Genomic DNA, 487,587 nt, shown 5'->3' with positions numbered 1-487,587 from the left:
AAAGGTGGTGATAAAAAATGTGTGTTGAGAATGTGCAGACAGCTTGCTACTCAGGTGCTGGAGAAATACAACTGCAGCCCAACTAGTGAAGGAGTCTGACCTCACCAGGCATTGTATCAAGGGGAGGAGCTTCGGGAATCATGTGACACACGAAACCTACCACTTCATCCACTTTCACTTTGGCCAAGCGGCCATTCTTCTTCTGTTCAAATCTGGTTAAAAGTGTGGGCTATGTCAGGCACCCAGTGATCCAACACAAAATAAGGGACTGCAGTCTAAATTCCAAAATGCCCCCTTGTATTTGGGCCTATCTGGGTATATCAAGATAATCTCATCTCAAACCCTTAATCACATCTGCAAAGTCCCTTGTACCAAATAAGATGATCACACGGATATCTTTGGGGAGTCTTTCTTTAGCCACTGCATGTAGTGCTTTTGCACTGACAGCTTGAGATCAGCTCTTGGTTGGTTGCCTTCTTTCCTGGAGTTCTTCCTCATAAAAGGTACACCTCATATTAAATGTGGACATTTTTCCTTCATCTTTTCTGGTCTGGATCAATAGTGTGATTAACTTGTCATTATTTGGAGTATGTTATTTTTAAAATTGGTTTATTAAGAGATATTTTGTATGCTATTTGGCTTGTGAAATTATTAAAATTCCCACCGTGAACCTGTACTAAATAATTTGTTGACAATAACAGTACGGGTTTCTGGAGAATAATTTTGCTGACTCTCCCAAAACAAAATAGTTGTATATTTGCAAATATTTATGTGTACTTGGTTCAAGGTATAATGTATTTCTTTTTTTTCTTTTAAATATATTTTTATTTATTTCAGAGAGAAAGGGAGTTGGGGAGAGAAACTGAAACATCAATGATGAGAGAGATTCATTGATTGACTGTCTCACATACCCCTACTAAGAACCGAGCCCATAACCCAGGCATGTACCTGACCGGTAATCTAACCTTGACCTCCTGGTTCATAGATCCACGCTCAACCTCTGAGCCATACTGGTCGGGCTCAATGTATTTACTATCTATCCTGGTTAAAAAAAATATATTATAAAAACAACCCTGTAGAGAAAGTTCTGCACACATTTACCAACAATCCGAATCTCCAAAGGAGAGGAATGGATACATGAATGTGGTATATTAAACAATGGAATACTGGATATCAGCAAATGAAAGAAATACAGAGGCTTGCTTTTATGTGGGTGAATGCCAAAAGCAATTCTGAAGGAAGTGAAGTCCCAGGGAAAACGATTCCATAAAAAAAGCTCAAAATCAAACAAAATAAGGTATTCCATAGTGATACATACAGATGTGGCAAATCTACAAAGAAAAACAAGGGAAGGTGAAATAAAATTCAGAAAAGTAATAATAAAAACTTAAGATCACCAATGTGACTAAAGGTTTGGGGAACTGTAATGTTTCTCAGTTGTTTTGCAAATTAATTGCATTTGAACAAAGCATCAGCGTCTATGCCAGATCTTTCCCCATCCCAGCTCCTAGAGTAGTGCTTGGCCCTTAAGTTTTGTGTTTATCATTAAAGTTCTGTGTAAAATATGCATTCTAAATAGTGGGTAACTTTCAAGGCTAGCGGCTGGCAACACTCTGACAATAGCACTTATCTATTTGCTGAATGAATCAATACACTTGATTCAATACAATAGCTCATTCAATACTTCTAATTAGAATACTTCTAATTTTCGTCAAAATTCTTCTGGCTGCAGATCAAATCCCGCCCCACCCCCCTACCTACTCTTGCAGGCTACCCTTCCCCCCAATTATTTATTTTTAAATTTCTTTATTGATTAAGGTGTGACATGTGTCATTTCTCCCCCATTATCTCCCCCCGCCCCCATGTCCTCACCTCCCTGTTGTCTGTGTCCATTGGTTATGCTTATATGCATGTATAGAAGTCCTTTGGTTGGTCTCTCCCCCTTACTCCCACCCTCCCTACCTTCCCTCTGAGGTTTGATGGTCTGATAAACGTTTCTGTGTCTCTGGATCTGTTTTGTTTGTTTGTTTGTTTGTTTGTTTTTGTTCATCAGTTTCTGTTGTCCATTACATTCCAAAAATGAGTGAGATCATGTAATATCTTCCTGACTTATTTCACTTAGCATAATGCTCTCCAGTTCCATCCATGCTGTTGCAAATGGTAAGAACTCCTTCTCTTTGGGACCAGGAGGGGCGCTGGGGAATGTTGTGTGGTAGGGCCAGACTTCCCAGGAGTTCTGGGACAGGAGGTCTGAGTCCGCGCTGCAAGAACAGAGGTTGAGGGAAGGGACGATCGGGGTGCAATTCACCAGAGGGATCTCCCCAAAGGCTGAGGGAGCAGCTGCCCGCAGCGCCTTGCAGGCTTTAACACTGTTAGGCTCCTCCTGGAGGCAGTTTTCTCCCGCTCTGTGCGTGAGCAAGCCGAGTGGGAGAAGGGTGGAGTGTCTGCGTGGAGCAAAAGGTGTTTCCCACCACTTGAGATGTGGGGGGAGCTGAGGGGGAACCCCAGTTGTAGCTGCCCTACTGAGATTGAGGTGGGCCGGATCCCAACCTGTTAGGCTAGTCCGGCTAAGATACCGCGCACTCTTTCAAGTCAGAGTCCCAGTCCCCACTCTGACTTCCGCCCCCCGGTGACATCAAGACCTTTCCGGACTCCTGATTGGAGGATTCCGTGAGCTCAATTCTCGCGATGACTCCTCCTACAGGTCCTCTAGCTTCCCTCCCGTCGCTGTGACCCGGTAGTTGGCAGACCACGTTGAGAGCCACCGAAACACCGTAGAACTACACGAGCTTCCGGGACTCATCTAGGCGGAGGCGACTCTTCTCCGACGCCCACGGGCACGAGGTTTGGCTGTCCCGCCGCGTCCTGTCCCCCAGACCCGCGGCTGCGCGTGACTCTCCATCGCCGGGTGAGGGGCCGCCAGGTGACTGACATCAATTCCCGTTCCTTAGCATCGCGAGACTCTAGTGTCGTGAAACTGATTGCTGGTCGCTTAGGTCTCCTGGGAAACAGCGTTTTAACCAATGTGTATATATATATTTTTTCACCTGTCATTCCACGGACTCCACACGGTTCGAAAGTTGCCTTAGAGAATGTGTGTGGGAGTCAGCCAGGAAGATGTAGATGGGAGTGAAGGAGCGTTGCAAAGGGAAGCTGCCCGAGAACCCAGGAGGAGTGTACTTTGCTGAGCATCTTCTGGCCACCTAAGCAGTGCCTTGCGGTGGACGCCGGGTTTTTCCTACGCGGGAGGCAGCGTTCATCGGGACAAACGTGTGGGCATCCATTGAGCACACATAAGCATGTCGCTTTTTTTTTTTTTTTTTTGTATGGTCTCGAAGTTTCCAAGATCAAATCCTGCTGCAGACTTGCTCCCCATTTACCAGAGAATAGTCTCCCCAGTTATCTGTCTCTGTCCCTTCTAAACTTTGACCAAGGATCTCCATTTTTATTACTATTTTCTGTTAAGTGGCTTTTCACATGCCACTGCTATATTGATATCTCCTTTTGCAAATTTTGGACCACAGTTCATTAGTGTCAGGACTAGCTTGTCACATACATGTAGAATATACTTTAGATACTAGGAAGTCCACCTTTCTGCCGTGAAAGGCATGCACCACTTCTAGAACATCTCTGATAAATCATTGTTCATTAATTCACATGTTTTAACCTAATATTTATTAAGCACTCTACTCTGCACCAAGTACTGTTTTAGGAATTGAGAATTAAAACAGTGGACAAACCAGATGGAAGTTGCTGCTTTCATGGAGTTTACTGCTAGGGAGCACAGACAATATGCAAATAATCCAGTCAGTGTAATTTCAAGTAGCAGTAAATACTATGAAGAAGAAGTAATGGAACTTGTGTGTGTGTAGGAATGGTGGCATTTTACTTATTTTTAAACACTTTTAAAAAATTAATTTTGAGAGAGAGAGAGAGAGACATCAATTTGTTGTTCCACTTACGTATGCATTCATTGGTTGCTTCTTGTATGTGCCCTGACCAGAGATGGAATCCACAACTTTGGAGTGTCAGACGATGTTCTAAACAACTGAGCTGTCCATCTGGGATAGGAATGGTGGCATTTTAGATAGAATGGTCACAGAAGAGTTCTCTTAGAGGGGTTATTCTAAAAGAAACCTGCAAGGATCTGATGAAATGAGCATTAACAGGCAGAGGTATCAGGACATGCAATGCCCCTTAGATAGGAATAAGAGTAGCAGGAAGAGCTAAGCCCCTGAGATGGTGAAAAAAAGATTAACTTGAAATGAAGTGTAAGGAAAGTCAGGACCAGATATTTAGGTCCTTGATGGCCAAAATTTCTAGTTTGGATTTTATTCCACATGTAATTGGAAGCCTTTGGAAAGCTGGAGAGAGTAATTAGATTTGATTTCAGTTTTTAAAAAAGATTGCTTGGATGATTGTGAAGAGAATGGAATTTTCAGAAGCAAGGGTGGAAGTGAGGAGACCAGTTTGGAGACTCTAACAGGAGTCCAAATGAAAAGGGATGTTCCCAGTGTTGGGAGTTCTCTGTTTAAAAGACAGCCCGTTCCATACTTGGAACATGGAGGTCTTCCTTTGAATTGAGCTGGAATTTGCCTCCCTGAAGCTTGTACTTTTTCTGTTATATATATACAAAAGACATCTACACCCCTTTCTCCTCACCAGTCCAGGAGCCATTTAAGACATTTATCCTGATCCCTTTTCTCCAGACCACCTTTGGTTAACTAAGCTCTTCTCTGAAGGCAGTGCTTTCAAGACCCTTCAGAAGTCTGGTTGGTCTTTGGAAGCTCCATTATTTATTATGGATCTTTAAGATGTGGCCTCCGTCTCTGCACCTAATGCTCTACATGTCACCTGACTTGTGGGATAACCAAGGAATCATGCACTCCTTAAATCCACCTGACTTCTAATGTTGGCTCACATTGAGCTGCTTCAAACAACATATTGAACTGTTTCAAGTCACATTTCACCTCCTCCTGCACCCTCATTCTGCATTTCTATATTATGTTTTTCTGATCTAAATGCAGCAGTTTACATTTATTTATAGTTCATCTTGGTAAATTTATTCTAGTTCATTGGGCTGTTTTTTAATCCTCATCCAACATGTCCTCCCAGCTTTGTATCTTTTATAAATCAACATTATATTCTTTTATAAATTCACTATGTTATGTCCTCTGATGTCTGCATTGTATAGATTGCTAAAAATGTTAACTGCACCAAGAAAAGAACCCTGTGTGGCATTTCCCTAGTGACTTCTCTCCAGATGGCATGGTATGACTAGTGTGTGTTTTTCAAGTACATTTGTTCAGTCCATGATGAACCCTAGTAACTAAAATAAACTCTTGTTTGTTCACTAAAAGCAAACTCACAAGGACAGCATGCACATTTTTTCTTTATTAAATACTTTGCACCAATCAGGAGACAGTGTGTTATGATGTCTCCTGATCTGCCAGTCTAAGAAGTTACTGAGGTTAGTTAGATACACTTTACTTTTGGAAAACCATGCTAGTTTCTTTTGTTATTGTTAAAGTGAAGGCTTGCTGTATTTTAAAATACAAAGACTGGCTTATAGGAGGTAAAATTAACCGTAGATAATAATAAACTCTTTTTGAGCTTAAAAAAGAGTTTTTCTTTTTCAAAGCAGAAATCCTTAGACCAGTGGTTCTCAACCGATAGCAGCTTTGCTCCTCAGGGAATCATGGGGCAATAATTGGAGATATATTTTTGGTTGTCACTACTTGGTATGAGGAAGATGATACATCTAGTTGGTACAGGCCAGGGATGTGTTAATCATCCTACAGTGCACAGGACAACAACCCCACAGCAAAAAGTTATCTGGCCTAACATATCCATGGTGCTCAGGTTCAGGAACTGCATTAGGACAATACCTTAAACTCTTCTTTCGTTCAGGGTCTCTTTTCTTTCACGATGGTGGTGAAGAAGAAGAAAGAAATACAAGTTACTGCATTGACCGTTTGTCATCAGGACCTTGAAACTTTGAGAAGTAAGTGATTTCTGACTATTTCTTTTCTAGGTTGCAAATAGAGTATTTTATGTCTGGGAATTCATATCACCTAATGTGCAAACTTGCTATCTATTTTTTCCCATGTTCTTTATATTCAGTTTTCGATGTAAAATGGCTTTCTTAAAATTCTGTTTCAGGCTAAGTTCTGCCTGGTGTTTTGGGTTTATAAATACTTAAATTTTATAGAATGCATAACAAAGGCAAACTCATATCCATATACTGTTAAATCAACAAAGACATTTTTTGTGTGTATGTTATATAGCTTTGGCTGATGTGGAAAGAGAAAATCTAGCTTCTTTGCTGTTACATTGTGTACAACTCACCGATGGAGTGTCACAAATCCGTTATGTTAAACAGGTAAAGCCAAATTGATATTCATGGATGCATGTTATGGACTTTTAAAATTAATTGTTAAGTTTTGAGTCCTGATTATTTAATATCAATGTAGCATTAAATACTAGGTTTTTCTTTCTGTTTATTGTATGTCTTTTTATTCAAAGTAGCAACAGAAGCCATACTCAGGTTTTTATCACCATTGGACTGTAAGTAGATAGGATAATGTGAAAACTGAATATACCTTTTGTGGCGAGAAATTTTTAAAAAATGATTTCTGTTAATCAGAATCTTCAAACTTATTTAGCAGGCACATTAAAAAGTTAACTTAAAATATAAAGACTGTCCTTACAAGTATTTCAATATTAGGATTTATCATTTGAACTTGCATAATATTTTTTTGGAAAGCAGTTAAATGCATTATTGGTTTTTCAGTTGTGCTACAGAATTTCTGTACCTTAAGTCATTGACAGGTCTGTAATTCTCAATAGAGGTGGGTCTGGAGGGTAAAGTGGGAATTGGGGGCATGTTAATAAATACTGAATAGATGTTTAACAGTGTGGAGTAGAAAATATCCTATATAATAAAAGGCTAATATGCAAATTGTCCCCTCGAATAGGACTTAGACTGGGAGTTTGACCAGGGCCTAGGGCCTGCCGGCCAACCACCCACAGCCCCTCTCCCCAGCTGCCCTGCCCCCAATAATCCCCAATGGGCTCACCCTCACCCTGATCAGGGGTGGGGCCGGCCAGCCAACCTCCCATGTCCTCTCCCCCCAGCTGACCAGCCAGCCTGCCTGATCAATCGGCCCCAATAGGGGTAGGCCAGTCGGACTCTACCCATGCACGAATTCGTGCACTGGGCCTCTAGTTTCACATTATAATTGAGAATAAAAAGAGTAGTTGAATCCATGTTACTTTGTTATGCTTTATATTTTAAAAAATTACTATGACTTTGAATTTTTTGGATTATAGATTGTTCCTTTACTGGAGAAGGCAGATAAAAACGGCATGTGTGATCCCACTATTAGAAGTTGCCTGGATATTTTAGCAGGCATTTATCTTTCTTTGAGTATAAAGAATCCCTTGAAGAAAGTCTTGGCAAGGTAAGAGAAAAAGGAAGGGAATTGGGCCATATAAATGTTCAATTAGATAAAAAATAACTAATATTAAAAATTTCTTTTCCCTGGTTTGGTTTTACACTGGGATTATTTGTTTATACAGAAACACCACACTTTTATTTACTATAGTTTTTTAAAATATATATATATATATATTATTGATTTTTTTACAGAGAGGAAGGGAGGAGGATAGAGAGTTAGAGAGTTAGAAACATCGATGAGAGAGAAACATCAATCAGCTGCCTCCTGCACACCTCCTATTGGGGATGTGCCCACAACTAAGGTACATGCCCTTGACCAGAATTGAACCTGGGACCCTTCAGTCCACAGGCTGATGCTCTATCCACTGAGCCAAACCAGTTAGGGCTATTTACTATAGTTTGACAATGTAGTTTATATATCAGAGCAAGACATCCCTCTAGTGCAAGCATGTCATATTTGCTGCATGCAATGTTTATTTGTTTGTGTTAGCCTTTGAGTTTGACATGCTTGCTCTAGTGGCTCTTCTTTTTCAGAATATTTCCATTTTTATTTTTTTTTCTTCTAGAAAAACTTCAGGACTGTTTAGCCAGATTTTTTAAAAAAAAAAAGCCTACTGGTTTTGATTTAGATTAATTAATGTAAAATTTAATTTATTCATTCAGTAAGTTTTTACTGATCACCTACTATGTGTCAAAGTATTCTTCGAGGCTTTGGGGATACAGTGAGTAAGTCTAGAATGAAGGTTACATTCTAAGAGGAATTTAGAAAATACACAAGATAAAGAAGCAAAATATATAGGATTAGGTGGTATGAGTGCTGTGGAGAAAAATAAAGCTGAGAAGAGGGAAAGGGAAACCCAAGGATGGGAAGAGGGATAGAGTTAAAACAGTGATCACTTTAGATATCTTTGCTCAGTTATTGATAGAGTGATATTTGAAATTGACTCAAAAGGGATGAGGGAATGATTATTGGTTATATTTGAAGGAAACTGTTCCAGGTGGAGGAAATAGCAAGAGCAAAGGCTTTGGCATGTTGTTGGAACAAAGGAAGACCATGTAGCTAGAAATAGTGAACAAGGATCAAGATGAGAGGTAACGGTGGGACCAGATCAACACTGTCTTAAAAGTCATTGCAAGCACTTTGATTATTACTTTGGGTGGGACATTATTAGGTGATTTGAGGTAGAGGAATAATATGATGTTTTGGTAATATCACTCTGGTTACTCTGTTGAGGATAGTCTTAAGTTAATTTCTGGCAGTATTGTGAAGGTCTGGTTCAGTAATTCCTTCATGTGTAATGATTCCTCCCCTTCTTCACATAGCCTTATACTACTGAGTTGTCAAGATTTCAATATTTGCTTCTTTTTCTAGCTCACTGAATTGCCTACCTGAATTTTTTCTTACTGAGGCCATACAAAGTTTTACTTCTCGTCTTCAGAAAGAATTGAATACAACTGATCTATACTCTTATAGGAAAGTAATTGACAATATATCTTCCTGTATGGAGAACTTTAAGTTGGGTAAGACAGCTCTAGTAATTTTCCTGGTTAATACCAGTCACTACATCATTGTTTTTAACTGATGTTAATTTTGGTGCTGAAACTTCTTATCAGTGTTAATTTTCTCTCTCACAGGTATAACAAGTGTCAATAATCTTCTTGAAAATGGTAAGTCCTATTATTTTACTTTATTCTGAGAGGTGACTGCTTGTATGAGTCATATTTTGAAACAAGTTCTTTTAAGTTTCTTGGCAGTAAAGTAAGGTATATCATGTTCCTTTCTTTCAAATTTCTACTTCTATACTATGATATCATTTTAGGTAACTGATTTAAAATAGTTTCTTGTTCTGAAGTTAAAGTTCAAAGTTTTTAAATTCTGTTTTGTCATTATATTCTTTTCCTTTCAGTGCTTTATTTTCTACAGAAGAGTTTAATTGAAATCACAGAAGAAAATAGGCAAGTGTTACATGTTTGCATGCTTGTGCATACTTGTACTTGTATGTTGTCTTTGTACAAAGGAAAATTTTTAAAAGTTCTACCATGTGCTCCTTTCTATCCCTCTTCATAAATGTTAGACCAGATTATTTAAATTCATTTTCTAGAGGTTTGAGATTCAATTTTTAAAAATATAAGTTACTAAGAGACTAAATGAGAAAGGGCAGAACTTATTTATTTCTTTATTTTCTTGTTAATCCTCATTTGAGGATATTTTTCCCCCCATTGATTTTCAGGGAGAATGGAAGGGAGGAAGAGAGAGAGAGAGAGAGGGGGGGGGGAGGGAGAGAAACATCAATGTGAGAGATACACATTGATTGGTTGCTTCCCAACCCAGTCCCAATAAGGGTTGGGGATCAAATCTGCAACCCAGCTATGTGCTTTTTGACAGGAAATTGAACATGCCACTGTTTGGTCTACAGGCCGTCACTCTAACTTCTGAGAAAAACCAGCCAGAGCAGAAAGGGAAGAACTCTTTTCTCTACCTGAAAGTTTCTTTAAAAAAAAAAAAAAAAAAAAAAAAAAAAAAATATATATATATATATATATATATATATATATATATATATATATATTTTTTTTTTTTTTTTTTTTTAATTGATTTTTTACAGAGAGGAAGGGAGAGGAATAGAGTGTTAGAAACTTGATCAGCTGCCTCCTGCACACTCCTTACTGGGGATGTGCCTGCAACCAAGGGTACATGCCCTTGACCGGAATCGAACCTGGGAATCTTGAGTCTGCAGGCTGACTCTCTATCCACTGAGCCAAACCGATTAGGGTTACCTGAAAGTTTCTTTCTCATAGCATCTTGTTCTTAGTTTGTGATGAAATACTCTCTGTAATCTCTCTGGAGATATTAATGAAAGCTTTTAAAAATATTTTATCTTGACATAGTTTCTATTTCTTCCAAGTTGCTTTTTTTCTGTTTGCTGCTTTGGTCACAAATTAAAAATTAATAACAAGTTATAAACTTCAACACCCCCTTTTATTGAATGTGCTGTTTTGAAGAGTGATAGAAATGGTGACATTTTTATTTGACTTTTCTTTTGTAATGATGTCTTTTCTTCATTGTAGAAAATTTGCTGGAAATCATATTGTTCAAACGCAGTTGATGAATGACTTATTGGTAGGCATTAGAGTTTCAGTAATGTTAGTACAGAAAGTTCAAGGCCTCCAGAGAATTAATTCAAACATTTCCAGTTCTCCCACATGGCAGAGTATGTGTGAACTGCTGAGTATTTTTACCAAGTTTTTAAGTGATGGTAAGTGTAAAAAAATGATGATTATCATTGACACTCAATTTTTGCTAATAATGGTATGAAATATATAATACTTAACAAAGATGTAGGACTTCTCCTTCCTCAGTCCCACAAAGTGGGAAAAGGCCTGGGATTACAAGGTTTTAATGCTTTTTCTTTCAAATTCAGCAATGGATAAGGTTGAAGGATTTTTCTAAGTGTGTGCATGTATTGTATACAAAGAAGAAAACCTAATAGTCTTAATGTTGAAAGGCCACAGACTTTAAGTAGCAAAAGAAAATTCTGGAGAAGAAATTTTCGAATTTTGAAGGAAGATATGGAAAGTTGGGTGTAATCCACACATTTCTCCTTATCTCAGTAGTCATTGTGAGGCGGGTCGTTATGCCTCTTTACTAGTATTCTGTTCATGTGAACTGTACCTCTGGGAAATCAAACACTGAGAAGACATGTCTTCTTATTAGAGTATTTCAACTAATAAATTAAAATGAAATGATAGAGTTAGAATATCACCAGACACAATGTGCCCCTTAGAGTCTTGCTTTTACCACCAAAGGGATTGAACTTGAGACTGGCCCTATTTCTAGGTCATCTGCCAATTTTCAGGAATTACAGAGGAACATCAGGAGTCAACAAATGCAATATCCAGATTGTGGGTAGCTTAACAGGTCTGGAGGCCAGAGTTCCTCAGAGCAGTTGTAACAAAAAGAAAGGGGTGGAGAGGGTACATGTTGATTAAAAGACACTTAGACACATATCGAAGTTTTAAAGATTGAACGAGACTAAGTTACAGTGTTTAGAGCTGCACATTTGAGCAATAAAACTTTTTTTTTTTTAATTAAAGACATCATTATTATGAAAGGATTTAAAAGGAAAGTTATTCTTATTAAGACATAATTCATAGACTTCTGAGGATATTTGCTGAAAAAAAAAATGACTACTTGGTGAAATGCAGAGAAGACATGATTTTAATTTAAGGTAGCCTCTTTTCTGAAAAGTTGATGGCATCTAATCAATGCTACTTTCCCAAGGCGTGTAAAGCTTCCTGTATGAGTAAAGTGTTTAGCTATAAGCAGAAAACTGGACTTAAGTATATGGGCCTCCCCTCCTTCTCACATAACAAGAAGTTCAGGAGCAGGTGATCCAGAACTACTGTAGACAGTCTAGAACCCACGTATTTCTGCTTTTTGGCCTTTAAGCATGTTAGCTTTCCTCCACAAGTTTGCTACCTCATGGTTGTCATATGGCTGCTGTAACTTCAGGCAGCATGTCTCTGTTTAAGTTAGAAAGGTGGGCCAGTTGCATCTTTGCTTTTAATGAGGAAATCAAAAGTACCCAAGAAATTTGTGCTTACCTCCCATTGGCCTGAACCCTTATATGGCTATCTTTAATTGCAAGGAAGATTGAGGAAGCAATTATCTTGCCTTTGGCTGGGCACATGGATGCCTCAATCAAAGTCATAGTTCTTTTAACATGGATAAAAGACATAATGGCTAATTAGTAGGCAACTTATAGTGGGTATTTATAATCTTTTAACAGGTTAAATAATTCACCCTATTATTTAGTATACTTTCTGACAAACCAGAGGCTAATGAAGATAGCAAGTCAAGATTGGGTGCAGTGCTAATGATAGCAGAGTTTGTAATTAGCCCTGATGCAAGCTCTTTACAGAAGCCCTGAAATCGCTAAGAAAAAGTAATGTAGTGGGGTTGGGATTCAGAAGCATTGGGGGAGGGGAGGGGACAAACGATGTTGCTGCTAGATGTGTTAGGACAGTAGATGAAGAGGAAGAAAGGTTGGATGTTAGAGGGGAAAGGAAGGAGTATTTATGAGTTGAGCATAAAGTCTTTGTGTTCATTATTCATTTAAATTTTATAAAAACTGTCAGATAGGAGTTACATTTTCCAATTTTATAGAAGAGAAAGCTGAGTCTCTGGGAGCTGAGTTCTAAGGCCTATTCACCTAGAAGTAGTCAGGCTGGAAATTGCAGCCAGGGCTCTTATTCTGCAGCATCTGGTCTTTCTACTGTACCAAATATCCATCATTATTTAATTCAAGCTATTTATTTATTTTTGCCAAATAGATGACCTCTTGCGGACAATTCAGAGTACATCTGGATTAGCTGTTATTCTTTTTATTAAGGCTATGTTTCATCCACCTGAAAAGATTCCTGACTTGGTGAGTGCCTCTCCTTTTTAGAATTGAATTTTATTGGTAGTTTGATGCATGTTTAAAAATATTTTTAAAGAAATGAATTAAATTTTTTTGCTCAATCTTTCTGATGACCTTTTTCTCATATATAAGAGGCAGTTGCAAAAATTCAGGTAAAGCAGAAATAACACAACAGTTACCTATAAATTCATCTCACAAAGATAATCACTATCAACTTTTTTTATATGTATTCTTCTAGTTTTTTCTAGAGCTGGTTGTTCAGTTCTCTCAGTATTATAAAATATTCAGAGGTTAATGTCCACATATATAGTAATATGTTTTTTATAAATATGAATTTTAAAAAAATATATATTTTATTGATTTTTTAGAGAGAGGAAGGGAGAAGGATAGAGTTAAAAATATCGATGAGAGAAACATCGACCAGCTGCCTCCTGAACACCCCCTACTGGGGATGTGCCAGCAACCAAGGTACATGCCCCTGACCGGAATTGAACCTGGGACCTTTCAGTCTGCAGGCTGACGCTTTATCTACTGAGCCAAACCGGTTTCGGCTATAAATATTAATTTTTTTATTAAGAATAACCCAAGTATTGTATTTTAGACAGGAAGCCTGCTAGAATCAGTTGTTCAGTGAACTTGATCATATGGAGAGTATAATTTGATAATTTGGGCCACAATCCTTATATTTACTACTAGCAGTTTTTTTCCTTTACTGTTGTCTAGAAACTTATTTTAGCTCCTTGCCTGACTTTATACAAAATAGATATGTGCCATGCTCTGAGATCACACAGTAATTATTGGATAAAATTAAAAATTTTCTTTCTAAATCATCTCTTAAAAGCATTAGTTAAGCTCATCTACCTCCAGGTGGCGATGTGTTGTGCTCTACCAGTACATTCAAATCAGCAAACTGGTTCATGTACTTAGATTTTATTTGTTTTCTATTGTTATAATAAACTTAACACTTGTGGCTTTCTCACCTTTAGGTTCATTTCTTAGGTTGTTTATGGGGAAAGAGAGTTTTGGATTAGTATTTTGAAATATCTCTGAAAAGTTTTAGAGGCTTTACATGTATTAGCTCTGTTATATTTTTCAGATCAGTAGTTTGCTTCTCTGTTCTGTGGACTGCACGAGCGCCCCGGAGTGGTTTGTGCACTCCTGCAGGAGTCTTTGTTGTGCTGATGTCTCCGAGTCAGCCCTCCTGTTCCTGTGTCAGGGGACGCTCACCATGTTGGACTGGCAGGATGGCAGGATGGGCCCGAGTGGGGAGGCCCTGCTCGTGAATACTGTGCATGTTCTGTTCACCTTGAGTTCACAGTGAGTTTTGATGCTGGTGTCTCATATTTTATTTTGCTTGTCAGACATTTGAAAGATGGCAACTGAGCCAGCGTACTTAGTAATTCAATGAAAAGTGGTTGGTTAAATTGAAAGGGAATGAAGTGGGTGTGAGAGTAGAACAAGAAAAAATGAGATGTTAGGAGAATATTTCCATATGTATAGTGCATTATAGTTTTGAACAACTTTATCATAGGTAATTCAGTGTGATCTTTACATGTCTGGTAGCTGGGTTAGGAAACCTCGTTTCTTGAATGGGTAAAGTGAATGCTTTAGAAAAGTAAGTGCTTTAGGCTAAGAGCATATTTCTAAGAAGCACCTGAGCCAGAACTGTTCCCCAGTCTTTTGACTTCATTGAATTATATTTTATTTTATTATTATTTTTTTTATGTTCTTGCCATAATTCCTGAAAGTGTTCATGTGCTTTACATGTCAAACCATAGAACAGCTTGGTAATAATGAACATGTAGATAAAGGGAGAAAACTAGTGTTCTAAAATAAACTATATGGTTTTCAGTTTATATGTATTTTTATATTTTTATTTTAAAAATATATTATATTGATTTTTTTACAGAGAGAAAGGGAGAGGGAGAGATAGGTAGATAGTTAGAAACATTGATGAGAGAGAAAAGCATCAATCAGCTGCCTTCTTCACACCCCCTACTAGGGATGTGCCCGCAACCAAGGTACCTGCCCTCGACTGGAATTAAACCTGGGACCCTTGAGTACACAGGCCGATGCTCTATCCACTGAGCCAAACCAGTTAGGGCTATATGTATTTTAAAATTGTACATATTTTTAAATTTTGTGCATATTTTAAAATTTATTCTTCATTTTGTTATTTTACAACAAACTAACTAATATACAATTTGTAGTGTCTGTATCAGGTTTTCTTACATATTCACAAGGTGATGCAACTATCACTATAATCAACTTCAGAAGATTTTCAGAAACCTCATTCCAACTAACTTTTCCCAGCCCTAGCTCCTCAATGTGTTTTAAAATACCTGTGAAACAATCATCACAATCAAAAGAATGAATATTTACATCACCCCCCAAAAGTTTCCTTGTATCATTTATTTATTTATTTATTTATTTATTTATTTTATAAGATGAATAGATTTAGATACAAATTTGAGGTCTTTTTTGGTCTTGTTTATAATTTTTGTTGTACATTTAATAATGATTAGCTTTTCTGATCATTCTTTGTATTTTATCTCTAAAGTTTAAATGATTATAACGTGAAATTTCTTTTAGTAGTCACTTTATAATAACACAGCTCATTTTTCTTCAGGATCAAGGAATCAACTCTAGAAATGTTTCTGTCTAGAATTTTGGCATCTTGGACTAGCTCAGCCATACATGCTCTTGAATCAAGTTCCCCAAGCCTCAAGGACAGTCTGAACGGGAATTCAAGCATAGCTAGAAGACTTTTGGAATATGTCTATACCCACTGGGAACATCCATTGGATGCTTTGAGACACCAAACCAAAATCATATTCAGAAACATTCTCCAAATGCACCAGCTCACTGTTGCAGAGTCAAAGCTAGAAAAATCAGACTTGGCCGCTGATCATTTCATTTTTGAACTGACCGAGAGTCTTCTGCAATTGGAATGGCATATTAAAGGAAAGTACATATGCCTTGGCTGTTTGGTAGATTGCATAGGAACTGAACATATTTTGGCATTAGCTAAAACTATTCCATCGCAGATCTTAGAGGTGATGGGAGACCAGTCACTGGTTCCTTATGCAAGTGACCTCTTAGAAGCCATGTTTAAAAATCACAAGACTCATTTGAAATCTCAGGCTGTCGACGGTACTTGGATTGATCAGTGGCATGAGACTTGGGTTTCTCCTCTCCTTCACATACTGTGTGAAGGAAGTCTGGATCAAAAATCTTATGTGATTGATTATTACTTGCCAAAATTATTGAATTGCAACCCTGAAAGCTTAAGCTACATGGTAAAGATTCTTCAGACTTCTGCCGATGCTAAAAATGGTAAGAAAATGAATTTCTGTTTTAGTAATTTCTAATTAGAATTCTTAAATATAGTTACTCAGCCAGATATTGACTATACTCAAGTTTAAGTAGTAAAGAAGGATATTAACATTAAGGATTTCAGATTGAAACCAAATGTTACTGTACATAGCTGAATAGAGTTTTTTGGTTCAAGTCATTTCTACAAGCTTAGGATTGATTCCATTTATGATTATGAGAGTTTTTTGTTTTTGTTTTTTATTATAGTAGTCCCTCCTTATCTGCAGGGGATACATTTAAAGACCCTCAGTGGATGCCTGAAGCTATGGATAGTACCAAACCCCATTTATACTATGTTTTCCCCCCCATGCATACATACTTATGATAACGTTTATAAGTTAGACAGTTTCATGGAGTCATTTTTACTATAAATCTTAGCAAGCTCAGCATACGATCTTTTTTCTTATTAAGTCAAGAACTTCTATTTTTTTCACTTAAAGAAAGCACTTTACGACTTTTCTTTGGCATGCAGAATTGTCAGCATCACTATTCTTTGCTTTGGGACCATTTTGAGTAAAATAAAGGTTACTTATTTTACACAAGCACTGTGATATAGTAACAGTTCTAACTGATTTAGCTACTAAGTGACTAATGGCAGATAGGGTACACAGTGTGAATACACTGGGCAAAGGGAAGATTCACATCCTGGGCTGAGCAGAGTGGGACTGTGCTATTTGTCATCACGCTACTCAGAATGGTGTGCAATTCAAAACTTGTGACTTGTTTATTTCTGGAAATTTTCATTTAATGTTTTTGGATCATGGTTGACTGTAGGTAACTGAAACTGTGGAAAGTGAAACTGTGGATAAAGGAGGACTACTGCACTAGGTTTTAAATTCTTTTGTCAAGTTCTTATTTGTTATTTGGTTGTCAGAATGGAGTAAATGTGTGTTTTACATAAATATTGAAGTGATAAAAACAGTAACTGAAAACTGTTTTGGCAAGGTTAAACAGGTAAATTGGCTGTGGCAAGTTTTTGCCTGTGGGAAAAAGACAAAACATTGAGAGGCATGACCTCAGGAAACAGCCATCTGTAATAATTTAGAATAGGAGTAAGCATCCCATGGAGACTCTGTAACTCTGAAGGAGTCACTGCATTACAGCACAGTTCGGTAATTAATATCTAAAATTATGATCCTTATTCATAATGCAAATCTTAATCCTCCTATTTAATAAATAGGGAATATGCTAATTGACCCTCACACCATCACAAAAGATGGCGGCACCCACAGCCAATAAGGAGGGAAATACGCTAATTGACTGTCCTGCTCTCAAAGATGGCGGCACCCACAGCCACAGATGGCGGCGCCCAGTCCCCTCAGCCCTGCCAGGGGAGCAGGCTCACGACAAGGCTGGACCCAGCTCCTCCGCATGACTGCCTCTGGAGTCCCCAGTCCCTTCAACCCCCAAATTGCCCAGGGCTGGGCCGAGGTGCAGTCAAGCCTTGGATGGTGGCTGCCCAGCTGCCCAGGGCCGCCCAAGGTTCAGGTAACCAGGGCCAGCTGAGGCTTGCGCCGCCAGCAGTGGCAGCAGCAGAGGTGTGATGGGGCATTGCCTTCTCCTGATTGCTGGGTCTTCTCCCACCCCTGAGCGCTCTTGGACTGTGAGAGGGGGCAGGCCGGGCTGAGGGACCCTCCCTCCAGTGCATGAATAATACCAGATCTCTAGTATTATTGTATTCTGTTTAGCAAAGCAGGAATCTGGCACCCTACATCAATCACTTTAAGAATATTTACAACTAAGATAATTAAAAACTTTCAATACTTCAAAGAGTAACTATAAGATAGTTGAAAAATCTGATTCCTATACATAAGGAACTTATGTAGTTTAGTTGAAGGAATAAGAAAATCTGCATGAAACAACTAGAGAATCTTAGAAAAAAAATACAGATAAAAGAGTGCCTTTATGGGTAAAGGCACTATACATAAAAATAAGTCATTGTGGTTTTTTAAATATAATGTTAGTTACAAACATGAAACTTGTGGTAGTATTTATATAGCACAGTACCGGTCTTTGTTACTGCTTTTGAAACAAGAGCAATCTCTTCCATCTTTAGGGTCATCTCATAGTAGAGGGGCTCTGGGAGCGTTGATGGCATGTCTGCGAACAGCTAGAGCTCATGGACATCTTCAGTCCGCAACGGATGCCTGGAGGAATCTTGTGTCCAGTGCAAAAATAAAGCAGGGCTTAATTCATCAGCACTGCCAAGTAAGTCAACAGAAGAACTAGCACTTCACACATATAGTAGCTCCCTGGTTTTTTATTCACTTATCAATCCAATACAGAGCCCCCTACGTGGTGCCCATCACTGTTTTAAGGGGTTCATAAGGATGATGGATAGAGAATGAAAAGTGAAGACCTTGTACTCAGGCTTCTTGGAGTTTAGTTGAAGGAATAAGAAAACCTGCATGAAACAACTAGAGACTCTTAGAAAAAAAATACAGATAAAAGAGTGCCTTTATGGGTAAGGTCTTCGGAAACTCAGGAGAAGAGACTGATCAGAGCAGTGGTGGCTGATTAGGAAAGTGATGAATTTGATTAGAAGAGGAAGCATTGCAGCAGCCCACAGAATGACAACCAAGGATGAGAGGATAATTAAGGAAATTGTTTGGCAGGAGTGAAGTGTTTTGTCCATTTTATGGAAGCCTCCAATCCTAGGCTGAAGGCTTCAGTTTTCATTCAGTTGGCAACTAGAGCCTTCAGCAAGGAAGTGAAATTAATGCAAACAGAGATGAGTGTGCAGAATGGGAGTAGGTGTACATGACTAATCTGAGAGTGTGGGAGGGGGTCTTGGGGTAAAGTGGTCCCTGAGGAAATAGAATAAAAAAGAATGAAGTTGAACATTATTGTGGAATAAGAATTTTTCAGATTGTTTAATAAATATCCAATCTACACATTTGATAAAATAATTTTATAGGCAATAACCACACGATCTTTGGGATTAGGAAACCTTACTGCAGTACATATGGGTAAAACTCACTTTTAGTGTTGTTATTTTTTTCCTTTGGTAGCCTATGTAAAAAATTAAATGTGTCAAGTGGTTTAGGCTTCACTTATTTCATTGAAAAATTAACATGTTATTGCTTGATGTGTTTTAGGTACGGATAGATACACTAGGCTTGCTTTGTGAAAGTAACCGAAGCACAGAAATTGTTTCCATAGAAGAAATGCAGTGTATTCAATTTTTTATCACATACAATCTTAACAGTCAGTCCCCAGGAGTGCGGCAACAGATTTGTTCTCTTCTTAAAAAGGTAGGATTTCTCTTCAGAAAGTATAGGAAAGTGGTGAACTTCGCTCTGGAAATCATTTCCCAAAAGAGCCCAGATTTTGGGAGAGTGTGAGAATAATGATTATGGGCTTTATGTACCATATCTCTTCATGACCCTTCCATAGAACAGTTTGCATTTGTGATGAAAGTCCAGAGTGAAAAGACTTTTCATTTTTGGGGTAATAAGTCAAACTGGAGCTCTTATTTTGAAAGGAAAAAAAAATTAAAAAAAAATCCCTCGATGAATTTTTAGGGTATAAGTTATTTGAAGAAAACATTTAAAGCACCTCATGAAATGGTCATTATTGAATAAGTCAGCTTGAATTAATCATGCGATACTTTTTTGGGGTAAAGAATTGGTAGAATATAGAAGTGAATATATCTTCTTTAGGTTCTTGCTGATCTAAAGGAAATAGAACTGTGTTTTAAAGACTTATATTCTGGTTTGCAGTGTAATGTTTTTGGTTTTAACAATGTAAATGCTAAAAGAGACACTGTAAATATTAAGAGTTTAAAAACCAGTACTTTCCTTGCCTGACGTTTTAGTTTAAAGAACTTAAGGGTTTATTCTTGGCATTTAAAGTTAACGTGGCTCACATATGCCTTATTATTTTTTTTTCTCTCTAAAGTTATTTTGTAGGATACAGGAAAGTTCTCAGGTGCTTTATAAACTGGAGCAAAACAAATCCAAACAAGAGCCAGATAATGAGTTAACCAAACATCACCCTTCTGTTTCTTTACATCAGTATAAGGTAGGTGATATATTTCTAAACACATGGATTCTTAAGAAATGATGACTATGTATTAAAGGGAAATAAATGGAAGTCTCTTGGTAAGTAGTATTTATGTACTTTTTTATTCAAGCTGGGTTTTATATAGTCTTACATAGTTCTCTTCAGGCCGCCTGAGTTGTAGAACCAGTGCTGGACTTCAGGTCTGTTAGAAAGCAATATTAATGAGCTAGCCTCAATCATTTACAGCTTATATGGGCCAGATGGATTAAATTTTGTAACAGAAAGGTAACTGCTGGCCCTGAACTCCTCCACTCCTCCCCAGGGCAGAGACCGCTGAGTCGGGGCCTCCTCTCTTTATACTAACATGATATTTGGTGGCTTGGTGTTAGTAACTCCTGGCTCATGGTCCAGCTATGGAGATTCTGTCTGTCCCATTTTGGAGTGAGCTTGAGGAGCAGAATTGACTTTTAGGATACTTGGTGTTAGCGGATTGGATGGAACCCCAGGTACAGCAGCCCCAATCTGGGCCAGGGCTCAGCTTGACAACCTTTAATTTCTTTCCATCAGATCAGAATGAACTTTCCACCACTGGTTTATTACTCCAAATCTAGCCTCTTAGAAGTAGATTTTTATTTTTTTTCTAAGCCCCAGATAGAGGACAAAGTTCATCTATTTTATTTCATTTAGGAAAACAAGCATAGTAAATTGATACATTGGAGCTATAACATAGTGAGTACCTACTTTAAACGTTATGGATGGGCCTTAGTTTTCAATTTTGTATTAAAAGGTACAAAATAATCTGAGGAAGAATATTCCTATACAAAGGCTGAAATCAGCTTCATCTTTGTAAAATCCCAATAATAAAGACTGGGAAAGTAGATAGGTGTATCCTAATTCTGCCATTGACTAGTTAGCTTATTTGGAGTCTATCAAACTGTAAGTGGGATTAGTAACCACTATGAAAGGTTTGTCTTGATGACTAAATGAGACAGCTCTTTGTGAACTCTAAGTCACTCTAAAAAGCCTTGCTGGCAGTCATCAAAAGTGATTAGAATATATATACTGACCACTTGCTACGTGTGTATAAGAGTTATTTTTTAGCCTTTCTGAGATTGCTGCTAGATGATCTAAGATAACACATTTCTTTAGCTTCTTTTTGAAAGGGTAAAATGACATTTGTCTAAATTAGGTATTTAGAAACACAAAACTTATTTTATGGATTGACATTCTGATTTTTCATATATGTGCTTTTTTTAGTTTTTAAAAAACTAGTCTTTAGATAGAGAATAAATCTATTGATTTATAATTAAAACTAATTTAACTAGGGTATTTTTAATAACTACCCTATTCCGTTGAAACTAATAAACTCTTACTTAGAGCCGTAAGGTCGTAGAGGATAAGGCCCCAGAGTTGTATGTCCTTGACCAAAAAAATGAATTCAGGGATTATGTCTAGTCAGTTGAGAGTAGAGCTGTTTATATCTATTCAGTTACAAATATATGTCATCAAGGCATAGTATTATACTAGATGCTTCATAATCACAACTTGTCCTTATACTTTTTCTCTTGATCTTACACAGAAAAAAGTTATCCTTTTAATTAGAGGGGGAAGGTTTTATCCTGGATAAAGTATTTCCCACTTTGCTTTTTGTTTGAAAATTGCATTTTACGAAAAGTTTTTTTTTAATCTTTGTATAAACAGGATTGTAGAGCAGGAGTCTAAAAAAAGGGGCAGATAGTAGACAACATAATAGTTGGATTTCTAAATGAATTATGTCACTATAGTTATTTTTATCAAGTATTACATTTATCAAATTTATCAGGTAACATGTATTGGCTATTTCTTCGGTCATTTTAAAACTTAAAATGTATACATACTTTTGTTTCGTGTTGTCCCAAAGTTCTCTTAGGCTCTCCTCCTGTTTTTTAATTTTTTTTCTCCTAGAAGCTGCTCTACTTGGGTATTTTTTTCTACCTTGTCTTCTAGCTCACTGATGCAGTCCTCTGCTTCTTCTAGTCTATTCTTGTTTCCTATTCAGTTCTTTATAGCAGTGATGTCATTTCTCATTTCTTCTTGGTTCTTCTACATTTCCTCTTGGTTCTTACACATATTGTTGAATTTGTCTTCCATTCTTTTCAGCCACCTTATGACCATTTCTCTGAATTCTTTCTCTGACAGGTTGCTTGCCTCGATTTTGTTTACTTTTCTGGTGATGCCTGTTTTACTTTCATATGTGGGCTGTTTCTCTCTTCTCCGGGTGTCTGGTTATGTATTTCTCTCTCTCCTACATTGATTTAAAGGCACAAAATACAACACAACCAGGTACAATGCACAAGCCACTGAACAGAAATGTATTCACAATATTAATAACCCCAAATAAAGGTGACCACCAGAGAAAGGCGAATTAGAGGATAGGAGAGAAAGGAGAGAGAGAGAGAGAAAAAAAAAAGAAAGGAGTGCAAAAATGAAATTGGGAAAAGGAAAAAAAAGTAAGAGAGAAAAGTAAGAGAATAAGAAAGAAGAGGGGAACAAACTATATATGGGGAGAAAACTCCAATAGAACAGCCACTAATCTGAGCAAATGCCAGCAACAAGTACTTGGAGATGAATGCAAACTACTAACAACAACTAACATCAAGCGAGGCAAGGGAAAAACAGAAGCAAAAAAACCCCAAAAACAAAGCAAAGAAAAAAGAATAAGCAAAACAATCTCACAAACAAGCATAAAAAGTTGATACAATCAACAATCAGGCAAACAATAAAAGGAGAGAGAGAAAAAATTTGGGGGGAAGAAAGAGAAGAGAGAGATGTGTATGGACTTGGAGCAGGGGTTTGGAAATTAGATATATAAGTAGGGTGAAATTTTAACAGGAGGTAAAAAGAAGGACTAGGGAGAATCTAAAGCAGGAATAGGGTAAGAGAAGCAGGACAACAAAAGGGGGAAAGTTAGGAAAAGAGTGATGGCATAAAGGTAAAGTTGAGATAGAGTAAAATGATGCTAAAGGAAAGATGAAAATAGAATGTAGAACACTAATCCCAAAGTAAAATAAAGAGAAAATAAATGGCACTTAAAAAAAAAAAAGTAAAATAGTAGTAGTAATAATATTGACTGAAAATAAAAATGTAATAGTTAAAAAGGTAAAATCAAGTGAGAAAAAAAGAAAAAAGTTTCTTAAATAAAAGATGAAAAAAATAAAAATGTGCAGTAATGAAGATCATTCACTTCCTCTGTTCTGTTTGGCATGCCTGTTTCCTAGTCAGGACAGTATTGAAGTTCCCTGAGTTCCTCAGTGTTGTAAGCCAGTCCTGATTTTTAAGCAGGCAGTGTGTCTTAATTTCTTGTATTCCTTTAATGTTTTCACAGTAGTTAATTTGTGATTTAACCACTGGGTGGCAGTGTTTCTGGATTGACCTCCGGGTCTATAGCTCCTCTCTAGCCAGTGCTTAAATCCTGTTTTCCCTGTGGCACTCAATACTGGTTTGTGGATGTGGGTTGCCCAGAGCTGATTCCCTGATGGTTATTCCCTGCTCTGATCCCCAGGTTTCAGAAAAACAGCTTTCCCCTGCAGTCTCTTAGGGTATCCCCAATTGGGTGATCCTGTGTATTGGGCTTAGTAATCAGAAGCAAGGATTTAAAGAGGAAAAGAGAAAAGAAGAAAAAAAGAGAGCCAGCATAAGAGTGAACTCCGGGGCTGCACACAAGTTGGTGCAGTCTTTTTTTCCCCCTTGGGTCTAAGCAGCTGGCACACTTTTAAAATTTTTAAGCTGTCCTTTTACATGAGATCAAAATGGGTTGCTTTTAGAGTTCCCTTCTATTAGCAGCTCTGTGGACCCCCTTCCACATTCATGGATCGCACCAGCCCCAACAGCCGCAGATTTTTCTAGGAGCAGACTTCCTCAGGTTCTCCAGCTCCTGCATGAGCAGTTTTTCTCTCCTGCTGGGACCAAAGACCTCACCTTATCCCAGGTGAAATCTGACCTTTTCCTGGTGGAGTGTAGAGCTCCTCTGAATCCGCGTGCTTGTGCCAATTGGGGACCGGTGTTCTCAGGTTCCAAGCTGTTCGGTGGGTGCCGTATTTGTAGATTCCCATGTTCCCCTTCAAGATGGTGCGGTCTCTGCGTCTGATCCGGTCACTCCAGGAGGGATCCTAGCAGCACTGGGGGCTGCCCGGCCTAATATGCTAAGTGTCTGGTTGTCTAGTTGGCCATTTAACCAATCAAAGTGTAATATGCTAATTATATGCCAAGGCCGCTCATCTGCTTGCTATGACGTGCACTGACCACCAACAGTCCCCAACAGTCTCCTGGAGTATAGCTGTCCCTCAACTCACCAACAAACACTCCCCGTGCGACCACACAGTCTCCCTTTGTTTTCTCACTCATGCACTATCTTGTAGTCTGCCTTCCTGTCGGCAACCATCTTCTGTTCCTGTATACATGCTTTTGATGCCTGAATGCATCACTAAAAGTGTGTGAAACATCGGATTTGTACTTGTTGGCTCTACAAAGATGGAGTTCATTGTAGTCATGATATAGCTATGGTCAAGGGTGTCAATCAGAAGTGTTAAGGGAAGTGAATAACTAGTATTGTTTCTAAAAATATTTTTTCCATAATTAAAAGAAAAAAACCCCATTCTTAAATATGGAGCTTTGGTGATAACCTATTGTAAAGTTAACTCAATTATACTTATTGTAATTTATTTTTAGAATTTCATGTCATCCATTTGCAACAGTCTTTTTGAAGCATTGTTTCCTGGCTCTTCCTACCCAACTAGATTTTCAGCTTTAACCATTTTAGGCTCAATAGCTGAAGTTTTCCCTGTCCCAGAAGGTAAGTTTTCAATAATGTTTGGGAAGGTATATTTTTTCTTGCAAAACACATTTTTTCAACATTTTATTTTACTTGAAGCTTGAGTTTGTTGCCTTTTAAAGTTCTTATGAGATGTTTTATTCTCACTATATAATTTTAATGTGGACATAATTAAATTTGTCAATAAGGCACATGAGGAAAACTGTAGTTATTATTTGCCAAACCAAAACTACAGTTTTCATGAACTATGCTCATTATGTTCTCAGTGTGCCCCAATTAATATGTTGGTATTCTAATCTGTCCAATCTGTTCTTTAAGTTAAAAAATTTCTTTTTCTTTTGTGTTACAGTGAGTCTTTGTGGTTAAAATGTGGTTTCCCTCTACATGCTATCTGTTTAGTAAGTCTCAATCTGGTTTCAGAAAGACTAGGATGATGTCATTTCCAGGCATCCTGATTTAACGATGCCCTTTGTTTCTCCTTCTGCGGGATACTTAGCTGAACATTGAACTTCCATTTGAGTTGTTTTATTTTTTTCCTTTTTGACAAGACATGGTTCTTTTAAAAAAGTTTTTTCTTTATTGATTTCAGAGAGGAAGAAAGAGGGAGAGAGATAGAAACATCAATAATGAGAAAGAATCATTGATTGGCTACCTTCAGCATGCCCCCTACTGGGGATCGAGCTTGCAACCTGGGCATGTGCCCTTGGCCAGAATCTAACCTGGGACCCTTCAGTCCGCAGGCCAACGCTCTATCCATGGAGCCAAACTGGCTAGGGCAGGACAAGGTTCTTTTTATCTCTGTGCATGAGTTTGTGTATGTTTTAATCTGTACTTCTGGTTTGTGCTCAGTCCTTCTTGATTGTGTTCAAACAGAAAAATATCTTGCTCTGCTTCTTTTTGGAAAGCAAGGGCCAGAGGATCAGAGAACTTTGCTATATTGTTGGATTTTTTTTTTCTAGTTTAAATATTTAGGCAAAATATACTTTTTTAGCTGGGAGCAGAGTTATTTGATATTAATACAGGCTTGCTTCATTTGAAGAAAACCATTCCCCCCCCCCCCCCAAGTTTTTATTTGAAAAAAATTCAAGCCAACAGCAAAGGTTCAAGAATAGTTTTGTGTACAACTGTGTACCCTCTACCTAGATTTATCATTTGTTTATAAGATGTCATCCTATATAATACAAGCATAATATGCTAAGTTTCTGGTCGTCCAGTTGGCCATCAAAGATATGATAATGATATGCTAAGGCCGCTCAACTGCTTGCTATGATGTGCACTAACCAGCAGGGGGCAGACACTTTGACTGATAGGTTAGCTTGTTGCTGGGGTCCGGCTGATCGGGACTGAGCAAAATGTGCCAGACACACCCTAGAGCCCTCCCATGGTTCCTCCCTAGCTGGTCAACCCCCCATATTTCTTCCCGACCCAATCGTGCACCAGTGGGGCCCCTTGGCCTGGTCTGTACCCTTTTACAATCTGGGACCCCTCAGGATGTTGGAGAACCGGTTTTGGCCAGATGGCAGAATGACCGATTGCTATGACATGCACTGACCACCAGGGAGCAAATGCTCAATGCAGAAGCTGTTCCCCTGTGGTCAGTGCAAGCACCGCTCAGCCAGAAGCCAGGCTCATGGCTGGCGAGCACAGCAGCAGTGGTGGAGACAAGGAGCGGGCCTAACTCGTCAGTTGGACATTCTCTGAGGACTCCTGGAATGCAAGAGGGTGCAGGCTGGCTGCCCGGGGAGCCCCTCCCAAGTGCACTAAGTTCGTGCACCGAGCCTCTAGTTAATATATAAATGGGTTCTTGGAAACTGCTGCTTTAAGTGAAACAACGTATAACGAAACCAGTTTTACCACAGGCTAATTGATATAAACAAGAATTAAGTTTCTATAGCGTACTTTTGGCCACAAAAACATCACCAAACTTTAAAAAAAAAAAAAGACCCGAAACACTTCTAATACTAAGCATTGAAATAAATGTGAAATTACATCTACATTTAAGAAAGACTAGTAAAAAAAAAAGTAAGATCATTCTTTTCTAACCCATTTGTTCCAGTCAGGGTCTCAGGCGGCCTGAGCCCACCCTGGCAGCTCAGGGCACGAGGGACAGGGTGCCCTTCCATTGCAGAGCACACTCACACACATGCACACCCACACTTCCTCAGACCGGGACACTTTAGACACAGCTGTTACCGAACATGCACAGTTTGGGATGTGGGAGGAAACTGGGCTGCCCGTAGAAAACCCGTGCAGACCCGGGGACGGCTTGCAGATTCCACACACAAAGTGGCCTTTGCCGGGAATTAAATCTGCCCCCATGTCAATGTTATTGAGAAAGGATGTTGAACAAATGACATTATTCACGAATTTGCCATATTTGCTTTATCTATCTATCTCATTAATTTTCTAACTATAACACAATGCTCAAGTTTAGGAAATGTAATGTTGATATAATGCTGTTTTCTAACATACAACCGATATTACAAATTTGCCAGTTGTCCCAGTAAGTGGCCTTTTTTAGGAAACATTTTTTTTTTTTTTTTTTTTTTTTTTTTGCCTATAATCCAGGAACTAGTTCAAGATCATATGTTGCATTTCGTTGTTATATCTCTTTTAGCCTCCTTTAATCTGGAAAGCGTCTTATTTCGAGACATTAACATTTTGGAGGAATGTCTATCAGTCTTGTTGTTTCCTCATGATTTCACTCAGATTTTGCATTTTTGCTATGATATCTCATAGGTGTTTTGACGTTTTACTCAGGGCATCATAGCAGGGAGGTACGTAATGTTGGCTTGTTCCATTATTCATGATGGTAAATTTGATCACCTGATGAGAGTAGGTGTGTGAGGCCGAAAAATGTTCTCCAAAAGGTACCCACATCAAATCCTTACAACCCATGAATGTGAACTTACTTGGAAAAAGATTCTTTGAAGATGTGATTAAGGATCTTAAAATGACATCACCTTGGATTATCTGGATGGGCCTAAATGCCAATCACAAGTGTTCTAAGAGAGAGGCAAAGGGAGATCTGACACAGAGAGGAGTCAGTTGACAGTAGAGATTGGAGAGCTATGGCTACAAGCCATGGAATCCTGGCAGCCACCGGAAGCTGAAAGAGACCGGCACCACTTCTCCCTTGAGCCTACACAGTGAGCATGGCCCTAACAACGCCTGGATTTTGTACTTCTAGCTTCCAGGACTGTGAGAGAATAGATTTCTGTGGTTTTAAGCTACTAGTTTGTGGTAATTTGTTACAGTAGCCTCAGAAAATGTAGATAGAGGCATCTGTCAGTTAAGAGAATTTCAATTGTACTACAACTGAACTTAGAAAATGAAGTTTTACCTACAAGTGGTTGCTTATCCAGTTAACAAAAAGTTTTCTGTATAGTTGCACCTAGGTGTAGGGGAAGTAACACTGGGCTGATTATGCTGGCAATTTTTCAATTGAGAGAGTAGTTTAACATATGTAAATATTGTTTAAAAATGAAAAAGCCAAGTCATGTTCCTAATGAAGGAGTCACATATAATTGGGCAGTGACTGGCTTCACAGTATTTCTGTTAATTAAACAATGTGAGAGTAATGCAAATGGTTCAAGTCACACTATACTCCTTAACTTTAAAGATATGACCATAAAATACTGGATGGGAAATGTAAATTTATAATTCATCTTTATCCCAAGAACTTTAATGTGGGTTTCTATATTATTTTATAGAAGGTCTGTGATTAGTCAAATGGTTTCTTCCTTTCCTCAAGTATTGTCCTAGTTCAAGAAGAATAAGCACATGCATCTTTCTTACTCAATAATATATCCCAGTATTTATGGTGAAAAACTTGATTCCATAATTTGAGTAAAGGTGTTGGTTCAGTAAATTTTTATTTAGTTATTACATGTCATGCAGCCATGGATATGCAGTGTACAAAACAAAGTGCTTCCCATATTTGAGCTTAGATTTTAGTGAAGGGAGTCACACAGTAAATTACCATGTGATAGGTAGGATTTCAGATGGCGATAAGTACTATGAAAAGGTATTTCAGGAAGAGAAGGGGAGGGAGATATGGTTTGCTTGGGAGGATGGGCAGTGCTAACCGTTTCATCCAGAGAAGGCTTCATATTTGATTAGAGCCTTTAAACAACCAGTGGGTGAAGAAGAAATCACAAGGAAAATTAGAAAATACTTTGAGAGGAATAAAAACAAAGCACAACATACCAAACCATGGGATGAAGCAGAAGCAGAGCTCAGAGAGAGATTTATAGCTGTACAAGCCTACATTTAAAGAGAAAAAAATCTCAAATCAATTAACTAACTATACCTCAAGGAATTAGAAAAAAGAAGAGCAAACCTTATAAGAAGCTAGCAGAAGGAAGGAAATAATAAAGATTAGAATGGAGATAAATGGAAAACAGTACAGAGACTCAACAAAACCAAAAGTTGGGGTTATTGGTTTTTTAGAACATCAACAAAATTGACAAAGTTTTGACTATACTAGGAAAAAAAAGAAAGAAGGTATAAATAACTAAAATCAGAAATGAAAGTAAGGATGTTTCCACTGACCTTTCAGAACTAAAAAGGACTGTAAGACAATACTATGAACAATTGTATTTCCAACAAGTTAAATAGCCTAGACGAAATGGACATATTCCTAGAAACATAAAATTATTGACTTAAGAAAAAAATAGGAAAGGTGAGCAGACCTATACCAAGTAAAGAGAGAGAGTAATACAAAGCCTCTCAACAAAGCCTAGCAGTAGCTTCACTGGTGAATTCTACCAAACGTTTAAAGAAAGAGTAACACCAATCCTTTTCAAATGCTTCCAAAAGGTTGGAGAGGAGTGAGCATCTGCTAACTCATTCTGTGAGGCTAGTATCACTGATACCAAAGCCAGACAGATTCCACAAAAAGCTGTGGGTCAGTCTCCTTTATGAATATAGATGCAAAAATTCTTATCCTTTACTAGCAAACCAAGTCTAACTGTTTTAAAAGTGTTATATACCATGACTAAGTAACTGGAATTTAATCTCAGGAATGTAAGGATGGTTCAACATAAAAAAATAGTCAGTGTAATATACCACATTAGAACAAAGGAAATGCACACACACATGATAATCTCAATTAATGTATCAATAGAAAAAGTATTGACAAAATTCACCACCCTTTTATGATAAACACCCAGCAAACTGGGACTAGAAGGGAACTTCCTAGGTGTGATAAGAACATTCATGAAAAAGCCACAGCCAACACCATATCATACTCACTGGTAAAGACAAAGCCTTTCTCCTGTGATCAGGCACCAGACACAGATGCTCACTTTCACCACTGCCATTCCCCATTGTAGTGAAAGTTTCAGCCAGAACAATCAGGCAAGAGAAAGGGAAAGAGGTATCTGAATTGGAATAGAAGAAACAAATTTGAGCAGAGGTATAAATGAAGTGACAAAAACTTCAGTTTCTTGCTCTGGTTGTTTCACAGAGTTACATTAACTTGTGAGTTAAGATTAAGTTAAAAGCAGTTATATTGAACAACATTCCTCAAATTAAGTAAGCACTGGAATGTTTTCAGTTATTAGCAGGGATTAATTTGTTAAATGCTGTTAAATATTCCTCACATTCGGTTATGAAACCCATTATTTGCCATAGTTGTTCCATCTTGATCTTAGAGTTCAGTGAATTCAGTGACTGCCATCATTCTTTTGTGACAGTTTTCCTGTTCATTTTTTGGTTGGCTAACATTAGTCTTTCTTTGGGAAGAGTTGGGGAAACATAGTTCTTAATTTTTTGCACATTGATAAATATTAATATTGCTGTTATACTTGATACTAGAATTATGATTTTGATATACAGGTTTTTGTCACGCTTTCTTTCACTGAGAATTTTTTAAGCATTGCTTCACTGTCTTCTAGCACTACATGCTGCTCTGGTGAAGAGTGCAGCCAGACTGTTTTTCCACTTTGTGGCTGAATTTAGGTTTTTTTTTTTTTTTTTTTTTTTTGCCTGAATGGCTAAAAGATTACTTCTTTATCTTGATGTTCAGTAATTCTATTAGGCTATGTCATATTAATTGTTCAGTGTCAGTTCAATTAATACATGGTAGGACTTTGGCTCCTAGGTCAAGAAGTTTTATAAAGATTTTCTTTAAAAGATGTAATTTTTAATTGGTTTTTATTTATTCAAAATATAATTTAGTTGTCTGTTATGTAATATGTAGACTTTTGAAAGAGAATGAAGTGCACAAGAAAAAAAAAAGAAAGAAAGAGAATGAAGTGATTTTAAACAAATTTTTAAAACATTATTTTCTATTAGAAAACTGTAATACTATCATTTTTATGGTAATTTATTTTATGAAATAAGTTAATGGAAAATTATTCTTTTATGATATTACTAGAGGCCTGGTGCAAGAAATTTGTGCACAGAGGGGTGTGTCCTTCAGCCCAGCCTACACCCTCTCCAATCTGGGAACCTGGACTAAATGGGCAGTCGGACATCCCTCTCACAATCCAGGACTGCTGGCTCCCAACTGCTCACCTGCCTGCCTTCCTGATAGCCCCTAACCGCTTCTGCCTGCCAGCCTGATTGCCCCTAACTGCCCTCCCCTGCATGCCTGGTCACTCCTATCTGCCCTCTCCTGCAAACCTGGGTCCCCCCAACTGCCCTCCCCTACAGGCCTCATTACCCACAACTGTCCTCCCTGCAGACCTGGTCCCTCTCAACTGCCCTCCCCTGTTGGCCATCTTGTGGCAGCCACTTTGTATGTTGGAGTGATGATCAATTTGCATATTATTCTTTTATTAGATAGGATGGATAAAGTATGAAGTGTGAATTTTTGTATGAATTTCTATAAATTTGTCCAAATAACTTGAAAATGTTGACTTTTTTTCTTTTAATTGACTTTTAAATGTTTATTTTTTTGTGTATTTTTTTTTTAGGTCAAGTCCAAACGGTGTATCAGTTGAGTCATGATATTGATGTTGGTCGTTTCCAAACACTAATGGAATGTTTTACCAGCACTTTTGAACCAGTGAAACTTTTAGCATTTGATCTTCTGATGAAGTTACCAAAAACACATATACAATTTCAGGTATTTGGACTTTTCCTATGTAAATGTATATGCATGAAAACTTTCTGTTTAAAGCAAGCATGTCACACTTGTGGCCAGCAGGTTTAAATGAGGCATGCCGCCTGCCAGCCGCAAGTTTGACATGCTTGGTTTAAAGCAACAGTTAAAACAGTCAGTGGATTGTCCAGGTTCTTTGCATTTGCCTTCTTCTATCTTCTGGCTGTTTCAGTTATCATTATACATCTACTGTTGTAGGGTGATGAGGTGGGGATTCATAGTAGGGGCGGAGAAAGTATTGTCAAGGAAAATAAAGTCCAAATCAGTGAGTTTTGTTTTTTTGTTTTGATAAAAAAGGAGGTGTAGGAGGCAATAGGTTTTATTGTTTACGAGATTATTGGTAGATTTCAGTTAACTGTGGTCTCTCCAATTTCCTTGGACATGTTAATATTTGATCAAAACACATCACTTACAGTAACTGGAGTAAAAAATTTTGAGATAATCTCCCTGTTTAGTAGACTGGGAAGCTGAGTGTTAAGTGAGGTAGAAAATATGTTTCTGATCTTCCAACAAGCAATAACTAAACTGAAACTCAGAGTACTTGAGGTTAACAACCAGTTCTCTCCCTGGGAGGTCGACTCCATCCCCAGCCCCTACTCTCTTCCTCACATTTTGCACTTCCCACGTTAGGGTGGAAACCAAAGATAGGGTTGGAAATGAGGTCACAGCATGGGGATGGGTCTGTAGGGGCTCCCTAGCTCAGGGTTCTGCTTCGCCCTTTAAGCTTATTCTAGGGCTGTGAGCTCACCAGCAGCTGTGGGGTCACTGGCTTTAGAGCTTTGTTATGGCTTTCTGTTAGAGCTGTATAAAGGCCAAGGTCACCTGGAGGGGCTGCAGTTGGAGCCTATGGCTCCAGCTATTAGGCTGTATTTAGGGCAGGGCAACTTGTAGATGAAGTGGATTCTGTAGGAGCACATGTTACAAGGTGTCTGTCCCATGGTTTCTAGGTGGCATTGCAAGATCTCAGAGTATCTTTTCTAACTTGAATCCATGTTGGAGTTGCCCTCCAGTGTTCACCTATCCCTGTGGTCTTTCAGGTGCTCTGGTGAGCAGAAGCTTCTTTGGTGCTTCGGCTTCTTACTTTTGTACCATACAGAGATCTTAAAGAAGATAATTTCTCTCATTTCACTTTCTTTCTCCTCTCCCACACTCCCCTCTTCCTTGCTCCTTATTTTTCTTTCATTGCACTAGACTTGTAATACACATTTATATTCATATTTATAAAACTACTAGAGGCCTGACCTCCAGGCCTCAGGCTGAAACCAGCTCTTTGACATCTCCCGAAGGGTCCCAGATTGCGAGAGGGCGCAGGCCAGGCTGAGAGACCCCATTAGTGCATGATTAGGGCTGGGGAGGGACCAGGGGAGGGCTCCAGGCATGTCCATCTGTCTCACCTAGTCCCAATCAGCTAGACTCCGGAAGCAAGCTAACCTACCGGTTGGAACATCTGCCCCTTGGTGGTCAGTATGCGTCATAGAGACTAGTTGAACGGTCGAACAAATGTTCAGACGCTTAGCGTATTAGGTTTTTATTATATAGGATACCTCTTTCCTGGCAAATATTTTGAGAGTATCTGGAGTGGGGAAGGGACATTATTGCATCTATTTGAAAGACTTGGTCCTTATCTGAATTATGAAGGATCCTCTATATCTCTTATTTGATAAATGTGTGCTTGGTCTTTAGATACTACTGCAGAATTCAGAAAACTTAGTACTTCATGTGGCTTGCTGTAGGATTTGGGTGGTTCTAATATCTGGTCTGGTTTGCATTTTGGTAAAGTGATCTTGGGAATAAGTAGTCAAGATATTAAAATATTTATTACACTAGAGGCCCGGCACATGAAATTCTTGCACGGGGTCGGGGTGAGGGGATTGGGGAGGGGGAACGGGATTCCCTCAGAACAGCCTGCACCCTCTCCAGTCCGGGACCCCTTGAGGGATGTTCGACTGCCTCTCACAATCTGGGACCACTGGCCTGCCTGCTTGCCTGATTGCCCCTAACCCCTCTGCCTGCCTGCCTGATCACCCCTAAATACCTCTGCCTGCCTGCCTGATCACCCACAACTGCTCCTCTAATGGCCTGATTGCCCCTAACTGCTCCCCAGCTGGCCTGATCACCCCTAATTGCCTCGGCCTCGCACCACACCTGGGACCCAAGATTCCCTCCTCCAGTTGGTTGCAGGCACCAGTATCCAGGCTTCCCTTCCTTTGGCTGGCCACAGGCACCCAGGACCACAGGGAGGGCGGCTTGTCCCTCTCCCGGGCTGCAGGTGCAGCCATTGACGCCCAGGACCATGGAAACCATGGGGTGTGCAGATTGTCCCTCTCCTGGGCCACAGACACAGGCACAGCTGCTGGTACCCAGGACCGTGGGCAGGCAGCTTGTCCCTCTCCCAGGCCACAGCCTGGCTGGTCCCCATTCCTCTCTCATGAGCTCATTTGTGCCTGGCTGGTCCCCATTTCTCTCTCCCCAGTTTGAATGTCTGTACCATTATTGTGTGAAGATGTGAAGGTGTGGCGACCATTTGCATATTAGCTCATTATTATATAGGATATTTCCAAAGTCTTTCTTTGGATATGCTTTATATTAATATATAATTAATTTTTAATATAGTTAACTTTAAAATATTCTTGAATGCTAATCTAAGCTCTCTTGAGGACTTTTATCTATCTTTTCTAATAAAGAGGGAATATGCAAATTGACCAAACACTGTCACAAAGCTGATGGTGCCCAGTCTCCTCAGCTCTGCCAGCCCCTCCCTCAGCCCCTCAGCCGCCCAAGGCCAGCCCAAGGTGCAGGCAAGCCTCGGATGACAACTGCCCAGCTGCCCAGGGCTGCCTGAGGCTCAGGTAACCAAGGCTGGCTGAAGCTTGTGCTGCCGGCAGTGGCAGCAGCAGAAGTGTGATGGAAGTGTTGCCTTCCCTTAATCTCCCGTCACCTATCCCTGAGGGCTCTCAGACTGTGAGAGAGGGCAGGCCAGGCTGAGGGACCCCACCTCCAGTGCATGAAGGGGACCTTTAGTATATGTATATATGTGTGTGTATGTATATACGTATGTGTGTGTATGTATAGACACATATATAGTAGAGCTACATATCCAAGGTCTTCCTTCATATCATATTTTGATTAACCTCAGATGGTAAAATGAAGATATTTTATATTCCAAAGGCTATGTATTGTGTTCTTACTAATTGGTTAGTTAAGGAATTCAGAGACTTACTGTCAGTTACAAAAAATGGCTTTATATGCTTAATTGGTCCTTTCAAATAGTGGTTTTTGGTCACTATCTTTAAGTTTTTTAGGTCATAAAAAATGTAAAAAAAGGCAAAGAATTTAAAAAGGCAAATAAACTGGTATTTGAATTAGTATATTTGACATCAGTAATTATGAGTACATATAATGAAATTCAAAATTAAGTTTATAATGATTTTTTCCCTATATCAGACAGTTATGGAATAAACCTAGTAAAATCAATATTATGATCAGTGAATCCCTGAGTTCCAGCACCATGTTAACCCTGGAGTTGGGAGTAGGACCACATCTCCTGTCCTCAGCTCTCTGCCTTACTATGCTTTGTTCTGTTTTTTTATTTTTTTATTTATTTATTTTTTTGTGTGTGTGTATGTGTATGTGTGTTTTAGGATGAGCTATGTGAGTAGATTTGTATATGAGATATAGGTGTGAGAGATCTGATGCAGAATTTCGGAGGCTTGTCTGATTATTTTCCATGCATACACATGGATCTTTGCCAGGAACAGGCTGGTTGGTAGCTTTACATTTTTGTATGGATTTGTAGTTTCCTCCTTTGAACTAGCTCTATGAAAAGGGGGGAGGAAGAAGGCAGGGTATGCTTCTTAGACAAAACACACCTGGATACAAAAGAACTCTGCTCCATTAGAAATAACAGAAATGATCTGGCTGTAGTCATAGTAGAATTGTATAGGAAAACATAAACTTTGCTAAAAAAAGAGGTACTTTTTAAAAAAGTTGTATCAATTTTGAATTTCCCAACTGATATTATAATATTTTCGAGACCCTGATCACTAGAACTGATGAATAATAACCGTTAATTACTGTGATAAAAACTCTAACCTATATATAGGGAGAAAGGGAGTTGATGTTCTTATTGAGTTATGTGGCAGGCCCTGTTTTTAAATATGTATTATTCCTTCCAATTAAAGAATGTTTTAGTGACAGTTACTGAATTTGTGCTTTATTCTAGGATTCAGAGAAACTGCAAGGCTTATTCCAGGCAGCACTGGCGCTCAGCACCAGTACCAAACCATATGACTGTGTAACAGCTTCCTACCTGCTGAACTTCTTAATTGGTCAGAATGCCCTGCCATCGTCTCTGTCAGCCTACTTAAAAGCTCAGCAGGCTGCATGTGGAAATGGAGATAAGTCTGCTGCTGTGGTAGAAAGGAACACATTGATGGGTTTGTATTGAGTAAATGACATTTTGCTTTTATTTATCAAAACCATTATCTTACTCGTTCACTACTCATTTGGTTAGAATATTTAATGGTTCAACATTTCTTTGTGGTTTATTTTATTTTAGAGTTTACCAGCATAGTAGTTTACTAGCATATAAAAATACCACGAGTTCCTTCTATGCACAGTTTACTTAGCTCTAACATTTGTTTTTAAACAGACATTCATGTTAAATAAGTAGATATACCAATATACATTAGTAAAGCAATTATGAAATTCTCTACTAAAAATTTACTTTTTTTTTGCAGAAATTTTACCATGCCTATATCCAGATCATCTTTGTTATTTCTATATAGAATAGAGAGTTCCTTTGCTGTCAGGGTTTATAACTACTTATCTTGCACCTGCTTTTATTCTTTCCATATAGTTAGTTCTAAAATCCTGAGTTGGTTTAGATATAGTGTTTTTCAACAAATATTTGTTTGGGATTTATGTATTTAATTTTAGGTTAATAAATCTTCATTTTGGAATTATATTGGAAATAAGGACAGATAGGAATTCTTTTTTTAAAAAAAGAGAGGTCAGATAGAGTTGAAAATTATTTTCTCTGACATCTTTAACCTTTATGAAATATTTCAAATATTCAAAGAATATGTAAATATATACAGGATTTAAATAATAATAATTAAAAAAACTTAACAAGTTTTTTCCCCTAGCTACTTGATAATACCCAGTTTAAATACACCAGCAGCCACACCTTTGAAGGCTCTCTTTTTTCCTAGTTCTTTCTCCCCACCATATAACTGTTTTGCTTTATATTAATTTTTCTTTTTTTTTTTTTTACCAAGGTCTTACCACCTGTGTATATATCATTAAGCAATATATTATTTACTTTTACATGATTTTGAATTTTATATGAATACTGTATATTATATACATTTGCTAAAGTTTATTAATGCATTCTCTTGTTGATGGACTTCTCTTTTTTAAATAAATAATGCCTATGTGAATAGGCAAAAAAAGTCAAATATGAAAAATAAGCACATGAGAAAATGTTCAACACCATTAACCATTAGGAAAATGCAAATCAAAATCACAGTGAGGAAGCACGTAACATCCTGTAGGATGACTATAATACAAGTGTTGATGAGGATGTGGAGAAAATGGATCTGTCACAAATGCTGCTGGAATGTAAAATGGTGCAGCCACTTTGGAAAGCAGTCTGTAGGTTCTTCAAAAGATTAAATACAGAGTAACCATATGACTTCACAGTTCCAATTTTTGGCATTGTCTTACTTAGTTCAGTGGTCGGCAAACTCATTAGTCAACACAGCCAAATATCAACAGGACAATTTAAATTTCTTTTGAGAGCCAAATTTTTTAAACTTAAACTTCTTCTAATGCCACTTCTTCAAAATAGACTCGCCCAGGCCGTGGTATTTTGTGGAAGAGCCACACTCAAGGGGCCAAAGAACCGCATGTGGTTTTCGACCACGATCTTAGTCAGCTAAGGCTTCTATAACAAGCTACATAGACTGTGTGCCTTAAACAACAGGCATTTATTTTCCCAGGTCTGGAGGCTGGGAATTTCAAGATTAAGGTGCTGGAAGTTTCCATTCCTGATGGGTGCCTTCTTCGTGGCTTGCAGACAGGAGCCCCCTTGCTTTGTGCCCACATGGAAGGGAGAGATCAGATTTTCTTCCTCTTCTTAAAAGGACACTGATCCCACCCTCATCACCTCCTCGAAATCTAATTACTTCCTAAAGGTCCATCCTCCAAATACCACCACGTGGTGGGGTAGGGCTTCAACATGAATTTTTTTTGGTGGTGGTGGTGGTGGCGGCGGGTGGGGTTTACAAACATTCAGTTTATAATGGATGCATACTTAAGAGAAATGAAAACTATGTCTGAACAAAAACTCATATACACAATGTTCATAGCAGCACTGTTCATAATTGTTTAAAAGTGAAAACAACCCAAATATCTACAAATTGATAAAAAGATATACAAAATGTGGTATATTCATGCAATGGACTATTTATTATTCATTTGTAAGGAAATGAAATCTTGATACATGGATGAACTTGAAAACATTATGCTAAGTGAAAGAAGTCACATCTTGTATGATTCCATTTATATGATATGTCCAGAATAGGCAAATCTAAAGAGACTGAAAATAGATCCTTGGTTGCCTAGGACTGGGGAAGATGAGAGGTGCAGGGAGGGGAGTGACTGGTAATGGGTGAGGGGTTTTTGATAGTGAAGGATGAAAATGTTGTAAAATTGATTGTGGTGATGGTTTTTCATATTTGTGCATAAACTGAAAAACACTGATTTGTACACTTTAAATGCATAAATGATATATGATTTATATCACAATAAAGCTATTATTATTTTTTAAAATCTGCTGTCCATACAGTACATGGCACCTGGGAGGGCCTAGGGTTTGATAGCCCAGGTAGAGGATTCTAGGAGGAATGATTAAGAGTGAATGCTGTAAATGGATCTAGGAAGTCAGGGAAAAATACTCTGTTCTGCCTTAATTAGAAATGGATAGAGTAGATACCCTGAAAGATCTTTTTTTAAAATTCAAAACCTCTCCTATAAAGAACAGTTGAGTTGGGTATTTTCATGGGAACTGTTCTGCTATTCACAAATTTATGTGTCTTTTAAAATTTGCATTACTTTGTGTGTTTTTGTTTGATTTTTTTCTAGTTATCAAATGCTTGTTGGAAAATCTTGAGGAAGAAGTATGTCAGGCTGAAAAGTCTCTGCTTCAGGCAGCAGCTTCATTTCCAATGTATGGGCGAGTTCACTGTATAACAAGGGCTTTGCAGAAATTACCTCTAAAGTAAGTGCATTCACAGTGCTCTCCTGAATACTCATTTCTGGGCTTCAAACTCTTATAGGAAGATGTCCAGGGAAAGGAATGTATGGGCCTTACAGATAATTAAAAATGTACATATATACGCACATTTTTTTTGTTTTTTAATTTAATTTTTTAAAGTGTATTTTTATTGATTTTATAGAGGAAGGGAGAGGGAGAGAGCGATAGAAACATCAATGATGAGAGAGAATCACTGATCGGCTGTCTCTTGCACATCCCCTACTGGGGATCACGCCTGCAACCTGGCATGTGCCCTTGCCCAGAATCGAACCTGGGGCCCTTCAGTCCACAGGCTGACGCTCTATCCACTGAGCCAGACCAGCTAGGCCCACATTTTTATTTCTTAAATATTTCATAGAATGCACAATTTGAAACCCAAATTCTTTCAACTCCTTTTATCTATTAATTTCTATTCATAGAATCTGATTTTTGCTTTAGTATAAATTTCCCTAACACGCTTGTTGCAGCAGCCTGCAGTTGGTGAGTGAATGGAGACTTGTGGTGCAGAAGCTCCTGCTGATGTCCTACAGGCTTTCTGCTGTGGTGGCTCCCATCATTCAGAGCTCATCCCCAGAAGGCCTCATCCCAATGGACACTGATTCAGGTCAGCAAACAAAGAAAGCTCAAATTCATCTTTTTCTTTCCTTTTATATATTTTTTCTAATCATTTATTTGGAGAGTTGTACATGGTAAATAAGGGAGAAAACTAATTATTACTAGTGATATTTCCGCCCTTTCACAAATATTTTTAAGTATTACATAATAACCTAAATAAATAAATGATAACCAGGTGATGAGTAAGGCGCTTCCTCCCCTGGGGTAAATTGGGTTTTCTATTATTGTCATTTCAGAGCACAGTCTACTAGGTAATTGCTGGGACTGGGAGAGTGGGCAGTATACATTAGAGAGGTGGCAATTGATGGGGTTCAATCAAAGAAGGCAACTTCTTAGGAATCTGAAATGGGCAAAGACCATTTAATTAAAAAAAAAAAGAGATACTCAAAATGCCCCCAATTTATATGATGAACTTTCATCTGTCTTTTCCCTCCCAACCCCTGTGTCTTTGCAAATGGCCCTTCCAAAAGTCTATTTATGCAACTTAGGTGCCTAGGGCTGCTTGACATCTTGTGCGTTTATATTTAGCCTGTCTCCACATTCTTTCAGTGTTCCCTTAAATATCTTTCAAATCTCTTTTCTTTTTATCTGCATCTTCTTACGTTACTCCAGGCTTTTATCTCCTCTTGTTTGTACTAGGGACCTCTGAACTGGTTTCGCCACATCTACTCTTATCTCCTTCTTGCTACACTGAAAGTAATCCTTTCTAATCATATAATTCATCATGTCACACGTACCCTTGTACCCTGCTCTACCCTAGCCCCCTTATTTAAAATACTTTAATGATCTAAGGTCATGTAATAGTTTGGCTCCTGCAACTTTGCCAGCCTTGTCTCTTCCCACTTTCTACTTCCCATAGAGTGCTTCTTCATGGGGTTGTTATCCTATCTAATAAAAGAGTAATATGCAAATCAACCATCAATCTGCTACACCCACAAGCCACATCCACCAGCCAATCAGGAGTGAGTATGCAAATTAACTCTAACCAAGATGGCTGTGGCCACGGAGAAAGTAGGAGGCTTGAGTTTCCCGGCAATGGAAGAAGCCAAGCTTTCCACACACTCTGGTGGGCCCAGGCCTTCACTCAACACTATGAAGTTTCAATTATAGAAGATAAATAAATCCCAGATACCAGGGCCTCCACTTGGGTCACTGGGGGGCGTGGCCAGCTTGCAAACCACCACAGGCCCTTCTTTCAGGCTACTCCACACCCCAAGGGGACCCCCACCCTGATCCGGGACACCTTTCAGGGCAAACCAGCTAGCCCCCACCAGGCCTCTTTCCTATTTAATAAAAGAATAATATGCAAATTGACTGTCTCTCCAACACACAAGATGTCTGCCCCCATGTGGACACAAGATGGTCGCCACAAGATGGCCAGCAGGGGAAAGCAGTTAGGAGGAACCAGGCCTGCAAGGGAGGGAAGTTGGGGTGACCGGGCCTTCAGGGAAGGGCAGTTGGGGGGCACTGAGGCCTGCAGGGGAGAGCAGTTGGGGAGGACCAGGCCTGCAGGGGAGGGCAGTTAGGGGCGAACATGCTGGCAGGTGAGCAGTTAGGCATCAATCAGGCTGGTAAAGGAGTGGTTAGGGGGTGATTATACTGGCAAGCAGAGTGGTAAGGGGCAATCAGGAAGGCAGGCAAGTGAGCAGTTGGGAGCCAGCAGTCCTGGATTGTGAGAGAGATGTCCGACTGCCCTTTAGGCCCGATCCTACTGTGATCAGGCCTAAACGGGCAGTCGGACATCCCTTAAGGCTTCCCAGATTGGAGAGGGTGCAGGCTGGGCTGAGGGACACTTTCCCCTTTCCCCTCCACACGAATTTTGTGCACCAGGCCTCTAGTAATTTAATAGGGATCTTGTTTATTTTTTTCCCTTGTGTTTAGTATACTGCGTAGTAGAAATAGGTACACAATAAATATTTGTTATAATTAATAAATCAATTAACTAATAATTCCTGAAAGAATGGAAATTAAACTGTGTGCCTGGGATGTCCTAGGTTATCCCATATAATAAAGGGCTGATATGCAAATTGACCAAATGGTGGAATGACTGGTTGCTGTTATGTGCACTAACCACCAGGGGGCAGATGCTCAATGCAGGAGCTACCCCCTGGCGGTCAGTGCACTTCCACAGGGGGAGAACTGCTCAGCCAGAAACTGGGCTCATGGCTGGTGAGTGCAGCAGAGGTGGCGGGAGCCTATCCTTCCTCCAGGGCAGTGCTAAGGATGTCTGACTGCTTGCTTAGGCCTGCTCCCGGCAGGCTCCCAGGGGCTCTTAAACTGCTAGAGGGCACAGAGTGCATGAATTTTGTGTTCCGGGCCTCTAGTACTGTATATAATAATACTCCTGAACTACAAGGGTCAGAAGGGATTTGTTGTTAACACCTATAAAATCATAAGTGAATTTACATTTGGTCTCTTAAAATATTAAGTTTGAATGCATTTTAGAGTACAACTGTGAGCCTTGTATTAAAAACACACTGAATATATCATAAACACATCACAGCATACAAGGTAATACCTTGGACTGATATTTTAACCTGGATGTGTGTGTTTGCATAGGAAATGTTAGATTTTGTTCTTTACTAAAAATGAGTTGGAAAATTGGTGATGGTTCATGACACTAAGACATAGTTATTTATTTTAGTTGATAAATACAGAAATCTGATGCCTTAACATTCCTACTTAGTACATAGGAATAAAAAACACCCCATATGATAACTAATATTTGAATCAGGCAAGTACCAGTATAGAGACAGGCAAAAATAGGTTTATAGTAGTTTGTATGGAAGATAATAAAAGGATAAATATTAATATAAGAATAAGCTCTGTTTCGTGTATCCACAAGTATAAACCTGCCTTTGCCCTACCCTGTCTATTCTGGATGAGAAATCTTGAGTATTTGTCACCTATTGTAGGTAGGGCCTGCAAAGTATGCTAAAATTATAGTTATTAACATTTAAAAATACCTGTTGATCTCAAAAATTTGTCTGTGGTGCACTGGTCTTTTCTTATTTTGACTTATTTTCCTCTGGTTTTCTCCACTCCTCCTCTCCCCCTTCCACTCCCCCACCACACACATTATCTGCCGTACATTCTGAATTCTTTGAAATGAATCTCCCCAGAAAGCCAATAAAATTGAATAGCAGGGTTCTTAAAATTTTTACTCTGATAATCCCTCTTTTTTCTTAGTCTTTTCATGGTTTCTTTTGGTCCAGTTGTTACTTTTTCATGGTTGTCTGAATTTGTTTGTTTTTGGCAAAATCTCAAGGAAACCACAAGAGAACATAAGATGTTGGTTGAATCATCATGATGATAGTAGTTTGGGTCTTTGTATTTTCCATAATATCTAAAGAATAATTGTGTATAATAGGTATACAGTAAATACCTGCTCTTTGATTTGCTCTTTGATTTGCTCTGTTATTTCTTTAAAACCCTGACCGGGCTTACTCTTTATTACCTTGTAGTCATCAGTTCATTCCTTCAGGTCATGTTACTGAGCCTCTGCCATGAGCTAATTTCTGTTCCAGACACTGGCCACTCAGCAGTGAACAAAGTTTTGCATTCATGGAGCTTACATTTCCAGATCCAGTGAGTGCTTAGGGAATAAAAAATGAACTTTAATATAATGCTAGGACTGTAAATCATACTTAGGGAGCAGTATTTTACATAATGCATTTAAAGTCAAATCTGAAAACTTTATGATATTCCTGGGCTATAAAAGATTGTTTTTGTTGGTGGTGGGTTTCTTTATGTCTTTTAAACTTCCTACTTTTAAACTTTGATAACTTGTGTTGTAGATAGGGAAAACAGTCTCTTAAAAATAAAATTTATAAAAGTTTATTGCTTTTCTTCCACATGATTGAGATTCTTAGACAATACTAAGAAAAGCGATGTGAATGGAATGGCAGCCTTTGTCTTATTGACAGTTTCTGGTGTGTGTGTGTGTGCGCGTGCCATATTTTAAAAGTACACTCAGGCTTGGCCGATGTGGTTGAGTCTTGACCTATGGACTAGGAGGTCACGAACCATTTTTGGTCAGAGCACATACCCTGGTTGTGGGCTCGATCCCCAGGAGAGGGTGTGCAGGAGGCAGCCAATTGATGCCTCTATACAACATATTAAAAGTACACTCAGTGTCATTGATACCTTATATAAATTTCCCATAATTCATCCTGTGAGTCCCTTCTAATATAGTTCATTATCAAGTATTGAAAATTGCATTATTTTTTAGGGCAAATACTTCCAAGGAAAATCAGCATGTACTGTCATCTCTCTCTCTCTCAGAGTCAGCAAGCCGCTTACAGATGATTTTGAATGAGATTCAGCCGCGAGATACTAATGATTATTTCAATCAAGCCAAAATATTGAAAGAACATGATAGCTTTGACTTGGAGGACTTGAATGCCAATGTACCTAATATTGATACTTCTGCAGAAATCAAAGGTAGCTTATATAAAAATCATATTATAATCAATGTTTAAGTTTCAAAGAAAAATGTACAGTTCACTTTTTTATATAGTAAATCAGAGGCTACAAATATGTACAGAGCATTTTTATTTTTAGAAAATGAAGTCTTTTTTTAGCGTATAAATGATTTATTTGGGGAATGAGTTTATAAAACTTTTACCAGAAAATGGTGTGCCTTAGAGCAATATATAAGTTGCTACAACAGAGAGCCTTTGATTGCTAAAGCCTGTCCTGACAGCCAGGTGATGTAAGAGCAGGGAAGCCCTGGGAATTCGGGTTTGCAGCAATCGGCTTCTTCCACTATGGTTTCTTGTCTGTTGTGAGTCCTTATAGTCAGTCAAGCAGCCTTTTAAAGGAAATAAACCTTATTATTCAATAAAATGTGAGCTGCTCTATTGTACCAAGCTTCCAGAATTATAGTTCTTCCTGCTTATTTTCTCATAAGTTGTTATTTTGTAATTTTCTATAATGCTACAAAAACTCATCTGGAGCAGTATTATCTTAGTGATTTATTACACGTTTCTGCATTCTCCACTAGGTGGGGCTATTGTCTTATTAAAATTTCTGGTTTTTTTTTCTTAATTACACAAAATAACATAAATATTTGCTTATTATATTAATTTCAAACAATACAGAGGTAAATACGATTTAAAACAAATTAAAGTCCTCCTTCATCCCTAATCCCACTTCTTCCCTTTGAGTACATATCCTTTTAGACATGTTCTATGTATTTATGTATGTGTACATTTATCCTCTTAGTTTAGTGGGCTTTTAAAAACACAAGTGGGATAGCATTGTAAATATTGTTTGTTTACTTACCTTTTAAATTTAATAATTTGTCTTTGACTTTTTTTTAATGTGAGCACTAAACTATTTCTAAAACTAGGAAAAGAGAGCAAGGATAATTATAGTTTATTTACCATGGAATTTAAATGTATTTTGAAAGTGAATTTGTATTTTCCTTTGATTTAAATAGCCCTATCCTACTCTTTTACTGATATAACAACCACTCTCACCAAAATAAGTAATGAACTATAATTGTTATAGTCATATTTTATAGATGACTGAATGACAGAACTTATTTCATGAATTTCCAAGCTTATACTTAAGTTTTGAAATTACATTTTTAAATTTATTTTGAAAATTATATATTAAAGAAATAACACAATTTCTACTCATAGGACATGCTCAACAAATGTTAGTTATTTTTTCCTGAATAAATATATCAATAATTTATGACAAATTGGTTTGTTTAAGCAGATTATTTGTAGGGAATTACGAATAAGTTCTAAGAAACCTGGATGTAAGCAATCAAGTGTTGCAATAGATTTTTTTTTTTTTTTTTTAGGTAAAGACGGAAAAACATGTGATGTAACCGCTCAGATGGTGCTGGTATGCTCCTGGAGGAGCATGAAGGAAGTTTCTTTACTTTTAGGCACACTGTGCCAGCTTCTACCCATGCAACCCCTGCCAGAATCTCCTGATGGATTGTTGACGGTGGAGCAGGTAGGGTAGATGCTTATCTCACCTGCTATCATTTCTGGTCAAAGCACAGATCACAAATTTTTATGTATCACTCAACTTTAAAAAAAAGGAATTATGAATATTTCTTGAATAAAGTCACAGAGTTACCAACTGAAAAAAGTTTATGGTAGTTTAAGAATTAGACCTTGTGATACATTTCAAAACTACGTAATTTTTTACAAACATTTTTATTTTTCTAAAGTTATATAAATAACTAGATTGTTCACCTCATTTTTATCTTCAATATTATTACTTTAATTAACACATACAAATTTAAATTTAAATGAAATTGTCTTTTTAGTAAAACTCCACAAACCTCTTAAATTTTGCAAAGAAAAAATAGTAATACATTGATTGATTCTGGATCTCTTGTCTCCCACTCCATTGATAATAAATTTGTAGTCACTTTGGCTTATTGGCTGACTTTTATTTCAAGACCACAAAGTTAGTTCACCATCTGGGACTATTCAAGTGACATGAGTGCAATGTTTACAAGAAATTTGCTTACTATAAGCATTTCACTTGGAAATACTTTAGATTTATTAGATTTCTGTTTTTTAATTGATTCCCTCTTTCTCTTCATGTGGTTTCAACAAATCCATTTTCCACCATTTTCTAGCAAAGATATGCATCATGTACTTTCATTTTTAACCTTTTTCAAATAAAGATAATTTTGCCCTTAGGGTGTTACAACATTTGAGAACAAAACAAACATTGTAGTGTGCTAATGCTGATTATTTCTGTAATAACCACGTGAGTAGTCCCATGGAAATAATGCTAATATTTTTATTCTCACACTCTCTTAGGCTCATGTGTTTGCATCTGGTTAGTGGCTGGGCTTGTGATGATGTTGCAAGGCCTTGAGATGGAGAATGGCAGAGAGAACAGTACACGGCCAGCGTCATTCTGTTCCTTATTCTCTTCCAAATCAAATAGGTGTTAGTGTCTTAGTGTTACTTGCAGTCTTTGCTGATGATTAGCTGTAGTGCCAATACCAGTGTATTTGCTGAGGAACCCGGCTATGATTAGTGATTACTTCACTGATGGTCACCATCTCACTAAACAGTAAACATATGCTAGAGTCTCAGCTTTTCAAGGACTAGTTAAAACATCTAGTTTTTTGGGTTTGTTGGGTAGTGTTTACAAAACAACAACAAGGGAAACATATTTTGCTTTTACTGTAACCGAGAAAGACCTGAAAGCTTCCTTTGAAAATTATTTTGCCTTGACATCTTTTATGTAGCGCCCAAATCTTACGAATTTAATTTATGTGGGATACCCATGTTAATATTGGGGGTTAATATACAGTAAAAGAGATGTGTGTAAAAGAGCAGCAGCAATAATAACAAAGAGGCTCTTAAAACCAAAGAACTCTTCTAATGACTGTTTTCTTGAAAAAAAAATTGCATCCTGTTTTTCGGTAAAATATTACTTTCTATTCTAATGAGGTTTAGTCATTTTCCTATGTCGCTGTTTATGTGGTGACCTTACTTATATTGGTTTGAGAAGAATTAACTGGATGAATGATCAAGAATGTCCATGATAGCACTGTTCTGGCACTGAAACCCTGCCTTCTGTGGAACACTTCATTCTTGGTCATGCTGACTTCAAAGAAATGCCTCAGTTTAGGGGCATATTTAGTCAATGAAAAGCCAAAGTCTTCAAGAAATAGGTTTATTCATATTACTGGAGGAGTTCTGCTTTTAAACATAAAATTTGTTCTATGAAATACTCCCATGTACTTAAAAATGCTTGTGAATTAAAAAATATAAATGACTGAGAAGAATGTATTGTAATTTACATTGAAGTGGCTGAGCCATGCCTAAGGTCCACCTCCCTTCCAAGGGCCCTGGTGACACTAAATCTTCTGTGCACCTAGTGCCAAAACTAAGAATTTCAGTCAATACCTTCGCTGAGGGCAATCAGAACAGACTCGCAGAGCAGAGGCAGTGAAGTGGCTTGTAGGCAGAACGCTACCCTTTATGGGGGAGAATGTAGAATTTGGATTTCTTATTCCCGAGACCACTCATAACTGTGATCTGCTTTTCTCTCAGTGGATGAAGGAGGCAGTTCCTTACATCCTAAAATACTGATGTTCAGCCTTTGCTTCTCTACTTTCCACTTTACCCTTCACTCTTGAAAAACTAGTGTAGTAATTCAGTTGTAATTTCTTTTTTTTAAAAAATATTTTATTGATTTTGTACAGAGAGGAAGAGAGAGAGATAGAGAGTTAGAAACATCGATGAGAGAGAGTCATCTATCAGCTGCCTCCTGCACACCCCCCACTGGGGACATGCCCGCAACCAAGGTACATGCCCTTGACCGGAATTGAACCCGGGACCCTTCAGTCCCCAAGCTGACGCTCCATCCACCGAGCCAAACCGGTCTCGGCCAGTTGTAATTTCTTGTCTTAAATGTAGTTGGCAGAGGATTTCCTTTATAGCCCAGTTCCTTTAGAGCCATCTTTATGGCCCTTTGTTGAGGAGGATGGAGGGGGGAGAGACACGACACTTAAACACCATGTATGTGAGCGAGGTAGTCACATCATGAAAGGTTCTTTCATGATGTCCCCGTGCAAGAGGCAGAGATAAAACCAGCAGGTAGTGAGATTACAGTGTGGAGATTTTTGTTGCTGTACAAGAACTGGAGCTCATTGTAATTCTGAACATTCAGTGCCGTGTTCACAAATGATGAGAGCTGGAAGGGCCACAGAGATGATATTATCCAGCTCCCTTGAACAAGGGGAAACCGAAGCCCTTGGATGCTACCTGGCCTGCCCAAGATCACAGAGCTGGTCTGTGGCAGCTCTGGGACAGGAACCCGATTCTTCTCCTTCCCAGCCTGTGTTCTGACACGGCACAGTGCTGCTTTTGTTCGGACCAGCTCATTTAATTTTTCTTTAAATTCAATTTTCCCACTTCCCATACCCAACCAAATTTTTGTAAGCAACAGGACAGTCAGGCTACCTGCTGCTGAACTTTTTTTTAGCAAATGATTCCTCTCCCTAAGCCACTTGGGAAGCAGCACGTGTCCCCCGCAGCTTCACCAAGAGGGAAATGTGCTCATTCAGAGGCAGTCTGACTCTCCTCCCGCGAGGTAGTCACATCATGAAAGGTTCTTTCTTTCATGATGTCCTCGTGCAAGAGGCAGAGATAAAACCAGCGTTGAGAGACGTAAGCCGAGACCCCTCAAAAATGAGCGGCACGTGCAGCCTTATCTCGCATCTTCCTGACTGGTGTGTGTCTAGGCTTCAAGCTGGATGCTTTGCTGACGTGGAGTTTTTGCTTGATACGTTTTGTTGGTCCTCTTTCCAGGGGATATCAGATACCCAGTTCCTGCTGATTTTTTAAACAACTTCCTCTATGCAGAGTATCAATTCATATACATACATTTCCCCCTACTATTCCTAAAAAGAAGCTTTTGGATAGATTTCTCTGGCTGCTTTCCCCTTGGTAGTAATGATTACCACAGAAATCACACGAATAGAAATAATGATCAACTATTAGAAATTAGGTCTTTTTTAAACTCCTATTTTAGATTCGTTTGTAATTTTCATGATGTACGTGGCTAAGTGGGTTTATACATTCCCTCAGGTCTTTTGTTACTGTTTTAGGTTTTTCTGTAATGGACCTCAAAATGGGAAGTGATTATTAGCATTCATAAGTTAAGAAATTGCCTTTTGTATTTTCTTTGCCCAGATTTAAAAAAAAAAAAAATTATAAAAAAGTATCCCTTGAATTGTACTGAAGGCAGGTTCACATTTTTAAGCTGTGAAATGAAGTTAAGCACAACATTTAGTGACCTCTTTATTGACTGTGTTACTACAAGGGTACTGTGGGAACATAAAGAAATATAATATGTGGTTCTCTGACCTCAAGAGCCTATAAATATAAAAGGGGATTGAAGAAACTCAGCCTAAAGGACAGCAGTTAAAATGGCACATAGTTAAGAATTTGCTATAAATCAAAGAACAAACATTCTAGTAAGAAGATGGTTGAATAACAGAAAACTATTATCTTTGTTGTTGTTATGTAAGAGAACAATATTTAGGCATTGAAGAAATCCCAAATATTACTAAGAAATCACTATAGTAGAAAAATGTACCATTTCAAACATTAATTATCTTACTATAGTGTAAACTTTTATAAACTATACCATTTAACAAAAGTGGAATTAGAAACTCCTATTAATATTTCTAAGATTATAAGAAGTGGCTATGACTTAAAGCAAGATTTTATTTATTTATTTATTTATTGTTACTCCTCACTCAAGGATATTTTTCCATTAACTTTTAGAGAGAGTAAAAGAGAGAGGAAAAGACAGAGAGAAGTTTCCATGTGAGAGAAACATATCAATCGGTTGCTTCCTGCATGCGCCCCAACCAGCGCCCGGGTTGGAGAGGAGTCTGCAACCAAGGTACATGCTCTTGACCTGAATCAAACCTGCACCTTTCAGTCCTCAGGAAAATGCTCTATCTACTATCCCAAAAAAGCTAGGGCTTAAAGTCAGACTTCAAATTAAGTTTAGAATTAAGCATTACACTTCGATGATACAAAATAAAAACAAAAATGGCCATTTATTGCTTGCTATTCTGTGCCAGGTACTCTGCTAAATGTCATATGTATAATCTCCTTTTTCTCTCAGAATAATCCTGTGAAATAGGTCCTAGTGTTATCCCAGTTTCACAGATCAGGGAACTGTTACTTAATTAGTTGCCTTAGTAAGGAGGCCAAGTAGGGAGCCTGAACTCAGCCCTCTTAAGCACTGTACAGTGTTTTCAGAAAACGTTCCATGCATGTTTAAATCCTCTTGGGTTTATCTAATTTATAATGAGTGGAATTAGTCTTGATCTTTCTTCTGTATTTCTGTCTACTGGCATATATAAAGGACAAATAAAAAATATATTTACACATGTCCTTCGTGAGTTTTGTGCTCTAGATGAGCAGTTAGGTCCCCTAAGTAGAAAGCTGGTGAATTGTAGATGCTTAGTATCGTGACATGTAGCAGTACTTTCCTGAGGAATTTTACACCTTGTAAGTCCATAAAGCATATTAATATGCCTATAGAAGTAGGCTTTATGAAAAGTTAGAAAGCAGGAGCTGCTAAACTTAAAAAGACAATGACTAGAATTGAATTTTAAGAAAAGGAAGCAGGGCCTTTTTTGTATTTTTACCTTAATTCCCTTTAAAAAATCTTGATATTTATGTTATTTATTAAAATATTTTGTGAAGACATCATCTACATTAAAAGAAAGCTTTTTATGAACTGTAAATAAGACCTTAGTGGCATGTAATAGAAAGTTTTCAGAGGATTTTTTTTTCACTTTTAAAATTAAATGTAAAGATTCTGTTTCCTATTCTGACTGTTGTCATTACTTTCTAAGTCATTTGCACCAGCTGTATTCCCTATAATCTCATTATCCAGCCTGGCCAGAGCTGTTAGGCCACACTGCATTCTGCACTTTGTAATGGGCGCATCCCTAAGCATTCACCGTTTTCTGGCGTAAAACTTCAAGGCCATTCAGCCGAGTTTGCTAACCTTGTCATATATTCTGTATTCAGTCATGTAAAAAGATCCAGTCAAGTGTCTGGCTGGGAGCAGGTACTTAACCAAGTGTTTATTCATTCAGTCTACCCACCCAGTTTCTTCCCATGTTAGTTATCCTCTTCCTTTGTGGTCCATCAAGTATATCCTATTTGACATCTGGATATGAAGCTTCTTCTAATAATCTATTCCAGAACAGAAGAATCTTTCATTTCTAATGAAATGAAATGAGATGAGCTTCCAGGGGGCACCCCCCAGCATATTGGTTTCCTCTGAACTATGCACTGTGAGGACAGACATCTTGGTTTGTTCTACCCTCTGTCCCCTTGCACTAATCTGCTAAGCATTCGGCGAGGTGCTGAAGTTTTATTTAAAATCTTGTGTTTTTTTGAAGCCAATACCCACCAAATGTTAATAAAAATACAGCCAGCCCAACCAGTTTAACAGTACAAAACCTCATCAATAACTAATTGTTAGTCATGCCTTCTTTAAAATAAATGGTCATATTTGTAATTTGTCTAACCTTGCCTGCAGAGGGGCAACATATAGGAAAGCTGTGGGTAGCCTTTTGGAAAATTCCATGATTCTGATTCAGTGATGCCTGTCAATTTTCAGTCCTTTGCACCAAATCTTGCCATTCACATTTGTGTATCTCTAAAAGGTATTTATCGGGAGCTGTTTAATGGATTGGAGTTTCATTTTGGGATGATGAAAATGTTCTGTAGATGGATGGTGGTGATGATTGCACAACAATGTGAATATGCTGAGTGCCACTGAACTGCATCCTTAAAGATGGTTAAAATGGTCAATTTCATTATGTGTAATCTAACCACAGTAGGTGTGTGAGGATTGTCACCTTGTGTGATTGGCCATTGGTGTTGAGTGATACACTGTCAGATTTGTGAGGCTCGCTTAGGGAGGCAGCTCTAATATAGCAGTTCAAGATTGCCGACTCTGGAGCCAGACTGCCAAGGTTTGTGTACTGGATCTACACTTCCATGCTGTGTGACCTTGAATAAGTGACTCGGCCTTTCTAGGCCTCATTTTCTCCATTGTAAAATAGAGTTAATAGTGCTTATTTCATGAATTATTATGAAGATTAACTTACATAAAAATGCTTAAAATACTAATGCTTAAAATACTAATGCTTAAAATACTACCTGTCACACAGTAAGTGCTATGGATGGACATCTCTCTAGCTCCGAGTTCTAAATGCTGTTACAAGCATAAACTGACCACTTATTTATTTCTAAATTTTGTTTAAAAGGTAAAAGAAGTAGGAGAACACTTTAAACAGCACCTTTTACAGTCCAGGCACCGAGGAGCGTTTGAACTGGCTTACACGGGCTTCGTGAAACTCACCGAAATACTAAACAGGTAAAACAAAACAAATCCTCTGTGTACATTTTAAAAAGACTAACTGTCCCAACCATGTGCTTGAAGTAGAATGTAGTTGTGTCTTTTGATGTTTAAACTCTTGGAAGAAATCGTTTTCTTAGGTTTCATTGTATGATTTACTGCAGATGCAAATGTCCAAACCGGGTTTTTCTCTCATTGAAAGGTGATTTGAAGAAAACTCAAAGATTTTGCTAAAAAAGAGCCTTGAAGTTACCATTTCTTTTCTTAAATGAAATGACTGTTTTGTCTGTTTGAATATTGCTTGGTATGTGGAATAAAAGAAGCCCTCCAGCCGAAGCCGGTTTGGCTCAGTGGTAGAGCATCGGTCTGTGGACTGAACGGTCCCAGGTTGGATTCCGGTCAGGGGCATGGACGTTGTTTGCATGCACATCCCCGTTAGGGGGTGTGCAAGAGGCAGCTGGTCGATGTTCCTCTCTCATTGACATTTCTAGCTCTCTATCTCTCTCCCTCTCTGTAAAAAAATCAATAAAATACATTTTTTAAAAAAGAAAAAGAAAAAAAAAGAAGCCCTCCAGTTCTTTGGATTTTTGTGTATTACAGACAGAGAAAGGATTTTATGGATATTTTTTTCTTTTTCTTTTTCTTTTTTTTTTTGGGGGGGGGTAGTTTTATAGGAAAATTTTTAAAGAACAATAATAGACAAAAGTGTATAAAAGATTTTCCCCTCTTATTTGAAAAAATACTTAGGCAGATTTCATATATTTAGCCTTCCCCTTCCCCCCCCCCCCCCCAAACACACACACATTATTGGTGCTGATAATTCCATTCATTCATAGACTAGATTTCCTCCAAATAGCTTCTGAGGAAACCTTAAATTACTTAATGACTAAGTGTTCATGGCAAGTGTTCTCTAAATAAGAGGTAGTATTTTCCAGGAAAACATTTCCATCGCCTGGAAGCGTTTTGAAATGAAGAAGAATTCTGCCAGCCTTGTAGCCTCAGCACACATTTTATTTTGGGCTGTTAGATTATCCTTGAATATTTTGACACATTTTTTTTTTCTTCACACTCTTGGTAAAAACATTTATAAAACATTTTGGCAGTTATGGGCTGCACAGAATACCTTTAAATGATATCCTAGAATATGTTCCTGACTTTAAACTACTGATCTTGAAAATATTTTATTACCTTTTCAACTTATTCTTTCCAGTGTAGACATACATGACTTAGTAATATTTTTTTTTTCTCACAACACAACACACTTTCCTCTCTTTAAAATGAATTAATAAGTATATATTGAACACTAGTTGTATGCCTGTTTTGGAGGATATAACATAATACTGTGTTTGGTTTGGAGGATATAATACTTCTTTATAAGACAAACTTCCTTTTCTCAAAGGGCTTATGGTTTAATTTGTGAAATAAGCAGGATGAAATTCAAAATACTTAACAAATAGTGTTTCATGGGCACTGATGGCTCAGAACAGACTTTGGGCATAAGCATCCAATATCGCTGTATGTACAGGTGTGTGTTAGCTGAATACCAACCTGGGAAGTGAGACTAAGATAAACAATCTAATATAATTATCAATATTGGGATGAAATTTACAAATTATGTAGGAATATCAGAGAGAGAAAGTAATGGGGATAGGCTGGTAGGGCTTAATGGGAGAGGTGGGATTTGTGCTAATGGATGAGTAAGGATTAAGTAGACAGGAGAAAGGAAGGGCCCATGCTCTAACCAGTGAAAAAACTGGCCAGGGCTCTCTCTGACTTTTGTGTATAGATCAAATAAAATAGATATTTATGAAGACCGTTTTCATTGTAAAATGTTCTATAAATGTACACCATTATGAGGTTGTGGTGTTCCTGTGTAAAGTAGTTTCTTTGTTGGAGGTCTTAGGTTATATGGATTGTAAATGATAGATTGTAGTGAGGAGAACCTGGAATCAGGTGTAACAATCTAGCTTTGAGCTAATGAGAGCTCCTCTGTGATGGTGGCTCTGGCAATGGAGGTAAAGAAGTGGTGTCTCAGTTAACCTTCAGCCCCACACAGTGAAAGCTCTATATATGTGTATTGACTGCTTAGAAGGAGAGCTGTGGATATTATTTTATATTTCATGATTTTGTATGTCAGGAATTAAGGAGTACTCAACTGTGTGATTCTTTTCCTCAGGGTATTTACCAAGTTCAATTGATGGCATCCAAGACAGCTTTATTCACATTTCTGGCCATCAGCACCCAACATTGCTATATGTTTGGGTGTGTGTTTGCTGAATACCAACCAGGAAAGTGAGACCAGCATATTTGAGCAAGATAAGAAGATTGATGGGATAGAAAATTGGCTTAGTTGAGACTACATGTGGCTTCTCAGCATGGCAGTTTTAGGGTAGTTGAAATTCTCATAGGGCAGCTTAAACCCCCTCCCCCCAAAACACACACACACACACACACACACACACACACACACACGCACGCACGCACGCACACAAAACAAAACAAAACAAAACAGAGTATGCCAAGAGAATCAGGCAGAAGTTGCGTGGTCTGTTCTGACCTCACCTCGGAAGTCTGATGGCATTGCTTCAGTCACATTCTTTCGGTAATAAGTGAGTTTTAAGTTCAGTCCAAATTCAAGGGGAGAGGAATTAGACTCCACCATTTGATGGCAAAGTGGCAAGATCACACTGTAGAAATGCACATGGGGTTGGGGATAGTGTAGTGCCTATCTTTGTAAAATGCAGACTGCTACATGAACCAACTGAATGTGAGTGATGGAGGTCCCCAGGCCGCCCACACTTGTCCCTGTGCTTTAATTCTTGGTGATAGAAAGGTGAATTTGATATTAACAAAGATAAGGAAACCGAAAGAGAGAGTTAGTTTAATAAAAGTAAATAAATTTGTATGTGTTGAGTATGAGATTATGATGGCATATCCTGATGGAAATATTTATCAGAGCTTGGAGATAGGGGATTAGTTTGGGTTATATAACAGAAACAGAGATGTAGATTTATGAGTTGTCACCATAAACATCATATTTAATAGGGAGGGTGTACCATATAAGGAAGAAGAATAGAGGACCAAAGACGGAGACTTTTGGGCAAGTATACTTTTTGGTTGAATGGTACAGATGAAGGCATTCCAAATAAATGAAATGGGGAGACTAGGCAAGGCCCAGGGTTGGTTTCTCAGCCATTTCTCGTGGTTGTCAATACTGGATTTTAACCAACTGTTGTGAGTTCTCAACTGTTGCTTCCAGACCAAGTGGTTCTTGATCCCTCTGGAGACATTTCAGGTCTGCTGAACAGAATGTTTTGCAGAGAACATCTTTACAGTATGTGTGGTTTCCTTTTGTTTGGTTATTATTTTTTAAAGGAAATGTGTTGTTGTTGTTTTTATCCCTTGAAAGCTTTTTATAAGCTCTTAACTTAAGAAAAAGTTATTTAGGCATACAATATTTAAAACATTTGCAACATTTAATGCAAATCCGCTGAAAAATGGAGGCCAACTGCTGGTCACCTCTTGAAATACAGCTGTGTTGAGGAAGGAAGCACTTAAAGAGATTCATGGATAAATAACCAAGAGTTAAACATGAGCCACATTGTTTGAATTGGTTTTAATTGGATTATTCAAGATGTCATCAAATGTAAACTGACTTTACTGCTAAACAATCTGTTAAACAATTCACTATTGAACTAATTAACTACTATTCACTATTAAATAATCATCTATGAATAAGTAGGAATGGGAAGCATTTTTTTTTCTGGAAAATTTTTTGAAAACAGTACTTGCGCGTGTGCACGTGCACACACACACACAATATATATATATATATATATATATATATATTGAGTTAATTTTCTAGAATCTAATGTTCTTATATGGTGCTTTCTAATTACCATTTGGTAAAATATTCATATTCTCTTTTAAAAAACATAATTACCAGTCTAAACATTTGATTGGAATGGTTAAATGCATTAAAGTCATAACTCTAAATTCAAGTTTCTGATGACATTCATTCTTCTTGTTTATTCTCTCTGTGACCTTAATATTTTAAGTTGTTTTTCTAATGAAAAACAGAATCCTAAACTGGGGTGGTAAGCTGGTGATCTAGTGTTCACTTTTCTAACCATTTATTAAAAGCTTAATTTTAAGGGGACTAAATTACTGACTATAATTCTAAATTTAATAGGGAAGTTTGTGAATACTTGATATTGTCTTCTCTTCGTATATATGAATTGCTGTACTAATTGAAGTATAGTTTAACTTGCAAATATTTATTGCAGTAATTATAGTCATTTTCACATTATTGGCTTGAAAAAATGAACTGCTGACATTTAGCAGTTTTTGTCATAAAATGCTAGTGCTGACTCATGGATGTCAGCAATTATGGTGGACAGTGGTAATTTAAATATGTGTTGAAACTTTCCTCAGTTAATTATATATAGCTACTACAATTCAAATAAATCCAACAGAAAACATCTTATGAACAACTGAGATGTAATAACGGAAAAAAATATACCCTACCTTATTGGAGAATTACAATTGGATCAAGCCTAAACTGGCAGTCGGACATCCATCTCACAATCCGGATTGCTGGCTCCCAACCGCTTGCCTGCCTGCAAGCCTGATTGCCCCTAACCGCTTCTGCCTACCAGCCTGATAATCCCCTAACCACTCCCCTGCCAGTCTGACCGATGCCTAACTGCTCCCCTGACATCCCAATTGCCCCCAACTGCCCTCCCCTGCTGGCCTGATCAACTCTAACTGCCCTCCCCTGCAGGCCTGGTCCCCTTCATCCCCCAACTGTCCTCCCCTGCTGAGGCAGTTATGCAAATTGTAATGCCAAATTTTCTGTCATGCCCTCACACAAGATGGCCACCCCCATGTGGTCACATGATGGCTGCCACAAAATGGCCAGCAGGGGAGGGCAGTTGTGAGCAATCAGGCCAGCAGAGGAGGGAAGTTAGGGGTGACCAGGCCAGCTGGGGTGGGCAGTTGGGGAGGGATGGAGAGGGCAGCAGGGGGAGCTATAGGAGGGTGGCAGCTGCTGGAGCACGGATTCGTGTGTAGGGCTACTAGTATTAAATATTAGGAGAATCAACAATCTGGTACATTCTTTTAAATACTTAAAAAAAAAATATATATATATATATACACACACACACACACACACACACACACACATTTTTAATTGATTTCAAAGAGGAAGGGAGAGGGAGAGAGAGATAGAAACATCAATGATGAGCGAGAATCATTGATTGGCTGCCTACTGCACGCCCCTTTCTGTGGATCAAGCCCTCAACCCGGGCATGTGCCCTGTCGGGGAATCAAACTATGACCTCCAGGTTCATAGGTCAATACTCAACCATGAACCGCACTGGCCTGGCCTAACCACCTCTTTTAATCTACCATATTTTGCTCTTCCCCTCATGGCCTTTTGATTGGTAATTCAATTTAGATTTTGGTCATCGTTATTGTCTGTGCCTGTAGCTAAGGCTTCAAAATACCCCCGTGATGTTTTAGCCTGCAGTAAACCTCAACATTACTCAATATTAGGGAGATAAAGATGGCTTCTGTTGATATGTAACTTTCTCATTGGGTCTCATTTGGGCGAATCATTTTTCAGGTTTAAAATTTCTCCAGGCTTCAGGGTTCTCTTTAAAATGTGTGTGCACAGCCACACAACCTTCACATCTGTCACTGTTTATTTTAACTGAAATAATAAACTTGGGCTTTTAAATAATAAACATAATACTTGGCTAAAGAATGAATGGAGTGGAGAATTGAGATTATGAAATAATTGGAGATCGGAAAAATCTCTAATTTAGGAAAAATAATATACCAAGTAAGTTTTAAGAAGTGATGGTAACATTTTTCAATTACCAATAGTAATATAACTAATCAGAACTCAATAAAAAATAGCTCTATGTTACCATACTTAGGTGAATGGATGGAGCCATTCAAAAACCACTTTGTAGTCAGGGAACCTGATTTATTGGCACAAAATAGTCTAATTACCCATTAGTTGGGTATACAGAATATGTAATTTGATTTCGGTCTGTGGTTTTATGCTTATCTTAGGAATACTTATCCACTATGAGTGAGATAGCTTTGTGGATAGAAATTGGACTAATCTGTTTATGGAATAATAATTTGCTCTAGTGATCTGCTCAAGACAGTACAAAGGCCTAAACTCCAGCCTGGCCTGGCCTGGCCTGGCCTGTTCATTCCTGTTGCTTTTACTAGGGACTCAGGTCATAGCACTTGGCAAAGAGGAGACAAAACAACCTTCAATAAAATTCTCTGCCTTTTTTCCATCAGCGCCCCAACCCCCTGTTACTTTAAATCTCTACTACTTCTTTTTTGAAAAAAGTAAAATAAATTTAAGTTTATTTTTAAAAATTTATCTTTATTGTTTAAAGTATTACAGATGTCCCCTTTGCTATTCCCCCCCACCAATTGACTCCCTCCACCTCTCCAACCCCCCTCCCAGACCTGCAGCACACTATTGTCTGTGTCCATGGGCTATGCATATATGCAAACAAGAAAACCAGAGTGGTCTGATTCCTCTTACCACCCTCTTAACCATATCTCCCTTGGAGTGTAGAGAAAAGAATATTGAGATATAAATTAGACCTGAGTTCCATCTACCAACTTTTTTGACGCTAGGAGAGCCATTTATCCCCTCTGGCCTGTATGTATCCTCCGATAAACTAAAGAGTTCAGCTTTCCAAGGCTACTTTCAGCTCAGCCTTCTGCTCATTCATTATACAATGCTGCTTTCTAGTTTTTTGATTTGGGGAATCTGGGGATTTGAGGTATGAAAAAAGATTGAGGGAAGTTGGATACATTTTTTTTAGTAAACTTCCCTTACTACTGGCAAACTAATCTCTTAGGAGCATTTTGTGGATTAATAACATTTAGTGAGAGTTGTTTATGAAGAACCTTGAATCCCTTGTAAGAAAGTTACAGTTTTTATGATGTACTCAGAGACTGAAGACACTGCTTATTTTGTATTAATTTGACATGGGAGTGAAATAAAACAAAGGAGCCTTCAGACAAAGAGGATGTCTGCTCTTTCAGTGGATAGGCTCTCACAAAAGCAGGGTTGGAATTCCCCACGGCTGTGCTTGGTGACTGCATCGAGTTGGCACGAAGAACCAAGTCCTGCCTGACTCAGGAACTTTTCCCTTTTCCTTGCCGACCCCTTGGTTGTGTGATGAGGAACCAAAACCAACAACGAGAGTTTTTTGCATTGTTCTGGAGAACCTTGTCTGCTTCCATTTTTACCTCTGAATTCCTTCATTTATCATAAACACCAGCAACTCTGGAGTTTTGAAATCACTTCCTTATAAAGTAAGATTTCCTTGCTGGAATGTAAACAGAACTTCATTGACTAGTCACAACTCTAGGTTAGGTTATTGTGCTTTTATAAGCACAGTGATTTTACCATTGCAAAGCCGTCAAGTTCTAGCCTTCCTTTTTTACTTGGTTTTGCAATCATTTGCCTAACTGAAGGCACAGCGAATGCACAGCAGCTGGCACCAACACTAGCTGGCCCTTATTTAATAACACATCCATATATTTCTTCAACTTCTATTGTGTGCCAGAGGCAGTGTTAGAAACACCCTGTTTGGCCACTGAGAGAATGATGTGGTAGGTGAGGGTTGCTGTGACCCTCGACACAATTTTTAAAATCTATATTTGAAACTTTAACTGTAGACCTAAGAGAATCATATGAAGGAAGACCTGAACAAGGGCTAAGGCTTGTGTGGGACCATGCTGAGGTATTTTGGGGACATTCTCATGAGGAGCTTTGGGTACTGTAAGAATTTAGGCTCATTGTTTTCTCTACTTGTTACAGTAACCCAGGTAATAATAGCTCATTGAATTTCATAGTGTTTTAATAATAGTTTTTATTTTCATTATTAGGCACTGAGAAATCAAGTGATTTGTCCGCAGTCACATGACTTTTTTTCAGTGTCCTCTATTTTCATCTATATTAGGGGTGTCAAACTCAATCAGAGAAGGGGCCAAAATCTAAAATCCAGCCTAAATCGCGGGCCGAATGGTTTACTGAACAGTCATAAACTGTCATTGTGATGGAAACGCAGCAGAGTGCAGTGATGACAGCGCAGTGCGGGCCACATTGCAAGGCCTGGCGGGACGGATTTGGCCCGCGGGCCTTGTGTTTGACACATGTGATCTATATGAAGGAATAAAACTCTTATATCTATGTATTGTATATCAGACCGATTCTATAACCCCTTGATTACCTGTGTGTCATTTACTCCGATATGTGATACGCAGTGTGTTAGGACTCTAAGTGTGTTATTCTGAATTACCAGGCTGAGAATTTATTATTTTTTAAAGTATTGTTGATAGCTGTGTTCATTCAGATACTGATGGTGATGACTGATGATCTTCAGCTTGAGTAAACACATCATTTACTTTATATCAAGACTAGAGGCCCAGTGCACGAATTCATGCACAGGTGGGGTCCAGCCTGCCCACTCTGATCAGAGCTGACTGGGACATGGTTAGCTGGGGGGAGAGGATGCGGGAAGTTGGCTGCTGGCCCTGCCCCAGATCGGACCAGTTGGCTGGCACAGTGCATGTCATAGTGACCGGTCATCCTGGTCGTTCTGCTTGTTCAGTCGCTTAGCTTTTATATATATAGATTTGGGACATATTCTGGTTTTGTCCCAAAACAATCACTCTCTCTCTTGCATTATTTGTAAATATTTTGATGATTAACATGTGAAAAACAAGCAAGAGAAATAAGGGACCTTGGTAAGGTAAAAGTTTATTAACAATCAATCAGGAGATAAAAAGCTTTGTTTTTATTGATATTTATTTTTCTTGACCAAATAACTTATTCTTAAAATATATTTTATTGATTTTTTACAGAGAGGAGGAGAGAGAGTTAGAAACATGGATGAGAGAGAAACATCAATCAGCTGCCTCGTGCATACCCCCTACTAGAGATGTGCCTGCAACCAAGGTACATGCCCTTGACTGGAATCAAACCTGTGACCCCCTCAGTCCACAGGCCGATGCTCTATCCACTGAGCCAAACTGGTTAGGGTCAAATAACTTATTTATTATAATGAATTTTCATTTGGGGTTGCTCTTTAAAAAAAAAAAAAAAAATATATATATATATATATATATATATATATATATATATATATATATATAGTTTATTTATTTTTTTTACAGAGAGGAAGAGAGAGTGATAGAGAGTTAGAAACATGGATGAGAGAGAAACATCAATCAGCTGCCTCGTGCACAACCCCTACCGGGGATGTTCCCGCAACCAAGGTACAGGCCCTTGACCGGAATTGAACCTGGGACCTTCCAGTCCACAGGCCGATGCTCTATCCACTGAGCCAAACCGGTTTCGGCGACTGGAGTTGCTCTTAAACCTGATAAAATGAAGGTGTTTATGGGAAACGGAAAAGATTTTCTTCCTTCTTGTGCTAAAAGTCTTTAATGATAACAGCTTAGTAAATTAACTGTTATTTAGGAAATGAAGATATTGGCAGATTGAGGTTATACATAACTAGTTTTCTGGCAATTGAGTCTCAATGATTTTCTGGGAATTTTGCTTCATATTTTGAAGCAAAAATATACTTTAAATATACTTCATGTTTAATATATATTAGATGCTTTTTGTTTGCAGGTGAGCTAATTTCTGTAGACCAGTGTTGAGTCATTTAGTTAATGTAAGAAAACAGTTTATTAACAGCAGTTAAGGTCCCCAGTTGTCTAAGGGAGTTGGAGTACACACATACATACACACACATATATATTTTGTACTTTTTTCTTTCTGTGTACTATTTTGGGTGCATTTCCCGGAAAACTATCTTTTAAGTTTTTCTTTAGAATTCATCTTATCTGTTATTTTTTCAAAAGTACATTTTAATTTCCAGTATTTCCAGAATCTTTATTATGGGCTTGTTCTTCAGTATTGTGTGTTCCTGATAATTTCTTGCTCTTTTAAAGTAGAATTTATTTCTTCATTTATTTCTTGAATATTCTAAAGTTATTTTAAGGAATATCTATTATTGGGCCAGTTCTTGTATATGGCTGGGGGGCCAGGACTGGCCTGGGAGAGATGCAGAACTAAGAATCAAGGGAATCATAGGAGTAAGGTCCAACACAGAGTCTAAATTGGAAACCAGTCAACTGAGGTATTCTGCAGAAAAGCTGATACAATCCAGGGGAATTACAAAGCAGAACAAGAAAGTCTGGACTGGATGGTAGAAGTTGGCGCCTTGAGCATTTCCCAGAGTTCCTGAGGTTCTTGGATTGTTGGCAGTGGGCAGAGAGTGCTCCGTGGAGGGCACTTTGCCAGTTTTGACCTTGGTGAACATTCTTCTGGCCTTTGTTTTCAAATTCCCCGATTTAACAAGGAGCATTTAGTCTTGGTATGCTACACTCAAGGGAATGAATAGGGGTAGTTAACTGTTTATAGTTATAATAACCCAGAATCCAAATGAGGGAATTGCCTCTATGCCTTTACATAAACTATTTTCTCGGTCATCTCATCTCCTTCTTCCTTAACCCCACGTATGTGGCCCTCCTACCATTCTGACCACACATCCTTCAAAGTCCAGCACAAATTCCGCCCCTTCTCTGGCACTGTACTGACCCCTTGTACACTTTGTGCCTAGTAGTTGCTCTAAGTACATTGAAGCTTCAAGAAAGAAAAGTTTCTTGTGAAATGCAATATTTGGAGGAAGTTTCTGCAATTTGGATGATAGAGATAAGTGTGGAGACTATAAGCAAATGCTGAGTTGGGAATATAGAGAAGGGAGATGGGGACCAGTAAAGTGAACAACTTCACTAGAACAAAAGATCTGTGTAGAAATCTGGAAAAACTTTTAAGGTTAGCTTCAACTAGAAGGGTGTGGGCCAGGTCATAGGCAACCTTTCAAGCTGGAAGATTTGATCAAGATGGAAAATGAGTTAGACCAAGATTTGTTAACAGTCAAGAGCCATTGTAAGTTCAGGGAAGGAAGGATGTCTCATGGTGAAATGGCTTACGCTGATCCGAGGCCCGACTTCTCCAATTGGTTGGTTTTGGTAGAACCTATATGTGCCAGTGTTGGGGAGTATGACTGAACTCCCCAATTTGTTGTACTGATATTTTAGTGCACTTGATAAGAAAATAGGAAAAGATCCCCATCTTCTGCTGTTGTTTTTCCCCCTTACATGGTGAATTCCTCCTACAGGATTCTTGACCCTCGACTAAAGCATTATCTATAAGCCAGTCTTACATTGCCAGTGGTCCTGTGGTAGGGAAGAAAATACAAGTATATGAAACCCACTCGTAGATCAAGTAGTTTCTACTCACCTCTGTGTCTCCAACTTTTTTTGTGTGTGAATGGGTAGGTCACAAAAAGATGACTTTTGCTTTAATTCCCTTTTTTCTTTTTCTTTTCCCTGCTCAGCCATTGTGGAGTAAATTAACCCTAAAATACTTAAAATGTTCTTTAAATGTATTTTCTTTGAATATGTATAATCTCTATAACTATGGAAAATAAATTACCATCATGTATAGAATTATGGTACTGGAATTTTGCAGAACTGTAGAACATCTGTGAGGGCTTGTTTAACCATCTTTAGAACATTTTGAGTGTTGGTACAAGCCTCAGTGTGAAAGCTTATTTTCAGATAAGACACATGCTTTTTATGAAGAATAGGATCTTCAATAGCTTCAAATCCTAAAACCCATAATAAATAGAAAAATAGAAAGGGAGACATTTTTTAGTTTTTCTCCCTTCAAATGTAAGGAGAAATAACAGTGAAAATATGTATTAACTAGTGGCCCAGCGCACTAAATCATGCATAGTTCAGTCCCTGGGCCAAGCCTTTCATCAGGGCCATCTTCCCAGGCTGCTGGCAGTCAGCCCCGCCCCCCACCTCCATCCACTCGGGTTCCCTTCCAGCAATGGGAGCCTTATGGCTGGGGGAGGGACCGAGAGCTCAGCTGTCCCCGCCCCCTTGCTGGCCCCACCCCTGATGCTGATTGCTGTCTGTGTGTGGGGTAACCGGTGGGGCGGGGGCTTTGGCCTGGCACCGCCTGCACCCCCACCACCCACACTGAGTCCCTGTTTGCCATCGGCCATTGGAGCCTGCTGGCTGGGGAAAGGGACTGAGTGTGGTCAGTGCACCTCATAGTGACTGGTCAAGTGGTTGTTCTGGTCTTTCTGCTTTTATGGTCTCTGGGCTTTTATTATATAGGATAGTTTGTACTTCTAATTTTTGGTACATGAAAATTCCAAATGTTCACTTATTTATGCCTTTTAGATGCCCTAATGTGAGTCTGCAAAAGCTACCAGAACAGTGGTTATGGAATGTTTTAGAGGAAATTAAATGCAGTGATCCTTCATCTAAACTCTGTGCTACAAGGCGCAGTGCTGGAATTCCTTTCTACATACAGGTACGTATCTGCAGGCCCATAGCTGTTTGTTTATTTGTCTTTTGATAATAACGTATTCTGACTCACTTGACATTTTAGGGAGCATTGCATAAGAGACGTTTCTGTCTTTTTAGTACTATAGCATTTGTAGCTTTGTTTTAATGTGTGGACAGTATGTTCCTGGACAGATCTGTTCTTGGAACAAACCCGTGAAGAGGTCAGCCTTGAAGTGAACAGAGGGTGGTATACATTTCTGCCTGTTCATTAAGTAGACTGACATCACTGTGGCACATTCATTGCTCACTTCCAGGAAGTGCACGTTACCTTTTGTTGAATTATAAAAACATAGTCTTTCTCTCATTTCAAGACCCTTAAGACTCTAAAGGCAACCAGTTTCTTTTAAACTCTTTCATAAAATGTCCATGAGTAAAACAATCTTAATAGTCGCTAACATTTGTAAGTACTTTTTTCACACATATTATCTCATTTAATCCTTCCTCAAGCCTTATGAAATAGGTCCTGTTATTGTCTGTGTATTATAAATGAAGAAACTGGAGCTTATAAAGTTAAGTGACTTGCTAAGGCCATAGAGGTAGGAGCAGAACTAAGACTGGAGCCCAGGCAGTCTGACTCCTGAGCACCTCTCTATATGAGAATGGGTGTCTTTGTTTTTTTTAACACAAACGAAAGCATATTATATACATGGTTTTGCCCCTTGCTTTTTTCACTTAATATTACACCTTCAAGATTGCTCCATTATAGCATATCCAGGTATTGCTATTGGAAAGGAAAATCCTTTGTTTCCATAATGCTGAAATTAAGAGACTATCACCTTCATGAATCCAAAGAATAAAAACCAAGGTCCTCACAGTATTAAATCAGGAGAAACTGAGTAGCTTGAAACTTTTCATTCCTGGGAGCCATAGCTACATGCCTGTGAAATACGACTGTTTAGTTGAGGCCTCCACAACCACTAATTTATTTTCTGTCTCTGTATGTTTGCCCATTCTGGACATTTCATATAAATGAAACCATATAATGCAGTGATTCTCAACCTTTCTAATGCCATGACCCTTTAATACAGTTCCTCATGTTGTGGTGACCCCTAAACATAAAATTATTTTCGTTGCTACTTCATAACTATAATTTTGCTACTGTTATGAATTGTAATGTAAATATCTGTGTTTCCCGATAGTCTTAGGTGACTCTGCTACCAGTTCTCAACCTGTGGGTTGTGACCCACAGGTTAAGAACCATTGCTGTAGAGCCTAAGACCATCGGCTCTTGTGTGAACCATGACCTCCTGGTGCATTGGTCAATGCTCTACCACTGAGCCATACCGGCCAGGCTTTTTGTTTTTGTTTTTGAATAAAGAGTATGTTCTTGTTGGGGAAATTTGTTACTAAACTGACTTGCTTATTTTATCTGAGACCTGCCACCTAACTATGGTCCTAAAAGAGTTGTCAACAAGAGCCATTCTCAACTTCTTAGAATTATATTAATTCACAAGCAAACTAGAAGTTTCCTATGATATTACCTTTACCCAATTAAACTACTTGCTCAAGGACACATGGCTTAATGAATTTGCTTGATATCACGTGTTCTTATAGAGGGAATTTTGCATTTTGGGATTGATTCTGGAAAGTAGCAAAATAAGAGCCTTGTTAATTTTTGCCTTATTTTTCCATAGGCACTGTTGGCATCTGAACCTAAGAAAGGCAAAATGGATTTGTTGAGAACAACAATGAAAGAGTTAATCTCTTTGGCTAGGCCTACTGATGACTCACAGAGTACAGTCCCCCAGGTAATAATAGAAGTACACAAACCCTGCTAGGAAGGCAGTGGTTTTAAATCTTTGCTATACTTAAAAAGAAAAAACCTATCCACTAAAGATGTAGAACTCTTGAAGATAGGACAGACATTTGAAGCTTATTTTGATTTTTTGTTTTATGTTGGTTATTCTGTCCACAAAATAAACTATTGGTTTATTTTGATATATATATATATATATATATATATATATATATATATATATATATATATATATAAATGAACTACTTTTAAACTCTTCTGAAAACATCCATCTTGGATGTTTTGTAATACTATTGCATCTCGATGTTGCTTGAGCTACATTTTGTAACTGAGCAGTTGGATCTTTCCCTAAAATGTAGTGTCTGACTTTTGGTATATTCAGATTTTAATTTCAGCTAATGCTTATACCCTTTATTTATGTTAAAGGTGGGTCAAGTGTGTGTGTGTATGAAGTTGGGTTAAGTACTCCTTACAGCTCCACTCTACCCCACTCCACCATGGTAAATGCCTGCCAGATTCTTCTTTTCTAGGCTTTCTCAGTAAATGCTTCACTTTTATCCTTTATGAGTTTTTTGTTCTGAGGTAGGTCATGTTTTCTTATTCATTCAGCTACCTTATGTCTTTTGATTGGAGTGTTTAATCCATTTACATTTAGGGTTAATTTTTTATTGCCATTTTATTTTTTAAAATACATTTATTTTTATTGATTTCAGGGAGAGAGAGATAGAGACATAAATGATGAGAGAGAATCATTGATCAGCTGCCCCCCCCCCCTCCTCCCCAGCACACCCCTTAAGGATTGAGCCTGCAACCCAGGCCTATGACCAGGAATCAAATCATGACCTCCTGGTTCATAATGAACACGCAACCACTGAGCCACACCAAGTAGGCCGTTTTTTTTCTTTATGCCTGTTTCTCCTCTATTTCTTATTAGTACAGCTGTCCCTTTAACATTTTTTGCAATGCTGGCTTGGTAGTAATAAACTCCTTTGGCCTTTTCTTGTCTGGGAAATTCTTATTTCATCATCTATTTTGAATGATAGCTTTGCTGGATAGAGTAGTCTTGGTTTCAGATCCTTGCTTTTCATTACTTTGAATACTTCATGCCATTCCCTTCTGGCCTGTAGAGTTTAGCTAACAAATAGTTTTCTCTTGCTGCCTTTAAGATTCTTGTTGTCTATAATTTTTGTCATTTTAATTATGATGTGTCTAGGTGTGAGCCTTTTTGGGTTCTTCTTGCTTGGGACTCTGAGCTTCCTGAATGTGGCTGACTTTTTCCTTCACCAGATTAGGGAAGGATTCTGCCATTATTTCTCCAAACAGGTCCTTGCTCACTTGCTTCCCCTTCTGGTACTCCTATGATGTACATATTATGTTTCATGTTGTCCCACAGTTCCCTTAAATTGTCCTCCTGTTTTTTAATTGTTTTTCTTTTGGTTCTCTGATTGAGTCTTAATTTGCTGATTCGATCCTTGGCTTCCTCTAATCTGCTGTTTATTCCTACTGGTGCATTTTTTTGTTGTTGTTAATTCTCAACCGAGGATATTTTTCCATTGGTTTTTAGACAGAGAGGAAGGAAGACACATAGGTAGAAACACTGATATGAGAGAGACACATTGCTTAGTTGCCTTCCACATGCACCCTTACCTGGGGCTGGGGGTTAGCCTGCAACCAAGGTATGTGCCCTTGACTGGAATTGAATCTGGGACCCTTGTGTCCATGGGTCAAAATTATCCACTGAACCAAACCAGCTAGGGCCTAGTGTATTTCTGTTTTTGTTGTTAATTCTCATCTGAGGATATTTTTTCCATTGATTTTTAGAGAAAGTGGAAGGAAGGGGGGAGGGTGGGAAAGAAGGTGGAGAGAGAGAGAGAGAGAGAGATAGAGATATCAACATGTGGTGCTAGACACATAGACCCATTGCTTCCTACATACACTTTGATCAGGGCTGGGGATGGAACCTGCAGCCCAAGTATGTGCCCTTGACCAGGAATAGAACCTGAGACCCTTTGGTGTGTGGGCCGATGCTCTAACCACTTGGTAGCACTGGCCAGGACAAGTGTATTCTTTATTTCTGCTATGTCATTTTTTATTTGTAAGTGGTTGTTTTCATAGTTTTCTATATATTTTTTCATGCTGGTGAGCATACTTATCATCATTACTCTGAACTCTATATCAGATAAATTGCTTATTTCCATTGATTTAGCTCTTCTGGAGAATTCTCTTGTTCTTTCTATTGCAGCTTGTTTATCTCCCCATTTTGTCTGCCTGTTTGGGTTTGTTTCAATGTATTAAGGAGATCTGCTATGACTCCTAGTCTTGGGAGGGTGGCATTATGCAGTACATGACACTTAGCATATTCATTTTCAGGTTTTTTTAATATAAGCATTATTAATTTTTTTAAGTTCCACTTAATGTGCATCCCACCTGTTGATGTGTAGTAGCATTGTCATTTATTGCCCAGTTCTAAGTATTAAATTTTTTTTCTTTGACCAGTGTTTTAAAATGTCAGTATTAAAAATATTTTAAGAAAATAAATTTGCAACTTTATTCCACTGTGATCAGAGCATAATCTATAAGATAACTATCTGGGATTTGTCGAGACTGTATTAGTGGTTAAGTTTGATGTAATTTTAAAAAATGAATGTTTCATGAAAAAATATGTTGTTTCTGTTAGGTATAGGATTCTACATATATCTGTTGGATCAAGCTTTTTTTTTATTACATTGTTCAAATTTACTAACTTTGAAAAAATTGATTTATCAATTATTAGGTATGTTTTATTAAAATCTGCTATTTTGTTAGTAGATTGTTTCTTAAATTTCATAATTTTTTGTTTTGTTTTGAAGCTGTGATTAGGTATGTACACACTTTTAAAGCTGATAACTCAATTGATATTTCTTTCTTTTTAGATCTAACCCATTGAACCTAATAATTATTCAAAGTGTGTATACATTTTTTTTTTTTTGGTGCGGGGTGAGACATCCTGTATTTAGAATTACCAGTCTTTAACCCACAACTAATTTTTAACTTTTTAATTCTAGGTTCATGCTTTAAATATTCTTAGAGCCTTGTTCAGAGATACACGTCTGGGAGAAAGTATTATTCCTTATGTTGCTGATGGAGCTAAGGCTGCAATTCTGGGCTTTACATCACCAGTCTGGGCAGTAAGTACTTTTGCCATTTATTTTCATTGACTTAATTATACTCTGAGCAGGTTTTAATAAGCTAACCATTCACTGAATGATAAAAATATGTACTACATTTTATCAGAGTTTCTTTAAAGGATAAATCCTTGGATTGGGCTACATTTTCACTCTTGGTATTTTATTATCGCATTCTAGTTCCTTGTTTTCTTATTTTAGTGATTGCTTTAAGGTTTATAGTCTATATCTTGAACATCACATTGTATCCTCAAGTGACATTATACCACTTTACTTAACGTGTAAGAACCTAGCACACGTACTTCCGTGTTTCTCCTCTCACTCTTTGTGATGTTGTAAATTTTGCTTTTATGTATGTTATAAACCCATGCTACATTGTTATTATTTTTGCTTAAATTATCAACTATCCCTTTTTAAAAAATATACCATTTCAACCATTTTTAAGTATGCAATTCAGGGACAATAACTAATACACAAGGTTGTGCAGTCATCACCACTATCCATGATGAGAACTTCTTCATCATCCCAAACCAAAGCTCTATAACCATTAAATAGTAACTCCCCATCTCTCCCTTCCCCTAGACCTGGAAACCTGTGCTCTACATTCTGTCTCTATGAATTTGCCTATTGTAGGTACCTTATATAAATGGAATCATACAATATTTGTCTTTTTATATTTGGATTATTCAGTTAGCATAGTGCTTTTAATGTTAAGCCATATTGTCACATGTAGCATAATTTCATTCCTTTTAAGGCTGAACAATATTCCATTGTATGTATATATGATATTTTGTTTATTCATTCATTTGTTGGTGGGCATTTAGATTGTTTCTTTTTTGGCTTTTGTGAATAATGTTTCAGTGAACATTGGTATACAAATATCTGTTGGAGTCCCTGTTTTCAGTTTTATGTGTAAATCATATGGTAATTTTATGTTTAACTTTTTAAGGAATGTTTAACTATATTACATAGTGGCAGCACCATTTTTCTACTCCCATCAGCAATATACAGAAGTTCCAATTTCTTTACATTCTTGCCAACTCTTGTTATTTTTTGGTGTTTTTTAATTTTTATTAAATAGCAATCTTTCTAAATGGGTGTGAAGTGGAAGCTCATTCTGGTTTTGATTTCCATTTCCCTGATGTTTAGTGATGTTGAGCTACAAGCAAAATGGCTCAGTATCTTAATGTCTCTCTTTTGGATGCTGTGGGCTCTGGGTATCAGTGTGGTGAGTGATTCCTATAAATATTCTCTATCAAAAGGTAAAAAACAAACACAGCATGAAAATGAGTGAGAAATACTGAGATACTTTTTTTTTTTTGCACTCCAGAAACTCTGATTCAGAACTTTAAAGATAGTTGACAATGACCAGTTTAGTTGTTGGATTTAAGGATATAACCTTTTACATGTTTTTTTCCATGATTCTTGGGAGAAGCACTATGATTTTATTATCCTGTATCATTATGCTTTCTAAAATAAAGGAGATAAATCTATCGCTTGTAAGTGTTTGACATCTGGCTTTAAAATAAGACTGGCAAGGGGAGAGGAGAAATAAAAAAACTAGACCTTAATACATTACCTGCAGAATGAAGAATTTTCTAGGAAGGCAAGCTTTCCAATTAGCTACACAAACATTTTATAACTTTATGATATGCCTCTAGTTGAGAGTCAGTGTATTGCAGTATAGGCAAGGCACAGACACCCAGTATGAAACGGAATCCTCAAGGTTGCCACCTCTTGCCTGGAAAATTGTGCATCTTCCTGTAATAAAGAAGCTGTCTGAATTCTGTCTAGCAGAATTGCCTAACTACGCTGGAGGACACCGTGTTTACCTTACACATTTACAGGAAACGAAGCAATACCTCTGTGCTGTCAGTTGAGTCACAGAGGTAGGAATGTGGCTTGACCATCAGGAACAATAGAGATCATAAAACCGATTGCCAGAAATATCAGTATGGTTTATTTAATGTCATTAGTTCAAGGTGAACAAAGAAATGTTCTCTGTGAAAGATTTTTTAGAGAGTGAAACCTGGTGACTTTTTCAACTTTTTAGCAAAACTGAAAGTATCAGATTGTTTTATTTATTTAAGAGGTCTTTTCTGAGATCTTTTTAAAAGTAACACATGTGCACTACAGAAACTTTGAAAAGAAAGGACAGCATAAAAAAAAACACGAGTCACCTATTAACTATATACAGATGTAATTATTAGCATTCTGATGCATTATCTTCCTGTTTTTTCTATGTGTGTAGTATACACATGTGTGTAGTATTCATATGCACATATGTATACATGCAAGACTGCATAAATATATGTCAGTCCTTATATATAGATTTATTTTTGGGGAAATCTTCCTTTTTAACACTGGTTATAAAAGAATCTTCTTGTTTCAATTCAGTTTGCTTTATTAGAGAAAATAACTATAATGACCCATATTCTTATTTAATATATCCAATATATTTGTTTAATATATTGACTGTTATATTTTCTTCCTTATGAAAACCTAAGATATATCAAAACTGTAAATCAACATAATGCATGTGATTTTACAAAGCAATTTACCACAGCATTCTCTATTGAAGTCATTTAAAGTGTGATTTTCTTTTTCTGAACGCCTATGAAATATGGTTTGATTTACAGAAATCTTATTTGTACACATTTTTAAAAATATATATTTTATTGATTTTTTACAGAGAGGAAGAGAGAGGGATAGAGAGTTAGAAATATCGGTGAGAGAGAATCATCGATCAGCTGCCTCCTGCACACCCCTTCCTGGGGATGTGCCCGCAACCAAGGTACATGCCCTTGACTGGAATCGAACCTGGGACCCTTGAGTCCGCAGGCCGACGCTCTATCCACTGAGCCAAACCTGTCTTGGCTATTTGTACACATTTTATCAGGAATATATTTTATGCGGTGAGTACACCTGTACTCATGACAATTATTTTTTTCTGATAAGTTAAAGAGGAAAAAGCACAAGTAAAATGAACTTAATTTTAGTTTTGTAGTATAGGAATATTTTCTATGAAACATTCATAATTTGTTTTTACAGATTCCTCAGTCTTTTGTATTGAGACCATACAAATTTCTTGGTCTTTACCACCTATTAGGCATTTTTATTTTAAATATATTTTATTGATTTTTTACAGAGAGGAAGAGAGAGGGATAGAGAGTTAGAAACATCGTTGAGAGAGAAACATTGATCAGCTGCCTCTTGCACACCCCCTACTGGGGATGTGCCCACAACCAAGATACATGCCCTTGACCGGAATCGAACCTGGGACTTTTCAGTCCGCAGGCCGACGCTCTATCCACTGAGCCAAACCGGTTTCGGCTATTAGGCATTTTTAAAATACAGGGGAAATGTATTTTTGTAAACATATCAGCATTGATATATTAAGCATTAGAAAAAGAGAGATAAATAAGACAATCATAATAAAGGCTGTCTTATTGGGTGTTTTCCATGTGCCTGGCATCATTTACATTGATTATCCCACTTAATGCTCAGAACAACCCTGTGAGGTAGATTGTATTATTTTAATTCCCATTTTACAAATAAGGAAAACAAGGCTCAGCGGTGAAATAACTTTGTCAAAGGACACACAACTATTATCCTTCGGACTCCAGAACCTGTGCTGTTATAGGGGAAACTTTTGGGTGTTATAGGAATACAGAGAAGGTGCAGCTTATCTACCTTATAGGGTTTTGATCCCTTAGAGAGCTGGGGATATAGCCTAGGTGCTAAGGTTTTATTGAATAGTACAAACCCAAAGCAGCAAGAATGAAGGAAAAAGGGAAGTGAGGCAAGGAAAGAGGAAAGACATTACCAAGCAGGCCTGAACCTTGCAGGAAGACTGAGCTGATTGTATAGTCACGTGATATAGTATATTCTAGCCAGGCCATGTGAAACTTACCATCTCTTGGAACAGTCTCATCTGTTTTTTATTGGTCAAAGTTCACCCCTTGGGGCACTCACCCAACTTGGGCAGCTGCTAGAGAAGCCTGATTTCATTCCCTCTGATGCAGCATCTTACCTGTGTCTGGACATGACTGGCTGAGCCACAGCCCCTGTGGGTGTAGTTGGGACAGACCTGGAGTTGGAAACTGTGACTCCCACATTGTTGAAACAGTTTGCACATTGTAGGGGAGTAATAGGATCTGATTGATATGCTTAAAAGTAGAGACTCCATTATAAGATGGTAAGAGGGAAGGAGGAAGACCAATCAGGAAGCTATTGTAATATTTCTGCCAGGAGGTGATGGTGGCTCAGAAGAGGGAAATATTAGTAAAGATGGTGACAACCGATAATTTTCATGTATTTTAGAGATGAAGCCAGTTTAATTAAAAATGTAGGAAACAGAAAGTAACTTATAGGTGCACATATATGGAAACAGATTTTCTGGGCCGTGTTTGGAAACAGACATTACTGGGCATTCCCTTTTTTGTGTTCAGTGACTGTCGAACACTGAAGCTTCTCTCCCTGCATCCTCATTGCAGGACAGGTAACGCCTCTTTCCAGCTTGCCCCGCATTCCACTGAGTATGCCACCTGACGGTCCTTCTAAGACTCACGTTGGGTTTTTATTTCTCTCTGGTGTCTCTTTCATTTGCTTCCCTCAGGCCAGTTCTGCTTCACATTTTGCAGTGGGTTTCAGAGGAAAAAGCCTTTCAGATCTTCCCGGTAGCCCTGCCACATGTCCTTTGTGCTCTGTTGGCACAAGCGTCTCCAGGCCCTGTGTGGTAGTTGTGAAGTTACCAAAGGATGCCAGGCTGAGGGCTGTGTGGCACTGAAACCAGGCATCCTCTGCCTTTTAGGCTACATGCCTTGGCTTTATTAACTTACAGGAAGAGAATGTTTTTCCTAATTCACGTTTAGTTGGTATATGGGCTTGTGAAAGTAGAATGTGTATAAGTGATTCTATCACATAGTGATTGCACCCGAAGGCTGATCCGTGTTATATTACCAAATGGCATTGTGTGACTCCTGCCTCCAGCCTAATGAGGAGGTGCCCATTCACACTGTAACACAGCCTCTAGGCACTCCTGTTTTCACACTCCTGCATCTGGCAGCCATTGGCAGCAAGTTTGGTTTAGGGCAAGATGGAGTTGGTGTGATTCCTCAGAGGAGACGGGGGTCTCAGATGACCAATTCATCTTAAACCTATGATTCTTTAGAAACTAAATCAGTATTCTAGGTAAGAGATAATCAAGACCTCAGCTAGGACAGAGGTGATGTTGACAGAGTTAGCAGGACAGATTGGTTTGTTGTTTGGGAATATTGGGCAGGACACATAGTAGGGACTTTTGTTGACTATTGAATGGACACAGTGAATTCATTCAGTTTTAGGGTTTCATTGTAATTTTGGTATGAATTGCGGCAATATAGATGTAGTCCACTTCTAGAGTTACCTGGCATGAATTGAGTAACTCTTGAGCTTCTAGAGCAGAGGTTGCAAACCAGTGTCTGATTGGTCAGATCTAGTCTGCAACTGTGTTTTATTTGGCTTCCACCATGGTTTCCTCCCCCTCCCCCCTTTAATTTATTGCCAACATTTCAAAATAATGATTTCACATAAAAATTGGGGTTTCTGGCTTCTCTTAAAAAAGAAAAAACCGAGCAACACTGGGCTTACATTTCCTCATGGCAATAACTCAGCTGCAGCCGAATAGTGACTTCACTCGAACAAGTCCTCTGCTGCTCCTCATAGCACTTGAGTCTGTGACCCTGACCGTGGGAGTTTCATAAACTATTTTCTAAATCTCACATTGTTACTTTAGATTACCTCTCTTCTTATATTGCTCTTGAAACGTGCCATATGGTTGAGACACCTATCTTATTAGAATATAAGTTCTGTGTTGACAGTAAGTTCGTGTTTTCTGATTTTGAATATTCTCTGTGTTGCCGGTATACACACATGGTAGTAAAGTCACTACCTGTCTTCTCTGATTTGGCAAAGTAATTGAAGAAGCCCAATCACTCAGAATATTTTTATGATATACCAAAGCATTTTGATACATTGATTTGGAAATAGATAATGCTCTATTATCATTTTGAAGAAATTCGTATTTATTAATGATAGTTCTTTTCTCCTATTTTTATTAACTAGTTGTCTCAGGTAGTTTTATAGTTAAAATAACTATTAAGTTACTGGCATTGTGGCATTAGTAAACAAAATTTTGGGCGTTAAATATTATCGTGGCCATATTAGTGATGTAGATTCTATTCTGGACATATTCTATCGATCAGCTGCCTCCTGCACACCCCCCACCAGGGATGTTCCCGCAACCAATGTACATGCCCTTGCCCGGAATCAAACCTGGGACCCTTCAGTCCGCAGACAAACCCTCTACCACTGAGCCAAACTGGCTTCGGCTAAATATTACCTTATGGTAAATGATTACAGCAAGTTATGGAAAATGAATTGCTTCTTTAAAGAAGTGTTATATGGTGATACAAATAAAATAAATAATGAAAACAATTGGTAGTAATATAAGTATCAGAAAGAGCTATGTGTGTGCAAGTAGTTGGATTATAGAGTTTAGCTTAAAATGAAGGCATCGAGTAGTTTACTGTAAAGTTTTTTTTTAATTGTCTTATTTTTATGAACATAAATCATATTTTTTTAGCCCTGCAACTAGCCAATGGAGGAATGATTTTGAATGTCCAGTTTGAACATTGAAAGTGTTAGTTTCATGCCATGAATCTTCTTAACACTTACTGTGTATTTCTTTTTACATTAGGTGAGAAATTCATCCACACTTCTCTTCAGTACCTTGATCACAAGAATATTTGGAGTTAAAAGGGGAAAAGATGAACTTTTCAAAAAAAATACGTAAGCTCTGTCTAATGCTAACTTTACTTAAAAAAAAAAAAAATATTTCCAGGCCAAAATCAATTTTTAGAATTTTGCTTACTTTTATAGAATAATCTAGAGTATAAAACTATGAAAATACTACAGTAAATTAACCTACACTGCCAATTTCTAAGACCTTGGGCAAAATATCTTACTTTTTAATGAAAATATAGCAAGGTAGCAGGGACTGAAATGTAGAACTTTTCTCAGTGCAACAGCTAAAGTTTTTTATTTTATTTCTTTGCATTTTCAGTTATTCCTGAAATCTCCTAAATTGCTTTTTCTTGATGTGTCATTGAGTACTAGCTTGTGCAATATCTTGCTTTTATAGCTGGAAATTTAAATGTTTATGATACAGTCATAAGTAACATGTCCCAGATTAACTTTCAATTAAACTCTGTAACCAAGAGGAGCAGTTACAGATATTGGGCACACAGAATAAATAATGCTTTTCACTTTTAGGACTTTCATGTTATCTTAACCCTCTGAGATGTTTTTTTTTCCTTTAAGGTTTTTAAAATCTGGAAGGAAATATATTGAAATACTTTGATGAAGGGTGATTTTTAGATACAGTGCACAAGTTCTGTTTGTTGGTTTTTAAAGAGGAGAATCTTTGAATAGTGGTTTCTTTAGCATTTAGGTGAGTGGTAGTTTAGTGGCTTGTAGTGTTAACACTAGATGTCGCTGTTGCTGCATATTTACTTTCTTCATTCAAGATCCAGTTTGGTCCAGTATTCTTTCTCTAGATCTATAATAGAAATAAATCAGGCCATATTTCTCTCCTACCTAAAAATGTTGATTATCACACTTTTAATTTAGGATTTAAGCTTTTGTTTATTAAAACATATTTTCTTGTGATGGAACTAAGTCTTGGGAATTAGAACATATCATGAAATAATTTTATGATGCACTATTGATAATTCTGTTGAAACCTACTGTTAGTTAAGAATTGTTATTTAAATTATTACTTATCACCCTATAAAATTTAATAAATATTTAAAAGGAAGGCAACTGGCTATAAGTATGAATTCCCTGAGTATATTCAGCAAACAGCAGAGATATTTTTTAACCAAGTTGTGTCTTTAAAATAGTGATAATTCTATTTTTTTTAAAGAAAGATTATAATTTTTACTATTTAGCTCGTTTCTAGAGAAATTCTTTCTGTCAGTAGTTTGAAATTACTAATATTTGTTTCTCTTTACTTAGCTTTGTTTATTTTGGTAATTACAAAATTTCAAAACATTTAAAACAGTTTGGTCATGTTGTAAGGCCATGATAGTAGTATAAATAAAATACGATCTGAGGTTATTAAACAAGTGAAATTAATGTTTAAAACAACTTGAAAGTGAAAAAATTCTTTTTTCCCTTTTATGATGTGAGTGATTCTTGGTTGTGTAAATAAATTTGATTCTGAACAAGAGAAAATTATCACATTCATTTCATTTAAGTTGTATCTGAAGATGGGTGGAAGAATAGAGCAGTGAAACCACACCGTTTTGATATTTTTGCCCAAGCATGGGAAATCTCTATTATAAACTCATTGCTCTTAATTAGGAATGGTTACAAAATAGATAACTTTCCTAGAAAGAGGGAAATGAAATATTCATATAATTGCTTTGAGTAAAGTTCAGAAGTGAAATGGAATTAAGAAGTTAATTTTTTAAATATAATGAACATTTTTGGTAAGAGCCTTTAGTTCAATAAACTAACGATTGGGACACACTATTATGTATACAAGAATTCTGTTCAATCCTTAAAGAGTATACTTTTGGCAGCACCTGTTAGATTTGCTCTGCAAAACCTTTAGTGTCTTAAATTTGCTATTATTTGTAATGATTCTTTTAGTTGTAGTTTGTTTAGTCACTTTTTGTTGAAGTGTTTATATGCCTGTTCCCTACAGTATTAACTCCCTGAGGGGCAGAACCTTTTTCCATCTTTTGTGTGTATGTATAACGGGCACTTTAAGAATGCTAGTAATAATGATGTCCTGCTAGTTGGTTACTCAACCATTGAATGACTAACTCGGCTGATGAGACCTCACAGACAGTTAAGTCTACTTTCACAGCCACAGATTGTCTTGCAAATGTGTGCTGTTGGCCAGCAGGGGACTGGACATAAAAAGAACATCTGCCTTTCCTATCTAGTGAGAAAAAAAAAGTCTCTAGGAGTAAACAGACTTGGTTTCTAGGCATTTTGCTGCCATTGGAAATGACCTTAATAGACTCCCTTATCCGCTTTGGACTTGAGTTTCTCCATCTATGTAACCCAAGTAATAAGATCTGTGCTCTGTACTCATAGGGCTGTGGTGAGAATAAAATAAATTATTAACAATTCATTTTCTTTTAAAATATTGGAAGCCCTATGCAACTTGCTCCTCTCCCCTCCCCCCCTCCATTACCACTTCTGTTATTGTACTCATTTCATTGTCTCACAGTTACACTGCTTTCTGAGATCAAGGTCAGGATCTTATACATTTCTGTATACCTGGTGCCTAGGGTATTGTCTGGAAAATAATAGGCATACAGGAATACTTGCTTAATGAACAAGTAAATGTCATTACTAGAGAAGAGATAAGAATTCTTGTTTTTACTCCTGCCTTTTTTGCCATATAGCCATCATAATCAGTGGAGATAGGTTAGTTAACCTCTTTGGGCCTTGATTTTTTTTCCCCTCTAAGAGATTTGGACTATCCTTGATAGCTCTTACTTCTGTAAAATAATTAAGGTTTTATGTAATTGTTACTAGACTTACTAGTTTGGTAAACTGCTGTTTTCCCAGTTCCTAGAACAGTAGCTGCCTCGTTGTGGGGACAAGAAGTTCCCTTTTCCTATATAAAGAAAGGAGCAGGGATTTTGCGTCCCCATCTTTAAGTATGCTGAGTGCACACAGAAGGACTGAACTGGAGCGCTTGGGTCTTGTTATGCATGTGTGCTTTGGATTATGAAGAATGAGAAAACCTACATTGTACAGCTTTGTTTTAAATGATGTCATTACATTTTAGTTTTCTAAAGCTCCATTCCTTTCTCTTTATTATCATCTGACTGGCTTGTCCTGAACAATGATTAACCAAGACTATATAGAATTGAACTTGCACAGCTCTGTGATCTGGGAGTGTGCTGGGCTTTCCCCAGTAGCCTCCATCTGCGGTGAGTGGGCTCACCTTGATAGATCCTCATTCCTTACAGGGCAATGTGATCTTTAATTCCAGGTCTTCCCTTTTGTCCCTGTGTGTATTTACCTTCGGCTATTCTAGTCCTAGGTGAATGACAAATATCAGTAAGGAGCAATCTGAAAGCTTTATTTTAGACTTTGCCAAAGCTTCATACAGGAGCTTAGTGCGCAGTGGTCTATAGCTTTTGCCTTCTCTCTTTCATTTTAAATCAGTCCATTAGCCAATATGAATTTGTAAGGTTGTGTTGTGAATTCAGTATTGGCACGATAAAGGAGTACATGAAAAATATAAAACTTGGAACTTGCTCAAGGAGCTTACATTTTAGCCAGGGAAACAAAAATTGTTATTTAACAAACAAAAAAACACACACACACACAAAAAAGGTACAAATACAAGATAACATATAATAGCTGTACAATGTGCTATGAGTAATGGATGTATTATAAATTCATTAACAGGAATGTTGATGGAGCATTGGGAGGAAATAGTGTTCTTATAATGGTTGGAATAAGAAGATTTGGGGTACATGCAAACATGTAGGTTAAAAAAGAGGAACAAAAGAAAGAATAATTTTCTGTATTGTTAAGTACAATGTCTATTTTATCTTGCTAGAGCACATGTGTCAAACACAAGGCCCGCGGGCCAAATCTGTCACGCCAGGCCTTGCAATGTGGCCCGCACCACGCTGTCATCACTGCACTCCGCTGCGTTTCCATCACAATGACAGTTTATGACTGTTCAGTAAACCATTCGGCCCGCGATTTAGGCTGGATTTTAGATTTTGGCCCCTTCTCTGATTGAGTTCGACACCCCTATGCTAGAGAAAGCTTATATTCAAATTAATAGCTTAGGATATTTGTAAAAGCATCATTAAGTACAAGTAAAATTATTTCTAATGACTATTTTATGAGCTGTTAAATTGTATTTATTTTCTTTTTTTAGTGTAAATGACAGTTATTTTAGTTACTTCTCTTACTATCTTAGTGGTATAGGTATGGAAGGCTCCTCTAAGGGGTATATAATCTAGTTCAGCCTCTGTTTTGTTGTTGTTTTTTATCTTCACCTGACAGCATGTTTCTTGATTTTAGAGAGAGGAATGGAGAGAGAAACATCTGTTGGTTGTCTCACAAATGTAACCCAACTGGGGATCGAACCCACAGCCTTTTGGTATACGGGACGATGACTGTCCAGCCAACTGTGCCACCCAGCCAGGGCTAGTCCAACCCTTGTTTATAGACAGATTTTGCAGCAATATCCAGACAGACTGGCTTCTCTTCTGTTCTTCATGTTTTCAAGGAAGAGAGAGATTCCACAAATTTTTGTGGTTACCCACTCCATTGTTTAGGGAAGAATTGGTTTCTCAAAACTAAAATTGAGAGCTATAGGGCTTTGGGTTTCTGTATTTTAGAGAATGTAATTATTAGAGTTCAGAGTAAATTTTTTTTTTTTTTTTTTTTTTTTTTTTTTGCTTTGAACTACATAGTAGTTTGTAGCAAGTGCCTATTTGGCCAAACTGAAAATCAGAATTTTCTTTGTGGCCAGGATAATCTTAACATCCTCAGACCTAAAGGATTCTCATTTTTTCCATTTAACAAGCATTAATTAAGGTTTTACTCTGGACCAAGCCCTCTGCCGGGCGCTGGGATCCAAAGATAAATTAGACATGCTCTCAGCCCTAGGGAAATGACGGTCTAATGGAGAACATGGCAGTTATCTGCTATGTTGGAGCTCTGTTCCACTTACACAGAAGAAACGGAGAAATTGTGAAGGGGGTAGCATATCCTTAGTGCCTCTTTGTGTGCTTGGCACATGCCAGACCTGTTATGGGTGTCTAATTTGGCCTCATCACAGCCCTATGGGGTGGATAGTCATCCATCCTCATTTTACAGAGGTCAACTCAGGTATGAGATTGAGTTATTTGCCCGAGGCCATACAGCCAGAAAGTGGCAGAACTAGAACATAAATCCAGTTCCATCTGCAGAGTACCTGCAATTTGCACATGGCACTCACAGCCCCTCAGGAACAGTGAGTCACCTTTTTAGAGTCTGGCTTTAGATTTTTACACTGTCCAGTTCTGGGGGAAATGAGCCACTTCACCTGAAGTTTCACTGTGGATCAAAAATCTCCCATCTCCCACATGGCAGGTTGATTTTAGGAGGAAGGGGAACCAATGGATAAGTTTGTTTTGAAGTGACTTGAACACCCTTTCTGTGGATGGTGCATTTTGTTTCAGGAGCAAAGGAAATGTGTGGGAGGAACCGGTCACCAGTTTTCTAATGCCATACTAGAAAGCCAGGAAGGTAAAAATCTTAGTTTTTTCTTGGCATGTTAGGGACGGATTGAATTACTCCAATAGGATATGGGTGGAGGGGATAATGGTGTGGTCAGTAAAGACACGACCTCTGTAAAATTCTTGTAGTTGATGGTATGGGGAGAAGATTTTGGGAATTTGGTGATAATCCTTGTCAATGGCATAGTGACAAGGTGATTTTGGTGCTATGGGGAGAAGATTTTGGGAATTTGGTGATAATCCTTGTCAATGGCATAGTGTCTTCCAGGGTTAACCTAATGTTTCCCCAAGTCTTTGCTTACATTTTTCATTCATATCTTTAATAAAAGTGATAATAACTATGTTTACTAGTTTTGTGTTTGAGAGACTCTAAGAAGCCATCTAGTCCCATTCTCATTTGGCAGATGCGAAAACTGAGGTGCAAAAACATTGAGTGATTGAAGTCACACAGCAATACTGGAAATAAATTTAATTAACGGTTCCTGTATCTTACAGCAAGCTCAACTAGCACATTTTTTTAATTAGCTGATTATTTATAAATGCAGTTTCTACTAGCAACAATAATACTAGTTTGGATTTGAATAATCTAAAATTAAGTTAAGAGCTCAGTGTTTTGATATGATCTGGAGATGTCATTCAAACATTTACCATAGTTGTTGATAGAACCTTCAGTCTGGTTCTTTAGGCAGAGTAGATAATTGAGAATTTTTGGAGACTAAGAAGTAAAGCACAAGTCTTGTGTGACCCTTGTTAAGAGGTTCAATATATGAGTTAAGTCTATGCTGACACTTTGGCCTACTGGAGAGTTTCATATTTCAAGTTCATTCTTAGTTTCATGGATCGCAGGTAGGAAAACCACAAATAAAAATTTTAACCAAAAAGAATCTCTTAAAAAAATATGTTCATGAACTTGAAGTGGGAATTAGTCATTGTGTCCTTAAATATTGACTCTTGCATGAACCAAGTATTCTTTGTTTCTAAGTACTGCTTCAGGCCATTGCCTTCTTTAATAACTAAGGCATTGTTGCTTTAGTTTGAGCATGTTCTATGGAATTTTGGCAGTGCATGCATCCTCTTTCTGCATCTTAGTAAAAGCATGAGTAAATATTTTTTCTCAGCTTTGGTATTTTTGTAGCTTACATTTTATATGAACCAGGCTAATATAATGTAATAGTAGGATTACATAATTGAAGACGTCAGGATTGCTTTCAGGACTATGAGATAGTCTTCATTTATCAGGGGGTTTACAGGCTGTATTTGTTGCTCATTCAATACTTGTAGAGAAATATCACAGAGCTACTTTCAAAATGAGAAAGTGAAGTCAAAGAGATTAAATCCAGAGGAAATAGCTTCTTCAGAACTTGGATAGTATTTCTTCTTTATGCAGAACTTTGTCCTTATAACTATTGATTTTAGTAATGTATAGTTTAGAAATTACAGTAATTTCCAACTATTGTTACACACCAAACTTTTTTTTTTAATAAAATATAATCAATGAGATTTTTCATCGAATACTTATGTACCTTGACATTCTAATATGTACAAAAGCAGTTATAACGTGGTCTTGGATTTGAAGGAGTTTATCACTTATTGAGAGATAAGAACAACATGTGAACCAGTTTATGAAAACATGAACATTAAATTCTTCAGTACTGTTTGGGAATATGGGGTCAGAGGAGGATGAGTTCAGGTTCCATGCAGAATTGGGACTTAGTCTGGACTTGAAAGGAGAGACAAGATTTGGATAAGTAGAGAGTACAGTGTTGCATGTGAGATTATATAAAGCATGAATACAGAAACAGAGATTGGAGCACACATTTTACATGTCTGAGAAAGTCAGAAGATTAATTAGACTAGACAGAGAGGACATTATGAAAACATTAATTCATTCATGTTCTTCCTAGAACAAGGATTCATTGACTACCTACTCTATGTGTGCGCTGATATAGGTTTTGAGACTATATCAGACATACCAAGGAAGCTAGTTTGGAGTTTACATGATGATAGGGATACATTAGAAGTTTTTGTATTGGAGTATTTCATGATAAAAGCATTGTTTTAGGAATCTTTTGAGAAGTAATTGCATTGCCCTGGCTGGTGAGATTGAAGGATATGATACAATACCCTGGAAGAGACTTACTTGAAAATAACTTGTGCTTTGTAGGTTGTTATAGCTTGGTTCCAGGTTGGTGCAATTATTTCAGCATTTATTTATTTTTGTTAACTTCTGAATTGATTAGTGGCTATACTAAAGGGGAAAAGACTTATGTTTTAAAGATTAGTACTAGTTTTCTCGATATTAAAAGATATTTAGTGAAAAATACACTCAAGTAAGTTTCAGAGATACTGAAATAAAAATTCTTTATGACAGAACTTCTGAAAACATTTAATATTCTAGATAGTGTGTTTTGTGATTCTTCAGGAGTGTGACAAATGCTCAATATCATGCAGTATTTCCCCAAATTATTTGACCATGAAAATTTTCTTAAAGAACATATATTACCATCTTTTGTTCCATCAGATGTAGCTTGGGGGGTACTGATTAAGGCATGTGAGAGGCATGTTTCCAATCCTTAGGAGCAGCACCATCTGTGAGAAGGGAAAATATTCATTTCAGATATATATTGGCAGCAAAAGAAAGGCTTAGTTCTACTTGAAGTTAAATAGACTAAATTATCCTAAGTTATCAGAGAAAAATTTATAGGGGAATTGATTTATATTGTGATGACATCATCAGAGACCATCCTTACACATGTACATGCACTCACACACATACCTGGAAGGTAGTCAATAAATCTGAATCAATGAAAATTTTACTTTAGGTTTTAGGATATTTAAAGTGCCTCTTTAGGAGAATGCACTTTGTATTCTACATTGAAATCTCCTACCATTTTGTTAACAGGGTTGTGGAACTTTTTTCTGGTAAGGGCCACTTGGATATTTATAGCGTCACTCACGGACCATACAGAATATTCTTAAAAATTAAAAATTGGCTAAACATTTAATTAACTCACCCATAATGCCTTGGCATGGCCAGACCAAATTGTTTTGCCAGCCTTATATGGCCTGCGGGCTGGGCATTCCCCACCCCGTGTTAGAATAAGATAATATCCTTATTCCCAAAGTCTTGATTGTTGAGATAGGGGAAATAGGCCCTACAACATTGTTGATGAACTGATCAGTAAGGTTAGTACCAAAACCATTAGACCATTAGATATGATGTGTGTGTGTGTGTGTGTGTGTGTGTGTGTGTGTGTGTGTGTTGGGAGGGCAGGAAGAGGGCAATGGAATAGGAACCAGTTTTGAAATATAGATAAGGCTTTAGGATCCAATAGTATGGCTGAGTTATGCACCTTTGAACTATATATGAGTTGTTAGTAACTTAGCATACTTTAATGTCCCTCATCTCCCAAATAAGGGCTCTATTTGTTAGTATTTGAACAGAAGCTTGAGCCCTACCTGCTTTAGCTCAGTAGCTAGAGCATCAACATCAGCCTGCAGACTGAAGGGTCCCAGGTTCAATTCCCACCAAGGGCACATGCCTGGGTTTCGGGCTTTATCCCCAGAGGGGGGCATGCAGGAGGCAGCCAGTCAATGATTCTCATCATTGATGTTTCTATCTCTCCCTCTTCCTTCCTCTCTGTAATCAATAAAAAATATATTTAAAAATAATAAAAGTAAATGGAGGCTTGAAATAATTCAGACTTGTAGCAGGATGCTTTTGGCTACAAGTAACAGAAGACCCAAATCAAATTTTAAACAATAAGGAAAAGTATCTTGCATATAACCTACAGGTTTTATGGGGAATTGATCCATTTTAAGTTGATGGCATTATAAAAAACCAGGTTCTTTTCGCTCTTGTACTGTGCCCTCCTTGATTTGGTCGCATTGACCCCAAGCAAGCTTTCCTCGTGGTTACAAAGTGGCTGCAGTTCCAGCCATCACATCTAGATGCAACAGAGTCAAAGCATAATTTCCAGTGGCCTTATGCATCTTTGTTTCTTTTTAAGAGTAATAACAGCACCTCCTGTATATGTTTCCATGCTTTTAACTCCACACCCTACTTTCCTTCATATCTCTTTGGCTGGAATGAACCCTTTAGCATGCCTCAACTTATCCTGATGAGGGAAATGGATCTACCAAGTTCTGAATAAAGAAGAAATACTATCTTGGACTAATCAGGATTCTCCATTTGGGTCTAGGGTTGGTGCTACCCCTCCCTGAAGCATAATCAGAGAGGGGTGAATACCCAGCTAAAGTCAAGTACTGTTAAAGGGAAGGATGAGATGGGGGAATTAATTTGTAATATGTGACTAATGATGTTTGCTGCTACATTTTCCTAGACTATTTCAAGAACTTTAAAAATGTTTTCATTAAGAATAATGGCTTAGCCGAAACCGGTGTGGCTCAATGGATAGAGCGTCAGCTTGGGGACTGAAAGGTCCCGGGTTCGATTCCGGTCAAGGGCATGTACCTTGGTTGCGGGCATATCCCCAGTAGGGAGTGTGCAAAAGGCAGCCAATCGATGAGTCTCTCTCATCGATGTTTCTAACTCTCTATCTCTCTCCCTTCCTCTCTGTACAAAATCAATAAAATATATATTTAAAAAAAAAGAAAAAGAAGAAGAATGGCTTAAAAAGAAGATAAGTAATATTATATATGTAGTATTTTAACCTATTGGGAAAGTATTTTTTCCTTTTTTATTCAATTTCTTCATGTCATTTTAAAAAAGATATGAAGACATGCAAGTATCTGGATATTTAGTTTGTATAATTTATTCCTGTATGCAAGTTTGCATTGTAAAAATGCATTCAATAACAAAGTATATGTCTTCAAATGGGGGCAGGGGGTGGGGGAAGCTTTGTAGAGCATTAAAATAGGGATTGTGAATAAGATATAATCAATTTCTAAGTCAGAAACTGCTACTATGCAATATGAAATGTCTCCCTGGTTCACAGCTAATCTCTGGCAAGCTAACAAAATGTTCACATAGTCTTTTATTATAAACTCTAATTCACACACAAATTATAACATTGGATTTTGTTATGGTAAGTCCAAATGGTTTGAAGTCAAATGACCTTTCTAAATTTAGTGGAATTGGCACTTAATTATTTTGACTTATGAAACAAAAATCTATTCCATTTAAATTGAGTATTGTATTTTGATGTGACTTTTTGGCCTCTGAACTCAAATTAATTTCTTTCTTTCTCTGCCAAGTTTCTATCTTTTATTTCTCTCCTCCAAACTGTTACCGTTCTGTTCTGTACAAACTGCCTCTATCATAGAACATAGGGCTGTCTGGGTTAGGGCAAACCCGCTGGTCTGGAAAGAAGATGTGGTCAGACTAGCTATGCATGACAAGGATCAGTAAGTCTGATCCAGCTGCTAAAATCTCTGAGGTCTAGAATTTTCTGCTATGTAAGCATATTCTGCAGCCATCCATTGCTCTTAGCACGTCTTTATCATTCTTGCATTTATCTCTGTGATCACTCAATTTATGAACAGCTGATTTAGATACATATAAGTGGTCAATTACGTACTTCCCCCCTTAATTCACTTGTTCCCCTTCAATCAATACCCTCAGGCCACTGGTTCCATTTCTGATAAGCGGTGGCCTTGTTTAGGTGGTCCAATATTTCCCCCCCTTCATCATTCATTCAACAAATACACTTACTTGATTTGAGGTTCTGAGCTCTGAGGGGGAGTGCAAACATTTGTAAAATGTGGTCTAAATATTTGAAAAACAGTCAAGTTAAGACTTGAGCTCAACTGTAATGCATGGTGGAATGCCCTAAGTTGCTTGTTCCTTTCCTCTCCCTTGTGGAAAGCTTGTGTGTCATTACTTGCATCCCCTCACTTCATGCCACTGCACACTTGCAGCTCTAGCAAAGCTCTTTATCACACTATTCAAGCACACATCCTCTTTAAACTCCTTCCTCCACATCCTCGTGCTTCTGCCATTTAGGCAGGAAAATCTCACCTGACCATTTCTTTACCTTGCTACCTTCTTTTGTTCTATCTGTATGGCAATGAATGATTCAGATCCTGACCAATAAACGTTAGAGCAGTATACCTCCCTTTCTCCACTTGTATTTGGAAATAAAATCCTGATAAAAGTATCACTGTCCTCTAAAAGTGAATGCCCAGTTTCCCTCAAAAACACACCATAAGTCAATGTCTATCTCCTTTATTATTTTACTAGAGGCCCGGTGCATGAATTGGTGCACGGCTGGTGTCTGGCCTGCTGGCCCCTATCTGGGCCCATCAGGCTGGGTTAGCTGGGGGAAGAGGCCATGGGCAGTTGGCTGGCCGGCCTCGCCTCCTGATCGAATTCCCAGTTGGACTCCCGGTTGAGGGGACAATTTGCCTATTAGCCATTTATTATATAGGATTAGCCAACTTTTCCTGAAGCTTCAACATTTTAGGGAAATAAAAGAGATTTTTTTCTTTCAATGATGTTCTCTTGTTTCGATTAGTTACTAATATTATAATAACATAGGTTTTGATTTTTTATCATTGTAAATGTATAATTTGTCATTGGGGAAGTAAATAGATATCTGTGGGCTAAGTCCCACTATTTATAATATGTATGTCTTTGGAAAAATGTATGTCAATTGCCATGTGATCATGAATAAGTTGTGGCCTTTCCACAGATGGTCACAGCATTCTTAAATACTTGCTTTTCTTTATTCTTCCTGTTTTCAGCTCTGACTGCCTTCAAAACTGTGCTGCTATGCACTGCCAAACTGGTTGGCTAACCCATGAGAATTGAATTCCATGGGGTTTATGGCATTTTCTGTGGAGTTTTCTTTCTCTAGAAATCTCTTCCTGCCCGTCACCCACCATTAAATTGAAATTTAATGATTCTTCAAGATTTTGCATATAATATCATCCTAGCATTTTAAAATAACATTCCTTATAAAGGACCTATCATAGTTGACTTAGTAATTCTCTTAGTAGTAAATATTTAGTTTTTCTCCTAGATTTAAAAAAAAAAATTAATGATATGGTGAGTAACTTTATTTGCAAAGTATTTTAATATGCAGGGCTATTGCTTGCAGATAGATTTTCCTACATGTAATTTCTTGGTAACAGAGTATAACTAGTCTTCAGATTCTATTTGAATACTAGAGGCCCGGTGCAGAAATTTGTGCACAAGTGGGGTCTGGCTGGTCCACTCCAATGGGGGCTGATCAGGCCGGGCCGGTGGCAGGAGGTTGGCCAGCCCCACCCCCTATCAGGGTAGGTGGGGGCCGACCAGGCGTGGGGCTGGCTGGGGGAGGGGCCATGGGAGGTTGGCAGGGGGCTTGGGGGGGGCGTGCTGATCAGGACCCTAATCAGGCTGTTGGCCGCCATAGTGAGCATCATAGTGACTGGTTGTTCAGTCGTTCAGTCGTTCTGGTCACTTGGCTTTTATATATATAGATTGTGAGATTTTTTTGATAAGTTGATTATCTTGAAAAAGTCTTCCCATGTGACCTTCCTGCTTAGGAATTTTCAATAGTTCTCTGTTGCCTATGGTCTAAAGTCTATACCCCTTTAATTGGCCTTTTCCTTTTTAGTTAAACCATTTTTTTTTTTAACCAACTGCCTACCATTGAGCATTTACATTCCATCTATCATTTCCACATTATAAAAAGGGTGTAGAGAATATCCTCATGTATTTTAGTTTCGCCCATGTTTTTTGGATTATCAGAAATGGAAATACTGGGTTGAAGAATGTAAGCATTCCACAAAACTTAAAGCCATAGCCATGCTTCTCTTTAATAAGAAGATACCAATTTACAAATGTACCAGCATGTATAATCATCCTATTAATGGGTATTATTATTTTTTAATGTAAGTTTAAGAGAATATGAGAGGGAACATTGCCATGTTGTTTCAATTTATATTGCTTTTATTACTAGTGAGGTTGAACATTTGCCCACATTATTTGTTGGTTAATTGTATTTTTTTCAGGTTAGCTTTCAAGGCCCTATATAATTTGGACCCACCCTTTTCAACCTTATCTCCTATTATTCAAACCCACAAATATCTATTAAACTTCTACCAACTACCAACAAATACATATACACTAATCAAGCTAACTTCCCTACTTTTCTTTTGAATATGTTAGAATTTTTCTTTGTGTTGCTTTTGTTCATGCCTTTTCTGCTCCTGAAATGCTTGTTCCTTCTTTTCTACTTACACTCTGTTGATTTTTCCAATCTTTTGAGTCCAACTTGAATCTTTTCTCCTCTGGGAAGTCTTCCTGACCTGTCTGTGCTCCTTGAGAGCAGGGCCTCTGTCCGATGCCCCATTTTTACCCCTCTGCCTTGTAAATGTTGTGCCTTCCATGGGAAGGAAAAAAACAATATGTTGGTGTTGCTAAGAAAATATATGTTCCGTTGAGCAAATCTGGATTTTACTTCTGGCTCTGACTTTGAGCAAATTATTTAGACCCTTGAGCCTCAGTCTCTTTATTTCAGCAGCATCAGAAGTTGGGGATAGGCTCTGCCTCTGCAGTTGTGAGGAGTAAATGTGATAATGCTTATAAAAGGCGTGCTGCAGTAAAACTTGGTATATAGGAAGCTTTCCTTTAGTGAAAATTGTTTTTAAATTAATTGAACGGATAAACTGGTCCTCCAGCACTCACTGTTGTCCCCTTCCTCAGGACTCTTCCTGAGGGACCCCAGACGATGTGGACTATCTCATTCTGTGTTGGTATTACTTCTTGCGAGTTAGTTATGTAACCTCAAATGAATTCCAAGTTCTTAAGGGGAGGATTGTGTTTTAAGTTTGTTTCATGTCCTAAAGAAAGCAGTGGTAAGTACTGATTTGATGAGTATAGTTGAGTAGCAGTGAAAACGAGGACAAAGCAGAGATGAGAACCTCATTTTTCACTTTTCACTGAAATCTTTACTGGATTTTACTTGGAGAAATTACCTTATCCTAAGGCCTTTATAAAATGTTTAGTTTTGTTGCTTGTTCAGCCAACTGGAGTTAGTTATTCAGGAGAAAATGGTAAAAATATCCAAATAACCCCACCAGATTTTACTTTTCCATATAGTGTTTCAAAGTGTTGTATTCATTAGTATTTGTGAGAAACCTTTGGTTAATACCACAAGAAGTCATAAACTAAACCAGATTTCCCCCTTTTTAATGTTCACATGATTTGGATTAACAACAGTGTTACTCCCTAATTTACACCTGGGATTTCCAAACTGTCTCAAAGAGCTGAAACAGTGATTCATATTTAGTCACCATGTGACTGCGTTGTTTTCATTTATTGAAAATATAAACAACAAAAAATATCCTGGATAAAGATCTCCATGTATTTTAACTAGTGACAGATGCTATGATCAGAATTTCTACTTAAGTCAGGCATTTTTGACGTACACCTCAAGCCTGGCAATTAAGCTTTATGCCTTTCCAAGCATAACAGTTAACCAATAAACCAAAATATCAGCCTGGTCTGGCTTAGCTCAGCGGTCTTTTGATTTCTTCCAGTCTGTTTGATGTGGAGGCTTACTGAGATTTATCTACTGAGCTGTTCATAGTTTGTGGGGCTGAGAGCACTGGCTGTATTATATAAGATTCCTTTAGTGACAGGAGAGTGAGATAGTCCCTACCGTACAGATAAGTTAGTCACTTTTTAAAATTAATACTCAATGGCTTTTCTTATTTTCTACTTTATATTGTGAGCCCTAAAGCAGATGAAGTTTAACTGGTTCAACTTAGTAGAATTTGTGTGTGTGTGTGTGTGTGTGTGTGTGTGTTTCAGAAATATTTTTTTTATTGATTTTTTACAGAGCGGAAGGAAAAGAGATAGAGAGAAACATCGATGAGAGAGAGTCATCGATCAACTGCCTCTTGCACACCCCCCACTGGGGATGTGCCCACAACCAAGGTACATGCCCTTGGCCGGAATCGAACCCAGGACCCTTCTGTCCGCAGGCCGATGCTCTATCCACTGAGCCAAACTGGTTTCGGCGGTAGAATGTTTTTTAACTTTCAGTAGAAATCTCTATGTAGAGTTGAAAAATTTCCAATTATTTGGACCAGTTTATCCACAAAGGAAATAAAACTGGAGATATACCATAATTGACTTAAAGTATTTGCTATGTGGGGAGTCAGACATTCCATTATATTGTTCATGATAATAGTAGCATCACTATACCCAACTTTATAATATAAAAGCTGCAAAAGATCTTCACATGCTTACCTCTTGTAATCCTGGGTGGAATGTGCATAAGATAAGTATTAATGCCCTCATTCTAAATAGCACACGTGGAATTTAGTTTGTTAGTTTGCCACATGTCTTATATCTAATATGAAGCAGATATGACTCCTAATCCAGTTATTTTCCCACTACACTAAAGCTTTCCCCCCCCCCCTGTAATATGCAGTAGTTCTAAAAATTCTGCCAGATAGATTTCAGTCACGTCCACTTTCCTAAGCAGAGCAAAATTACTCATGTTTATCCTGTAGGAGATAAGAAAATGAGACCATATTGGAAGAATAATGAACTTTCGTTCTTTCTGCCTCAGTTGCCTCATATTACATGGGGAAAATACTACCATTTACTTGATAGGGCTTGAGAGTGGATTAAGTTGAGTTAATACATGCAAGAAGGTTAGAAGAGTTTTGGCACAGAGTAGAAATCTGTACATTTAGCTATTACGATCATCCATTTGCTCAGTAGTGCGATAAACACACTGCTCTGGACCATATAAAGACTTACAATAAGTATAAGTCTTTGCCTTCATGGGGCCCACAATCAAGTGATGTAGACATTCTGCAAATGACACACCATTAGTATTGAGTGTTCTGGATGGAGGCATACAAGGGGCGATCTGGAAGCATGGAGTAGGGATGAGAATCTACTGTCAGGAAACTTCCTAAAAGAGTCTGGGGCTGAGCGTGAAGGATGAGTGCAGGTTAGCCAAGTGAAGAAAAACAGTAGGGGAAGAGGGAGCCAGGAGGACAGATGGTGGTGGTGAAAGATTGGTGTGAACATGTTTCTTCAATGTAGATGTCTTGAAAATGTAATATACTGATATTTTCTGTGGCTCTCCAGTGGTAGCTCATTTAAAATATTGAATCATGAAGGCCTTTTTTATGGCATGAAGAATTATGTTTTGAAGAGCACACTTTGGGAAACTGGATGGACTAGAAGGGAGAAGGGAGTTCAGTTCAGAAATGGGGTAGGAAATAGGCTAAAGGGCATTATTAATTAGAGATATTAAAACAATAGGTGTGCCTGGCCTGGGTGGCTCAGTGATTGAGTGAAGATTTAGAAGGAGAAAGAGGTTGGAGGGGGATTCCAAGTTCAGTTTTGTGCTTATGTTTCGAGATGCCTGAAGGACATCCACTGGACCATACCAATAAACAGTTTAATATAGTGGGTCTGGAGCGGAGGAGTGAGTTCTGGGCTGGATGAAGGAGTCACCTGTGTTTGGGTGATATTTTATGCCAGGAGAGTGAATGGGATAACCCAGCGTGGTGAAGATTCCCGAGGGCATCACCGTTTAAGTGACACATGGGGGGAGAGATTGAATATGTCAATAATCTGATATTCTCTTGAGACACGCTTGTCTGTTCCCTGGTGCTCCCCTTTCAAGATCCATGAGTAGTTGGTTTTGTTTTGTTTTTTTGGAAAGTACCTGACTCCACCCACGCAGGAAATTTACTTTGTGGGATATTCCTTCTCCCAAGAATCTGTGTAGTTGTAGAAAGAGGCACTTCACCCACACCCTAAGCTCTCTGAGGAGAGAGCTGTGTGATATCCTGCCCAGCCCTCTGAACTCAGTAGAGGTGGAGCCATCTTGCATTGTTGAGTTTTTGAGTGTTAGGTCCTTAAATGTAACGGGAGAAATAATGAAAGAGAAGTATTCCACTGGATTAAACAAGTTCAATGGATTTTAATTTTCCTGATAAACTATTATTAAGAAATTGTTTTGGAGATTTACTCTCTGAGTAGGATTAGCTAACCTACATTTTTCATTTGGATAAGTAGTTCCTTAATTAGAAACCAAGATTTAGGGAATAGTTTCCCATTGCTTTATATAGTGTGGAGAAGGCATGTGAAACTGCCAAATGAAGGTTTTCCTCATGATGGTGAGAAGCAGGGAAAACAAGGAAATTATAATATGTTTAGGGAAAGGATTCTGTTCATTCAGTGTGCCTGCTTTTATCTTCAGTTCTAGAAGTCTCTGCTGGCAGGGTTTACTTTTTTTTTTTTTTCTTTCCTATTCTTGTATTGCCAAAAGTTGCATATTTCTGGCAAAATGTTCATTACTGGCTTGGGGTGCACAAGAAATACTTTGCCAAAGAATTAAGCAAGCAGAAGTCTGTCAAAACAAATATTCTAGTTTGAAAATATTGTCCTGCGGGGGAGGGGTGGATGCAGAGGAGGCCAGGCATGTTCTGAGGCTGAGTATTTATTTCATGAGAATTCTGTGTTCTTGAAAGACTGTAACTTGCAGGAATGCTGGAGGAGGCAGGAGTATGGTACATTAAATGTACTGATGAATAGGATGAATTTTCTGGGGATTTTTGGTTTGCTCCTGTGTTTGGTATTCAGCTCATATGATAACAGTCTTTGCTGAGAGTGAAACATTTTGATTAACAAATAGCCTTTTTAATTTAATTCAAGAGGCATTTAACAGAACTTACGTTTATAGGGAAAAACTCTGAGGCCTCTGGGTATTAAATATGTATAAACAAATATGCACATAGACATATGGTCAACTTCATAAACATTTATTTGGCCGGGAAATGCCAACTTTATATTAATATAATTTCAGTCTTAAAAAGTATTGGCTGATTGATTCAAAAAAGCAAAAAAAAAATTTTTTTTTTCATCCTACCTTTTCTTTCTACTTCTCTGTTCTTAAAAAATTATTTTAAAAATAATAAGATTATAGATTGGCTAAGTGCAATATTTTTATATTTCTTTGCCATAAAGTTGCTGAAAGCTACTATTATAGAAGTTGCTCTTCAAATTAGAGAAACATAGGCTGGCACTTTTGTATTTTCCACTGGGATGGTGGTGAGTGCTACCTAACCATGGTAAGCCTCAAGGATGAAACCATTGCATGCAAAAGTGGATTTTGAGGGTTTCCTGACCATAAATCTGCATACAACTGATGTTATTTTTTGACACAGTTTAAAAAATAAAATATACTACATTGTAAATTAAAGTAAATGATCATACATAATAGAATGTATTACTAGTGAAGAAAAGCCCTCAAAATAATATTAATAAATGCAGGCCAGTTTATTCTTATCTCCTTTTGCAAATTTTAAACTTGCTACCATAAGCAATTCAAGGAGCACATGCCTTCTTCCAGAGCAGTGGATAGGAACCTTGCTGTTCTTGGATTCTCCAACTTGATATACTTTAGTTACATTAATGTAATTTTTTTAAATTTTAGTAATCCAAAAGAATAAAAATTTTTCGAGGGGTTGAAAAGATCATGGTACACCATTGGAATTTGCCTTTAGTAAATGTAACATTTGTTTTCTAAAGAATTATAACAACATACTTAAATTCCAGAACAGTAAGCAAAATAGCTTAAGTTCACTGACTTGAAAAAACATTCTTTTATACTGCATGGTTCTAAAATAAATACTTAAAAGAAACAGAGAGCAAGCCATTCTATCTTGGATTTCATTTTCCTTCAGATAGAACAGCTAGAACAAACATTCTTGCTAGTTAACATTGCCTGTGTTTTTATGAAGTTAATAACTGACCTGTCAATCACGCCCTATATAAATACGGTAGTTGAATGCTTTCTGCTTTAGAAGCACTTTTATTTACAAGAGCTGCCAGCCAAGATTTCCAAAGGACTCCACGGGCTGTTTGCTTTGATCTGTTTTGAGGGCTGGTCTCTTTATACCTGTTGGTTTGCTATTTATGATACCTTTGTGTAATCAGGTATGGGGAGAGCAGATGTGCAGAATAAACACGTCTAAAGGAAACCAAGGCTCAGGAGAAATGTAATTATGCACCAACAGCATTAAAAAGAGAGAGGGAATATTTTCTTAAATTAACTTAGTTGCTGTTATGACAAGAGAACAGATGTTGTGGTATTCACCCCAGAGAAGGAAGAGATTCTCTCTCAAATCTCAGTTTGTAATGAATGGAGGTGGTATCTCTACCCTTCAAACTGTTGCTATCCTTTAACCCTGTGAATTGCTGAGACGTTGCAGTTCTTCTCAGTTGACTTCTACCTTTGACCTTTTTTCCTTTGCTCCTTCCCTAGGAAATGTTTACCACATGTCTCTGTCCAAATAATCATTGTGTGCATTTTGAACTGGAAATGCCTTTTCATGGCGAAGGCAGGTTTTTGTGGTTGTGTGTTTTAGGATTTTGATTTGGCTTTTTCCCCCAGAACTGAAGAGAACAGAAAGCTAAATTTCTCTTTGTATCCCCCGCAATGCCCAACATAGAACCTCTAATAGTAAAAGGGCTCAGTGAATGGAAGAATGGAAGAAATTAAGAGAAACCCAAGTCCTTTGGTCTTGTTTCCAAAATGATCTATTGAGTTTAGTTTTTTTTCCTTCTTTCAATTAACTGACTTCTACTTTACTCTGAAATTAAAAAGCTTCCCTACTTTTTTTTTTTTTTTTTTTAACTACAAATTTTACCATCACTTATAGTGCTTTTGGAGAGGATTTAAAGATTTTCAGGCACTTGGCGTTGTTCCCCCTACTAGTTGGGGAAATTCTCTTTATATTTTTTCATATTGATTTTATGGACATTTCCTGGTCAGCAACTTTCCTTTCTGTGACACTGACATGAGTCTTCTATTTTCTGTTGAAGAGTGCCTGAATATGTCCTACCAGTAAGGGTTAGAAAGCAGGCCTTTTATTAACCAGAGTTTCCGCCTTGCTTTGTTGTTACTCAGAAAACTTTCAAACTCCAGTGTCTTTAGCCGGTTTTATTGCTATTTATTTGGTTCCTTGTTTACAGTTTATAAACGCTCACATCTCTATGATAATAAAGCTACAAAACGCAGCCCCAAAGACCTTTGGTTCAGCAGTCTTCCCCAGATAATCACTTGCCAGAGTAAAATCATTTCATAAACTGGAAGATAGATGAATGTCTGGCTTTATACTCCGTGTTTCTTCTACACAGCTTTTGGGGGTCAAAGGTGATAAAGCTCTGGGAGGGCCTGGAGCCAGCGCAAGCAAGTGCAGTCACGTTGCCTTTGTTGAGGCAGAAGCCTCTAAAAACTATGAAACTGCCAAGATCACATTAGTGCATCTTGAGGCTTTTGATTGCGGAACCTCTGTTGGAAGCTGAGTGATACAAGGCAGCCCCGATGTGGCCAGAGAAGCAAGCGGGATTCAACTCAGGTCAGCCATGCCCCCCACATCAGGGAGGAAACTGCTTCTTCAAGAGATGCGCTCAGAGACAAGTTTGAGCGGAAAGTCCACGATACTACTCAGCTGGCCAATCAGCAGAGAGAAAGTCCCCTCCAGTGTTTTTTATTTTACATTCATCTGAGGCTGAAACCTATAATTAAAGTTTCTGAACAAAGCACCCTGTTAACACACACACCGTCCATATTGATGACTAACAGCTCTTCTTTCATGGCACATAGGAAATCTGTAATGCTTAAAGCAAAATAAAGACCCTAATCAGGTTGGGGGAGGTGTAGTTAGGGCTGGGTTTGCCTTTCAGAAGTCATTTTCCAGGGCTACTTACAATAGAATGCACCTTGCCTGGTGGCTGCATTTCGCCAGGGATATGTGATTTACTGAATGATACAAAACTTAGCCACCGTGATATGACTTTATTTATATATCTATGAAAATATGCTGGTTCTTAAACTTTTTGGAATGTTGTTTAGAAAAATTCTCTTTTTAATTCTTTTGTGTGGGCAGGAGGATAGACTTATGTGAAAATGTTTAGGATAGACCCAAATACAGTTCATCACATTACTCGTTTGTTAAAATTTCAGGTGGCTTTCCAGTACTTGAGAAATAAGTTTTAAAGTCATTAGCTTCCCTAATCCAGGTCCTTCCACAGTCCAACCTCCTGTCTACCAGAGGAGCTTTTCCCTCCACCTTACCTATCCATGCCCCGTGCTCACTCCCCTTCCCCCACACATTCTTCCTCCTCCTTCACTCCTGGGAAAGGTTCCTAGCTGTCCTTCAAGGCCAGGCTTCCCCTACACTAGTTTAGGGCCCCTCTTCCTCTGCTTTTCCAGACCTGCCAGCCTCCTGGGGGCCTCACCTCTTGTGAAACTGGCCTTCGCTGAGCATCCCTTTGTAGGCTCTCCCCTCTGCTTTAGCCTCTGGAACAAGGTTATCCCACTTCTATTGCTCTTACCATGCCAGTCCTTCAATCAGAGTTGGTGTTTTGCTTTTGTTTTCCCATTAATATCCGTCTTGTTTTTTTGAACTTGAGTTCCTTGAGGCTTAGAATTATATCTTATGTGTGCTAGTGTCCTCCAGTACTAGCTCAATACATGTTTGTCCGTTGGTACAAGTCTCAAGCCAAAGGCTTGATATATTTGCAGTATATAAAGGCACCAAGCTATTTTCAGAACCACTGGGTACCTTTGTACCAGGATTAATTTTTGGCTCATCAGCTTGGTAGTGGAGATTTTCGGCTCAGTTCCGTCCAGAAAAATCTATTTTTCAAATCTTTTCATGAACAGAATGGTGTTATAGTCACACCCTGGAGCAGTTTCACCTGGATACTGCCAACTCTTTTCTTATGCTGACTAGCTGGCCCACACCGAGTGTTCCTCAGATCTTATTTCAGCTTTCTGGGTTACTTTTATTTTTAATTAAAAGAAAGCTTATTTCTAAGACCGTCCTTGAACCAAAGGCAAATGAATATTAATTAAATGTTTACTTTCTTGACTTGAATTCACTTCAGGTGATAACTCACGTAGGATTATGACTTGCCAGTGATCTGACAAGTCCTTATTCATGGTAGTTATTGACTTTGCAGTATTAACCTTTTAGATGTAGCATGAAGTGTCCTAGTATCTGAACCTTATAAGGACTGGCTTTCTTTTACTTTTGTGTTTTGAGTTTGAGGAAGATGCACACTATGCCAAGTTGGGACTTTCGAGACTTCAGTGCTTAACTCATTTGATCTGAAAATTACTGGTAAAATTACTACTTCTGCCAAGTATAAAACCAAGTCTTAGAGTAGTGAATGGCCTTGTATAACTGACACAGCATGTTTTTAAGGCTTCTGAAAACGTTGGCCAGACTCTAAGAAGAGATTTTAACAAGCCAGTATGAACCCATGCACACTGAAGTCAATCCTTCACATTTGTATAGTGCTTTTTGACACTCCTATATTTATTCATTCAATAAATATTTTTTAGCCCCAGCTAAGAGCCAGGCATTTCACTAGGTTCAATGGATACAATGATAAGCAATCATCAGATATTTAACTTCTATGTTATTTTGAATTTTAATTTCTAGCACATTTCTCCTTACTAGTGTGTCTCCAACTTGGGGATGTGGGTCTTTGTCTCATTCACTGCTGAATCTCTAGCACCTAAAACAGTGCTTGATACATAAAAGAAACCTAGTAAATGTTTAACAATGTATGAATGAAGTTCTACCAGTACAATGAGGGAAGTAAGAGCACACAGGGGATGCATGTGATCTGGACAAGGGGGAATCAAGGAAGACACCCCAGAGCAAGAAAGACAAGGAGTGAATTGAAGGAAAGGAAATGTTTACCAGGGATATAAGAGAGTGATTGCTCCTGTGCACAAGTGTTGGGGTGAAAGTGAGCCATCACAAAACATGATGCTGTGCAGAATGTAAGAGAGGGGTGGCATGAGATGAGGTGGGGACCTGATCAACCAACTTGATGTGGGATCAAGGAAAGCATTTTTAAGCACAGGTATAATAGCATTAGGTTTTAGTTTGATCATTTTGATTACTGTGTAGAGAACACACTGTAGCTGAATTGGAAATAAATGCGAAGACTTGGGAGGGCAGTTTATAGGAATAGTTTTGTTTGCTAGGATAATGTAGTCTAGCAGTACCCAGACTTTTGGATTTCATGAACCAGCAAAAAAAAATTGTTTTTAATTTTGAGGATCAACATAATAGAGTTGCTAACATTTTCATTTTGTTAAGTAAGGACATTAAAAAAAAAACATGCCCTATTAGAATCCTATATAATAAAGATGTAATATGGAAATGGTCGCTATGCCGTGAAGCAGAACGACTGACCACATAACGACCAGATCACGGATTAGCAGGAGGGTGGGGCTGTGGAGAGCTTCAAGAAAGGACTGGGCAGCAAGCTATGGGGGAGGCTGGTGGAGGGGAGGGGGGCTTGTGGGCGGAGAGCTACTGGAGGGCAGCAGCGAGCTACTGGCCCACGGGTGTATGTGCAGGGCTACTAGTTATTTAATAATATAAAGGACCGTTCAACATTCATACCCGCAATATGCCACACACACAGGAGAATCTCTAATACATTTTAGGTATTTAAGTGTATAACATTTAGCTTTATCTAAAATTTATACATTGCCCTGGCTTTTCTAATTTTCTTCATGAATGGCTGGGTACCTGTGTGGTCTGGTATTGTAAACCAGTGATCTAGCCTAGGAAAAGCATGTTGGTGATCTGAATTAGAATAGCGATAATGGAGATTGAACGATGTAAATAGAATTGAGAGATGGGAGGTGGAATCAGCAGAACATGGTGACTTCAAAGTATTTTCCCATCTGTTATCTCATTTAATCTTAACACTAACCATGTGAGGTAGTTAGGTTAGGTAAAATTATCCCTATTTAATAGATGAGGAAACTGAGACTCAGGTGAGTTATGTAAGTCACATTTCTGATTAATAACAGAATTGAAACCATTGAAGTGGTGTGGGACTCTAGGTATGTGGCTCCCCTCCCAACCCCTTTTTGGTTTTGCTCCAATTTCAGGGAAGAAAGGAAAGGAATCGTGGGCTCCATGTGAGTCATGTCTTTTAGGGCAAAACACATGATATATCTGTTCTTAGATAAAACAGTATTTTAGTGATGACTCTTTTGATTCATCCTTGTTTTGCAACATCATCCATTACCGATCTATGAACTTGAGTAACCCCATTTAAATTAGGCCAGAGGAGGCTATGAGGCTTCTCTGGCTGTATTTTCATTTTTATCCCGTGTTACCCTTGGTCCTTACTATAAATAAACCTTGGCTACCCTATTTAGGAGTTTTGTGGAGCATGAGGGAAGTGAGGCCTTGTGTGTATGTAAGGATATTTATCTACTACCACCTGGTTTGTTTTTATTTTTCCTTTTCTTCCTTAGTGTACATGCAGGCTAAAGTAATTTGGTGCTATATAAATTCTAAAAAAGGATGGAATAGAGTATATGATGGACTATGCTTTGTTGAAGGGCAAGGAAAAGAAGTGGAAGTGAGTAAAAAGACCAACATTGGACTTAAAGGAGGGGGGAAAAATGAAGCAATAACAATTTAAATTGGGCAAAAGGAAAAAATGTATTTGAAAAAAACTTGTGGGCAGTTCCCTGTAAATGGCTTTATAAACAACATTTTTGGTGTGCAGTCATAAAATCCTCTGACCTATGAAACACCAATTTAATGGAATTAATTAAAAATAAGATGGAATGCCAAAATTTACATATGAAAACTATCAGGGACTGTTCCTTTAATTTGTTGTTTTTATTTAGTCTTTGCATCAATCATTTTTGTAGGTTCCCTGTTTTCTGGAAAATTTGGAGAATTTTTAGAAAACTATTAGAGTGATTTTAAACTTTTTCCATACAGACTCAATTGCTAGCCAGTCAATTGCAATCACAAATAATTATGAAAAATATGGTTTTCTTTTCCAAGGAAATTTGTGTGTAGGTTCAGTTATGATGTACATAAAAAACAAATATTGTTTTCTTATCATATGTGAGTGGGAAAGTATGAGACAGCATTATATACCATCATTTTTATCATTTTTAACATATCGTGTGTGTGTGTGTGTGTGTGTGTGTGTGTGTGTGTGTGTGCGTGTGTGCGCGTGTATATGTGTTTAGACACTTTAACCATATTTTTTCTAATGATATGAATTCATCCATACCATTTTATAGCTTTCTTCTTGGCCTTTGGCTCCTATCCTATCTAATGCTATCTATAAGGCACATGCTAATTGACTACCATGCCCTCAAAGATGGCAGTGCCCAGTCCTCTCAGCCCCCCAGCTGCCCCAGGCGGGCCGAGGCACAGGCAAGCCTCAGATGTTGGATGCCCAGCCGGCCTGGGCCAGCCCGAGGTTTGACCAAACGACGGAACAGCAGGCTACGCTACGTGGGGTGACCAGGTTGGTGGTGGGGGAGGGGAGGGGACGGCAGTTGGGAGTGATCAGGCCAGCAGTGGGGAGCTGGGAGGGAGGTCAGTAAGAGGTGACCAAGCTGGTGAGGGGAGCAGTTTGGGGTGATCAGGCTGGCGGGGGTTGGGGAGGGGTACAGTTGGGGGCGACCAGGGCGGCAGAAGGGGTAGTTAGGGGTGATTAGGCTGATGCAGGGGCAGTTAGGGGTGACCAGGCTGGCGGGGGTGGGGCAGTTGGGGGCAGCGGGGGGAGTTGGGGGTGACCAGGCTGGCGGGGAGGGGGGGCAGTTAGCAATCAGGCCAGCAGGGAGGGGGCAGTTAGGTGCAACCAAGCCAGCAGCGGAGGGGGTGGGGAGCAGTTGGGGGCGACCTGGCTGACAAAGAGGGCCAGGTAAAAGGAGCCAAGGCTAAAGAACAATGTGTGTAAAATTTGAAGGCACAGTGTTAGATTTGCCCAGGTATTATCTCATTTCTCACAGTAGCTCCTCAAGGTAGGCACTATTACTCCCATTTTATGGAAAACAAAGTGGAAAGGTATGCAGCAAGGTTGAACAATGCACCCAAGGTCACACTGCCAATAGATAGAGCTCCTCTGGTCTGAATTCTAAACCTTTGCTGTCTCACTACATTATATATTCTCATTCTCATTACACCACAGAATAATTTATAGTTTATCTATGGTTTTAAATTTGACTTTATGAATAAAGTCAAATTTAAAATGAAATGCTGTCCATACTATTAAAAAATATTTTACCATTGGAAATAGGCTTAATGTAGTCCGATAATAATATTTGAACTGCCTTAGTTTGTCTAAACTAATAGCATTATTTTACTTGAAATGTAATTATATAATTAAGGTAGCATTTGCCTTAATATTTGTGAATTTTATACATTTTAGACTTGCCTTGGAGGTATTTATATTCTTCAGATATTTACTTTGCAAGGTTAGGTAAAACATTTTACCAGACTCCCAGTTTCAATGAGTCTCTGTTAGGAAAGATTAAATAGCTCTGTGGAGTAGTCTTTGGCATTCAAGCAGATCCTCTGCTCAAACATGGTGAACATAATTGACAGTCTTAGTAATAAGGTCACAAAGTCAAAAAAGCGTTACCACAGTGTGGGGAAGAGTTTGACCATAAGGAACAGTGTGTAAAAGTTGGTTAACTGGAAGAATTTCCTGCCTTTTTAATAACTATTGTGTCTCCATTGCTTTGGAGTCCCTCCAAATTGGAGGAAGGAGAACATCTTTAAGTAGAACATTTTGCGCTTAAAGTTGGTGTTCTTTAGCTTTATATGATGAAGAGCTTCAGTGGATGCTAGAACCAATCCTTTAAATAAAATGTCTTTCTGTAATATTGCTTATTAATGATGGTCTTCATTTGTGCCTTCTTGTTGGCCTGTTTTCTAACCCTTGTTTGACACATTATAGAATTTAATGTTAAAAATATGATAATCCAATGAACATTTCAATACATAGGCTGGGAGATAGAGTACAAGAACCCTTTCAGAGGTAAAACTAAAGAAAACAAGAAAGATGGAACATGGGAGAGAGAAAAAAAAGGAAATTAGAAGATTATTTCAGGCAATCCAACACACCTAATTTATAGGAGTTCAGAAAGGGAAGCAAAGAAAAATGAGGGCAGAAATTGTCAAAGAAATAGCACAGGACAATTTCTTAGAACTAAAAGGACACAAATTTCAGTACAACAAAGAAAAAATTGTCCATACCAAGACACATTCATTAAATTTTGAATGTTATGTGGAGAGGAAAAAAAAAACCTCCCAAACAGAGAATTAAGGATCAGCATGGCAGCAGAGTTAGATAGCAGAAGTTAACCGAGCATTTGCTTCAACATTCTCATGGAATATGATTTTCTTCCTCTTAGTCTTTAGTTAGCTAGACTTTATTTATCACAATGGAGATAAAATAATGAAAATGTACTTTTATTCCAAAACATTTTTAAAAATTAAGTACCAGAAACACTAGATTTTCTCTTTCTACTTTCAAAACATAAATGAGTGAAGTACCTAAATATTTTTTTTAAAGCAGGTGACTGAAGAACATTTATTTTGTTTAGCACAGCTAGATTTGTCACTCCTTCAGAACAACTACTGTATATAGATTATGTATACGTTTAACTTCTTTATGTATATAGAAAAGCTCTAGAGTAGAGAGCAAGGTAAATTTTCTTTTACTACTGATTTGTATTACCTGATTTTTAAAAATGAACATATGTTAATTGTAATTAGTAGAATGTAACTAAAAAGAGGGGAAGAATAGAGGCATGATTTATTCCTTTATTTATTTTTGAAAATGTAGGAAGTACACGCTGTCTGTCTCCTCTACTAGACTTGCAGGAGATACAGTTGAGGTGGCAAACACAGCCTCACCCTTGGAAGGATTTAGGCCTGGCTGTTAGGGGGAAACACGCATGGAAGGGAATGGCTCCCAGCCAGGTTGAAAACCTGCCTCTGTGTGATCTCCATGTACAGGCTACTGAGTACCAGGGCCAAACAGATGGCTTTTCAGGGTCCGCAAGGAGGTGACAGCCTACTAACTTGAGGGTACTTGAAAACATCGGCATTCGTGAGAACACCAAGCTCAGGACCCTGATCTTGGAATGTCTAATTTAATAAATTTCACTTGCATTGCTACAGAAACCAACATGCTTCCTGCTGCCAGCCCCAGGAGCCAGAGGTTAGGCTTTTTAATAATAATAACAATAATGAGTTACACTTATTCCAGATTAGTTCTCTGGCTCCCCAAAATATAAATGGCTAAGATGTCCAAAATGTTCCTTTCACAACTCTGCCAAATGCTGGCTTTTCCTCTCCGTCTGGAGATCCAGCCAATCTGTTGAAAATTATCCCATTTTTTTTAGTACTTCCAGGCAGTTGTTCAGAGAGAAGACTCAATCCTTCAGTCTGCGATGAACATCCGCTAAATGGACTATTTTCCATACTTCTGCAGCAGCAGGTCACACTTTGTGTTCTGAGTCTTTTTTCATTTCTTCCAGCTGCGAATTTGGGAAACTGGGCACCGGATATCACATCATACCAGTTATGGACAACAGTGTGTGTTAATTGGAAGTGTAACATTTGCCTGGTGACTGCTTGTTTTTTGTTTTTGTTTTTCATGTAAATAAGTCTTAGCCTGAGTCTTCACAAACTTACAAAAAACATGGGTTCACTGGGGAAAAGGAAGCATTGAGTCTGAATAAAAACAAGTACACACACTGTCCTCTACTAATTTGACTTGCATGGGCGTTAGAGGGTTTTTGTTTTTGTTTTTGTTTTTCTCTTCTGGCGAAAGAGTGGGGATGGTTAGGGGTATTGTACTGTGTTAGGAAGCTTCTCTTCATTTGAATATAGGAGAAAGCTTGATACTTAGTCTCTGTGGTCCAGTGATGTCCAGAAATACTTTTTAAGAGCAGATGGATAGATTTTTAAAGATTAGTTTAGCTGGTAGTTTGCCTGCTCATGTACTCCCTTTAAGGTTAGTGGGTGCCTGGCTCACTATATGGAAGTAGAATTAGGTTGGAATTTTAACCTGGCTTGACCAGGATCCCTATCTGACCACAGCATGAGCTTCTTTGAAAACTAGCTGGCCTGGACCACTATGCCTTCTGCTTGTCAAGTGAATGCGTGGAATAGGGATAGTGACATTGCCTGTATATTAGAAACCCTGAAAACTCTACTGGCTAGATAGGGAAACAAGAGAGTTGGAGTCTAGCCCTATACTTTCCCCAACCAGTATTTTGATCTTGGGAGACTCACTTAAGATGAGTTTCCTCATCTATAAAATTAAATGATTACTAGACCTTTTCTAAGAGTCCTTCTAGTTCTAATATGTTCAGTAAAGTCTGGACCTGTGTTGGCACCTTCCCCTTGCTTTAATCACGTGAACTGGCAAATTAATACTAGCCTAATGGAAATGTCTGTAAGGTTTAGAGTAGAATCTTGACAGAGTTCATTGAACAAAAGTGTTACAGAGATAGAAACCAAAAGCTTATTTTGAAATATTGGACCTTATGCTAAATTAGTAGTGTTAGTGAGTAAAAGAGTAGTTTCTAGGTGATTGCTAGCATTTTCGATGAGGCAGGTTCAGCACTATATGAGCTGTTTGGATGTTTAATGCATGTGCTTGACTAGGATTTTAATGCTTTTATGATGCTCTTTAGGATTATCAAATCAGAGTTTCTTTAATCCTGTACATATCTTTGGAGTCAGGCTGATAGGGACAGGACCCCTGTGGCTAAAAGGAAGATTGCCCATCCTTAATTGAGGAAGGAGACTTGTGGAGGGAGTTCTAAGAAAACAGTAAGAAGGTGACATATTTTCTGAGTATCTTAATGTGCTAGTTCCATTCAAGGTGTTTGGGTTAAATCAGGAGCAAGCAAGTTTTTATTCTCAAGGAACTCACTTCCTGGTAAGAGGATACAGACTTGAAACATCTATACTAATAAAAGGGTAATATGCTAATTAGTCTGGATGACTGGACATCTTCCAGATGTCTGACTTCCTTCCAGACAGTTAGGGGGCAATCAGTCCAGCAGGGGGGCAGTTGGGGGAGGGGGGGTTGATCAGGCAGGTGAGTGGTTAGGAGCCAGTGGTCCCGGATTGTGAGAGGGATGTCTGACTGCCGCAGGATCGGGCCTAAACTGGCAATTGGACATCCTCGAAGGGGTCCCCGTTCTGTGCACGAATTTCATGCACTGGGCCTCTAATGTTTTAATAAAGCAACATAACTATTAATGTTATGAAAAAGATAAAATTGCCATTGTAGAGAAGAGTGGGCAGTGATGGATGGCACGTGCTGGTTAACTAGAGAGAGAAAGAGATGGGAATAATAGGAAGTAAGGAGCTCTGGAGCTCACGGGTGTCAGGGCTGTGCTTGCTAAGGATAAGAGAGAGGCCAAACTGATGATCACTTACCTCAACCCTGTTTCAACCAGAACAGTTCTGCTTTTATTTTGTTTTTAGTTTTTAAATATTGAGATTAGGGGTGGGGGGCACGAGTGTTTTTGTTGTTATTTGTTTGTTTGCTTTAAAAGTTTGAAAACCAACTGAATTGAAATAAAAGTTAGGTTCATTCTTGCCCCCTACAGTCTTAACTTTTGGATGTTTTCATAGTTGTGATAGGCAAAATAATGATCCCCCAAAGACATCAAGTCCTAATCCCTGGAATCTGTAAATGTTGTTACCTTGGACGGAAAGGGGGTCTTTGTCAATATGATTACATTAAGGACTTTATGACGGAGTAGTTATCTTGAATTTTTTGGTGGATCCTAATGCATTGATAAGAATGGAATAGCAGCCGAGACCGGTTTGGCTCAGTGGATAGAGTGTCGGCCTGTGGACCGAAGGGTTCCAGGTTCAATTCCAGTCAAGAGCATGTACGTAGGTTGCAGGCATGTCCCTGGTGGGGCGTGTACAGGAGGCAGCTTGTCGATGTATTTCTGTCATCGATGTTTCTGGCTCTCTGTCTCTCTCCCTTCCTCTCTGTGAAAAATCAATAAAATATATATTTTTTTAAATGGGATAGCAGGAGATTTGAGAGACAAAAGAGGAGAAAGCAGTGTGACCACAGGTAGAGATTGGCGTATGCAGCTACAAGCCAAAGAATGCCAGCAGCCACCAGAAGCTAAAATAGGTGAGGGTCAGAAACTTCTCAAGAGCTTCTGGAGCTACCCTGCTGACACTTTGATTGTAGAGTGTTGATACATATTTCAGCTTTCTGGTCCCCAGAACAGGGAGAGAATAAATATAGTAGTTAAACTGTGTGTTTCTGCTATCAGTATCCCTTTTTGTTAGTAGTATCTTTTCCATATAGTCTAACTCTAACTCAGTACCTTGCATATTCTCTTTCACTTACCTGTTGCTGCATAACAAACACCCCAAAATTTAGTGGCTTAAAGTAATAACAGTTTCATATTTCTCACAATTTTGTCAGTTAGCTGGGTTCAGCTGGGTGGTTTTTCACCATTTAGTTTCATCTGGGTTCATGCAGGTAGCTACATTTACTTATCTGGGACCTCAGCTGGGGTTGGAATGACCAAGATGGTCTCACACTCATGTCTAGACCCTCTCCTGAGGGCATAAATAACTGGGGGAGTGGGGTCTTTCTCTAGCAGAGTAGTCTCATCTTCAAGACAGTGAATACAGAGGCTGCCATTTCTCTTGAAGCCTAAGGCACAGCATCATGTCTATGGGCTTTTGTTGATTAAAGAAGTCACAAAGCTAGATCAGTGTGAAAGGGAGAGGAAATAGAGCCCACCTCTTGAAGGAAGAGAGGTATGTACACTTGGGGAGGGCAGTGGAAATTGTGGCCATTTTTAGAAACATTCTACCACAAATTGCTTAGAAAATAATTCCCCCCCCCCCTTTTATTATTATTATTATTTTAAAATATATTTTATTTACTTTTACAGAGAGGAAGGGAGAGGAATAGAAAGTTAAAACATCGATGAGAGAGAAACATTGATCAGTTGCCTCCTGCACACACCCCCCCGCCCCACTAGGGATGTGCCTATAACTGAGGTATATGCCCCTGACCAGAATCGAACCTGGGACCTTTCAGTCCACAGGCCAATGCTCTATCCACTGAGCCAAACTGGTTTTGGTTCTCCTATTATAGATATACAATTCATATTTAAATTTTATTCTTTGTAACAATTTCTCCCCAATTAAGAATTTTGCATTACATTTAATTATCATATCTTTGGTCTCTCTCTCTCTCCCTCTCCCTCTCTCTCTCTCTCTCTCTCTCTCTCTCTCTCTCTCTTTTTCTCCTTTATTAAGGTATTACAAATGTGTGCTTACCCACTCATTGCCCCTACCCTCCAATCCTGCCCTCACCCTCACCCCCTATTGTCTGCGTCCATTGGTTATGCTTATATGCATGCATACAAATCCTTAAGTTGTTGATTAACTATTGGAGGTAGACTGCTTCTGATATTTTATAGATGATGGAATTTTCTAAGAAAAAATTCTGGTGTAAAAATCCTATCTAATAAAAGGGTAATATGCAAATTAACTGTCACTCCATCACAAAGATGGCGGCACTCGGTCCTCTTAGCCCTGCCTGAGTCTCCCAGTCCCAGGGGGGTGGCCATTGAGAGTAGGCAGCATGAGGGGCCTGGTGGAATGCTTGCTTCATTGCTGCGGCGACAAGGCAAGCATTCCACCGCAGCCTCAGAGGACCTCTGGGCAGCAGGTATGGAACAGTGGCAGGGTAAGAGGGAGGCAAGTGTCCCACGCCCAGCCGTAGATGGGCCTCTGGGCCCAGAGAGCCTCTGGGCAGTGGGCGCAGAGTGGCTAGGCCTGCAGAGAGCTACTGGCGCAGGGATTCATGCGCAGGGCTACTAGTATCCGTATAAACTGCCTGAGTGGGACCTTGCACACATGAGGAATTCAAGAGATGTGTGTTTACTGACCAACTGGTTGTGTGATTAGTGAAAGTGTATTTCCAGGCCCACCCTGGGCCAGTGGTTTCACACGCGGGAGGGCATGCACTTCCAGAACCAAGGCCTTTCACCTTCTCAGGGTATAGTATAGTGATGGCTAGTTTTTTTATTTGAAGGGAGGGATTAGAAAGTCATTCAAAAGATCAGGAATTTCATGGCTATCTACAGAGGATAAGAAGGGAAATGAGATTGTATGAGATCTGGTCAGAGTCATGTGCTTAGAACAGAGGCCCTGAAGAAGATGCCTTTCCTAGTACTTTAACTTCCGACAGGTTTGCCTGAAATTTAATTACAGGACTTCCTGGTGGAACCATTACCATGATTACAGGTGCTTGTTGTGAGATTCTGACTCTGGGACCACTGACGTCTTTTTGTCCAGTCACTTTTATAACTGCTGCTGCTCTAGGGAGAAATGCTGGTGTCAGAGATGGGGGAGAGGATTCTAGAATGGAATAAGAGCCTCCCAGTGGAATTCCAAAACCAGATTTCTTTGTTATTAGTTGCTTCTATTTTATGAGTGCATTTGATCACTCTTTGAAGAGTGTGTGTGTGTGTGTGAGTGTGTGCTTGCACACACTTTGTCATCTTTCTAGGTTTGTTTCCATTTGGGGGTACTGTTTTTCTTAAGATGAAGCTTGCTGTTTTTATCAGTAATCACTGTGGCAAAGAGATACAGGCCCTTGACTGATTTCTCTCTGGGTGATTTTATAAGCCACAATCTGGGGAGTAACTAGGTTTTCATACTTTATTGGGTTCCCATTTGAAATACAGTCTGAAAACCTCCAGGCTTTTGTCTTCAGCGTTTGCTTTCATCTAATGACTAGATTTATGGTGTTTGCTCCATGGCCTGTGAATAAATTCTGTTAAACACACACACACAAAGAAAACAGGCGCAAGCTACGCAGCTCCTCGCAGTCTGCTCTGCAGCTCCTTACTCCTGCCTGTTTGTGCTTGCCTTTGTTAGCTTTCTCTTTTTATACCTTTGTGCATTATCCTGTTGATCCCCATTCCTGAGATGACTGAGAATGATAGGGAATGTGTATGTAGGAAATGGGGACAGAGATATCTTATTTTTATTTTTAGCATATTTCACCAAATGTTTCTTCTCATAGTATGATAGTTTTCATCTGGATGCTTTTGTTAATCTCAGAAACATGTGCTTCTGGCATTTCAACCTTTTATATGTGGCCGATCTTAGGACAGGATCTCCAAGAGAAATAGAGGCTTGATTCAAGGGAAGGTTTTTCTAAGCTAAGTTAGATTCAAATGTGTTAGGTGGCAGGCTGGATTCAGAGACTACCAAAATGGTGAAAGCTCTAAAACTAGACTCTTGGCATTGCCAAGGTTAGACATGAAGTGTGCAGACAGAGGTAGGCTCTGGACGTGGCTGGAGTCAGGACTACACATGGCTTAGCCAAGAGGGAGATGGGTCATTCTGGGTTAGTGCCCAGGCGTATGTTCAGCCATAGGAGAAGCACAGAGAGTGTCACACTGGCTATGTTAAAATGGGTTCAGATTGATGTGGAAAGTATTTGATATACTTTACTAAGTGTAAAAAATTATAGAATAATGTATAATGGGGAGAAAACTACAGATGGAAAGACATCAGTGCACTGGCAGCTATTTTGAGTGGTGAGTTTGTGGTGATTTTTAGATTTTTCTCCTTGCAATATTCTTTATTATCAAAATTTTCTTCAACAAATTAGTGCTAATAAAACACACACACACACACACACACACACACACACACACACACACAAGAAAAAAAAACTTTTAAAATAAAACAAAATGATTGCCAGGCAGGCACTTTCATTCATTCAGGAAACTTCTATGGCCTGCCTACTTTGTTCTCTGCTCTGGCTGGGCTTGGGCAGATGAGTGCTCTGGAGGAGCCCATGGCCACTCTGTGCTGCTGGTACCTTATTCTTGATGCTAGACAAGCAGATTTTTTTTTTCAAGGAGCTTCTGTTTCCTTAAGGGCCTCTCATCAATTGTCTAATCTTACCTGATGGGTTAGGGGCTAACTCAGCTTTTGTGTAGCCTGACAGCCCTAAGTTAAAGCTGCTTTATTCTCACCCTCTATCCAGGCTTGTTTGTTTTCACCTATGTTGTCTTATCCCATTCACAATTTTTGGTGGTCTCCTTTTGTCTTCCTAGGAGCCTGAACTTAGAAGAGGTTCAGTTTTTCCTTTTGGCTACCACTTCCCTTGTTTTTATAAAGTTGCTGGGCCAGTTTTTAGCCTCATAGATAAACAGGTTTGAAATGCCTGTCACTGGAGAATTTACCTCCAGGGCTTGCTTTATCTGTGCAGGTGGCATATCAGCCTGTTTGCTTATTTGGGTGAGCTAGAATTGAACTGTTTGCAAACCAGTGAGACAAGCTTTATATTTGTGTTTAAAAATTTTTCAAGTCCTTGCAGGATATTCAATTTATTAAGTCAAATGTGATTCTGAATGTCCTCAGATATAGCTAAGGAGGCACTTTAAGAAATTATGAATTTGTCACCATTTTAAGTCATAATTCCTTTTCTCCTTGACTATGTCAAGGACTCTGTTCTTTTGTTTATTCAGTATTTATTAGGCACCAGTGTGAACTGAGCATCATACTTAGCACCTGAGATAATGTGGAAAAATAAAATAGACATAGTCTCTGCCCATGCAGGATGTATAGTCTGGTGGGAGAAAGAAGAAATTAAATGAGGAATTCCATGTTATGACATGCTTCAAGTGCTATGATGGGGTGATTATAGGTTATAGTGTAAGACCAATGGCAGGCACTCAACCCATATTTGGGACATTAGGAAAGTATCCCTGAAGAAATCATCCAAAGCCCAAAATTGAAGGATCATTTAGACTTGGTCTGGGATAATAAAGGGAAGAAGCTTTTCCTAGCAGAAAGTACAAACAACATTTGCCAAGATCTGGAGACTAGAAAAGTATTGAATATTGATAGAATTCCACCCCTCAAATTTATGTCTAGGACTGGACAAGTGAGTCAAATTAAGCAGAACTTGGTAAATCAAGCTAAGGAGTTTAGTCTTTATTCAAAAAGCAGTAGGGAGCCATTAATCTCATAATATCGCTTGATTAAATTTGTATTTTATAACAAGAATTCTTGTCACAATAGAAAGTTAAGAGGAGGCAAGATGTGAACAAAGAGATCAGGTGAGAAGCTGACACAGTATCTAGGCAAGAGATAATAGCAGTTAGACTTGGGGAGGTATCAGTGAGGAATAAGAGACATGGATTCAATAGATACTCCAGAGGTAGAAACAGCAGGAGTGCCCTGATGACCATATACGTGGGGAGTTTCGGGCTTGGAAAATTGGGTGGGTAGTTAGATGGCACTTGGGAATCACTAAGAGAAGAAAAAGGTATAAGGCATAGTTTTGAGGTTAACTATATTAGATATTCCCCCCCCCCCCAATATTATTTATCAATATTTGCCAGAGAAGAAAAATTTTTTACCAGTCAATGGACATTTACATAGTATTGTGCTGTGTATCAAGAGAGATGTAAGGAAGTAGATATGGTCCCTTACCTATAGATATTTATGCTCTAGTTAAGGTTAACAGGTACACATTTAGTGAATGTTCATTGGGTCACTATGTTTCTGCTCCCTAGTCCAGTCTATCTGCTCTTGTCACATATCTTTTCTGTTCAGAAACTTTCGATGCCTGTAAGACGCAGATAAATCTGCTTAGTCAGGCATTCAAATTTCTAAAAAATTATATGCCATCCTACTTTTATTATGAAGTCCTCTTTTTATCCAGCTGGTTTATCTACCCACTTGTTCCTTTACCTGCCCACTCCCTCCATGCTGTCTTCTCCTTTTTAACCTACTGTTACTAATTTTTCCAGACTCATCTTGGTTTCTGTGTTTCCCACAAAATTTTCCCTAACCTCTTCAGCTCCCAATTATATCTTTTCCAACTCTGTACTTTTCATTGTAAGTACTAGAGGCCCTGTGCATGAATTTGTGCATAGGTGGGGTCTGGCTGGCCTGCCCTGATTGGGGTAGGGAGGCCTGTCTGTGGTGGGGATGACCAGGGAGAGGGGCCACAGGTGGTTGGCTGGCTGGCCTTGTCCCCTGGTTGAACTCCCAGTTGAAATCCTGGTCAAGAGGACAATTTGCATATTAGCCTTTTATTATATAGGTTTATTCATTTGACCTTTACACTGATTTGCCTTACATTATTGGTTTTTTTGAACTAGAGGCCTGGTGCACGAATTCGTGTAACAGTGGGGTCCGTTGGCCTGGTCTGTGGGATCAGGCCAAAACCAGCTCTCTGACATCCCCTGAGGGGTCTCAGATTGCGAGAGTGCACAGGCCAGGCCGAGGAATCCCACTGGTGCACGATTAGGGCTGGGGAGGGACATGGGAAGTTGGTCAATGGAGAGGGACCGCAGGAGAGCTCCAGGGTATGTTCAATTCATTTCACTCAGTCCTGATAGGTTGGATCCCAGCAGCAAGCTAACCTACTAATTGGAGCGCCTGCCCTCTGGTGGTCAGTGCATGTCATAGCGACTTGTTGACCAGTCGATTGCCCCCGGGTGGTCAGTGCACACCATAGTGAGTGGTTGAGTGGCCTTAGCCTATCATTAGCATATTATGTTTTGATTGGTTGAGTGGCCGACCAGTCAACTGGATACTTAGCATATTGGGCTTTTATTATAAGGATATATATGCCTTGTCTTTCTAACTAGATTTTAAACTCTAAGAGCAGTGACTATTGCATATTGTTAGTATCTCCCATAGGACCTAGCACAGTACCCAACATGAAGTATGTAGGTATTTTTAAAATATATTTGCTACTTTCTTGAGAAAAATATGCTTACACTACAGCTTTTATTAAGTAGCAAGTGAGAGGTAAAAGTCATATGTTCCAGGATTCAGAGGAGGGAGATTCAAATATGGACTGAAATGGTTTCATGGCTTTGGCCTATTAAAATAAGGCTGGATTACAGACCTGTAGGAGCTAGCCCCAAATCTATGAACTGCCTCCAAATAGAGAGACACCTGAATGTGGTAATTTTTCACTCAGTTTAACTATAAAGTGTATACATTGTTAGTTGAAGGCTGGTATTTATGTAGCAGTCTAAGATCTGGATTTAAGGTGTTGTAGAACTTTTCATGTAGTTGAAAATCAGGTGTGAGTGAAGTTTGAGTTCTGTTTAGATAATTCCAACATCTTCCTATAGGCCTTGCCTCTTGAGACTCTATTTCATAATACACAAGAATTGTTAATATTGTATATCCCTAAGAGCTGAAGCAGAAATTGAGTCAACATTTTCTAAATAGTATTGTGGAGCTAAGAATGCTAGACTAGAAAGGCACCTCCTATGTGTTCATAGTACCTGTATAAGGTCACATTCTTCTTAGAAAATATTTTTGGTTTTATTTAAACCCTCACAGTGCACATTGAATGTTTCATGGTCCTCCCCCATCAAGTATGGACAAAATAACTTGAACAAAATGTTTTTAAAAGATGTAGTCAAAATCCATCAAGCTACTAAGTACAAAACAATTAGTTAAAATGTTCAGCCCTGACCGGTGTGACTCAGTTGGTTACTATCGTCCCATGCACCTACTAGTTGATGCTTTTGGGTCTTGTTCAATAAATTCTATTCTCTGTTGTCTTTTAAGGAGTTTAGAAATTTTAATTTTTACTTCTAAGTCTTGAATTCACTGGAATTTAACTTTGTATATTGTTGGAGGTTAGAATCCAATTTTAATTTTGTTTGGGTAATTAGTTATAGCATGTATGGTTTTCATAGTACTAGCATCTGCATGCCAGGTCTTTCATAAATCAAGTTTTCATATATGTGTGTATGTAGGTGTGTTACTGTGCTCTCTATTTTATTTCATTGGCCTATTTGTCACCACAGCGTTCTAATTACTGCTGAAGTCTTATTCTAGCTACTTGATTGTATGAGACCTCCAGCTTTGTTGTTCTTTAAGATTATCTTGGCCTCTCTTGCTTGGCCCTTTGCGCATCTTTATGTATTTTAGAATCTGGTTTCTCTCTCTCTCACACACACACACACACACACACAAATTACTATTTTTATTGTAATTGCATTGAGTTGGGGGAGAAATTCAACTTTATAATATAATCTTTCCTTCTTAAGACTGATGTCTTTTTTTGTGGCATCTCTCTATTAAAAATATGATACACTAATGTAGAAAAAAAGAACCTTGACCTCTACCTCACACCATATTTTTGATGGATCATAGACCTCAACATAAAGCTATTAAACTTGTATATGAAAACAATATCTTTGTGATGTTCAGAAGGCAAAGATTTATTTGGCTATGGAAAGCATGAATCACAAAATAAATAAATTGATCCAATTTGGACTTCATTAATACTTTGAAACTTCTGTTCATCAAAATATATTAAGAAAATAAATTGGCAAACCACAGACTACGAGAAAGTTCATGCAATGCATATATGGCAAAAGAAACAAGCAACGTAATTTTTTTAAAATTTATATTTTATTGATTTTTTAACAGAGAGAAAGGGAGAGAGATAGAGAGCTAGAAATGTCGATGAGAGAGAAACATCGACCAGCTGCCTCTTGCACAGCCCCTACCAGGGATGTGCCTGCAACCAAGGTACATGCCCTTGACCGGAATCAAACCTGGGACCTTTCAGTTCGCAGACCGACGCTCTATCCACTGAGCCAAACCGGCTTCGGCAAGCAACGTAATTTAAAAGTGGCAAAAATCTTGAATAGATACTTAGCAAAAGGCAATACCAATGACCAAAGCACAGAAAATGTGTTTAATGTCATTTAATCATCAAGTAAATGTAAATCAAAATCATAGAGAGATACCACTCCATACCCACTAGGATGGCTAAAATGGAAAAAAGAAAGGCAGTAGCAAGTGTTAGAAAAATATGCGGTGACACTAGAATGTTTTTCTTGTTGGGAGTGTAAAATGCTATTGTTATTATTTTGGAAAACTGCCAGTTTCCTAAAATATTAAACATACTGCAGTTTTATTCTCAGATATTTACCTAAGAGAAATGAAAATATATATCCACAAAAACACAACTAGAGAAAGTTCATAGCAGCTTTATTCATAATAGTCAAGAAGTGGGAACAATCCATGTCTGTCAAGAGGTAAACAAATTTGTATATTCATATAATGAAATAGTAGTACTCAGCAAACACAGAATCAAGCTATTAGTACATCGAATAGCATGGATGAATCTCATAAACTTTATGTCCAGTGAGAAAAGCCAGACACAAAAGTTATGTAATGTATTATTACATTTATATGAAATTCTAGAATAGACAAAACCAAATTATGATCATGGAAATCAAATCATGATTGCTTTAAGGATTGAGAATTGACTGGAAAGGGGCACAAGGGAACTTTCTGAGATGATAGAAATTTTCTGAGTCTTCATAGAGGTCTGAATTACATGAGTGTATGCATTTGTGACAATGGATTGAATGGTATACTTAAGATTTGAACATTTCGCTATGTGTAAAATACACAGCAATTTTTAAATATGATGTTTTGGTCTCCATTAGTAGGAGCATACATAGAGAGTTGATAAGAAGGGGCAAGTTAGGGAATATTTATGCACCCCTTCAGAATAGTTTTTTTTTTCCACTTAAATATATTTTATTGATTTTTCACAGAGAGGAAGGGAGAGAGAGATAGAGAGCTAGAAACGTCAATGAGAGAGAAACATCGACCAGCTTTTTAATAGATATGGAGATGGAGTATTTAACTAAATGCTGTATTTAGTTTGAGCTATTTTCAGGATCTTGTCAGAATTTTAGAGTAGTGTTAATAAAGATGAAAAAGGTAGTCCTCACAGTTGTTTGCTGGGATTGGACCCTCAGAACTTCACACAAGTTCATACTTCTGATCACCATACTCCAGACCAGGTGTCTCAACTGGAGATATTTTTCCCCTCAAGGTGCATCTGGTAATGGCCAAAGACCATTTTTATTTTCTTTGCTGGGGGGCAGTGTTACTACCGTACTATTGGCATCTAAGGGATAGAAGTTATGAAGGCTGCTCAACATTCTGCAGTGTCTACAACAAGGAATTATCTGGTCATTGAGAAACCTTGTTCTGGACTTTTTCTTATTAATGAAACTGAGTCAGTCTCAGTCAACCAGCTGTTGACTGCATTCATAGTCCAAATTAATTGTTGGAAACTTGGAATTTTTACAAATGATGTATTTATCCCTGACAGAATTTAATATCAAATATTTGTAAATATACATAGTCTTAAATTTTGAGACAAATTTGCACATATTAGGAGCACTTCCCAAATCAAAATTAAATGTATTGTTTTCACTTATTATTAGATTCTTCATATGTAGGCTTTGTTTTTAACATTATTTCATTAAATATCTAAGTATAAAATGTGATTACCAGAGGGAAGAGGGTTGGGTAAGTACGGGAGGGGAAGGGGGAATACATGGTGACAAAAGATTAGACTATGGGTGGTGCACCTACAATACAGTATACAGATGATGCATTATAGACTTGTGCACTTGAAACCTATTTAATTAATCAAGGTAACCCTCAATAAATTCAATAAAAATACATTCTAAAAAGTGTATTTCTAAATAATCTCAATTGTCTTTAAAAAAAATAGAGGCTTTATTATTTAATTAGAGGAAATGATAGTAATTCCTCTCTTTCTTTTTCTCCACAGAATGACAGGGAGTGAATTTTTTTCTCGTTTCCCAGAACTTTACCCTTTTCTTCTCAAGCAATTAGAGGCTGTATCCAATACTGTGGACAGGTAAGGCGAGAATAGGGTGGGGCAAAGTAAAATCAAGATGTGAATCAAGGGAGATTTTTCCCTCCAGGCAACAGTTTTTAACCATCTTCTTCTTTGTAATTCAGATGGATTTTTTAAAAGTGCTTCTTTATTACATCACTGGAGGCCCAGTGCATGAATTCGTACACAGTTAGGGTCTGGCTGGCCTGCCCCATAGAGGTCTATTGGGCCCAGCCAGCAGGAGGGAGGGGCCTCAAAAGGTTAGCCAGCCAGACTTGCCCCCAGTTAGGTTGGGGAGAGGAGCCCGATCAGGGCCCAGATAAGACCGGTTAGCTGCTGCGGTGCGCCTCATAGCCACCCGGTCATTCCAGTTTTTCTGGTTGGTCCACCATTCTGATTGCTAGGATTTTATATATATAGATGTTGTCTGAGTCTCTTTAGTAGATTTATACATGAAAAGTTGTATAAAATCCCATTTTGATATTATAGTTTTAAAATCCTGTTTCCAGTGTTATACAGGAACTAGCTTCCTAGAAGCACATGGTGATTTCTTCTGTTAAGAGCATTTTCTTCCTAAATTATTTAAAAAGATGTGTGTTTACATGTTGAGTTTACTTTAATGCACCTGTCTTTATTGCTGGTCTGTTACGGCTGACTATTGTGAAACTACATCAGTTAGCTGACTAACCTGTCACCTATGATCAGAAGTGGTTCTGGTGTTCCTGAACAAAGATGGCCAGTGGCCCTGGAAACTCAAAGCCATAAAGAGGGTTTCCAGGCTAATCGGGGCAGATGGAGAAGTTCACCATTGTCCTTCCAATCACAGTCTGTAGCTGATGGGGGAATTTTTAGAATGGGCATCTTTTTAATTCTTCTAGCACTTGGTATGAATTTGTACTAGTTGTCTGTAATGGGAAAGTAAAATAACATCAATGAATTTTACTTTTGTTTATGATACATTTCCACATTAGTAACTTGTGCAGATGGGCTTTTCTGGCCCTAGTCAGTAACTGTTCATGCTTTCTTAACTACATTCGTATGTTGAAAATTTCACATTTCTTTCTCTGGAACAGGCACCTGTTCTGTATGAACAGCTCGAATAAAAACAGCAGACTTAAATTATTAAATGATTAGTTTTGATAAGAGGATTGGGTGCAAAAGCCCAATCCATGGCTTTGGCAGTTCTTCATTTACACATTAGGAATAGATTAAGGGGGGGGGGGGGAGGATAGAAAAAGGAAAAAAAAGGAAAACTATTCCTAATCATAGAGTTTCACTTTTTTTTTTTAAATAAATATTTTATTGATTTTTTACAGAGAGAAAGGGAGAGAGATAGAGAGCTAGAACGTCGATGAGAGAGAAACATCGACCAGCTGCCTCTTGCACACCCCCTACCGGGGATGTGCCCGCAACCAACATACATGCCCTTGACCGGAATCGAACCTGGGACCTTCCAATCCGCAGACCGATGCTCTACCGCTGAGCCAAACCGGTTTTGGGGCGAGTTTCACTTTCTATGCATAATTATTTAATGAGAAAAATTGTTGAAGATAGCGCCTCTTAAATTTTAAATCTTTTCTGTGCAATGATTTTTTTCAGTGACATAGGAGAACTAAACCGTCAGCCCAGCATGTTCCTCTTACTGTTGGTGTTGGGGCGACTCTACCCTTCCCCGATGGACGGCACCTACTCTGCACTCAGCATGGCACCTTTTATCCCCTTCATTATGAGGTAGTGGATGCTCTGTGGAAACAATGGGGGTGGCCTTGGGGCTTTATGGCGGGCATTTTATCTTGTTCTTATTTTAGAAATTACTGATTTTTATTTATTTATTTATTTTAACTCTGGGGCGTGTCTAGTGAAGGAAGGGAACAGGGAATATTGCCATTGCCCCCAACTGGTCTCCAGTATTTCACTGCTTATATTGTGGGTGTGGGAGCTTACATCTACTGTTTAAATAAGGTTTCCTTGGAGTCCACCTGCCAGTGGGTGTGTGGAGTTGATAGGAGGTGCCCCCTTTTGAAAAGCATAGCCTGGCTGTTGCATTACCCCAGTGCTGAGCCTGACCAACATGGGGCAGGCTTAGTCCTGGCGTATGTCCCCTCTCCAGGGCTTCAAGAGGTCCTTTGGCTCTTCACTATGGAGCAGTTTCCTAGTGGGTGCAAGGAGGAGCATCTTGATGGCAAAGCCACATAGCATGCGTTTACTATGCACTTGTCCTTTCTTTAGAGCTTGTAGTATCTGAGAAAGAGCCATGCATACAGATTGTGCATGGAGTCACAAGATAGCAGGCTTTCCTGCTTCTAAAGCCTGTTACCATTTCCTCTGTTACATTTTTTGAGTCATCTGCCAATTTTTTCATTTTGGATCAACAGCTTCAGTAACTAGGCCTCTATAAAGTATTGAGATTTTATTATGAACTATTTCAGAGCCTGTCATAATAGTTAGCTTATTCCTTTATACTTACCTCTTGACAAAACATCACCTTCATTTATTTGAGTTATTTTCAAAAACCGAAATGGACTTAGAGCAGAAGGATAAAATATACCAAACTCACAAGAGTTGTTTTTGTTATTATGTGGTGTCCTGTGTTCCACTTCCTGGTTTCACAGAGCTGACTGATGCATTTTAATATGAGAAACCATTAAACAGGAGATTCTGACATGTGGTTGCTATCGCCATTTGTTTTCGCCAAGCCCTGGCTGTGGCTGTGTTATCTGTGATCACAGAGATGACTCACTCAGATTGGGTTTTGTTTCCTGAGACACAAAGTTACCAGCCTCCCTATCCAGCATTTGGTGATTCATTTTAGAAATTTGAGTCATAATTTTACTTTCAGGAGCATTTAAAACTTGTACTTTCACATGTAACTGGAAAGAACTAAGAGGTGTTTCAGAAAGTGGATGGGAAGGGAAAGGCACATGCACAGAGAGGCACAGTGTAGGCTTTAGAACTTTGTCATCCTGTGTTGAGAACATTCAGTTTGTAGAACCTTCTTACTAATCGATCTGTTATGTGTTGCATCCTAGAAACCAGAAATTACTACATCGAAGGTGTCCTTCCTAACTGTTATTTGTTCGTTTATCATATATCAGAAGGCTCATATTACTAATTATGTTCAGGGAATTTATTACACATAACAAGGATTACATAAATATAGAAGATTTAAGTATTAACTGGAACCAGTGTACTTAATGCATTTTTTTTTTTTAAACTCAAAAGGCACAAAGTAAGGAACATACCATCATCTCATCCTTCCAGTGAGAAGGCCTGGGTTGTTAGTTGCTTTCTACCTGAAAAATAGCACCACCACTAGCAGGAGTCGTCACAATTAATACCTTAGCTTAGAGTGTCAAGAGGCTCTGGTTTATTGAATGTTCATGTGTATTATATTGTAGAATAGATGTAAACATATGACTTGGGAATCTGACTCAGTAGATTTGGCGTGGAATCTGAGAGTCTGCCTTTCAAACAAACTTCCAGGGAATGCTGAGGTTTCTGGTCTGTAGGTCACACTGAGCAGTAAGATTAAATCTGGAATAATAAACCTAAATATTATCAGAACCACTTCCCTTCAACACATACCCACAAAGATACTTTTTAATAAACTAGAAGGACATTTTGCTCCCAAAACTAGACATTTTGCTTACAGTGATTCTGAAAAAAGTGTTATCACTCCTGTTTTCCTGGTGAGAAAACTGAGATTCACAAAGGGAGTCAGAGAACTGGAATATGGACCCAAGTATGCAGGACTTATCAATAATGTTGGCCGAAACCAGTTTGGCTCAGTGGATAGAGCGTCAGCCTGTGGACTAAAAGGTCCCAGGTTCAATTCTGGTCAAGGGCATGTACCTTGGTTGCGGGCACATCCCCAGTGGGGTGGGCAAGAGGCAGCTGATCGATGTTTCTAACTTTCTCTGTCCCTTCTTCTCTGTGGGAAATTAATAAAATATATTAAAAAATAAAAAATAAAGAATGTTGGTGTACTCTTTCTACTACACCAAAATAACCAGTTCCCTTTTGTGTAGACCAGAGCTTTAGCTACTTTGAGTAGGCTCATTGCTTGCAGCAATGAAGGAGCCTTCATCCAAAGTAGGTAGATCTGAGAACAGGCTGTTTTCAGGATGTAGAAGTCATGTCCCCACCAGCAATGTGTTCTGCTCCTTACTTTGCTTTTTCAGTGGTGAGGGTGGCTTGATTGGATGCCACTATTCTCTCAGGCTCACATGTGTGGATGCCTTGGGCAATGAGGTTGGTCTGTGCCAGGTGTGGAGGAAGGCTGGCTTTTCTTTCTTGACCATCTTTTTTGGTTCATTGGAAATATCCTAAATTTAGTTAAAAAAAAACCCAGTTTTAGGTTTCATCAACTTACAGCAGAGACAACCCTGTGCTACCATAAAATGTTCACAGTCACACTGGAGCTATAAACTATAAACATTTTTTTTATAGTATAGTGAACCTGATAAAACTGTATACATTTGATTTAAATTGCTTTTGAAAAAATTATTCATGAAGGAAGAAAATTTTATCATAAAACATCATTTTAGGTATTTTTTATGGGTCTAGTTATAGTAAAGATTGGGCTGTTTTGACTTGGGATAATTGCTGAAAAGATGGATGGATACACAAGCGGATGGGCGATGTTTTATTTTTGTGGCATTGTTGATGTTAATTTATGTACTTGGAAGAGCTATAATCAGGCTCTTGGATACTCTGAGTTTAGCTAAAGAAATTTTTCAGATGGTGGGAGTAGCACAAAGGTTGCTATGCTAAAGTGAATTGCATAATGAGAAGATTAAAGGCCCCAATGACAGCATTTTATTTCCTTTTGATTTATGTCTACTTACTTGCCATTTCCTTCCTCTCCAATAATATTTGTATTACTACTATTTTTATTCCTTATCCCACATTTGTTAGCATAAACTTAAGTCTCTGTTGATTTTCTTTGTTGACTTAAAAAACTTATAAGTTTCTGATTTGGATTTTCCAAAGTTATGCATGTGTGCAGTTATGATCGTTGCATCATCTTGGAATCATCTTGGAACAGAAATGATCATACTAATCCCAGTGTTTCGTTTGTTAAGTTTTTGTTTTCGATCCAGTATACTTTATGTCCCTGATGCTATGCTGGATCCAGAAACACAGCCCTTTACCATGAACAAGATGCCTTCAACTTAAGCAGTTCACCCTCCAGTCAAATACCACAAAGCTACACATGCTTTAAAAGGGACCCTGACCAGCTCCCTGAGTACAGCTCACCAGTGGCCACGTGTTTGGGGCTTTTTAGAGACGAAAATATCTCTGGACATGCACTTTTGAGTTCCCTTTCACAAGCAACTTTCAAGTTTAATTGAAGAGCTGTAGGAAACCAAATATGCCCAAACCTTATAACAGCATGAGGTCCTGAACAGAGCAAGGGCCCTGAACTCAAGACAACTGGTTCTGACCAAGCTCTGCCACTTCCTTGCTGTGACACTTGGACAAGCCTGCTTACCTCCCTAGACCAGTGGAATCTTTGTTTGTAAGGTATCTAAGAGTCTGTCTTTCACCCAAAAAGTGAATGAAAGGCAGTTGAGGGACTGATTTATCCCACAGATATTAATCTGATGCTGAGAATTTCTGTAAGGGTATCTATCAACTGAAACAGAAATTCTCAGCATCAGATTAATATCTGTGGGCTAAATCAGTCCCTCAACTGCCTTTTATTCACTTTTTCAGTGCTTTTAGAAGGATCTCCCCCCACTTCACCCCTTTTTTGTTGTTGTTGCTTATTTCCATTGCAAATTGCTTCAGAATGTTTTTCACCAAATCATTTTAGTCATTGTTTACATTAAATAAATTTTCAGTGAAATTTTTTTTTCTGTTCTCTAAACAATATTGAAGTATAAGTAATAACAGTCTCAATTAAACACATGGTAATGGAAAACATCTATAGGGACCAAGGCAGTAAAAACTTTTTAGTTGAGATCTTGAAAAATCTAGTCAACAATTTTTTAAAAATTGGAAAATATGTGTTTTCTATCTTGTTAAACTATTTTGTGATTATACTAATCTTAAAAAGGGATTAGGTACAAAAACTAAGAATAATTAGACCTTTTAAGACTTTGCTATTGGGAAATAACATTGACTTTCGTTTTGTTTTCCTTGAAAGTTACATAATTCAAGCATTATCATTTACTCATTACCCAGGTTATGAAGTTGAAAGAATTTGTTTTCCACAGTGTAGAGTTGGGGGTTTTTGGAGTAGACAGTAGCTGGCTTCTACCTTCATTTGTGAGTGTAATACTGGGAGCTCTCCTTCAAGGCTGTGTCTTTCTATTGACTATCTTCCCAGAATCCTTATAGATAAAGAGAAGACAGGAATTGCTTTATAGAGAGATAAATGTGGAGACACTGCTGGGAAGGAAGACATGCCTTCGTTCTCTGCACCTCAGCTCTAATCATCTCTCCCTCTGAATGGCTGCAGCATTTGTTACTTAAACCTCTTATCTTGCTATTCGTCATTATTGCATCATACTGTAATTTATATGTTCAGTGATTGTTCTCTCCAAATAAGTCTTAATCTCTTTCCATGCAGAAGCAGCTGTGGGGTTTTTTGGTTTGTTTTTGTTTTTTGGTACCTTTCTCTGCCTAGCTCCGGTTTCAAAATGAAACCTTGTGAATTGAGACAGCATGTGTTTTAACAGGTCTGTGTATCTTCAAAATACTTAAGGGACTCTAGTCCTACAATATTGGAGCCACATTTCATATTCCACTGGTTACATAGAGAGGGTTTTGTGTTGGCTAGGTTTTGTGTTTTACCTGGCCTTTGAGGGATCTTATGTTCCATTACGATCTCTGACATTCACTTTTATTTTGACGTCCCCTCTCTGACCCTCTGTTTCCTTTTCTATCAAATTAAGGTATTAGATATTATGTAGGTCCTTTCTGGCCTCCTGAGCCTCGGTCCTGGCCTTTCCGGACTGAACTCCTCCCTCCTACCTGCTGTCGAGTGAACTGCTCTGGAGGCCCACTTCGTAGCTATTATACACTGCTACAGGCTTTAGAGCCGACAGAGAGGAGTCTGGATTGATAAGAAGAGAAGAAGGAGGGAGGTGCCGTTTTTCTGTTGAAAGTCATAGAATTATAAACAAGCCAAAACATGTGGGGGGAAAGACTCCCAGGTTGATGCAGCATGAATAGGGGCTGTCAATCTGCGTAATGGGGTAATCCTGCTTGCAAAATAGCAGAAAAAAAGCTCCTTGGTTTGCTTGTTAAGAAAATTTCTAGAGAAAGGATGGAGTTGGCATATAATGGTGATTGAAAGAGGGCAGACTTTAAACTCCTGCTTTGGCTTGTCTCTGCCAGTCAACTGAGAGGAAGGCCCTGAAGGCAGGTGTAAGTGAGGTGATAGAGAAAGAGAAAGAGCACTGTCTCCTATGCATGAAGGCAAATCCTGGCACCCAGATTGAGTGTAGAACAATGCCAGTCATTTGAGGGAAATGTGGGCTGGGTGGGAATGTTACACTAGGAGCTTGCAGAACAGTTTTCAAAAGAGAGAGGAAAATGCGTATTTTATCAGTGACCAAACAACAGTAAATATTGTACTAACTGTTTTAGACTGGATTGTTCGGTGCATTACTTGTGAGTGCCTCACACTTTATTTTGCTGAGAGCTAGTAAGAATCCCCTAAGAAGAAGTCTTGCCTGAGTCATCTCATTGTTTAAGGCATTACTAATCTGATAGATGAAGACAATGCCGCCGTATTCAACATTTAAATTACTTACTTACATGAAGACAGACTAGATGGCATGTTTATCAGGTTTGCACATAACATAAATATAGTGGGTCGTGGAGTAAAAATTCAAAATAGCCTTTAAGCATGAGAGTGGCAAACACAAATTTAGGCTAGTAGCCATTATCGCTGTGGTTGAGGAGGATGAAATTGAGGAAGCATACATATATTAGGAGCTTCAGTTCTCTTTGTGATGTGCTCTTGGGTTGGGTTCTGGGCAAATGGTTGATTGTCATATTCTCCATACTCTTTCATTTGATATGTCTCATGTAGTTCATAATTAAAAAATAAGATTTGAAATAGCCTTGGAAGACGAGACTGATAGAGGCTATCAAGATAACATTTAACAGAGATCTGCAAACAGCCTCATATTCTGATTTTTTTTTTAAAGAAAAAAATCAAAATTGTGTGCATACAAACTGGGGCTGGCTGGCTGCAAAGCAGTTTTTTATTTTTTAAATCTTGGGGAATGGGATTTTCTGGTGAGCCCTAAGGAGGAAGTGTGACACAGTTGCTACTTCCAAATAGTGAAGGGTTTAGTCCCTTTCAACTCTGCTGGTCATAGTAAACCCATATCATTTTGCTTATTATGTTCTGCTCTGGGCTTCCCGTTTTATGAGAGTCACTGAAAGATTAGTATTTATACAGAGGAGGTGACCAAGATGAGGAGGAAGCTAAACATCTGGAAATAGTTAGGCTGGAAAAAACTTCGAGGCAACATGGTAATGGTCTTTACACACTTCAGAGGCTGCCATTTGGCAGAAGGCAAATAATTTCTGTCTTGTGCTCCCAATGGGAAAGTATCAGATAGATTTCAGATTTCAATATAAAGAATTTTGTGAAAGTTAACATTCTCCATCAGAATAGAAAGATTTCCATAATACTGCCAGTCACTGAAAGTGTTCAAGGAAAACTCATCACATGTTAGGCGATGCATCTGAGGATGAGCTAGATGGCCATCAAGGCATCTTTTTGAAATGCCTTATTTCAGAGCAGCTGAACAACTGCTGGATTTTAAATGTGCAGCGAATGAAATTATAAATTTTTCTCTAAGCCTGCAACATGCATTTGTACATTGGTATGAGTTCGTCCTTCTCCCAGAGAAGAGAAGTTGGGGTGCCATTCTTGGCATGGCCCCAAGGTCACAATGGTCTGGTCCTACATGGTGCCCTTCTGCAGTTAATCCACTTAGATCTAGCTCCTAAGTAACTTCTATAACTTTGTTCTGGATAGTTCTGAAAACATTTTTTTTTCTTTTGGCCTATGGGATGTTATGTCTGAAAAGCATTCCTTATTAACTTAATTATCTTTTTTGATTATTGCTGCTATATTTTCTCCATTCCAGATGTTGGCTTAAGCCACATTTGTTTTCTGACAAGTACAAGGAACATCTGAGTTTTTGAGAAAAGTCAGAGATGCTTGTCTGAAAGCGATTAAAATAGGTAACTCTTTGTTGTCCAAACTTCCAGAAGAATCTTCCTGAACAGAAGTGCCTAGAGAGAGAGTACAGGAGTCCTTAAACCTAGCTATTACAAGTAGAAACAGCTGGGAATAGGGCTTCGCTGGTGCTATTAATGTAGAACTTCCTCCACCTAGCCAGCCTAGGAACACCGCCCTCCGGTGGTGCTAAATTCCAGGAGCCTTAGGGAACAGGATTAAAGGTTAGGCCTTCTTATACTATCCTGAAAGAAGGGACCTGCCATTCCATCAATGGTTGTGGAATCCCTGACCTTTGATTTTACTAGTGGACTCGGATAACAAGATGATTGGTTCTGCCCAGAGGGTTTTTAGCTGCTAAATTTCCCTCTTTGTCTACAAGCCAACCTGTGTCCACTCCCTGCATTCACACTGCATTCATACACATATGTAAATGATCCTAGTCATTACTTTGCTTGGGGCTAGATGTTGTATAACACAGACATTTTGAAATAAAGCAATGAAACTCGGGTGGTATAACTGTAGGCATTATATAAGGGATTGGAAGATTGTTTCCTAATGTTGGTGAAATCTTAGTTTGGACAGCCACCTACTTGGTCTCCTTTTCACTGTGGCCCTGCCTAGCTAGCACTTCATTTGGAGGGCTTTGCTCATGGCCCTCTGAATTTCCAAATCCTGAGGTAGCTGAGGTTCATCCTGTGGAATGAAATCATATTTTCTGTATTGAATGGCTTTTTTTTTTTTTTTTTTTTTTTGCAAAAAGTTCTGGCATTAAAAATACTCTGCCATCTGTCACTAATTTTTATCTCTTAGTACCTAAAGAGGGCCTGACTGACTTCATTTGTGGTATCAGATCTCTTTAAGACCATTTTCTAAATACATTTTAGTAAAAGGAATGAGGAGTTCACCTCATATGGAATGCAATGACAAAGCAAGCTAGAAAAATAAAACTTGTAGGGACCAGCTTTTCTTCAATGTTATCTGTTATTTCAATAGGCCAGTTCAGGTCATGTTAGAACAAGTGATTTAATCTGCAAACAGCCTCATTCTTAGGTGAAATTTTTGACAATGATGATATTCCATGTCCTATTGATGCCATTCACTCCAAAGCTTAGAATCCAGTCAGTTAATAGATAAATCAAGTAGTTGTAAAACATCCACTGTATACCTTGCTAGTGTTTGGTCTTGGGTATGATGCAAAGTAAAGAAAAAAGGTTTTTTATCCTTGAAGAAGTTACTCATTAGTGAGATAAAACCCATGCTTGTGAACCTGACATACTCTGTATATTAACCACATAATTATGTGACAGATACACCAAGGAACAAGGAGAAGAGCCCCAGGGATTGGAGAAGTTCAGGAGGACTTCACAAGTGCAAGGCAGGAAGAGTATGGGCATTAGTCGGCATCTGGAGGACATTAAGAAATCCCCCAGGTTAGCTGCTCATGTGAGAGTTGAGAAAAGCTGTGCTGTCCACTCTGTACCAGGCGTCTTCAAACTACGGCCCGCGGGCCACATGCGGCCCGCAGAGGAGTCTGATCCGGCCCGCCAGGTTTTTTGGGCAGTGAGCACAGCCGAGGTGTTACAGTAGGAATTAGTAGTTCATATAGTCCGGCCCTCCAGCTCTCTGAGGGACCGTGATCTGGCCCCCACTTTAAAAAGTTTGAGGACGCCTGCGACAGTGGGCTCTCACAAGGGGGCAATTGTGCGAGCCAGTTTTTTTTGTTTTTTGTTTTTTAAAATATATTTTATTGATTTTACACAGAGAGGAATTGAGAGGGACAGAGAGTTAGAAACATCAATGAGAGAGAATCATCGATCAGCTGCCTTTTGCACACCCCCCACTGGAGATGTGCCCATAACCAAGGTACATGCCCTTGACCGGAATCGAACCCAGGACCTTTCAGTCCGAAGGCCGACGCTCTATCCACTGAGCCAAACCGGTCCCGGCCCAGTTTTATAATTCATAACTTGGAGGTCATCATAAAGAGCTTTGCTTCCACTTGAATCAAGAGTGACCCAGGAAATTAACAAAATAAATGGGTTAGTGCTTAACAGGAACTTTTTTTATTTTCCCTAAGGAACTTTTATTTCCTTAGTTTTAGTTATTTTCTCAAACACCGTAGCTGAATAATGCTGAATTAAAGGATTTGACAGTACCACATCCCAAATACCAGCTAACATGCAGTCATCTCATCTTTTAAGATAAAAAAAATTATATATTTTTCTCTTTAGGTAGAACATATCAGGGAATAGAATAAGAAGGTGAAGGTGAATTATTATAAATTTAAAATAAGGACAAGGAAAAATAATGAGCATATTTTTGATAGGGGCAGAAATAGAATGTTGGGGACCAGCTACTCGTAAGAAATATTAATCATACTCTGTTAACTGCGATTGTTATGTTCTGATAAAAGAAGGCATATTCTAACCTGGCTGGGAGTTGCATGTGGGACCTGGGAGCTCACCTGGAAAACGTGGCCCATCCTCCCCATCCAGGAGCTGCCTGTTAACAACATTTGTTGCAGAAACCAGAGCTGCTAGCCCTTTGAAGACCCCACACCTTTGCATACCCACAGGCCTTTGCAGATCTGGAGCCTGCATGACCTGGAAACTGCCCATTTGGCATACCCTTTTGCCTACTTTCCATCTAATCTTTGCCCTTCTACCCAATGTAAGCAGCTGGTGGTGGGCAGCAGAGCACATTTTTGTGGATGACCTGCTGTTCTCCCATACTGCTGGCAGTATTGGAATAAACACTCATATGATCCCATTCTGTCTCTGCTTAATTGGCTCAAGTAGTGATGGATAACAAGGATCCATTGATTGTCTGGTTACATTTTGGTTATCTTTCACTGACTAGCACTATGTTTTCCCCTCCCTCTTCTCTGGCCCTTAATCCTTACCAGTCTGTTTATAATCTTCTAATTCAAACAAGCTTCTTTAATCACATCAACTGCACAAGATACCACTTTTCCCTTTGTATCTTATTTTTCTTACTTACCTTAACATTGAGACTCTTGATTGCTCATCTTGTCTCCCCTCCAAACTAATTACACACATTTTCTTCTTCATTTATTTTCATCTTTCATTTTATTTCACGAGTGCTTTTCATCACCAGTTCTTCTATCCATTAAATATTTGTGTCATTGCCCAAACCCAAAGCCCCTACTTTCATCACCTCTTATTTACAAGAGAAAATATAGGCCATTAGGCATGGACTCTCTCCATGACACCTGCTCTACCCTAGTTCTCTCCTTTGTTTTTAGCCAGACTCTTGGAAAAGGTTGTCTATGGTATAGTCTCCATTTTCTCCCCTCTTATTTGTTCATCAAACCATGATATCCTGGATGCTTCTCCCACTTCACTGAAGCTGCACTTACAAAGATGAAATAGAAGTGACCTCCTTAGTGACAAAAGCCGTCAAATGCTTTTTAACCCTTGTCTTTTTAGATCTTCCCCTGGAATTTGACACTGCTGTACATTCCCTTTTTTATGACCCCCCTCCTTTGTGGCCTTCTTTGGCCATTGTGTCTTTCTCCTCTTGGCAGGGCCTTTCCCACCTGTTGTCTTCCAAATGTAGGTGCGCCTCTTTGTTTTGCCCCACAGTCTCTCTTTTTCACTTTGCATTCACTTTCCAGAGTTGCTGCTCACATACACTAATGAGTCAGTTCTTTAACTAGAACTTGTACAGAATCATTCAACTTTCTATTTTTAGCCAAATCTCTTAAAATTGACTTTTAAGAGAGAGAGAGAAAAAAACTGATTTGTTGTTCCACTTATGTATGTGTTCATTGGCTGCTGCTTCTATGTGCCCTGACCAGAGATCAAACCCTCAACATTGGCGTATCAGGACTAAGCTACCTGGCCAGGGCCTTAGACAGTTCCTTTTACATGTCCCACAGATACTTAAAAGTCAGCAATTTCAAAATAAGCCCCCAGGTAATTCATTTGCACACTGAGATTTGAGCAGGCATCTCTTAGGGCCTAACATATGTCTAATATCACATTCTACCTGGCCAACTGTAGTCAGAGGATTTCTTCAAAGGAAACATGTTAGAATGAGGATTTAGGGTATCACATAGGACTGCTCCCCACCCTTTTCCCCTATATCATTCATGTGTACCCAATAACAAAAGTACATTGGTTTAAAAAACCATTGACTTTTGGTTTAAAAGGCCAATAAGTTTGAAACAATTTGCTTTTTTTTTTTTTTTTAATATTGATTATCACTTTGAGGTAGCAAGTGGCAAGTACCTTTCTTTGGAGTTGGAAAAGCCAAGGCCCAGAAGGATAAGCATATTTCCCCAGTCAAAAAATAATTCGTTAAGGAGTCAGATACTGATTCATTTATTCATCTAATCAACAGAGATTTATTGCAAACACTGATTATTTGTCAAGCATGATAGAAACATAGCAGAGAATCAGATAAGATTTTTGGCATAATGAGGTGTCCTTTGTGCTATACTGCTTCTTGGTACCTATCTTCTTTGCTCTAATTTGTTTTTCATCTAATTAGTGAAAAATGATAACACTTAGCAAATATTTCTATGGGCTGAACACTATTTTAGGACTTAATACATACTAATTTAATTATCATGACAACACCGTAATGTTGCTATTCCCATTCTACAGAGAGGGCAAGTTAGGGCATTGGGAAGTTTAGAAATGTGCCTTAGGCCATACCACTAGTAAGTGATAAGGTGGGTTCAAACCCAGCACACTAGAACCCAGGCTCTGGCCACTCCCTTAGCTGTGCTAATGCTTAACACTACAGTAGGCCTTTCTAATGCATCTGTTTGCTATAGCCGTGAAATAGGACTAGCTGGTTCTGAACATGCCAAAATTAAACTGCAGTTTTAAATAACAGGCATTTGGTCTTACTTTGCTTTCTTGAGATATCTCTTCCACTATCTCCCTTGGGCATTGCTTTGGCAGTGATCTCATTTTACAATCTGAAATTAGTAGAAAAGGAAGAAAAACATGCATTTGAGTACAAATGGTTGTGACAGGTTGCTAAATAAAACTGGCTCAACTGAAATTCTGAGATTCTTGAGAAATACCGAGAATTTCTTACAAAAGAATTTTTCTTTATAATAGGAAATAACTGGTCATTGCATAGTTGTGTTTTAGCAAAAAGAAAATATGTCAAGGTTAAGCACAGAATCTTTACATATATATATATATATTTTATTTTTTTTTCCATTGATTTCAGAGAGAAAGAGAGAGGGAGAAAGAATAGAAGCATAAGTGTTGAGACAGAATCATTATTGACTGCCTTCTGCAGGACTGGAGATTGAGCCCGAAACCAGGGCATATGCCCTAATTGGAATTGAACTTTGACCTTCTGGTTCATAGGTCAACCCTCAACCACTGAGCCATGCTGGCCAGGCAAGAAGCACAGAATCTTCATGAGATTATTTGTGGGCTACCATTTATGCATAATTTTAAAACTATTAGAAAATATACTTTCCATCTGTCTTTACCATCTGAATTTTCCACTGTTGAAGCTTCACATAATTTTGAAAATCTTCAGAACTGTTGAAAGGAAAAAGAAAAATAACAGTAACAAACATTTATATAAGAATTAGAAACTTACAAAGTACTTTCGTTACAAAGTACTTTCACACACAGCTTACTTGAGCACCCTTTTTACTCAGAGAGAAAAACAGAATTACAAAAATATAAATACATGTTAAAATTTTTAAAAATTGTCTTAAATGGTAATCCTAAACTTATTTGGGAAAAAAGGGCAAGTCTGAATCAGTGAAGTGTTCAAATTACTGAATATTATGAAATAAAAGTTTCATTACCCCAAATTGTGTATAGTAACTTTAGGGAACTGCTCTAACGGGTGGGTTAACAGTGGCATCTGGTGAACATACTAGTTAATAGTTCATATCACAAAGGCTGACATGAGATGTGCCCTGACATGAGATGTGCCCCAAGAAGAATTCCTGCTCTGGGATATTCATGTCCTCATGTTCCTAAGAGATGGCCACAATTCTCCTAACTTTAAATAAAAACTCTCCATCCCAAAGGTTAGCTCAGCCTTGGTCTGAATATTCACATAATCAAAATTAGACGGGCCCACATGAATGAGATTTTGTGTTCGGTCTCTACCACGTCCAGAGATTAACAAAATATATATATTTGTCCGAAGGGTGCTACTGTGTAAACAAGCCTGGTCCTTTTTGATTATTACATTTATGCAGAAAAGGGCCATCTGTTTTGGTAGAAACTGGAAATATATCTAGGGCGCCAAGGAAAAGCTGAATTGTTACTGAGGGATGTGTCACACAGACAAGAAAATAATTTACAAAGCAGTGGGTAGAAAATATTTTCAAACATTAAACCAAGTAAGTTCTTTAAGCCGCCCTTTTGGGTAATGGGTGAGTAGTGTTGGTTTGTTTTTTGCTTGACTGTTTATTCATTTTTCTTTTCCAGGAGAATCTTTTTTTTTTCTTCTTCTTCTTTTTTTTTCTTTTCTTGTAAAGCCAGAGTTTAAGGCTCAGCTTCTTTTCAGCTTGGCTAAAATGAAAAGTAAAACTTACTTAATACTAATTATAACCTGCCTAAGTCTAGCGAACAGAAACTTTAGAAACGTAATTCTTGTTGTCTACTGGGCTTCAATGCCTTATAATTAACATAATTCAATCAGTTCTTACCCCCTTTTTTTTTTTTTCCAACATGATTTAAGACATCAGAATTTAATTCACAGCCAGAATGAGAACCGGACTTAGGGAAAACTTGAAAAGACTAGCAAGGGATTTGCATTCTGCTGCATGGTTGAACACGTCCCTGAAGTAGCAGCTTTAGAATGCTGATAGAATTCCCCCATTGAAAGCTGGCCAGCAGAGGGGCTTCCTGGCGCCTCCCCCACCCGCCCCTCTCCCCACCCCCACCCCTCACTTGTCTGCCCTGCTGCAAACTGTCATGAAGGGGCCTCCATATGAAACTAGGAGGCTCCACAGGATTGCTATGCAGCCTTCCAGGAGGATCTAGCATTGCCGGGCAATCTGTACTCAGGATTATAAGCCCCAGGCTGTGGGTTTTGGAATTGGCCAGTCATTCTGGCTCAACCTTGGATAAATATTCCTGGGTTCTCAGTAGGGTGGAGAACTCAAAGCCCTGTTTTTCCTGAGTCCTTCCATAACCAATTCTTGACATGTTGTTACGAGGTCTGAGAGGAGTGGCCGTGTCTGAAAGGGGAATAGGGAATGCTTTCTACTACTAATTGTTATGCACTCCCACGCCAGTCTCCTTTTCCCTTGGGAAGGAAGCCTTTCAGAGGGCCAGCTCCTACCCCACCGCAGCCATTCACCTGGGATAGTTGGCAGCTGTATGAAATGATTTGAGAGGTCTTAAACAGTGCCCTCCGCTCACCCAGTTTTCTCTGATGCTACCTCTTTTTTGAGCTGAACCTCGAAGTTTCATGGGTATACTTTGTTCTTGAAGTTATATGGTTTTGACTCCTAAAATGGGGATCCCACTGTGAGGTATATATATCATTCTAAGTTATTGTTACTAATTTATACCACTGTATGAATTAGCTTAGGTTTCATTGGCTTTTTTTTTTTTTTTTTTTTCTTTGACAAACTGTTTATTGAATTTTGGGTCAGTAGGGGATGTCTCTTATTGTATCCTAGAATCCCAGGATTCAGGGAGGTGGTAAAGTGGCAATGGAGAATTTGGGGATCTGGTCTCCCAAGAGTACCTGCCGCTCTACCCCTGATTCTGATATGGATGCCAGACGGATCACCCCACCACTGGAGCCATCCCTCTCCATGGCCAAAGCGAGAGCATTGGCAGTGAATTGCAGACACTCTTCCTTGGTCATACCTTCCCAGTAGGTAGCATCGACATAGCCATAAATATAGGAGCTTCCAGAACCTCCAATGGCAAAGGATTGTCTTACCATCATCCTCCCCATGGGCACCGAGTACACCTGCCCTCCTTCTTGGGAGTCCCAGCCTGCAACGATGATTCCTGCCATCAGGTCTTCCCGGTATCGGTAACACATTTCCTTAAAGAGGCTGGCTGCAGTGTGTACCAGAGGAGGCTCATTCAGCTCAATGCTGTGGAAACCAAGCTGATAGGTAACAGCATCAGCTACAGCCTGGGTATCCGCTGCAGAGCCGGAGTGGCAGCAGAAGATTCGATCATGAATGGGGGTTAGCTTGTCAGTCACTCAATTGGCGATGTAGGACCCAGTGGTTGTTCGGGAATCGGCCCCCAGAACCACGCCCCCGTCTAACTGAACGTCCCTGATAGTGGTCCCTGTGGAGACTTCCCGGTTTTCCCAGTCGGGGGTAATGGCCTCCGGCCCCCAGGCGGGTGCGGGACCTGCTCCTCTCGCTACTAAGGTGGCCGCCATCTTTCTCCTCTGGTGCTGCCGCAAAGCAACTAGGTTTCATTGGCTTTGACAGAAAGAAATGGAAGACACTGGTTAGATAAGAGATGGGATAAGGCAAGGGCTTGGGGAGAGGGTGCAGAACTTGGAACAAAGGCAGAAAGCAAGCCCAGCCAGCATGGGCGTGGCTCAGTGGATGAGCATCAACTTAAGAACTGAGAAGTCATAGTTAGATTCCTGGTCAGGGCACAGGCCTGGGATGTGGCTCTATCCCAGTCACTGGCATACAGGAGGCAGCCGATCAATGAATCTCTCTCATCATTGCTTTTTCTCTCTCTTTCTTCCTCTCTGAAATAAATAAAACTATATATTTTTTTAAAAAGGCAGAAAGCAAATTGCCATCACATGTATGGCCTGGGTGAGGACTACAGTGGCTTTGTCCCCACCAGAACTTGCTCTCAGGCTTTCTGTGAGAGAAGACATCTTGGTTTTCATTGCCTTCTCCCTCTGGCAGGGAAAGACTTGGAGGTCTTTATTTACAGCTTTAACGCTTTCTTGCTTCTACATGTGGTTCCGTTTCCTTTCCAGGATGAAAGTTTGTCCTTGTTCTCTCCCCGAATAGGTCCAGCAGCAGAACATAGTGAATCTTCCAGATAAAAGACCCTCCTGATAAAATGCCAGATTGTTATCAGAGAAGCAAGCGAGCAGAGTCCAATTCCTGCCATTAATTACCTAGTTCCAGCTTTGTTTAGATCCTGTTAATTTGAGGGCATGTTTTCCTTGGACAGCTTCTTGTCTGTGTTCTGAACTGCAGCCTGATGTTTGTAAAAATCCCAAAGGGCAGGGAATAGTAGGCTCCTTATTTTCCGAAAGGTTTAATGGCAAGGAAGAGACTATCAACATTTCTATCTTCCATCTGGAAGGAAATGGACAAATGCTTGTTTGGGGTGGTTCATTCTTCACTTCAAAGTATGCAAACCCTAGTGTGTTGAATGAGCCCTGACTTTGAATTCTTAGCCAAAAGATTACCTAGAAATAGAAGGACATTTATCTCTGTGAAGCCATGAGTATCGGCCAGTGAATGACCCTGAGGCCAGAGTCCAAAATGCTTTAAAACTGCTTGGTAGATGTACTTAATGGCACTGAACTGTGCACTTAAGAATGTGTAAGTTATATTATGCATATTGTAAAGTAAAATAAATAAATAAACAAACAAACAAATAAATAAATACCTGCTTCTTGGCAGCCCCAGTACTTTGGTCAGAGCTGGAAAACCGTAGGAATGGGCTCCGCGGTCTGCTTTATTTTGGATGAGGTTGCTTTTGCACATAAGGCAATATGTACCCTTTTAAGAACGAGTGACTGGGAGCACAGAGAACCTTAATTAATGCAAGACGAAGAGACTGTTTTGCTGCCATCATGGGCACATTGGGAAGTCTGGGATCAGAAAAGAGACCTGTCTTGAAAATGATTGATTCTAAACAACTATAAACACTTTTCCATGAATGTAACAAAAAAGAAGGGGAATCGGGTCTCACGATGCCTGGAATAGTAGCACTATTATTCCTCCGATTTTCAAATAGTGGCATTGAAACCCTCCATGACTAGAAGCAGCATTAAGTAAATTACCCTAATCTTGGGTATCTGGCAGCTATTAAGTGTCCAAGCACAACTTGCTTTACCAAATTAAGCTTAACTCTGACCTTCTGTTTTCCTGTTAGCTTCTGTCCCCCACCCAGTCCATGTTTGCTATAAAACTCTTGACTAGAGATTCCACAAGCTCTTTCAACCTCTCTGCTGGAGGGCTAGGTAAGGGGAACCTTTTTGAGGACTAGACCATTGCACTTTTTTCGCTAAGCCAAGAAACTTCTCAAACCCTGCAAACATGTTACCTTGTGACATAGCTGCAATTTGAATTTTAGGATAGAAAAAAGAAAGTGTGAAACTAGCCTTATCCTAAATAAGGAAACATTTTTTCTTGTTAACCATGAGAGAGCTGAACTTAGAACTCTGACTGGGAGACGCATCTTTTTCCCTTATGACTGTGCACCCCTGTGGTACTTATTCCTACCATCAATGAAGGCAGTTGTGAAAGGTTTTAGCAGTACCTTTCTCATATTTAAATTTAGTATTTTTCTTTAAAAAGGCAAGAAAATATAGGAACTTAGGAAGCGCTAAGGTAAATTTAAAACAGAAAAGCTCACTTGGAGTGAAACCAGTAAAAACAAGCCCTAACTTCATAGTTAAGAAAAATAGGGATTTTTTTCTAAAAATGTATTCTTATAGGAAATAAAGATTTTTGCCAGAAATAGCATAGGTAAAGCAGTCTGGTGTGAAAGGTGTGTCTTTAAACTCTCAACTTTGTAAAATAAGGTTTCTTTGCTTTCTTCTTGACTAATGGTTTTGTCAGAATAATCATTTGAATAAAAAATGAAATGCATTGAAGCATCTGGGGGAGTAGAGAACTTTTCTGTGCCTTGTACGAACTGGTGATACTGATTATAGACTGAATGATGCCAAATTTTTACCCGTTTACCCAGGATTTAAACACTAGCAAATGTAGCCAAAGCCATAGAACTCTACTGATAAAATCATGAAAATGGCCAGAAATGATCTAGATTGTTTAACTTCTTTGAAACGTTATATTTATTAAACCTTAGCACCCAGAAGTTAAGCAGTATTGAATTTCACACATAGCATTTATTTTTAATCTTAGGTTGAAGGGTTATGTCCTTGTCATGACTGAAGAATGACTTATACAATTTTCACTGGCCTCTTTTTTTTTTTTTTAATTGATAGGGAAGGTAGGGAGTGAGATATTGAATTAAAGCTAAATTTATTTTGAATTCAAATTAAAATAACGAATGTAACTTAATGATTTTCTTATTTTTTAATATACCTTCTGTGAAGCTTCTCTTTAGTGCTACTTAGGCTTAAAATATAGTATAAAATATCTCTTGCCACTAAAAGTAGCAGTGGGAATTAGCAATGATTTTCTCCTAGTAAATGTTACATGGCTAGGTTGGAGGACGTGACTAGAATTTTTTATTGACATGCTCCCTATCTTAAAATACAGTTATCATGAAGTTAATGCATTAAATAAGCCTTAGTCACAATTCAGGTAATGTGATTCTTCTTATAATCAGTAACCTAATTAAAGGCTGGAGGGCTTCAGCCATATAGTAATGTACCTTGTTTCTGAACAAAGATAGCACCACCACTGAAATTGTATACTTGTAACATTAGTATATTTTTAATTAGTGGTAGGGTATATGTGTGTGATGATCAGTTTGTTTCATCTTCAAACTTTGCACAACAGTCTCCATTGTGCATTTATTTGGACGTATTAAATAATAGTACACCAACTTAGTTTTTATTTTTTCAAAATTCAGTATGATTAAAACTGGGATGAGTTGAAAATTATTTTTTCATTGTGGAATAAGACAGTTACCAAAATAAGCAAAAATGAAAGATAGTACGAACCAGGTTTAATCTACTAAAGATGGAGGAGATAATCTATAAATACTCAAATAGAAAATCATACTGCTAAATTCAGATGAGTTTACTGAAGCTGGCCCAACAAAGTCAATATTGCTTGGTCAAATGATTTGAATTGTCAAGGGTACATAAGAATAATAAAGTTTAATTCCTTTTAACATGTTACTGTTGTTCAGTCTTTTGAATTTCTTTTAATACATGTGATTGTTGTTCAAAATATCTTACAGTTGGGGCACACTGGTTTGTAACTAGCACAGACATTAGAGTCAGATAGACTTGACTTGGAATCCCAGCTTGTCCACTCACTCCCTTTGTGAGCTTGGCCATATCAGTTAATGTCTCTGAGCCTATCATAGAAGAGCATGTGGAGGAGGCTGGATGGAGGTGAGTAATGGGGGACAAGGGGAATGGGGATATCTGTAATAGTGTCAACAATATTTTTAAAAAATGTGGAAAACTTGGACATTGTCCTGAAAAAAAGGGGTGGGGTTAAAAAATTCATATATGATTGTTACAACCTAAATATTTATTGATTTGGTTTTTTAAGAAAGCACAAGGAAAAGTTAATTCTGGTCATAAAAGTTCAAAGGAAATAGCTACATTGTTTAATATGAGGAAGAAGAGACTTGGGATGTTTTGAAAATGGTGCTGGAGGCTAAGAAGGGAAAATAAGACAAGAGGTACAACTTAATAACTTTCTAATGTGTGTAAGAGATTATTCTTAAAAATATTAGTGTCGCTGAAACCGGTTTGGCTCAGTGGTAGAGCATCAGTCTGCGGACTGAAAGGTCCCAGGTTCGATTCCGGTTAGGGGCATGTACATTGGTTGTGGGCACATCCCCGGTAGGGGGTGTGCAAGAGGCAGCTGGTCGGTGGAAACGTCTCATCGACGTTTCTAGCTCTCTATCTCTCTCCCTTCCTCTCTGTAAAAAATCAATAAAATATATTTTAAAAAATATATTAGTGTCAAGGTATAATTGATATAAAATCAACTACACATGTTTAGAGTGTATAATTTGATAAGTTTATACACACATAAAACCATCACCACTGTAAAGATAGTGAACATATCATAATCCATCACTCACAAAAGTTTCCTCGAGCCCCTCTCTCATCCCCACTCCCATCACCAGGCAATGGCTATTCTCCAAATTGTCACTGTGGTTTAATTTGTATTTTCTAGAATTCATATACTACAATTGACCCTAGAACAATGCAGGGGTCAGGGGCAATGCATATAATTTTTGATTATCCAAAAACTTAACTACAGTCCCTTAGTGTCCTATGGGGGGGTTGGTTCTAGGAGCCCCTAGGATTTGAGGATGCTCAAATCCCTTATATTAAAACTAGAGGCCCGGTGCACAAATTCGTGCACAGAGTGTGGGGGAGAGAGGTATCCCTCAGCTCAGCCTGTGCCCTCTTGCAATATGGGACCCATTGGGTAGAGTCCCTAGGCCTGACTGGTGATCAGGGCCTATCGGGGCTTTCCTTCCTCCAGCTGCCAGCATGAAATAAAGGTGCTAGAATTATTCATGTACAGGTCTTTGACTGCACATACGTTTTTATTTCTCTAGGGCAGTGGTCAGCAAACTCATTAGTCAACAGAGTCAAATATCAACAAGTACAACGATTGAAATTTCTTTTGAGAGCCAAATTTTTTAAACTTAAACTTCTTCTAATGCCATTTCTTTAAAATAGACTCGCCCAGGCCGTTATTTTGTGGAAGAGCCACACTCAAGGGGCCAAAGAGCCACATGTGGCTCGTGAGTTGCAGTTTGCCAACCACAGCGGTAAACACAGGAGTGGAATGAGAGGGTTATATGGAAAGTGTACATTTGACTATTTAAGAAACTGCCAAATTATTTTCCAAAGTGACTGTATCATTCTGTAGTCCCACCAGCAGAGGATGAACAGTCCTATGGTTCCATATGCCAGCCAACACTTGGTAGGCTCAATCTTTTTAATTTTAGTCTTTCTGGTGAGTATGTAGTGGTAACTCAGTGTGGTCTCAATTTGAACTTCTTTAATGACTAAGGATGTTGAGTATCTTTACATATGTTTAGTATTTGCCATTCATATATCTTTTCTGCTTAAGTGTTGGTTCAAAGTTTGACCCAATTTTTTCATTGGGTTGTTTTCATATCATTTAGAACATATTCTGGACATAAGTCAAAAGGTTATTGTTTTAAATATAGGCATTTATTTCCCTGACATGTAGAAAAACAAATTTAAGTTACAGCAAGAGAGAGTATAATTATACTTAAGGAAGTGCTTTTTTATTATACTAGGACATTGATGTGGGCATTGGGCAACCAAAGGAGGATGTAAAACTTTTCCTGAAGGTATTTAAAAATAGGGGTGGAAGTTGTCTGTTTGGATGCCATAGGCATGCTGATGTACAACTCAATTTACCTAATTGCAGTCTTAATTTGAGAAAAGAATCTTCCCTGTGGCAGGGCTGTTGCTAACATCTCAATATTCATTGCTCTTTTGTGCTGTTTTTTTTTTTTGTTTGTTTGTTTGTGTTGGTGTGGTGTGGTGTGTTTTTTTTTTTTTTTTTTTCAGGCCAAAAACACAATTTCTTGGAATTTTTCAAAATTTTCCATGTGCTTTGTTTTTTAAAATTCATTCTTTCTGATTTTAGCTTGAAGTGTTGCTATGAAATCTAAGGAGGGTGACTCGGGGGCATTAATTAGCTTTAGCAAAAATGAATTGCAGTCTCTGGAAAGTAATCAAATTAAAAGAAATGCTCAAATTTCTCTCATCCTGCAGTAGCACAAATCATCGCTTTAGCTGATAATATTGGGAGGATTCATTTACTCTCTGTAGAGGCAAAATAATTAACTAGATTCTTGAGAAGAGGTTCTACATGATTAAAGGCGTTGGGGTTGCTTTAGCCCACAAAAGGGAAGCTTAAGGGGTGACTCAATGACAGGACTCCAGTATCGTTAATGAAGGGTTTTCCTGTGTGTAGAAAACACTGGTCATTTGTTCTCCAACTTTAGAGAGGCTTACACTAGAGAAAATTGGCTTCAACCATAGAAAAATTGAGTGTGGTTAGCGTTAGACATAAAACTTTTATTATTGGCATCGATATTATTCGATTAAGCGATGGAACAAGTCAAGAAGTCATAAAGATATTTTAAAATAAAAGAGATAACTGTCTTCCTAGAATGTTTAAATGTCCATTGAATTACATGGTTTTGTTATTGAAAAAGACCTTAGAGATCACTTATTCCAGTCGTATTTTACAGATGAGGCTATGAAAGGATATTATGTAATTTCCTGCGGCCACATTGCTAGATGCTAATGTTTTGATTTGAGGATGTTTTAAAAGTCTTGCTTAAGAGACACCAAAGGGCCCTGCCAGTTTGGCTCAGTGGAAATAGCGTCAGCCTGCGGACTGAAGGGTCCCATGTTTGATTCCGATTAAGGGCACATGCCCGGGTTGCGGGCTTGGTCCCCAGTGTGAGGCATGTAGGAGGCATCCAATCAGTGATACCCTCTCATCATTGATGTTTCTATTTCTCTCTTCTTCTCCCTTCCTCTCTGAAATCAATAAAAATATATTTTAAAAACACACACCAAGGGACAATGTAAGAGTTTCTGCTTCAGATTTACTCCTCCAAAATAGGTCATCTATTCTTGGACATTTTGAACTTGTCTTTAAATAAATAACATACTTTGAAAGATTGCCGATGATTTGACCAGGTAATCGATATTGATGGGGGACAGCAGAGGATACTGCCACAGTCTTTGGGGAGCCTCAGTCTCACATGGGTGCTTCATCAACCTTTGGTGGGTGGCTCTACTACAAAAACTACAATTTTGGTGGATGACTTTGGGTCAGTTATTATATCCTGGTGACTAATTTGCCTTTCTTAAGGGTAACATATTATAAAATTTTAGGTTTTATTTTGTTAAACACTAGTTAGAGCAATAGAAAACATATTTAAGCCACCAATTCATTGTGTATGGAATCTACAAATATGAGTTTTAACCATTGGAATTAGTGGGATACATTGCTTATAAAGGATTGCATAGCCATTAGTAAACAGAAAGAAATTTCACAAAGCACTTTGATTGTGGTTACATTTTATTTGGTAACTAAACATTTTGTGCATGTTCCCACTAGACAAAATCCTACATATGTTTGCATACTTACTTTATAGGGTTTGAGTACTAGAATTGAGGTAAAATGGTTGAAAGCACTGAGCACATTGCCTGACATGTCACAGAAACTCAGAAAATGTTCTTACCTGAATCCCTTTTTCCTTTCTTGGGTTTTAACATGGGTATTGGAATCTTTCAGAAATGTAGCATATTATTGCCAACGGGAAGTTCATAAAATTGTTCACGTTTTAAAGTGTTCACTTTAAAATTATCATCCGTGTACATTGAACACTCACTAGACTCACAGGCTGCTTAGTTTTTACAAGATTTTCATGTCTTTTCAGAAATTGTCACCTGTAAAGTCAAGTTCTGTCGGTCTAAGAAAGGCTTACTCAGCATCTGATGATTTGTTCAGCCAGTCTGGGCTAGATTTAGAGTGCCTTGACTGCCAGAATGAGAAATTTGTATTTAAAGTGGCAAAAGAGAGCTATCAGACGTTCTGGAATATTTGGAGGCTAAAAAAAACAAACAAAAACTTTTAAAAACGGAACCAAAAAACCCCCACACATTTCTTTCTAAACCTTTCCTCTAAAAAGAAGAGGGTATGCTCTCTCTATACCTTTGTGTCGTTTCTTAAATTGACCATGTAGCCTGTGTTTGTGAACTGAAAACCGCTCACTGTAAAGCTGGAGTCACATGCCTGCAGGTCAGTGGGATGAATTTCAACTGAGAATGAAATCACTTTGAGAACTTGGCCTTTGAGCCATCACCACAAGGAGACCCAGCATTTTCAGGACTGTTTTCTTTTCTGCAAGGAAAGACACGCTGAGACCAGGCATTATCTTCAACCCCTTTAAAGCCTCAGCGGTCGCCTGAATGTGTTCATCTCTTGGTGTTTTGCGGAGCCAGAGCAGAAACAATGTGAGGGCTTTGCTGCTGAGAGGAATGTGCAGCCCTTTCACTCAGTCTGCTCAAGCTGCAGCCTTTGCTCCTGCCCAGCCCTCAGCTTGTCCCAGCCGGAGCCCTGCGGGCAGACCCAGAATGCCTTCCCGGCGGCCCTGTGGGAGACCAGTGGGCCAGTATGCGGCTTGTTGATCCAGAGGCAGAGAGAAAACCCACAGATGGGCCGGGAGGGGAATTCATGCCAAAATTTCAAACTAAATCTGGTGGTTATTTTCATCGTTGAGGAAGTTTTATAGTGTTTGTACTAGATATTTGTATCCTTGCACTTTATAATACTCCATTCTACTTGGGGTAAAGACTGAAATTAATCATTTCCTTTTAACCTCTAGGTCTAGGGTTTCCGAAGTCCTCGTAGTTACGATGCTCTCAAGCCTTTCTCATGGTTTTCTGAGTCAGGAAAGAATCATGGTTAAGGTATACCATATTCCAGTGCTCCAGAGGGGAAACAACGTTCTTTCCAGCTGTCTGGACAATTAGGTTGATTTCATCTCTATATTTTGATAGCAAGTACTACTAACCAGGGTTAGCATCTAGAAATCATGCATCCTTTCATTTATTTGACATGTTTGTAATTTTAAGTAATTAAAGAACATTATTCAAAGGTCTTTTAAAATACATATATTTATTTTATTTATTTCAGAGAGGAAGGGGGAGGGAGAGAGATAGAAAAGTCAATAATGAGAGAGAATCATTGATCGGCTGCCTCCTAAATGCCTCCTACTGGGGTTCGAGCCCACAACCTGGGCATGTGCCCTTGATTGGAATCAAACCTGGGACCCTTCAGTCCACAGTCCGATGCTCTAGCCACTGAGCCAAACCAGGGCAATTCAAAGACCTTTTTAAAGTAAGTTCCATCCTGGATACTTTCCCCTGTCCCTGTTGGAAAATTCCCTTGCTTTTTTTTTTTGTAACACTAAAAGCACTGGTATGAATTCAAGTGGCATTGCATCCATGACCCTATGTCCTTGCCATATACGTGGCCAAGTGCTGTGTGCAGGTCTTACAGGGACAAGTGGAGGGATGTCAGAGTGATGGAGGCTGATTCCCAGCTCTTGGCAGTTGCCGTTTTCACCACTTTGGGACGAACAGCCTGTGGCTAGTCAGTCTGGATGGAGCCCCGGTGACTTGGAGGCATCTTCTATGAATTAGACTCTGGTTGGACTGTCTCAGGTGGTTCCACACTGCAGTTCTCAGATGTTCTCTTGTGGCTTATTGTTGGCTTTTCTTCATAAAAATATTTTGTAAAAAGATTTTAACATGTTGCTTGGAGTTGGAATTGCAAAGAGCAATTACTGCTTTGAGCTGCCCAGCACATAGACATTTAAACTAAACATTCTACTTGCCGATCCATATATATATATATATATATATATATATATATATATATATATATATATATATATATATATTGTTCGTGGAAGCTGGAAATATGCAGTTTTTAGCTTAGCCACTGTCAACTGCTCTTATTTCCCCCTTACTACCCAAACCAAGGGTTTTAAAAAAATCAGACTTCAAAAGTCCTGAACCTATTACCCTTCCAAGAAATATATTTGAATAAAGAAATCCATGAGCTATGCAGAGAGCGAGATTACAGTAAATGCAACTTTTAAGTGTTAGTGGTTTGAGTTGCAGGAAAAGGAACACGTAGGTCAGGTGGTGGTCGGTCCTCTGATGAACTGAAAATTGGTATAGGAAGGACAAGTAGAGAATCTGGCAATTCTGATGGGCACTGAGCTCACCTGAGAATGTGGAAGATGGACTTCAGGAATGCCACATTTGTAACAAAAACATATTTAATAATCTCAGGACACACTGAAATGTCTGCTTTTTCAAATTCACTTAGTACAAACTTATTTTTTTAGCGGTTTCTCTCTTTGATGCATGCACACATGCCCACACATATATATGTTTCCTCAAGGCAAAATTTGAAACTAGGAACAACATACAATGAAAAGAAATCTTTGGTGAAACAGCATTAGAATTGGCAGAAAATAGGATGTGGGCCCTGGGCCTGAAGAATAAAGGCAGATGGTCTCACACTCAATTGGCCCCAAAGAAACTCAATGTTCTTTCTCCCCTTTCCAGCTCTATTGGTGGGGAGAGGAAGAAAAGGCCTTGGTGAGCTCCTGAAGCCTGTTGGTACATCAAGGCCCTGTGTCCTCGGCCAGTTATTAAGAGAGCGAACACTAGAAGTTTGTACATGTTGTTAAAGCTTTAAGTTTAAGTTATTCCACCTACCAGATTCAGTAATAGCTGCGATGTTTTGATCACTAACTCATAGGCATCATGTTTTATACTAGAGGCCTGGTGTACGAAATTCATGAAGTGGCCACACGAATCTGGGTCCCACAAACCAACCTCTCTAATCTGAAGCCCTCAGGGGAGTCCTCTCCAATCCTGGAGCCTTGACGGCTTAGGCCCAGTACTCATGGTTCTCTGCTCTCTGCAGGGCCTGGCCACTCCGCGCCCACTGCCCAGAGGCTCTCCACGCCTGCGGCAAGATGTTTGCCTCGTTGTGGGCTTGATCCCCAGTTGGGAACTTGCAGGAAGCAACTGACCAGTGATTCTCTCTCACTGATGATGTTTCTGTCTCTCTCTCCTGCTCCATTCCTCTCGGAAATCAATGAAAATATAATTAAATTTTTTAAAAAGAAGAATGAATAAAACAAAGCAAAAAACAGCCATTCTCCAGATCATTGTCCCAACCCTTTGGGGTTCTGCTCCCAAGTGTGGACAGTTTGGCTCGAGTAAACTCGTAAAAGTTCTCTACAGGTTTGAATGTCTTTACATGAACATGATGTATATACCTGCTGGTTTCTGAGGGCAAGGCAGCAGAATCAGTCCATGAGGTCTGCTGTGAAACTGTAGAGGAGTCTGTTTTTGCTGTCAAAAGCCAGGTCACCCTAAGAAAAAGTGTAGAAAACCAGAAATTGGATTTACAAAGAGAAAACAGTCAGAAGCAAACAGAGTGATGCTCCCATACTCTTTTCCACCCAGACAGGCTGGTTTCTCAAACATCCTCCCTCCCTGAAGTTGGTGAGCTGCAGCCTAAGGGTGGGGGAGTCAGAGAATCCCAAGGCAAGGTCCAAGGCTCTGACATCACTGGAGAGCTTTCTGCACTTGAGTGAGGCCTTGGAGTGAGAGCCACTGGAATGAATCGCCCTGAATTCCTTTCCTCCTGCTTGCTCCGTACCCCACCCCTTACTCCCAAGCCCAGGATCTGTCTGCTCCCAGCTGTCTCCCCTGGACATGCCGGGCCCAGGTGGATCCCAGAGAACGGGCACTGCTCCCCACAGCAGCACCCAGTTCTGGAGGGTGCCAGCGCCCCACAGCCTGTGGTGCAGCGGTCCCAGGGACAGCAACACCCAGCAACCTCAGCCTCTCTTTAAACACAGAAGGAAAGGTAACCTAAGCAGTAAGCCTAAGGTATGCCTAGAGGGACATGCTTGCTGAGTTTCATGTAGAAGGCCATGTGCATGCACTGCCCAGAGGCCCCGGCTACTCCTCTGTGAGGGCAGAACGCTTGCCTTGTCTCTGCGGCGACAAAACAAGCATTCCACCAGGCCGTTCACGCTGCCCACTCTCAGCGCCCCCCTCTGCCCCCCCCCCAGGACTCCATTGGGCTGAGGGGACTGGGCACTGCCGTCTTGTGGCTATAGGTACCACCATCTTTGTGATGGAGTGATAGTTAATTTGCATATTACCCTTTTATTAGATAGGATGTGTTATCTCTTTTAAGCATCATAACAGCCCTATGAGATCATTACTCTTCCCCATTTTATAGATTAAAAACCTGGGTGTTTCACTAACCTGTCCAAGGTCAGACACGAGTAAATGACAGGACTTAGATTTAAAGTGAGGTCTGCTGAATTCCAGAACATGTTCTTAACTCCTGTCCTATGTTCTATTTTACTCAGAAGTATAAAGACCTTGTTTCTGATCTCAAGATTTGATCAAGCCAGCATGATGCCTGAGGGGTACTGTGGGAAAGGCAAATGAGACGTGTCCCCTGCTCTGACAGATCTGAATATGCAATCGCAGGGACAGGGATGGGAAAGAAAGTGATTGATTCTCACCAGAGGGGGTGCAGTAAGGTTTTCCCAAAGAAGTGATACTTGAGCAGAGTTCAAAAGATGAAGAGGAGTTCCAACATTGTGAAAAGACATTCATTCCAGCAAGAGCGAACTACAATATGCACAGCACTAAGGATGAAATAATAGTTAATGTGACAAAACATATGTAGAAAGATTTTTTTATCTTAATAGCATATAACCTGAGGCCCCAGCCACCCATGCTAACCCAGCCTTCAGAGATACCCTGCAAGGTAAAGTTGTCTCAACTTTGAAGATTGTCATTCCCCATGAGCAGACAGGCATGTTGTATGAGAGGCAGATGGTAATGGCAGGGTGTTCGTGAGTATATTCAGTCAGGAACTTGGGTGTAGGTCAGATAGTGTCTTCCAACTCAGGCCAGCTCCCAAGAGGCTAACACCTTGGTCATGTAGGGGCATCTAGGGAATGCAGATGATCATTTTCATTAGCATCAGAAGCTGGAGCTTTCTGCTTTGTGGAAGGTACAGCTTGATCTCTGTAAGTGGGGATCAGGACTGGAGCTGGGTCTGGGAATCCAGAGGAAATGGGGGAACAAGGCTTATATAAGTGATGGAGAGTGAAGGGAGTTATTGGCTGGGTCCTGAAGCCATTCTGAGACTTTTCTGAAGACAGTCACTCAGGAGTGACTTACTCAAGGCCCCCAGCTCTGACATAGTCCACTCGGTTCAGAAATACCTCCCCACATGCTTAGAAGTGATCGCTCAGCCATTCTGCCTTGTTGTAAGGATTAAATGATGTATTACATGCAAAACTTTTAACACTAAGTCTGGCCCCTACCGTGCTCAGTAAATATTGTTTATTATCAGCACCATCTTATTGTTCTGCTTCACAATCTACCAATAAGAGATGGGTTCATTCCAGAAGTCGTTCAGCCCTCAGTGTGATTAGGTTGAACAGGTTACTCGGAAAACAGGTGTGTTTTTTTTAAGGCTCTGAGGATTTTGAGGCAACTACATTGTGAATTCTTAGACTGAACTTTGCAGGTGGACAGACCCTAATTAGAAAGCAAGACCTCACTTCCCTCATCTTAGAATAGGATGATGATAATGACCTCATAGTGAAGATTTAGAAAAGTGAAGTAGTCTAATGTAGGTAAGCACTCCTGGCTCACTTAGTAACCTCGCTTCCCTTCCTTCTGACTAAATGCACTGAGGAGCAGTTTGGGTTCGTGTAGGAAAAGGCACAGGCCTGGGAAGAACACCCCTTTCTCGCCAAACCCAAGATTCTTTCTGCCTGACCCCACTTAGTCACAGCTGCCCGGGGTCTCCCAGCCCACCCACCCTCCTCTCTTGGTCCCTCCTCAGTTCTTCTACAAGCACCTTATGTTTACTTTGCATGGCCCTGCACAGCATTGGCTGATCGCATCTTCTCCCCTACCCGTAGGTTCCCTGTGGCTGGGCAGTGATTTCTCTCTCTGATTCTCTTGTGTTTACCCCAGTGCATGCTTGTGCTAGGCCCTCAGGAGATGTCTCCATGCCCAACCTACAGGTATGGGTGAGCAGAGACAGTTTTAGGGATGTCTGCCCACTTACTTGTAAAACCATTAAGGAGAAACTGGAACAGATTCTCAGGGCAAATAGAAGAGGGAAATAGCTAGAAAAACAAACAAACAAAAAAACAAAAACCTTAGCCACCACTCTGTGAAACTGAATGGAATGGGGGGATGATCTCAGAAGAGTGGTCTTTCCCTCCTCAGAATACTACCTTCTAAACTCCTGGGGATCTTCAGGTTCCTGACGTCCAAAGGTGTCCCTCGGATCCTATGGAGGACCTGGTTTTCATGCCTAGAGCACAGCTAGAGCTACTGAGAAAAATGTTTTCAAACAATGGTAAAAGCAGAAAAGGCCTTCAGGATTCCACATCCACTTTCTTTTTTTTAAATATATATATTTTTTATTTCAGAGAGGAAGGGAGAGGGAGAGAGAGATATACATCAATGATGAGAGAGAATAATTGATCAGCTGCCTTCTGCATACCCCACACTGGGGATTGAGCCCGCATCCTGGGCATGTTTCCTGACCAGGAATCGAACTGTGACATCCAGGTTCATACATCAGTGCTCAACAGCTGAGCCATGCCTGCCAGGCATTTTTTCTTCTTCTTTATTTTCCAGAAGAAATTGAGACTGGGAGGAATAGAGGCTCTTCGATTTTAGCTCTATTTTTCCATCCTTGGAGCCACTGGCTTCTATGTTCCTGAAGAGCATCTCTGCCTAGTTTGGCACATTTCCTGAATCAAACTGGAAGACTCTGCTCAGGAGAAAAATAGAGTTTAGCTTCAGATATATTTCACTTAGGGTTAAAAAGACAGTGTTTATCCCCTTACACTCTGGGCCACATATATCTGGAGAAGCGCTAAATCCCATCAGAATCCTCTCCTGCTTCTAATAGCTGACAAAACAGTAACCTGGAAATGGTTTTTTTGCTGTGTGTGTGTGTGTATTTGTGTGTGTGTGTGTGTGTGTGTGTGTGTGTGTGTGAGAGAGAGAGAGAGAGAGAGAGAGAGAGAGAGAGAGAGAAATAATCTACCCTTCCATTTAAACAATTTGCAATAGAGAGGTTTGAAGTTACATTTAATCATTGCTTTATAATGAATGTTACTTAATTAAATACTACTTTTAAAATAGGCTTCTTCTCTTTTTCTGTAATTGCATTACTTTTTTTGTGGGGAGGTTTTGTTTTGCTCTTTAACCTGATTGTGTGCATTTGGAAAGTACCCTAGTACAGGGTATCCGAAAGCAGAAAATGTTGGCTCTCTTCCCGCTTTCCATTCTTTCTTCTGTAAGGACGCCAGATTCCTTTGGGAAATCATCATTTGTAAAAGGTCAGGAGTAAAAGGAGGGGCATTCTTTAGTGTACAGTTACTACTAATTAGAAACCAAACATCTGTAACTATGTCAGAGTTATTTGTATTTGAAAAGAAACATTTATACACAAGAGCCCTTTCGGTAACATAAAACACACTATAGCACAAAATGTGTGCATTGGAGGAGTGGAGGACAGACAGAAGGGAAAGCTTAGGACAAATGACTGTGCCGAGTGAGGTCATTTGCTAATTAAATCTCAAAGCATTTTCAGAGTATTTTCTTTTCTCTGTCAAATGAAGTTTTCTTACTCACCCTCCTAACCTCCCTTGGGCCAAAGCAAACATTTTACTGCATTTGCCAATTACAGATTAAACATTTAATCATTTTAGAGTTGGCAGAACCTAGTCAAAGACCATTGGGAAATCTCGAGCTACCTACTGTAACTGAAGCCTTCACTGTCTTCCCGTAATGCAATGTAAGGGGATCTCTTCACCTGAAAGCGTGGGCTGATGGACCTATCTCACAGACGTATACTTTTGGTGGGGAGGGTGACAGTGTTTTGACTTACCTGACTTACCTGACATCTCTTTCTCTCCTCCTACCCATGATGAAATTCTGCTTAGATCAGTCAATTTATATAGAAATTGTAACTGTACTTTTCTTGTCTTATTAAGATAAATGTTGGTGATAGGCGTTAGAAGCATTTCAGTCATAGGCCTTTGTTCCTCTACATGCTAAGCATAACCGGCCACATGGGCCTAATGGCTCTGATTTTACCAGAAATTCATTCTTGGAATACTGATTAACTTTGAGAAAAACAAAAACAAACAAACTAAACAAGAGCCCATCTCCTTGTCCTGCTCTCCTCTGCCCTCCTTGTCTTGGCATCCAAGACATTTCTTGATTCTAAGCTGGGTTACTTTTTTAATTGGATGAATGATCATGAAGTCTTGGGCATTCTAGTCAAGAACTTCTCTAGGCTAGGACTTATGTTGGGCTTTCCTCTCAACTAAGATTGTGCAGGGAGGCTCTCAAGTGCATAGTTTCAGCAAAAATGGTTGTGTACTCTCAGGTTCTGAGTGTTTACAAAGTCAAGAGGCCCTTAGAGGATGGCCTGCCTTTCCAATGACTTTTGTAGAATCTCAAAATACCACTTGTCCATGACTTTTACTTATTTAGGAGCTGGTGGTTTCTATTCAAGCTCTTTCAGTGTGAGTTAGCCCAGAGGCAAGGATTTGGCGACTTGAGGATCCACTTTTGTTCTCTTGGCAAGTTCTGATCATATAGTCTTCCATTTGGCACTCCCTAGTCTGAGGTGACCCACCCCTCAGCCTTAAGTTCCACTATTATTTAAGAGTCTCTGCTTCAACCAGACACATCTACCTATAACTAGAGCACCCACCCTTGCTTTCCACTGTATCTGGTAGAACAATTGCCTGATTTCTTTTGGTGTGCTTAAATTAGGCTAGGTTTTCTAAGTTACATTTTTCTCAGAACCACAACCCACAATCTTATCCTCTTGTAGCCATAATGTCAAGATTACTTGCTTATCATTTTTCCAGTACTGCCTTGTGCTTTTGATCATCTTTCAACTCTCAAACGTACTTCTCATCTTGCCAACTACAGTATGACAACAGTGCCATTCTCATGGCACTTACCATGGTGCTTTTGTTTGCTTGCTGAGGAGTAAGCCATTTTTGGCTATTATCTTATTCCCAAAGCCTATCTACATTTATCCCTGTGATAGAATCATAGATGTTAATGATATTTATAAGAAAAGCAAAGTTGCCTATAGAACTAACACACACACACACACACACACACACACACACACACAATCATTTGGAATAATTGTATTAAAAAAACCCAAAAACATCTTTTGGAGTAAAGAGCAATTCCATTACCCCCTCACCTTCACTATCTCAGCCAGAATTAGGTAGATCAGCACATACAAAGGCATGGATGTGAAAGTGAGTATTGAATGGTCTTGTGTTTTTATTTCTTTCCAGATGTGGTAATTCACCTGTCTACCGCTCTCGTGAAATGGCAGCTCGTGCCTTGGTTCCATTTGTTATGAGAGACGAAGTCCCTGCTACGATCCGAACTCTGTTGGACAAACTCCCCAATTGCACTGACCAGTGTTTCCGGCAAAACCATATTCATGGAACGCTTCTCCAGGTAAGTAAAGTAGCTTTGTGTGACTTCTGTCAAACATCACAGGGTGAACTTTGGTTTCTCATATAGTGTTAGCAGGTGAAGATTTATTGCACAAGCTTTTAACTTTATTCACAGAACTTTTTCTATTGCTGAAAGAACAAGGATTTCTTAGGTTATTATTTTTTCTTATTTATTACAATCATGAGTACAGTGTCACACTGTAATTCTGCCAGGTCATCTGTTGCATTAAATTCTGTTTTCTACAGTATGCTTTCCCATTTGGACTTACCTCTCTGAACCAGATAAAATTGTGTCTTTTCCATCAAGTATGTCTGTGGAACATTCTAAGATGCTCCTTGTTCAGGGTGAAGTTGTGAGCATTCCTTGAAAGAGAGATTAGCCCGAGAAGTACAAGGAGAGTTGTACGTGGAAATATCAGACCCTGCTTTCCTATTTTCTCCATGCTACAAAGGAGACTTCTGTTTTTAATAAATAGAGTTCTTATTGGAACTTCTTAAACCCTAACTATAAACTTGGGGACAGGTGGTATTGGTGAGGAGATCTAATGTTCACGTGTCTGTTGTGGTCACTCACCATGGCTGGGAGTGGGATTTAAATATTAGATCATGTTTCTGATTTGTGAGCAGAGTTGAGAAATGGCCTTGATATTCCAATGTATCTTATAAGCTAGAGGTCTGCACTGCTGACATGTGAAGTCAATGGCACGGGATTCTGGAGCCAGGCTGTCCGAGTATAAATCTCAAATCTAGATATGCACTACCCGCACATCTGTGTCTTTGTTTTTGAGATGAGGATAATAGTAGTGTATACCTCATAGGGATTTGGTGAAGACTAAATGAATTAATGTCTATATAAAGTGATTAGAATTCTTAGCATCGTACCTAGTACATAAAAAATATAGATATATAAATAGTTATTATTGTTATTATCACAGTTTGAATGAGCCTATGCTATAATGAAAACTAATATTTTTAGTAACTGATTCCCTCTAAGTGAGAATGCAAGAAAGACCTATATTCTCTCCTTCCTTCCTTAGTTGTTTGATGTATTGCAAGAGTATTCACTGAATTCCTCTTACAGACTACTATGTCACAGTCAAAACAGTTCCTGCATTAAAGGAATCAAGGCCAAGAGAAGACCAAGAAATGGGCAACCATAGTGTTCTGTGCTAAATACCAAGGGGGCACGTAGCTGGGCCACTTAACTGGTCTTGGAGAAGTCAGGGAAGGCTTCCCCGAGAAAGCGGCATCTAAGCAGAGAGCAGAAGTTAGTCAAATGAAGGGGGGAAAAGAGTCTCCCATGCAGACAGAACAACTTGTAGAAAGGCTCTCCGTGGGTGAGAAGTCAGCCCATCTGAGAACTGCAAGTTTGGGTGAGACTGAAATTCTAGGTTGGCAGGTCTCAAACTGCTCTCAGGACTTCTTTAACCTCTTAAAAGTTATTGAGGATACCAAAGAGCTTTTGTCTATCAATATTTAATGAGAAACTAAAGCAGAAGATCTTAAAACACAAGATCTTACAAGTACACATTCCATTAGTCATTAGAGTGATGTCATCATAACATACCTGTAGCCTCTGGCAAACTCCGCTATACACTTGTGAAAGAATTAGAATAAAAGAGGAAAGCAATGTCTTAGTATCATTTGGGAAAATGTTTAATATTGCAGACCTCCTGAAAAGAATGTATGACCCCTGAGGCTCCCAGACCAGATCCTCTGGACTATGTTATGTATTGTACATTGTAGACTTTGGTGCTTTCTTCAGTATAAACTCTTAAACACTCATCTTTCTTGGTTTTCACTATATCCCTGTGATAAAGAGAGGAGCAGAAGTTATTATCTTGGCTTTAAAGATGGGACTCTGAGGCCCATACAAGTTAGATCTCTTGATGCTATCAGATTGTTGCTTCTTTGAAGGGAAAGGGCTGGCAATAATGAGTAATGCAGAACAGGCTTCTCAGAGATCCTGCGATTGTGCAGCTGAGTTACAAGGAAGGCTCAGATTGTTAGGGGGAATTAGCCATCAGATTTTCTTTATTGAAGATCCGCTCTTGGCTGAACTTTGTCAAAAGTGGTGGGGTTGGAATTGCTTCTTTGGCTCTTCACCAGTTACTCAAATGGGCCTCCTGGCCGAATTTCCCACACACACCACCAGTCTGCCCAGCAACAATACATGTCCCTTTCTCTGTAGCTGGGCTGCGTTTGACATCCTCAAATTTACTTTTTCTGCCACATAAAATATGAAACAGTATGGGAAGGTAAAAGCCTTCTGATTCTGGGTGGTTGTGGTTGTTGCTCTTGTTCCTGAGTGCTGGAGACTTACAGGGTTTGTTGGGGGGGAAAACAACAGTATGGTTGTTGGGTGTTGGGTATTGTGCTCATGTTTGTTAAGTAGATTCCTGTCTTTACCAAGATTGGTTTATACTCTGGTTGAAGAAAGGAAGTCAGATGCACCTGAAAATCTTTTTGTCATGTCCATTCGGGTGTCTCATCTGTGTTGTAATAGTTCTATTTCATTCACCCTGTTGTTCTTTAAGGGGAAAGCTTATGATAAAGGTTAAGATTTGGGGGGGGGGGGGGGGGCACACGACTCTTTTCCTCTTTCCTTTCTACAGCTTAGCGATTCCTTCTCCACATAAAGCCACCTTTGGAATCAGTACAAGGCCTGCACCTGGAAAAGTGATGTTAGGGATTGAAAGGAATGATAATCTCCATGGGACTTTCAGAGCCAGCTAAGTAAATATAAAATGGTTGTTTTTGCAAAAGCAGGAAATCATTTAGTAATCAGAAAACAAATTCTTTCACAGAACATTTTCTTGAATTATACATTTTTACTTCTTTGATAAATGTTTACATAAATATATCAAACCTCAGAAGTATTTTTATAGTATACCTTAAAAACGAGAAATATGCTGACCTCTCGATGTTCCGGGTATACGGAAGAAAGATTTAAATTATAGGACATGCAACAAAAATAAAAACCCATGAGATTCACTTCTTAACCATTGTAAAAACCAGAGGTTCCTAATTGCAAGGTTGAAATGGACTGGAAGTAACGCACACCAGAGAAGGTGAGATTATGCAGCAGGTTTGCAAGAGCCAGTGGTAAATGACATTAAATCTCAATAAAGGCTAGATAAGAGCCATGGACATTACCTCATTTGGGAACAGCACTGGCAGGGCTACCCTGTCTTTTAAATAGAATTAACTGTCTGTTTTCGTTGCCAAAATTCTGCATGTTGGGGCCTTAAGATTATTACTAGGTGACTTATCAGACCCGAGAAATCACACTGGAGCCCAAAAATATTCTTTTATGTTGAGGAAGAGTTTGGCCAGCAACCACAAGGAAAGATTCATTCTGATTCTTGGGTATTTAACTTGCCTTTTGGTGTTTCATAAGGAAATTTATGCCATTTGAAGTAAAAGTTGGGATTTTGAGTTTAGTTTTTTTCATTTTCTGTCTATTTTGGTTCTTTTTCTGATGGTATAAACATAAAAAGGTGATCCCTGCTCTTTCTCTCCATTCTTGTATATGGGTTAGGTACAGTGGGCAGTTGAGACTATTTAGCTACTGTGAAAAGCAGAAAAGCCACTTTTGTATTTTATCTGAACATTCTAGGCAAAGGCGTTCTTTTTTTCTTTAGATAATGCAACTAATCGACACAGTTCTTCACATCCCTTTGCGGTATTAAGCATTCTCATTTTCTACCAGCAGAATCTGTTGAATACTTTTCTAAAAAATTTTATTCTCCCCAAGTTTGGAGCCTGATTGCTGCACTTTTAGAATTCTGAGTGGAAAAGGTCCCACTTTCCTGGCTGTGGAGCTAAGAGCAGAGCTGCATACTTGGGTTGACATGAAATATTAGCCAGGGATGCACTTCAGACAGCCCGGGCCCACGCGTTTGGAAAGTCTGCCATAAGAGAAGTAAAAGGAACCTTTTGAGCACCTCCTGCGTTCCACGTGAATTGCATATGTGATTTCGTTAAAGCTCTCAGCAACCAGCAAGGTAGGTGCTATTCCTGCCAGACACACACACACACACACACACACACACACACACACACACGCCTCTCTCAGCCTCCCAGCCCGGGCTCTTGACGAGAAAACTGAGATCAGTCTGAGAGATTGACTTGTCGCAGAGGTAGCCTGGGGAAGAGAGAAAATGTCAGACTCTGGAGCCCTTTTTCTCTTTAAAACGTGCAGCATCTCTGATAGTCAATGTGAACCCAACTTTTGATGCTTAAGGAAACCAAACCAAGAATCCGTCTTCACTTTGTTTTTAATTCCTTGTCACTCCATTGGTCTCCTTAAATCTAATTTGATATGATGCTACAATATTGGAAACAAAGTCCATTGGTACTATACGGAGGGACAGAGGAAGTCAGTGAAGCCCCCAGCAGCTACAACTGGTAAAAGACTTTTAAAAGCACTTGTTGTGCTCTAGCTGGGTAGGTCAGTTGTTTAGAGCATTGTCCTGACACCCCAGTCAGAGCACATACAAGAAGCAACCAATGAATGCATAAATAAGTGGAACAACAAATCAGTGTTTTTGCCTGATTGGTGTGGCTCAGTAGTTGACCTATGAACCAGGAGGTCACAAGCCCAGTTTGCCAGCTCTATCCCTAGTTGGGGGCATGCAGGAGACAAACTATCAATGATTTTTCTCTCATCATTGATGTTTCTATCTCTCTCTCCTTCTCCCTTCCTCTCTGAAATAAATAAAAATATCTTTTAAATCAATGTTTCTCTTTCTTCCTTCTCTCTAAAAATCAGTAATTTTTAAAACTTTATTAAAAAGCACTTACTGTAACCTTCCTTCCCTCTGTTCTTCTCTTTCTCATCACTTCTCTTAAGTTTCCCATTTAATACTCCTAACCTAGAAATATGGAGTCCTGCTTTGGGAGCTAGGTTATAGCCAAGTTCACAGTTGCTATACCTTCTGTCATCTTTAAGGGTTATGACAAAACCTCTGAAACATGGTCACCTGCAGGAATTGTAGATTTTAGGTCTGGAAGCTGATGCAACCATGAAAAAGTAGTCAAGATTGGATTCAATTCACTGGACACTATAATATGTTTGCCCTGTTCTAAGCATGGCTCTCACCTGCCAGTATGGGAAGTTGTGGGTTAAAAACCAAATGAACCAACTAAACCTTCAGGGACCAGGGAGCATATGAGTAACAGATGAAGATGAGGCAAAATCTAAACCCACCACACAGGACATCTGGCATAAAAGAAGACTGAAATGAAAGTGATTTCCACATTAGTCTGTAACACCAGTTACACTCTGTAGTAGGGCTAGAGTTAGGGACTCTTTGGGGGTGGAAGCAGGGACAGCATGAGGACACAAACAGAGGCAGATATTAGCATTGTCTTTGTGGAAAAGAAAGGGGAAAGCCAGGAAAGGAAGGTAGACCAATTCAGCCAGCTAGTCATCTAAAGGAGTCACTGGTCAAGAAATGGAGGGATAAGACCAGCCATCTTTCATTCTCTGCTACGAAGAGAAGCAGCAGTGAAAGCAAATAGAAAATCAGTGCTAGAGGTAGCCTTAAGTAGAAATTCTATTGCAGTTTTCTAAATAAGGAAACGAATTTTTTTAGGAAAAAAAAATCAAAACTAATATTGTTGCAACAGAACTTATGATTATAAGTATAATTTAAAAGAATAATCAATTCCATCTTTTAAAATTATGACCATTTAAGACAGCACCTTGTGCTTAAAGAATTTCAATATCTTTTTCATATTTCTTAAAGATACCAAATTGTGAAACATAAAGTAGAATGCTCAAGCTGTCTAGAAGTGGAACATAACTTGACAGATCCCATTTGGTGACTTAGGTTGGCTTATCTCCATTGTTGTTTATTTTATACCCAGAAAATATAATTTCAGGATGGAAAGTCAAAAACAAAAGCCTGGAATTATGCTGATGCTGGAAGTTATAAATAGTCAGTGTGCTCTTTCTCTGAGGTGAGTCATAAAGAGAATGCTCACTCTTTTGACTAGTGGCTGGATTCACTTTTTCATTTTGAGCGCTTGTGTGAAAGGAGAAAAATCTTATTGCTAGCAAGACCCCAGCCCAAAAAGGGCTAAAGCAGAGCTTCTCCAATGCTTTGGCTGTGCATGCATCAAATATTTATTGGTTCCTTCGGCTCCCAGGGCTTAGCGGGCTGGGGGCTCCAGGCAGTTACCTGCAGCTGGGAGCAGCAGTATCTGTTTACCCCAGAGTGCCAAAGAAAGATTAGTTTATACGTGTGCTTTGACATGAAAAGAACTGGGAAGCACTGGGCTTTTAAAAAGGAAAGAAAGAAAGACTAAACCCTGTTAAACCTTACTTTTTGGCAATTGCTTTTTTCTGGATATAAGCCTACAAAAGTCATTTTTAATTAAAAAGCTACATTTGAAGATGAATTAATCCCTTTCTTATAAATATCGAAAGGCTTTTATTGGTTTGTGTTTCTTAGGGAGCGCTTGCCAGGTCTGGAGGACAGCTCTTAGCTGCAAGGGCCAGAGCATGGCTGCAGTGCACCATCGCTGTCCCTGGCCAGGGTCCTCCTGCTGTGCTGTGATTCTCCGAACTCACAGCATCAGTCAGGGTACATAGAATTTAGAGATTTGTCAGTTCATATGTCCCCAGGTTTTTGTATTATTCAGAATTAAAGTAGAAGACATAATGGTGAAAAAATTGTATGTATACACACACACACACACACACACACACACACACACACACACATATATACACACCAGTTATTCTATGTGTGTTTATGAGTGCCTATGGAGACTCTTCTGGGATTATTACTATTCCCATTATACTAATGAGAAAACTGAGAATGAGAGAGGTGGAAATTTGACTAATGTTATGCAAAGAGAAATGGTCAAAAGTGGAGCTGGGATTCAAAGCTTTCAAGTTTGTGCAGTCAACCATTATACTATACCATTTCTGTGGGTACGGGAAAGAAATTTTTTAGGCAAGAATGGCTCTCCGGGGCCTTCAAAATGTGGAGTGAAATGGAAGTTGACATGGTCTGTTTATTTATTCGTTTGACAGCTGTTGATTGAGCACCAACATGCCAGGTAATGTTTTAGGTGCTTGGAATACATCAGAGAACAAGAGGCAGGCCCTGGCTCTCATCGCTGCTGTCATAGAGCTTACATTCTGGAGGCAGAGAGACGGGCAGTAGTGCATGATATTATAATAAAATTTATGCTACTTTATGATAATAAGCACTAGAGGCCCAGTGCACGAAATTTGTGCAAGGATGTGGGGGAGGGAAGTCCCTTCAGCTCAGTCTGTACCCTCTCCACTCCAAGACCTCACAAGGGATTTCTGAATGCCAGTTTAGACCTGCAGTCTGACATCCCTCTCATAGTCCAGGACCGCTGGCTCCTAACTGCTCACCTGCCTGATTGCCCCTAACTGCCCGCCCTGCCAGCCTGATTACCCCTAACTGCCTCTGCCTGCCAGCCTGGTTGCCCCTCACTGCCCACCCTACCCCTTACCCCCCGCTGGCCTGGTCACCCCTAACTGTCCCACTGCTGGCTTGGTTGCCCCAACTTCCCCCACCCCCCTGCTGACCTGGTTGCCCCCAACTGGTTGCCCCCCCAACTGTCCCCCCCCCGTGTGTCCTGGTTGTCCCCAAATGCCCCCCCTCCTTCGCTAGCCTGGTCACCCCAAAATGCCTCCCCTAACAGCCTGGTTGCCCCATGCAGCCTGCTGTTCAATTCTCCTCTTCCAGCCTTATTGCCCCACACATCCTGTGTTCAGTCATCCGTCCAGTTGTGTCAGTCATGACAGCCCCTGGCTTTTTATATATTAGGATAATAAATGAGTAAATTACATTTATTATAAGGTAATAATTGCTATGGGCAAAGAGAACAAGTAGAGTAGGATAAGGGGAATCAGAAATTCATATGAGGCTGAAGCCGGTTTGGCTCAGCGGTAGAGTGTCGGTCTGCGGACTGAAGGGTCCCGGGTTCGATTCCGATCAGGGGCATGTACATTGGTTGCGGGCACATCCCCGATGGGGTGTGTGCAAGAGGCAGCTGGTTGATGTTTCTCTCTCATCGACGTTTCTATCTCTCTTATCTCTCTCTCTTCCTCTCTGTGAGAAATCAATAAAATATTTTTTTTTTAAAAAGAAGAAAGAAATTCATATGAGAAAGGGGCAGGTGATAGTATTAAATAAGATATCAGAATAGTAATTGTTGAAAAAGTAACATTTGAGCAAAAGAATAAACATCTTTTCTCCTGAAATTGAGTTGGTTACATGTCTGTATATTTGATACTGCCTTTAACCAGGGAGAAGTGCCCACAGAGTTGGCAATAGTGGATAAACAAGGCCAGGAAGGATGTCACTGCTTGGGAAACCTGTGTCCTCAGTATTGTCCCATGCTGGATGTGGAGGTTACTAGGGACTGTGTGAAGTTCTTTCCCCACAAAAGCATAGTGAGTCAGTCAGTGGGTCCTGTGAGTTCAGGAAAGTGTTCATCACAGCACCTCCTCTCCTATATTTAGCTGTCTGTACCTGTGTATTCTTTTACTAAGCAGATAGTTACTGAGTGATTATTCGTGCATAATACTATGCAGGTACCATGGAGAATACGGAGAAAAGTTAATATGTAACAATCTCTGCCTGCTAGGGATCTGTGAGCTGCAGTGAAAAACAAGCTTGCCACATCATAAACAGGTACACGGAAATACCTAACTGTGCTGTGTGCCAGGCGAGTGGCTGAGAACACACATCTGAGGGGAGAGCGAGAGGTGGCTTTGTGGGGACATTGAGTCTTCGGATAAACCTTTAAACTAGTGTTCTGCTGTTGAGAAAAAGGACTTGGTGTGAACCGAGGCACAGAGCAGGGCATGCAGAAGTGTTTGCAGGGGACAATGAGTACACCAGTCTATTGGCTCCTGGAGAGTGGCAGGAACAGATGGGATATGTGATTGGTAAAGTGGGCAAGGGTCAACGTGTGAGACCACAAATGCCAGGCCAAGACATTTAGACTCTGCAGGCCTGTGGACTTCAAATGCAGGGTGCAAGACAGTAATGCATAGGGCAGAAAATGTTGACATGTTATTTCTTTTCTTTCATCCTCTTAACTGTTATTTTGTATCTGGTGTATAATGTGTATAGCATATGAATAGAGTAGTATATAATTTCTTAAATAAGTATAAAAGCTGGAAGCATGTACTCAAAGAGGTCATTCTATATAGTGATTAAGAGCTAAGTTTGTTTTCCTTATAGGTCCTATATCTGTGACATTTTGGTCCAGTTGATTTCTGTGCCTCCACGTCTTCCTCTGTAAATGGGAAGGTAGAACTACCAGATAAGTTGGTTGTGAGGATGAAATGAACTAATACACAGGTAGTGCTCAGCAAGGTCTCCGCATATACCAGGTATATAATGTGGATTTTTTTTTCAGTAGATGGAGTTACACAAATGTTGATATATATGCGACTTAATATGTATGCTATTTTGTTGTATTGACAACAAGCTTCAAAACTTCATATGTCAAATTTTCTGAAGGTTTTAACATAGATATTTTTACACTTAAAAATGTTCAATTTTGTGGCACAAAAAAAAAAGCATTTGTGGGAAGTTTTAATTCATTACTTTATTTTGAAGAAAAGTACAGCTGAAAGTTAAATACTTTGGAAAGCTTATGGTGAACATGCTCCATCTCAAGATAATTGTGAATGCTGGTTTAAATGCTTTAAAAGTGATGATTTCGATGTGAAAGACAAAGAACGTCCAGGTTAACCGAAAAAGTTTGAAGACCAACAATTACAAGCATTATTGGATGAAGATGTGTGTCAAACTCAAAAACAACTTGCAGAAAGCTTAAACGTTGCTAAGCAAACAATTTCCAATCATTTACAAGCAATGGAAAAGATTTTAAAGAAAGGAAAATGGGTGCCACATCAACTGAACGAGAGACAGATGGAAAACTGAAAAGTTATCAGTAAAATGTTACTTCAACAGCATGAAAGAAAGTCTTTTTTTTGCATCCAATTATGACTGGCGATGAAAAGTGGATTTATTTTGAGAATCCCAAGTGCACAAAATCATGAGTTGACCTAGTTCAACCATCAACATGGACTGCAAGGCCAAATTGTTTCGAGAAGAAGACAATGCTCTGCGTTTGGTGGCATCAGGAAGGTGTGGTGTATCATGAGCTACTAAAACCAGGTGAAACTGTTAATACTGATCCCTACTGACAACAAATAATCAATTTGAAATACACTTTGATCATGAAAAATCAGATTGTGCCGGAAGATACAGCAAAGTAATTTTGCTTCATAATAACGCACCATCACACACTTCAAACCCAGTTAAAGACATGTTAAAAGATCTTGTCTGGCAAGTGTTAACTCACCCACTGTATTCACCAGACTTTGCTCCTTCAGATTACATTCCATTCTGATCGATGGCACAAGCACTTTCTAAGCTACACTTCAAAATGTATGAAGAAGTAGAAAATTGGGTCTCTGAATGGTTTACCTCAAAACAAGAAAAGTTCTATTGGGACAGTATCCACAAATTACCTGGAAGATGGGGGAAATGCACATTACTTTGAATAAAGCACTTTTGATGTTTCTCTTGAAGTTATCGTGTTTTCTTTGATTACAAAATTTGCATTATTAACCGGTACACCTGGCAGTAAGTGTTCAGTGAATGTTAGTTGCTATTCTTACTACTTGGTGCTGCATCTGCCATTGCCATCACCACCAACCCTGATACTAGTTTGTGATCCAAAATGTGAAATCCATTGATACAGGTGGTGAATGAAAGACTTTGAGCTAAAGGAAGCTGTGTCTTTAAAAAACTAATGAACATTGAAATGATACTGTAAAAATTGTGAGGATTCCTATTGATATGTGAGTGTGTGCATAAAGGAGAAATAAGTCAATTTTCAGCAGTTTTGACTTTGTATGTGTACATGCTCCACAAAAGATTCTCTGCTCAGTGTTCTCTACCTTCCTGTAGATTGTATTAAAGATTATAAGAGCTGAGATTAGTTCTGATTTTTAAGGGTTGAGTTCCTACAAGGGTTATTCCTTGCACCTGTTTTGTTTTGAATTACACTCCCTCCCTCAGACCCCATCAGAAACCTGATGAATCAAGAAGGGAACACTGTCACACTGTCCCAGACAAAGGAGTCTTTTAGCATTCCAAGGGGGGATCTGAAGTTCATAAACTGAAAGGGAGATATAGGACCCTCCTAAATAGATTAATCTAGCACTTTTGCCAAGTTCATTTTTCATCTTGGAAGACCTGCTTTCCACCCCCTCCTAGCCTTATTGTTTGATACTTTTTATGACTGAAGATAATTCTGAGTGTACTTTCAAAACACAGCAGAACAAAACATCACGCTGTGGACACACTAGCAGGCTGCTGTTGTTTCCCAGAACTCTTATAAAATATCTGATGGTATGTGGTCCTGTTACATGATGCACTTGGTTTGGTGGGTCTCCAGCCCATGCAAACAGCACTATTTGTTGTGTGTTTTTGGACATGCCAAACTAACAGGAAAAACGCAGTCCTTCTTGTTTTATTGAGGATGCATTTATTGAGGCTGCATAGCATGTGTACGGGCTGCATAGCCCTTGGATTTACTTAAAGCACCCAGATACTTCAGTGACTGAGGCCTCGTTGGCTGTTTAAAAGCATTGTAGTTGAGGATAGCCAGACAATTTGGCAGCCACCCAGAGGCCTGAAGGAAAATCAGCCCACGGGCCTAAAGGGAAGTTTAAATAAGTAATAAAACTTTCTATTTTAACTGTATTATTGTTTGTGACATTCTTATATTTCTCCCTACTGTACATCTCTAGCCCCTCCACTCTGTCCTTTCATGGCAGAGGCCTGGTTATTTTTTGTTACAGGGACTGTACTGTGCATTGTAATATGTTTAGTAGCAACTCTCCAGTAGATGCTAGTACCCACCCTCTCAGCTATGACATCAAAAATGTTTCCAGATATTTCCCCATATCCTCTGGGAGGCTGAATCACCCTTAGTTGAGAATCTTGATTCCGTGTAGACAAGATGTGATGCAGCTCTTTTAAATACCAGTGGCCATGAAAGAAACCCTTCCTGATCCATGAACAAATTATAATTCTACAGACTGCAATGAGCTATGCATAGGAATAAGGAAAAGGAGGGGAATATACATCACTAAGGCTGGGGATCTCAAAGAATCATTCTCCTCCTCTTGTTCCTCCTCTTTCTCTTCCGCCTTTCTCCTTCCTCTCCTCCCTCTTCTCCTTTCTCCTTCTTTTTCTTTGTTCTCCTTTTTCACCCCTCCTTTTATCTCTCCCCTCCCCCTTACTCATCTGTTGAGATGATCATATGTTTTTTATCTTCCATTCTATTAATGTAATATGTTACATTTATTAATTTACATTTGTTAACCCATTCTTGCATCCCAGGTGTAAATTCCACTTGATCATTGTATATAATCTTTTTAATGTTCTGTTCAATTTGTTTTCCTAGTATTTTGTTGAATATTTTTACATCAAAACTCATCAGGATATCAGCCTATGGTTTTCTTTCCTTTGTAGGGTCTTATCTGGCTTTGGGTAATACAGGCCTCATAAAAGGCATTGGGGAGTGTTCCCTCTTCTTCAATTCTTTTTGGAAAGGTTTGAAAGGATTGACAGTAATTCTCCTTTAGATGTTTGATAGAATTTACCAGTGAACCCAACTGCCCTGGGCTTTTCTTTTGGGGAGGTCTTTGATTACTTACTCAGCCTTCTTACTCATTATTGGTCTGTTTCATTCTTCTATTTCTTCCTGAATCATTCTTGATTGGTGTCTAGACATGTTTCCAGGAATTTATCCATTCCTTCTAGGTTGTCCAATTTGTTGGCATACAGTTACTCATATAAATGCCTTTCTTTTCCTTGTTTATTTCTGTGTTCCACTGGACATTCAGATAATAATGAGTTTATTCAACAAAATTACATATGTGTCCAGCTCCTAGAGTAGTGCCAACCGTTCTGACTCCCTGGCTACCCTGGACCCCTTCCACCCACCTATGGTCCCATAGCCTATCCTCCGCTTTTAGATGATTAGATCCATCTTTTTTCTTGTGTGTCGTCTGTATTGCTTTTCCCGGTTAGTAGTTCTGTTGTAATATAATAGTGTTTGAGAAGAAAGACTCTGGAGTAAGACTATGTATGTGGGCTCGATTGCCCGCTCCACTGCCTGCTGAGATCTCTTAGCCTTCATTCCCTCCTCTGTAAAGTGAAGAAGCAAATAGTGTTCTGGGATAGTTGTGAAAAATAAATGAGATAAAACCAAGTGACTCTAATGGCCAGATCTTCTGTCTCCAGAAGAGGTGGGGGGAGGGGCAGACTGTTATTTAGGGCAGGAAGGGGGTCTTTCAAAATTGTTCTAAAGCCTCATTGGTTGTGACCTTCTCTGTGTGCAGATGAGTTCCGTGATCACTCGAGTACAGCATGCTATTGGGGACAGTCTAAATCTCCATATGTTCATTCGCTTCTTTTGCCAAATCAAGGAAGACTCTTGCTTTCCTGCTTCACCCTCCACTTATTTTTCTTGTTATGAAGGGATGTGTGATCTATACTTGAAAGGACAGCACTCCGGAGAGTGCTAGGTATGCACAGGTATCAGATGCTTTAATATTGAACCCATGTTTATATTGAAGAGATGATCCTGTACTTTCGCAAGTATCTTGGTCATTCCCCTATTTGAATTCCTTTTTAATCTTAGTGAAGTACAGTTGCTAGTGAGGGAGGTATTTTTCATTAAGTTCCTCAGAATCGTATTTCCCAAAAGGGAACTAAAGATGTTCAGAGTTATTTTTATATCAAATGGGTTTAACGTTCTCTTTTTTTAAATTGTGACTCTGAAGAGTTTACAAGTGCCAGAAAAATCCATCACCTTTGTTAGTCTTCAAAGAGAGCAATATAATTAGCATTTTAAACGTTCTGTTTGACATTTTTTTCCATTATTCACTACTTAAGCCTTTTAAAAAGATTTTTTTCCATGTAAATGGTAAGACAGGTTTTACTTGTAAGTTTAAGTCAGTTTATAGCAAATAGACTTTATGCCTTTCCTTTCTTCTTGGATTACAGGGTATATAGTGATTTTTATATCTAACATGTTTCTAAAATACAGTTGCAGTTCCTGTTTTATAATTGATTTTTTTCAAGCATGTGAAACATTTATTAGTCCAATTAACAATCTGTTCTTTTTATACTGAAAAGCAGTACTCATTGATCAGTCTACTTGAGAGAAAATTTAATTAACAGGTTATATTTTTCAGATTTTTTTTTTTACAGAACAGAAATACAGGGCAGTAATTAATGATTGAACATACACGTGTGTGTGTGTGTGTGTGTGTGTGTGTGTGTGTGTGTGTGTTTAAGCAGTGCTAGTCCAGCCTTAGCTGGTTTGACTCAGTGATTAGAGTGTTGGTCCTTGGACTGAAGAGTCACAGGCTCAGTTCTTGCCAAGGAGACGCACCTCATTTGCCAGCTCAATCCCTGGGACTAATGGGGTACATGCAGGAGGCAACAAATGGGTGTGTCTCTTTCACATCGATGTTTCTCTCTGTGTGTCTCTTCCCCCTACCTTCCATTCTCTCTAAAAATCAATGGAAAAAATATCCTTGGTGAGGATTAACAAAGAAAAAGAAAAAAGATGAAGTGATAGTCCAAATAAGCCTTTCCCAGGATGTTGTAGTGAGCCTGTAACTCATAGTATAAAATAAATATCCATAATGATATAAATAAATAAAATAGATAAGCAAACAAATCAATGGGGGAGAAGAAACAAATCTCCCAGGCAGAAGGATTCCAAATAATTTATGTAGATACTCCCTCCCTCCTTCAGAAAGTGACACTTGGCCTCCTTTCCCTCATCCCCAGAGAGTGGGCTACTCACAGTGACTTGCTTCCTGAGCGTGTGGAAGGAGGGAGGATGGAGACTTAACTTCAGAAATCTGGCAAATACTACCGCTAAGCTATGTGCTCAAGACTAACAGCAACAGGAATAAATCATGTTGATAGCATGCACTCTTTTTATGATTTGAAAATGGTATGTCACCTCTGTGGTCTTCCTTCCAATGACTCATAATCCTAGTCTAATAAAAAAAAAAAAAATCAGACAATCTCAAATTTCTTACAAAATTTCTGACCAGAACTCCTCAAAACTGCGAAGGTTATCAAAAGCAAGAAAAAAGTCTAAGAAACTGTCTCAGACTAGAGGAGCCTACTGGGACATGAGAGCTAAATGTAACATGCTAACCTGGATGAGATGTTGGAACAGAAAAAGGACATTAGATGAAAAACTAGTGGGACCTGAATAAAGTGTATGCAGTTTAATAGACAGTAATGTACCAGTTACTTCCTTAGTGTGACAGATGTACCATCTATATACATAAAAGACCAGCAACTGGAATGGCGGAATGACCAGAATGACCAGAATGACCAGTGGCTGTGACGTGCGCTGTGGCAACCAACCAGTTTGATCCAGGCCCGATTGGCCCCCAACACACCAACTGAGGGTGGGTCTGGCCGGCCAGTCACCTGTGGCTTCTCCCCCTGGCAGCCTCTCCCCTCCTCCCCCCTCACTGGGTTCAACCAGACCCTACCCATGCACGAATTCATTCACCAGGCCTCTAGTAGTAACATAAGATGGTAGCAGTGAGGGAAATGAGTGAGGTATATACAGAAACTTTTTGTACCCTCTCTGCAACTTTTTGGTATATCTAAAGCATACTCTAGAGCACATGTGTCAAACACAAGGCCCACGGGCCAAATCCGTCCCGCCAGGCCTTGCAATGTGGCCCACACCGCGCTGTCATAACTGCACTCCGCTGCGTTTCCATCACAATGACAGTTTATGACTGTTCAGTAAACCATTCGGCCCGCGATTTAGGCTGGATTTTAGATTTTGGCCCCTTCTCTGATTGAGTTCGACACCTTTACTCTAGAGCAATGGTTGCCAACCAGTGGTCCTCAGACCACTGGTGGTCCATGAGGTCTGAAAGGTTGGTGACTGCTGCTCTAGAGCACCCCACTTTCCAGTCCTCTTGCTTAGAAAAACAGATTTTCTTCCTCATAGAGTAGTGATGAGTAGGGTAAGCATTACTATGTGTATCTAGATTGCCAGGGCCTCTGAAAGGGCCCTTCTGAATGTCAGTAATTACTGACATCTAGCTCCATATGAGTGTGGCCTTTGGGCCTCTGTCTGGAAAGTAGCAGCAGAGTCCTCACTGTTGACCCTGTATGGATTGGTTGTTTTGCTTCTAAGTGGGATATACTTAGGCATCACTAACTTAACACATGGCCCTCTGTACTAAGACTGGATGTTTAGAATGTGGATATTTATCATTATTCAGGGCACCCTGTAAATCCCTAATACCACATTCATTTGGGGCAGGGACATTAGTTCTGTGTGTTTTTAGCTTTAGAATGAAAGAGGACTTTGAAAATGCATTGAGAAGAGGAGGTGATTTTCATTTTAACAAATTGTCTGTAATAACTGTGTATGGTACTAGATGAGTACTAGATTTATCAGGTGATCGCTTAGTAAGCTATATAAATGTCTAATCATTGTGTTGTATATCTGAAACTAATATTGTATGTCAACTGTAATTGAAATTTTTTTTTAATTTTTAATTGTCTTAGTTATCTCAGCTGCTTATAGAAAACAAATCATCATCAGAAGGAGCCTTAAAAAAAAAAAAAAAAAAAAAAAAAAAAAGGGCAGGGGTCTTCCAGAGTGTATGCAATAGGGTCTTTGTACCATGCCGTCTCAACAGAGGAAGTTCTGCACTTTGTGCATTATCTCTATATTCACACCAAATAGTAGAAGAGAGTATTGCTGACTATGTGTTGAACCCTTAGAGAGGATAAACAGAAAAGGGCTGTGCTGTTTTCTACAAGTACAGCTTCATCCATGCTGTAAATATTGGCTCCAGGAGTTTACAACATTGATCCAGCTTCAGGGGCCCCTTTTAATCTGAAACAGCTTGCAGTTGGGTGGCATTTCTTGTGTTGGGCTGTGAACACTGACACCAATTTCACAAAATTTCCTGCAAAATGCTTTTGCTTGCATGTGCTTTGCTTTATTCCTGTTCTTGGAGACTTGACCGGTACAGGCCCTGTGCCGACTTTCCTTTGCTGTCTCACCACCATCAGCAGTTCTGTAATGGGATTAACGGGATACCTCAATTTCCAAAAATAGACTGAAGTTCAAGAGGTTTACTGCCCAGCAGAGGGAAGTCAAAATAACCAGCGTTGTATTTTTTTGGCATACGGATTTTCAGTTTCCCACATTGGGACCTTATACATAGAAAATAAAGTTACAAAATTTTCCTCAGTGTAAAATTCTAGCTCACTGTCCTCCACTTTAACTCTCTTCTTTATTGGAAAGAATTTGGTATAAGGTAGATTCACTTTGGATATCATCCAATGACTGAAATGCCAAGCTACCATGAGAGAGTATAAATAAGACACAGACCCCACAGTATTTACCATTTGGAAACTAAAAATCATTGAGAGGATGCTATGTTTCATTATAGTTACATCATTGCTACTTGGTATGCACAATTTGTAATCTAGAACTGTTTTTATTGCTCCATTCTTAGAGTTTCATTGACAAACCAGATTATTTTTGGATAGCAGTTTTAGATCTAGGCAGGCTGGGATCAACATACTCCTTTCTCACTTTCTAGATATTTGGCCAGGGCAAGTCACTTAAATTTAAAATTGAAGCTTAACCATCTACACTGCATGGCCAGATTATTATGATCTCTGAATGCATAATAATCTGGCTACTCAGTATATAAAATAATGATAGTATGTAATTTGTAAGGTTGATATAAGGACTAGAGATGTTATATGTACAAGTTTCCAGTATAGTGGCTGCTGTCATGGTATAGTTTCTTAATAAATGGGAACTGTCTTTTATAATTATTAATATAAGTTTTAAAATACTATTATGAAAATTACTTAACATTACCAAGTAGAATAAAAAATAAATTAATGAAGAGCTATTGTGTTGTGGGGGTGTTTTTTTAAATAAATCTTCATTGTTCAGATTATTACAGTTGTTCCTCTTTTTCCCCCCATAGCTCCCCTCCATCCAGTTCCCACCCCATCCCATGCCCTCCTCCACTGTCCTTGTCCATACGTATAAGATTTTTGTCCAATCTCTTCCCACACTCCCCACATCCCATCCTCCTGAGAATTGTCAGTTCACTCCCTTTCTATGCCCCTGATTCTATTATATTCACCAGTTTATTCTGTTTATCAGATTTTTTATTCACTTGATTTTTAGATTCACTTGTTGATAGATATGTATTTATTGTTACTTTGTTGTTCATAATTTTTCTTTACCTTTTTCTTCCTCTTCTTAGAGAATACCCTTCAGCATTTCATATGATACTGGTTTGGTGTTGATGAACTCCTTTAGCTTTTTCTTATCTGTGAAGCTCTTTATCTGACCTTCAATTCTAAATGATAGCTTTGCTGGGTAGAGTAATATTGGTTGTAGGTTCTTGCTGTTCATCACTTTGTATATTTCTTGCCACTCCCTTCTGGCCTGCATAGTTTCTGTTGAGAAATCAGCTGACAGTTCTATGGGTACTCCCTTGTAGGTAACTGTTTTTCTCTTGCTGCTTTTAATATTCTCTTTGTCTTTTGCCCTTGGCATTTTAATTATGATGTGTTCGATTCCGGTCAAGGGCATGTACATTGGTTGCGGGCATATCCCCAGTAGGGGGTGTGCAAGAGGCAGCTGGTCGGTGATTTTCTCTCATTGATGTTTCTAACTCTCTATCCCTCTCTCTTCCTCTCTGTAAAAAATCAATAAAATATATATTTTTTAAAAGAGTGAGATTTTCCTAGATTACAGAGAAAATTGCATTAATATGAACTTTACTATTTTAGAATTTTGTTTTTATACTTCTGGCATTAAAACTGTACTCAAATGTAATTTCCTTTATGAATGTTCATTACAAATGAATCTTCTGAATTTATTTAGGTTTAGTTTAAGAGAAATACTACTTGGTAGTCATTTTAGTGTAGTTCATGATATTTAAATAATGAATCAGCAGCTCTTTAAAAGTTATTTTTGTTTAAAAAGACTGCTTATGAATTCAAATTGGTCTTTTTACAGTTATTCTGTATCCAGAAAGTGTTGATGTTTCTTAGATATTTGCCCCTGATACGTACACATTTGTTTAGCTGAGCACATCATTATAGTAGCCTACTAAGAAAGAAATGTATATTATGGAGGAGGTGACAACAGGCAGTTAAAAAATCAGAGAATGTGTTTGGATGAGTGTGATAAAAACCCAACACCCAGGCATGAGCTGTCTCAACCATCAGAAATCCGGGATGAGTTGTATATCTTGGACCTGGGTTTTATAATCCATCACTAGCTTGTGGAGTTGATATTTTAGTAATGGGGAAATTTAGCACATATAGATAGCTGCTAAAATGACAAGTGATTTCACAGTGTACTAGAACAAGGAAATGATACTGGACTTTCTTAGCAATTAAATGACCAAATGTATGTGGAGGTTTGGAAAACAGACCAAAATGATTTGATCTATTGCCTGTAAAACTGTAAAACTGATTTAGTTGGAAAAACTATGAAGATTTAATTCATTTTTGTTTACTGAGGAGTTGAGTTCAGGGGGAAGTTTACCAAAAAAATCAGTTTGAAAATCAGAGTTAATGATCTTTCCCTTTGTAGTAAACTTGTCTTCATTTTTTTTATAAGAGTATTTTCTTATTTTATATTTTGAAGGTTCATCCCTCCCCCAACAAAAAATGAGTACCTCTAATTCTTATATTTCTATTACTCAATATCTGTTAACATTTAAATCAGTGTGGGAGAAGAGAATGAATGTTTCCTTTTGACCACAATGCTAAAGAATGCTATAATGTAGATTTTAGAACAAACATGATAATCTTACATAATGGAAGCATTTGTTGAGTTATATTATTACAAGTAAAAACTATATAATTAGGCATGTATAAAAATTCATCAATCTGTACACTTCATTTGGAGCATGTTAAGTGATATTTCAGTTTTTTAAAAAAACTTTTAAGAGTGGTGGCCAAGGTTTAGAAATTGTGTTTGACAATTTGGGGACTTGTACACTCTCTATAATACTACAAAGAGGAGGTTCTTGATTTAATTTTTTTTTTTCTCTCCAAGGATTGAAGCTTGTGGTTAATTAAAAAAAAAAAAAAGAAAAGAATATTTTTAAACTTTACCTTCAAATCACTCTAAAACTATTTGGCACAATTAAAGCTCATGCCTGATAAAGGATATGTTATGGGCATGATTTTTTACATTCACTTCAAAGCAGAAATGTAAATTCATTAATCTCATTCTTTTATTGTGATGTTAGCTCTTTTGTTACTGCAGAGTTTACCTTGGCCTGAGAGCTGGCAATTAAATGGCACAGTGGAGGTTACTGGAAAACATTAACTTGTTATTGTTAGTTGACATAGTGCTGAGGTTGATGGGAAGTAGAGTTTATAAATAGCCTGGTCTATGCATTGATTTAGAAATCTGCTCAGTTTCAGGGATGAATTTCATCAGACAGGCCATTCATTGTTTACATTTGAAGCTTTTTATTTAATGGAAAATGGGGTCATCCTATTGAAAAATAGAATGCTGAACACAGCTGTGGTACACGCCCCCAAGAAACTTGTTTTCAGTGGTAACTTCTTGAATAAATCGGCTTCCTATTGTTTGCTCAACTTTATTTTTCTGAACATTACATAATTAGTAATATTGCACTTTTTAGAAAGAGTCCTACATTTCTTCCTATTGGCATTTATATTTTAAACTAGAATGGTCTTCATGTTTGTAATAAGTATGTTTTAAAATAAGCATCCTTGAACTTCTTCCTTGTGTGTCCATGCCTAAAAGCAGGCCTGCTACTTGAATTTTTATGATAAGCTATCAGATGCAAATCATTAACTGAGATCTCCTCGCATGATGGTGGAAAGAACTCAAAGCAGTACTTCCTTGAGATGAAAGGAAGTTGACTCTATTAATGAGAAATCTAGGCAGTCAGACAAGGCATAACAATAGTTTCTAGAAATCTGGCCAAATCACTGAATAATTGCTTTGCTCTTTCAGGCCAAGAGACAAACCTAAATTTGAATTCTCATTCTCATTGACCTGATGGAGAGGAAAGGACGCTGTGTTACTCAGATACTTTTCAGGACATGGAGTTTTTAGGCTTTTTTTTTTTTTAAATTTGGGTGGTGCCTGTATTGATCAATCAGTAATGTTTTAATTTAGTTTCAGTTAAATGCTCAATACTGTGCTAATTAAGCACTGGGGTGGATATAAAGCAGTATAATTTTATCACCAGAATCTTGTATGACATAGGAAAAATAAGCAACAAATCTAAAACAGAAGAATTAGAATACAAAATTACAGAGTATTAATTTTAAACCACATTATCAGCATGGCTGGAATAGGTAGAAGCTTCATGACTAAATTCTAATTAATTCAGGCCATCTGGCTATATACCTTCAGACGTCTGGTTGTTAAGACGCTGACAAAAACAGGCTGATTTACTAGGCTGCCAAATGTTTCCCAAACTTACCTGACACAAAAGTTACCTGGGCTGCTGTTTAAAATACAGATTTCCAAGCTCCTACCCTAAAGATTTTGATTGTGTGGATCTGAGGCAGGACCCCAGAATCTGCCTTTTTACTGAGCAAATAGGTGATTCTAATGGCAAGGCAAGTGTGGAAAACATCAGTTAAGAGTGGAAGAGAGGAAGGATTCAGTGTATAAAACTGAGTTACTATAGATACAAGTGATCTTTTCGTCAGGTCCAGGAGATAAGAGAGATTTACCACCACTACCCCCATCACCCCAAGGGAGGAATATCATACATTTCTAGGTAATTTGCCTTTGAAGTTAAAAGACAGTGAAGGGCAATAAGAAAATCTAGACTAGACATTTCTAAGCTCAAATTCTTAATGGGCAATAAAGTGTTCTGGGTTTCTTTTCATCACTTACTTTCTTCTGCTCTAGGAAGGGTGCTCCTGGCCATTCGTGTAGAGAGCAGGCAGGCAGACATGAGTAAGAAGGAAGCATTTGAAATAGCAAATTGGCAGATGTGAGGAGAGACTCTTCCAAGTTTAAAGGGCAGCTGGCAAGACTGACCCAAGGCAGGAATGGAGGAAGCAGGAGACTGGGTGAGCTGTTTAGTAACACAGTGTTTTGTGGTCAGGATCAAGGGGCATGAAGTAAGAGTCGTGGGAACCCAGGACAGAGATAACAATAATAACTGTGCACAACACATTTTATAAGGAACAAGGAGGTCAACAGTCCTTATGACAGTCTCATCTAGAGCAATGGAGGGAAAGTTGGTTATATTATTTGAGTTTTACAGCTGGATGCCTAGAGGTATTGGGAAAGGTGTCTTTGCTATAGTGAAGTAGAAAAGAAAATAAGTGAATTAGAGCCTGTAGATATTCTGACCTATGTTATTAGGTTGGTTAAGGAGGATGGAGAAGAACAGAAAAGGAACTTGATGGAATTTAAGTTGGTGAGTTGGTGAAATTTTGGACAGATTTCAGCATAGCTAAATGAAAGATAGAGTTATCAACAGGTTTAAAAAGATGGTGTGGAGTGGGGATAATGAAAGGGGCTAAAATATTGAGCAGGTTTTTGGCATGAGCAAGGAGAAGGATATTGCATGGGAGGTAGAGTTGAAGGTTCTGCACAGTGTATGATATAAAACAAACTTTTGTATCTCCTTTGGTGATGTATAGAGATATACTGATCATAAAAACAGTCTCAACCACATCTTCTCTGGTAAGCATAATACTTTTAAAAATAGTCTGCAATGGAGACAATTTTTAAAAATTAAACTTTGTCTCAGAGTTTAGTCTAAGGTGGTGTGTCCCTCTCCTCGCTGTGTTGTAGAGAGACTGGAAAAGCAGTGGACACTAGAAAAGCAATAAAACAGGTTATTACAATCTGCTCAGACATTCCAGTATCTCAGTGTACACGAAAAGTCCTCCTTCCTCTACAATTAGTACAACCGATAGCTTGCCTCTAATGATAGACTTTGCTATTTTTAATTAGCACCTGATGCTAATTTTTTAAGGATTAAAAGAAGTCAAATGGGATTCTAAGGGTATCTAATTACTGCAGTCTCACAATAAGTTGGTACTCTAAAGTAAATGTGTAGTTCACTCACAAGGCTATTTAAAAAAAATTTTTTTAAATTACAGTTGACATGCAATATTATATTAGTTTCAAGTGTACACCCTCATGATTAGACATTTATATTATAAGGTTTTTTTTTTAATAGATGGAGGACCTCTGTAATTTGAGGATGTAAAATATGTCCGAGAAATGATACTGAATACATTACAATATTGAATATTGGTGACTTGAATGTAGGACATCTTTTAAAAACTTTAAACATTTTAATTGTGATAAAATGCACATAAAGTTTACCATTTTAACCATTTTTAACTGTTTAGTAGCATTAAGTACAGGGGAGGGCAAAAGGAGGTTTATGGTTATAACACAAATAAATAATATAATAATAAATAATATAATAATAAATAATGCAAGTATAAACTGTACGCATAACTGTAAACCTTCTTTTGCCCACCCCTGTATTCACAAATAATGTGCAACCAATCTCCAAAATTTTTTTATCTTGCAAAATTGAAACTTACTAGTATATACTGTAACTTCCTATTTCTCCTTTTCCCCAGTAACTCCCTATTTCTCCTTTTCCCCAACTCCTGGCAACAACCATTTCTGTTTGTTTGAGCTTGAGTGTCTTTGACCTCACTCATATAAGTGAAATTATACATATTTGGTTTTTGTTACTGTCTTATTTCTCTTTCCATAATGTCTTTAAGGGTCATCTATGTTGTGGCCTGTGTCAAACATCCTTCTTATAGCTGAGTAATATTCCATTGTGTGTAATATGCCGCATTTGTGTACTCGTTTATCTGTCAGTGGACACATGGGTTTCTTCCATCTTTTGGCTATTGTAAATAAAGTTGCTATGAAATAGATGTACACATGTCTTTTTGAGACCCTCCTTTCAATCCTTTTGACTATATACCCAGAAGTGGAATTGTGGGAACATATAGTAATATTATTTTTTATATTTTGAGAAACTATGGTATTTTTTCCATAAAAATATAAAGAATCCCAATTTCTTGTTTTAGTTATTAACTTTATTGGAATCTTAATGGTTTGTGTCTTGGCCTCATTTTCCTCCAGTATTAAGAGGTATTATGCATAAAGTTAATATTCCTCGTTGCATTCTGCTACTATGTTGTGTATACCTCTCCTCTTCACCCACCTTCATACTCTAATCCTATCAAAACAATTGAATATCCTTTATTTTTCACTGAAATTGTTTGGAAGTGTGAGAAATAAGAAGTCCCAGGTGGTTATAGAGGGTTAACTACCAATTGTATGTATGCAACTTCAAATTCACCCTGGTCTCTTTATCTGTTACTTTTTTCTAAGTAAAACTCCACTTTCTTCAGAAAGTTAGCCACTTCAAAGATTTCTGAGTAATTTCTATTTTCTTGATAGCTAAGATTCTACCTGCTATGGAGACATGATTCATTCTATAAGAGTTCACCACTAATTTCAAGAAGATTGGGAGTAACTACTATATTGCTTTTTTTTTTTTAATCAAGAACCTATGGAATTTTAAATACATTTATATACCTTTCATAGGAGACTACAGTGTAAGTCCATAGGCCTTGCTATGTGAAATATCCGAATACCCATTTTATGAGACTGATATACACAGGAAGGAGGCTTTGTTTCCTTTGACTAAAATGCAAGCCAATTGGCCAGATTAACCCAACACATGCCGTGGTGGAAGCTAAAGCACTTGTTAAAGTGTTACCTGATTTGGGTCATTCGGGAAATTTTAGGAAAATAAGAATGCATTTATTCAGCTTATTTTGACATGGTTGCCTCTCTGAGGCAGGAAACAGAGCTGGAAATCCTACCTCGGGATTTGTGAATTTACGGAGCATGCTCTGTTGGAAAGAGTATCAAGAGGTCATAGCTGTCAGCTGATATCTTTAAGGGTTACCAGATTGCTTTTCTGAGACACTGAATGGCACAACTTACTCTTCAATGTACATCCCATGTGCAGCTTATGTAGCTTATGACAAAAAGGGCAAACTTAGAGTGTCAGTCTGCAGACTGAAAGGTCCCAGGTTCGATTCCGGTCAAGGGCATGTACCCCAGTAGGAGGTGTGCAGGAGGCAGCTGGTCGATGTTTCTCTGTCATCGATGTTTCTAGCTTTCTATCCCTCTCCCTTCCTCTCTGTGGAAAATCAATAAAATATATATAACGGGGGGGGGGGGGGGGGGGGGCGCAAACTTGATAATGAGGATTGTGCTTACACTTCTCAAAGCACTTGAGGGATAATCATTAATTTATCCTTGCCATACCCTTGGTCATTGTTATGAACTATAGTAAGATGATTAGTCGCAAAGTACTATTCCTGGGAAAAATCACGAGAGACCATTAAAGTATAGCTAAGGAACATTACTGCAGCAGGCCAGTGGCCAAGCAGGAACAGGTGCCAAAAAAGGACATAATAAGCAGGTACCATTGAGAAGTAAGAAAGCTGCTAAATAACTGAGAACTAAATAAATATAGACAGGAAAACATAGATACCCCAGATGAATGGAGGCAGTGAGGTGAGTCTCCTTTCTACACCAACACAGAGAGATGCCTAAAATGCACTGAAAATTAAAATGGCACATGAGGCATCCATTAACAAGGATGACCAATCTTTAGAGAGAAATTACAAGGTACTTTTCACATCAGTTATCTTTTAGACTTAACAATAATCTCATGAGATGAATTATATTGTTAGCTTCATTTTATAGATGAGGAAATGAAAATAATTTTCCCAAGGTCACCAGCTAGGTCTTGACCACAAAGCCTGGGCTCTTGCAGGAAGCCAGGGTTTCTGCGCCTCGGCACTATTGACACTTGGGGCTGGATAATTCCTTGTTGAGAGGAATTGCCCTGGGCATTGTAGGATGTTTAACAACATCCCTGCCCTCTACTCACTAGATGCCAGTGGCACCACCTTTCAGTTGAGACAACCAAAAATGTTTCTAGACAATGCCCATGTCTCCTGGGGGTAAAATCAGACCAGTTTTTAGAACCACTTGTCTAAAGACTAATGTTTCTCAGTATGAATCAAGTGGGTATAACCTGTTGTCCCATTGTAATCAGTCCCAATATTTGGCTGGGAGGGCTTGTTCTCTTAGAATTTTCCTAAAATGAATTCTTGTTGCCCTCCAGCCATATGGTGAAAGGGGATAGGCCAAAATGGGTTTTGGATGGTTACTTGGAGTCATTGTTTCACTCAGCCTTTTATTCAACAAATAAACGTAACAGTTCTTGGGGTTTTGTAAAGGCGCCAGTCTTTGAACTGAAGTAGAGGGAAGGCGAAGAGTTTCCTCAAGATGAGCTTGGAGGCGGATGAACCCATGTAGATATCATGACGGCATATGTTAGTAGGCTAGGAAAAGCATGCTGTCAGCTCACGCCACAAACATATTCCAATCTCAAGGACTTGCCTTCATTGGTCATCTTTGTAAGCCAACCCATTTGCAAGCAGTCTTGGTGTTTACTTTCACTATATTGAGTTAACTATTGCCTTGAAAGTACTGTTTATCTCAGCCCACATGGTAATTGACATAAATTTAAAATCAAGTCAACAAACGTTTGCATTCCTGTAAGGCTCTGTAGGAGATAAAACAACATGGTTTACATAAAAAGATAAATAGCAATCAAGGCAACATATCTTAGGTGCCAAATGAGTGGTTCAGATAATAAATACTATGGGATGAGAGGATGGAGAGATTTCCACAACCTAGAATTGTCGAGGAGAACTTCACAGAGGGAGCCGATGAGCTGGGCCTTACTGGATAAGTAGAAATAATGTGCAGTCTTTATAACAGAATGGGAAGCACACGATTAATGAACACAGCATCCCATGTAAAAAGTACCTTTTAGATTTTTGTTATGTTTATCTTCACCCGAGGACATTTTTCCATTGATTTTTTTTTAGAGAGTGGAAGGAGGGGGAGACACAGAGAGAGAGAGACATTGATTTGTTGCCTCCTGCACACATCCTGACCAAGGTTGGGGATTGAGCCTGCAAATGAGATACATTACCCATGACCAGAATCAAACCTGAGACCCTTCAATCTGAAGGCCGATGCTCTATCCACTGAGCCAAACTGGCTAGGGCTTGATTATTATTTTAATGCCATCTAGTTTCATTATTCATAACAGATATGAAATCCAATTAGAAGTGTGCCCATGATGATTGTCCAGAGTTTGTCAGCTCATCCAAGAAAATTCCTAAGTGAAAAAGGTGTTTTGATCACTCCCAGGGATCAGAGGAAACTTCATAAGGGTTGGTTTCACAACCTTTTGTTTCAGTCAGACCTCACAAAATCACCCTTCTCTGAACAAACTTGCCCAGGAAACTGGTCTCCAGATTCAGAGAGACCTTACGGTGTACAGCCTGCCTGTATGACTTCCGGTCCTCAGCAGCACTGCAGAAGGCAGTTATCAATATATAGAGGCTTTTGCTTCTTAAGACATGGTTTATTTCACAAATCCCAACCATCCAGTAGACTTCTACAATTCCACATAAAATGGATGCAACAGATGTTCCTGGACCTCACTGCTGGAGGTGCTGACTGGCAAATGAACAAACAAATGGGGGATGAGAGAGGGGGGAGGGGAACCCACCCAGTTCTCCTTCCTGGAGCTTAGAGGAATCTTTTTTTCCTTCCTCCATGAGAAAATACAAACTGTTGCTTTATAAACAGTTGTCACTTTTTGACTTATAAAGATTCACAGTCTTTTCCTTTTGTTTACTTTGATGACCTTTGAAATAAGCTGCAACCCAGAGTCAAAAAAAAATTTCCATGTTCATTTTTCAGAAAGGGGACTCAGTTGCCACAATGTGCTGTCGGCCGCTGACTCGGAGGCTGGCTGCAGCCCAGGCCCAGGTTTGCAGGCCCTTTTCCCCAAACCCCTCCCTGGGCAGCTCCCAGTAATGTGGGTTACTGGCCTGAAGGCCAAACAGTTTTCTGTTGGTCAGACTCTTCTATAAAGCAGATTTTATGGCTACTCTAAAATCTGGAAAACACAAATTAACATGTTAACTTTGCATTTCCTTTGGCTTTGCTTGCTGGAGAGACAACACTAATGATTTCCTGCAGCTCTCAAAGAAAAAAAAAAAAATGTCCTGCTACCCACTACCTCTGTGGCCAGCCTTCTCTACCCTCTGACATGCTCTCCAAACCTCATTGGGTACAAATCTGAAAAGTCAAAGGAAGACACCAGGAGAAGCCTTGGAAGTCCTAGCTTCCTCTTAGGGGCATTGAAACATTCCTTTTCTTTGATTTCTATCTCTTAGTGAAAAATAGCACATAGCCACCTGTCCCAATAATTTGTATGTGAATTTTAATACTGAGTATGGGGTTAGGGAATACATGATAAAAAGAACATTACTTAACTTCTATTACTTCTGATTCCAAAAATAATGCATTCTTCATTTGTGGTGATAAGACAGTCTGTATGCTCGATTGTCATGGTGGTTGCACAAATCCATGCATGGGATAAAATTGCTCATACACACACACACACACACACACATGAATACATGTAAAAAATGGCAAAATTGAATAGGGTAGGTAACCTAGTTAATAGTAATGTGCCTATGTCAATTTTCTGGTTTTGATATAGTACTGCAATTACATAAGAAGTCACAATTGGGAAAAGATGATTGAAAAGGACAATGCTACTAGTTTTGCAACTTGTAATGAGATTATAATTATTTCTCAAAAAGTGTTTTTTAAAAAGTAATGCGTTTTTACTGTAAAACTTTCTAAGTTATAGAAAAATGCAACAAAATTTCATCCTTAAACATTAATTAAAATTTAAAATTAGTTAATTAATAAAAAAATAAATATAAATTAAAAATAATAAAATTATCTCAAATTTGACCAATGGGAGTCCATTCCCCCAAAAAATCACCAAGTAAAAAAAAAAATCCCACCCTCACTGTTAATAATTTGGTACCAATAAAAATGGGATTGTACTATTTTTGCAGCTTGCTTTTTTAAATTATCAGTGTGTCTTAGAGATATTTCCATGTTAGTGTATATAAACCTACAACATTCTTGTTAATAGCTGTACAGCTTGGCTTTCTGTGATGTGATACTTGTAGAAATATCCCATAATTTTTTCTATTGATCCTGTATTGGTTGTTTCTGAATTTTCCTGTTAGAGTCAGTGCTACTGAAGATCATCCTTGGGCATCTGTTATCTGTGCCCATACCCCTTTCTGTGAGACAAATTCCTAGAAGTGGGTATTACACTGAAGAAAGTGCATGTCTTCCAAGTTGCTATTTTGTCTAGCTCCAAGGGAAACCACTATATAAAAAAAAAAATTCTGTATGTGCAACAGGATGGCCTTGCTGGTTATCTCCCCTCCACCCCCCCAAAAAAAGGTGACAATTTATGTTCCCACCAATGATGAATGAGAGTATTGTTTTCTTACCTAGTTATTAGATGGGGGTCCTACCTACTAATTTTTAAGAAAAATCCTGTACAAATTAATGTTGTTGTTTTTAAATTATTGTTTTAATTGCCCTTCCTTAAACATGAATGAAGTTAAACATGTCTTCATATGTTTATTGGCTATATTTGTATTTCATCTGTGAATTGCTTGTTTATATTCTTTGCTAAATATTTGCAGTTCCCAAAGTGTGTGCCAAAGCTCTGTGGGATATTTTAAATTTGGGAGAGAAACACAATGATGTTTACCATCTGTGAAATATTATGAGAACTACTAGCTTGAGGCGATTTACACTTATCAACATTAGCTTACACTGCATTCCTTTCGAAGATGCTATATATCTTTGCAAAGTTGAGTATTTGATAGTTGCCGCTATAAAAAGCAAGTTCCATGAGAAAATCAATATGGAACAGGAATGAGGGTGGAGTCCAACAATCCCGAGGCTTGGGAAGTTATGAGTAGCCAACAGGCACACATACCCCATTAGTAAGTATTTGTGGTTATTAAGGAATGAGATCAAAATATTTTTTCTTTCAACTTATGTGTATTATTTTTTCAAACAGTTCCTAAGTTGTTAGGGTATAAATACTTATTAGGTTGTTTGGACCTAACTACTTAATAAATGGAACTATTAGGTATTTCTTTTGGCCTAGAGGCACCGTGAAAAGATTATTGAGGTGCTAAGGGTGCTATGAATGGCAAAAGTTGGTAACTCCCTGACATATTTTATTCAATTACTTTCATTTTTGTTATTAATTTGCAAGAGCTTTGTATCTTAGGAGAATTAGCAAATATTTTTCCCTTTTTCCCCTTTACTTTTGAATATTCCTTTTAGTTTTTACCTTACAAAAGTTTTCAGTTTTTATGTTGACAGACTTATAAAAAGCCCATTTTTACCTGAAGATTATAAAACATTTTCCTGTTTTCTTCTAGCATTTTTATTGTGGGGTGGGGTTTTTTTGTTTTGTTTTTTACATTTGATTATTTTCTCCATCTGGAATTTATTTCAGTGCAAGACTTTGGGTAGGGATCTAACCATATTATTTAAAAAAAAAAACTATTTGGTTGTTTTTAATACCATTAATTGGATAAATCAATATTTTAGCCACTATTTAAATATCACTTTTATCACCTAATGTATTTCTAGCAAGTTTATTTCTGACCCCTCTATTCTTTACATCTCTTTATAGCACTTACTGTTCTCTACCTTGAATTTTAATTATTTATGTACATATCTTATTCCCTGCACTAGATCATAAACTTTTTAATATTGATTTCATCTCTATGTCCTATAGCTGCATTCTTTTCTCTTTCCCTTCTCTCCTTCTCTAAAACTTTTATATAGAAAAATTTAAATTTACACAAATGTAAACAGAATAATGTGATGAGTCCCATGTATCTTAACTATCACTAAGCTGCAGTAATTGTTGATTCTTGACTAATTTTGTTTCATTCATACTACAGTCAATTTCTTTCCTTCTGTATTGCTTTAAAATTAACTATCTTGACTGAACAAATTACCTATTGTTTTTCATTAATAAATTTTGCTACATTAAAGAATTTCTTATTGATCTAAATATTATCTTTAAGGAAACTCAATAGGTAAAGCTCCAGATATGTAGAAAAGATGAATTATCATAGGTAATAAAGCTTCCCCTAAAGAATTTAAACTGGGACTTATTCTTTAACTTAATAGTTTGTAATTTAATTTTTTTTTATATGTAGTTTTTCAGAAATGTATCTAAAGCAGTGGTCACCAACCTTTTGCACCTCATGGACCACTGGTGTCCAACGGCCCTCTGGTTGGCGACCACTGTTCTAAAGTTAGGAACTCTTTAGTTAGAACAGGTATTAAGTCAGTGTTTTGTAAATTGTTAATTCTTTAAATGCAAGTCTTTGTTTGTATGTTGGGTTAAGATTGACTACTTTTGACATAACTTTCTAAATCCAATAGCTCAGGGCCCTTGATGCCTCTTCTAGGTGCCAGACTCCTAAATGAATTGTAAAATTTGGAACACCGGGCCAGAGATGATTCAGGCGAAGCATATACTCACTCTCTTTTTATTTTTTTGTTTTAAAAGACTTTATTTTTTAATATATATATCTTTTCTTTATTGAGTAAGGTATTATAAATATGTCCTTATTCTCCCATTGTCTCTCCACCTCACCCCCAGTCCTGCCCTCACCCTCACCTCCTGTTGTCTGCGTCCATCACTTATGCTTATAAGCATGCATATAAGTACTTTGGTTGATCTCTCCCCCTTACCCCTACCCTCCTCTACCTTCCTTCTGAGGTTTGAGCATCTGATTGATGCTTCTCTGTCTCTAGTTCTTTTTTTTCTTTTCTTTTTTTTAATATATTTTATTGATTTTTTACAAAGAGGAAGGGAGAGAGATAGAGTTAGAAACATCGATGAGAGAGACATCGATCAGCTGCCTCTAGCACACCCCCTACTGGGGATGTGCCCGCAACCAGGGTGCATGCCTTTGACCGGAATCGAACCCGGGACCTTTCAGTCCACAGGCTGACGCTCTATCCACTGAGCCAAACCGGCTTCGGCTCTAGTTCTATTTTTGTTCATCAATTTATGTTGTTCATTATAATCCACAAATGAGTAAGATCATGTGATATTTATCTTTCTCTGACTGGTTTATTTCACTTAGCATAATGCTCTTTTTAATACCATGTATTTCGCCAACCCTTTTGTGTGGAGAGAGTTTAGAGAGGTTTAGTACCACAGCTGCTGGTGTGAATACAGATTCTGCTTTTACCACTACTGGCAAGGTGGCCTGATAGAATTAGAAGTCAATAAATGCTCTCTTTATTGAGCCCATCTGTCTGACAGCCAAAGCTACTCATCCTTGGGGTCCAGGGTCTATGAAAACTGGGACACAGTCCTTTCCTTCAAAGACCTATACAGGCAAATTGTAGATTGATAGTCATGATAATGGATGGATATATATATATATATATATATATATATATATATATAACATATATATATTAGTATATGTAATTATAGTATATGTAAAATAATTAGTATATTAGTATATGTAATTGAAGCTGAATAGGAAAAAAAGTAACTCTTAGGGTTGGGGGTGGAGTCAACTGAAGAAAGCTGAGGAAGGGTTCATGGTGGACCTTACAGTGGAAATGAAATGTCAGTAGGCAGAGAGGATGGAGGAGAAATGGAAGGAACATCCTGCACAGAGAAGTATTTGTTAGTTGTCTTTCCCAGTGGCCACAGAATAGATACATGAAGGGAGGAAGTAGGGAGTAAACACAAGTAGAAAGGTGAGTTGAGCCTTTAGTGCCCAGCAAATTCTATAGGGGGTTGGAAATTATTGAAGGATTTTGAATTTGGGAGTACCGTATTCTTCGGACCATTAGACGCACTTTTTTTCCCTCAGAAGTGGGGGGGGGAAAGTCCCTGCGTCTTATGGTCCAAATATAGCCTACACATATACTTTAAAAAAAAAGTTTTTTTACTTGCCCTGCTCTGTGTGGTCTCTGTGTGCTTGCCCGGCTCTAAAATGGTTCTAAATGCTGCTGTTTACTTTACAGGGTTGATTACATGTGTTTATGACTGTGATGTTGGGTTTTAATGCACATAAAATATCTTAGGACACTATTTGTTTCAGAATCTTTTTTTCTTCATTTCCCTTCTCTAAAAACTGGTGCGTCTTATGGTCCGGAGCGTCTTATGGTCCGAAAAATACGGTAATATGATTGGGGCTTGGTTTTTAAGATTTCTCTGCAGCCATCTGCAAAATAAGTTTTAGAGGCAAAGACCAGTCAGTTAACTTGTTTCCATCAGAGAGGTGTAGGGTCTTGGGTTCCTGAACTAGAGCTGTGGGAGTGTTAATAGAAAGAAGGAACGCATTTGATACAACAAAGTAAATTTCCAGGCTCCTACAGACTTTGTGTTTTTGTAGATTTTAGTCCTTAAAGATATTCGTGGCCTATTTCCTGTGCTTCCTTTCCCCAAACCAGAGTCAGTTAGGAAGTAATTACACTTTGTAGTTAGTGACCCTTTCCCAGCATGGCAAAGTGTCGCCTTTTGGGAACTTACCCAGACCTTTCTAAGGATGTGTTCTCATTTGATGAACAGGTTGAGGTCTGGGGAGTAACCACTTGAAATGCTTCCTGGCCACCTCTCCAGCATGGGATCAGATGGGTGGGTTCCTGTGGGTGGTACACGCCCACTGAGCCCTTTCTTGTAGGGATGACCAGGTTGAGTAACTTAAGTATCCCAGGGTCATGCCCCCAGTCCACACTGATCCTCCCAGGCTGGAAACAGTGGAGCTGTTAATAAAAAGATTATGTTGAGCTCTCTGTACAGATGACGTAGGCAGGTACATATACCCAACAAGCACCATGCCCTGCACTGTGAAGTAAGAGAAAAGAGGGGTGCTTCTGAGAAGCCTGTGGTCCTGTTGGAGATAAGATTGATATGCCTGAAGCAGAGAACAATTAAATTCTAACCCACATTTTAATAATAAGAAATGACAAGTAAGTTAGAAAACCTCTCTCTCTTCATTTCCCACCTACACACACACACACACACACACACACACTGCCTTTTAAATGATTTTTGCTGTATCCATTTCCATTTCCCGACAGTTATATGATTAGGCATGTTTCTGTGAATTAGAAAGTTTAGATCCCTCCTTCAGTCATCCCCCTACTCACACCATTGCCCCCCTTCAGTCTGACTTAAAGCCATAAAATACTTCTGCCTGCCTGCCTTTAGTTCTGTTTGTATGAATTAAGTTGACAGGATAAATATTCACATTCCCAGCGACAGGCTGAAACAATGTTTGCCTGTTCTGCCCAGTGAGTCGAGAAAAAAAGGGGGCCTGACATCACCCTATACTGTACATTCCCGGCATAGATCATTTATTTAAGTCCCTGAAAAAATACAGATGTTTTACCAGCCGAAATAAAATCCTGTGTAAACACTGAGCTCGGAAAAATGTGGCTCTGACTTAGTTGTGGGGGTTGGAGAAACAGGGCGGGGGAGAGGGGGAGAAGAGCTAGGCAAAATAGCAGATGCAGAAATTTTATACTTGGCTGAATGTGATAGGGACAAAAGTGTTTGTCCCCAGCCTGCATGCTGCAAAAGAAGAATAGAATTTGTTTTTAAGAAAATACAGTTGCAAACGTGGATAGGTCTGTTGCTCTTCAGAGTTGGGGTTGTCAGTGATTCGATACATTCAACCACATGCTTCTGACCTCTGAAGTGAGTGTCTTTTTTTTCATTGGGGTTATCCTTTTTCCTGCCCTGCCTACCCTGGTCCTGTTATTGCTGGAGCCCGCTGGTTCCTGGCACTCACCTGCTGTTGACTTTATAAGGGGGGAAACTGCCTGGAAGCCATGCTTGGTGAAGAGGAAAACCCATCTCAGCGTCGCATTCCCAAACAGCCATCTATCATCTTGATCTTGTCTAACACAAGTCACTATTTTAGTCCAGCAGCATAAACCAGACATATTTTACTGGTGCAGTGCAAGCTTTTTCAGGATCTGCCTCATGACTCTTCTTAGACCTGTGGTATTTATTCAAAGAGCATTACATTTGCTCTGTGGAGTCACTTTTAAGATTCAAAGCTGCCAAAATGGACCCCATGTTTTGCACAGATGGTTGGAAACTCCCCTGAGTCTCCCTGTGTTTAGAGTGGGAATGGGGGTGGGCAGAGAGTAACTGCTTCCAGGTTCTCCAAACTTTTCTTAGATCCTCCCAGAGTTTCATTTAGACATGCATCTCAGGGGCCAGAAGTCTAGCCCCTTCCTTGTCAGGGCAGGGATGATCGCCTCATCTCTCGACAGTCCCAGCCTGAAGTCCCAGCCTGAAGTCCCAGTATGATAGTCCAGCCTGATAGTCCTGAGCCTGTGACGGTCCCAGCCTGTGATGGTCCTGATGATGCTGTTCAGTCTGCACTCAGTTGCTTGCTGTGTGCTTTTGGTCTCTTTCTGATGAATCACAACTGTCTTAAGTCAACACCACTTTCTCCCGATTCTTTTGCCGAAGACCCCTCCTAATCCACTCAGCTTTTCCAAAAGGCCTCCCATAGCTGCAGGTAAACAGCTGCCCTGCTTGTCCCAGTGTGATCAGTAGTGTACTGGTTAGTAATGGCGAATTTTGTAATGAAAGAAAACACAATAATTTCAAGAGAAACATCAAAAGTGCTTTATTCAAAGTAATGTCCATCGCCAGCTACACATTTCCCCATCTTTCAGTTAATTTGTGGATACTGTCCCAGTAGAACTTTTCTTGTTTTGAGGAGGACCATTCAGAGACCAAAATTTCCACTTCCTCATACATTGTGAAGTCCTGCTCAGAAAATGCATGTGCCATCTATCAGAACAAGTGGTAATCTGAAGGAGCAAGGAATGGTGAATACGGTGGTTGGATTAATACTTGCCAGGCAAGATCTTTTAACGTGTCTTTAACAGTGTGTGAAGGTGCACCATCATGAAGCAAAATTACTTTGCTGTGTCTTCTGGAACATTCTGGTCATTTCACGATCAAAGCATGGTTCAAATTGGTTATTTGTTGTCAGTAGCTATTAGTATTAATCATTTCGCCTGATTTTAGAAGCTCATAATACCACACCTTCCTGATGCCACCAAACGCAGAGCATTGTCTTCTTTCTGAAGCGATTTGGCCTTGCAGTTGATGTTGATGGTTGACCTGGATCAACCCATGATTTGGTGCATTTGGGATTCTCAAAATAAATAAATGTCTAAATAAGTAGATAAATCCACTTTTCATCGCCAGTCACAATTGGATGCAAAAAAGACTTTCTTTTGTGCTGTTGAAGCAACATTTTACTGATGACTTTTCGGTTTTCCATTTGATGTGGCACCCATTTTCCTTCCTTTAAAATATTTCCCATTGCTTGTAAATGATTGAAAAGTGTTTGCTTAGCAACGTTTAATCTTTCTGTAAGTTGTTTTTGAGTTTGACACACATCTTCATCCAATAATGCTTATTTGTTGGTCTTCAAACTTTTTTGGTTGATCTGGACTTTCTTTGTCTTTCACATAGAAATCATCACTTTTAAAGTGTTTAAACCAGCATTCATAAGTATCTTGAGTTGGAGCGTGTTCACCATAAGCTTCTGGAAGTATATGATAACTTTCAGCAGCACTTTTCTTCAAAATAAAGTAATGAATTAAAACTTCCCACAAATGCTCACTTTTTGGCACAAAATTCGACATTTTTAAGTGTAAAAATATGAACACCTTCAGCAAATTCGACATGTGAAATTTTGAAGCTTGTTGTCAATACAACAAAATAGCATACATATTTAGTCACAAAAATATCAACATATGTTTAACTCCATCTATTGAAAAAAATCCACATTATTAACCGGTACACCTAGTATTAATAGAGCTCCTCTCCACTCTCAGAAGACTTCCTGGTTTGTACAATGTACTGCCTTCCCTAGAGTAGTTATCACTGGACATTCCTAACCAAACTCACTAAACCCCCTTCCTCATTCCCAAAACGGCTACATGTGCTCCTGTGATCCCTGCCTTGAAGGGTGGGCCTCCAGCACCAGCTGCCTCAGTTCCTAGTCTCTTTCCTGACTTTCAACTCCATGTCTAGAGCAGTTGCCAAGCCCTGCCTCTTTGGACTCCAAAGTCTCTCAAATGTATCCTTTCCTCTTCTTTCCACTGCTCCTATTGTTTAGATTGGGGTGAGGTTGGGGTGTCACACATTCAGTCCTGTCTGTGTCAGGCAAGTAAGTGAACGAAGCGGGGGGTGGATATAAAATGCCACCCTCTTGATGCATCTTTTGTCTTCAAACTTTTGATGGAGACTTGGGTTCAGTAAATATAAGTGAGGGGTTGGAGGGAAAAACATGAGATAAGTGATAAACAACCTTGATACTCCACCCAAGCGACCTGGGTACTGGTCAGTAGAGGGGACAGTGGAGACCCTGAGCATGCATTTCTTGTCAACGGAGCCAGCTGCTGCTCCTCAGCCCAGGCCTAATGGCTCTGTGGGAGTGTGGCTCCAAGGTGGCAGATGTTTTGATTTTACAAAAGAAATTGGAGCCCTGACCGGTTTGAGCGTCGGCCTTCGGACTCAAGGGTCCCAGGTTTGATTCTGGTCAAGGGCATGTACCTTGGTTGTGGGCACAGGCAGCTGATCGATGTTTCTCTCTCATCGATGTTTCTGGCTCTCTGTCCCTCTCCCTTCCTCTCTGTAAAAAATCAATAAAAAAAAATATTTTTTTTTAATTGGAAATCAGGATGATTTTGATGTGAAATCTCCCAGTTCATAAAAAATAGTTTAACAATATTGTGCAGATCAAATAAAACATCTGCAGCCATTTTTGTCCAAAGGCTCTTGGTTTTCAGCCTCTGGTTTTACCCCTCACCACCTCCTGACTGGACTATTGCAATAGTGTTGGTCGTGTTGCCCATTAATCCAGCCTCTACACTGCCCTGCCCTTTGCCCCCCAAGTTACAGGTCTGATCACTTAAAAGCTATTAAGAACAGAACACACATTCCTTGATGTGGCATTTAAGATCTGTGTCCAGCTCTGTCTCCTCCCACCCTCCACACACACCCTGGCTGTGCTTTCGTCACGCACAACTACCTGCTGTCCCCTGAGCAGCCCCAGTATTTTTAACTAGCAGCTCTTTTTAGAACAATTTTAGGTTCACAGAAAACCCGAGCAGGTCCTCCCAGTCCCTTCTCCCCAGTTTCCTCTTACTATGAATATTTTGCATTAGAGGGTACATTTATTACAATTAATACACTGAGATCATCACATTTTCATTAACTAAAGTCTATAGTTTATAGTAAGATTTATTCTTTTAGTTGGGAATACCAATATTTTAAGACCCTTAAAAATTTTTTTTTTATAATTCATGTTTCTCTGTTTGTACATTGTTCTCCCAATTCTGGCAGGATTTTTTTTCAAGGCCAAATATGAATGTCACTTTCTACAAAGCCTTCTCTGACTGTTTACTTCAGGAGTGGGGGCCTGGAAGGAGGGAGCAGGCAGAAAAAGGAAGAGAAGTAACTTTTTTTTTCAGGTGCCTAGTGTGTGCCAAGTACTGTATTTTCTTTTAAATCCCTCTGTAATCCTATAATATGGATGTTATTATCCATGTTAACCTGTTTCTGTGAGTTGCCCAAAGCCCTAATAGTAACTAGGTTGACGCCTGTGTCAACCTGACTCCAAAGTGTGTGTTGCGCCCATTTTTCCCCCCTAGGGCTGCGTTCTTACCGCTAATCTAGCCTCCTGCCTTCCCCACCAGATCAGAAATCCACTGGAGTGCGAGTTACTCAGCCCAGTGTCTCCACTCCCACGAAGGGGGTTGGGGGGCACATACTGCAGGACCAAACCCATGAGCTTGTGTCCTAAAGGCAGAGTTAGTATCGGAAGAGACACCAGATACTGACATCAATTCAGCAAATGGTGGTTGAAATCCTGCGGGGTGAGGTCAGGAAGCAGAGGGAGCGGTGGCGGCTGTATCTCCCCGCCAGGCAGAGAGTCAGGAAGCTGTTGATTCTCCATTTATCCAGAACTAGAATGTGAGCTGCAGAGGAGCAGGGACTCTGTTCTCTGCTGTGACTCCCAGGACAGTCCATAGCGGTGATAGCTCTTTAATAAATATCTGGCCGGAATGTTTGATTCCCACCCCAAACTGGGGACACGGAAAGTGACTCCTCGACTGCTCGCAGCTCTCATGTGCGTTCAGTTAGTCATCAGTCCCACTTCCGGCAGCTTGGGGCTCTCCACGTTTGGTGCAGGGCAGCCCTGTATTATAGGCAGTTTCCAAATTATCCCAAGCCTGGGCTCGACCACACTCCGAGTTCTCCGTTCCTGGTGAATGACCAGGATCACAATTGTTGTGCGGTGTGTACCCACGGTGACAGGCTGATTTTCATAAACTAGAGCTACGAACCGTTTCAAAAACAGCCTTGTTTTTGCCAAGTAAGGTGAGCAAATATAGGACTAAGTTTAAACATCCATCAGGAGTTATTTTTGAAGCGATTGCTTCTAAATGAGAGTCATTTGAAAATCTCACAGCTTTCTTTACAAGTAAGTTCCACAGTCATGTATTTTGCTGGTGTCTGCTGATTAATTACGATCCTGTGACACCATGAAAAGCCCTGGTGGTTGGGTCTGTGCAGCTGTGGAGGAAAGTGAAGCGAGGCCCAGTGATGTTGCCAAGCCTTTCAGGCTGGTGGGATTCAGGCAGAGGAAGGTATTTTTTTTTCACTCTGGCAGTCACCACAGAAGAACAGAAGCCCCAGCCAGACCCATTCCTCCAGACTTCAGGACGGGCGGTTTGGGTCCCCAGGGGGGTGTGGTGAAGCAGTGATATTCGATCTGTTGCTTCTGAAATAACAGGCCCATTATTAGAGAAAGCATTTTCAGTTTCCATTAGGACATGTGTGCATTCTCCTGTCCAGTTACTTCTGTTTAGAAAAAAAATAGTGGTTACATAATTTTTTTTAAAAGATTTTTTTTTTTTTAATTGGTTTTCAGAGAGAGAGGAAGGGAGGAGAGAGGGAAATGTCGATGTGAGAGGGGGGACATCAGTTGGTTGCCTCTTGCATGCTCCTTACCGGGGACCGAACCAGCAACCTCTTGGTGCATAGAATGAAACCCAACCAACTGAGCCACATGGGCCAGGGCGCAGACGGTAAATTCATCACAATTTCTTTTTTCTCTAAACAAAAGGTGGTCAGTATATATTTGTTGTTGCTAATTACAGATGTCTGACCCCAGAAAACCTGCCGGCTCCTACTTATTTAGGGTCTGATGACTCTAGGTTTCTTTTATCTTGGCCCCTTGCTCTTCTCTACTCCGTTCCATATATAACTCTCATTTATGCCCCTCGCTGACATGAGAGGAAAAAGAAAAACTTGAATCTTATTGCTGAGAAAGAGCCTCTGCAGCTCTGATGAAGGATACAGTAGGGAAAGAAAACAAACTGCGTTTTAAAATAGCCTTTCCAAGTTCTTCATGTGTTTATCTGCACTTGCTTTGTTCACCCACCTCCTCCTTGATTAAGATAAGGGCGACTGAAGGATTTCTGTGACATGTGTCTCTCTCCTTGGCGCTGGGTAAGGTCAGAAGATCGCATCCAAGCCCTCGTCCACTTTCTTGCTCTTCTGCAGGTTTGTACTCCTCGTTGACGTCATATCGGAGCGTGAATCCATGACACACGCAGGTGGGCACGTACACTCGCTCGTGCCCCATGTCATGTGTCTGCTGGAACTGTGGCCTCTGTCCTAAACATAGGCAGCTAGAGATAGAACAGGATGGGTCTTTCTCCGCTTCATTATAATATAACGTCGTGTAAGAGTGAGAAAGTGGATGTGTCTGCCTTGCTGCCTCCACTCCTGACATCTAAGCAAAGATCTACTAAAAAATCTGAATAGTTTACAGACGTCGCTGTGGAGTGTTTGCAAAGGCAAGCGTCCTTGTGGCCTGTTTCTTTAGCCAAGCCTGTTCCGATAAACCCAGACATGTAAACCAGCTAGATTCTCAGGCCCTTAGGCTTTAAGAGGTTACGTTCTTTATGAGTGACTGCTAACATAAGAGAAAGATGTTTGCATTTCTTTGCTAAGATCAACTTCTAGGTTGTTTGTAACTAATAAGCTCTCGTATCAAATGATCGTCTGCTCACCTTTCTTTGGAACCATGTGTGGAACCCAGAGCACAGGTCCGTGGGTTCCTTGCCACTTGCTAAATCCTCCAAAACCAACAAGCTTTCTGCAAAGAGAGCTGAGCCACATTCTGCAGGTGTCTGTTTTCTTTCAGGGGAATATTTGGAGGAAATCTAAAAGGGAGGAACTTGCATTTAGAAAAAAAATATATTTTCACAGCAGACATTGCTTTTTCTCTCTCTTGGTTTAGGTTTTTCATTTGTTGCAAGCCTTCTCAGACTCCAAACACAGAATGAATGTGCACTTTCAGCAGGAGCTGGCTGATGTTGCTGTTTGTACCACAGCCAAACTCTGGCTGGCCAAGAGGTATGTTACAACCCCTCATGAGCAAGGAGTTATCAAGGGTTAGGAATACATTGGAGAATTGCTGTTTCTAGTTGTGGGAGTTTTAAACGTCATTGGCATGAGTTTTCTAAACTTATTAGAGTATTTATCTTTTTAGAACTTTGGCTTGTGGTGAAGAAAGAAAAATATTTTCTTGACAATTTTTCTAAAGCTGCTGTGTGGCTGGGGGGCATGTAATATGGCTTTTTATCTCTCCACCAATCAGCTTATTTTTATTAATACCTGCTACATGCCCAACCCTGTGTTAGATAGTATAACAATGAAAGGCCGTACTTGATGAAATCGTGGGGTACAAACTCTTTGGTATTGTAGCAACTCAGAGAGTAGAGATTGATGTAAGCCTTGAGCAGGCACTGGGGGATAGATGGGCATGAATATGAAGAGATGGGCATTGCCATTTTAAGTAGAAAGTACAATAGAATAGCTTGAGTAAGCAAGGCAAAGAAGAGTAGATACATTTTGTTCTTCCTCCTTGCCATTAGTTTATTCTAGAACTTTCCCACTTTTCTGTGTGAAAAACGGAGTGAAAGAATATCTCATTTACTTCATAGGAAATGCTCTCCATAACACTGTGTTCAAATCCATGTCAGACAGTGATGTTGGGAGGAACCCAGTGTGTCCTCTGTCAGTTCCAGCAGAGGCAGTCTAGTGGAAGACCACATGCTACCGCATCCCATGCTGCGTATGTTGTGTTTGATTAAGAGTCAATATGTTGGTTGCCTAACATAACGGCCTCTTTTTTAATTTTTTTTTTTTTTAAATATGCTTTTGTTCACTTTTGTTGGGCTTCCCACCTTATATGGCAAAGCAAGTGATAGGTAGTTTGAGGCCTGCAGTTGAGTGTAATCCAACAAAATACTGGAGATGTGTAGTAAATAAATAATTTCCATCCCATATGCTAAGTGTGATAATAAATGTATTTACATTTACATGGGCCAGACCCTCCAGCTATTATTTCTAGGTTATCAGGAAATCAGGGCTCTCCAGCCCAAAGGAGGGGCAGGGGAAACCCAGCATTTCACCTTTCAAGAAATGAGAGGAATTTTGCTTAGTGGCTAGGGCAGGGAGGGGTATTCTAGGCTCACATAATGTCTTAGGCAAAAACATGGCAGTATAAAGTGGCAGAGTGAGTGTGATAAGGTACATATGGCAGAAAATAAAGCTGAAGAGCCCTGGCCAGAGCGGCTCAGTTGTTTGAAGCATTGTGTCATATACCAAAAGGTTGTGGGTTCAATTCCCACGTCGGGGCATATACCCAGGTTGTAGGTGCAATCCCCAGTCGGGGTAACCAGTTGATGTTTCTCTCTCACATCGATGTTTCTCTCCCTCTCCCTTCCTCTCTCTAAAATCAATAAAAACATATCCTTAAAAAACAAAAAAGAAAGGAAAGGTAGCGGAAAAAATACTTGAATCACACATTAAAAAAATTCTAAAGGAAACCTTTAATGAAAGGGAGCCAGTGAGGGATTTCTCCATGTGTGGATGTGAGTCTCCATATTTCTCTAAGCTCCTACAGCTTTGGACAGGAATATTGATGGGAAAACTCTTTAGTGTCTAAAATGCCAATAAAGTGATAGTTAATCTCTCATTTTTAGTCCAATTTTTCTCTCTCTCTCTCTTTTAAAGAGTAGGAATTGATGGCCCTAGCTGGTTTGGCTCAGTGGGTAGAGCATTGGCCTACGGACTCCATTCCGGTCAAGGACACATGCCCGGGCTGCAGGCTTTATGCCCAATAGGGGGGCATGGAGGAGGTAGCCAACTGATTATTCTCTCTCATCATCGATGTTTCTATCTCTCTCTCCCTCTTTCTTCCTCTCTCTGAAATCAATAAAAGCGTATTTTAAAAAAGAGGAGGAGTTGATGCACCATAAACCACTTCCATGGGCCTAGTATAGTTTGACTTCTGTGTGGCTTCTAGACAACTTCCCCCAGATGCTTTTTCAGAACAAGGAACTGTTGATTACATTTGTGCTCTTCTGTGTTTACCAATTCATAGGCCAGACCCTCCAGCTATTATTTCTAGGTTATCAGGAAGTCAGGGCTCTCCAAAAACCATGCTGTTGAAACCCCTGCTTCTAGCTTTACTGGCCCAAGACAATACTGAATCTCCTCTTTTTAAAGTTCACTGAGGAAGGAGTTTCTGCCCCCTTAGCTTGCTATCCTTTCATGGGTTTCATAGAAGTTCTTCATTCACTGGTTTGATGGGCCAGTTCCTTCTGTTTGGATAAGAAGAAGGACACAGAGTAGCAGGCCAACCATCTGAATGGGCCTCCATGTTGTGCAGTGCCTGAAGATGGATGGCAAAGCTGGAGAAGTCCTCCTGGCCTCCTTTGACCTTCCCTTTGGTTCCACTGCAGTTTGCTAATCAGGCTTTTCATCATCATCATCATCACTCCCACCCATCTCCTCTGATTTTTCTCCATGATTTTCCAGCCCTAGAAAACAAAGGCATGAATCACTGCAATTCACTGGGTTTCCACCTTCCTTGCTGAGAGTCCAGGAAAGCCACTTATTATGTTTCCAGTACAGTCAACACTTTATTATCCAAGTGTGAACTTTACACTTCGTGGGTGGTCTGTAGATGGTTCCTAACACCAGGCTTCCTCTTACTGCCCAACACGCTTTTACCATATTAACCAGCATGTGTTCGGGGCCTAAAATAACGTTTGGGAGAAAAACACATTGCCAGAACACAATGCATTCCAAAGGCATGGATCAGTTTTTCTGTATTATTCACACCATTGTCACAGTAACCTTGAGGTTCCTGCATAAGAAAGTTTATAATAGGATATAAGTGATGAAGCCTCAGTCTATCACATGCCTGCCCTATCCCTGAGGTCCTCTTAAGAGTGTTGCTATAGGAGGTGTCTGTCTGCATTTACAGCTCCTTGCTTGCATGAGCTCCAGGTCCTAGTGGGCCCTTCTCAAAGCCAACCCTGTCTTCGCATTCTCACCTGCCTTTCCCGGAGAAGACGTTACAGTGTACAGTATTCCAGCTTCCTCTGCTGAAGGGGCTCCTTTATGTCCCTCACAGTTTACACATGAAAGAGGAATCAATGTTCCTTTGTGTCCCCTAAGAACTTTTTTTTTTTATCTTTTGACATAAACTATGAAACATTAATGTTATTTGGGGGGGGGGGGGGGGGTTGGTTTAAATTTTAGCGCCAACACCTTTTCCCCCCTCTCTTTGGTCATCAGCCTGAGTTCATTCAGTCCAATAAGTACAAAAACATTAGCAAGGATGTCATTTATTTGTCCTTTTCTGCCGGAAGAAGAGCGTGTGTCTTTAAGTTCTTTGGAGCCATTGGATAACCAGTTCAGTTTTTTAAATTTTGACCCAGAAATTGGGGCACATAAAATAAAGACTTTTGTCATATATTTCTGTTTTGACTTTGCAAGATTAATAGGGATTTATATGAGGTGATTAAGCAATAGCCATGGAGTTGTTGGGGAATTTGGGGTGATGAATGGCCAGCTGGCAACATGGCCTGAGCGGAGGACTGGGCTTCTGCTCTTACAGGCCGCTTTTCATTCCAAGATGTCAAAGTCTTTATGGAAATCAGCTCATTAATCCTGCAAGTCCCTTTCTTCCCCTTTTCCTCCATTCCTCCCTCCTCAATCCAGTTTACTGTCTCTCATGGTGTGAAGGCAGTTTACCATCTATTGCAGGAAAACTAAGCTGATCCAGATCAGAAACAGTGAGAACAGGGGTCAGCCGTTGTCCCAGAGAGGCTGGCTGTGGGTATTCCAGAAGAGGGGTCAGCACAGTCCCAGATCACGGCCTGTCTGCCGCCCTGGCTGTTCGCAGGCTCCAGCTCCACTGTCCCAGCTGGACCATAGGCTCTGCCTGAATAGGAAGGACGTTTTTAAAGTCTTGTCAAGCCCTGGCTGGTGTGCTCAGTGGTTAGACAACAACCCAGGCACCAAAGGGCACATACTTGGGATACAGGATGCATACAGGAGTTTCACATCTCCCTCTCTCTCTTCCACTCTCTCTCACTCTCTTCCCTTCCTCCCTCCCTCCCTTCCACTCTATAAAAGCAATGGGAAACATATCCCAGGTGAGGATTAATAACAACAACAACAACAATAATAATAATAATAAAAGCCCTGACAAGCAGGACTAGGAAAAGTTTTATTTACTTTGAGAAGATTACTATTATATTAGGCTTAACATTTTTTTAGATGTCAATTTGGCTATCTAGTGTTTCCCTCAGTTATAAAAAGAAAAAAAAATAAGTGTGGATGTGCTTTATTTTAATAAATGTGGTGAACTAAATGGACTACCAAACAATATAATGAATGATGTAATGAACAGGAAGAAAGACATGTCCTACTAAATCTTTTCTTTTTTTTTTTCTTGATTGTCAGTGTTGTATATGCTTATCATAGAAAATTGGTCAAGTATAAAATGTGGAAATGAAGTTAATATAAGTCTATTTTTTTTAACCAACAACCAGAGGTTTTTAAACAACGGATGCCAGGTCTGACCTTTGATTTTTTTTGGTTTAGGGTGTTGCCCAATCTCCAGGAGATTCTAAACTGCAGTCAGATTGAGAACTGATGATGTTTTCTTGTGCATTCTTGTGTCTCAAATTGCCCCAAGGGAGGGGGTCAAGGATGAGTATTGGGTAAAATAGCAGTCATGCTAGAGGGCACTTGTATTTTTCTTTGAGACCAATGATTCATTGGAGAAAGATGGATTGACAGTTTCTTTAGCCTGCTTCCCAGGAGATGTAGCCATTAAAACTTCAGTTCCACAGCTGGGCCAGTGTGAGGGCCATACTATTGTTTCATATATGGATGGATTTCTGAAGTTGGTTACCTAAATTATGTCAATTGCTCTTAAAAATACCAATTTAAATCTGATACTCTGTTGTGGTTGATTATCCTGGAAGTTCATGGCCCATTTTTATTTTTTGAGGTGATGCTTAAATAAAATAGATGATTCTTACATCACTTCATTCAACACATACTTACTGAGCATATTAAATACTACAAGTGTTTATTTAAACCACCACGTCATTGTAGCAAGGGCAACAAAATAGAGTCTTGTCAAGTGGAATCATAGGCCTAGAACTTCAGCATTGAAAGAATCTTAAAGGTTATTGTCGTCTACTCCCATCCCCGTGCAGATGGAAAAGGGCAGCCCGGAGAGGTCAGGGGGACCGCCCGTCTCACACAGGTACCTGACAACAACAAGCGTTTGTTGAGGACTTAGCTCCTTGCTCCGTGTTGTGCTCTTTGTACTGGGCCACATTTCCTCCATCCGTCCAGACAGTGTTTTTATGTCAAGGCTTTGAATGGCAGTTAACTTAGGCATTCTTTAGAGCAGTGCTTCTCAGGCCGTGGTATGCACATGAATCACCTAGGTATCTCCTCAAATGAAGACTCACATTCAATCAGTCTAGGATGGGGCCTGAGACCCTGCATTTCTGACAAGCTCCAGGCAATTCCAGTGCTGCTGGTTTAGAGACACAGTATATATATTTTGAAGGCCAAGGGTCAGAGTACCAGGCACTGTGATCATTCAGCCCCCTCTCTGAAGTATTCCCTGCCTTTACACCCTCATTTTCAAGGGCTTGTGACTGGAGCTTGGAGCCATAGGATAGGACTGAGCTACTGAAGGAGTCATCCCAGAATTCTTTCCCATCCACCTGGGATGACCTGCATTGAGGAATTGCATGACCTTAGCACTCTCCTAGGGAGTTCACACTCCCTTGTCTGGGCAGCCATCCCAGTAGCCTCAGTGCCTGGGGTGGAACCAGTGCTTTGTTGGTATGCAGTAAGTATTTATCATTTTGAAAAATAACAGCCTGATATTCTGGTGAGAAAAACAGGCTCTCAGGACTATAAGAACAGGTCCGAAGGTCACAAGGAAAGCAACCTTGGGAAATAAATTTTTGAATAAAACAGAGCTGATGCGGGGAAAGAGATGGTGGAGGGAGCTCATGTTTGTTGAAGACGTAATCTTTGTACTATACCTAATGATTTGTTATCCCAAGTTAGTTCTTATTTGCAAGAATTATTAACTATATGATCCGTCTCCTTTCCTCTACAGCTTCCCCCTCAGTGTTCCTGATACTCCCTCCACGAGCTCCTCATTGCCCAAGTGCATAGACTTTCAGTCACTTCTGCATATCCTTCCCTGTCCATCCTCTCATCTGTTCTCCCCATTTTCCTTCTTTCTTACTGATCCCCACTAAGCTGAGTGGTCTGCCCCTTGAGGGCCTATGGATTTAAATGTGTATGGAAAAAAAAAATGCTTATAGAGACAAAGCTAGGGCTTGCTTTTGTGTGGCAATCCTAGTTCTTCCCCAGGGGGGTCTGTGGCCAGCTGCAGAAGTTCTGGTTTAGGATTCTGTTTTGCTTTACAGCTGAAGACAGCATTTATTTTCTAACCGCCAGATTTATTCACATAAGAGACTGCGCTTCCCAGGCAGAAATACTGGGGTTGAGGTCTGATTCCTCTTTCCCACTGTCCCTTAGCCCTTCCCACATCCCTCCTGTCTCCTGGCCCGGTCCCCTCCCGAAGGAAAGGTCCCTCTATCGTAACTCCTCCACTGGAAACAGAGCCCTCTGTTCTTCGCCACAGCTGCAGGTTGCTGTTACTCCCATGCTGTTGAAATGAATCCAGTCAAGAAGGATTGTTAAAATATTCAGATGATCATGTGGCATTTTAAGGCTATCATTTGTGGTCCCTGCCAATTCTTGAAGGGAAGCAAGTCTGAACAGGGGTGGTTAGTTACATAGCAAGTTTCCAGGCTAGTTACATAGCAAGTTTCCAGGCATTGCTGGGGGTTGGGTTTTGCTTATGGTTTGTTTCTTCTTTGCTCTTTCTTTTTTTTTTAATCAAAATAAAAGTTTTTCCAGTATTTTCCCCCCCCCCTCCCTTTTTAAAATTGCTTTTTCTTTCAAACCCTCCAGATTTTATGGGAGAAGAAGATTCCCATTAGGATCCCTCTTTAATCCTCAAACTCAGCCCATTCAAAGTCTCCTTGAGCCGCATGCATATTTGAATGATGAGAGAAATGAAGTTGGTGTATTTTAGACCCAAGCTTGTTGACATTTGTTTGCTTCCCTTTCAGACCTCTCAGGAATGTTTAAGGTCATGATATCTCGGAATGAGATCCTGTTTGTATTTTTTAAAAACAGAGAGAAACATTAAGTTAGCATATTTTAACCCAAAGCAATGGACAAGGTGAAAAACATTTTCATTACGTAGTCCTTTCAAAAATATGTCAAGTCTCACCCTTACCCATGAGATTCAATTGGTTGCAGCATCCTCCCATGCACCAAGAGGTAGCAGCTTCGATTCCTGGTCAATCAGTTGCCTGTCAGGGCACATATCCATCTAGGTTGTAGGTCCGATCTTCGATCTCCAATGGGCACAAGCACAATCACACCTCTCTCCCCATAAATAAATAAATAAATAAATAAATAAATAAATAAATAATTAAAAATATGTCAAATCTTGAAGGAATACGCTGTTTGAGTAAAAGTGAAGCTGGAGGATATATGAGGTATTTCTTGTTGACAGACTGAGCTTATGGAAACTCGTTGGTTAAGAGCAGTCAGAAGCGGTCAATATATTAAACTGAGCCTTTGAGCAAGTTGCCCAAGATCAAATTTTCTTTACACTGCAGTAAGAAATAAAAATAACCCTTTGATGCATTGTACATCAAGAATTCAATCCCCAAATGCTGGTGCTTTCTACTTTTTGAATATAGAAATCTGCAAACCTAACCTGGAGATGGTAATTAGTTCAGAAGTTATTTGTTTGGCTCCACTTGTAGCTCTTGGCTTTTTGGAAGATGCGTGCAATGCTGTCATTGCCCAGCTTCTAAGCGACTACAGGCTTGAAGTGTCTTCAACACATTTTCATCACATTATGTAGAACTCTAATACAGTGGAGGTGTTTCCTTTAGCATGTAACGTATTCCATCTTTTTGTTAAATCAGTAGCTTGGTTACCTTTATTGAGCCATTCATTCCCAATTAATTCAAAGCAATTCATATTCACAAACAGTACAAGGCAAAGCACAGTCAGGAATATAGAGATGAATATTTTCCCAGTTCAGAAACCGAGTGCATAAGACAAGTATGGATTTAATGACTGTAAGTAAGAATTTGTTAAATGCTGGCATGAGGCCACAGTATGTTACAGGAGCCAGCTTGTGGGGGTAGGAATATCAAGGAAGTCTTCTAGGAGGAGGAAGGCGTCTTTAAAGGCTTGGTGAGATTCAACTGTTAGATAAGATTGTTTTTCTTAGATTGGGGAATGAGTGAGGTTATACCAGTCTAGAACCTATGTTGCTAAGTAAATTATGCTGGTCTCATTGCCCAAGTACTCCAGGAAGGAATCTTAGTACAGTGCTCAGCTTGTGGGAACCACTTTAGACGTATATAATGGAGTCTCTATTATCAGAATTTATGTTATGTTCCAAACTAGTTGAAAAGAAAGCTTATCCGTGTGAAACAACCAACATTGATGTCCTTGTAGAAGTTCTAATTCCATAGAATATATAATAAGCACAAAAATTCAGATAAGAATGAGGACTTGGATAGTCAGGGAAGGCTTGCTAGGGTAGGTAATGTTTGAGATGGTTCTTAGAGCATGGGTGTGATTTGTAAAAACCAAAAGTGGTGGGAAAGAGCATTTCAAGATGGTGGACAACATGTGTGATGTCATACTGTAGAGAATGCATATGCTATATTATGGGCCAGTGAGGAGACAGAGTTGAAGGAGACAAGCATGGTGTGTTTTGGCAAGCAGTACAAGATCTGATAAGAGACCGGTTGTGGCAGGCCTTAAATGTCAGCCAGAGGAATTTGGACTTGATCCAAGACTTAAAAGGAAGTCAATAAACTCAGGCTAACACTGGCAAATAGGCTGCTATCTCCATACACATAAGACACCCTGAGGAGTGTATTAAATTTTTCCAGCCTCTCCTATGACCAATAAAAATTTTAGCCCTTCCTTGTGGTCAACAGAAGTCCCTAACAGGGAAACCTGGAAACCCCTGTTGCCTATCTGGACAGCAGGTAATGGGACTAGAGATGCTGCCTGATACATGTTCTCAAAATTGCTCAGAGGATCATAGAACCAAGAATTTATAGCAAGAAAGGGAATGTAGAGATCATCTAATCCAGTGGAATCCTTTCTTCAAACAGAAACTTAAGGGGAAGTTCAAGATATTGAAGATAGAAGAGATGGGAAATATGGTGCAGGCCGGGAGGGAGGCCATTGGTAGCCCCAAAAGAGACTAAGCATAGCACTCTGACTCCCTATTTCAAAACAAAGATCTAATCCAAACCAGTATTTGTAGATGAGGAAATAAACAAAAGGGGCAGGTGATTTCTTCCTACTTGTCAGATGTGGCTGACCCTGGAGATGGCCCCTCGTGAGGGATGTAAATTGCTTCTTGATCCACTTTCTTCTTCCATGCAGGTTGATCATCCTCCTAGAAAATAGTGCAGCTATTTTCTGGGCTGCCCAAGGCCCTCTCTCCAGAGCTGCCCTCCTTGGGCAGGGACTCATGCTCTAGACTAGCAGTCGCCAACCTTTCGGACCTCATGGACCACCAGTGGTTGGCGACCACTGCTCTAGACCTCGCCATTCTCAGCTGGCTGGCTGCTGCTTGATCTGACCAACAAATCATGCTAACATGTTACTAAGTCCTAGTATGCAAATAAATCCATTCTTCTGGGTCATACAATTGTTTTTTCATTATTGGTCTTTTGGAGACTGTACCTTTAACTGAAGTCAGTCACTCTGAGTGCAGGTTTTAGGTAACACCTAGACATGGCGGGAAGGCTTCTTTAGGCCTAATTTGGCCTCCTGCTTCCCCGCTCTCCTATGAGCTGACTCAGCCTTGGTACATTTGGCCTGCATGGTCAGGCTTCAGGCTACCTCCAGGAGGGCTTGTCGGGCATGTGGGCTGGTGTTATGTGAATGGGCCAAGGGAGTGGCTTTGAGAGAGACCCTCCAAAGCCTGCTGTCCTCCTGCTAGTGATGCCCATCCTTCCTTGGCCAAAGGACTGGCCCACCTAACTTCAGGAGCTTCTTCAGGGCTCTGAACCAGAAGGGACTCTCATCAGCCCACGGCCCTCTGTTCCTGGGTGACACAGAGAGGGTCGCTTGGAGAGGCACTCAGGGGGTGGGAAGCCTCTAGCCTGTGAACGCACCTTCTGACATTGAGGAGAGGCAGAGTAAACTCAAGGTTAGCAGGTCTGGGTTCTGGTCCCGGCTCAGCTACTTAACCAGTGATGTGTGGCCTGTAATTTGGAATCGGGGTGGGGTCTCAGTTTTTACCTGTAAAGCGGGATGTTCTAAAATGACAGTGTGAAATAAATGAGGGCAGAGAGGGACATAGTGAGTAATGGGTATGAAAGTATAAAAGAGCTAGATATAGAAATATCTGTTGTCAAATAATTAAATCTTTATCAGCATAATCGGCCATGTTGAAAATAGGCCTTTGTGTTGACCTCACAGAAGCAGCTGTTCTCAGAGCCTTGCCCTTCACCAGCCTGGCTACCAGGACATAACACTGGAGCATGAGGCTGCAAACCAAAATACACTTGTTTGGCACAGCGTCTCACTTTTCATCTGATTGTGTTTGGGACACGCAGATACAATTTGTCTGGAAAGCCTTGATGCTATTCTTGGTGGTTGCCCTGATTTTTGGGTAGGTCACTTGAGCTGTATGAACTGCTTTGTGGATTTGTAAAAATGGGAACAATAATGCCCTTTAATAATATTTTTCTTCTTACAAAGATAAAACAGGAATCTTTTTTTAAGATAAAACTTTTAATAAAGTGAACTTGATGTTATTATTATCATTATTACTGTTATGGCCAAAGCTAATGTCCAAGTATATACTTTGCCAGGTTCACATTAGCACAGTTCTGTTGACTGTCCTGTTTGAAATTCTCACCTTCTGCCCTGCCTGGGTGGCTCAGTTGGTTGAAGCATCATCCCATACACTAAAAGGTTGCTGGTTCAATTCCCGGTCAGGGCACATATCTACGTTGCAGGTTTGATCTCCCGTTGGGGTGTGTACTGGAGGCAACCGATCAATGTTTCTCTTTTACATGATGCTTCTCTCTGCCCCCAAAACCTAATTCGTCTCTCTCTACAAAGCAATGGAAACATATCCTTGGGTAAGGTTAAAAAAAAAAAAATCTCACCTTCTCAGGAAGCTTCTAGAAGTTTTCATTCACCTCACTTATTTATCTTTTTTATAATCCTGGGGAGAAAGTAAGGTTTGAAAAGAAAAGAGACTTCTGTTAGCATTTTATATAATAACTGAAGCTATATATCCTCCAAGCCCCAAACTGTATAATAAAAGTTCTCTTGGATACTACTTTCTCCCATAATTCCTAGCACATAGCTTATTAAGTTATTAACCAGCAATTTCTCTGGCAGCATATTAAACTTTACTTTTAAACAAGTCACAGAGGGGGGGGAAACATGCATCTCTCATAAAAGGAATAAAAAACATACACCCTCTAAAAAGGTTTCCCCAGGCTTTGAACAAATCCCAAGTCCCACACAAGGTCTCTTTTTCCTCATTCTCTGCACATACTTGAGCGTTAGCACATTAATGAGAAAAAGATGCCCCATAGAACGATGGAAAAATATGAGGGCCCTAGGGTGTGAGAGGGCATTTTTCAATGCCTCAGAAAAAGCAGGTGACCCCAACTGGAGGGAAAGGCAGAGCCTGGGCATTGAGGTTGTGGGCACCTCATGGGCAGTGGCATTCCCAGGAAAACAGAGCGGCTGTGACTTCAACCCAGACCCAAGCAGTACTTCCTGCAGGCTGCCTGGGCCAGGCTGAGGGGTACCCGGGACCCTGGTAACATGGTTAATGCCCTCTGCTTCCAGACTTCATCCCCCAGGAATAAACGCTGCTTTTCCCGGGGAAGCCACTGGTGCTCCCTAGTGCATGGCTGGGACGCTGGGTTCCTTCCTGGACAGACTCACAGCTCATGTTTCTTGCTTTGTGCATGGCAGCTCAGTAAGAATTCCCTATAAGTTGGTCAACCACCAGAGCAGGGCACGAACATGGCTTCACTTCAAATGGAAAATCCAAGTAGGAGGGCAGCTTATACGTGTGGGTTGTGAGTATAAACACTTGAAAAGCCCCAGACCAAGAAAGGCTGGGTGGAAGTTGGAGCACAACCTACAAATGCAGCTTTGCCATTCCCCCGCCTTAGGGAGGGCAAGGTAAATGAGCAGACCTGGGTAGCCAGCCAGGCCCGGCCTGCCACTGCCAGCTGGCCCCGTGTTTAGATCTAAATTCTGGAAGTTACAGTGGGGGGGAAATAACTTGTTTAAAAATATATATTCTGCAATTCATGACCATTTGGCATCTCGGTTTAAACAAATCCCCTATTGTTTCTCTAAGAATGCCATATGATTGTTGCTTGGCTGTGGGCTATGGTAAAAATGGAAATCAGAAGGGAGAGAGGAGTTCTCTTTGTGTAGTTGACACTTCCACATTTGTATGACTGAATCTGGCCTGCATCAAAGACATACCTCCTGGCTCCTCACCGCAGCAGCTCTTCCTCTTATAACCAAATGGAAGGAGGGGCAGCGGCTGGCCTGTGGACAGCTACCACTGCAGAGACTTGAGCTTCCTACACTACAGAGATGGCAGCGTGATCTCTGGGAGACCAGAGGAAGGTCAGCACAATGTCCTCTGTCAAAGTCAGCCATTCAGATGCCCTCGGAGGCTGTTTCCTAGAGGTCAGGCATGACTGAGTTGTGTGTGTGTGTTTAATTGATTTCCAAGAGGAAGGGAGAAGGGGAGAGAGAGATAGAAATATTAATGATAAGAGAGAATCATTGATTGGCTGCCTCCCATACACCCCACACTGGTGATGGGCCCACAACGCAGGCATGTGCCCCAACCGGGAATTGAACTGTAACCTCCCGGTTCAGAAGTCTACGCTCAACCACTGAGCCATGCCAGCTCGGCTTGACTGAGTTTTAAATAAAGGAAATGGTGACTGGACATTGTCAAGTGGTGGGGTTCATGGGAACCTGTTATAGACTGTCTTTCCCTCTCCCTCTACTACTGCTTTCCCTCCATCATACTTTTTCTCTTCTCTTCCCCCCACCCCCCACTTCTCATCTGCCTTCTCTCTCCCCTTGCCCCACCCAGTTTGCCTCTCTTTTTCTGGTTCTCTTTCTGCCATCCTGTTTCAGACCTGGGGTGGTCCCCAGAACATAGCTTCAATAATTCCACTGCTGGCTGTGTGGTGAGAAGCTGCCCGTGCTTTTTGCCCATTTTAGTTAAGAAGGAGAGGAGATGTGAGTGGGAGTGGGCCCGTGTAGAGCTGAGACTGGAGGATGACCTGCGATGGGCTGTGATGAGCTCCTGCTAGGAATCAAGACCCAGGGTCATTCTAAGCCATCAGGCTTGGCAGCTGCACCTGTTTGATTTTCTGGTCATCATTCTTCCCTGCATGTGGCACCCCCCCACCTGAGTACCTTTGCTCTTGATAACTCTCCTGCTGGCATCACTTCTTTCCTTTCACTGGCCAGATCCTGCCCAGATTCCCTCTGGTGGTTTTTGTGTATTTTGTTTTTCTCCACATACACCACACACCACACACACACACACACACACACCACACACACACACGCACACACAGGACCATACTCTTTGCAAAGCCAGAACTTTGTCCTCTCCTTTTTTTTCTGTCCCAAGTAGGATATCCCTCATGGTGCTCAGAGTTTCTAGGTTAATGAAGTTAAGCCATGAGTCTAAGCAGGGTTCTAGGGGAGCAGTTCCCTGGGGACTGGAATGACCTCAGACCCTGCCTCTGTGGAAGACCAGGTGGGGTCACTTGGTTTAGTGACCTTAACAGACACGAGTACCCTGACGAGGGCAGTGCATTCTTCTGGAAGAGTGTAGTCTGTCCCTTCCAGGGAGCCCACCAAGCTTCACAGGAGTGAGTGGGCATCCCAGCTCTCCAATGGGAATTGGGCTGAGGGGGTCTCCTGGGACTTTACCCCCTGGGAGTTTTTGGAGCTCTTAAAGGTCACTCCTAAGCTCTCCTGTTTGGGGCATTTTACTCATCCTCTGTCATTTTCTGCTGTCCTTCCCCTTTGCACTTCTTGTTGTTCTCCAAATATGCCATGTACCCAAGCCTTTGGCCACATTGTGCTTCCTCTGCTGTGGTCACTGCAGATCCTCCCTCGCTCTCCGGCTCTCTGCCAAGTCACTTGCTGATTCACCCAGGTACACCACACACTTCCTCTTCCACCATCTTTAATTTCCCTCCTTCGGGGCACCCATCACACTCTAGTATGATGTTTCTCCCACCAAACTAGTGGGTTTCAAGTTTTTCTGATGGCCATTCACAACAACAAAAAATACCTTATATGTGACCCAATGTGTATCTATGTGCTCTGTGGATATATGAATATGTATATACACACTCATGAGATTTTGCACAGTTTGAAATTTTAATGTTTATGTAAGTCTAAAAACAGTCTAAAAATGCAGCAAAAAGGGAATTTACTCAAGACTTAGCATATTTAATTCCAGGAATGTTCTCTTTCAACACATTCATCATCATTTTGGATACCAAGCATAACCCTATAGGTACCATTCAGTATAATGCAGAGTGGCTTATTACCTGGAAAATAAAAATAAAGGAGTTAGAACAAATCGATCAGTATTTTTACTTAAAGTTAATTGCTTCTCGTAAATTATTTACATCTTACATGTAAATTTATTAAAAATTCTAGGTAAGGACTTTACAAGTGAAGGAAACAATTCCTTCATTAATTTGATGCACTCGGATTATATTTTTCCATCCTACCTTCCCTAGTTTGCTCTCTCCTTCCTCTTTCTTCCTCCCTTTCCTTCCCTCCTTTCTTTTCTCCCTCTTATGCTGGTCACTACCCACTAGTTAATTTCATAAGCAGCAAAATGGACCATAACCTACAGTTTGAAAAACACTATTCAGGACTCTAAGTTCCTTGAGGGCAGTGAATGTGTCACTGATTCATTTCATCTTCATGTTTCCAAACACTGGCCCTATTCCTGGCTCTTAGTCTCCTCTTAGTAAATGTTTTCTGAATGAATGGTCCTCAGTTAGAAAGCTCTGCAGCCACTGGGATTCCGGAAGGGACAGGAGAAGTGAATAATTTATCACAGACTTCCCAAAAGCTCCTGCTGTCCCCCAGACACTAGGGCCATTGTGGACGTGTCTGGGAATCCCTGCTCTCTGCCCTGCCTTCTGCCTCCCCCCAACGTCCAGGAGAGAGGGTGTAAGGCCTGAAAGACCCCCGGTCCAAAGGATGAGCGGCGACCCCAAATCAAACGCAGAGCCCGAGTCTTGATGCAAGGAGCAGGAGGTTTATTCCAAGCGCTGCGCAGGGACCCACAAGCAGCAGTCCAGAAAAAGACTGCCGCTTGAGAGCCCTGAACAGAGGTTAGTTACAAGCTTTTATAGGCAGAAACCACACCCAGGTGGCCTGGGGAAATTGGCAAATTGGCCTGGGGAAATGCAAACATAAGGTTGAGATTGCAATCTCTTGGCCGTTTCCCGGGCAGTTAGAAACAGGCCTGACCTTACATTCCCTCCTCTTCTCAGGACTGAGTTTCAACCCTGGAACTCATATTCTGTTTCCCCTTGCCCAGTTATGATACAGGGCCCGAGGGTTAGAAGTAATCAAAGGCCCCATGAGGTGGAGATTAGGGTGGTGAGCCACGGGGAACGATTAAACCAATTTTCAAACCACCCCTGTTGAGCTTCTCTATCTCTTTGCCTCCTGTATAGTCTCTCTCTCAGTTTGGCCATAGAGTCCTTCACCATGCCTGAATGATCTATAAAAACAACACTCCTCTTTCAAAGCTGCACACAGGCCACCGTCCTTACTACCTCAGACAGCGAGGTCAGGGATAGTGATGGATTGTTCAATGGCTCGTATTGCCACTCTGAGCCCTTCTATACTGTGGGGTTTGGATTAAAGCTGCTGTCCCAGTCCCCACCCCGGCGGTTATCCCTAGCCCCAGCAAGACAGCTAGGGTTATTGAAACCAGCTCTTACAAAAGAAAACCTCAGCCCCTCCACACCGCCGGGCCTCACTCCTTGTTCTCCCATAAAAGGGGAACTGATTGGGCGGGGCATCATCAAGACCCGCCGCGAGTAGGAGTCAGTGGCAGCCACCATCCCCAAAGAGTGTCTATAAGCAGTCTCCACAGTCCATCCATCGTCAGGCGGTGGTGCAGGTTTGGCATGAGAGGCATGGATCCAGGAGGCGATGCCGTCTACCTTGATGGCGGTGGGTGTCCCTTCCACCGGGGTTCCAAGTTGGCTGTCCAGTGACGATGAACGTAGACAAAGTCCCCAACCTGGAACTGGTGTGGTCAGCCAAAGGGACCCACACGTCCTTTTGGACCGTCTCCAACGCCTTCAACCTAGCGAGCAGGGATTGAGGAGCGTGAGTTTCTGTCCACGGGTCAGCAGTGAGTGGTGGTGGGGCCCCGAAAAGGATTTCAAAAGGGGTTACTCCCAGGGGCCCGGACGTATTCCGGGCACGGAATAGGGCAAAGGGAAGGAGGACTGTCCAGTCTGTCACGCCAGTTTCTAAGGATAATTTAGTCATAGCCTCTTTTAACGTTCTATTCATCCTTTCTACCTGTCCTGAACTTTGGGGTCTACATGAACAATGCAACTTTCAATTAATCCCCAGCACCTTGGCAATTCCCTGACTTACCTGGGCGATGAATGCCAGCCCATTATCTGAACCAATTACCTCTGGAACTCCAAACCGGGGAAAGATGTCTTCAATCTTGGCTACTGTGGTTGCCGTTTTGCTAAAGACTACCGGGCCGGCTTGACTTCCTTCCGTAAAGTCAACTTCCCAATAGCTGCCCGGCCTATTTCCCCTTTCCCTTTCGAGGGGTGGGAATTTCATGCCTTGCAGCATGCCTTGCAGCTAGCGACAGTTCTCTCGGCTAGGGAGGTGAGCTTTCGGATTTTGGACCCAGATGGGTGAGGCGGTGTTGCCATTTCTTCAGGGACGATTATCTTCTCACCTGCCTTATCCTTTCAGACCCCGTACTTATCCTTGACGTATTTGCCAGGCTTTCTGGCCATCTCCCCCTCCTCTTCTGGGGAGTAAGAGAAGGACTTAGGAGGGTCCAAAGAGACTTTTGCTAGCGGCAGGATGTTTAGTCCCAAGGCAGCCTGTTTTGCTTCAACATCTGCCTTCCTGTTCCCTTCCGCCACCTCAGACGTCCCCTTTTGGTGCCCTGGGCAACTTCTTTGGGGGCATGTATGGCCTCTGCTGTCAGTGTAGATGTTGACTCTTCAGCCAACCTGAGGGCTTGTGTTCTGCCTTCTGTGCTGAGGTGCCTTCTGGCAGACTGCTAGACCAGATTACCTCATCCGTGCTGACTACCGCGGTTCCTGCCCTCCTCTTCCTGTCCGAGAGGTAGCTGCTGCCATCTGTGAACCAAGTGAGGGGGGACCCGGGTAGGGGTGTGTCTCTGAGATCCCGCCTGGCCCCCGTTTCTTCAGCCAATATCTTCTGACAGGAATGCAGAATCTCTCTCTTTTCCAAGTCTGCTTCTGGTAGCAGAGAGGCAGGATTCAATGTCACGGGGGCCCCGAATTGGACTCTCCCCTCGTCCAACAAGAGACTTTGGTCACAAGGAAAGAGTGGGTGACCGTCCCAGTCCCAAGATCTACAGTCCGGTTAGTCATCCACGGGTATTGCTCATTACCGGTGGCCCCAATGACCCAAGAAGTTTTCTTAGATATCGGCCCCAAGGGAGCTTTTATTGTGCTCCTGTGTCCACCAGAAATTCTACTGGTTTCCCCTCCACTTGGATGGTTACCCTGGGCTCAGGGAGGGGTTCCGAGCCCCGTCCCCCTCAGTCACTCTCCTCATGAAAGGCCAAAATGGTCTTGGCTTCCTTCTCCTTCCTCTGCCTTCTTGGGCATTCTCTCTTCCAGTGTCCTTTTTCTTTACAGTAGGCACATTGATCTCGGTCGAGTGGGAGGCGATCGCCCAGGTTCTACCCTTACCTCTCCCTTATCACCTACCACTGCTGCCAAGATGCGCGTGAGATTCTTCTCCTGTCTACACCTTCTCTGCCTCCTTAACTAAGTCCTGCAAAGTATAAAGCAGATTGGCCAATAAAGGCCATAGCCACCGAAGCCCGCTGCCCCTCGGTCGCAGGGTACCGCCTGAATGCTTCCATTAGTCGCTCAAGAAAGACCGAGGGAGGCTCCGTGGGTCCCTGAAGGACATCCCTTACCTTAGCCAAATTGGTGGGCCGACGCGCGGCTCCTCTGAGGCCGGCCACTAGAATCTGGAGATAGACTGTCAGTCGCTCCCTACCTTCTCATCACATGTACAACTTTTATAAAAACTTTCACTATTTTACATTAGCTCTTAAACCTTCTTCCTATGTCCTTCAAAAATCTATAACCATTATTTTAGAATATTTAGGAAAGGCAGAGGGAAGAGAGAGCAGGTCTAGCACTCTGTTCCCAATAGCCGCTTGAATTTTAAACTGCCACATTCTTCCTACAGATAAAGATCTCAGATTCTGATAAGACTGAAAAGGGGCACAGGAGAATTTTAACTGTGCCTTTAAATCCCCTAATAGAACACGGTGAAAAGTGTCCAAGCAGTTTCACATTGTTTTAACACAATTCTAAATAAATTATAAACCTTTGTGATGAAGTCTACTTAAACCTATAAAGTAGATACACATGACTGAAACCAAAAATGATTCCCAAAGTTTAAACAACCGAATGTACAAAATACAAGATGCAGGTACAAGCCCAAATTGACAACAATGGCATATGAAAAAAGCAAAACAAAACAAATCAAATACAAAAGTTTCATGTTACATTAAACATTACTTCAGAAAACCCGACTTAGAATAATTTCTTAAGTGTAAGCATTACATACTTTTTCATCTGACAAATGAGAATCATTACTGCTTATTCTAAACACATATAATACAGTTTAGCCTGCCATATTCTAGGCATCTAGTTACTGCAATTAACTTTTCCTAATTCAATTTATACTTTGAACTTTTAAAGCTGGCAAGTTCAAACAAAGCACTGAATAATCTCTTTGTAGGAGAACTAATAGTCTTTCGCTCTCCGGCCTCCCCTAGACCTCTCCACACCAGAGGCAGTTTACTAGGATTTAAGACAATGTCAGAAAATCATAGGTCAATCACAATTCATACTTAAGTAGCTATATGACTCTGCTTAGCTGATACCAATGACAAAGACTAACCATTGTGGGCTGCTGGAGCAGCATTCAAATGCAAATGAACACATTCTTTACCTAAAGACTCCTGGCCATTCAGGGCCGTTCACCACCATTCACATAAACTTGTTACCATTACCATCTAGTTTCCGCCTCATGGCAGGGAATTTCAAGAGCTGCTTACAATGACTTGGGAAACCAGTTTTTAATTTATCTGCTGCCTCCAGCTACTCAACTCCTGGAGGTGAATGGAGGCAGGGAGCAAACGGGTCCCAGGTGACGAAGGCGGTGCTGCCACCAGAGCACTCAGCTTTAAACAAATTAAAGGTTTCTTTCTTTCTCTCTGCTCGCCTGTGGCCGGGCGAGTAAGATGGACCTGGGAGGTCTCTTTCCCAATTTTCCTTTGTCAAGGAGACAACCACACTCCTTCAATCATTTGGGGTTATCAAAAAGAACATCAATCCAGATATCAGTGTATGGAATTTGGTCCGGATGCCCAGGGCTCCTATAGACTATCCGCCGGACTCCCGTGTAGGGCCCCATGTCTAGGGTCCCTGTTGAAGGCCAATCAACCCCAAATGTCGGCCACTCCAATTCACAGTCTCCGGAGAGTGAAGGCATCTACCGAAACACCATAGCCTTCACCTCGTTTTTTTGAAGTCCGGAAAATTTTTAACCATGCATTCAAGGGGACTTAGGTGACTCTCCTTTGAGTTTCCTTGCCCCATTTTTCTCTTTCTTCCCAATTTGTTAGGCAACAAATAATTCCAAAACAAATCCAAAAGAGTAAAAACAAAAACACTGCACTTTTACCAATTCCCACACACTCGATTGCGGCCGCACTCTCTCAACACTCACAAAACACTCACTCAGACCAGAACCAGGGAATCTCCAGACTCCAAACCCAGACAGAGCCAAGGAGTCTCCACTTGAATCTCTTCCACAAACACACGATTGGGGCAGACGGTCGCGGCTGCCTCACTGTCTCAGTAACCAAACCTATCCGATCTTCGCCGGGACTCGAACCCGACACCTGATTGCCGGGACTCGAACCCGACACCTGATTGCCGGGACTCGAACCGGACACCTGATTGCCGGGACTCGAACCCGACACCTGATTGCCGGGACTCGAACCCGACACCTGATTGCCGGGACTCGAACCCGACACCTGATTGCCGGGACTCGAACCCGACACCTGATTGCCGGGACTCGAACCCGACACCTGATTGCCGGGACTCGAACCCGACACCTGATTGCCGGGACTCGAACCCGACACCTGATTGCCGGGACTCGAACCCGACACCTGATAGGAGACCGCCAGGCGCCCCTGGCTCTCCTGCACCCTTGGGGCGTCCCCCAGGGTTGCAGCCTGTGGCCCTCCGACACGTCTACCGACCACTGTTCGGCCACTCTCACGAGTTGCCGAACGGCTGCGAACTCAGAACCAGATCAGATTACAGAAGTGCGCACACAGAACCAGATCAGATAACAGAACACAAGACAAAGACAGACAACTTCGGGGTACCCCTTCTTACCTCCAAGATCGGTTCTGGGCTTGAGGGGGGGGCCGCTCGGTCCCGGACGAGCCCCCAGAATGTAAGGCCTGAAAGACCCCCGGTCCAAAGGATGAGCGGCGACCCCAAATCAAACGCAGAGCCCGAGTCTTGATGCAAGGAGCAGGAGGTTTATTCCAAGCGCTGCGCAGGGACCCACAAGCAGCAGTCCAGAAAAAGACTGCCGCTTGAGAGCCCTGAACAGAGGTTAGTTACAAGCTTTTATAGGCAGAAACCACACCCAGGTGGCCTGGGGAAATTGGCAAATTGGCCTGGGGAAATGCAAACATAAGGTTGAGATTGCAATCTCTTGGCCGTTTCCCGGGCAGTTAGAAACAGGCCTGACCTTACAAGGGCAGGAGGTTTAATGAAGTTCAGAGATTTCCCAAGGCAGAAACATATTAATCAGGTTCTCGGGCAGATTTTTGTCAGGAGACAAATGATTAAAAAAAAAAAAAATGGAAGGAAGCAAGTTTCTTAACAGGCCCTTTGTTTCATTTTAGATATGTAAACTCAGTCCTCATAGTACCTGATTCCTGCTACTCCTTCTAAAGCCACTGTTATGCTATTTTTCAGCCCATCTGTTAGACCCAGACCACTTCAGCTTTTTTAAAAACACTAACTCTTCACTATACCATGCCCCATGCCAGTGTTTTTCCATTTGGGGGTAGCAAAAAGCCCCAAGCCCACCAAAACCCTGTGGCTTGGTTTCCTGTCCAGCTGGCTTGCTCTTCCCAGGATTTTATTCCCATCATCAAAGTGGCTTGACAGACCGAGAACAAACCTCTGGCTCACCCTGAACTCACAGTGTACCATTTCCAAGTCAGAACAAACACCAAGGAAGAGTGAGAAAAAGAGGGAGAAAACATTATTCTCCCCACTTAGAAGCCAGTTCAGAGCGAAACCCAAGTCTGACTCCAGACAGGGATGTTATGTGGCTGTGGTTGTGGCCGTGGCGGGGCTCCAGGGTGGAGCCATGCGCGTTGGCCGCGCGCCAGGATTTCTCTCTGAGTCAGTCTCGGAGGAGAAGCCATGGATGGACTCCTTTGTGGCCCAGATCCTCTCTGTTCCCTGGAATCGAAAGCAGCAGCGGCGGAGGGAGCCTCTCATGATCTCGTTGACTACCTCAGATGGCCAGAGCTTCATAGCCATGGGAGCAGTGGGAACTGTACCTGCAGGGTCCCAGGTCGCCAGCCTGTGCCCGCTCCAGAGAAGATGCAGAACATCTCAGCCTGGCAGTGGGCTTTAAAGCTTGCCAGACCTTCCCCTACTCATTTAGAAAATTTAAAAAAATATATTAACTTCGCTAAAAATCTACTGGAAACTAAGCTCCTCATCAGACTTGAAAGTCAAACCGTTTTTCCCAACACTTCCCTTCATGGTTCCTCAGACAGAGGAACATCCAGGTGCTAAGCTATGCCTGTGAGGCCACCTGGGAACAGGAAGTATGTTTTTACGTGAGAAGCGTCCAGCCAACACGAAGTAGCCCACCTTCTGAAAGCCTGGCTTGCCTTGCTCTTGTTCCCTCCTTCTCAACACATCCTCTCATTTTCCCAATCTGGTGTCCCAGGTCCCTAGCCAAGCCTGACTAATGCCTTTCCACATCTATTGCCGCCTCTCAACATAGCCTTCCTTGTCAACTTTGTCTAAATTCTCCCCCCATCTTCCAGGGCCCAGCTGGAGTTACGTCTTTGTAGACCCGTTCCATTTCTCCAGTCCACCCTGACTTGTTGTTGCTCTTCACTCCTTATATCCTATGTTGTCTCCATATAACTAAACAATACTCTCTGAGGTCAGAAATTATCTCATGTGCATCTCCCTCCAGCACCTAGCTTACAGCTGGAGGCTCAGGAGGCATTTCATTTGCTCTCTGCGGGCCATTTCCTCGCCCTGCGCTAGACATCCATCTGATGACTCATTAACACCTGCAGGGGTTTTCTCCCTTTCTTTCTGAGTAGCCCTTTCTTTGGCAGGGAAAGTCCTACCTGTGGAAATGCTAGAATTGCAAATGATATCATTAAAAAAGTTTTCATAGACTGTGGGCTTTTCATAGTGGGTGGAAGAGTAAGGATAGGAAGTCATGATTGAGAGACCTGGGGATAACTAGGTAGAGGTAAAAAGTATCAGAAAGATTAGGGGTAAAAAACTCAGATAGGTAAAAGTATTAAGAATAACAAAATAGACTAGAAGAAACGGGGGGGGGGGAGATTTATATAAAATTTTGGAGAAGGGTTAGACTTTGTAAGCTTGACATAAAACTCAGGAGACATAAATTTAAAAATTGATATATTTGACTGCATAAAACTAAACATTCTTGAATTGCAAGATAAAATCATGAGTAAAGTTAAAAGACAATTGATAAATTGCAAAAACATATTTGTAACATGTGATAAAGTAGATTTTCTTATATACAAAGAGTTCCTACAAATCAATAAGGGAAAGACCAACAATATAATATACATGGAATTTGATACAGTTCATAGAAAAAGAAACTTCAAGTATCTTTTTTTTTTATTGATTTTTTACAGAGAGGAAGGGAGAGGGATAGAGAGTTAGAAACATCGATGAGAGAGAATCATCGATCAGCACACCCTCTACTGGGGATGTGCCCACACCCAAGGTACATGCCCTTGATCGGAATCGAACCTGGGACCTTTCAGTCCGCAGGCCGACGCTCTATCCACTGAGCCAAACTGGTTTCGGCTCAAGTATCTTTTTTGAAAAACACGTAAAGTGACATTCAGCCTCACTTCTCCTATATAATAAAAGGCTAATATGCAAATTGTCCCCTTGGGAGTTCAGTCGCTCACTATGATGTGCACTGACCACCAGGGGGAGGTGCGGAACATGGCAGGTTACCAGCAGTGGTGGTGGGGCCCTGAGGGAGCAAGGGAAAGAGGAGGCAGGGAGGCCGCGGGGTAAGGAACCTGATTGGCCCTGATTGCCGGCTAGGCCTAGGGACCCTATCCATGCGCAAGGCCTCTAGTAATAAAATAATTGTGATTGCGAATTCTTACACACTGTTGGTGAAAGTGTAAATTGGTACAGTCTTTTTGGAGGGCACCTTGTCAAAATCAATCAAAATTTTAAGTGTGCAATATTTTGATCCCGCAATTCAGCTTCTAGGAATTTCTCCTCTTATATGTACAAAACTGATGTACATGTATATTTATTGCATTGTTTTCAGCAACGTATCTTACACAATCTGAATTATTTCAATGGGGGATTGGCACATACATGAAATGGAGCTGTTTACAAACCCCCCCCCCCTTTTTTTTTTTTTTTTAAATAAGTCAAATCTCTGTTTTTAATAGAATGATATCCAAAATATATTAGTGAAAAAAAGCAGTGCTCAGAAGTTAGTACAGCAGGTCCTCAAATGCCATGATTTCCTTCAATGTCATCATGTTATAATGTTGGTGAGATGTTGTAGGAACTTAACTCTTGTTTATATTAATTGGCCTGTGGTCAAATTGGTTTTGTTAAATGTCTTCTCACTTGAAGTCACAGGACCTATTGACAGTGTTAAGTTGGGCTTACTATACATAGTAAACCACTACTTATGTAAAAATAAACAAGTGGATAGCTCTAGAGAGATGCTTGTTAAAGAACAGAATGTTCCTGGAAAGATATACTAAGTAGTAATAATGGTTGCCTTTGGGAACAGATTACGGGTAGAGGGTGAAAGCATAGAAAAGGTACTTAATTTTCACACTATGTCCTTTTGTACTGTTTGAATTATTTTTATACCATGCGCATGTGTTACCTATTTTTTAAAACTAATTTTTTAAAAATAACCAGATGCAGGTATGAAATTAGGCCAAACATGCAGTATACATATAAACTAGGAGTGATGGCAGGGTAGAAGCCAGGGAGTGAGCAGATAGTGTTGGTGAAGCAAGTCAGTGAAACAGAAGTGAGGCAGGTCAGCAACAGAGAAACCTTGAAACAAGACTGTTTTGTTTTAAATCAAAAGTATCTGATTGCTTTTCTTTTTTTAAAATATTGATTTTTTACAGAAAGGAAGAGAGAGGGATAGAGAGCTAGAAACGTCGATAAGAGAGAAATACCGATCAGTTGCCTCCTGCATACCCGCCCCTGGGGATGTGCCCACAACCAAGCTACATGCCCCTGACCCGAATAGAACCCAGGACCCTTCAGTCCAGAGGCTGACGCTCCATCCACTGAGCCAAACTGGTTTCATCCTGATTGCTTTCCTTGCTAAAATATATGGCAGCCCTAAGATATGGGCAGCTCAGGTCAGAGTGGGAATAAACTGGGGAAATGGTAAACTTATTCACAGGGAATGAGAAGAAAGGTTTCCATCAGTAAATGGAAATCCACTAGGCAGAACGCTTGTGCCATTCCCCAATTTCATGTTAAAGCAGAGAAGGGCAGGGATTGGACGCTTGCAGACGTCTTCAAACTACGGCCCGCGGGCCACATGCGGCCCGCAGAGGAGTCTGATCCGGCCCGCCAGGTTTTTTGGGCAGTGAGCGCAGCCGAGGTGTTACAGTAGTAATTAGTAGTTCATATAGTCCGGCCCTCCAGCTCTCTGAGGGACCGTGATCTGGCCCCCACTTTAAAAAGTTTGAGGACGCCTGGCTTAGGGGATCTGCCATGGATACCGAGGTGGGCATTCCAGTTTGCTCTGCCACACCAAATACTCACAGTAACTCACAGAGGTGACTAGGGTTCCCATTGCCCAGGTCAGGAGTCTGAATCAGGTCACAGAGATAAATGGCAAAGCCAGGACTCAAACCCAGATCTCTCCCTATTGTTTTTCCTACTCGTGCCAAATTATTAGTACACTGAGGAGGCTAGGGCTCTTTTCCTGGTCAGGATGAACTGAGGCTCAGAGCCAGGCACCAACAGTGTTGATCCTTTTTTTTTTTTTTTTTTTATTGATTGATTTTTATAGAGAAACATTGATTTGTTGTTCCATTTATTTATGCATTCATTGATTGATTCTTGTATGTGCCCTGACTAGGGATTGAACTCACAACAGAGACAATGCTCTAATCAACTGAGCTACCTGGCCAGGGCAGTGCCATTCTCAAAAGAAATACTCCATTCTTCCTTTTGTATCTAGATCCCTACATCTGAGTCCACTCACTTGTTCCAGCCTGTGGGTCATATTGTACAATGAACTGCTCCATTTATTGAGGGAAGAAAATACTCCATTTATTAGGAATGTCTGCTCCCGTCTATGTTAATGCTTTCATGTGTTTATTTTTCACCTGGTTCCTTTAAGTCCGTAAACATGGTTTGTCATATGCGAGTGCAATTTTTCTTCTCCAAAATGCTACCCAGTGATCTTCCCAACCAATGGTTTTCCCCCTAGATTTGTTCATTAAGAAGAAAATAATAGAAGATGGTCCTCCCACCACCACATCTTGTTTTCAGATAACTGAGAGACAATATTGGTTTTTGTGCATTTTCCGTTTATTTTACTTGTAGCCAGAGTATAAAGTGTTATCTGTTTTATACACGCCTACGCCTGACCTTCACCACATGCTTTAGGACTTCTTTTTCCCACTTGACTTACGGATGTGTTCTCACCATTGGTGATTATCTGTTCTTTTCTAACATTCGCTGTAACTCCCTAAGCCTCATGACATGCCTGGTAGAAAAATACCCATTTTTCTCTATTCTGTGACCTAGGCCTCAGGGAGAGAAAATATCAATTTATTTTTCTATTCTTTACCTTTCTAGGCAAAATCCATGTTTGGTGACCAGAGCTGTGTATATTGATATCCTCTTCCTGTTGACTCGCTGCCTTGACAAACCCACAAAAGGCAACCAGCCAGGTATGATTCATAGTTATATCATATTTTGGAATGGTTACAGGTCTTTGAAATGTAGGTGGGGTTTTGAGTGACTCTACCACACACTCCCCCACCTTCTACTTTTGTTAAGACTAAACCACACATCGAAATTAAACATAGTGTCATAGGGTTCCCTCCTAGAAGCTTCTCAAGGAAACACGTCCTTGTTTAGTTGGAAGTTTGCTGTTTACTTTCTATGTGTTCTTTCAGGGAAGAGTGTGGAATCTGCTCAGATACTCTCCGTGTTTCTAAGACCTTGGCTTTTTCTTCTTTCATGCATTTCCTTTGAAAGGTCATCATTTTCAATAAGAGTTCTTTCTGTTCCATTTGTGGAGATAACTGAGCTGGACTCATTAACGTTGGAGCCTGGATATTTGAGACTGTCTCAAATCCACCCTTCGCTACCTCACGCTCTGACTTTATACGTGTTCCTGGGTCATATATGTTTCCTGGTATGGGTCCCAGATCCACATACAATTGTTCTATTTTAATCACGATCCACAAAGTGGTTTTCTTAAAAGGGAGAAGGGCAACTCCAAATAAAAAATTTTTTGATGTGTTTATATAAGAGGCCGAAGGAAGTGCTGTACATGAGTTCCAGGCCACAGACTGAAACTGATTTTCGTCAACACAAACTGGAATGCAGGGTAACGAGCCTGCAACTGGTTAAAATCAGCCTCTTCTAATTGATTAGGCCTGTCTGAAGGAGGCTACAATTACAGAGTCAGACTCTGAGTACAAGCAGGCCAGGCCTTTCCTCTGTTAAATTTAGTCTGTCAATGATTTGTTGTCTTCAGTAAATATATTCAGGCTGTCAGAGTCCAGCTCTGTCCAGATGGAACCCTGCTCCCAAATTCAAACCAAGTTAAAATACTTTGAGGGGGAGGTGCGAAACCACCTCACCCGGATCAATGCATATTAGCCCACAAAGCCCCCTGGCCATGCAGAGGTAATAAGAACATGCCTGGACTTTCATCAGCTCCATATCCCTGCACAGGAGTAGCTGTTGTGTCCATTTGGTAGAATAGGATCATATAGTTTTATGGCTGTAAACAGTCCTCCTTTATGCCTCTCGTCCCAGCATAATTATTAATAGTGCCCCCTTTTACTCTTGAAAGTGTCCAGGTTTGCGCAATAAATTATAGGTCACCCTAGCTATAAGACACCTCAAAATTGTGTCCGCTTTATTTTACTCTTGAGCTAACTGGGGTCCAGAGATTATAAACCAGATGTTACCAGATGTAAGATGTTTTGGGTTTCCAACATTTTTGTATTTCAATTCCAGATTCCAGCTTTATAATACTTTTCTGCTTAGTGTCTACAGGGCCTTGGCCATGAAAGAGTTGCTTACCATTCACAAGTCCAGTCAGTGGCATCCTATCAGAGTTGTGTGGTTGACTGTAATTATTAGTTTATTTGAACTAAGTTTTTCTTTTCTTTTTTTTTCCTTTTTAAAAAAAATATATTTTATTGATTTTTTTACAGAGAGGAAGAGAGAGGAATAGAGAATTAGAAACATCGATGAGAGAGAATTATCCATCAGCTGCCTCCTGCAAACCTCTTACTGGGGATGTGCCCATAACCAAGGTACATGCCCTTGACCGGAATCGAACCTGGGACTTTCAGTCTGCAGGCAGACGCTCTATCCATTGAGCCAAACCGGTTTCGGCTGAACTAAGGTTTTCTTGCCTTAGTACCATTATTTCTTGTCTAGAAGGGTTAACCCTTGAATGTTGTAGAATACCCTCTCTCTTCTCCAAGTGCCTGTCCTTTAGCTCTTCCATAAAGATGACTTTGGCCATTTTGAATCATCCTTTCCTCCCAACTCTTATCCCAGTATGACAACCATGGCTTTAAATATTTTATCCTGCACTGGTATGACAGACACTGGCGACATGTGGCTCTTGAGCATTTGGGATGTGACTGATACAAATTGAGATGTTCTGTAAGAATAAAATTAAACACAAAATCTCAAAGACCTGGTATGGAAAAAAGTGTTAAATTTCTCATTGATTTTTTTCATTGATTATGAGTCAGAATGATATTTTTTTATATTTTGGATTAAATCAAATGTATTATTAAAACTAATTTCACTTGTTTCTTTTTGCTCTTAAAAATGTGGCTACTAGAAAATCAAAATTACATATATGCCTCATATTATGTTCCTGTTGGACAAGTACTGTTTTTGTCTAGACCTTTGGGAATTACCCTTATAAACCACAGGATGTATGTGTAGGTATCTGTGTCTTTCTCTGTGAAGGCATGTATTCATATAATGCATTCACAGAACAGTAGAACAAATTGTCCTTCTCTAAGGATGAATTAGATTTTTAGAACTAACCAAATGTCAAATACAATGGTAATTTAAGAGGTATAGCACTGTTTAGGTAAAAATAAACTTGTGAGCTTAAAATAATGAAAACTATTTTTGTGTGTTTCATAGATTGTTTTCAAAGGCCATTTGAACAATAGTTAAGTATATTACCAACCAAGGTGATCACTTACTTAGATGTGTAGATTTCAACACGATTTCAGAATAATGTCATAGCATTATAGTTTACCTTATAAGCCAAAGAATGTGCTTTGCAGCCCTGGCCAGTGTTGGTCAGTAGTTAAAGTATTGGCCCTCACACCCAAGTGTCACAGGTTTGATTCCCGGTCAAGGGCACATAACTGGATTGCAGGCTTGATACCACTAGGGTGAGTTTGGGAGGCAACCAGTTCATGTGTCTCTCTGACATCAATGTTTCTCTCTCTCCCACACCCTCCATCCCTTCCACTCTCTCTAAAAATCAATGGAAAATATATCCTCCAGTGAGGATTTTTACAAAAATGAATGTGCTTTGCATCATCAGAATAAGTGCTCAGTTAATATTAGCTACCATTAATATTTTCATCATTATCAAGACCTGGAAACCAAGCGTCTAATCTAATCCTCTGCAGCCTAGCAAAATTATGCTCTACCCCTCACATTTTCTGTTTTCCTCCTATTCTTTTTTTTTTTTTTTAATGCTTTTTTATTGATTTTTAGAGAGTGAGAGAGGGATAGAGAGATAGAAACTTTGATGAGAGAAAAACATCAGTTGGCTGCCTCCTGCATGCGCCCTACTGGGAATGAGCCTGAAACCCAAGCATTTGTGCTAACTGGAATCAAATGGGCGACCTCTTGGTTCGTGGGACAATGCTCAACCACTGAGCCACGTTGGCTGGGCTTTCCTTCTATTCTTAAACATTTTCAGGAAAGAAGAAATGCCTGCTTTCTCAGGAAGACACTGAGGCACAGCATCACTGGCACAGAATATCAGGAATCCAGTTGATTCCGGCTGCTCCTGCCTCTTTGAATTAGAAAAGGATCATTTTTGTTGTTGTTCATTTATTTTCTTTTAGACATGACAACTAGCATCAGAAACATTGAACACCTGCATCTGGAGATGCACATGAATATATCTTGGGCTTATAAGTAGTTGCAATAAGGGGTTACAAAAAGGAAATATGTACTGAATACAGCTGAGGCACTGAAGAATGAATGGTCATTTCTACTAGGGAGGACAGGAAGAGCTTCATAGAAGAGGTGACACTTCTCTCTATGCCTGGATCCTCTTAGGATTCTTAGCAACCTTAGGAAGCTCAGTTCCTCTTGTCACTAAAAAAGAATGTAACGGAAAATCCCTTCTCGGGATGTCAAAAAGATATGTGTAGGCATTATGGTCATCAGTATTGGGAGTTTGGGAGGTGGGTGGTGAGGAGTGGAGGACCAGACTAAAGTTAAAGGCAACATATTGCTAAAAGTAGTTGTTTTATAATGGTGTGTTTATAAGGAGGTTCACGACTCTGATTTCTCATTGTACGAATTTTACACAATATAATCCTGTTTGTTTGTGTACATGTATTTCAAAAATAAATGTATCTAAATATGAAGGAGATTAATTATTCCCAAAGAAATAAAATAATATCACTTTCAGGAAAAAATTTTTGGATGGAGGAAACCCAGATCCTCTCAAATATTATTTTGTAAGTGACCTTGTAAGGCTATTCTTACCTCTAATGTATCTTAGAACCACATTGAAGGGCCGGGGGCATAAACAATGAGAAAAAAACAGTGAAGGGGAAAGGCAGAGATGATTAGAAAAGCTTAAGATAATTATGTGTTTTGTGTAATTCAAACTTTTATCTTAGAACTTCCCAATCATTTGAGGTTTTCTCAGCCATTAACTAGGTTTTAAAAATTCCAAATCTGGGGGTTGTGTTTTGAGTTGTAAAGTGATTTAAACCCACCAGGACTCTCTGTCCCCTGTATTATTTTTCCTCTTCTGAATCCAGCTGTCATCATTAGAATAGATCAGTTTCCTGCTGGAAAGAAAATTATAGTCTCCGGTTGGGGCTGGGGGGATGAGGAAGAAAAATCCTTGCTGCCGCAGGACTCGGAGGCTGCTACAGGCCTGGGCAGGGACGTGGGATAGAGAGCTTTCCTTCGCAGTTTAAACTCATCTCAAATTATTTGCTCTCAGGTTGGAAATTTTCCAGTGAATTATCTGTTTACTGAAATTCTATCTGAATCTTGACTAAATATTTATCCTCTTATCCTGAGAGATGGACTTTCTATTTCTCTTTTATGTCCACACCCCTTAAATTTGTGTTTTTCCCATCAATTGAATTGGACATTTTCTTTTACCAAGTGTTTAAACAAGTCTCTTACCTATTTGCACTTTCTGACTTTCAGTTGAAGTTTGTGAGGGGGGTTTTCTTTTCTAGTCTCTATTTTAGTAATTTTAGCAACCTGGTACTCTCTTTTATAACTCTATATGAAGAGGATTAGTTAATCCCAAAGAGGTAAAGAATTGACATAATTTCATAGAAATGTTTCAGGTAGAAACATTGTCCATCCTGTTCCATATCACATCTGAAATGTATATTGAATGCCCATTATATTCTCATTTTCAGGAAACATTTTCAATATCATCTTTCTCATAATCCCTAGCTGGGTAGCTCAGTTGATTAGAATGTTGTCCTGATACACCAAGGTTGAGGGTTCCATCCCTAGTCAGGGCACACACAAAAAGCAACCAATGAATAAGTGGAACAACATATTGATGTTTCTCTTGCTCTCTCTCTTTTTAAAGATCTATAAATTAAAAATTTTAAAATATATGTCATCTTTCTTGTAGAGATCATAATATGACCAATATTTATTGAGCACTTAACTCTATGCTAAGCACTATGCAAGCATTTGCATGCATTCATGGAGGTACTAGTGATCCTTCATTTAATTTTTATTTTTATTTTTTTAATCTTCACCCAAGGATATGTTTATTGACTTTAGAGTCAAACCAAGCTCCTGTACTCCCCCTAATCAGGGATCGAATCTGCAACCTTTTGGTGTATGGGATGATGCTGTAACCAACTGAGCCACCCAGTCAGGCATGGTCCTTCATTTTAGACATGAGGAAACTGAGGCACAGAGAAAACTTCTTAATGTTACATGTGTGGTAAGATAGCAGAGCTTGATCCCATTTGTTGTAGCTCAGTGGTTGAGCATCAACCTATGAACCAGGAGGTCATGGTTGGATTCCCCGTCAGGGCACATGGCCTGATTGCAGGTTTGAACTCCAATAGTAGGTATGCAGGAAGCAGCCAATCAATGATTCTCTGTCATCACGGATGTTTCTCTCTCTCCCCCATTCCTCTCTGAAATCAATAAAAATAAAAACAAGTAACAAAAAAGATAGCAGACCCTGAGATTTCCAGCCACCTACTACTCTGTGGCCTCACAATCCCATCAGGGCCAGAGTCAGAAAACCACTCAGAAAGGGTACCCTAGAATCCTCTTTGTTGACATAACTTCTCAGGGTTCTTCCTCTCGTGAAGGCCCCGCAGGCCTCAGAGAGGGGTCCCCTTTACAAGAGCTTCTAGGTCAGCAGTTGCCAACCTTTTGGACCTCAAGGACCACCAGTGGTCCGCTGACCACCAGTTGGCAACCACTGTTCTAGAACACATGCTTTTACAGTGACCTTCTTGCCTGTGTTTCTCTCTCCCATTCTGAGGGACTCTGGAGTAATGTGAGGTGTTCCCAGGATTGGAGCAGTTACTACAAAGAGAAAACTTGACCATTCCTGGGCAGGCCCCTGCTCCGTCTCCTTTTGAAAGTGGACCTACAGCCACTGCACAAAACACTTCCCAATACCAGGCTGCTGGTGACTGCATTTTGTGGTTTCTTTCTTAGTTGGAATTTATACTTCAGATCTCATCATTTTGCCAAATGCAATAAACATTTTGTTTTAATTGGGATGCAACTTTTTATTGTTAATATTTTTTTTCTAAATGTCTTAAATGTTACCAGTTTGTGTGCATTAAGTCAGAATTCCTAAATAGTCTACAGGCTTGGTCAGTGTGCTTTGTAGATCAGTGTAAGATTAGAAGACAGACCCTCATTTATTACTGCTCGTATGTATACAATGGAGGTTAGGTCATGTAAGCCTCCCAAAGGCCAGTTTAGATGTTGATGATGGTTAAGTGGTAAAATCTGTGGGAAATATTCAACAATGCCTTGTATTTGTATTGCCTATAACATGAATAATATATGTGTGACATGAATAAGTATAAGGTCAATGATTTTTATACATATTAACTTTCTTTACCTAAGTTCCTGGGAAATATAGCCAAACAATTACAGAGAATGAAAACATTGGCAACTTACAAACACCTACTTTGATTATTTGGTCTAATTAGGTTAAATTTAACCAATCCCATCTGAACAAATTGAAAACAATTCATATCTGTTCCCTCGGTCATGCACTTTTATCAGCTTTAGATGCAGATGTGTTTAATATGACACAGTTGGTGCTATTCTCTCAGCTCTGGGTGGGAGATAAAAGGGAATTGAGAACACATTTTTAGAGTCTTCTGGGAACTTTGTATTTCTGGGCCTGCAGCTATGAAATTTCAAGGGGAAAAAACGGGCTTTGTTGTCAATAAATTAGTTTTTTTTTTTCTCCAAAACATTGGGACTATCATCTGAGCTGTTGCTTTTGCCAAAAGTGTCTTTCCCAGGGACAGTGAGCTCCTAAAATAAGCGGATGGTTCCTAGCTGCCTCTCTGATGTCAGAATAATACAGGGTGTGTTAATAGATTGCTAGGTTCATGTGGTGTTTATCCCTCATTCATTCCAAGCCTGGTGCTGAGTACATAGGCCCACAATCCTTAGAATTTTAGAGTTCAGAGACCACTTAATCAATAGGTAGAGTGGAAACTGTAGCAATGAAGTGACTTGTCCAAGGTCACACAGCTGGTTAGTGAAGTAAGTTTTTCTGGCTCCTGGTCTATTTCCATTTCTATAACCAAAATTAAGGGCCTCATTATAATATGAGTTGGGCTGAGTGTCTGGAACTGTAACAGAACAATATCTCAAACCCCTCTTACCCACATCTCCATCCCAGGAATAAAATACTGTTCAGATGAGCCACTGGGGTCTAAGATCTATAATTTCAGGTTTTCTGTGTGTTCCTGTCTTGCCCCATTCCAGCCCCCCTCATCACAGATCATATGAAACTAGTTGCCAATGTCAGTTAAATTAGTTAAGCAAGTTACTTTTGAAAGCTCATTCTAGACATTTCATGTAAATGGAATCATACATACATCGTGTGGTCTTTGTGTCTGGATTCTTTCTCTTATAATGTTTTCAGGGTTCATCCATGGTGTACAATGAATCAACACTCTATTCTTTTTAATGGCTAAATAATATTCCATTGTATAGATATCCCACATTTTGTTTATCCATTCATTAGTTCATAGACTTTGGGGTTATTTCTACTTTTTGCTGTTATGAAGATTCATACTTACATTTTGGGAGGGACATATATTTTCAATTCTCTTGGGTATTTACCTAGGAGTAGAATTGCTTGGCCATATGCCATCTCTAAGTTTAACTTTTTGAGGACTTGTCAAACTGTTTCCAAATATCGATAGACTTCACCATTTTACATTCCTACCAGCAACGTATGAGGTTTCCAATTTCTCTACATCATCAACTTCACTTATTATTGTTCATCTTTTTATTATAATCATCCTAGTGGGTGTGAAGTGGTACTTCACTGTGCTTTTGATTTGCATTTCCCTAATGGCTAATAATATTGAGTATCTTTTCTGATTCTAATTGGCCATTTGTTTATCTTCTTTAGAGAAATGACTTGAGATCCTTTGCCCCTTTTTAAATTGGGTTATTTGTCTTTTTATTCCTGAATTGTAGGAGTTCTTTATATATTCTGGATATTAATACTTTATCAGATATACAATTTGTCAGTATTTTCTCCAATTCTGTAGGTTGTCTTTTTACTTTCTTGATAATGTCCTTTGATGTAAAAAAGTTTTTAATTTGGATGTAGTCTAGTTTATTTTTTCTGTTGTTGCTTGTGCTTTTGATATTATATCTAAGAAACCATTGCCTAATTCAAGGTCACAAAGATTTGTACCCATGTTTTCTTTCTATGAGTTTTATAATTATATCTCTTAATATTTAGGTTTTGGTTCATTTTGAGTTAACTTTTGTAAATTGACCATATAAATACATGGATTTAATTCTAAACTCTCAAATCTATTACACTGATCTATACACTGAGTGGCCAGATTATTATGACCACCTGACATCTGTAGGCAAATTAGCCATACACTGCATCGAATGAGATATGGAAGCCAAAGGCCTGTTTGAATACCTTTGCTGTCTGCAGTTACTAAGATAAAACATCTCCAATTCACACAGGAACACAAGGATTGGACAGTTGAGCATTGGAAAAGTCATGTGTCTGATGAATCATGTTTCCATTTGCATCATACAGATGGCAGAGTGAGAATTTCATGGAGACAGCATGAAAGCATGCACCCCACATGCATGAGTACAACCCTTCATGCTGGTGGGGGCACTGTTATATTTTGGGGCATGTTTTCCTGGCATGATTTGGGCCCTTTAATTCATGTGGAACAACATCTGAATAACACAACATACCTAAATATCATTGCTAATCAAGTTCATCCTATCATGTTAATGGCGTATCTCAATGGAGATGGCTTCTTCCAACAAGACAATGGGCCATGCCACAGTGCTCATATTGTACAGGGTGGTTTCAAGAACACGAGGAAGACTTTATCTTGCTTAGGTGGCCCCCACAATCACCAGATCTCAATCCAATTGGGCATTTGTTGGATGAAGTTAAAAGAGCCATCAGGCAGCTGGTTCAACAACCATCAAATCTCACAGAACTGGACAGTGCTATTCATCAGGCATGGTGTCAGATTCCTCGCATCACCTTTCAACATCTCGTGAAGTCAATGCCAAGAAGAATCGCCGCAGTTTTGAAGGCAAAAGGTGGCCCATCGAAGTACTGATGGGGTGGTCATAATAATATGGCCACTCGGTGTATATCTTCCTTTATGCAAGGACCACACTATTATCTATTGCTTTGTGGTAACTTTTAAAATCAGGATTGTGAGTCCTAAAACTTTTTCAAGATTGTTATAACTGGGTCCTTTACACTTTCATACAGATTTTAGGGTCAACTTGTCAATTTCTGCAAAAAAAGAAATACTAGCCCAGCCAGCGTGACTCAGTGGTTGAGTGTTGACGTATGAACTAGGAGTCATGGTTCAATTCCAGGTCAGGACACATGCCCAGGTTGCAGGCTCTACCCCAGTGTGGGGTGTGCAGGAGGCATCTGATCAATGATTCTCATCATGGATGTTTCTCTCTCTCCCTCTCCTTTCCTCTCTGAAAGCAATAAAAGTATGCATTAAAAAGAATCACCAGCTAGGATTTTGATAGGTATTGTGTTAAATCTGTGACTTAATTTGAGGAGTACTATCATATAATATTATGTCTTCAGATATTCTGATCAAAATCTTCTAAGACTTGTTTTTAAGCTTTGTTAAGATGGATCCAATCTAAAAAGGAGCCTTTAGTCAGTGCAAGTTTAGCTCCATTAACAAAGGGATACTCTCTCAGGTCTCTCCCTGATGCCCCACAGATTACAAGCTTTCTCTACTGTGGGAATAGTCTGGGGCAATTGAAAGGCTTGCCTTGTTTGTTTCCTTCTGTCGGGATCACTGTCTTGCACTGCCCATGTCTAATGTTTAAAAACAATTTTGTACATTTTGTCCAGTTTTCTAGTTGTTTATGGCAGAAGGGTAATTCCTAAAGGAATTAAACCCTCACGAGCCGAAGCAAAAATTACGTTCATCACTTTGTTTTGAAACCTCTTGGTTCCTCAATTGTAAAAAAAAAAAAAAAAAGGATAATACCGTCAGACAATTGGGGTGAAGGTCTCGTGAAAAACATTGTGAAAACTCCTTGAAAAGCCATTCAGAAAGGAAAAATCCAACATTGAAAAACAACAACAACAAAAAAAAAAACACAACAGCTAATAGGAGATAAAATGGATAGCGAGAGCAAAGAAATGAATGTTCATCACATCCAGAATCGGAGACAGAGCGTTGCTGGTCCCGTAGTCAGGTACGCTTACCCTCAGGTTCACCGTCTTCCATTGCTCATCTGGCAGAATTGACTTACTAGTAACTCCTGCCTCCATGTTGAGGCCAGACTTCACATCAAATGGCATTCCCAGTCCAACCAGATTGTTGGATTTGCCAGTTATCAGCTGCACCTTGCGACACAGTTCCTACAGGTGTGGGTCTGCAGTCCAGTGATACCAGTAACCTCTTCAGTCCTAGAGTCTGTTTCTCTCAAACTGTAAACCATAGCACTGGCAGGGGACGGAGATAAGTAGTCCTAGCCTCTCTCTCATTACAGGTGCGATAACAAAGGTAAACCCCGGTTTTTTAAAGGAATCTTCCTAGCCATCTCCCTTCTCTCAAGTTGGGTTCAGAATGTATCTCATTTCCTGTGGGTGGAACAGAAGCCCCTGGTCCTTTGTGGGGAAAAAGTAAACTAAACAGGAACATCTAAGGTACAATAGGGAAGTCTCTAATTTCCCGATCTTGTCCCGAGGAGCAGTTCACAGACAAAGAACCAGAAGCTGTGTATGCTTAGAAGTAATTTTATGGTCATGTCTTTCGGTTGTCATGTGTTTATAAACAAGTATTTCCTGACTTACTCCCTGTGCTGGGCAGAGGCAGGATGGGATGGTGGGTGGAAGCAAGAAGTAAAAGCTATTGGAACCATACAGTGCCTGGTGAGCTCTCTGAAGAGACTTGTGTTTTATTTTATGGGTTGACAAGATAGTCTTCCTCCTTGCTGAGCAGCAAATAAGGAATTTTGTGCTTAAAAATACATGCCTTTGAGAGTATGCAGAGGGGCAAGGAAAGAAGGGGATGTTTTCGGAGGGGTGTGTGTCTTGGTTTACACCTGTGTAAGCAGGGCATGAAGGGGTTCAGAGACCTAGAAACAAAAGTAGCCAAAAGTACCAGTTCAGGGTGCTTCTCAAGACAAAGTAGGAATCCAGTTCCTTCCAGCAGGTCATTCTACATGTTTGTAACTGGAAGGGCGCCTGGGGTCAGGATTACAGTTTATTGGGAGGGGCAGAGGATTAAGTAGAAGAATGGAATTTCCCTTCGATAAGGAGAAGCCAAAATTTATTAAATCAGTTGTTTTTTGTTGTTGTAGTTCCTATGGTTTCCTTCTCTCCCCAGATATAATTTTTTTTTTACTGAGAAATTGCATAACAGGACATTAACATTCAAGTGTACAAATTATCATCTGTGATTATTTTTAGAACCAGTTTATCAACCGTTTCAGATAAAAACTTTTGTTGGATCTGATTACAGAGCTCTCTGACCAGAGCTACGATTCTTTGAAATAGAGCAAGCTGGCCATCTCCCTGTGCATTAAAAATGAAATCGGCTTATATTTTCTCATCCCCTACTTTTAAAAGAAGAATAGAGATTCTGGGGGAGAGAGAGAGGCAGGGATGGATAAAAGAAACTTCAGAACAATTACAGCTGCAAAGTTTTCTTGGCCTTGTGGTATCAGAGGATTCAGAGCCTTTATAATATATGAAAGAGAAGTCCATTCATTAATTTATTCATTCATGCATGCATGCATTCATTCAGTTGAGGGAAAGGGAACAGCATGTCCTCAGGCAGGATAAACATCTTTCTTCTGTCCCTCAGCAGCAAGTGACCACCTCAGGGACACAATCAATATTGCTGTTCACACAGTATCCCCAGGAAGTGACTTATCCCATAGCAGTAGACCACTTTTTCCTGTTTGGTTGGACTTTTCAATCCCGAGGAGGAGCTTTCCTCCTTCATGGATACTGATTGCTGCTTATAAATAGAACAAGTTAGTTGTGTTCACTGAGCTTTTGCTTCTCTCGGAGCCATCTCTGCTGGGGCCAAGACAGTGCTGTCACCTTGGGCCTGTACCCTTATTCCCTCCCGCCCCTTTTATTTCGGCCAGTTCAGCACAGAATCCAGAGGCTCTCTTCTTTGGTGACATAGCAGGGAAGGTCAGGGACCGTATAATGTTCAGGAGCTCTTTGGTCGAGCACTAGATGAAGGGTTGTCTTTTGATTGGGGGCCACGGGCTACAGAAACAGGTACCATAAACACTAGAATTACACCCGTTCAGCATGGCAAGATGTTTACACTGAGAAGCATGATGATCTCAGATGCTCTGAGGTAATGGTTCTTAAAGTGTGGTCCCTTCATCAGCAACATCAGCATCACCCTGGGATTTTGTTAGACGTGTGATTGTTTTGGGACCTGCTCCTGAATCAGGAAATCTGGAGGTGAGTGAGCACCCTAACGTTTGAGAGCCACGGGTCTCAGGTGACAGCACAAACACGCTTCGGGAATCTGCTCAGTGATTAGAAGGCCAGGTGAAACTGCCTTCTCTCTTTTAATTGTTATTTTCCAATCTCTCTCTTTGCTGAGTACTTATGTGGAGTTAAATTAACCTAAATTAAACGCTCTTCTGGTGAAACTCAGCTATATCCATAATTATGTGGTAATGAAATCATCCACTTTTTTTTTTTTTTTTTCCAGAATACCCGTCAAAGCTGTTTAAATCAACATGTATTTTTTTTAAGATTATGATGATATCTTGAAAAGAAATTCTAACAAACCTACATGAATAGTTTAGAAAATTAAAGATGAATGACCTTCAGGCCTGCCCTTTCCTAAATAATACAGCAGGATCTGTGAAATAGGACACTGTCCCTGCTCAAGGCATCTGCAGCTTTGAAATCCCCTTTCAGCCAGGTCGAAGTTAGTGCCCTATCCTGGTTGGTTAGGACATGGTGGCTTTGAAATCCAGTTCTCTTAGCATCACTGTTCAGGTTGTAGATGTAACACTGAACTCTGCAACTCACCAAAGGACCAAGCACTCAAATAGCGCCTCTGAGGTGACCAGAGGGAAGTGATGGGGCCACTGTGCTGCTTCACACAGACATTGTCCTGAGCCACTCGGCAAAGTCGATCTCTTCCTAGAGGCTCTCTGTTGTACGTGGTCATGCTATGCAGACAGATCGCTCCCAGGAAGCTTTTCTCAGCTTCTCCAAAGCTGGTCCCTGGTGACATTTTCACAATAAAACTTGAACAAAATGACACGAAGGTAAATTTTTCTTAAGGCCAAAATTCTTTAAAGAATTGGTCTTTATGATGACACTGTGGTTTTATTATTTTTTGGTGTGAAGGATAGCCCTTCTTTCATGAAATAAATATAGATGGAAGATTTTTAATATCCCTACTTTACCAAGTAAAACGTTGGCAACTTATTCCAATCTTCCATGTTATTTTGACATTTTATTGGTCCTTGAATTCCAAACTTGGGAATTATTTCTCCACTGAAATAATTAGGACATAGCAGAGTGGAAGGTAGTGTCCTTCCAAGTGAATTCAGCCAGTAAGCCAGTCGTTTGAAGGCTAGAAATAGCCTTGCTCTAAAGATGTTAATTTAAGAAATGAAATCAAACTGGATGTTGTTCCGAATCAGTCACACATACTTGGTGACTAAAATGACTGCACTGATGGGGAAATCTAAAAACTCTCCAAATAAGGAGGGCTGGGGAAAACTCCAATTAATAAAAATCTGCAAATATCATCTAGTTTATGAACAATAAGATGGCATCATCAGAGGAGGATCTTCATTGGATTCCTTCATTGGAACATTTGGCTTTCCAAGAAAGATAGAAAGAAACCCAAAACAATCACAATTGTAAGTAGAAAAATCCTTTTCTAGGGGAGAAGGTTGCTAACCTTCAGACCGAGGAACCCCATCAAAGAGGTTTTTTTGTGCCCTGCAGACAACAGGCACTCTTAAAAACAGAAATAAGTAGTTGGTCTAGACTCTAGACTTTGATGCACTTGGTAGGGCAGAACACAAAACGGCACTTCTCCAGGTTGTGAAATCCTGCTGGTGAAACCCTTTGGTGAAACAGTGGCTATCAGCCCCAGCTGCGCACCAGATCACCTGGGTCACTTTAAAACCAGGCTCACCCCAGAGACACGGTCAAGTGTCCCCTGACATAAGCGTTTTCCTAAGCTTTCCAGATGAATTTCATGTACTTCCTGGGCTGAGAAACCACTATGCTCAACAGGAAAGCCATACGTCCTTGTTAGTCACTGCAGCTGCTTAAGTATTAACTCCAACCTCCTGTTTCACCTGGAGACCCCTCACTCTGGGCACTGAGGAGAGGGTGATCTGTGGTTCCCACCTAAATGGGGATTTCCTGAGAGCAGAGCCTGGTCTTTCTGATTCACTGCTAGAACCTGTGCATAGAGAGCCAGCATTGAAGTCCTGCCTGCAGGGGTACTTACAGTGCTTATTCATTCTTTTGAATTCTTGGTGACTTCCTCTCATTTGGTGTTTTTATTTATTTTTACTCTTTTTAATTGATTAGAGAGAGAGAAACATTGATTTGTTGTTCCACATATCATGCATATGTGCCCTGACCAGGGATTGAACCCACAATCTTGACATATCGGGATGATGCTCTAACCAACTGAGCTACCTGGTCAGGGGTTTCGTGTTTTCACATGTAAGAGAAAATGGGGTGTGGTGAATTCTCTAGTTCTTCACTATGGTGAGGTGCTAGGCTGGAAGGAGCTATGCTCTCCTTGGAACTAAAGCCCTACCTCCCCACACATAAACATTTGCCCTTTTCTTTACCAGTCAAGGCACCTTTGGGCAGCCTCCAGGGCCCTTCTTACATTGTGTTCCCTCCTGTAAGTGCCCATTGCACTCATTTTTGTCATAAACTACCATTTCTGTGTGACCTTGGGCAAGTAACTTAACCTCTCTGTTTCCTCATCTGTAAAATGGGAAAAATAATAGTGCCTACTTTATTACATGAGTTGATGTATGTTGAAGTACTTAGAATAATATTCAACAAGTGTAATTGTTCATAGCATTGAACAATGAGAATATAATATTCTATAGTGCATGGTACATTCTCAGCATTTCAGCTTATCACACAATTTTAAGTCACTAAGCATTTTGCAATTTTTGAGTCGTCTTTATCTCCCACTAATTTTAAAGCACTTTAATTGCAGGTAATTTTTATTTCTCAGCTCTGAATGTCTTTATCTCCTACAGTACCTAATATATGTTCAACAAATGTTTATGGAACTATACTGAACTCCAGAGGCCATATAGGCCAAGAAGTTCAAAGGAGCCCTTCCTGAGCATGTCCCTCATGTACCCCTTTTTTGGAACAGTGCCATTAGTCCATGACTTCTTGATGACATCATCCATCTTTCCTCAAAGTCCTAGAGGATGCAAATGAGTCTGGGTGCCCAGCTCTTAAGTCCCAAAGACTCTGCCTGGAATATCTCTTTCAGCTAACAGGATCCTCTGAAAATTATTCTGAATGGCCTAGAACTTTCTTTTGTTTCTAATTATGTTTTCATGAGCAGATCTCAGAGCCATGATTCTGACTCCTTTCCAAACAAATGATATCACTTTTTAATGTAGTGTTCACAGGCAGCAGTAAGGAGGAAGTACAGGGAATTGGTACCTGGAAACCATACCATGGTAATGCAGTCTTCTTGTTAGTAAATTGTAATAGAATTAGGTTTTTAGATATTGAAAGTAGAGATGATGACACGACTCCCTGGGATTTCCCTGCTGCTTTGTAAAGATTCCTGCCCTCCTTCTTGAACTTGGACTTCTGCAGAGTCTGAGTTTAAAAAAAAAAAAAAAAAAAAAAAAAGTGTGTCTGCAGCCATAGATGGTGGATGGTGGCCTCCACAGGCACAGTCATTTTGGAGCCTGAGCCCTCACTTTGCCTCTTGGGACAAGCTTCTTTTTGAAACAACTTGATGTGTAACATGAATATTTTGTGATTTTAATTCCAGGATTAGTGCAAGCCCGTATTATTATTTTTTTAATTTTACCTTTTTTCCAACTGTTATTTTAATATTTTACATTTCTACAATATTATGTTATAATAGTTTTCTAGAAATCAGTAGTGTTTACTGAGTTATGAGATATCTGAATTTCAACAAGGCATTTAATGAAATCCTGATGTCCTTGCAGATAAAATTCTATGGAAAGAATGGTAAAGTTAGGGAGATTCATGACTGGGGAATGACTAGACCCACAGACGGGTGGTTAGTGAATTGAGAGCTTGGAGTGGAGTGGGGGACAGGGGCAGCTGGGAGCTGACTGACCAGAACACTTGAAGGTGTCTGTCCTCCCTGCTGCTGGCCCAGTCCACATTCTTAATACTTATTTGACTGCAGGCATTTTATGGCATGCTTGTCAATTTAGGTTTGAAACTTTGCTCTGCCTTTGGTGGTTCCAATCCATTCTTCCCCTTTAAGATTCAGATTATCATTTAAACAATTATATTGGAATTACCTGGTCATTCATTTCTCTTTCTAAGCACATAGTAGGCTCTATGTGTTTGTTTGTGTGGTTTTTTTTTTATCAGAACTGAGAGTACAAAAAGATCTTGGTATTCTAAAAGGCCATAAAACTTAACAGGCAAATAAAATTTAACAGGATATACTTGAGTTTAAAACAAAGAAAGAAGCCTAGGTCTAAGCACTGAGTACAAGGTGGAAGAAAGATGATTCACAGCATCGGTAGACCAAGCAAGAAAAGAAATACTGTGGTTCCAGGGGGCTTTACCTGAATCAACAGTGTGATGCAACTCCTGTAGCCTAGTGTCAGAACAGGGAAAGTAATAGTCCTCCTGGCCAGGCCACACAAAGGGTCATGTTCCACCCTGTGGGGCCATCTCTTAAGAGGGGGTGAAGTATGTCCAAAGAAAAGAAGGCAGTTAGACTAGTGAGAGAAGGTAAACCCTATTATATGGTGAATAGTTGAAGGAAGTAGGGGTGTTTTGTCTGGAGAAAACACAAGGGACATAATAACTGTATTCAAATGCCTAAAGGGCTCATTTGGAACATCAAAATGGAGAAAGAGGCCAGTAGACCTACTAACAATAGCATAGTCTGTCATGTGAGCTCCAGGTTTGACCAAGAGTCTCTGAGAAAAGGTGTTGTAGAGGGGATCTGAGCAGCTCAACTTTGAGGCTTGGTGATTTAAGAGGTTACTGAGATCATATTGACTAAATGTTGGGGAGGGATGCAAGGAGCACATCTTCCCATGGAAATGTCTTTTGTCCCCCAGGGAGGAAATTATGAGTTACCTAAATAGAAATTGTTTCTGGACCAGAAGCCTGAACCTTGGTGGGCAAGTCACTTATTATATCATACTAGAGGCCCGGTGCATGAAATTCCTGCACGGTGGTGTGTATCCCGCAGCTCAACCTGCACCCTCTCCAATCTGGGACCCCTTGAGGGATGTCCGGCTGCCCATTTAGGCCCAATCCTACCAGGAAGCCAGACATCCCTCTTACAGTCCAAGACTGTTGACTCCCATCTGCTTGCCTGCCTGCCTTTCTGATTGCCCCTAACCGCTTCTGCCTGCTGGCCTGATTGATTCCCTCCTCTGCAGGCCTGATCCCTCCCAACTGCCCTCCCCTGCTGATCATCTTGTGGCGGCCATCTTTGACCACATGGGGGCAGCCATCTTGTATGTTGGAGTGATGGTCAATTTGCACTTTACTCTTTTATTAGATAGGACGTGTGAAATGTACTCAGGAAAGATATCTGATAGTCCCACCTAGTGTGTCCGGAGGCTTGTGTTTTCCCAAATCCTTTTGTGAAACTTTGAATAAAGTGATTACCTTTGGGTTTTTTTGTGTTTTGTGTGTTTTTTTTCTTTTTAGTTCTAGAGCATCTTGGCTTATGGGAGGAAATTGGAAATATCATCTCAAGATCAGAGCTAATAACAGGATTCCCCTATACCTTCACGGTGCCAGGCCTACCTCAGTACCTCCAGAGCCTCACCAGGCTAGCCATCGCTGCAGTGTGGACAGCGGCAGTCCAGGCTGGAGAACAGACACGGGACGTTCCCATCTCCTTCTCTCGGCTGTTGGAGTCTTCCTTCCCTGACGTGCGCCTGCTGACACTGGAAGCCCTGTTGGAAAGGTTTTCAGCAGCAGCCTCCGGGTTAGGAGAGAAGGAACTGCCACCCTTGTTGTGGAATATGGGAGGGATGTTCTTGATGTTGGCAATGAAGGAAAATCACCCAGAATGCTTCTGCAAGGTAAAGCCTTCGGTGTACTGACTACCCCTTCCACTCCCACACTCTGATGAACCAACCAGAGGGATCAGATTATGAAGGCAGGGTTTGCTTTGGCTTCTCCGGGAGCAATCTGAAGGAGAGTCAGCATCAGGAGGACAAGGACTCTCTTGTGTGGTGTTTGGCATGGTTCCATGCACAGATGGCAGTAAGAAAAGTGTTTGATGATGGTAATATTGATGACAGACTAACCAGAGGCAGATTGAGAGTAAGCCACTCAACGCTGCAGCGAACAGCATTGACAGTTAGCTGTAGAATGTGTCAGAGAGTGGTCTTTGCTGACATGGCTATTTGGGGACAGATAGCCACCTAGAAAGTATAATCAAAAGGAAGGGACACTGACTTAGGAATCTGGACATCTAGACTCTGATCACAGATCTCTAGGGCACCTTGGTTGTGTCTCTGTCTTGGTCTCCCAAGGTATTAGGAGGGAACTAAATCAGGGGAGCTTTTTGAAAGATAGGCCACACACACACACACACACACACACACACACACACACACCCCTTATTGTAAGTGATTTATCACTTAGCTTCTGAAAGACCTTTTCCTGACGTTTTTGTTTTGTTTTATTTTTCATGGATCTGGCTCACACAGATACTGAAAATTCTCCATTGCATGGACCCCAGTGAGTGGCTTCACCAGACGGAACACTGTATCCATCTCACCCCAAAGGAGTTCTTGAACTGGACTATGGATATTGCTTCCAATGAAAGGTTTGTCCCAATATTTGCTGTGCTAACTGGGTTCCTCAGTGTCACATCAGTCAGTTATGTAATGAATTTGAATACAGTCCTGACCTAAAGACTCAGGCCTTATATTTCTCAGTGTCAGTGTAGGAGCATGTTCTAAGCCTAAGCAATAGAAAGATGTCAGAGTATCATGTTGTCAACCAAAAGGTAATTACTTCTGGGGGTGTTTGTGTAGCCACAAGGTTTTTGTGTAGCCTTCACATCCACTTGGATTACTATCTGTATAAAATATGCTTGATTTGATTTGGGGGGTGTTTTTGGCTTACTTTTTCTAGGTCTGAAATTCAGAGTACAGCTCTGAGGCTTGCCTCCAAAGTGATTGTCCACCACATGCGGACGAGTGAAGAGGTAAGGCCAACTCTGCCCCTGATCTTGGGTCTAGGATCTCGTGCTCTTTTTTTACCTGGAAGGTGTCATTAGGCAGAAGCACTGTGCCGTGTTTGTGTAACCTCCATAGAAATATGGTTCATGTTGATTTTCACTTTGTGTATAACTTGCAAAGGATTTTTGAGCACCACCTTTGACATTTATTTTCTCTTATTCTGGGCACATTTGATTAGAGGCCATGAGAAAGCACAACCTCCTCCTCACCAATACACACATGTACATATACATACCTAGACCCCTTTTTTCCTGATTTTTCTTTCTAGACTATTTAGAGAGGGACTGAATAAGTCCATTCCAAGGATTATAAGTCACTAGGATTAGATCATAGTCACCAAGTATGAAAGTATATCGCTATGGCTTGATTCTTCCCCCAGAACACGGCACAGTGAAATCACCTGAGGATCTTGGTCACACATGACCATACTGTGATGGTGTCAGCATGACAGTGCCGATGCCTTACAATAAAGCAGCGCTGAGAGAGGTCCTGGAGACACAAAGATGAATAGAGACAGGAGGGACAGTCTAATGAGAGAAAGGAGTGTTCAGTCATGATATTAAATGCTCTGGTTGGGAGGAGACTGTGGGAATGTAGAGGAGGGAGGGAGTATTTGGGAGCTGAGGAGAACGTCACAGAGGAGATTGTTAAATTCAGAGAGAACCTGGGCTGAGAGAGAAAACCAGAGGATGAGAATTAAGTAGATACACGGTTTCCTTTGGTCTGTTATTCAAAGGCAGGCCAGGGGTCCAAAGCCAGCTGGTCATTAGCATACAAAAAGCAAAAAAAAGAGTCAATTTTGTGTGTTGGGATTAGAGGGATGTTTATAGGAAGGAAAAGGATTTGCTTAAAAAAAATTACAGCCCAGAGGGGAAAAAAACAAGTTCTAAGAAAGTGGCTACAGGGCAGCCAAAATATATCACTCATCTAAAGCCCTTTTTAAGCATTTGTCACATGAATCTTAACGGCACTGCTTGGTACTTGAATACACTGATATTTCATGAAAATTGGGAGTTTTCCAGGGAGAGAAAAATTAACAGAACTGCAGAGGAATGCATCAAAAGACTTCCTGGGGAAACCTGGATTTCTTGTGCATTGGGAGTCAGAATCTTCCTTGAGGTCTGAGATGCTCATCAGTTTACTTCTATGACAACCTGAAGACCCAGTCATCTTATTTTGAAAAATTTAAAAAGTTTAATTGACAGGGGAAGTAAAATACATTTGCAACATTAACCTCTTTCTAGAAAAAGTAAAAACAAAACAAAACAAGAATTTAAAAGATAGAAACAACCTGAATGTCTATCAGCTGCTGAATGGGTAAATGAAATATGGTATGTCTATACAATGGAATATTATTCAGCCATAAAAATATATCCTATTTCATGGATGAACCTAAAAACAAACAAATAAGTAACAACAACAACCACAAAAAACCATGTTAAGTAAAGAAGCCAGTCACAAAAGTATTGTATTGATTTAATTTATATGAAATGTCCAGAAATGGCAGATCCATTGAGATAGTAGATGACTTGTTTAGGGCTTGAGGAAGGACTAGGTGACAGGATGGAGAATGATAAGTGAAAAGTATAAAGGTTTCTCTTTTTGGTACTGAAATTATTCTAAAATTTATTGTGGTGATGGTTAACATATGTGTAAATATACTAAAAAACACTGAATTGCATAGTACTTTAAATGGGTAAATTATATCTCAAAACTATTAAATTATATCTAAAAGCTATTTTTTAAAAAAAATAGGGCTGTGTTTAAATAATAATGTTAGTTAGGATTACCGCTTTAAATGTTGTAACAGAAACCCCTAAAGACAGTGACTTAAACCAGGTGAAAGCAGCCCAGAGCAGATAGGGTGGCTTGATAGTGTTTGGATCCCCAGCTGTTAGCCTTGGTGTTTGCTGTCCTCAGCCTGGACCCAGCAGGTTGCTCCAGCTCCCATCATCTTGTCCTTATTCAGCTAGCAGGAAGTAAAACCCAGGAGATGAAGGTCTCTCCTATCTCCTGAGGTTTGACCTGAAAAATGCACAGATACCACTTCCAATGACATCACATGAGTCAGAACTTAATTACATGTTACTCCCAAATTCAAGGAAGTCTGGGAAATGTGTCTTTATCTGGGTCCCTATATGCTCGGCCAAAATTGGAAGTTCTTTTATTAAAGGTAGAAGCATCTGGGGACGATAAGTACTTTTGTTGCACGGTCTTTCCCCCAAAAGTTTTGTCTTTGCTTATTTCTTCCTAGTTGAGATGGAAAAGCAACTGAAAAACCTTTCCTCCCACTGTGGTGAGAGCTAATTTGCAGATCTGGTTTGGTGTATGTAGCTCATCCCACTTTTCATGACTGTATCTTCTGAACTGCTCTAAATATTGTGCTTTCAGACCAGGGACTCTGTGGCCCCCAAACTGAAGCAGTGGGTTCAGTTGGTGGTCTCATCTTGTGGAGATCATCTTCCCACGGAGTCCAGGCTGGCCGCTGCTGAAGTCCTCACCAGCACCACACCATTTTTCCTCACCAACCCCCATCCCGTGCTTGGTAAGTGTAGTGAGCAGGGGGTGTCCATTGCACTAAATGTGCTCAAAGTCTGACTAGATACTCCAGGTTGAAAAAGAACGGAAGATGAGCCTTGACCGATTTGGCTCAATGGATAGAGCATCGGCCTGTGGACTAAAGGGTCCCAGGTTCGATTCCGGTCAAGGACATATACGTTGGTTGCGGGCACATCCCCCTTAGGGAGTGTATGGGAGGCAGCTGATTGATGTTTCTCTCATTGATGTTTCTAACTCTCTATCCCTTTCCCTTCCTCTCTGTAAAAATTAAATAAAATATATATATATATATTTTTTTTAAAAAGGGAAGATGAAAAATGACAGTGTACACTATACCTGTACATCTTCAAGAGTATTCCCACCCTCTTGGTTCCTACTCTAATCATTGATCACCAACAGCCTCTTAAGTGGCCTCTTTTCTTTTCTTGTAAATCTTTACCAGAGGATATGTTTTTGTTGCTTTTGAGAGAGAGAAACATCAATGTGAGAAACATTGATTTGTTGCTTCCTATACATGCCCAAGAGGGATCGAACCCGCAACTGAGGTATGTGCCCTGACTAGGATTCGAACCCATAACTTTTTGATGTACGGATAATGCTCCAACCACCTGAGCCACCCAACCACGACTGGCCTCTTTTCTTTCTGTCTTGGCGTCCCCCCGCCCTGACACCCCCCCCCCCCATTCTCTTTATGCTCCCAAAAGCTTTTGTGGTCTTTCTAAAATACAGATCTGATCATTTCACTTCACACTGAAAACCTTTGAGTGGGTTCCCATTGCCTTCAGGATAAAATCTAAATACGCTTTAACCTGGCTTATAATGCTCTTCCTATTCCGTGCCCTGCCTCCCTCTCCCTTCTAAAGGGCCAGTGTGGGCCCGATGAGTCATCAGTAGGGAGCAGTTCTGTAAACAAAGTGCTGCTTGACTGACTTCTATTTGTCTTTCAAGACCAGGCCTAACCGTCACCTCTTCCGGGAAGCCTGTTGCAATGATCTTGGTGAGAAATGAATGGGTCAGTGTGAAGCTGTGGCATTGAGGAAAAAGAAGGGACAGCTGGAAAGGATTTAGAAAGTTGAATCAACATGACTTAGTATTGAGGTTCATGTAAAAGGAAGACTTAAGGATGACATCCAGGCTTCTGGCTTAAGTGACTGGAAAGATTGCTGGTGCTTTTCACTGAACTTAGGGTTTTTTTTTGTTGTTGTTGTTGTTGTTGTTTGTTTGTTTGTGTGTGTGTTTTGTGTGTGTGTGTGTGTGTGTGTGTGTGTGTGTATGTTTTAATCCTCACCTGAAGGTATGTTTTCATTGATTTTATTTTTTAAAATATGTTTTTATAGATTTTTAGAGAGAAAGGAAGGGAAAAGCATAGAGAGATAGAAACATTCATGAGTGAGAAACATCATCAATCAGCTACCTCCTCCATGCCCCCTACCGAGAAGAGAGAAAGAAAGAAAAGACACTTTAAAACCTTCCCCCTTGGGCTCTCTCGCTTGCTAGCTCTCTCTGTGTTTATCTGACTCTCAGATCGTCCTTTCTTAGAATATCCAGGAAAACAGGAATGGCAGTTGCTCATTAAATACTGTTCTCCATGCATTTGAAGTGGTATTTGTACCTGCTTGTAAATTGCAGCCTAGGTAACTGGACTCCTTTCTGTCACCTTAGGACTGCAGGATACACTTGCCCTGTGGAGGTGTGTCCTCACCCTCCTGCAGAGTGAGGAGCAAGCCATCAGAGATGCTGCCACGGAAACAGTGACAAATGCCATGTCACAAGAGAACACCTGCCAGTCAACAGGTACCTCCTTCTGCTTCTGCAGTGCCTATTGCTCTTAGACAGGGCTTGGCACTCTTTTTTGCTAAAGGGTCAGAGTGAATATATCAGGCTTTTTTGGCCATTCAGTCTCTGTCTCTGTCTATGAAACTGCCACTTTAGTGGGAAAGCAGACTTAAACAACAGGTAAACAAGTGGGAAGGGCTATTCCAATAAAACTTTATTTACAAAAACAGGTGGCTGCCGAGATGTGATCTGCTAGCCAGACTCCTGCTCTAGGATATCATAGAGAAAAATTATTTTCAAAGATAGAAATCTAATAAACAGTGCCTTTTGTCAGTTATACTGTCATCCTTTTTAATAAGGCCAAGTCTTGATTATCTGTATGGTTACATAACCCAGACATCATAGATCCATCAGTGTGTTCCTCCGTGAGTTTTTAAATACTAAGGAAACAGATGAGTATAATCTAGAGTCTCCATTTTGTGCCTTGGCTTCTCTTTCTTAAAATTTTTTATTTATTTATACATTGATTTTAGAGAAAGAGGAAGTGGGGGCGGGGGGGGGAGAGAAACATTGATTTTTTTATTCCACCAATTCATGAACTCATTGGTTGATTCCTATATGTGCCCTGACTAGAGATTGAACCTGCAACCTTGGGGTATCAGGACAGTGCTCTAACCAGCTGAACTACCCAGCCAGAGCCCTTGGCTCCTCATTTGGTGGTGATATTAACCCAGGAAGCAGGAGAGGAACAGCTAGGTGAACAGTTCTGAGTTCATAGCCCTGGGGCCCTGGTTATCTGTATGTGATAGCAAATACTATGGAAACAAAAGGGAATTTTGGCTGTAGGTGGGAAATGATTGCTGGATGGAAGGGACTGGAGGCAAGGTCATACCTCTGGACAAATGGCCACCTGAGAGGGTGACCTCTCTGGTGCATTTGGGACTGGGTGTCAGGAAAGATCTGAGTCAACCGTACCAAAGAGAAGCAAGAACATCATTTTGAGGCAAGAGCGTCACAGGCTGAATAAAGAAATTTGCCCAGGGGACAGCAGAATGGGATTGGAAACAGCCAAACAGTGTTTGTAACCAGCTCAGGGCCCCTTATCCCCATGGTTAGGGCTGTGGCCCCTAGAAGCTTTCCTTGGAAGGCGTGACTGTCCCAGCACCTCAGCACACCGTTGTAGTGGTCCAGGTGCTTTTCTCTGCACATGTAAGAGGACCTAGTTTTTAAATAATCTCTCAGTGACACTATTCTAGAGCAGGTGTAGCCACAATCAGCTTTGCCTCTCCATGGGAAAACATTCCGATTTGTGATGTATAAGTAGTCTTCTCTCCCCCTCTCCCCGCCCCATCCCAACCTGTCCAAGTTCCTCAGTACTTAAAATTCTGCCATTATTGATTCTTTTTCAAATTGTGGGTTTTCCTTAGAAGGACACATAGGACACCCTGCGAGTCCTCAGTTAACATTGATTTAGTGGCATATACTACTAGATTTCTATAGGACCCTCTCCACTAAAGCTGGGGAAGACCATTTCATAGTGGAATTCTAGGCAGGCTTCTTCCCTCCTAATCTTTATAGTATTTGCCCTACTATTATTTATTTCAGAATTTTTTCTAAGTGTGTTTATAGTAAAACTGTATTATCATGTTCTCCTTCCTTCACTGAATTTTTTCTCAAGAAATAGAAATCAATAATCACTTATTCTTATTGAGTGCCTTTGCATATGAAATTCCATATGTGAAAGCCTCTAAGGGAATACTAAATGCAAAAGGCTACATCTGTCTTTGCATTCCTTATCTTCATCTGTAAAAAAGGACTTGAGGTGTGAAAAACAAGAAATCTATAGCAACTGAATGAACTATTGTATGTTACCGTGGAACAGACCTGTACTGGAAGGGTGAAAAGCCATATAGGAAATTATGAGAATAACTGACAAATCGAAATATTACCTAGAGATTAAAGTCAGTATTACATTTCCTGAATTTGGTGGCTATACTGTGGTTTTGTAAGAGAACATTATTGTTTTTAGGAAATCCACAGCTGAAATATTAAGGGGTAAAGAGGTATTAACACCTGTAACTTACTCTCAAATGGTCCAAAAAAATAAAACTATGTGTGCATATAAATAGTAAGCACAGATATGGAATTTCTATAGCTGTGTCTTTTCAGTATGCTTTAAATTATTCCAAAATAAAATGTGGTTTTTTTTAATCCAATTACAACTACAAAAGACCAACGTGATATATATTGATAGATCATCTGACTGGCTTATCAACAATTCACCTCCCATGTGACTCCTGTAGTTTCTCCCTAAGTTATATAAAAACACCCCCCCCCCCTTATTTTTGTTTAAACACATTTTGAGTGAATTTCTGCATCCAGAAAAATTAAACTGAAGCTATAGTCTTCAGATTTAAAGGACACTGAGCAGTTCCCCCAATGTGCCCTGTGTTGCCTGAGAGCTCCCTCAGCCAGAACCTCCTCAACACAGCTTGATTTTCTTTTCTTTTCTTTTCTTTTCTTTTCTTTTCTTTTTTTTAAATATGCTTTTATTGATTTCAGAGGTGAAGGGAGAGAGAGAAAGAGATAGAAACGTCAATGATGAGAATCACTGATTGGCTGCCTCCTGCACACCTCCCACTGGAGATGGAGCCCACAACCCAGGTATGTGCCTTAAATGGGAATCGAACCATGACCTCCCAATTTATAGGTCAACGCTCAATCACTGATCCACACTGGCTGGGCTACATAGCTTGATTTTCTTAAACAAAAAAATATACATCTATTTGCTTTAGACTGGAAAGTAGCTGAGGACTGACGACTACCCTGATTTTTCACTGTAGTCAAAATCTGACTGTCGGATGGTTAGCCAGCTGATTTATCAGAACAACATTGTCTTATTTTGACATCTCTTAAGGATATCAAACAACTAATGGCAATTTTCCACATTCCTTGCTGTTCCAATTTAATTATCACTATTAAATCTTGACTTCCTTGGAAATATATGTCATAAATTTTTGTCCCAGTTGTTTAATAAACGTCACGGTAAAATAATATTATTAAATTCTACTGTAATATTTAGATCTTTTTTGAGGCTAAATATTGATTGAAAAAAATTAAGTTAAATTAATTCTTACTTTTCATGCTAAGAAAAAGTAAAACAGGAGGACTCCCTGCCTGTAAGATCTCATCCTGTGATGAGGCTGGATGAAGACAGAGAGGGCTCTGCACTTACACTGTCCCCAGCCTGAGAGGAGAACTGGTTCGAAGGTAGGGATAAAGGGGACCCAGATGAGAGCATTCAACACAGAAGGAAAAGAAGAGCCAAAACCTGGAGTTGGGGTGACTCAGGAGCTGATGAGCGAGCAGCATGTGGACTTGTGTGGCCAGAACACAGACGAGTGCCAGGGCAGTAGAGAAGGAGTTAAAGCTAAGAGTGCCCTGAGGGTTAAAGCTAAGAGGCACTGACACGGGTGATGGTCTTGAATGCTGAGCCAAGGGTAAGCAGGAATAATGTTGCCAGAAACGTGTGTGTGAGCTGGATCGGGACTGGGGGTAAGTGGGGGCAGAAATTTGAGGCAGAGAGACCAACTGGAAATTGGTAGCAAAAGTCCTCACCACTATCAGTGGTGATGGGGGGTAGTAGACTCAACCGGCTTTGGGGCTGGTCCTGTGGGGAGTGGAAGACAAGGGGAAGTGAAGAGGACTTGAAGGTTGCAAAGCTACCAAGCCGTGCCTCTGGCACTGACGTAGCAGTAAGGCTGTGGCGTTCTAGGAAGTCAGACTACTGAGAATTGGGAAAAGCACTCAAAGGCCACGAGTCACAGTGCTCTGGGACAGAGTATTTCCTGGGCCTGGGAGAGATGGGCAGTGGACACTGAGAGAGCAGAGGGGACTGATCTGCTGTAGGAACAGAATGAACTGTCCATCTCTGCCCTGCCCTCCCCACACACTGCACCGTTGGCCGGGAGCCCAGCACGCCTTAACCGGCCCCATTATTGATCCCAGGGGCCCAGGCTAGGAACGGTCGAAGAAGAAGAGGCAAACATTAACTGTCGTCCATCACCCCAGCCTGTCGCCTTGGACACAGTTGGCCTCAAGTATAGATTTGTGGAATGAATTGGTCAATGACTCTGGAAGGCGCAGGGGAAGTAACTCTGTGTTTACATAGCTCTGTGAGGATGGATTTATCTCTTTTGCCTCCTGATTTCTTCTGCTGTCCACGGGGTCACCAGGAAGGTGAAGCTCACAGCCTATTAGCAACATTCTGAGCACCACCTGAGCTCCCTTCCCTTTGGAAAGAGGACTTCAGAAAGCCCCAGCAGTGGGACCCTCGCCACCCTTTACCTCCCGGCTCCTCTGTGGCGTGGCTCGGTGGTTGAGCGTCACCCTATGAACAAGGAGGTCACGGTTCAATTCCCGGTCAGGGCACATGCCTGGGTTGTGGGCTTGATCCCCAGTGGAGGGTGTGCAGGAGGCAGCCAATCAGTGATTCTCTCTAATCATTGATGTTTCTATTTCTTTCTCTCTCTTCCTTTCCTCTCTGAAATCGATATATATTTATATATATATATGTTTGTTTATTTATTTTAAGTGGCCTTTCTAGGACTCCAGTGTAGATGACTGGACTTTGTAACCAGATAAAAAAGTGTTTGGGCAGGACTCCAGAAGAGGCCCCCCTGCCTCCTTCCCCTGCTCTGCCTTGACTCCAATCCTTGAGATGCTCAGGAAAGAGCTCAAGCTTCAAGAGCAGGAGACGCTCAAGGCCGTGGACTGCAGTTCCCACTTCCCGGGCCCCCCACCTTCCACTCAAGCAGCTCACTATGTCTGTTTCAGACACTGTATCACGTCAGGTTTCGTTTGAACAAGGACAGCCATGGGAGGAAAAAACAACCTGGACAACATTCAACCCACTAAACTAAGTGGTTCTCACGTGAGGCAGACAGGGTTCTGGGGGAGCGGCAGGAGAGGAACTCGGGAAGGGCCCAGCTGGAACAGGCTGCATTTGGAGAAAGGGGGGATGAACAAACACCTTAAAAATCTGTAGACCTAGAAAGCGGCCATAACCCAGCAATCTGGGGTTTGGGCCTTTCCTTTCTGCAGAGCCCTTCGACTCCCGTGCAGGTTTTTGGCAGCTTTAAACTGCTATGCTGCAGGCAGACCTGAGCCCTCCGGGACAGAAGGACAGATGGCCCAGAACTAAGGCGTCCGGAAGGGGTGGCTAGATCTGGAGAGCCACAGGTGGAAGCCTACATGCCCAGCAGAGGATTGGGGTTCTGGGAGCTGGATTGGGGGGCGGGGAGGGGGGGCGGCAGGATGTGGCTTTCTAACTCCTCCTGAGACCCCCTGCCTCCCAGCATGGGGTCTCCTTCCACTGGGGAGGCCTAATTCAGGCGGCCTCCTCCCTGCCCCCAGTTCCATTTGTGTCCCTGCCCCCAGTTCCATTTGTGAGTTTCGGGGAAAACTTCCTGATAACCAGCATTGGGCTTTAGCTGGTGCAGGCAGGGTAAGAATGAGAAGCCAGTTAACAAGGGGGCCCCCAAACCTCAAACCCATTGTCAGTTTACCTTCCGGAAAGAGGACTTATTGGTCGAAACTTTGTTTTAATTGAGATAGAATTGACAAATGAGATGGAAACTTTCTTACAAAAACATGGTAAAAGACTTAAGAGGCGGAGATGGGAGGGAGAGGAAGGGAGGTGGGGAAGCAGGGCTCATCCCTGAGCAGGTGCGGGGGAGGGAGCTCCCCTCCTTGGAGTACTGACCCCTCCCTCCCAGCAGGCCCCTCGCCCACAAAAGGGCCTGCAAAACCTGCTGATTCTGCCACTTAAAAGCGTTTAGTGGTAACGCATTAAATCCCACCTTTTCTGCAACAGCTGGCCATCCAGCCTCGTCGCCCTCTGCTCTGCATCCCTGTGGCATTCGGTTATTGTACCACCCCAAATAGCCCTTGATTCTCTACTCCTTTACCATTTTCTCTTTCGTGTGCTTGGTTTTGTTTTGTCTTCCCAACTTTTCCATGGGGTTAGAGACCGACTTCCATTAGGTACACAGTGGGTGGTCAGTTTGTGCTGATGGACTGACCTTTCCCTAGAGCAGGCCTCCAGACCGTAATTGCCTTGGTCAGCCCCAAGTTCTCTAAGGAGCTTAGGGTGCCCTTGGAAACAAGAATGAGCTCCAGAACAGGCACATGGACCCTCCCTGGTAGAACCAGCTCAAAGGGCAATGGTTTTTCATTGCTCCCTCCCTGCAAACTCTGAGTGGCTCGGTCTCTGGATCCTTCCTGTTAGCTCTCAGGTCTGAGTCTCAGGCTGTGGGCCAGGGAGCCAGCCGGGGGCTGCGGGGGCTCTGGTCCCCAGTTTATTGGGAGACACCACAGTCGCCTCTGTACTTGGTGTGGGGACCCTTAGAGATTCCGGAATAATGATGGAGCTTAGCAGGGAAGTGGGAGGGTGGAAATAGGAGCAGCAGGTAGAAAATTGAGACTCGGAGGTTAGAGAATGGGGCAGGAAGCAAATGGTGCTGTGGGCTGGGCTGAAACAGTTACACGGGCCAGGTGAAGACAAGACCCAATTCCTGCTCAATTTCCCCCAAAACGTGCTCCTCCTGCACACCCCTCCCGCCTTGCACACATACACACACGTGCACCATCGTCACCCACACAGAGCTAAAGAGCCAGCATGAGAGGATGTACACATCTCACATGCTCCTACCCTTGAGCAAGCAGCCAGGGAGGCCGGGTCACGGTGACATTACACCGTGGCCCCACGGTGACCTCGTCAGCCAAGCCCCGGACCCGTGGGACTTTGTGCTGAGTCACAGACGGTTCCACCCTGGAACCTCTGGAGCAGCCCAGCCAGCCCCCCTGCCCACCCAGCACCTGCCCCAGGGGAGGCCCTGTGCTTGTTTCAGTTCCTGCAAGTTCATGCGTCGTGTTTCATGCGTCGTGTCCGGGAAAAGCGGCTCTCTGAGTGCAGCTCCCTCCTACCACTGCCTTTCACTTGGTTTTTTCTAAGCACCTTGGATACACAGTCTCCAAAGAGCCGGGCCCCAGACTCCGTTTTAGAGGGGCTGTCAGCTCAGTGATACACTCTTAGATGTGTGTGCCAAGCAGGTTTTTCTGGAGAAGAGCAACCCAAGAAAGTTGAGGACCACTGCGCTAGAATGTACCCTCAAAGCCGTCTCCAGCCTGACCTCAGTTCCTGAAACAGCTAATCTCTGCCCCTCTCCTTTCTCTGTGCCTCTTTTAAAATTCTAAGTTGTTTCCTCACTGCTCCTCTCACATCTCCCTAGGGATTGACCAATTATGGCTCAGTGGCCTCTCACAGCTTTCCTCTTATCATTTAAACATGAAGAAGCCCACCAAGAGTGCCAACCCAGGAACCAAGAGGTCACTGGTTCGACTCCTAGTCAGGGCACATGCCAGAGTTGCAGGCTCAATCCCCTGTAGGGGGCAGGCAGGAGGCAGCCCATCAATGATTCTCCCTCCCCCTTCCTCTCTGAGATCAATAAAAATACATTTAAATAAATAAATAAGAAGCAAAAGTGGTGACATCAAATACATTCGTTCACTCAAAAAATACTTAACATATAAGGACTGTCCACCAGGCTTGTTTCATGTTCCACTATCATCTCTTATCTGGACTTCTGCAAAACCTCCAGTCTGGTCTTCCTGCCTCTGCCCTTGTCCGCCTGCCACCCACTGTCCACGTGGCTCTGAAAGGGCTCTTAGGGAGCAGGTCAGGTGATGTTGCCTCCTACTCAGAACTCACCCTTGGCCTCCCTTCTTCCTCGGGATAAAACACAACTCCCGAAGTAACATTCAAAGCCTACCCAGCCTCTGTCTCCAACCTCGGCTCCTGCAATGCCCTCTCCCTCTCTTTCTCTGCTCCAGCCACTCCAGCCTCCTGTGGGGTTCTCCAGCTCACCAAGCTCATTCCAGCCTCAGGGCCTTTGCACCGGCTGCTCTGTCTACTTGGAATGATCTCCCCCGGTCCACACAGCTGACTCTGCGTTTCAGTCTCAGCCTCAGTGTCATCACCACAGAGAGCTTGCCTTGACCACTCACCCCCTGTTTGTTTACAGTACCACTCACCCCCTGTTTGCTGTTACTTCACCCCCTGGTTTAATTCTCTGCATAGTCCTTTCACTCCCTTATTAGTTTTATTGTTTATTTACCTTGTTTGTCCCCCTCCATGAGCACAAAATGATTTTTTGTCTGTTTAGCTTGCTTCTGTATTCCTGGAACCTGGCATTTAATAGATGCTAAGAAAAAAAAAAAATCGTCATTAGGTAATCAACTGAGTGAAAGAATGGAGGAATGTGTCACATTAGTTAAACACAATAAAGAGTTTTTAGAATCAAACTGAGCCTTGAGTTGGAGCTGTTTGGATTCAGTTGTGAAATTCCCCTGAGGAGGTGGATCCTTGTTCTGGAGATTAAATCAGCTGCCCTTGGCTCACCTCTTCCCAGAGACTTGACTTCAATCGGGAGTGGATAAGCATCTAGTGGGGCCAGGCCCCTGTGGCAGGGCCGGGGCCAGATCCACCTTCCCCTCACCGGTCCTCCCTGGCCCTGCTGCATGGAACTTCTTGGGCAAGAGCTTCCTCCCCGGGGCCCGAGGGCACAGGGGCCCGGCAGGAGAAAGACCTTTGAGTGGACTATCAAGCAGGGTCAGGGGTCTGGGGCCAGTGCGAATGAATCCATCTGGGAGGCAAAGGCTGTGGCAGCAGCTGGAGAATGGGCTCCTTCCTCCTGGGCCTCTGTCTGGCCATCTCCCCCACTCTGCAGAGGCCGGTGGTGGGTGGGGAAGGAGAGCATTACCCTCGATGCCCCTGCTTCGTTTCACCTCTGCATCCTCACAGCCACTCTATGAAATAGTTTACTGTTTTCTCCATCTTATTTTATTTGCTTATTTATTTTAATCCTCACTCATGGATATTTTCCCCATTGGCTTTTAGAGAGAGTGGAAGGCAAAGGGAGAGATAGAGAAACACTCATCGGAAAGACACATCGATTGGTTGCCTCCCACATGCCCCCAACCAGGGCCGGGAGCCTACAGCTGAGGTACGTGCCCTTGATCGGAATCAAACCTGGGACCCTTCAGTCCAAAGGCCAACTCTATCCACTGAGTCATACCGGCCAGGGCATTTTTTTTTATTTTATTTTTTTTTATGTGAAGAGCCTGGAATCCAGAGGGTTGAAGTCATGGGCACAAGATCCTGTGGAAGATGCGTGGAGCCAGAATTGGAGCTCAGGTGCCCGTGTGACAAAGGCCTTGCACTCCTCAGCCTCTAGGAGCTGGGAGTAAATGAGAAAGGGGATGTTGAAGGTCTTCTAAACTCACTGTTGTATTTGGAAGGAAGACACCGGAATCATAACTGAGCAAATGGACTGGGAACCCAAGGGCTCGGATAGAGCTTGTCCTTGGGAAGGGAATAGAAGTTGTGGTCGCCAGGGTGGGTGCAGCCAGAGGTGGCAGAAAGACCTACCTCAAGGCGGCTGTGTCCCCATTTTCCAGTCCCCTTCCTAGAGGAAGGCACTCACACGGCCCGAGGGCTTAGAGCCGTAGCTTTCAGGTGGGAACTGCGGTCTGAGGCCCAGGCCCGGATACAGAGCGGTGCTTCTTTCTACTGCTCCCAAGCCTTGGTGACAGAAAGGGGGTGACAGAAACGTAGAAGTACCCACAGAACAATCCATACCCCTGGGTTGGAGAGCACCCGCCAGGGGTGAAATGGGCGCTGTGGGTGAGGCAGAGGAAAGGAGCCTGCCCAGAAGAGAGGGCTGGAGAACAGAGTGTTCTGGGAAAGCAGGCATCTCCCGGCAGTTAAACCACACCCCGCAGCCAGCCCTGGCCTCCCGGGCGGACCCTCTCCCAGGCTGACTGGGTGTTCACTGACATTGTCAGTAGGGTTCCAGGGGAGCAAACACAAGATGTTTGGAATTACAGCACTCCCAGGCCGACCTCCGGCACAGCCCAGACAGTGAGGAGAGAGGGCTGGTGAAGGAAGACACTACACCGCAACTACTTCTCTCTTTCCTCGTTTGTTCCTTCAAAATGAAGGTGCTTGATCAAGGCAGAAACCAGTTATTCTCACCCCTCCCCCCCCTCCCCCGGCTCAGGGGAGCGTGTCAGCATGTACCACACTGCCTTTCCTATCAGCTGCTGACCAGGAAGCCTAGGCCCCCTGACGTGCACCGTGTCTCAGTGAGTGCGTCACGGGCAGCTGGCTTGCTGATGTGCAAAAAAACAGATGCAAACTAATGCTCCCGTCTTAAACCTGGGAGCAGGTTGCCACTGCCGCAGAGTACCTGGCTGGGCCTGGTTGCTAGGGTTCTGGGATTGTTTCCATGGCCTCCCAGTAACTAAGCCCCAGAGAGACAACAACAGGCTCCTCTCAAGGAAATGAGGGTCAGTTTTGTATCATTTTGCCTCCACTGTTGCTTTTCCTGAGAGCCAAGCTCTGGGGCCCAAGGTGAGTGACCCCTGAAGGTGACGATAAGCCGCAGTCTGGAGCTGGGGCCATCTGGCACCGCAGAGCTCAGTCTTCCCTCTGAGTCAGGGCAGACCCAGTGCCCGGTGATCCTCAGTCCCCCACCCTCAGCCTCTGCGCCCCTCTCCTGTGCTTCCTGTCTGACCTCGGGGGCCTGCCCTTTCCTCGGGAAGGCCACAGCAGGATGCAGGGTTCCTCTCCTCACCGTCACAGGCTGTTTTCCTTTTTGAGCCTAAGCCAGTTGCCGGAGTAGGGCCACCTCGCTGTCAGGGTGACCCGATGGGCCTGGGCTGGTTAGGATGACTAAGGAGTCCTGCTGGCCCTTCCTGAGCTCTTCCTCCCCTCCTCCCCTCCCATCACCACCGACTTCTGCCCTTTCCCCACCCAAGGCCATTCCCTTCCAGACTTGCCAGGGGCTGATCCTCCTTCCTCTGGCCCCAACAATCAAATAATTGTCAAGTCACCACATAGCTGTTGCCTGAGAAAGTACATCTGGCTGCTGTCTAGACCCTCGTTCTTCAGCAGCCTGCTGTTACCCCAGGAGGTGTGAAGGCTGATGTCAGAGGCTTGTGAAGCCCTCATCCTGCCCACAAAACCCTCCAAACGCTCGGGTCTCTCACAGCGGTCACCTGGGCTTCCTGTTCCTTCTGCTCTGTGTTTACTACAGGTCTCCACCTTGCAGGAGCTCCTAGGGCAGAACAGATGGACGGTGGCTCTGGTGGCGCCAGGGCATCCCAGGGAGGGTGTGTGTGGGTGTGTGTTTAGATAAATGTTCTCAGGTGACTTTTGTGAAGAGGACACAGGAGCACTTTGGAGGTGATATACATATGCGCATGAGGAGGAGAGTGGGATTTCAGGAGATATGCTCTGGCCAGCTCACAGATGCATCATGAGTAGCAAAAGAAAGAAACTTCCCTCCCCCATCTAAGTGAGCAGGAAATCCTCACTGTGTCAGGAATTCAACTTTTCAAACGGGATTTCTTGTGAGGTTGGTCCACAGGAGGACAGGCAGGCAGCACCAAGTGAGAATCAGAGACCAAGAAAGACTGGCCTTGACAGCAGTTTGTGTGTGAGTCTCGCTCTCTCTCTCCTCTGCCCCACCTCCAGCTGAAGTACTCAACTTATTGGAGTACAACCAAGGATCTTGGTTTGGGCATATCTTGAAATGGACTTTCAGAGTATTTTCTTCCAGTTTCATGCATGAAAGAGCTGTTTAGTCAGGGCATAGATTTGGCGCCTATAACAGAAAGGCCCAAGTTAAAAGTGGCTTGGAGAAGTAGCGGCTTATTTCTCCCGCTCACGGAAAAGGCTCAGAGACCCAAGAATCCGACCTGAGGGGAGAGCCCAGAGGCCATCTGTTTGCATACACCTGCCCTGTCCTCTACGCAGTTATCAGGGTCTAGCTCCTTTCTTGGTGCTCCACCCTGTCCCTCTTCTAATGCAAGGTAGCAGTTCCAGCCCCCACTGCCACATTCACAATCCAGTGAGCAGGAAGGAGGGGAGGGAGAGGCCCCTGGAGGTCACACACATCACTTCCAGGGGTGTCCTATCGCTGGGACTTAGCCACATGCCACATGGCTCAGCAAAGGAGGCTCAAGTACGCAGCTAAGAAGTCTCCTCCTGTGTGTGGAGGGAAGCATGGATGTGGGGAGATAGGACCTTCACCTCCCACTGTCTCCCATCGTCTTGTTTTCACACAGGTACTAACAGCTGTGTTGCTGGAAAGTTCTAGCTGCTTGCTGAGCACTGGGGACAAAAGATAAATAAGCTAGTGCTAGAGCCTCTTAAACAATTGGGAGTTACCTTCTCAGGTGTTATTCCAGCTCAGGTCAACAGGTTTCCCTTTTTTGCATCCAAATTATTTTTTTTTAGCAACTCATTTTGTAAGAAAGTAATAAGAAAGGCCAGTTTTATAAGAAAAAATAATAATCAATAGTAAGAATTTTTACCTAAATTTTTTTGCTAACTTGTTAAATTCAATTGCTTACCTACTTTGCATTTCTTAGGACTATACACATCAAAATGCAAACAAACAAACAAAATATCCCTACCAGGAAATAAGACTGCAAATCTCATAATTGCATTACCCATTACTAGAAGTTACTGGAAAGATATCTCTTTAATGGGGAGGTGGGGGAGATCACCTTTAATAGAGACCCAAGCCAAAACCAGTTTGGTTCAGTGGATAGAGCGTCAGCCTACGGACTGAAAGGTCCCAGGTTCGATTCCAGACAAGGGCATGTACTTTGGTTGTGGGCACATCCCCAGTAGGAGATGTGCAAGAGGCAGCTGATCAATGATTCGCTCCCATCTATGTTTCTAACACTCTATCCCTCTCTCTTCCTCTGTAAAAAAAAAAAAAAAATCAATAAAAATTTAAAAATTTTTAAATTAAAAAAAAAGAGACTCAAGAATCAGACCTGAGGGGAGAGCCCAGAGGCCATCTGTTTGCATACACCTGCCCTGTCGTCCTCTACGCTGTTGCCCACATTGGTCTTCTGCCTGCCGTGTCCTCATCCGCAGATGTGCGTGGAGCTGGTACTACAGGCTCAGCCCAGACCCTTTCCCACACAGCCTTCCAGGCCTTTAATTCTCTTCTCTTTTGTAAGGCTCTCTTCAGCTCTTATAAGCTCATTGTGTAGCTCTCACGGTGTTTCTTGGTTATGATCCCACCCACGCCATAAGCTTTCTAAGGGCAGGAGCCTCCGTCGCAGGGTAAATCCTCGAGGAGGTCATGTTGAGTTGGCATGTTGCTCCTGAAGGGCACTGGTGCTCTTTTGGGCGGTGAGTGTGGACATGGGTTTGCGGTGGGCTGCTCCGCTTGGGTCGGGGTCCCCTGCCCACCTCACAACGAGCCCACGGGCCCCCAGGGAACCAGCGCCACCTTCAGGGTCAGGCTGGATGGAGATGTGCCGGCGGGCTCCCAGCAGCCCAGTTCCATTCCACCCGAAAAGGACACCCTCCTCCCCGCAGCCAGGCCTAGAACGTGGTAGTTCTGCCTGAGTTGCATGTTAATTTTTTTCAAAAGGAAAAGGGAAGAAAAAAAAAAAAATCAGATCCTTGCCCTCTCCTCCTCCTTAATCTGTTCCAAATGAGAGCTGTAAGGGGGGGAACTCCCCGACCTCCTCTGCTAAGCAAATTGGTTTCTGCTGTGGAGTGGGGCTGGGGTGGGGAGCTGGAGTTAGGGAAATATATGGAGCCTGACATAAAGGATTCGGTCTGTGTTTGGAAAAGGATTCGGGTTGTTTGCAGGTTTTGAGTTACCGCCTGGGCGTGTGTGAAGAAGCAGAAGTGAGCGGCACCTCGGCCCTCAGCCTTGTGGGCTTTTCATTCAGCCTCCTGTCTGGGCCGGTCCCCGCGAAAGATGCCTTGCTTGGCAGGCTGACCGAGAAACCTTCCTTCATAAATAACTCTTGAGGGGGAGAGGGGACACACAGGAGTGATAACAGACATTTTAAGTGGGAGCCGAGCTGCCTCAGGCACTTAGGAGAGGCTGTGCATAGGCCTGGCTCTGGAATGCGCCTCGCCGCAGTTCTCGGTTTGGTTACTCTCGTTTTATTATTCCTCTGACCTCTCTAACCAGCAGGATGATTGAGGCTCTGATTGTGAGCGCTGTTTTTTATTTTTCACATTCTATTTTTGTACTTGAGGCTGTGGTTATAAAATATACACTCAAAAATGTTGGCTCCGCACCACGAGCCCCAGGAGGCTGCCCAGATGTAGCGTCGGGGCTGCTCCCAGCTGTGCTCCTGGCCCCACCCCTGGCCTTTCCAGGAGAGGCGGGAGGGACAGGGGAGACAGCAGTTGGTGTTAAGAGGCTGATGGTCAAACCCTGAGCAGAATCTTGGCCAAGTGTTTCAGATTGGACTCTGAGAAATTGGCAGGAATCTTTTTCTGGTGACTTCCCAAGCACACAGTGAGGAGTCAGATCCCTTAGAAGCAGAATTTCCCAGTTTCAAAGAAAAAGGTCCATTCATCTCCATGTGTACAATCCTCCTGTCTCCTCCCCACCCCCATCCTCCCTCACCAGCTAGCAGAAGGTGTATGCAGCATGGCATTTAGGTAAAAACAATGAGTGTTTCTTTCATTCACCACCATTTGCTGGACATGGTTATCATGTTCATGTCATTGTAGAATCAGAAAGCGGGCATAAGATTCCATCTTCCTCTCTACTCCAGTCAGTTTTTACCCCTCCGTCCGTCTGTCTGTTTCCTTCTCTCTCCTCCCAGACTCCTCCCTGCCCTTCTCTTCCTCCAGCCAGAATAGATCTAGGAATCTCCTGACGTTTCCCTCTCGGTTACAAGCAGCGCTGGGTCGTTTGAACAGGCTAGTCCATAAATCTTAGATTGTTTTTCATCTTTGAAAAAGCTGCTTCTATCAGCAAGTCATTACTCACGTGGAAGGAGCAGGGAAAAGTTCACCGAATTTCAAACTTCAATTTCTTTTCATTCTATTTTACAACATCCACTCCCCAGAAACCGCAGAAATTTTTAAAAATCAGTCCCAATAGACGAAGTGCCCTGTTACAGAGCCTGCTAGAACCAGGGCCAGCCACCTGGGCTTGGGAGGCAGGGGAGGGGGCGGGTGTGTTTGCCTAGATTGGAGCTGGCTGGCTTTCATCCATGGGGGAAATAATTCCAGTCTCCGAGAACTAAACACCCACTGTTCTCATTTTAGAGTGGTGGATTTGGTGGGTGGGGAGATTTGGGGAGACGGATATTTATAAGGTAAGGCTTAACTTAGCTGTTACTATAAATTAGAAATAAGGAATATAGCGTAATACAGCTAATGGCTGGAGTACTTCAATTCCATATTATAACTGGAGGAAAGATGAAGGGAGAATGAATTTGGAGTAGAGGGAAGAGAAAGAAGGAAGGGGTTGAGGTTGGGGCAGAGAAGCAGATTCCCAGTCAAGGACCTGCCTGGCTCTTTCCGTCTTTCTGCTTTGTCATCCTCAGCATTTTGGTTTTGACCTCCCGCTTAGTCTCGTGGTCATAAGGTGGCTGGCCCTGGCTGAGTGGCTCAGTTGTATGAATGTTGTGGCATACACCCAAAGGTGAAGGATTCAGTTCCCAGTCAGGGCGCATGTCCAGGTTGTGGATTAGATTGTCGGCCCTGGTTCAGACGTGTGGGAGGCAACCGAGCAATGTTTCTCTCTCTCTCTCTCTCTCTCTCTCTCTCTCTCTCTCTCTCTCTCTCTCTCTCTCTCTCTCTTCCTTTCTTTCTTTCTAAAAATCAATGAATGAAAATGTCCTCAGGTGAGGATTTAAAAAGCACAACAAAACAAGATGGCTTCAGATATCACCCAGATATTCTAGGTAAGAAGGAAAGAGCAAGAACATACAATTTTCTCATCACAAGATTATTTTTATCCAGGAAGAAAAATGCCCTCCCCCACCCCTAAGTCTCCAGCAGATACTTCTCTGTGTCGTTCTGGCCAAGTCTGGGTATATGGCCATTATAGCTACAAAGGTAGGCTAAGAGAGGAAGAATCATGCAAAGATGAATGAGATGGACTCGACACATCACTTGCAGCTGGAAGCATTACCTCCCAGAACAAAACTGGACATCTGTGAGCAAGGAAGGAGGAGGCTGTTGAGTGGGCCACTAGGCAAGGACTTAGTGTGTACCCAGGGAGTGCCATGACACAGGTAGGAAACTGGAAGTCCAGCATGAGGAGTGGAGAATGTGAAGGAACAGGGAAGGACAAAAACTAGAGAGCTGAGGACCAGTTCCCCAAAGGCCAAGAATGTCCTCCCGGTCACGTGGCTCTCTATGGGACCCTCTCCAGGTGCCAAGAAGAAAACAGGAGATCATTATAGTTTAAGGGAGGGGCCCCCAGTGCCCTCTAAAGCAGAGACTTTCAAACTTCGGAGTGTGCACAGATCACCTGGGCTTTTGTGAAAAGGAGTTTCTGACTCAGTAGGTCTAGGGAGGGCCTAAGATTCCGTATTTCTTCTCAACTCGTGGTTATCTCGATGCAACTGGTCAAGAGACCAGATTCAGAGTCACGAGGGACTAAAGGATATCTCTTGGGAAATAAATGTCCAAATGTGGGGTTTTTTTTTAAAGCATTTTGTCATAACTACTCAAATAACTGAAATAGGAATTAAGACTCAAATCATTAAAGGGAAAAAGACAATAACTCCTTATCGTGGCAATCACTTCACAAGGTATGTAAATGTTGAATCACTGTGTAGTATACCTGAAACTAATATTATATGTCAACTATAATCTTTAAAAAATTTTTTTTAAATTTAAGGATAACCCTTAGATTGAATAATGATAAAAATATACGATCCATAAAGAAGATTAACAGGCATCAACCTTTAAACATCAGGTAAAATAGCTTCAAATAGACCCCTCCCCCCAAAAAAAGAATGAGGACATATTAGAAGAAGTTGGTTAAAATTATAACCACAGTAGAATACTTTAGCCTGCCTTTCTCAAACTTATAACGTCAAGCAGACCAAACAATAAGGCTAAAAAGGATTTGAATGCCATATTCAATAGCTTGGATATGTATAAACCTTGTACTCTTCAGACAGAAAATAAACTTCCATTTCAAATAGCTACATAACATTTTCAAAACTTGATTATTTTTTGGGTCACCAAGAAAATTTCAATTCCATAAAGCAGGGCCATTCTAGCCCACATTCTGACCAGATTGCATGCAAACTTAGAATTTTAAATAAAAATATAACAACAAAATATCATTTGTATATTTATACACATCTTCTAAATAAGTTAGCCTATGACAAAACAAAAATTAAAAACTTTTGAGGCCCAAACAGATAACACAATCAAGATTTAAATTGATAAAACTCTCTCCTCAGAGAAAATACTTGTAGAGTTTATTAGACAAATGTTAACTCAATATACAAAGACACCTTTCAAAGTCAACAAATGGAGATAATAGAACAAGAGGCAAAAGATAAAACCAAGCACTTTGTAGAAGAAGAAAGCCATGGACAGTACACATATGAAAGAAATGCCAACTAGAACAACCACTGTCATTTTCCCCATATCTTACTTGCAAAGATTTAAAAGCATTGCTCTTACCAGATTGCTAAGGCTGTGAAGGAACAGGCATGATCATAGCTAGCAGGACTATAAATTGGTGCATTTTTAGAGGAAGTTTAATGGTATCTATGGAAATTTTAAATGTATATACCAATTGATGCAGTAATTCCACTTCTAGGAATTACATATGTCCTGTAGAAAAATGTGCACATGGGTAAAGATATATGTACAAGGTTATTCCTTTCAACACTGTTTATAGCAGGAAAAGGAGCAACCTAAATGTCCATCAAAGGATTAGTTGAACTTTGATACATGCACGTGGCAGTTGAAAGTGAAGGAGTAAACCTATATGAACTGACATGCAAAGTTATCTATGACGTATCCTTACCTGAAAAATGCAAGTAGTGGAACAGAATGTATGGAATGATCCCATTTTAAGCTGTAATAATAGTAGTTGTTATTATATATAAGTGCATCATATTTTAAAGTCAAGAAGGCTATATACTGTGAATTACAGTCTCCGGGGTCTGCTGAGACCTGTCAAGGAGTACACATGCATGAACTGGCTGTGTGTGCAATCAGAGTACATAGCAGGGCAAAGGGGATAGAAGAAGCATAGGCTATCTCCACTGTAGCCAGTTGTTGCCATGTGTCACTGCCATGTCCACCCCCACCCTACTGTCCCTGCCCAGCGCTCAGGAGCAGCAACTCTTTCTGTGTCAGCTCCCAGATGGCCCCTTGGCCAAGGCAGTCGTGGTGGCCCTGTCACCATCACTCTGTTATAGTGACTACAACTGAGTTTAAGCTGTGTTTTAGCATTCTATCATTTATGGACTGTGTTTTGTTTGGTTTTTACTTGTTTCTTTGTGTTCTGCAAGTTCGCTCTCTACCTCAGAACCTCCAGTCTCTTGGGCAAGACCCACACCGGCCAGGTCACCCTCAGTCCCAACGTATAGAATTACTCTTTTTAGTCTCTTTAACCCTTGGCAGGGAGACAGGCCAAGCCCATCTCAGCTGTCCTGGAGGGAAACAGCAGGAAATGAACAGCGTCGGGAGGGGAAGACTTGAGAATTGATATCCCCCAGTTGCTGATTTCCATCCTGTTAGCAAAATCTCGGTGCTGCTTCACTCCTCATTTCCAAAGGTGACCTTCAACTTGTTTTCCCTCACGACCCTTTGTGTCAATATTGGCCTGGTCATCGAGGCTCCACTCCAAAGAACAGTTTAGCTTCTGGAGTAGGGTTGCCACATTTAGCAAATTTGGACAGGACATCCAGTTAAATTTGAATTTGTAAACCATAAATAATTGCTTTTATAAGTATGCCACATGCAAATTTGGGACACACTTATACTAAAAAGCTATTCATTATCTAAAATTCAAATTTAGTTTAGTGTCCTCTGTTTAATCCAGCGATTCTTCTCCAGCGGGCTCATATGGCTCCCCCATTCCATGAGTGGGACATCTGACAGTTTAAGGGTAAGTATTAGTAAGAGTTGTAATATTTACAGGTTAATAAGCCTTACCCTTAGGACACTACCAGTCACCTCCCCAAGATCTACTGAATGCCCCTCTTTTTGTACCTCCTCCCCCTCTCACTTGCCTGAGCTTGGGCCATGGTGCCGGCCTCTGGGCTTTCTCTCCTTTAGTCTGTGGCTTTCCCCTACACTCACCTCTCCTTCTTTTTTCCTCATTTTGCTCTCACTGGTCCATAACATGTAATTAAAATTTACATATTTGAGTGTTGGTTATAATTACTAAATAAGGTTTTATGCTCCTTTCTGTAATTTAAATAGCAGGGAATTTAACTTTTTGCTTATGTTTCATTTTCCTTCCATTGATTCTGGCCTTAAGTTCATTTTTAGCTATATGAATCATCGACCTGCACCTTGAGCGAAAGAAAGGTCTCCCATTTTCCAGAATGAGCTCATATACATCTTCCTAAGACAGATGCCAACGGGGAAGGTGGGAATGGAATAGATTGAGTGGGGGGACAATCGGGGGTCCTACCAAGTTGACCCATTCAGGGGAGAAGGAGGCCTAGAAGCCTCCTGCACTGCCCTAAAGTCTAGCCTTTTGGAATCAGGCCAAGGTGCCCAGGGTGGGCACACCTCTCTAATCTTTGTGACTGACTACCTGATACTTATCACTGAGAAGCAGAAGGATATTATTCTGGCTCCCTCCCCAAAATAAGTGGGTTCTGGACAATTCTCTGAGCTCCCACCAGGATAGAACCTCTGGTTTCTTGTTGCTGCCCTGAGGGACTCGGATTTCTATCTCCTCCTCCCTGCCTTTGTTTCTTCATCTCCACTCTCCACCCACCAACAAAGGGACCTCTACCCATAACCAGGGAGGTGCTTTTCCATCTTGGAAAAGACCTCTGAAGAGTACTGCCATGTTGGAGAAACTATAGTGATCTCTATCTTGAACTAATTGGTTCTGCTTTCTTGGCCTCAGTTTCATCATCTGTAAAATGGGGGTAATCACACAGTTCACAGAATAGCTATATTAAAATAAGAATAAAAACAAGTGTCAAAAAGTGAACACATTTCCATCCCCAATTCAAAAACTAAATTAATTTTTTTTAATGCTGGAAAGCCAGAAATTTGCTATTTGTTATAGAATTGTTTTTATTTACCAAATAGAGAAACTTACCACTTTATTTTGAAGGTTATCTTTTTATTCCTTCTATCATAGATTCATGAACACCTAGGTGTTCTTTCCTGTCTCTCTTTTCAAGTAGGGGGAAACTTAAGAGGCCGAGGAACAGGTATGTCCCCCTTGACATTTTATCACGTTTCAGCAGAAGGGAGTCTGGCTCTTTTCTTTTTTAAATCCTCACCCGAGGATATTTTTCCATTGATTTTTAGAGAGAGGGAAAGACAGAAATATCGATGTGAGATACATCAACTGATTGCCTCCTGCACGAGCCCTGAAGAAGGCCCAGGCCAAGGAGGAACCTGCAACCGAGATATGTGCCCTTGACCAGAATTGAACCCGGGACCCTTCAGTCCACAGGTCAGCACTCTATCCACTGAGCCAAACTAGGTAGAGCTGACTCTTTCGAAAGTTTGACCTGATGGTTTGTGACCAGGTTGAGGTATCTTCCTTACTTTGTAGAGGAGACAATGACGTGAGTTTGAGTTTAGCACTTGCCAAATGACTGTAGCCACCCGAAGAATTTTAGATGCGATCTCTCAACTGTGATGGGATAAAATAACAAAGCCTCGCCCATCCTGAGTCTATTGCCTTTTGCTGAGCAAAGTCATGTCAGCCTTTAGTACCGAGGCTTCGCCCCAGCTGGAAACCCGATAATGAGTGAGGCTTAAGAATCTGAGCTTCCCAGAGTGTGTGGGAAACTGAATATTAGAGGCCACAGCATTCCGACTCCGATACTTGGACGGAGCTTGTGCATTCCCTTGGTTACTGCCACTGGGGGCTCCGAAAGGCTCAGAGATTTCACCAGAGCCTGTCTCCACAGTCGCTGAGGGGGCCCAGGCCCCTGGTCACCTTGAAGTTCCGTTCAATCCTCCCCTTTGAAGCAACACCACAGCAGCGCGAAACAATGAAAATCAGCCACACCCAGGGAAATTTGTGTCAGGGAGGGAAGGCCACAGCGGGATCAAAGCCTCCGGTAACCCAAGAATTCCTCAGCAGCTCCAGTCCCTTCGTAATTATGGTTTGGAGATTTGCCAGGGAGCAAAACCACTTAGCATGCCATATTTAACAATGAACAGTTTGCCGTGTTCATAATCGTCACTTGTGCAGAGCAAATAGGCACCTTGAACAAAGGGCAGGGGCTGTATGTGTGTCTATGAAATAGCCCGCACTGCCTTAACCTGAGGCATGTCTACGGGAATCATGTGGCACTTCCCTCTGCTCTGGGACCTGTTTTATGAGTAAGTTGGAGAAAGGCTGCATACATGACCGGCCCCCTTCCCCACCCCCTACAATACAAAACAAACAAATTCTTTAACCCAGAATTTTCCTAACTTGTTTAATAGCCAAATCTTTTTTTCCTCCTTTGGTTGGTTTTGGAATTTGGACTTTTTATGTTTTAAATATCCACTAACATTCTGCCCTGGCTGGTGTGGTTCTATTAGCTGGGCTTTGTCCTGTGCACCGAAAAGTTCTATTCCTGGTCAGGGCACATGCCTGGGTTGCAGGCTCAACCCCTAGTTGCGGGGGTAGAGGGGGATAGGAGGCAGACTATTGATATTGCACTCTCACATCGATATTCATCTCTCTCTCCCTTCCTCTCTCTCTAAAATCAATAAACTAAGAAATAAATATCTACTAACATTCTAAAAAGCCAGTGTCTCAAGGAAATAATGGCCAAGGATGGTAGGAAGCAGGGATTTAGACCAGTGGGAAGATAGAGAAAACAAATCCGAAGCCCGAAACAAGACGATAGTGAACTTGAGTCCTGGAACGAGGTTTGTACACGAAGCACTTTGGAAACCACTACTTCCCCATCCCCCGACCGTTTCTGTATCATTGTTTGTTTACTTAGCCATTTATTTGACAAACATTTGTCAGTGGAGGAAACTGGAGAAGAACGGCTACTAGGAGGAAAGTTCATCAGAACTGAGCCTTAAAGAAGGGGCATCATTTCAGTGGGGGAAGACGGGGAGCCCGCCAGAAAGACAGGTGGCCTAGGGCGAGGCCTGTTCAGGAAAGGAATGAATCAGTATGGTACACGCCTCAAGTGCATGAGTGAGGCAGGTGAGATGAGGCTGGGATGCAGCAGAAGGCCTTGGGATCAAGCAGGACTCTGTCACATGCAAAAGATGGAAAGTCCCAGCCACCCCACTTCAGCACAGAGGGGCATATTGGGTCATATAAGTGAGGATCCTGGGGCGAGGGCTGGCTTCAGATGTGCCATAACCAAAGGCTCAAACAGTGTCCCAAGGTCCTAATTTCTTGCCATTTCTCCCCCTGGCTGTTGGGGTGGTTCTGTTTCAGATAGGCTCTCACTTCCTTTGGAGCTGGAGGATGGCTATAGCAGTTCCAGCTGTCTCTGTGCCACTAAAATCTCATTGCTTTTTAATGGCTCTGGTTGGGTTCCAGGCCCATCCCAGAACTTAGCTCTGAGGTGGGGGACTTGATTGCCTTAGACCTGAGTCAGATGTCCATCTTTTGCATGTGACAGAGTCCTGCTTGATCCCAAGGCCTTCTGCTGCATCCCAGCTTCATCTCACCCGCCTTCCTCATGCACTTGAGGCGTGTACCATACTGGAGTGGGGGGCAAGCTTAGGCCCACTCAAACCACATGGACCAAAATGTGTGGAAGGGCTGGCTCTCCGGGGTGAGATGGGGGTACTGCTATCCAAAAAAGGTGATTAGAAGTTAGGCCACAAAAACAACAGATGTCACTAAAATCTGGAGTTCCGGGCCAAAGAATCTGGATACCATTTGCACCAGAGAAGCAGTAAAGCTTTTTGAACAAATAAGTAACGTGATCAGAGCTATGCATTAAGATTAATTCTGTCGCAGTTTAATAGCTGCCATATGCTTGGCACATGCCAGGGGCTCAATAAATATATATTGAATGAGAGAGATAAATGGATGGATTAGGAAGAGAATGAAATTAAAGGTAGGGGGCATTTTTAGGAGGCCATTGTAGTAGTTTGGGAGGAAAGCTAGCAAAGGAAGTAACAAAGACCTACCAAGAAAACCAAGAGGTTCCATTGTCATGAAACTCAAATAAGGAAAAACTATCAAGAGGACAGGGTTGGTCAACCATGCCAAACACTGTTAAAAGGTCAGGTCAAAGAGGATAAGGATTGAGAAAATGTCATAAGAGAGTTGATAAAGGGTTGAGTAGTGGGAAGTGAGAAGCCATCTTCAAAGAGTTTAGAAGTAAGGAGGAGATAGGCAAATAAAGGGCCCGAGCATAGATTACTCTGTAACCTCATTTGTCTTCTCATCACCCCCCTTCAAACTCAGCTAAAAAAAAAAAAATGCTCCCTCACCTTCCCACATTCTTCGGGCAGTACCTTATGCCATTTCCATGAACTTTATCCCCCACGATGCCCTTTTCTCCCATGTGTCTTTAGGCTCTCCTCCCTCTCATGTAAATATTGACTTTGCTCCTTTGTCCTAAAACCACATTTCCTAGACCCTGCTCTGCCTTCAAGGTAATGCTTTAAAAGAATCATTAGAGAAATTCTGAAGGTGGGGAGGACAGAAGATGGAGTTTATATTGAGTGTCCCTTGTAGAAGACAAGATTATCTGTAAGAAGGAATGGTTTGGGAGTAGGATATATGGACAAGAAGAAAGCTGGAATAGTTTATATAGAAGTTCAGTTAAGAGTGACAAAAAAAAATGAATGAAAAGAATTGCTAGGGGACAGTGAGAGGCCAGCTGAGATTAAATACCATGAATTTATGGAGAGCCTAATCAGCATCCTGCCTCTCTTCAACTAGCTAGAATCTGTAGCTGAAAGGGGATCAGTAGGTTTGGGGAGAGGTGGTTATGGAATACTGCTGAGCCTAGTAGCGGGTCAAGTTGACCAAGGGACTGGGGGGGTGGGGTTGGAAGAGCATCACAGACCCAGGGATATGGGGGGGGGGAGAGAGAGAGAGAGAGAGAGAGAGAGAGAGAGAGAGAGAGAGAGAAGCAATGGCCATGAGAAGGGTCAGGGTCAAGGATATAGCCAGGATTAGAGTGATTCAGTAGTCTCAGTAGAAGAAATAAGAAGTTAAAAGGTTGTATTAGGGCCTAGGCCCTGTGACTCAGATGGCTGAGCATAGTCCCGTACACGAAGAAGTTACCAGTTCTATTCCAGTTGGGGGGCACCTACCCAAGTTATGGGCTTGATCCCTGGGAGGTGGGGGGAATGTGTACAGGAGGTAGCTGGTTGATGTTTCTATTTCTTCCTTTCTAGAAATCAATAAAAACATTAAAAAAAACAAAACAAAACACGTTGCATTAGAGCTATTAGAGGGGTCATATGATATAGGAACCATAGTGTATAGACTATGTGGTTTGAATCCCACATCCTTATCATTAAGGAATATCATTAAGAATTTACGATAGTGCTTGCACATAGTAAGTGCTCAATAAATGTTAGCAATGATGACGTGCATTTAAAGTGATGAAAAGTCTTGGAATTTGAGACCTTGAAGTTGAAATCATTCTAAATAATGACAAATTCTCAGATGCCATCATGGTCATTGGGAGTAGAGTGAAATTGGAGATGGAGAGTATTGGAAATGAAGAGGTTGAAGAATGGTCAAACCAGATACCCGGAGAGACATCTTCATGGGTATTGAAGTCACCCGTGGGATGGCAGGAAGTCTGTGTCAATGAGAAAGGCCACGTCTCTAGCTAAGGTTAAAAGGAGTCGGAGGGTGGTTAGTATGGACTTCAAAAGAAGGGATAGACAAGGGGGAGAGAATTGTTTAGAAATGGCAGGTCACCCAAGTCAGGCTGAGGGAGAGAAAGAACAGCCTCTACTGGAAATTTAGGAGTATGGCAGCTCCTGCCAGGAGGAGAAAGGAACAGAGAAAAAATTAAAACTATGAGGAATGTGCTCACAATAGAACAGACTTCTATTGAAAAGAGCTGTTTTTCACAATAACTTTTAAGAAAAACCATTCCCCGAGCCTGTAGGCAAGTCCGAATGAGGCATGGGGGTGGAGGAGGAAGTGGAAAGGAGGTTTTGGAGTAGATTCCTGAGAAAGCCAATAGCAGGAGGCCCTGCTTCCTCTCCTTGATTGTAGGTGTGCAGCCTCTGACAAGCCGGCTCAGGACTGAGCCCTGGTGCCGGGCATGCCCTAGCTGGACACCACTCCCTGACAGCCCGCCCACATCTCTGCTCCTGGGGGGACACAGTGCTGGCTGCATTTCCCAGACAGAGGGGCCGGGAGAGCAGGGTTGGGGGATTCTGCTGTTAGAAAGCAGGCGAATGGCTTTAACGGGAAGGAAACAGGACCCCGGCAGGCTTCACGGCCGCATTCTCTTCCAAACGCGCTGCTCTGCAATGTAATTGAATTCGGACATGTTTTTTGCATGACGTCAGGGAATAGCCTCGCTTAAAAGCTTTCATGAAAAAGCACGACTATAAACCAGACTCGGGCAATGAAATAGGAACCAGATGAGTGGGTCTGTGTAATTTGGGTAAAGAGATTTCTCCTTGCAGCTCTGTGATCTGATCTCCACTCCGCCTAAAACTCTTCATGGGGTCCACTTACATATGAGCCTTACCTCGCAGGTGCTTTTAGATGGAAAATGTCTTGTTTTATTACTGAACGTGATGAGGTACAGGCAAGCAAGGGCTCCCTCCACAGTGGCTGTTAGGTCTGCCCTCCTAAAGCTTGTCACCTTTCTAGTCCTCCAAGCCCTGAACTCCTTGTCCTTGTGAGCTCAGCCTCACGGACACCTTCATCTCTTCACCCCTTGTACCCCTGCTCAGGCTTAGTCTTTGGAAGATGTGTCCCGGGGAACCATACTTACTGAAGAGGCACTTCTTACCCATCCCCTCCCCCTTTCTTTAAAGCCTCAGGGACACAGAATTCAATTACCCATCAACCTCTGTTCTTGGCACACTTTCTGACTCCACCCCAAAGAGGTCCTTTCTTTTCTGTATTTTTATTTTTTATTGAGGTGGAAGTCACATAACATAAAACTAACCATTTTAAAGTATACAGTTCAGCCGGCCAGCATGGTTCAGTGGTTGAGCATCAACCTATGAAGCAGGAGGTCATAGTTTAATTCCCTGTCAGGACACATGCCCAGGTTGGGGGCTGGATCTCCAATTGGGGGGCATGCAGGAGGCAGCTGATCAATGATACTCTCTCATCATTGGTATTTCTCCCCCTCTCCCTTCCTCTCGGAAATCAAAAATATATATTTTTTAAAATAAAGTATACGATTAGATAGCACTTAGTATATTCATAAAGTTATGCAACCATCATCTGGTTTCAGAGCATTTTCACCACCCTTCCCTCTCCCCCTTACCCCCTCGCATGCCCCATGTTCATTAAGCCGTCACTCCCTATCTTCCTACTCCTAGCCCCTGGCAACCACCAGTCTGCTTTCTGTCTTCAAGAATTTTCCTGCTCTGGATATTTTATGTAAGTGAGTCATATATGACTTGTTGTGCCTGGCTTTTCTACAAGGTATAAGGTTTATATGGTTCATCCATGTTCATCCATGTTGTAGCATGTATCAGTTCTTTGTTTCTCTTTAAGCCTGAGTAATTCTGTTGTTTGGATGTATCATATTTTGTTTATGTACTCACCCATGGATGGACATTGAGTTGTTTCTACCTTTTGGCTATTGTGGATAGTGCTGCTATGAACATTCATGTAAAAGCTGTCATTTGAGTACCTGGTTTCATTTCTGAGTATATACCTAGGAGTGGAACGGCTGGATTCTAGGGTGATTCTGTGTTTAACTTTTTGAGGAACTAGAGGTTTTTTCTTGATGGATATTCTCCTAAGTGTGCTCTGGCAAAGAATAGTAGACGTATATCACCCTATCCCTACTCTCCAAGAAACTTTGACCTCATTATGCTCGATCTGGAAAGAACCCGAAGGAATAAAGTTGAGGAACCAGGAGTCTCTGTGGAAGCGAATAAGGCTACCAAAGAGATGCTGATAATCAGAAGAAAGACAGTCTGGTGGGGGGCAAAGGGGGAGAATGGAGAAGAGGTGAGGTGCTGAGAGGATTTGGGGCCCCTATAAAATATTGTTGTGAAATGGGGGAAGAATTTACTGAGAAAGAAACTCACTTGCCCAGAATGAAGGAAGGTGTGAACCTAACACAAGTGGCTGGTATGGCCAATGCTCTAGTGATAGAGAAGTGACACAAGAGAGCTGTGGTCTCACCTATTCCTGTAACAATGGCATAGGGAGCCAGGCAGAACGAGCCTTTCATGCTAAGACCTAGAACATTCAGGCTTTGAGGAGCCACTGGCGGCTTTTAAGGAGGCTTTAGAAGATCACTCTGACCACAGGGTAGAGGATGGCTTGGAGAGGATGACAAGACGGGAAGCAAGGAGGCTGGTTAGGTTACCATTGTTCTTATATGAAAGCTGGTATGGGCAAACCTGGGAGTGAGTGGGGATGAAAAGGCAGAACAGCTAACTGGGTACAGAGGTGAGGGCAAGGACAAATGCCACTGAGAAGAAAGGGCAGGAAGTAGCAGAGGAGAGAGCTTCGGAGAGCCCAGGGAGCTCCAGAGCCTGTGCACATGATCAGAGTCAGGTAACAGGTGAGAGAGGCCCTGAGTTTAGGGACAGGAAGGTTGTGGAAGCAAGCCAACTTCTGCTTCCTGAGTGAGGACCAAATTCAGAAATTCTATGTAAATTTAAATATAAATTTTTAATCTGAATTATACGAACTGATGTTCATCAAGAAACATTTTCCTACCCTAGCCGGTTTGGCTCAGTGGATAAAGCATTGGCCTGAGGACTGAAGAGTCCCAAGTTCAATCTGGTTAAGAGCAGGTACCTCGGTTGTAGGTTTGATTCACCAGCCCTGGTTGGGGAGTGTGCAGGAGGCAACCAATTGATGTATCTCTCTCACATTGATGCTCTCTCTCTCTGTTTTTCCACCTCGCTTACCCTCTCTCTAAAAATCAGTGGGAAAATACTCTCAGATTAAGATTAATTAAAACAAAACAAAACAAACAAAAAACACACACATACAAAAGAAACATTTTCCTATGTAACTCCATCAAACCAATTTAATTCCTTGATCAATTCTCTATGTAGATCAGTTAAACCATTTTGAATCTTCTCCCTTATTTTCTTTTTTAATAAGAATTTTTGCTTTTTTTGTTTCTTGTGTTGTTTTTTAATTTTCACTGAGGATATGCTTATTGAGTTTAGAGAGAAGGGGGGGAGGGAGGGAGGGAGGGAGGGAGGGAGGGAGAGAGAGAGAGAGAGAGAGAGAGAGAGAGAGAGAGAGAGAGAGAGAGAGAGAGAGATCGGTTGCCTCCTGTACATGTACATGCCCTGACCAGGAAATCAAACCGCAACCTAGGTATGTGCACTAATGGGGAATCGAACCCACAATCTTGTTGGTGTATGGGAGGACACTCCAACCAGCTAAGCCACCGGGCTGGGGCTGCCTTATTTCCTTAAGTAAATATGTGTAAAATGAACAATGAAGAGTTGATTTTTGGTCAAAGCTTTTAATCAGGAAGAATCGTATCAGCCCCAGTTTCAGACGGTCAGTTTTCATGTGCACACCCCCCTGGTTGTTGCTGCTGTGATCATTATTTGCAGTTTTCAGTGTTACTAACAAAGTGACGGCTCTGGTCAGTTACTGTGAATGTTATCGTGTGTTATTTAGCCATTGTCAGCTTACTTTTATGTTGACTGTTTTTACCAGTAACATTCATGGCAGGATCAAAACATCCTCAAGGTCAAAAACAACCTGCTCCTTTTCAGAGTTCCACTTTCTCCTAATCCCTCCTCCCACCTCTGGTACAGGACCCCGACCACCAAGATGCCCTTCCTACAGCTCCTGTAAGCCCACCCTTGGCAGTGGGCTCTTCTCTCCCCCGCAGCTGCCTAAGAACCCGGAGCCTCACTGCCCTGTTTTCTCTGAATGGTTCTCTCTTCCCTGGCCTGTTTTTGAAGGAGGTTTTCTGTGGCCTGGCCTGTCCCCCCGCTCACCCCAGGCTTGGCCCTGGGCCGGGGCAACAGGTGGTGTCTGATGCCTTCCGAAGGTGCACATGAGTTCCAGGGAGGCTGCTGGTCACAGATAGGGAAGGCCGGGGAAACCTGGGAGTGAGCTTTGTTTCAAGATGTAAACTTCCCAGAAACTTTGAAATCACAGGCACTGAATGTTTTGAGCACTGTTTATGCATCTTCAGATTACTGTGTGTGTTGAGGAGAGACTTGGTTTGCTGGTTATATGCCATGGACTGCTGTGCTCCGTTTGGAGCTGTAGAGGCCTGGGAGTGAGGAGGGGAGCTTTCTGGATTCTGGGTAAGACTGGGGCATGGTGGTAGTGAAAGCCCTCAGGAGAGAAAAGTGATCTTCCTGGACTTGGATGATTTCAGATGTCTAGTGTTCAGTTACACTTCGGGACCATCTGCGCCCATGACCTTCTATATCCCACCACTGTGCGGGGGGAGCTGGGCAGCCCCCATCGAGGCTCTGCCCTGTGTCCTGCCCCTGGACTGGGCGCGTCCTCGGCGAGCTCAGCGCCTTGCGGCCATGACAGCTCTGCTGAGATGAATCAGTCTTTTGGTTTCTTCCTCTCTCCCACCCCAAGCCCTGAATAAGCTGAAAGGGGTGAGTTTGGGAGTGGGGGGCCAGGAAGAGTAAAGGGGTGGGGGCACTGAGGGCCAGAGAAGCTTCAGGAAGAACTCAAAAGGAGCTAGTCAGTCTTCAAGCTCAGGCTGAGAGCCCCCTGTAAGAAATAGAAAGAAGTTCCAGTAGGGAAATAAGCTAAAGAAAACTGGAGTGGTTTCAAAGAAAGAAAAAGAGAAATTGCAGGATCCAAGCTCATCGCTGAAGAACGTGGGATGTGTCCGCAGACCCATTGAATGAACGCTGCCCAGGCAGCGGAGAGGAGGCTGATGGAAATGGGGTGTCATGTTGCCCAGGTGCCCGCATGATGCCGTGGCTTAGTTCGGAAGGTCGTCCCATCTAATTACCATATGATGCTTCTATATTATAGGTAACAGCTTTACTGAGATATACCATATACATAGCACATAAGTCACCCATTTAAAGAGTACAAGTCAATGATTTTTAGCACATTCATAGTTATGCAACCATCATCCCAATCCATTTTAGGACATTCTCATCACTCTGAAAAGAAACAGCACACCCTTTGGCATTTTTCCCCCTGTATTAGTTTCCTGTCATGTTTGTAGTCATCCTCATTGTACACCGCCTCTGTCAAAGGTGGGGTACAATGAGGATGCCTTCACAGCTCACGTGGCAGGGTCAGGGAGATGGGGAGAGAGGGTTACATGGCCCCTTCAGGAGGAGTGCTTTGGGGTAAGTGACCCTGTAAAGAGGAATAAAGCACAAGGCACTTACCTTACAGGAAGAGGTGCAGGTGGAGGCCCGTGGAGCCACCTAGGAGCAGGCAGAGGGCAGGGGAAGTGCTGGAGAGGGCAGGGCTCACTTGGAGGGAGGGCTGACTCTGTACCTTGCACAGGAAAGGCCTACCATGGTTCAGGTCAAAGGAATCCCTGCTAAACAGAGGGAATGCCAAGTGTGGCCCAGACACTGTCGCTCAGAACATCTGTGGTCTGGACTCAGCTCATCCCTCACCTATTGCCCCTTCACATGCCAGGGCCCCAGGGACAGGCCTTGTTATGCTGGAACTGCCAGGGTGAAGCCCACGTGCTCCTCACTCCATCCCGCTGAGCTTAGGAGGGAACCACAAAACTGGGTGTCACTGCAGTACCCTGAAACTTTTAGCAGCTGGTGGTTGCAGCTCCCCACCTCCCCAAGCCGAAAGCCCCTGGGAGAACCAGGTCTTTTTCAAGGCGTTGTTGCCTGAGGGTAATATTTGTTTGGATCCATTTCTTCATCTTTGGTGTGGTTGGAAGTGAACAAAATGCAAGTATTCTTATAAGCTTTGAGGTGTAATTCAACCAGCTAAATTTCATTTAATTTATGAACCCCTTTTTGGTGAAGTATGACCCTACTGAATAAGAAGTGCACACTTTGCCTTAGCAGGGTAGCTCAGTTAATAAGAGTATCATCCCAATATACCAAGGTTGTGGGTTCGATCCCCAGTCAGGGCACATCAAGAATCAACCAATGAATGTATGAATATGTGGAATAATAAATTGATGTCTCTCTCTCTCTCAAATCGATTTTTAAAAAACATGTCAGAGAATTGAAAAAGAGGAAAGATACCCAATTCTTTTTTTTTTAAGTTCATACTTTTAACTCTTATAAATTGCTTATTTGTTTTCATTCATGTTGTCTATATTTATTTTTCTAAATCCGTTAGGAGGAACGTGTGTGTGTGTGTGTGTGTGTGTGTGTGTGTGTGTGTGTGTATTTATCTAGGTTCAGGTAGACTGTGAACTCTTTCAAGGCAGGCACAGTGGTCAGGCTTCACCCCAGGAACTGGAAGGAACTTGGGCACATAGTGGGGTTTTATTTTTACTTTATTACTAGCGGCCTGTTGCACAAAATTCGTGCAAGGGGCTCGGCCCCCACAGCCGCAGTGGCTGCCTCTGCCTTGGCCCCCATAGTGCCGTGGCTTAGTCCAGAAGGTCATCCCACCTAATTAGCATATTATGCTTTTATATTATAGGTAACAGCTTTACTGAGATATACCATATACATACCATATAAGTCATCCATTTAAAGAGTACTATTCCATGGTTTTTAGCTCATTCATAAAGTTATGCAACCATCAACCCAATCCATTTTAGGACATTCTCATCACTCTGAAAAGAAACAGCACACACTTTAGCATATTTTCCCCTATATTAGTTTCCTGTGACTGCTGTAGCAAACAGCCACAACCTTGATGGTTTAAAACAACAGCAATGTATTGTCTGACAGCTGGTGGGGGGGGGGGGGAGGGCAGAAGTCGGGAATTAAGGTGTCAGCAGGGCCACACTCCCTCTGGAGGCTCTGGGGAACAACCCAGTCCCGCCTTTCCCAGCTCCTGGAGGCTGTCAGCATTTCTTTGCTCTTGTCACTCTAACCTCTGTCCTTGTCTTCACATCGCCTTCTCTGTGTGTCTGGTGTCAAACCTCCCTCTGTCTCTCTCTTACTAAAACATTTGTGATGGCGTTTAGAATCCATCAGATCACACAAGATTATCTCCTCACCTCAATATCATCAACTATTTACACCTGCAAAGACCTCTTTCCCAAGTAATGCTGGAAAACAAATCAGTTTTACTAAAAAGAGATGTTGACAGGAAGCCAGGAAGGCTGGTCAACAACTTTAATTGCTCTAACCACTCACTCTTTAGTTGAGATATTGTTAGCTGAAGCAGCCTCCACCTTGTTTGTCCCATGTAAGTTTCTGTTATTTCCTGCCTAAGGGCTACATGCAAATTTCTGTTTATGTTGCCTAAGATGTTTTCCCCAAAGCCTCGATAAAAGGGGGTGGCAGGGCCAGAGCAAGAGTAGTTCTCCCACTAGAGTGGGACACCACCTGGTCCCCCATATTGTCAAATTGAATTTCTTCAAGTCTCAAGTCCCTTCATTTGTGTGCAGCCCTCCTCCAGAACCTGAACCCTGGATTGGAACTCTTTCCATGCGGGCCGTGAAAGAGGTTCCTAGAAAGTAAGGTAATCTCATAGGTTCCAGGGACTTGACATGGATATCTTTTAGGAGGCCATTTTTTTTTCAGCCTTCCATACTTTCCATGCCCCCAGCCCAGATGTAATTCACATACCATAAAATACATCATATTCAAATGTACATATATGTTCACATGTCCATATATTCATAAAGTTATGAAGCCTTCACCACTACCTAATTCCAGGACATGTTCATCAATCCAAAACGAAACACTATATCTATCAGTAGACAGTCCTCATTTTCCCCATTCTGCAACCCCTGGCAACCACTAATCTGTTTGTGTGTTTTTTTTTGTCTCTGATTTGCCTATTCTGGACATTTCATATAAGTAGAACTGTCCAGTATGTGGTCTTTTGAATCTGACTTCTTCCACTTAACATAATGTTTTCAAAACTCATCTGTGTTATAGCATTTACAAGTACTCCATTACTTTATGGCTGAAAAATATTCCCTTGTATGGCTGTAACACATCTTATTTATTCATTCATTGGTTGGTAGATATTTTGATCATTTCCAATTAACAATGCTGCTCTGAACATTCATGTATAAGTTTTTCTTTGAACATGTGTGTGTTTTTTCCTCCGAGTTGTATCCCTAAGAGTGGAAGAAACCTTGAGACTTTTCCAAAATGGGTGCACCATTTTACATTTCTACCAGCACTACAAGAGAGTTCCAGTTTCTTCACATCTTCTCCAAAACTTAACCCAGTAGTTTTGACTTGCATTTTCCTGATGGTTAATGATGCTAAGCATCTTTTCATGTGCTTATTGGTCATTTGTATATCTTCTCTGGAGAAACATCTATTAAGATCTCTTGCACATATTTTAGTTGGGTTATTTTTCTTTTCATTTTTGGGTTTTAAGAATTCATTGTGTATTCTAGAGCCAAGTCCCTCGTTACATATCGGATTTGCACATATTTTCTCCAAGTCTGAGTTGTCTTTTCACTTTCTTAATGATATTCATTGAAACACAAAAGTTTTCAGTTTTTATAAAGTCTAACTTTCCTTTGTTGCTTGTATTTTTACTGTCATATTTAAGAAACCATTTTTTAATATGAGATCATAAAACTTTACTCCTATGTTTTCTTCTATGAGTTTTATAGTTTTTCCTCTTAAATTTCAACCTTTGATACAGGTTGAGTTAATTTCTTTATATGTTGTGAGGTAATATCTGTCCTTATGTCATTACCACACTGTCAGGATAATTGTAGTTTTGTAAGTTTTAAAATATGAAATTGTGTATCTTCCAGTTTCGTTACATTTTTCTAAATTGTTTGGCTGTTCTGAACACACAACAGGTTCTTCAGGCACACTTATTGCTTGGTCACTTGCTTTCTTTTTTCCTTGAAGGACCAGTGAGCCTATGAAAGCATGGCTGGCCTTCATAATTGGGTGAAAACTTTCTCTCCTTGCTCTTCAATCTCCTTGTGAAGGGGATCTAGACTGTTGTGGCTGAGTTGTCTTAGTCCAGGACTTGGTAGTAAAAGAGGGAATGTGATGGGATGAATCTGGCCCCTTGAACAGGAGACCTAAATCCAACTAATTGTCTCTCCACCCCTTTCCCAGCTTTCCTTCCCCTTTCCTCCTCATCTTACAGGGTCGGTGTTTGGGTGGTTATAATTCCATCTGGATCCACTTCCCGCCAACGCACCAATTCTCTTGTGCCTCTGTTACTCTCATTCCTCTCCTGCCACTTCCTAAGCATGATGCATGGCCAAATGGTGCGGGAGGGAGGATCTCTGTCCTGGCAGGTGTGGCAGTCTGGCCTTCCTTGTGGCATCTCTGGTCAGCTGCACGTGTCCTTGATGGAGGGTTGCCTGAGCTGCAGGCCCTGGTTTTGCTGGTACATGAAAGTTTTGTCTTCCCTGTGGGGCTTTCAGCTCTTGCCTTAAGGAGACAATAAAAAGGAAGGGTGGGGAGAGGGGGTGAGTCAAAGGGCAGATCTTTTAGAAAGGTTTCAAGATAAGCTGACCTGATGCTGGTGCCACAATACTAAGGACTTCCAGCTTCTACCTCCCCTCCTCCCCTCAAAATACAGCCCTCAGCTGGGAGCTTTTTAAATGACTAAAAAAAGTGACAAAACCTGACTTCATCTCTACAGGGTGCAGGGAGTGTTTCTCCATCGCCTCCCTGCAGGTTAGGGGGCAGCCCGTGCACCCAGATCAGCTTGGCCCAGTGCCACCACCACTGACTATGTGGACTGGACCGGTTTACCCAACCACTAGACGCATAGCGTCCTCATTTGTTCAGTAGGGATACTTCCCTCATGGTGGTGGGAGCAGTTAGGGTTCAATAGAAGGAAAGTGTTTGCTGTTATCAACAATAATACTAGTTAACCACTTACTGAGTGGAGTGGGGTTCCAGTCCCATGTTTCAGACCTCTTCCAGGCTAGGGGTAGAAGTGGCGAGGTTGTTTGCGTAAGTGTCAACACCCAGAGCCTCCCTTCAGATCCATATTTAGGACTGGGTCAGGCAAGATGGTGAAGTAAGCAATGGTTCCCCCAAGGCACCCACTTCCTCTTTCAGCAGGCTTTACCCAGCCAGCAAGGAAAACGAGTGTCTGAAAGACGAAGTCACTATAAGACTGGGCAGCAAAATCTAAGCTAATCCCAGCCCACAGCCTGCTGTTGTACAGCTTGTAAACTGTAACACAATAGTTTTTGCATTTTTAGATGGTTGGGGGGAAATCAAAAGGAGGATATTTTGTGACATGAACATTACATGAAATTCAAATTTTATTGGGACATAAAGTTTTATTGGAACACAGCTACAACCATGTGTTTACATATTGTCTATGGCTACTTTCAGCAGAGTTGAGTAGTTGTGACAGTCTGAAATATTTATTGTCTGGTCTTAGCCAGTTTGGCTCAGTGGATAGAGCAACAGCCTGGGGACCGAAGGGTCCTAGGTTCGATTCTGGTCAAGGGCACATACCTTGTTTGCAGGCTCCTTCCCCGGCGTGGGCCCTAGTTGAGGCTCATGCAAGAGGCAACCAATCAATGAATTTCTCTCAAATCGACATTTCTGTCTTTTCCTCTTTTTTTCACTCTTTCTAAAAAACAAACAAAAGGCAATGGAAAAATATCCTCATTTGAGAAACACACACACACACACACACACACACACACACACACTGGCCTTTTAAGAACAAGTTCTCTGATTCCCTGTTAAGATGTTTTAGAGATGCTCTGTGTATGTGCCCAGCGGGATTTGCTGCTGGAGAAAGGGGTGAACCAATAGAATTTGGGCATTGTGGCAGGCCTGCAGAAGGGACACTGGGTGGGAAGTTTCCTGATAACCTTCCAATTATACTAGGCAGGCTAAGGGGATCTAAATGTCTAGTTCTACAGATGTGCTTGCTCCTATCCACACTGTACAGTAAGACTCAGAAGTGGGTTAACAATATTTAATGAGCCTATCCCACCAGCTTCCCTGCCAGTCTGGTGGCATTGGTGTTGCCTGAGGCCCTTCATGTTCCCAGAACCCCACAGAGCTTCCCTGGGTTGACCCTGAGCAGCACACTCAATTCTCACCTCTCTCGTTTCCACAGAATTTGCCTTCTGCCAGGTGGATGCCTCCATCGCGCTGGATTTGGCCCTGGTTGTGCTGTGTGACCTGCTCCAGCAGTGGAACCAGCTTGCCCCTGCACTCCCGGTCCTGCTGGGATGGCTGTTGGGAGAGGGTGATGACCTCGTGGTCTGTGTGGAGAATGAGCATCAGGTAGTCCTGGGTCTTGGGGCAGTGGAGGTGAAATGGGAGAGTCCTAAACCCATAGGATACAGCACTTACAGGCTAACTCGGCCTAACATGACTGCTGAAACATGCTTCTGGATACTCAGAAACTTTCCAAATGATCATGGCAGCTTGCTGGGCACTGCTGGGGCAGCTCTCATGCTGGCTTTTGGGGTTCTGGTCTATGGGGAGAGAGGACTTAAAAGAGGCTCGTTGGAAGTTGAGAGTTGAATTATGGAGAATTGTATCAGTCAACAGTGGAGGAGCCGGGGCTCCATGTGGTGAGGTCTGAAGGTGAAACATTTCCAGAGAACCAGGGTCCTCCCAGGGTATTTGCTGACTGAAGAAAACGATTAGCCCCATCCAGGTGGGGGACTAGTCAACATACAGAAAAACCAGGGACTAAGACAAGTAGCAAAAGCATCTTCACAACTTCCTTTCCCATCCACAGTATCTGACTCAGATGGCCTTTTTGGCATCACCAGCAGGCTGAGAGATCAAAAGCAGCCTGTTGATGGGAAATTGAGAAACAAGATAAGATGGCCTTGAAAATCCCCAACATTATAAAAATTTAATTTCATACTCAGAGACTATGTAGTGTCTCGTGTCGGGTAGTTTGCTTTTGTTCTGTTGCCAAGAGTTCCCTTCCTCCCTCCTCTCTGATTTCTAGACGCACCTTTATGTCCAGGGCCCACCCCCCCATGTTGAGGTCCCCTTTTCAACACCAGGCCCCCAAAATATCTTGGCTTGGAACCACAAACACATCTTTATCAAAGGTCATGTTAAGTCTGGAGAGAAAAAAAAATTCCTCTCCAGTAGAGAAGTACGAGTGAAAATAGAAGGTGACCTTCAAGGCTGCAAGTGGTGTGTGTAGCTGGTGTTGACAGGCCCAAGTGGGCCCTCTCTTCGGTGGGGGAGGGGACCCGCCTCTTCTGCATCTGGCAGGACTCTGATCTGGACTTGTGTTTGTCAGCATCCCCTGTGAGGCTGACTTTTGGCTTTCCGTTTGATTTAGGTGGAAGAAGACTACCTGTTTGAAAAAGCAGAAATCAACTTTTGGGCGGAGACCCTGACCTTTGTAAAACACCTCTCCAAGAACCTCTCCCGTCTCCTCTCCAAGTCCAGCCGGAGTCCCCTCCGGCCCGAGAGGCTCCGTCACCTTCGAAGGACAGCGTCAGAGCAGCGCCGCGGCCTTTCCCAGCTCTCCGGAGAGCTGCCCCCGCCCGCCGCGTTCCTGAAGACGGTGGAGTCCACGAGACTGCGCGTTCAGGAGGAAAGGACCTTGGCTTGCCTGAGGCTGCTGGCCCTTTTGGAAGGAAAGGAAGGGGAAGGCACCCTGGTTCCCAGTGCTGCTGACTCTCCAGCAGAAGCAAATCAGTTAACTCTTCCAGGAACAGAAGTGGCTTGTTGAAGAAAGGAGACCTGCTGGAGGGTGAGGGTTAGTGTGGTGGGTGAGGGTGGATTAGTCCCCACTAAACCTGCAGGAAATATGTTGAACATAAATTCACTTTTTTTTTGTTTGTTTGCCCTTCATACCTCCCCGACTTCTGTGAGTCCAGTCTTTCTACAGAGGAGTTTTTCATCAGTTCCCTCATTCAGGGCAGCCTGGTTTATTGCAGCTACTGTAGGAAGTGAGGCTACCACAGTGAATATCTGCTCTGTTCCCAGGTGCAGGCCACCTGTGGGTCTGAATTAGCCTTTTTCATCCTCCAGGACCGCTGATGTCCAGCCGTAGCCGGCCTGCGTTTTCTGTGAATTGACTGCATAGAATTGGGTTTTGACATATGATTCCTCTCCCCCCTCTTCCCCCCCCCCCCCTTTTTTTTTTTTTTTGGCTGGATGTCGGAGCTGGATTTGTTGGCAAATGGCCCATTTGGTCAGAATTCTAAACTTTATTCCATTTTAGCTAAAGCAGGAATATGTTCCAAATGTTGGATGGATCCTGAGAGTATTAAGGATCAACTTCATACAAATAGGGGTTTTCTTTATTGCCTGCATGTGTGAGTCCTGAGTGACCTACACATGCCACTTCTAATTATTAAAAGAGCCATTGAGAGCTCCTAGCCCAGGAAAAAGGTGTTTTTGCTAATGCTAGGGCTACCTGAGCTGCCCGGTGAAAGCATAGCCTCTTGGCTGTTAGACGGAACCCGGGGAAAGGAGAGCCGGGATAAATGGCATATTTGATGCCCACACTGTTTACCATCATTTTCTTAGTGACAATAACAACGGGTTTCTTATTTAGGAGCCAGAAAATAACATTGATCCATTTCAGTGAGTGACTCTCGCAAGCCTAAGGGTTTTCTGCGTTTCCAAGCCCAGCCCTCTTCCTCAGACACCCAGCAGGTGTCACTCTTGCATACATTTTGCCGCTGGTCCTGTTTTTCATGGACTTGCCATTTTCAATTTATTTCAGAGTGAGTGTAACCCTCGGGCAGTTATCTTGAAATTCGTAGCTGGGATGGGTCATAGCCTCATCCACATTCATTTTTCATCCTAGTTATCTGAAAAGGCCATTTCAGCAATCGTATATAAACCTGGCCCAGCTTTTAGGATCTGTAAATATTTTAAAATACTTTTCAGGTGAGCAGTCTCTTAGAATTATATTATTGATGTCTGAGGGTCTGAAGAGGCAGTTTAGAGGAGAGTTTGATATGATCATTTCCTACTGCAGAAAGGCTTATATTTCAGATATAATTTGTCTCTCTTTGAAGAAAACCACCTCACATTAAAAATACAGCCACCCTAGAAATAGAAATGGCTCTTTAGAGAGGGAGAAAAGTTGACTTAGTGTCCAAAGTTTTGTCTTAATGAGAATAGGAGATTCCTTTGCTTGTTTTGCACCATTCAGCTAAAAAAAATAAATAAATAAAAAATAAATAAATTTTTTTTTGTATGATCCTAAATTAATTTCCTGGTTAGGCATCTGTGTGGCTCACACACACTTGATGGGAGGTTGCCAACCTAATATTTCTTTTGTTCTGAGAAGGCCTGGCTGGTGAGAAGTCAGGGAATTGTTGGCATGATGTGCCGATAACCATGGTAGAATATTATGAAACTGGCCCCAGCAAAGTCCACATTCCTTTTTTTATTTTTTCTTTATTAAAAATGAAATACAAGCAGTTGCATAATAAAAATGTTTTATGCCAGCAGGTACTCTGTACCAAAACCTGTACTCTATAGCATGTTTATATGTTATCTCCAGAATCCTTCTGCCAAGTCTACATAGCTGTGGACTAGGCAGAATTACCCTGGGGTTTGATCTGGGTTCGATGTGGACAGGAGGGACAGCCTGGAAGGACGGGGGCACAGATGTGTCACTGGTCTTGTGTCTGAAATCCTGTTGCTCACCTCCAATAGCAGTGGCTAGGGAAATGGCTATCCTACACTTTCCTGATTCCCAGGGAAACTCTGGAATTCCCTTCTGTCAGGGCCACCCTCAAATTGTTGTCTTTGGGGTCATTTCAATAAAGAACAAAACAGAACAGCCAGGGTTTTAGAAGTGTCAGCTGCAGCAGCCCAGCTCTATCTAGGGGCCAGGGAAGGCTGGGTCAGTCATAAGAATGAAACAGTCACCCACAGACAATGGTGTGGGGAAGGCCGTGGGGGGGGGGGGGGGGCGCTAGGTCAATGGGGGGAAGGGGAACATATGTAATACTTTAAAAAAATAAAGATTATATATATAAAATGCTAATATGCGAAGTGTCCCCTCAGGAGTTTGACCACTTGCTATGACGTGTGCTGACCACCAGGGGGCGAGGTGGAATGAAGGAAGGCCCCAGCTGGCAACTGCAAGGCCCCATCAGCCCTGATCACCTGCCAGACCTAGGGACCTTACCTGTGCACAAATTTCATGCACCAGGCCAGCCTCTAGTATATATGTAAAAAAGAATGAAGCGGTCACCTGTTCTGAGGGCACTATCCTCAAGTTTAAGATTTGGTGCCCCTATCTCTGCATTCATGATTCTGCAAACCTCTAGACATCTGGCCACAGACCAGAGGACTGGCTTCCTGTTTTTTTTTTATGCTATGTAAATTTGCTTTAATTACTAGGATGGACTTTACTCATCTTTTAAACACCCTTAACAACTCATTTGCACCTTGGCTAAGATGAGAAATAAGTAAAGCAGGAATTATAGTTTCGCCAGAAAACTCAAGAACCAAAGAGTCCTTGGTCTATAACACAAATGTCATGTGACTTGCCTAAAACCACACGGCTTGGAAGGGGCAGGCTCTGAACTTCAAGCCCTAAGTTTCTGGCCCTCAAGTTTTTGCCCTACCCAGACTCTAGTTCCCTGGGTAGGTGTGGAGGGAGTGCAGCACTGGGTACTGCATTCAAGCTTAACTCGAAGGAGCCCTTCCCCTCCAGGTTAGCTGAGAGAGGAAATGAGCAACCTAATGGAAATAAGGGCAGAACACAAGCCAAATAAGATCAATTCGGGAAGGGGGTGTGGGCCGCTCCCTGACTCTTCCAACTTAAGCCCAGTTGCAGCCGAGGCTGCCAGGTGTGCAGAATCATGGGCCCAGCTCCAGCTTTTTGGCAGCATAATTATAGGTAGGAAGTGGCCTGCAACAGTCTCTTATCTGCCCGAGTGGGACTGTCCGCGGCTTTAGCCTCACTGGGCGCTAGAGGGGGTGTCTGCCCCGTACCCGGAGGCAGAACATTTCCCGGCACCGGCGTTAGGGGTGTGGAGCTGGCGAGAGGAAATGGGGGCGAGTCCATCATCCGAGCCCTCGGTGCCCAGCCCTGCCTGGCCGCGGGCAGCTTTAGCCAGAGCCTGCGGCCCACAACGAGCTAAGTCGGGGCGCGGCTCCCCCAGTGGCCAAGGGAGGGCTTGGAGGGTGCGCCAGGCCAAGGCTGCGGGCGGGCGGGGGAGCTTGGCTGGCAGCTACACCCCAATCCCTGGGAGGGCTGGGAAAGGCCGGACTGACCAGGAGACACACAGGGCGGCGGGAAGCCGCCTCCATGCCTCCGCCGCTCTGCCTGCCTTTCCTCCCGTCCTCGCAGGAGACTCCCCCGCCCGGGACGCCCCGCGCCACTCCGCGACTTTGGCCCAGGCTCAAGGTCTTGTGATGTGATTAGCAAAGCCAGCGCCTTGTCCTCAGACACTCTGCCCTGCCCGGGCGTCCAGGCCGGCCCTGTTTACTGCAGCCTGGGCGGGGAGCGGGGCGGGGAAAGCGGCCCGGGCTCCTCCCGGCGGCGAGACTGCCGCCCGCGTGGCCGCTGCCGCCCCACCCCCACCGGGCCTCCACGTGCAGCCGGGGCGAAGCCTCCACCCATCAGGCTTGGGCCCTGAGCCCGCACCCCAACATGCCCCCCCCCCCCCCGAACCCTGGTCCTCCGACCACAGCACAGCACCCTTTGCAAACCAGCCGGGCCGCGCCGACGGTTGCAGTATTCTTGCATTTTGCAATTCCCGCGCGTTCCCTATTGAACCCCTGGGTGGGAGTTAAAATCAAACGCCATTCCGCCTGGCAGGATCGGGCGGGGAAAGACACGTCCAGGACTGCAAGACGACGCCAGCCACGTGAGACGTGCTGGGGCTTTTCCACCGTGCGGCCCCCCAGGAGGGAAGCCGCGTCCCCCCCCCCCCGCCCAGCAGCAGCAGCAGCAGCAGCAGCACCCCCAGCACCCAGCCAGGCCGAGCTCCCAGGCCACCGCGGGCCGGCGGGGGCCCCGCCCCCAGGCTTCGCCCCGCCCCCAGCAAGAAAAAAAATTGGCGGCGGCCAATGGGAGGCCGGGAAGGCACCTGACGTCCGCTGGCCGGCGGGCAGCCTGTTGCCTGGAGACCCCAGCGGGGCGAGCCCGTCCCCTCCCCCGGCGCGCGGCTGGCTATATAGGGCGCGAGCGCGGCTGCCCCCGAGTTCCAGCAGTCCGCGAGCTGCCGCCGGCTCCGCGCTGGGGGGGGGGCGGGCGGGCTTGGCACCCCGGGGCGCGGAGGAGCAGCGCTCTTGGCTTCTCCTTCTTTTCCCCCCACGCCGCACTCCCCGGGGCACCCTCCGACGCGTCCACGCTGCTCCCCCCTCTCCCTCCTTCCTCGCTCCCCGCCGACTTCGGGTCCCTCCCCCGCCCCTCTCCCGTTATCCGTCGTGGCTCCTCCGGTCCGGCAGTGCCGCCGCGCCGAAGGCTCCCTCGGACCTCCTCCCAGCCTGCAGCCCGGACCCTTACAGGATCCAGAAACATGTCGACCACACTTCTGCCCGCCTTCTACGACATCGACTTCTTGTGCAAGGTACGCGGGGCTCGGAGCAAAGGAGAGAAGAAGGCGGGCAAAGCAGCAAGCAGGAAGCCCTTGGAGTGTGTTTTGTTTTGTTTTTTCAGACTTTGCTTTTTCTGTCCCTCGGCCTTTTTTGGGGGGAGCCCCTCCCCACGTTGACTTTTTGGGGAGTTGGGAGAAAAAAAAAAAACACCCAAGTTTGTTGTAGTAGTCGTTCGTGCTGGTGGGTGCCTCCCAGGCAGGGAGAAGGAGCGGGGAGGGAGGCCGGGCAGGAGGGGGAAGCGGCTGTAGCTGTTTAGTGTCTCCCCGGCCGACCGACCGGCCGCGGCCACGCTGCCCGGGGCTTCCCGGGCCGAGTCTGCGCCGCCCGAGCCAGCGGCCCACGGGCCGAGGATCCCAGGTCGAAACCCAGCAGCACGGGGTGAAGTGGGAGCCCGGCTCCTACCAGCGCGAACTTTTTTTGGGGTGGAGGGGTGGGGGCCGAGTCGAAATCCGCAGAGAGGGAAAAAAAACAACCAGAAGCCTGGCAGTTAACTCTGCCCCTCGCCCCAACTCTTCCTTTTTTTTTTTTTTTTTAACCCCTTCCCCGCTCTCCCTTTCGGCAGACGGAGAAATCCCTGGCCAACCTCCATCTGAACAACATGCTGGACAAGAAGGCGGTGGGCACGCCCGTGGCCGCTGCCGCCGCCCCCAGCGCGGCCTTCACGCCGGGCTTCCTCCGACGGCACTCGGCCAGCAACCTGCACGCGCTCGCCCACCCCGCGGCGCCCAGCCCGGGCAGCTGCTCGCCCAAGTTCCCGGGCGCGCCCAGCGGCGGCGGCGGCGGCGGGGTGGCGGGGAGCCCGGCTGCCCCCTACAGCAGCAGCAGCCTCAAGGAGCCGTCGGGGGGCGGCGGCGGCGGCGGCGGCACCGCGCTGCTCAACAAGGAGAACAAATTCCGGGACCGCTCCTTCAGCGAGAACGGCGAGCGCAGCCAGCACCTCCTGCACCTGCAGCAGCAGCAGCAGCAGCAGAAGGGCGGCGGCGGCGGCGGCAGCGGCTCCCAGATCAACTCCACGCGCTACAAGACGGAGCTGTGCCGGCCCTTCGAGGAGAGCGGCACGTGCAAGTACGGCGAGAAGTGCCAGTTCGCCCACGGCTTCCACGAGCTGCGCAGCCTGACCCGCCACCCCAAGTACAAGACGGAGCTGTGCCGCACCTTCCACACCATCGGCTTCTGCCCCTACGGGCCGCGCTGCCACTTCATCCACAACGCGGACGAGCGGCGGCCCGCGCCCTCGGGCGGCGGCGGCGGCGGGGGCGCCTCCTCCGGGGGGGACCTGCGCGCCTTCGGTGCCCGCGTTGGCGGCGACGCGCTGGCCCTGGGCTTCCCCCGGGAGCCGCGGCCCAAGCTGCATCACAGCCTCAGCTTCTCGGGCTTCCCGTCGGGCCACCACCACCAGCCTCCCGGCGGCGGCGGTGGCGGGGGCCTCGAGTCGTCGCAGCTGCTGCTGCTCGACAGCCCCACGTCCCGCACGCCGCCGCCGCCGCTGCCCTCCTGCTCCTCGGCCTCCTCCTCCTCTTGCTCTTCGTCCGCGTCCTCCTGCTCCTCCTCCACCTCCGCGGCCTCCACGCCCTCGGGCGCCCCGACGTGCTGTGCCTCCTCTGCCACGGCGGCGGCTGCAGCGGCGGCGGCCGCCGCGCTCCTGTACGGTACGGGCGGCGCCGAAGACCTGCTGGCCCCCGGCGCCCCGTGCGCCGCCTGCTCGGCCGCCTCCTGCGCCAACAACGCCTTCGCCTTCGGCCCGGAGCTCACCAGCCTCATCACGCCGCTCGCCATCCAGACCCACAACTTCGCCGCCGTGGCCGCCGCCTACTACCGCTCCCAGCAGCAGCAGCAGCAGCAGCCGGGCCTGGTGCCCCCCGCGCAGCCGCCCAGCGCGCCCCTGCCCGCCGCCGCGCCGCCCTCGCCGCCCTTCAGCTACCAGCTGCCGCGCCGCCTGTCCGAGTCGCCCGTGTTCGACGCGCCCCCGAGCCCCCCGGACTCGCTGTCGGACCGCGACAGCTACCTGAGCGGCTCCCTGAGCTCCGGCAGCCTCAGCGGCTCCGAGTCCCCCAGCCTGGACCCCGGCCGCCGCCTGCCCATCTTCAGCCGCCTCTCCATCTCCGACGACTGAGGCAAGGGGGCGCCAGTGAGGAAGGAGGAAGGAAGGGGGAGATTGCCGGTTCTGGGGGTGTTGTTGGAGAGGAGGGTGCACCCCCCCTGCCATCTCGACCGAGCTTTTATTTTAGGGGGGCAGGTGGGACACGAGAAGTGGGGGAGTGAACAAGGCCACGTGCAGACTGCAAGGCTGGACCGAGCACTTGGACTCGAACTTGTGTGCCAGGAGAGGGGCCTCCACACCCCTCCCTCCCCTTTTCGGTTTCCTCGTTTTGTTTTTCTATTATTATTTTTATTATTACCAAGTTTCATTCTTGTTGAGAAAAGGAAAAAAAACAAAAACAGCCAACGAACTTTTTTTGTATGGATGAACAAAATATTCACAACCTGGGCAGTTGTGATGCGAATAAGAACAAACAAACAAACAAAAACCAAACACTTCAACGTTTTCAGGTCTCAGATGAGTTTGGGACTTCAGGGGGGGGGAAAAATCAACCCAGCACCAGCAGCTACCAACCACACCATTCCATATCCTCACTTGAAAAGCATTAGTTACAGTCCAGATGTGGGAACTCCTGTCTTGAAAGAAGTTCCTTATTGTGTGTGTCTCAGACCAGTGTAAACAAACCAGCCAAGCCACCACCTTGTTAAACCCTGTAAGCTTCTAAAATGTAATACTTCGCCAAGAACATGCCTTGATAGTAGGCTCCATAGGTTCATGTGTTTGTATTTTAACCGAGTTATGTGTGCCTGGAAAAAAAAAAACAAAAAACCTTGCATTCCAAAGTTTCATACTGGGTTACTGGTTTCATTGCTACCACTTAACTTAGTGGATGTTTAAGTTAGAACCATTTTGTCTGCTCTCTCTGGAAGCCTTGGGCAGAGCTTAGTTAGTGTTGTAGTTGTTGGGGAATAACTGCTGAATTTTTAGCTGTTTTTTTGAGTTGATTCGCACCACTGCACCACAACTCAATATGAAAAAAACCTATTTAACTTATTTATTATCTTGTGAAAAGTATACATTGAAAATTTTGTTCATACTGTATTTATCAGGTATGATGGAAAGCAATAGATATATATTCTTTTATTATGTTAAATTATGATTGCCATTATTAATCGGCAAAATGTGGAGTGTATGTTGTTTTCACAGTAATATATGACTTTTGTAACTTCACATGGTTATTTTATTGTAAATGAGTAAAAAAAAATCTTAATTTAAGAGATTGTATGTAATATTTATTTCATTAATTTCTTTACTTGTTTACGTAAATCTCTGAAAGATTGAATGATTTCTTTATAGAAATCTACATGCTGTGGAAGTAGTTTGAGAGTTTTCTTAGAATGTATAATGGTTGTAGCCCATCCAACGATAAAAAAAGTGACCACATACTTAGCAGTCAGGTTGAAATGTGGCATGCTTTTCTCATTCCAACTTTATAGCCTAGCTAAAGATGTTTGTTTGCTTATTCCACCAGTTCTACTGTGACATAATTCTGCGTATACAGACATGTAGCAATAATGGGGGGTAGTCTCACAGTGCCTTTGGAAGGGCCAGAACTAGCCTTAAATCTTCCTCAACCAAATAAGTATTTTTTTGTCTATTTAGTGCTTGAGAGAATTTGAATGTAGGATGGGTTCAACTGCACAACAGGAAAAGATTTTTTTTACCACTTTTTTTATATAGATAAAGTGAAGAGGCCACCTCTTAGTGCTAAAATAATAGTATGTTATTACATGAATATGCCTTGATTACAGAAAATTCCAAAACTTGTACTATTTTTCTTCCCATTGTAGAAAGGCCAAGAATGCTTTTTTTTCCTAGACAGCGGGTGAATGAGCAGTAGCTGTAGTTTGTATGTACGTAGGTACAGTTGGAGCACTATGTTATGTTGTATACTCGGGACTACTTTGACACAGAAGTAGGTATTTGAATGTAACAAAAGTCAACTTGAGTTGTAATATACTTTGGGGAATCAGCTCACTACAGATTGTGACTGTAAACATTGTACTGTAAATGTTTTGTAGTTTTCCCCCCAATAAAATTTTTGGGAAAAAAAGGTATTCACGTGTAAGGTAGCTTTTTAATGGGACTATAGCTTCCCATCGTTTTGTCAGGCCTGGCCCAGGTCTCAGAGGGGTTGGGGGCTAGGATTTAGAGAGCTAGCAGAGTCTGCCCCTCCATATTTTATATAGTAAATTCTTCAGCTGAAAAAGTAATTATTTGGATGGTTAGCTGTTCCCCTTGGTAATAAGGTGCATCCCAGTGTTGCTGGTGGAGAGGCCTGGCTGGAAGGCCTGGAGGGGCGTGGCCTGTGAGTCATCAAATGGATCACGTGTCTGCAATGGCAGCTGAGGATTTTTTTTTTTTTTTTTCTGCTGGGACGCCCAGGGAACTGAACTGTGGGGAGAGGACAGTCTTGCCAGGCTGTGGGCTGCAGGCCCTGTAAGTGCTAAACTGGAAGTGTTGGGGGGGTTAGGTCGGGGGTTTTCCTGGACTTTGGAAAGCCTGATTGTGCCCTTGTCCAGAGAGGAGGGAAGATGAAAGAGGTTACACATATATCTGGGTAATGTTTGTTTATGCGGACAGCTTCCTCTGGCAGTGAGGGCACACGTGTTCCTTATGCAAACGGAGAGTGTCTGAGATGGCCCAGTGACCAGAGAGCAAATTCAGCCCAGGTCTCCGGGTAAAGGGGGGGAAAAAAACCTACCAGTTTGCTGACTCTCAACTATTTTTTTTCCTACAATCACTTTAAAAACTTAAAAAAACGGATTCATAAATCATGTGTTTTGTTTTTTCCTTCACCTTTCTCCACCCCCCGCACCGTTCAGACAACTTTTTCCAAAGTAGGTAAGACGTTTAGCAAGTTCGTTTTCTTATCTACGACAGCTGGGCTGTATCAGCCAGTACTCGAAGCCCCTCTCCCAGCAGGGCCAGCCAGATCCCTGTCTCACAGCTGAGCCGGCCCGGGGTGGGCAGCCTGCCGGCCCCACTGGGCTTCAGGCAGCTGTTTCACGTTAACGATGATTGCACTGGTGTTAGCTGGAGCGTTTTGGTGCTGGGCGCACGCTGCCAAAGGGGGGTGAGGAACAGTTTCAAAGTCCTCCCAGATGCCCGGCCCTTGGCTGCGGGCCCCCACTGTGAGGGAGGGGAAACCCCAGGCCGAGGAGGGTTCTCCAGCAAGGACCCTGCAGGCTCTCTGGCCTCTTCACCATCAAGAATGTGGAAAGGTCTAGAATGGGGTGCTGAGGAGGCCAGACTGCGTTTTCAAGGCCTTGCTTGCCTCCACTTCATTCCAAAACTTTATTTTCCTCAAACAAGTCCTTTTGATCAGCTGGAATGTTCGGCTTCTTTTTGGGGTAAGCCACATTTATTTTTCAAAATTGGCTTGTTTGCAAGCCCAACTGCTAAGATCTGATGTGTTTTGTATTTCAGACCCAGTGGAGTGTGGAAAGCTTGGGGGTGTGAGGGGGGTGGGGAAGGGGGGGAGGAGAATCATTCAGAAATTTCCTCTTGCCACAGATCAATGGAGGGTATGTAGGTCATTGTCTCTGCCGCGGCTGGAATTCACAGCAAACAAAACTCTCCGCTGTGGCTTGATCACCCTTAGGAAAGTTTTCGCTTAAACTTAAAGGAGCAAGAAATAACAAACTGCAAGTAAAGACAAGCCAGGATTTCTTTCGCAGGCTGGGGAGCGGAACTCAAGCTGACTGGGTGGAAAACCGTGTTAACTCAAGATAAAATTCTTTTGTAGTCGCTTGTGAAAACGAGCCCGTAATGTGTGTTTTAGAATGCCCTAATAGGGTGGCGTTTCCACCAGCTGTTTGAAAAGGAAGGTGTGTTTTGTTTTGTTTTTTAACAACCCCATTAGTGTGTACCACCTTCTCAGAGAAGGGATGCGTGCGTGGTCATATTTCCTGCCCCTCGCTCTGCCTGAATCTACTGTTGAGTGCATAAAAGGAGGGGGCGGGGGGTGGGGGTGGGGGGGAGACAGGACACAAAAAAACTATTGAGAAGGCGAAAGCTCTGCACCCACCCTTGGGGATAGATGGAGGATTGTGAGCGCTGCAGCCGCTCAGGAACCCAGATGAAAGGGCCAAGGCCTGGGAGGGCCCAAGGCAGCCAGGGCCAACAGGCAGAGCTCTTGGCTGCAAGTCTGGCCCTGCACTAGAATGCTCCGTTCTGAAATCCCTGGGCTGGGCGTGTGCAGGGCGGAAGCCCGCTAGAGTGCACTTGAACGTGGAAGGGAACTGTCCCCAGGCACTCCCTCTTCGGTTTGGCTTGTGGTGACAAGCGTGGGGACAGATGTGACTGCCTTGAAAGTGGAAGTTGGGTCTCTCTCTGCCTTCCTTGGCCTTGCTGCGTTAGTTAGTGGGAGCTGGCTCGGCTCCCTAGAGGGGAAGCCCAGGCCGGGGCTTACCTTCCATCAGGGGCCTGTAGCCACATCCCGTCATTATTATCTTACTTAATTGGGTTTGTTTTCTTTCTTGTTCGCACTCCAGATGTGCAGACCTGTGGCCGTCCGGGGCTGGTCCAGTTCCTTGCTGCTGGCAAGGCCAGGGAGGGCGGGAGGGAGCAAAAGAGGGCGGGCCAGGGTGGAGCGAGGCCTGGCAGCTGGACAGGCCTGCCCGGGAGGAGCCCTGCAGGAAGGAGGCGGGTGGGGGGTCTGGGCTGCAGGCAGCCACAGCACCTCCGGGCCCAGGCCTGCCTCGGTGTGTGCTCCCAGCCTCTCCCGACAGGTTGTGCTAGAGCTGGAACACATATGAGTGTGGATGTGTCTAAGGGTATCTGCACGCGTGGGGGAGGCCTGTCGGGGACGTCCATAGGGAGGGCGACGTGTGTGCGTGTGTGCGTGCGTGTGTGTGTGTGTGTGTGTGTTCGTAAGTATCACCCTGTGCAGGTGCTCAGGGCTCTGTGGGTGTGGTGTTTCCGTGGGGGGAGTACTGTGGTGTGGGGTTGCCTGTGGGAGTGTGGGTCTCTGTGGAGTATGTATGTCTAGAGGGTGTGTGAGTCTATGGGTGGCTGTGGAAATCTGTGTGTGTGTGTGTGTGTGAGTATGGGTGTGAGCTTGGGTGTGTCTGTTGCTCCGAATGTGAGTAGGTGTGTGTGTGGATCTGGGTGTGGGTGTGGGTTTGGGTGTGCCTGACGCTGCGGCTGTATCTGTGCAGCTAATGCTGTGTGGGTAGGTGTGTGGGTCTGCGGGATGTAAGGGAGGCCCTGTCGGAGTCGCTGTGTGTTTGGGTCCGGATGTGTCTGTGTGTTTGGGAGCGTGTCCATGCGGGGGTCAGGGTGTTAACAACCCCTACAGAGGAAAAGCAGCCCCGTTTAGCAGGCCTCTTTTCGAGTTACACACAGCTTTCAAAACCCGGAAATGACGGCCAGGCTGTCGTCCGCTTCCTGCAGGGCTGAGGGCAGAGCAGGGCTGACGGGAGGGAGGGTGGCAGACGGGCCTCTGGGCCTGCAGGGACTCCCAACGCACTTTATTGGGGGGCACACCTGCAGGGCACAGGCCTCCTGGGTCTGACCAGAGGGACGTATTTAGAAACAGTCCTCAGGGTGGAGGAGGAAGGAGCCCGATTATTTTCATCGGTGCAGAAATAGCTGTCAGATAGGCGTGTGCGTCCCGGGGTGCGAGTGGCTCTGAAATACAAGGGCAGATACTCACTCGGGGCAGACAAGAACACTCCTCAACTCGCTGGAAACGGGTTTAAAATATTTCTCTAAAAATAAGCTTTGTTTTCCTTGTGGATTCCTCTGGCAATCGGGCCCCTGTGTCAGGGTGCTGAGCTGGCCTGGGAAGCCAGGCGGAATTTTTTTAAAAAGCAAGTGTTTCCCAGCTGTGGCCTTGGAACGGTCTCTGTTTTCCATTTATTAAACTCCTCGTTTCCGGCTAATTAAAATGATTTTCAAATAAAGCTCCCTGGCCAGCGCCATATTTGATGAAACACAGAATTCCCAGTGACCCCCCCCCCCCCTCTGCAGGAGGCCGGGCTGCCTGTGACTCCTCCACGGGGGCCATGCTGGTTTTACTGGGAGGAGCGAAGCCTTTGAAATGCATGCCCAAGGCCTGGTCTTCCCCAGTCCCACCCTCCCGAGGTGATGGGTGAGTGGCTGCTGGCAGGGCAGTCCCTGAGCCCTGCCCCACTCGCCAACCTGCTGTTTCCTTGCCTGCACCCTGGCTAGTGTGGAAGGTTCAGGTCCCGTCGGACCCTGGCGCCAGGACTTTATTGAGCACCCACTGGGTGCCCAGACTCCCTGTGGAGATGGGAATGCAGGCAGGAGGCATGTATTGCTGAGGGCCAGAGGTGATGCGATTCAGAGTGGCTGGCAGGTCCCCCTCCCTGCCCTGGGATTCAGTGCACATATCACAGGGGTGGGATGCTGGGACTGCTGACCTGACCTTGCAGTTATCCCACAGACAGTTCTTTTTCTTTTTTTTTTTCTTTTTTTTAATGATTTTTTTACAGAGAGGAAGGGAGAAGGATCGAGAGTTAGAAACATCGATGAGAGAGAAACATCAATCAGCTGCCTCCTGCACACCCCCCACTGGGGATGCGCCCCCAACCAAGGCATATGCCCTTGACCGGAATTGAACCCGGGACCCTTCAGTCCACTCTATCTACTGTCAACTATACTTTTTTTTTTTTTTTTAAAGGAGCAGCTAGTGCAAGGGCCCTGTGGTTAAAGGCAGCATGGTTCCAGAGAGGAAAGGAAAAATGGATACAGCACCTGGGGCTGAAGAACAGAGCAAAGTGGCACAGGATGGGGCTCAACACTCAAGAGACCACTAGCCTGGCCTCTGCCCACCAGCAATTCCTGTATTAGAGCATCCTATTTTGGGTCTGATGATTTCCTTTGAAATGTGCTGTATTTCAGTTGAACGTTTTCAATTAAAATGTTTTAAATTAAAAAATTATCCTCAGAGCACCCCCTAACCATGCTAACACCCCTGAGAGGGGGGGCTCATGGGGACCTATCAGCTCAGAGCTCAGTAGGTTCCCCCCTTCAGGAAAAACTGGGGGCGCTGGAGCCAGAGGGTGGGGCATGGGTCCCATTTGCTGCCAATTACCCCCTGGGTGACCTTTGAGCCTCCTGTTTCTTCATTAGAAAAATAAGATGGGTTAATCTATTGTTGGCCTTGTTTTTGTCGTAAAGATTAAGTGAGATACTATTTGTCAAAGGTTGTGCCTAGAGGTGGTAGGTATTCAACAAGAACTAGCTGGCTATTATTACCATTATGTTTCATCATCCTTCTCTTCCTCTCTGCCCTCAGCTCGGGATTGGAATGCCTTGAAGATCCTCAAAGTGACTCTTTATGGAGCCCCTATTATGCACTACAGGTTTATGTATGTTAATAACAGCCTTTACATCTACTGCAGCAAGACTGAGGGACTGCTACTGCCCAGGTTTCAAAGATAAGGAAACTGCGCCCAGAGAAGTTGCATGCCCGGGGCCAGGCGGCTGGGGAGAAAAAGGCTGAAGTAGAATTCAAAGGAATCTAAACGGTTGCTCCTTCAGACCGCCCCAGGCTGCCTCTCTGACTCCTCTGCTCCCTGCCTTCCTCCCACACTGTCTGCAAACTCAGATTTCTACATCTGTGCCTTAAAAACACAATCACTTCAAGCCATTCTTTGCTCAAAATCTAAAATCTTAGCAAGGCCAACTTTTGAACCAGGAGGTCATGATTTGATTCTTGGTCAGGGCACATGCCTGGGTTGTGGGCTCGATCCTCATCGGCAGGAGGCAGCCGATGAATGACTCTCATCATTGATGTTTCTCTCTCTCTCTCCCTCTCTGAAATCACACACAAAAAATAATAATATTTTTAAAAATATTTTTAAAACAAAATATATAATAAAACAATATTTTTTTTTTAGATAAAATCTTAGCGAGTCCTACATTATCTTTAGGACCCAGCCAACCCAGCTGACCTGCCCTAAAGCCCCTTTCCTTTCTGACCTGACTCCTCCCCTCTTCCTGCTCCAACCATGCAGGCTCTTTTCTGTGTCAGGGCCTTTACACCTGCTGTTCCCTCCGTCTAAACAGGCTAAATCTCATGGCCTGTTTTCAATTTCCTGCTACGTGTCACCTTTTCGGGAGCCACTCAGACCCCCCTCTCTAAAACGACAGCCCCATCTGGCATTTCTCTCCCTCATCCTGCTCATTGTTCCCCCACCACTACCCCTCACCCCCCACCGGTCTTGACCTCCTCAGCAACTCCGGCTCCCCTCTCCCCCGGACAGCAGCTGAGCAGGAGCCCCAGGTGCTCCTCCTCCCAGCCCCCATTCCCACAGCCAGCTGCCCAAACCCGCAGGTGAGTGCCCCTGCCGCCCAAAGACCCGGAAGGGTTCCCTCACTCCTCGTTCAACTCCGAGCTTCCAAACATGCTCTTTGAGGCTCTGCCTCCATGCTCCCCTGGGGTCCCCCTGCCGCCTCCGTCTCCACCTCACCCGTCCATCCACCCAGCCGCAGCCCCCAGGGCCCCTGCGCAGGCCAGGCCTTTGTAGGAGCACAGAACACATTCCCCCTGCACCCCTGTCTTCCTCCCTAGCCTGGAAGGTCCTTCAGTGTGAGAACCATCATGATCCTCTTTACACACCCCAACCTGGCTCCTAAAAGGGCCTCAGTAACTAAAAAAACAAACCACCAGCTCCTGTGAGAGGGGTGCTGCCCTCTCCCATCTGTCAGGTGATGCTCAGAGAAACAAAGACGTTTGCCCAAGGTCTCCCAGCTCATGAACGGTGGGGCCACGATGCCACCCACGCCCACACCCCATGCCAGGGCAGAGTCGCCAGCTGTTCACCAGGGGGAAAATGCACAGTTCTTTTTTTAAAAAAAAAATATAATTTATTGATTTTTTTTTTTTTTTTTTTTTACAGAGAGGAAGGGAAAGGGATAGAAAATTAGAAACATAGATGAGAGGGAAACATCCATCAGCTGCCTCCTACACACCCCCTCCTGAGGATGTGCCCGCAACAAAGTATGTGCCCTTGACCGGAATCGAACCTGGGACCCTTCAGTCTGCAGGCCAACGCTCTATCCACTGAGCCAAACCAGTTTCGGCAAAACGCACAGTTCTTAGTAGGCCTAGCCTTTTGTTGAGTTTTTCCTTCTGTTCCAAACGTATGTATGCAGGCTGTTTCGGAATACCCCAGCCGTAGACATTGAATTCCAATGTGGACCAGTGGGACAGTCCCTCGCAGCCTTCCTCCTCAGCCACACCCCGCAGAGCTGATCACCTGGTAACCGCTCTGTGTGAGGAGTTCCAGCAATGTGACGGCGCGGCTCTGTCTCTAAATATTTACCCACACATTCATTTACGGTTCGGCTGGCTGCATGGGGCGCTGTCCTCCTGCCCTCCCTCGCCGAGGCCGTGGCATCGTTTCCATGGGTGAGGCCCAGGGATGGCCGGAGCGCTGCCTTACTCAGCTGCCATGGGCATCCTCATCCACAGAGGGGGGGGGAGTGTTCCCACCAGGAATCACTCCCGAGGGGCAGGGTGCTGAGTCGTGGGGTGACTCCCATGCTTCTGTGGAGATAATGTGTGTGTAAACCCTTGAAACTGCCCTGGCCGGTTTGGCTCAGTGGAGAGAGCATCGGCCCGAGGACGGAAGGGTTTCAAGTTCGATTCCGGTCAAGGGCACACACCTCTGTTGCAGGCCCTCTGTTGCCTCTGGTGTAGGAGGCAACCAATCGGTGTGTCTGTCTCACACTGGTCTTTCTCTCGCTCTCTGTCTCTTCTCCTCCCTTCCACTCTCTATAAATCAATGGGAAAATATTCTCAGGTGAGGATTAACAAAAAAACAACAACGAAAAAACCTTGAAGCCCAGCCAGTGGTTGAGAGTTGACCAGGAGGTCAAGGTTTGATTCTCGGTCAGGGCACTTACCCTGGTTGTGGGCTCAGTCCCTGATGGGGTGTGCAGGAGGCAGCCGATCAATGATTTTTCATCACTGATGTTCCTACCTCTCCCTCTCTGAAATCAATAAAAATACTTTAAAAATAAAGTTTACAACCACAAAAAAAAAATAAAAACTCAAAACCTGCCATCCTAGTAACCCTCCAACAATGTGGTGCTAAGTGCCCACCCCCTCCACCTCTCTGGGTGCCTCAGAGACCATTTTTACCCCAGTTCACTCCCTGTAGGGCTGTTCTGAGTTTCCGGAGTCCACAGACCAGGGGCTGCCCCTTGGGGTCTGTCTTTCTGTCTCCTGTCCTGTTCTCCCGTCCTCCTCCGGTGGCTAAGCCCCATCTCCCCCACTTTGGGGCTGGTGCCAACGATGAGGCTGCCCCTGAGGGCACCTGAGGACAAGGAAGTGGGAAGGTTGTGCCACTGATGGTGACTGTTGGTGGGGGCAGCAGAAAGCCTCCCGAGACAATAGTGTTCTAGTGGAGGGGGGTGAGGCTGTGTAGGTGCGTGTGTGTGTGTGTGTGTGTGTGTGTGTGTGTGTGTGTGTACGCACACAAGAGTGTGAGTGAGCATGTGCCCTGTGTGTGTGTGTGTGTGTGTGTGTGTCTCAGGGGCGGTTGTGTCAGGCGTTATGTAATGGAGGCACTCCCTGGGCCAGCAAACCACAGTGGTGTAACCGCCAGCCTGCGGAGCCACCAGCAGGAAAGGAGGGAAAATGTAAACACGTCCTGGGCCTTTCCCTGGCCCGCCATAGCAGACCCTGGGCAGGGCAGCTCTTCCTGTTCTCCCTTCCCACCACCTGAAGCCCTGGGGGCCGGCCCGGGAGGGAGTGATCATGGAGGCTGAGGAGACGGGGACCAAGAGGGGAGCCAGCAAGGTCTCCCTGGGTCCGGGTCTGCCACTGGCTGTGCACCCCCCGCACCCCCGCACGAGGCAGGCTGCCTTTGTCCCCAGAGTGGTCCTCTCCTCAGTGCCTTCGAGGGGCCCCCTTTGTCCCAGAGCCTCTGCCTGGGACCCTGCCAGGGACCCTGTGGACTGGCTGCTCACCTGCACCCATCCTTGGGTGGCCTCAGGGTGCAAAGGTGCACCCCACCCGGCCCCCCACACCTCACCTCACCAGGCCAGCACACGTCTTCCCGGCCAGCTCCTAGTGGCTCTACTCTATTTTATTTTATTTATTTATTTATTTATTTTTATTTTTATTTTATATTTTATTATTTTATTTTATTTTATATTTTATTATTTTATTTTATTTTATTTTATTTTATTATTTTATTTTATTTTATTTTTTATTTTATATTTTATTTTATTTTATTTTATTTTATTTATTTTATTTTATTTTATTTTATTGTTGGTCTCTCACTGTGTTCCCAGTGCCTAGATCAGAGCCTGGCATATAGTAAGTGCTCAATAAATGCCTGAAGGAGCGATTGCATCATTTCCACCCTTCTGCTGATTGCACATTCACACCAGGTGCTTTATGCCACCTGTGTGTCCCTGCCAGCAGTGCCCCCCAAGGCCTTCCTCTGGCTGCTTCTTGCCCCCTCTTGCAGAGAGGTTTCCAGAACCACGTAGCCCTGCACACCCTCTCTGCCTTCAGCACAGGGCGGGCAGTGCCCAACCCGGTTGCTCTCCCTTCTCTCAGCTCAGGTTGGTTTCAGCGCAGGAGGGGGCCGGGTAGGGGCTGCCTGGGGCTCTGTAGGGATAATCCAAGGTCTGGGAGAAGCAGGCTCTGGATGCCTTCTGTTTGCCCAGGGGCAGAGGAAGCAGCAGGGCCTTTTGCATGAAGTGTCATCACCCCAGGCCTGTGGCAGCGGAGGCGGCGCACTGCCAAAGCAGGGGCGGCTGGTCAGCTCCAGGAGGGGAGAGCCCCAGGGCCTGCAGCTGAGGCTGGCCTGGGAACGTCTGGTGAGCTGGGAGGTTCAGGCTTTCCTTGACTTTGGGGTCCTCCCCTTAGAATCCTTTGCAAATGTTGTCACCAAGCAGCCTGTGTGCATGTGTCCCTGGAAGTGTGCTGGAGGGAGTGGGGAAAATTCTCTTAACGAGGTGGAAACCCAAACCAGGAAGACAGGTGAGTAAAACCCAGAAAGCTAGAAAGCAAAGATGACTCAGGAGAGAGCCGTGGCCCTGGCTGAAGTCAGAGATGGGGCAGGAGAAGGGGGAGCCCAGGGGAGAGGGCGAGGTGGCCTACAGCTGGCTCTGCTATCATCCCCACCCCCAGAGGAAGCATCCTGCGGCTCACCCTGGCCTGTGAGGCCCCGTGGGCCCAGGACCCCATCCTGGTCTTCCCTCTGTTCCCTCGAGGCTCTGGGCCCGCGCCATCACCCCTCTGCAGCGAGCGGATGGTCCATGCACTAGAATGGCTGGCTTCCCTCAGCAGTAAAATTGTCTACAGTACAAGAACGAAATGGCATAAAATCCACCACATCTGACACACAACAACACTACATAATGTCGGGGCCTCCCTCTGTCCCCCACTCTGGCAGCATCCCTGCACACCGTCCTGGGGTCACCCCTCTGAGCCGGAGTCCCCAGGGAGCCTGCAGGGGAGGGGGGGGGGATGCGGAGGAGCTTGAGGCCTGCTCAGCTTGCCCTGCCCCAGGTGGGGTGGGGTAGGGGTGAGCTAGCACCCCCTGTGCAGTCTGGAAGGTCCCTTTGCCTCCCTTGGCCCTGTCCTCCTCCTGCTCTTTCTCCACCCAGCTTCCTCCAGCCTGGACACCCCAGCTCGGCCATGCCTTTCCCCGGCTATCGCTGTCCTCCAGGTATTCCAGAACACAGGTCGGTCTGGAACCAACCAGACTGGGTCTGTCCCAGTTTCCCCACTTACCAGCTGTGTGACCTTGGGGGAGTTCCTCCATCTCTCTGTGCCTCCATGTCTTCATCTACAATATCGTGTCCTGTTTCCAAGTGGAAGCTTTGTTTCATCATGTGGCCCCCAGGTTTCAGAAAGGTATGGGAAGCCCGTGTATTAGACCACATCGCCTTTTTGAAATCTCTACCTCCACCTGGAGAGGGCTACCTGCATTACAGAGGCAGAAACTGAGAGTCAGAGAAAGTGCATGCCTTGTCCAAGGCCAGCAGGCCCCCTGCCTTCCGACGCTCTCTGCCTGCATTGGGTTCATTGCAAACTCTGAATTCTGGGCTCTGAGGCGGGCCGAGTGCTCTAATGAGAGGGGACCAGGGAGAGGCCTGTTTGCAGGGGGCCAGCCCCAGCACAGCACCTCTGTGAAATGGCCACGTCCACGTGGCCCAAGACCGGACTGGGTCTGCCTGTGTTGATCAGCGGGCATCCAGGTGGTGGGGTCAAGTTGAAGAGCAAGGAAAGGTCTATGTGTACAGCACAACCTCACAACCTCTCTTCTTTTTTTTTTTTTTTAAACTATATTTTATAGATTTTTTACAGAAGAGGAAGGAAGAGAGAGAGCCAGAAACATCAATGAAAGAACATCGATCAGTCGCCTCCTGCACCCCCCCCCCCCACTGGGGACGTGCCCACAACCAAGGTACATGCCCTTGACTGGAATCAAAACTGGGACCCTTCAGTCCCCAGGCAGACACTCTATCCACTGAGCCAAACCAGTTTCGGCACAACCTCTCTTCCTATGCATGCTCTTTAACAGACACACATGTATAGATATGTGCCAAGGAGGGCATGGCATTTTCTTCTGGCAGGCTACACAGAAACCGTGAACTGCTTACCGAGGCTGCAAAAGGGCGAAGGGGAGTAGGGGAGAAGTTTTACTTTTATTGGTTTTTTAATGGCAGCAGATGTTATCTGAGCACTTGAGATTAGGCGGTATTTATTCTGCTCTCTCTGCAGTGTCAGAAAAAGAAGGATGCGATGACAGTTGGTGGGAGAGCGGGTATGGGTTTTTGTTGGATCTTGCTGTTGAGGGCAGGGCCTGACTGGGGGAGAAGCTAAAGGACCCATGGACGCCTCAGAGGGAACAGGGCAAGGGGAGAGGGGGGCGGGGAAGGGAGGGGACACGCTTGACTTGCTGATCCTTTCCCCGTACCCCCAACTGGCCTTTGAGGGGCCCAGGCCAGCCCTCGAGTTTCAGAGCCCTGTCTCCTCTTTGAAGGAAACCTCCCAGAGTGCAGGCTCCTTTCCGTTGTGGACAAGAAGCAGGGCCTATGAGTGTTGGCCTGCAGTTCGTGCCGCTTCCTAAGCCTCTGGCCCGTCTTCCCAGAGACGCTGGTGGAACATGCTTTGAGGCTAGGTCCTGCCCTCCTGTCCTCTCACCTCCTAGGCCCCTGCAGCAGATGTGTGGACAGACATCACACCTGCCGGCCAGTCCTGGAGGGCCTGGGGCTCTGCCTGGAGCAGGGTCAGGGAGGTGATGCCCTGGCCCAGCACCAGGTGAGGCGGCCTGTGGTCCTGCCTTCACTCACCATCGACCACCTTGCCAAGCTCTGGCCTAATGATGGAGATCACACACATCATCGTAATGATGGAGATCACACACACACACACACACACACACACACACACTGCAGATGAGTAAGTACTATGAATTCCATTTCACAAGCTGAGAAACCGAGGCCCAGGTTGGTATGTGACTTGCCAAAGCCAATGGTGAGCCAGTGATAGAACAGAAGATTCAGGCATTTCCCTATCCTGGTGCTCAGCTTTCAGGGTGGGCTGATAAGAAGTGAAGCGAATATGATCTCAGAATTATTTAAAGAAAAACCTGCCTTAAAAGTGACCCAGATCAGCATCATATGTCATTATGGAATTGTGAATTAAAACAACAAGATACTACCCTGGCTGGTTTGGCTCCGTGGTTGGAGCATCAGCTCACAGACTGAAGGGTCGAGGGTTCAATTCTGGTCAAGAGCATGTGCCTCAGTTATGTATCTCTGGCTCTCGTCAGGGTATGCGCAGGAGGCAACCAATCGATGTTCTCTCTCACCTCTCTCTCTCTCTCTCTCTCTCTCTCTCTCTCTCTCTCTCTCTCCCCCCCCTCCTTTCTTCCTCCCACTCTCTCTAAAAAAATCAATGAAAAAATATCCTCGGATAAGGATTAACAATAAACAACAATAAGATATGAATGCATACCTTTTAGAATGGTGAAGATCCAAAATATTGACTCCACCAAATGCTTGAGAGGATGTAGATAAACAGTTATAATCATTCATGCCTGAGGACGCAGGCGGTTCAGCCACTTTGGAAGGCAGTTTGACAGGATTTTACAAAACGAAACATACTATGATCTAGCAGTCATGCTGCTGGAGTTTACCCACATTAGCTGAAAACTTATGTCCACACAAAAACCTGCATGCAGATAGTTACAGCGGCTTTATTCAAAATTGCCACAACTTGGAAGCAACCAAAATGTCCTTCAGTAGGTGAATGGGTAGATAATAAATTGGTATAGCCAGATAATACGTAGCGTTATAAGGAAATGAACTGTCAAGTGAAGACATAAAGGAAACATGAACGTGTAATGCTATGTGAAAGAAGCCAATCCGAAGAACCTGCAGACTGTCTGATTCCAGCTACATGAAATTCTGCAAAACTATGGGAGCAGGAAGAAGACCGTGAGTCCCAGGGGTTAAGGAGGAGAGATGGCCCACTCAGCATGGCTCAGTGGTTGAGCATCACCCTATGAACCAGGAGGTCACTGGTTTAATTCCCAGTCAGGGCACATGCCCGGGTTGTGGGCTCAATCACCAGTGTGGGGCCTGCAGGAGGCAGCCAATGGTTGATTCTCTCATCATTGATATTTCTCTCTCTCTCTCTCTCTTCCTCTCTGAAATCAATAAAAAATTTTTTTAAAAAAAACAAGGAGGAGAGATGGTTGAATACACTGAGCATAGGTTAAAATTACTCTGTATGACACTACAGTAGTAGATACATGTCATTATACATTTATCCAAACCCACTGAGTGAACCCTCAGGTGAACGAGGATTCTGGGTGATCGCGATATCAATATAGGTTCGTCGGTTATAACACAGGGGCCACTCTGATGCTGGATGTTGGTAACTGGGGAGGCAGTGTGCAGCGGGCATCGTGGGAAATGTGTGTACTTTCCGCTCAATGGGGCTGTGGACCTAAAACTGCTCAAGAACATAAAGTCTAGGACAAAACAAAAAAAGTGACTCAGGCGCAAGAGCTCCGAAGACCCTGTCTACGGCGTCTTCCATAAGAGGACATGCTTCCCCAGGGCCCTGGGGGTCCCTGCCAGCAGGGAGGCAGGGGGGGGGGGGGTGTGTGTGCTCAGGGCCTGTGGTGGGCTCCCAGCCCCTCCCGCCTCCCCACGCTTCCTGGAGGAGCCTCAGATCCCTGCCGACCGTTGGCCCCCCTCTCCCTGGCTTCCTGTTTGGGTTCCCGAGTCGTTTGGCCGTTTCTGCAGCTGAACTTGGAGCTGGTTAGGTTGGTGGAAGGGAGGACACTTGCCCTGCCAGGGGAGCTGTTTGCTGGCGGGGGGTGGGGGCGTGGGGAAGGGTTGGGGGGTGGGGGGGTGGGGCTGGGGGGGGGTTAGGGGGAGAGGGGGGTGAGGCTGGGGAAGGACTTCAAGTCATTGGAGCCCCAGCCTGGGGTCACCTGGATGCTCAAATCCTAACCTGTAGGCCCTGGAGTGGCCAGTTAGCTCTGCCTGCTGCCTCCATGCTGGGCCAGGCAGCCGAGGTCTCGGACGTCACACAGGCCCCATACGGCCTACGCAGGCAGATCTTCGTGGCCTGTGTGATCGGAGTGGACCCCTTCACCCAGGTGACCCCAGCTTCGTCACTGGTGGGCAGGTGGGTTCATGAGGGCAGTGCTCATTCTCCTGGCAGCTGGGACATGCACCTCATCCATGCTGGAAGGGAAGAGGCCCTGCCTTGTCCCCCTGCCACCTGCCCTGCCTCCGCCTCCAACCTCGGGCTTGGCCCCGGCGGCAGACCTGCCAGGGGTCTGGAGAGCAGACACACAGCACTGCCCTCAGCAAACCCCACGCGGACCAGGCCAGGGCCTCACAAAGGCAAGTACTTCCTGGGGGACCTGGGAAGGCAGGGGACACGTAAGCAACCCCTGGCTTCCTGGGAAACCGGGAACGGATCTCTCGTCACATGTTCAGGGATGAGTTATTCAGAGAAAGGTGTCCCGTTATCAGAGGTGCAGAGGCAGGCAGGGTCCTGATGCGGGCAGGGTTGCGGGTAACGAAGGTGCTGGAAGAAGAAGCCACAGGCGATTGGGACTGTCTGACCCATGCATCCTACTTCCTGTCCTCTAGTCCTTTGCACCTAGAATTGGCCTAAACCCTCCATTGCCTCGGGGTCTCAGCCAGATCGCATTCTCTACCAGCCTGGCTCCGTCCCACCTCCCCACACAAGAGCCAGGCTCAGGCCACTGCCCCACCTGAGGCTCCAGGGTCGGGGTGAGGCCTAACGCACTAGGCCCTGGGGAGGCCAGAACACATACCCCGAACCCCGCAGGGCCAGGGGGAGGGGCGGCGGGAGGTCGGCCCCCACACAGGCCCTGCTGGGAAGGAGGCTCCAGGGACTGCAGCCGCAAGGGAATGCCCAGCCCACTCGGTCCCGCTATTTGCAAACTGGAAAGGTGCTGCCTCCGTCCCCTCGGTGGGTGTGAGAGGCTTCCCTTTGGGGGTGCACAGAGATGCTTTTGGGGTGAGAGCTCTGCAGGGGGGTGGGAGCACAGTGGTGCCCAGCTTCTACAGTCTCCAGCTCCAGGAGCAGCCCACGTGACCTCTCACGGTTCCAGCAGTCCCCATCCACCCATGCAACCTTGTGTTCTGGCCCCTTTTGACTCCCTCGTGGATCCTGAGACCCACCCCTGAGGCCTACCAACCCGTTATTCTCTGGATTCTTTGGGAACACGAAGAGCTCCCAAAGCAGCCCATGCAAATATATGCAAAAGAGATGCAAATAAAAAATGTGAAAGTCCTTCATTGAAAACCAGCCTGGGCATTGGATGCAGCTCCCCTTCTCCCTGCTCTGCTGAATTCATCTGGATTTGTGAGTGACAATGACTATGTGCCTCTGTGAAATGCAGAGCAAGAGGGCTGGCTGGGGGCCCAGCTGGGGGCCATGGGAGAAGGTTTGGCCTCTGAGGGTGAGTGAGCTGCAGGATCTGGCTTCTCTCTCCTTCCCACAGGAAGGCCTGAATCAAGGATGGAAACACTATGGTTAAGACAGAAAGGTAAGGGGTAAAAAGAAAGCCAGTCAATCAGTGACTAGTTTGGAGAAGGGCTGAGACAGCTGAGGGAAGAACAGTCCTCGGTTCCTTAACATTCTGTTGGCTTCAGGCCGGCCTCTGCCCCTTTCTGGCTGTTTGAACCCAGCCGCGTCCTTCCCCCGAATGTCCCATCTGTAAAATGGGACAGCAATGCCTGTCCCCAGGCCTGCGCTGCGAACGCAGTTCCGCAGGAAGCAGAGGGAGGGAAGTCCAAGCTCAAAGGGGTGCTGGGCAGGCGAACCCGTGGCTTCTCCGTGAGCAGACGCAGAGCTCGTCAGCAGGGTGGTGTGTCTCTTTGCTGATCCTCACCCGAGGATATTTTCCCATTGATATTTCTGGGACTCCGGGAGGACGGGGGAGAGGGAGAGACACCGATGTGAGAGATACATCAATTGGTTGCCTCCCACACGCACCCTGACCGGGGGCCGGGGAGGGATGGAGCCTGCAACCGAGGTATGTGCCCATAACCGGTCTGAGGGCTGACGTTCTGACCACTGCACCACACCGGCCGGCGCGGTAGGGTTGTTTCTTGAATAAAGAATCCACTTTTTTTTCTGGAGAAAGACTGCGCGAGCCCCGTGCCACACAGCCCGTGGTTCCTGCAGGGGGGAGGCTGACCATGGCTGGCTCGCTCCCTGGAGGGCAGGCCCGGGGTTGGGTGTGATCGCGCTGTCTCCACCCCCAGCCTTTCGGAGGGCCACATGGGCTGCACGGTTGAACTTCAAAGGACCGTTCTAACAGATGCAGCCAGTTTCCTGCAGCTGTGCAACAGCCCACGCCAGCCTGAGTCACCCAGGGCAGGAGGGACGGGGGGAGAAGGCCCGGCAGGGCTTAGGGTCAGGCTAGTCTGAGAGGCTTCCTAGGGGTGACCCCCCGACCCCCCCCCCCCGGATCATCACTGCTGGAAGAAAGAAAGGAAAAGCCTGTCTGGGGAGGGTGCCGCTCCTTTGTAACCCTTTGCTGTAGTCCCCCGGTGCTGGGGCCGATATGCGTAGAGCCAGAGCTGTCTTTAGGCGGAGGAAGGAGCTGAGAGAGCCGATAAGAGCACCGGATCAACCAGATCACACGTGGGAATGTAACCTCCTGAGCCAGGCCGCCCCCCCAAGCCCCGGGAACACACGGCAGTGAGCCCCAGGCAAACCCTCCTCCTCCAGAGAGCCCACCAAGACTGCTTCCAGCAGTGTGGCTTGTGGCTGCCCCGCTGGAGGAAGACCTCGTGGGTCCCTGCTCTGGTATGCCAGAGCACGGTGGGGTGGGCATGGGTGGGAAGAAGGTGGGGTGAGGTAAGGCCGGGGGGGGGGGGCACAGGGAGGTGGCGGCCAGAAGCACGGCAGGCACCTAGAGGCCCCCCGAAGGTGGGAGGTATTTTTAGAAAGGCTCAGGCGCGGACAGACATGACACAAGGTGGCCCGACAGGTGGTTAATATTTAATTCCTTCCTTAATCATTAACTCCCTGGCTGGCTGGCTGGCTGGAGAGCCGGGGAACTGTTGTCCAATCAGTAACCACAGGCCGAGAACAATGTCCACAGACCTCACTGCCTCTCCTGCAGCTGGGCGTGCTGGCTGGGTGGGGGCCAGCCCCGGCCGGCCTTGGGGGCCCTGGCTCGGCTCCTTCCCCCGGGGACCTCAGGACACAGAGAGGGTGTGAGGTCATGGTCACCTCTGACCCCGGAGACACCTGCCGGTAGGGAGCGGTTCGGGGCTGGAGGTTCGGTCCATTCGGGCGAGGATCCCAGCCCTGCTTTCAGGCCCCGACAGGCCTTGTGACCTTGGGCGAGTCACGAAGCCTCCCCGGGCCTCCGTTCTCTCATCTGCACTCGGAGAATAAGTATCGCTAACTTGAAGGATTGCCGGGAGATTCGAATGAGATAGGATGTACCAGGAAGTACGTTGTAAGCTGCAGATCGAGGCGGGCAAACACGTTAGAGAAAGTACAGATGGACAGATACAGAGAGTGGAAGATTTCAAAGATGAGAGGGGAAAGCCAGGGTGCGCTGGCTTCTCCTCGCTGAGACGCAGCTCCTGTCAACGCCGCTGGTATTGACTCAGGGCGGTGACTGACTGGGTATTGGCAATGCCGCGCCCCCAGCTCAAAACGGGAGGGTTTGGGGTCCATTGAAAAGGAATCCGCCTTGCACTCAGGAAGCAAAGGCGACCAAACTCCAGGCTTGAGCCCCATAAGACGGGCAGGGCTTGTGATGTAGGTTGGCAGGTCAGGGACCGGGGTTAGCAGGGAGGGCGGTGTGAGCTGGAGGGTCAGAGCGAACCTCAGAGGTGAGGCCCTCAGGGGAGCATCCTGAGGGGCGAGTAGGAGCTGGGGGTGCAGCCGGAGAGAGGACTCCTGTGTGCATTCGGGCAGGTACCCAGGAATTCAAGCATATAGCCGATTATACAAGGGTGTATATGAGTCACACCTATACACTCACCGCCAGCCATGGGCATGCGGGGACACACACACACACACACACACACACACACACACACACGCACACAGGCACCTCCTTGGGCATGCATGCACTTCCTCTCCCAGCCCAGCCCTGACACCCTTTGGGTAACTCAAACTCAGTGTTTCTGAGCCTGGTGGACACACCCATGAGAGGCCTGAAGTCTCCAGGTGCCTCAGGAACCTCACAGTCTGCCCCAAAGCAGGGTTCCTTTCCTTCCGCCCCCTCCTTTAGCGGAGGTGCAGCCAGAGTTTGAGGGAGCAGCAGGCAGAGTTTAGAGTCAGCGTGAGGATCCGTCCATCCATTCTTCAGTTGGGACAGGAGCCAGGCTGAGGCGGCAGAGGGACCAGGCTCAGGCAGGCCTGGGGTTAGAGGAGGTGGAGGTGGAGCTGGCGTTTAGGGGGGAGGGATTAGAGGGGCACAGAGAGGCCCTATGTGTGTGGAGGGGGAGGGGGGCGCTCCAGGGCCCCCAGGAGCCAAGCTCCCAGCCTCTCTCTGGCCACCCCACACACATCCCATGCTCGGGCCGGGACCAGGCCCCCAGAGCCAAAAAGAAGCCAGCAGAGACTCCTCAGAAATGGGCCTGAGCAGTGATAGAAACAGAACTCCATGCTTCCCTCTAGGGCACATGTGTCAAACACAAGGCCCGCGGGCCAAATCCGTCCCGCCAGGCCTTGCAATGTGGCCCGCACCGTGCTGTCATCACTGCACTCCGCTGCGTTTCCATCACAATGACAGTTTATGACTGTTCAGTAAACCATTCGGCCCGCGATTTAGGCTGGATTTTAGATTTTGGCCCCTTCTCTGATTGAGTTCGACACCCCTACTCTAGGGCCATCGAGGGGCCTGGGATGAAGGTCCTTCTCTGAGCTCTCCAAGCAAATACTAAGCCTCCTTAGGAAGCCAGTCCTGATCCCCGGCCCCTGCCCTAAGGAGATCCCAGACCAGCAGCGCCAGGACAGAGGATGAGAGGCTCACAGACCACCCAGCCTGGGAGGGGCCCTGGCAGAGCAGGCTCCGGGCCCAGACGGCCAGAGCCTAAGTCCTGCCTTCCCCTTTTTGGATCCCGTGACCTCGGGCCTGTAGTTACCTTCTCTGTGCATACCATGGAGCTGCCCCTGGTGCTTATGAGGGTTAAATCGACACAGGGCCCAGCATCATGTCTGGCACAGGGTAAGTGCCAAAGCCGTCCGAAGAAGAATGTGCTTCTGACTCACGTGCTCAGGAAAGCTTCTTGGAGGAGGAGGCATGCGAGCAGGCCCTTGAAGGGCCAGCAGGTTCTCCACAGACCCAGGTGGGGGGTCAGGGTGAGCAGGAAAGGACGTGGCATGTTGGGGGGCACGGGAATTCTGTGCGGCCACAGCTGCTGCCTGGAGGACGAGGCGGGTGGAGGTTGGGGTCTAGAGTGGTCAGGGAAGGTTAGGAATGTCCGGCTGTCCTGAGCACTGGGAACCCAAGGGGCCTTGTGAGTGGGACCCTGACCACATTAAGACAGGGAGAAGGCCTTAGGGGGGGGGGTAGTACGTACAGAAGGCTTTCAGAGGGACAGACAGGAGTCCTGATGCTCAGCCCGGAGGCTCTGGGTTGGGGTGGGAGGCGGGCCTGGGACAAGCAGGGAGCTGGAGGTGCTGAATCTTCGCCTGTGGGACTCAATGCACAGCCTCACAGCAGCCTTGGGTGTGCTGAGGCGCCTCCAGTCCCCGTACCCTGTGGGTCTGGCCCAGTAACCGTGGGCAGGCCACTCGTTTCTCCCGTCTCCCTGTTATCATCTGTCAGTGAGCATGGAATCCTGTCTACCTCGGGGGGGGGCGGTGAGCCCCAAGAGGAGGCCCTGCTGCTTCTCTGGCCAAGGTCAGGCCAAGGGTCAGGCAGGAGGTTCAGGGCCGGGAAGGACCCGGACCACAGCTTCATCTCTGTTTCCCTGGGGTGGCCCCTCGCTTATCTGAGTCAGGGCGAGGCTGGGGCGGGTGAGGAGGAGATACTCTGTCAACGGCCAGACAGTGCGAGGGGTGATAAAGGGCCCGGGCCCAGACACGGGCTCAGAGAGGGTGGGACAAGCAAAGCCCTGGTCACTTCCCTGACCCCTCGCCCCACCCCCTTTCCCCCTCCAGGCCAGCTGGGTGCAGCCCCAGCCTTCCACCATGCCTGGCCCCGGGGACAGGAGGAGGGAGAAGAGGCCACCGGGACTGGCTTCTGAAGGTTGGAGGCAGCCTTTGTGCACCGGCTCAGGGACTGGTGGGGGCAGAGGCCAGTGCTCATGCTGAAAGCCTGTCCCAGGAGACCCCTCGGAGCCAATCAGGACAGTTTGACTGGGAAGGTGCAGGTTTTAAATCTAAAAGGCCCTTCTCCTGGGAACCCTCTCCGTACCAGGGAAACCCGGGCAGCTGGCCACCTTAGGAGCAAAGGAGCGAATCTGGGGTACAGGGGCGCTGGGACGGGGGCGCAGACAGCTGCTTTCCAAGTGTGCATATTCCTGATGCTTAGCCCTGTCCACTGACCTCACACACGCCCTGCCAGGGGCCCTCAGGTGCTGTCTTGAGTGAAGGAAACTGGAAGTCTGGAGCTGCCTCCCTGGAGGACCTCCCTGCCCTCGGAGGCTGGAGGCTGGAGGCTGGGGAGTGTATGTGAAAATGATGTCTGCAGGCTGCTCTGCCCTCCAGGAGCCTTCAGGGCTTGGAGTGGAGCCTGAACCTCTGGCTACTGAGCCCTCACAGCACCACTGACAGAGCCAGCAGCCGGCTCTCTGGGATCAGAACTTGCTGAAAATCAAAGTCAGGGCGCCTGCCTGGTTGTTGGGGTGCAGCCAGAAGGCTCTGCTAAGACTCTCTGCCCCGTGTCCCCCCTCAGGGCCTCTGCTCACGTGGCCTCCCCCCATCGGGGCCTTTGAGGACCAGGGCAGGTTCCGGGGACAGGACAGGAAAGCTGTCAGGTGGACGGGGGGCAGTGAAGGACACTGCCCTGGAGAGGACTCAGAACAGGTCAGGGGTGTCACCTGGAGAGTTTCTGCAGCCTGGAGCGCAGGCCTAAGCCGCCCCGCCTCCCGGCGTCAGGGCGTGGTTTTATCCTGCTCTCGCCCTGGGAAAAGGATGGCCATTCCTTACCTGGGATGTGGAAATCCCAGAGGCCCTTGGCCCCAGCATTCCTGTGCTCAGAGCAGCACTGGCTGGTCAATGTGGGTCCAAAGCCTGATGGGTGGGGGAGGTGAGGGCAGGGCCTGGGGAGGGAGGAGGGCTTCTGTTGGAGGATGGGCCTAGGGCAGTGTTTCCCGAACTTTTGACATATGTGTATCCCTTCTATAATTTTCGTAACGCTGAGTACCCCTCGTACTCATGAGAACGTAGAATTAGGCACAGCTAAGCATGTGCAACGCGTACCCCCACCAAACTCTTCCCGTACCCCTGGGGCTACACGTACCACACTTTGGGAAACACTGGACTAGAGGAATGAGAGAGGAAAACAGCACCCGGAGCATCTCCCACGGCAGCTCTTGGAGATTGGCTCAGTATTTGAGGGTCTCCCCTGGGCTCTGGGGAAGCACCTGAACCAATGCACCCCTCTTCCCCTATTGCTATCCCTCTTCCCCTCCCAAGGACCCCCCCGCTGATATGGTGGGCAGAGTCTGTTAGTGAAGCCAGCTGTGGTCTTGCTATTAACATCAGGGTTATCAAAGGGGCTCCGGTTGCTTCCAGAAATTCTCCCCTGCCCCTCTGACCTCCTAGCCCCACCCCAGCTAGGTGTCTGCCTGTGGCTCACAGCATTTTACCTTGGATCACCTTAAAGCTTCTGCCTGTTCGCTCCTCTGAGTCATGGTTCCTGTCCGGCCACCTTGGACCAGCGGGTAGTGTGCTCGGCAGATGTCTAGACATGAATGTGTGGTAGACCACGGGAACCCCAACAGTGACCATGACGTTCTTACAGGACAGGGCGCCGGGGAGAGGGGCTGGTGAGGGAGCTTAAGGAGGGCCCGGAGGCAGACTAGGTGTGTCCTGGGGGAGAGACTGGCAAGAGGGTTCCGTCTTGGTGGGCTGATTCTGGGGCCCTTTGTGTCTCTACCTCAGCCTTCCCGCCCTCCCACCCCAGACTCAGCCACGAGACCAAACTGTGTGAACAAATGGTGCTGATGGGTCGGGGGCCAGGACGGAATCCTCCCAGACAGAGACTGGCCAAAGGGTCCCATCGCCAGCTTCCTAGGTCGGCAGGGAGCCGCAGGGAAGAGGGGAGGAAGAAGACCGGGGGCAGGACTGCCATGTGGGGGCACGGCCCAGGAGGAAGGTGCTGAGGGCAGGGGAGCCAGGCCTGATTGGCCTTTGAAGGGCTGGCCTTCCTGGGGAGGACACTTTAATCGCCCCCAATTAAACCATTGCCGGAAGCCTTTAACAGCCCCATCCAGCCTTTCAAGGACCGCCCTTTTGTTAGGCAGCCAAGCTGTTATGCAAAAAGACCGCCGGCCGGGGCCTCTGACCGCTCACCCCAGGCCCCAAGGCCAGCCAGCCCCAAACTCCAGGCCGCGGCCAAAGAGGGTGCTTGTTTTCGAATCAAAGGCCGGGGACCCCGCTTTGATCTGGAGGAACCACCCCTTTCTCCGCCGCGTCCCCGGCTTCGGTGCCCCCCGCTGAGGGTGCGGGGCCTTTCAGAGGCTTCCACTCCCACCGAGTTCTGATCCCCGGGGTCCTAGGAGCCTGGCCCTGGATAGCAGCAGCTTTCACCGCCCCCACTGCCCACTCGGGGCAAGGACACCCGGCCCCACCTCCTCAGGCCCTTCCAGGGTCTCCCAGGCCCTGACAAACAGTGTGGTCCTCAGATGGGCATCCCTGTCAGAAGGGCAGGCTCTCGGACCCCACCCCAGACATACTGGATCAGAATCTGAGTAGGATGATACCCTGTTTCCCCGAAAATAAGACAGTGTCTTATATTAATTTTTTGCTCCCAAAGATGCGCTAGGTCTTATTTTCAGGGGATGTCTTATTTTTCCATGAAGAAGAATGCAGTACACATTTATTGTTAAATGAAAATAAAGGAAATTTATTACCTGTATACGGTACGGTAGTACGGTAGTTGTCAACACAAACCAGACAAACTGAGAATCCTACAGTATCAAGAATTTACTCATTCATTCAACGACAATCATGTCATTATCTTCTGGAACATCATCATAACAATTCAATTCCTGAATTTCCTGGCGAATTTCTTGTGACTCCATTTCTTTCAGAATCAGTGAATCTCTCATGTTTGGCCTGGGGGGGGGGGCTTATTTTCTGGGGGGATGCCTTATATTTCACTCAGAAGGAAACCTGTACGTAGGTCTTATTTTCGGGAAAACACCGTATTAGCCATGGCAGAGGATGTGCGACAGAACCCTCTGGTTTTCAAACTCTCTGCAACACGAAAATGTCTAACACACGCCAACGGCAAAGCCCTTTCTGTAAAACAGCAGCGTCTGGAGGACCCCAAATGGCGGCTTCCATTTGGTCACCGGGTTCACACCCAAATCCTCCTCCCTGGATTCTCAGCTGCTCCCTCGTTGCATCCTCAGAATGGCCCGGGAAGACAGGACGAGCCTCCCCGTTACACAGAAGCAGAAAAGGGGGCCCAAGAGGGTTTGGGGACTGGCTGAAGTTAGGGGCCAGGTTGGGGCTGGGGGGCCGGATTCAGGACACCCCAATCAGGGTCTCCCTACTCCCGGGCCCAGCATGGCTGCCACCGGTGCTGTGAAGTGTGCTCACTGCACAAAGGTGCCTGGTCTGAGGGTGGGCCCCGGAGGCTGAAGGCCAATCCCACCCCACGCACCCAGGGTATCCTGGTGTGGACAGCACAGTCTTTGCAGGGGAAAGAGAAGCCTTTTCCCCCATTAATCTATTTAAAAATGTATGTATTTTAAAAATTGATTTCAGAGAGGAAGGGAGAGGGAGGGAGAGAGAAACATCAATGATGAGAGAGAACCATTGACCAACTGCCTCCTGCACACCCCACACTGGGGATTGAGCCCGCAAGCTTGATGTGGGCCCCCATCAGGAATCGAACTGTGACCTCCTGGTTCATAGGTCAACATTCAGCCACTGAGCCATGCCGGCCGGGCAAAGAGGAGCCTTTTTCTAATTTACACAAACGCCCTTTACCAACCAAGCAGACGCCAGGGGCGTCCAGCATTTCCCCTTTCCCACATTCTCCTCCTCCCAAAAGCTGTCCGTCGTCAAGCACCTGCTGAGTGCTTTCTTCCTTGGTCCCACTGAGTCTCCAGGACAGCCCGCAGACTCATGCTTCTGGGTGAGACCCGCTCCTTCCGCTTCTTTCCTTGACGTGGTTCCTGGGAAACCAAACAAGGCCCACTCACTCCCGATGAGTCAGGTCCTGTTGGGACAAAGGTCTCCCAGGCTGACCCAGGCAGGACAGCCTGACTCAGCCAGGGCCACCCCAGCAGGGTTTGGTTTAGGAGCATTTTCTGGAAGTTCTCAGAAAGCTCTCGAACTGCCTGTCTGGTCCAGGGGGCTACAAAAGGGCTAAAACCCACCTTGCCTTCTCTGCAAGCTTCCCCAGCAGGGTCAGCACTCCGAGAAAGGCAGTGCCCCTAGAGACAGGCATGGGGCTGCTGGGCAGCAAAGGGCAGGGAGGCTGGTGGTCAAGCTTGGAGAGCAACTATCAGCAAACCTCTGTGAAGAGCCAAATACTTAGCATGTCAGGCTGGTCTCTCCCGTTGTCGTGGGAAACAGCCAGAGACAACATCGAAACGAATGGGTGTGCCTGTGATCCAATAAAACTTCCTCCATGCCCCCTGGGGTTTTAATTTCATGTGTACCCACATTTTATGCTTTTTTTGATTTCCCTACAGCCATGTGAAAAACTATTCCAGCCCTTTGGTTGCCTTCAAGCAGGCTGTGGGCGGAATTTGGCTCTCAGGGCCACCATGTGCTGGCCCCAGGTCTAGAGCGAAGGTTTTGAGGGCAGTCATACGTCTTGGATTCAAGTCCTGGTTACTTTACTAACTGGGGCTGTCATCAGGGCACAGTTATTGAGCTTGTTTCTTCTTTGTCACGTGTGGCAGCGTGGGTCCCTCAGTGAGTGAGATGAGGAACCCCAAAGTTAACTTTTTAACTTAGCGAGTGGTGGCATGCAGTAGATAGTCCCTAACGTGAGGGATGAGCATTGCAGCGGGTCACTAGGAGGTCAGGGGGAGGGGTCAGGAGGCTGGAGAGGTCAGGGGATGTCCCTGGAGGAGGTATGGGGGAAGCTGGGCCTTGACTGATAGGAGGTGCGGTGATAGAAGAAGGGAAACGTTGGAGGGGTCAGTCCAAGGAAACGGACCTCCATCCTAGGATGGCCACTGAAGGCTCTGAAAAAGGAGGGCCCACAGGAGGTCCATGAAATAGACCAGATCTACTTCATTCATCACCTGGCCCTTCAGAGTGGGGCCAAAAGGAGGTCCATCTGCAAGGACTACCTGGAGGGAGGGGGCTGGGGAGACACCATGGGCCTCGGAGACTTGTGACGAGGTTATTGGCGAGGCCAGGAGATTGGGAGCTGGGGGTGAGGGGTTGGGGACAGGGGGTTACTAAAGGGGTGTCAGGCATCAATGGATGACTATATAGCCAGGTGTTGTGTTTTAACTTTAATCACCTTGGTACTAAATTAGCCCTCATTCTTTCTTTTTAATGTACTTTATTGATTTTTTACAGAGAGGAAGAGAGAGGGATAAAGAGTTAGAAACATCGATGAGAGAGAATCATCGACCAGCTGCCTCTTGCACACCCCCCCAACTGGGGATGTGCCCGCAACCAAGGTACATGCCCTTGACTGGAATCGAACCTGGAACCTTTCAGTCCACAGGCCGACGCTCTATCCACTGAGCCAAACTGGTTTTGGCAGCCCTCTTTCTTGATTGCAAGCGTATTTCCAGGTGAAGGATTTTAGGGGCCACCTATTGTTTTTGCTGACCTAGCAGCCTCCCCCCACTCTCCCCACCCCCAATATGGCAATGCCACATTACTGTAGACCCTATCCCCTTTGCTCCCTGTGCTGAGTTGTGGAGGGGTAGGTTCTGAACAAAGCTGAACCATTCAGCATCCTTCCCTGAGATTTTTGTTAACTCGGTGCCAGAGAGAGTATGAATCTCAGAGACGTCTGTTTGGAAGGAACATCCAGAATTGAAATGCAAGCCTGGCACGCAGCTGTGTCCCCTGTCACGTACGGGAAGTCAGGGGATGAGCGAGAAGAAGACGTCAGTCTCCACAGGAAGCAGAGATGAGAGGCTGAGGGAGCCTCCTGAAGGACGGAGTTCCTGCCTTTTGTGCTTGGTGCGGTGACTCAGTGTTCCCTCTGATGGGAGGGGATATCCCAAAGCCTTCAAATAAGCTCGTTTTCTAAAACGAGTTTGGAGTCCTTATCACTTGCAAATGAAGGACATAGCAGGCTAAATGAATCTTCGCAGCTTTCCTACCCACCATTGATGGGCAAGTGTTGTGTGCTCGGCACCGGGTGCATTCCTTCCATCCATTACTTAATAGCGCAATCTTCCCTCATGCTGTGAGCTACGGGTACTACCATCATCTCCATTTTATAGGCGATAAAACTGAGGCTCCAATTTCACCTAGGGGTGCTCTTCTGGTCCCCTTAGATTGTTATCAATCACTTTCTCCCGGGCCATCTTGTCCATTCCCATGTTAATTCCACTTCTACACGTTCCGATTTTCATGGTAAACCTCCCTTTTAAAGGCCGGGCGGATGTAGCCCGCTGCCTGCTTGATATACATATTTCAAACACACACCCCTCTCTAAAACTAAACTCCTCCTCCCAGAGAATCTGCCTTTACCCTGGGCTTCCTCTCTCAGTCACTGGCCCTACACTCCTCCCCGTTTCCCCGCCAGAAACCCAAGGGGTATATCTGACACCTTCTCCTTCACTGACAGGACCACCCTGTCACCAGTTCCGATGGTGCCCACTCCCTCAGCGTGTCTCTGCTCTGCCCCCTTCTCTCCAGCTCCACGGTCTCTTCTCCCGTGAAAGGTAGTCTACTCCCTGGTCTCCTGGAATCCTGGCCAGGCCATTATCCATTCAGCTCTGGAGACTTGTTCGAAAGAACTCTAACCACATCCCCCCACTCCTGAAAGCTACTCAACGGTCCAGCGTCTTCCCCAAGGTCTCTGTGGTCTCTCAGATCTTTGCCATCTATTCTCTCCAACCTCATTTCGAGTCTCTCTTTTGCTCATGCTCCACGGACGCCTTTCAGTCTGAGCTCCAGACTCTTCTGACCTCAGGGCCTTTGTGCCCGGTATTGCTGTCGTCTGCTCAGAGGTCTCTCCCTGTACTTAGAATTCCTTCCGCTCTTATCATTCCTCGGCATCCTTCGGGTCCTGGCATAAACCTCAGGGTGCCTTCTCTGGAGGCCTCCAGGGAATATTGTTTTCTCACAGCGCCCTTCACTCTGTCGCACTCGATACTTATGTGTGTTTGGATATGCATTTAATATTTCTCTCCCTTGCTGGACTATAGCTCTCTGAAGGCAGGGATTGGATCTATTTCATTCATCCCTGTACCCTGCCAGTGTCAGGCACAGAGTGGGCGCTCAAAAATATTTGTGGAGTGAGTGAGTGACAGGGCTTGGAGAAGACCATGACTTGAGAGCCAGGGTCACACGGCTAGTGGTGGAAGGGCCAGGATGCCACCCCAATCTCTTGGGTCCTGCCATACTTCCATGCGATACTGGCATTTTTGGGAGAACCAGGAGGGAAGAGACTCAGATTGGTCTCGGGTCCTCAGACTCATCAGAAAGGATGCAGGAAGCCAGTGGGGAGGGATAGGTTGGGAAGGATTTGGGAACCAATACTCGGCCAAACGGAGTCAGGCTGGAGGTAACCGCTGTCCTGGTAAGAGTTTTGCCCGAGTTGGTTGCCTCACTCAATCTCCAGCCGGCCATGCAAGGCGGGCCGATTATCTCTTGTTACAGACAAGGAAAAGGAGCCGCAGAGAGAGAAAGCAACTTTCCCAAAGGCTCGAGGCGTTTCAGTGTCATAGCCAGGGTTGCATCTGGAGTTTGCGACTTAAGAAACCAGCAATTTGTGGGAAATTGGGCCAGAAAACAGGGCAGGACAGGTCCCAGGCCCCATGATGGGACTTCAGGGCAAGCTTGCAGCACCGCCACGCTCCCTCCCCACATCACCCCTGCAGGCTGTCCGGGCGACAGCTTTTTGAAATTCCAAAAGCTCCTGCAGCAAACCGAAAAACCTCTCTGCGCGATCCCTCAGGTGGCCAGATCCCTCCCGGGCTGGCGCCTACCTCCCTGGAGGATTTCCCCTGCACAACTTCCATTTGAAAAGGAGCTCGGGGCCCTGGTGGCCTGTCCTGCTGAGGCCCATCAATGGCCTTCGCTCAGGGATGCAGAGTGAAGGAGCCCTGCCTGCTGGGGGAGGAGAGGGGGTGGGGCGCTGGGGGGCTGGGAAATCCCCTGAGCCTGGCCTTGGCTGGTGGGTTTATTTTCTTGAACATTACTTATAGCCACCCCCCCACCACCCCAACACCACTTATATAGAGCTCTTAAAACAACAACAACAACAACCATATATAGGCCTTTGTGAACATGAGCTCATCAATGCTCAGGACAACTGTATGAGGAAGGTACTATGATCCAGACATTTTCAATAAGGAGGTCGGAGCAGAAGGGTAGGGTCTGTGACTTGCCCAAAGTCACCAGCAGTAAGTGGCTAAGCCAGGGTTTGAACCCAGGCACCGGTCCCTGGATGCTGTGCTTTGAAATCCCTCCCCTCCACTGGCAGAGCCTCTTTGCGGAAGAGGGAACTCTGATGAACGTCGGGCCCCATCCATTTGGGGGGGGGGGGGGGGGGGGGGGGGGCAGGTGTCTGTGGGCCTAGGGAGATAATAGAGAATGGGGTTCCTTCTTTCCTCAGAGTTTGGTTACTGGGTGAAGCGAGTGGCCGCCCCAACAAAGGGGATGCGGGCAGAGATAACCCAATCGCTCTGGGCCCGGCTGGGCCGAGGGGAGGGCCGGGATTGAACCCAGCCTGGTCCAAGGCTGGACTCGGAGGAGCTGCCTGGCTGCCTGCTGCTTGTTGCAAAACAATGAGTCAGCCTGGCGCGGAGGGGGGTGGGGTGGGGGTGGGGCAGGATTAGAGGGACCTCTCCCCCACCAGCCCGGCCTCCCTCCCACCTTTCCCAGGGTGGGTTCTGCTCACCCCCGCCCTCCGGGCCCTTAGAAAGCTCACCCATTTCCTTTCTCGTTGTTTGGCAGCGATAGGAAAAGTATTGAAAAATAGAAAGTGCCCTAGACAGGAAAACACGCTGAGAGCTGAAACCTGAAACCGGCCTGCCTGGGACCAACACCCCAGCGGGTGGGAGGGTGGGTCAGCCAGCCAGGCCTCCATCCCTGGCGACAGCCCAGGATGGCACCTGGAGCTCTGGTCAGCCGCGAGGAGAACTTGGAGGTCCGGAAATAAATGGTAACTGGTTCAAGGTCACTGGTGCTGGTGGCCAGGAGGGTGGGGCAGGCCCTGTGGGAAGGTCTCAGGGACCAGGTGACTGGCCGCAAGAGCCTGGAAACATACACCTCCTTTTAAAACAGCTGACCTTGCCAAGGGACCATGCCCTTCATCCCGGGTAGGACAGCTCCCCCACACGGGGCACATCCGGAGATGAAGCAATTCCCTACCCTGGCCCTCCCTGGAGGGGCCCCTGTGGATGCCCTGGACCCTAGCTGGCCAATCGTGGGTATCACGGCCATGGACGCTTCCTTGTTTTATCTGAGAAATAGAGTGCTTTCCCCCTCGTTAGAACCAGACAGAGGGAATTTGCTCAAGATCACAGGGCAAATTCATTTATTCACTCGTTGGGCTGCTGCTTGAGCCAAACCCCACTGAGGAACGAGAAGGGGAGGCGGGCACAGGCTCCTCAAAGTCAGTTGCCTAAACTGAGGACGACTCTACAATAGCGCCTTATTCAAGACTCATCGCCACGGAGTGCAGTGGGGACACCAAGGGGCCTGATCCAACCTGAGCATCAGGGCAGGCTTCCTGGAGGAGGCGGATGGAGCAGTCTCTTAAGGTCTGAGTAGGCGTGTGCAGGGCTGGGGAGTGGCAGGGGAGGGTGTTTTTGGACTGGGGAGAAATCAGATCCACCCCCTCTGGGTCCCCTCTCTCGGCTCTACCCTCTGGTCTACAGGCACTATGGAGCTCGCAACACCATGGAAGAACCTATTTCCTCCGGTAACACTACCAGGCACCACAGTGAGCTGTGACCTGGGAGAGAAGCAGGGCAACGTTCACGTGGTGCCTGCCCTCGGGAAGCTTCCTGTGCCAGCGGGAAGACAAAACTATTATCCCGAGGAAAGGGATTGCCCTGAGCAAAGCCACTGTGTGTCCCGATGCCGGATGCCCCCCCTTTAATCCTGGCCAAATTCTGTGACCGAATACTCTTAGCACCCCTATTGTACAGAAAGGAACTGGAGGCTTGGGAAATATCAGTAACTTGTCCTGGGCCGCCACCTGGTAAGGGGTAGATCCAGGAACTAAACACCCAGGGGCCTGACTGGAGAGCCTGAGCCCCCAACCCCTGTTCTTACTTCAGTTGTGGGGAGGGAGGAGCTGCCGGAGACTTCCTTTGATGGGCAACAGGGGCTCAACAAAGGCTTCTGAGGGAGGCCAGTACACAGTCTGACCTGTGTTTTGGCCCAGTACCTCCTGAGGTGGCTTGGAGGATGCATGAATGTTATCGGCAAGATGAAGAGACCTCGTTTCTTGTCTTTTTTCTTTTTTTTTATTAATATGTTTTGATTGGTTTTTAGAGAGACAGGAAGGGAGAGACAGAAAGATAGAAACATCATCGTTTGGCTGCCTCCTGCATGCCCCACACTGGGGATCAAGCCCGCAACCCGGATATATGCCTGACCAGAATCGAGCCGGTGACCTCTTGGTCATGATGGGTTGACACTCAACCACTGAGCCACATCGGCCTGGAAGTTCTTTTCTTCTTGAAGGAAAAATTTCAATCCAGAGACAAAGTGTAGTAGAGTAAGTAAGAACTTGTTGGCCACGTCACCAATACATTAGGACAGAGAAACAAGGAAGGGCACAGAAGAAGCAATAGGAGAGCCCAGGAAGGGCTGCTTGGGCTCACTAGAGAAGGCAGAGAAAAGGGGGCCTTGAAGACAGGTTCTGGGGGTTAGCCATGGACAAACTGCCACTGCCCATTGCTGCCACTGCCCATTGCTCCCGGGTCCCGTAGAGGAAAGAAGGGGGAAGGGAATGGCTCCCCTGGGGAAGAGCAGGCACTGAGTCCTTCATCCTGAGCGTGTTTATCTCTCTCCTGCAGGTGTAAATCTTAGCAGAGGTCTCCGGAGAGGGTCTTCACAGAATATTCACCAGCTCTCCAGGTGTGCTCTTTCAGGGTCCTGACTGGTCTGTGTGGGGAAGGGGGTCATTAGTCAATGCAGCTGGTCCTGAGGCAGCCATGGCGCCACTTGTCTGGTTTTGCTGCTGTTTTGGATCTGGAGCTGAAGTACAGCAGAGGCCTAGATGTTATCTTTCAGGAGGAAAAGGTCAGGGGCTCTGAGCCGAAGGAGCAGCGGTATGCAAGATCAGGGGTCCAAAACCACATGACCAGGTCCTTGTTTTCCCAGTTGTGCCCTTTGCTAGGCAGCTGGGACCTTCTGCCCCGGTGAGTGTAGGTACCTGGCCTACTGTTCTTGCTCTGCTTGTGTCTAACTGCCTATAACACTAAGGGCAGGAAGCAAAGGAAGATGAGCTCCTCAGTGTTCAGATGAGAGAGATAAAGTGGGGCACTGGGGTGCTGAAGGAAAGAGACTGCTCAGAGAGGTAGAAGATGCGGCCTCAGCTCAGCCCAGCCCTGGCCCCATTCTCCGAAGATTAGTTTTTGCTTGACCTCTGACTATCTACTGATAAGGAAACTCAAACAGTGGCCGTTTATTAGACGCCAACTGAATACCTACTAAGTGCAGGACATGTCAGCCCTGGAACACAAGAAACAAGACAGTCTGTCCTCACAGCTCAGGGTCCTGTTGTGCAGTCATTCTTAAACACTTAGCAACAGAACTCATGCATGTTCTCCCTCTAACCTCCCAGAATTCTGAGAGAGGTTTAGATTCTTCTCTAATTAGTTAGGTGCAATCATCTCTCCCAGGTCCCTTGGAGACTTCTCTGTCATTTCCCACAGGACCAAGAACAGAACTGAATAACATAACTAAATACTCATGTAGTGTTTGCTGAGACTAATAAGTCTCAATGGGGAAAAACTATTTGCAGACCACAAATTCCTTAACCTATCCAGGCAGTTTTCAAGGGGTACTGCTTATCTTTCCGTCTCTGTCAAAGAATGAAGCTGACGGATGGGCCGGTTCTCTGAGGTCATGTCCTGTTTCTGCAGGCCCAGTGAGGATAACACTGCTGAGCCTTTAAGGCTGCCGAACTGTACACAGGGGGCAGATCTCTGCAGCTGCCAGTCACCCCCAAAGAACCAATCAGCATAAGATATCTGGGACTACAAGCTGATCTCTGATAAATGGGAGGGCTGTGACCAGCATTGGGTGGGTGTTTTGTAGACTTTGATTGTTCTGGTTGTTAAGTACAGACAAGCCTTACTTTGGGAAGGAAGGGACCCTTCTCAGCTCTTCCTGAAGGCTTTAGTGCCTGTAGCTCAAGAGTGAGAAATGGGACAGGGCCTGGGAACCCTGAGTAGGAACTGGCCTTAGGAGGTCATGGTGTACATTTTGGGAGGGGGACTGGTGTGCACTTTGGGGCTGTTTTTATTTCTGAGACCTGATGTTTCTATTTCCTCTTTGCCCTTCCTTAGGATTTACTAAAGCCCTCTGGGAATTTGCAGCTGCATACGTGTCTGGGATCTTGGGAGGGGAGGTAACAGATGGGCTAAGGACCATCAGGCCGAGCTCAGGTCAGGACCAGGAGGTGGGGGATGCTGAAGCTTTGGGTTTTCATGAGGGGTTCTCTCTCTCTCCCTCTCCCAGACCCTGTCCCAGCAGCAGGGTGGCGCAGGGCATGACTGAAACTATTTCTTCCTTTTATTTCTGGCAGAGCTACAGGAGGGGAGTTCCCCTTCTCTGTTTGTTTTGATTCTGTTGTTTTCTTAAAGAGAGGAAGGAAAACCATCATCACTTTTTCGGTTTTATGAACAAAGGCAGGCAGAGAGGATGTGCGCTGGGGCTGGGCTGGGGCTGGGGCTGTGGGGGCGGGGCCCCACCTCCCTCTCCTCCTCAGTCTTCTCTCCAGCAGCTGGAGCCCCCAGAACGCAGATCAGCCGGTGGTATGGAGTCAATTTTAGGCGCTGGCTGAGCCTTTGGATAGCTTTGAACTCTCTAAAAATGAGAGTTGTCAGATCTGCTTCATAGGATGGTTGAGACTAAAAACAAAAGGAAAACACTAACCCGTAAAACACGGTGTCAGGCATATGGTAAATGCTCCAGAAATGTCTTTCCTTTGCTTCCTTCCATGTGTGTGTGTGTGTGTGTGTGTGTGTGTGTGTGTTGTGTGTGCGCCGCACGCTATCCTTTGGCCCAGTTGCATGGAGCGGGGGAAACTTCTCTCCTGGGCAGTCACAGGCCCAGATGCCAAAGCTAAACAGGGACGGACAAGAATGCAAATAGTGGAGTGGCTTTTGTTCAACATGTGGCCTCGGCCTGGGTTTGAATCCACTCATCAGCTCTGTGACGTGGGCACATGTGACGTAACCTCTCTGGTCCCCAGTTTTGTAATCTGTAAAATGGGGGTAGAATGGTAATGGTAACGAGGAGTTTCTGTGAGAATTGAGATAAGGAATTCATGGGGTTTACTTAGCACAGGTCCCAGTTGGTGTTTAATAAATGCTCCATTTGAAAATAAATAAAAAAAGAAAAACAAGCCCACAGGTGACTCTGCTTGTTCTTGGAGTTGTGGGCTTTGTGACCCTCCCTACCCCCACCCCCACCCGATTCCCTTCGGGATTGGTCTCCTTGTTCCCTCCTGGGACCTCTCCCGGCTCCAGCAGCTGTCTGGACCTCCTTCAGGACAGAGCACACCCTGCTGAGCGCCCCCTCCTGAGTTTTCCCCTCCGGGTTCTTGTCTCCCCTCCTATTGCTTGGCTGGGCCCAGCGGCCAGGCCCAGCCCCAGCCTCCTCCACCCCAGGCCCGGCCTCTGCTGAGGGGACCGGAGTGCTGGTTCCCTGGAACCACACGAAGAAAGGCACACGGAAAAGCCATAAACCTGGAGGCTGAGAGGGATGTTTGTCAGAGCAGGACAGATCTGCGGCCAGGGACCCGGAGGGCGTGTGCTGGGGCCTGAGCAGAAGCGGGCGTCACAGGGGAGAGGGGATGAGCACCGAGGAGCTTGCCGGGCAGGGCAGGAAGGAGGCCCATTAACACTTCGGCCCCGACCGCGCTTCCTCCGGCACCTCGGCCAGGGCGCACACAGGCGCGTTTGTCCCGTGCTCACTGGGGCACTGTGTTTGGCGTGGCCCCTGCCCCCCTGCCCCAGGTGGGTGGTGCTGCCTGGGCACAAGTGCCCTTTATGAATGGGCAGTGCTGGAGGAAGGCAGCACCTCCTCGGACCAGGGAACCCCCTCCCCCCCCAAGAATTCAGAGAGTTGACCCTGGAGCTTCCTCCCTCCTGGTCATGCAGGCACACAGGGAGTCTGGTCACATGGGGTGGAGGGGCAGTGGCTGTGTCCCAGGACCTCCCCACCCTCCACCCCCATCTCCACCCCTCCAATCTTTGGGCTACATCCCTGGAGAAGGCAGCCAGGATAGAAAGAGGCCCTCAAGTGATCTCTCCAGGGCCCAGTCTGGGGGATGGTCCCCTCACCTTGTCTGCTGCCACCTCTTGGGGCTCAAGTAGGGGATTTTCAGCTCCTTGAGGGGCTCCAAGGGGAGAGTGTTGCCTTGGTGAGGACTACAGAGGAGAGAGAAAGCAGGTTCCCCATCACCCTTCCTCCTCCATTCCAGGAGGAGCGGGGCCTTTGTCAAGAGTCCAGGGACAGCCTGACCCACCCCCTCCGTGGGCCCATCCATGTGAGCCTGGGATTGAACTCTCAGAGGGGCCCCCGGTGCCCTTCCCAGGGCCGGTGGGTGACAGAAGTCACACATCTCAGACAAACCCTGCTGTTCAAGTCCCACTGCACATCAGTCCCCCAATCTCACCGACCCTTCAGTCCCACTTCCTCTCCCCCAGCCTGGTTTATCTTTTGCCTTTTTAATCCATTGACAGGTGCAGGCACATGCTGGCTGCCTGTCAGCGCCCCCTAGAGAGGGCCCAAGGACCTGCATTCCACTCTCCTCCCTCGAGGGGAGGATCACACTGAATGGTTTCTCCCAGGAGGAGAAGGGAGAAGCAGGACAGGAGAATGGACTCAGAGCTCCCCTCCCCGTGGTCCCTTTCTGCAGGTATCACTGTTCCCGTTTACACCCGGGACGCAGGGAGAAGGAGGCCTTGCCTTCTAGGGTTTGCAGGGAGGGCTCCTAAGAGAGGGTGGAGGGGCATCCTCTGGGGTGACTGAGCTGAGTCCTGCCTGGTGGCACCCCGCAGGCCCTGTGCCCCCGGCACCCCTTCTCTCTGCCGGGCCCTGTGTGTTGGGTGGACTGGGTTAGAGTGGATGGGAGGGGAGGAGGGAGGGAGGGAGGGAGCCAGGCCCTCACTTCACTCCTTGTCTAGGCCAGATGCTCAGTCTGAGGAGCTTCCCTGCCTCCTGGAGAACCCCTGTGAGTGTGACACTGCTCTTGACCACAGCCACCAATGTTTTGTTGTTTAAAAATCTTCATCTGAGGATGTTTTTTAAAATTGATTTGAGAGAGAAAGAGGAAGGAAGGAAGAGAGAGAGTGACAGAGACAGAGAGGGAGAAACAGTGATGTGAGAGAGAAGCATTGACTGGTTGCCTCCCATATGCACCCCCGCCGGGGATCAGACTCACAGCCTAGGTATGTGCCCTAACTGGGAACTGAACCTGTGATCCTTCGGTGCCTAGGGCAACACTCCAACTACTGGGCCACATGGACCAGGGCCACAGCCACCCATGTCGACTTGGCTTCATCTCCCACCCGACGGCCAGGCTGAAGGAAATGTAACCGGAGGCACTGCACGGGCCTCAGTCACAAATCCAAACCCTTCCCCCGTCTGCAGAGCCAGAGGCAAGGCTGGCTGTCCAGGCACAGACACCCCCACCGCCGCACAAACACAGACAGAAACGCTTCCTCCACGCCCAGAACCCTCCCTCTCCCCAACGCGGATATCCTTGCGGACACGCCTCGGGCACAAATACACGCTCCCCGCCTGCGCCCAGTCCTCCGTGGCCCAGGCGGGCAGTACAGACGCCCCATAGCTGATGGACGCACGGCACCCCCCACCCCATGGAAACTCCTCCAACCACAACCTCACAGACGCGTAGAGGCCACAGCTCGCCTCACAGACACCCCCTCCTGACCTCAACCACACTGATGAGCTCACAGATGCAAGACACCTGCATGTCAGAGAGGCCACTGCACCTGTGTGCACGTGCCCTCAGACACACGCTCGGCCCCGAGCCTGAGCCAAGCCCCTCTGCTCCCAGTGTGCTGGATCAAGTGGCATATGCTGCTAGACCACTTACGTGTGATTCACGGATTTTGAAAGATGTGTGTGTGTGTGTGTGTGTGTGTGTGTGTGTGTGAGGGAAGGGGGGGGCAGGGCGGAGAGTATGAGAATATGCAGACAAGCAAAGTGGAGAGGAAGAGAAGGAAGGAAAAGCTCAGTGACTCACTTCCACTTTAACAATGCCACATCTCAGCTCCCCAGCCTGGGGGAAGGGCCAACTTGTCAACACAGCCGGGGCCTGACTGTGGGATGGTGAGTGAGGTCCTGTCCCCAGGCCTGTCAGACCAGGAGGTGAGGACCCCCTCCGGAGGTAGTTGGCCTTCTCTTGTGTGCATCCCGCTCCCCACACCTGTGCCCGGATGGAGCTATTACTAGGTGCTCTGGCTGCATTCCCTGTTCCTGGCCAAACAAATCCCCAGAGCCCTGTCGAGGCTTCCCACGATCCTGAGGCCAGGCGTGCCCCCAGTACTCACAGCCTGGCCCATGCTCCGGTTTCTAGGCCCCATATTTGCTACGCAACTGCCCCCCACGACCCCCCCCCCCCCCAGGCCTTTCTTCTGGCTGTGCTCACTGCCCGAGTGCCCCCGGCCCTCATACCTGTCTTCTCCGTCCTCCAGGCTCTAGCTTCTTCTCCAATGCCATCTCCTGGCCTGGACTCCTCCAGCCCCAAACCATGGTTTCTATTCCTTACTAGGTGCACCGGTTACTAAAACGGATTTTTCACCAGATGGAGTTACACAGATGTTGGTGTATACATGTTTTGATATGTATACTATTTTGTTGTATTGACAACATGCTTCAAAACTTCATATGCCAAATTTTCTGAAGGTGTTAACATCATAGATATTTTTACGCTTAAATTTGTCGAATTTCCTGCCTCCCCCCCCAAACACACAAACACACACACACACACACACACACACACACACAAAGAGAGAGCATTTGCAGGAAGTTTTAATCCATTATTTTATTTTGAAGAAGAGTGCTGCTGAAAGTTATCACATGTGAAGATAAGGAAGGAAAGGAAGGAAAGCTTATGTGAAGATACTTGTGAACACTGGTTTAAATGCTTTAAAAGTGATGATTTTGATGTGAGAGACAACGAATGTCTAGGTCAACCAAAAGAGTTTGAAGACCAACAATTACAAGCATTATTGGATGAAGATGTGTGTCAAACTCAAAAACAACTTGCAGAAAGATTAAACGTTGCTCAGCAAACAATTTACAAACAATGGAAAAGATTTTAAAGGGAGGAAAACAGGTCTCTGAATGGTCTGCCTCAAAACTAGAGAAGTTCTATTGGGACAGTATCCACCAGTTATCTGAAAGATGGGGCAATGTGTAGCTAGCGATGGACATTACTTTGAGTAAAGCATTTTTGATGTTCCTCTTGAAATGATCGTGTTTTCTTTGATTACAAAACCCACATTATTAACTGGTAAATGGTCAATCCGCATTTTTTATCCGTACGCCTTGTATTTTCTGGGTAGTGAGCCTCCCAGTCAGAGTATGAGCCCCTGAAAGGCAGGTTCTGAAATTTCTTATGCCTCCAGAACTCCAACTCCCCCACTCCCGCCCTGCCAGCAGGGTCCTGGAAACTAGCAAGGTCTCGAGGGAAGGGCAGTAAGGGAAGAGAAGGACCAGAAACAAGGCAGCTCTGCTTGGGTCTCTGCTCACTAGTGACTGGTTTCCCTCTGGGCTTGAATGTCCAGGGTGGGCCACTCCCCATCCTGCTGCTCACACGGGCTGGGACAGCCAGGGAGGATTTCTCATTAAGTTCTCTCTTCCCCCTCCCTCCCCTCTGAGGGCCCAGAGAACAGGGCAGAGCCTGCTCTACAATACTCCTTCTTGGAGCCAGGCTTGTGCTGGCTTTTCTCATGAGCTCGCTCACAGCACTATGTTATGGAGGCTCTCAGCCTCCGTTTACAGTTGAGGAAACTCAGGCTTCCAGAGGCTGGGGAATTGCCCAGGTTACCCAGCTGGTAAGCAGCAGAGTCCCAGAGCCTGCACTCCCCACCTGGTACTGTCCTGCCCCACCGCCCTGCCCCTCAGCAAGCCCTGCCTCTGTCCCAGTTTGCCTCTGGATCCTGCTGGTCTCCCACCTTGAACGTTTGCTCTGCTTTGCCTGCCCAAAACTTTTATCTATTTTTGCCCCTATCCTTTCCTCAAGCCCCTCCCCCCTTTGTCTGACTGCATGTTCTTTAACTCACTCCTGAAGCAGAGTGAAATCTGCCTGGAGTTGAGGGCATTTCTGATTCTCGTGGGGAGCCAGGCTTAGCACACCCTGGTGCATGTGGAAGTCTTTTCTTAAACCTGGGATGAGAAGCTAGGACTCTGTCATTCCCTCTTCTCGGCACCACGAGGGGCCGTGCCTGCAAGAGATGTTCCTCTTTCTGAGTCGCTGTCTCACACACTTACACAAATACACAGACACTCAGCAGACTTGCCTCCAGAGCCCACACAATCCCAGCTGCAAACGGTGATGGAAAAGACAGGCAACGGGCCCTGAGAAATGCACGGGGCAGACTCTCCTTGTGGCACAAGCTCAAGTGTGTGATCCCCAGCCTGCAGATAGCTTGTAATTATTTGGTAATAAATCACATTCCAAACCCTGGCTTTTCCCCTCTCTCCCGTGCTCTTTGCCAGACCCACAGCGTCTCGGCATTGGATGTGAAATATGGTTGTGATTTTCCTGCCTAACCAAAGTCAAGGCTGATTCCTTGATGAGTTCAGTTTTCCTGGAAGATAAAGACTGACCCAGATTCTTGTGTTTTGATGTGATGGAGGCATGGTTTCCAGGGAAGGGGGCACAGGGGTCATCTCTTTGCCACAAGGGGGCTTTGGATGACACAGCGGGGAGTGGTGAGCACAGCTAGGGGTGGACCTGACCCACCTCGTGTGGTCTTCATGACACAGAGTTGGGAACAGGCCTGGCAGGATTGTACTTCACTACCCCCTGGAAGTGATGTGGTCTAGTGACTTGCTTTGGCCAATGTAATCTGAGTAAAACCGACACATGCCGCTTCCAGGTAGCAACAACAACGAACGACAACAACAACAAAAAAGAGCTAATGTGTGAACTCTCACATCCCTTCTCGCTGCCATGGTGATGGTGATCATGATGTTGATAGGAAGCGTCCTTCAGCCCGGTCCCCGAGGGAGGACAACACCCTCCATAACCCTCCAGGTGACCCTCACTGCTCATTTGGCACGAGAGAGAGGAAAACATTGTTTTAAACCACTGACACGTTGGGATGTTTGCTACCACCACGGCATATCCTGCATGGTGCGTGTACCTTATAAGGCAGATGTGAGGACTCGTAAAACCATGCCTGTGAAGCGCTTAACACAGTGCCTCTGAATATGCCTCTTCCTCTTCCTCCTTCTCCCCTCCTCTCTTCACGTTATTTCACTTTTTATGCAACGGTGAACCGAGTCACAAACATTTAACTGGTCTCTCTACGTGTCTGGTACAAGAGCACAGAGGGTCCGGTCAGTAACTGTCACACGATGTGCTAAGCGCTACATGCGAGTGTGAGGCCAGAGCTAGCTCAGCCACGGGAGCGAGACGTACGTCTAGCAGGATCCTCTAACGTAGGGGTGTCGAACTCAATCAGAGAAGGGGCCAAAATCTAAAATCCAGCCTAACTCGCGGGCCGAATGGTTTACTGAACAGTCATAAACTGTCATTGTGATGGAAACGCAGCAGAGTGCAGTGATGACAGCGCGGTGCGGGCCACATTGCAAGTCCTGGCGGGACGGATTTGGCCCGCGGCCTTGTGTTTGACACATGTGCTCTAACGTGAGGTCTGAAGCAGGTTATTGGGGGGTTGGTCTGATTTCTTCAAGCAGAGCAAAGAGAAGGTGTGTTCTAACAGCGAGAGCAGCAGCCATTTGCAGGGCGTCTACTCTCTGCCGGCCACTGAACCAGACACAGCAGCCAATTCTCCCTGCTGTCAGAGCGACGCTAGCCAGCGTGTGCGTACTCTTGTTAGTCCATTTTATAGATGAGAAAAACCTCCAGGCTGGGCAGCTGGTACATGGCAGCATGTGTGTGTGTGTGTGTTAAGACGCAGAAGTGTGGAAACTCCTGACTGGCCTTCAGCCTCATGCCTCTGGAAGGGCTGCAGGACTCCAGGGACATCGGTCTAAGAATGCACATTCACGCTTTGCAGCGTGGCCTGAGGGCAGCTTTCAAAGCACAGGCTCCGTTCATGAACCTGCCGCGGCTCCCCACGGCATTCTAGACAAGATCTGGCAGCCGGGCTGGCTACGCTGGGCCCCTCCCGGCCTGTCCAGCATTGTCTCTGGCTGCACTCATTCACATTCCCAGGGTTCTTGTCTGAGCCTGAATGTTTCCTTCTATTTTCTGCCTCTTGGGTTTTACTCAAGCATTTGTGTGGAATGCCCTTTCCCAATACGTTCACCTTTCCTCCAGAGGTCAGCATGCCTACTTTCCCTCTCTGCCCCAGGTGTTCCTGCTGGAATCCAGCTCTGAGGAGCGCCTGTTGTGTTGACTCGCTCTGGTTTGAAGGATAGCATGTGCAGGCATTTGCTAATATTCGGTATAGAGGTTTTCCATCATACACACAGATGATTTATGGATATATATATATATATATATATATATATATATATATATAAATAGATCAAAGGTGTGTGCTAAGAGCTGTTTTTACTGCTGGCAATTCACAAACAAATCTGGAAACTGCTGCCATCTGGATCAGTGGTCGGCAAACTCATGAGCCAACAGAGCCAAATAGCAACAGCACCACGATTGAAATTTCTTTGGAGAGCCACATTTTTTAAACTTAAACTTCTCCTAACACCACTTCTTCCAAATAGACTCGCCCAGGCCGTGGTATTTTGTGGAAGAGCCACCCTCAAGAGGCCAAAGAGCCGCATGTGGGTCGCTGACGCAGTTTGCCGACCACGGATCTAGACTACGGGAAATCAGTTGTTGAAGTTTGTCGTTGATTGGCTGTGTGACTTGGGCCTGTCACTCCGCCTCTCAGACCAGGTTTTCCTAAGTATAAATGGGAATAATACCCGTTCCTACTCCCTGGGGCTAGTGATGGCTCAATGCAATGAAACTTGTGGAGGGAAGAACATGGCCTCCATGGGTCTGTCCTGAGACCCAGCCTGAGGAGGGGCCCTGCTGGGTGCATCCTGGTGGCTGGTGGGGACTCTGTGGCTCAGGCAGGCTAGGCTGAGACAATCCCTGTGGTGTTTGATAAAAGGCGGGACTCTTCCCTGGCCAAGTAAATATTACTATAAGAAAAGGCCGTCTCTAGGGAACGGCTCCCTCCTGCTCCCCCCTTGAGGGCCAAAGTCCCCAGGGCCAGTCTGGAGGCTCCTTTTATGTGACTGTAAAATAATCCAGGGCCTGGCAGGGTCGAGCCTGGGCGGGCCCTGACGCGCAGGTCGGCATTGATGTGGTCAATGATTACCTTTTATGCCTGGCCATAAAGGCAACCGCCCAGCCCCCGGATAATGCCCCCTCCAGACAATGCCCTGGGAGGGTGGGTGGACACACACACACCTGCTGGCAGGAACCTGTCCGCCCTTGAGGTCTCTGAGGACATCCTCGCCAGGAGTCTCCCTCTCCCCCAGGAGTTTCCCGGAGATGTGGCCCAGGAGCTAAGGAGGTTTGGGGGCTGTAAGTGGATGAGATGTGCTACACCCAGGGCCTGGGTCCTATGCCAGGGAGGTCTATGCAGAGGGGGAGTGGCAGTCACCGGGACTCAGGCACCAAGTCCCAGCGGACAAGTGATATGGCTGAAGTCTGGGTGCGAAGTGAACTGCCCAGGGTCCCGAGGAAGCACACAGTGGCTGGAGCTGGGAGCCGGACCTGGTCCTCTCCGACATCATTGGGTGAACAGAGTCCAGGTGGGAAGGTCAGGATGAGGAAGTTTAAGTCATTTCTCGAGAAGCGATCTCCCCTGAGGCTCAGAGGGGATCAGGAAGGACCTGAGGGCCTAGTTGTGAGGCCAGTGCTGCCAACAGACCGAGAACGACCTCGGGTGGCCACAGAGGCCATGTGCAGGGCCCGCGCTGTGCTCCCACAGGCCCAGCTCTGTCCTAAGGGGGCGGGGAAGGCTGGCTGAGAGGGGGCAGGCCTGAGGCATAGACGGCCACATTACTTATTTATTTATTTTTTAAAATATATATTCTTGATTTTTTTTTACAGAGAGGAAGAGAGACGGATAGAGTTAGAAACATCGATGAGAGAGAATCATCGATCAGCTGCCTCTTGCACCCCTCCTCCCCACACCAAGGATGTGCCCGCAACCAAGGTACATGCCCTTGACCGGAATCGAACCCGGAACCCTTCAGTCTGCAGGCAAACATTCTATCCACTGAGCCAAACTGGTTTCGGCATAGGCGGCCACGTTACTAATCCATCCTCTAGGTCCTAGTTGTCGGCAAACTCATTCATTAGACAACAGAGACAAATAGCAAGAGTACAACGATTGAAATTTCTTTTGAGAGCCAAATTTTTTAAACTTACACTTCTTCTAACACCACTTCTTCAAAATAGACTCGTCCAGGCTGTGATATTTTGTGGAAGAGCCACACTCAAGGGGCCAAAGAGTCGCATGTGGCTCGCGAGCCACAGTTTGCCGACCATGGCTCTAGGATCTCTAGAGTCTAGGCGGATAAGGTCCAGGAACCTTTGCTCAGCTGGAGGAGCAGGAGCTGAGGCCCCTGGCGGGGGTTCTGGCAGGTTCAGGTGCCCGGGGCATGGCTGTGGGGTGCCTGAGGCTGGAGGTCAGGGGGCCTGCGTCCATGCCCGGCCTGCTTTACCTGTGCCTCACTTTCCTTCCGAGGGGAGAACTCTGTGCTCTCTTCTTGGTGGGCAGGGTGGGGATTGAACCCACGACTCCAGGGGGGCCGCCCTCAGCCAGGCCAGGCGCTATCTTGAGGAAAGAAGGCTGTTACTTGCCATCGTCATAAACATTCCATGGAATCCTAGTGGCGTTGCTTTGAGACAGGCTCGAGTGGGCCAATCAACCTTTGGCTCTGATATAGATAAGTGGACCCAAGGTGATAACACACAAACCAGAAACTGTTAACACTGGCTAATTGGGGTACTGGGTGCCGCACCGCACCCATTACAAACTGAAATCTCAGGTGAGGGAGCCGGGCTCGATCTGGGTAGGAGAGGATCCGGGCTCCCTGCCTGTACCTTAGCCTTATGGCCTTTTTGTCACCTTCTCCTTCCAATGACTTCCCCACCTCCACCCTCGGCCCATTCCTCTGCCTGCATGACATTACATAACAGAGCACGAGAGAACAAACTATATCCAAACATTGTGCAATATGACATGATGAGCATGATGTAACTCCGTGGAAAGAGTCCTGAGCTGAGTGCCAGGAGACCTGATTTTGCCTTGCTGGGCATGACCTTGAGCCAGTCATTTCTTTAGGAACGTCAGTCCTCCACTCTGCAAAATGGGGGGTGGAAATGGGGCAGTGACTCGGTGACCTCCCTGCCGGGGTCCTGCTGGGTCTAAAGTTCATGCTCTTTTGCTACAAAACCCAGCAATCTTCGGAGCACACAGAACATGCTGCTGGTGCCACCAGCCACGCCGGGTGGGGTGTGTGTGACACTGGACAGAATCACAAATCTGTCTGCGGGAACAGGAGCCCGTGCGGAGGGCCCAGGGCGTGGACAGTTCTCAGGGCCCCTGGAATCCCTCTCCCTGTCTGAGCTGCTTGCACTCGGGCACTCCGTCTATTTTTAACTCAGTGCCTCTTAAATACATGTGGTATTGGCTCAATGGCTCGTTTCCCTCCATCTTCTGCACCTCCACCCCTCCAAGTGTACACACACACACTGAAGTGGCCACCCAGAGGCGACAGGGTGCTGTGCCCAGGCCGGTGTCCAGGTCCCGGCTGGGTTGCCTTCGAGCTGGTTCGGCCCCACACCTCTCCCAGGGTCAGCCCCACACAGACTCTGTTTCCTGCAGCAATGCCCACCTGGGAGCAGGCAGAAGCCCCCGCTGGCCCTGGGAACTGGTAGGAAAGGCGAGAACAGGGCTGGCCAGGGTGAGGAGCGGGGAGGAAGGTGGAGGGAAGGGAGAGAGGAGGGCTCTGATCATTCTCCCTGTGGCCTAGGCAGCGAAGAGTTACCTGCACTGCTAACTTGCCAGGCTAGGTGCCGGGCAGCAAGGCGGGGCAGGGACTCAGGCCCAGCTCTCCGCGTACCCCTCCCCCCCCCACCCCAGCTCTCACCAGCTTAGGAAAGAAAAGCGCCAATGCCAACACCTGGGGACTGAAGTAACAGCCTCAGCAGAAGCCACTGCCAGGGGCCGAGGGTCTAGGTGGGGACAGTTGCTCCTGTGGGGGGCAGTGGGCTGGGTGCAGAGAAGAAGAGAAGGGAGAGTCCCCGGAAGGTGGGCAGCAATGCATCATTCCATGACCTCCCTCGCCTTCAGTTTTCTCATCTGAACAATGGGTACAATGAATGGTACTTGGCTCATAGGCTTCTGTGGGGATCAAATGAATGGAGACACATAAAGCTCTCAGTACAGGGCTCAAGTGTTGACCCGTGGACTGCTGGTTTCTGGTCAGGAAGGCAAGGAGGGAGGGCATTTTGGGCTGTCATCAACAGCATGTACATGGGGCAAAAAAACAAAACAAAACACACACACACACACACACACACAAAAACACACACAAACCAAACCAAACCAAACCAAAAACAACAACAACAAACAAAGAACAGAACAGGAAAGAAAGTACTCTGACCCTACGCCACCTACAGGTCCTGGGAAGTAGTACGGAGCCAGGGCAAGTGCAGGGACAGGTCCAGGCCACAGGGAAGGTATGCAGCGGGCCACTCAGCAATCGCTGAGCCTAGCCAAGGGACAGTGGGGCCAGATCGGGACAGACCCTATTGGGAAAGCCCCCCAAACTTGGCCACCAGGGCTGATCTCAGCTGCTAGGCGTTGAGTCAGGACCCAAGACTTTGTGGTGCTTTAATATTTTCTATGAGGCTAGAGTAGGGGCAGGGAGGAGACCTTGAGGGGTTGCCAATGACGAGGAGTCTAGGGGTGAGTACAGTGTGTGTGTGTGTGTGTGTGTGTGTGTGTGTGTGTGTGTGTGTGAGAGAGAGAGAGAGAGAGAGAGAGAGACAGAGAGAGACAGAGAGAGACAGAGAGAGACAGAGAGAGAGAGATTTGTAAGTTGGGGTTATATGCCAAGGAGCAGGGATCCTACGTCGCCAGAATTGGTGATTGGCACCCATTTTTGAGGAGGGGCCCCTCCCCCGGACTGGGCAGGAGCTGCTCGTGCCCCAGTACCAGGAGGTGCCAGGGCCTTCTTAAGGAGAGGCCGGGAGGCCCCTCCCCGGCCTGCCTCAGCCCCACACCTGGACTGTTTCATCGCTGGTCAGACTGTGAATGGGAGTGTGTGTGTGTGTGTGTGTGTGTGTGTGTGTGTATGTGTGGCAATTCTAGATCAAAGAATGCTCACAAGGTCCTGCTGAAGGTCAGCCAGCAGTGAGGGCCTGGCCCGCCTCCTCAGGCCCTGGCACCCAGACAGCTCCTTCCTTCCTACCCCAGCCCGCCAGGCCTTGAGGGCAGGGGGGCTGACTGGCCTCTGACTGGGGCTGGGCAAGGAGGAGGGGCTGGCAGTGCCTGGGCCAGGGAGGAGCCCGTTTAGTCTGAGCGGAGAGGCAGGCCCCACACTGGGCCCTGGCAGGGGGCGCTTGTTACTGGGGCTTTGCTGCCAGTGCCCAGGCTCGAGGTGGGAGCTGGGGCCTGGGGTCAGCAGGTAGGACATGCTCTTGGGCCCCCTCAGCAGCAGGTGGAGGTCCCTGAGGCGAATAGTCAGCAGATGGCTGCGCACGGGCCTGGAAGGTCTGGAGGGGTTGGCCGCACTGTGCGGTGGGCAGCTCCTGGAAGGCTGGGGGGCTCGTCCAACGGGGAGAGCCATCAGGGCAGGGGCAGCCCTGTGGCACCCAGCACAGTGCAGGACACACAGTGACGCAAGCTCTGGTGATGGGGTGGGACTGACTGAAGCTGGGGGGCTGGGGAGGGTGTGCTGGACCCCGAGAGTCCAGAAAACGCCCCCGCGGACACACTGCGATGGGGAGGGCCCTCTGTTGGTCTCCCACCTGCCAAGGCCCTCACAAAGAGGATCAGCCCACGGCAAGCTCTGTGGCCCCAGACGCTGCATCTGGGGGGACTGTGGGGGGCCCTTCTTGCTTATCCCACTTCCAGCCATAGCAGCCCATGGAAAAGTGTCCCCGGAAAGCAGCCGCTTCTGAGCTTTCCAGGAATGCTGGCCTGGGCAGGGCCTGGGTGTGGGGAGGGGACGGGCATTGTGGGGAGGCATATATTTCAGAGCTCAGTGTTCCACAGGCCTGGTGCCTGGCTAGGGAGGAACCAGGAGGTCACAGGGATGTGCCTGGCAGCATGAGGATAAGGCAAGTGTGTGTGCAGGGAGGAAAGGGAACAGACAGGCAGACAGACAGACATGGGGCTGGAAATGACCTGGAATGTCACAAGTCTGGGCTCCTAAAGCCAAAGGCAGCTTAAATCAAGTAACTTGCTTTTTCTTGTTTAAAAATATAAGTGTAAAGAGACTGTAGTATAGCCTTAGCCGGTGTGGCTCAATGGATAGAGCGTCGGCCTGGGGACGGAAGGGTCCCGGGTTCAATTCCGGTCAAGGGCACATACCTTGGTTGTGGGCACATCCCCAGTAGGGGGTGTGCAGGAGGCAGCTGATCGATGCTTCTCTCTCATCGATGTTTCTAATTCTCTATCCCTCTCTCCTTCCCCTCTGTAAAAAAAAAAAAATCAATAAAAAATACATACATTTTTTAAAAAAGAGACAATAGTATAGCATAGTGGTTTATAATGGGGGCTCTGGTGGTTGAATCCAGCCGACTCTGCCCACTCCTCACTGCTGTGACTTCAGGCAAATTGCTCCATCCACCTCCATGCCTCAGTTTCCACAGCTGTAAAATGGGCGGCTGACCTCACAGTGAAGTGCTTCGAAATGGGGCTTACCCAGGGTGAACACCTCACAGGTATGATTGGCCCTGAAGGAATACATGCCATGCCAATCAATCAATCAATCAATGCCAGGCTCAGGCCCAGGCCAATGCCGAGTCCACGTGGGGTGTGGCATGGCTCCCAGCGTCAGCACATCCAAAGTCCCTGGGCCTGCTGCGTTGGCAGAGGGCCTGCCCTGGCGCTCGCCAGCCCCAAAGAAAGTGCTAGAAAAGTGCCGGGGTTTTCCCAGGTGCCGGTGGGCGGAGGGAACAGGGGACTGGGAGACCGAATGTTCCTTCTGTGGCCTGCTCACCTCCCTTGCCATGGCTGTGGGCGGGGCCGGGCCGACGAGTCAGTTGTGCATCTTTTCCACGGGAAGCTGAGGGAGAGAGAGGGTGCAGACCTCGCTCCATGGCGGCTGCAGTGACGAGGGTGTGCTCGTGGGAGCTCACCGTCCTCCTCCTCCCAGGGGAACCCCAGAGCAGCCAGTCCACACCGGTCCATCTGGCACCGATTTTTAGCTGCCTTACACTTCTGATGATTTCACCCAGCTATTCGGTTGGTTGAGTCAGCCAACAAACACACAGGAGGCCTTACGGTGTGTCACACTATTGAACGGTAGGTAGACAGAGGTCTCTGTCTTAAATGATGAAACCAGTACCTGGGGTCCCAGACTGAGATGGGAAAGGGGTTCCTGGCGGTAGGAATGGTGTGGGCCAGGGTTATGGGGAGGGGATACCACCCCAAGGCATGGACTGTGGCTGGAGGGAGGAGGGAACCTGTCTCAGGGCAGGGGACAGGGATGGACAGTGACCTCTAGAAGGTGACTCAGGCTAAGGTTTTCCTTGGAAGGAGCCATCGAAGGTGAGACTTCAAATATCCGGAGGGAGTATGTGGGAGGGGTGTGTGTGTGTGTGTGTGTGTGTGTGTCTGCTATACCTTGGGCACTCCCTGGTTACTTTGGGAGAGCTGTTTTTAGAAGTTTTAGCCCACAGATAGGGCCCCTACCCCCACCCCATCCTAGGAACACCTGCTCAAGAGAGAACACCTGGAGGGGATTCCACATCTGGATGGAAGGTGCACCTCTGGGCATCAGGCCAAGCAGGGTTAGGCCTCCCTGGGAACCTGCCTGGGCGGGAGATGGGGAGTGGGAAAGGAGAGTGTCTGGGGTAGGAGTAGCTGGTCTTCAAGTGCTTGTGGGGCTTCAGAGAGCAACTGGGTGGAGCTGTTCAGAGGCCGTCCACCCATTTCTGTCTATTTGCCCATCCACCCTCCTGTGCCTTTCAGTCCATCTGCCAGTCTGTCCATTTGTTCATCCATCTGCCACCTGTCTGTCCCTGTATCCCCTGCCTCCAATCAGGCTGCTCCCCTCAGGCACTCATTCTCCAGTCCTGTGATTTGGGCTGTGATGGCAGGCCTGGCCCCGGCCCTGACCCTCGATAGGCCTGGGTCCCAGTACAGCTCCCTCAGTGCTGGTGGGCAGGCCCAGTCTGCCTTCACTTCACCCCATGGGCGTGCTCACTTACCAGTCCTAGTGCCACTGATGCTCAGATGCCAGCCCTCTTCCCAGAAGGCCCTCCTGTCTCTCACTGTCCAAGGCCCCTCTCTAACCACCAAGGGATGCAGACGACCCTGTTCTGCTCTGCCTTCTCAGGCTCGCTCTGCGCAGCTGCCTGCAGGCCATCCCAGGCCCGGGGAAGCAGTGCCCAGTGCTCCTGGGTGGGGAGGGGCTGCCTAAAACTCAGAGCAAACAGGGGATTTCCTGGGGCATGGCCCAGCCAGCCCTTGCCCTACTCGGAGCTCTGGCACAGTGCTGTGGCTCCTCCAGGAAGGTTTTCCTATAGAAAAGAGAGATTCCCAAATAGGGGCTCCGCTCTGCTGCTTCCCTGGGACCCCCTCCTCCCACACAAGGCCTCTCCTTGGCCCAGCCTCTGGGTGTGAGGATCAGCTGGGTCAGAGAAGGCCAGGCCTCCTGGTTCTGCCCTCTCCAGGCCCAATAGAACTTAACCCCAGTGTGTGTGTATGTGTGTGTGTGTGTGTGTGGGGGGAGTGTATATGTGCTTTTATTTATAGAGCAAATATGCACACTAGCTATATGCTGGACACTGGTACAGGCGCTGAAGGAACAGGAAAAAACTAGACAAAGCCAGCAGGCCGCTGCCCTCAGGAGGCTGGTGTTCTGCGTGGGGAGAGCTAGGAGCCCCTGGGTGTGTGTCGGAGTGTACCTATTCCGGGGGAGTGTGAGTGTGGTGCAAGGGTGTGATGTGGCTCAGGGGCCTGGACCAGGCTGAGCCTCAGCAAGGATGTGTGCATGTCAACTTACGTGTGTGCCTTTGTGGGTGTCCGTGGCCCCCTGGGGTCCGTGCTCAGCAGTTGGAGTGTGTCTGTGCAGGCCCAGCACTGGTGTGTGCGTGCGTTGCAGCCAGTTTGGGAGGCTAGGTGGCAGCCACACCTGGCTGACTCCCAGGCTGGGAGCCTCTATTTTTAGAAGCGACAGCTTGTCGATCCCCCAACACACCTGCTCAGGTGGCCAGCCTCCGGGGAGGGCCCTACGGGCCTGCGGTGGGAAAAGGGGGGAGAGAGAACCCGTCTCAGCCAGTGCCACCCACTCTCTGTGGCGCAGGCCCACTCTCCAGAAACAGCGGCCTCTGGCCTCTGGGTAAGCAGGATGGACTGTGCCCGGGGCCCCCGTGGTCCATCCACGTGGGACTCCCAGACCCCATATCTGCAGCTCTAACTCCTCTCCCCCTGGAATGCCCCTCCTCACCCCCCTTTGCAGGAGGCCCAGCTCTGACACCCTCCAGGATGCTGCTGGCCCACCATGTCCAGCCCTGTCACCCGGAGAGGTGGGTTGGGCAGGGCTGGCCAAGGGAGGAGAGATGGGTCAGAGATGGCCTCCTCTCTTACCACGTGACTGGGCCCCTCCACCAGCTCCTCCTTCCAAGGGGCTTCTTTCCTGGCTCCGAGAGGCAGAAGCCGGGCTGCCTTTTGTGTCACCTCCCCTGCCTCGAATCCCTCCGCATTCTCTCCCCTCTGTGTCCTGTCACGCTCACCTCCTCTCTCTCTCCCTTAGTCGTCTTTCTAAAGAAATTAACAACCACATGCACTGAGCTTCCGAGATAACGCAGGCAAGGTGCTACGTGCTTTACATAGTAAATGATCTCATTTTTAAAATATATTTTTAATTGATTTTTTTACAGAGAGGAAGAGAGAGGGATAGAGAGTTAGAAATATTGATGAGAGAGAAGTATTGATCAGCTGCCTCCTGCACACCCCCTACTGGGGATGTGCCCGCAACCAAGGTACATGCCCTTGACCGGAATCAAACCTGGGACCTTTCAGTCCCCAGGCTGACGCTCTATCCACTGAGCCAAACTGGTTTCGGCTAAATGATCTCATTTAAACCCACCAACACCCCTGTGGGGTCCCTGCTGTCACCTCACGTTACAGAGAGAATAGATGCAGCTCAGAGGCATCCAAGTCCCTCCGTGAGGAGGGCGCAGAGTAAGGGTTCAAGTCCAGGCTCAGGCAAGTCCTTGGCGATATGTTGTCCTTGACATGGTCCTGGTGGGAGCTGAGCTGTGGCCCAAGAGCCCCACCTTGGACCATGGAAAGAAGGGGTGCGCCAAAGGAGGAGGGAATGACAGACACATGTAGGATCCAGGGAGTGGCATTGGAAGATGTGCCGGGGGACCCCAGCTACCTCCCATGTTCTAGCCCCTCCCCTGCCATAGAGCCTTCAATGGCTCCCTCCTGGCATTTACCAGGGGAGCTCAAAGCCCTCTGAGGCCGGCCTGCAGCCTTTCCTGTGCTACCACCGCCTCTTCCTCCCCGATAACGCCTTCTCCACCAGGCCGAGGCTTGCTCCTGCTCTGCCACAGGCAGCCTCCGTGCGGCCGCTCTCCTTCCCGGGCAACGAGGAGGTGAGAATGAAAAAAACCGTGCCCGGAACTGAGCACCCATTGACTTCACCCCATTTAATCTGAATAACGTCCCTACAAGCTAGGTTTTTGTGTACAGTTTGTACAAACGAGGAAACTGTTCAGAGGAGGCAGCCACTTGCCCACAGCTGGAAAGAGCACAAGTGCGATTCAGCACTGTGCCATCCTGTTCCATTGGGCTTAAGAGATAGCTCCTCACTGGCCTTGCCAGCTCCAAGGCCCATGCCAGCAACTGGGGTAGGGAGGGTATTAGGGGAGGAGGTGTGCACTCACACACACACACACACACACACACACACACGCACACATACACACAAGCGCACACTCATACACACAGGCACACATGCACACACTCATACATACATGCACACGCACACATACTGGCACACACATATGCTTGCCTGTTTGAACATACACACTCAATAAATGCGCGCGCGCGCACACACACACACACACACACACACACACACACACAAAATGTCTGTCCCCCCAAACAGGGTCCTAATACTACTTCCTGTAGGCTCCCTCTGCCCTTTCCCCTCTCAGTTTCAGATGGGGAGGGAAGGCAGACAGGGAGGAGGGGAGGTGCAGAATTGCTCACCTCCCAGCCTTAAAACCTTCACACTTGTGACTCAGACCCCCAGATGGTCCCTTTCAAGGAATGGTCTCTAGTTCTCTTGAAAAGAGAAATGAGTAGGAGGGAGAAAAACACATTTTGTTCTGATGCCTCACGATGTCATTTGGGGACAATTTGTCCCATTTCCTCCCTAGCTCTGCCCTCCCACTCCCCACCCCAGCTCCAGGCGGGTCCTTTCCCAAACCCCAGGGTCCAGCCCTGAGCCACTGGCTTGGGAGTAGGGCTGACCCTTGAGAGTGGTCCTTCTCTGTGGCTGCCAGGGGGTCCTTGGCTAGCCCCAGGTTTGGATCCGATCCCTTTCCCTGTCTCCCACTTTGGCTGAGAGGGCCAGCTTGTTCTTGGACCAGAAGCTGAGGGCAGAGACTGTGTCTGCCTGGACCAGAGATTTATAGACTTTTAAATTAAAACCACCATTGGCCCCGGACTCCCGCTAACTTTCGGAGGCCCCACCCAAATGACATGAGACATGTGAAAGCACACTCTAATCCCAAACCGAGTGTCATTTTAGAGTAAATTATTAAAGAGGGGCTTCAAATCATGATGAGTGTGAGGTTATCCAATTACAGTTCATGCATTTAACTTAAAATTGACTCTAATTTCCTTAAAAGCATCATGCATATTTGGGAATTCTTCAAAATGAGCACATCGAAACCAACAAATTGCTTTCAAATGTAACGTTCATGAGTTCCAGGTTTTCCAGTTAATGAACTTGCCACAAGATTGTGCTTGATTGACATGTAATTACATCGCTTTCCTTTCAATTTTCTAGTCTTTTAAAAATATTTTAAAGTCAATACTTTTCTCCCCCTCGTCTCAAACATCTTTTTGCAGAACCTCGAACATTTCATAGGTCCGAGATACTTTGCCTGTGTGACTGGAAGAATAAATAGCTTGGAGCACATACTGTTGAAGAGAGAGAAATACAATAGGCTGCAAACATGAAAAAGGTGCTAATCTATATTTAAATCCTATATTTAAAGACTGCAAATTAAAATGAGAGAACCACCTTTGGAGGAAGACAGTGGTGGGGGGTAAGGTCATGAGGTGGGGTGGGGAATCAGGTGGAGGGGGATTATGGGGGAGGGAAAAGAGGAACACCTGTAATAATCTGAACGATAAAAATTTATTTTAAAAAATAAAATAAAATGTGAGAACCCGGCTTCTTTCAGATTAGTCAAGACAAAAAAGTGGCTTTGGTATGATGTGGTGCAGGATTTTGAGGGTCTATTGGATAACACCCATCAAAATGCAAAGTGTACGAGCCCTTTGCTCAGCAGTTACACTTCAGCAATCTAGACTCCCAGCAATGCGCAAAGATGGGGGTGAAAGGCGTTCGTGGCCATGAAAGACGGGAGGAGGATTAGATGTTGACCAATAGAGGAGTGACATACAAATGGAGGGCACCCCCTCGTTGGGATAGTACATGGCTGTGGAAGAATGTGTACACATGTGGATGTGGGAAAAACACCGCGATACTGTGTTAAGTGAAAAAAACAAAACAAAACAAAAAACAAACACAAGGTACAGAACAACGTGTACTGCGTGGTTCCTTTTGAGGAAAAGGAAAACAATAGACGTCACACACACACACACACACGAGAAAATGCCTAGACACAAGGGAAAGGAGGCTTAGAAACTGGAAAGAATAGTATCTCCGAGAAAGAAATGGTGAAGATGGAGGCAGAATTATTTTTCACTTTGGCTATGCTTACTTTTTTTAAAATGTATTTTTACTGATTTCAGAGCGGAAGAGAGATAAAAAACATCAATGATGAGAGAGAATCATTGATTGGCTGCCTCCTGCACACCCCACACTGAGGATCGAGCCCAAAACCCCCACCCCGGCATGTACCCTGACCAGGAATTGAACTGTGACCTCCTGGTCCTTAGGTTGACACTCAACCACTGAGCCACACCAGCCAGGCTGCTTAATTAAAAAAATAAAAATAAATAAATTATCACTTAACAGATGCCTATGGAATAAAATCAGTAAAACGAACGAATGAATAGACAGATGAATGAGTTCTAGCTGCCACATGGAGGAAGGCATTGCTCTGCAGCCTGAAGTCCAATGGCTCCCACCACCAACAGCCGGTTCGCCGGGGAGAGGAGGACAGGGGAGGATCCGGAGGCTTCCTCCAGGAGGGCCGGAAGGATGGAGAAAGCGGGGCAGAGGGGAAAGAGAAGTAGGGGAAAGTTTGTGGGTTTGTGTCCCGGGAGGCCTGCCTCTCCACCTCTACCGCAACGCCCCGTCCTTCCCTAGAGGGGACATCTATTTCAAGCCTGGAAAGTCCCCGCGCCCAGCACGGACGATGCCTGGCATAGAATCTGTGGCAATAAATAGTGGTTGACTGATGGATGGAATCAGTCTCAGGTTCAGCCAGGCCACAGTGTTGGTCACTCCTGTCCCTCCCCCAAACACCTCTTCCCTACGCGACGACAACAACTACAACAACAACAACAACAACAACAACAACAACAGCTGACTGCCACAGGGCTGCCATGGACAGCTGTGCAGGCTGTGCACTGCCCAATCCAGGAGGTGCCATCTTCCTAGACTGCATGTGAGTGATGTCTCCTGAAGTGGGGGGTACGGTGCACCCCGTTTCTCCTTTCAGGATCAGAGGAACTGGAGCCGCATTGAGAGTGAGAGTGGTGAGGGAAGGGGATCTCCCAATCTGGACATGGCAGGCTTCCCCTCCTTTTCCCTCCAATCCGTGAGGCCCATCCTTTTCTTTGTTCCTCTCTAACTTGGCCTTGAGGTGGCTTGGCCAAATCTGGCCAATTATTCTGCCCCTGAACTACAGAGTCTAGAAGTGCAGTGTGATCTTGGCAAGACCCCAAACCTCTCTGGGTCTCAGTTTCGGGGCCTCGGCTCCTGCGTCGAAGGGGTAAGTAAATGCGTAGGGAGCGATGCGTGTTGATTCCCTTTGGCTTGAAGGGGCCTGGTGGAGATAAAGGTGGAAGGAATGCATCCTGACCGGATGTGGCATTCTCCGAGGGGGCAAGTCCTCACACCCTGCCCTGTTCTGCCAGGCCCTCTAAGCAGTCAGGCCCCCAATTCAAACTAGGGGGCAGCATCCTGGGACGGACGGAACATGTGTGAGGAGCAGGAGCCCTTGTCGAGTCCTGACTCTGAGGATATCCAATGTGTGCTCCTGAGCAAGCCACGGCCCCGCCTGGGCCTCAGGTCTCGCCTCTGCAGAATGGGTGCTTAGACCACACCAGCGAGTGTCAAATGCTGGACTGAGCTTGGGATGGCCTCTGCTTTTGCTCTTTCATTTCTATATATATTTTTTTCTTATTCTTTCTTATTACAAACAGCACATATTTCCATGAAAATTCAAACAGTACGAAAGTAGATAATGTATTAATAGAAACTCAGCTCTTATTGAGAATCACTGCTAGCTCACTACTAATTTTTTGTGTGACTAAATTCTAATGCAATTTCAAATTTACTAAAAAGTTACAAAAATACTACAAAGACTCTGATAGAGAGATCTTACTGGGATTTATCAATTGTTTACATTTTGTCATTTTTTTACTTTCTCTCTATCATGTGAGCGTGTGTGTGTGTACAGTTTATTCCCTAACGATTTGGGGGTAAATGGCAGACATATGCCCTTTTACCTCCAAATGCTTCAGAGTTATTTTCTAAGAAAGAGGACATTCTCTTACAATTTAAGACTTACATAACCCCTGCAGTTAACAAAATCAGGAAACTTAGTGTTGATACAATACTATTATCTAGTCCACGGTCCATGTTCAAAGTTAGTTGTGTCATGACCTTTTCATAAGTTTCCAGCGAAAGTAGAAAAATATGAGCGTGGGAGAGTTATGGTTTTTAAACCCAACATGTATCCAGCTTTAAGGACTGTGCTTGATTCTAAATCATGCTCTTCACTGGACTTTTCTTCTTGGTGCTGGGTCCAAGCCGGTGCGCAGCCGCACACACATTTGGCTGCCTGCCGGATGGCCTTTCTCCCTCCTACGACCCTCCCCTCAGCACCCAGGTGTTTGTCCTCCTTCTGGGCTCACCATCGATACTGTTTTTCATTTTGCTGCTATGGATATTGTTGAGTGACAATGTAATGTCTGGGGTGACGGCGGCCGTGTTATGACCGTGAGGCAAGCTAGACAAGGACTCCAGTGGTTGATAAACTGCGGCTCTTGAGCCACATGCGGCTCTTTGGCCCCTTGAGTTTTTAGCAAAGGCCAGCTTAGGAGTACCCTAATTAAGTGAATAACAATGTACCTACCTATATAGTTTAAGTTTAAAAAATGTGGCTCTCAAAAGAAATATTGGTCGTTGTCCTGTTGCTATTTGGCTCTGTCGGCCAATGAGTTTGCCGACCCCGGGTCTAAGCCAATGGAATAGAAATCCTGTTTCTGGCTGCTGCAAACTGATGCATGAACCATGGGATCAAAAGAATAAACACCCAAGGTACTCGTTTGATATACTAATAGCTGACAGCCAGTACAGCCGCCATTGAGGAAACTGATTCCCTGACCAAGGGCGGCCCCGAGAATTCCTCTCTCTGCCGGCTCAGAGGGGAGGGAGCTCTGCAGTTGAAGGCCTTACGCTCTGCATCTTGTCCGGGCCTGCAGGAGGGCTCCTATCAGGACAGAGGTCCACTCCTGGTCAGCCCCATTTCTGACACTCATTTCCTGTCGGGTCAGCAGAGGAAAGCAGCTTTATTTACTGAATCAGGATGGAAAATAGATGTCTGAGCACCCGCTGGGCCCGGCCTCACCCTGCACAGAGGCTGGGCCTGTTCTCGGCCCTGACCTGCCCACCAACCCCCTGTTCCTCACATCGGATCCAGATGTGGCTTCTTCCAAGCTCTAATAATAATTTTGATTTGTTGTGGTTCAGTGACCTTTGCCACCCAGCTCCACTGTAAACTCACCCACTCTCCGGGGAGAAGGATGGGAGTGACACTAGCGAAGACTGTGGGCTTGAGAAGCAGAGCAAAGTGGGTTCAACCCTCAGCCTGGTCAGATCTCAGCCATTGCATCCATCAGCACTGCTGTATGATGAGCCACCACACAACTCAGTGGCCTAAGACAGCAACCCTTTGTTCGATAATGCTTCTAAACTTGGAGCAGGGCTTGGCGGGAAAGCTCGTTTGCTCTCCATATGGATTTTGCGTTTCCTAAGTCAAGTCCAAGGGATGATGGAGCGTGTGCAGGAGCAGAAGGGATAGGTACAGCATGTGTGCCCACCCTGTTCCTTGCTGCCTGTCCCTGTTCAGAAAGTTTTTTTTTTCTTTCAGACCTTCCTTACCCGCCAGCAAGCCAGAGGCGGGGAGTGTTGGTAGAATGTGTGCATGTCAAGAGAAGCACTTCCCACCAGTGGCCTGAGGTGACTTTTTCTATTCACTTGACCCAGGAAACCCCACAAAATTGTGCAAGTCAAGAGGCTGAAATCTTCATGTTCACTAGAACATGCATGAGCCTGCCCAGGCCGCCATGGATATGCGTTTCCGAAAAGCTGCCGAGTGTCTGAAGGTCATTTTCCTGAAGGAACGTGTGCTGTTCCGTCATGACAAGGTGGCGTCGGTCGGTGTGCCCAGCCTCAGAGAGGCTGATTTGTGTCATGCACGATGTCCTGTGGTTGCTAAGGGGTGTCCCTCATCAGGATGGAAGGCTGTGGGGTCTAGGGAGGGGCTGTATGTGGCCTGCATTGTGGCTGTGTCTGTGATGGGCCTCTCTCTGGGTGTCCTTATTTGTCACCCCATCTCTTTCTGTCCCTCCCCCACCTCGCATCGGCTAATGCTGTGCAGACACATCTCCATCCGCTTTCAGGCCCAGGGAACCAACCATGTCTATGAGAGCATGCGTGTGAGTGACGTGTGTGTGCAAATGAGAGTGAACAGAGGTGTCCCTCTCCCCTCCCCCCTCCCCCCATTCAGATGTGCTCCCATCCTAAAAGGCCCCTGTCTAGTCAGCCTCTTCCCTTTCCTGACCGTCTACGGCCAGTCTGTGCCAGCCCCTACCCTTTGGTGGCAGCCCGACTGGTTTGTAGGGGGTCTGTCTCCTAGGATGTCAGCCCCCACAAACGCTTACCCACAGCAGACTTCAGCCCCTGCCCTGCCTGCTCTGTGCTCCCGAGGCACCCCTCACCCACTCACAAACTGCAGACTGAACTCACCCCGTCTACTGCGTCTCCTCCCTGAACACACTGGCCGCACGAGTGCCGGGACCTCTGTGTTCACGGATGCTGCCCCGACTGCCTGGGACTGTGTGGGGCCATTTGGATGCTCCACAGGCACTTGCTTTGGTTGTTGTACGGGTTGTTGCTGAGAAAAGAGGGAGAAATGGCTGCTTCTCCGAGGGTGGGGGCAGTTTGTGGGACCTCAGGGCCTGTGGCCGGAGGGGCTGGCCTCTGTTCTCGCTGCCCTGGGGGAGGGAGTCCAGATCCCTTCCACCCCTCCTGCCCTCCTCCCCTGGGGGCGGCTGGGGCGGGAACCGCACCCCATGCTGGCCCTGCATGCGCATGCTGGCACACACCTGCACGGCCTGCCCCCGGGGCCCCCTTCCACCCAGCCCTGTGCACACGCTGCTGACGTGGCTGTGGTTTCCAGGCCCCAAAGGTGCAGCGTAGAGTCAGGGCATCCTTTTCTCTGCGGCTACGGCAGCAGGACCGTGGGTGGGGGGACAGCGGCCCCTGCAAACACACACACACAGAGGCCCCTTCTCTTCGCCTTCTGCAGGCACGCGCGCGCACACATACACACACACACACACACACACACACACACACACACACACACACACGCGCACGGGCGGGCGGGCACCAGGCCGGCTGCCCTGAGGCCTCAGGCAGGAGAGCTGCGCACCGCCCATCTGCACAGGCCCCGCTGCGGGCGGAGAGAAGGGGCGGAGGAAGTGGCTGCGGGCTCCTTCCCCACACCTGAGCTCACCCCTTCAGTGCTTCACCCCGGAGCGTGGCCGCCAGCCTCGTTTCCCTCCTTTGGGGGAAGCGTCGTCCTCTTTTGCCTTCTCCTGTCAAAACCACATCCCCGTGGGAGGGGCCGGCCTTCAGCGCTTGGCAGGGTGGAGCTCCCTCTGCCTCTGATGGGTCCGGCCTAAACCCAGGGTCCCCGGCGCCTTCCCTGCACACCCCCCCCCCCCCCCCTTTTAGGAGGAGGCAGTGTGGCCTCTGGAACCAGGCATCCTGGGTTGAATGCAGTGGGCGCTGCGTGACCTCAGGCAAGTCACTTAACCTTTCTGTGCCCCCGTTTAGTGCGGATTAAACGGGTTCATTCAGGCAAAGGGCTTAGCGCAGCACCTGCTGTGCAGGCAGGTTGTCAATGAACGGTAGCCGTACTCAATAGTAAAAAACAGTCAATAAATGTCACGACTGTTTCCTGCCTCGGAGTGGGGAGAGGCCCGAGCAGTGGTCTGTCAGGGCTTGCAGCCCAGCTCCCGCCTCTGGGACTGAGCCTGTTGCTTTCAGACACCTGGGAGCTTATTGGAGCGTCCGTGCCAGGCTGCCCGCCCCAGGGATTCTCAGGCAGTAGGAGGGTGGCAAGAAGTGGGGAGGGGGACTCACACCATAGCCTGAGGCCCTCTGCAGCCAAGTCCTCCCCTCCCAGCCTCGGCCTGGTCCACCCACCTGCACCCTCCCTCCCCCTCCATCCTCTCCAGGTCCCCTCCGTCCTGCAAGGCTCCTCTCAGGCCACCCATCGCCTGCACCTCCCTGTCTTGAGCCCTGAGTTGAGCGAGGAACGCATACACTGGAGGTTGAGGGTGGGTGGTGCTCACCCCAAGTGGCCTGAAGGAAGGAGGAAGGAAGAGAGGAGGAGCTGAGCACAACGTGGGCCCCAGAGGAAGTTGAAAGCGGGGCCACAGTGGTGTGACAGTGCAAGGACCTACAGGGCAGTCCCCAGCGCACCCTCACCTGCTGACGTCAGCTGCAGAGTGCACGACCCTTGCACAATCCCCATCTCCCAGGCCCTGGATCTGTAGAGGCCTACTCCATCCTGGGGACCCCCCCCCCCCCCCCCCCCCCCCCCCGCCAAGTAGTCTCTGCACATCTGGGCAGCCAGCACAGATACTGTGTCTTCAGGTCAGCATTGCTCTTCCCCGGCTCTTTTCATGAAAGGGGACTAGTTCATAGCAGCTCTTCACCCCATCCCGTTCTCCCTACCTCTCCCGGGCATGGCCCTAGAAGATATCTGTTAAGCACCTACTATATACCCGGTAGTTTCACGTCCACAAGCTCATTGATTCTTCACCATACCCCAAGGCGTAGGCATTTTGCAGTTAAGGAAACCAGCTCAGAGAGGCTAAGTAACCTGCCTGACATCACACAGCATATATAGGTGGCCGAGCTGGCCTTCTAACCCAGGTTCCTGTCAAGAAGTCCCTCAGGCCAGGCCTCTTGTTTGTCAAGGAGGAAATGGACACCCAGAGTTGGGAAGCGAGTGCCTCAGGCCATGCCACGGGCTCCTGGCAGAACGGGCAGCAACTGAGGCCTTTCTCGGGGCCGGGAGGCCTGACAGGAAGGGCTCTGCTCGGCAGGCTCCTTTCTTTCCTGCCTCCAGTTCCCCACTCAGAGGCCACCCCCGAGGGAAGCCTTTCTGGACTGTCCTAGCTGAAGGGCCTTATCCCCCTTCACCTCCTGGCCTGGCTTTCTTGTGCTTCATTGCACTTTTATGTATCAGTTATGTCTCACCCACTAGCCTGTGAGCTCCACCAGCTCAGGGAGGGTCCATCTTGCCTAGAACAGTACCTGGCACAACTGGAACCATACGTGTGTGACATGAATGAATGCATGAAAGTTGGTAGAGGAAGACACTTATGCTTATGAGGGAAAGTTTGGTGAGGAGATAAACCCATGAAGGGCAACCTAAATAGGTCACGTTAGGCGGAGGTGGGGAGCAAGAGGCACTCTAGCATAGGGAAGGGTCAGGCCCAGACGCGCAGCCGTGTGGCCTGACCCACATACTGGAAAGTGAATGGTGTTCCCTTCAGTGGTACAGTTTGGCCTGCGGCCCCCGGAGCCCCCGGGGGATGGGGAAGTACACAACGGTTTGGGGCCCCTCGGCAGGGCGGTGGAGGGAGCGAGGGAGAGGAGGCAGCTCTGTGGAGCCCGCAGCGGCAGGGACAGGCTGTACCCTCCCCGAGGACAGGCAGCCCTGCAGGTGCTCAGCAGCAGCAGCAGCAGCAGCAGCAGAACACGCTGTACCCTCCACGGGGGCTCCACGTGGTCGCGGTTAGCAGCTCTCCGCCCGCCATCCGGTGGCTGGTCTCCACCGACGGCTCTCCAACCAGGGGCAGCAGCCGCGGTGCTGTTAGCAATCTGGTACCTGGTCGCCCCGGAGGGACGCGGGCGGGGAAATCACCCGGGCACGCCCGCAAACACGCATCAAACGCCATAGACAGAGGTAATCACAACATGGGGAGGGAGGGCCGTTTCCTGAGCCACACAGAGAGCTCCGAAGGCGGGGGACACCGTGTTCTGAGACCTCTCTGCGAGGGAGCAGGACGCCGCTGGAGGAACCTGTCCCAGCCCCTCCTCCCCCTCCTCCCCCTCCTCCTCCTCCTCAGCCCCACAGACTGGGCACAACAACCGCCACCCTGTGATCCCGGGGCTCGTCTGGGATGAGTCACCTTGCCCACAGCCAGCCTTGCTGGGCGATGCTATCGGCTCCTCTGCTTACTTAATTCCTCGGTTGACATCAGCACCGCCTCTGCCGTCTTCTCCTCGGCACTGCGGCCTGCAGTCTGGCACGGGCTGGGAAAGCAGGCGGCTGAGGTCTCTTGCCAGAAGCTACCAGGGAGGGGAGATTGGGACCCCCGGAAACTTGGCCTTTAGCCTCAAGGAATTTTGGCCTCGTTCCTTCCTTTGCAGCCTGGAGGCCTCAGTGTACCTACCAGGACGTGCAGCCTGGAGTCAGGCCTGAGAGAGCCTCTCCCGCCCTGCTCCATACTGCTCCCTTTCTGCTTGCTCAGATGGGGGTGATCTCCCCGCCCACGACCGACCGTCTGGGTATCCAGGTACTAGGTTGCTAACAACAGCACCACAGTTGCTGCCCCTGGCTGGAGGGGTGTCTGTGGAGACCAGCCACCAGCTGATGAGCTGTTAACTGGCACCCCCTGGAGCCCTCGTGGAGGGTTCAGCCTGTTCCTTGGGGTGCAGTCCCTAGTCTGGCCCTCTGAGGGCTTTGGCTCCTAAGTCCTGTCTCGTGCAGGCCCAGTTGCCCCCCAGCCTCTGCGATGGGCCTGTGGGGTCCCAGGCTCTCCCAGGCTCAGACCGGGCTGCCCTGCTGGCTCTCTGCCTGAGGTTGGCCACCCAGCCCTGGGGCCTAGCTCCCTCGGAGGTCCCCCACCTCCCTCCTCTGCCCCTGTCTCTTGGGGCAGCCTCCTGGGAGCTCAAGCCAGCCCCTCTGGTTCCTAGGCTAGCATTCCCTGGCTTCTCCCTTCCCCGGCTCACCCCTCTCCATGTGCTATGGCCCATGGAAGATGCCACGGGCTGGTAGAATGGTGACAGAGACTTCGTGGAGAAGGGAGGGATGTAGTCCCTCGCCCCACACTGTCCTCCTCTGCCTCCTTCCACCGTCTGAGGGGGACAGTGAAGGAGTAGAGAGGCCACAGGGACAGGTTCAGCCCAGGCCTTGGAGGCTGGACCTCAGGCCAGGATGGGAGGCTGCCCAAGCTTGGCATTCAGGGGAGACAGAGAGGGGAAGTGGGTGGGATCGGGCAGGGAGGGGAGCCAACTCTTTGAACTCCCCCGGAGCAGCATCCTCTGCTGCCCCAGGAGACAGCTTCTCAAATGTCACTGCCTGGGGCCCGAGAAGGGGAAGGGGGAGGTTTCTCAACACTCGTCACTTTTACTCCAGTGACTTGACCGAAATGAATTGTTCTTAGAAGGAAAAAAGAAAAAAAAGAAGAAAAAAAAAAAGCAAAACAAAAAGCAAAACCCACCTCTGAGGTCAATCCTAGTTCCTCAGCAGCCTGACAGGCAGATCCTGAGGGCAGATAGCACACCTGGGCAGGGCTACTTCTGCATTGTCCCCCTCCAGAAAGCCAGCAGCTCTCCCCTCTGCACCCAAACGCCGGCCGGCTGCCTCCTGGGCACCCTGGAACGCCGTCAGATGCTGTCCCAAGTAAGGAGGGGTGGTCCCACCGAGAAGAGGCTTAGGGGGCTCAGCTCCACACACCCCCGTCCTGCTGGGCCTCTGTTTCATCGCCTACCAAAAGGGGAAAACCTTTGAGGAACCAATGAGGTAATACGCGTGAACGTGCTTGGCAGTGTCCACTGGCCAGCCAAGAGGCTGGGGTCCCATAGGGAAGAGAAAGGGGCATCAGGGAAGGTGTCCGAGGAGAGGCCGCATCTCAATGATTTAAGAGCATGGGTCAGTGGACTGCCTCTGCTCTTGCATCTTTAGGTTCCCTTGAAGCCCCGAAATGAGCTCCCATTGGTGCTCCTCGTTAAGGACACACCTCGAGAGTGATGGGCACTTTGCTGAACGCAGCGTATGGTCTGCTGAGACCCTTGGATCCTTCGTCAAGTTTGAGCACACAGGATGTCCTAGTTTAATCAGGTGGGTGTTCCCTCCGTGGGTGCAGACTAAGCTCAACTTCTAGTCAACTCCTCTTCAGGGAGAGAGGATATCCTGACTTTGGTTCTATTTTGAGCCCTTAATCCCCTCCCTCCTTGAACCCTGAGCCCAAAGCTCACCTCCACGTTCATAGCCCACATATATAATACATCAAACTCATTTATTCCCGACTGAACTTATCTTGCATCTCTAGCCCCTTCCTCCGTTTGGTGCAAGATCTTAGTTCGTGGTAAGACTCCCTATCACCCACGCCGGAGGCTGAGTCACCCTTGACCACTGCCTCCTGTCCACCACATCCGATCAGCCTTCTCATCTAGTAGATGCTAACACTTTGATATCTCGAGGCTTCATCCCCTCTTCCCATCTCTTCTCCCCTCTCCCCTCCCCAGTTTCTTTAATAGTTTAGGTCCCCCTCTCTTTAATGAAGAATGACCTGTGGGACTCATCAGACTCCCACACAGCTGCCAGGGGGCTCTCTGCTGATGCGGCGGCACCTCATCTGCTCCTGGTGGCTCCTGCCCGCTTCTCCAGCCCCATACCCAGCACTGCAGCCACGGACAGACCATGTGTGTGCTGGGCCGGAACAGCTTCCTCATGTTTGCTTAGCCAGTGGTCGACAAACTCATTAGTCAGCAGAGCCAAATATCAACAGTACAACGATCGAAGTTTCTTTTGAGAGCCACATTTTTTAAACTTAAACTTCTTCTAACGCCACTTCTTCAAAACAGACTCGCCCAGGCCGTGGTATTTTGTGGAAATGCCACACTCAAGGGGCCAAAGAGGCCACAGTTTGCCAACCACAGGCTTAGGCTGTTTGGAATGCCCCTCCCCTCCTTGTCAGCCTGGAGAGGATCCCCCTCGTTCTCCAGGAGGCCTCTCAAACTGGGTATGCATGTGGGTTGCTCCTTCCTAGGTGCCTCGCCCTACTCTGTCCACTCTACTCTGAGAGTGCCTCCCCAGCTCTGGCCTCAGCAGCGAGCCAGCCACAGACAGGGCCTTCTTCCCCTCACCACCTGGACCCTGACCCCTCCAAGGGCTTGGTGGGTAGACACCAGCGGTATCCAGTTTTGCCTCTTTCCCGCTGGGGATGTCAGACAAGATACTTTATCTCTCTGAGCTTTCCTTTCTTCGCCTATCAAATGGGTTAATACCGTCACCTGCTTCCCAGAATGGGTAATTGAGCCAATCAAGTGCTTGGCACAGAGCCTGGCTCACCGTGAGAGGATAGCAAACGGACCCCCGTCATGCCCACTGTTGTAAGTCATTACTAGGACCTGGGAGAAAGCGCAGGTAACGCAGGGCGCTGAGCCCTCAGCCCTCTGCTCCACTCCCCAGAGCTATCTGCACAGCCCTGCTGCCTCCTCCGCGCTGGTTCAGAAGCCCCTGCTGGTCCCCTGTCTGGCCGCCTGCTCTTCCCACCTAGACAAGGGCTTGGGCACGGTTGCCTCGTTCCCTTTTGCCAGCCTTTCTCCCAGGAGGCAGTGCTGACCGCGCAGGGCTGTGATGATGCCCAGTGTCAGAACTCTTCTCAGCCTCAGGCAGTGTGGGCTGCCACAGTCCTCTCTCACCGCAAAGCAGCGGCTTGTTCAACAAGACCCCAAAGTGTGCCCCCAGCCCCACAGGGAGTGAGATGCTGAACTGCAGGCTAGTCAACCCGGGACACCTAGCTTCAAAGCAAAGACTATCCATTCTTTTTTCTTTTTTCTTTTTTTCTTTTAATATATTTTATTGATTTTTTTTATAGAGAGGTAGGGAGAGGGATAGAGAGTTAGAAACATCAATGAGAGAGAAACATTGATCAGCTGGCTCCTGCACACCCGCTACTGGGATTTGACCACAACCAAGGTACATGCCCTTGACCAGAATCAAACCTGGGACCCTTAAGTCCAAAGGCCAACGCTCTATATCCACTGAGCCAAACCAGTCAGGGCAAGACTATCCATTCTATCTTGCTGTTTTCCCTTGGCCTTTTTTCCATGTATATGACTCAGTTTCCTCATCTGCAAAAAGGACATGATAATTCCTTCTCTTTCTTTGTCTCCCAGAGGAGGGAAGAAAGAGGGGTTTAGGAAGGGAAGTTGTAAGGAGGTGGAGACTCTGCTGGGTACAAGGCAGGCAAACCTGGCTGGGGTAGGGGATGGAACAGGAGGTGAAGGAGGCCTCATGACCAGTTCTCCCTCCTCCCTTCAGCAGCCTGTGCCTGAGTCCACAGCACCCCCTGCTGGCGAGTTTGCCCAGAAGCCTCCTGTGGGCAGCTCCAGCCCCACACTCTGCATTTCTCTTTGCTGACCAATAGGAAAGTGCTGTCCCTGACCTTAGGGAGCCGAGTCAGAGGGTGGGCTTGCACCTGTGGCTCCGGAAGCCAGGATTGAGGATGGGGAGCCATCCTCAGGATTTTGTCTGAGAAGAGGGCTTCCGAGGCCCATGGTCGGTAAACTACTGCTCGCGAGTCTCAAGCGGCTCTTTGGCCCCTTGAGTGTGGCTCTTCCACAAAATTCCACTGCCTGGTCACGTCTATTTTAAAGAAATGGCATTAGAAGAAGTTTAAGTTTAAAAAATGTGGCTCTCAAAAGAAATTTCAGTCGTTCTCTTGTTGCTATTTGGCTCTGTTGACTAATGAGTTTGCTGACCACTGTCTTGGGCCAAGGAGGTCACCACTCCTTTCCGCGGAAATCTTCAGGAGAAAACAGTCTGCAGCCAGACAGGAAGCTGGGTGGTCGGTTCCAGGCACAGCAGCCACCCCTGGATTAGGGCTACCTCCCACTCCCCTCCCACATGGACTGTGGCAGCAGCGGTCCAGTGGGAGTGAACCCTAAGAAGGAGAGGGATGGGCCAGTAAGGTCTCTTACTTACCCAAAGCTGGGCTCCCTCGTCAGCACCCTCACCATCCGTGATGGTCCTCCCAGTGCTCCGGCCTGTCAGAACTTTCCCCCACACCACCAGCAGCTTCCTCATGCCTTAGCCTCATTCTGGACTGGGGACCCAGGGAGAAGCAAGCCCCTATCCGGCCCCACAGGAGCTCAGAGGATGCCACCATCCCCACATCCCTCAGTCCATTCATCCCCAGCAATTTCCCTGCTCTAGGCTCCAAGGCTCTTTTGGGGCCTCCCTGGGAAGTCCCCATCCTGGGCTCTGCTCCACTGTCCTTTGAGACTTTTTCCTCAAACGGCATCCATACCAGACTGCCTATAGAAGGCCCAGATCACATGTCCCCTCCTCCAGGAAGCCTTCCGCGGTGGATCCCAGCCTCAGCGGCTTTTCTCTACTTCAGCCTCTTGCAGGACCTCCTGGTACATACTGCTTCGTCCTGGGTACAGTTGTTAACCCATCTGCCCATAGAAGCAATGAGCCTCAGGAGGGAATACCCATGTCACCTCCTTTTGTGCATCCCTGATAAGAAACGGGGCAATCCATACATGCTCCTTTAAGTCCACTTACATACATCAGTGGTTCTCACGGGGCAGCTGGGAATGCGGGAGATTATTTTGGTGGTCACACTGGAAGAGGGTGCTCAACTGGCATTGAGTGGGTAACCTCCTGGGATGCTGCTAACTATCCTACAATGCCCAGAAAAGCTCCCACAATGAAGAAACAGCCAACCCCAAAGGTCAATAGCGCCGAGGTTAAGAAACTCTCATTTTAACAAATCTACAGTTTGGGAATTAACGCAGTGGCCGGGGAGGAGTCAATGGCTCGTGAAAGAGAAGGAGACAGAGCAGGTGTCTCAGCAGACACCAGCTTCCCTTCCACGTGGCCTTCACTTTCTCATGTGCCCCCACACTCTTCCTTGAGCTGGTTGTGTCTTGTGTACGTGGAGGTTGACATGACCCAGAGCAGGAGGAGGAGGAGGAGGAGGAGGAGGAGGAGGAGGAGGAGGAGGCGGGGCCAGGCTAGAGAGGCTATGGGGAAGTTGGCTCTGTGTGGGGAACCCTTTGGGAGGAGGGGTGTTAGCCTCAGCTTAGTCATCTGTGAAATGGGGATGAGTGGCCCCTTTCAGTGCTAACAGTCAAAGGTCCTAAACGGCACGTCCCAGATGTGCACAGTCACTTCCCCCTCTGCAGGGGCCCTCCTGTGGGCCTACCAGCCTCCAGCCCCTTAAACAGATGTGGGGGTCATCGGGGCTCCAATTGCCCTCCCAGGAAACAGCTGTAGGAACAGGAATGCTTTGACAGGCTTCATCAAAGCTGCCTCCTGCCCCCTGGGGACTGCCTGGGTGGGGGACATAAGGAGCCTCCCGCTGGGAACAGCTGTTAGCCAGGCCCCACTGCAGAGGTGGACACCGTGAGGGGTGTCCCCCACTGGTTAGGGTTAGGAATGTTCCGGAGGCTGGTGGCCCCGAGACTGCCTCTTTAAGGGCACTGCAGGGTCCTTCTCTGCGTGCTCCCTGGGTGGGTGGGCTCCGTGGCCCCTTGGCCACTCTGTCTCTGTGTAGAGCTCTTTCAAAAGATCTACAGATTGTGTGAGGGGCCTGGCTCTCATTCCCAGGGCCGGGCCCATGAGGAGATCAGCACCCCCTTAACCTGCAGGGTCCTTGGGTCTCTAGTTAGTGGAGGGCCCTGACCCCCCTCCCCCCGCCCCCCAACAGAGCTCACAGATTTGCTCTATAGGGACCAGACTGTGTGTGTGTGTGCGCGCGCGCGTGCGCGCGTGTGTGTGTGCATGTGTGTGTGTGTGTGTGTGTGTGTGTGTGCGCGTCTGTGTACTCATGCTGCACGGAGACTGAGCTGGAACATCTGAGGGTCTTCCACAGTGGCGCTGGGGGAAAGGGTATACTTTGGAGTAAAATAGCCCTGGTGCTGGGGCTGGAATCTCTCCCAACATTCATTTAACTCCTCTGCCCCTCAGTTTCCTCATCTGTTAAGGGGCATGATAACAGTTCCTTCCGGACAGTTGTTTCGAGGGTGGGATGAGATAATGCATGCAAAGCACTTACCATAGTTCCTGGGATGTGGCTGGTGCTCAGGAAACGCTGGCAATTGGGGCTGTTGCTTTATCATCATCATTCTCTTTGGGGTGACCTCTTTCCAGAACCCAGATTTTAGGTCACCTATTGCTTTAGCCCACTGTGAAAAGCCATGGTCTTTGGGGGCACTTCCAGGTGGTTTGTTTGTTTATTTTTTTTAGCAGCTTGAGGAGGCACAGTGGAGAGAAGCTTTAGCCCCAGTACTGCCTTGGACCTTTGGGGTTCAGGATGACAACCCAGATGAGGGATGGATGGGGAGCAGCTGAAACTGGCTGTGTCTTGGTGCCTTCAGGGAGTGCAGATGACTTGCTCTCGGTCTGGGTGTGAGTGTGGCATGTGGTGTGCACTCTGGGTGGGGACAGGGGTGCCCTGTCCTGGTCACGTGAGGGTTGGTCTGTGTGTCTGCTCCCTCTGGGTGTATCTGCCTCCCTCTTTAGTAAGGGAACGTGTCCATGTGACTCCTCGTGCTTTTGCTGCCGTGTGCTTTTGTGGGTACCTGGTCATTGGGTACTCTCACTGTGCCCTTGTGGGTTTGATTTGTGGGAGCTATAGGTGAGTGAGGAGCTCTCAGCTGAGATGAATAGGTCGGGCTGCTGCCCAAGGAGGGCTGGGTCTGGAGGCCACGCTGGGTGTGGAAAGGTCAAGCAGAGGCTAAAGATTCCTCTTTTTTAAATTTTTATTTAATATATTTTATTGATTTTTCACAGAGAGGAAGAGAGAGGGAAAGAGAGTCAGAAACATCATTGATCAGCTGCCTCTTGCACACCCCATACTGGGGATGTGCCCGCAACCAAGGTACATGCCCTTGTCCGGAATCGAACCCGGGACCCTTGAGTCTCCAGGCCGCCACTCTATCCACTGAGCCAAACCGGTCCTGGCAGATTCCTCTTTTCTTAAAGCAAATAGTCTTGATTGACGTGAACTCTAAGCGAAGTAGGAATCTAGAGTTCTACCCTGGATGAGTTCTCTCATTTTGTAGTTGGGAGGGTGGTCTGAGACGAAAACAGTGACAGGGAATGGCTTCTCAGAAACAGGCTTCCAGAAGGAAGATTTTCCTGGTAAATAGGAAATAAAAATTTAGCATTAGCATATCCCAATGGTTCATGGGATATACTTACACTAAAAAAAAGAGGGTCTATTATTTTTCTTAACTTCAAAGTTAACTGGGCACTCTTATTTGTATTTGCTAGCTCTGACAACTCCACTCCAGGATCAGAGGGCTGAGGGAGGGCGGAGAAGTTGGGAGGCTCATGTTCCACCGAGGCACAGCCAACGCAGGCCAACCCCCGTCAGCTAGTGCCGTGGTGTGTCTCCTGGGCCAACCTTGTGCAGAGCAACAGGGGTGCCAGGCTCTGAGACTCCCACCTCGCCTGGTAGATCCACATGTTCTGACTCAGTGGACTCGAGTGTGGGGTCAGAAAACCAGGGTCTGGAAACCAGGTTGGTCAGTGACAGCTCTCCTACAGATGTGGCCACTAGTTTTCAAGAGCCCAAAGGTACTATTATGACCAACAATTGCACATTTGTTTAGAGGCAAGCATTACATAATGGCTTTTGGCTATGAAAGCTTCTTCTCCATTAAAAGAATACCAAAGTGTGATTACTAGGGGAGAGGGACACTTTTAGGGTTTTCGTACTGGGAAAGTCTGAGGACTACTAGGACTGAGGGCTCTAGGATTTGACCTATCATGTCCCGTTGAACCCAATGGGCATCTGGTGAAGGCTATGGACTCCTTCTTGGAGAATGTTTTCAAATGTATAAAATTAAACCCATGTGACTGCAAAAGAAACCAATGTATAAAAAGACATATATCAAAACATTAAGGAAACAGCTTTATGATATAGTAATGTATGTGCTTCTTTTAAAAAATATATGTTTTTTTTTTATTGATTTCAGAGAGGACAGGAGAGGGAGAGAGAGAGAGAAACATCAATGATGAGAGAGAATTATTGATCGGCTGCTTCATACATGCCCCACACTGGGGATTAGGCCCACAACCTGGGCATGTGCCTCAACCAGGAATCGAACCCGTGATCTCTTGGTTCATAGGTTGATGCTCAAACACGGAGCCATGCAAACTGGCTTGTGTGTGCTTCTTAACTGACACTTTAGGGGTGATAGTTTTAAAGCAGTGCTATGTATAAATGATATTTCAAAAGATTTGCAACCACTCTAATGTGATCTTAAAATGTCTTATGATTTCTATTGATGACAAAGTCACAGTTTCTGCAAATACTACTGTAGATTGTTCCCTCCATTTACAATGAAAGGAAATGCTACCTTTCAGTTAGGGGCTAGTGAAAACAAAGCTATATATTTTTTCTGTCTAAAATCATAGACCTCTGAATTTTATCTACAGACCTTGGCGGGGGTAGGGGTGAGGTGGAGTTGTCTGTGGACCCAGGTTAAGGGTACCTGGTCTAGAGGAAAACTCCACAAGAGGACTTAGAATTGAGTACATGCAACAGTCACCCTGTACTTAGAAGTGGGGAGAAAGCAGATGGAAACATTACGTGCAGCCTGGGAGTGTGGGTCAGGGTGTAGGCACATTGTATCTACCAACTGGACCCATGGGGAGACCCCAGATTGTTCCCACCTGCACTGCCTGAGGCCTTGGGTTAAGCATTGCCCTCTGACATCCTTTTCCACCCATGTGGGGTGTGGTCAGACCCGGGGGTGCTGAGGCACTTGGGCCTGGGGCATTCTGGAGAGAAGGCTGGCTCTGAGAGGAGAGCCTCAGATACAGCTGATACCTGATTCTTCTTTTGGGGAGGGGATAAACTCAGAAATGCAGATGTGTACGTACATAAGCGTGAGAATATTGTCACAGGAGTCAGGACATTGTCATGAGAACCTTTTAGGCTTCATAAATGGTGCCTCTTGTAGGACGTCAACTTTAACCCCAGTCTGAGTGATTGTTAAAACATTAGGCTGAGCTAATCCCAAATATCTGCATTCCAAATACTTGACACTGGAATTAATCTTTAACTCGCTGTGAATCAATGCCTCTTTCCCTCTCTAGGTTTATTAGGATATAACTGACATATAACATTGTGTGAGTTTCAGGCGTATATGAATAATTTGACATGTGTATAGATTTAGAAATGATCCCACAATAAATTTAGTTAACATTTATCACCTTTGCATAGTTATATTTTTTTTTTGTGGCGTGAACTTTTGAGATGTACTCTTCTTGGCAACTTTCAAATGTACAATACAGTATTCTTAACTACAGTGCCCATTGCCGTGCATTACATTCACAGGATTTATTAATCTTCTAACTGGAAGTTTGTACCTGTTGACCAACTTCACTCACCCCTCCCTCCCACCACCACTTTGCTTCTAGAACCCACCCATCTGCTCTGTTTCTGAGTTCTGTTTTCCTGGATTCCACATATAAGTGAGATCAGACAGTAATTGCCTTTCTCTGCATGACTGATTTCACCAGACCTGGTTCTGAGAGGAGCTGTGGGCTCCTTTGGAGTGAGGAGGGAGGATGGGAAGGAGACAGGGTGCACCCAAGCTAGAGCCAGGGGTTGTTGCATTGGCGGGTGGGAGTGCACAGTGCAAAATACTAGGTGTACCAGTTAATAATGTGGATTTTTTTCAATAGATGGGAGTTACACATATATGTGTGACTTATATGTATGTTTTTTGTCGTATTGACAACAAGCTTCAAAACTTCATATGTCAAAATTTTTGAAGGTGTTAACATCATAGACATTTTTTTTGCTTAAAAATGTTGAATTTCATGCCAAAAAAATAACATTTGTGGGAAGTTTTAATTCATTACTTTATTTTGAAAAAAAGTGCTGCTGAAAGTTATCATATACTTCAGGAAGCTTATGGTGAACATGCTCCATCTCAAAATACTTGTGAACGCTGGTTTAAACGCTTTAAAAGTGATGATTTCATTGTGAAAGTCAAAGAATGTCCAGGTCAACCGAAAAAGTTTGAAGACTAACAATTACAAGTATTATTGGATGAAGATGCGTGTCAAACTCAAAAACATCTTGCAGAAAGATTAAACATTGCTCAGCAAACAATTTCTGATTGTTTACAAGCAATGGGAAAGATTTTAAAGGAAGGAAAATGGGTGCCACATCAGCTAAACAAAGGACAAATGGAAAACCGAAAAGTCATCAGTAAAATGTTGCTTCAACAGCACGAAAGAAAGTCTTTTTTGCATCCAATTGTGACAGGCAATGAAAAGTGGATTTATTTTAAGAATCCCAAATGCACAGAACCATGGGTTGATCCAGGTCAACCATTTACATGGACTGCAAGGCCAAATCACTTCGGAAAGAAGAAAATGCTCTGCTTTTGGTGGCATCAGGAAGGTGTGGTGTATTATGAGCCTCTAAAACCAGGTGAAACCGTTAATACTGGTTATTACAGACAACAAGTAATCAATTTGAACCAAGCTTTGATAGTAAAACCACTAGAATGGGCTAAAAGACACGGCAAAGTAATTTTGCTTCAAGATGATGCAACATCACACACTTCAAAACCAGTTAAAAGACATGTTAAAAGATCTTGCCTGGGAAGTATTAACCCACCCGCCATATTCACCAGATCTTGCACCTTCAGATTAGGTTCCTATCAATGGCACATGCACTTTCTGAGCAGCGCTTCAAAACGTACAAAGAAGTGGAAAATTGGGTCTCTGAATGGTCTGCCTCAAAACTAGAAAAGTTCTATTGGGATGGTATCCACAAATTACCTGAAAGATGGGGAAATGTGTAGATAGCGATGGACATTACTTTGAACAAAGCACTTCTGATGTTTCTCTTGAAATGATCGTGTTTTCTTTGATTACAAAATCTGCATTATTAACCGGTAAAGGGTCATCCAGATTACTAACATGTTTCCACATTATTAACTGGTTAATGCTTAATCTGCATTATTAACTGGTACACCTGGTATTGGGGAGTCCAATATTCAAGACAGAGGCAGCCAGATACAAGGCCACAAGGGTAGATTAGGCCAGTTCTGGAGGGTCTTAAAAACCACACTTAGGAAAACGCTTACAGGCAAAGGAGGACTTCGGAATCCCCAGGACTATCTAAGGTCCTCTATGGATGGCTAAAGCAAAGGGACTCTCAGGGTTGATCTATACCTTCAGAGTTAGAGTCACCCTACCCTCATTCCTGTGCGCACATGTATCCACAACAACCTGGCCAAGCCCAGTCTCTCAACCCCAGAGAGACACAAATGCAGAGGCAGGCAGGGACTCATCAGAAGTGTACTTCCAACTTCATTCTGAATGGTCCTGGGCATATTGTCACAGGAGTCAGGACATTATAATGAGAACCAGCGGGGGAGGAGGGAGGAGGCCCCAGGGTGGGAAGGGGAGACCCACAGGACTTTCTGGAGTGATAGCGTTGTTCTCTCTGCTGGAATGTAGGTAACAGACATATACATCTGTCAACTACGTAGAACTGCACGCTTAAGATCTGTACATATCCCACTGCTGTATTTTAATTTTTTAAAAAAAATAATAATTTGCGCCCTAACCGGTTTGGCTCAGTGGATACAGTGTTGGCCCTCGGACTCAAGGGTCCCAGGTTGGATTTTGGTCAAGGGCATGTACCTTGGTTGCTGGCACATCCCCAGGAGGGAGTGCTCAGGAGGCAGCTGATCGATGTTCCTAGCTCTCTATCCCTCTCCCTTCCTCTCTGTAAGAAAAAAAAAAAAAAAAAAAAAAAAAAATCAATAAAATATTTATTAAAAAAACCCCATCTGGACTACCAGTTAAAATGCAACTTCCTGGGCACCCTAGACCTACTGAGTCATGGAACCTTCTGGAGCCAGGCCAGGGAGTCTGCATTCAGAGCAGACTCTGGCTTTGGCGAACGCGTTAGAATTGAGACCCATACCCCCAGGGGCTGTACCCCCATACTTCCCCCCCTACCCCCTCCAAACCTCCCGCCTGGGCGCCTGCCTCTCTCCCCAAGCCCCAGCCCTCTGCCCAGTCGCCCCTGGTAACCAAGAAAGGGCTTGAAAACCCTCCAAACGCGGCCGCCCGGGGAGGGGCCGAGCACAGTGTCGGGGAGACAAGGGCCGGTGCAGAGTGCGGGGTAACGGGCGGCTTTCTCAGGCGCGGCCCTTTGTGCGGCCGCACGGGGCCCGGGCCGCGCTCCCAGCCCCCAGCCCCCAGCCCGGCCTTTCAGCCGCGGCCCGGCCGCCGCTCCCGCGCTCCGCGGCGCATAATTAATGGGGCTCGCGGGGCCCCTGACAAAGGCGCCCATTCACCCGCCGCCCCTCCCCCCGGGGACATTGTTGTGCCTGCAAACGGCGGCCAGCTGGGCCGCGGGAAGCCCGGCTCCGTGGGAGAATGAGCCGGCCCCGGGGAGAGGCGGCTCTGTGCCTGCGCTCCCTCCGCGCGCCCGGGCCGGTGGGCAGGGGGCCCGGGGTCCTCTGGAGCCGCCCGGCTCCCCAGAAAGCCTTGTGATTTCCATGGAGAAGAGCACCATGGAAATGGTAATGGGGGGCATTGAGGCCGGTTCCAGGGAAGGAGAAAGGGGGTGCATTCAGGCCGTCCGGATCGTGGCACTGCTCCCAGGTCGGGGACGCCCAGGAGCGGCGGGTTCAGGGCGCGGGAAGCCAGGGTGTCCCCACCTATACCAGGCCCTCCCGGATGCCAGGAAAAAATGCGCCAAGGAATCAAGGCCAGACTCTGGGTCCCTGGAGCCTATAGGGAAGTGAGGGGCAGGCGTGGGGAGACCCCACAGCCACCTGGCTTCTGCGCCAAGGACCGCCCGGGGAGCTTGTTCAGAATACCTCTGCAGGCCTGGGCTTCACCCCCAGAGAACGTGGCTCCCCAAGTCTGGGCTACGGCCAGGGCATCTGTACTCCGTGAGCTCTCCAAGCATCGCTGAAGCCCACCCATGCTGGGTTCCCTCTCAGCACCGCCCAGGGAGGCGGCTCTGGTGCTCACTTCCCTGGCACAGAGGCGGGCACAGGCCCACGGAGGTAAACCCATCGCCCTGGGTGACAGAAGAGACGCTGGGTGCGCTGAAGGGGATGGGCTGCTGAAAAGGGCGTCTTCACCTCTTTCCCTGAACATTTCTTGACTGCTCAGGCCTGCTCTGAGCGCTCCCCTCCCTGGCCTCTCCCTGCAGGAGACTGATCTGCCTGGTTAAATGCCTCCGGCTTGTTCTGTCTCCTGGGTTCTCTGGGGTTTCTCAGTGAACCCAGTGACCACCCTGGTTAGTGCCCGGGCCAGTGCTGGGAGAGCGCCAGCATCTCATCATGAGTCTGGGGTCCAGTCCTCCAGGCTTCGCTCTCCTTCAAGGCCAGTGTTCTCCCCAGGCCCCGCGGAGGGCATGGTCCCAGGTCAGCGGCACAGGCCTCACCTTTGCCATGAAATCCAAGGAAACAGGCACCCGTTCATTTCTCTCTCCTCATGAACAGCCAGCAGAGATTTCCAAAACCTCAGCATCCTGAACATCTCCCAGAACAAGCAGGGCCTTTCCACAGCCCTGCCCATCCCAGCCCATCTCGCAGAGACGTTCTGTCCCTCAGCCATAGCCTGGAAAATGTGCCCTCAGCCCCAGCCTGCCCATCCTGAGCAGGACCACAGCCCCATGGAGCCGTCAGGAAAGGAAGCCTCCTGTGTTCTCAGAAAGGCCCCGGCAGGCCTCCAAGGCCCAGAGAGGGTGCCCAACCACACTCACTGCTCCCACTGGGCCATGCCGGGCACTGAAAAGCCGGCGTCATGCGCCATTCATATCTGTGGGTGGGAGAATGTGCAGAAAACTCAAGAACAAAGTGAAGGGAAAGAGCAGAGAGTTTAGCCAAGTCTAAGGAGGCAGATCAGCGGTTCAGGAACAAGCCGACTCAGACAGAGCCACGGAAGCCAGCCTTTCCCAGGGGACCCTGTGACCCCAAGAGCCCCCAATAGCCAGGCCAGCAGCCCGGTATCAAGCAGGGAAAAAGGCCAGCTGTCTTCCGTTCAATAAACTCGAATGATCCTATCTAACACGGAGAGGAAGAAGGCTCAGCTACAAGGAAACTGGATGAAATGGAACCCTGTCCTTGAAATATACCCTGGGGTATTCGGAGGCAAAGAAGCAAATTGTCTCTAACTTGTTTTCAAATGATTCCATCAAATGTAAATTACTGCTGAATCTTAGCAAAGGCCTTATAGAAATTACTTGGAATATTCTTATAATTTTTCTGAAGTATGAAATTAAAAAACAACAACAACAATAGGAAGCATAATCACACAACACAGCATTGATAGTTCAAATACTATTCCCAAGGATGGGACTCAACTCTCCTGCTGTCACCTCCTGCACACGTGCACACTCACAGCAGCTTTTACTATCTACTTCTTTTTTAAATTTTTATTTATTATTTAAAAAAATATTTTATTGATTTTTTTTTTTTTTTTTTACAGAGAGGAAGAGAGAGGAATAGAGAGTTAGAACACATCGATGAGAGAGAATCATTGATCAGCTGCCTCCTGCACACCCCCCACTGAGGATGTGCCCGCAACCAAGGTACATGCCCTTGACCGGAATCGAACCCAGGACCCCTCAGTCCCCAGGCTGACTCTCTATCCACTGAGCCAAACCGGTTTTGGCTTCTTCTTTTTTTTTTTTTTAATGGATAAAGTGTAATGAAAAGTAGTTTTGCTTATTTATTTATTTTGTTAATCCTCACGCCAGGTTATTTTTCCATAGACTTTTTTTGTTTTTTGTTTTGTTTTTTTAAGGGAGAGTGGAAGAGTGAGGGAAAGACAGAGAGAAACATGGATATAAGAGAAACACATCAATTGGTTGCCTCCTGCAGGAGCCCCGGACCAGAGAGGAGCCTGCAACCAAGGTACATAACCTCCATGGGAATCAAATCCAGGACCTTTTAGTCCACAGGCAGATGATGCTCTGTCCATTGAGCCAAGCCAGCTAGGGCTCACTGTCTTCTATTACAGCAGTTTCTGAACCCAAGGTGGTTGGAAGTTCCTTAAGGGTAAGACCAGTGTTGTTTATCTCTATAATCTTGTCGAAGCTAGTGCTGTGCTTTGTAAGCAGCAGGGTATTCAATCCTTTGCCACGGAACTTTTCCAGCTCTGCATGAAATGGAAGGAGGAAGTGAAGGGGAGTGGGAAGAAGGAACCAAGAAAGACAGTAGAGTCTGTATAGATTTTCCAGTCCAGTACACTCATGTCAGAACAGATAATTATTTTCAAGGTTAGTAGCAGGGCCCTTTCATTAATCAGATCCTTCCATTCTTCCACCAAGCTTGAAAAGTAACTTATCCCCAGTAGGGCTGCCCAACAGTAGATCCAGAACACTGATAGACATACACAGCTTGAACCTGATCACATTCACATCAGCGTGGTTGCCAGAGTCAATAATCTATTTCAGTGTTTCCCAAACTTTTGACATATGTGTACCCCTTCTATAATTTTCGTAACACTGAGTACCCCTTGTACTCATGAGAATGTAGAATTAGGCGTAGCTAAGCACGGTGCAACGCCAAATTCTTCCCGTACCCCTGGGGGTACACGTACCACACTTTGGGAGACACTGATCTATTTATTTACCTATTTATTGCGTGGTTCTCTGAGTGTTTCATGTATGTGAATCTTATCTCTCCAAAGAGACCACAGGGTTAAGGGCCTAGTCTTCTCCCATTATCCCCCATGGCCTTCCTCCTGGGATTAATAGAGACACAGACCCATGGTGAGCTATCAAGGGACTGTGTCTGATTCTCTCTCTTCTACATCTCTGGCACTTAACACACTGGTTGACACATCTGGTGCTCAGTAGGTTCATTGAATAATAAGTGAGCAGGAATCTTGAATTGAGTTGAATGGAGTTGAGTTGCCTTTGCCAGAGCACACTGAGCAGGCTCTTTGAAGTTTCAGATGCTCAGTCATGGAAACATCCCAGTGCAGGCTTTCCCTCTCTGCCCATCCTCAAAGTGGGTCCCTCTGGCTGCCAGTTCTATAATAGACCTGAAGAAAGGCAGCCTCTGAGTTCTCATGTGACAAGAAGCACAGCACATTTCTGGTGGGGGCAGGACCTTCTGTAAGAGAGCTCTGGGTCAAAGTTATGGTCTCCTCCATCTCCACCCTTCCCTCCATTGACACACACACCAATAAGGACAAGGCTCAGCATGAGGGCCAACAGAGGGTAACACCCAAGGGACAGCAGTGGGCTTGATGGAGGCAGGGAAACGGTGACCAGAATGGTAATCAGCAGCTCTGTTTTCTTCCCTGGCTCCTGCGGTTGGGGCACTTGTTATTGAGCAATGGGACTGCTCCTCCTAGCTGCTAGCAGGAATGAGAAACTGAGGCATGGAGATCTTCAGATCCATGTTACCTCCTTGAAACCCCTTCCAGGCCTCCAACCTCCAGGACTAGGAGCCTTGGGGTAGTATTCTTCCTGCTGCTCCCATAGGGCCTGAACCCCAAGTCTGTGCAGGGAGGGGTTGGATGCATTTGTGGCTTTAGGAGAGGGACATTTTAAGATGCCCTGAGAAATCTATGCCCACATTGAGGGAGGGGGAATTTCCTCCTTTAACATTCCCTACCATGTGGCTGGGACATTTTGACAGAGCTTCTCCTTCTCTCTCAGCACCCCTCACCATCTCCCTGTGTCCCTACAGAGAACCACTCCCTGGGCCTTTGGGAAGGACTGGACATGCTCCCAGCACACTTCGTGTTTGCTTCCAATTAAACACACACACACACACACACACACACACACACACAAAACACCACCACCAACAACAAAAACACACACAACAACAACAACAACAAAAACCACCAGGCTCCCTGGCTGGGAACTCATTCTTTCTCCCCCTTCTCCCTTTCTTTTCTTTTCCCCTTCCCTTCACTTTCTTCCACCCTCACCCCCAACCCCAAGAGCTTCCAAAGTGACAACATGTTTGACCAAATCAAACCCTTGTCCTCGGGCTCCCACTGGCATCTTTCCCAGATCGCCCACCTTCCTCCTCCAGCTCCACAACCCGGCCACCTCCTCACCCCTCCCCGCCATTCCTCTTTGTGGACAACTTTCTAAATGCAGCCAACTTCCCCTTCTGGTCCACAGGCTCTGCAAAACAGCTGCGAGAAGTCAGCCGCTCTGCAGAGGCTGTTCTTTGCAGAGTCTGGCTGAGAGCAACACCCTCTGGATCCAGCCATTGTTCCCCATCCCAGGCTCCGGAGGGCCAGTCTCCTCCAGTAAACAGTGGGGAGACCCCCAGAGACACAATCTCCCCACAATCCAATCTAGAGGGGTCCCAAGAGGTAAAGTCAGTGGGAGAAGTGGTTGATTTTTCTGGTCCCTTCCAAGTCTACAATTCCATAAATCCGTGATTTCTCCTTAGGGGGCTTCTGCCCAGCATTTGGACAGAGAATGACCAGTTAAAGATTGTTTAGACTCAAATGCAGTCCTCGAAACTGCACTCCACGTTCCCTCTGTGACACTGGGCTCTGAGTAAAACAGTGGCTCTCACTCCTGACTCCTGATGAGATTTTACAACCCACCCATCCCAAGCCCCACTCCAGACCAACAAACTCAGAACCTCAGGCTGGGCCTGGTCATCCGTCTGTTTGGAAGGTCACCCAGGTGATTCTGACCGAGCAGCCTGGGTTTGCAACCACGTGGGAAAGGCTTCAAGAAACCAAAGACGGAGCTCTAACTATACGAGAGGAGCCTGCCTGCTCCCGGCCGTGCCTGAGCGGCCCCACCCCCACCCCCTACCTCTGGGGCAGAGGGCCCTGAGACTTGCGTCCAGGAGCTGGAAGCCACCACACAAGAGACAGGAGGCTGTGGGCATCCCCAGCCCTCTGCGAGCTTTGCGAGCACTGAGAAAAGGAAAATGGAGAAGGGAAACTGAAGCTGGGTGAATGCAGTGAAGGAGAAAAAGACAAGAGAGAAAGGGGAAGGACTCTGAGGTCAGTCATGTGAATGGCGTTTAGGGAACAAAGCCCCTTCCACTGTGCCCTGAGCTCCGAGCTCATCAACCATCGTCTGGGCCTGGTTCACAGCACATCTCCGCCAGGGCCCAAGGCACAGAGTGTTATTGCCCACAGAGGCCAGGACAGACAGCCCACGTCCAGACATTTGCCAATTCTGAGCCTGAGCCCTGTTCCTCCTTCCCTAGGCAGAGTTAGCAAAGAGCCCTCACAGCACGACACGCTAAGACCTTCACCCCCCTCCCTCTCCTCTGTTCACTAAAGCCGGAGTCTTCTACAGTCATTTCAGCAAAATCACTTGGCCATTCCTAGGCCACAGTAAAGGCTAAATCCACTTGGCACCACATCAAGGTGATCGAGGTCACGCTGCATGACCTTGAGTAAGCCACCTCCCCCCACTCTCTGGGCTCAGTGCCTGAGCTTGTCTGCCTTCTGGTGAAGGCCTGTGGAAGAAAGGGACGCCGCTGTAACCCAGGGGTCAAGAGCTGGGCTCTGGGGACAGAGGCCTGGACTCAGGTCCTGGCTCTGCCACTTATGAGCTTTGTAAGTTCTGTGCCTCTGGGTCCTCAGCTGTAAGGTAAGAGTTCACTGATGGCAGAAAGGGGAAGACAACGCAAGTCCCAACCAATGGGACGGATCTCAGAACACACAAGGTCTGCCCTTGGCAAATCCCAAGAAGATGGTAACCCCATTCGAAAACTGAATGACAGATGCGAGCAAGCAATGGACGGAGCTGTGAGAGCACACAAAACCTGAATGCCTAGGTAATGTGTCAGGGAGGTTTCTATCAGGCAGGGAGATACAACTGGGGCAAAGGGATGGTGGTCCCCAATCTGGGGACAGTGGTGCCCCCTAGCTGCCGCCACCGGGGACATCTGGCAATGTCTGGAGCCATTTCTGGCTGGGGGAAGAAGGAGTACTCTTCTGGCATTTAATAAGCAGAAGCCAGAAATGCTGCAAAACAGCAAAGACGTATCTGGTCCAAAATGTCCATAGTGCTGCCCAAGAATCCCTGGACTAGATAGACAGGTGGCTGGACCTTGCTGGACAATGACAAAAATGTGCCACGAGGTACGGAGGCATGGGCTTCATGACGATAAATAAGATGGTGGTAAAAATGGTTCCTCAACGTTTGGCACACAGTAGAGCCTTCAGTTAATGTTCGCTGCTCTGTTGTTACTCTTTCCCTGTGGGGTCTAAACTCCTTGGCCTCCTGTGCTCCAGCAGCAAAGCTGTGGACCTCAAGCCAGGGAGACTCCGTGTATCCTGCAGGTGGGTGGGCAGACAGAGTGCCAGCCTAGCTCTCACCTCTGTCCCAGGCAGTGGGTTGGAGGGAGGCAGGAGCTGTAGAGAGGCAAAGAGGTGGGGAGGGGAGAGGGGTGGGGAGCAAAGAGGAAGAGAAAGGAGACGCTGCAAGTTTCAATGTTTCACAACATCACAAAAATACCCAGAGAGCTGGTCGGGGGGGATGGGAACAAGGAGAAGTTCAAATTGAGCAATGGCTGCAGTTCTCTCCTCAAATTCATGGAAAATTCTCTTTTCACACCCTCTGGTTCAAATGAATCAGATCCTTCAGCACCTCCACAGTGGCCTGGGCAGGAATGTTTCATAGCTTCAATGCCTTCCACCATCTCCTCCCCTTCCAGTCCTCCTCATTCTTTTCCCACTCACTCTAGCCAAGTGATCCTCTAGGAGTTTTAAAACTGAGTCCCAGCTTCCTGGCAACCTAAACAAAATCAGAATTGGGGTCAGCTTCATGGGTCACATTGCTTATAATCAGAAATCTGTGAGGATGCAGGATTTTGCCAGGAACTGGAGCATCACATCAAGGTGATCCAGGTAATGCTATGTGACCTTGAACAAGCCACCTCCCTCCCCTCTTTGGGCTCAGTGCCTGAGCTCGTCTGCCTTCCAGTGAAGGCATATGGAAGGAAGCGATGTCGCTGTAGTCCATGGACCAAGAGCCTGAGCTCTGGGGACAAGGTCATAGGCTCATACATGTTATAGAGTGCACTGGCTGAGTGAGGCAAGAGTACTGGGGACAGTACTGGGAATGGCAGGATTCCACAATAAATGCTACAACCAGACTCCTCTGGCCATCTATATTAACAAAAGGGCAATATGCCATCTCCTAGATGTCTGACTTCCTTCCGGACAAAACCATGGTGGTGGGAGCTGAGGCAGAGGCAGTTAGGGGCGATCAGGCTGGCAGGGGGGCAAGGTAGGGGCAATCAGGCCGGCAGGCAGAGGGGTTAGGGGTGATCAGGCAGGCAGGCAGGTGAGTGGTTAGGAGCCAGTCATCCTAGATTGCGAGAGGGATGTCCGACTGCCAGTTTAGGCCCAATCATACAGGGGTCCCAGATTGGAGAGGGTGTAGGCCTGGTTGAGGAACCACACTTCTGTGCATGAATTTTGTGCACTTGGCCTCTAGTTTTCCATAAAGTCCCATTATAAAAAAGGGACAGAATAAGGATCTTGTGGTGGCTCAACAATGTGGTCCAAGAACAACTCAGCTTCATGAGAGCCAGACTCGGTTCAGGGATAAGTCTCATCTGGAAGAATGGCTGGAATGCATGGCCTTTAAATAACCCCTTGAACTTTATTTCTCTCAACTGAGCTTTTGATAGAACTTGGGCAGCGTGAAGCAATTGGAAGTTGTAACCGCTGACAAGGGTCTGGCAGGCCGCACTCTGGTGCTGGGCAAGTGTGGGGCTCTGTAGAGACATCATTCATGGATTCAGCAACTCACAGGCTCCCCCACAAGCCCAAGAACATGCAGGACCTTCTCACTGTGCTCTGGCCTGAAGTGGAACTAGGCAGAGAGGCTGGCGACATTGGAGCAGGAGTCAGAGTGGGTGAGGACCCTGGCCATCCCTAAGAGCCCCAGCCCACTTTGAATTATTATTATGATTAATATTTTATTGATTTTTTACAGAGAGGAAGGGAGAAGGATAAAGAGCTAGAAACATCGATGAGAAAGAAACATTGATCAGCTGCCTCCTGCACACCCCCTACTAAGGATGTGCCTGCAACTAAGGTACATGTCCTTGACCGGAATCGAACCTGGGACCTTTTAGTCTGCAGGCCAATGCTCTATCCACTGAGCCAAACCAGTTAGGGCCACTTTGAGTTCTTATTAAGGGTCATACTAGCTTTCACTTATTGCAGGTCTACCCCACCTCTTCACAACCTCAGTTAATCCTCCCAACAAAAAATCTTAGGTAGATATAATATTTGACAGATGAGTAAACTGAGACTCAGAGGGCTGATGTAACACAGAGCAGAAGCGACGATGCCTAGGCAAGTCTGTCTGATTCCCAAGTTCACACACTTTTAAATGCTATACGGTGATAGCTAGCCACAAAGAAGGAGAGATAAAATCTGTGGGAAAAGTGAAAAGGCAGTTAATTTGCAGCATGAGAGCACAGGAAACACATAACTCTCAGAGCATGATTGGGAGAAAGCAGGAAGCCTGCAGCAATGTTTTGAATTTAAGACCCTGGGGCTTCTCAAAGCCTCCTCAAGCCCCCAGAGCCTGCTGGGAGGTAAACATCGGCTGTACCCAAGTTTCTAGGAAAGCTAGGGGTGTAGGAGAGGGCCCAGCTTAAACAAAGGCCACAGGGCAGTGGATAAAGGACACCCCACGACCAAGCTCCTAGAAGCTGTAGGAGATCCATCTGCATGCAAATCAATGAGCAATGCAGAGGCCCCACTCACTGTGGACAGCTAGGCCAAGCTTGGGGCCCAAGATCCTTGCTGGGCCAGGCCATGCGTGCACACCCCAACCGCGCGCCCTCCCCCCACCCCACCCCCCTGCCCACCCACATGCCCAACTGGAGTGGCTCAGTGGTTGAGCATCAAACTATGAACCAGGAGGTCATGGTTCAATTTCCTGTCAGAGCATATACCCGGGTTTCAGGCTCGTTCCCCCATGTGGGGTGTGCAGGAGCCAGCTGTTCAGTGATTTTCTCGCATCACTGATATTTCTATCTCTCTCTCCCTCTCTCTTCCTCTCTGAAATCAATAAAAAATATTCTTTTTAAAAATCAACCTGTGAGCACCTACATTTTCAAAGTTAGTTACTGTATGAATTTGACGTTTAACTTCCTGCCCCTCTAAGGACTCTGGGCCCGCCCTTACTCCAATCTCCTCTGTCCCCACCCCAACTGCATTTCCCACCTGAACCTTGTCTCCTCTGCCCCACCCCATATTAGTCCTCCAGTGATGACTGAGCAGCTTATGAATGAATCCTTTCCACTCCTGGGATATCTGAGCTGATATTAAGAGCAGCATAGATATTAAGTACATGTCTCTTCTCTTAGGGTTTGCCATTGAAACCACAAGAGGCAGAGGCTGGGAAGACGGGCTCTCTGTGGGACTATCTGTTTCGTCTTGGCCTCTGTGGCCATGAGTGATAGGAGGTCAGGAGCATCATTCCTATACCACTCGAGTAGGGTCTGGGATAACCCATGTCAGGTGATACCAAACATCATATTGTGTCACCCTGTGCCCTTTGTGTACCTAGCACCAGAGACTGTCACACATTATACACTAAACAACATACATCCCACCACATCTCACCCCACTTCAGAGTGACTGAACTTTAGGCGACAGTTCTCCAGAGCTTGAAAGTCCCATGCACAGCCCAGAATCCTCAGCAGCTACTGGGAGATTCCAATGCACTAGTCTGGAAGGGGGTCCAGGAATCTGCATACTTGACCTCTGCCTGGGTCACAGGGTGCTAGTCTCTCCTCAGAATTAGGGTTTCCATGTGGTTATTTCTGAAAACCCCCCAAGGTATATGGATTAGGGAGGGACATCAACTCTAGATGTGGCTCTAGCTGATGGCTACCACAGGCAGGGCACAGGCGGCCAGCAGCCAGAGATCCAAGTCATATCCCATAACAAGTGGATGTTTTATTACATACATTTCTCTCCCAACTTCAGAGGCAACTTGTCTCTACAGGTTTCCTCCACAGAACAATCCTCAGAGATTAAATGTGTTTTGAGTTGTATTTTGAAAAAAGAGGAAATTGGATCCCAGTTCTGGGTGGGAGGAGAGGAGAAGAAAGGGGAAAGAAAGTTCAGAAAGGAGGCAAAAGGCACAGATTTCCAGAAACTTCCTCATGCTTTCCTCCCCCCTGTCCTAGTAGTGTGTGCCTGTCTATGCATTACTGTCCCTTTGCTCTATTAATGAATACCATGAAGACTGTATTCTTCCAAGATGGCTGCACCAAAATATGTATCCCATCACTGAGACATGAGGTCTACGTTACCTCTCTTTGAATCTGGGCAGGGGCTTTGCCAACGAAATATGATTTTGGATGCTAAGTCATATAAAGGATATAACTTCCACCCAGCTCTCTCTTTTTGGGGGTACTCACCCAGCTGCCATGTTATAAAGATATCCAAACTAGCCTCTATGGAGAGCCCTGTGTGGAGAGGAACTGAGGCCCCCAGCCTACAGCCAGCACCAACCACCAGATTTGTGAGCGAATGATTCCAGAGTTTAGCCTTCAATGCTTCTGGTTGATGTTCCAGTCAATACAGAGCAGAGCCAAGCCCTGACCGCTATGCCCTGTCCAGATTCCTGACCCAAAGAATCTGCAAACACAATAAATAGTCGTTTGATGCCAAAAGTATAGCAATTTCTTACGCAGCCATAATAACCGAAGTGAATACAATCCTAATACTTCTTGCATCCTCTCAATCTCAGTGCATAATTTCCTCATGTACTCCTAATTCTAAACTTAGCTCTTGTCCTATCCGAGCACCTGTTCTGACTGGGTTCACAGGTTCCTCTGGGAGCCCCCCGGCCTCCTTTTGCACTGAGATGGAATTTCCTTCTCTGTACCCCAAGTATATGCTCAAGTCTTTGCATTCTCCACATTGTCCTACAAATTCAGGTTTGGATGTGCTCATTCCCCATAACAGGCCTCCCTGAGAACTGAAACAGTGTATGCATCCTCTCTGGATTTCTAAGAACCTTTTCCATAAGTGTTTGTTGAAAGATGGCCTGTCCACAAAACAGAGGGAGCAGAGCCGGAATGAAGCGAAACCACTATTCAACTTTCCACTCCCTGCCCTCATTTCCTCTGGGCCAGGTCTTGAGCAAGAGAGACAAAAAGGATAAGAGATTTCCTTTCCTTCGAGAGGATTTCAGTCTGATTAGGGAGAGAATAATAGAAAGACTAGAAGAGACTAGGATATAATTAAATGAGGGTCACAGTCATCAGAAAGGGGACAGACCTGCATGGAATGGGCTGGTCAGGGCAAGCTTCTTGAAAGAAGCAAGGACTTGGAATTTAAAAGTACCAGAGCTCTAGGACAGATGTTCCTTTGATAGAACACCTAGCTTGCTTTCTCCCACATATACTTGCCAAGGTCCCAGATGAAGGTGTGTGTGTGTGTGTGTGTGTGTGTGTTTGTGCGCGCGCGCGCACATACATGGTTGGGGTGGGGGCATTGGCACATCTCTTTCCTGGGATAGAGTCTAGAGGACAAGTCTGTTTCTAACCATTTCCTTAGTTTGCCCTTCTCTCTTCCTCACTGTGGGATTGGGATAAGAATCAAATGACGTGGCTTATAACCAAATAGATGTACACTCAACAATATGTGTGGACCTTAAAAGCAGTGCTGACTGAAGAAGGCAAGAAACAACAAAATCTACAGTACAGTATCATTTACATAAATTAATGTACATCTACAAAGAAAGGCAATGTATATTTTTATAGGGACACATACAAAGACGTGATGTCAATCATATTAATGTGGTTGCCTTTCTTTCTTGGTTGGGAGGGGGGAGGGAGACTGGGGCAGTGAACAAGGATCAAAGGAATAAAGAAAGAAAACAAGACAGGGCCTTTGTGTGGAATGAATAGTGAGGAGAGTGTGCCACTGAAAATGTTGGACTCAATTCTGCACCCGAAGTCCAAACAGAAAGAAGAGTCAAAACCCAAATCACTCTTGGAAATGATACTACCAATTTCAGGACAGCACGCATATCTGTGTGGGAGGAATGTGGGACAGGGACTTAGCTATAGCTGTAATATTTTATGTCTTTGAAAAAGATAAGGAAATCCGAAGCAAAATGGCAAATTGTTAACCTCTGTTGTATCTGGGGAGCTGGCTATGTGGGTTTCTGTTAGATTGTTTTTAAATGTATTATAATTTAAAAATATTTTAAAAGTTTGCCAATCAAGACACTGCAAAGTAACTTTGTGACTTTTATCAGAATTCATTTTTTTTCTTTTTAAAAATAATATTTTTATTGACTTCAGAGAGGAAGAGAGAGGGAAAGTGATACAGAAATATCAATGATGAAAGAGAATCATTGATCAGTTGCCTCCTGCATGCCCCACACTGGGGATCAAGCCTGCAACCTGGGCATGTGCCTTGACTGTGAATTGAACCGTGACCTCCTGGTTCATAGGTCGATGCTCAACCTCTGAGTAACGCCAGCCCGGCTAAATGAATTTCTGATCATAGGTTGGCCTCTGAATAGGTCTACAGAGCTGCATGGCTGCTCCAGGCTGTCAGAAACACAAGTCCCAAAAAGAACATAAATTCTTGACTTTCTATTGGTAAAGAGTTCATAAATAAGACCTTGGTGAAAGTGTCTTTGCCTGCTGCAATATAGAGTGAAACTAAATGGATGAATAGTTATAGGAATCGTTTTCCTGACCGGTTGGATCAGATAGCCTCTCAGGACTTTGTGGGAAGGTCATTGAATATATTGGCCTTCTTGGGGATGACAAATCCTTGGTAATTATATGGAACTTCTTTAAAAAAATATTTTTATTGATTTCAGAGAGAAAGGGAGAGGGAGAGAGAGATAGAAACATCAATGATGAGAGAGAATCATTGATTGGCTGCCTCCCACTTGCCCCCTACTGGGGATTGAACCTGCAATCCTGACATATGCCCTTGATGGGAATCAAACCCTAGACCCTTCAGTCCGCAGGCCAGTGCTCTATCCACTGAGCCAAACTGGCTAGGGCTGTATGGAACTTCTGTAGGCAACTCTTGGAGGGCTGCACAGCTCACAATTAGAGGGTCTGAATTCTGAGAACCCCATGATACTTATGGCGAAGGGCTCAACAGTTGAATCTATGGTGTCTATTCTGTACTAAATGACTCTTCTCACCCCTGCCCACTTCCAGCTGATGAGTATGGAGGGAATAGCTGAACCAAGCCAGGCCAATCAGATTCTTTCTCCTAAGGGTCTGGAGTTTGGAACTGCAAGGCAGAGAGTGGGAGCTGTTGGGATGGGGCTGCTTTAATGGAAGTGATCTAAGGGGGAGGTTCATTGACTCCAGGTGCTTAGGCCCTTGGCACTGCCCGGGCACTTTGCATGAGCTGACTGGCACTGCTAGACGTGGCCTGGGGCTGATTCCGGGATGGGGACTGCGCTGCAGGATGGGCTTACCTGCTTATCTGAGGGCAGAGTGTTGGGGCTGTGAGCTCTTAGATGTCCTGGGGCTGATTCCAGGATGGGGACTGCTGAGTGGGGAGGGGGTCTGACCACTCTCCACAGAGAGCATGGGGCTTTTGGGGGGGGAGGGGCTGCAGGGCGTTTGGAATAAGTGAGCAGCAGGAACATGATGTCCTTGGCACGACAGGACAGGCCTGGTTCCTGGAAGGAGAGCAGGGAGGGGTTGGGCATGAAGGGCGTCGAGGCTGGGCTGCAATAATGAGCCTGCTCTGCTCACAGCCCTGCTATTTGAGGACCTGGAGCCATGACGTCCCCGAGTTTCCATTCTGTGCGCTGCAGCTGTTGGTTAGTGTTTCATTCAAAACGCTTTGCAGGAAACATCAGGCTCCACATTCCAGGGGTTTTAGTCATCTTTTTTCTCTCCGCACGTTGGAGCTGGGATTAGAACGTTCTTCAAACCGCACTGTCCTCGGCTGGACTCCCAGGAGGAAGTGGGTGGGTCCCCGGGGATGAGAACACAGGCCCAAATTCAGGAACGAAATGAAAAGAGATGAAGGCCGGCACAAATGAACTCCTAGAGAGATCACTGAGCCGAAGCCCAGGCTCGGAGAGGGGTGGAAGCCTGTGTGTGGTGACTCCCGCCCTCTCCAGCCACGGTCCAGAGGGAACACCGAGTCTTTCTCCCCCAGCCCCGCCCTCACACCTGCATCCTGAGGGGCCCGCACATTCAGCCCCTTGCTTGGGTCACTGCCCTCTGGCTGAGGGAGTGTGACATGGGGCTTTCCTTGCTACGGGCTGGGTGGTGACATATGTCTGGTTCGGGACAGGGAGAGAAGCACTTGAGTAAATGGACCCTGCACCCTGCAGACACTCCAACCCGGAAAAACCACTCAAATGTCTGCTGAGTGTCCGCTATGCTCCTGGCAATGGGCCAGGTGTTGGGACTATAACAGGGTATGTGCCAGGCCCCATCCCTGCTCTCCCCGTAAGGCCTGGGAAATGTGGCCTAGAAGGGGATAATGGGGAGAGAGCAGATTAAGGGAGTGGGGACCAGTAGAGACCGGATTTTGGCGGGCAGAGGGCAGGCCAGTGTAGATGGCCACCTGGACCATGTGGGTGGTGCAGTGCGAAGAGAGTGTGAAGGGGACGGTGGGGCCCAGCAGAGACGTGGGTGGCATGAGGTGGCTGCAGCTCTGGGAGGAAGAACGTAACGGGCAGCAGCGAAGTCCCAGAGGTCCTGACGCAGGACAGCCCCCTCAGGTCTTAAAAAGCCCAGAAGCTGGCCCAAGAGGAGGAGGCAACCCCCAGGGGCTGGGGGTTCCCAAGCAGCCGCCGAGCACCTGCCACCCTTTCCTCTGAGCACCTGGGCAGAGGGAAGGAAACCCCATGGTGAGAGTCAAGTTCAGTACTCAGACAAGTAGGCAGGATTCTAGAGATGGCCCCCCAGTTTCCCCACCCTGATCCCTGAATACGATAGCAAACCTCTGATTTCTGTGACGCCCCTCGTATGGCAAAGGGACTGAACACCCTGATGAAGATGATGCATCAGTTGACTTTGAGTTCATCCAAAGGGGGATTACCTTATGGTTCTCATCTGGCACCCACCCTCTTTCTATTACATCTGCCCATGGAGGGGCTTCCGTCTTTGGTCAACGTGGATCTAGCGATTGATTTTCAGGACCTGGTGACTTACTTGCTTGGGCTTGTTTCAAGGTTATGTCAGATGTCTGTGGTGGGGAACTGGAGTGGAATGTATGAGAGGATCCATAGGACAATGTATTTACTTTGGCTTCAGGAAACAGAACATTGAACTAAAATTGTCCTAAACAAATATATTGATTCACTTCAATGAAAATTTCAGATGTAGATTGACTGTGGCCATAGCAAAAAAAAAAAAAAAAAAAAAGGGGGGGGGGGGCGGCGGAGATTACCTGAGAGGTGTGCCTCGTGTGACCACATAAGCCCTTACACAGCTGAGTTTTCTCTGACTCGTGGCAGGAGAGGAAACCATCCATTTGAAGCACCGGAAGGAAGGGGATTCCATGGACCTCTGATTACTTGATGATGGAGGGGACCAGAGAGAGAACAGCTTCCAGCAACCGAGACAACCAGCAAGGAAACAGTCCCTCAATCAACAGCCTCAGGGGCGGAGTTCTGCGGCCACCCGAATGAACTCGGGGCCCCTTTCCTTCCCAGAGCTTCCAGAGAGAAGCCCAGGCAGCTAGCTCACCCCTTGAGTTTGGCCTGACGAGACCTGGAGCACAGAATCTAGCTGCACCCACCTGGACTCCTGGCTACAGAACTGGCAGACAATAAGACGGGTGTTTGAGGCTGCTGTGGGGAAATCTGTTGCGCAGTAACGGGGAATGAATGCACTCCCACTTTCTCTCCCACTTTCTCATTTCATCTCCGAGATCTGTGGTAACTCCCGCTCTGCCAATGGGACAGGGTCAGCGCAGGGCCCAGTCTGCAGGAGGCCCCAGCTTAACAGTCACCAATGAACCAAGAGCCACTTGGCCCTTGGCCGAGGGCGCCTGGTCTTCCACTCCGGGGGAGGGGAGGGAGCCGCATCCTGCTCTCCCCTTTGTAAGAACCACCACAGCTCCCTGCATGCTGTGGCCTGCAGGCCGCCCCAGCCCTGCCTTCCCTGCAGGAGAGCAGATCTCTGGGCGGAAACAAGAGAAGGGCAGTGACCTCGTCCTCCCTCTTCTTCTCGGATGACAAGTCTGGACTCTGTCAAGGCAAGAGGCAGGAGCTGGGAGGCAAGAAGAAATCAAGTTCGGCTGCACCCTTCCCCACCCCCGATGAAAAGCACGCTCTGACTGGCTGGGATGGGGATTTTAAAACCTTAGACTTGCTTCTTTCATCATTTGTTGCACACATAACCAGGTATCTCTGGGGGTCCAGAAATGTTGGCAAAGGTATGTTTCTGCTTTACTAATTAAAAGGCTCTAATTAAGCCCTGACCGGTCTGGCTCAGTGGATAGTTGTTGGCCTGTGGACTGAGGGGTCCCGGGTTCGATTCCGGTCAAGGGCATGTACCTTGGTTGCAGGCACATCCCCAGTGGGGGTGTGCAGGAGGCAGCTGATCAATGTTTCTAACTCTCTCTTCCTCTCTGTAAAGCATCAATAAAATATATATAAAAAAAATACAAAGCTCTAATAAAAGTTTCTTCAGATAGACAGTTTGTGAGATGTGTGAGCCACAAATACATGAGTACCTGGTAGGCAAGAAGGAAATAAATAAACATGGTCTTCCTTAGCACAATGCAACAGCCAGCTTGGAAATACCTTTTTGACAAGCAGAAATAATTTTTATTCTGATGACAGGCAGGCCTGGTCCGTCAGCAGCAAAAGTCTTCAGTCAGCAGAGTTTGCCTCTGTGCTCCTCCTTCTCTACAAGCCACTTCCTCTCTCTGTATCCTGTTTCCTTCTCTCGGCCCTGCTTGGCCAGATCCCAGGGTGGATTCACTGGGGACTCGCCCGGTTCAGTGTCCGTGAGGGAAGGCAGACCCTCACCCTGGGGGCGGAGTGGTGGGACACCAGGCGCAGGGCAGGCAGGATGGGGGAGGTTTGGGGGCAGGACAGGGTACTGGGGCTGTCATGTGTTTGAGGGTGGAGAGGCCAGAGGAGCTTCCCCTGCAGGTCCTAGGACAGTCAGTCCCTCAGCAAGGAGGAAGATGAAGAGATGGAGGAGTCCCTGGGGTTGGGAGCACATCTGACTCCTTGCAGGGCTGCCTTTTGGGGCAGAAGCTAAAGGAAGTGCCAGGCGGGCATTGACGAGTGGGGCCCACTGCCCGGGCTGGGCCATGGGAGCTGGGGCCGGGCCCTGCCCTCAGCTGCCTCCACCCTCCTCCCTCTGGCTGTGGGCTCAAAGCTGAGCCAAGCCGAACACAGACAGCCTCTCTGTGCCTCTCTCTGTTCCCACCTTCATCCTGACAGAGCCTGGTTTTCATCACCCATTAATCATCGGAGCTTCCCACAGCCTGTGTCTGTCTGTCTGCACTCACCAGCCTCCCCCTTCCTGGGCCCTGGGGAGACGGATAGACAGACAGATCGGCAGATGGTCTCTGACTTAGGGAAAGTGAGGGTCGTCACATCGGGGGCCACTTCCTGAGCTCACTAGGGCGCCCCCACCTCCTCAGCCCTGCCTGAAGCTGCCAGCCCGGCCATTAGCTGTCTCGTTCCCCAGGAAGGAAATGGGTTGGAGGGCTGAGGAATGCTAATGAAGCTTCCCCAGCTGGCAGGCTGGCGGGTGGCTGAGAGCTGGCACCTCTGGCCCCCTGAGAGTGGGTACCGGCTCTGTTTGGGCGGGCCTGCTGGATGCCCACCTGCTGCTGCGGGAACCCCGGCTTCAGGCTGCTTTGCAAAACCCCCTGAAGATTACCAGGCTCTGGGGCTCTCAGTGACTGCGGGCCCAGCCTGGCTCTTGTCACACCACCCCTCTGGCCCTCTCCTCACTCCCTCCCCACCATGACTTACCGGAAGGAGAGGAACCTTTGGGGTTGGGTTGCCACGTGGGACCCTCTCCATTCAGACTGCCGTGGCACCGCTGTCCCCAGAGTCCTGGCTACTGATCTGGTCTCCCCTGACTCACTGGGTAGCTTGGGGCCACTCACATACTTTCTGAGACTCAGGGTCCTTGCCTGTGACAGTCACAGTCACAGTGCCTGGTCAAATAGGGTGCCCGTCAGTGTGAGGAAGCCCCAGTTCCCATGGCGTGCCCACCCATGTGGGGTATGGGCTGAGGGTAGGTGGGCAGCACAGCCTAGGGCTGGGTGTGGTGGTGGCGAGTGGCAGGCAGCCAGAGGCTCCCCAATTGTGATCACAGCAGAGACCTGGGATAGAGTGTGAAAACCAGGAAATGACACCAGGTGTGGTCTTTCCTTCCTGGCCCCGCGCTCTGTGCTCCCCCATAGGTGTCCCCCAGAACCCAGGGGTTCCCAGCTCTGGCTACACCCGAAGCCCTTCCCCAGGGCAGGCCTTGGTCTTTCTGCACTCCCCATGGGCCAGGCTGCACTGGTGGGTGGGAGCAGATCCCCAGATGGCTTCCACCAGTCCTGTAGGGCCTGCTCCTGGCACTGAGGCAAAACCATCTCCAACAGACATGGAGTTGCTCTGAGCCCGCCCAAACCAGGATTTTGAAGCCCTGGGACTCCTTCCCACAAATCCTGGATGCACATCTGCATATCATTGCACCATGATTTGCATTCATTTGCATTCAAGTCCACATCCACCCACCCCAAACACTGTTCCTTTTCCCATCTCTAGTGAGGCTCAGTATTTAACCAGCAACTCCAAGTTGTAGCCTCTAAGCTCCAGCCCATTTCCATCCATTTCAAGTGTGTATTGAGGATCTGGTGTCTGCACTGGCCTGTATGGGCACCATATCAGGAAGATGAGGATGGGGAAAACAAAACCTTGCTCTTGGAGTGTTCAGAGCCTCGCTTGGGAAACAAAAATCCAAGAAAAAGTACACTCCAGGGTGCAGGAGATGCAGATTGGGGGGCCGGAGGGGAGGACTGGGGTGATGGGTAGGAGCTCAGAGTGGGCTGGAGGAGCATGGACAATGAGCTCCGAAATCCCTGGCTCAGGGCTTCCTGTGTGCTGGCCACTGTGTTGGGGAGGCCTGCGGCATCAGAGGGCTGGGTTTTCTTACTCAGCCCTGGGTCTCACCGCCCGCTGGAGCAAGCCTATAAATGGTTGCCTTGCATTGTATCATTGACCTGCCCTCAGCCTGGACAGATTGGACCGAGTGTGGCTGGATACAAACCTGGATACTTTAGAGGTGTCTGGACCTTTAGAGAGGTGCCTGGATACAAACGCTCTGAGTGGTCCCAATCGGATCCCCGTTCAGATGATAGGGGTGAGGGAAATGAGCTAAGGAGGGGCCAAGTGACCCGCTCCAGCGTCCACCGAGAAAGAGAAGGAGCTGGGACATGAACCTGGCAACCTGGATTCTAGGCCTGTGCCCTGGAGCACCACCCTCTATAGTGTCTGGTGAAGAGACGAGCTGGACTGAGCTCCAAGTCAGGGGTTAGTAAGGCTAGAGTCTGGTGACCTGGGTTCAAATCCTGACTCCACCAATTACCAGCTGCCTGACTTCAGGGAAATCACTCAATTGCTCAACGGAGATTTCCTCACCTTTCGAGTAACACCTACCTGGTAGGTACCTGACTCACTTTGCCCAGTGCCTGCCAGGCTCTGTAGTAAATGTGCATACATGTCAGCCGTTGGGAGGGGATGGAGGGAAGAGGGATGAGAACATCGCTGTGGGCTATGTGAGGAAATCAGCCAGACAGTAACAGGAGCTGCCCAGGATGGAAAGGGGACAAGGCCAGGCCTGGGAGAACAGAGCCCCATGCCTGATGACCTCCGTTATTCTAGAGAGGGAGATGTGTCCAGAGATGCCCAAGTCTTGACAGCCTCTCTTCACTGAACTCACCTGGTCACTCATATAGACGCTGGTGTGCCGTGCCCTTCAACTCCCAAGTCCTCAGAGTGCCACCAGCTACCGACCATCAGCTTTTAAGGCCCATAGGGTGAAGAGACTGAGTTTCATGATACTTGAAAACAATGTCTTGAAATAAAGTTTTGCCTCCTCTGGGTTCCATAAAAAAAAAGTCCAAGAGGGATGAAGACTTAGTCTTTCCACATCATTATGACAAGATAATTAGATCCCATTTTCAGGGCAGGAGAGACCGGGTTCCCATGTCTGGGAGGGGTAGGGACTGCTGAACAGGGCAAGAGAGCATCATGAGGAGGGACCGGAGTGTGTGAAGATAAAATCAAGAGCACCCCTTTATAAGGAAACACAATATGCAGAGGCAGACACACCCCTAGACATACATTCCTGCCCATCCACAGGCCACACCACCATCAAGAGGCCCAGAGGGTTGGTGGGCCAGCACACAGGCTTCAAGAATGCTCTTTCTTAGGAGAGATTCTGTTCAAGACTTTAAGATAAAGGAAGGCAGAATGAATTAGCTTGCTCCTTTCCACTTTTATTTAAGCACTTTTGGGCAGTTTGAGTTTATCTATTAAATGGGGCTAAAAGAGAGACTTGGGGGCTCGGTCCCTTTATGGGGAGGGAAAAAAAAAGCGAGGGGCAGGAAGGAAGGGGGAAAAGAGAGATGGGCTGAGATCAGCCTCCACCGTAGGCCCCAACCCCAATGTACCAGCCTGTGCAGGAGACCCACTGAAAGGTACCTGACCTGGCTGCACATGCAGGGCCAGCCAAGGGTCAGGTCCCTACCCCCTTCTTTATGGCAACCCCTTCTTTGTTAAGTCTCTCCGGGCCTCCTCCCCTCCGCTAGTATAATGGCTTCCCTCTTTGCCTGTCCCCTGGCCTTCCACTCCAAACACATGTGAGTCTCCTTCAGAACTCTTCCTTTCTGCATGGGTTAGACCCCTGTGACTTGAATCGCTCCCCTACATACAGTGGAATTAACCGGAACTTAAGGGTGCAGCTGGCTGGATTACCACACATGTCCACAAACCACCGGATCAACATATGGAACATTTCAGCCCCACAGAAGGTCTCTGTGTCCCTTTCTAGTAAATTCCGCCACAGAAACATTTCCCCCATTCTTGACCTTTTCTACACATGGTATCACATGTTCTCCTTGTGTCTGGCTTATTTTACTCAGCATCATGCCTGAGAGATACATCCATGCTGTTGTGTGTAGCTGAAGCTTGTTGTTGTGCTTTATGCTGTGTCTGTTACAATGAGTACATCCCAGTGGGTGTACGCATTCTCCTGCTGATGGATATTTGGGGTGTCCCAGTTGGAGGTACTATAAATAACGTAATCCTGTGCACGTACGTCTGCTTTCCCTCTGTGTATAATTAGAAGTGGAATTGCTGGGTGACTTCGAGGTTAAGAGGTCACAGTCCTTTCTTCTCACTGGCTAGGCCTTGGGACACAGAAATGTTAGGAAAGCAAGTTGTCTCCCTCCCCATGCCCTCTTACCTCCTGCATGCAGCGCCTTGGGAAGACCAGGCAGCCCTAACACACTGCTAGGTGTGAGGAGCTGGACGACCCACCCTGAAGGCTCTGCACCTTTAAATAGTCATTTTCATTGCCAGGGGAAGATGTGGGCTCTCCTTTGGGAGCTGGAAGGGAGGTCAGGAGAAGGTGGGACCTAGGGCATTGAAGCAGGGAAAGTCTGATTGTCCAAGATGCTGGCAAAAATTAAGCACAAGTGTTAATTGAGTGATCAAGGTCAAGTGGTTCATATGTGGCCAGCAAGAAGGTCAACTCAGGTGAGCCTCACTCTAGTCCAGAGCTCTTTCGACCATAGACTTCTCTCTCTCTATGGGGGAGTCGTTTAGGGATAGTTAGGGGCCAGGGGCAGGGCTCCCCTCTGATATCAGACTCTAGGTCACCTTTCTGGGCCTCTGCACTTCTGCCTGCCCACCAGCCCTGCCTCTGGACAACCTGAGTCATGGTCATGGTTGTCGGTGAGAGAGAGAGACAGAGCCTGGGTGCTGACATTGCCCAAGACACTATGCCGGGACTTGCTGCTGAGCCAGCCATGGGTGGGTGGGGACAGCCCCAGAGAACATTCCTGGAAGACAGTTTTCCCTGCACAATCAGCTCAGGCTTTCTTGGCCACACTCATATTAGGTCTCAGGTTGCCAAGGCTGATTAGCAAGGGTGGCTTTGAGCATTGGGTGAAGCCTTAGCAGGTCAGGGGGAGTGCGGCCTTGGCCTCCTGGAACTGATGAGAACATCTCCAGTGGGAAGGTTCTAGAAAGTGCATTCTTAACTACTACCAGGTGTGGTTCATGGTATGAGGATTTCAGATGATGGAATTACGGATTCTCTGACTTTGTTGTTCTCTAAAGAGGGAGAGTGGCTTGGTGTGGGTGCGTGTGTGTGTATGTGTGTGTGTGTGTGTATCTGAGTAATGTGTGTGTGCCTCTACTCAACTATTCATTCTGCAAATATTTACTGATTGCCTCTTATGTGCCACTAGGGATTCTGCTGTGAGTAAAAGAGACAAGGTTCCTGCCCTCAGAAGAGCATTTTAGACCCCCAGAGCATGTGTCTCTATGTGGTTGTGTGGGTACCTGGAGGAATGTCTCTGCTGGAACATGTGGCTGCCTGTGGCCTGTGTGTGTGTATGTGCGTGTGTGTGTGTGTGTGTGTGTGAGAGAGAGAGAGAGAGAGAGAGAGAGAGAGAGAGAGAGAATGGAGGGGAGAGAACTACTCATCACTGAGAAGACTCTTTAAGAAAGACCTCTCCCAGAGCAGTTACATGTTCATAAATAAAAATAATCAGATAATGAGTTCATTTCCGATCTCAAGTTTGATGCCAACATTCCAGTGAAACAAGACCCGCTGGCGGGCTGGCTGCTCTCTGTGTGGCTTGGACTAGCTGGGGAAAGTGCAGGGGCAAGACCTCCCCCCCTTTGCAGGCTGCAGGGGGTGGGAGGAGTGGGAGTGACCTACCACCAAAGAAGCAGCTGCATGTGCCTGGGGCTGAGAAGCCCCTCACCCTCACATGGCCCCAGCAGACTCCCCTCCCCCCGAAGAGCCTGCACAAGGCCCGAACTTCCTCCATTCATACCTTCCTGTAAAGGTAGAAGGCCCCGGAAGGGTGGCCTACCAGGCCGCCATGAATCACTGAAGGCACCCAGGCCAGAGCCCTGGGTGAACACACAGCAGGGTGCAGAGAGAGGCTGGGGTAGGGGTCTTGGGGGAGAAAAAGAGGGGAGGGAGAGGGAGAGGGACCACACCCAACCTTATAGCCGCAGCTCTCCTAATCCCCCTCCCTCTCACTCACGCTCCTGTGAGACAGAACCATTCCCAACTCTGCCCTCTCTGGCCTCTGTGTATAATAGATTGTTCCATTCCTTGGAATTCTTTCCCCTGAACTCTGCATATCCAAGTTTATCTATCCTTTATGATCCAAATGTTAACCCTTCCTGAAATTCTCCCTAATTCTGCCGGCTGGGAGCTCTTTCTTATACTCAGCACTTACCACCTGCTAACTATCTCTTATTTTCCTCCTCCAGTCCAAGTTCCAGAAAGGATTGTGCCTCATGGAGCTGATTTTCCTCGATGAGTCCCAACCAGCCCGAAGGTGGGCTGTTCCCAGAGAATGGCCGGAAAGGTGAACTGAGCTGGGTTCAGTAGCAAGCTGCAGGCCTACACCGGGGAGTCTGAGGAAGGTTGTGCCCTGAGATTTGCCCCTGCATGGAATTTGAGACCAATGCCAGACAGGCAAACCGTGGCGATTGGAGATAGGCTGGGACAAGGGGGAAGAGGGATGGGAAAATGAGAGGGGCTTTTCCTAGGTCCCTGGATCCCAAATCAAGACATCTGTGAGATGTCAGAGAGTCACACTGGGTGGGAAAACTGTCCACAATTTAGAAGCAGAGGCTGACTGTAAGTAAGAAAGAATTCACAGAGGCCATCTGTCTACTGTCTGCTCATCCATCGGTCCATCCATCCACGGTCCATCCATCCACGTATCCACCTATCCTCCCATACACCCACCCATCTATTCCCTATTTACCCATTCATGCGTTCTACAAACAATGACTTGAGCACCTACTGTGTGCAAAAGCATCAGGGGCTTTAAGTGTATGTACATACAATAACGCCCATTGTTAATCTGCTCCTGGGTAAGGAATGTGCCATTACCTCAGAGTGGGAATCTGAGCCTCAGAGAAGCTGAAGTCAATATTCCGGGTCACACAGCTGCTAAGGGCCCGAGCGGGATTTACACTCAGGTCAGGCTGCTTTCTGCAAAGCCTGAGTGCTTGCTTCCCACGCCAGCGAGGAACAAATGGTTTATTTCTTAGTCTGTCCACGGCTTCAGGCTGAGCTGGATCGTGGCCCTGAGGCAGTATGATTAAGCCTTGTTCTTTGTCTGGGAAGTTCAGTCTGTGCCTCCACCCGGTGCCCCCACCACAATTTTGCTCGAAGCCAGCTGTCTTTTAAAATCTTCCCAGATGAGGCGGTTAGGGGCAGGGTCCTAACCCACAGGAGCAAAGTTCCACCAGGGGAATTTCTAGTGTCGGGGGAAGTTTTGCTGGGCCGAGAGTCCGTCCCCTCACTTCGCTAAGAGAAGAGCAGTCCTGGCAAGAAGGCCCGGCACGGGCTAAAGAGCGAGGTAGAACTGAAAATTGTCTCAAAAACCACCTGGGCTGTGGTAGAAATTGCATATTTCGGAACCTGTCCCTAGGGCGTCTGGTTGAACAATATGGGGCAGGCCCAGAAATTTGAATTTTTAACAAGCCCCACAGGGTTTTGATGCAAGTTGTCAATGGATCCATAGGAAAGCCCTCAATGACATTAACGAAACAAACAAACAAACAAAAACCCCCCATAAAAACAGGACTTTCCTTAATGTCCCTGAAGAGCACACGCTGTTTTGTTCAGATTCATTACACAGCTGCTTGGCACTACGCTGACCACCCCAAACCCGTCAGGTTTTCACATGAACGGAGGCAGTTGATTTCTTGGATCCCATAAGCAGAACCTGACATTAAACTCTCTTCAGATTCATCTCTTAAACGTGGCCTATCCACCCTGCAGGACCAAACCTTTCGGATTTTATTACTCAGTGTAGTTCCTCCTCTGCTCAGCTTTGATGGGCTGCGAATTTGAGAATTCTACTCCCCACATCTTCATCCAAAGGGGCCAGGTCCCAGCTGTATAAAAAAGCTCTCCCCGTGTAGACATGGGCCTCAAGGCCCGTCCCCTGAGGACTCACAAGGCCCTGGACACGGACCGCTGCCTCCTCCAAGTCTCTGTCATGAAGGATGCTATGCATCCAGCCAAGGAGGCTGCGTATTCTTGTGTCCTCCCTCATCCAGCAGAGGACACGAAGGCTGCTGGGCCAGGTCCCGAGCCCACTGCTGGCTGCATTTCAGAGGCCCAAACCCATCTTTCCACGGTGCGGGTCCAGGACCATGACGTTAAACTCACCGATGAGTAGAGCAGGATTCTCTCTCTGTGCCCCCACCCTGCCTTGGCTCTACCCTGCAGTCAGCCACCTCCAGTGCTCCAGGCTGGGAGTACTCTTTGTAACTCAGAATATAAGCTGGGATGGGGTGGAAAGCTGGGGGATGAAGGAACCTAGGTGGGAATTAGGTTTTCCCCAGGATGGAGGCTTGAGTAAGCCTTGGAGTGAAATTCCTCCTTTCCCACTGGTGGAAGGAACTGAGCCGCCATCTTGTGCTTCCTGAGAGAGAACCTGAGGTCCTCACCTCCCCCACACTCCCGCACCCAAGCCGGTTACATGCAAAGTGAGGAAAGAGACGGAGAGAGGGGCTCTCTCTGTGACTTACATGTTCTAGGCCTGGCTGGGCATGAATTGCTCAGAAACTTGATCTGGGCCTGAAACAGCTCCTGATGGTTCCCACATTTCCTCACAGGCCTTTCTCACCAGAACTTGGGTTTCTTTTGAATAACCCTCCCCACCCGCCTAAGCATGCCCCCTACTCTAATGGGATGGGAGGTGGGGGTGAGGGCAGGAAGCAAGCATTCACCATCCCTTAGGTATTCGGGACAGGCGTCCCTAAAACCACCATCAGTCCCACCACCCCTCATGCCTCACGCCAGGTCCTCCTGGCCACGTCTCCCATTCCCATCACTGCCGGCTGCTGTGCAGGAGAGTGTGCCCTCTGACCATCTCCTGTGAGCAGAACTGTTTATGCAGCTCCTGAGGCATGGCACCCACAGGCCAGAGAATGCTCTTCATTTAAAATTGGAGCACCCTGATTTTCTGGAGCGGCTGGTGAGAGCCCGGTGGCAGGAGAAGGTTCCAGGTCCTTCTCTTCCTATTCCCATGGGCCACCATCAGCCCTTCCTGCAGCCCGGAGGTGGGTACGGTTCTCTGAGGGTTGTGGGAAAGAAAACCAAACGGTCACATTCCTCATCCCTCAGCCCCCTGACCCTGGTGGCCGGAGTCCCCTGTTCCGACCAGGATGGGCGGTGTTACCGGTACTGACACGTCCCTGTGTGGGTCACTCAGAGCAGCTTTCTTGAAGGGAGTGGACCTCTGTGCCAGGCTGGGAGCCCCCACTTCCCAAAACTCCCAGAATATGGGTGACCACAGGGGTGGGGTCAGGGCCAATTTGTTATTCATTCATTCAACACATAACTGTGGTGTGCCTACTCTGGGCCAGCGAAGGTGTGAGGCCCCGCCTCTGATTGTGTGACCTTGGGCAAGTCACGATCCCTGCATGTGCCTCTCGTCTGTAAAATCGAGGCATTAGGAGGTACGCTCAGGAGGTGCATAAACCTCCTGAGGTGCATAAACTTCCTGGGATTAAATGAGCTGGTGCATGTTCTTGTCACCAATGCTATCTATCACTAATCAGACCCTTCCGATCTCTGCCCTCAGTGGTGTCTCCCTGCCCCCGGCCTTCCCCTGACTGCCTCTGGCCTCTCTCCCTTTCCTCCCTGCTCTCCTCCTGTGCCCCCAAATCTGCACCCCAAAGTCTGCTCTGCCAGGTGCACAGAGGCTCCATTCTCCAGGACACACGTCCCCTCACCAGCTCCTGGGGGACCCTGCCCGGTGACCTCACGACCCTGCGGTCTGCATGGGCAGAAGAGGGGCCTTTTGTTCCAGGGCTGGTCTGCCTGGCCCGCAGCTCCCGCCCTAATCCGGCTAATTACCGTCCACACTGCGGGCGGGCGGCTCGCTCGCCCACCGCTTTCCCACGGCCACGAAGAAAGCCCCTCAGTGCGGCGCGAGAACAGAGGGTGATTCAGCGCCCGCCCGCCCGCCCGCTGCGGCCCTGCGGGGCCAATGCCACCCCTTTCTGCACGTCTTCTGCGCTCTCGTCCTCTGTCCCTCTGCCTGTGGGTCTCCAGGCTGCCTCCGGACTGTGTCTCTATCTCGGATTATTTTTCTGGCTTCCTCCGTGCGTGCCTCTTCCTCTCCGTGCCTCTTCTTCTCCGTCTGTCTTCTCTCTGCCTCTCTGTTGCCCCTTCTCTGCTTGTCCACCCCAAGCCTTCCTGCCCTGTTTCTCCGTTCATTTCTGGTATCACGTTCATGGCCAGGGTTCATCTCATCTGCCCACTGTGGGCCCCCCTGTGGGCCCCAGACCCCTCATCCCCTCCTTCCTTGGGAACCTCAGAGTGTTCGCTCCTTCTAAGTTAAGGAAACCAAGACACTCTGGGCCCGAGCCACGTCTCCTGCCTGGTTTAGGGGAAGCTCTGCGCTCTAGAACGAGAGGTCCAGGGCTGGGCCAGAGGAGGGGTGGGGGACCCCTACAGCAGCGTGGCCCAGGGTGCGTGAGTGGACCCGGGGTGCTCAGCTCATGGCAAATTGTGGCCCGGCCAGAGGAGAGAAACTCTGAGGTGGTCTCAGCCTTGGGGGCAGCCACCAGCCCCAAAGGGAGCTCTTTTAGAATTCACTGGGAATACATGTCCCAAGAGTTCCAGGCAGGCCATGGAATGGGCCCTTTTGGCCACTTTGAGGCCCAAGAAATTTATTAATTCTTTCATTCACTCATTCATTCATTCAACAAATATATATATATATATATATATATATATATATATATATATATATATATATACACACACATATTTTTTTTTTTTTAAAGCTTCCTATATGCCAGAAACCATCCTAGGCCACAAGGGAGAAAGCCAGGAACAAACCAAGGATCCTGTGCTATGTTCTAAGGGGAGAGACTACAGGCAAACAAATTAGAAAAGCAGGTAGCTGGCAGGAAGGCCTAAAGGAAACGCAAAAGGGGGAGGGGTGTCCGGAGCTGGGTGAGGAGGGAGTTAGAGGCAGTCTCTCTGGGTTGGTGATACTTGAGCGAGCCCTGAAGTGAGGTCAAGGTGGGTGGCTGCAGGAGGGGGACTGAGCTTGCAGACAAGTTCCCATCGCAGCTCCTGACTCTTCAGTACCCTCAGGCCCCAGTCCCTGGGAGACACTAAGACCTACGGTGGCCTGGGGGACGTACCCACCTCACCAAGGGCCAGGGGCCAGGAAGGGGCTGGCCGGAAGTCTTGTTCGGCAGAAAAATTCTGCCGGTCCCTCCTTTTTCTTGCCTTTTCCTCACCACCGTCAGGGGTTTCCTGGCCGTGGTGAACTTTGAATGAATGATCACCAAAAAGCCACACAGCCCTGCAGGAGGGGTCCTGGCCGGGGCCCGGTGGTGGCGGCTGAGGGAGAAGGAAGGCCCTCCTGTCTGCAGAGAAACCAGGGGCTTCTTTACGTCGAGGCGATTGAGGAAAGGGATCAGGGAGTTTTGTGAGCTCATAAATCACAGGACAACGCAGCGTTGTTGTAGGTGTCCAGATCAGGGGGACGAGAGAAGAAAAGGAGTAAAGTATCTTCTCCCCCCCCCCCCCCCCCCCCGCCCTGCCCTGGAGCTCGTATTAGTCTCAGGCGAAGCGGGAGACCCTGGGGAATAGAGGCGGGACAGAAGGACGCACTGCAGGACCCACAGCTGCTCAGGGCGGGGATGTGGGGCCTCGAGGTCGTCTGGAGTCCCAGCCGGAACGCGCTTTCATGAGTGTGTTTGCTAAGTGTGGTATGTGTGGTGTGTGTGGCATCTGGGTGGAAGGAGGAGGCCCCTGTGACCTCTCTCAGCCTCTTCCACCAGCTCAGTTCCCCATCCTCATTGCCCAACCGGGCAGGGCTGGTCCTGGCTGAACTCCCACTGAATGGGCTTCAATTGGGACAATGGTGGGTGGATAGTGATCAACCCCTTCACCTGCCAAAGTGAGGTGGGACTGGCCAGGTTTAGGTGTCCAGACACCTTTCACCCTGGACCTCCTTCCCAGGGTGTGCGCTGCTTGGGACTTTGTGAGCTGGACAAGTGTCACAGTTCTGTCTGGGACCAAAAGCAGGAGACCCCAGCAGGGCCTGGGAGCCAGGAGATTTCTTCATAACCTGCCCCGCACTAATGAGAGACCTCGAGTATAGCATTGGGTCTCTCTGAGCCTCAGTTTCCTTCTGGAAAAATAGAGATAATAATAATCATCTCTCTTCTCAGGGTATCAAAGCATAAAATAAGTATGTAAAATGTGCTCTGTCAAGCCAGCAACTTCCAGGCTTTCTGGCCAATACATTGTGCATTTTGACCCATTGCCCACACACATTATACAATCAAAACAAAAGTGTATACTTATCTTCATTATGTTGATTTATTCTACCTTATTTATTGATTTATTGTTTTATTGATTTATTGATTCATTGATTTATTCTACCTTATTCTATTTCATTAAATTTCATTAAATTTCATTAAATTTAAAAAAAGTATCAGGTCTTGACCCATTGGGTCTTGAACCTCAGTTTAAGGAAATACTGTCATAAGCCATGGAATGGGATACAAAAGCATTTAGTAGCTTTACCATCTGTAGAGCTTGCTGGGGCAGAAGAGCATAGTGGTTCACCTACTCTGACTCCAACTCGGCCCACCACCACTCTTTTTTGTATTGATTTCAGAGAGGAAGAGAGAGAGGCAGATAGAAACATCAATGATGAGAGAGAATCATTGATCGGCTACCTCCTGCACTCCCCTCACTGGGGATCGAACCCATAACCTGGGGATGTGCCCTGACTAGGAATCGAACTGTGATCTCCTGGTTCATAGGTTGATGCTCAACCCCTGAGCGACACCTGCTGGGCCCTCACCATTGCTCTTCTTCTCTATGGTTGACTTGGGCCTTACTTCTCAGCCACCTCCCTGGACCACCCCCCAAACTTCCCTGCTAACTGCAGCCAGCCTCAGGCCCAAGGTCAGACATAGCCTGCTGACTTGAATGGGACTTAGGAGCCGTCTCACCTCATCCCTCACTTTACAGTAGAGGAGACTCTGAAGCCCAACCAAGGAAAGCGACTAGGTCAAGACCAACCATGGGCAGGTGGCAAAACCAGCACTAGAGCTCAGGTGTCCACCATCAGCCCACAGTTTGTTTTCACTCATGCATGGCCCAGGCTTCTGCCTGAGTGCAGCCCAGCCCCCTGTCTCCTCCTCTGGGGTCTGGGAACCTGGCCCGGCCTGAGCAGCACAGGCATAAAGCAGCAGGTCCGACTAGAGTCCGCACACACTGGCCCTGTGGCCAAAGGCGAGCCTGTCCATACGTCTAAGCCTCAGCCTCCTCCTCCATCAAGTGGGGATGATTCTTCTGCTCTTCCCAGCTCACAGGCTTGCTTTGTAGACTAAATAAGGTAATGGGTAGAAAAAGGACTTTGAAAATCATGTAACTGTACTGTAACGCTGAAACCTTCTGGAGGGTGTGAGAAAGGTTGAATAGGTGAAGCATGGGGTTTTTTGGTGTGTGTTATTTTAGGCAGGGTGAAATTGTCCTGCATGATACTTCAGTGGTGCATACACGAAACTATGAGTTTGTTAAAACCCATAGAACTTTACAGCACAGAGTGAAACTTAAGGTATGCCTACTTAAAAAAAAAAAAAAATTAGAAGGGTGGGGGGGAGGGCGGGTGCCAGGATGGAACGCAGATTATGACAAACCTGTCTGCATTTCAAATGTATGAAACAACCTCCCTGAAGTGGGCGGGGGAGAAAGATTTTGATTTAAGTGACTTTGGAAATGAGTAGAGTCTAGAAGACGAAAGACAAATGAAACTGCACGAACGCTGTGCCCTCGCTGATGAGGCTGTTTCCCATGGCTGACTGTTCAAAGCCGCTCTGCGTGTGTATGGGCACCGAGCCGTGAATGGATGGCGGGTCCCGGAGCCAGGTTTCCCAAAGTGGGAGCGGCAAGTGGGAGGTTATAGACAAGCAAAGGGGCTAGAACAGTGGTCGGCAAACTCATTGGCCAACAGAGCCAAATATCAACAGTACAGCGGTTGAAATTTCTTTTGGGAGCCACATTTTTAAAACTTAAACTATATAGGCAGGTACATTGTTATTAACTTAATCAGGGTGCTCCTAAGCTGGCCTTTGCTAAAAACTCAAGGGGCCAAAGAGCCGCATGTGGCTCAAGAGCCTCAGTTTATCAACCACTGGGCTAGAATGATCCCTGTGATTATGGAGTAGAGTCGGGAACATTTGTATGAACTCGGGTTAACCTTAAGATAGACACAGATGGTTGCATACCGAAATGTTTATGGGTCTATATATATCTAGCTAGTGCGATAGACACAAGGATTAGTTTACACACATATTTTCCTGCCCCATCAGCCGAGGGGGCCCGAAAGCAATGATACCAGTAGCAACAAGCACACTCAGGGTCCAGATCTCGGTGCCTAACACCACTTTCTGATCAAAAGAGCCAGGCTCCTCGGAGAAATGGCTGGTTTTAGTAGTGGAACATGGGAAATGCAAGCTGAGCCTGGATTTATAAATACATATTTATTTAAATAAATACAATCTAGTAGTGCCAGAAAATAAGGAAATGCTAAAAAAAAAAAAAAAAAAAAAAAAAAAAAAAAAATAATTAATGGGAGTATGTCAAAAGGACACAGGAGCCAACGGAAGGAGCTCCAGTGACCGAAGCTGAAATAACTTGAGCAACAAAATATAGTAGTGTTGGATTATCACCCAAATATAAAATATTCATGAGTCCATACTCACATCAATAAATGATTCAACAATGAATTGGTCAATTAAATTATGAAATGAAATGAAATAAATAAATGGGGAAGAAGAAGCAAAACCGTGCAGAGTTCCAAATGATTTATGTGGGTTTTGCCTTCAAGGAGAAGCTTAGCTCCTACTCCTTTAATGTGGGCTGCGCATAGCGATTCCCTTCTCCAGTGCGGGAGAGGGGAGAACAGGGTAAGTTGATAGTGGTGGTCAAGGTCAACATTGCGGTGATGAGTCATGCTGGTAGCAGGTTCCCTTGACAGCATGTGATGAAAACGGCACTTTCGCTCGGTGGTCTTCCTCCCCCAAACCCTCGCTCCAGTCTCACCCAGAGGAAAACATCGGACAACTAAGGGATATTCTGCGAAATGCCTGGCCTGGACTCCTCAGAACCGTCCAAATGGTCAAAAACAAAGAAAGTCTGAGAAACTGTGACAGACAAGCCTAAGGAGACATGACAATGAAAGGGAATGTGATATCCTGGAAGAGAAAAGGGGTAGTAGGAAAACAAATCAAAACAAAACAAACAAACAAATAAAAAACACGAAGGAAATCTGAAGCAAGTGTAGATTGCACTTTAATAATAATGTTAATAATATCGCAAGGCCAGCAATAATGTGCCTCTTTATCAGTTTACTCATCGTGACAAACGCACCAGACTAACATAAGGTGATAAGAACAGGGGAAATTGGGTGTGGAGAATATGGGAACTCTCTGTACCACCTTCACAATTTTTCTGGCAGTGTAAAACTATTCCAAGATAAAACTTGTATGAGAAACATTGAAGGCCCTATGCTGGTAGTTATTCAGAGCTCATGGCTGACCCAGGTGGCACTGGGAGAATGCCTCGAGGAAGGTTTCAGGGAAGCAGAGAGAAGGGATTTCGGGAACTTCTCAGGGTTGAGAGGAATAGACTGGGAGACAGGGCCCAGGAGAAAGGTCTGTACGTGCCCTGGCCTGAGCAGAGGTGCCAGGAGGAAAGGATGCCTTGGAACAGCGTGTTCTGAAGCCCTTCCCTAATCTGGGAGGGCTTCTGGAGGAGGCGAGTGGGTGGGGAACGATAGCCTGGCTCCTCGCCCTCCTGCCTCTTCTCGGCTTCCCTGGTCAGGCCTCTGGGGGCAGCCCACAAGCCATGTGAAGGGTTCATCTCTGGAATTAGAAAAGCTCTGCCACTTCCCAGCTGTGTGTCCTTGATGAGACGTATGCCCTCTCTGAGCTCTGTAGAGATGTGCTCGTCTGTACAGAGAAGTGAGAAAACCTGCGTTTAAGCGTTGATGCAAAGGTAAGATGAGATAATGTCCACAAGGGCCAAGATATGGCACTCACTGGAGACCTACTTGGTTGGTGTGGCATGGTTCATTCGCCTTCTCCTGGTCTGGCCTGAGCAAGAGCTAAAGTTGGCTGCCATGGACTCAGGTTTCACTGGCTCTAAGAGCTCCTTTCTGCTAACGAAGCAGCCACTTGGGGTGCAGGAGAATTGCTTTGATGCTCTTTTGAAAGGGGGACCACCACCCCAGCCTGCGGAGCAGGGATCAGGGACTCGGTGGGGGTCAGGAGGACAGCCTGAGTTTGGGAGTGTGATGGGCCTACAGCCCCATGTCCGGGTTACCACACCACCTCCGTGACTTCCTTCTGAGCCTCCTGGCGCCTTCAGTTCCACCATTGTGCCTGGAAGAATGAAAGACTCACTTTTAAGTGCTGGGGAAGCAAGGTGGGTGATGGATACTGACGTGCAGAAATGGAATCCGTAAGCTGTACCTTCCCTTCCAGCCCTCAGAGGGGACGGAGAGCGGGGAAGAATGAAGGGGCTGCACCCGCCTGACAGGACCTGGGCACAGGAGGGCTCCGAGCATCCCCATAGTGAGGACAGTTTCTGCCAGCTCTGCTCTGCGAGGGGCTGGACAGGAAGCAGGAGGGCCCTGGGCCCCAGAATCCAGGCGGGAGAGGGAGCTCTGTGACACAGTCTGCCATAGCCCCCCCTGGGCCAACCGACCCCCAGGAGTCGTCCTGGAGACCCCCATTTCTGGAGGTGCTCGGGTGTGTGGAGTGTTGAGTGCAGGTGATATGTGAGGGAGCCCTGGGTCTGAATCGCTCTCTGCCACTGGCCACAGTGACAGCATCAGGCAAATTCCTTAGCCTCTTGGAGTCCCATTTATAAAATAGAGACAATATCCCATGTATACACACACACCACCACCACCACCACCACCACCACCACCACCACCAGTTTCCAGAGCAAAGACATTTTCACGTGGGCAGGTCTCTGAGACATCAATGTGTCTGTCACCAAGAGGAGCTAGAAGAGAAGGTATTTCCCAAACCTAAGTGTCCTCAGAGCCCTTTTGGGAGGGAGGCGCTGCTCTTGGAGCTTCTGATCAACTCACTGGTTCTTGCCTTTGGCTGGTTGGACGGTAAACTACCCCAGAGCCTAAACACAGGTAAGTGATGCTTGCCCCTCCTCCCAGGGGATGGAATCCTAGGGCGGCCCAGAGGCTGTATTGCTTTCAGGCCCAGGTGATTCTTTTGAGCAGGAAAGATGGAGGGACGGAGGTCCCTGGAAGTGACCTGATGGAGGACTCCTCCCCGGGGCCCCTCTCCCAGTCCCCACAGACAGGCTCTTGCTGAGGAACGGACATGAGATACCCGCTCCCTCAGATGCTCAGCCAGCCTCCACCAGCTCCTGGCAGGAGTCTGCAGGTGTCAACTGCACAGGCTCTCTGTTTTCCAGGACCCTCAGGTCCTTCAGCCTCTGCAGTCTGTGGGGCACCTCCATGGCCACGGTGGCCAGGCAACTGCTGTGTGTTCCTCCCTGGCCCTGATTTCAATGGCCCCGCCAGGCTGGCAAGGCCCCGGCCCCCTCACAGGTCCGCTGTGCGGCTGGCTTGAAGCCCAGAATCTGTCGGCAGCTTCATTGAGATGCTGCCCCATTGCTGCCCTAGTTCAAGATTTCAGAGTCCTGAGCACCCGCCCAGGCTTTTCCCTGTTCCTTCTCTCACCCTGGAAACAGGCCTCCATGACCGGGGGCCCCTGGAGGGGGGTGGGCTTGTTCCCTAGTGGGGAGAGGCCCTGCAGAACCACGGTGGGGGGCAGCCATCGGGGGAGCCGGGACTGGCCGTCCTAAAGAAGGGGGTGTTGTTTGGGGTTTGCCTCTCCTCCTGAGGGTGTCTTTTTCTAACGTACAGAGGTGCAGTGTGTGGAAGTGATGGCCTTCTGGCAGCTCGCGGGGGGGGGGGGGGGGGAGGAGGGGGAGAAGGGGGGGGTTTGGCCCTAGAATTCGGGTCCAGCCCCACCCCAAGATGGGATGGGAGGAAGAAAGGAAGCTCCTTCTCCTCCCACATGCAGGCCAGTCAGGAGTGGGGACAGAGCTCTCCAGGTATTTGTTGAGCCCAGAATCCCTTTCATGCCACCTGGTCAGTGACGTGTCTGTGGCAATAATTAGGTGAGGACCAACAATCATGCTTGGAAGAAGCAGCGACCAGACTGTCAGGCCTCAGGGGGAAGGTGGTGGTGGGGGAGTGGGGGCAAAGGGGAGAGATCAACCAAAGGACTTGTGTGCATGCATATAAGCCTAACCAGTGGCCATGGACAGCAGGGTGTGGGCATACATGGGGAGGGGTTTGGGATGGGAATGGGGGGGATGAGGACAATCATGTGACACCAAAATCAATAAAGAAAATTAAAAAAAAATTAATTAAAAATAAAATAAACTAAACATCTAAAAACAACAACAACAAGAAACAATCATGCTTGGTTTCCTTGCCTTTGAGATGCCATGGTACCTGTGGGTTTTCTCCCTCAAAACACCCACGCGTGCATGTACCACAGAAGCATGACGTTCTGTGGGGAGGGGAGGGCGTGACCCCAGCCAGAAGTCCCTGTTCCACAAGTCAGGACTCGGCTCCGGCCTGGCCCTGCTGCTCTTTCACCACCTGCTCCTGGGACCCCGTGTGCTCACCTGGAGACAGGACTCCTGCGCTTCCCACAGGGGACTACGGAGAACTGGCTGAAACAAGTCTGTGGGCTGGGACCCAGCTAGCTGCCCGGGGGCTCCCAACCCAGAGGGCGTGGGCGTAGTGGCTGCCATGGGTGCTCCACCCAGACCCCCTTACCATCTGCAGGCTCACCGCTCCTCTTCCCTGTCCTGGCCCAACATGCACAGATTTACCCTCCCTGGTACACCCCCCTCGCCCCCCCAGCCCAGCCTGCAGCCAGTGCCTGACCCAGGACATCACGGGCTGTGTACATGCCCCGGTGCTATGGCTCCCTGGGCCAGCCGGGAGCTGGAGGCCACGTCCTTTCTTAGGTTCTCTCCTGCCCCATCCTGCTTCCCTCCCTGCCTTGCTCCTGAGAGCACGTTCCCGTCTACATTTCCACAGGGATCGCCGTTTCAGGCTCTGCTTCTAGGGTCCTAATCTGAGACGCAGGCCTGGCCTACGAGCTCTTGGAGGCCCTTGGCTCTAGGAGCGTGGCCGTGGAGTGAGGACGAAAGGCCAAGGCACAGTTGTCCTTGGCTGCAAACGCTCAGAGCGGACAGAGGAACAGGGGAGGCTTGGAGGCCTGAGTTGGGGGGTCAAGGCTGGGCAGAGGAGAAAAGCCCCCTTCCCTTCCCTCGGCCCCCACCCTGCACCCGGCCTCTGGAAACCACACATCTTCAGTCCTGGCTTACAGGTGGCAGGAGCCAGATCCTCGGCAGGAAACCTTGGGAGAAACTGCACGCTGGGTCTCCCAGCTGAGGGGGTACCAGGGAGGGTAACCGAGGGAACAGCTGGCCTGCCCACTGCAGCTGGCAGCTGGCCTGTGAAATTGGGGAAGCCGGCTTCCTGTGACCTTCCTTCCGCTTTCCTGTTTGGAGGAGGGGGTCCCACCACTTCCCTCCCTCGTGCTGACTCTGCTGCCGCCGCCTGGGTGGACCGGCCGGCGGGGCGGCCTCAGGTGCAAAGGCAGGGAGGGGTGCAAAGGGGGTGTTTCAAGCCCTGCCGTTGTCCAAGTCGGGGACTTCTCGGGGCTCTTCACATCACATCAGGTAGACCCTGGTCTCAAAGAGAAGGGAAGACCTCTGACACGTGGGTCATTCCCAGTTCCTCCCCCACGCCCTGCACACACCACGGCCGGCCTGCCTGGCACGGGACACCCTCTGGGCATTTGGGGAAGGGAAATCTGGAAGAGGCTCCGAGAGACCCAGCGCCCAGCTGAAGGGCGGCGGAAGGGAAGTGCTGGGTGTGAGGTCGAGCTGCCCACGTAGGCACTCCCGGGCCAGAGCAGCTGGCCATGCATGTGCCGCAGCCACCACTTCCCGTGCTCAGCCTCTGGGAGGCCACCAGCCCCTGCGGACACGCTGGCCCCAGAGCTGCTCCGATAAGCCCAGGCTCGGCAGCCGGAAGGAGGGTGCTGGCCCTGGGAACTGTAGCCATTGAGCTACCCAGCATGTTTACCCCAAACCTTCCTTCCTTTCACCACCAGGAGCCAGGAAAGCCAGGCCCTCTGGAATCCAGCGAGGGGGCAGGGCACAATTGAAACAGGGAATGACTCCTGGGTTTGTGAGAGCATGGCAATCACAGGCTCATGTGACCCGTGGGAGGGGAAACCAAGGCCGGCCTCTGGGGACAGCCCAACAATGTGGGGCTCAAATCCTGAAGATGTGCATGCCAGATACCTTCTGATTCAGCATGTACTTCTGGGAATTGATCCTAAGGGAATCATAGGAAATTCCTATAAGGCGTGTGTATAAGAACTACTTGTCTCAGCCTGCTTCTGAACTGTTATCAGTCAAGGGGAGGTACCCTCACACAATGGAGAGCTTGGTAACCTTCACACAGTGATGGGATTATCAGCACAGCTGCCATGCGCATGCTGGTATGTGTCTTTTGGCCATCAGAAGCATGTCTCTCTCCTGGGAACATACCGAGATGGAATGGCTGGGCTGAAGGACATGGGTGTGTGCCACTGGAGTTGATGCTCCAACACACATTGCCACCGCCCGTTTATGGAGGAGCCACTTGCTCCCCAACCGTCTTCTCCAACACTCAGCGCTGTTGGCCTGTCGCATGTGGGCTTTTCTAGTGAATGTGTAAAGGTGTTGCATTGTGGTTTTGATCTGCATTCCTAAACAGACAAGTGGGTCAACAAATTGTGCTATATTTATAACATGGAAATGTACACAGCAACTAAAAAGAATGAACTACTGATTCATGCAACTACATGAATGAGCCCCAAAAACATTACATTGAGTCACAAAAGTGTACATAGTGTAAGATTCTATTTAGATGAAATTCCAAAACTAATCTAAGGCGATGGAGGTCAGAACAGCTGCCTAAGGGGACAGGGAGGTATTGACTAGGAAGGAGATGAGGGAACTTTCTGTAATGTTAGAAATGTTCAGCCCTGCCAGTGTGGCTCAGTAGTTGAGCTTCAACTTATGGACTAGGAGGTCACAGTTCGATTCCTGTCAGGCACATACCCAGGGTTATGGGCTCAATCCCCAGTGCAGGGTGTGCAGGAGGCAGCTGATCAATGATTCTCTCTCTCTCTCTCCCTGTCCCTTTCTCTCCAAAATAAAAAAAATTATATATATATATATATATATATATATATATATATATATATATAATAAAATCAATATATATTAAACAAAAGAAAAAGAAATGTTCAATACCTTGATCTGGGTAGTGGTTAAACAAGTGTATACATACATAAAATTTTTTTAATCAAACTTAATATCTTTGCATTTTGGTGAATCTAATATATATTGAAAAAATTTTAATATTTACCAAAAAGAAAGAAAATAATGCAGACTTATATTGATTCATCTGAAAATTATTCAAAATACATGTAAAAAGCAGATTGCAAAATTTTATGGGGCTTCAGGTTTCCCTCATACACTCTTTCTTGGTGAAAATCTGGTGAATCTCATTTCAAGCTAACATAAAATGTGGGGTTATATGGGATAATAGTCTTTGAAAAAGATACAAAGTGCATAGAGATAAGAAATAACTCAATTGTCGATTACAGCTCTCACTACCACACTGTGAAGAGCTGCAAAAAACATCCTGTGTCCAGAGGGCCATGATAAGGCAGGAACATCTGTAAATTACATAAGTGGAAACAGACACAGAAATTTGGCAGAGGGAAAACAAATGTGATTTAAACTCGGGCTGGGGTCCTAGTCCTGACGCTGCCACTTCCTGGGACCTTGGGATCATCCCCTGGCCTCTCTGAGTCTCTGTTTCATCAACTGCTGGGCTAGAAAGCTGGCCCAGCCAAGGGAGTGAGCGATGGAGACATGTTTAGAAATGGCCAAAGAGCCCTGACCAGCTTGGCTCACTGGATAGAGTGTCGGCCTGTGGACTCAGGGTCCCAGGTTCGATTCCGGTCAGGGGCATGTACCTTGGTTGTGGGCACATTCCCAGTAGGAGGCGTGCAGGAGGCAGCTGATCGATGTTCCTCTTTCATGGATGTTTCTAACTCTCTATCTCTCTCCCTTCCTCTCTGTAAAAAAAAAAAAAAAAAAAAAAAAATCAATTAAATACATTTAAAAAATAAAAATAAATGGCCAAAGAACCCCAATACCTCGGCAGTAGAACTGGCAATGCTGGGGGGGGGAGGCACAGAATGGACTCCCCTAGGTGGCCCTGGGATGAGTTCCAAGGACATCACTCACGGTGGCCTAGGGCACAGGTGTAACCTTTCTGAGCCGTGATGAGTTTGTCTTTCAAACAGTGATAAAGCAGAGTCTAACACAGAGCTCTGCGACCATGAAAAGAGATCATGTTTGTAAATCAGGAGTGAAGCAGTGCTTGGCCGGACGAAATGCTCAGGACACAAAGCAATAGAAGCCCAGGAGCTGCTTCTAGATCACTGGTATCATGTTAGCCTTTCCCACACTCCTCATCTGGCCTCTTGGGGTAGCCACTCAGAACAGACTGGGCCCTCCTTGAGGACTGGAGCTCATCTCTCCCCTCTGGGGTGTGTATGGTGCCCACCCTTGTCACTCAGGCTGCCCCCACACTAGTCCCCGCTCTGCAGTGAGTCCACCTGAGTCATCAGGCCTCATCCCCATGAGGAATAGGACAAGTATTTCATTGGGGCTGAGGTTCCTATAGGGCCAGAGATAGCAGGAGGGCCTCTATAATCCAAACACAGGGAGTCTAAACCAGGGCTTAGGGCTCTAGGGGGACTGGTCCGGGAGAAGGGAGTCTGGGTGGTCCCATCATCCTTGACTTGACCACGGGGAGTGCAACAGGGAGTGGTGAGTGGTGAGGTGAAGATGCGGGGTGGTGGTGGTGGGACACCAGGCAGAGAAGGGACTTGGAGAGAAAGAGGCCCAGCAACAGCGTGGAGGCCTCCTGCAAGACCTCTCTGCCAAATGCAACTCCAGGCCAGCAGCCAACAGGAAGTTCGGTCTGCCACCTACTGTGTGCCCAGCACTGTGGCATTTAGAACGGAGCAATGCACAAAACGGATGCCATTCTGACCTAGGGAAATTTTCAACCTTGGCTACGGACAGTCAGTCCCTGGAAATGGAAGAGAGACGTGCCACTTTGGGTGTAAGGGCAACAGTGGTGATCGCACGCCAGGTGCACACCTAACCTCTGTCCACATATCATCTCCCTGAATTGTCGTCACAGACCTCAGAGTCTGCTTCCCAGACGGGAATGCCAGCTGGAAGCAACGAGGGCCAATCACCCAGATGGGGTTTGCGTGGGTGGGTGGGTGGGGACGGCTTGACACAGGAAGTGGCCTCTCAGCCCTGTGGAGGGAGGCCTGGCTCCTGACCTCTCTTCCAAGCTTGCTATCTGAGGCCACACTGCCCTCCCTGCACCCCCAGCCTCTTTCTCCCTGGCTGCATCCCACCTGCCCTCTCTTCTCTCTAGGAGATCTTCAAGGGTCTACATAATTCCCAGACTCAACAGTCCCCTTCTTAAGCTCCCACCGCCTACAGTCCCCTCTACTCACCCTATCCAACCCCCTTTTACATAATTTCAAAGCCAAAGGGATATTGGAGCTTCCCTCTGCACAGAGAGCAAACAGCTGAAAAGTTCAGGCTCTGGTTCAAGGTCACCCAGCTGGCCCTGCTGAGCCTGGAGACCTCCTGGGTACGATCCAATGTTTTTCCCATCGCAAGCCTCCCAGGGCTGCTGGGGAGGCCGACTGGGCTGAGTTCAGGGCTTGGGGCTCTGAGGTCCAAAGACGACAAAGACAATCCTTAGACCCCCCAGGGGCTGAGCTGGGATGGGAGCCACAGGATCTGAGGCCCTTTCCCCTTGGAGAAGGCACAGCTTCTCCTGTTCTGTCTTTGGTTGCTGGGTTTTCTTTCTTCATTGTCTGACACCATTTTGGCCTCTTCCAGTGTTGTTTTGGCCCAAACTCCTGGTGGAGGTGGCTGTGTTGTTTGTAATAGTGCGGGGGTATCTGTGTGAGTGTGTGATGAGCACCCGTGACGGCACATCTGCCTGTCTGCGTGAGCATCTGTCTGTCTGGGTGTGACGTGACTCAAATGCTGAGGCTCATGTTCCCTCGGACTCCTGTCCCTCCCACACCACGTTGATATCATGTTAGCAGCTGTATCCCACCCCCAGGAAAAGAATGTCCCTGGCAGCCACAGTGCCCACCCCAGGGTGTACGCAACAGCACAGGTGGGGACAGCGTGTCCAACTGGCTCCGTGACAGGGCCGCCCGGGAGGAGCACCACCCAGTGTCCCCCATTAGTGCTGCCTGCTGCAGCTGTTGCCCTGAGGAACAGGACTGCCCCGAGAGGAAGAGCCCGGAGACCAGGCAACCAGTCCATGGACCCTCCTGGATCCTGCCTGGAGCCCAGTCCAGAGGAGTGGGGTTGGCCAGGAACCCCTGGAGGGCAGGGCTTGGTCAGCTCTGCATCTCTTGGTGCCCCATCATCAACAGATATGTTCTCAGCACCCAGTGTGCCAGGAGCTGGGGCCTAGCCAAGGAGCACTCACCGCAGGCGAGCGGGAGTTCCCACGCCAGACCCGACTTGTCTGGGGGTTCCCAGGTGGGAGGGGCTTCTCCTGTGGTCACCAGAAGTCCCAACACCACTGCACCGAAGGGATAAAGCCTAGACAGCATTCGTTCTCATGACAATAGAAAGCAGCACGTCATGGGGTGTGAGAAAAGCCCAGAGATGTAGTTCTCATGATGCAGAGTGGGGCACACGCGTGCTCTGGGAAGGCAGGGTGTCGGCTGCAGGGGCAGGAGGCAGCGGGCCAGGTGAAAGGATTGTCAGGCAGAGGCGCTGCAGTGGCAAGGATTTGGTGGTCAGAGGGGGGGCAGGCTGGCTTAGTTACAGTGTCTAGTTCAGAAGCTGGTAGGTGCCAACAGGTGGATAAACGTCTGCTAGTGAGGAGTGGAGGGCCCGGAAGGCTTCGGGTGAGAGGTCTGAGGCAAGGGAGAGAAGGAAAGGGCACTACAAGGATGATGTCTATGAACCCTGAAGATCCTCCATTCCCCACCGGGATCCTGAAGGCCAGAGGCCAGGAATAAAGGGCCAGGGATGCTGTATCAGAGAGCAGGCATGCCCAGCTTGTCCCGGCGAGGCTGGGGAGGGCTGAGGCCAGGGAAATAGGGGCTCGTTACATCTAGGGTAGGGGTGTCGAACTCAATCAGAGAAGGGGCCAAAATCTAAAATCCAGCCTAAATCGCGGGCCGAATGGTTTACTGAACAGTCATAAACTGTCATTGTGATGGAAACGCAGCGGAGTGCAGTGATGACAGCGCGGTGCGGGCCACATTGCAAGGCCTGGCGGGACAGATTTGGCCCGCGGGCCTTGTGTTTGACACATGTGATCTAGGGAGACCCAGTACTTGTGCCAAATCTTAGGTGTATTCCCCCAAGGCAAAGCATCTAGAGGGAAGACAGGTGTCCCAGGCCTTGTACAGACAAAGGCAGAGCCACCGCTTCATGAAGCAGAGAAGGGAGGGTAATACCCCTAAACCTGAGTTCTCAGACCTTTCGTTTTTCTGGCACGCTTAGACGTTTGTGCCCAGCTGACAGGTGACAACATGGGAGGTTTTGTTGTTACTGCTTTATTTTTGCTGAAACAGAAAAATGCATAGCAGGGTCAAGAAAGAAAAGAACAGACCAAGGAAAGTTGATGAGTTATTTAATTGGGTTTAAACAGAAACTAAAATCATGAGAAGTGTAATCAGAAGACAGTGTATGTAAATAATCTTTATGATATGTTTGTGCTTGTGTGTGGTGTGTGTGTTAATGTATATATGTGTAGAGCCTACTGATCCATAAGATGTGTGTATGTTTGTGTCATATCAATGTGCAAGAACATGTATGTGTATTTAATGTGTGTGTGTGAAAGAGAGAGGTACACAGTAGGTGTGTCTGTAGAGCACAGAGGTATATGTGTTCTGTCAGAGATGTGTGGGGTACTTGCAGTGTGCATATTGTATCTATACTAATAAAAGCCTAGGTGGTCCTTGTGCCCTTGAGCAATGCCCTTACATCATCACAAGACGGCTACCACAAGATGGCTGCCATCACATCATCACAAGATGGCCACCACTAGATGGCCAGCAGCGAAGCGCAGTTGGGGGCAATCAGGTTGGCAGGGGAGCAGTTAGGCATCAACCAGGCTGGCAGGGGAGCAGTTAGGGGGTGATCAGGCTGGCAGGCAGGCGAGTGATTAGGAGCTAGCAATCCCAGATTGTGAAAGAGATGTCCAACTGTTGGTCAGACATCCCCAATACTACAGGGATTAGGCCTAAAATGGCAGTCAGACATTCCCCAAGGGATCCCAGATTGGAGGGGGTGCAGGCCGGGCTGAGGGACACCCCTTCTCCATGCCCGAATTTTGTGCACCAGGCCTCTAGTACAGTATAAAATAGGTAGGTATGGTGTGTCTGTGTTTGCATGCCTGTCCTGTGATGTGTGCATTCTGGATAACCATGTGGCATCCTTGGCCCCTGAAGCACTGACCTTGGGCACATCCTGGCAATGACGTGAAGTAACACCAGCATTTGGGAAAGAAGATCTCCGAATCTTTTGGGGCATTTGCTTTTCCAAGAAAAAAAAAAAAATCAGAAATTCCTGGGTCTGCTTTACACATGAAGTCCACACACGCAGAAAAGAGGCTGGAGTCCACTGGAAACCCAGCTGCCAGCTCATGAAGGCTGATGAAAAGCCTCGCGACTTGCCGTGTCCAAGAAAAAATTGCTCATCAGGCTTTTCAGACCTTTTCTCTACTTCAGCAAAGATGGAAAATGTTCCCAATGGTCTTTGACTGGGCAGTCGAGCAATTTCCATGATGGATTTGGGGCACTGTCTACCCCCCCCCCCGCTCCCCGTTCAAAGAAGTTTGTCTATTGTAAGAAAGGGAAGATTGACAGACACCTAGAGATTTTTGTACAACTGTCCACAATAAGGGCTGTTTCCCCCCACACACAGTGAGGAGGCCACAAAATAGGGCAAATCAGTCTCTTTTAGCTGTCTGCAGGGAAGATGTCCGGAGGGTCCCATTCCCCAGGCCAGGGGGCAGAACGGGGGCGGAGACTGCTCTGCAGAATTCATGGCTCCTTCTTGAGCGGCCTCTGCTTTCTCAAGGAAGGCTGTCAATTTGAACCCTTTCTGCTACATGGGACTGCGGTGTGAGCCCAGAGGTAATGGTCAGGAATGTTTTTGCAGAGTTGAAGGGATGGTCCCCCGGGGCAAAGTTGTTCCTGGCACAGGGCCTGCTGCCTCGTAGGTGTCCAGTAAATAGCCGGTGAATGAATGAGTGGACCAGGAGGGACCATCCAAGAGAAACAGCGTGATTTCCACCCTCCGCCAACCAGGGCTTCCAGGGCAGGGCCGGGGGCGGATGTGTCTGCCTGCCAGCTGTCGGGTTTCCTCCTCTCTTTTCCGGTCCCTCTCCCCATCACCTCGCTAGTTCCCACGCCCTCACGCAGGGGCTTCTGCTGTCATTGTTCAGCTGTTATCAAGGCCCAGGCCTCCGCCAGCCTAGAGCCTCCACTGGACCAAGAAAAGGGGAAGGAGCACTCAGATTGTAGGGAGGGGAGGTTTCAGGCACTGAGGAGGGACGAATCAAGTGCAGCTGATTATTGCAGCCTCAGGTGAGGAAACCAAGGAGAGAGAGAGAGAGAGAGAGAGAGAGAGAGAGAGAGAGAGAGAGAGAGAGAGAGAGGGAGTGTCCCAAGGTGACATGGAAAAGTGGTAGAATAATAATGATTATGGAAATTATGTTAATACTAATATTTATGATATTATTGCGATATGGGATATTTTTAAAGTATTAATTAATCCCCCCCCCCCCAATATTTTCTTGCATCCCTGTAGCCAGTCTGCTTTGAGGCACACACAGAAGATGTGAATGCTTGGGAGGCCCTGGGGTTACAGGAGGGGACCACGAGGGGGTGCCAGGGGCTGGACGGAGCTGGCCAGGATGCTAGTTGGAAAGCCCAAGCTGGACCCCTCCAGCATTTGTTGCCTCAGAAAATAGGCTAGAATTTTTGGATCTTGAATTTCAAAAGCCAGATTGTAGAAAATCTAAAATAAAAAGTGATCCGTGAAATTTAAAACCCAGGGGGATAAACAGATGGAAAGGGAGATCTGAGAATTCCCCCACAAGGCAGCACAGACGTAAGTAGAGAATAGGGAAGAGTGAGAGGTACGGAGATGAGAATGAAATAGTTTCTGGGCCAAGGAGAATTCCAGGAAGAGAGACTGGAAAGAATGAGAGGCAATATTCAGAGACACAATGGCTAAGACGTCTCTAGAATTGAAGACAGATGTCAGTTTTCATGTAGCAGAATCATGCCAGGCTCTGGGCTATATCCTGGTGTAATTCCAGATCTCTCCTTGTTCCTTATCTCTCCTCTGCCCTCCTATTGCCCTCACCATCACACCTTTGCTTCCGCACTGGGCCTTAGACTGTTTCCATTCACCATTCTCTGGTGAGCAAGTTTTGCCTCCTCCATGAAACTGACAGCTTCTGGGGGGAAGGGCTAGGATCCCTTAACCCGGGATACTGGGGAAGGATGGCAACATACCTACCTGATCAGAGCACCGTGAGATCCACACTTCGGCTGATTTCCTCAGAAATTACATTCCTGTTCTGTTTAATCCATTACATTTGAAATGCCGACTGTTTTTATTTTTAGATCCTCACCCCCGATTCTGCCTATCCCCCCTCCCCCACACACACACTTCATACACTCATGAAGAACCCTAAAGCAATGGCTCTCAAACTTAGTTTTAGCAACAGAGCCCTCTCACCAAATAAAAATGTGCTATTGGCAACCCAATTCAAGCAGAATATAGGACTGGCTGGTTGAATCGGGATGGGACGGAGACCCAGAGTCCAAGTGATTCATTTCCCCCTTCCCCTGGGGTCACCTTGGCTGGAAACAAGTTTAAAAAACCGCCCATTGAGACCTTGAAGTCAGCTTTCCCCAAAGTGTGCTTCTGGGAACTCTACCTCATGATGTCCCATGAAAATGGGGTTCTATGATCAAGTCAGTTTGAGAAACATTGGATTAACCAATGTGAATTCAGTCTCCAAGATTTCTTTGTGACTTTACTATTTACGTTGCACACTGGGAGTCTTTGAGAGGGTAGCTGCTGTGCTGAGTTCTGCAAATCTACCTGTTTGGGGATTAGCCTGTAGCTGGTGCTATGCAGAAGAGCACACTAGGGAAATGCTATACTGGAAAATAATAATAATAATAATAATAATAATAATAATAATATTAATAATAATAGTAATAATTATCACTTTCCTGTATCTCTCTGTCAGGATCTAATATAGGGCTAGACACTGAAATGGGGGAGGGGGCAATAACTGCTCTTGACTGAATATAAGCGTTCGTCTCCCCCGACCCCAGAATTCAACGGGGAAAGCCCTGTGCTCTCTACGTCTTCTTTCTTCCCGACTCTGTTCTGCAGCCACAAACATGGCCTGGCAGGGCCTGAGCATGGTGAGCCCCAGTTCTACTCGCTCAGTTCTTTTGACACCTCAGGCGGGACCCACCCTTTGGCTCAAGCCTGGCCCGCAAGAGCTCTGGGGAACCTGTTCCCCCTTGGCCACCCTCTCCCCGCAGCCCCAGCTACTGCCCAGGTTTTCCTTTCCTCTTCTGACAGGGCGGTAAGAATTTCTGGAAATGCAGCTGGGCCAATGAGGCAGGATGCCCTCCCCCTTCAGGAGCCCAACCCTGCCGCAGACCCACTGCCTCCAGGGCTGGGCCCACTCAGCTAACCATCTCTGAGGTGCCTCCACAGGGGCAGGGAGGGCCAGCGCGACAGCCCAGCCCAGCCCAGGCCTTCCCTGGCTGCCCTTCCCCGCCTCAGGCTCCAGGACCCGGACAGGCCCCTGCAGCAGGGCCTGGGGGAAGGGCAAGCACCCTCAGCTCTCTCCCCGTAGCCAAATCCCGTGCAGGACTGGTCTGCTCTCTTCTCTCCCAGGGTTTTCCCCTCACTCAGTCATACTTTGAACAGGCACCCGCTTCGGTGCTAGTGGACAAGGCCTGGGTCCAGGCTGGGGTGGAGGGGACAATATGCAACTCAAGAATGTCAATATATAACCTATCAGCAGCGGGTTTGTTGCACCCAATGAAAATCCAGAAGTTGTAAGAGAGGCTGCCACCGCCGAATCTGACAGGGAGTTGAATGAAGATGACAGTACAGATTGTGATGAGGACGTTCAAACAGAAAGAAATGGAGTGACTCAGGATACAGGGCAGCAGCTGAAGAATTTAATGAGGACACTGACTAAGAAACAGCACCTACTAATCATTGAAGTTATTTGTTCCAAATTCAGTTCATCCAAAATGGAGTTAATATGCTTCACTTCAGTGTGTAACGGAGCACAGGAACAGTCAATGTTGAATCTGTGAATGGTTTTCTGTTTACTGTGATGTGCTACTGTAAATATATCTCTTTAATTACTTCTGGTCTCCTTGGTAACCTATTTAAATTTGTGTACATTCTTGTACATAGAATAAAACGTTTTTAAGTTTTTATGACAAAAAAAGAATGACAATATATAAATGTCAACTATAATTGAAAAAAAATTATTTAGTTAAAAAACCTCACTGCCAAGCTGGTGTGGCTCAGTGGTTAAGCAATGATTTAGGGACCAGAAGGTCTCAGTTTGATTCCTGGTCAGGGCCCATGCCCGGGTTTTGGGCTTAATTCCCAGTAGGAGGCATGCAGGAGGCAGCTGATCATGATTCTCCATCATCATGAATGTTTCTATCTCTCTCTCCCTCTCTGAAATCAATAAAAAATTTTTTTTTAAATAAATAAAATACCCTCCCATTCATTAATAAAGTGCTTTTATAAACAATAAAATTAAACAAACCAACAATCAAACAAACAAAAAAGCATGCCAGTATCATGTTTCAGGGCTTTGACGGAAGTACACGCTGGGGCCACTCCGTCCAGGCAAGGAGTAAGGACAGCCTTCCCCAGGGGACACGTGTGTGTTAAGCAGCCTAGGAACTAGGAACCAGGCCTCGCTTTCAAGGAATTTCCTCTCTGTGTCACTCTGCCTCTCCCTATCTTCCCCTCTTTCTCTTTCTGTTTGTCCTGCTGGTTCAGTCCCTGTCTTATTCTGTATCCAACCCCACCAACCCCTGCCTCCCTGCCATGCACCGTAGAACTGCTATTCCAGGGAAAGAGGAATAAATGCTAGAAACTCATAACCCCCCCAGCCCCCGCCACCCCCAGCTCCCTGACTTGGCATCCTATCCCGGGGTCTGAGGGCCTCACGGCAGCTCTCCTATCCAACCCACCCCTTGGGTTAGCTAAACGACTCTGTTACTGCAGCTACAGTCACATAGCCCAGCCCTTCTTCCTGGGAGGAAGTCAGGAAGGAATGTTTGTACTTTAAAAAGTTGTGATTATCTGAGGGAAAGCAGTTCCCCCAAAGTAGGTAATTTTTAAAAGATATTTTTATTGATTTCAGAGAGGAAAACAGAAACACCAATGATGAGAGAGAATCATCGATCAGTCGCCTCCCATACGCCCTCCACTGGAGATCAAGCCTGCAACCTGGGTATGCACCCCAGACCAGAATTTAACCCGGGACCCTTCAGTCCCCAGGCTGACGCTCTATCCACTGAGCCAAACCAGCTAGGGCCAAAAGAGGTATTTTTTACCTGCAAACTGCTCTTGACTTTCCTTCACAAATTTATGGGGTTTTCATGCATAGGGGGCTCAAGGTCTAGGAGAGAATAGGGCCTGGGACATGTCTCTCCCTTAGACTGGGGGCTCTCTGATGCCATGTTCCTTGAGACCCAGGATGCTGCAGGGCTAGTGCTCCTTGGTGCTCCCTGGTCAAGATTCAGATCTTCCCAGACCCATCTCCTCCAGCATTGCTGGGCTGCCCCCACCCCTGTCCTAGTCTCCCATGCCCCAAAGTCTCTCAGGTCTTTGCAAATGCCACAGCCCGGCCCTGGGCCTGACTTCCTGCCTCATCAGCCCCTGCTCCCCTGCTTGGGCAACCCCCTTCAGCCTGGTTCCTCCCCAGCTCCCTCCCCGTCCCATCCCACAAACACACAGGGCTCCTTCCTGCCTCCTTGCCTTTGCTCAGGCCGTTCCCTGGGCCCGGAGCACACTTTCCATCTCTCCAGTTTCACCTCCTTCCTGGCCCAGCAGCCTTCCCCACTGCCCTACCCCACACTGGCTTCTCCCCCCTCCTCAGCGGTCCCTCTGGGCCATGTGCCTGTCACTGTGCGGGGACTGACACCTCATACTGGGGGAGGAGGCCGGGGAGCAGGATGATGGATGAGCTGCAGTGGCTCCCTTCCCTGCTGAGGCTGCGGTTAGGAAATCTCCCCTCCAAGAAGCCTGATATTTTCCAGGAATTTCCTGAGGGTAGGGGACCAAGTATTCCAGAATGAGAGCCAGCTGTGGGGCTGAGGCGTGGGGAGGGGAGGCGGGCTCTGGGCTTCCTGGCTGAGTCAGCGACCATCTCCAGGTAATTTACCGGCTGAGTCAGAGCTGGGGATGGTGGGGATGGGAGTGGGGGAGGTGGGGATGGATTTTAGGAGGTGTGTCAAGGAGAGGGTACCCCCTCCAACCCCCACCCCACGCCCACCAGCCTCTGCTCCCTTGTCTGGAGCCTGTAAACGCAGCAGCCAAGAGAGGGCAGAAAGGAAGGGGGATGGACACAAAATTGCAAACGGAAGAATCCTCTGGAGGCCCTGGGAGTTCATGAAGACAGAGGGGGACCAGCTGGCAGGCTGTGGTGGGAAGCAGGCCTCAGGACTAAGCTGGGTGAGAAAAGCTGCTGGTCCTAGCACCTAGCCTAAAAGCTCCCTCCCTCCCTGCCTCCCTCCCTCCCTCCTTCTCTCCTTCCCTCCATTCCTTCCTTCTTTCCTTCCCCTACCCCTTTCTCAGAGGCCTGAGTGGCACTGAAAATCCATCTGGCTTCTGGTGCCCCTTCTTTGGGACGTCACAGACCTGGTGCCTCCTCCTTTCTGAACCTCCCATCTGTCCTCAGTTCGAAAAGACAGCCTGGATCCTCAGACCCTGATTACGGCGGGTCAGCTGGGGAGCCTGGTCCAAGGGCGATGGCTTGGAACCAAGATGAAGCCAAAGCAAGCCTGGGAGGGTTGTGTGCAAGCTGCCCTCGAGGCCTTGGCCTTGAATGCAGGTGGGGCTGGGGTAGCAGGGAGAACTGGTCACTGTCCCCTCCAGGTTGGAAGAGCTGTGGGGAAGAGGGGGCAGGGAGTGTAACCTCACACACACAACTGCACCCACACACCAGAGTCCCAGGAAAAGCCCGTTCCTGCCCAAATCACCTCGCACTGGGCCTGTCGTCCCCCGGAAAGATGCATCCTGATGTAAGCTCCCAGGAAGAGCCCTCTCCTGCTGACAGAGCGTGGTGGGGGTGTCGCCGGGGGCACTGGGACCCAGCTTCCCCAGGTCATTCATGTACATCTGTTGCATGATCACATTGGTTGCAGAATCGCCCCATGGCATCTTCCAGCGGGGTGTTGCAGTGATGGGGCTCCCCTGGCCCTGGCCTCAGCATCTTAGAGGGGCCCCCCCCAATTGCTGAATATCTATCTCACTGTGGCTCACGGTTCAGTGTCCCAAAAGTCAGAGGAAGAGTCCCTGTGAGCATGACAGATTTCACAAATTCCAAACTAGTACGAGAGCTCTCAAGAAGCAGTTTGGGGATTTGCGATACCCCTTGCAGGTTTATAAAATGAGTCATTTTCTAGATGACTCACAAACAGCTTTTCTTGTTAAAAATAGCCAAGATGAAATCTAATCTGGGCAGGAGGGACCTTTGGGGTCCGTGGCTTGACCCTGGACCAGCACCCCACCGGCCACCCACACCCGCTGGCCGGCCCCTGGCTGCTCCACGGAGCAGGAACAGCAGGGAGAAGGCTGTTGAGATTCTCCGGGCAAGAGGTGATGGTCAGAAGTGGTTGGCCTCTGGAATAACTGGGCACCAGCCGACAGGATTCTCTGATGCGTTGGACGTGTGGTCTCACAAGAGACTCAAGGGCAACGCCAACGTTTTGGCCTGAGCAGCAGAAGGGATGAAGTTGCCCTTAACTGAGATAGAGAATGGGCTTTGTTGTCCATTTCATAAACTGCTCTTGTTGCCCAAAGTCCAGAAAACAGGAACGGCTGGAACCAAGCAGGGCGTCTGTGGGTCCTTGCCCATCCTAGCATCCACCATAGTTCCTAGAGGTTCCCAAGACAGAAAGGAGACAGGAGGAGGAAGCAGGAGGACAGAAGCATGAAGGGGTTTGACCCACTGAGGCCCCTGGGCTGACACAGGAGGCAGGGGCCGGGCAGTGGATAGTGTCCCAAACAGGAGGGGTGGTGTCTGGTCCTCTGTCTGCACCGACCCACCTCTGGCCCAGAGAAGCCCTTCCTCCTCAGACTGTGTGTGCTGTTTCCAGAACTTTCTAGAGGAAGCGCCTACCAGCGCTGAGGACGGCCGCTTTGATTCTCCTGGACACAGACTCCTGCAAGCCAGGCCGGCCAGAGGTGTGCCTGGGCATCCTGGGCACGCCGGCGCCCGGGGACTCACAGCCAGAGAGGCTGTGAGGGTGGCTTTGTGTGGCAGCTCAGGTTGCCCCTGGCCGAGTGCCTCTGCCAGGAGAGGCCAGTTTGGCTGCCCAAACTCCTGAACTTAGGTTACCTGAGCAAGCAGCCTGGTAGGCCGCCTGTGTCTCATTACTTCATAAGCCTTGGGCCTGTTTGACCCAGAGGCCAGATGCCCTGCCCCCACAGCAGCACAAATGAGGCGCAGGAAGGCTGTGCTGATTCTGGAGTTTAAGCTGGAATCCAGCTTTGGAATCTAAACAAGACAATCAAAAAAACAAAACAAAAAACAAAATCCAAGCTTCTGATTTAAAGAACAGATTGGTGGTTGTAAAATGTGGGGGTGGGGAGAAATGGGTGAATTGCATTTTTGTTTTTAGTTTAAATACATTGAATAGAAAAGAGGAGGAGCAAGAGGAGGAGGAGGAGGAGGAGGAAAAAGTGGAGGAGAAAGTGGAGGAGGGCACCACAGCTCTATGGGAAGAGCCAGGAGCCTGTGTGAAAATACAGGTTCCTAGGTCTCTCTCAGACCTGCAGCATCCGGGTCTTGGGGGAGAGGCCTGGGGGCTGCATACGTGCAGTTCCCTGGTGACCTGAGCAGGGTTGGGCCCTGGCCTGGAGGACACATCCTCACACTCTCTGGAGAAACATCACACTTGAGTCAAAGACATGACTCACAGGACGGGCGTCAAGGGTGTGTCCTGGCTGTTCAGATCCCTGGGTCAGGGGGCATTTGCTGAGGTTGAGTCGAAACCAGGATAAAGCCCCAGAGAGAGGCTTGCTGTGGAGGCCTGAGCAGGACTCCAGGAGCCAGAAGCAGAGATGCCTTGTGGAGGTGTCCAATGCCCCAAAATCGGGGTCCGGGAGCTTCCCCATCTCACGGGAGGAGAGGTGGGAACACAGCACTTGGCACCCAGTTCCTTGTCTGAGGAGCAGGGTCCTCTCTGTAGCCTCAAGTGTAAGATGAGGAAGGATGAGGCTGGGAGGTAGGACTTGGGAGGTTGGAAATGTAACTGGCATGGGCCTTGGGGTGGGAGAAAAGGGGGAGGGATGCGGGGGGTAGGGGAAGGGGAGGGAAAGGAGTGCCTGCCTTGGGTGAGACCTGGAGCTGGTTGCTCGGCACCCGTGACCTGCTCCTCCTCCCTGTAAACTCTTAACCCTGATCTGGAGAAGGTGATCCCCAAGGGCTAAGGCTCACCCGCCCAGAAATACATTAAATAAATAACTGTGCTCTGCCCAGATTTTATCGCATCAGGATTCCAGAGCAGAAGACAAATGGCCTCATGTCCAGCAGGGAGGTGTAACTCATTCTCCGGGGTGAGCCTCAGACTGGGGATGGGGAGGGGCCGGGAGAGGGTTGGAGTTGGCGTGCAGGGCTCAGTGCCAAGACCTCCAGAAACATCCTGCCTTCCCCGGGGCCTGCTCGGGGATGGGAACAAAGCCCAGCATCCTTTAATTCGGGGAGTTTATTCTGAGGCTTCTTCTAGGGCAACACGCATAGGATGTGTAAAGAGTTAGCTACAGAGCTGTTCTTCACCATGTTATTTATAAGTCTGAAAAACTGGAAGCCACCTGCACGTCCAGCGAGAGGGGATTGGTTAAGTACATTATGACTCAGCCAGAAAAGAAAACTCAATGCGGTCCATTAAAAAATGATGCTGTCGAAGAAAAGGTAATGACATAGAAATGAACGAATAGCATATTAAACAGAACAAAAGCTAATAAATATGTAAAATAATCTGATTTTGAAAGTATGTCTATTTATTAGAAGAATATATACCAAAGCATTGATTGGCTGTAAGATAAAAGATAATTTTAGATTCCTTCGTTTTTTTTTTCTATTTTGGTTTTGCTTTCCTGAATTTTAAACCTTTTCTGGAATAATCATGCACTTATGTATACACGAAGGGCAAAAATAATAAAAAATAATTATTATTTTACAAACCAGAGCTTCCGAGATATAGCTTAGGAGGGAGAGTTTCCAGGTGGGAGGGACAGGGTGCTGGGTGCTGAGCATCCAGGGCTCACCAGACCAGGACTCTGCTTCTAAGGGACTTACAGTCCTGAGGGGACACAGATGGGCAGAGTTGACACGTACATGGCAAAGAAATCCTGTCATTTGTGACAACACGGATGAACCTGGAGGACATTGTGCTAAGTGAAATAAGCCAGACATAGAAAGACAACTATTGCATGATCTCACTTCATGTGGAATCTACAAAATTCAACTCATAGAAGCAGAGCCTAGAGTGGGGGTTCCCAGGGCCTGGGGAGAAATGGAGGAATGTTAGTCAAATGGTACAAAGTTCCAGGCATATTTGAATGAGTTCTGGAGATCTATATAGCACAGTGGCTAAAGTTAATAACATATGCTTAAAATTGCACACACACACACACAAAAAGGAACTATGTGAAGCATTTGTTAATTAGCTTGGTTGTGCTAATCATTTCATAATATATACATATATCAGATCACTATGTTGTACACCTTAAATATGTGCACCTTTTATTGGTCAGTTATACCTCAATAAAGCTGGACACAAAAAAAGAAAATCCATCCTATTTCACAGAGCTGTTGAGTAGAATAAATAAGAAACTCTGTACTTTCCACTCAATTTTGCTGTGAACCTAGAACTGCTCTAAAAAAAAAAATAAAGTTTATAAATTTTTTTAAAAAATTAAAAAAAACAAGCATATGGCATGACAGAGAGAGAAGACTTCCTGGAAGAAGTGACATTCGCGCTGGACCTCAAGGAGTGAACAGGTCAACTAGATTTCAACGGGCAGGGAAGGAGGGAACTGTACTGCAGATGGAAATACTGGTTTGCTGAGGAGGGAGCAGGTGGACCATTCAGCAGTTGGATACTGGAGTGTGGAGCACATGGCCCTGATTTGGGATTACCACTGGCATGAGACCACTCCTAGAGAGAAGAGAATGAGGACAGAAGTGGGTTCAGAGGAGAACCTCGGGGCACAGGCTATGCTGGGAGGAGGCTGAGGAGGAGGATCTGAGAGGCAGGAGGATCACCAGGGCAGTTGGGGGTCACAAGACTTAAGAATGAGCAACGAGGAGAGGTCAAGAGAGAAAGCACTGAGAAAGGCCCATAGTTGGCAAGAGTTTGGTTCTTGGAGGTTCAGGTGGGATGGACAGGGCCAAGGTCAGGAGCATATGACTTTCCTGTTGCTCTGTAAGAAATCACCACAAGCCGAAACCGGTTTGGCTCAATGGATAGAGCGTCGGCTTGGGGACTGAAGAGACCTGGGTTCGATTCCGGTCAAGGGCATGTACCTTGGTTGCGGGCATATCCCCAGTAGGGGGTGTGCAAGAGGCAGCTGATTGATGACTCTCTCTCATCGATGTTTCTAGCTCTCCATCTCTCTCCCTTCCTCTCTGTACAAAATCAATAAAATATATTTAAAAAAAAAAAAAAAAAAAAAAGAAATCACCACAAAGTGAGTGCCCTAAACAATAGGACTTTATTCTCGTACAGTGCTGGAGGTCCAAAGTCCAAAATCAGTCTCACTGGGCTGAAGTCAAGGTGTGAGCAAGGCCGGTTCCTCCTGGAGGCTCCAGGGGAGAACTCGTCCCCTTGCCCTTTTCAGCTTCTTGTGGCCGCCTGCATTCCTTGGCTTGCTGCCCCTTCCTCCATCTTCAAAGAGGAGGCTCCAAAGGCTGCTTCTTTCATCGTATCGCCTTCTCTGCTTTAATCGCCTGCCTCCCTCTTAAAGGACCCCTGTGATTATATCAGGCCTCACTGGAATAACCCAAGATAATCTTCCCATGGAACGGTTTTTAATTTAGTCACACATGCAAAGTCTTATACAAGATTAGTACATGCCCATCTTGTGTGTGTGGGGGTGGGGTGGGGGGGGAGGGGGGCTGGCAGGTGTCATTATTCAGCTTTTCACTTTTCAGTTGTCAAGGGGCTGATTATAGAAGAGAGAAGAGGAGGAAGTGGAAAAGGCGAAGAGAGACCATTTACTCAGGAAACTTGAGTGAGAAAGGAAAGGGGGATGGGGCAGGTTCACGTAGAGGAAGACTCAGCCTGGCTGCGGAGAAGTGGCTTCTAGAATTTTATTTGATTTTCCCTGATTCTGTGTGTTGCCTTTCCTCCCTCCCTCCCTCAGGCCAGTTGGAAAGTCAGAAACATAATCCATGTTGTTTATTCCATCAGGTAGTGCTTCCCCTCACGCCTGACACCCACCCACCCAGGGGTCTGCCAACCTATGTGAGCTAAAATCTATATTTTTAAAAAGACGGGTTCTCATTTTACTTGCAATGGCCATTCCTGCTCTAATGACAACACAAAACGTATTGATTATACCATTAATTTTTCAAGTTCAGATATGGATGTCCCGTTTAGAAAGGCAAAGGCTGAATTTGCATTTCTTTCCTCCACTGGCACTCCGTCCCTTCTGAAAACTCGCCTTGTGGGATGGCTGATTTTCATTCTTCTACTGCTTTTACCTGTAACTTAATTTCTCCCCAGCTTTATTGGGATAGAATTGACGAGCGATCGAAGTTTTTTTTTTTCTTAAAAAAAAAAAAAAAAAAAAAAAAAAAAACCCACAAGGGAAAGGCACCCGGAGCTGTCAAGAATAATATTTTTTTGACTTGGAATGAGTTTTGGAATCTGTATTTTTAACCAACTACCCAGGTGATTTTGATGATCAGACAGTTTGAGGTGTTTTTTTCCCCCCCTCTCTTTCCTCTTTCTCTTCCCTTCGGTAAACTGTTTTTCAACTTTGTTTTTCAGTGAAAACTATTTCCGCCTCACGGTTAACTCGATCCAGAGGCTGCTGCGCCCATCTCTCCCACGTCAACAGTCCTGTGTCCTTGGCGGAGGACAGAGCTCTCATTCTGGGCCTTTCCCTGTTCCCCGGCCAAACCCCTGCGCCTGCACCTCCCTGCAGCTCATAAAGCTCCTGGATGCCGGGAAAGCCCCCGCCCGCTGTCACTCACAGGGAAGAGTGGAATCTGCAGAGATCCACAGCTCTCCTTGCCTCCTCCACTCCCGTTTGCCCAGAGCGGCTACCTCTGTCCCAGGCCTCAGGGCTGTCCCTGGGCTGAAGCGGAATCCCACCCCAAAGCTGGACAAAAAGCCAATGGTCACGGGGAACCTGAAGAAAGGCAAGAGCTAGGCACGTCCCGCCATGGAGTAAAGAAAGTCCCCCAGTGGAAAGGCAGGACGGCAGTGTTTGGGGAGCCCTGTGCTGAGTGGAGGCTGCTGGGTGTATTTTCTTGGCTTCCAGATGGGATCAGCCGCTCCAGCCAGTAGCCACCTGGCCCAGCTGTGGGAGATGTGGAGAAGGCATTTCACAGTGATTGCCACTGGGCCACGGCACGGAGACAGCTGCAGGAGGGCACACAGCTGGCGCTGCCCACCCCTTCCAGAGCTGCTCCTTGGGAATGCCACCCTCCTCGTGGGAAGGGAGAGGGTCCTGCTTGCGGTGGTTCCATGGGAAGAGACTTCCAAGCTAAAGCCTCATTTTGAGGGCAGGAGCTGGCCTTCGTTAGAATAAAAGCCCACTATCCCTTATTTCCGTAGCTCCCCAACCTGGATAAACATCAGGATCACTCGGGAGGTTTATTTTTTAAAATGAAGATTGATAAAAATAATGATTTGGGGAACCCATCCCCAGACTTAATGAGTCAGAATCTCTTTGGTAGGATTAGGGCTGGAATGTGTGAGTCCATTTAATCAGACTGCTTTCCTGATTCCTGAAATTTGAGTCCATAGAATGAGAGCATGAAGAGGGTATGGTGGAGGCTCGGATGACAGGGAATAATACTTAGAGCCACCACTGACAGAGGCATGGCCATGGGAATCGCAGCCAGAAAATCGCAGACTTCTCAGGCATTATCTTATTTAGTCATCAAAACAAACCTGTGAGGTATGTCCTATTGTTATCCACGTTTTGCTGATGAGGAAAGTGGAGTTCAAAGAGGTCACACAGCCAGGAAGAGGCAGAGCCAGAACCCAGGTCCAGAGCCTTCTCTTCACATCTCTGCCATGGAAGGGCTAATGTGAAGCCAGGCCACCACCTCCAGAGTATGTGACCAAATTGTGACGTTTAAAAAAAGTGCTTGAAAAAAATAGACAGGTAGATTTTTTTAGAGACAGAGAGAGAAACATGGATATGAGAGGGAAACATTGATCTGCTGCCTCTTGCACTCCCTATACTGGGGATCGAGCCTACAACCTGGGCATATGTCTGACCAGGAATCCATCCAGCAACTTTTTGGTGCATGAGACAACACCCAACCAACCGAGTCACACAGCCAGGGCAAAATGTGCTTTTTCTACACATATGTCTGCTGGGTTCAGTTCCCATGCGCCCACTCCTCTCATATTGGGCCATCGAGCACTTGTGGACACAGAGATGATCAGGGCATGGCCACCATCAAGAAAGAATGGTTCATAAAAGAGGCACTGGGTTGAAGCTGGGAGGGGAAACTCTGGTCCCGGCACCGTCACCTGGAGCTGTGAAAGGAGCCTCAGTGCCCTGTCTGTGCCGAGGGAGATGGGCGGGGCGATCTGTAGGGGTCAATCAGCTCTTCAAAAGCAGAGCCCAGCCCCACCTCACCAGATACTCCCTCTCCCACTCGAGGTTCTTCCAAGGCAGTGGCTTTCTCTAAAATCAGTTCCTCATCTGGACATGATGAGTTTCTCTGTGAGGATGCTGGGAGCATCAGGGAGGAAATTGAGCCTCCTCAGGCTTCAGAGAAGACTTCCTGGAGGAGGTGGTACCTGAGTCAGAGCTGTCCAGGAGAGTGCAAACATCCAGCAGTAGGGCGAGCATGAGCCGAAGCACAGCTGCCTCTCCTCACATGGTATACACAGTCAGACTTGGGGTTCCAGTGTATTCTTAGGGGTAAAATGAGTGCGACCTGCCCTCCAAAGCTTTCCTCGCCCCTTTGGCAGCCTCATTTGGCTCCCACAGGGCTTTGGGGAACTCCAGGGACCTGTGACCCGCACACTGCCGGGAGAAGATGTTTGCATGGCTGTGTCCCCACTGGCTTCTCACGGGCCAGGGGACTGGCTCTGTATCCTGTGCCTGACATAGGACCAGGCAGGGGGTCATACAGGAAGGAAGGGAAGGAAGGAAAGGGAGGGAAAGGAGGAAAGGGAGGAAGGTAGGTCTGGCTCTAAGGGAAACTTTGCTTGGGAGGCCTCCGAGGGGGCCCATCTGTCCAATTGGGTTCCATGGGACTGCCCAGGCTGGGTTAGAATTCCTGTCTCTCCCATTCATACATCTTGTACACGTACCCAACATCCTTGAATAAGGCCCAAGATTCTTATCCCCCCATGGGCAGTTGAGAACTGCCTTGGAGAAAAAGTATAATTCAGATCCTAAACTAAATTGTAGCTGGAGTGAGTTCTTCTCAGGTTGAAGATGCTCCTCGGGTACAGATTGAGGGTGAGGGCCCCAGATTGGAGCATCAGACTCTTGCTGTTACATGCGGCACAAACAAGGCCTCTCTTCTGACAAAGGAGAGGAGACGATATGAGTCCCAGAGACCCAGCAATCAGTAGAAGGTTGGTGGGGGTGGGGGCAGGCCCATTTCACCGGAGACTCAGGAAGGCCGAGACTCAGCATGTTTAGGGACAGAGCTGGAAGAGGCCATGGGAGACCAGCATCTGAAGCTTCAAGTGAGGCCCAGAGAGGGACAATGGCTGTGGAAGACAATAAATGGCTGTCAGATATAGTCAAGCAACCCGCAGAATCTGTAAATGTTCCTATATGGCAAAAGGAACTTTGCAGGATTATTAAATCAAGGCTCTTGAGATGGGGAATAGCCAGGTGGCCCAATGGAATTAATCACAAAACACCCTTAGAAGAAGGTTGCGGGAGGGTGGGAGAAGGCAATGTGATGACAGAAGCAGAGATTGGAGCGATGTTCTCTGAAGATGGAGGAAGGGGCCAGAAGCCAAGGAATGCAGGTGGCCACCAGAAACTAAAAAAGGCAAGGAACTGGATTTTCTCTAGGAAGAATGGGCCCTACTAACACCTTGAGGTTAGCCCAGTGAGACTGACTTTGGACTTCTGAAGTCCAGAATTATAAGAGAATAAATCTGTGCCATTTACTTTGTGGAGATTTATTGTGGCAGCAATAGGAAACTCATACACTTACCTAGAGACACAGAGCTAGTCAGTAGCTGAGCCTGTTCTCCGATCTTCTGGGCCCCCCTCCATGGAATCCACCTCAAATTGGAAGGGGCTGGGGTAGAAATGCAGGTGAGGCCCTGAAGGGCCCGGAGAATATGGTTGGGGACATCCCAGGCCTCTGAGATGTGTGTGCACGTGTGTGCATGTTAGAGAAAGATCAGAACAGCGTGCCTTCTTCATGCATCAGGGGATTTTCTGGGAAGGCAATCCTCCAAAGGCTTGTCAACATTTTTCTCTCCAGGAAAAAATAACTCAATCCCTAAAAAAAAAAAAAAAAAAAAGTCATAGTTTCACATGCACACATGAGGACACACTTGTGGGTCTTAGCAAGAAAGGAACTACTCCAGTCCTCTTTAATGTTCATGGGTCAGGGTGCAGAGCTGAGCGGGTCAGAGGAACCATCAGCCAGAGGACTGTGGACACATCGTGACATCTGGATTTCCCCAAAGCACTCTGGTGCTGTAGAATAAGTTCCCCACCCCCCATTGCTTCCTGCATCCACTGAATCTCTGGGAAGATTTGACACATTTCTTAGCAGAGGAGAGCAATTGGAATTTCCAGCTTACTTCCAGATGTGGGCCTGACTGTGCTGGAGAGTTTGGCCTTGTCAAGCATCTGGGAGGCCAGTCGTCCCGCCAGACTCCCCAGCGCTGGTCTGCACGATCGGTCATGGGTGACCCCCTCCCTGACTTTGGGTCTTGCGGTTGGGCTTTCTGTATGGAGCTGGAAGGAGCCCATGTGTGTGGTTTTCACACGTGTGGAGAGGGCGGAGGGGGGTCTGTCTGACTGCCTCTGGGATGGGGAGGCGGGGGCTGGGGCAGGGGAAAAAATCAAGCTGATGAAGAGCATTCTGGGAGTGAGGATGAGGCCAGAAACTAAGGCCAGAGGCTAAATCTGGAGCAGGCTCAGGGTAGGAAGGGAGACTCAGAGCTCCGAGGGATCAGTCTGAACTGAGGTCAATCCCTATCCAAAGCGTCTTAATTAGAGGGAGGCCAGGAAGGTCAAAGGCAATAGAAAAGTTGATATGACAGCAAAATGGAAGCAGGGGCCCAAGTCAAGGAGTTTCAGAGGCCTCTAGAACCTGGAAAAGACAAGGAAACAGATTCTGCCTTGGAGCCTCCAGAAGGAGCACAGTTCTGCCAATGCCTTGACTTTAGCTCACACAAGTAAAGTAATAAATATATGATGATTTGTTATAGCAGCAACAAGAAACTAATACACCCTTCCAGCATGTGGTAGATGCCAGATTCTGCCCCATTCCCTGCTGCAAAGCATCTTTCCAACACACACAGGGTGAGGGGCGTTTCCCGACTGGCGTCCCTGACCACCTTGGCTGAACATCAGCCAGACCATAGAAAGGAAGGCAGGAGGGGTTGCTTCCTACCAACCAAGGCTTCTAGCTGGTGATGGAGCTGGACCTGTCCATGTTGCCAGACTTCTGGGCCATGGCCTTGCCCCCAAGCCCACTGCCTTCCTTCACTCATGGATATACCAGGCATGGGCCTACTAGTATGTTCCTCCACCTCGGCCTTCTAATTTCCCCTACTCTCTGCGATTCCACTCTCCCCTCCCAACAAGGAGAACAGCCTTCTCAAGCTGCAAACGAGGGAATCAGAACAAGGAGTGAGAGACACTCACAGAACTCAGGAAGGCCTGGCTTCCTGGGGACTAAATGTCAGCAACATCTGTGGTAAACGGGATTTTAACAAACAAACTCAGGGGCTGTGTTGAGTGACGGTAGGAAGCAGCCACGCTGGGTCAGTATGTGTGGATGTGGGACGACCCAGGGCTCCGCATCCCTGTCCTGAGAAAAGTTGAGATTCCACAGCACACCCTGTCATTATTTTTCTCCTTTCTGCTTACAAGCCAGTATAGAAACCTATGCGCAAATCATCCAGGTACCCACATGTTCCCAAATACACAGAGGTCCACTAGCAGTACCATCATGTGCATAGAGGAAACGGGCAAACACACATGCAGGCTCCAGCCAACACATAAACAAGCAGTCAGGCATATGCACTGCAGACAACCATACTCTGCAAATGCAGATATACCCACTTACACACTTGCACGCTTGCACACACCTACACGGAGCACACAAATACAGACATACCATGCACAACTAAAGACCACCCATTCACATGGACCCTAGGACACCTGGGAGCAGAACCCATGCCCAGTGCTTCCTGCACCTCCCTTCAGGGAGGGAGGCCTAGATTTCCAACCCCACCCCAACCCTCCTGAGCTCTGCTTTGGAGCCCTCTGCTGGGGAGGCCAGGAACAGGCTGCTGGGCCCCTCCTTGGCCCTGGAGCTGAGCAGGCCAAACTGGGTGTTTGGAGGGAAGATGAAGAGAAAAGCAAAACAGACCAGGGCCAGCTCCATGGCATCCTGCCTCCACTGGGTCCAAATGATTTTCTGCAGTCTCCAACCTAGGCTGAAGGAGAGATTTCTCTGCAAAGATCCCTATTTGGCTGCCCCTCTTTTTGTCAGACCTCAGGCCGATACTGTCCTAGCAGTAGGCACCGCTCCAGTGCCCACATGCAAAGGAAGGGGTTCTCACCTGGCTGCATCACATATCTCCCCTCCCCCACCTCCAGGATGGGACTTCTTCACCCTCCTCCACTCCAGGAGCTCAACCTGGCTCACCCTCTCCACCCTCTCCGTCTGGGCTATCTTGCAGCTGGGTGCCCAGCCTCCTTGACAACCCACTGGGTCTCTGACTCAGCTTGTTGTAGCTCCCTGTTCAAACCTCCACTGTATCCCACAGGTTTACCCTCCTGCTCTCAATGGCTTTTATTATTTTTCTCTTTCCCCCTGCCCCACATTTTATTATTTATTTATTTATTAACGGTTTTTCTTCCCATTTTCTCCCAGCAGAGGGGGAGGAAGTGGAGATCTGGGCTTTAAAATAAGATGGATATACCTGAATTCAGAGCTCAGCTCAAAAATGGCGTTTACTCACATCATGGGCCTCCTGGGCAATGAACCTCACTGTCCTCATTTGCAGTTTCTTGAGGTGGGACGGGGATCATGAGACTCACAGGGTAAGGTGATTACATGAGGTAACATGCTCAGTGCCCAGCATCAGAGCTGGTCTCAGGGGTGAGCTAGCCAGGCCGCTAGCTGCCTCAGATGCCATCTTTCCAAGGCACTCACACATCACTGGCCATGGAAAGAGATGAAGAAGACCATGTTTGGAAGTCCTCAAAGGAACAGTTGGATGCTCTATGTGAATGAGCTACTTGCACGGGGGTGGCAGGGGCCTACAGAAGAGCAGGCTAGAATAATATAGTTGGTTGCTTACTGTTTACTAAGGAGGGTGGGGCAGGGTTTCAACAGAGTTTTTGTTTATCTGATTCAGGGATTCAAGTTTGGGGTCAGAGCTGAACAGCTCAGAGAAGATGGAGTATTGCCAACAGGGATCCTCTTCTCCACCCACTGCCCTGTCCACCAAGCAGAGATCAGTTGCCACTATATTAAAATTGAGTAAAAGAATGTCAGCTTGATGGGACTTAAAATCATTAGCCTGCCTGGGGTACCCACATGGGCCCTTTCTGACACTTGCAGGGGGCTTAATAAATGTTACCTGGATCTGTCTCTCCAGTCATTGGCTCCACAACTTCTCTCCAGCCCCCTCCACTCAGCTCAGCGCTTCTCATATCCTCTCTACCTGGTCTTTGTGTCCGTGGCTTCATTTAGCTCTTCACTCCAAACCCATACCCCTAACCTCAGTCCACTGGCCCAGCCCATTCTGAAAGCCTCAGGCTTCTAACAGGCTCATGGTTTCCATTTCTTGGGAAATCAGATAAATTCTCACAGATGAGCCTGTTTAAAACAACAGTAAACAGCCACCATCTTGCCCTGGAAAGTATCTCATTATCTTACATACCTGCCATCAGGCCGTCACCATTTATCAATGAGTTGTATTTCAGACTTGGTTGCCGTGAAGCGAATTGGCATTCCAGACAATGAGCCAATAGAACACCGAGGACTTGGCGTTATGAATGGGGCTCAGTTTTCCAGGTTGAGCCACAAACACCCATTGAACCCACCACAAAGCTGGGCTGCCACACACCTACATGGTGGTGGTGGGGAAAGGGGGACAGAAAGAAAACCCTACTGTTGCAAGGCCTGTAGGTAGAAATGGAAAAATAATAATGCCGATCTAGACAAGGCCTGTTTATTTTCTCTTGAGAGCTGGTGCTTGAGGGAAAGCAGGTTTCTTAACAGGAGTATGAGGAGATGGATGGGACGTTCTGAAGGAAACGTTGAGGTGCTGTTCAAGGGCCTTAGAAGCTGAAAGCCTTTGTTCTCCATCCTTCTAATTAATCTTCCTGACATCCAGTCTGCCTCTTTCTTGACACAGGGTGGGCCTGGCTGCATCCCGACACTCAGGCAGCCAGGATTGTTTGGCTAGATAGAGTAAACTGTGGGGCAAGGACCTCCTGAGGTAATTAGGGTAGAGTCGTTAAAAAGGAGATGAAGGAAGTATACTCAAGGGTATGTGATTTTGGGTCTTAAAGATGTCCTGAGGAAGAATGAGCTGATCTGAATGGATCGTGGTAAAAAACAAAGGACAAACACAGAGAGCAAAGGGAGGTTATGGTACCTTTGTACCCCTATCTCTCACCCATGAAAGGAGGTGGAGGAGAAAAGAGGTTGACCACAGGTGATGTCACAGACCCCGAGCAGCTTGGTTGCAGGTTGAGGTGGACCCAGGAGGCCCCAGGGAAGTAGGGGAGTCATTGGTTCCAAAGTTCAGGGCATTTTCAGATTTGATTCTCATTCTGACTGAGCTGGGGAGGGTATGCTCATGCACAGGCCCGTTTTCCCAGCCACCAGCCCGTCTCCCCTGAAGGGTTTATGCTGGTATATCAGGCATGGTTGTGGTGGGGGAGATGGTGCCCAGAGAGATGGGGGCTAGGGAAAGGGGGCCAGTGAAGAGAACAGGAAGGGGAGCCTCAGAACGGCCATGGACAGGACCTGGATAGTTTGAAGGAACAGAAAACAATGAGCCTTTATTGAAAGTCCGCCCCCACTCGCAGGTCCTGACGCAGGGAGGCCCAGAGGCAATTGAGCAGTCCCACCTACAGGGCTGCCCACGGATGCAGGTGATTCAGAGTTTAGGTTTGGCTGATAACAGCCTGGACCAGCTGAGAATGGGCCCTTTGTCAGGGTTGCCCATCCTCAGGCCCCCTCCTCACAGTGGGGCTGGCTAGAGCAGGCCTGAGAGGATGGCTGTCTTGCACGAAACAGGACTGACTGGAAAAAATGCAAAGATACCCAGAAGCCTTTACTCTGAGATGCTGTGTGGGAACTTAAGAAGCCTCGGGGCAAATGTTTAGGAGAAAGATTCAGCTTGGCTGGAACCCACATTCTTTTCTTCCAAGATTTCAACCTCAGCTGTGTCTCTCCCACTCCCAACCCCCTGATTCCTTTAGGGAGAAAGAAACATCACTTTTACTACTGTGTAAGTCTAAGTTGCAGATAGCCAAAACCCAACTTGAATCAGCTTGCCAAAAAGGGAGTATTGACTGACTGACTGAGTGACTGGCTTGGTCAGGGCAAGGACAGAAGAGGCCCTTGAGGGGCCTTACATGACATCTATTCACCCTGCTGGGATGCTATTCTCTTTGCATCTCTCAGAGGCTGGTGGCACCTGTTCTACTGCACTCTTTGACCACTTTGGCAGGGAAAATGACCATGGTTAGTTCGGTTCTTTTCTCATAGTTTCATGATCAGAGAAGAAATTGCATTGTCTGCCACCAGACTTGGTTAGGAAAAAATCCTGAGGAAGAACCTGATTGGCTCTACTTGAATCATGTGCCCATCTGGACCAATTGCTGTGGCCAGGTAGGGGGCTTAGGTATGTGTTATGGTGATTTTCTAAGGCAGAGACACTTATCCAAACCTGTGACTAAGGGGAATGAAGTACATGGCAGAAAAATATTTAAAAACTGGCTATGCACTTGGAATTTCATGTGGCAAAACTGCTAGTTGGCCCAAAATAATAATTTTCACTTTTATTAATAGAAAAAAAATGTTTACATGGCTGCCTAGAATAGAAACAATATTTCCCAAGCTCCCTTGCAGCTAATATAGCCATGTGTTTAGTAGTTCTGACCAATGGGATATGAGCAAAAGGAAGGTGTGCAACTTCCAGACGGTGTCCTTACAAGGAGGGAAACAACCTTTCCGGACCCTCTCTTCCTGGAAGCCTGTGTCATGGTGAACCACCTGGGAGCTGATGGGTGAGAACATGATCCTTGGGATGGCACCACAGCAAGTTAGTTAGTTCGAAGGAGCCCGAGTCCCTGATGCCATTTTGGCCCCAAATGGTTTATGCCTGGATGGTTACACCAGAGGAAAGAAACATCTCTCTTGTTTGAGCCGCTGCTATTTTAGGTGTCGGTTACATATACCAAGACTATATCCTAAACAATACATCCTGGGAACTTTTTTTGGGTTGAAAACTATCTCCTGTATCCAGGACCAAATTTATTCCCTTGCCATATATACCTCCAACCAGAAAAATCCTGCCTGTGGCCACCCCACCCTTGGTTGAGAGTGTGACAAGAAACATCACAGGCCATATCTGCTCTCTCTAACCTGCAAACTTATTATCCTTTCTCCCTACATACGCATTCCATTTCACTGGGCATGGTGCAAAGTGTTTGCACATGGCTTAGACCAAACTTGGTGCTGGTTCAGGGGCTCCTAAAGAGTGGAGGCCATGGCTCCCTCATCAGTCTGGGGGTTCCTGAGTTTATTTCTGAGTACATATCTCCTGGAGAAATATAAAGCACAGCACACAGCCCGTCTCCCCCTGAGGCAGGAACTGAGGGCACAGAATTACTGAGAGCTGAGTGATGGACGATGCAGGAGAGACCACTGATAACTGCCCCTTGCCCTGTTGCCTGGGAGTTTTCTATCCCTAGGCACCTACTCAAGGCCCATGGTTTTGAGAGAGGGAAAAGAAAGCTCTAGTCAGGTAGGTCTTGGGTTTCTGGGATGGGGAAGAGGCGGTGGCTGGGTCAGGAAGAAGAGGAGGCACTGAAAATAATGGAAGGACTTTGTGTCTGATGATCCTCCACCCTCATTCCAAGCTTTCATAACTGAAGCGTGATCTCTGAGTTGTGCCCAGTTGGGAAACATTGCCTCGGACCACAGCAGCACAGGCTGGGGCAGGGCTGGGCTCCTCCTTTCTTTTGTGCTGACTGTATTTGAGAACAATGGCGGGACAGCCCACACCTTTCTTAGAGCCGTCCTTGGCTGCCAAGCAGCTGGCTTCACCTTTTCTTCTTTTCTTCTAAACCTTTGCCCTTAGAATGTCCCTAAGAGCCAAGATGGTGTCTCTACCCTCAGACTGGGGTCAGAAAACTTTAAATAGGGCAAGTCGGACTAGCCCAGGGCCATGGGAGCTGCAGGACTGAAAGACCAGGCATTAAGTTGTATCCCTGGATTTCCTCAGAGACCTCTGACCCCACCTTCGAGCAAGGCAATTCTCCACCCTCATTTCCTCTGACTGCAGCATTGGACCCAAAGTTGGAGTATTGACTTTCTGACTGACCCCGACCCCCCACCCCGCCACTCCCCCTGCTCCCGCATCATGATGTACTGTACATCAAACCTGAGGGACACACAGGGCTGGTGGGGGACAGACACTCTGAGCGTGACTCTTCCATAGACATGCCAGTGAGGAGCAATAGCCCTAAGCAGGGGCTATTTGGTCTCACATAAGGACTAAATCTCCTCAGGACTAAAAGGCGAAGTGTGTTCTCAGTATTCCTCATTGTCATCTTCAGCCCATTCTTCCCATCCTCTGCTCATTGATGCTCCTGCTCCACTAACCATCCTCTCTCCGAGCCCCTGTCATCTCCTCGCCTCCTGGGCCTTCACCCTCACCCTCTGAAGACCTCAGCTCCAGCTTCATCTTTTCCCTTCCCCACCTCCTGCCACTCTCCTAGATAACAGAATGGCCGTTTGTTGCTTCTTCATCTTCCTCTCCAATAATTGTGGTCTTGGCAGGGCGTACTTAACTGGAGCTGATTGGGAAAGGCTTTGGGACAATCTCACCTCCTGGAAAAGGGCCCCTTTGCATAACTGCTTCAGTTTGAGGTACATAAGCAGTTGGCTTTCTCGGCAACTTACATGACTGGCCACAGGCAGGAAGAGTCTCCATGAACCGAGCTCCATTCACTTTCATCTCTGCTTACAAACTTCTATCTCTAGTCTGGGTTCTTTCTCCTTCAGGACCTTGCTACCTGTGGGAAGAAGACTATATATATCACCATTTGTACCTTTTGGACCACCTCCTCTAGCACTGGAGGCTCACATAGGCACGTGAACTGTATTTCAAGGTATCAAATATTTTGCATACCTCTTTCCAACCTAAAATATCCACCCACCGTCTGACAACAGCACCAGGCCTTGTGTTTAAAATTTTACCACATCAACATTCCACTCCTTGATGTCAAATTTTGTGTTTATCAGAACAAGGCTTAGACTTCTGTCACAAAGAGACCTCAAACTACCTCGGCTTAGACAAAATAGAAGTCTGTGTTTCTGTCTTGCACATCGATGGTTTGGGGCTTAGGTCATGGTTTAGTGGTTTGGAGGGTTCAGGCTTCTTGTATCTTTTTACTTCACCCTTTTCAACATGCTGCTTTCAACCTGCAGTCAATGAAAGTGCTGTCATAGGGTGGGTTACTCAGGAAACAGATGGTGACACAGAGATGTGCAGACAGGTATGTGTCACTAGGGAGTGCTCCTGGCACAGACCCTCTCGAAGGTAGCATGCTCCTTTTCCCTCTTACTGCTGTTTTTTCACGTGGCAGCCAGAGGCATTTTCTTGAAACATACACATGAGACTGCAGGTAAGGGATGACTAGAGGTGTGTGTACCTGGAACACACGGACCTCCGTGCAAAGTATCCAATTCTGAGTTTCCGTTGTTGGGTGAGTCCCAAACTAGAATTCACCTGACACTTATCATAGCACTCACTACCTGAAGGCTTGTTCAGCACTCGCGTTCGTGCCTGACCTGGAAGCTCTGGGAGGGCGGGGGTCTTGCCAGTTATATATCCCAAGGTGTCCTGGACACTCTTTGGAGCACACAGCCCGGGGGCCTGGGGAAGCCAGGATGGTGTCCTTGGGAAGGGCCTTGGAGCCAGCTGTTTCCTCAGTGCACTTCAGATTTCCCAGAGAGATCAGAGGCCTGGTGGGAAGGAGACAGAGAGCCCTCTTCATCTGAGCTCCCCACATGGGACAAAACCAGGGAGAAAGAGGAAGATGGGAGGAAAGGCGGAGAAAGAAGGTAGGAAAACACAGAAGATCAGGAGAGTAGGCAGAATAGGAGGAATGGAGAAATCCAGAGAAATAGAGGGCTAAGGACAGCAGGAGGTGAGCTCAGGGTAGGGGGCGGGAAGAGAAACCATTTTATTTTTTTTTTAACTTGCTGGGGGCATCCCTAACACACTGACTCAGAGGTGTGGGAAATGGAGACCATCTACTTTGTGCTGTGGCTTTCTCAGGCAGCCCAAGACCACTGGGAAGAGAGTGGGGAACACCCCGTCAGAGGCTCCCCAATCCACAGCCCCACAGTCCACGGTGACTGCACCCAGCACCCAAAGTCAATGTTTAACAGTGGCCCGAGCCCAGGAATGCTCTATCCGGACATGCAATTACAGGGGTTGGGTTACAGCCCCAGCACTGGCCAGGGCTCAGTGGCAGGAGATAAGAAGGTGGCACCAGGAAGGGCTGTGTGTGTGCTAAATTTCGGGCTCTCAGCACACCCTCAGGGCCGGCTCACAAAGCCTCCATTGTTGGGGCCTGGCTCCCAGCCCATCTCCAGCCAGATAGGAGCTGCTGTTCTGACAAGGCAAGAAAAGTACACCCCAAGTTCGTCCAGATGCCATTACCCCATCCTTATCAGGTGGAGGGAAGGGAGCTAGCGAGCAAAGCTAATGTTGATACGGAGAAAAAACCGAAAAGGAATATTAGGGATCATGGCAAAAGTCAGTTCCGGCAGCTGGGGTGGGGGTCAGAGGCACCAGTCTATCCAGCTGGGGTTTTTATAAAGCACAGCTGGAGGCAGGGTAGGACAAATAGGAAAATGCATTGGGTGAGAAGATGGGAGATGAGACCACCCCTTCCTCTCCCCCCCCCCCCCCCCCAGTGTGCCCAGTCCTGGATTGCACGCTATTATGGGGCAGAAGATGGGCTTGTACATTCTGTTTTTTGGGACCTGAGGTCTAGTTAGAAAAACCTGGTTCATTTCTTCACCCAATATGGTTAAGAGCCCACCTCACGCAGGCTTTGCTTGTAAGTGTTGGGGCTCTCGGGGCTGAGATTCCAGGGGAATGCATCTGGACAGAGTCCTGGGGACTAGCATATGGTGGTGGCTCTGGGATGGCTGGTCAGGAAAGGCACAGAGGCTGGGGGCTGAGGGAGCAGGGCCGATGACTCCCAGGAGGCCAGAGTGAATCCCAGCTCCTCTGTCTGGCTGATTCTAAGCAAGAAATGTTATCATACGAGCCCCAGTGTGATAACCCATCACATGGGGGCTAACACCGAGGATGGAAAGAGAACACATGGACACACTGAGCTCAGTGCCTAGCTCACTGGCACATAGTAGGTCTTTGGGAAATCCGTATCCCCAAGGTGAGTGAGATGGAACCCTCCACTGCAGGTGGCTGACTGCCAAACGTTGGAGGTAAAACTTGGAAAAGGTGAGATCGACCCACGTGGGGTGGTGATCAAATTGGTGAGGAGTGGGAAAGGCAGCTGTGAGGAGAAAAAGAACTTGAGCAAAGAAAGGGCAGTCCCAAGGAACCCAGCTGGTGGTGGGGGTAGGGATGGGAGGGGGGGGGTCATTCACATGCTCCTCCCCTCTCCTACCCCCCGCACCCTCCCCCCATACCATCCAGAACACAGAGTGAACAATCTGAAGGCAGTAGCCGTGATCACCATTTAAAAACTCTGCTGTGTTATTTTGATATGCTTTATCGTATAGATTTGGAAGAAAAGAGCACTTTAAGAATTAAAAAGTCCCAAGAATGTGTCCGTTTGGAGAATCTCTTACCCCCAAAGCAGTGAGGAAGGGACAGGGCATTTCAATGAGGACCGGGCATTCATTAAGGGAAAGGCGGTGAGGACTGCGTGCAGGGCTGGTTGCTCGGAAACCACCGATTAGAAAGGGACCACGGTGTGAACTCATGTGCTGTGCATGCTCGTCATGTGCCAGTGCGGGTCGGAGACAAAGCTGCCACAGGCAGGGAAGGCACCGCGTGACGGGGAGGCCCATTGGTCCTCTCGGGCCGCCGTAACCAATGCCCCAGACTGGGTGGCTTACACAATCGACTGTCGTTTCTCACAGTTCTGGAGGCTGGAAGTCCAAGATCAAGGTGCCGGCTCACTGAGTTCCTGAGGAGGGCTTTCTTCGTGGCTTGCAGACGGCCGTCTTCTCACTGTTTCCTCACACGGCCCTCCCTCTGTGCAGGTGGAAGGGGAGAGAGGGAGAAAGAGAGAGGGGGGGGAGAGAGAGAGAGAGAGAGAGAGGACAGAGGGAGAGAGAGAGGAGGAGAGAGAGGAGGGAGAGAGAGGGAGAGAGAGAAGGAGGAGAGAGAGGGAGGGAGAGAGGAGGGAGAGGGAGAGAGAGAGAGAGGGAGGGAGAGGGAGGGAGAGGGAGGGGGAGGGAGGGAGAGAGAGGGAGAGAGAGAGGGAGAGAGAGGGAGAGAGAGGGAGAGAGAGAGGGAGAGAGAGAGAGAGAGAGAGAGAGAGAGAGAAAGAGAGAGAGAAATCTCTCCTGTCTCCTCCTCTTCTTATAAGGACATCAGTCCTGTTGGATTAGGGCCCACCCATATGACCTCATTAAAACTTAATAACTTCCTTGAAAGCCCCATTTCCAAATACAGCCACACTGGGTGGTTAGGGTTTTAAAATATGATTTGGGAAAAAGGGGAAGGCATGGGGGACACACACAAACATTCAGCTTATCACAGAAGCCTTCTTCAGGATGCAAGGAAACAAGGCTCTCCTGGGAATATAGGACAAACTTTCGGAGGTAGTCCTCCTCTTGGGGAGAATAATGCCAACAGCCTAAGAAGAGCTACAGATGGCCCGTGGTTCCCTGGGCGCTCTGAGAACAGTTCCCAGAGAAATTTTTGAATCAGAATAAGAAAAACAGTTAGCTTCTGCAATCATTTACTATCAGTAGAAACATAATGATGGATATACCTGCTTAGGCCCAGTTCTTCATGTTTTTTTTAAGCCTTAACCTGTTAACTGGGGAGTCCCCTTTTTAATTACGCAAAGTACAACGGGCGCATACTCTTTCACTAGGACGTGTCAGTACGTCACGCCCAGTGGATGTATATATTATTATTTTTTTAATTTATACTTATTAAAATAAATGAAATACATATATTTTCATTTATTTATATATAAAGCACAAAGGAAAATACAAAATTACAAACAAATAGAAAAGAATACCAACAAAAAAATGGAAACATCGAATTAAAAAATTATAAATTTTACAAACAATTATAAAGATTACAAAAAAAATATTGTTTTTATTTCTATACACAATAAAAAATATTAAAAAGTTAACATTACAGAACAATAAACAAAAGCACACAAATAAAATAAAAATGTTGATTTTAAAAAATTGAAATATAGATGTAAAAATTCAAAACTCAACTTCCATGTGATATATTTTAAAACAATTGTTGATACATAGTGCTACCTTACAATCTGGACACCAGTATGTAGATTCTTTCCTAACACCTTTTTTGTAGCAAATGTGGCATTTCCTGGATTTAGTTTATCCTATAACGCTTTTCATTTGTTCTGGAAAATGCCTTTCAACTAAGAGTGATGGTTTAGATGTAGAGCTGCTTGTTGATGTTTTTGGGTGGGTTTTACCAATTTCTCTACACACTCTATCAAAAAGTGTAATCGATCCAAATGACCTTTATCTTTTTTGTATATAATATATGCATTGAAGCAGCACATATCAATTAATCATAGAAAATTTTTTTTACCTTATTACAGGCAGCCGTGTACGCCACCATAACTCCATCTCCCAAATATACGCCACCCATATTCTTGTTATAATCCAGGACAACATTCGGTTTTTCTTTCCTTCTTCCTCTCTTTTCAATCATTGTCTTTTCGTCATTATGAATAGAACTGAGCATCAATACGTTTTTTTATCCTTCCATTTAAAAACCATAAGTTTGTCTTTGATTCTTACTATGTGTTCATTTTTCTGTAATTTTTTTTTTTTTTATTTCACTGGGGATTCCGACTCTGTTTATCCTCATTGTTCCAACAATGTCTGTATTGTTTTGACACAAGAGTTCAGCCAAATGAATTGACGTATAGAAATTATCTAAGTAAATCCTATACCCTTTATTCAGTAAGTCATGTGTTAACTCCAAAACAATTCTTGTTGATTGTTTTTCTTGTGGGTAGTTCGAACCATAATTTGTGTCCTTGCTTGTGTATAAAATTATATTTTGTACGTATCCAGATTGGCTTTCACTCAAAATAAACAACTTCATTCCAAATCTAGCTCTTTTTGTAGATATATATTGTTTCCAAGATAAATTCCCTTTCCATAATAAAAGAGATTCATCTATGCATATTTCTCGTTCACATACATAAAAACTTTTAAACTTTTCTAACAAATTATTGATGATTGGATCAATTTTATATGTTTTTCTATTATATAAAGGTTGGAGATATAAAAAATATAAGTAAATAATATATAATACGAAAATAGGTAGGTAAGTGTAAGTACATACCCGTCACTGCTCACTCAGAACACGTCCACCACTCTCAATAGCGAAATTATATGATTCCCTCCGTGTCTTAAATTCATGTTGAGACATGTATGAATGACTAATACCTTTGTTGTTCGGAAATATACATCCCTCCCGTTTCAGGGCGCAACATATATTTCAAGGACGTATTCATATGTCCTACCCGTATCCGATATTGTTTATGTTTGATGTATTTATACGTCCCGCTCGGTTAACAGGTTAACCATTGGTGGAATACTATACTGCCATAAAAAGAAGAAATTCTCACCATTTGCAGCAACCTGGATGGAATTGGAGAACATTATGCTAAGTGAAATAAGCCAGTCAATGAAAGAGAAACACCACGTGATCTCATTCATTTATGGATAATAAAGAACACTATAAACTGTTGAACAAAAAGATAGATACAGAGACAGTAAACAATCAAACAGACTGTCAAATTACAGCGGGAAGGTTAGGGAGCGGTGAGGGAGATAAGAGATCAACCAAAGGATTTGTATGCATGCATATATACATAACCAATGGATGCAAAACTCTGGGGGGTGAGGGCATATATGGTAGTGGGGTGGAGGGGGGCAATGGTAAGATATGTACACATATAATACCTTAATAAAAAAAATTTAACCATTGGTGAGTAGCAAGTCTTGATGCTTCTGGTTTAAGAAAAATTGTAATTACAAGGAAGGCTCACTAGGCTAGAAAAGAGTCCTATGTTCTGTCCGTTAATTAAGAATACCTTAGAACGTTTAACTGGCTGGTTCACATTACATCAGTGTTGCTCTGCGTTTCACGTAGTGATGGCCATGTGGACAGCAGGTGTGGTAATTGCAAGGGAAAAAAAATAAACCTCAATGGAGCCTACTATGTGCCTGGTATTTTATACATAATCTCACTTATCTTTCCAACAACCCGAAAAATTAGCACTAGTTCCATAGATTTGTTAATTTGTTTGTTTTAAGGAAAGTGTAGGTGGTGGTGTGTGTCTCCCCCCCCCCCCCCCCCCCCCCCCCCGCCATTTACAAAGCTGGAAACAGAAACTCAGAGAGGTTAAGTAACTAAGTGGAGGTGATCCAACTAGGAAGTGATAGAGCCAGGATCGAACTCTGGTACTCACATCTGTTACACTCTTTGCTGCCCAGGTCTAGCACTCCCAAACCAATGCAACATAACAAATGTCACACATACAAGCATGGGGCCACTTCATCCAGTCCTATGTACGCATACTCATGTACACTCAGGTGTGCCTGGCCACGCCCCCTCCCTCCTGTCCAGCTACTATCGACCACCTTGGTCCCAGCTGAGGCAGGGGAAGGGAGAAGGTCAAGGTGACCCCCGGCACAAGGTCAAGATGACACCTGCCTTTCCCCCTTCTGAGTACCAAGGACTTATGCTGGAATCACGGGTCCTCCTTTGCCTCAGCCTTTTATGGAAAGCAGAGGCTGCATACATGGTTTCAGTTTCCTTTGTCTCTATCTGCCCAACCTTGCATGCTGGCCTTTATTTCAGATAAGCAACGTACCACTTATAATGAAGAAGATATTGCATCATTCTATCTGGTAACCTTATGCTCAATAAATACTTATTGCATCGACTAATATAGAATGAGCAAAAAGCACAGAGAAAGGAAGAGGCGTTGTATTTGGAAGAAAACAAGAAACATCAGTTTGCCTGGAACACAAGACCTGTGCACAAATCTGCCACAGAGAGTAAAAGTGAACAAGCCCGTGCTCTGGTGCTCAGAGCAGGTCCTTGTCGCTGGTGAGAGACTGAATGAAGGAACACGTGTGGGAGGAGGTGATGTTAATTGCCAGAGATGGCAGTGAAGATGACAAATCAGAAATGGAGAGTGCAGTGATGACATTGGCTTTGGTCAAGTGGCCAGCGAGCTGTAGCCTTCACAACTCTCAAAATTGAGACTTACGGAGAGGCCACATCCTGATTTGATGAGGAATTTAAAACCCTCCCCCCATTCATTTAGGGGCCGTAGGCAAGGGTAGAATGCCAGCCCAGGAGGCCTTCACAGACCAGCAGACCCAGTCACCCCTCAGAGCAGGACTTTCCCCACAGGCCTCAGATAAACAATGTACGACTAAGAGTAGAGAGGGCCCCCAACTTCCGTGGGGTTCCCCTCGGAATAGGATCCCCTGGGGCTCCTTATGCAGAGCCCCAGACTGGTTCCTCTCACCCTCTGAAACAGGCAGCTGGGCTCCCAGCCCCAGGCTGCCAGGCAGTGTGGTGGGGAGAGGGAGGAAATAGGCCCCCATTGTGCCCGGGGCCTGGTAGCACAATGGGAGCCTGTGTCATGCCAGCAGCTGGATGTGGGGCTCTGACTGTGGTGGACACCAGCCCTGGCGAGGCACCCAGCCTGGGGACCTCCTCTGTTTCGTGTCGCTCCTGGTGGGACCTGTGGGCTGGCTCTCTGTGCCTGAGGGTTGGCATGTGTCTGGGGGTGCTGTTTATTTCTTGCAGTGTGTATGTGTGCGTTCATGCCAGCAGGTCTGACCCAGCACAGGCAAGTGTGTGTGTGCTTCTGTGTCTGCATGTGGCGACACATGCGTGCCCGGGGCTGGTTGGGCGAGACTGCAAGTACATACACGCGGGCCTGTGTGTGTGTGTGCATTGAGAGCCGGTAATGCAGCTGAGCACGTGGAGACACACGTGCCTAGGCCTTCTGCTTCACCAAAACAGGGAGTCTCCCCCCAAGCGCCGGGCCAGGGAACGCACAGCTGGCGCTGAGGCTTCCTTTGGAGAAAAGGACCGGAGGGTCGGACCAAGGCTCTATCCAATGGACACCCAGCCCTGCGCAGGCGCACACTGACTGTCTGGGGCTCTGGGTGTGGCTGCCAACTTGACTCGGTTCCTGCCCGCTCCTGCGGCTCCCCTGGATCCTGGATGATCAGAGAGAGACCCTCCTCTGGTTGGAGACCCCCCGACGAGCAGGGGCTGGTGGAAGGACAGGCATGGCTGAAGCTCATCCAAGTTCAGGATGTTCCTCCAATTTGGCCTTGCATATCCCCCCCCCCCTCCCCCCCGCTTCCCCGCCCAATCAGAGCTCAGCCCACCCAGCTTGCCCTTCCAACATTGTTGGAATCAGGAAGTGAGATTTCAACTCCCTTCAATTAAACCCAGCAAATATTTACAGAGGATCTTCCAAGCATGAGGCTCTGTGATGCCAGGAGCAGTGGGGAGAGGCCCTCTGCCAGGTCCCGCCTCCCAGAGAACTTCAGGTTCCCGGAGATGAGGCCTCCACTTTAGGGTTTTGCTCCCCACCAACACCCACTGCTGCTGCCTGAATCCCAGCCTCCATCTCCCCTCCACAGGCTATAAATGGAGACTGCCAGAGAGGGTTCCCCCCTTACCCTGATGGCCCCTTCCAACCTTTGGGGTTCTCTCCTCACCCTCCAGGGCTCAGAGGACCCTGTAGGGCGGCTAACGGAGAGGGCAGAGGACCCCTGCCCCTTTAGGGGATGGTATCAGGAGCTTGGGAGCCTGGGCTTGCTTTCTGATTAGAAGGAAAAGCTATGCCTCTTCCAAAGGGGGGCCCCTCTGCCTTCACAGTCCAACCCACAGGCAGCCTCTCTCAACGTATCCCCGGAGCTCCCTCCCTGCAGGGAAACGTGGAATATGACCCTTTGGGTGAGGCATACAAATATTGAGTCGGGTTTTTTGTTGTTTCAGTCTAGAAATGGTAGAAGGACTTACGAAATAGTTAATGAATCGACACAGTGCTTTTCCCCAGGCCCAGTTTCAGGCGGTCCAGAGTCTGGGATGGCTCTGTAGGACTCTTGGGAACCTTGGGGATCTTGGGGATGAGGGTGAGCACCTCTGTGTGGAATGTTGGGGAGCTGGGGGGTGTGGGGGTGCCTTCCCACTTTGGCTCACATTCATTTGCTACTTACTAAGCCCTCTAGCGTGTCACCAGTGTGGTTGGTTTTATAAAATGTGAAGAATATTTTCATAGTTTGTAAATGAGAGGGATGTAACAGGAAACTCCTCCCCAGCCCACAGGTCTCCTGGGAATCCAATTTAAAGACGATTTGGGCATTTTTCGCTTCTAGAAAGAAGAATGGGTTCTAGACCCACTGACCTTTGCTGCAAGTGGCTACTAGTAGTGAGAACACCCCAGGGCAGTTCAGACAAAAATAGTCGGTTCTAGACAATTGTAGGGGGGATTTTAATAATAAGGGAGAGAGGAACAGCTTTTCCAGTGAAAATGTATGCTGAAGAGAGAGCACTTTGAAGATGATTATTTGGAAATATTTTCATTGCAAGGTGTTCTAAATTACTGAAAACTACGTGAGCATGTTGCCTATGGCAGACTCTACATGGTCTAAACAATCAGCTAGGAAAGTTTTGTAAATAAAGAGTTTGAGAGAATTTTGGATCTGATTGTTAAAAACACAAAACCGCAAAACCTTCCAAGTATTTTGTAAGAATGACTGAAATCAGGAAAAGTGGAAACTTACTAGCAAAATCTCAATTAAATGGCACAATGGATGGGTGGAAGTGAAATATAAAGGTCGAGATTGAATGGGCATAGTACATGATGCAGGCCTATCATTTGGCAAGGTATCTCTTATAGTTCTACACATTATGAATGCCAAGAGTTGAAATAAATTGCTGCATCACAAAGTATTTTTACATTTTTAATGTAATGTATGCAACCACAGACAGAACAGTGAACACTTAACAGAAAGAAACTTGACAGCATCCCTGAGCCCATGGATCAACCTGGCTAGAGTCTGTCCGACTCCCAGACTCCCTGTTACATGAGATAATACATGTCCTTATTCTCGAATGCCTGATAAAAGAGGGATTCTTTCTGTTTTATTTTCTAAGCCAACTTGAGCCAGAATTTCTCCCATCCAAGCACTAACCAGGCCCAACCCTGCTTAGCTTCCGAGATCAGACGAGATCGGGTGCGTTCAGGGTGGTATGGCTATAGACTTGAGCCAGAATTTCTATCACTTGCAGCTGAAAGTTTCCATTTTAATTGGCCTGTGAGTCCTAGGGTTGCTTCCAGTTGAGGGCTTCACTGGGGCTGGGTCTTGGGGTCAGGTCCCATGGGCAGCTGGTGAGATTGGGGGATCATGTTAGCAGCAGCCAGGCAGTTTGGAGTCACCCTTCTTACCAGATCTGTGAGCAAACGGAAATCCTCTGAGACTGCTCAACCTGTGGCCTAATAATAATGACGGTAATAACACAAAATAGCTAATATTTATTGAGCATTTTACTGTATGACAGGCTCTGTTTTAAATGCTTTGCACGCATCGTTTCATTTCAGCTTCCTAACAATCCGATGAGGTAATGCTATTGTTGTCCCTGTTTCTATGTGAAGGCCCTGAGGTAGAGCAGATGTGTCCAAAGTCATAGAGCTTGCAACCCTCAGAGCTGGTATTTGGACCCAGGCTGTCTTAGTCTGGGGTTCTCCTCACATCAGCCCCGATCCCAGCGTTCTTGCTTGAAAGAGAGACTCTTTCTAATTCGTGCTGATTCCCTGCCTTGAGGGATTTCTATTTATCAAGCTTTACTCATGACAACCCATAAAATTCATTCCACCTGGCAGTGACAACCGGAACAACCCATCCGCCCATATTTGCGGACATGAGTCCCAACCTTAGAATTTGGCTTGAAGAGAAGATACTCCTATTACACTTCTCAAAGGACCATCAAAAAGCAAGTCAGTGGCTGCTCCAAAGTCTTTTCAAAAGGTCCCATGACAATCTCCCCAAAAGAGGACTCCTAAATGCTTCCTCTCCGATGTGAGTGCACCTTGTGAGCCATTGTTAAAATGACAGCAGAAACAAACAAAAAAACCCGCACACAGAGGCAAATAGCAGGCAGCTCTGGAGATGGGCTCTCTGGGGCCAATCCTGGCTGGCCACTCTCTAGGTGAGCAAACGTGGGTTATTTAACCTTCTGTGCTTTAGTTTTCTCATCTGAAAAGAAAAAAAAGCAAAACATTAGTATATATCATACAGATGTAAAGAAGATTAAATTAGTCAATATTTGCAAAGAACTTAAAACAGCACTTGGCAGAGTATATAAAGAACTCTTGCTTTGGGTAGAATGGACATTTTAATGATGTGAATTCCCCCAATCCATGAACACGGTAGATTCTTCCATGTGTGTGTATCTTCCTCTGTTTCTTAAAAAAGTAAATTTCTATGTATGATGAAACTTTGCCTCATATACAAAATGTAACTCAAAATGGATTATGGGCCTAAAACTATAAAATATCTAGAAGAAAGCTTTTGTGACCATGGGGTAGGCAAAGATTTCTTAAATATAGCACCAACACATGCTCCATAAAGTAACAGATCCATAAACTGATTTCCTCAAAATTAAAAACTTCTTCTCTTAGCAACTGTTACAAGGATGAAAAGAGGAGCCACAGGTATTTGAAAATCATATATCTAAGAAAGGACTCATCTCCAGAATATGTAAAGAAAACTCAAAGAAACTACCTGATAAATCTGATAAATAATGAATGAACGTGCTGAGATGCCACTCATGCCTATTAAAATGTCTTACAGGAAAAGGACTGACCATACCAAGTTTGGGCAAGGATGTGGAGAACTGGGATTTGCACACATAACTGGTGAGAATGTGAAATGGTACAAAACCAACCATTTTGTAGGGCTTTTTGGCAGTTTCCTATAATGTTAAACATCCACCTATCATGTGATCCAGCCATTCCACACCTACGTATTGACCCGGAGAAATGAAAGCCTATGTCAGCACAGAGATTTATTCATGAATGCACACAGAAGCTTTATGTGTAATAGCCAAGTAAGTGGAAACAACACAGATGTCCATCAACAAGTGAATGGATAAGCTGTGGTATATCTATACAAAGGAATATTATTCAACATTAAAAAAGAATGAACTATTGATACCTGCTGCAACACAGATGAGTTTCAAAAAAAAAACATGCTGAAATAAGTAACTCAGATTTTTTTTTTTTAAAAGAGCATATATAGTATGATTTCATGTATACAAAATTCTAGAAAATTCCACTTTCTAGGAATGGAAAGCAGAACGATGATTGCCAGGGGATGCGGTAGAAGGGGAAGGGGTGGGAGGAAGGAATTACACAGGAGGAAACTTTTAGGGTGATGAAAATGTATATTTTCTTGATTGTGATGATGGTTTCAAGCGTGTATAAATATGTCAAAACTTACCACATTGTACACTTCAAGTATGTGCCATTTTTTATAGGTTAATTATACCTCAATAAAGCTATTAAAAGTAGTTTACTTTTGTAACACAATAAACTTCTCAAAAGGCAGAAATATGAGACTAAAGACATTGTATATTTTACATACATATTTTTGTGCTTGTTGTGTGGCCCTATTTAATTATTCATATGCTCTTTACAAGTTTCATAATGTACAGATTATGGGTATACCATGATAGCTGCTTGAGTCTGGTTTTCTGGTCAGTTCTCTAAAAATTTGTAAATCAGGCTCTTGGCCAGGAACACAATCCTGTATTACAATACTGTGTCTGTGGGAAAATCCGAATTGGCTTACATTATACCAACATGGGTTCTTCCCTCTGCCCCCAAGCTCCTTCTTCTCAAATCCATCTTACAAACTTGCCAGACTTACCTTTAAAAAAAAAATATATATATATATATATAGATAGATAGATAGATAGATAGATATAGATATAGATATATAGATATATAGATAGATAGATAAAATTGATTTTTACAGAGAGGAAGGGAAAAGGATAGAGAGTTAGAAACATCAATGAGAGAGAAACATCAATCAGCTGCCTCCTGCATACCCCCTACTGGGGACGTGCCTGCAACCAAGATACATGCCTTGACCGGAATCGAACCCGGAACCCTTCAGTCTGCAGGCATACACTCTATCCACTGAGCCAAACCAGTTAGGGCCAGATTTACCTTTTATAAAAAATCAACAACCCCAAATTAGATCGTGTTGCTTCCCTATTAAACCTCTCATTGATTCCAAAAGGTCAAGTCTAAACTCCAGAGCATGACCCTGGAGGTCCTTCACAGCTGGCCCATCAACCTCACCTGTCCCCACACCTAAATCCTTTAGGCACCTGAACCATTTGTCAGGTGTTTTCACTCCTTTGAGCCTTTGCTCCAGTGTTCAGGCCATCAAGTACTAATATGTCCTTCCCTTTCACCTCACATGTGCATTTCTAAAACTCTCATCCTTCAAGACACCTTTCACATCTCACCCAGTCTTGAGTCTTCCCAGATATCCCCCAAACAGAATTAATCACCCCTTTCACTGCACTCCCGTAGCACCTCACAGATAGGTCTACTAGTGCCCATATTTTGTTGTATTGCATCTTTATTGGTCAGGTTAGGGGCTCAGCTGCCATAACAAAAACAGTGACGCCCCCTACCCCCAAACACCAGTGGTTTGAGCAAATTTATTTTTCTCCCACATAGAAGTCCTCACTGGCATGCCGGCTCAGCTCTGCCATGTAGGGATCCAACCTCCTTCTGTCTTGTTGCTCTATCACCCTGAGAGTTTTGCCCTCATATGCACGGACCAACATGGCTCTCCAACAGCTACCAAGATGGAGAAAGGGACGGGGAGGGTGTCTCTGCCTTTTTAGGGTATGATCCAGAGCTTGTATCATCCCTTTGTTCACATGCCATTGGCCAAAACTTCGTTGTAGCCACCTAGAGCTTCAGAGATTGGGAAATGCAGCTTTACCCTGGGCAGCCACATGCTTCATTAAAGGTCGGGTGTTGTATGATTATGAAAGGGAAGGGGAAATGGATCTGGGGCTAAGAGAGAAAGAAGGGAATGCAACTGTCTGTGATCACCCTTATTTTCACACATAAAACACAAGCACCACCTTCCAAGGCCCATAACGTCAAGTACCAGGCCACCCTGCACCCAGCACCTCCATCAGGACTGGATGTGGCACCTGTGGCCCGGAGACCAACACGCTCGAAGACATGCCTGCCATCCTCCCACAAACAGTGATGGACTAGGAACCACATTCCACAATTAAAATACAGTAGTTCTTGTTCAGAACATTAAACAATGGGAACTGCCCAGATGGCCCCAGTCCATAGCAATTGCCGAAACTTGCCAGTTAGAAGTTATCAAGGTTCCCGGCCCCTCTGTTTTCTAGAAGTAAAAGTAACTCCCTTGTCCACTGTCCTCGATGGCCCCTGGCTCTACCCAATGGGAGGCTGGGATGAGGTCAATATTCTCCACAACCACATCTGAAGTGGGCATGGAAGAATATGCCTCTCTCGGGCTTTCAAACTATGCGCTTCCAGTCAGTCACTCCAGCCAGAGGTCTTGTCCTGACAGTGTGTCAGGCTGAAAACTCTGGCTGGATTTTTCACTGGCTTCTGTGCTCTGCCCAAACCTCTCTCGAGGCTTAATGACTGTTATCTTCAGGCCATCGGAGACCATGGGTTTGGGTGCAAAGGGAACACCCTTAATCTGGTCTTGGCTGCTAGGCTGCCTTCCATTGTCTGGCAGAGAATTCTGAACTAGGGGAGTTTGAGAAAGGCTTAGGGCCACAGTCATAACTCTCCTCAGGCTGGCTTCTCCGAGCCAACTTAGGTCACTGCTTCCATTTGGGTACAGAAGCAGTTAGCTTTTAACTCTTCAAGTCTCCAAATTTCCAGACTCTCCGTCAATCTAGATTGCAAGCAGCAGCTAGGGGTGCCCCTTAGCAGAACTGCATTCCCTTTCTCTGTTTGCAGACGGGCTAGGTCTAACCCGGGCTCACATCTCTAGGAACCTGCTGAACGCAGCAAGTAGCAGCCAGTACTCACCAGGTACCAAGTTCTCCTAGGGAACTTGTAGTCTTCGGTCCAGATGTCCATCACAGATCTTCTGCCAGAGCGTAAGGAGAGTCACCAGCTTCCCAGCCTGCAGATCCATGTCTGCTCCACCCTGCTGCAAAGCCAATGCCACACATGTATTTTTATGGCAGCACTCCACGTCCATAGTCTGAATTAATCATGGGATCGATTTTGGCAGCTGTGACTGAGAGACCACACGTAAGAGCAGCTTAAACAAGATGGAAGTTCCTTTTTCTCTCACGAGAGAGTCCAGGTGGTATGGCGGTTTTGCTCTGTGAAGTCACCAGGGCTCTGGGCTTCTGGTTCTATCATTCCGGGAAGGTGTCACCCTCCACATGGTCCAGCATGGCTCCCTGCACCCAACCTCTCATTTCGGTGAACAGGGACGGGGAGGGGCAGGGAGTGTGCAATTTAGGAGTTGTACACATCCTATCTACCTTTCTTGGGTCAGACGGTTACACTTAATTGAAAGGGCGGCCATTGCCCAGCCATTGTAGCTCGGTGGTTGAGTGTCTACCTATGAACTAAGAGGTCAGGGTTCAATTTCCGGTCAGGGCACATGCCTGGGTTTCGGTTCCAATCCCCAGTGGAGTACATGCAGGAGGCAGCCGATCAATTATTCTCTCTCATCATTGATGTTTCTATCTCTCTCTCTCTCTCTCTCTCCCTTCCTCTCTGAAAATAATAATAATAATAATAAAAACTATATATAGCCGAAACCGGTTTGGCTCAGTGGATAGAGCGTCGGCCTGCGGACTGAAAGTTCCCAGGTTCGATTCCAGTCAAGGGCATGTACTTTGGTTGCAGGCACATCCCCAGTAGGGGGTATGCAGGAGGCAGCTGATCGATGATTCTCTCTCATCGATCTTTCTAACTATCTATCCCTCTCTCTTCCTTTCTGTAAAAAAAAAAAATCAATAAAATATATATTTTAAAAAAAAAAAAATATATATATATATATATTTAATATATATATAGTGTACCGGTTAATAATAATAATAATAAACTAGTTTATTATTATTATTTTTTAAATATATTTTATTGAGTTTTTACAGAGAGGAAGAGAGAGGGATAAAAAGCTAGAAACATCTATGAGAGAGAAGCATCGATCAGCTGCCTCTTGCACACACACACACACACACACACCACCCCCACCGGGGATGTGTCCGCAACCAAGGTACATGCCCTTGACCAGAATCGAACCTGGGACCTTTCAGTCCGGAGGCCAACGCTCTATCCACTGATCCAAACCGGTTTTGGCGAGTTTATTATTATTATTATTAACCGGTACACCTAGTGTGTATATATATACTGATTAGTAATGCGGATTGACCATTTACCAGTTAATAATGGGAATTGAACATTTACTGATTAATAATGAGGATTTTGTAATTAAAGAAAACACAATAATTTCCAGAGAAACATCAAAAGTGCTTTGTTCAAAGTAATGTCCATCGCTAGCTACACATTTCCCCATTTTTCAGGTAATTTGAGGGTACCGTCCCAATAGAACTTTACTTATTTTGAGGCAGACCATTCAGAGACCAATTTTCCACTTCTTCGTACGTTTTGAAGCGCTGCTCAGAAAGCGTGTGTGCCATTGATAGGAATGTAATCTGAAGGAGCAAAATCTGGTGAATACAGCGGGTGGGTTAATACTTCCCAGGCAAGATCTTTTAATGTTTCTTCAACTGGTTTTGAAGCGTGTGGTGGTGCATCCTCAAGAAGCAAAATTACTTTGCCGTGTCTTCTGGCCCATTTTGGCGGTTTTTATTATCAGAGCTTGGTTCAAATTCATTATTTGTTGTTGGTAGCTATCTGTATTAATGGTTTCACCTGGTTTTAGAAGCTTATAATATACCACACCTTCCTGATCCTACCAAACGCAGAAAGTTGTCTTCTTTCTGAAGCAAATTGGCCTTGCAGTTGATGTTGATGGTTGACCTGGATCAACCCATGATTTTGTGCGTTTGGGATTCTCAAAATCCACTTTTCATCGGCAGTCACAATTGGATGCAAAAAAGACTTACTTTGTGCTGTTGAAGCAACATTTTACTTATGACTTTTCGGTTTTCCATTTGTCTTTTATTCAGCTGATGTGGCACCCATTTTCCTTCCTTTAAAATATTTCCCATTGCTTGTAAATGATCAGAAATTGTATGCTGAGCAACATTTACTCTTTCTGCAAGTTGTTTTTGAGTTTGACTTATCTTCATCCAATAATGCTTGTAATTGTTGGTCTTCAAGCTTTTTTTTGTTGACCTGGACATTCTTTGTCTTTTACATTGAAATCATCACTTTAAAGCATTTAAGCCAGTGTATCTAGAGATGGAGCATGTTCACCACAAGTTTCCTAAAGTATATGATAACTTTCAGCTGCACTTTTCTTCAAAATAATGAATTAAAACTTCCTCCAAATGCTCTTTCCGTGGCACAGAATTCAACATTTTTAAGTGTAAAAATATCTATGATGTTAACACCTTCAGAAAATTTAACATATGAAGTTTTGAAGCTTGTTGTCAATACAACAAAAAAGCATACAAATCTACCTAAGTCACATATATATCAACATATGTGTAACTCCATCTATTGAAAAAAATCTGCATTATTAAACAGTACACCTAGAATGTGTGTGTGTGTGTGTGTGTGTGTGTCCATGAAATGCAGTCTTTATTCCGGGCTGTTCTATAACAAAGTGAGAGAAAGGGAGAAAGCGATGGAGGGAAGTAATTAGTCACCTCTGCCACTGCCTGTTTCTACTTAAGAGAACTCTTTGAAGGGCAGGGATTCCGTCTTACCATCTTCAGCATCAGTAAGTGCAGCCACGTGTCAAGCACCAGGTTGGCAACTATACATATTCAACTTCAATTCTCCCAGACCACAGCCAATCCCACCCAATGTCCATTTGTAGCATGGCTTGTATTTAACCCAGGTGTTTCTAGCCTGCACGCCTTCAGGTTCTCCAGCCTTGTGAAATGGCCTCCATGCCCAATATACCAGGGGGCTTTCAGCAGCGAGTAGCAGACCGTTTGTTTCTCCTAACTCCCTGAGGTACCTTTGCTTCCCATCATAACCCTCAGCCCCGTGGCTGCCTTCCCCTCTCAGAACTAGCTCTTGCTAGGCGAATGCCAGCCTCCTCCTCCCTTCCTCCCAATGCATCAAGAACGCAAGTTCAGGCATAATGGAGGGTGATTATAGGGGGGAAACCGACTTCAACTCCAAGGTCACATATCACATCTTTAACATGTGTTGGTCATTCCCCACCACAGGGTGTTTCTGTTGGTCCCTACACCACCCCACGTGGTATTTTTCAAGCCTTGTCTCTAGACGCCCACTCTCTCTCTGTTCTCACCCATGCCTGAGCCCCTCGAACACTCACACGAGCTGCCCTCACAGCCTCACAATTTCTCTCCCTTTATCCTGCAGCCAGTTCAGCTCTTGTCTCATCCCAGCCGGACCCCTGCAGGTGGACAGGAGCTGTCCAATCCCCAAAGGCCCATCGCTATGTTTCAATAAGCAAAAGGGCCGCCAACCCCAAGGTGAAAGAGGCCACAACCATCTGAATTTTAAAGCCACTTTATTTCCTCCCCATTCTAAGTACAAAACCTAATTTGATCCTCAAAACCCTACCTGGAAGGAGAGGAGAGGCCACCCAGCAGGTGGGAGACAGGGCTGGCCCACATGTTGGGCTCCAAAGCCCCTGCCTAGGGACTAGCGCATGGTCTCCAGTCAGCCCTGTGAGTTCTGTGACACGAGTCTCATTTCCCCTGGGCACGGTTTCCCAGGGACAGAGCTGGCTCCTTCTCCCCAATGCCTAACCAGGCGGGGCCCCTGGTGGCACCACCAAGACCCACCTGTCCTGCCAACTGACTGAAACGGTCCTTGTGGTGAAAACCACCACGGGCAGGGCCAACGGCTTCAAGACTGCTCTCCCTGAGTGCATCTGAAAAGTCCCCCAAACACCACCCCCTCCCCAGGACGGCAGCCTCAGATTCTTCAAGCCTCCCCACCCACGGCAGGGCACCCCTGTGGCAGGGGAGATGGGGGAGGGGAGGGGCTGGGCGGAGGGGATTGCACTGAATAGCTGCTTTCTTCTCAGAGGCTTCCTTACCCCCACGTGGTCACTGATTAACCTTCCAGACTAGATAACCCCTCCGTGGGAGGAAAAAAAATGTGTGCTTAGCCTGAGTCATAAAACGTCAATATTGACTGCTCACAGGTGAAGCCAAAGGGGAAGGGGAGGGGGAGGGGAGTTGAGAGGCTTGCTTCCCCCCTAACCCCCCATGCCCCCAGCAAAGGCCTGAAACACCCAAGAGCCCGTCCACCCGGCCTCCTTGCCTGGGGGGAACACTGGCTTCGGGATCTGAAGAAGCTGGGTTCCCACTGCCTCCACCTCAGAGGCACCCGGGGGGCAGGGGCCCAGGACCAGGACTATTCCAGTCTCTGTTCTCCACTGTCTCGTGGGGGCTCTTTCCCCTTCCTGCACCCCTCCCCTCCACCCGGTCCCACAGATAAGGGAGTTGTAAAGGTCACAGGTCAGTCAGGAATCAGACTGCCTCTGCTCCGTGGTTTCCCAGCTCTGGGACTTGGACAGGGGACTGACTTGGGCCTCTGTTTCCTCATTTGTCAAATGGGTGTGGTAACAGCCCCTGGCTCACAGGGCCGCTTAGGATGATCAGCCAAGATCACGTACATACTTTCGAAGACTCACTAGAAGCTGGTGTTCCCATGAATGTAGCAGTCTCTCTTTCTCCTCTTCCCACTTCCTCTCTTTCTCCCTTGCTCTTTCTTTCCTTCCCTCCTTCACCTCTCATCTCTTGATGTGCACATCATTTTTAGGAAAGGTTTCAAGACTATGGGAACAGCACAGGCAAAGGCACTGAGTGACTGGCCCAGAGCCAGAAACCAGAGGTCATGGGCCCATCCATGGGGGTCTTTGTCACTCTTCCCACTGTGGCCCAAAATGAATCAATCCCCAAATGGTCTCTCTGGCTTGGGGTGGGGTGGGGGGGCTCTGTGGGCACTTGCTGCTCAAGGTGAGGCCCCTGAATCTAAGATTCAGCTGTGTCCCCCTCAGGGAACCTCACACCTTCATCCCAGGGTCTTCTCTCCGTCCTCCATCTCCTTCCTCTTGGGGGCAGAGGTCTTTCTCCTTCCTCCCAGTTTTTCTGAAGAGTCAGAATGAGGGGGTTCTCCTAAGAATTTGCAGATACTCTGGGCTGGAGACTTCCTGTGCCTTGTATAATACTGGGCTCAGGGAGCAGTGGGGAGGGGTTCAGGCTTCCTTGAGACTCATCCAAGGCCAGGGTCCTCCCACCCCTCCCCCCATGAGCCCCACCTGATGCTATAGGAGGCCAAGACTCGGGTTGGGAGGGCCTCCCAGCAGCATTTGGACCAGACAAAGGCCCCACTGTTTCACTAAGCTGCCATGTTGGTGGGAGAGGGGGTGTTCCTGGCCGTTCAGTCACCCCAGGGTGGCAAACACCCGCCCCGCTGCCCCACCACCCCCCTCCTCCAGCAGGGCTCTGGAGTGGCTGCGGGCTCAGCAAGCAATTGGAGGAGGAGGCCAGTGGGTAGGGTTTGGCCACATGCCTGTTTTCAAGCTTCAGCTTCGCATTTTTGAGCAAGCAGGGAAGGGGGCTGTGGGACTCCCCAAGTGGGGTGCTTCTGCAGCTGGTGCCACAGGGCTAACGGGGTTGGGCGACCTGCCTCTGAGAGAAGCTCTCAGCCCATGCCCTCCTTTCTCTCTCCCTAGCTTCACCTTCCTCTTTAGAAAGTCCACTAAGAGCCTTCTGTGTGCCAGGCCCTTTCTCAGTGTCCCCCATCTCTCCCTGTCTCCCCAGAGTCCCGTCCCTTCTGGGTACCTTTGGTTTTACTGTTTGCACAGTCTTGGAAACTCTTCCTGAGTCTCCTGCTTCCTCCACGAAGTCCTCCTGGAGACCACCCTGATCCCATCCCCCCCGTTCCTCCTACACTGATGCCCCTCTGTGCTTCTTACCTCATTCTGTACTTGTGCACCTCGGCTGCCCGGTGATCACCTTGGAGGTTGGGAGCCATGGCTGCCCCCCGCCCCTTCCCCACCTCAGGCAAGGAGCCACGGTAGTAGGTTTATTGGCAATGCCAACCGCAGCCACAAACCAGGCAAGAAGCTACTCTCTCGCAGAACAATAATTCGAGACAACTTCTTTATCAGACAGAAAATTCCAGATCCCTCCCTCCAGCCAGCTGTGCAAGATGTCTGAGAACCCTTTATCATCACCCCCTCCTCCCCCACTTCCAGCCCAGACAGTACGTTCGTGTGTTTGGGAGCAGACGGGACATTTCTGGCTGATCTTTACGGCTGCCTACCTGATCCAGCCCTAACTGCAGTCCCCACCGCCTCGTGGCCCCTTCCTCCCTGTGGCAGCCCCACATTCAAGGCCGGACAGCTATCCTGGAGGAATCCATGATGGGGGAATGGCAGTGGGGTGAAGGGGGGGCTGTGGGTCCTGGACACACACCTCTTGCCTCTGTTCCTCTCCTCGGAGGCCCTTCTGCCCCTAAGACCCCGCCCTTAGGAAGTTTGCCTGGAGGACTCCCCTTGGCCTTCAGTCACAGGCACCCCTGCTTCCATGCCCCACAGCCCGCCAGGGCCCACCCCCAACTTCGTGCATGGCGTGGGCCAGCTCCCCCTGCACCAGCTGACACTGCCCTTTGCCAAGAGTGGGCTGGCCCACCCCAAGGACAGGAGAGGAAGAAGTTGGGGGGCAAGGGGCTCCCCAGGTTTTCCTTCCTGACCAAACAAGGCAAGTTCATCTTACCATGCTGAGAGCTGTTGCAACTTCTTTTGTCATTTATTCCTTTAAGCACACTCTGCCCCCTGCCCCTCCCGCCACTAACGAATGTTCTTAGTAACCCCCTTTTCTAGCGAGGGGGGCAGCCTATGGAGGCTTATGATGTGCAAGAGCTGGGAATGAGGCAGGCCCGCGGGTGAGGAGGACTGAACGGAGCAGGTAGGCAGAGGGAAGCAGGACTGGGTGGCCTCCCGGGGCAAGCGCCGGGCTCCTCCCAGGGAGCGGTCCTGCCGGCTCAATCGCCAATCCCAGCACGATGGCGCCACCTGCTGTGGGGAGGGAGCAACACAGCTGACTCCACTGGGGCCTGAGAATGTGGGGTGATTGATCCCTTTCTCAGGGATAGCCTCTGTTTGGGGCCACAGGAAACAGGCTTCCGAATGGGGTCGTTTTCCATCCCCTGGTGCCTCACCGGTGGCCACTGTGCTGGGAGGCCGGAGTCTTTCTTCTTCCCCATTTCCCAAGTCCCGAGACTGCCCTCAGCCACGCTGGAACACACAGGGTTCCATCAGGCCACTTCCCAGAGCCCCCTCCTCAGTTATTTCAAATTTCCTCCTCCACGGCACCCTATGGCATTGGCACCGTCTGAATCCCTGCTTTGCTGGGGGAGAGGGGGTGTTGCTAACATGTCCCACAGCTGCGATCGGAGAGTCAAGCCCCACTCACCCCCTTGCAGTGAGATTCTCCCTGGGACCTGACCCAGGTCTCCCGCACCGCCCACCCTCTGCGGTTCCCCTGGGGTGGAGGATAATGCTGCCCTTTTGCCTCTCGTGTTCTCTAGTGGCCAGACCATCGGGCAGCAGTGTTTCCATACCTCGTCCACTTCATTCCCTACCTGAGGCCTTGTTTTGAATCTGCCCTCCACCTCTCAGGCAATGCGCCTTCACCGAGAAGGGCTGCAAGAGAATAGGAACCATGGGGAGGAACAAGTACATCACTTCACATGCGCCCGCATGAAGCACGCGTCTGCATGCAGAGACCCACGACCAGGCGAGTAATGAGACCCCGCGTGGCTGGGCACTCTCCAGAAACGCCCTACGGGTGAGCTGGCACCCATTCAGGGGGCACGCATGCATCTGTGATTTCTCAATATTCTCCCAGGGACCACCCCCTCCTGGATCCTTCCTCTTTACTCTCAGGTTATTTCTCTTCTCTTTTCTTTCTTTCTTTCAAAATATATTTTATTGACTTTTTTTTTTTTACAGAGAGCAAGAGAGAGGGATAGAGAGCCAGAAACATCAATGAGAGAGAATCATCGATCAGCTGCCTCTTGCACACCCCTTACTGGGGATGGGCCCACAACCAAGGTACATGCCCTTGATGGGAATCGAACCTGGGACCTTTCAGTCCGCAGGCCGATGCTCTATCCACTGAGCCAAACCGGTTTTGGCTCTTTTCTTTTTTAAAATAAGTTTTTATTGATCTTTATGTGTGTGTGGTGTGTATGAGAGAGAAAGAGAGAATGCTAGAGAGATAGAAACATGGATGAGAGAGGAACATCATTGACAGGCTGCCTCCAGCACAGGCCCCCACAGGGATCGAGCCCACAACCTGGGCATATGCCCCAACCGGGAGTCAAACCCGAACCGGCAACCTCTTGGCTCCTGGGTCGACACTCAACTGTTGAGCCACGCTGGATGGACTCCGGTTATTTTTCTATCTCTGTCTCTCAAAGACCTTGGGAAAGAGGCAGGGAGGAGGGAGCGATACTTCTATTCAGATCTTCCTAAAGACAAAAGTCTGGAGATGCCCCCAGCTGCTGCCCACAGCTTACACTGCCTCTTGCTCCTTGAGAGATGGGCACCTGGGCACAGTCCCCTTTAAATCCACCCGTCAGCGGCCCAGGTCTTCTCTTCACGAATTCCCACAATTCAGCTCGTCCATACTGCCCCCTCCTCTGCCTCAAACGGCCTGCTTCTCCTTCCCCAGCCCCACAGGCACTGGTTCTCTGTGCTCCCTGAATCCTTCCCCCCCTTCCCTCTCTCTTCCACTGCCCTGGGTCAGGTCCTCGTTTTCTCCTTCCCATCAGGGCCTTTCCCCCCCACCTCCCTCCCACCCCCTTTTTAAGGAAAGACCACAGGATTTTCCTTACATGGAAACGGGGCCTTCAGAGTCCCCAGCCCCCAGTTTAAAACCTGCTGCAGCCTCCCCAGTGCCCTCAGGATCACACCCTTTGGAAGACAGCCGCTCCTCCAGATGCAGCCTGGCCCGCTTGCCCTTCCTGGCCCTCATGCTCCCCTCGGTGATGGCTGCCTCACTGCTCCCCAGGCAGCCTGGCTCTCTCCCACTCCGGCCCTGTCACACGTGGTGTTGGAATGTCCTAACTCTCTGGAGTGCCCGCTGGACTGCTCATATTTTAAGATCCTGCCTGAGTCACCTCCCCTGGGAAAGCGTTGTTAGTCAGAGTTCATCACTCCCTTCTCCGAGTTTCCATGGCATCTTTTTTTAAATTTTTTTTTTTAATTAAGGTATTATATGTGTACCTATCTTGCCATTGCCCCCCGCCCCCACTCCCATACATGCTCTCCCTCCCCAGAGTTTTTGCCCATTGGTTATGCTTATATGCATGCATACAAGTCTTTCGGTTGATCTCTTATCCAGGTTTCTCCCAGGCGCTTCACCCCTCCTCCACCTGCTGCACACCATCGCCCCTACCCCGGCTGTTGTAGATGCCTCCTGAAGGGTCCCCTGCCCTCGCCTCGCCCCTTTCCAGGCTATCGCGGACACAACAGCCCGAGTGGTCCTCTGAAAAGCCAGTCACTGTTCAGAGCCCTCCAGCACCTCCCACCTCACGTACCATAAAACTGAAAACCCTACAGTGGTCTCTGAGGTCCTCCCTGGTCTGGCTCCACACCCACTCCCTCTCCCTCTCCACCCCAGCCACACTGACCTCCTGGCGGTTCTCGAAATCCAGGCCCCTCCCGCCTCTGGGCCTCTGCATGTCCCCAAACACCCATTCTTCTCTCCCTCACCAGCTGCAAGTCTTCACTCGAGTCTCACTCGTCTTCTCAGAGAAGCCGGCCCTCCCCGCCCTGGGACCACTGCAACTGGCCCCTGCTTCCTGACCCCCCTCACTGACCCCATTTACTTTCTTTCCATAGACCTTACCACCTTCTAAACGTCTCATTTTAACTTATTTTATTTCTATAGTTTGGCTCTTCTCTGAAAATATCTGTTTACACACTGATAGGTCCTTTGAGATTAGAATAGTGCTGGAACATGCTACATACTCAAGAATGAATGAATGAATGAATGAGAGCTATTGATGAGCTCCTTCAGTGCTCAGTGATGTCCCAGAGACTGAATCCATGCTCAGTCATCTCTGGAGCCTCAGGGCTTATCCCACTGTCCTGGCTACTTGGGGTACAAGAACCAATTATGGAATGAATGAATGAATGAATGAATGAGGCCCTGCTCTTTGGGCCTAAACAGATCAGAAAGCCCTCCACATTAATGCTATCATTGTCAAATTGTTCCTGGGCTCCCCCTTGGCCAGGACCTTGCTTCCTCCAAAGTCCTGCCTCAGCCCTGCCTCCTTGAGTCCAGGCCCTGCTAGCTGTTTGTTTGGAAGGAGTTGATAAACCAACCTCCCCTCAGGTAAGGCTGCCTGAATACTGTATCCGACCTGATGCTTTCCAAGAAAAGGTGTGCATGGCAACTAGAGCCAATCCCTTAGTCCTAAGGCTTGAAGCAGCGTGGTGGGACCTTGGGGTGGTGTGAGGCTGGAGGAGGTGTCTGGGACCTGCCTGGGCCACCAGCTGCAGCCAGCCCTGAGTGGAGGCTGCTGTGGCCTCTGTAGAGGGTGTCTTGCCCTTCCGGGGCACCCTCCTAAGGATAGGGTCTTGGTTCAGGGGCTCAGCTCTGAGCAGAGAAGCAGAAATTAAATTCCACACACAGAGTGGGAGCCGGAAGGCATCACAGCCAGGGGACCTGCTGTCCCCCAGCCCCTCCCATCTCACCCGGCTCCTTTCAGGATCTCAGGGGTTACCAAGGAGGTGAGAGGTAAAGGGTGGAGGTGGGGGGGGGCCTGGCTCCCCAACTGGGCTGGACCCCACCCCCACCCCCAACAATGTGGGCCTTGGAGGTTTCAGGCTGTTTTTGTAACCACGATCACGTGTTACTTCATGTAACCTGAGCCCCCTGACACGGCATGAGTCTGCACCCCAGCTCCAGAGCCACATCTGCTTCTCATTTCCGCCCCAGGAAAATGGCCCAATTTCCATGAGCCGCTGGCCCAAGCCAAGCCTGGAGCCTCTCCGTGGCCAACCCCACCCAGCTGGGTTCCATTACTGGGGTGGGGGTGGGGACGGAGAGAGCTTCAGAGGCAATGAGGTGTGCCGTGGAGCTGGATGGGGGCCAGGAGGCCAGGGCGCTGGGGCAGGCTCTGTCAAGACGTCGCTGTGTGTCTTTGGGGGGTGTCCCTCACCTCTCAGAGCCTCGGCTTTCTCATGAGTAACACACGACATGTGGTCCTCTGCTGATGGAGGAGGTATTATTAGGGTTTGGGGGACCAAGGTGGCTATTTGGATATAAACACAACAGAATTTCCCCAGAAATTAGAACCAAGAATGGTGTGGCCCATGTCAGGAAGACAGTGGGGACCTGGAACCCACATTGTCCTTTTCTCCTTGAGCAATGGGTCAGGCCTCTCCCTTAGTAGTGTGGTAGAGTTTGGACCCAAGTTCTAATTCTGATGGGTCTAACCCCAGTTTCCAGTTCTCCATTACCAGCATTTATTAAACACGTAGTATGTGTCAGGCCCTGGCCAGGGGTCGGGAGACCAAAAGTGATAAACAGAACTTACATTCCTTGTGTGTTGGGGTGGGGGTGGGGGAGAGAATGGCACAAATAAATAAATCATTACAGTCCAGCCAGCAGAGGGGAGAGGGATGTGGACAGAAAGAGCCCAGAGGCTGGAAGTATCACATTCTACTTCTGGTCTTTTAGTGGGGACCCTAACTTTTTAAGACATTCTTACCTTGATGTTTTTTCTAACAAAGTCTACAGCCAACTCCCTCCCCTCCTTCTTTCAACCAAGATAAAGGCCTTAGCATGTGACCTCCAGACACCCTCTCCCATCCTCCGTGTTTCTAAATCTCTTATCAGTTTCCCCCTTCGGGAGCTTCTCTCCGCAGAGGGATAGCCACACTTCAGGTGCCCCTCTGGCAGCTGGGCCCTGCACCCAGTGATTGGTCAGGGCCTGAGCTGAAATCCACAGGGGGCTGGCGGAGGAGAGAGGAAGGTGCTGAGCATGAGAGACTGCCCTTCGGCTCTGTCCCCAGCCCACAGGCATGAATGGCAGGACAAGAGCACTGCGTGCAGCTCCCAAGGACATTGTAGGGTCTTTACCCCACGACCATGTCCCCCACAGCACTAAACACAACGGAGGCCCATCTTACAGAGAACGTGAGGCTTATTGATGCTCTGTAACCTGGCCAAGAACAAAGAGTTAGCACGTCTGAAACCTGGTCTTTCCGGTCTCATGATCTCAACCTTTGCATCAGTGTGGCACTACTCTTGAATACCTATATTAAAATCCCATTTCTGTCACTTACTAGGAACAGAACTTGGGCAAGTTCTCGCTTTCTTTGTTCCTCAGTTTGTAATGTATAGTTTAAAAAATATATATGTTTTTATTGATTTCAGAGAGAGGAAGGGAGAGGGAGAGGAGGATAGAAACATCAACAATGAGAGGGAATCATCGATTGGCTGCCTCTTGCACTCCCCACACTGGGGTTCAAGCTGGCAACCCAGGCCTGTGCCCCGACTGGGAATTGAACTGTGGCCTCCTGGTTCATGGGGTCAATGCTCAGCCACTGAGCCACTCCAGCAAGACTAAAGTGTATTTTGTAATAAATAAACTTTATTGAGGGATAATTTCCATGCAATAAGTACACAGAGTAAATGCTCAGCTGGATGAATTTTGAAAACTGTATTCATATGACAACCATACAGCCAAGATATAGAACATTTCCCTCTCTCAGAAAGGCCCCTGTTTGGCTGGGCTTTCCCATCTGCAAAAAGGGGCACACCAGAATACTGCCTCTGGGAGTGTTAGGAAGGTCGAATGAGATAACATAGGCAAGATATTACAAGGCCGCTGATATGAAGTAAGCAAGCACTCAGTCAACATGGATTGCTTGTATGACCTCATGCGGTATCTTGCCTCCTTGAGGCTGGGACAGGGATCAGGGTAGGTGCTGGGACAGTCTCTCTGAGCCTCCCACCTAGCCTGAGGACATCAGCCTGAGTAGGAGAAGACTTGGGGAGATGTGATACACAAAAGGCTCAAGTCCTCTGCCTCCAGGAGTCCCCAGGGGCTGGGGACGGAGCTTTCCCCTAAACCTGGCCCAGAACATGAGTCCTCTGTTTTTCTGAGATCTTCCCAGGCCTCTCGCAGGCATTAGTGGCAGGGCCAGCTTTATGATTAAGCAACCTGTGAGGTCACTCGGGCTCATGCTCAGAAGGGCCTCACACTTGGTTTCATGATCTGGTGTCACCCTCATGAAAACCTTATGAGTAGTCACACATACTCATCCATCACCTCCACTGTCCCCTCTCTGTCCCTTCCCATTGGTGGGGCATCCAGGAGGGCCTGGGTCCCACAGAGCCGTCAGCTGCCAGGAGGAACCAACAGAATCTGGAAGCCTGCTTGGCCTGGAAACCCCCTTGGGGACAGCTCCCGCTCCCAGGGCCTGCTGGCCCGGCCACCCGAATTCCCATCCTCTGACGGTCCTCGCTAGCCGCCTCCGCCCAGCTCTGCAGCTCAAGTGTGAAACCACAGCTGGGCGCCAGCCAAGGGGGCTTGGGTTTCATCACATTCAACTTCCCACACCTCGGCCAGAGGCCAGGGTCCGACGGGGCTGCTGGCCAGAGGCCTGGGCTAGAAGGCAGAGTAAGAGGGTGGATTCCAGTCTCCCCTAGCTCCCTCGGCATTCCACAGCATGGGCCTCAGTTTACCCTCTAGGTAGGGCTGGAGCCGATGCCAAAGGTATAGGGAAGGTAGGCCTCAGAGACCAAAGTATCGAAGGAGGTTCTAGAACTACCCTGCCCAGTTCAACAGCTGTGAGTCACATGTGGCTATTTACATTTAAATTCATTTCAATGAAAGGAAATTAACATTTTAGTTCCTCGGCCACTCTTAGCGACATTTCAAGGGCTCCATTGCAGCATGTATCCTGTGGCTGTCAGATTGGACAGCACAGATACAGAACCGTTCCATCAACACATGCCTACCTCATGCCTCAGCTTGGGGGGCCACGGGCATGGTCTAGAGCAGCAGTCACCAGGCGGTGGTCTGGGGATCTCCGGTGCTCCGTGAGGTCCGAAAGTCTGCCGACCTCTGATCTAGAACAGCGGTTCTCACACGTTACCCGCCTCAGAACCGCCTGGAAGCCTGCGAAAGCACAGCGACAGCTCTTATCACGTATGCTTCTACGTCGTCTGTGAGTCAGGTTGAAACGGATAGTTGGGTTCTGTTCACCTTAAGGTTCGTTATCATTTGGGAAAGTCTACATAAAGTGACTGAAAGATACTGGGTCCCTTAGATCTGGGCACATGATACAGAATGCATCGGAAGGGGTGCTAGGCAGGCCCCAGGCCAAAAAGAAGGGGGAGATGAGGAGAGGGGAGAGGGGGTGGGCGAGCGGGGGAGCAGCCTTCCGTACCTCTCCTACTGATGTTGTCCTTCTTATGCATTATCTCATCTGTCCCTCACAACACCCTTAGAAGCCGGTAACTGTGGCTCCGAGAGGTCATGCCACCCCCCGGCAGACACAGGGTCACTAAGGCCACTGGGCCGGACTCCGCTTCCTTTTCCTCCCCTCTCTCCAACTCTGAATATTTTCAGATGAAATAAGCCTGGGAAGAGGGGAAGGCTCGGAGCTGTGAATACATTTTTTTGTTTTCTGGGGCTCGTTGGGCTTTGACAGGAAGCTTGGCTGAGTGCAGGCGTCTGAGTCCTCGCTTTCAATAGTGCTTTTTAGGCTTGCCTCGGCACAGAATGGAAGGAGCCGAGGTTATAAATATCGGCAGGCCTCGGTGGCCTGCTCCATCCCTGAGCCCCACGCCTGCCCTCCTGGGCCCCCCACTGCCAGCCAGCACTGCCCTCTGTGCTTCTGGAAAGGGTGAGAAACGAGGGGTCCTGGGCTGGGAAATCAAGGAGGAGGGATACCCCCAAATTGTCCTCTTCTTCTTTTAGAAGGACTGTTTTCAGCATCAGGAAAACTATAATCAGACTAGAGGCCCGATGCACGAAATTCGTGCAGGAGTAGGCTTTCCTTCTCCCAGCTGCCGGCACCGAGTTCCCTCTGTCTGTCCGCAGGCAGGAACCCAGGACCTGGGCTTCCCGCACAGCCCTAGCTTCATCCAGAAGGTCGTCTGGTCTAATTAGTGTATTATGCTTTTATTATTTTTTAAAAATATCTTTTATTGATTTTTTTACAGAGAGGAGAGAGGGATAGGGAGTTAGAAACATCGATGAGAGAGAATCATTGATCAGCTGCCTCTTGCACATCCCCTACTGGGATGTGCCCACAACCAAGGTACATGCCCTTGACCGGAATCGAACCTGGGACCCTTCAGTCCGCAGGCCGACACTCTATCCACTGAGCCAAACCGGTTTTGGCTATGCTTTTATTATTGTAGATAGCCAGCCGTGGAGATCCTAGAATGACCCTCATTCCTGGCCCTCGTGGGGATGAAAGTCCCTCTTCTTCCTTTGTCACTCCACCCTCCTAAGCCGCCCCCCTCAGTAGGATCATCCTTTTGATATTCAGGTAGTGCCTCAGACTCTTTTCTCCACTCTCCCTCACCACGGCCCTGTGGGGAAGGCAAGGCGGGACTTGGCCCCATTTTACAGATGGCCGAAGAGGTGCCGTGACCACACCATCCATCCCTGGGGGAGCCGCCGGTCCCTGCCTCCTGATAGCCAACCTCTGCCACCACACTTCACACGGGCGGGCTTGGAGGCCTGCTTCCCCCCAGTCCCCCTCTTTACCCCCCCTCCTATACACACCCCTGTCTCTGCACGGAGGCCCAGGAGCACAGTTGATTTAGAATTTCCTGCCCTTCTGACAATCTGTGTGCACAAAAACGGGCTTTATTTAAACCACTTTGGAGGGCATCTCCTCTGCCCCTTCCTCTGGCTTCATTAATCTGAAGTGAGATAAATCTTCGGCATTTAACTACCTGATTACAAACATGCTCCTGGTTCCTGTCCCCGGCCCCCGATGGGAAGCTCATTTCTCAAAGGGTTAATTAGCGGCCTTCACACAGGCCGCATTTAGCAACGAGCACAAAGCTGCACACATAAATAACGTCTTGAGCGGAAGGAGAGGGTGCAGATGGTTTGTGACTTTGCCGTCCAGAGTTTTTGAAACCGGTGTGAACCACGTCCTGTCGGGGCCCGGGACCATGAGTCAGGGTCAGGCTTCGAGGTGGGCCAGGCCAGAGACACCGGTGGCCAGCACTCCGCTCTGTTGAAAGAAAGTCTTAAAGGAAAACAGCGTGTGGAGCCAACATGTGGGGGAGAGAGGGAGGGGGTGGGGTGGGGGAACGGGCCTGCTGACGGACTGGGATTGAGAGGAGCCAGGCAGAGCCAGAAAAGGGAGCTAGAAGACAGCTGAGTCCTAGCTCCCCAGGCCGGGGAGAGAGGGGGGCACTTCACCCAGAAAGCCAGACCCCCGGGGTGCAGGGTCCCGCTCAGGCCCTGCAGTGTGTGAGGCCAGGAGGGCCCAGGCTGAAAGGAATTGTGGGGAAGAGCTTGGCATGAAGGACAGGCCCTGAGGAAGCCGGGAATGTTCAGCAAGGGGGACAACAGCACTGACAGTTTTCTGCCTCCTTCAGGGGTAAACTGTTTCTCTGTGAAGCCTTCCGCTCCCGGTAGGGACCTGCAGGCCCACCCGCCATGGCCATGGGACACTGCCCCGGTTTTATAACGGATGGCAATGGCAGCACAGGACTCCTGTCACAGAAACCAGCCCCGTCACAAGGTACAAAACTCAAGAAGCAGACAGAATGATGTAAATACCCACTAGGCCTCAGTGAAAAGGAGGAACAGGAGAAGGGAGAGAGAAGACCAGAACTTGAGCTTCCGGGGTTGTCTTTTGCCATCCTCTTGGTTTTTCTGGTTCCTTCTTCAGCCCTTACCTGGGTCTCCTTTGGCTTTGAGAGCACCCTCTCCCCGCTACTGTCCTCATTCAGACCCTCTCCCCATGGAAGCAGGAAGTGGGGACTGGGGAGGGGGGAGAGGGGCACCCAGAGGATTTCTACCCTGGAGATGAGCGCGCCCCCTGGTGGTAGAGAGAGGGGCCCTCTCTTGGGGCAACCTAGGCTGCCCCACCCTGACCCAGGGCTGAACCTCCAGGTGCTCCAGCCAGGCGCTGCCTCCCCAAGCCAGGCCCTGCGCCCTGAGGGTGAGAGAGCAGAGAGAGGAGAGAGAGATGGGGGCCAGATGACACAGGCCCCACAGCAGGGCTCTGTGTCCAGGAGCCGCGGTTTCTCCCCGAGTAATTTTCCACAGTTTGCTTTCCCTCTGCACACAGTCGCGCTCAGAGTTCACATGGTGGCTGCCATCCTCCGGGAGGGTTATTCTGGGCCAGTCACCTGCCCCGTGACCCTACCTGCTTTGATTTCTGCCCTCTCTGCTCTCGCAGCCCCTGCTCCCGTCTCTGGGACGTGGCCCCCGCGGAGCCCTGGGGACCACGGTCTTGGGTACTTCTGCAAAACCCCAAAGACTCCATTGTTGCCTGGCCAGGGCCAACATTTCTGTTTTCTCAGAAGGATCAAAGCCCCATCCCAGTCCTGCCAGGAGGAAGCAGTTTTGACTCGTGCAAATATCTGCAGCCCATTTGGGATTTTACTTTGGTGAGAAATAAATACACAGCCATCTGCAGATGATGGAAATATGACTTAAGTAACTTTTTGGTCGAGGCTCTTGGGCCCGAGCCCAGATGGAAATAAAACCTTGTATCTCAGTCTCCCCTGCACACTTTTGGGGAAGAAAAGAGAGAGAGAGAGAGAGAGAGAGAGAGAGAGAGAGAGAGAGAGAGAGAGAGAGAGAGAGAGAGAGAGAGAGAAAACAGAGGGGGAAAGCAGTTGATGGAAACTGAAGTTCAAAATGGAGTTTACTCTGTTTCTTGGCCTGGGGGAGTGAAAATAAACACCAAACAGCTAGTCCATTCAAGTGTGCGTTATCTCGCTCATCCTCGCCAAGACCTCCCTCTCCTCCCTGCTCCGACCAGGAATTACTGCGCCTGCAAAACAGCCCCCACGCCCACCCCTCGCCCAGGGCAGGCAAACAATGGGCCAGAAAGCCCAGCCCAGCCAAGACCTCTCCCTGCAGCCCCCAGAGGCCGTATGATTGGGAAACACAAAGCTATTTTTAATGTCTTATTTGTCTACCAACTGCGGCCCCACGGCCTGAGAAACAGTATCATTTGTGGGAGGTGGCACTGGTTTTTTTTTTTCTTTTGTTTTTTTTTTCTTTTTTAACTTGCTCAGACAAAGCCACATTTTCGCAACTTTCAGAAAAGCCAAAAGAGCGGCTCTCTCCAAGGGTGACCTCTTCCCAGCGTGCCCTTCTGCCCTGTAAGAATGCGCTCTCAGGGGTGTCTGGGAAAGCAATCCCCACTGCTGGGCGCTGGTCAGCAGCAAGCACTGGGCCCAGCTCCGGAGCCCAGGGAAATAAGTTAAAGGCTCCAGGACCCGAAGGAGAGCTGGTGAGAGAGGAAGGAGCAAGGGAGTGAGAGATGGAGGCTCAGAGAGGAGCAGGGGCCTCCTCTGGTGAGGGAGGCACAGCCCTGCTTTCAGGGGCCCCAACGGAAAAGGTGGAGGTCACACACAGAAAGAAGAAAAAAAAAATGACTTCCTAATAACTGTCCAGCTCCCCAAACCTATGGGTTGGAATCTTGGGGCGGTAGATGCATACAGATGCTAAGAAGAGGCTGCCAGGTGGGTCGACCAGGCTGGGGCAGAGCCTGGAAGACTCTCTGGGCTCAAAGAATCCAACTGCAATGCTAGCGCCATCTCTGCGCTTTAAGTTTCTAAGGGCTTTTGCTGTGGGTGCACGACCCCACCTGGGATCCAGAGGCCGTCCCCCACCGCCTCCTGGGACCAAGAAAGAAAGAAAAGAGAGATCCGAATGAGACAAAGACATAGAGATGAGAGAAACGGAAGCAATGAGATGCAGAGAGATAGAAAGACATTGAGGTCGAAGAGTGAGAAGGTTGTTCTTCATTGACTCTCACCCCCAGCCTACAACTCAGCACAGACCGATGGAAGGGTGACCACTCAAGGATCAGAATAGAGGGACACCCACAGCAGGCCGTGCCCTTTCTCCATCAGCCCCATGGTCCATGGCTCGGGGGGTTGCGGGGGGGGGGGGGGGGGGGGAGAAAGAGTGTGGGGATTACTCAGCCAGTTGATCCACCAGGAAGCTGCTTTCCTCTACCTGCTCTGCCCACACCTAGAGAGCCCGGCTTTGAGTCACACTGACATTTCTTACATGCCCTGGCTGGGTGACCTTGAATAGGTCTCTTCACTGCTCAGTTCTCTCATCTGTAAATTGGAGACAATAGAACCTTCCTCGTGTGTGTGTTGCAAGAATTGCGTGTGTGTGTATGTGTGTGTGTGTGTGTGTGTAAGATAAATGGCAGCTTTAATGTGTGGCGTGTGGTCAGTACATGGTGGCTGTTGTTGCTACTATTCCCGGGGAGAGGTAGGGTTGGGATGGTGGGAAGGACAGCAGAGGGGTAGAGGAGGCAGAGGCAGGGATGTCTGGTGAGAAGGGGCTGGGGAAAGATAGTGTGTAATTAATGGAACCACATGTCCCAAAGTTGGATGGACCTTGAGACCACCCCGACCCACCCATGGCAACGTGGTGCTATCCCCCCTGACCACGAAGGACCTGAGGTGCCTTCATGGCCTGCTGGGAGGAAGTCTAGGGACCTCAGCCATAATCATTTTTTCTTCTTTTAAATATATTTTTATTGATTTCTGTAGGAAGCGGTTATAGGGTTAAGCCTCAGACTGGCCTGCTGGCAAAGTCACAAACAAGTCCCAGCTTGGAGGAGACTCTCCTCTGAGCACAATTAAGCTTGCTCTTGTGACTGCTCCCTAGATCTTTTGTGGGTAGCTAGTGGGCTGTGGGAGGAGCAGCAAGTGCTGCCAAAACAAGTGAAACTTACAAGAACATTGTAAACTACCTTGTTTGTCCCTGACAATAAATAAAGCATCAGCTTGCAGTCTGGATCTGTTCCATCTGTTCTGTGGCCTCAGCCAGGAACAGAAGATCCACCGAGACCCAGCCTTTTCTCTTTGTCTGTCATTTCTCCATCATTCGTCGCCCCCACTCAGGCTCGCCGAACCCTTGGCTGTGCTGGCATGGCACAGATTTCAGAGAGAGAAAGGGAGAAGGAAAGAAAGGTAGAAATATTGATGATGAGAGAGAATCATCGATCGGCTGCCTCCTGCACACCACCTACTGGGGACTGAGCCCACAACTGGGCTTGTGCCCTGACCGGGAATCAAACTGTAACCTGGTTCATAAGTCGATGCTCAACCACTGAGCCATGCTGGCCAGGCCTGGGCCATAATCTTGACTTGATCTTTACCAAACGTCTCTCAAGCTCTCAGAGGTTCATTTTCCTCTTCCAGAAGTGGGATGGGAATTTTTACAGGTGGTGGGTTCAGTGAGACAATGGCACATATGTAACCATTTAGTTAACATTCTGACCATTCCTTTTGTGGATGGTGAAATAATGCAAGAGGGGGTGTGTATGAGCTGGCAGACTGAAAGCTGGCTTTCAGCAGAATCTGGTGAATGTGTGCATGCAAAACAGATAAAAACCAAGAGGCTGGCCCTTCCAGAACATCCAGGCAGCACAGTGAATGAGACGGCTGTTCTGGAGAGGAAGGAAGTAAGTGCCTGGGACACCGAACATGGCTGGGATGTATGGGATGAGGAGGAGTAGGAATAGGAGGAAGAGGCAGAGTATAAAGAAGGAGAAGGCAGCCCAGTTAGCATAGCTCAGTGGTTGAGTGTCGACCTATGAACCAGAAAGTCAAGGGCAAGGTCAGGACACATGCGCAGGATGTGAGCTCCATCCCCAGTGCGGGGCATGCAGGAGGCAGCAGATCAATGATTCTCTCATCATCATTGATGTTTCTATCTCCCTCTCCCTCTCCTTTCCTCTTAAAATCAGTCATAAAAATAGATACTGAGAAAGAGAGAGAGAGAGAGGGAAAGAGAGAGAGAGAGAGAGAGAGAGAGAGAGAGAGAGAGAGAGAGAGAGAAAGAGAGAGAGAGAGAAGGAAGAGGAGGGGGATAGATAGGGCAGCTAATAGACATGGGCCCAGTGGAACAATCATGGAGCCAAAGTCCCAGGAGCTGAGCCTCAGTAAGGTTAGGTACACCAACTGGACCCAGTTTGGACACAATCTGCTCTGGCCTTTTCCCTCAAACACCCATGGTCTAGAGAAGGCCCCTCAGCTGCAGATGGGTGGGGCTGGAGGTGGGGCCCAGGAGAACCGGCCTGTGACTTAGACACTGAGCCTGAGCTGCTGGGGGCAGAAAGGGGCCCTGAAACAGGGAGTTGTGGAGGCAAAGGAGAGGTTCTGCTCAGCAAAGGCGTGGGGTGGCTGGACCATGCCATTGTGTGGAGGTGGCTTGTGACCTGGGCCTGGGCCTGATGAAAGAAGACGGGGAGAGGAATCTCATGTATGCCCCTGCCCCTGACAACAACACTATGGCATAGATTACCATCCAGAGGGGAAACTGAGGTTCAGAGAGTTTCAGTAATTCTCTGGTTGGTTGCTAAGCAGCGAGGATCCAGGTCCAGGCGGTGTGGCTCCATCTCAGCAGGACCCCAACCTATCTCGTCCCTCCAGAGCAGGGCGGGCCGCCTTCCAGTGGAAGCTCTTGGTAGCATGACCACAGCGTCCTTAGCTCAGAAGCCTCAGCAGCAGCACCTTACGTGGCCGAAGAGGCCTTCTCTGGGACGTGTCCACACGAATTAGAGGGCCCAAGCCTATTGGGGCTGCACTTGGGACTGCCCCAGGGTCCCGTGCCCCAGGATCTTCAGGGGCAATGAGGCTGGAAGAATGAAAGCGCTTTTCATGGAATTCCAACAGGAAACCCACGAGAACATTCCTGCCCCGAGGATTCCAACAGGAAAACCACCAGAACATTCCTGCTCGTGGGGTTCCAACAGGAAAACCAAAAGAACATTTCTGCTCATGGAGATCCAGCTGGGAGCCGGAGTCTGTGCTCCCTGCTCAGGAGGCAGGCCGGAGGGGGGAAGGAGGGAAGGGCAGGGAGCAGTGCGCTTGTCCCACTTTTGGGAATGGGTTCAGCATTGCATACGGCCTCTCCAGAATAGGGCTGGCCATTTGGGAACCGGCCTGCCCGGCTCTTGGCTCTCCTATTCTGCCACCAGCTTCCACAGGGGGCACATGGCCCCCTGCTTCTCCAAGGGTCTTCATCATCATGCTTTTTTCGTGAGCGTGAAAGAAACCTTCCTCTTACACTTGACTGCCTCTTGAGATGCCTCAGTCAACAGCTGGCTGTGTCCAGAGAAACACGAGGCCACACCTGATTCTGCACACACACCCCACTCCCCTCCTTCGATTGTCCCAGCTGTAAGACCTGCTTGAAGCCACTTCATGGGAGGAGCCTTGAAGAACAAGACAGGTCACAAGAGAAAGGACTGCAAGAGTCACCAAAGCGACCTATGTTTATAGGTGCCTACCCTGTGCCAGGTACCGTGTTAGGCCCCAAGGCAGAGTGACGTTGTTCATTGTTCATTCTCCCCAAAAAAACATTGCCTGAAGGGAAAGACCAGCAAGTAAATGGCTATGTCACAGTGGGAGGGTTGCAACCAAGGTTTGCCTGGGATGCAGAAAGATGACAGCCAGCCCTGGAGGAGGAGGGAAGGAGATCAGGGAAGATTCTGGAGGAAGTAGCTTGCTGGGAAGCTCTGCTGGAAGTGCGGTAGGACTTCAGGGATGAGACTGGGAGAGACCCTAAGCTTCGGTAGTTGTGGTTAAGATTAGGTCTTGGAATGAGGACAAACCTTCATAAAGGCAGAGAGCAGAGAGGAGTGGGTTTTGAGATAGATCCAAAGTCAGGGTTGGACGAAGCTGTGGGTCCAACGTGGGGGAGCTGTGGGTCCACTTGGGATATGTCTTTTTTTGTTCAGTGAAGGAGAGAGAGCAGGAAGCCAATGCAGACAGGGCAGAGGGTCACACTTAAGAAGACAAGTAGGAATCCAGGCTTTGGAGGGCTCAGCCCTGTGAGGGAAGAGTGTGACATTTGGAACATGAAAGACATGCAGAGTGAGTTCCCAGGGCTTTTTTATCTGCAACCATCTAGACAGCCCCTCTCCAGTCAGAGGGCCCATCAGGCTGCCTGGCGATGACAAGGAGCAGCTGTGGCCGGAGAAAGGAGGGAAGAGGTCCCACAACAAGCCATCCAGCGAGTTACCAAGAGCTTCAGAGGCAGGAATGTGGGGTCAGGACTAGGGGAAAGCAGAGACAGCAAACCAGAGATGAGGTCAGGGACACAGGGCAGCATCGCGTTGTGAGGCCAAGAGCTGGAACGCCACAGCCAGGGCCAGAGCGAGACAGGGACAGGCAGGCCTGCCACCAGAAGGAAGGAGGGGCCTGTGGGCCTGAACAGAGACAGCAAATGGGGGGGGGGGGGGGCAGGGGCCATTGCCAGCAGGCCCCTATGGGTTCCAAGAGCCGACTGTTAATGTCAGCAATTTTGCAAGAAAGTTGTTTAAATGTTGGCAACATCAGCCACGGTGGAAGCACTTACACCATGGAAACCAACAAATGGTACAAATCTGGGCTACTTTTTCCCCCTCCCAGAGACAGCTGAGACCAGGGCCCATGAGACCAGGCTTCTGGCCTTTATTCCACTGTGTGGCTTTGTGCCGTGGTGGCCTCGCCTGTAAGGGAATGTTCTCACCCCTTCCAGACACGAAGGACTGCTGGTGGGGTCACATACAAGTAGACACTGTAGTTGGATGTGCCTCTGTAGGGCAAAGCGTGAGAGAGAGAGAGAGAGAGAGAGAGAGAGAGAGAGAGAGAGAGAGAGAGAGAGAGAGAGAATTGTGAGTGGATTTCCTAGCATCTCCCTGGATGTCTGATCTAAACTTAGGTCCCTTCAGTCTACATTGAATCCCAGCCACTGCCTTTCCTTCCTTCCTGCAGGCGCTCTGGAGACAGCCTCAAGGAAGTCCCTGCTGGAGGGAGGCGGCCCTTTGTTGTTTCACCCGCCAGACCTTCCCTGGGCCTCTTCTGACGACCTCTCCCTCCTGCTCAGGACCTTGCAGGGGCTCCCTACTCCTCTCCTGGCGTTCCAGATGCTCCACTTCTACCCCAGCCATTCCTTCTTAGCCACAGCTGGGCCCATTCTTTGCTCAGCCACCCCCAGAGGTAGCTTGTCCTTCCACATCAGGACACCTGGGCAAGTCCCTAACCTCTTTAGTCTCTGAATACTAAAGACATTTTCACAGGGCCTATCAGTGTTTCTCTGCAAGTAACAGAAATCCTGACTAAGATGGGCGTACCCCATAAGGCATGCTGTTTACTAAGAAGTCTAGTGGTGGGCAGTTAGCACGCTGGCTTTGCCAGAGTCAGCATCCAGATTCTCTCTGTTGCCCCCCTTATGATTGCAATGTGGCTGCCACAGCTTCAGAGATCACATCTTCTTAAGGATGATCGTCAACTTGGAAAGAGCTCTCTTTATGTGCTTTTCTTACTTGATGGGGAATGAAAAGTATCTTTCTTGGAAGCTTTCCCATCCCATTCCTCAAACCCCCCACAACCCAAACTACTCCCAGCAAATGTTTCTTACATCCCATCGGCCAGAACTGGGTTATACATGACCATTTGGAGCTTGTCAGCCAGAATATGTGACCATTTCAAACCACAAAGGAGTCTGAGAAAGTGTCACCTTTTCAACCTTTGGGAGTAGAAAAGGACCAGGGAGAAGGGAGTTGAGAATGGCTCTTGGGTGGTCAGTTAGCATGATGTGTTAGAAAGTACTTGAGGATCAGACAAGGTGGCCAGGAATTGGTCGGATTCCCCTTTATGTAGATGCCTGGAGCTCCGATTTACCTTTCTTAGTTTGAAACAATTTGTAATTAAACATATACAGACATTAACCACTCCATTAAGTTTAGGATTCAAGAAAGGTTATGTTTTAAAGTTTCCCAAGTTAAAGGACATCTAGCTAACATGTGCATTTGTCAAAGTTATAGAAAGTTGCTGAATAAAGTTGTAGGAGGACTCTGGACTTTGCCCCATGGAAATAGCTAGAAGAGGCTTCCTTATCTACCCACGGTTGTCCCAGTGCTGCCCACATGGTCTATGTCCCTCTAGCTAGGGGTGTCGAACTCAATCAGAGAAGGGGCCAAAATCTAAAATCCAGCCTAAATCGCGGGCCGAATGGTTTACTGAACAGTCATAAACTGTCATTGTGATGGAAACGCAGCGGAGTGCAGTGATGACAGCGCAGTGCGGGCCACATTGCAAGGCCTGGCGGGACGGATTTGGCCTGCTGGCCTTGTGTTTGACACATGTGCTCTAGTCTGAGGCAGACTTGCCCCTGGAGCTTTCTCAAGGTTCCTGAGCCTCGGCACCTGGGCTCCAGTTCTCACAGGCCCAGAACAGCCCCTGTCCCCCTCCAGTAACTCTATGGGGACTGATCTTGGGAGTCCATGCTCTTGGCCCCACAGAATCAACATTTCTCCTTTTCTGTCCAAGAGGTTCCACAACCGCCAAAGGCTGTGCCCCATTCCTGGCCCTTCTGACACAAACCCCACTTAACCACCAGATGGGCCCAGGCCCTCCAATCTCAGGGCAGCCCACTCCAGCCTGGCAACTTCCCCATTTGGCCGGAAACACAGACCAAAAACTGTTACTTCCCTCGTGGTGATAAGGAAAGCTCAAACCTCAAGAACGCAAAAAGCCTGGCTTTCCAGAGGGTACAGGAAAAGGCACATATTTCCTTTTGCATCTTGATAAGCCGGCCGCCGAAGAAGTGGAAAATGAGTCCCGACTCTTGAACAGATTGTTCTGTTACCTGACATTGGCCTCGAGCCAACCTGCCACATATATTTGAGGACAGGAGGTCCTAGTGGCTACTAATTTGCTCACCATTCGATCGCAGTCCCTGGCTCAGAACATGAGCACTCGGTCTCAATACATCTGAGTTCAATAATAACTTATTAATCAGAACTCTTTCTGTGCTAAGTGACAGAAATCCAAACGGGATCAATTTTTCTTTTAATTAAACAGACAATTGGCTCCTGTAACCAGGCAAACAGAAGGTAGGCCTGGCTGCAGGCGTGATTGGAATGAGGTGGTAGAGTCGGAGTTTCTCCCTGGACAATGGCTCCAGCAGCTCCAAGTTCTCTTGGTCCTCATCACTCCATATGTCAGAGGACGAAAGCTTCTTTCCACCATCCAGGGCCTGAACCTTAAGCAAGACCCTCATCATATTATGTACCTACCCTTGAACCAGTCACCTGGCCAGGAAGATTATGTATGCAGAATGGCCACTTGGATCACATGCCCTACTCTGGGTGCTAGTGGGGAGACCCATAAGAAACAGCTTCACCAAGAAGCTATGGCTAAGCAAAGAGAGGGTTGTGCACAGGCAGTCAGAAACAGCAGGTGTCCCCTACAGAGAGTGCAGGGAGCTAAGGCTGGTGGGACATGTGTTTAGTTCAGTAATAATTAGGATTAGCTGCTGTAACAAACAACCCCCAAATCATCCTATCTAATAAAGAGGGAATATGTTAATTGGCCCTCAAGCAGTCCCAAAGATAAGGAGTGAATATTCTAATTGACTTCCCATGCCCTTAAGGACGGTGGCACCCTCAGCCACAAGATGGCAGCACCCAGTCCCCTCAGCCCCACCCAGGCAGTAAGCATGTGGCAAGGTCGGGCCCAGCTGTGTGCCTGCCTCTGGAATCTCCCAATCTCCTCAGCCCCTACTCCCCCAGGGCTGGCCCAAGGCACAGACAAGCCACAGATGGCAGCTGCCCAGCCGCCCAGGCCACTCGAGCTTACGCTGCCAGCAGTGGCAGCAGCAGAGGTATAATGGGGCTGTCGCCTTCCCCTGATCTCCAGGTTGCCTCCTGCCCCTGAGGGCTCCCATACTGTGAAAGGGGGCAGGTCGCTCTGAGGGACCTCCCTCCCCCCCACACACACACTTCAGTGCATGAATTTTCATGCACTGTGCCTCTAGTAATGACATAACATACCAGTCTCGCTCTATCACAATCCAAAGCAGGGCGATGGAGTGCTCTGTATTCAGGGACCAAGCCTCCCTCCCCTTAATGACTTTCTCATTCTCTAGGGCTCTGAGTCCTGTGTTTCTAGTCACACAGATGGAGAAAGAGGGAGTGCATAAAAGATCATACAGGGAGTCTTTAGGGGCCATGCCTGGGATTGGGGTCTATCACTCCCCACAACATCATTGGCCAGAATGCTGTAACTGCACGGTAGGCTGAAAAATGTGCCAAGAAGAAAAGCAAGCAGCATTTGGTGAGTTCATAGTCTCTGCCAAACCGAAGGAGGGTCTCTGATAGGACCAACGTGGGATTTGAGAGGAGATGGGGACAGCTAGGACAGATGGGGTGAGCTGGAACTCAAGGCTGCCAGCCTCTGCCCTCCAGATGTTTCACCCTGGGCTGGTCACTGTCTCTCTCTCTCTCTCTCTGAGCTTTGGTATCCCCATGTATTGAATATAACAACCCCATCTAAAGCCTTCTTCTATGCAAACATTTTCTGTTTCTATCATTCACCCACTGCCTAAATCCTCCGTATTAATTTCTACAATCTTATAATCTATGATCTACCCTTTAGCTTCACAACATCCCCCATCCAAGCCCTTCTTTTTTTCTTCCTCTGCTCCCCCCCCCCCTCTATTATCATCTGATACACTAAATGCTTTTCTCATTTATTCATCATCTCCCTACACAAGAGGGCACAGCTTTGTGTGTCTAGTTTACTACTGTATCCCAAGTACCTAGAAAGTACTTGGAAAATTGTAAGCACTCAGCAAATACTTTCTGAATGACTGAATGAAGGAATGAATGAAATGTAAAACCTTTCTCAGAACAGCCAGTTGTCTAAAATTCATAACTGCACAACACTGCCATCTGGTGCCAGACACTTGAATTGCAAGCACAAAGTCCTGGGAGCCTGGAGTGAGGAGATAGTCTTCTGGGACAAGCCTTGTCAAGTCAACACTATTTCATTGCTTCAAATAGCACCATCTGACTTTGGATGGGACAACGGGTCCATGGGGTCCAATTTTATATCCGATGGGTACTCCCCTCCAGATCACTAGATGGAATTTGACCAACCATAAGATCCTCAGATGCAATAGATACTCAAAGCTTGCTCTGATGCTGCTAAAATCAATAATGTGTGGAAAACACTATCTCTTCAGAAGATGAAATACACACACACACAAAAATGCCCTCATCCTCATGGAGGACAAAAGAGAATATTTGATGTGAGACTAGTAGGAAGGACCATGAGAAAGGTGGAGAAGAAGGAATAACCTTTGAGGAGGAGCCAGGAAACTAGACCCTACCTCCAACCTGACCTGAATTCATGTTGGTTTTCTCATCTATAAGATGATTGGCATTGAACTAGATGGGCAATAGGCCATAAATTCAGCCTAGCCCTAAAGTCCTTAAGAAAGAACAGAAGGGTCGTTAGGTACCTCCAATTTCTGGAGTTAGAGCCTGGAAAGAGAGGTAACTGGTCATCCATCAGTCAGAAGCTGGTGTGTTCAGTTGGGGGTCTCCTCATTATTTGGCCACTGTTCTAATGCTGTGGGAGGCCTCTCCCAGAGGACTTGGTGTTTATCTGAGTTTCCTTTCAAAGCCTCATGGCTGTTTCAGACCAGCCTTGGTGGGTGTGGCCCAATGCCCTTAGTGCCATAGCAACCAGGATGCGCCCCCCCCTCCCACCCCAGCCCCCCACACACTGTGTTTTACTCCTTCCGATGATCTGAAGGTTGATTCCAATTGATCTCTGATTTCCTTTAGCAAAGTTTACTCCTCCAGGTCCCTCATTCAGGTTGGCTGCCCTTTGGTGTGAAGGAAAGTGGCCCTACATGGACGTTTGCCCCTGTTCTAGAGCTCTACCTGTGGTGACAGGAACATCTTCAGTGGCTTTGCTAATGCCTACAGATCTTTCCTTGGCCCCTTCTTCAGCTCTTTCCAGCCCAGGTGTGGGTTGTGGGGAGCTCTTTTAAGGGTTGTGTGGGATTTAGAAGACAAGTTTGGCCTCCGACTCCAAAAGGCTAGATGGGGTAATACAGCACATGCAAAACTGAACAAGCCATATACATTTGAGCAAGTGTCCAAATAAAGGGGTCAGGTTGAAGGGAGTTGACTGGAAAGCCTTCCTGGAGGAGGTGGGGTTCCTATGGCCTCTGAGTTTACAGAGTTTGAGACATTGGGAGCAACCACCTTGTCCCAGCAAACCTTAGCACCCAGAGTTGGGGTGAGGAACAACTGTGAGTACGTATCTTCCCCTGCTGGGGTGTCACTAGGTGTGGGCCTGGCCACCTGATGACCCTGGTGCATTTGAGTGCCCAGAACATTTTAGGGGCCCCACCAAAACCCATTGTTCTCCTCTGTCCATCTCCTTCTCTGATTCCCCTACCACCACCACCACAGATTCCCTTCTTCTTGGCTTATCAGGGTCTCTGCTCTGTTTACTGCTTTCTCTCCCCATGTGAACTCTGCTTCTACTGTTCTTCCCACATGGCAACTCCTCCCACTTACTCCTAGGAGCATTCATCCAGAAAATGATGGATACCTGATCATCTGTTGTCGACTCAACACCACACTACCTCTTTCCAAGGTTTCCTCTGGGGCACTGAAAGAAGCAGAGAACTAACTACAATTCCCAGAAATCCCTTGGTTGTATGGTTCCATCTTGGAAATGCCAAGAAGAGGCTCTGGTCCAATATTTATCAGACAGAGCAAAAGGAGAGGTCATTATAAAATATAAATATGGATAAAGAGTTTTCTATGAAAATTTAGCAGCCAAATTGACATGTGCTGTAAGTGTAAAATACATACCAGATTTTGAAGACTTTGTACCCCCAAAATGTAAATGATCCCATTAATAATGTTTTTATTTCATGTATTTGTGATATATTGGGTTCAATAAAATATATTATTAAAACTACTTTTGACTGTTTCTTTGTACTTTTTTAATGGGACTACTGGGAAATTAAAAATTCCTTATGTAGCTCATATTATATTTCTATTGGACAGAGCTGGTTTCAAGTGTGTGGAAAGTGGATGGAAAATGAACACGCAAAAACACTTCCTAGCCACATGAGACAATAAACAATATCACAATGTTGAATGTGGATTAATGCCACACAAGAGTGGTGCAGATGCCAAGAGTTAAGAGCTCAAAGGAGAAAAAGAGGTCCCTGAGGACTCTGTGGTAGGGAAGGGAGGAGGTGGAGGCAGGATTGAGCCACACCTTGAAGGATGGGGAGGATGTGAACAGGGTTAGGACATCAAGGACACATGCCAGGCAGTGGATTCAATGTGCTCAGGAAGGAATAACTCGGGCTTGGCAAGATGCAAAGTCCATGGGGTCTCAAGGAAATGTAAAGAAATGGGTCGCTATTTCCTCCTGTGCCTTCAGTCTTCATTTTTCCCTGTGGACCAGAGTGTTGGGGGAAGGAGGGAGACAGACAGGAAGGTCCCGAGTTGAATGCTGGGAACATGGTTGCCATCCCCTGGAATGCCAAAGGGTCTTTGCACACCAGGTCACAGTGCAAATCCAAACCCAGGTCCTGATACCTCCTCTTGCTTTGTCTAGAATTGAGTGGCCGTGTTTCCCAGGGGCATTGGGGCCAAGGGTCCAGGATGCTCTCCAGGGCTCCAACTCAAGGGCTGCACCTCCCTCTCCCAACCACATCCTAAAAGGTAGATCTGAGTCCCCTGGTCACAGGGAGAAACATGTGTCCTCTCTGGGCATCCTGGAGCTCGGTGGAACAAGGGCGCGGGGACAGGAGACATGAAGCTACAGCTTGAAAGTGCTTGCGCTTGCATTTTGCAGACTTTCTGGCATGGCGTCCCTGGTCAGCAGCAGGATTTTTCTGAGAAAAGCTGGGAACGCTGTGGTCCTGGCCTGGTCCTGTGAGACTGGCCGCCTGAAGCCAGCTGGAGCTGAGTCCAAGTTGGATGTTGAGTCATTTCAGGAAGGGCCAGCTGTGGTTTCCAGCCCAGAGACTGGACCAGAGGATCATGGATGCTAACCAGGCCAAAGGAGGCGCCAGGGCGTCCATTAGAGCACAGGCAAGAACAGGTAACATAGTGGCCTCAAAAAAGTGCTGCTCCCCAAACCCTGAAAGCACTTGGCCTCCTTGTCAGGAGATCTTTAAAAACAGAAGAGCTTTTCTACTGTTGCCTCAATGGCCCTTCACACTTGCTTCCAAGGAGAGGAAGACTTAGCTCAAGAATCCTTCCTTAGCACCTGCATTACCCAACACTGAATCAGGAACCTTAGGGGAAATAAGAGAAAGAGGAGAAAAATCTTTAAATCTTAGGGCAGAAAAGAGCCTTAAGAAGTCGTGGAGGCCAAAACGACTTCCCAAAGTAGAAACTCCTGTAGCAACATCCCCGGCAATTCAATGTGGCCTTGGTCCTCTGAGAACAAACACCTTAAGAAATCCAAAGACATAGGCAGCAGTTGAGGAATTGGCCCAGGAATTGAAGAGGTGCCATAGCATGCAGCCCAGGCTGGAAGTGCCATGAGAGCCCTGAGCCAGGGATGGCCAGGTGGCAGGATGGCCAACGTGTGAGATAATAATCAGAAAAAGCTTCTGGACCAGGGGACTGAAAGTGGGCCATGAAGGACATGCAGGGCCTGAGGTGGGGAAGAAGAGAGGTGGATGCAAATGATTTAAAAAGAAAAAGGAAGAGAAGGAGAGGCAGAGGAAAAAGATAAGGGAGAAAAGGAGAGGAAGGGAAAGGAGAAGAAGGAGAAGTCGACAGACAATAGTGATTTGAGAGGCAGCAGGATGCTCTCCAACCCCAGAATCTTTGTTGCCTAAAATTTCACCATAAAATTTTCATTTGGAGGGACGGGACTAAATTTTTCATTATTTTTATCTTTCCAAATGAAGCTTTCCTTGCTAAGATAACAAGTAAAGGCCCTTATAGAACATCAGATGCTTAACAGGCAGGAAAGAGTGAGACAAAGACAATCTGCCTCTATCACCATTTTGCCAAGGATTAGCCAGTTGGATCAGCTGCTAGTCATCTCCACAAAAATGGCAGCACTGAGGAAAGAGATTGGGTTGGTCCAGGGGGTCAAGGCCTACGTGAATCTTCATCCCTCAGGGAAACCCTGACATCTCCCCTTCAGTGTACCTGAAGCTCAGCCCTTCAAACAAACCTCCAGAGTGAAAAGAAAAGCAGGGTGACCCTGAAGCAGTGTGTTTTGGGCTGGCCTGAACAGGTTCTCTGTGATTTCAATCTCCCTTCCCAAGGGCCCACAGGAGAAGTCCCCGGAGAAAGCTTCATAGCAAAACTGTTAAGACCCTAGGCTCTGGACTCAGACTGCCCGACTTTGAGTCCTGGCTCTACTGCCTGGATCTGAAACCTTAACCTCCACTTCTCTGAAGCCCAGTTTCCTCATTTGTAAAAAGAGGCTGATGAGAGTACTTATTTCATAGGGTTGTCATGACGGTTAAATATAATGCACTTGAAGTATTTAGACCATTAGGCATTGTGCTAGATAAACACTGTTCTATTATTATCACCAATTTTCTTCTACCTGCCAACACAAAGAATCCTTTGGATGTTTCAGAATATGGATAGCATCTACCTAACCAGAAGAACAATTTTTAGCATCATTCATTCATTCATTCATTCATTCAATACTTACTTGCTGAGCCCCTAGGGTGAGCAGGATTTTTAAAGAAATATGAAAGACGAAAGTGGAATGCTATTCTGTCTTTTAAAAAATATTTCTTTAAATTTATTTCAGAGAGGAAGGGAGAGGGAGAAAGAGATCAAAACATCAAGATGAAAGAGTATCATTGCTCAGTTGCCTCCTGCATACCCCCTATTAGGGATCGAGCTCGAAACCTGGGCAAGTGCCCTGACTGGGAATGGAACTGTGATCTCCTGATTCATAGGTCAACGCTCAACCACTGAGCCATGCCAGCCAGGCTACCCAGTCTTAAAGAAATGTACAACCTAATTTGGCACAAGAAGACATGGTCTCAAGGGACTACAACATGACATAGTGAACAGGGGTGCATGCTGGACCTCCAAGGCCTTGTATCATTTAGGATTAGGTTAGGCTGCAAGTAACTGAAAACCCCACATAACCAAGGTGGGAGTTTATTTTTCTCTTCTATAAACAAAGTCAGGAGGCAAGCCCGTGAGGCTGGTTTTAGCTCAACAACCATTAACGGTCCAGGCCACCCTAAACATATGGCTCTACCTCTTCACCCAATATGGCACTCAAACTCTAACCTATACGTCCTCTTCTCCATCATCATCACCATCTTTTTCATCAGAGTCATACTTAAGGAGCACACACCATGTGCCAGAAGCCATTCTAACGACTCTCGGAATAATGACTCTCCGTGATATCCTCACAATAGCCTTACTATAGCAATATTACTTTTACTCCCATTTTATTGCTAAGAAAACTACGGCAAAAAAAAGGATTAAGTAATTTTCCCAAGTTCACACAATTAGGTGTCAAGGCCAGGATTTCAACTAAGTCTGGCTCCAGAGTCCAGCTACTAGGAAAAAGCAAAAAAGGGTATTCCCTACCCTTTAACCAGACCTTGGCAAGGATTTAGTCACATGACCACATCCAGCTGCAAGGGAGGTTGGGAAAGAGTAAGGAAGAGGAAGAGGAGAAGAAAAAGGACATTAGTCTTTATTTAAGACAGCAAATATTGGGAGTTCTTTAACTAAGAAAGATG

General features: G+C 45.4%; 3 protein-coding genes across 11 annotated transcripts; 2 read left to right on the top strand and 1 right to left on the bottom strand.

The window, feature by feature from the left end:
- Window positions 1-2,076: 2,076 nt before the first annotated feature.
- Window positions 2,077-285,593, top strand: THADA (THADA armadillo repeat containing). Of its 5 annotated transcripts, none has more exons than XM_045580694.1 (38): window positions 2,077-2,908; window positions 5,911-6,004; window positions 6,288-6,382; window positions 7,333-7,463; window positions 8,832-8,980; window positions 9,095-9,127; window positions 9,367-9,415; window positions 10,529-10,716; window positions 12,794-12,888; window positions 13,979-14,199; window positions 15,512-16,218; window positions 18,314-18,465; window positions 19,356-19,511; window positions 20,158-20,280; window positions 24,970-25,093; window positions 31,996-32,147; window positions 36,406-36,619; window positions 39,330-39,465; window positions 39,969-40,105; window positions 44,401-44,559; window positions 45,932-46,089; window positions 52,919-53,028; window positions 65,332-65,464; window positions 67,134-67,247; window positions 70,300-70,422; window positions 77,159-77,250; window positions 119,206-119,295; window positions 120,874-121,005; window positions 154,339-154,507; window positions 196,041-196,156; window positions 222,724-222,818; window positions 241,019-241,398; window positions 242,032-242,150; window positions 242,462-242,534; window positions 244,960-245,113; window positions 246,790-246,921; window positions 283,224-283,393; window positions 284,421-285,593. In XM_045580694.1, exons 2-38 carry the CDS (start codon window positions 5,929-5,931, stop codon window positions 284,814-284,816), a joined length of 5,853 nt encoding a protein of 1,950 aa, XP_045436650.1. In that variant the 5' UTR covers window positions 2,077-2,908; window positions 5,911-5,928; the 3' UTR covers window positions 284,817-285,593. The 5 variants fall into 5 exon arrangements, 4 of the variants coding, with proteins under 4 accessions (XP_045436650.1, XP_036291050.1, XP_036291048.1 ...); XM_036435157.2 differs by having other exon boundaries at window positions 2,077-2,923; window positions 39,972-40,105; XM_036435155.2 differs by having other exon boundaries at window positions 2,077-2,923.
- Window positions 136,109-136,885, bottom strand: LOC118717298 (proteasome subunit beta type-6-like). Its single transcript, XM_036435183.2, is given in 1 exon segment — window positions 136,109-136,885. A coding segment is annotated over 1 exon segment (717 nt). The 5' UTR covers window positions 136,862-136,885; the 3' UTR covers window positions 136,109-136,144.
- A 3,105-nt stretch (window positions 285,594-288,698) lies between the features above and the next one.
- On the top strand, window positions 288,699-299,385 carry ZFP36L2 (ZFP36 ring finger protein like 2). 5 transcript variants are annotated; one of them, XM_045580692.1, is made up of 4 exons: window positions 288,699-289,635; window positions 290,226-291,777; window positions 292,214-292,416; window positions 297,950-298,157. In XM_045580692.1, exons 1-3 carry the CDS (start codon window positions 288,714-288,716, stop codon window positions 292,380-292,382), a joined length of 2,643 nt encoding a protein of 880 aa, XP_045436648.1. In that variant the 5' UTR covers window positions 288,699-288,713; the 3' UTR covers window positions 292,383-292,416; window positions 297,950-298,157. The 5 variants fall into 5 exon arrangements, with proteins under 5 accessions (XP_045436648.1, XP_045436647.1, XP_036291072.1 ...); XM_045580691.1 differs by lacking the exon at window positions 297,950-298,157 and adding an exon at window positions 293,555-293,821; XM_036435179.2 differs by lacking the exons at window positions 292,214-292,416; window positions 297,950-298,157 and adding an exon at window positions 299,020-299,385 and having other exon boundaries at window positions 289,585-289,635.
- The last annotated feature ends 188,202 nt before the right edge of the window (window positions 299,386-487,587 follow it).

This window comes from Pipistrellus kuhlii, unplaced genomic scaffold, assembly GCF_014108245.1.
Source record: "Pipistrellus kuhlii isolate mPipKuh1 unplaced genomic scaffold, mPipKuh1.p scaffold_m20_p_13, whole genome shotgun sequence".
In the NCBI taxonomy this organism is placed as follows: domain Eukaryota; kingdom Metazoa; phylum Chordata; class Mammalia; order Chiroptera; family Vespertilionidae; genus Pipistrellus; species Pipistrellus kuhlii.
The sequence above is the reverse complement of the archived record's forward strand: the minus strand, read 5'-3'. Positions and strand labels throughout refer to the sequence as shown.

Coding starts and splice junctions, on each gene's coding strand:
- THADA (XM_045580694.1), top strand. CDS start 5,929: ATGGTGGTGAAGAAGAAGAAAGAAATACAAGTTACTGCATTGACCGTT. Junction 14,200..15,511: donor CTGTTCACCTTGAGTTCACA/GTGAGTTTTGAT, acceptor ATTTTTCTTCAG/GATCAAGGAATCAACTCTAG. Junction 53,029..65,331: donor CTCACCGAAATACTAAACAG/GTAAAACAAAAC, acceptor TATGCCTTTTAG/ATGCCCTAATGTGAGTCTGC.
- ZFP36L2 (XM_045580692.1), top strand. CDS start 288,714: ATGCCCCCCCCCCCCCCGAACCCTGGTCCTCCGACCACAGCACAGCAC. Junction 289,636..290,225: donor ACATCGACTTCTTGTGCAAG/GTACGCGGGGCT, acceptor CCCTTTCGGCAG/ACGGAGAAATCCCTGGCCAA. Junction 291,778..292,213: donor CTCCATCTCCGACGACTGAG/GCAAGGGGGCGC, acceptor CAACGTTTTCAG/GTCTCAGATGAGTTTGGGAC.